The following is a 485251-nucleotide window of genomic DNA, read 5'->3' as shown; positions in this document are numbered from 1 at the left end:
TGGACGTGTCTAGTCAGGTGATACTTGTACCCCCATAGTCCTTCCCTCCTAGTTGGTTAGTCCTCATCCAATCAGGTTGCTGCTCTCCCACCTTGTTTACAATTGAATTCCATTTCTTACTTGGAGCGAGACCTTCGTCTTTGTTAAATGACTGGATGAGGACTAAGCAACCTAGAGGGACGGACTACAGGGGGTATAAATACCACTGGACTAGACATGCTCAGGCGTCATCCCTGAGGAAGATGGCGGAGTTTGTCATTGTTAACGTCAGTTATAATCGATACCTGTACCTGGCTGGAAGCCCAAGAAGAGATTATTCCCTCCAAAGATAATTGGCAGGGCAGCTTTTTTTTTGAACTACACTCCTAAACTGTTGAATTCAATACCTGAAACTATAAGGGATATGAATTGACATTTTAAAATGCCAGGAGAAAATCTATTTATTTAACTTTGCTTTTAACTAACATCTTTTAATCTTTTATATTCATGTTTGTACTTTATCCCATTGTAAAGCTCTTTGAACCACATCATCTGTATGAAAAGTGCTCTTTTGATAAGTTTTTATTATTAAGAGGACCTTTGCTGGAACTGAGACCTGTGCTCTGGTGGGGTGGGTTCTGTAGCAAGAAACAACTTTAGCATTGAGTTTAAAAGGAACTGCATCTTTAAGTTAGCCAAACATTTTCACTTCCTTTCGAGCTATTACAAAGCCAGGAAAGGCAGCGTAGCGTCCAGGACATTTCTGTGGCAAAAGCCGGTAAATGAAGTTATAGATACAGCATTAGTTACTTTGAGCAAGGTCCTAGAATACAGTGGGCAGCTCTGGCATTTTATCTGAGCAGCTTTTTTGGGTAGGTGATGTAGGCCACAGCTGACAAGAGTAAAAGGCTGTGTGCTGTGCGGTGTGAAGTTTTAGTGTCCCCTGGGTTACATTGGAGAGCACTTTCTGCTGACTCTGTAAGTAATGGACTTTTTCCTGCTGCCAAATGTGTGATTTGAATTGGTGAAGAGCCTAGGGCAAGCCAGTCAGCTTACTCGTAGGGTATTTCATTTCAACCCTGCAACAAAAAGTTACGTTTAATGCAGTTATTGAAAGCCAATCACTATTTTCCCCCCAACCCTTAAAAAGTTCAATTTGCTGGCTTACTAACAATGATTGTGTATTTTCACTTTGATTTGCATTGGATTTTGAAATGGATCAGTCTTTCTAGTCCACCCTCCCCCCATCTCTCTATCAGCTCAGTTACTGCACTGTAAACACTGTAAACCACCTTTTATAAAGCTGTTTACATTGTAAATAGATGCTTGTGTTCATGCATCTTGCACTTTTATTCCACATCTGTGCTTCTAAATTTAGTTTTATACAATGCTTTATTCTTTATAATTGTTGAGTGTTTGCATGTATGTCAACACACCACCGCATATCCCTAAATAGAAACATAGAAAATAGGTGCAGGAGTAGGCCATTCAGCCCTTCGAGCCTGCACCACCATTCAGTATGATCATGGCTGATCATCCAACTCAGAACCCTATACCTGCTTTCTCTCCATACCCCCTGATCCCTTTAGCCACAAGGGCCATATCTAACTTAATAACACAGCACAGTGAATCCCTAAATACATGTAAGTGTACATGGTGAACAGTGTTGATCCTTAATCATATTTCTGGGTGGTATAAGATTTGCAGGACTTCTTAATGAATACACAGAGTCTAAACTTACAAGCTGGTAATTTGAGAAGGTGTGCTTCAATGCCGTGCAAGTGACGACATACCCTGTTTTAGTCACAAACCCACAAGGCCTTGTGGTTTCTTAGTAACTGGGGAAAGAAGGATCAGAAAGTAACTTAGGGAGAGGGGGGCAGATTACACTGACTCTGAAAAAACATACCAGGGACACGACATGTTTGTCTGCTCTACATAATGATAGGAAGTGGGTGGTGGTCGACGGGGAAGAGATCTAAATGTACACTCAGTGGCCACTTTATGTACCTCCTATACCAAATAAAGTGGCCACTGAGTGTATGGTCGTGGTCTTCTGCAGCTGTAACACATCCACTTGAAGTTTTGGCATGTTGTGTGCTCAGAGACAACCTGTGGTTATTTGAGTTACTGGCGTCTTCCTATCAGCTTGAACCAGTCTGACAATTCACCTCTGATCTCTGCTGCTCTCTGGATGTTTTTTTGTTTTTCATATCATTCTCTGTAAACCCTAGAGGCTGTTAGAACATAGAACAATACAGCGCAGTACAGGCCCTTTAGCCCACAATGCTGTGCTGACCCATATAACCCTGCACCTTAAATTCCTCCATATACCTGTCTAGTAGTCTCCCAAATTTCACTAGTGTATCTGCCTCCACCACTGACTCAGCCAGTGCATTCCATGCACCAATTGTTGTGCGTGAAAATCCCAGGAGATCAGCAGTTTCTGAGATACTCAAACCACCCCGTCTGGCACCAACAATCATTCCCCGGTCAAAGTCACCTGGATCACATTTCTTCCCCATTCTGATGTTTGGTCTGAACAACAACTGAACCTCTTGACCGTGTCTGCATGCTTTAGTGCATTGAGTTGCTGCCAGATGATTGTCTGATATTTGCATTAATGAACAAGTGAACAGGTGTACTTAATAAAGTGACCGGGTATAGATTGAAAATAAAGTTCAAAGAACCATTTATTATCATATTTATGTATGTCACCACATATAGCCCCGAGCTTCTTTTTCTGTGGAATTACTCAGCAAATCTACAGAGTAGGAACTGTAAAGTGTAAATATCAGAAACTGTTAACTGTAAGCTAACTGTGCAAGTGCAGATATAATTAAATAGCAATAAGTAATAGCATGGAATAACAATATAATAGAATCCTTAAATGAGTGCAGCTATCCCCTTTTGCTCAAGAGCCTGATGGTTGAGGGGTAGTAACTGTTCTTGAACTTGGTGGAGAGAGTCCTGAGGCACCTGTACCTTCTACCTGATGGCAGCAGCGAGAAAAGAGCACGGCTTGTGTGGTGACGATCTTTGATGATGGATGCTGCGTTCCTACAGCAACGTTTCAAGTAAGTGTGCTCAATGGTTGGGGGGTTTCACCCATGATGTACTAGGCCGAATCCACTATCTTTTATAGGATTTTCTGCTCAAAGGCATTGCTGTTCCCATACCAGGCTGTAATGCAGCCGGTCAGCACACTTTCCACCACAGATCTATAGAAGTTTGCCAAGGTTTTTGATGAATGCCGAACATCTGCAGACTCCTGAGGAAGTCGAAATGCTGTCGTGCTTTCTTCACAATAATATTTATATGTTGGGTCCCAGGCAGGTCCTCTGAGATAGTGAATTTAAAGTTACTGAATTTTATTTTGACCTGAAGAACTTTTTTGTGTATAGAACGCAGCACCAGTTATAATAGTGTGTGTAAAGCTTGGAATTATTTACTGACTGAACTTTGGAAACGTATTGTGTGTCCAGTGAGGAGCAGGTTATCATTTGTAAGTTTTTTTCTTTTCCCTGATGGTCAAAGAAAGTGAGGTTTATCATCTTCCTTGGCTGTGTCTGTGCTGTGCCGGATTAATGGTGTACACTCTACAAACATGTTTACTCCCTGTTACCATGAAGCATGGAAGACAACATTAACAGCACATGACTTTGACCCTGGACTCTGCAAAATGGATCAGAGACTGGAGACAGTTTGGTAGATGGAATATAATGCAGGAGATTGTCCTAAACGTTCTGCAGATGCTGGAAATCCAGAGCAATACACCCCACACAATGCTGCTGGAACGTGGGGGTGGGGGTGGGGGGTTCACGGTAAGGTAGCGGTTATTGCCACGCTATTACATCCTGGAGTTGGAGTTTGGAGTTCAATTCTGGCGCTGTCTGAAAGTCCTCCCTGTGAACATGTTAGCGCTCCGGTTACCTCCCACATTGCCAAGGTGTACCGTTAGAAGGTTAAATTGTCCTGTGATTAGGCTAGGGTTAAATACATGGATGGGTTTTTGGGTGGTGTGGCTTACTGGGCTGTAAGGCCTTTTCTGTGCTGGGACAAATGGAAAGATAGACAAATAAACTCAGCTGGACAGGCAGCATCTATGGAGAAGGCTAAACACTGACACCCTTCACCCGAAACGTTGGCTGTTCATTATTTCGCCATTTTATGACGTACATCTGATTGAATACTGAGGCTGCAGATGCCAACCGGTGCGTGCACACCTGATATCATAGTCCCCACACTATGAACGGGCTTCAGGTAGACACATCTGAAAGACTCCAGCTTTGAAAAATCAATTTGCTACTGGGAGAGAACAGCAGTCCTGATTTACAGGTAGCCTGCTGTCCAATTGCTACTGCAATCATGATCTGTCTATGCTCAGAGATGGGGTAGGTGGAAGTCCAGAAAAAAAAAGTTTCCGGATTAACTTAGGCAGCCAAAGTTCTGAGATCATGGCACCGCTACATAGACAGGAAAAGGAAGTTTCTGCATGTTATATTGTCTCCAAGCTAGGTCAAAGCTGTATTGTTGCTACAATGGTTCAATGGTTCAATTTATTATCAGAGAATGTATACAGTATGCAACCTGAAATTCGTACTCTTCACAGACCTCCGCAAAACAGAAGAAAACCCCAATGAATGAATGACAGAAACATCAGAACCCCAAAGCCACCTCTCCACTCTCACACAGAAGCACCATCAAAAGCATCAACTTCACCCCCCCCACTGCATCAGAAAGGCACCGACCACCCCCCCCCCACTCCACCACCATGTAAGCAATAGAAAAGCCCACTTTGGTATCTCAGGCAGGCTCTCCCTCTCAGTAACGAGGGAGAGAGAGATCAGTCCTGCAACAACACGAGCGGGTGATCAGGCAACTTGCTGTTTCGATGTTACAACCTTTCTCATCGCTCCTCTGAGACCCCTGGCTCGAGCATTGACAGGGAGGGGGAGGGGGAGAGGGAGAGGGAGGGGCAGAGTGAGAAGGAGAGAGGGAGTTAGGGAGGGAGGAGGAGAGAGAAATGGAGAGAGGGAGGGAGAGAGTGGGGGGAGGGGGAGGGGGAGTGATACACTTCCCTTCCATTACCTTCAAATTATCCCCCCCCCCCCACTTCGTATTAACCACTTCCACCCTGGGAAAAAAATCTCTAGCTATCCTCCCTGTCTACGCTCTTATCAGCCTGCCCACTCTATCAACTCACTTTACACTCTCCTTTGCTTGCTCAACCTATCCTTATGAAACACACTCACTATTCCAAACAGCATCCTGGTAAATCTCCTCCGTCCCCTCTCAAAGCTTCCACATCCTGAACTGAACAGAGCTGAAGACAATTTTCCAATTGTGTTCTAACCATGGTTTGGCAGGGCTGCAACTTACCTCACGGTTCTTGAACTCAATCCTCCTTCCCCCCCCCCCCCCAAACTAATGAAGGCCAGCACACCATACGCCTCCTCATCAAACACTTATATCGCATCTTTAATGCTTTCTATTTCAGTTGCCCCTTGGAGTCAGTGACGCCTACGTGCTCTCATATTGTCTCTGTCTGATTTATTTCAAAATAATGTCATAAATATCCTGGGTAACTTTACAAGAAGAACTGATATCAAGTCACAAGATCTAGCTATCATCTTGGTAGTGATGTATTTTCCACCTCAGGCCCATGACAAACAGGCTCTTGAGGAAATGAGCGACATAATCAACTCGCAAGAAACAGCACACCCTGCTGCCTTCACCGTTGCTTTGTGAGACTCTAACCAGGCCAGCTTGAGAAAAAAATCGCCAAATAATTATCACTTGTGAAACCAGAGGAGCCAACACACTGAATTACCGCTACACCACCATGTAGAGCATGCTATCCCACACGTCCTCATAGTTTGGAAAGTTTGATCACTTCCCTGTACTTACACTCCCTGAGAATAGGAAGAGACTGAAGACTGTAGCAGCAGTAGCGAGGACCAAGAAGGTTTGGACAAGGGAGGCACTGGAGCGCCTACAGGACTGCTTTGAGTCAGTGTCTTGGACCGTATTCAAGGATTCATTTTAGAATGAATACACCACAGTTGTCACTGACGTTATTAAAACCTGTGCGGATGAGTGTGTGCCTATGAAAACATACTGTACATACCAACAGCATGGATGAACCAGGAGGTTCCTGGTCTTCTGAGGGCCAGATCTGTGGTAATCAAGTTTGGTGATGCAGGACTATACAAGAAGGCCAGGTACAGCTTACTGAGGGCTATCTCAAGAGCTAAAGAACAATCCGATTGTGGTTAGAGGCAGAGTCAGATGGACATCATTTCGGGCAGGGTTTGCAGTCCATCTTTTCCTACGAAGCAAAACCTAACATCATGAATGGCAGTGATGCTTCACTCCCAGATGAGCTAAATGCCTTTTCTGCTCGCTTTGAAAGAGAGAATAAAACTTACAGCTATGAGGATCCCTTCAGCATCTAGTGACCCGTGATATCAGTCAGAACATTTTCCGAGAGGGTGGACGCTCACAAGGGCAACAGGCCCCAGTGGTGTGCTCTGAAAACCTGAGCCTACTAACTAGGTGTGTTCAAAGACATTTTCAATCTCTTACTGCTACAGTCAGAAGTTCCCACCTGCTTCAAAAGAGCTGCCATTGTACCAGAGACCAAGAAGAGCAGGATGATCTGCCTTAATGACTAACGTCCAGTAGCACCCACATCTATGGTGATTAAGGGCTTTGAGAAGTTGGTCATGTCTAGAATCAACTCCAGCCTAAGCAAAGACCTGGACCCACTGCAATCTGACTATCGCCACAATATGTCTACAGCAGATGTGATCTCATGAGCTCTTCACACGGCCTTGGATCACCTGAACGATAGTAATACTTATGTATATTGACTGTAGCTCAGCACTTAATGCAAATATTCCTACAATTCTGATCAAAAAGCTCCAGGACTCAGAACTCTGCACCTCCCTCTATAACTGGATCCTTGACTTCCCAACTGGAAGACCAGAGTCTGTGCGGATCAGAAATAACATCTCCACCTCGCTGACGATCAACACCAGTGCACTTCAGGAATGTGAGCTCAGCTCACTGCTCTAGGTCTACACCCATGACTGTGTGGCTTGGCACAGCTCAAATAACATCTATAAATTTGCCAACAACACAGCTATTGTTGGCAGAATTTCAAATGGTGACAAGGTGTCTTGCAGGAGTGAGATAGATCAGCTGGTTGGGTGGTGTCACAGCAACTACCTTGCACTCAACATCAGTAAGACCAAGGAACTGATTGTGGACTTCAGGAACAGTAACATAGAAACATAGAAAACCCACAGCACAATACAGGCCCTTTGGCCCACAAAGTTGTGCCGAACACGTCCCTACCTTAGAAATTACTAGGCTTACTTATAGCCCTCTATTTTACTAAGCTCCATGTACCTATCTAAAAGCCTCTTTAAAAACCCTATCGTATCCGCCTCCACCACCATTGCCGGCAGCCCATTCCACGCACTCACCACTCTCCGAGTAAAAACTTACCTCTGACATCTCCTCCGTACCTACTCCCCAGCACCTTAAACCTGTGTCCTCTTGTGGCAACCATTTCAGCCCCCAAACAAGGGCACACACACCAGACCTCATCGCAGAATCAGAAGTGGAAAGGGTGAGTAATTTCAACTCCCTGAGTGTCACCATCTCTGAGAATCTATCTTGGGCCCAACATCTCGATGCAGTTATAAAAGAGGCATGATTCAAGATTCAAGATGCAAAAACTTTATTGCCATTCTAACCGTACATCAGCTCTGCAGGGCAGAATGAGACAGCATTTCCCAGGAGCAGTGCAATCATAACATAACAAACACAACACTAAATAATAAACATAACAATAAATAGTAAAACACAACAGCCACACGTCAGTTAAAAACAAGTTATAAGTGTCCAGTGCAAGTTAAAAGTGTCCAAAGCAGAGTCAGGTAGAGCGCAGCTATTTAGTAGTCTGACTGCCTGTGGGAGGAAGCTGTTTAGTAGCCTTGTGGCAGCTCTACCTCATTAGGAGTTTGAAAAGATTTGGTGTGTTACCAAAGAAGCTTGCAAATCTCTACAGATGTACCATGGAGAGCATTCTAACTGGCTGCATCACTGTCTGGAATTGGCGGGGGGGGGGGGGGGTGCGCAGAATACCACTGCACAGCATTGAAATAGGTTACAGAATCTTCTGAACTCAATAGCCCCCCCCTCCCCCCCCCAGCAGGTCCATAATTCATTGACTGCGGTGGCACAGTTCGATAGGGTCATAAAGAGAGCTTTTGGCACATTGGCCAAAAATCAAAGTATTGTATTGAGAAGCTGATGTGTTATGTTGAAGTTGTATAAGACATTGGTGAGGCTTAATTTGGAGTATTGTGTGCAGTTTTGGTCACCTACCTACAGGAAAGATGTAGATAAGACTGAAAGAGTACAGAGAGAATTTAAAAGAATTTTGCCAGGACTGGAGGACCTGAGTTATAAGGAAAGACTGAATAAGTTAGTGCTTTATTCCTTGGAATGTAGAAGACCAGGGGGAGATTGGATAGAGGTATACAAAATTATGAGGGATATAGATAGGGTAAATGCTAGTAGGCATTTCCCACTGAGTTGGGTGGGACTACAACCAGAGATCATGGGTTAAGGGAACATGGGAGGGTACTTCTTAGCTCAAAGCGTTGATAATTTATTCTTCTCCAATGATGCAGCCTGACCTGCTGAGTTCCTCCAACATTTTGTGTGTGTTGTTCTGGATTTCTGGCATCCGCAGAATCTCTTGTGGTCGTGAGAATTTTAAGTCAAGAGAAACTTTGATGATAAGGAATATGGTTCCATTGACTTCGCAAAAGGCAGACATTTTAAATATCCACACAGAAAGCATTTTGAACATCATGTTTCACGAATGAGGAAAGAGCAAGCTGGCTTCAGGAGAAACAGCGGCTGTGTCGACCAGATCTTCATGCTATGTAACATCATTAAACAATGCACAGTGTGGCAGAGACAACTGTATGTGAATTTTGTGAGCTTTGAAAAGATTCCCAACAGCACCCACAGGAAGAATATCTGGTGAATTCTCGGATCGTACGGGATCCCTTCCAAAACTGTCCAGCTTATCCAGAGTTTCCACGCTAATTTCAACTGCACAGTTGGGAACTGGAATTTGAGCTTTGAAGTCAGGACAGGAGTCAGGCAAGGCTGTGTGGTGTTGGTGATATTATTTAACCTGGTGATTGATAATGAGGTAAACAACAAAAGATAAACAGAGAGGCATTAGGTGGACTCTATTCTCTGCTTCAGAAGACCTTGATTTTGTGGATGACCTTGCATTACACACCAACACATGCAAGGGAAATTTCAGCGCCCGTGTATCTTTGCTGGACAGGTTGGATTTAGAGTCGACCAGAGAAAGACTGAGACCGTGACCCTCAATGTAGAGTCTTCTCCTCCCATCAAGGCATATGGCATCAACTTACCCAGCACCGGCAGATTCACCCACCTGGGCAGCATCTTTCAGCAGGGTGGTGGGAGCAAGGATGACGTCCAGTGCAGACTCATCACAGCTAGAAATGTCTTCAGATCAATGAGCAACAAATGGGGATCAAACAAGTACAGCGTCCACACCATGATGAAGCTGTGTTCTGTCCACACCCTTGTACGGGTCAGAACACTGGCTCATGACAGAGAACGATCTTGCCAAGTTGTCATCATTCCACACCATGAGCCTCAGGAAGATCCTCTGTATTTTCTGGCCAAGGAAGATCTCCAAGCACATCCTACTCCTTCAGTGTCACCAAGAGGACAAGGCCACAATCATCATGAGGAAACGCTGGAGATAGATTGGGCACGTGGTGAGAAGAGAGGCCAACATCATCAGACAGCACTTCACTGGACCCCTGAGGGCGGAGGAAATGCGGGAGACCAAAGACAACTTGACACCATACTGCAGAGGCAGAAATGAGGACCCTGAACCACTCCTGGGACATAATGGAGAAGATGACCAAGGACAGACAGAGATGGAGGACCTACTTGCTTCTGTAACTTCGGCGTAATAGGCAGTAACTAACTAACCAACTACATGAATGATGGTTCAAATGTCTCTTCTGGGAAAACAGGTGTTTCAAGACTGAACAGGTTAGACCATAAGACATAGGAGCAGAATTAGGCCATTCAGCTCATCCATTCCATCAAGGCTGATCCTGGGTCCCACTCAACCCCATACACCTGCCTTCTCATCACATCCTTTGATGCCCTGACCGATCAGGAAACTATCAACATACACTTTAAATATACCCATGTTCTTGGCCTCCACAGCTGTCTGTGGCAGAGCATTCCACAGATTCACTACTCTCTGGCTAAAACAATCCCCCCTTACTTCTGTTCTAAAAGGTTTCCCCTCAGTTTTGAGGCTGTGCCCTCTAGTTCTGGATACACCCACTACAGGAAACATCCTCAGCACATCCACCTTATGTAGTCCTTTCAACATTCGGTAGGTTTCAATGAGATCCTTGTGCATTTTTCTAAATTCCAGAGAGTATAGGAACAAAGCTGCCAAATGTTCTTCATATGTTAACCCCTTCATTCCCCAAATCATCCTTGTAAACCTCCTCTGGACTCTCTCCAATGACAACACACCCTTTCTAAAGTATGGGGGTCCAAAACTGTTGTCAATACTCCATGCAGCCTGACTAGTGTCTTATAAAGCCTCCACATTACCTCTTTGCTTTTATATTCTATTCCCTTTGAAATAAATGCCAACATTGCATTTGCCTTCTTTACCACAGACTCAGTCTGTACATTAACCTTCTGGGAGTCTTGCATGAGGGCTCCTAAGTCACCTTCTGCCTCTACTGTCTGAACATTTAGATAACTGTCTGCACTATTGTTCCTTTTACCAAAATGCATTATCATGTATTTCCCAACACTGTATTCCATCTGCCACATTTTTGCCCATTCTTTCAATTTCTCTAAGTTCTGCTACAAACGTATTGTTTCCTCAGCACTACCTACCCCTCCACCTATCTTCATATCATCCACAAACTTTGCCACAAAGCCATCAATTCCATTACCTAAATCATTGACAAACAATATGAAAAGTAATAGGTCCCAATACTGACCCCCAAGGAGCAACTCTAGTCACCGGCAGCCAACCAGAAAAGGCTCCTTATAGTCCCACTTGCTGCCTCCTGCCTGTCAGCCATTCTGCTATCCATGTCAGTATCTTTCTTGTAATCCCATTGGATTTTGTCTTGTTAAGCAGCCTCATGTGTGGCAGTTTATCAAACGCCTTCTGAAAATGCAAGTAAGTGACATCTACTGCCTCTCCTTTGTCCATCCTGCTCGCTACTTCCTCAAAGAACTCTTAACAGATCTGTCAGGTGAAATTTCCCTTTATAGAAACCATGCTGACTTACTTTATTATTAGTCTCCAAGTACCTCAAAAGCTCATTCTTAATAATAGACTCCAACACCTTTCCAACCACTGTGGTTAGGCTCACTGGCTTATAATTTCTTTTCTTTTGGCTTCCTCCCTTTTTACAAGTGGAGTGACATTTGCAATCTTCCAGTCTTTTGGGACCATGGCAGAATCAAGTGATTCTTGAAAGATCATGACCAATGCATCTGTTATCTCTTCAGCAACCTCTTTCAGAACTCTGGGATGTAGTCCAGCTAGTCCAAGTGACTTATCCACCTTAAGACCTTTCAATTTGCTTAGCACTTTTTATTTTGTAATAGCAATGGTGCTCACTCCTGCTCCCTGACACTCACGGACCTCTGGCACACTGCTAATGTCTTCCGCAGTGAAGACTGATGCAAACTATCCATTAAGTTCATCTGCCATTTCTTTGTCCCCCCATTACTACCTCACCAGCACCATTTTCCAGTGGTCTAATATCAAATCCTACCTACCTTTTACTCTTTATATAACTGAAAAAACTTTTAGTATCCTGCTTTATATTATTGGCTAGTTTGCCCTTACATTTCTTTCCCATTCTTATAGCTTTTTAGTTGCCTTTTGTTTGATTTTAAAAGCTCCATAGTCATCCAACTTCCCACTCACTTTTGCTGCCTTATTTGCCCTTCCCTTGATTTTTATGCAGTCCTGAACTTCCTTTGTCAGCCATGGTTGCACACTCCAGCTACTTGGGAACAACTTCTTCTGTGGGACATTTCTATCCTGCACCTTGTGAACTATTCCCAGAAACTTTGGTCACCTCTGCTCAGCCATCATCCTCACCAGTATCCTCCGCCAATCCACCTGGACAAGCTCCTCTCTCATGCCTCTGTAATTCCCTTTATTCCATCGTGATACTGATACATGTGACTTACGCTTCTCCCTCTCAATTTGCAGTATGAATTCAATCATATTATGATCTCTGCTTCCTATGGGTTCCTTTACATTAACCTCCCTAATAAGATCTGGGTTATCACACAACACCCAATCTAAGATGGCCTTTCCCCTAGTAGGCTCAAGCACAATATGCTGTAAAAAGCCATCTCATAGGCATTCAAAAAGTTCCCTCTCTTACGATCCGACACCAACCTGATTTACCCAATCTGCTTGCATATTGATGTCCCTCATTACAATTGTGATATTACTCTTGTACATGTCTTTTCCAGCTCCCTTTGCAATCTCAACTCCACATCTTGGCTACTATTTGGAGGCCTAGATATGATTCCCATTATGATTTTTTTCACCCTTGCAATCTCTTAACTCCACCCACAAAGATTCAACATTGTCTGATCCTATGTCACTTCTTTCTAAACATGTTATTCGATCTCTTACCAGCAGAGTCCCACCATAGCCTATGCCTTCAGGCCTATTCTTTCAATACAAAGTATATTTGATGTTAAGCTCCCAACAATGACCTTCTTTCAGCCACGACTCAGTGATGCCCACAACGTCATACCGACTAATCTCTACCTGTGCCACCTTATTCCAAATGCTATGCACATTTTATTACAGCAACCTCAGTCCTGCATTCTTTGCCCTTTTGAATTTTGCCTCTGTGGTACAATTTAACTCTTTGCTATGTCTACGTTTGTACCCAGTCAGTGGCTTGTCCTTCCTTATATTCATGTTACACTCATCATCTACTTTTAAACCTGCTGGCTCGTCCTCAGTTCTATCATACTCTTTCCCATCCCCCTGCCACATTTGTTTAAACCACTCCCAACAGTTCTAGTAAACCTGCCCACAAGAATATTGGTCCCTCTCGGATTCAAGTGTAATCCATCCCTTTTGTACAGGTCCCACCAGCCCCTGAAGAGGTCCCAATTATCCAGAATCCCTGCCTCCTGCTTCAATTCTACAGCCACACATTTATCTGCCACCTCATTCTATTCACTGTCACATGGCACAGGCAGCAATCCTGAGATTACTACTCTGCTGCTCAACTTCCTTCCTAATGCCCTGTATTCTGCTTTCAGGACCTCCTCCCTTTTTCTGCCCATGTTGTTGGTACCAATATGTACCACGACTTTTCAGGATACCGTGGAACTGTTCAGAAACATCGCGGACCCTGGCACCTGGGAGGCAAACTACCATCCCTGTTTCTTTTTCCTGTCCACAGAATCACCTGCCTGTCCCCCTGTAGAGTCCCCTATTTCTGTTGCCATCCCCTTCAGTTCCCTACCCTTCTGAGACACAAGGTCAGACTTGGTGCCAGAGGCACGGCCGCTGTTGCTTCCCCCAGGTAGATTGCCCCCCCCCCCCCAATAGTACTCAACAGAGAGCTCTTATTGTTGAGGGGGATGGCCACAGGGCTACTCTCCACTATCTGACATTTTCCCTTCCCCCTCCTGATAATCACCTGTTCATCTGTCTCCTGTAGCCTTGGAGTGACTACCTGTGGTAACTCCGGTCTAATACCTTTGGTATAACAACGTTCAGTATGAAGGTGTAAAATATAATTATGCATTGTTCCGGTAAAAACTGATCTCCTACTTAGCATAAACAATGCACCTGAGGCAAAGTCGAAGTAAATTTATTATCAAAGTACAAATACGTAACCATGTACTGTCTTGAGATTTATTTTCTTGCAGACATTTACAAGAAACATATTAGAATTTATGAAAAACTATATATAACAAGCAACCACTGTGCAAAAGAAGTCAAAATGGGTAAATAAAAAAATACGGAGAACATGGTTTGTAAAAATTGCTTGGAAGTCAGTAAGTTGTTGGAGAAGTTTGGAATTGAGATGAATGAAGTTATTCATGCTGGTTCAGTGGCCTGATGGTTAAAAGGCAATAACTCTACCTGAACCTAGTGGTGTGGGATCACCACAACTCTGAACTGATTCCACCTGAAGCCTCACTTTCAAGGACTCTATAACTTATGTACTTTGTACTATTAACTTTGTAATTTTTTATTTGCACAGCTTGTCTTTGTATATTAGTCTTTTGATAGTCTTGATATGTAGTTTTTCATATGTAGCCAGTGTACGTGTGGATTTCCTCCGGGTGCTCCAGTTTCCTCCCACAGTCCAAGGACATACTGGTTACTAGGTTAATTGGTCATTGTAAATTGTCTCGTGATTGGGCTAGGGTTAAATTGGGGGCAGTGGGTTTGAAGGGCCAGAGTGGGTTTACTGGGCAGTGCGGTTTGAAGGGCCAGAGAGGCATATCCAGCACTGTATCTCCAGATTATGACACTGATGCGCTGCCTACTGCGCTAACGAGGCCTTGTACCGGCACTGTATCTCAATAAATAAATAAATGAATACAATCTAGTAAGTTTGAGGCACAGGATTTTCTACAGCTGCTGAAAATCTTGAGCAACACACATGCAAAATGTTGGACTCAGCAGGACAGGCAACATCTACAGAGGGAAATGAACAGTTAATATTTTGAGACAAGACCCTTCACCTGGAAGCAAAACATTGATTGTTCATTCCCCTCTATGAGTGCTTTTGACCTGCCGAGTTCATCCAGCACTTTGGTTGTAAAACCAGTAACTTTACAGTGTTGTTGAATCATAGATAATCATAGGGTTATACATCACAATCATAGGGCTATACATCACAGAAACAGCCTTCGGCCTACCTCGTCCATGCTGACTATGAAGCCTATCAACACCTCATTTGCTGACGTTATGTACGTATCCCTCCACTCCTTTCCTAACCAAGTACTTGTTTGAAAACCTTTTAAATGTTGTAATTATTCCAATTCTAGCAGTTCATTCCATATTAACACCATCCTCTGTATAAAAAATTTGCACCTCATCTTCTCTGATCACAAACCTGTGCCTTCAAGCTTCAGTCTCCCCAAACCACCCTAGGGATAAAAAAATCTGACCATCTCCTCTGACAATGTCTCTGATAATTTTACAAATCTTTATAACATAACAAGTTCTGCATCCTTAACATCACTGCTTGGCCTCCTGGTGTTCTGGAGGTTGTTCTGAGCCGGTTCACTTTGGAAGTAGTTGATTGGAAAACCACGCAGTTTTCAATGATTTAAAAAATAATATCCAAAAATGAAAATAAATCACTTTCCAAGCAGTTTAAATATGAACTACAGGCTGTCCCTGGGTAACGAACGAGTTTCATTTTTACAGGTGTACTTATATTGATTCTGTCCATAATAAGTCAGATAATATACAAAAATACACAGTAACCATACCTCCATGGTATTGTAATGAATGGTATAAAAAGCATTTGAAAGAATAATTACTAAAAGTGGAAACTAGTTCTGCCGTTTACTGGAATGAAGTTATCTATATACAGAATGTCAGAATTTTGAACTTAAATGGGGGCTTGCTCATTTGTCGGGAGACCGTCATTAGGGTTCAGCCTGTAGAAATAAGAACAGGTCATGTGACCCATCATGCACTGCTCCGTCATCCTGCCAGATAATGGCCGAACCTGTAACTCAGTTCTTCTTTCTTTGCAAACATAGATTCACCCAGTATCCCAAAATCTACTTCGGCTTAAAATAATCACAAAGAATCAGCATGCATAACCATCACTGGCAAATCCACCCCCCCTCCAATACTGAGCACAAGAAAGCATCATCAAGGATGCCCACCATCCAGGCCATGCTCTCTTCTCACTGCTGTCATTGGGATGGAGGTACAGGAGGTTTTGGTCCCACATCATCAGGTTCAGGAACAGTTAGAACCCTTCAACATCAGGCTCCTGAACCAGTGTGGATAACTTCACTCACCACAACTCTGAACTGATTCCACAACCTGAAGCCTCACTTTCAAGGACTCTATAACTTATGTACTTTGTACTATTAACTTTGTAATTTTTTATTTCCACAGCTTGTCTTTGCATATTAGTCTTTTGATAGTCTTGACATGTAGTTTTTCATTTGGTTCTATTGTACTTGTTCGATCTACTGTGAATGCCTGCAGGTAAGGGAATCTCAGGATATTATATGGTGATAATAAATTTATTTTGAACTTTGAGGTACATAGTTCCAAAGATGGGAAGGAAGGTGGAGAGGATGCTTCCAACAGAGGGAGAGTCTAGGACCAGAGAGGACTCCAAGAAAATAGCACTGTCCCTTTTGACAGAGATGAGGAATTTCTTTAGCAAGGAGTGGTGAATCTGTGGAATTTGTAGCCACTGGCAACTGTGTCAATCAAATCATCGTGTATACTGTACTTAAAGTGGATAGATTCTTACTTAGTAGGGGCGTCAATGGTTACAGGGAGAAGGTAGGAGGATGGGATTGAGAGGGAAAATAAATCAACCATGATCAAATGACAATGTAGACTCAATGGGTTGAATGACTTAATTTTACTCCTATGACTTATGATCTTATTCACAACCACTCACAGAATGAAATTTCTCCTCTCCTGCCCAGATGTCCAAGACTTTACCCAAAGACTATCCCTGGGTTCATAGGTTCATGGAGTCATACAGCCCTTCAGCCTATCTTGTTCATGGCAACCAAGATGCCTTTGACTGTACTTGGCCCATAATCTTCTAAACCGTTCTTGTCCAAGTACATGTCTGAATCTCTTATCCAAAGTTATAATTCTTTTCACTTCAGCCACCTAATTTTGTCATATGTTCCATGTCCCCATTACCCTCACTTACTGCCTGTTACACCGCTGGCATTTGGGGCAGCATTGAACATCCTCCATCTCTGTCTGTATAGGAGGGTTCTTCATTGCTGATTCCATAAAAATTGTTTTTTGACCAGTCAGGGATGCTAGCCCTGAGCTGAACTCCTGAACCTGGAGGACTGGTGGACCACTCTTAGTCTGGCCTCTACCCTTTGACCTGTTTGGCATGGGTGACCCAACAAAGAGCCAAAGCATAAAGCCCTGGCTCCAGCCAACACAGCTCTCTGGGTCATTGAGGCACGCCAGCCTCCAAACCTGGCCAGAGTTGTGGTCCTCTTGGAGGACCACCACCCACAGGTACTCTTTAAATCTTTTCCCTCTCACCTTAAACCTATATCCTGTAGTTTTAAACTTCCCTAACCTGGGAAAAAGACAGTCTCCGTCCACCTTAACTATTCCCCACTTAATTTTATAAACGTTTTGCTCCAGGGAAAACAGTCTTTTCCTATCTGATCTCTCCCTGCCCACTCAACTCTCCAGTCTTGGGTGGCATTCCTGTGAGTGTTTTCTACACCTTCTCCAGCTTGATAATTTCTGTAGGAATCCTGATCTGTCTCAGTCCCTCCATTTCTCAGTGGAGGTCACCCCTCACTCTTCTAAACCCCGGTGAGTTTAAAGCTAGTTTCTCCTCACCGAGCAACCTGTTGTCCCTTGACTCATAGTTTACAATACAAGGATGCCACTCAGTCCATTCAGTACGTTCTGTCCCATCAAGTGCATTCTGTACCCGCTGGAATTCAGAAGAATGAGAGGAGATCTCATAGAAAATATAAAATTATGAAAAGGATAGATAAGATAGAGGCAGGAAAGATGTTCACATGGTTTCTACTAGTGGATATAGCCTCAAGATTTGAGGGAGTAGGTTTAGGATGGAGATGAGGAGGAACTGCTTTTCCCAGGGGGTGGAGAATCTGTGGAATTCTCTGCCCAATGAAGCAGTGGAGGCTAGCTCAGTGAATATATTTAAGAAGAGGTTGGATAGATTTTTGCATTGTAGGGGAATTAAGGGTTATGGGGGAAAGGCAGAAAGTTGGAGATGAGTCCGTGGTCAAATCAGCCATGATCTTACTGAATGTCAGAGCAGGCTCGATGGGCCAGATGGCCGACTCCTGCTCCTGTTTCTTATGTTCTTATGAGGTCCTAACTAATCCAAACCATGTTGTTGAGTAGAGAGGTGAAGTTACCACCTTTGGTTCTTTGTTTTCCAACAGGGCTTCTTCAGCTTTGTAGATTACTATCCATGTCCTTTCCATGGTGGTAAAGATGAGATTGCAAGCCTTCATTGCTCATTCAGGTAATTATTTCCAAACATCACCATACTCAAGGGGAAGAAGAAACCCCCCCCCCCCCCACCGTCATTTCACTATGGCCTTCTACCCTCACTGTGGTCTTTTTACCCTCACTGTGGTCTTCTACCCTCACTGTGGTCTTTCTACCCTCACTGTGGTCTTTCTACCCTCTACTAGAGGATGCAGATTTGAAGGGAGAGAAGAAAGATTTAAAGGGAACATTTGGGGAAACTTCTATATGCAGAGGGTGGAGTCCATATGGTATAACCTATAGAGCAACTATAATACTTAAAAGATATTTGCATAAAGGCTGAATGTGGTGAAATAGTATTAGCTTAGTTTGACACTTTGTTTGGAAATGAGAAGTTAAGCTGAAGGACTTAATTCTGCAGTATATTTCTATGTTGAATGGCAGAGTGGAGATAAGTCTCTACCAAAGGAGGTGTAGAGTACTCCTTCCCTTCGCTAGCCTCCAGGTCACCCTTGGGCGAAGTGTAGCAGCTGCTTAGCCCCTGGTCCGGGTCATGTAATTCATTCTTCAGTCAATCCCCGAACAAAGATGCACACATCAGGATGCTCCTGGTTTGACTACAGCTCAGCACTCAACACCATCGTCCCCTCAAAACTAATCAATAAGCTCCAAGATGTTGGCCTCCATACCCCCTTGTGCAAATGGAGGCTCAATTGCCTCACATGCAGATCCCAGTCAGTTGGATTGGCAGCGACATTTCCTCCACGATCTGATCTCAACCTGCACAGGTGCACCACGGGACTGCGCGCTTATCCCCCTGCTCTACTCGCTTTACACCGTGAGGCTAAGTGCAGCTCCAGTCCCAGATTCGAGTTTGCTGACGAGACCTCTGTCAAAACGCTGAACCAAAGGTGGTGATGGATCAGCATATAGGATGGAGACTGAAAATCTGGACGAGTGGTGCCACAACAACAACCTCTCACTCAACGTCAGAATGACCAAGGAGCTGATCAGTGATCTCAGGAGGAGGTTGGGGAACCAGTCCTCACTGGAGGATCAGAGGTGGAGAGGTCAGCAATTTTAAATTCCTTGCTGCTATCGTTTCAGAGGAGTTAGCCCAGACCCAGCACGCAAAACAAAACACACACGGTAGTACCTCTACTTCCTTACAAGTTTGTGAAGATTTGGCATGACTTTGACTAACTTCTATAGATGTGTAGTAGAGTATATTGACTGACTTCACCACAGTCTGGTATGGAAGCACCAATGTCCTTGAATGGAAAATCCTACAAAAAGTAATGGATACAGCCCAGTCCGTCACGGTAAAACCCTCCCCTCCATTGATCACAAAATGCTGTTGCAGGAAAGTAGCATCCATCATCAAGTCAAGTCAAGTCACTTTTATTGTCATTTTGACCATAACTGCTGGTACAGTGCATAGTAAAAATGAGGCAATGTTTTTCAGGACCATGGTGTTACATGACACAATACAAAAACTAGACTGAACTACGTAAAAAAAACAACAACACAGAGAAAAAAAACACACACACACACACACACAACTACACTGGATTACAGACCTAACCAGGACTGCTTAAAGTGCACAAAACAGTACAGGCATTACAATAAATAATAAACAGGACAATAGGGCAGTAAGGTGTCAGTCCAGGCGCTGGGTATTGAGGAGTCTGATAGCTTGGGGGAAGAAACTGTTACATAGTCTGGTCGCGAGAGCCCGAATGCTTCGGTGCCTTTTCCCAGACGGCAGGAGGGAGAAGAGATTGTATGAGGGGTGCATGGGGTCCTTCATAATGCTGTTTCCTTTGCGGATGCAGCGTGTAGTGTAAATGTCCGTGATGGCGGGAAGAGATGAGATGATCTTCTCAGCTGACCTCACTATCCGTTGCAGGGTCTTGCGATCCGAGATGGTGCAATTTCCGAACCAGGCAGTGATGCAGCTGCTCAGGATGCTCTCGATACAACCCTTTAGAATGTAATGAGGATGGGGAGTGGGAGATGTGACCAGGGACCCCACTGCCCAGGACATATTCTCTTCTTGCTGCTGCCTTCAGGAAGAAGGTACGGGACCCTCAGACCTCACACCAGCAGATTCAGGAAGAGTTATTACCCCTCAATCATCAGGCTCCTGAACCAGAGGGGAGAACTCACTCAACTTCTCTTGCCCCATCATTGAAATGTTCCCACAATCTAAGAACTCTTCATCTCATGTTTTTGATATTTATTATTATTGTCTTTATTTTTGTATTTGCATAGTTTATGTCTTTTGCCCTCTGGTCTTTCATTGATTCTGTTATAGCTATCATTCTATAGATTTGTTGAGTATGCAGACAAGAAAATGAATTTCAGGGCAGTATATGGTGACGTATATGTACTTTGATAATAAATTTACTTTGAACTTTCAACAGTTTCTTCCTATCTACCACCAGTTTTCCGTATGGCCCATGAACCCTGGAACACTACCTTGTTATTCCCCTTTTTTGCACTAATTATTGATTTTGTAATTTATATTTTGTTATGTTTTTATGCTGCAAAACAACAAATTTCGCGCCATCAAGACAGTGATAATAAACCTGATTCTGATTCCTTGGTTTGCCACGGCCCAGATTTAACCTTCTTATCTTCCTGTTTCCAATTGCTCCCTGGCCTCGCTCTTCCTTACCCCCTGCCCTATAACCTTCTCTGCCTCTTCATTCTCTTCCACTGCAGACTGCACCGGTAGCGGCCCAAGTCCACCTCCCACCCTCATTAAAAACCTCTTCTACCCCCTTGCGATGTTTTGGTATTAATTTATTGTTGCATCTGGGGACATTTTAGCGGTACGCTCTCAAAGGATGTTGTTCACAAGGAAACGCACAAAGGTTGATCCTCAACAGACTCCTGCCACAATGTTGATAAGGCATTGGCTTTAAACTGTCGCGCCTCAACGTTAATTCGCCGAACGAGCGAGGCTGGGGATTTACTGAACGAGTGGGTGTCCTCACGTTTCCTCTGACTCGAAATGGGTTGGGTTTAGTTTGGAGTTAATAGTCAAGAGGCGTCGCTTAACAACGAGGCAAAGAAAGTTTCTCTCTCTGCCATCATAATCGCGTTTTTATTTCTCTTGAAAGCCGCTGACAACTCGTTGGATTTAAAATGAGGAAGTTTGTGCCATTTTCGAAGTTTTGGTTAATGTTTGCGTGTTTACTTACTCTCCTTGTGATCTACATGCAGATGGATTTTACACCTGTGTACAGGTACCCTTGTGTTTGTCTTCCCGGTCGTTTACAAAGCAATTCGATTTTTTAAACTTAAAACGTGCTCCCACAAATTTAGTGAATTGTATCTGGTCTCCCTTTACAAGAACCTTCCTCTCCCTTTCTCTTCCCTAATTGTTCCAGGAAACTAGCAGATAAATTTCCGGCCTGTTATTTACGATTCTGTTGTAATTTGACGTACGATAACGTCTATATACTCCTTTAAAACAACCTCGCGTTTCTCCGCTTCGCGGCGTCTTAAGTTGAACTAGAGTTAGTTTAGTAGTTTAGTAAATTTTAGAGGCCGATGTTTTTTCTCTCTCTCTTAAAAGGGCACAGGGATTGTCTCTTTTTATTTGGCTAAAACACTGAGTGCTTGATAAGTTAGCGGCAGCTTTAAAAAGGGTGCAGTTACCGTTAGTAATAATTCGGCCTCCCGTCAGCCGAGAGCGAGGGCGTGTAAACCCGGGTTGCAGTTAAAACAACTGTAAATTTACCTAAAAGTAAAATTAACTGTAAATTCACCTAACCCTGCGAGTAACTACGCCAGCACGGGGGTGGTGGTGGGAGGTTGACCTTTACAACTGCTCTTTATGCACCAAGAAAACGTTTTCATATAAAACACTTTCAAGGAAACCTAGTTTCTTTCAACCGCTAATCCGCCATGGACCGAAGATATTTTGAAAACAGTTTTAAAGATGAGGGCGACTCGGCTTTCGAGGTCGCAGGGCAGAAAAATACCCCCTAACAGCCCGAATGAGTCTTGAGTGTCCTGATGATTAGAGTCGAGGCACAATTCCCGATACACAGACTCTAGGGCCAAGTGCGCCAGTTGTGAACTCGCTGTTACGACTCTCTCAAACATCGCCTTTTTTTTAAAAAAAAATCATGTTTTAACTTTATTTCCATCTTTTTAATGGCTCGCAGTAATCCTGACCGCTTTGTTTTAGAAGGGTGAAAACAATTCCTTGTTCTCTCCTGGCTCTCCACAGTCCATCCGGAAAGTGTTTTGCCAGCGTTGTTTTATTTCCTACAAGATAGTTTAGACTAAGTCATAGGGTCATACAGCAAGGAAGCGGGCTATTCGGCCAACTAGTCTATTCAAGATGGTTTAATGTCGTTTCCTGCACGAAAGAACGAAATAATTGTTACTCTGGGCCCGACGCAGCACAAAAAGACTGCTGTGTTTGCCGACCGAAATTCCCATCTAAATTAATCCCATTCGCCCGTGTTTGGCCCATTTTGAATACCGTGTTCAGTTTTGGTCACTCTACTGAAGGAGAGATGGCGCTGGGCGAGAGAGAGATTTACAAGGATGTTACGAGGACTTGAGGGATTGATTTATCGAGAGAGGCCGAGCATACCGGGACTTTATCAATTTGCATATAGGAGAATGAGGGGTGACCCTTTAGAGCTGTCTTAAACAAATAATTCTATTAAAGGTTAGCTTTATTTGGCACATGTGGATTGAAGCGATGAACCATTCGGTGAAATGTGGCATTTGTGTCAATGGCCAGCACTGTCCGAGGATGTGCTGGGGCAGCCCGCAGATGTTGCTATGTTTTCGGTGCACACCCACAGTTTACTAATCCTAATGGAGTGTGTGTGTGTGTGTGTGGGGGGGGGGGGGGGGAGAGACTGGAGCACGCGGTAGAACCCATGTAATCATGGGGAGAACAAATTCCTTACAGACAGTGGCAGGAACTGAACCTTGATCGCTGGCCCTGGAAAGCATGCAGTAAGTGCTACACTACTGTGCCACCCGATCCTAAACCATTGCTATCGGAGCGCCTTTTAAATGTTGTTAACGTACTTGCTTCACCACTTCCTCTGCAGCTCATTCCATATCCAGGTAAAAATGTTGCCCCTCTGATTCCTATTACGGTGGAGCACCTCTTATCCGAAATGCTCAGGGCCGGAAGTGTTTTGGATTTTGGAAAATTTGATTCTATATACTAAGGTTCTTGGGGATAGGACCCAAGTCTAAATACAAAAGTCCATTTATATTACGCATACAGCTTATGCATATACTCTGGAGATAGGTTTATATAATATTGTTAATAATTTTGTGCATGAAACAATAATGTGCGCATTGAACCATCGGAAAGATAGGCTATCACTACCTCAGCTGCCTACGTGGACAGTCAGTGGCTGCTTGGCATCGCTGTTGTTCCTGGCTCTGAATTTATGTGCTGGCAGTAAGCACTTGTTCATCACGTGTGTACTGCTTGGTGTTAGACTTTCATCAGCGATGATCTTGGCAGACTCATCAATGAAATTCTCTGCTGCTTCATGACCAACAGATCCCTTATCATTGCAAATCTTAAAAAATAAATTAATGTTGTGCCTTTCACACTTACCTTCAACTTTCAGTTGATCGTGATCAGCAAACCGCTAAGTGACGTACATTCACTCCACTGTCGAATCCACTCTTTCAATACATATTCGAGATCTTCATTTTATGCAGTGTTTTTCTATTTTTCATTAACTTCTCTTCATTATGTATGTGAGCTCACTTCTCAGAACTGCCTGTGCTGTGCAGAGAGCTGTGCATCACCTGGGAACCTTGTGAAATTTCCCATTTGTGATGATATGCCTATGGTCAAAAGCATTTTGGAGTTTTGGATAAGGGGTGCCAAACCTGTACTTGTTGTTAAAGCTGTCATTGATCTGGGAATGGAGTACACCACAGAATCATTTTCGTTTTGTAATCCTGCTCGAGCTCTCAGGTCTTCTTTTGCTGGTCACTTAAATTTCAGCAATTCCTCCCTTGAAAGACAATTATCAGATCAGCTTTTTTGAACTGCGCTTCTGAACTGTGGAACTGAATACCTAAAGCTATAAGGGGTAATAGCTTCTTCCTTCAGGCTGAGAGACTTGGGCCAGTGTTCAGCTCACAGCTTGGCGAGGTTTACTCGTCTTGGCGCTGAACTAAGGCTGTGGCCTGTGAATAATGGGCTCCTGGACCAGCTGTGTCTGGCTCCGTGGCTGTAGATTCATTTTAGTGAACTCCAATTCTGAATATTACTTTTGGTTACTTTTATTGTTTGCATGATTTGTTTTTCTTTCTGAACATTGGGTGTTTGACAGTCCACTTTTTAAAAAAAAAAGTGGGTTCTATTGGGTTTCTTTATTTTGTGGCTGCCTGTAAATCTCTGCTTTGGATTTTCAGCATCTGCAGATTTTGAAAATGCAAGCACGAGGAAATCTGCGGATGCTGGAAATTAAAGCAACACACACAAAAATGCTGGTGGAACACAGCAGGCCAGGCAGCATCTCTGGGAGGAAGTACCTTCGATGTTTCGGGCCGAGACCCTTCGTTAGTCCTGACGAAGGGTCTTGGCCCGAAACGTCACCTGTACTTCTTCCTATCGATGCTGCCTGGCCTGCTGCGTTCCACCAGCATCTGCAGATTTTCTTGTATTTGAGGTCAGAGGATTCAAGGTCAGAGGCAGATGGATTCAAGCTGACAGCAACTCAAATAACCAGACTCTACAACAGTGGTGTGCAGAAGATAGTCTCTGACCACACAACACGTCGAACTCTGAAGTGGACGGGCTATAGCAGCAGAAGACCACGAACATACACTCAGTGGCCACTTTACCAGGTACAAGTGGTACCCAATAAAGTGGCTACTGATTGCATTTTGCACAGAGTTTCTGTTTGGTATCTGTGGACAGTTATCCATGTACTTCAATGGTATTTCAAAGTTCAAAGTAAATTTATTGTCAAAGTACATGTATTGAGTTGACTGTTACTCACATCCTTCATATACATGAGGAGTAAAAATCATTGTTACCTTTCCGTCTATGTTATGTTACAACCTTGAGATTCATTTTTTGCGGGCATTCCCAGTAAATACAAAAAACACAATAGAATCAATGAAAGACTGCGCTCAACGCGACGGACGGCAACTAATTTGTAAAAGACAACAAGCTATTCAAATGCTAAGAGAAAGTTAATAAACAGTGCATATTGAGAACATGACTCAAAGCAGTTCTTCGGTCTTGATGGCATTTGGCGGCGTGAGTGGAGCTGTGCTGTGATATCACTTGCGTGCTGAAGGATATGGGTGGGCTTGGCTTACTCTGGCAGCTCCGCCCTCACCACCGTGTGAGACCAGTCCTGCACAGGAGAGTGTATTTGTTCCCTTGTCCCCCCACTGCCATGCTGACCTACATGGCGGTCTACAACCTCCTCTTCTGCTGCACTGAGGCTGCTCTTAAGGTGGAGGAGCGATATCTCATATTCCATCGAGGAAGCCTCCAACCTGATGGCATAAGCATTGCTTTCTTTAATTTCCAGTAGTTTCTCCTCCCCCTCCCGTTCCCTTTTTAATTCCCCACTCTTGCCTCTCAACTCCCTCTGGTGCCCCTCCTCCTTCTCCTTCTCCCATGGTCCACTCTGCTCTCCTATCAGATCCCTTCTTCACCAGCCCTTTACCTTCTCTGCCTGTCACCTCCCTGCCTCTTACTTCGTCCCTCTCACCTGCCCACCCGACTTCATCTATCACCTCCCAGTTTATACACCTCCCCCCGCCCACCTTATTCTGGCTTCTTCTCCCTTCCTTTCCAGTCCTAATAAATGGCCTCAGCCCAAAATGTTGACTGTGTATTCATTTCCTGAGTGCTGACCTACTGAGTTCCTCCAGCATTTTATATGTTTTGTTTTGGATTTCTAACTCCTAATCTTTTGTTTTTGTACTTCCTATGTCCTTGATACCCTATCATAAATATGGGTGAGTTGCCTGAATGAGTCAATGGGAATACAGTGTAAAGCCATAATTATGTCAGAGTGAAATGAGTGATTGTCTTACAGATGTAAAATGCCCTAGGCCTTAAAATAGATGTACTGTACTTTGAAATTGGTAAAGCAATTGTCACTTAGTGTGTGTGTTTTGCATGCTTGTATTACTGCAGTAGGGGTAATGTGTTTTGCAAAGGGAAGCTATTGCTCTTCAAAGGCCTTCCTGGCCTGGGCTGTCTGCAGTCTTTCCTTGCCTGTACATTATGTTATAACCATATAACCGTATAACAATTACAGCATGGAAACAGGCCATCTCGGCCCTTCTAGTCTGTGCCGAATGCTTACTCTCACATAGTCCCACCGACCCACACTCAGCCCATAACCCTCCATTCCTTTCCTGTCCATATACCTATCCAGTTTTACTTTAAATGACAATATCGAACCTGCCTCTGCCACTTCTACTGGAAGCTCGTTCCACACAGCTACCACTCTCTGAGTAAAGAAGTTCACCCTTGTGTTACCCCTAAACCTTTGCCCCCTAACTCTCAACTCATGTCTTCTTGTTTGAATCACCCCTACTCTCAATGGAAAAAGCCTATCCACGTCAACTCTATCTATCCCCCTCATAATTTTAAATACCTCTATCAAGTCCCCACTCAACCTTCTACGCTCCAAAGAATAAAGACCTAACTTGTTCAACCTTTCCCTGTAACTTGGGTACTGAAACCCAGGTAACATTCTAATAAATCTTCTCTGTTCTGTACTCAATTTTGTTGATATCTTTCCTATAATTCGGTGACCAGAACTGTACACAATACTCCAAATTCGGCCTCACCAATGCCTTGTACAATTTTAACATTACACCCCAACTCCTATACTCAATGCTCTGATTTATAAAGACCAGCATACAAAAAGCTTTCTTCACCACCCTATCCACATGCGATTCCACCTTCAGGGAACTATGCATTATTATTCCTAGATCACTCTGTTCTACTGCATTCCTCAATGCCCTACCATTTACCATGTATGTCCTATTTGGATTATTCCTACCAAAATGTAGCACCTCACACTTATCAGCATGAAACTCCATCTGCCATCTTTCAGCCCACTCTTCTAACTGGCCTAAATTTCTCTGCAAGCTTTGAAAACCTACTTCATTATCCACATCGCCACCTACCTTAGTATCATCTGCATACTTGCTAATCCAATTTACCACCCCATCATCCAGATCATTAATGTATATGACAAACAACTTTGGAACCAGGACAGATCCCTGAGGCACACCACCAGTCACTGGCCTCCAACCTGACAAACAGTTATCCACCACTACTCTCTGGCATCTCCCATCCAGGCACTGTTGAATCCATTTTACTACTTCAGTATTAATACCTAAAGATTGAACCTTCCGTGTGGAACCTTGTCAAAGGCCTTACTGAAGTCCATATAGACAACATCCACTGCTTTACCCTTGTCAACTTTCCTAGTAACCTCTTCAAAAAATTCAATAAGATTTGTCAAACATGACTTTCCACGCAAAATCCATGTCGACTGTTCCTAATCAGACCCTGTCTATCCAGATAATTATATATACCATCTCTAAGAACACTTTCCATTAATTTACCCACCACTGACGTCAAACTTACAGGCCTATAATTGCTAGGTTTACTCTTAGAATCCTTTTTAAACAATGGAACAACATGAGCAATATGACAATCCTCCAGCACCATCCCCGTTTCTAATGACATTTGAAATATTTCTGTCAGAGCCCCTGCCATTTCTACACTAACTTCCCTCAAGGTCCAAGGGAATATCCGGAGATTTATTCACTTTTATATTCCTTAAAAGCGCCAGTACTTCCTCCTCTTTAATCATCATAGTTTCCATAACTTCCCTACTTGTTTCCCTTACCTTACACAATTAAATATCCTTCTCCTTAGAGAAGGATATTCTCTAATAGAAAAGAAATTGTTCAAAATCTCCCCCATCTTTTTTGGCTCCACACATAGCTGTCCACTCTGATTCTCTAAGGGACCAATTTTATTCCTCACTATCCTTTTGCTATTAATGTAACTGTAGAAACCCTTCGGATTTATTTTCACCTTACTTGCCAAAGCAACCTCGTATCTTTTAGCTTTTCTAATTTCTTTCTTAAGATCCTTTTTACATTCTTTATATTCCTCAAGCACCTCATTTACACCATGTTGCCTATATTTATTGTAAATCTCTCTCTTTTTCTGAACCAAGTTTCCAATATCCCTTGAAAACCATGGCTCTCTCAAACTTTTAACCTTTCCTTTCAACCTAACAGGAACATAAAGATTCTGTACCCTCAAAATTTCACCTTTAAATGACCTCCATTTCTCTATTACATCCTTCCCATAAGACAAATTGTCCCAATCCACTCCTTTTAAATCCTTTCGCATCTCCTCAAAGTTAGCCTTTCTCCAATCAAAAATCTCAACCCTGGGTCCAGTCCTATCCTTCTCCATAATTATATTGAAACTAATGGCATTGTAATCACTGGACCCGAAGTGCTCCCCAACACATACCTCTGTCACCTGACCTATCTCACTCCCTAACAGGAGATCCAACACTGCCCCTTCTCTAGTTGGTACCTCTATGTATTGCTGCAAAAAAACTATCCTGCACACATTTTACAAACTCCAAACCATCCAGCCCTTTTACAGTATGGGCTTTCCAGTCTATGTGTGGAAAATTAAAATCTCCTGCAATTACAACCCTGTGCTTACTACAAATATCTGCTATCTCCTTACAAATTTGCTCCTCCAATTCTTGCTCCTCATTAGGTGGTCTATAATACACCCCTATAAGTGTTACTACACCTTTCCCATTCCTCAATTCCACCCAAATAGCCCCCTTAGACGAGCCCTCTAATCTATCCTGCCAGAGCACCGCTGTAATATTTTCTCTGACAAGCAATGCAACACCTCCCCCCTCTTGTCCCTCTGATTCTATACAACATCATATTTCCAGGTATCAATCCCTGCTCTAAGCTCATCCACCTTTCTTACAATGCTCCTAGCATTAAAATAAATGCATTTAAGAAATTCTCCACCTCTTCCTCTCTGTTTATCTCTAACGGTGCAAACAACTTTACTATCTTCTTTTAACCTTTTCTTTTAAACTATCTGTTAATCTGTCAAGCAGAGTCCACTGCCAAGAAGTCCCACCAGTGCCTTTATTTCCTGAGAAAGCTGAAGAAGTTTGGCCTGTCCCCCAAAACCCTCACTAATTTTTATAGATGCACTGTAGAAAGCATTCTTCCAGGGTGCATCACAACCTGGTATGGAAGTTGTCCTGTCCAAGACCAGAAGAAGCTGCAGAAGATCGTGAACATAGCCCAGCATATCAAACAAACCAATCTTCCATCCTTGGACTCACTTTACACCGCACGCTGTCGGATCAGTGCTGCCAGGATAATCAAGGACACGACCCACCCAGCCAACACACTTTTTGTCCCTCTTCCCTCCGGGAGAAGGTTCAGGAGCTTGAAGATTCGTACGGCCAGATTTGGGAACAGCTTCTTTCCAACTGTGATAAGACTGCTGAACAGATCCTGACCCGGATCTGGGCCGTACCTTCCAAATATCCGGACCTGACTTGCACTATCTTACTTACCCTTTTCTATTTTCTAATTATGCTTTATAATATAAATTTTTATTATATTTACTTCGATTTGTACTTAAGGGAGCGCGAAGCACAGAATCAAGTATCGCTGTGATGATTGTACACTCTAGTATCAATTGTTTGGTGACAATAAAGTAAAGTAAACCTTGTGTGTGTTGTTTAAAGTTAATCTTGCCCTGTATGAAAAGTACTGTGCGAAAGTCTTAAATAAATAGTAATGACAAGGGTAGAGCACAGTGGGAGGAGTGTGGGACAGGTGGCAAAGGAGGAGTACCACGGGTGCAGACACACCCAGCCCTGAGTTACCACGCAAGGGCATTTGTTTCCAAACTATTGTTTTATTGATCATTGCAGAATCTCTCTCTGGTGCTTTCTGCTCCCTCCCATCTCCCTGCCCTCTTCCCAACCATGATTCCCCACTCCCTGCCCTCTTCCCACACTCAGTCCACGATAGAGATCCATATCAGAATCAGGTTTATCATCACTCACACTTAATGAAATTTGTTTATGGTTTGTGGCAGCTGTACCGTGCAACACATCAAAGTACTACAGTACTGGCAAAATTCTTTGACACCCTAGCTATATACATCTATATGTGCCTAAGACTTTTTCACAGTACTGTAGGTGATTATATAAAATTATAAGTAAGCATATGATTGTAAGCTGGCACAGCCCTCTGAATCCTTCCCACAGAGTCTTTCGTGCAAGGGCTTTGTCAAATGTTTCATTTGGGCAACTTGCCCATACGGTGGTTGGCCCTCTGGTAGTCCCCTCGGAAAAAAACCATTGCTCAGCCGGCAAAACAACTCCCAAATTGGCCTTCTCTGGGAGTTCCACAGTGTGGCTTTGTCAAATGCTTCCTGTTCAGCAGCGCAATGAAATTGACAGGAAGGTGATGTTTCCTGCTCGGTGTTGCTGCCTGCCGTACATTTGACCCTTAGGGTCAGCCGCAGGGTCAGCCGCAGGGTCATCAGCCCGGACCACTGCTTGTTGATGTTTCGCGCTCTTAGTCCTGGTGTGTATCCTGGTGGCAGAGCAGTGCCAGGAACGTCTCGCTGCCAACCCCTGCAGCTTTCAGTGGGGTAAGTCAGCCCCCCAACTTCCTTCCTCAGCCACAGCCAAAAGCTGCCCTTTTCTGCCTCTTCAGCCAACACTCTGGAGGCCCTTTCTGCCACTGCCATATCCTAGTCTCGATGCACCGATGAAACCTGGCACCCTGTCCCCACATGGTAGATGATTGTACTCCTGTCAGCTTCCTCTTCAGCTCAGGGGCAACTTCCACTCCCTCCTCCCATGGGATGATTAGCTCAGTAGGGAGGGCTGTCTTGGTGGCAGTGCACCGCAGTACTGTGTCTGGGCAAAGGGATGTGGTGGTGATTTCCATGGGGAAATAATGTAGCTGTCTCCTGAGATCTGCCCTCCTGTTCCACTCCTTGCCTGTGGAGAGGAGTCCTGAAGGAAATCTTTAGTTAAACTGCAAGAGAAATAACAATTCTGCACTCTAATCTAACAGTCTACGGTGAAGGGAAATGAGAGGAAGTTATTGTGATAAATGAGTTACTACTCTTTGTGTGCCATTAACTTTTAACTGTCCCTCCCTTCCCCACAGTAAAGTGAGAGAGCTGATTTCACTCAGTGCTGACGACAAGAAAATGAATGTTTCTGAGAAGGTCGACAAACCCAGTGATGAAGTGACCTTTTGGAAAATCCATGAAAGCAAAGGAAAGGAGAATTTGTGGAAATGGGCGGGCAAAGGCCCTGCTGTGCCAACTGTCAATACCAGAACAGTAACTAAGGCAGTGAAACACACCACCACACCGTCGTACTTTGGAGACTGGTACCCCACGGACCATACCTACCTTCAATCAGTAAGTCTCAGTTTTATTGCTAATCATCGTACATGTTTGTTAACAGTATTGGCCCAGTCAGTGTTGTGGTTTTTCGTGCTTTACAAATGACCAAGAGACGCAGAAGATTCTTCAAGAAGGGTTAAACTTTAATTTGCAAATCAAAGCTGAGACAGTCATTGAGCTAGTCGCTGATTGTCTCCCGATCCTCGGATATAGCAGCTTTTAAAACAATCTCCTGGTTTAGTTGTATTAACATATCCAAGCGGTCTATAGGTGCATATCACAAGTACATCCGCCACTATTGTTTCTACCTATTGACTTATTCATGTTCTAGTCTACATCTCTTAGCTACCTCTTATTAACACACCATTGTCTCCTACATTCTTAAGATTTCAAATAGCAAGTTCAAACTACATAATCTACATCAAGGCTGACTACATAGCTTTGGTTACACAGCAAACAAGTTCAAAGCAAAAACATCTCTTAGCTACCTCTCATTACCACACCATTGTCGTCTACATTCAATTGGATACATGCAGAGCACATAGCAAACTTCAAAGCTGACTACCTCTCTTAGCTACCTCTTGTTAACACATATTAACACACCATTGTCTTCTACATTCCTAGCATTTCACATAGTTTTGGTTACACAGCAAATAATACAAGTTTTATACTCCATAATATTTTATACTCCAATATCAGTCGGCAGAATTGAACACAAATGGGTGAAGATGGTGTCCTATCAGAGTGCAACTCCTCACATTTGTCTGTATTAGATTCCATCTGCTATTTTTCGGCCTATTTTTCCAGCTGGTTCAGATCCAGTTAGAAGTTTTGAAAATGTCCCTCGCTGCCTGTACTGCTCCCAATCACCTTTTAGCAGGGTACTCAAAATTTAACACAACACAGTGGATTCCTGTTAATTGGGGCATATCACGACCAGTATGTTTTGGCTCAATATGTGAATTCTGAACTGAGTTGACTTCATTTCTTACGTCCTTCACATACACGAGGAGTAAAAATCTTTACATTACATCTCCGTCTAAATATGCAAATTATAGTAATTTATAATAAATAGATTCAGTCAATTTAACATAGAAATACACTCAAATCAGCAGGAGTTAATCATCTGCTGGCCTGGTGGAAGAAGCTGTCCCCGGAGACTGTTGGTCCTGGATTTTATGCTGCGGTACTGTTTCCCGGATGGTGGCAGTTGGAATAGATTGTGGTTGGGGTTTTTTACACACCTGTCTTTGTAAATGTCCTGAATCATGGGAAGTTCACAACTACAGATGCGCTGGGCTGTCTGCACCACTCTATGCAATCCTTTTGCTTTTAACGTATCTGTAGAATTCCTGAGGATTCTCCATCTTGTCTGCTAGGGCAACCTCGTTCCTCCTACACATACAAGCTTTGAACTCAAAACTTCACTTTTGAAGTCCTCCCACTTACCACATACACCTTTGCCAGTAAACAGCCCGTCCCAATCCACATTTTCCGGATCCTTTCTGGCCTTTCTGCAAACAGCGGACTAGACCTATCCATTTCCATATTTACTTTGAAACAAATAGCATTGTTATCACTCGATGCAAAGTGTTCCCCTTGGTGCACCGTCAATAACTCTCCGAGACGTGAGGCGAGATATCGGCTTTTATTGGCTGGAAGAAAGAACAAACGGCAATTGACCACCATACTACATCCTGGAGACTGAGGGCAGGGCTCAGGCCCCAATCGCCTTTATACCGGGGTCTGTGGGAGGAGCCACAGGAGCAGTCAGCGGGGGGGTGTGTCCAGACAGGTATATGTAGTTCACCACATTCACCCCCCCTTTGTTTTAAAAGAGAGTCCCCATGGGACGAAGTTTCTTACAAGTATTATTTACAGGTTAAGTCTATCAGGTGGTCGAATCTGTCGCTGCGATCTATGTAGCACCGGCTGTGATTGCACAGGTGCCGGTGGTGATTGCACCGGAGACGGTGGTTGTGCTGGTTCCGGCCTAACTGGAGGTGTCAGCCCACTAGGCGTCAGTGATCCCTCATGCGTGTGCGAGACGCCCGGTATAGGAGTGTCGTGAGGAGTCTGTGTAGGGCTTGGTGTGCGTGGTGTCACCTCGGGTACAGGGTTCATAGTTACCGTGGAGTGTTCGGGGTAGTGGTCTGCTGCTCCTGCGGGCGCCAGATCGCGGACGGAGACCGTGTCCTCCCGCCCATCAGGTAAGACCACGTAGGCATACTGGGGGTTCGCATGTAGAAGGTGAACCCTCTCGACCAGCGGGGAGTATTTATTGCTCCTCACATGTTTCCGGAGCAGCACTGGCCCTGGGGATGTCAGCCAAGCTGGTAGGGTGGTCCCAGTGGCAGACTTCCTGGGAAAAGAGAATAGGCGCTCGTGAGGGGTGGCATTGGTGGACGTACATAACAGGGAGCGGATAGAGTGGAGTGCCTCAGGGAGGACCTCCTGCCATCGAGAGACCGGCAACCCTTTTGACATGGGCTAAAAGTGTGGCCTTCCACACTGTGGCATTCTCCCTCTCCACTTGTCCATTTCCCCGGGGATTATAGCTCATGGTCCTACTAGTAGCAATGCCCCTAGCCAGCAGGTACTGGTGCAGCTCGTCACTCATAAAGGAGGACCCTCTATCACTGTGGATATAGCAGGGATATCCGAACAGAGTGAAGAGCTGGCGCAGGGCTTTTATGACGGACGTGGCAGTGGTGTCGGGGCAGGGGATGGAAAAGGGGAACTGCAAATACTCGTCGATAATGTTGAGAAAGTAGACATTGCGGTCGGTGGAGGGAAGGGGGCCCTTAAAGTCAACACTCAGTCGCTCAAAGGGGCGGGTGGCCTTGATAAGTTGCGCCTTTTCAGGATGGTAGAAGTGCGGTTTGCACTCAGCGCAGACTTGGCAGTCCCTGGTCATCGTCCTGATGTCCTCAAGGGAGTACGGCAGGTTCCGGGCTTTCATGAAATGGTAAAATCGGGTGACCGCTGGGTGGCATGGAGGGCGTATAGCTGGTCGAGCTGTGCACTGGCACACGCTCCCCGGGATAGGGTATCAGGGGGCTCATTGAGCCTTCCAGGCTGGTACAGGATATCATAGTTGTAGGTGGAGAGTTCTATTCTCCACTGCAAAATTTTATCATTTTTGATTTTGCCCCGCGGTTGGTTGCTGAACATGAACGCAACTGAGCGCTGGTCAGTCAGCAAGGTGAACCTTTTGCCAGCGAGATAGTGCCTCCAGTGCCTAATAGCTTCCACTATGGCCTGGGCTTCTTTCTCCACCGTGGAGTGCCGAATTTCAGGGCCTTGAAGGGTACGAGAGAAGAATGCTACTGGCCTGCCTGCCTGATTGAGGGTAGCAGCCAGTGCGAAATCGGAGGCGTTACTCTCTACTTGGAAGGGAATGGTCTCGTCCACCGCATGCATTGTTGCTTTGGTAGTGTCCCCTTTAATGCGGCTGAAGGCCGCGCGGGCCTCGGCAGAGAGGGGAAATGTGGTAGACTTGACCAGGGGGCGGGCCTTGTCTGCGTAATGGGGGACCCATTGGGCGTAATAGGAAAAGAAGCCCAGGCACTGTCTGAAGGCTCTGAGGGTGGTGGGAAGAGGGAGTTCTAACAGGGGGTGCATACGATCGGGATCAGGGCCAATGACCCCGTTCTCCACGACATACCCAAGGATAGCGAGTCGGGTGGTTCCGAACACACACTCGTCCCTGTTATAAGTAAGGTTCAGGGCTTTGGCCACTTGGAAAAATCATTGGAGGTTGGCGTTGTGATCCGACCAGTCGTGACCACAGATGGTGATGTTATCCAGATAGGGAAATGTGGCCTTCAGTTGGCACTGGTCCACCATCTGGTCCATTTCCCTCTGGAAGACAGAGACACCATTCGTGACACCGAAGGGGACACGCAGGAAGTGATAGAGCCTGCCGCCCACCTCGAAGGCGGTGTAGGGGCAGTCCTCTGGGCGGATGGGGAGCTGGTCATAAGCGGATTTCAGATCTATTGTCGAGTACACCTTGTACTGAGCTATCTGGTTGACCATATCCGCGATGCGGGGTAGGGGGTACGCGTCAAGCTGCGTGAACCTATTGATGGTCTGGCTATAGTCCACAACCATCCTATTTTTCTGCCCGGTCCAAACAACAACCACCTGGGCCCTCCAAGGGCTTGTGCTTGGCTCAATGATCCCCTCCCTGAGCAGCTGCTGCACCCCCGACTGAATGAAGGCCCTGTCCCCCGCGCTGTACCTCTTGCTTTTAGTTGCCACCAGTTTACAGTCGGGGGTCAGGTTGGCGAACAGCGATGGGGGAGGGATCTTGAGGGTGGAGAGGCTGCAAGTGGTGTCGGTAGCGCAGCTGTCGGCATGGTGCTGGGTGGGATGTGTGGGTCGGTGTGTGTGGTCAGTAGCGGGGTATATGGCGAAGTCCCACCAAACTGAGGATTCCTGACAGTGAGTGATGGGAGGGGCCCGTCATATGCCATAGTCACACTTTCGAGGTGGCTCTGGAAGTCCAGCCCCAATAGCACAGGTGCGCACAGTTGAGGCATGACCAGTAGCGCAAAGACCCAATATTCTGTGCCCTGCACCACCAATGTCGCTACACAACCCACCCGGATGTCTGTGGAATGCGACCCAGAAGCCATGGTGACCCTCTGGCTTACCGGCCGTGTCACGAGTCCGCAGCGTTGCACCGTGTCCGGGTCAATAAAACTCTCAGTGCTGCCCGTGTCAAACAGGCAGCTAGTCCTGTGCCCCTCCACCAGGATGACCATCATTGACCTTGCAAGCTGGTGTGGGGCACTTTGGTCGAGGGTTACGGAGGCCAGAGTTGAACTGCCGTCTTGGTGCCCGGTAAGCACTGGTGGGTCGGGGGTGGGGCGAGGTGGCACCGACAAAGATGGCTGCCCCCATCCGGGCAGGCAAGATGGCGGCCCCCATGCCTCACACGCAGCGCTGCCCGACCCCGCTCGTGGTTCAGACTTACAGACCTTGGCGAAATGGCCCTTCTTCCCGCAGCTGGAGCAGGTCGCTTCTCGGGCCGGGCAGCGTTTTCGGGGGTGCTTTTCGAGTCCGCAGAAGTAACACTGCGTGGACTGGCGACTGGTATTGGAGTATAAAAGTTGCATTGTTTGCTGTGTAACCAAAACTATGTAGTCAGCTTTGAACTTACTATTTGCTATGCATGAATCCAATTTAGTAGGAGAATGAAATCTTAAGAATGTAGAAGACAATGGTGTGTTAATGAGAGGTAGCTAAGAGATGTAGATTAGAACAGGATTAAGTCAATGGGTAGAAACAATAGTGGCGGATGTACTATGTAACTAAACCAGGAGATTGCTATAAAAAATGCTATGTACAAGGATCGGTGGGCAATCAGCGACTAGCTCAATGACTGTCTCAGCTTTGATTTGCAAATTAAAGTTTAATACTTCTTGAATAATCTTATGTGTCTCCTGGTCGTTTGTGGGGCACGAGAAACCACGACAAAATTGGCGACCGCGGCAGGACCGGAAAGAGACCCGCGGAAAGGAAACAGCAGATTGGGGACGCTTCCCAGTCCTCTAGGGACCCCCACAAGGCTAACAGAATTAAGGGTGCACCCAAACAAAAAGTAAGAGCTTTTTACGACAATTTGGACTAAGAATTCTGTTGGTTTTGGGGAGGTCTTGGAGTCTCAGAAGTGTGGAACCACTGCCAAAGGGTCTCTCCGGTCCAAAGAATCTGGCAGAATTGGGGGTTAACAGGAGGCTCAGAGGATTGATCAAGAACACTGCAGTGAGGGTAAGTACAAATAAGTTGATAAGAAGTTAAATTAAGAAAAATTCCACGTGGTGTTGGTAAGTTCCTGTGGATACCGCTTCGTATAAAACGAAGGTCTGAACGACAGGGAAAGGGAAAATAGAGAAAATCCTCGTGGATACCGCCTTAAGAGATAAGGGTCTGAATAGACGAGGTGCAAAGAGAAAGTTCTGTGGATACCGCTCTGAATAGAGGTCTGTACAGGCAGAACAGAATAGGAAACAAGGACAGTCCAATATATAGTTTAAAGCGCTGGTAGACAGACGATAGACTAGGCATAGAATTAGAGTAAATAACATTATCCAGTAAACGAACTGTGAATCTCTGAAATACCTTAAAAAGAGAGAACAACATGACAGGTAAAGGAACGGCAGTAGAGATTATGAGCAAAAAATTCCCGGTAAATAAATATGAGATTGTAGCGGTGTGCTACACGCAGCGCTAAAATAATGACACGGAGTCGGTAAACTGCAATTAAAGAAGATTTTATTCGAACTTCACAGCCTTGCTTTAAAGCCTCCCTCATCCCGCCCTCCCCGGGCGCGGATGCTGTAAGGGGCACGTACTCACAAACCCCCGCAGGCTTTTCCCTTTGTTGGTGAAGCAGACCTGGCCTTTGTGCCGGCGCGCTGGCTATTTGTGAGCCGGTTCGAGTGCGCTAGGAAGTGGGTTGCCACAAGATCACAAAAACTTCAGAAAAATGGGAAAAGAGAACCAAAAACCTGGTCACAAAATGGCCAAGAGAAGGAACGTTTGATGTAAGCTTGTGCGAAGAAATGGAGGCACTAATTAAAAATTACAAACCAAAAGATAAATCTAAGAAGAGGGCAAAAAAGAGAATGAGAAATGGAAGTGCTAAAACTCTTCAGAACGGAGGGAGAAAGGCTGAGGAGGACAGGTAGAATATTGATTACAAGCGAGGAAGACACTAAGGTGCTGGAGAAACAGCCTGTTAGAGAGAGAGGAAGGTACAGTGAGAAGCTGGCTTCAGCTCCGTACCCGGATGCGAAAGAAACAGAAAAGCCCCCTCCCTATAATGAGGAAGGAACCCCTAAGCAGTGCCCCTTGCTGACGGGAATAGTAAGCATGCAGGGAGAAGTCCAAGTTTGGGATAATGAGGAGGAAAAAAGACAATACGAGAAGGAAAAAGCGGCAATAGGATAAAGGTGAAAGGATAGCAGAAAGGATAAAGGTGGAACAGGCAAAGAAAGAAATGAAAGAAGAGATTGAACGGATGAAATACTTGAGAGAGGAAAAGGAGTATGAGGAGTAACGGTTATACCATAGAAATAAACAGACTAGAAAAGAAAGTGGCTCATCAGGGCAGGAAGAGATGAGGCATTCAAGAGGAAGTGGAAAAAAGATAGGAGATGAGAGTCTTGGAGAAACACAAGAGAGAAGGGAAGCAAGCACGAGTAAGGATCATGAGGAGTCCCTGCCACAGGTGTACAGACACGGACAGGAAGAAAGAGAAGGTGACTCATTGGAGGGGCAAGAGCTAAGTGGAGAGAGAGGGGATGCGAGAATTTGTCTGGAAGAGGTAGGAGGCAGAAGCTTAGAAGAGCAGAAGGAGGCGGTCGGGGAGCGACTTGCCGAAGTAGAGAGAGAGCTAGATAAGTTACTGAGAGGGGATTGCCAGAGGAGATGCGAAAAATACTCCAGGGGCCAACCAAGTATTGAATCAAGACAGAAAGGAAGGACTCCACAGGGAGACCGAGGGAAGAAGAGGACCCCGGAGAAATTTGTGTGGGAGGCAGTTAAAGACATACCCTGAGACAGATGGGGAGTCAGGCGAGGAGGAGAGCCAGGGCAGGTGGGAAGAAGGAGGAAGAATGATGCCGTTGTTAGTTAAAGGATCAGGACAAGTGCAGTACATCCCTTGGGGATCCCAGGACCTAGAAGGGCTGAAAAACACTCTGCCCAATCTACATGAAGGAGCAGGGAAATGGATTAGAGCCTTTGGACGATTATTGGCTATGGGAGATTTGAAGGCACTATTGATAAGGTTGATGGGAACCTCCAAATTTAACAAACTAATGGAAATGGCTGGCATAGTAAACTCGAACGACCCGAGAACTGATGGAGACGGGTTTGACAGAGTGAGGCAGAGGGTATGGCAGGCCCTCAGGAAGCTTTATCCACCCAAAGTAGACCCCAAAGCCTTAAAGGGGGATCCACTGGGAGACACTGAAAACCCAGCAGCCTACGTAGAAAACCAGTTGAAAAGGTGGAGACTGGAGACTGAGCAAGAGGTGGAAAATAGCTTATTTATCACCACACTGTTCCGACATAGCATTTTGGATGCAATGCCTCTGGAAGTAAAATCCAAACTGGAGGAAGTGGTTGGGCTGATGTCAATGACCCCACAAGAATTTAGAGACCACGTAGTCCATGTGGTTGAGAAATACCGGAAAGACAAACGAAGGTTGGCTGAGCAGCAGGAAGAGGTGCAAAGAAAGTTAATACAAATGCAGCTCGAAGAACTCAAAAAGAAGGAAAAAGAGAAAAGCAAAAAGATGCTGCCAGCAACCACCGGTCCGAGTACAGCCATCGAACTGGATGAAGCACTGCTATATGGAGGAACTGATCATACTGTAAGACAAGGGCCGGAAAACCCCATGCCAATAATCAATGTCTTTGGAGGAGCATTCCCACAAATGCCCCATCAGGAACAGACTAAATTCAAACAGCCCAGACAGGACTGGAAGTCCCAAGGAGGGGGACAGAGGAGCTATGGGCAGAGGGGACCAGTGAGGAAACAGGGGGCAAGAGAGGTAGAGAGACTGTGCTGGGGATGTAATCAGCCAGGTCACATGAGAGGAGATTGTCCGTTTACACCATGGCCTGTCACACACCAGCAGGAACCGATAAGAAGGGAACTAAAGTTTAGCCAAGGACCAGCCCCCACAGGCCCAAGCGGACCTGTGAACCCCTATGCGAGGTATTAGGGGTGCCCCAACAACTCGAGTGGGAAGGGGCATTACCCAATGATAACAAGGGAGGCAGACGAGGAACCCATTGTTCAGGTTATGTTAGAAGGGCAACTGACACCAATGATGATAGATACTGGAGCCACGTACACTTGTGTACAGCCACAGTATGCCCCTCACCTTCCCATGTCAGGAAAGTTTATTAAGACGGTAGGGTTCTCGGGGAAAACACAGTTGACACAGTGCACGGCTCCAGTGCAGTTGAGAATGGGAAATAAAGGAATTGTTTTGCTGGTGCTAGTATTTAAAGGAACTCTGATTAATTTGTTAGGCAGAGATGCCTTATTGAAACTGGAATTAAAATTAGAATGCACCAGAAATGGGCTGAGTGTGGAAAGAGCAGGGGCTCAATTGATAGTGCAAGAAGACAAGAAGGCTAATGTCTTTTGGATAGGAGACATCGCAGAGCAGATTCAGGAAACCTGGGAAAAATGGAAAAAGGGCGTGCAGGCTATATTACCCAGGGCTGTAATGCCCAAATCTGAGCTACATTGTACAGTGATTTTTGACGAGACTCAGAACAGGGAGTTTAGAGGAGAGATGGCACCTGGAGGCATGTACCCAACAGCACCTGGAAGGGGAGGCTGTGATAATTGGAAAGCAAGGGGCAGCTTTACAAGTTAAGTGGAACACCTTTTTAGAAAAATGGTACAGGATACCGGAGGCTGCGCCCCACGTAACGTTGTTGGTAAACAAGGGATATCAGTCTAAAGACTTAGGACCCTTAGTTAAGAGTGCTGAAACCGTAACAGTGTGGAGGAAAATCATGCCAGAGGTGTGGATATCAGAAGACAACAATTACATTAAAATAATGGTAAGTGTAGATATGGTAGGGACAGTGAGAGAGGTCGAAATAACTCCCCAACCACACATGCCATTGCTGGGAAAGGAAAGAGGCCAGCAGAAAGATAGAAGGTTAGATGAGTTGCCATCTATTCTGTGGTCACAGTATGACACGGACGTAGGGAAAATAAAAACAGCTAGTCTGGTGGAAATAAGGCTGAAAAAAGGAGCAATTCCACCCAGGAGACCACAATACCCTCTTAAGACCAGAAGCAGAAGAGGGAATAGCATCGACAGTGCAGGGGTTGCTTGAAATAGGAGTGCTTAAAAGAACAAACAGTCCATGCAATACCCCGTTGCTGCCGGTCTTAAAAGCAGATAAATCTAAGTGGAGATTGGTGCATGATTTGCGAGCGGTAAATGATGTGGTAGAGGACTAGCCAGCGGTAGTCCCCAACCCACACACACTTTTGACTAATGTTCCACCAGAAGCAATTTACTTTTCAGCGATTGATTTGTGTTCAGCTTTCTTCAGCATTCCTCTGGCTGACTGGTGCCAGTATCTGTTTGCATTTACTTACAGAGGTGCTCAGTATACCTATACCAGAATGCCGCAAGGGTTTAAACATTCACCACGTGTTTTTATTCAGGTGTTGAAGGCAGACCTAGAGGGCATACCATTGGAAAGTACATTGTTACAGTATGTGGATGACCTGTTGATTTGCTCCCACAGTAAGGAACAGTGTGAGCAGAACACTATAACTCTGTTAGAGAAGCTGGCGCATGGAGGACATAAAGTATCCAAAAAGAAATTGCAATTTTGCACACAGCAAGTGGAATACTTAGGCAGGGTAATATCCAAGGGAGTGAAGGTGATAGCACCAGATCAGATTGAGGCAATAACTAAGGCCCCAAAACCCCAGACTGTAGGGCAGATGATGACGTTTTTGGGAATGGTAGGGTATAGCTCAGATTGGATAGGAGAATATGCTGAAATTGTGGCACCTTTGAGAAAGATAATGAAAGAAGCAGGACATACAAATTTGAAGAACGGCTTACAGTGGAATGGAGAGGCGGAGATAGCTTTCAATACTATTAAGCAGGAATTGCAGTCAGCTAATGCTTTGCCTGACTATGAGAATGTTTTTCATTTGTATGTATCCAACCAACAGGAGGGTTATGTCACAGCGGTTCTAACACAAGAGACAAGCACAGGAAAAGCAAAGCAGCCGATAGCATACTACAGTACAAGACTAGATGAGGTGGCTCAGGGGTATCCACCCTGTTATCAGGGATTGGCGGCGCTGTACTATGCATATGAAAAGGCATCATCTGTAACCCTGGGCTATCCTGTGACTCTGTACACACACCACAAAGTAGCAGAATTGCTGGAAAGAGGGAAATTTGTGCTGACGCCAGCCAGGATAGCAGTGTATCAGATGCTAGTGACATTTCCTGACATAACTATACAGAGATGCACTACCAGTAGTATAGCCGATTTTGTCCCTTTGGGCTATGAAGGAGAACCCCATGATTGTGTAGGGAAGACGATGACATTTGCCAAATTGAGAGCAGATTTACGGTCGGAACCACTAGAGGATGCAGATAAAAAGGTTCTGTTCGTAGATGGCTCTTGTTATAGGGATTATGATGGAAATCATGCAGGGTTCTCAGTAGTGCAGCAGGATCAGTCGAGCTATAAGATTATTAGGATGGAGTCCTGTCTCCAACCGTGTTCCGCCCAACAAGCGGAAATCAAAGCCCTGACAGCTGCGTGTGAAATGATGGAAGGTGAGAAAGTAGACATCTATACTGATTTGGCATATGCTCGTGGAGTATGCCATTTGTTAGGGGCAGTGTGGAAACAGAGAGGTTTTTAAAAAAGTAGTGGAGATCCCATACAACATTGTCAGCGAATTCTAGACTTAATAAAAGCCATGATGAAACCTAAAGCATTGGCTATAGTAAAATGCCAGGCACATAAAAAGGGAAATGATGTAATAACAAAGGGAAATCAAGCTGCGGACGAGGCAGCTAGAAAAGCGTCTGGATGTACACCAGCTGTCATTGCCCCCCAGGTAAGCCTAGCTCCAGAACCTGTGGTAGAGGACCTAATTGAAATACAAGGTAAGGCAACTTTGGCAGAACAGACAATGTGGAGAAAAAGGGGGGCCAAGCAGAACCCGGAAGGCTTGTGGAGCATGGAAGACGGTTTGTTGGTAGCGCCCACCCCTCTACTGACGATTCTGATTTCAGAAGCGCATGGGATGGACCATTGTGCAAGGGGGGAAGTGATAAAGAAAATAAAGAAGGATGGTTTTTGGTCACCTTATTTACAGGCTTCAGTGGACTTTGTCTTGTCACAGTGCGAGGTATGCGCACAGAATGCAGGGTTCGGACATCAGTTATTTGACTGGTTAGAAAGTAGACTCGGAGGATGGGGAGCATGGCTGACTAAAATGGCAATAACTGTCAGTATTGTATTGTTGAGCTGTGTGCTTGTGCTGTGCTGTGTCCTTGTCTCAAGTCTCTTGTAGTGCGTGCTGCAACCAAACAATTTCCGATGCTCGTGGCAATTACTGAAGCAAGTTTAGTGGAGAAAGAAACACCGAAAATGTATCGTTATGTATGTACAAATGTATGTACAGCTGGCGCATGTACATTGACCTGATCCCCGTAATGAAGGCGTCTCGTACTAGCAGCTCCGCATGTTGTTCCACCCTCAGACCTTTGCAGTTGCAAGTTCGCACGAGTGTCTGTAGGGCTCGGAGAAACACGGCGCTTGACTCATCGGGTCGCTGTCGCCGCGTTGCTAAGCGATGTCTTGCGTAGACGGTGTTCACCAGCCGCAGGTACTGTCTTTTGAGGGCGTCCAGTGCCTCTTGGTAGATCGGCAGGTCCCTGATAAGTGAGTAAACTTTTGGGGTGACCCTCGAGAGGAGAATTCTGTGCATAACAGCGGGCTCAGTTGCATGAACCTCCTCCAAGTATGATTGGAAGCATGCAAGCCAGAGTTCAAAGGCAAGAGCTGCTTCTGAGTTTTGAGGGTCCAAGTCTAATTTTTCCGGACGTAAAATACTTCCCATGTTTTAAAACTTCCAGTCAATAAAATTGATGCACCATCAATAACTCTCTGAGACGTGAGGCGAGATATCGGCTTTTATTGACTGGAAGAAAGAACAAGCAGCAATTGAACACCATACTACATCCTGGAGACTGAGGGCAGGGCTCAGGCCCCAATCGCCTTTATACCGGGGTATGTGGGAGGAGCCACAGGAGCAGTCAGCAGAGGGGGCATGTCCGGACAGGTATATGTGGTTCACCACACCCCTACACAAACTTCTGTCACCTGCCCTGTCCGATTCCCTAATTACAGATTAAGTATCGCACACTGCCTCGTTGGGACTTTTATGTACTGATTAAGGAAACTTTCCTGAACGCTTTTGCCAAAATTGATCTCATTCAGTCCTTTAACACATGGGAGCCCCACAGAATGAGAAATACCGTAGATTCCGGACTACAGAGCGCACCTGATTAAAAGCCGCTGGCTCTAATTTTAGAAATAAAATCAATTTTTTAATTGTATAGGCCGCACCGGATTTTCGGCCGCAGGTGTCCCATGTTGTAATATGAGATATTTACACAGAAAGATATTACACGTGAGGATTTTTAAACTTTTAATTAAATCCATATGGTAACAAAAACAAATACATATTGCAAATGCTTTTTTTCGAACCGTGCCCGTAACGCGGCTACTTTTAAATATACGTTGCGTATACTTCTGTACTGAACAACATTCTAATATCTCCTAACGACTGGTAAAAAATATATATACTGCAGCCTACCAGGAAAAGTTATTGATCGCCTTTAACTTAAAAGCAGCGTTCGCTCAGATCCAAAGCCGCTCGCATAATGCGCTCCCCCCTCCTTTCCGTTTATCGCAAACTGGCATTTTTCCCACAAGACACCGCGAAACCGGGTGTGACGTCATAGCATCCTGCGATGTAGTACAGAAAACAAATATAGTTAAAACTCTTCTAACTTTAACTAGAAAATGAATTACTAAGCGAAAATATTATAAACTAAATAACTGCCATAAGGCAGCACAATGCTTCGAGTGGTTTCCATGTTGATGAGGGTGAGTACAAATGACTGATTTACAATAATTTAATTGTGAAAGTGCGCTTGATTTATCGTACAATTTCATTGGACCTCTGTGAACTACTCATCAATTTTATTGGTCTACTGTTATGAGGCAAAATGTTTACGAGGCGGCATGAAAAAAATCATGTATTAGCCGCTCCGGATTAAAGGCCGCAAAGTTCAAAGCTGTTCAAAATGTGGGAAAAAAGTAGCGGCTTAAAATCCGGAATCTACGGTAGTTAAAAAGCTATAAAAATGTCAAACTACCTTTTAGTTGAGTAACCAATTATAAATTTAAATAAAATACAGAACAAATCAGAACACCATCAATACTACTACAGTACTATAAAACTGTGTATTAGTTTGTAACAGTTATCAATGGAGGAATTCATACAATGTATGCCGCTGTGTTCTTTTGATTGACTGTAAAGGAACAAAATTAGCACAGACACCTAGTGCAGATAATGGACTCCCTTCATACAATGTTTTTGCCGATTGCATCTTCCAAATCTTCATTTTCGTTGTAACATTCAAGGTGATTGTTGATGCCTTCAACTTCGTTGTAGTTCCTAATTTGTTGAAGTGGTGAAATCATTTTATTTTTACTCCCGGCCTTTTTGGGTATCTCCAAGCCTGAATGCTTGAAACCGCAGAGAGCAAAACAGTTCTGAATTGACTTGCTGCTTATTTCTCATCAACTATCAGTGACAAAAATCACTGCCTTTTGAACATAAGCACACACAACTGACACTATTTAAAGATTGCTCCAATGAAGGGTCTCGGCCCAGAATATCGACTGTTTACTCTTTTCTGTAGATGCTGCTTGGCCAGCTGAGTTCCTTCAGCATTTTGTGTGTGTTGCTATTTAAAAACTGTCCATTCTAAGCACGGTGTAGTGTCTCATGGCCACACAAGAGCACATGTCTGATGCTAGTTTAAAACTGTCTCCTGCCCCAAATAAACGCATGGTGTTCCAAATGAACATTGCCAATCCTGGCTATCTCCTTGATGAGTTTTTGTTCTTTAAGAGCCTTTTGCAATTAAGCAGTTGCCCCAATTAACGGAATCCACTGTATTCTGAATGTGGCTTCAGCAACATCTTGTACAACTATGTGATAATGAATTGAAGGAGACTTGAAGGTTACATGAGAGAAGGGGGTGATGGCACTGGTGTGATTGTTCTGCTGAAAGCTGTCGTGGACCCAGTGAGCTAAATGACTTCCCTCTGTTCCTTCTCGGTCAGTTGAAAGATGAGGTGAGGAAACACCAGCTAGAAGGTGATGGGTGAAACCAGTTGGTGGGGGAAGGGTGATGAAGTAAGAAGCTGGGAGGTGATAGGTGGAAAGTTAAAGAGCTGTAGAAGGAGGAAACTGATAGGAGGGGAGACTGGCTCATGGGAGAAGGGGAAGGAGGAGACAAACAAGAGGGAGATGATAGGCAGGTGAGGGGAAGAGGTAAGAAGCTAGAGAGGGGAATTGGGAAGGAGGAGTAGGGTGGAAAATTACTGGATGTTGGAGAAATCGATGTTCATGCCATCATGTTGGAAGCTACCCAGACGGAATATGAAGCCTTGCTCCTCTTGCCCCAAGGGTCAATTCCCACCACTGCCTGTAAGGAGTTTGTACATTCTCCCTGTGAACACTTGGGGTTTCCTCCGGGTGCTCTGGTTACCTCCCATAGTCCAAAGGCATATTGGTCGGTAGGTTAATTGGTCACGTAAATTGCCCTGTGATTAGGCTCGGATTAAATCGGTGGATTGCTGTGTGGTGTGTCTCGAATGGCCGGAAGGACCTTTGCCACGTAGTATATCAATAATAAAAAAAATAAAATTAACCATCTGCTTGATGGAGACTTAGTTAGTACTGCGGAAGCCATGCAATCTTTTAAAGCCAGAGAAACTAAAAATCGCCTCGAGCTGTTTTTATAGCACCAGTCATAACCATCTGTTATTTGACCACACCTGTGTTCAGTTCTGTTTGGCTCATTATAAGAAGGATGTGGAAGCTTTAGAAGGATTCAGAGGAGATTTACCAGGAATGCTGACAGGGTTAGACAGCAGGAGAGGCTGAGTGAGCTAGGGCTTCTCTCTTAGGAGTGAAAGAAGATGTAAGATGACTTGATAAAGCTGTGCAAGATAGGTCGATCAATGACATGGGTCACTTGTAAATATGCTTGGAGCGTTCATCTTACGAGTACACTAATTCTCGAGCCATTCCAGAGATCAGTGTTTAATTCTGACAGAACTAGAGAGATTCAGGACGGGTAAAACTTGAAAAAATAAGTGTCTCAGGTATTCAAAAGTTCATAAAATGGTAAGGAAAGTCTTCAGGGGAGCAAGTAGGAAAATAGATGGTGGTGGGACACTATGAAGGCATATTGGGCTTCATAATCAAATATTGCTTACAGGAAGCAGGGTGTTATATTGAATTTGTATAAGGCATTGGTGAGGTCTAATTTGGAACATTGTATGTGGTTCTGGTCACCAACCTACAGAAAATGCATCAATAAGATTGAAAGAGCACAGAGAAAATTTACAAGGATATGGTGGAGTCTTGAGGACCTGAGATAAAGGGAAAGGTTGAACGGTTTAGGACTTTACTTGCTGGGGTGTAGGAGAATGAGGAGAGATTTGACAGAGGGTGTAGGCGCAAGCAGGCTTTTTTGACTACGGTTGGGTGAGACTAGAACTGGAGGTCATAGGTTAAAGGTAAAAGGTGAAATGTTTAAGAGGAACATGGGGGGGGATCTTCTTCGCTCAGATGGTGGTGGGAGGAGTGCAAGGAGCTGCTGGTGGAAATGGTGGATGCAGGTTTGATTCAACATTTAAGAGAAATTGGAAAGGTACATGGATGGGAGGAGTATGGAGGACTATCGTCCAGGTGCAGGTCGATGGGGTAATAGTTCGACATGGCCAAGATAGGCCAAAGTGCCTGCTCCTTCTATGCTGTAGTGTTCTATGACTCTATGGAGAGGGGCAAACTTTCTTTTACCTTCCTCTTAAATAGGGGAAGTTGCCGGCAGTGTTCAGAGTGGCCAATGGCATCTCTCTCACCTTATTAAAATTGTTATGCCTGAAAATAGGCAGCATCCAACATTAGGACCCCCTCCCCCCCCCCCCCAACCACCCAGGCCATGCCCTCTTCCCATTGCTACCATCAGGAAAGAGGTACAGGAGCCTGAAGACACACACTCAACATTTCAGGAACCGCTCCTTCCCCTCCACCATTTCTGAATGGCCCATGAATCCTCAAGCACCGCCTCACTATTTTGCTCTTTCTGCACCAGTTATTTATTTATGTACATTTTGTTTTGTAACTTATGGTGATTTTTTTTTTGTGTGTTGCAATGCAGCAGCTGTAGAAGACGTTGGTGAGGCCTAATTTAGAGTACTGTGTGTGGCTTTGGCCACCCCCGACAGCAAAGATGTAAATAAGGTTGAAAGAGTACAGAGAAAATTTACAAGGATGTTGCCGGGTCTGGAGGACCCGAGTGAGTTGTATGGAAAGATTGAATAGGTTCAGACTTTATTCCTTGGAATGTAGAAGATTGAGAGGTATACAGAATTATTGGGGGGGGGGTATAGATAGGGTAAATGCAAGCAGACTTTTTCCTCTGAGGTTGGGTGGGACTACAACCAGAGGTCGTGAGTTAAGGGTAAGAGGTGAAAAGTTTACGGGGAACGTGAGGAGAAATTTCTTCGCTCAGGGAATTGTGAGAGTGTGGAATGAGCTGGCAGCGCAAGTGGTGTATCCAAGCTTGGTTTTGACGTTTAAGAGAAGTTTGGATAGGTACATGGATGGTAGAGGCATGGAGGGCTATGGTCCCGGTGTAGGCAGTTTAAACGGTTTTGTCACAAACTGGATGGGCAGAAGGGCCAGATTCTATGCTATACTTCTCTGGCTCACTCCCTGTCTCTGGCTCTGTGTCTCGGTGTACAGTGATCAGGGCAAAATACTAAAAAAAACAATGAGCGGCCAGCAATGGGGAAGTTGCTGCTGTTACCATCAGGGCTTTAAGCTGTTTTGGCTGTAGACAATCTGAATTGCCTGCAGGGGTGTGAAGGGGATGCAAAATAATACCAGTGGGACACAATCTCAGGTAAAGACGATCAGGGTTGTCTACCTGAGTACGTGTAGCACAAAGAGCAAGATTAACAATGCCAGTTGAGGTATCAATTTAAGTTTGGAAAGTGAAAGAACGTTTACTGTTAACTTATATGTGCTATTTGAACCTTGTGCTGTGCGTGACTGTTGGTATTGTATTTGGCAGTTTATTAGCCCCACAGTAACACTATATCATTTGGCTGCAATCTATGGTTGAATGACAATTAAATTGAAATTTGAACTTCAAGACTGCAGGGTCTTTGATCCAGTGAGTGTTTAAGTATGTGTGTTGTTCCTGCAATCCTTTATTCTACAGATTTTAAAGTTGAAAAATCTCTTTAAAGAAACCCATCTGTTTGGTACTTCAGAGCAGGTCCTACTTTAATTTTTGAGCTAATTTGAAGTATGTCAATACTGAAGTTTGACAGTGTTGTTTAGCAACTTTGGAGTTGCAATGTATGAATCAGGACACGCTGCCAAGTGATTTTTGAAATTCAAATTAACAATCAGAAGAAAACGTAAACTGAAGTGCTGTGGTGGACTTAAGGCCAGAATCTTGTTAAACAATGTTTCTCCCACAAGGTAAATTTCTCAAAATAACGATGGTGCTTCCCCACACTCCTGCATTTGCTCTTATGTTTCGTTCTCAAGGGAAGTGGAAGTATTTTTCTAACTTGCTTCAGCTGGGTATTAGGAGAGAAGTGGTATCTTCACACCCGTGGGTAACACAGTGCAAGATCTAATTGCACTGGAAAGGAGAACCATGAAGACTGTACATGTATTCAGCGGTAGAATCAGGTTTATTATCATTGACAAGCAGTACGTCCTGAAGTTTGTTGATGTGCGGCAACAGTGCAGTGTAACAGATGAAATATCCTATAAATTACAATAAGTATATTAAAAAAAAATTAAGTAGTGCAAAAAGGGAACCAAAGTGCTGAGTCAGTGTTCATGGGTTCGTTGTCCATTCAGAAATCTGATGGTGGAGGGGAAGAAGCTGTTCCTAAAATGTTAAGTGCATGTCTCCAGGCTCCTGTACTTCCTCCTTGGTGATTATAATAAGAGGACATGTTCTGGTTGGCAAGGGACTTTAATGATAGGAGCAGAATTAGGCCATTTGGCCTGTCGAGTCTGCACCACCTTTTGATCATGGCTAGTCCTTTTCTGGGCCCCACTCCTCGGCCTTCTTCCCATAACCTTTGATGCCATGTCCAGTCAAGCACCAATCAAGCTCTGCCTTATATACACCCAATGACCTGGCCACCACAGATGCCTGTGGTAATATATTCCACCAATTCACCACCCTCTGGCTAAAGAAATTTCTCCACATCTCTGCATTAAATAGACTATCCTGAGGCTGTGCCCTCTTGTCCTAGACTCCCCCCATCTTGGGAAACATCTTTTCCACATCTACTCTGTCTAGGCCTTTCAACATTCAAAAGGTTTCAATGAGATCCCCCCTCATCCTTCTAACACTGCATTTGCCTTCCTCAACACCATCTCTGCCTGCAGGTTAGCCTTGAGGCTGTTTTGCACAAGGACTCCGAAGTCCCTTTGCATCTCAGATGTTTGGATTTTTTTCCCTGTTAATAAAAATAATCTGCACATTTATTTCTACTACCAAAGTGCATGACCATGCATTTTCCAAGTTTGTATTTAATTTGCCACACTCTTGCCCATTTTCCTCATCAGTCTCAATCCTTCTGCAGCCTATGTTTCCTCAGCACTACCTGCCCCTCTACCAATCTTTTTTTTAAAACTTTTTTTTATTGTGTTTTCAAATAGTTACAGAATAAAAGTGTGTGAAAAAGAAAATATATGTTACCCATCCCCCCTCCCCTTAACCCCTCCCCCCTAACATCCCTATTGAAAGAAAAAAAAAGGAATGCCTGGATATTAGAAGATCCCCACATGCTCCACGGAGTTCGTAATAACTTTAGTATATATATTTATTTCTTTCCCCAAGTAACCAATTATTTCATCTTTAGAGCGCCTATATATTTAATCCTGTCTTTTGTAAATAAGGGCGCCAAATTTTCAAAAATGTTTCATATTTATCTCTTAAATTATAAGTAATTTTTTCAAGTGGAATACAGCCATAAATTTCTTTCTTCCAACAATCTATACTTAAATATGAATCCGATTTCCAAGTACCGTAGATTCCGGACTACAGAGCGCACCTGATTAAAAGCCGCTGGCTCTAATTTTAGAAATAAAATCAATTTTTTAATTGTAAAGGCCGCACCGGATTTTAGGCCGCACCGGATTTTCGGCCGCAGGTGTCCCACGTTGTAATATGAGATATTTACACAGAAAGATATTACACGTGAGGATTTTTTAACTTTTAATTAAATCCATATGGTAACAAAAACAAATACATATTGCAAATGCTTTTTTTCGAACCGTGCCCGTAACGCGGCTACTTTTAAATATACGTTGCGTATACTTCTTTACTGAACAACATTCCAATATCTCCTAACGACTGGTAAAAAATATATATACTGCAGCCTACCAGGAAAAGTTATTGATCACCTTTAACTTAAAAGCAGCGTTCGCTCAGATCCAAAGCCGCTCGCGTAATGCGCTCCCTCCTTCCGTCCCGTTTCATCGCAAACCGGCATTTTCCCACAAGACACCGCGAAACCGGGTGTGACGTCATAGCATCCCGCGATGTAGTACAGAAAACAAATATAGTTAAAACTCTTCTAACTTTAACTAGAAAATGAATTACTAAGCGAAAATATTATAAACTAAGTAACTGCCATAAGGCAGCACAATGCTTCGAGTGTTTTCCATGTTGATGAGGGTGAGTACAAATGACTGATTTACAATAATTTAATTGTGAAAGTGCGCTTGATTTATCGTACAATTTCATTGGACCTCTGTGAACTACTCATCAATTTTATTGGTCTACTGTTATGAGGCAAAATGTTTACGAGGCGGCATGAAAAAAATCATGTATTAGCCGCTCCGGATTAAAGGCCGCAAAGTTCAAAGCTGTTCAAAATGTGGGAAAAAAGTAGCGGCTTAAAATCCGGAATCTACGGTAACTGCAATAGCTTTTTTGGCTACTGCCAATGCAATTTTTATAAATTCTTTCTGATATTTATTCAATTTGGATATCGGTTTTATCCCTTCAATATCACCTAGTAAAAGTAATATTGGGTTGTGTGGAAGTTGTATTCCAATAATTTGTTCCAGTAAAACTCTTAAATTTGTCCAAAAAGGTTGAATTTTAGAACAAGACCAAGTAGAATGTAAAAAAGTACCAATTTCTTGGTTACATCGGAAACACTGATCAGATAAATTTGGGTTTAATTTATTTATTTTTTGTGGTGTAATATATAGTTGATGTAAAAAATTGTATTGCACTAATCTTAATCGAACTTTTATTGTATTTGTCATACTCTCAAGACATAGTCTTGACCAGTTTTTTTCTTCAATTTTGATATTCAAATCACTTTCCCATTTTTGTCTTGACTTATGGACTCCTTGTTTAATTGCCTGTTTTTGAATCAAATTATACATATAAGAGGTAAATTTTTAAATCTTTCCTTTTTGAATTAAAGTTTCTATTTCATTGGGTTTCGGTAATAACATTGTTTGACCTAACTTTTCTCTTAAATAAGCCCTTAGTTGAAAGTAACAAAAAAGAGTGTTGTTTGATACTTTATATTTATTCTTTAATTGATCGAATGACATTAATATACCTCCTTCAAAACAATCTCCTATATATCTAATCCCTTTTTGAAACCAATTATATAAAAGTTGATTATCCATTGTAAAAGGAATAAGTCTATTTTGAATTAAAGATCTCTTTGCTAATAAGGATTTCTTTGTCTCATCGTCAACATTTATCTTATTCCATAAATCAATCAAATGTTTTAATATAGGAGATTCTTTCTTTTCCCGTATCCATTTAGATTCCCATTTATATATAAAGTCTATTGGTATGTTTTCTCCTATTTTATCTAGTTCTATTCTGATCCATGCCGGTTTATCTTTCTCAAAAAAAGATGCAATAAATCTAAGTTGATTTGCTTTATAGTAATTCTTAAAATTTGGAAGTTGTAACCCTCCTAGCTCAAATTTCCATGTCAATTTTTCCAACGATATTCTTGACATCTTACCTTTCCAAAGAAACTTCCTCACATATTTATTCAGCTCTTGAAAAAACTACCAATTGTATTGGTAGTGATTGAAATAAGTATTGTAATCTAGGGAATATATTCATTTTTATGGTATTTACTCTACCTACTAATGTTATTGGTAATACCATCCATTTATCAAGATCTTCTTGAATTTTTTTCAATAGTGGTAAATAATTTAATTTGTATAAGTTCTTTATGTCATTATCAACTCTTATACCTAAATATTTTATACCATTTGCCAGCCATCTAAATTGGGTTATTAATCGACATTGATTATAGTCTCCTTTAGTAAGAGGTAAAATTTCACTTTTATCCCAATTTATTTTATAACCTGATATTTTCCCATATTCTTCTAATCTATAGGATAATTTACGCAACGAGTGCAATGGGTTTGTTAGATAAAGCAGAACATCATCAGCAAATAAGTTAATCTTGTATTCTTCCTGATTAACTCTGAAACCCTTAATATCTGGGTCCATTCTAATCAATTCAGCTAATGGCTCTATCGCCAACACAAATAAAGCAGGTGATAATGGACAACCTTGCCTAGTTGACCTTGTTAACTGAAATGGTGTTGAAATTTGACCATTTGTCACTACTTTAGCTTTGGGATTAGTATTTAAGGTTTTAATCCATTTTATAAAAGATACTCCCCTCTACCAATCTTCATAGCATTTGCAAACTTGCTTTCCCTCCCTCTCCAAAATGTTGTGGATGCAATCAGCGATGTCCCTGACCCTGGCACTTGGGAGGCAACATACCATCCAGGTATCCTGTTCTCGTCCACAGAATCTTCTTTCTGTTCCCCTGACTATTGAGTACAGTAAGAGAGAGGGGAAAAAGGAATCATAACAGAATACTCAGAGCCAACGCCTGTTTTGAGCCAAAGCTTCCTCTGAGTGAAAGTCTGACCTTGTCTCACCACTGGCCTACTCCCAGCAATGGCCGTCCTGCTTGTCCCTTCTGTACTTTTAAACAAGAGCCACCGATCTGCAAGAAACTTCATTGCTGTGGCTTGTGTCTGCCACTGATTGGGCTGTTGGAATGAGCCTGAACACTCGCAAAGTTCTCCTTTTTAAACAAGCATCGCCAACTTGTGAGAAACCTCGTCGCTGTGGCCTGCTCCTGCTGTTGATTGAGACGTTGGATGCTGCCTCTTGAGGTATTACCATGTGAAGGTGCCATTGGTGATGGACAGGGTTGTGTCCGTCATGGAAGTGGCTTCCTCTTTCAGTCCTCCTGTTGGATGCATGTTGGATCTGCATTGCCAAGTTCCTGCTAATCTTCCATGCATTTCTCATCTTCCCCCTCTTTATTGTACATTATTTTGCTTTATTATATCCTCATCCCAAAATAATTGCTCCGTGGAACAAAGGAGGCTGAGGGGATGATTTAAAGAGGTTTCAAAGTTCAAAGTACATTTATTGTCAAAGAATATACTGTACTGTGCAAAAGGCTTAAGCATGTATGTATAGCGAGGGTGCCTCAGACTTTTGCACAGTACGGTATTTGTCAACGTGGAGCAGAGCGAGAGAGGTTGTAAATCTGGCAGGAACAAGAGATGTTGGGAATGTTGAGGGTGAAGCACCAAGGGAGAGCTGTGGGACAGGTGATGGAGGAGAAATGATGGGGGGGTTGGGTGCAGGTGCAGACACACCAGCCCCAGGACACCAGGCAAGGTAATTTAATTTCAAAAAATTGGTTTATTGATAATTACAGAATCTCTCTCTGGTGCTTCCCACTCCCTCCCCTCTCCCTGCCCCCTTCCCACTCACAGTCCACAAAAGAGACCCATATCAGAACCAGGTTTATCATCACCCACATACGTCATGAAATTTGTTTTAATTTTGCGGCAGTAGTACAGTGCAATATGTAAAATTACTACAGTACTGTGCAAAAGTCTTAGGCACCCTAATTATATATATGTGCCTAAGACTTTTGCACAGGATTGTATTTTTTTTTAAAAGCTAGTCTCTTAAAAATAAGTTCTTAATTATCTGCCCTACCTCTTAAATTTGCAGTGTTACATCCTGTTAGCATTCAGTTTGGCTTTTGCACCTTGGTCTCATGAAGAGCCAGTTTCTCAGTCAAGTCAATGCTGCCCAGCTATATACTTGCAAAATGTTTTGTTTGTACTTCCAACCAATGTCATTTACTTTGTGGCTGTTGAATATGTCCATGATACCCTTGAATTAACGTTCAGAAATCTAATGTTCAAAAATATTGTTTGCCTGTTTATGGCAGGTTAGCATTTTTTTAAAGGAAGGAAAAACTTGATCTGATACACTAAATGCTGCCGCTGCCCCAATGCTACTGCCAGCTCTCCTCTGTGATGTTAGTAGGGAGTCATCTTTGCTACATTGATGAATTTGTGCTCTTGCCACGGAGCAGGGCAGTAGTAGTTTCCTCTCACTTTGGGTCTTTGAAGTCAAGTCGGAGGATATTACTTTCTATTCAGTGAATAAGCCATTTGAGGTATATGAAATAGTTTCAACTAGAAGATGGAGAATTTTTTGGAGGGTGTTAAGGGTGCAACTACGGTGTATAATCAAATCAGTAATTGATATTTTGGATATTAAGAAAATGGGATATGGAACCATTTTAGGAAATTGGGCTGAAGTCAAATTCCAATCATGATCCTTTTTATATTGAATCATTTATTTTGAATACAGCACAGTAAAAGCCCACACCACCCATTACACCCATGTTGGCCTGTCTTTGGAAAGTAGGTGGAAACCTGAGCATACGGAGGAAATCTATGCTGCTTTGGGGAGAACGGGCAAAGCTCTTGCAGACAGCAGTGGGAAATGAACCAAGGTCACTGGCGCGGAAAAGCGTTATGCTAACTGCTACGCTCTCACACACCCACCCTTCACCCACACAGACAGGCTTCCAACCCCAGCTCAGGCTGCCTTCGGGCTTTCAAACCTTAGCCCCGGTCTCTCGGACATGGGGGAACATTAGAACAGTACTTAAAGGGTTAACAGTGGACGAAGAGTAGCCAACAGTTAACAAGCTCAAGGAGAGATTATAGTAGGTATTCGTTCATGTCCAGCACAAAATGTCTCTTAGAACCTAGAAATCTACAGCGCATTACAGGCCCTTCAGCCCACAATGTTGTGCCGACCGTGTAACCTACTGTAGAAACTGCCTAGAATTTCCCTAGCACATATCCCTCTATTTTTCTAAGCTCCATGTGCCTATCTAAGAGTCTCTTAAAGACCCTATTGTATCCACCTCTACTACCTTCAGTGGGCACTCTCTGTGTGGAAAAACTTACCTCTGACATTCCCCTTCTATCTACTTCCAAGCACCTTAAAACTATGCCCCCTTGTGTAGCCGATTCAGCCCTGGGGAAAAAGCCACTGGCTATTAATGCGATCACTCTTCACTGACTTCAGAAGCTGGGTATTCTAGGTATTTGGTCCACATGTTTTGATGTACGTGTGATAAATAAATCTGTGTCTGCAATCTATTGGAGCCCACTTGCGCCTCATACTTTCACGGTTTTCCCTTATTTAGCTTCCTCAAGATACTAAACAAAAATACTACCATAAACCTCTTTTGATCTTCCTGTTGTTTGTTATCTGCCTCTGTAGCAGAAACCTAGTTTTTATTCTCAGCTGTTGCTTAATCTATTTTGTTTCTTTTTCTCTCTCCATGTGCTGTCTGACTTGCTATTTCTAACACTTGCTTCAAATTTCCAGCATCTGCAGTATTTTGCTTATGAATGATATGCTTCACATTTGTGTGTATTTGTTTCAGGCAACAGACCAGCAAAGCAAATATGGAGCTGTTGACATTTGGTATTAATGGTTCGGCAATCTATGTTTGCTGAAGTGCAATTTCTGGTCTAAACTTCCTCCTCAAGCCCTGCACCCAAGTATTTCAGTGAAATGCCGCCCTCATTCTTCTTGAGTTCAGGCTTGGGGCCATCAAATGCTCCTCAGACATTAACCTTTTAATTCCGGGGATAATTTCTCCAGGCCAGCACATCTGTGGACTTGTTTGTTGGGGGAACTTTGAGGTTCATAGTGCCTGCATTTCTGGATCCTGGTTTATTTGCTATTTTTGATTGGGGTGATCAACACAGACTGGGGCACCTCAGCGAAGAGCGGCTCTGCGCGCAGCCTGCGGTGGCTAGTGGCGGAGCGCCGTGCTGAACTGATCTAACGTGAACACAAACATGAGAAAATCTGCAGTTGCTTCCAATCCAAGCACCTCACACAAGATGCTGGAGGAACTCAGCAGGCCAGGCAGCATTTATGGAAAAAGAGTAAAACGGAATACTACTCGACTCCTGGTTTGAGGTGTCATATTCTATGTGTTGTTCACTCGCCTTTTGCTGTTTGTGCAACTTGTTCCTTTATCACGCATTTGTTTGATGTTTTCTTGAACGGGTTTCACAGTGTTTCTTTGTTTCGTGGCTGCCTGTGGGAGGACGAATCTCAGAGTTGTATTCGGTATGCATACTTCAATAACAAATGTACATCAATTCCTTTGACTCCTTCTTTAGATATGGGGCTCAAAGGTGCACACGATGCTCTTAGAGGTCATGGGCAAAACGCAGATAATGAGACTAACTCAGGAAGACATCCAGGTTGGAGAGATCCGCTTCTGAGCAGTGTGACACAAGGAAGGAAAATGTTGGACCTGCTCGGTAGCATCTGCGGTGAGAGAAATGGTCAACGTTTTGGGACAAGGACCCTTCATCAGAACTGGAGGGAAGGGAGGAAGGGTGGAGAGAGTGGGCAGGCTAAAGATCTACGTTATCAACGTAACAGTTACTCTAAAGCATGGCAGTTGGAAATGGAAAAGAAATGGACATTGAAACTGTGGGGAGCTAAATTTGTTTCACCAAACTAAGTTCAATGTGAAGTGAGGTTGCATCACAGTGTATGGAAACACTAATGCTCATGAATGAAAAAGCCTATAAAAGGTGGTGGACACAGCCCGGTCCATCACAAGCAAAGCTCTCCCCACCATTGAGCACACCTACAAGGACGCTGCCACAAGAAAGCAGCATTCATCATCAAGGACCCCCACCTTCCCAGGCTCTCTGCCTTTGGGAAGGAGGTACAGGAGCTTCAGCTCCCACCCCAACAGGTTCAGGAAGAGCTATTACTTTTCACCATCAGGCTCTTGAACCATTGAACAAGAGGGGGCTATCTTCACTCACCTCAGCTGTGCACCGATTCCACAGCCTCCCTCTCAAGGTCTCTACAGTTCGTGTTCTCAGTATTATTTATTAACACTGCATTCACATAGTTTGTCTGCTTTTGCACATTGGTTGTATTTTTCTGTTCTAATGTAAATGCTTGCAAGAAAATGACTCTCAGAGTAGTATATGGTGACATGTCCTGCGTACTTTGATAATACATTTACTTTGAACTTTGAGGTCCCGGGGTTGGAACTTGTTCCCTCAGAGGAGCTGTTCATTAGACTTCGTGAGATCACGTGTAGAATGCTCCGACTAACCCTAACCTAATCAGAGGACAACTTACAATGACCAACTTACTACCCCTATGTCTTTGGACTGTCGGAGGAAAGCAGATCACCCGGGGAAAACCCACGTGTTTCATGGGGAGGACGTACAAACTCCTCACAGAATGGCGCTGGAATTGAACACCCAACCCCAGGACATCGTGAGCTGTGTAATATCATAATGCAGCCATGGCGCTCAGTGGGACTGGGACAGAGAACATTTATCAATCCTGACCTTTGAAAATTTTCCAATGATATCCCAGACCTTTTGGCAGAAGCCCATTTGCCACCATTCCATAACTTTCTAAACTAGGGGTTCTTAACCTTTATAATGCTGTGGAGCTGAGGACATGACTTGCAGAGTCTGGAGGTTGTGGAATCAGTTCAGAGTTGAGATGAGTGGAGTTATCTCGGTACAAATCAACTTCCCCACTGCCTTCAGGTCTTGAAGATACCAGATAAAGCATAATTGTATTTTGGACTCTTCTCAAGCTCCACCAGTGTGATTTATGTTTTAATGGTTTGTTTTAGTCATGCAAAACATCTCTAATTTGATGTATTTGTCATGTTTTTAATACTCTGTGCTGCTGTTTCCCAAACTAAATTTTTGAGGCATTCATGCCTCAGGTGTGCATGCCAGTGACAATATGCTTGAACTTGGAAAACGCTCATCCTTCTACCCCGCAAAAAAGAACAGTGTCAGCAGCATCAGACCCAACTCCTCCCTCAGGCTGAAGCCAATAACGTCGCCCACCTGGAACCCCAACCTGCTGGTTAGCGACAGACAGCTAAACTACAGTCCAATGATCACATAAGTCTCAGAACTTTGAAAACATTCTTCCGCCAGAACTGAGGAGAGTGGCTGCTTGAGCGCAGTTCTTCCGTAAAGAGCGACCGCCGTGCCGCCGTCCTGCGGCCTTTCGAATGCCGCCAACCCTGTGGCCTCAGTGGAGAGCGACCGCTGGCATACCCCGTATTTGCCTCAGAACAGTTACTTACCCCAAGAACAAGGCTGAGCAACAGCTCCACCCACTAGTCCACCCCCCAACACCCTCCACCGGCACCACTACTTTATCATTTTCTGTCAGTCTCCTTATCTACCAACACCCCTGTGCCTAGCCTCATTTTATGAACATTTAATCTATGTATACAAGCTCTCTTATATGTTTATATTTACCGTGTAGAAGTAGAATTTTTGATCCCCGATTCGATTTTGAGAGAAGATGGGTCTCTTTTGCCAAATATTATCATTTAATTTGAATTATTTTCTATGGTTTCCTTCCAATCTTATTCTATATAAATATGAATTGGTGGATTGGTGGTTGATGGTTCTTTTTTTTATATATATGATGTGTGTGTAAATATATAGAGATAGATAGATAGATATGTAAGACGTATTGCTCCGGGGATTGATTACTAATGGTTTTTTTTTCCTTCTTTTCCTTACATATAAAATGTTTTTTCCTCATTTTTATATATTACAATCAGTTTTTATTTTCTTCAACTTTATTAATTGTATATATATTAATTTGTTGAGTTTTGGATAATTTTATAGCTGTAGAAGATTACGTACCAATAAAATGATTCTAAAAATGAAAAAATGTTTTTTTTCTATTATTGCATTCTTTTATCTTTTCTGGGTTTTTTTTTGCTCTGCATTGGATCTGGAGTAACAATTATTTCATTCTCCTTTACACTTGTGTACTGGAAATTATGTCAAGCAATCTCGAAAATTGAATATTGTATATTTTGCCTTTCGGCCTCTAGTTGTAGTCTCGCCAATCCTGGGGGGTGGGGTGGGGGAAGCCTGCAGGTAGGCCAGATTACTGCAATGAAAATATTGTCGGGATCCGTCACTGAGGAACTTAAATGGAATTGAAGTCCATAAGGTGATTTCCCTGATCGGAATGCCCAGAACAGATAGAACTGCTGTGTCTCAGAGGCATTTAGACAGACACATTAATAGACAAGGCTTTGAAGATTATGGCCCTAAAGGGGACAAATGGAGTTAGAGTACCGTAGATTCCGGATTTTAAGCCGCTACTTTTTTCCCACATTTTGAACAGCTTTGAACTCTGCGGCCTTTAATACAGAGCGGCTAATACATGGTTTTTTTTCATGCCGCCTCGTAAACATTTTGCCTCGTAACAGTAGACCAATAAAATTGATGAGTAGTTCACAGAGGTCCAATGAAATTGTACGATAAATCAAGCGCACTTTCACAATTAAATTATTGTAAATCAGTCATTTGTACTCACCCTCATCAACATGGAAAACACTCGAAGAAAAGCATTGTGCTGCCTTTATGGCAGTTATTTAGTTTATAATATTTTCGCTTAGTAATTCATTTTCTAGTTAAAGTTAGAAGAGTTTTAACTATATTTGTTTTCTGTACTACATCGCGGGATGCTATGACGTCACACCCGGTTTCGCCGCGTCTTGTGGGAAAAATGCCGTTTGCGATAAACGGGAAGGAGGGGGTCGAGCGGCGGAGCGAAAACGCTGCTTTTAAGTTAAAGGTGATCAATAACTTTTCCTGGTAGGCTGCAGTATATATATTTTTACCAGTCGTTAGGAGATATTGGAATGTTGTTCAGTAAAGAAGTATACGCAACGTATATTTAAAAGTAGCCGCGTTACGGGCACGGTTCGAAAAAAAGCATTTGCAATATGTATTTGTTTTTGTTACCATATGGATTTAATTAAAAGTTAAAAAATCCTCACATGTAAAATCTTTCTGTGTAAATATCTCATATTACAACGTGGGACACCTGCGGCCGAAAATCCGGTGCGGCCTAAAATCCGGTGCGGCCTTTACAAGTAAAAAATTGATTTTATTTCTAAAATTAGAGCCAGCGGCTTTTAATCAGGTGCGCTCTGTAGTCCGGAATCTACGGTAGTTGCCTTTGTGCATTAAATCAGGTGAAGAAATTAATTTATTTTGTGTACTTAGAGTTCAGCATGGTAACAGGTCCTTCAGTTACACCCATGTGACCAATGACCTGTGCATCTAACCCTTACTAACCTGTACATCTTTGGGATGGGGGAGGAAACCCACTTGGTCATGGGGAGAGTGTGCAAACTCATGACACACAGTGGCAGGAATTCAGCCTGGGTCACTGGCTCTGTAATAGTGTAACGCAACTCGCTCCTCTATTCCGTTGCCCCCAAATGCAAAAATGTGCAGTTTGCAAGACTTCCTTCTTTTCACTAACCATCTGCTTAGTTTAAAGATAAGTCTCCTTGATCGTAACACAGAGTTTTTTTTTGTTGTTCATCAGAAATGTCCTGTGACTGCAAGAGGTCGACTGGCAAATACATCAGAGTTCAAGGACATTTTCTTGGGAACGGTACCTATCCTTCAATGGAGTAAACACGTGACGGAGCAGGCGTATCATAGGCTGAAGCGGTACAATGGGGCTCATGGATGGAGTGTGATAAGTTACGAAGGTAAATATTCTCTTTGGTGTCATTTTAGATACTCTGCATGGTATTACATCATACTGATGACCATTATCACTGATCTCAAGGTGATAATTGCTGCCAAAAGTGTATCTACTAAATACTGACTTGAAGGGGGTGATTACTTATGTAATCAATTATTTTGTGTTTTATATTTGTCATTAATTTAGATCACTTACTAGAGATCTGTTTTCTCTCTGACACTAAAGAATCTTTTTTCTGTTGATCAGTGTCAAAACAAGTCAAGTTAAATCCACTGTGTTTCAATGTCATAAAACAATAAAACATGAAAACTACCGGGGGGGGGGGGGGGGAGTGAATACTTTTTATAGGCACTGTAAGTACTACACTCACTATATAGGCTTCCGTTAGTCTCGTGAGACCATGGATTTGTGGTTTCCAGGACGCAGGCCTGGGCAGGGTTGTATGGGAGACTGGCAGTTGCCCATGCTGCAAATCTCCCCTCTCCACGCCACCGATGTTGTCCAAGGGAAGGGCACTAGGACCCATGCAGCTTGGCACCGGTGATGTTGCAGAGCAATGTGTTGTTAAGTGCCTTGCTCAAGGTCACAACACGCTGCCTCAGCTGAGGCTCGAACCAGTGACCTTCACACACTTACTGGGCCACGTGCCAACACACACTTACTATAAGCAAAGCAGAAAATTTCACATCATACAGTACTGAGCAAAAGTCTTGCGCACACGTATACAGCTAAGGTGTCTAAGACTTTTGCACAGTATTGTAGTAGTTTTGTGTATTGCACTGTACTTCTGCTGCAAGAGAAAAAACACATTTCATGACATCTATGAGTGATGATAAACCTGATTCTGAGATGGGTCTCTATTGTGGACTGAGAGTGGGAAGGGGGCAGGGAGAGGGGAATCATGGTTGAGGAAAAGGGAAGGGAGAGGAGAAGGAGTGGGAAGCACCAGAGAGACATTTTGTAATGACCTATAAACCAATTGCTTGGAATCCAATAGCCTTGCCTGGTGTTTCAGGGCAGGGTGTGTTAAGTAATGTTAGCACAAGCGGCACGCCTGAAGATGACGTGTTGGATATTATTCTGGAGCTGCGTTTCTGCAAGAACAGGCACGCAAGCACTTTCACTCATGCTGGATTCAGCCTCAGGCGGAGGCAGGCCCGCTCATTTCTCAGGCAAATCAAGTAAATGCTGACGGACCAGCTGCCAACCCAACACACAGATTCTCATTCGCGCTCTCTGTGAAGCACCAGCGGCGATTCACATTGCCCTTGTAACTTACTGAGCCGCCCGTGGTTTGTGTAACGAGCACGCAGAGGATCATAGCAGCATGATGGTATCACATAGCTCGGGACAGTGAAACTCTGAGCTTAATTCTGGCACCAACTTTGAGAAGTCTTGTACATCCTCCCTGTGGGCAGTTTTGCCTCAGAATCCTACTAGTTATTAGGTTAATAAATTGCCCTGTGATTAGGCTAGGGTTAAATAGGTGGGCTGTGAGACTCATTGGGCCAGGAGGGTTTGTTCTGCACTCTCTCTGTAAGCAATAAAAAGTATGTATTTCTCTGGGCTGTGAAATGGCGTCTGTGCCACTGCTGGCTGTATTTTGCTTCATCTTGTGACGGTGGGTAAGCGTTCGTCTCGTTGTTACAGATCTGAAGGATACTCTGAGCTACCTCAACACCTCTGCCAATGCCGTCCTCTTTGATGACTGGGAGAAAAAGCTGAACAAGAAGTTGGACTGTATCCGCTGCGCGGTGATCGGAAACGGGGGAATTCTGAACGGCTCTCGAAAGGGCAAGGAAATCGACCAGCATGACTATGTATTCAGGTGAACTTTTCTCTCAATGGCGAGGGAATTCCGGGTGGAGGAGATGGTTTTGGCCTGCTTCACACACTCTCAGTCCATTCATTTGGAAAATCCAGTCCTTGTTTTGTCCCATCCAAGCTCAATTTATTAACTGGTTTTACAGAGGTGTATAAAATAACGAGGGGAATGCACCTAGTCTTTCTTGCAGGGTTGCACCTTCAAGATCTAGAAAGCATAGGTTTAAGTTGAGAGGGGAGAGATTCAATAGGAGCTTGTGAGGTGGGTGGGGGGAGGGGAACCAACTTCTTTTTACACAAAAGTTGACCACTTTATTAGGTACACTTGGACCCCTGCTCATTAATGCAAATATCGCATCAGCCAATCATGTGGCAGCAACTCAATGCATAAAAGCATGCAGACATGGTCAAGAGGTTCAGTTGTTGTTCAGACAAAACATCAGAATGGGGAGGAGGTTTGATCTAAGTGACTTTGACTATGGAATGTTTGTTGATCCCAGGCGGGATGGTTTAAATGATCTCAGAAACTGCTGATGTTCGGGAATTTTCATGCACAACAGTCTCTAGAGTTTACAGAGAATGGTGTGAAAAACAAAACAACATTCAGTGAGTGGCAGTTGTGAGGGTGAAAATGCCTTGTTAATGAGAAGGGTCAGAGGAGAATGGCCAGACTGGTTCAAGCCGTCACGAAGGTGACAGTGTCTCAAATAACCACACGTTACCACAGCGGTCTGCAGAAGAGCATCTCTGAACACACATGTTGAACCTTGGGCAGATGGGCTACAGCAACAGAAGACCACGAAGATACACTCAGTAACCACTCTATTCAGGATTGCTACCCGTGCCAAGTGCTAGTGAGGCAAGAGCTGGGAAGATTATACAGTTTAATATGTGGCTAAGGAGTTGGCGTAGGAGGGAGGGCATAAGATCTTTGGATCATTGCGCTCTCTTCCAGGGAAGGTGGGACCTGTACAGAAGGTACAGTTTGTACCTGAACTGGAGAGGGACTAATATCTTAGCTGGAAGGTGTTTCAGTGCTGTTCGGTGGAGTTTAAACTAGAGTTGCAAGGGGATGGGAACCAGAGTGCTAGAACAGTTAGTGAAGAGGTTATGGAGGTAGGTGTTGGTAAGACCTCAAAGTCAGGAACCAAAAGGTTGAGCATGGTGTGACGAGTGCCCTGAGCTGCCTGTGCTTCGATGCAAGAAATATCATAGGAAAGGCAGATAATAGTGCTGAAGATGGCAATGGGTAGTGAGGAGAGGCTGTGGATGGGGCAAAATTGCAGTCAACAGGATGAGTTGCAACGTAAAAGATGGACAAAATTGAGAAGGGTGAATACAGGACTAAAGGTGTTATATTTGCACGCAGTATATGGAATAAGGTCGATGAACTTGCAGCACTGTTGCAGATTGGCAGGTATGATGTTGTAGGCATCACTGAATCATGGCTGAAAGTTTATAGCTGGGAGCTTAATGTCCTAAGAAAGGCAGAGGGGGTGGCATTGACTGCTGATTTAAAAAAAAAATGAAATCAAATGATTAGAAAGAGGTGACATGGGGTTGGAAGGTGTTGAATCATTGTGGATAGAGCTAAAGAACTGCAAGGGTAAAAAAGACCCCAATAGGAGTTGTATATGGACCCCCATACAGTGGTAATGATGTGGCCTTAGAAAATGTATGCTAAAATGGCAATGTTACAATAGTCATGGGGGACTTCAATATGAAAGCAGATTTGGAAAATCAGATTGGTGCTGGATTCCAGAAGGTGGAATTTCTGGAGTACCTATGAGATGGCAGTTTTTAGAGGTTCTCTTGGTTGAGCCCGCTGGGAGTCAGCTATTCGGGATTGGGTGTTGTGCAATGAGCCAGAATTGATTAGAGAGCTTAAGGTAAAAGAACCCTTGGGGGTAAATGATTATGATATGATCAAATTCAGCATGAAATTTGAGAATGATAAGCTACAGCCAGATGTTTCAGTATTACAGCAGAGTAATGGCATGAGAGAGGTGCTGGCCAGAATCGATTGGAAAAGAACACTGGCAGGGATGACAGCAGAGCAGCAATGGCTGGAATTTCTGGAGCCACTTCAGAAGTCAAAGGATATATACATCCCTAAGAGGAAGAAGTATTCTAAAGAAAAGATGACATAACCATGACTAACAAGGGAAGTCAAAGCCAAAGAGAGAGCACAGCATTGGGAAGCTTTTAAAAACCAACAGAAGGCAACTAAAAAGTCATTAAGAAGGTAAAAATAGAATACGAAAGTTAGCAAGCCAATAATATTAAAGAGGATACCAGAATTTTCTTCAGATACCGAAAGTGTAAAAGAAAGGCGAGAGTGGATATCAGACCAGTGGAAAATGATGTTGCAGAGATAGTGATGGGGAACAAAGAAATGGCGGATGAACTGAATAAGTATTTTGAATCAGTCTTCACTGTGGAAGACACTAGCCATATGGTGGAAGTTCCGAGTGTCAGGGGTCACGAAGTATTTGAAATTACCATTACTAGAGAGAAGGTCTTGTGAAACTGAAAGGTCTGATGGTAGATAAGTCACCTGGACCAGATGGTGCACACCCCAGAGTTCTGAAAGAGGTGGTTGAAGAGATTGTGGCAGCATTAGTAATGATATTTCAAGGATCGCTAGCTTCTGGAATGGTTCTGGAAGACTGGAAAATTGCAAGTTGAAAATTGGAGTCACTCCACTCATCAAGAAGGGAGATATGCAGATAAAAGGAAACTATAGGCCAGTTAGTCTGACCTCAGTGTTGGAATTGATTACGAGGGGTGATTGATAAGTTCATGGCCTAAGGTAGAAGGAGATGAGTTATACAGCTCTCGTTACATGCACATGCAGTTCAACTCTTTGATTATGCAGAAAGTTTAAAGTTAATAACTCATCAGTTACAAGAGGCTCCCACCCTCTCTCAGTGAAGCAAATTTCTGTGTTCTGTTAAAGAAAGATAAAGACGAAATGGACCCTGGAAGCTACAGGCCCATTGCACTACTAAATTATGATCTGAAAATAATTACAAAGTGTTAGCGAATCGGCCTGGTAAGCATATAGCAAATATCATTCACCCGGACCAAAGGGGATTTATCCCGGGCAGGTACTCCTTTTGTAATGTCTGCAAAATTCACAATATTTTGTGTGCCGATTTTGGGAAAGATGATAGAGCTGCTATACTGTCTCTAGATGCCCACAAGGCATTCAATATGATAGAGGGGCCCTATCTGACTGCAACACTCAAGAAGTTTGGATTCGGCGACACTTTTATAGAATGGGTTAAAATATTATATACTAATCCAAAATCCTCCATTTTCACAAATGGGGATAAATCCAATCTGTTCTCTCTGCAATGTGGTGTTCGCCAAGGGGACCCATTGTCCCCCCTGCTGTTTAACATAGCGCTGGAGCCCCTGGCAATTGGCATTAGGGCCCACCCATACGTTAAAGGTATTAAGTTGGGCAATATTGAGACCCGTGTGACCCTGTATGTGGACGACATCCTTGTTTGTCTAGCCGACCCAGCGGTCTCTATTCCCATCCTACTAGAATATATAAATTCCTTCAGGAGTATTTCTGGTTATACCATAAATTGGGGAAAGAGTGAATTCATGCCCTTAGTGGATCAATTTACTGAAGACTTCCTGAAAAAGTTGCCTTTTAGAGTAGAGAAGGACTGTTTCACCTATTTGGGGATTAAACTGACTAAGAACCCAAAGCACCTTTTCAAATTTAACTTTACAGAATCCTTAGAAAAACTCAGAACAAATATCGAGTCCTGGAGGATGCCGCCCGTATCCATGATTGGACGGGTAAATGCGATCAAAATGGTGACCTTACCCGGTTTCTATACCTTTTTCAAAACCTGCCTATATACTTAAATGCATCCTTTTTTAAGAAACTTGACTCTATCGTATTGCCCTTTGTGCGGGGCTATAAATCACACAGGATATCTAAGGCTCACCTACACAAACCTCTCAAGAAGGGCAGTGTTGGTCTGCCAATTTTCAAACGTTACTATTGGGCAGCTAACTCCAGGGCTCTTACACACTGGAAATGTGGAGGTGCTGAGACCGAAGAAAAACCTTCATGGCTACAGCTGGAAGCCTCTGTTGTTAAATATTCTTCACTTCCTGCTCTTCTGCTTTCCACTTATGCCTCAACAGACAAGCCAATCCAACAAAACTTTACCTTAAAGAATTCTTTACGAATGTTAAAACAGATAAAAGTGGCTCACCAAATTCCCAGAGTTTCCATACACGCTCCCATTTGTCAAAGTCACTCATTTAAGCCTGGCCAATTAGATGGGGTGTTTGCAGTCTGGAGAGAGAGGGGTATCAAAACTTTCTTAGATCTGTACATCGATGGCCAATTTGCATCATTCACACAATTAAGCACTACGTTTAACCTTCCAAATTCACATTTTTTTTCGCTACCTCCAAGTTAGACATTACGTTAAGGAAAAGTGCCCGCACTTCGAGCCTATTTCCACCACCCATCCCTTTCTTGAAAACCTCTTGCTGCCTCCAGACTCCAAACAGTTAATATCAAAATTTGTGAATTGCTTTACTCCTTTGGTTTCTACAGATTTTATTAGGGAAGCCTGGGCTAGGGACTTGAACTCAGAGATATCAGTGGAACTTTGGGAGGAGGTAATGTCCCGGATTCACTGTTGTTCTGTTAATTCACGCTGCAGGTTAATCCAGTACAAGGTGATGCATAGATTGCATTATTCAAAAACAAAACTGGATCGCGTCTTCCCATCTGTGTCTCCTGATTGCGACAGGTGTCGCTCTGCTGAGGGCGCACTAGCGCATCCTTTCTGGTTTTGCCCTACATTATACAACTTTTGGACTGCAATTTCTGAGTGGCTCTCAAAAGCCTATTCTAGAGACATTCAGCCCAATCACAACCTCGCCATCTAAGAAACTTGTTCTTCTGACCTGGAAGTCTACTACTCCACCTACCTTTGCACACTGGCTCAAGGAGATGTTGTCTATTATACAAATGGAAAGACTGCGTCTGCACAAAACCAATACACAGAATATATTTGAGAGAATATGGGGACCTTTCTTGGCTCAGTGTCATATTACCTCGCATACATAGTGATCTTGATCTGTCTAGTCTCATGAGTGAGTGTGGTGCCTAACCGGATTCCTTCACTCATTTTACATTGCTTCCGTGATACCACTATTGTGTCAACTTTTTTTTGAAAGTCTATTTATGTAATCTTGTAAATTGTAAGACAGTTCAACTCTTTGAGTGGTTATGCAGAAAGTTTGAAGTTAATAACTCATCAGGGGTGATTGATAAGTTCGTGGCCTGGGGTAGAAGGAGATGAGTTATTAACTTCAAACTTTTTGCATAATCATTCAAAGAGTTGAACTGCATGTGCATTTAACGAGAGCTGTATAACTCATTTCCTTCTACCTTAGACCATGAACTCATCAATCACCCATGCTGTGGACACTTTCTGGAGGTCCAAGATCCGTATGCTCCACAACCGCTGGACTAAGTGTGTACATGTAGGAGGGGACTATGTTGAAAGATAAATGTGCTAGGTTTTCTAAAATTGACTCCTTCTACCTTAGGCCACAAACTTATCAATCATCCCTCGTATTAAGGATGAGGTCTCAGGGTACTTGGAGGCACATGATAAAATAGGCCGTGGTCAGCATAGTTTCCTCAAGGGAAAAATCTTTGCTGACAAATCTGTTGGAATTCTTTGAAGAAATAACAAACAGGCTAGACAAAGGAAAATTGGTTGATGTGGTGTACTTGAATTTTTAAAAGATCTGTGACAAGGTGCCACACATGAGGCTGCTTAACAAACTATGAGCCCATGGTATTACAGGAAAGATTCTAGCATGGATAAAGTAGTGGCTAATTGGCAGGAGGGAAAGAGTGGGAATAAAGGGAGCCTTTTCTGATTGGTTGCCGGTGACTAGTGGTTTTCCACAGGAGTCTGTGTTGGGACAGATTCTTTTTATGTTATATGTCAATGATTTGGATGATGGAATTGATGGCTTTATTGCAAAGTTTGCAGACGATATGAAGATAGGTGGAGGGGCAGGTAGTTTTGTGGAAGTGGAGACGATACAAAAGGACTTAACCTTTACATACTGTTCAGGTCAAATTTGACCTGTTTTGACATTTGACAACAGTAAAAACACCCTAAATGCCATTTTTTTTAGCCAAAATTTGATGACTTTTCCTAAAGTGACCCAAAATGAGCAAAAATGAAAATATTTAAAAATTTTATACTTTCGTACAGGTGCTACAAATTTTTGTACATTGAGGCTGTTCCGGATCAAATTTGACCCATATCAATTGAAATGGATTTTAGATCTCTGAAACATTAATTAAGAATTAATCACCCATTTAATAATGTCAGATAAGCCATTTATACATTATAAATAGATCTGTGGTTCAAAATTTGGTATAGACACTTGTTATGAGGGGATTCTTGGGCCGGGTCAAAATTGAAGGTATAGGTATTGAAGGTATATACTGTGAAGGTATAGAATATGAACAGTATGTAGGGGTTAAACAGGTTTGGAGAATGGGCAAAGACATGGCAGATGGAATACCGTGTCAGGAAGTGTATGGTCATGCACCTTAGTAAAAGAAATAAAAGGGTTGACTGCTTTATAAGTGGAGAGAAAATACAAGGCACAAAGGGACTCGGGAGCTTAAAGTTTAATTTGCCGGTTGAGTCTGGAGTGAAGAGGACAAATGTAATGTTAGCATTTTTTCAAGAGGGCTAGAATATAGAAGAAAGCCCTTAACTCCAAGTGGAGTCATCAGGACGCCACCATGACGGCGTTTTTTTAAGCAGGCTTTCTTGTTTTTACGAGGTTGAGTTGCTAGCTCGACACTCAACCCAGCACGGATGGAAAGCGTGCAAGGGAGCCAGCTGGATTCGAACTCAGGAGCCTTCGCTCCAAAGTCCGGTGCTGATGCCACTATGCCACCGGCCTGCTAGAATATAGAAGCAAGGATGTGATGTTGAGACTATAAAGCACTGGTGAGGCCTCGTTCGGAGTATTGTGAGCAGTTTAGGGCCCCTTATATTAGAAATGATGTACTATTGAAATGATGAACTAGAGAGAGTTCAAGGGAGGTTCATGAAAATCTCCCTCCCTCACACAAAAGAACTAACAAAAACAAATGCAACAAGATCATCAGCCCCCAAACCCCCTTCTTGATTTGTCAGGGCATGAAAGGTTGCAGGGAGTAGGCAGGAGAGCAAGGTTGACAAGGAAATAGGTCAGCCATAATGAAATGGCGGAGAACATTCAATGGGCCAAGTCGCCCAATTCTGCTCCTATGTCTCGTGCTCTTATGTTCTTGAAGAAATCGGAGAAAGGAAAGAGAGTTGGCGGGAAAACATCGTGAGTTAAAATTCTATTGCTTTGACTGATTTTGTTTATTCTGTAATGCACAGGGTGAACGGTGCCATTATTAAAGGATTTGAAGAAGATGTGGGAACTAGGACCTCCTTTTATACATTTTCCACAAATACAATGAAGAATTCTTTATATGCATATCACCGTATAGGATACACTAGTCTGCCAGTTACTGAGGTAAAATCTCCCAAATTTTGTTCTCCAAATTCTCTAAAACGTGCTTCTGTGTTTTTTTGTTACTTTTTGGAAATATCAAAATGGTGTGTTATCTTCCTCATCGTGAACGTAGCAAAAGTAGGCCTTCTCAGTAAGTCTGAAGAGAAAGGGTCCAAGCTCTTCCATAACTTCTATGGGCAGCACAGTACTGCAACGGTTAGCTGTTACAACCCGCAATCCGGGTTCAAATCCCACCACTGTCTGTGAGAAGTTTGCACATTCTTCCCTTGACCAGCTGGGTTTCCTCCAGGTGCTCCAGTTTCTTTGCACCTTCCAAAGTTGTACCGGTTAGTAGGATAATTGGACATGTGGGTGTAATTGGGTGGCACAGGCTTACTGAACCAGAAGGGCCTGCTACCGTGTAGTATCTCTAAATAAAATAAATACGGCGTCTGGGAGGTCTCCCAGGTGTGGGCCTCCCTCAGCTGGAGAGAGAAGGTGAGTTGAGGTGAAGCTAATAAATCTGTGGCTTTGCAGCTCCACAGTCCCAAGCTCAGTCCCAGTCTCTGATGCTGTCCGTAACCGAGGCTTTCTCTGGGGGGCTCTAGTTTCCTCTCACAGACCAGGTCTTCGCAGGAGCCGGGTTAATGGGCCACTGTGACTTGTCCCTAATTTGTAGAATCACGCACAAAATGCCGGAGGAGCTCAGTAGGTCAGGCAGCCGGATTGATCCCGTAGCCCGTGGTGCTCCCCAGCCATTCCGTGGAGTGAATCCAGTTGGCTGAAAGCTGGCTTCTGTGGCAGTGGGAGTTCTTCCAGCATTTTGTGTGTGTCTGTGTCTCAGGATATGCAGCATCTGTTGAACCTCTTGTGTCCCTAATCTGCAGAATCTGAGAGGCAGTTGAGTGGAATTTGGGGAGAAGGAAACACGAAGAGTGTAAATGGATGCCTGATGGTTGACGTGGACTCAACAGGCCCAACTGCTCTTTGAGTTTATGACTAATACCCTGTTGGATTGGGCAATGGAATTGTTATTTCTCTTGTTGTTTAGATTTTTAACGCTTTCTGGTTTTATATATAATAACCGCCTATTCAGAATCAGGTCTATTATCACTGGCATGCGACGTGAGATTTGTTAACTTAGCAGCAGCAGTTCAGTGAAATGCATAATATAGAAGGAAAAAATGTAAATAAAATTAAAAAAAATAATAATAAATAAATCAATAAATTACAATATACGTATATTAAATAGATTTTTATTAAAGTGCAAAAAAACAGAAATACTGTATTTTAAATAAAAATAGTGAGGTACTGTTCAAGGGTTGAATGTCCATTTAGGAATTGGATGGCAGAGGGGAAGAAGCTGTTCCTGAATCGCTGAGTGTGTGCATTCAGGCTTCTGTACCTCCTACCTGATGGCAACAGTGAGAAAAGGGCATGCCCTGGTTGCTGGAGGTTCTTAATAATGGACGCTGCCTTTGTGAGTCACCGCTCCCTGAAGATGTCCTGGATACTTTGTAGGCTAGTGCCCAAGATGGAGCTGACTGGATTTACAACCCTCTGCAACTTCTTTCGGTCCTTTGCAGTAGCCCCTCCATACCAGACAGTGATGCAGCCTGTCAGAATGCTCTCTGTAGCACACCTATAGAAGTTTTTGAGTGTATATGTTGACATGCTGGAGGGTGGGGTGGAGGGTGGTCAAAGGAAGCTGCAGAGAGTTGTGAACTTGGTCAGCTCCATCATGGGCACTGGCCTCCACGGTACCCAGGACATCTTCAAGGAGCGATTCCTTAAAAATGCGGCGTCTATCATTAAGGACCCCTATTACCCAGGTCATGCCTTGTTCTCATTGCTACCATCAAGAAGGAGGTATAAGAACCTGAAGGCGCACACTCAACAATTCAGGTCCAGCTTCTTTTCCTCTGCCTTCTGATTTCTGAATGGATGTTGAACCTATGAACACTATCTCACTACCTTTTTATTTCTATTTTTGCACTTCTTATTTAATCTAACTATTTAATATAGATATATACTACCTGTGATTCACAGTTTTTTAAAATGCGTTCTGGTGATAGTAACTCTGATTCTGAGAGAGCAAAAATGTAGTGGGGTAGTGTCCATGTGTTCTTTGTCCATTCAGAGATCTGATGGCGGAGGAGAAGAAGCTCTTCCTAAAATGCTGAGTGTGTGTCCTCAGGCTCCTGTACCACCTCCCTGATGGTAGCAAGGAGAAGAGGGCATGTCCTGGGTGATGGGTGTCCTGGATGATGTATGCCACATTTTTGATGCATCGCCTTTTGAAGATGTCCTCAATGCTGAGGGGATGGGGACGAGCGCCTATGAAGTTGCTGGCTGAGTTTACAACTTTGTGCAGCTTTTTCTGATGTTGTGCAGTGGCCCATCCATACCAGATGGCGATGCAACCAGTTAGAATGCTCTCCACGGTACATCTGTAGATATTTGCTAGATGCTTGGGTGACAGACCGAGTCTCCTCACCAAAGACTTAATGAACAAGTGATTTACCTCATTCTTGACTTCCGAAGAAACTTTGGATCCAGCAATGCTTATTGTAGTCATTGAGATCTGGCAGCCCTTTTTGTTTCTGATACATCTCTAATCATTTCTGGGGGACTTTCTTCAAGGGTGAATACAATATCAAGGCCAATAACTTGTATGAAGAATGTTCAGTATATCCAGATATAGGGCAACTAATTAAATGTCTCCGTAGAACATTGATTCGATGAAAATGGCGCCACAGTTGGGTTGTAAAGAAAACTTCTGGCACATTGGCCTTCATAAATTAAAGAGTTGTGTACAGGAGATGGGATGTTAGGTTGAAGTTGTATAAGATGACGGTGAGGCCTAATTTGGAGTGCAGCTTTGGTCACCTGCCTATTGGAAAGATGTAACTTAAGGTTGAAAGAGTACAGAGGAAATTTACAAGGATGTTGCTGGGTTTGTAGGACCTGAGTTATAAGGAAAGATAAAAAGGTTAGGACCTTATTCCTTCGAATGTAGAAGACTGAGAGGTGATTTGATAGAGGTATTGAAGATTATGAGGGGTAGAGATAGGGTGAATGCAAGCAGGCTTTTTTCACTTAGATGGGTGGGACGACAACTAAGGGCAGGGTTGAAGGATGAAAGGTGAAAAGTTTAAGGAGAACATGAGGAGAAATTTCTTCACTCAGAGAGCCGTGAGAGTGTGGAATCAGCCGCCAGCACAAGTGGTGCATGCAAGCTTGACTTCAACATTTGAGATAAGCTTGGGTAGGTATGAGGATGGTTGGGGTATGGAGGGATATGGTCCTGGAGCAGGTCAATAGGAATAGGCAGTTTAAAAGGTTTTAGCATGGAATAGATGGGCCGAAGAGACTTTTTTTTGCTGTTCTTTTTTATGACTCTTTGATTCGGGCAGTTCCCAAGATAAACCACACCAAGGCAGCTATGCCTTGTGCCTACTTGACATCCAAGATTATTTTATATTTAACCAACAATTAACCAGTTATACTGTACAATCTGCAAATTAATTACCTCTTGTAATTCTTTTCTTAAAGGAGACAAGATACATTTTTCTCCCAGATCATGATCGAGACTATTATCTGGCCAAAGCTGCGATTACAAACACATCCATATTAAAGGGAAAAGACAAATCTAAAAGGTAAACTCCTTTGTGCTTCCTCATTCCTTTCCAGAAATCTGATAACTGTGTTGGTGATAAGAGAAAGAGCAGTTCGAACAAATACCTGAAGAGGCTGATTGATTATTGTACACTGCACTGGTCTGGAAAGTGATTTATTTACACTTAAAAATATAAATAAAAACTGGCCTGAAGTGCCAAACAAGTGATCTCATAGTTCAAGGTACATTTATTATCAAAGTACATGTATATCACCATATACAACCCTGCAGGCATACTCAGCAAACCTATAGAATAGTAACTATAACAGGATCAATGAAAGATCAACCAGAGTGCAGAAGACAACAATCTATACAGTGCAACTATAAATAGGTAGCAATAAATAACGAGAACATGAGATGTATGAAGATTCATTTATTATCAAAGTATACAACTGCTGAAATTCTTCTTCTCCAGAGAACCACAAAACCAAGAGAGAGAACAGCAGCATGATCATCAACCCCTGAATCCCTCCTCCTTGATTAAAGATAAAGACTCCTTAAAGTGAGATAATTGGTTGTGGGAAAATCTCAATGATGGAGCAAGGGAGTGTAGTTACCCCCTTTTATTCAAGAGTCTGATGGTTGAGGGGTAGTAACTGTTCATGACAGCTCTTGTACCTTCGAGCTGATGGCAGCTGTGAGAAGCGAGCATGGCCTGGGTGGTGGGGATCTCTGGTGATGGACGCTGCTTTCCTACACCAGCGTTTCATGAAGATGTGCCCAATGGCTGGGAGGGCTTTAACCATGATGTACTGGGCCAAATCCACTACCTTAAGAAAAAGGATCAGATGCCTGCCATCTGGCCTGTCAAGCCTGCTCCACCATTCAATAAGATCGTGGCTGATCCGAGCGTGGACTCAAGCCTACTTTCCCCATAACCTGTAATTCCCGTGCTTTGCAAAAAACGTATTTATTTATTTATTGAGATGCAGAGTGGAATGATCCCTCCTGGCCCTTTGAGCCACACCTATCAGCAATCCCCTGATCTAATACTATTAGATCAGCAATACCTGGATTTAACACGAGCCTAATCACAGGATAATTTACAATGACCAATTAACCTGCCAACTGGTACTTCTTTAGTCTGTGGGTGGAAACCAGAGCACCCAGAGGAAACCCGTGTGGTCATGGGGCAAACTTTCAGGCAGTGGAGGGAATTGAACCCTGGTTGCTTGTACTGTAAAGCATTGTGCTAACCACTACGCTGCTCAACTAACTGTGTCTTCAATGTATTTAATGAGGTTGCCTGTACTGCTCTAAGGAAAGGTTGGACAACTTTGGATCTTAAAAGGAACTTGTTAAGATCTTGTACTACAAGGATAAACTCCCCATGTTTCTGAAACACTGGGTTTCTGTCGGCCGCGTAAGTCCAGGGAAGCCGGTCTCTAGCCCCGCCAAACGTGTGAGATTGAGGTGTAAGCTCACCCGAAACCCTCTGTTTGTGTGGATGCTGCGTGATCTGTTACCCTGTTACAAATCAGTATCATGAAATAACATTTATACTTTCTACAATTAAGTGATTTAGCTTTATAATTCTTAATTTGACTAAAGGGTTAGTAAAGAAAAAGCAAAAAAAGAAAAGGGCCTATTTTAATGAAGCAGTCTAACGTGCACTGGTTGGAGCTCATGGTTTTCCTCTTCGCCGATCCTCCATCGATCACCCTGGCCTTCGTTGGATCATGGCCCCACTCTGGGTCGTGTACTACGATCTTTCCACTCCAGCATCTTCCCCCCCTCCATCTCCTGCTGAACAAAGAGACCCAGATTACCCTAGTGTCAGGCTCACGGCACGAAACACACTCCAGTGGATGTCTCCCGTTCCAAGGTACCGTAACCCAAACACTGCTTCTACAGGAAGACCCTTACATTAGCAGTGAAACCTTTCCCAGGGTGTCACATTTCTTTTTAATTTCCCCCCTGCAGTGATAGTATTTTGTTGTCATTCTCAATGGCTGCATCTAAATACTAGCCTTTGGCTAGTAAAACACGAGGACCACCAGAAGCAGCACAGTCAATTACCTCTCCAGGTCAGTGAGGCATGCAGGCCTCCAAACCATGACAAGGTTGTGGTCCTCTTGGAGTTGTTTTGTGTTCAAAGTAAATTAATTATAAAAGTACAAGAGTTGCCATATACAGGATGACGACTGATTTCCTGGAGAGTGATGGTTCAGCGCCTCTTTTAATTGGGATGAAATTATGAGGCTCACTTTTCATGAAACGTCTGTGGGATGAGGTGAATTCTGGCAATTCTGTGCAGACATTTATTAAAGAATTTAATGTGAAGGACATTTTTTGGTTCATTGCTTGAGGGTGGGAGAAGGTAGAAGCGTCAGCACTAAAGAATGGCTAGCATAAGTTGTGGCCTGCCTTGATGTTTGGTAACGCGCCTGAAGAAAAACTTGACGATGATTTTACAGGATTTTGTGTACCAAAGGAGAAAGTAGTTGTTCCTGATTTGCATACAATAAGCATTACAGGACCTGCTTTCAAAGATATAACAAGTTGTCTTAATGAAGAAAATCTCTACGAGTGGATGATTGTCAATGATGAAACAGCTGTCGTGCATCACCTTACGGACTCGGGATAGTGTTCTGAATGCTGATTAAAAACACGGCAAGTGATGAAGCTGGCAGCAATGATGATGAAACTGAAAGATTTACTATTGACAAGTTAATTGAGTTGGGTGATTTAATCAAAGGGTTAGAGAAACGTACCTTTGTGACAGAGCAAGAGCTAATGAATTTGTGTTTGATGCAAAGAAAAGTTACACAGGGAGAGATCAAAACACATGAAACAACTTTGCCTAGATGAAATTTTTAAAATGTTAACTCAGAAGCAACATTCTTTGTAAGTACAGTAATTAATAAATTTACATTTCATTTTTGTGTAATTAATAATCCTTAAGCTTCTACAGTCCATTTTTGCCATTATTATTGCGTGATTTCTTGTAATCCAGCAAAAACATTCATCTGGCAGATCTGAGAGAAAGAGAACAGAAATTGCCTTTCAACTCATGAGGGAGCATAGGCCATCAACTTTTTTGCTGTTGATGTTTCTGTAGCAGGCAATTTCTTTTTTATGAGGTCGAGTTGCTAGCTCAACACTCAACCCAGCACCGATGGAAAGCGTGCACGGGAGCTGGCTGGGTTTGAACTCAGGACCTTCTGCCCCAAAGTCCAGCACTGATGCCACTACACCACCAGCTGGCAGCTCAGGATCCGAGGGGGCCAGAAAACAGGTGGCCAACCTGTACCACCTTGAGATTCATTTTCTTTCATGAATTTACAGGAGAAGCAAAAGAAATGCAGAAAATTTTTTATGAAGTATACATAGTGCAGATCAAAGGGACCAATAGATCGACCTGTTTCAGTGGTGTAAATCTCAATGACTATATATACAGATAAAATCTGACAAATTACCAATGTGCAAAAGGAAACAAACTGTGCAAACAAAATAATACTGAGAACGTGAGCTGTAAAAGAGTCCTTGAAAGTGAGTGTGTTGTGGTAGAATTAGTTCAGAGTTGAGGTGAATTATGTTATCCACACTGTTTCAGGAGTGGAGCAGCTTTGTGGGACCGCCACCACCCATAAGTTACAGGAGCAGTTATTACCCCTCAACTATCGGGCTCTTGAGCCAAAGTAGATAACTTTACTCATCCCATCACTGAAATGTTCCCACAATCTATGGACACACCTCCAAGGACTCTTGATCTCATGTTCTTAATATTTATTGCCTATTTGTTTATTATTTCTTTCTGTATCTGCATAGTTTGTTATTTTTTTGCATACTGGTGCAGCCTTTCTTTGATCCTATTGTGATTATTATTCTATTAGATAGATAGTTAGATAGATAGATAGATACTTTATTCATCCCCATGGGGAAATTCAACTTTTTTTCCAATGTCCCATACACTTGTTGTAGCAAAACTAATAACATACAATACTTAACTCAGTAAAAAAATATGATATGCATCTAAATCACTATCTCAAAAAGCATTAATAATAGCTTTTAAAAAGTTCTTAAGTCCTGGCGGTTGAATTGTAAAGCCTAATGGCATTGGGGAGTATTGACCTCTTCATCCTGTCTGAGGAGCATTGCATCGATAGTAACCTGTCGCTGAAACTGCTTCTCTGTCTCTGGATGGTGCTATGTAGAGGATGTTCAGAGTTTTCCATAATTGACCGTAGCCTACTCAGCGCCCTTCGCTCAGCTACTGATGTTAAACTCTCCAGTACTTTGCCCACTTTATTTTTGAGTATTCCAGGAAGAAAATTAATCTCAGAGGTGTGTATGTTGACATGCATATACTTGGATAATAAATTTACTTGGAACTTTGAGGTTTGTTTGGATGTGTGCCCATGGAAATAAGTCTCCAGCAGGGAAAGACATTTGACGTGGAGAAGATGTTTCCTATGGTGGGAGAGTCTAAGACCAGAAGACATAACCTCAGAGAGGCGTCCTTTTAGATTCAGATTCAGTTTATTGTCATTTAGAAACCACAAGTGCAATGCAGTTAAACAATGAGACAACATTCCTCCAGAATGATATCACAAAAGCTGAAGATAAAACAAAAGATATCCACATAACGTTTGGCAATCCCCAATCCAGAGTCCGGAGAGGCTGCTGCGTATTAATATCGTGCTACCATCTTAGCGTGTTCCCCGGAAGGAGCTCCAATCCAACCAGATAAAACAAGACCAAAAACTAAAGCTACAAGACCTGCACAAAACCACATAGTCACACCAGTGCAAACAATAGCATAATTGATAAAAAACAGACCATGGGCACAGTAAAAATAGTCCAAAGATGTTAAAAGACTATAAGTTCAAAAGAAGCCACCACACAGTTTCCACAAGTCCCCGGGGTCCTGACAGACTCGCCATCCCACGCAGGTGGCAGAAGGGAATACCCTTGCTATGGACTTCCACGGCGCTGCCCGACTCAGCCTCGCAGACGCAGCACACAATGAAAGCTCTGTCGAACCCAGCCTCGCAGACACAGCACACAATGAAAGCGACCTGACCGCAGCGGACTCCGAGTCCGTCGAACCACCGAGCCTCCGACCATCCCCTCCGGCACAGCTTCTCTGAGCACCATCCTCTGCCGAGCGTATTAAAACGCCCCCGCCAACGGCCATCGGCAACGCGACCCCAAGGACTGGGGGCCTGTTCTTCCCAGCAGAGACCTCGACCTCACAGCAGCAGCAGCGACGAAGAAGGTCTTCCTGGAGATTTCTAGATGTTCCTCCGTGCTCCCACGTCCGCTTTTCATCCAATTATGATTGCGCATGGCACCCTGCTTCACAAATAACAGATAATCAGCTCCGGAGTGGCCGCTGCAAGCTGCGTTGTGCCACCACCACCATTTTGGACTTTGTTTTAGAACGGAGATGTGGAATTTCGTTAGCTAGAGAGCGATGAATCTATGGAATTTGTTGCCAAAGGTAGCTGTGGAGGCCATCTATGTATATTTAAAGCAGAGGTTGATAGGTTCTTTGTTGGTCAGGGATGAAAGGGATACAAGAGAAGGCAGGAGAAAGGGGCTGAGAGGAAGATTGGATCAGCCATGATGAAATGGTGGAGCAGACTTGATGGGCCAAATGGCCTAGTTCTGCTCCTATATCTTATGGTCTTATTCAGGCAGCTCAAAGCTACCAGACAGCTCTAGTCTGAAGGAATTTGGGTAATCCATGCCCACTGCATGCCCTTGGAGACTGGTTCACTTAGAAGAAGAACCACTAACGACCTTAATACTTACAAGAGAAAATCTGCAGATGCTGGAAATCCAAGGAACACAGACAAATTGCTGGAGGAACTCAGCAGGCCAGGCAGCATCTATGGGGAAAAAAGCACAGTTGACGTCTCAGGCTGAGATCGAAAGGTCTGACTGTACTTTTTTCCATAAATGCTGCCTGGCCTGCTGAGTCCCTTCAACATTTTGTGTGTGATTCTTAACACATTTTTTTTAAGCTATTTGATTATAATCCTGATCTTAGCTAAAGTAGTCCCTTTTTTTAAAAAAAATCATACAACCTGCAGCCAAATCTGAAATTCCATCTGTGGGAGTGAAATGCATGTTTGAACCTGTAACAGAAGAATACCTGTCTGGTCATGGTCTGACTGCAATGTCTCAGCACTGCAGCAACCAGCTCCATGTCACCTGAATTGCCATCTGTGGGACGGCTTTCTTTGCGGGATTTTCAGAAAGTTTTAAGTGGAGCAAAACTCGCAGCTGCTCACTATGCAAGATATAAAAAATGCTGAAAACACTCAAAAGGTCTGCACGAACATTGTGGGCCTGTAAAGATGTACAGTGGTGCTGGAAAGTTTGTGAACCCTGTAGAATTTTCTCTATTTCTGCATAAATATGACCTAAAATGTGATCAGATCTTTACACAAGTCCTAAAACTAGATGAAGAGCACCCAATTAAATAAATACAGTAACACAAAAACACTACACTTGTTCATTTATATATTGAGAAAAATGATCCAATATTACATGTATTTGTTGGAAAAAGTATGTGAACCTCTGGGGTAATACCTGCTATAAAAGCTATTTGGGTCAGATGTTCCAATCAATGAGGTGAGATTGGAGGTGTGTGTTGTAGAGGTGCCCTACCCTATAAAAAAGACACACAAAGTCAGGTTACTGACAGAGCTTGCTCTTCTCAAGAAAGATCTGTTTATATGCACCATGTCTTGATCAAAACAACTTTCAGAGAACATTATATGAAGAATCGTAGAGATGTAAGAAGCTGTAAAGGTGACAAAAAGCATTTCTAAAGACCTGAGTGTTCATCAGTCCACAGTAAGAGAAATTGTCTACAAATGGAGGAAACTCAGTACTGTTGCTACTCTCTGTAGGAGTGAGCGTCCTGCAAAGATCACACCAAGAGCACAATGTGCAATGCTGAAGGGGGTGAAAAAGAGCCCAAGGGTAACAGCAAAAGACCTGCAGAAATCAAGAAAACCACTGAACAAGAATGGTGTTCATGGAAGGACACCACAGAGGAAACCATTCCTCTCCAAAAAAAAACATTGCTACCCATCTCAAGTTTGCAAAAGAGATCACCTAGATATTCTACAATGCTTCTGGGACAATGTTCTGTGGACAGATGAGATAAAAGGTGAACTTTTTGGCAGAAATACACATTGCTACGTTTGGAGGAAAAAAGGGCACTGCACGCCAACACCAAAACCTCATCTCAACTGTGAAGCATGGTGGAACGAGCATCGTGGTTTGGGGCTGCTCTGCTGCCTCAGCATCTGGACAGCTTGCAATCGTTGAGGAAACAATCAATTCAGAATTGTATCAAGACATTTTACTGGAGAATATCAGGGTAGCAGACCATCATAACAGTCCAACATAAGTTTAATAGAGGTTGGATAATGCAACAAGACAGTGATCCAAACGACAAGAGTAAATCAACAACAGAATGGTTTAAAAAGAAGGAAGTTTGTGCTTTGGAATGGTCGAATCAAAGTCTTGAACTTAATCCTATGGAAATTTTGTGGAAGGACCTGAAGCAAGCAGTTGATGCAAGGAAGCCCACCAACATCCCAGAGTTGAAGCAGTTTCGTAAGCAGGAATGGTCTCAAGTTCTTCCAAGCCGATGTGCAGGACTGATAAACAGTTACCAGAAATGTTTGGTTGAAGTTATTGCTGTACAAGGGGATCACACCAGTTCCTGAAAGCAAAGTTTCACATACTTTTTCCAACAGATACATGTACAATTGGATCATTTTTCTCAATAAATAAATGAACAAGTATAATTTTTTGTGTGCAAACACGAGGAAATCTGCAGATGCTGGAAATTCAAACAACAACACACACAAAATGCTGGTGGAACACAGCAGGCCAGGCAGCATCTATAAGGAGAAGCATTCCTTATAGATGCTGCCTGGCCTGCTGTGTTCCACCAGCATTTTGTGTGTGTAATTTTTGTGTGTTATTTATTTAATTGGGTTCTCTTTATCTAGTTTTCGGATGCATGAAGATCTGATCACATTTTGGGTCACATTTTTGCAGAAATAGAGAAAATTCTACCGGGTTCATAAACTTCATAGCCCCACTGTAGCAGTAGGCCCTCTATAGATTGGGGACCATGGATGTTGCTTCCTAGCTGTCTACCCAAGTATGATATGGAGAACAAGCTGTTGCCCCTACAGCAGGTTTCCCCTCTCTTCGCAGCTGAGGAATCCATAGGAGTGGCAGATACAGTGTGGCACTAGTAGTGTGACGGGAGTGGCCAGTCAGTATTGAACTCAACGCAGACTGCATTATCTATTCACCAGAGCACGCTTTAAGCTCTGTTTACCTCATCCTGCTATCACGGACACCCTATGCAAGACCATCGTCACTTCTTATCTGGACGGTGTGCATGTGCACCCATAACTGTATAATATTATGGTAATTCTTTCACTGCCGTCTTATCAGTATGAACTTGAAAGGCCTTATTTCCAACAATGATGAGACAGCCTACACAGGAGAAGTCAAAGCCCTGACACAGTGGTGCCAAGAAAACAACCTCTCCCTTAAAGTCGAAAAAACAAAGGAGATGATCGTGGATTCCAGGAGTAACAGACGGGCTAGCCCCTATTGACGTCAATGGGACTGCGGTTGAAAGAGTGAGTAGTTTCAAGTTCCTCGGCATGCACGTCATCAAAGATCTCACCTGGACTGTACGTACCAGCTGTGTAGTCACCTCAAATGGCTGAAAAAGTTTGGCATGAGTCCCCAGATCCTCAGGGCTTTCTACAGGGACACTATCGAGAGCATCCTGACTGGCTGTGTCACCGCCTGGTATGGGAACTGGACTCGTTTCAATCGCAGGGCACGGCAGAGAGTGGTGCGGACGGCCTAGCAAATCTGTGGATGTGAACTTTCCTCTATTCAGGACATTTATAGCAGCAGGTGCATTTTAAAAAAGTGCCCAGAGGATCATCGGGGACTCCAGCCACCCCAACCACAAACTGTTTCAGCTGCTACCGCCTGGCAAACAGTACCACAGCATTAAGACCAGGACCAACAGGCTCCAGAACAGCTTCTTCCACCAGGCCATCAGATTTATCAATACGCATTGAACTGATTGCACATCTGATGTACATTGTATCTGTAGGTACATGTATGCAAACAATTATGTACACAATCTTAGCATTTGGGCAATACCCTCCCACATTTCCCCTCTTTACGCAACATCAAGATTTTCACTCCCTTGGATGTAAAAAAAATACAAATACTTGTAAATCTTGTAATCTTTGACTGCTTAATCTTGTACATCTTATTTTTAAGGTAACCTTTTTAATTCTTCTAATATTTGTATATCTGTGCATTTGTAATGCAACTGTGACGCTATAATATCCTTTGGAGTCAATAAAGTATCTATCTATCTTTTAGGGACTCCAGCTCCAGGTTGTTCGTTAGGGTTTACAATGGAAGCCTTTCTATTGAGTGGGTATAACTGCAAGATCAGAGTTTTCCTTCTCCGAGATGAGCTGCCAGCCATGGCTGACGAGCTCCATCTTCCCAATGTGACTGGTTTTAAGCCGTCTGTAACTCCCCCTTCTCCATTCAGTAGAAACAGTTCTGCTGGGCTTAGCTACTAAGCTACGCGTGAAGGCAGGAGATGGACTTGGATGTCAGAGGTTATTTGAGACGCACGCCATTGGAGCATTTAATAAGTAGCAGGAGCTTATCCCCACTACCCTCCCACCCCCCCCACCCACAACTTGGCTATGACAACATTAAAGAGCCAGTGAAGAGATAAGTTTTTCGTTATATCACAGAACATATACGGTAGAGTTACGTAGCTTTTAGTGTTATGCTGTTAGAGCTCAGTGTGTCCGGAGTTCAGTTCCGGTGCCATACTGTAAGGAGTCTCTGTACGTCCTCCCTGTGGAATGTGTGGGTTTTCCCTGTGTGCTCCGGTTTCCTCAGGTAGGGTAGGTTAATTCATCATTGTAAGTTGTCCCGTGATTAGGTTAGGGTTAATTGGAATTCTGGGGTTGCTGGGGTAGCATGGCTCGAAGGGCCAGAAGGGCTTACTCCTCATTTTATCGCTAAATTAAAAATAAATAAAGAAACGTAGAACATAGATCTGTACAGGCCCTTCAGCCCATGATGTTGTGCTGACTTTTTAACCTACTTCAGGATCATTCTAACTCTTTCCTCCATTTTTCTGTCATCCATGTACCTATCTAAGACTCTCTTAAATGTCTCTAATGTTTGTGCCTCTACCACCACCCTGGCATTGCGTTCCACATCCCCACATACCCACTGCTCTGTAACATCTATCTCTGACATCCCTCCTGTACTTTCATCCAATCGCCTTAATCAAAGTTCAAGGTAAATTTATTATCAAAGTACATATATGTCACATACCGTATACTGAGATTCATTTTCTTGTGGGCATTCTCGATAAATACAAAGCAACACAACAGAATCAATGAAAAACCTCGCACAATAAGACAAACAACCAAAGTGCAAAAGAAGACAAACAAATATAATAAATGAGTAAGCAATAGGTACAAAGAGCATGAGATGCAGAGTAATGTTATGCTTTCTTGTATTAGCCATTTCCACCTTGAGCAAAAGTCTCTGGCTTTCCACTGTATCTGTGCCTCTGTCTATATTGTACACCATCATCAATTCACCACCCTTTGCTGTAAAGAGAAAATCCCTAGCTCGCTCAAGCTAAACTCATAAGACCTGCTCTCCAATCCTGGTAAATCTCCCCTGCACGCTCTCTGAGGCTTCCTCTTCCTTCCTGTACTGAGCCGAGCAGATCTGCAACAAGTGTGGTCGAACCAGGGTGGACAACTGTATTGCAAGAGTTTTATGGAGCTGCAACGTTACTCCTGAACTCCAGCCCCTGACCAGTGAAGGCCAATACGCCATGCGCTGTCTCAACATGTGTGGCTTCTCTTTTTATGTCAGTAGTTTGAATGGTATTGCAGAGGCTCTGAGGGTCATTAGTGTGAGAATATACAAGTTGGTACCGAGATGAAGACTATAATAACTAGGTTTGCATTTCCAAAATGGGAAGGTGAATGCTGCTGTCCAAAATTGTGCATGAAAGTTGGCAGGGTAAACACCTGGGGCTCACCTCCTATCCGTATGCTTGTGGTGTAGATATCTGTTTGTCCCTCAACTTGTCCCATTCCTTGAAATTGGTCATTAGGTGTAGAATGGCCGCTGTGTGAAGTACTGGAGTCGCGTTGGTTCTTGTGGTTCGGTTCAGTTCCGTCAGAAGTTTGAGGAGGTGTGAGCGACAGGTGATGGAGGAGTGATGTGTATTGAGATTGTAAGATGGTGGTGATGTGGCCAACAGAAACCAGTATCATTCATAATATTGGCTAAAGGGTTGAAGAATATTGTTGCAAAATTTCTAATTTCACATTTTTTGTTTCAGTCCACCTACTTATTTTGGCAAAAATGGGAAGGCGGAAAAATTCAAGATGTATCATCCAGACTTCATCCGATACATCCGAAACAGGTAAAACAGACCTTTAATTCCAGCAACACACACACAAAATGCTGGAGGAACTCGGCAGGTCAGGCAGCTTCTATGGAGGGAAATAAATTGTCAACGTTTTGGGCCGAGACCCTTCATCAGGACTGAAAAGGAAGGGGACAGAAGCCAGGGTAAGGAGGAAGAGGAAGGAGAACAAGCTGGCAGGTGGTAGGTGAGACCAGGTGAGGCGGAGGGTTGGTGAGTGAAAGAGGGGGATAGAGCGAGATGCTGGGAAGTGGAAGAGATTAAAGGGTTCAAAAAGAAGGAATCTGATGGGAGAGAACAGTGGGCCATAGAGCAAAGGGAAGGAGGAGGGGGTTTGCCACTGAAGATGAATATGTGACAGTTGAATGGTCTGAGTCTTGTTATTTTCATCTTCCAGCTACTATTGTTGTGGATCTCCAAACGCAAAATGTACCAATCTGTTGGAACAATGACATAGCTGATAGAACTGCTGCCTCACAGAGAATATATTATGTACAGAGTCATAGAGTACTGAATGCAAACAGGCCCTTCAGTCCATCTAATCCATGACAAGCAATTATTCCACCTAGTCCATATATGTCAAACTCAAGGCCCGCGGGCCAAAACCGGCCCGCGGTGGAATTATCTTTGGCCCGCGAGATAATATCTAATTACTATTAAAGCTGGCCCCAGTAATCGAAGCGCCTATGGCGTATGATATGGCTAATGCTGAGTTTATTCAGGTACCAGGTTTTCAGGGTTTTTAGTGTTTATTCGGCAGTCTTGCTCGGCAGTCTTCTTCATAAGAAACGGAATTTGTAAAGTGAAACACTTTGTAGTTATAGCAGAGACTGAGACACATGAGAGCAGGCTGAAAAAACGGAGGCAACGAAAGCTGCGTTCGCACGCGTCCGACTGATCCGGCCCACATGAAGCTGCATTTTGCTCAATCCGGCCCGTGACCTAAAATGAGTTTGACACCCCTGACCTAGTCGCATTGACCTGTACCTGCACCCTCCATACCCATCTCATCCATGTACCTGTCCAAATTTCTCTTGTAGATGTAGAAGATTATAGCTGGTTTAGTTGGGGTAAATAGATGGATACTTTCCTCATTAGTCAATTACTCTGAGAAATGGTTTATTATGGTCTTGGGTACCAAAACACGATGGGGATATCCTTACTTTGTATGGTGTCCATACAGATTATTACAGGGATTTATAATTGCACATTGATAAATCAATGTTTAACTCCTGGAGTTGAGATGTTACGTTGAAGTTGTGCAAGATTTTGGAGAGGCCTAATCTGAAGCATCGTGTGCAGTTCTGGTCACCCAACTACAAGAAAGATGTCAACAAGATTGGAAGAGTGAAGAGAAAATTTACAAGAATGTTGCCAGGTCTTGAGGACCTGGGTTCTAGGGAAAGGTTGCATGGATTAGGACTTTATTCCCTGGAGCGTAGGAGAATGAGTGGAGATTGATAGAGGTATACAAAATTATGAGGGGTATAGATGGGGTAAATCCAAGCAGGCTTTTTCCTCTGAGGGTGGGTGAGACCAGAACTAGAAGTCATGGGTTAGGTTTGAAAAGTGAAATGTTTAAGGGGAACTTGAGGGGAGATTTCCTCACTCAGAGGGTGGTGAGAGTGTGGAATGAGCTGCCAGTGGAAGTGGTGGTGCAGGTTTGATTTCAACATTTAAGAGAAATTTGGATTGGAACATGGATGAGATGGGTATGGAGGGTGCAGGTGCAGGTCAATGTGACTAGGTGGAATAATTGCTTGTCATGGACTAGATGGTCTTAAAAGTTGAGTCCATCATGATGGTACAAGGAGAAGGCAGTCTTGTGTTACAGAGCAAGTACGATGCAGGCAGATGTAAGAGACATGGTGAGGTTGGTAGTTTAGGATGAGAATTCATCTTTATCATACAGGAGATCCATTCAATAGTCTTATAACAGGAGGTAGAAGCTGCCCTTGAGCTTCAAGGTGCCTGTTTTCAAGCCCTTGCGTCTCCTGCTGGATGGAAGGGGGAGGGGAGAAAATGCTGATGTTGGGCAAGGCCCTTCATGAGGGTAAATCGCAAACACAAGTAAGTCTGCAGGTCAGGGAACATCTGTGGAAGAGAGCAAACGACCGATGTTTTGGGCCAAGGACCTTCTTTGGGACTAAGAGGGAAGTGGGGGGGGGGGGGGGAGATGTATGAATTGGTAGGTGGGGAGGGGAAGGAGGCTAGCTGGAAGGTGTTGGGGAAGACCAAGGTCTGGAGAAGGAAGAATCTGCCAGGAGAGAAGAGTGGACAATAGGAGAAAGGGGAGGAGGAGGGTACCCAGGGGGAAGTAATAGGCCATTGAGAAAACTTGGTCTGTTCCCCATGTCCTTGCATAAGAGGAACAGAGAGATTCTAACTATCTCACTCCAGTATAAATTGTGTTAGTTTAGTACTTGAAGTACCCCAGGACCAATTGTAACGCGTGCATTATTTCTACAGGTTTTTAAGGGCAAACATTTTGAAATCACGACACCGAAACGTCTATCGCCCAACCACAGGAGCAACGATGCTGATGGCTGCCATCCATTCATGTGACGAGGTAGGATGGAGTGTGGTTTTAATTCTCCAGCAGTGCCTCTGGTTTCCAGAGCTGTTGCATCTCCCAGGCGTGTCCTCGAGTGAGACTCTGTGGTAGGACGCCAGCAACCTTTCTGATCAACCTCCGCAGATTTAGAGCAGCACAGTGGTGTGGTGTTTAGCATAGCGCCATTACAGTGCTGGCGCCCCGGGTTCAATTCCCGCTGCCGACTGTAAGGAGTTTCTACATTCTCCCTGTGTCACGAAGGTTTCCGCTGGGTGCTCCAGCCTCCTCCCATCTTTCAAAGACGGATGGGTTAGTAGGTTAGTTGGTCACATGGGTGTAATTTGGCCAGAGGGGCTATGACTACACTGTACCTCTAATATTTAAAAAATGATCGTGCTTGACCTATTAATGTTCCTCCAGCTTTTCACATGTGACTTCAGATTCCAGCATCTGCAGTGTCTTGTGTCTCAACTTTTCTGATAACCTGGCCTACTGACATTCCTTGATTGGAAGTTTTGAGGAGATGACCAAGGTAACCCATGAGGTTAGGGCAGTAGATGTCCACATGGACTTTATTAAGGCAGTTGGCATGGTTCTTCTGGAAGATTAAGATGCATGGGTCCATAGTGATCTGATAATTAAATTTAAGTCTTATGACTGTACATATTTACAACCAAATGAAACGACATTCCTCCAGACCACAGTCCACCCACAAAACATAAGTCACACATAGTGCATAAAACCAAAAAAAAAATTACCACAAATAAGTTAATAAAATATAATTCAAAGTGCACAATAAGGCACAGCACAGGTAAGCAGTGAACAGGAAACTGTTCGCTGTCCTAGCGACGAGACCTCGGTGGTGGCAGGGTATTCATTAGTCTCACAGCCTGGGTGAAGAAGCTGTTACCCAGTCTGGCAGTCCTAGTCCTAATGTTCCCGTACCTCCTTCCTGAAGTAGTGGGTCAAAGAGATCATGGTATGAGTGGCAGGGATCCTCAACAATGCTTTGGGCCCTTCGTATACAGTACAGGTGACCCGGGTTCAATTCCTGTCACTGCCTGTAAGGAATTTGTACTTTCTCTCCGTGACCACGTGGGTTTCCTCCAGGTGCTCTGGTTTCCTCCCACAGTCCAAAGACGTACTGGTTGTTGGGTTAATTGGTTATTGTAAATTGTCCCGTGATTAGGCTAGGATTAAATCGGGCAGTGGGGCTCGAAGAGCCATTAGGGACTATTCTGTGATGTATTCTCAGAAATTAAAAAAATAGTAATTCTGTTATTTCTTTATTTCCCTGTAAATGCCTGCAAGAAAATGAATCTCCAAGTGGTGTATGGTGACAGATACATACTTAGATAAATTTACATTGTCGACAAAACGTTGGATAGGCCGCACTTGGAGTATTGCGTGCAGTTCCTGTCTCCCCACTACTTGAAGGATGTGAAGTCTCTGGAGAGGTTCAGTATGGATTACCAGCATTAGAGTGCATTGTGGGTGGCAGGGTGGAGATGCGTGTCTACAAAAGGAGGTGTAAAGTGTTCATTCCCTCCGCCAAGCCTGCAGGTCACCCTTGGGCGAGGTGCAGCATTTGCTTAGCCCCCACAATCAGGGTCACGTGAAGCCATGGGGGCAGGTGGCGGATGGTCATAGGGGCAGCTGGTTCTGGTTATGTGACCACTGATGTCAGGCAGACAGTCTCTGAAGAGTATTGATAATAGCTGGGGGGTCACCCGTCTTGTAAAGACACTGCCCAGAAGAAAGCAATGGCAAACCCTTCTGTAGATTTTCCAAGAACATTCATGGTCAGGAGGCCATATCACCCGCATTGTATGACATGACACATAATGATGGTGTCATATGACATGGCACATAATGATGATGTCATATGACATGGCACATAATGATGATGTTGAGAGTGTATTAGCTATAGGGAGAGGTTGAACAAAGTTGGTTTGTTTTCCTGTGGTGTCAGAGGCTGAGTGGAGATCTAATAGAAGTTTATAAAATTCTGAGAGGCAGCCTGAATCTTTGCCCCCCCCCAGAGTACTAAAGTGCATAGCTACGAGGGAAAGTTTAAAAGGGATGCACAGGGCACTTTTCTTTATGCAGAGAGTGTGGTAGTTGTCTAGAATGTTCTACCAGGGTGACAGCGAAAGCAGGCTTGATGGTAATATCCAAGAGGCTGGTGGGTGGAGGAATACAGATCATGTGCAGGCAGAAAGGATTGGCTTCAGCACAGACATGGTGGGTTGAGGGGCCTATTCCTGTGCTTCCTCTGCCTTGCTCTGAGTGTTCTGCTGACTGTTTGATTCCTCCCCTGCCTTGGCATCCCGTTCTCAGTTGGCATGACTCTCGACTGTCTTGTCATTCAGCCAGCCTGTCTACTTAATATTGTTTTCAATATTTATTTCTTGAAAATTTTGAAGTTACAGAAGGACAGACTTGATATACTGTGGTGTTCTCATTACTACAGAGGCATTTTTCAAAGACGTTTACAACCCGGTACTCAGGAATACACAACAGATTTATAATCCCTGCCCATATTTTCCTTGCAGAACAAATTAACTGCCATGTAGAATTGCAGATTTATGGTGGAAGTTCATGACTTGAGTAAAACAGGGCACAAAAATAGTTGTTTCTAGTCTGGGATTTGAAGTTAATTTGTACTTGTGCTGAACTAGTAATCCAGGGAATTGCATTGTCCCTTCTGAACAAGATTCCCAAAACTCAAGATTGAGACTTAAAAAAAAGATTAGCACGTAGTTTGGGTAGATAATGGGAATTCTTGTTAGATTTAGAGATACAACACTGTAATAAGCCCTTTTGATTCATCGAGCCCCGTTGCAGCCGTGTGACCAATTAACCTACTAATGCATACATCTTTGGAATGCGTGAGGAAACTAGAGTCTTTGGAGGCCAAACTTCATACAGACGGTGGCAGGATTTGAATCTGGGTTGCAGACACTGTAAATCAATATACTAACTGCTATGCCACCATGCTGCTCATCGATCCTCCAGACCCATTGTTAATTCCTTGATGTTTGGAGCCATTAAAGAAACTCATAGTCAAAAGTTTTAAGTAAATTCTCCTCCATACAAGTCTCTACCACACAGGCACAAAGAACACTTTATCAGCTTAACTTCCTACAATCGACCAACAGAAATCAAGATTGATTCTAAACCTTTATCCCAGGTAAATGTATTTTTAGAACCCTTGACAATTTTTAAAAAACTGGCATTTAATAACTTTCAGGACCTTCTGAAATATTTTATCACCACCAGAATAGTTTTGAACTGTGGTTAATTTTTCTCTAATGGTAGAGAGGTGGAGGCTGGCTGTGTACATTTTGTTAATATCCATGTGACTTTGGTAATGTTGAAACCGACACTGGGGTGAACTCCCTTGTCCTACCAGAGAACACAAGGGGGTCTGTTTAATGACTGTGTACCATTCCCTGTACCACACAGCTCCCGCCCACACTACAAAGAAAATTTATTATCAAAGTACATACGTTTCTCCATGTACTTGAGATTCATTTTCTTGCAGGCATTACGAGGAAAATGAAGAAATACAACAGAATTTATGAAAAAACTATAAGTAACAAAGACTGACAAACAGCCAGTGTGCAGAAGAAAACAGATCTGGCAAATAATGAAAATCAAGAACTTAGTTTACATAACTGTACTGCTTGGTAGTTAATTGGCTGCTGTAAATTGTCCTGTGATTGGGCTCGGGTTAAATTGGCGGTTGCTGGCTGGAGCAGCTCAAAGGGCCGGAAGGGCCCCTGCCCCACACTGTGTAAATAAATAAATTATATTGCATTTCTTTATTTTCCAGTGCCTGCAAGAAAATGAATATCAGGGTCGCCCATGGTGACATATACATAGTTTGATAATCGGTTTTTCTCAGACTGACTTTGATTTTGATGGATTTCCACTTTTTTAACAGATTTCTCTGCTTCATGTTTGTCCTTCACCCTCAGGTCTCTGCCTACGGCTTTATGACGGAAGATTACGCAAACTATTCGGATCATTACTTTGACCGGACCTACCACAGGGTGGTATTCTATTCAAACCATGATATGAGACTGGAAATGCGATTGTGGAAGAAGCTGAATGAACTGGGAGTAATTAAACTTTACACCAAAGACAACAGTGAGAACAAGACAAGGAGATAATACCACCTGAAATAGGGTTGTACTGAAGAATATAATTCACTCTGGGACTTCCATTTGGAAGAATATCATTAACTTCTGTGGTCCTTTCAACATTGAGAAACTGAAACTGATTTGATATTGATGATGCAAATCTGTTTATTGATCAAGTTTTTCCTCTGACGTATGATTATGGTGATTCTTATTCTAAATACTTTTCATTGCTGCTGTAAGAAAGGGGAAAACTGATGGGATGAGGGACTGTGCACTGCTGAAGGTTACTAAATCCAGGGAATTGATCTTTTACTGTGGAGTACATACTGTGTAAATGGAACTGAAAGAATTATGTTTACATTGTCCCATTTATGTTTGTTTAGCTGTTTGATTTTATTTTTTTTCAAAGGTTTGACTTTGTCACTCTTACTACTTTCAAATAATTTTCTAAACTGAGCAATCAGTCACCGTATGCGTTGGGTGGTTTACCCAAGTTAGCATCCAATCTCTCGTTGTATGGGCATGGAAATTCAGGCGCAATTGCTAAGTCTGAGTTGCCCATATCCTTGTTTGTAGCCGTCCTCTACAAGAGAGGCTGGTCCACTGATTGACAGTTGCATGTCTGGGGAAAGTAGTAATTCTGGTTTAAGGCACAATACTATCGGCTGGAGGTGTGATGTTGACTCAAAGTCTTCCTGTAGAAACCAAAGAATAAAACTTTAAAGTTCAAAGTTCAATATGTATTTTTTTTGTCAATGTTTGTATGTCACCATATACTCCCCTGAGATTCATTTTTTCTTGCAGGTGTAATCAAATGGGGAGAGAGTGTAACGGGGTTTTTTCTTTTTCTTTGTTACTGTGTATGTAATCAAAATGGCGTCTTTGTTTTGTTACAAGTAGGAATGCTGGCGCCTGTATTAATAGTAGGAATGCTAGGTTCTTTGTTATGATAAGTGCTGGAAGCTTGTTTGGGACTGTAAACTGATTGTTGGCGGGGCTTTTGGGGAGTCGGCGCGATGGAGTGAGAGAGATTAAATGATGGAGCGATTAAATGAGTACAATTTATAAAGATTACTATAACTAAGCGATTACTAACGATACAGTATATATGAATAAGAGAAAAAAAAGAAAAGGCGCCAAACTTATCAAAGTCCAAACCACTTCGTGCACAACCGTTGGAGCTCAATTACTGAAGTCTTCTGGTATTCGATCCCATCCGAATTTCTCGACCCGCCTCCTGGGACCCCCACGGTGGTCGACCAGTCGCTCCACACTCCTCTGTCTCCGTCTCCTCTCATCACCGAAAACCTTGGGCTGGGGACCCCCGCTCGGGGTCCGTACCGTCGCCCAGCTTCCAGCCCCCCGTCCTCTCTCTCTCACTCCATCGCGCCGACTCCCCAAAAGCCCCGCCAACAATCAGTTTACAGTCCCAAACAAGCTTCCAGCACTTATCATAACAAAGAACCTAGCATTCCTACTATTAATACAGGCGCCAGCATTCCTACTTGTAACAAAACAAAGACGCCATTTTGATTACATACACAGTAACAAAGAAAAAGAAAAAACCCCGTTACACTGGCATTCACAATAGAACAAAGAAATACAATAGAATCAATGAAAGACCACACACAAAGTCTGACAACCGATGTGCAAAAGAAGATAATCTGTGCAAATGTATAAAAAAATTAAATAAATAATACTGAGAACTTAAGTTGTAAAGCCAATGAAGGTGAGTCCATAGATTATGTTCAGTGATCAGTTCAGTGCTGAGGTGAATGAAGTTATCCACACTGGTTCAGAAATTTGATGGTTATAGGGTAAGAATTGTTCCTAAACCTGGTGGTGTGGTACCTAAGGATCCTGTACCTACTTCCCAATGGTAGCAACGAGAAAGGAGCATGACCTGGATTGTGGGTGTCCTTATGATGTGCTGTTCTCAAAGGAAGAATGCTTGGTTCTGTCTTTAGCTTGTGTCTAAGCTTTGGCTGCTGACAGCCAGGATGTACACTAAATTAAGGAATTTCTTTGATAGTGTAATAAAAGAATTTATACAGGCAGCTCTTCAACTCGTCATCTTCCATTCTAGGGACAGTGCTGGCTTTGAGCAGAATGCTGGCCCAATGTTGCTCATGGGAGACTTGTAGTAACTGTGAAGTGCTCCCTCTGCCTTTAGAGTGGCACACCACAATATTGGACAGGTTAAGATTCGAACAGTGAATGGTGAAAGGCAGGACGTCCTGTGATTTGTCTTTTAAGGTTGCGGAGATGGGATAAATTCTTGTGCAATTGGTGCAAGTTGCAGTGTAATGGTACGTACAGGTACATAAAATTGTAAGAAGCCTAGGTAGGGTTGATAATCAGAATATTGGATCCCATGTTCTGGATCAGAATACCACATTGTCAAATATCTTCCTGAAGTCCATCACCAATGCAGATGACTGGGTATCATCATCAGCATTACCCCACACTACTTCACTACTTTTTAAACCTCTGTTTCTGCTCTAATTGAGTTTATTATTTAAATATTTATAAATATTAAATAGTTAAATTAAATGAGTTAATTTAACTGTGAATTACAGTAAAAATAAATATACTTTATTTCAGTTATTTTCTATATTATCATGTATTGCATTGTACTGCTGCTATAAAGTCAACAAGTTCCATGATATATGACAGTGATTGTAAAACCTGGTTCTGATCACTATGTGTCACGTTGTATTACGTAGGCAATCATGGTCCCATCAACATGAATGTTCTTGGCAAATTTTTCTACAGAAGTGGTTTGCCATTGCCACCTTCTGGGCAGTGTCCTTACAAGATGGGTGACCCCGGCCATTATCAATACTCTTCAGAGATTGTCAGTCTGGCGTCAGTGGTTGCATAACCAGGACTTGTGATATGCACCAGCTGCTCATACGACCTTCAACTACTGTCTCCCATGGGTTCGCATGATCGTGATCAGGGTGGAGTTGCTAAGCAGGTTCTACACCTTGCCCAAGGGTGACCTGCAGGCTAGCGGAAGGAAGAAGTGCCTCTGATAGAAATGTATCTCCACCCCACCACCCACGCTGGAGACTCTGAATTAAAGACGGAAATACTTAGCAGGCAAGTCAAAGTAGAGTTTGTCATCTGCACAAGTACAGTGCATGTGGACACAGATCCAATGAGAAATTTCCTTGCGGCAGTAGAGCATGATATAACTGGCATTCATAAAAGAATATAAAATGGAGATCAATCATACGCTATTTTTACAAGAAACCACAAGTAGAACAAAATAAGTCCACGTTATGTGTAAAGTGGTCATAGTGTTGTGAAAAAGGTTTCGCCTGTTGGCTCAGGAACTGAATAGCCGAAGGAAAGTGGCTGTTCCTTAACCTGGTTTTGTGGAGCTTCGTGCTTATGTGGAGGAGATGGGAGGGCCGGTGTGGTGGGGATTTTTGAAGTTAGATGTTGCCGCCTTGACGATACTACCTGTGGTGGGGAGGGAGATGCCTGCGGTGTACTGGGCTGAGGCGACTACTCTCTGAGATCTACACTCCTGCGCCTTTGAATTGCCGCACCAGACCATAATTCAGTTGTGGTGCAGTCAGAAACCTTTCAATGATACATCTGTAGAGGTTTGATAGGAGTGTTTGGTGGCACGTCAAAGTTCTTTAACCTCCAAAGATGCCACCCTTGGGAAGATTAACAAATTTATCGATTTGGGTTACAGTACTCTGTTTCCAGTATTTTGACAGACAGAAAGACAGACAGACATACTTTATTAATCTTGAGGGAAATTGGGTTTCATTACAGTTGCACCAACCAAGAACAGAGTAGAAATATAGCAAAATAAAACCACAAATAATTAAATAATAATGTAAATTATGCCAAGTGGAAATAAGTCCAGGACCAGCCTATTGGTTCAGGGTGTCTGACACTCTGAGGGAGGAGTTGTAAAGTTTGATGGCCACAGGCAGGAATGACTTCCTATGACGCTCAGTGTTGCATCTCGGTGGAATGAGTCTCTGGCCGAACGTACTCCTGTGCCTAACCAGTACATTATAGAGTGGATGGGAGACATTGTCCAAGATGGCATGCAACTTGGACAGCATCCTCTTTTCAGACACCACCGTCTGAGAGCTTTTCTGCTTTTATTTCACTTTCTTAGCATTTGCAGTTATTTTGACACCAAATATATTGCTCCTGCTGTAGTGTTAGAACACTATAACAAGCAAACAAGCTCCTTGGCCCATCTAGTCCATGCCAAAATAATATTCTGCCCAGTCCCATTGACCTGCGTTTGAGCCACAGCCCTCCAGGCCCCTCCCTGCCTCGTACTTATCCAAATTTCTCTTAAGTGCCGAAGTTGAACGTGCATCCATGTTCTATGCAGGTAACTCATTCCACACTTTTGCTGCCCTCTGAATAAAGTAGGTCCTGTGACCTGGAGGTATGCTTCAAGGCTTTGCAGAGTCAGGCGAGAAATGTTGTCCTCATTCGGGAGGCAGAGGCAGTAATAGATCGGAGTTTCAGGGAGACAGTCACCCCTAAAAGTCAGGAGACAGGTAGCTGGGTGACTGTCAGGAGAGGGAAGGGGAATAGACAGAAAGAGCACAACACTCCTGTGGCTGTTCCCATCAACAATAAGTATACTGTTTTGGATACTGTCGGTGGGGACAACCTACCAGGGACAAGTTGTTGTGGTCATGTCTCTGGCACCGAGACTGGACCCTCAGCTCAGAAGGGAAGGAGGGAAAAGAGGTAAGTAGTAATGATAGGAGATTCGATAGGGGGACAGATAAGAGGTTCTGTGAGAGAGATCGAGAATCCTGGATGGTCTGTTGCCTCCCTGGTGCCAGGGTCTGTGATAACTCGGATCGAGTTCTTGGTATTCTCAGGAGAGAGGGTGAGAGGCCAGGTGTCGTGGTCCACATGGGGACCAATGACATAGATATGAGAAGGGATGAGGCCCTGAAGAAGGAATATAGGGAGTTAGAAAAGAAGTTAGAAAAGCAGGACCTCAAGGGTGGTAATCTTGGGTTTGTTGCCTGTGCCACGAGACAGAGGGTAGGAACAGGAAGTTATGGCAGATGAATGCGTGGCTGAAGAGTTGGTGCAGGGGGCAGGGGTTCAGATTTCTGGATCATTGGGATCTCTTCTGGGGAAGGTCTGACCTGTACAAAAAGGACGGGCTGCACCTGAACTGGAAAGGGACCATTTGAACTAGTTTGGCAGAGGGATGGGAATCAGAATGTGAGTGCAGAGATTAGGGTAGAAGGACAAGGGCATGATGCTATGTGTTCTGAGTTGGTGAGGAAGGACAGGCAGGGGACAAAACATAGATGTAGCCAGGTAGAGGGGTTGAAATGTGTCTATTTCAACGCTAGGAGTATTAGGAATAAAGGGGATGAACTTAGAGCATGGATCAGTACGTGGAACTACGATGTTGTGGCCATTACTGAAACTTGTCTGGAGGAAGGGCAGGATTGGCTGATGCAGGTACCGGGGTTTAGGTGTTTTAAAAGGAATAGGATGAGAGGTAGAAAGGGGGGGAGTAGCATTACTGGTCAGGGATAGTATCACGGCTATAGAAAGGGAGGACGCTGCAGAAGGAGTGTCCACTGAGTCGGTGTGGGTGGAAGTCAGAAATAGGAAGGGATCAATCACTGTGCTGGGAGTAGTCTATAGGCCCCCAAATAGCCTTCAGGACACTGAGGAGTAGATAAGCAGGCAGATTTTAAAATGGTGCAGGAAACACAGGGTTATATTTATGGGTGATTTCAACTTCTCTCATATTGACTGGCATCTCCTGTCTGCAAGGGGGATAGATGGGGCTGAATTTGTCAGGTGTGTTCAAAAAGAGTTCCTGACACAGTATGTGGACTGGCGGACAAGAGGAGAGGCCATACTGGATCTAGTTCTGGGTAATGAAACTGGTCAGGTGGCAGACCTCTTGGTGGGGGAACATTTTGGTGAGAGTGACCACAACTCCCTTAGCATCAGCATAGCTATGGAAAAGGATAAAAACAGACAAAATGGGAAAGTGCTTAACTGGAGAAGGGCTAACTATGAAGGGGTGATGCAGGAACTAGCGAGAGTAAATTGGAAACAGATGTTCAAAGGTGAAAGCACAGAAGTAATGTGGAGGAAATTTAGGGACCACTTATGCTGGGTTCAGGATAGGTTTGTCCCACTGAGACAAGGAAAAAATGGTAGGAAAAGGGAACCGTGGCTGATGAAACACGTGAGGCAACTCGTCAAGAGGAAGAAGGAAGCATATGTTAGATATAAGAAGCAGGAGGGGCTCATGAGAAATATAGCGTAGCCAGGAAGGAATTTAAGAAAGGACTTAGGAGAGCTCGAAGGGGGCATGAGAAGGCTTTGGCATGTAGGATTAAGGAGAACCCCAAGGCATTCTATGCATGTGTGAAAAACAGAAGGATGACAAGTGTGGTGAACTACATTATACCTGTGACACGCCCCCCCCCCCTGCTGACTGCTCCTGTGGCTCCTCCCACAGACCCCTGCTGACTGCTCCTGTGGCTCCTCCCACAGACCCCCTGCTGACTGCTCCTGTGGCTCCTCCCACAGACCCCTGCTGACTGCTCCTGTGGCTCCTCCCACAGACCCCTGCTGACTGCTCCTGTGGCTCCTCCCACAGACCCCCTGCTGACAGCTCCTGTGGCTCCTCCCACAGACCCCCTGCTGACTGCTCCTGTGGCTCCTCCCACAGACCCCCCACTGACAGCTCCTGTGGCCCCTCCCACAGACCCCCTGCTGACTGCTCCTGTGGCTCCTCCCACAGACCCCCTGCTGACAGCTCCTGTGGCTCCTCCCACAGACCCCCTGCTGACAGCTCCTGTGGCTCCTCCCACTGACCCCCTGCTGACTGCTCCTGTGGCTCCTCCCACAGACCCCCCCCCCCCGCTGACTGCTCCTGTGGCTCCTCCCACTGACCCCCTGCTGACTGCTCCTGTGGCTCCTCCCACAGACCCCCTGCTGACAGCTCCTGTGGCTCCTCCCACTGACCCCCTGCTGACAGCTCCTGTGGCTCCTCCCACAGACCCCCTGCTGACTGCTCCTGTGGCTCCTCCCACTGACCCCCTGCTGACTGCTCCTGTGGCTCCTCCCACAGACCCCCCCCCCCCCGCTGACTGCTCCTGTGGCTCCTCCCACAGACCCTGCTGACAGCTCCTGTGGCTCCTCCCACAGACCCCCTGCTGACTGCTCCTGTGGCTCCTCCCACAGACCCCCTGCTGACTGCTCCTGTGGCTCCTCCCACAGACCCCTGCTGACTGCTCCTATGGCTCCTCCCACAGACCCACTGCTGACAGCTCCTGTGGCTCCTCCCACAGACCCCCTGCTGACTGCTCCTGTGGCTCCTCCCACAGACCCTGCTGACTGCTCCTGTGGCTCCTCCCACAGACCCCCTGCTGACTGCTCCTGTGGCTCCTCCCACAGACCCCCTGCTGACTGCTCCTGTGGCTCCTCCCACAGACCCCCTGCTGACTGCTCCTGTGGCTCCTCCCACAGACCCCCTGCTGACTGCTCCTGTGGCTCCTCCCACAGACCCCCTGCTGACAGCTCCTGTGGCTCCTCCCACAGACCCTGCTGACTGCTCCTGTGGCTCCTCCCACAGACCCCCTGCTGACAGCTCCTGTGACTCCTCCCACAGACCCCTGCTGACTGCTCCTGTGGCTCCTCCCACAGACCCCCTGCTGACAGCTCCTGTGGCTCCTCCCACAGACCCCTGCTGACTGCTCCTGTGGCTCCTCCCACTGACCCCTGCTGACTGCTCCTGTGGCTCCTCCCACTGACCCCTGCTGACTGCTCCTGTGGCCCCTCCCACAGACCCCCCGCTGACTGCTCCTGTGGCTCCTCCCACTGACCCCTGCTGACTGCTCCTGTGGCTCCTCCCACAGACCCCCTGCTGACAGCTCCTGTGGCTCCTCCCACAGACCCCCTGCTGACAGCTCCTGTGGCTCCTCCCACAGACCCCCTGCTGACTGCTCCTGTGGCTCCTCCCACAGACCCTGCTGACTGCTTCTGTGGCTCCTCCCACAGACCCTGCTGACTGCTTCTGTGGCTCCTCCCACAGACCCTGCTGACTGCTTCTGTGGCTCCTCCCACAGACCCCTGCTGACTGCTCCTGTGGCTCCTCCCACAGACCCCCTGCTGACTGCTCCTGTGGCTCCTCCCACAGACCCCCTGCTGACTGCTCCTGTGGCTCCTCCCACAGACCCCCTGCTGACTGCTCCTGTGGCTCCTCCCACAGACCCCCTGCTGACTGCTCCTGTGGCTCCTCCCACAGACCCCTGTATAAAGGCGATTGGAGGCACTGCTCCTCCCTCAGTCTCCAGGATGTTGTGTGGTGGTCTCTTGCTGCTAATCGTGGTCTCTTGCAGCTAATTAAAGCCTATCGTTCGCCTCCCGTCTCCGAGAGTTATTGATGGTGCATCAACAAGAATGAAGGTGGGGCCGCTGAAGGATAAAGAAGGCAACATGTGCCTGGAAGCAGAGGAGGCTGGGCTGGTCCTAAATGAATACTTTGCTTCAGTATTCACAAGTGAAAAGGACCTTGATCAGGGTGAGGTTGAAATTGAACAGGCCTGTGTGCTGGACAATGTGGAGATTAAGGAAGAAGTGTTGGATCTTCTTAAAAACATCAAGATTGATAAGTCCCCAGGGCTGGACATGATATACCTTAGGTTACTGTAGGAAGTGAGAGAAGAGATCGCTGGAGCAGGAGCTATGATCTTTGAATCCTCTTTGGCTGCAGGGGAGGTGCTGGAGGACTGGAGAATGGCAAATGTAGTTCCCTTGTTTAAAAAAGGTAATAGCAAGAATCCTGGGAACTATAGACCAGTGAGTCTTATGTCAGTGGTCTGCAAACTATTGGAAAGGATTCTTAAGGATAGGATCTACAAGCATTTGGAGAAGTACAGTCTACTCAAGGATAGTCAACATGGCTTTGTGAAGGGAAGGACGTGCCTCTTGAGCCTAATTGAGATTTTTGAAGAGGTAACAAAAGAAATTGATGAGGGTAGGTCGGTAGATGTGGTCTATATGGATTTTAGCAAGGCATTTGACAAGGTCCCCTACAGGAGACTCATCCAGAGGGTCATGAGGCATGGGATCAGTGGAACCTTGGCTGTTTGGATAAAAAGTTGGCTTACAGGAAGAAAGCAGAGGGTAGTAGTGGAAGGAAAGTATTCTGCCTGGAGGTCGGTGATTAGTGGAGTGCCGCAAGGATCTGTCCTGGGTCATTTATAAAAATTTGTGATTTTTATAAATGACCTAGATGAAGAGGCGGAAGGATGGGTGAGTAAGTTTGCGGATGACACGAAGATTGGAGGAGTTGTGGATGGAGCTGTAGGTTGTCGAAGGTTACAAGAGGATATAGACAGGCTGCAGAGTTGGGCAGAAAAATTGCAGATGGAGTTCAATCTGGATAAGTGTGAGGTGATGCATTTTGGAAGGACAAACCAGAAGGCTGAGTACAGGGTTAATGGTCAGTTACTTAAGAGTGTGGATGAACAAAGGGACCTTGGGGTTCAAATCATACATCTCTCAAGGTTGCTGCACAGGTTGATAGGATAGTTAAGAAGGCCTATGGGATGCCTTCATTAACGGGGGATTGAGTTCAAGAGTAGAGAGGTCATGTTGCAACTCTACAAATCTCTGGTGAGACCACACTTAGAGTATTGTGTTCAATTCTGGTCACCTCATTATAGGAAGGATGTGGAAGCTATGGAGAGGGTGCGGAGGAGATTTACCAGGATGTTGCCTGGATTGGAAAAAAAGTCTTATGAGGCAAGGTTAGCAGAGTGGGACTTTTCTCTGTGGAGCATAGAAGGATAAGAGGGGACTTCATAGAGGTTTACAAAATTATGAGAGGCATAGATAGGGTGGATAGTCAGTACATGCTTCCCAGGGCATGAATAGCAAACACCAGAGGGCATATGTACAAAGTTAAGGGAGGGAAGTTTAGGGGAAACATCAGGGGTAAGTTTTTTACACAGAGGGTTATGGGTGCCTGGAATAACTTGCCAGGGATGATGGTGGAGGCTAAAACATTAGGGGCATTTAAGAGCCTCTTGGACAGGCACATGGATGAAAGAAAAATAGAGGGTTATGGGGTAATGTGGGCTCAGTACTTTTTTTAAGGAATATATGGGTCGGCACAACATTGAGGGCTGAAGGGCCTGTACTGTGCTGTAGTGTTCTAGTGTTTACCAAATTGTACAAACTGGTAGGAAAGCCTACCTGAGCCAACAGACCATATATTCAGAATATCTTAGAGGGTTATTTCATTAATTTGTGCCAGGTGTTGATTATTAAGTTCTCACAAGGTGAAGCTGCTCAAAGTCTTTGCATTTAATTTTGCCTTGGTCTGAATGGTTGTGGGATGTCCTCTATTCCTGGAGACTGATCTCTCCCTAGATTAATCTTCCAGGAAAAGAAAATTTCCTGCTTCAAATAATTTTCATGTGGCTGCTCTAGAGGAAAAGGGAACCATAGAAACCAGCAGGAAATTGATCTCTAGGCATTGGACCTTTTATTTATTTAGACATACCTCATGGAACAGGCCCTTCTGGCCAAAGGATTTACACCACTCGTCAACCCACCTACTTCATCCTAGCCTAATCACAGAACCAATTGTTCTGCTAACTGGTACGTCCTTGGAATGGAGGAGGAAACCCACACATTCATGGGAAAGATGTACCAAAATTCTTACACAGGGCACTGGAATTGAGCTCTGAATTCTGCCCAAAGCTGTAAAAGCATTCCATTAACCACTGCACTACCATGGCAGTACAACCAATGGCCTACTCCATACTTTCTCTAAGACTATGCTGAAGCAAATGGAGGCTGATAATGTCAATTGTCCTCAAAGTAAAGTTAGAACTGGCAGCACGGTAGTATGATGGTTAGAATCTAATTCTTAACTGTAATGCTTTATAGCGTCACTGTAAGGAGTTTGTACATTCTCCCCATGACCTTGTGGGTTTCCTCCCACATTCCAACGATGAATGGGTTGGGGTAAATAAACTGTGAGTAAGCTGTGTTGCCATCAGAAGCCTGAAGTTACTTGCGGGCCGTTCGCGGCACGTCCTCAGACTGTGTTGGTCGTTGACGCAAACAATATATTTCAAAGCTAATCTTATCTTTAAGTAAGCAGAAGTTGCGTTATCTATAGTTCCTGAGCAAAAAAAAACAAACTACTGAGAGCTCAGCAGGTTTAGCCTCCGCAAATGCTGTTTAATGATGTTGATTTTGTTTGAGTCAGGACAGAAGTGAAGGGAGATTAAAATGGGGGGGGGGGGGGGTGTATTAGATGAAGGCGGCAGCTGATGGGCAGAACCAGATGATGGAGCGACGATCGGCAGATTCAACCAGGTGAGGGGAGAAATAGGAAGGGTGATCCGAGGAAGAAGAAATCCCTGTGGGCGATGGGCAGGTTGGGTGTACCTGGTCTTGGGAAAGGGTGGAAGGGATGGAGAAGGTGAGGAAAGGGATAGAGAGCCTAGGTTTCGGAAAGAAACAGTGAGGAGTGGGATCCACTGACTGCACCTCTGAGGGCAAGGTGGAGGTGCATCTCTACCAAAGGAGGTGTAGGGCATTCCTTCCCTCTGCTAGTTTGCAGGTCACCCTTGGGCAAAGTGTGACACCTACTTAGACCTCCCCCCCCCCCCCCACCCTGTATCAGGGTCACGTGAAGCCATGGGAGCAGGAGGTGGACGGTCGTACGAGCAGCCGGTGCATCTCACAAGTCCTGGTTATACAACCACTGACGCCAAGCAGACGATCTCTGTAGGGTATTGATGGTGGCTGGAGTCACCCATCTCATAAAGACACGCCCCAAACAAAAAAAGGCGATGGCAAACCACTTCCGGAGAAACATTTGCCAAAATCAATCATGGTCAAAGAGCATGATCACCCTTGTCATATGACATGGTTCGTGACGATGATGATGCCACTGGGCTGGAGATTATCCAGGTGGGAATACAAGATGGCGTTCCTCTAGTTTGGATTCGGCCTCACCCTGGCAGTAGAGAAGGCTGAGGAGATTATTGAAGGAGTGGGCGGGGAAATTGAAATAATACGCAGCAAGATGCTGAAGATAGCTGTACCTGAGAGGCCACAGGTGCTCTGGAAAGTAGTTGCCTCATCTAGGAGAAGGAGTGGCTGGGCTGATGCCAAGAATATGTGGCAACACCTGTTCTGATTACTGGGTGTGAATGGGTAAGTACTGCAAAACAGCTTATAGCAGCTATAGGTAGTCTGGCATGCCAACAAGTACATCCAGTTAAAGGATTGTACTTCTTTGGTTAGACACCCCGAAGGTCTTTTAGCTATGACCTATGTTTATATATGGCAGATGGGTGTTAAGGAGTTGAAAGTTTGTTGGAAAATTCCCCTAAGTCATTTCCTGCAAGGCAGCTGTTAACACAAACTTCAGCTCCACTTGAATTTGCCAATAAGCAAGGATCCTTGGTAGAAAATATGCAATTGAAATTTTTAATGTATTATAAGAAGGAACAGGCCCTTCTGGCTCACCGAGCCGCACTGCCCAGCAACCCACCGATTTACCCCCAGCCTAATCAGAGGACAACTTACAACGACCAATTAACCTACTAACCCCTACGCCTTTGGACTGTGGGACGAGGTCCATGCACCTATGGGGAGAACGTACAGAGGATGTCGGAATTGAACTCTGATAGTCTGAGATGTAATGGCGTCACGCTGACTGCTGCTGAAGGGTTTCGGCCCGAAATGTCGACTGTACTCTTTTCCATAGATGTTGCCTGGCCTGCTGAGTTCCTCCAGCATTTTGATACTATTGTACCTGCCTCTTACACTTCCCCTGGCAGTTCATTCTGTATACACATCACCCTCTGGGTCTGCGTGGAAAAAGTTGCCCCTCAGGTCACTTGTAATCCTTCCCCCTTTCAGTTCAATGAGTCGCTGTGTTACATTTTGTTTTCATTTCCTCTCCATGCCTCGTTGGGCACATTGGGCGGCAACCTTGCCACTTCCTGAACATTTTTTTTTACGAGGCCGAGTTGATAGCTCGACGTTCAACCCAGCACGGATAGAAAGCGTGCAGGGAGCCTGCTAGATTCAAACCCATGACCACTTGCCCCAAAGTCTGGGGCGTTAGCCTCTACACCAGCAGCTGGCTTGTGTCATGGTCGCTGGGTGTAATTGGACAGTGGAAGGGAATGCAGAAGTATAGACAACCCTTCCTCTTTCTAAATTCTTTGCCTTGCCTCTGTGTGTCTCTCTGCTCTCGCACTCGTAGCTGTTTGCTATGTTATGTTGTGCCACAGGAGCTATTTTGGATTTTAATTGGGCACCAAAACCCCAGACTTGGCGTGAGTTAAAATGTCAGACTAGGGTTGGTCCCCGGCTCAGAGAGAGTATCAGTGAATAAAGGTCACATATTTCCATTGCCTCGTAATGGTTTCAGATAATGAAAACACCCACAGCCACAATATCTGGACAACATCCAGGCTTGGATTTAATGTGTAACAAGTAACATTGGTAGGCATTTGTGTGGCCTGTGTGCCTACCCTCAGCGAACTGGAACCTAATAATTTTGTCAAGCATCCAACAGCAACCTGTCATCGACATATTGACCTCCTACATCTCTAGCCCCCCTTTAACCATTTACTGGAACTTTAGCTGCATCAGGCTGTTGCAAGTCAAACGAAAGTAAATCTATTATCAACTGTTCTCGCCTCTGTCGTGAATTGAAGCCTAGAGGGAGCTGGCACATCGAAGACTACATGGGCGGCTGTCGGACGGCTCTGAGCTCGGTGATCGATTACTCTCGAAGGTGAGGGAAAGTTTGCTGCCAATGCTCGAGTTGGGAACTCGAAATACAAAACAGCGCTTCAGACTGACTGTAACATCGAAATAGCGACTTGTTGTCTCTCCTCTCACTGGGGAAGGGGCGACATCTGTCTCCCCCTTGTTAGTGAGAGAGGGAGAGCCTGTGGGATGTCGATATGTTGGCGTGAACAGTTGGTTTTTGATGGAGTGTGGACCATCGTCTCTCTGTGGGTGATTTGCTGTTGCTTGTAAGGAGGGTGGTGGGAATGTTGATGCTTCCTGCCAGAATAAGGGGAGGGTTTGTGCTACTTGTGTGTGGGAGGGGCAGGGGGCTTTGGGGGTCTTATGTTTTTTCTATCATTTGTCTTTTGGAATTTTTGTTCTGCTTTGTGAATGACTGTGGAGAGTTACAGTTTTAGGTTGTATATTGTATACCTTCTATGATATTAAATGGAATTATTCAACCATTGAAACCTTTTAACCTACTCTAAGATCGATCTAATCTTTCCCTCCTACATAGCCCTCCATTTCTCTATCATCCACAAGTCTATCTAAGAGTTTCGTAAATGCCCTACGTTATCAATGTATGCATTCCATACGCTAGCTTGAGATTCATTTCCTTGCAGCCGTTCACAGGAAGAAAAAGGAATGCAATGAAAGTTTTGAAAAACTACGGATAAGCAAAGACGGACAAACATCCAATGTGCAGAAGATGACAAGCCGTACAAATAAAAAAAACCAAAATGGAGAGCATGAGTTGTAGAGTGCTTGAAAATGAGTCTGCGGGTTGTGGAATCATAGCCATAGAGTACCTCAGCACAGGAACCCCTCTCATCCATGTACCTAACCAAATCAAACCACCATCCACCACTTGCGTGGCAGTTCGTTCCACACCCTCACCACCCTCCTACTGAAGAGTTGCCCCTCATGTTCCCCTTAAATATTTCACCTTTCACCCTTAACCCATGACCTTTTAGTTCTAGTCTCACCTACCCTCAATGGAAAAAAGCAGTCGAGGAGGGGCAGAGTGGTGGGAAGGAGAAGGTAACTCTTTGGGACATAGGGTAAATGTGAGCAAGTAATTGAGTGAGCCTATCTATACCTCTTGCAATTTTGTATACCTCTATCAAATCTCCCCTCATCCTCCTACACTCCAGGGAATGAAGTCCTAACCTATTCAACCTTTCCCTGTAACTCAGTTCCTCAAGACCTGGCAACATCCTCGAAGATTTTCCCTTCACTCTTATAGATATGCTACCTTCAGCTAGGTGACCAGAATAGCACACACCACTCCCTTGAGGCCTCATCTACATCTTGTACTACTTCAACATAACATCCCAGCTCCAGTACTGATGTGCCAAAAGCTCTCTTTATGATTTGGCTGGTTTGGCACAATGTTGAGGGCGAAAGGCCTGTTCCAGCACAGTACTGTTTTATGTTCACTATACCCCCCCGATCCCTTGGCTCAGAAAAAGCTCACTGAGGGAGCCTTTACACATACTGTCACCAATAAGTGAACTTAAAGAGTTGACTGGAGTACCTCCTCCTTCCCCCACACTCTGCCCCCCTCTACTGCCCACACACCTCCAAGCCAATGCCTACGCTTAATGCCCACCCCACAGTCTGCTACCCATAAACAGTCATCTGAGAGGTGGCCCCACGAAATTAAGGAGCCCCTTTGTGTGATCTTCCAGCAGGGGTTTGACAAGTGCTAGCACCTTCTTTCACTGCCCATCATGAACATGAAAAGACAAAAAGATGTTAGTTAAAAACAAGGTTAAATAAATATGTTTTGAGTTGGCGTTTAGAAATGTCAACTGCATCTTATAGTTCTGGTATTGAGTTCCACAGTTTAGGAGCGTTGTTCAGAAAAGCTGACCTGCCTTTTGGGGGAGATTGCTTAAATTTACGAGACCAGTGGTACAAACCCAAGCTACATTCAGGTTGGAGGAAGAACACTTCCATTTTCTGTCGTGGCTACCTCCAACCTGATGGAGCGATTTCTGTAACTTCTCTTAATTCCTCCCCCTCCCCTTTTCCATAAACAGTTTGTACGTTCTCCCCATGACCACGTGGGTTTCCTCCAGGTGCTCCGGTTTCCTCCCACATTCCAAAGATGTACGGGTTAGGGTTAGTGAGTTGTGGGCATGGCTACGTTGGCGTTGGAAGCATGGCGATACTTGCGGGCTGCCTCCAGCACATATTTGGACTGTGTTGGTTGTTGACACGAATGGCACATTTCACTGTGTGTTTCAATGTGCGTGTGACCACCATTGCCAAAAGGGCTACATACTTCAGGAAGGTAGATCAGCACCACCAGCTCGAGCAACTAGTGACGGGCGTCCGACACCAGCCTCGCCAGCGATGAAAATGATGATTGGAACAATAAGTAAAGTGGCGGAGGATTGAGAGGACAAGTGGGATCTGAATAGCCGACATTAATTAACAGTTCTTGGAAGGCGTCCCTTCAGTAAAAGAAAACAGTAACTCCACAGTTGTGAATACATTACATATAACACGATTTCCTTGGGGTCCTAAATTGTTTTATAACTACAGGTGGCTGCATTCCTAAAAAATCTCATGTTGTAGAAAGTCATGTTATATCAGAACAGGCTGTTAATGTTTTAAACAGTGGTCATCTACGGTATTCAGTGCTCCCGGTGCAGCCTCCTCTGGGTAGGTGGCCACCCTTTTCAATTCGGCTACCCATTCGGTCCAGGTCGCAATGAGGCCACTCTCAGGCTGGAGGAACAAAACTTCATCTCCTTCAATCTGACAGCAAGAACAGTGATTTTGCTAACTTCTGGCAAATTCTCCCCCTCCCCATTCCATTTTTTACATTCCCCATTTTGGCTCCCCTCTTACCTCATCTCCCCTCCTCCCTCTGGTGCCCCTCTTCCTTCCGTTTCTCCCACGGTCCACTCTCCTTTCCTATCAGATTCCTTCTTCTTCAGCCCTTTACCACTTACAGCTATCACCTTCAGGCTTCTCTTCTCATCCCCCCCCCCCCACCGCTGCTCACCCATCTTCCCCCTCACCAGGTCTCACCTGTTACCTGCCAGCCTCCCTTCCCCGCCTTCTTACTCTAGCTTCTTTCTCCCTTCCTTTCATGTCCCGATGAAACGTCTTGGCCAGAAACATTGACTGTTTATTACTGTTAAGTGCTGCCTGACCTGCTGAGTTCCTCCTGCATCTCTGATCTGTTACTCTGGATTTCCAGCATCTGCAGAATCTCTTCAATTTAGACAGGTTTCCTGACCGTGACTGTGTGGCGCGTGGCCAAGTGGTTAAGGCGTTGGACTAGTGATCTGAAGGTTGTGAGTTCGAGCCCCAGCCAAGGCAACGCGTTGCACTTAACCACACATTGCTCCAGTCCACCCAGCTGAAAATGGGTACCAGCAAAATGCTGGGGGTTAACCTCGCGATAGACTGGCGTCCTATCCGGGGGGAGTCTCGTACTCTCAGTCGCTTCACGCCATGGAAACCGGCATAAGCCTGATGAGCCTTGGGACAGACTTTAACTTTAACTGATCATGACTGCACTCTAACCAATATAGCCAGTAGAATGCAGTGACCCCAATCCATTAATTATATTATAATCCATCTGTGCTATTAAATAAAGACGTTGCCAGTTATTATTGAGGACCTGAGCAGCTTCTTCTAGTTCATCCATGAAAGTTTAATTTCTTCTTTTCTCATGTCTCTGTAATGCCCTGAGCATTACATCTTTTTTTTTCCCTTTTCAAGGCTGGGGTCCTGTCGGAATCCATGATCTACAGCTGCACTCAAACTATTGTTCTTCATGGACGGTGTGTTCTTACGCTCAGAACTCTCTGATCGGCCAGACGCTTTGATATCTCCAGGAGCAGCCTGGACGACGAGCCTCTTCGGGGTGTGGCCCCGAGGACAACCCGATTCCTCGCTGAAGCCTTGCGGGGAGATTGAAACCTCCAGACAGCAGGCAGTGTGCCCGGCTGCCGGAAGGCCCCTGCGCTCGAGCCCTCTCTCTCTCTCTCGATGGTGAGTGAGTGTCTGCTAGTCCTCGAGTCAGAGGAACTCGAATAAGCGACACTGCAGGTTGTAACAACGGAACAGCGAGCTGTTGGTCTCCCTCTCGTCTGTTGCAGGAGTGGTATGCCTCTCTCCCTCACTAGTGAGGCAGAGAGAGCTTATTTGCGATGTCGAGGTGTTGGGATGAACATCTAGAGTTTTTGATGGACTCTAGATTATGGTCTCTGGGGGGCTGCTTACTTGGTGGGTGGTGGGGGTTGATGCTTTTGCTGGAGCAAGTGGGGGGAAGGGGAAGAGGGGGCTGATGCTTTTGTTGCTGTTTGTGCATGGGAGGGGGAGGGGGGCTTTGGGGTTTTAATGTTTTCTACCATTTATTCTTTGGGTGTTTCTTCTGTTTCGTGAAAGTCTGTGAAGTCAGATTGTATACTGATATTAAGTTGAACCATTGCTACAGAGACGTGCTACAGCTAAGGTGCTTCTAGGTCAGGAGTTCCCAACCTCTTTTATGCCATGGACCCCTACCATTAACCGAGATCAGGCCGGGAAGCCCTGCTCCAAGTGTTTACGTCTCTCTCACCAAGACTTCACTTGACCCCTGTACCAAACAACACTGCTTTATTCAATCACAAAATAGTCTTCTAAAGTTGTTGCCACAAGTTGTAGACGCAAGAACTTGATGCACGATGGGCTCTTTCAAAGGTGGCAGGGCTGCTGGGGGTTGTATTGAGGAGGTTGTCCTCCTCCTTCCTGGAACACACAAGCCCACCGGTGTATCTTGGAGGAGACAGCAGAGCAGAAAACTAGTGGTAGCGCAGTACTATGGTCTATGAATTCCAGCGGCTGCATTGCCACTCAATCATATTCCAACTGCCTGCTTTGCCGTACAGTTTTAAACCCCCAGTTAACCAACTTTTGAATGAATAATCATTTCCCTGGGCATTCCAACTTAAAGATTAACTGCAGACCACGGTATAGAGTCGCTGTGTTGATGAGGTTGACACCAGCGGACCCAAATGTCACCTTTGTCCTCTTTCAAACTGTGGAAGTTGTAGTTACTTATTTATCAAAGCCAATGCAGTTCGAACTCCACCATGGACGGTCCCAATCCCTGTGGCGAAAGGAGGAGGGTTGGCCCTGGGGCTAACAACCCCATCCCGTAAAAATCCAGAGCTACAGAAATGCCAACAGAAGCTCCAAAGTCCTCATTCCTGGGAGAGGAAGGGTCTTCGCCTAGAAAACGTTTGAAGTTGTGTAGTGAGAGTGGAAGTCACAGGGTCAATCAACCTGTGGCCCAGGACAGAGGACTCCAGCAGGCTGCTGTCAGTGGCCTATGGCCCGGTAGAGGTGACAGGCGTAAGAAGCAGAATGCAGTTTGTGATCATCTTTGGCTATTTCCAGGGTCAAAGGGATTGGGAATAGAATGCAGAAGCCCCTGGATTTGCAGCTTGGTTCAGCTTCACACGATCCTTGTGGGAATTTTGACTGCCTCGAGTCTTACTTTTTCCTTTGCATCTTTTCTTCTTTAATCATAGCTTGAAACTCTGCAAGGGATAAAAAGAGCAGAAATCTTTCCTTGTTCGGAGAGTTCTTTGGCATTCAATTACAGCTGATGGCACTTAATAAGCTAACTAACTAAAAATTGAAATACGATGGGGTGGTTGATAAGTTCGTGGCCTAAGGTAGAAGGAGATGAGTTATTAACTTCAAACTTTCTGCATAATCACTCAAAGAGTTGACCTGCACGTACATGTAACGAGAGCTGTATAACTCATCTCCTTCTACCTTAGGCCACAAACTTATCAATCACCCATCTGTGGACACTTTCTGGAGGTCCAAGATCCGTATGCTCCACGACCGCTGGACTAAGTGTGTAGATGCAGGAGGGGACTATGTTGAAAAATGTATGTGCTAGGTTTTCTAAAATTGACTCCATCTACCTTAGGCCACAAACTTATCAATCACCCCTCGTAGAGGTGGTAACCAATGGCCTCAGTTTCAAGGACTCTACAATTCTTGTTCTCAATATTATTTATTAATTATCTACCAGGTTCTTGAACCAACGGGGATAACCTCACTCAACTTTACTCGTCCCATCACTCAAATGTTCCCACAACTATTGGACTCACTTTCAAAGACTCTTCATCTCATGTTCTCAATATTTATTGCCTATTTATTTATTATTATTATTTTTCTTTCTGTATTTGCACAGTTTGTTGTCTTCTGCGAGTTGATGTGGTCTTTCATTGATTCTGTTATGGTTATTATTCTATAGATTTATTGAGTATGCCTGCAAGAAAATAAATCTCAGGGTTGTAAATGGTGACATTTATGTATTTGGGATAATAAATTTACTTTGAACTTTGTACTTACTGTTATTTTGTTTTTATTTTTGTATTGGCACAACTTGTCTTTTGCATGCTGGTTGTTTGTTCATCTTTGTTGTGTGGAGTTTTTCATTGATTCTATTGTATTTATTGCAAACAAATGCCCACAAGGAAATGAATCTCAGGGTTGTATATGGTGACTTTGATAAAGTAAATTTAGTTGGAACTTTGAACAAGTGTGGTGTGTGGGTGGCCAAGTGGTTAAGACTAGCAAGCTGAAGGTTGTGAGTTCGAGCCCCAGCTGAGGCAGCTCAAGTGCCTTGAGTAAGGTATTTAACCACTCTTTGCTACAGTCCACCCAGCTGAAAATGGGTACCGGCAAAATACTGGGGGTGGTGGGCGGGTGGAGTCTCGTACTCTCAGTTGCTTCATGCCATGGAAACCACAGGACAGACTTTAACTTTTAACTTTAACTTTGAACAAACAATGCCGGAAATGCTCAGCATCACCTGTGAAGAATGGAACAGAGTTAATGTTTTGTGTTGATAATTGAAAATGAGAAATGAAGCAGATTTTAATTTGCAGGGAAGGAGAGAATAAAGGGGATGTTTATGATAGGCTGAGGAGAGAATCTGAATGACATTAACAATGCTGGCACTGGCTGAGGGGAGGTGAATGCTTCTCGATCACAACTGAGCAGTCTGAAGCCCGTAGTTTGTAGGTGAGGGGTCAAACCTGAGGGAAGTTAATGAGGAGAATTAGATACAAGAAGTACCTGGAGAAATGGAATTGCTCTGTGATCCATCACAAAGCGAAAGTGGCTTCCTTCTGTAAGGGTTTCTGTGCATTTCTTTGGATTCGCCTGTCATGATGTGTGCTGGCAACGTCAAAACTCAAGTGCGGAGCAAAGACAGACTCCAATGTAGAGACAGCAATCAGAATTTATTCACTAGAATCCCCACAGAGCATCGGTGGCTCAGCTGAGCAACGCCGTGAGATGTAATATTCTCAAAATTAGGACCCCGTGATTAGCGCTAATCGGGCATCTGCTTAAGTAATACAAGGAACAGAGTAACTCTGTGAGCCTATCAAAATAAACTTAACAAGTTTAAGCAGAAAGCACCAGAAGACTGCATTATAAAGAGCAAGTCGCTGGAGAAAAAGACAGGGAACTCTAAATGATTATCGACTCTCGTTAATCAGCAGCTAACCAGTTCAGGTGCTGTAAAAACCTTGGCACCCATTGCTCTCCAGCTCCCCTCACAGGCCCAAAGAGCTCATTACATCATCTTTGGACATGACGAGAGATATTCCAAGATCTCCATAAACTCTGCTAAGACCTATACGCCGAAGAAACACCTCACTTCCTGCACTTCTCCAAAGATCTCCACCCAAGCCAGTTCCCATTGTAGGTGCAGCACGTGTAAGCTATAAGGCCTACCTTTGAAGTCAATTCTTCCATCTCCATCCACGTCTGCTGCCTGGAGCATAGCATCTGCCTCCTCGTCGGACAGAGGGACAACGGGAACATTGGAGGGAGTGATGGAGAGGATGTGCCTGCAGAACAAGGTAGAGTGAACTGTGACCCTCACCATTCCTCACAACTGGGAGACAAGAGGCAGCTGTTGATGCAAGCGCTCTTTTGACAAGAGTATACTTGATGGGCCAAATAGCCTATGTCTTTTGCTCACATATCATTTACAACTCTCAAATTCATGCAAATCAAAATTAGATTTATATTTCTATTATTTTCCAGCACTAACATCTTATTATTTGTCATTTCCAATGTATAATTTTAAATAATTGACTTTGTTTTAGTCTAATTATCAGTAAGAAACTAAAGAAATGGAAGTCTTGCTTTGATATGGAGACAGCACTATCTCAAGACATATCAAACTCCTTTTCAGCCAATGAACACAGAAATATTAATGTGACTTTTTCCTGCAGCTAAGGTGTAAAATACCACTTATGTTGTAATGAATGAAATACACAAACAGATTAATGGAAAATAACTTGCAATTAATCAGGGCTGGTCACAAAGTACTTTGTGATCTAAGGAGACCTTTGTTATTCGGTGTTGTTGGAGGAAAAGATATTATCTTGGAGACACCTGATTTGCACATTTTGGCTTATATTTCTGTTATAGCTAGGAGGGCATTGTTGTTTAGGTGGAAGGGTGTTGCTCTGCCTACTCACGCTCAATGACTGAGCGATGTTATGTCATGCTTAAATTTAGAGAAGATTCGTTGTTCAATTTCTGAATCAAGACAAGACTTTCTAACATTGTGGGGACCTCTTCTGAATTATTTTCAAAATCTTTGATTTGTTGTCAAGTACAGATGTTGGCTAAAATATGTTTTACTATATGATAAGGATTTTTTTCCTTTTGTCTTTCTTTACCAAACAGCTTTTCTTGGTAATAGGTTTAGATTATTAGTAAAATTATTACTTTTCAATATTACAATTCAATTTAATTTACATGAATATGGGGCAATGAGACTGTAAGTGTGATTCAACTATATTGTAATTGATATATGATACACATCCTCCTGTACTTTGTATTCTTTTTTGTAAGAAGTCAATACAAATACTGAAAAAGAAAAAGGGACATTTGGAATTCACAAACAACATATTTCACTATAGGTGCCAGGGCTGACCTGATATTCCTCAAGTCCACTTTCCTGCCCTTTCGCACAATCTTTGATGGTCTCACTAATCAGAAACCTGTCTCAGTCATGAATATACCTATGGCCTCCATGACAATAGTTCCACAGACTTAGAACCTCCCAGAGAGAAGAAATACTTGCTCTTCTCAGTTTTAAATGAGTTTTCCTTTATTCTGACGGCATGATCTTTGGTCTGGACCCTCCTGTAAGGATAAACATCCTCTCACCACTTAGCTTGTCTAATCCCAGAAGAATCTTATTTATTTCAGTAGGATCACTTCTTCTTCTAAACTCCAACTCACCCGTTTACCCTTTCCTCATAGAGCAACCTCTTCATATTTGGGATCATCCTAGTGAACCTTCTCTGAAATGCCTTTACTAAAATAATATCATCCCTAAGACTTTTTTTCTGAAAATATAACCGTCATACACCCGCCATTTCCTCAAGATGACACTTTGATCTGTCCGCTACAACAGGCAGGATCTCTCGGTGGCCAACTGTTTTAATTCCACTTCCCATTCCTGTCCACAGCCTTCTCCGCTGCCTACTTGAGGCTAGGCAGAGATTAAAGAAACAGCAACTCATATTCCACCTTGGTAATCTCCATCCTGATGGAATGAACATCGATTTCTCTAACTTCTGGTGGCCACTCCCCTTCTGTATTTTCCCCTTATCCCACCAGTTCCCAAAAGCCATCTCATTCTTCTCCCCTGCCCTGACCTACCCTCTCAATCTGCCCATTGTCCACACATTCCTCCCTCTGGTTCCCCTCTTCACCTCCTTCCTTTTTATTCCATGGTCCACCATCCTCTCCTATCAGATTCCTTCTTCTTCAGCTTTTGTCACTTCCACTTATCATTTCCCAGCTTTTTACATCACTTTCACTCTCCTCCCACCTGAATCCACCTATAACCTTTCACCTCTTGCTCCACCCCTTCCCTCTCACCTTCTTAGGCCAGCTATCTCCCTTGTATCTTTCCGGCCCTGCTGAAGGGTCTTGATTCCCTCCATAGATGCTGCCTGACCCACTAAGTATCCTGTACTTGGCTGCAGCTTTCCAGTGCCTCCATTGTGTCTCCATTTTGAGTTGGTGAGCTTGTTTCTGTCTCTCTCCACAGATGCTGCCCTACCTGCTGAGTATTTGCACCATAGATAGTGTCACGGTTAGCGTGACACTATTACAGTCTGGAGCATCGGAGTTCAGAGTTCAATTCCAGCATCATCAGCAAGGGGTCTGTACGTCCTCCCCATTGTACGTGTGGGTCTTACCTGGGTCCTCACAGGATGCAAAGATGTACCAGTTAGTAGGTTAATTGGTCATTGAAATTGTCCCGTGGTTAGGTTAGGGTTAAATTTGGGTTGTTGTGTGGATGCTGGGGCAGTGAGTCACGAAGGGCTGGAATGGGCTTTTCCATGCTGTATCACCATAAAAAGTAAATAAAATTTATTTTTATTATTGCTTACAACATCTACAATATTTTCCGTTTGGGTTCTGCTCTGCAGGTTTGAAGTTTTGTAGCATTAGGAAAAAAAATTGCAAAGATCTTACTTTATTTCATTCCACTCAATGTAACCACTCTTATCCCTGTCCAGCAGTTCAAATGCTTTCCGGATTATTTCCTCCTGTTGCTCAGATTTCTTGAATGTTGCCATATACTCAAAGAATTTGTGGTAATTAAATGGACCTGGTGGAATAAAGAAGGTTGTGAATTGAAGAACCAAACGATCTGTGGTCAGAAACCTGGGGGCAGCATGGTAGTGTAATGTTAATTAGCGCCAGGTGCCCGGATCCAATTCCTGCCACTGTCTTAAAGAGTTTGTATGTTCCCCCCCATAACCACCTGGGTTTCCTCCCATGTTCCAAAAAGACTTAGATTCAAAGATTCCAAAGTACACTTATTGTCAAAGTATTTATGCACCATACAACCCTGAGATTTGTCCTCCCACAGTCACAAAACGAAGAAAACCATGGAATCTGTTCAAAGAAAATATCAAACACCCAACACACACACACACACACACACACACACACACACACACACACACACACACACACACACACACACACACACACACACACACACACACACACACACAGAACAAATCATGCAAATGGCAAAAAGAACGAGCGAAAAATCACACACAATATAAAACATGAAACCACAGAATCCTTGAAACAGTCTAGGAGTGTTCAGTTCAGTTCAGTTCAGTTCAGCGTTGTGTTGTTTGTTGTCTGCAGGCGCTGACAGTTAGGGTTAGTAAGTTGTAGGCATTCTATGTTGGCTCCAGAAGCATGTCGACACTTGCAGCTGCCCAGTACAATCCTCGCTTTGATTTGACGCAAACGATGCATTTCACTGTACGTTTTGGTCTACCTGTGACAAATAAAGCTAATCTTTCTTTTCTTTCTGTGAGGAACGTTAGAACAGGAACAGACTTGGGAGTAGGTCATTTAATCCCACAGGCCAGATCCGACATTCTCTAAAACTGTGGGCGATCTTTTACCTCAACACCACATCAACCCAGTTCCTTCAATGTCTTAGAAACCTAGCACTTGTCATGAATATACCCAGTGTCAGAGCTTCCACAGACCAAAGATTCACCGCCGTCTAGGTGAACACGTTTCTCTCAACCCCGACTTGATTACTGCCTGCTTATTTTGAGATGATGACCCATCATCCTAAAAGCTCAAACCTCATCCCTCCATTTTCAAATAGATCATTACTAATTTTGTGTATGTTTATGTGTGTGTGTGAGAGAGAGTGAGTGTGTGTATGTGCTTGTGTTGTGTGTGTGTGTGTGTGTGTGTGTGTGTGTGTGTGTGTGTGTGTGTGTGTGTGTGTGTGTGTGTGTGTGTGTGTGTGTGTGTGTGCGCCCACACATGTGGTTATACTTGTATATGTGTGTATGTACCTTGACAGAGCTTGTGAGATCCCAATATTTCTTTCCAATCTCTCTCCCCAGGCGGACAGAACTCCAGCTGTTTTTATGCCAGATTTTCTAACTATGGCTCAGGCAGGACTTTCTCCCCCACCTCCAACATCCTCCGCCTCCTTCCTGTTCCCCCTGGCAACCAGCTCTTCCTGATACCACTTACTTCTCTTATCAGGACTTGTGTGTTTCCTCTAGTAAATCTGGAAGCTGCTTCCCCGCTCCTCTGCTGCCTCTCTCTACACAGTGTGTGTTAGGTGCTTGGGTTGGCCTTGAGATGGAGGAGGCACAGCTGCAGAAGACCATGAACATAGACTCAATGGCAACTTTATAAGGTGCAGGAGCCACCTAATGAAGTGCCACAGGGTGCACAGTATGTATTTTGATAACAAATTTACTTTGATTTTGAACCAGTTCTTATGAATTTAGTTCCAAATTTGAGTAGGGCTTGGTTAACTGCCAGAACTAAACTCATAATGCATTGAGGATGGGTAAAATCCAACGTCTTGGCGCATGACTGATGTTATGACAGTGATCTACTCTGAATATGTTTGATTTTATTTCAACGGCTTGGACTAATTACACAGGACAACAAAGATTTTTGCTTCCTGAATACCTTTGAGTGTATCATATGTATTTTAGGCTGCTGATCATGAAAATCACCATGAAATTTCCCTGCCATGCATCATTTTGTAAAAATCACCTAGATTTGTAATTTCAATTCATAATTCAAGTCAATTAAAACGTTGCCCAAAACGTGAGCTGAAACCATGAAGTGAAACATGTCATTTTCTGCATTCCCATTGTCTAGGCAGAGAGGCTCAGTCACTTTAAATTCCTTAGCGTTACGATAACAGAGGATCGTTCTTGGGACAAGAACTATCGCAAAGAAGGCGCAACATTGCCTCAACTTTGTTAGAAGTTCGTGCAGATTCAGCATGCCATCTAAAACTTTGACAAACTCTATAGATGCACCATATCCCGACTGGTTGCATCACGGCCTGGTGCGGAGACCAGGATACCAAATACCAAAAAACCAAGGAGCCTGCAGAAAGTGGTGCACACAGCCCGCTCCATCACAGGCAAACCACTGAGCACATCTACAAGAAGAGCTGCCACAGGAAAGCAGCATCCATCGTCAAGGACCCCCACCATCCAGGCCATGCTCTCTTCTCGATGCTGCCATTGGGAGGAAGGTACAGGAGCTTAAGGTCCAACACCACCAGATTCAGGAATGGTTATTACCCCTCAGCATCAGGCTCCTGAACTGGCATGGATAGCTTCATTATCCTCAATTCTGGTCTGATTTCACAATCTGCAGACTCACTTTCAAGGACTCTACAACTCATAAGACCTTAAGATGCAGGTGCAGGATTAGGCAATTTGGTCCATTGATGGTGCTCCACCATTTCATCATTTTCCCTCTCAGCCCCAATCTCCTGTCTTCTCCCGTATCCCTTCACGTCCTGACCAATCAAGAATCTAGTGCCTTAGATATACATAAAGACTTGGTCTCCACATTTGCCTATGGGAATGAATTCCACAGATTTACCACTCTCTGGCTAAAGAAATTCCTCCTCATCTCTGTTTTACAATGAGGCCCTTCTATTCTGAGACCATGTCCTCTGGTCTCAGACATGGCCACCATAGGAAACATCCTAACAATCCTCTCCACATTCACTCTTTCACCATTCAATAGGTTTCAATGAAGGTTACCCCCCATTCTTCTGAATTCCAGTAAATACAGGCCTAGAGCCATCAAACACTCTTCACATGCCAAGCCATTCAATCCTGGAATAATTTGTGTACACCTCCTTAGACCTCTGTCCAGTTTCAGTTCATCCTTTCTAAGGGGCCCAAAACTGCTCACAATACTCCAAGAGAGGCCTCACCAGTGCTTTATAAAGTCTTAACATTACATCCTTGCTTTTATATTCTAGTCCTCTTGAAATGAATACTAACATCGCATTTGCCTTCCTCACCACAGACTCAACCAGCAGATGAACCTTCAGGGAATCCTGCACAAGGTCTCCCAAGTCCCTTTGTGCCTCAGTTTTTTGTATTTTCTCTCCATTTAGAAAAGAGTCAACCCTTTCATTTCTTCTATCAAAGTGCATGACCATACACACCCCAACACTGTATTCCAGCCGCCATTTCTTTACCCATTCTCCTAATCTGTCCAAGTCCTTCTGTAGCCCCTCTACTTCCTCAAAACTACCTGCCACTCCACCTATCTTCGCATTGTGTTCTCAGTATTCTTTTTGTTTGTCAGCCTTTGTGTATTAATTTAGTTTTTCATAAATCCCATTGCATTTCTTTATGTTGCTGTAAATGCCTGCAAGAAAACAAATCTCAGGGTGGTATATGTACTTTGATAATAAGTTTACTTTGACTTTGATGAACTTATAATGTAAAATTCCAGATCTATACTCAGTGGCCACTTTATGTTACACCTGTCCATCTGCTCATTAACGCAAATATCTAATCAGCCAATCATGTGGCAGCAACTCAACGCATAAAAGCACGCAGACATGGTCAAGAGGTTCAGTTGTTGTTCAGATTAAATGTGATCTAAGTGACTTTGACCGTGGAATGATTGTTGGTACCAGACGGGTGGTTAGAGTACTTCAGAAACGGATTGATCTCCTGGGATTTTCACGCACAGCAGTCCTTAGAGTTTACAGAGAACGGTGTGTAAAACAAAAGTTTGTGGGTGAAAGTGCCTTGTAAGTGAGAGAATTCAGAGGAGAATGACCAGCTGGGTCAAGGTGACAGGAAAGTGATAAATAACCAGGTGTTGCAACAGTGGTGTGTAGAAGAGCTTCTCTGAACGCACAACATGTTGAACCTGGTTGTGGGTGGAGCTGGTTGTGGGCCACAGGAGGAATGGAGACGGGCTAACCCCTATTGACATCAATGGATCTGGGATTGAGAGGGTGAACAGCTTCAAGTTCCTCGGCATCCACATCACCGAGGACCTCACGTGGTCTGTACACACCAGCTGTGTGGTGAAAAAGGCACAACAGCGCCTCTTTCACCTCAGATGGTTGTAAGAAGTTTGGTGTGGTCCCCCAAATCCTTTCTATAGGGGCACAATTGAGAGCATCCTGACTGGCTGCATCACTGCCTGGTATGGGAACTGTACTTCCCTCCGTCGCAGGACTCTGCAGAGAGTGGTGCGGGCAGCCCAGCGCATCTGTAGATGTGAACTTTCCACTATTCAGGACAGTTACAAAGACAGGTGTGTAAAAAGGGCCCAAATGGTCATTGGGGACCCGAGTCACCCCAACCACAAACTGTTCCAGCTGCTACCGTCTGGGAAACGGTACCGCAACATAAAAGCCAGGACCAACAGGCTCCAGGACAGCTTCTTCCACCAGGCCATCAGACTGATTAATTCATGCTGACACAACTGTATTTCTAAGCTATGTTGACTGTCCTGCCGTACATACGATTTATTATAAATTACTATAAATTGCACATTGCACATTTAGACGGAGACATAATGTAAAGATTTTTACTCTTCATCTATATGAAGGATGTAAGTAAAAAAGTCAGTTCAATTCAAAGCTTGAAGTGGATGGTCTGCAGCAGCAGAAGACCACGTTTACTCGTTGGCCACTTTATTAAGTACAGTATGATATTTGAATTTCATCATTCCAGGTGATAAGAGGGATGGTAGCCTTTCATTTCCAACTATCAGCCGTTTACATATATTGCAAAGACTGTGGTTGTCAGTCCTACCTCTGAGTCTCAGTTCGCTCGGCATGTGAGCAATGTCACGGTCTGTCAAACTCGAGCCCATGGCCTGGGCAACTTGCTTCATCTGGGCACTGAACGCTGTGGGATCCATCTGTTCTGATTTCACCTGTTGGAGGGAAAATGAGAGACAACAGTTCACACAAAATGCTGGAGGGACTCAACAGATGAGTCAGCACCCATGGAGGGTGTTCATTACCATTGGGACTGTTACCGTGCTGTTTCTAAAATCTCTAAATAAAATACAAATTCGGAATCAGGATGACACGTAACTCCAAGAGGAACCTGCGGGTGGCGCTGTCCCCATATTATTGCTGCCCTTTTGTCCTAGTCTGAAGAGGTCAGAGATTTGGGCGCTGCAGTCAAGCTAGCCCCAAGGAGTGGTCCAGTAGATGGTACAATGTGTGCCAGTGGTGGAGGGAATAGGGCAGGGGGTGGAGCAGGGGAGTCTGGGAGGTCAATCCAAATGGATAGGAGGCTTCATAAGGCATTGGTCATACTATACGTGGAATATTGTGAGCAGTTTTGGACCACTTACCTAAGAAAGAATGGACTGGCTTTGGAAAGGGTCTGGAGAAGGTTAATGAAAACGATCCTGGGAATGAAAGGGTTAACATACGAGGAGTGTCAAAGGTAGGGTCTGTACTGTACTTGCTGAAGTTCAGAAGATTGGAGGGTGGTGGGTGTGATCTCATTGAAATCTATCAAATATTGAAAGGCCTAGATAGAGTGGATGCTAGAAGGATGTTTTCTATGGAGGCGGAGTCTAGAACCAGATGGCACAGCCTCAGAATAGAAGGATATCCTGCTAGAACACAGATGAAGATGGAGTTCTTTCACCAGCAGGTGGTGCATCTGTGGAATTTGTTGCAACAGACTGCTGTGGAAGACAAGTCATTGGGTATATTTGAAGCGGAGGTTGATAGGTTCTTGATTGGTAAGGGTGTCAAGGTTATAGGGAGAAGGCAGGAGAATGGGGTTGAGAGGGATAATAAATCAGCCATGATGGAATAGCAGAACAGACTCAATGGGCCAAATGGCCTAATTCTGCTTCTACACCTTATGGTCAATCAAGTGGGCTGCTTGGCGCTGAGCTTTGTGAGACTTGTTAGCTCTGCGGTCATTTGGAGCTGGAATTGCTTTTTAATCAGAATTTCGTAAAGGCTCATATGATCCCATTTGGACTATCAGAATCCTGATGGAACTGTCTTTGAGACAGATTCCCTCCCTAAAAGTGGTCACAGGTCTCATTACTTCAGTTTTACAGAAGAAATCTTCCTTGCCTTTTTTAAATTTAGTTTTACTCCACTGCAATCACCATTCCTCGAAAACAGGAGTTCCCGACAATTTTTATGCCATGGAATAAGACCATTACGTGACCCCAGGCTGGGAACCCTTGCTCGAAATGCTCTCCTGTTTGCTCCAAGCTTTGAGCAACCTCTCCTGTACATACAATCCATCTCCTGTATAATGATTTGACCACACTGTGATGTGCCTTTCTAACTGAGAAAATCAGAGCTGGGCACTCTATCCTGTTCAATCCAAAGCTTGGTGCATCTTTATTGGTGGACCTTTTCCCCTTGGAGCAGAGAGGACATTGGATTGACTTGTACAAAGTGATGAAGGGTTTAGATGGAAGGAAAAGTCTACAGAAAGTGGTGGATACAGTCCAGTCCATCACAGGCAAATCCCTCCCTACCACAGAGCACATCTACCAGGAGTACTGCCACAAAGCAGCATCCATCAAGGACCCCCACCATTGAGGCCATGCTCTCTTCTGGCTACTACCATTGGACAGGATGTACAGGAACCTTCGTTCCCACACCACCAGGATCAGGTGCAGTTATTACCCTTCAACCATCAGGCCCCTGAACCTGTCACGGTCCCGCCGGGCAATTCCCCATTACCTCTTTAATCTAGCCTTAAATCCCATTGCCTGATTTCCAATCATTCCTAATTCAGCAAATTACACATACCTGCTTCCCATCAGTAACTGCAAGATAAAAACCCTGGAATCACAACAAGGAACTGCCAGCTCGTTGGCCAACTCTTGTATGAGTAACCTCGTCTCATGGTTATTTAGGACTGTCAGTTCTAAGTTCTGCATCGTCTCCTGGATTCTCCACGTGAACCTTGTCTCTGTATAAAGACTCTCTGAGATGCTGGTTCTCCATTCGCAGTGGTGCTAACACCTAACGACTCAGCCTCAGCGCCTGTGTCCTGCACCTGGGTTTGTCCCCAGCCACATCCTTGTGACAGAACCGGCGTTAATATGTAAACTCACCTCAAGATTTTTTAATTTAATTTCCAGTACACAAGTGTAAAGGAGAATGAAAAATTGTTACTCCAGATCTGATGCAGCATGAAAACCAGTAAGATAAAGAAAACAATAAGTATAAATATATATATAGTTTATATACATTGATTGTATCTTCATAAAGTGACGCTAGGCACAGGAGTGTCTGTAAATAAAGAGACCCTGACAAGAAATGATGAGGTAGTGGTTGTGGGAGTGTTGACCAGCCTTACTGCTTGGGGAAAGTAACTATTTTTGAGTCTGGTGGTCCAGGCCTTAATAGTACAAAGCCTCCTCCCTGTGGTACCTGAAATTTGAACTGATTCCATATAGCCTATAGTCTCACTTTGAAATTCATGTTCTCAGCTTTAATTATTTGTTCGTTTATTTCATTAATTAATTTTATTTATTTGCATAACTTGTCTTCTTTTATATGCTGTTTTTATTAGATTATGTTTAGCTTTTCATAAACTCTATTTCTCTATTTCCAGATGAGTGTCCACAAGAAAATGAATCTCGGAGTTGTACATGGTGAAATGTACGTACTTTAATAAGAAATTCACTTTGACTTTGAAGCCATTCTTATTAGTGGGTCTGGGGTTTGTATGTGAGGATAGATATTCTTGGTGGGCTCAGGGTTCGTATGTGAGAAAAGATATTCTTGGTGGGCTCAGGGTTCGTATGTGAGAAAAGATATTCTTGGTGGGCTCAGGGTTCGTATGTGAGAAAAGATATTTTTATGTGGTCATTTATTATTAAGAAATCATACCTATGAAGGAGGTGTAAAAATAATCGAACGTGTAGTTTTTAAAGAGAATTTGAAAAGTAGTTATTTGCAGGGAATGTTGGGAGTGTAGAAAGACACTCATAGGACTACTCCATAATGATCAAACATAGCCCCTACGGTAAACATAAAGCATTCTGCAGATGCTGGAAACCCACAGCAGCACACACAAAATGCTGGAGGAATTCAGGAGGGGTCAGGCAGCATCCACAGAGAGGAATAAACAGTTGATGTTTCAGGCCGAGACCTTACAACAGGACTGGAAAGGAAGGGGGAAGAAGCCAGAAAGCAAGGTGGGAAGACAGGAAGGAGTACAAGCTGGAATGTGATAGATGAAGGCATGTGAAGGGGAAGGTAGGTCAGTGGGGAGAGGGGAATGAGGTGCGAAGCTGGGAGGTGATAGGTGGAAAAGGTAAAAGGCTAAAGAAGATGGAATCTGATAGGAGGGGAGAGTGGACCTTGGGAGAAAGGGCAGGAGGAGAGGAACCAGAGAGAGGTGATAGGCAGGTGAAGAGAAGAGGTAAGGGGGGGGGGGGGGGGAAGCCAGAGAGGTTAATGGAAGAAGAGGGAATGGGAAGGGGGCAAATATATAGAAATATTTTTCATGGGCTGAATGAATACAAGACTGTGATACAGCAATTTCTTTTCACCTTGCACTGCGGGACACGGGACGTGAACCTCTCGGTCAGAAGAAAGGCAAGGAACAAAGCTGGAATGCATGCCAGTGTCTTTGGTACAGTCCAGAATACCGTGACAGTGGAGCAGAACACCGAGGGTCCAGACTCAACAAAAGAAACAAGCGAAAGGAACAGGATTCCTGCAAATACGGACAAGTTGAGGGTTACCAGTGACACCAGGGACTGGAAGCCTGGATCCGAGGGGACCCATAACAAAGTACCAAACAGCTGCAGTAACAAAAACCGGTACTTGTGTAGCGCCTCTAACATAGTAACCTGTCCCGAAGTGCTTCACAACTGTGCTAACAAACAGAATGTGCGTAAACGGGGTGAGCGTAGATAAATACAAAGCTCGTCTTGGACGCGGTATATCGTTGAAGCTGTCCTGACTGGTTGTATCATGGTCTGGTGCGGCAGCTGAAGTGCACAGAAACATAAGAAACTGCAGAGAGCAGCTGGACTCTGCCCAACGCATCGGTAGTATCTACAGGAGGCAATATCTGTATCAAAGATCCCCACCCTCCCGGGCGTGTCAGCTTACTGCTGCTACCGTCAGGCAGGAGCCACAGAAGCCTGAGGTCCCACACCAGCAGGTTCGAGAACAGCTGCTTCACTTCATCCATTTGGTTTTTGAACCAACGGCAAAACACCAATCACTATAGTTTAGCAATATTATGACCACTTTGAACTTAAACAGATGCTTATTCGCTTCTAATTGTGTACTTTCCAATAAAAATCGTCTGTCATTTATATTTTATTCTTGTTTTTTTTCCTGCGAATGCTGCTTACCTTGTGCCTGTGATGCTTTTGCAAGTAAGTTTTTCATTGCACCTGTGCAAACATGGACTTGCACAGATGACAATAAACTTGTCTTGCTGTAGACCTTTATAGCTCCATCTAAAGTTTGACATGAAGTTCATAAGGCAATGTAAGAATCACAAAGTTGAAGTTCAAGTTTATTGTCATCTGACTATGCATATATACAACCAAATAAAACAAAGTTTCTCCAGACAACAGTGCACCCACAATACATATATCACCCACAGCACATAAAAGAAAATACTACCATAAATAAGTTAATAAAATGCAGCACAGGCAAACTGAAATGGCTCACTGTTCTAGGGACGAGACCGCGGTGATGGCAGGGTATTCATCAGTCTCACAGCCCGAGGGAAGAAGCTGTTACTCAGTCTGGAAGTCCCAGTCCTGGTGCTCCCGTACCTCCTTCCTGATGGTAATGAGTCAAAGATATGGTGGGATGGGTGGCAGGGATCGTCAACTATGCTTCAGGCCCTTTGCCTGCAATGCTTCCGGTAAATGCACAAATAGTGGGGAGGGAGATCCTACTGATCCTCTTGGTAGGGGAAAGGATCAGCACTGGGGAGTAGGAGAATAGGGGCAAGCTTATAGTCCAAAACTAGGACACGTAGGTTTAGGGGAAAGATTCAAAAGGGACCAAAGGGGAAACTTTTATACCCAGATGAATGAGGTGCCAGACAATGTGATCGAGGCCGGTAAATGTGTGTATGACGGGTCCGACAAGTGTACTCTGTGTGTACGCCGACAAGGGTTGATACCCAGATTCTTCTGCAGTGGGCAGTCACTGTTCTGTGGCAACTGAACATAATGCAGTTGAGTGGTGGTCACATTGTCTACTCAGGGATTTTGCTGTTGTGCTCATCACCGTGGTCTACATCCCCACCCCAACCCCTCCGAGCACAAACCCTACAGATGCACTGGGAGGGCTTTTCATCAGCTCTCTACGAAACGATCATCTGGACGCTCTCTTCGTAATTGCTGGAAACTTCAATCATGTTATTTATTGTGTTGTTGCTTTTGAGGCTTCGGAGATGGAGTAACAGTCACTTTCTTCTCCTTTACACTCGTGTACTGAAGAATAAACAATCCCGAATCTTGAAGTGGTATCACTTAAGAGGCACTTGGGTAGGTACGTGGAAGGGTGAGGCTTGGAGGGATTGAGGGTTAATGCAGGATTCCTGGACTGGCTGGGTCAGCAGGGACTGGTTGGGCCGAAGGGCCTGCAGCTGTGCTGTATTGCTCTACCACTCTACGATCTGTGCCTTGCACTAAAACCCAGGCCAAGAATAAAAATGTTGATATCATATTTATGTCAGCACTGCCCCTTGTAACCAGTGTGGAGCTGATTGGGTAGTTCCTCTGTCAATCAAAGTGGTGTGCTCCTCCCAACAATCATGAAACTCTGGTCAGAAAGTTGGCTGAACTCTGAACTAAAGCCAGAGAGGGTGAATTATAGGTAGCCCGATTGGGTAATCTGTACTGTTGTGATGATTTTGGTCTGTACATCTGTAAGCTGAGCTATTGACAAAGTGACTGTTTAGTTAATAACGTATTAGATTTCTATTGAGCTGAAGGGAGTATTACTGTTCACTGTACAGTGGCTCATTCTTGGCTTATTATATAAAAATCATTAATCCACGGCTTCGTTCAAATTGCTTTGTCAGCCAGGAGCCAGTTAATCACTTGGGAGTACTCAGTATTAAAGATATACTCTTTTGTTAAAAAGATGTATGCTGGGGTTAGGTGAAACACCGGGAATAAATGGAAAGAAACAGTAAGCTGTTGCCCAAAACAGGCCTTACCCATAGGAGCAGCATGGTAGCATAGCGGTTAGCATAATGCTTTACCGCGTCAACAACCGGAAGATCGGGGTTCGATTCCCACCGCTGTCTGTAAGGTGGTTGTACATTCCCTGCGTGACTGCGTGGGTTTCCTTTGAGTGTTATGGTTTCCTCCCACGTTCCAAAGGTACACCGGTTAGGTTTAGTAAGTTGTGCGCATGCTATTTGATACCCACCGTACATCCTCGATGTGTTGTCATGTTTCGCTGTGTGTTTCGACGTTCATGACAAATAGAGCTAATCTGTATCTTTAAGCGTCTGTCCTGGGTCAGTTTGTGCTGGACCCAGAACACTTACTGGGCCCACACCCTGGGGTGCCCACTGGCACTACCCTTCTCCAGAAATGGAGGGACAAATGATGTGAAGGTCCACACCTACAGGGGATCTGGTGAGGTTAGGCAGGCAACCAGGAGAGGATGAGCTCTCAGGCAGAGTATGGTGTAGGTTTAGCCCAGATTTCCCTCATGGCTAAAGTTTTCAAATTGATTGAGATATTCACAAACTATGGAATTGATTGAAGTACACTTTTTGAAAATTAAAATTGTGAATAAAATGTTCATGAACTCAAAATAATTGAATGCAATTACTTGTTAATGCCAATAAATAAATAAAAACATTAAAATTAAGAAGTTTGAATTAAACTTTTACCTGCAATTATATAAACCACAAGGCTAGCTATGCTTTCAAATGAATAACGATCATTGTGAATTGAGGGGCCAGATGTGAAGTGCATCCGGAACCTCTCCACAGTGCAAGCTCAGTGGTGAGTCAAGCGGTGGAGTGGGAAGTTAAGCGTGTCAGCCACCTGACATCATGTGGTGTCAGATGGATGTTCATCAAACTGATTTGACCCAGTATTTTCTTTGGGTCTTGCCCAACAGTTTACTGTTTGGTTCAACTCTAAAACAAAGATTCCAAACATTGGACACTCTAAAAATGAGAAAAAAAAACAAGCACAAGACTTTCTTCAGATGCACAGTCGAGACCTTCTCCGTGTGGTAAGGAAGCTGCAGAGCGGCGAGAGTTGAACCACGGCCGTCGGTGCTGTAAAGTGTTACGCTGACCCCTACCTCACCGTTCCATGCTCATTTAAAACTGAAGTATGCAGAAGTTCCTTCTTGCAGAGGGTGACACATCTCTGGAATTCTCTGCCCCAGACAGTCGGGAAACACTAAATCATTAGATATATTTAGAGTGGAGATAAATACAACCTTGAATGATTGACAGCTCTGGAGACCTGGCACAGAGAAGGCCTGGAGACCTGGGGTAGATCCAGGAGCCTTTTAAGTATCGGAGCAAGAACGAGGGTCCATGTGGTTCCATTGCTGATTCTTGTGACAACCCCGTCACTCAGGTACAATGCTGGTTATACTGAAACCAGTTAATTTTATCTTCTGAATTGGAGTCAACAAAAAAACAGTATCACTGGGCTTCTTACCCACCTCCCCCTCGAAGGTAGGGTAAGAAGTCTCTTGCCCCTTCCTGCAGTCCAGAGGAGAAATATGAATACAGTTGTAAGAAATGTGAGAGCTCTAGAACATAATATTGCTGCTAGTGTAGTGCTATTAATTAATTATTATTATTATTTGGCTGGCCAGTGCTGTAGTGGCTTCCTCACCAGACTTCAAGGCAAGTGTGCTGGGTTCAAATCCGGCTGGTTCCTTGCACGCTTTCTATCTGTACTGGGTTGGGCGTCGAGCAGCAACTCAGTCTCATAAAAAAACAGACAAATGCTAAAGGCAAGACCAGGTTGCTGCCCGAAGCACAATGAGGTGTGGAAAGGAGCAACAACAACAATTATTACTGCTTGCTTCTTTGTGTACTTGCACGTGTCACCTAAAACGTTGACAAGCTTCCATAGGTGCACATCATGACCAGATATGGGAAAACTAACGCCCAGGGACGGAAAAGCCCTCTCCATTGTTGAGCACATCGAAAAGGAGCACTGCCAGAAGAAAGCAGGATCCATCATCATGGACCCTCAGCAACTAGTCCATGCTCTCTTCTCACTGCAGCCATTGGGAAGAAGGTACAGGAGCCTTACGTCCCACGCAACCAGGTTCAGGAACAGTTATTACCCTTCAACCATCAAGGTCCTGAACCAGCGTGGATAGCTTCACTCACCTCAACTCTAAACTGATTCCACAACCTATGGACTCACTTTCAAGGACTTTTGATAGCCCACTTTCTCAATATTATTTATTTATATTCGCACAGCTTGTCTTCTTTTGCAGATTGGTTGTTTGTCCGTCTTTGTGTGTAGTTTTTCATTGATTCCATTGTATGTCTTTGGTCTACTGTGAATGCCCACAAGGAAATGAATCTTAGGATTGTATATGGTGACATACATGTACTTTGGTAATAAATTTACTTTGAACTTTGAATTTAGAGTTGTGCTTGCAAAGTAAATGCAATGCTGTGCAAGTTCCAGTTGATCTTGTAATATTATCTGCATCTGGTTCACCTATTTTAGGACCAATTTGCCTTAATCCTGGATGCTCTAAAGTGCAGCTGCCTGTGTTTCCCAACATTGCACTCCTGGGAGAGTTCGGTTTACCAAGGTCCACTCTGCTGATTCAGAATACATGACAGAGAGCCAAGCCAAAAAAAACTTAAATGTTCCCAATAGAATAAGTACTTAAACATAACGAACGAAGCTAACAGCCACGTTTGTTTATGAGCAGGTCATTCACTCTGGATTCAGTTTATGGTATTTTAAAATCAGAAAAGGAGTTTAATTGCCTTTGTAAATGTAAGCAAAAAGGAGTATTTAGTTCCTCAGTCATTTCTAAGTACCTTCCTTTCATCAACAGTATTCTGCTTTGTGACTCTATAGAACCCATAAGGTATCAGAGCAGAATCAGGCCATTCAGCCCATTGAGTCTGCTCTACCATTCCAACATGGCTGATTATTATCCCTCTCAACCCCATTCTCCTGCCTTCTCCCCGTGATCTTTGATCTTACTAATTAAGAACCTTCAGTTCAGCTTTGAATATACCCAATGATCTAGCTTCCGCAGCTGTCTGTGGCAATACAGACACCAAACTGTGGCTGAAGAAATTCCTCCTCATCTCCATTTTAAAAGGAAGCATTTCTATTCTGGGGCTGTGCCCTCTGTTCTAGATACCGCCCCCCCCCCCACCATTGCCTACTATTGGGAACATACTCTTCGCATCTCCATCCTTCTATTCCAGGGTTTCCTAACCTTTTTTATACCTTGGACCAATACCATTTAGCAAGGACCTCAGGTTGGGAGGCAGTGCCCTCGAATCCTAGTTTCCTTAATACGGAGACATCCTCTCCACCTCCACCCCACCTAGGCCTTTCAGTATTTGATATGTTTCAATGAAATCGCTCTTCATTCTTCTGAACACCAGCGAGTACATGGCAGGGGCCTTCAAATGCTCCTCATGCATTAACCCTTTCATTTCCGGTATCATTCTTGTGAACCCTCTCCAAAGTGCAGCCCATTTTTTCTAAGACAAGGGGCCCAAAACTGCTCTCAATACTCTGAGTGTGGTCTGACCAATGCTTTATAAATGGTCAGGATTACATCTTTCCCTTTATATTCAGTTGCTATTGTTATTATAACAACTTTTGTTATTATTAATATAAATGCATAATTAGAAATGTACTGAATTCCACAAACATTAAATAGAATAAAACTAAGTTAATGAATACCAAAGCAAATTATTGTTAGCACAGTGGCAAATATTTCTTTGCCTTACTTTAATATAGTTGTGAGCTATTTAATAATCCTGGTTTATGACGGGATCAAATAATGCAAATAGAAATGAGTAGAAATACCTAAATGGTACACTAAAACAAAATTAAACTTAGAAGCCAATTATAACTGTGGATGTTTCAGAATATTTAAATCCTTATATTTAACACATGACTTTGTATTTAATTCAATATCTGAAGCTTTGCCATTAAAATTGATCAATTACAAATCTTAAGAGAGAACTCACCAGAAGCAAAGGTTCCTAAACCCTTGTAGCCAGACTATCTAATGGTCTGTCCCTGTGTTTGTTGTTCTTTGGGTTTATATATCATTTTCACAGGCTATTTAAAACAAACTATATGTCAGTCACAGAATTACTTTATTCTTCTGAGATTTGCCATGTGCGGCTAACTTACCTCGTCCCCACACTGAACGCAACTACCTTCTGGTTAACTGACACTTTTATTTCCAGCTGTCTGCGTGCCAGAATTTGAGAGAGGAACCAGTCTTAGAAGTCCAGCTGTATGCGCTGACGGGAAGGATTAAGGAAAGCAAGTATTTGTCAGAGCTTGCTCTGCATCCCTTCATCTCCAAGGATATCTGCTGGTTGTGATGTGTGGCTAGCAATAACTTTCTATTTACCTTATGTACACAGCATGGAGTAGACCCTCCTGGCCCTTCGAAGCACGCTGCCACCAACCCACATATTGAACACTAGCCTAATCACAGGACAATTTACGATGACTAATTAGCCTAACTAAGCGGTACGTCTTTAGATTGTGGGAGGAAACCCACACCTTCCGCACAGAAGATGTACAAACCTCTTACAGAGGATGCCGGAACTGAACTCTGAACTCCGACACCCCGAGCTGTAACATAGCTAACCGCTGCACTACTGTCGCACCCAACTTGATTAACAAAGCACACTCTGCCTGCCTCCGGGCGCAGAGGAGCGAGTCTGTCCCACTGTTACCACAATGATCAAACTGGACCAGCCTCCGTGGAGGTAGCCTTAAACACAAGAGATTCTGCTGGAGAAGTGCACACAAAATGCAGGAGAAACGGGGTCAGGTCAGGTAGCATCTACGGAGAGGCACAAAAAGACAACACATCAGATCCAGATCATCAGGACCAAAGAAGGTTACGGTAGCTTCCTTCGTGTGAGACAGCGGTCTTTAAGCTCAATTGCCTCTCTTGGGATGTATGTAATAGATCTTCTAGTGCTAATATAAATAAAATCAGGGAGTTCTCTCCAATGTCCTAGTTAATATTTACCCTTAATCAGCATGACTGTAATGCAATCCCTGAAAAGCATGCCATGTATAAATTGGTGTCGCATTTCCTTCATTGCAAATGTGAGTCTTCATAGTATAAAGTAAACTTACAGAATGTTCTGCTTTAAGTGGTGAATGGGTCAGGAAGGCACATTATTGTCAAGAATGCTGATTAAACTGCCAGATCCTTATGCCAGTTTATCCACTAAAGAAAATCAAATCAGATTGATTTCTATGTGACTTGCTATTGAAATACTTCACATACACAGTGCCTATAAAAAGTACTCATCCCCTCTCCCCCAGAAGTTTTCACGTTTTATTGTTTTACAACGTTGAATCACAGTGGATTTAATTTGGCTTTTTTGATACTGATCAACAGAAAAGGCTCTTTCATGTCAAAGTGAAAGCAAATTTCTACAAAATGATCTAAATTTATTGCAATTATTAAACACAAAATAATTGATTGCACAAGTATTCACCCTCTTCATGTCAGTATTTAGTAGATGCACCTTTTGCAGCAATTACAGCCTTGAGTCTGTGTGGATTGGTCTCTATAATCTGGACACTGCAATTTTCCCCCATTCTTCTTTACAAAACTGCTCAAGCTCTGTCAGATTGCATGGGGATCGTGAGTGAACAGCCCTTTTCAAGTCCAACCACAAACTCTCAATTGGATTGAAGTCTGGACTCTGAACTTGGCCACTTCAGGACATTGACTTCGTTGTTTTTAAGCCATTCCTGTGTAGCTTTGGTTATGCTTGGGGTCATTATCTTGTTGGAAAACAAGTCTTCCTCAGAGGTGCAGTTCTCTTGCAGACTGCATTAGGTTTTCCTCCAGGATTTCCCTGTATTTTGCTGATTCATTTTACCCTGTACCTTCACAATCCTTCTAGGACCTGCTGCAGTGAAGCATCCCCACAGCGTGATGCAGCCACCACCATGCTTCACAGTAGGGAGGGTGAGTTTTTTTGGTGATGTGCAGCATTTGGCTTACACCAGACATAACATAAAAGCTCAATTTTGGTTTCATCAGACCGTAGAACCTTCTTCCAGCTGACTTCAGAGGCTTCAACATGCCTTCCGGCAAACTCTAGCTGAGATTTCCTGTGAGATTTTTCCAACAGTGGCTTTCTCTTTGCCACTCTCCCATAAAGTTGTGACTGGTGAAGCACCCGGGCAACAGTTGTTGTATGCACAGTCTCTCCCATCTCAGCCACTGAGTCTGAAGTTCATTAGTGTATCCCCGTGTTTACAAACTTCTCCCTTCTTAAGATGAGAACATGGGGGGTGGGGGAAAGAGCCCAGACATATAATGCAGGCCAATAGAAAACCTCAAAATCGAATGCCCCAAACCTACAATAATTGTTCACTTCTGGACTTGAAGAAAGCTCTCCACAAAGATTTAGCAATCTCTTTAGTGAAAGGTCTCCCTGATGCAAGCTGCTAGTTCCCTGGATCTCTGACACCCGGCAGCTGTGACTCTGGGTGGACTGCCAAGTACATGAAAGTATTCCCTGAGACAGCGATGCTGGAAGCAAAAGGCACCCTGTTTAATTAATATATTAAATATCACACAAGACTCTAGATAAAAATTGGAATGTGCATATATGATTAAAGCAGATATATTAGAAATTATTAGTTAAGAAATGAAAATGTCATTTTGAAACGCTTTTACGAATAATTTGTAGAATCATTGAGCAGAAACAAATCCATCTGACCCATGCCAAACTGTTATTTTGCCTAGTCCCGTTGAAACGCATCTTTAAAGTGAATATAAATAAAACCAGTTCTTTAAGGACAGGATAGCTGGTTAAATAAAACTTAGAAGCACATTTAGGATTCATATTGCTAAGGTACAATTTTCAGATATACACAAAGTGGCCACTTTATTAGGTACACCTGTACACTTGCTCGTTAATGCAACTGTCTAAACTGCCCATCACGTGGCAGCAGGTCAAAAGCATGTAGACACGGTCAAGAGGTTCAGTTGTTGTTCAGACCAATAGGGAAGAAATATGATCTAAGTGACTTTGACCGGGGAATGATAGTTGGTGCCAGACGGGGTGGTTTGAGTATTTCAGAAACTGCTGATCTCCTGGGATTTTCACACTCAACAGTCTCTAGAGTTTACAGAGAATGGTGTGGGAAAACAAAAAAACATCGAGTGAGCAGAGGTTTTGTGGGTGAAAATGCCTTGTTAATGAGAGAGGGCAGAGGAGAATGGCCGGACCGGTTCAAGCTGACAGGAAGCCGATCGCTAACTCAAATAACCGCACGTTACAACACCGGTGTGCAGAAGAGCATCTCTGAACACGTAACATGTCGAACTTTGGAGTGGATGGGCTACAGAAGCAGGAGACCACACCGAGTTCCACTCCTGTAGCTAATAAAGTCATCACAGAGTGGATTTCAGTGACGTGATTGTAAAAGTAACTGTAATTCATGTCAAATCCATTGATTTCATCTGTACATCCCATGAAGGAATGCTGAATTAATGTACTTGCAGCAACTTCAATATTTCTGCAATGATTTACATACTTGCAACATCCTAAGGTTGCTTCCAGTTTCGCAGACCTATCAAAGCCGGAAGGATTTCACCGAGACTGGGTCGTTATCTTCTGCCTAACATTCAGCATCCCAGGCAGCAGAGGGAGTCTGGTGCCAGGTTTGTAAGCTCATTCTTGAAGCAGCACTGCATTCAAGATAAAAGATTAGCTTTGTCTGTTACCCGCACGTCGAAGCACACAGCAGAATGCGCGGTTTGCATCAACGTGTGACTCGGCCCGAGGACGTGCTGGTGGCAGCCTGCAAGTGTCGCCGTGTTTCCGGCGCCAACGTAGCATGCCCGCAATTTACTAACCCTACCCCGTACGGATGTGGGATGTGGGAGGCAGCCGGAAGAAACCCTCACTGCATGGGGAGAATATGTAAACTCCAGACAGACGGTGGCGGGGAAGGAACCCAGATCGCTGATTGCTGGTGCTGTAAAGCGTTACGTTAACCGTTATACTACTGTCCCCCCCCTCGCTTTGGGCTCCAGACTCAGTGCACTTCACTCAGGCAGCCGTCTCCCTGGATACTGCATGAAAGGTGATGATTATTTCACCTCAATGGAAAGAGTGGGGTAGCAGGAAATATCAATGTCACAGCCATTACCTGGGGTTTCAGGAGCCAGCAGGTCTAAATTTGTAAACACAGAGGCTTCTGCAGTTGCTGGAAATCCAGTGCAACACACACAAAATGCCGGAGGAGCTCAGCAGGTCAGGCAGTGAATATGGAAAAGAATAAAGAGCTGACATTTTGGCTCGAGATCCTTCCTCAGTACTGAAAAAGAAGGAGGAAGAAGCCAGAGTAAGATGAAGTACAAGCTGGCAGGTGAAAGGTGAATCCAGGTGGGGGGGAAGGTGGGTGGGTGGGGGAGGAGGGATGAAATGAGAGACTGGCAGGTGATAGGAGAATCCAGGTGGGGGGAGGGAGAGATGAATAAGAGACTGGCAGGTGATAGGTGAATCCAGGTGGGGGGAAGGAGAGATGAATGAGAGACTGGCAGGTGATAGGAGAATCCAGGTGGGGGGGAGGAGAGATGAATGAGAGACTGGCAGGTGATAGGTGAATCCAGGTGGGGGGGAGGAGAGATGAATGAGAGACTGGCAGGTGATAGGAGAATCCAGGTGGGGGGAGGAGGGATGAAATGAGAAACTGGCAGGTGATAGGTGAATCCAGGTGGGGGGAGGAGAGATGAATGAGAGACTGGCAGGTGATAGGTGAATCCAGGTGGGGGGGAGGAGAGATGAATGAGAGACTGGCAGGTGATAGGAGAATCCAGGTGGGGGGGAGGAGAGATGAAATGAGAAACTGGCAGGTGATAGGTGAATCCAGGTGGGGGGAGGAGAGATGAATGAGAGACTGGCAGGTGATAGGAGAATCCAGGTGGGGGGAGGAGGGATGAAATGAGAAACTGGCAGGTGATAGGTGAATCCAGGTGGGGGGGAAGGTGGGGGAGAAGGGATGGAACTGGCAGGTGATAGGTGGAAAAGGTAAAGGGCCAAAGAGGAAGGAATGCACTGCGAACTGTACCAGTGACGCCTCCCTCCCTGACACTCCAAGCAATTTTTTATGCACGCACCGGCCACGATAGCTACCCCTCTCCCAGGTGGACAGCCTCTGTAACAGCAGCAAATGTGAGGGGGACTCTGCAGAAAGTTAACCCCTGTAAGCCAGGGGTTGTAGTGACTTTTTAACCTACTCCAAGATCAATCAAGCTCTTCCCTCCATCATAGCTCTCTAGTTTTCTATCATCCATGTGCCTTTCTAAGTGTATTGTAAATATCTCGAATGAATCTGTCTTTTTCACCATGCCGACAGTATGCACTCCCCACTCTCCGTGTAAAAAATACGTTCCTCTAACACTCCGTCCATACTTCCCTCTGATGACTTTAAAATTATTCCCTTTCAGTTTAGTAATTTCCACCCTGGGGAAAAGGCACTGGCTGTCCACTCAGTCTGTGCCTCTTATCATCTTATACACCTCTATCAAGTCATCTCTCATTCTCCTTTGCTCCAAAGAGAAAACCTTCAGCTCGCTCAACCTGCCCTCTTAAGGTATGTTCCCTAAACGAGGTAAATCTCCTCTGCACCCTCTCTAAATCTGCCACACCCCTCCTACAATGAGGCAACCAGAACTGAACAGAAAACTCCTAATGTGGTCTAACCAGAATACTCTAAAACTGTATAGTACCTCACAGCTCTTGAACTCAATCCTCCACTAATGAAGGGCCACTCACCATATGCATTCTTAACCACCCTATCAACTTGTGTGGAAACTTTGAGGGATCTATATACGTGAACCCCAAGATCCCTCTGTTCCTCCACATTGTTAAGAATCCTGCTGTTAACCCTGTATTCAGTGTAACCGAGTGACCATCGAATGCTATTCATTATTGTTAAAAAGTGTACTCAGGCATCCATCTGAGTAATGCTAGAATAGTTGTCTGTGCCTTTAAGTGGAGATGGTGATGTCATTACGCACGCGTGGGCTAGTGGGGAGACCATTTTGTTTTCTGCTGCAGGAGCTGGTGGGAATCGAGTTCCTCTCAGAGATGCTAGGCATGGTGAGGAAAGGTGAGCATTAATTGATTATATCCATGTGAATTTGTTTATGCTTGTTGGCGAATCGAGAATATCGGTAATTTGACATGTTTACATGCAAATGCTTTAGATTTTCACGAGTAAAGAACTCGATGCTGGATAGCGTGGCTTGCAAAGTTCCTCACCGGCCAAGTAGGTCAGCCTTCCTGTAATTTAACTACCAGGCAATCTCTTGTAAAAGTTGTGTCGAAGTGTACCTTTTGTCTAACTTTATTGTATCATGACTGATTGTGCACGTAACCGCGTAACGTGAATGTTTAGTCTCCGTTCGGGGGTTCAGCACGTGTGTACTAAAGAGTGGTAGACGTCTTAGGTGAGATGTATTTGCTTACATTTTTCGCTGCGATGTATAAGATCCAGGGGCGTGAGGATTCTAACATTGTTTGTATTGTGTTCCTTCAGAATTGCCCACTACCATATTAGTACTGTATTGGTTTTGTGCAGTTTTCTTTATGTATTTTTATACTGCATACGCAATTGGTCGAGACACAAGTGTGTGGATCGAAGGTTGAATGGAGATTGTAATGGCAGGAACTGATTGTAAAGTCGTTCGTTTTGTTTTAAGACCCTCTTCTGGCACTTAAACATCTAAAACCGATAAAGGAATTAAAAGTATTTGTTGTCCTGAGTGGGTACTTTTCCCCAGGTCACAACACCAGCCTTCAAGTTCAACCCCTAAAGTGAATCACTTCGCACTTCTCTGGATTGAACTCTATCTGCCCAGCTCTCCATCCTATCGGTGTTCCGATATAAATCATAACAACGTTGTACGTTATCCACAATACATCCAGCTTTCATGTCACCTGCCAGCACTTTCAACCTTCTGAGCACTTTCAATCCTGAATACTAAATTGCATTTAATATTCTTATGGGAAGCACTAATCAAATAAAAGTTAAATAGTTTATATTTTCATAATGATGTGCTCTTGTGCTTTATTGCCATATTAAATGATCATCCAACATCGGAACTAACAGAACACTGGTGAGTGAAACCAGACCCACTGTCAACTGAGTGAAATTCACTCTTAAAAGGTTATGTCAGCCATCAGGAAAATCCAGGCACTAACTCGCAATTTGCAGCATGAATTAATAATATGTTGGAAGTTTGCCACAATTAAGGCATTCTACATTTCCGCATAAACAGAAGAATTTTACCATGACCTGGTGTTGTGAAATATGCACAGACTTTTGACATTTCTCTATAAAATACAGTGAAATACTGTACACTCACTGGCCAATTTATTACTTGATTACCATACCTGATAAAGTGGCCACTGAGTGTATATTCATGATCTTCTGCTGCTGTAGCCCATCCAGTTCAAAGTTAGATGTGTTGTGCATTCAGAGATGATCTTCTGGACCTGGAGCGGAGGTGGGTGAAGACGTAGAAGGTCTGTCGGCAAGAAGGGCAAGCACAGCCCGGTGACTGCAGTCATTAAGAAGCGATGTTGGTGTCCCATCATCAATCGGTGTAATGCTTGGTTATTTGAATTCCTGTCAGCTTGAACCAGTCTGGCCATTCTCCTCTGACCTCTCTCATTAACAAGGTGTTTTCACCAACAGAGCTATCGCTTACTCAATCTTTCTTTGTTTTTTTTTTGCTCCATTCTCTGTAAACTCTAGAGACTGTTGTGCATGAAAATCCCAGGAGACGAAGCAGTTTCTGAAATACTCAAACCATCCCATCTGGCACCAACAATCATTCCTCAGTCAAAGTCATTTAGATCACATTTCCTTCTCTATTTGATTGGTCTGAACGACAACCGAACCTCTTGATCATGTCTACATGCGTTTATGCATTTAGTTGCTGCCACATGATTGGCTGTTTAGATAGTACATTAACGATCAGGTGTACAGGTGTAACTAATAAAGTGGACACTGAGAATAAGTCCTTCAGTCAATTCTTATTAAATCCTTTATGTTCCTGCCAGATTTCTTTACATCTGTGAATTAACAATCCTTATAGTGTTACAGTACATTAATTATGGTGCGCAATTCTGAAAATTTACATATGCTATAAAATGAATCAGCAGTTGGAGTTGTAAAGTGCATCAACACATCAAAAGAATGCTGGACTAGATGGCTCTCTTTCAACATAAGCTTGGTTGTTTATTTCAATTTTATACTTCATTTTTATCTTCCAGATGTCTCAGTGGTTGAGTTACAATCAATACATGTGGTAAAGTATTTGAAAGATAGTTCATTAGATCTAAAACGTGATTGAGTGAACTGAGCTGATTTGGTTTAGTCCTGTAATGCCAGTAGACCAGATGTCAGGCGTAGTAATTGCTCTTCACCAAGTGAAATACTGTAGATAATGAATGGAAACTGTATTTAAGTGGTTTGAGATTTGTGACTTTTTAGGATGATGATTTTCATTGCATGGTGTAATCAGTTACAACAGTAAGCGTTGCCACTCTCCTTACTCATTCTAACCTCAGAAGAGGAATTTCTCCAGCCAGAGAATGATGAATCTGTGGAATTCATTGCCCTAAAGAAACGTAAAGGCTAAGACAATGGGTATATTTAAAGCAGAGGTTCTTGATTAGTAAGGGCGTCAAAGGTTATGGGGTGAAGGCATTAAGACCATAAGATATAAGAGTAGAATTAGGCCATTTGGCCCACCAAGTCAGCTCCATCATTTCCTCTCAGCCCTCATCTCCTGCCTTCTCCCCGTATCCCTTCATGCTCTGGCTAATCAAGAATATATCAACCCCTGCCTTAAATATACCCAATGACTTGGCTTCTACAGCTGCCTGTGGCAATGAATTCCATAGATTCACCACTCCTATGCTAAAGAAATTCCTCCTCGTTTCCATTCTAAATGGGCATCCCTCTATTCTGAGGCTGTGTCTTCTGGAGGGAGAATGGGGTTGAAAGGGACAATAAATCAGCCCTGATCAAATGGTGGAGCAGACTCAATGGGATGAATGGCCTAATTCTGCTCCTGTGTCTTATGGTCTTTCTCCGACCCTTTGAACCAGCACTCCACCAAGCCCATAAACAAGGGTAATGTAGGTGTGCTTTGGGACGTTGACCCTTACTTTGGAGAGGATGAACATCAACTCAGAATTCCTTTGCAAGCTGGAGGAACCTTACCATTGGGTTTGGTCTTCATGGTCAATTTGCTTTGTACAATTACCCAGAGGCATAAAGAACATGGAACACAACACCACACTACAGGCCCTTTTGGCTACAATGTTGTACCAACTTTTTAGCCTACTCTAAGATCAAGCTAACCCTTCCCTCCTACATAAGCCTGCATTTAAAGTAGATGATCCAAGAGGACCACAACCTTGTCATTGGGTTTGGAGGCTTGCAGGTCTCAAAGACCTGGAGAGCTATGCTGACTGGAATCAGGGCTTTATGCTTTGGCTTTTGATAGGATCACCCATGCCAAACAGGTCAAAGGGTAGAGGCTAGACTAAGTGTGACTCACTGGTCCTCCAGGTTTGGGGTTTCAGCTCTGGCTGGATAAACAAAATTGTTACGGAAACAGCAATGAAGAATCCTTCTACATCTGAGAGCAATGGTATTCCTGAGTCTCTATCTGGGACTTGCGTGACTGACAGTAGTGAAAACCAAGAGGAAGCTACTGACATGACAAAGGAAGCTGTGAATACTGCTAGAGATGGAGGATCTTCATTACTGCCCTATATGACAGTGGGGTAATGGGCAATTAAAGAAAAAGTAGATGATAAAAAGAAGAGAGATGTGCTTACGTCATGGACCGTGACAACACCACTAATTGATCATCAGGGCATTCATTCCAAAATAGTCACTAATCTAACTCCCTTGGGAGATCTTCCCTCCACTGTTTCCAATTGCCTTCCCAGCCTGCTCTAACCTCCTCCCCAAAGAACACAGGATTGTCCCTGTTGTCCCATTGTTTCAGCGCCAAAGCTTTTTCCACACAGAAATTACTTCTTCTGACCTTGACTCGGTTCTTCCTCCCCCATCCACTCCTTGCCATCTTGTACCCACCACTCCTCTGATACTCGCCACCTTTTTCATTTTCACCTCTGCCCCGCATTGCAAGGAAGTTCTCAACTTCTTCCTTGTACTGAGACTTCACCAGCCCCACCCACTGCTGTTCTTATTCCTGATGAAGGGCTTTGGCCCGAAACATCAGCTATTTATTCCTCTCCCTAGATGCTGCCTGACCTGCCGAGTTCCTCCAGCATTTTGTGTGTGTTCCTCTGGATTCCCAGCAGCTGCAGAATCTCTTGCATTCCATGAGGGAATCTGCAGATGCTGGAAATTCAAGCACCACACACAAAATGTTGGTGGAATGTCGACAGTGCTTCTTCCTATAAATGCTGCCTGGCCTGCGGCGTTCCACCAGCATTTTGTGTGTGTTGCTTGAATCTCTTGCGTTTACTACTTTAACCATATAACAATTACAGCACAGAAACAGGCCATCTTGGCCCTTTTAGTCCGTACCGAAAGCTTACTCTCACCTAGTCCCACCGACCTGCACTCAGCCCATAACCCTCCATTCCTGTCCTGTCCATATACCTATCCAATTTTTTTTTAAATGACAAAATCGAACCTGCCTCTACCACTTCTACTAGAAGCTCATTCCACACAACTACCACTCTCTGAGTAAAGAAGTTCCCCCTTGTGTTACCTCTAAACTTCTGCCCCTTAACTCTCAACTCATGTCTTCTTGTTTGAATCTCCCCTACTCTCAATGGAAAAACCCTATCCACGTCAACTCGATCTATCCCCCTCATGATTTTAAATTTCATTCCCTTTGCTGGACTTGTTAAACTGATTGTTGTCTCCTTTTACTTCAGTCCCTTCGTTCATATCAAAGGATTAACCGTCTATAATTCTCAATGTCTCAATAAAACAGCCACTATAATCAAAAGTATCACCCCAGACATTCTCATTTCACCCCTTTCCATTGGGCATAAGACACAAAGCCTGAAAGCACGTATCACAAGGAAAGCTTCTATCCTACTGTTATCAAACTCTTGAACAGACCTCCTGTATGGTAAGATGGATTCTTATCCTCACAGTCTACCTTGTTATGATCTTGCACTTTATTGTTCACTGGCACTGCACTCTCTCTGTAGCTATTACACTTTATTCTGCGTTGTTATTGTTTTACCTTGTTCTAGCTCTGATGTGGTAAATATGGGCTCACTCTTAAGTTTTAAGAATAAATTGGAATGGAGAGGTCTGGAGGGTTATGGACTGGGTGCAAGTCAATGGGACTAGTGGAATAAAGTTTCAGCACAGGCCAGAAGGGCAGAATGGCCTGTTTTCTGTGCTGTAGTGTTCTAAGGTCCTATGGTTCTAGCTCAATGTACTGGATAAAGTTGTGTATGAACAGGATGTATGACAAGCTTTATGCACTGTATCTTGGTACATGTGATACCAATCATCACCATTATCATTACATGCCATGTTGTATGACATAGGAGATCATGGTCTCATGACCATGATTACTCCTGGCAAATTTTTCTACAGAAGTGCTTTTCCATTGCCTTCTTCTGGGCAGTGTCTTTACAAGACGGGTGACCCCCAGCCACCATCAGTACTATTAAGAGACTGTGTGCCTGGCGTCAGTGGTTACATGTCCAGGACTTGTGATATTCACCAGCTGCTCATATGACCATCCATGACCAGCTCCCATGGCTTCACATGACCCTGATCGAGGAGCTAAGCAAGGGCTAGCGGAGAGAAGCAGCACCTTACACTTCCTTTGGTAGAGACATAGCTCCATCCTGCCACCCAAGTGATACCAATATTGGTATCAATATGGGAATCTGCACTAGCATAAGTTCTCACTTCTCACTTTCTCTGAGGTCAACATGGACCAATCCTTTCTTCAGTCCTACTCGTGATCCCTCCACCACCCCGACTCTTTCTCCAGTACATTGACATCAGTCCTCGTGCTGCTTTGAGAGTGTAAGCATATTTTCTACCAATTTCCATCTTGTTCTCACTTCCACTGGTTCATCACTGACTCTTCTCGATCCCTCTATCTTCATTTCAGGTGTTAGGTGACTGTTATCTATTACAAGCCCACAGAATCCCACAGCTATATTGAACATGCCTCCACCTACTGAAAGTTCAAGGATCAAAGTACATATATGTCACCATACACAACCCCGAGGCTCATTTTCTTGCAGGCATACTCAATAAATCCAATGACCATAATAGAATCCATAAAGACCGCACCCAACAGGACAAACAAAAGCAAGTTGCAAAAGACAACAAACTATGCAAATACAAAAAGAAATAGACATTAGATATCGATAACACGAAATGAACAGTGTTGAAAATGAATCCCTAGGCTGTGAGAATGTTTCAATGATGGGGCAAGTGAAGTTGAGTGAAGTTATCCTCACTGGCTCAAGAGTCTGATGGCTGAGGAGTAATAACTGTTCCTGAAATTGTTAATGAGTCCTGAGGTTCCTGTACCATCTTCTAGATATGGTTAATGGTGAAGAGGGCTTTAAATGTGATGCGTCCTTTAAGAACTTCATTTCCCAGTTTCTCTACCTCCATCATATCTGTTCTCTGCATATTTATGGGCCTATCTAAGAGCTTCTGAAACATTTCTGTTATATTTGCCTCCACCACCATCTGACAGTGGATTCCAGGCACCTACCACTCTCTACGTAAAAAAACTTGCCTCACACATCTCCTTTGAACTTACCCCATCTCACTTAACTAAATCCTGTCTAGTGTTAGACATTTAGACGTGGGAAAATATACAAGCTGCAGATTCTATCTATGCCTCTCATAATCTTGTAAACCTCTAATAGATCTCCAGAGAAAACATCCCAAGTTTGTCCTTAAAGCACACAAACTCTAATCCAGGCAGCATCCTATTAAATCTCTTCTGTGTCCTCTCCAAAACCTCCAAGTCCTTCCTAAACAGGGGTGGCCATTATAGGAACAATGGTGTAACCAAACATGAAATGGGTGATTGGTTTGTGGACTCCTCCACAGAGTTTGCAGGGCTGAGCAGTCAATCGCCTGACACTTTAATTCTTCATCATACTCCCATTCTGACCTCTCTGCCTTTGGTCTTCTTGGTTGCTCCAGTGATGCACAATCCAAAATCAAGGACCAGCACCTCAAATTCCTTCTCAGCACATTGTTCCTCTTGAGACTTTGATCTTGAATCCTTTTCTGAAAGCTTTTCCTACGTGGGTCAAGACTGGCCAGTTCTGATGTAAGGTCATCCACCTGTACTCAGTTTTTTCTCTCTCTCTTACTGTTTATATCCTTTTATCTCAGATTTCCAGTAACCACCGTGTCTGCATCGCTCATTTCTAGCATATTTGTCTCTTGTGCTCTCAGTTGCCTTCAATCACCACTTACAATTCTCTTAAAAAAAGGAGGTTGATATGTTCTGGATTAGTGAGGGTGTTAAAAGTTAAAAGGAGAAGGCAGGAAGGTAGGGTTGAGAGGGATAAAGAATCAGCGATGATAAAATGGAGCAGACCCAATGGGCCAAATGTCTTATGGTCTTCTGTTCAAAAGTACTTTACAGCTAGCAGAGCAGTCTGACTAATTGATAGCAACCGTATCATGGAAAAATAAGCTGGACAATTTTGTGTACAGATCGGTCTCACGAACAGCAATGAGATATTCACCAGATAATCTGTTTTAGTGATTAATGTTGCCAGAACGACTCAACAAATATTACCTCCATCCCCATGCAGAGAGCAAATAATATTTTATTGTAGCATATTTTGTCAGTATATTCCATTGTGCAGGACCCATCCAGACTGCTGTGGACTGTTAGACTAGATTATCTCCTTAGTCTCTGAAGTGGGGCTTGAACCAACAACCTTTTGATTTAGAGGCAAGAGTTCTACACAGAGCAAAACTAATGCCATTAATTTCCTAAAATTGAGAAAGCAAATGACTCGGGCTGCAAATAAATTATGTTTACCATGCTGTACCACTTAAAGTACAATGATCTGTTTGACCAAGGATCAGAGACTAGAGCTTAAATTCCATCTGCCTAATACATTGATGCATAGTAAAGTAACCATGAGGACAAAACATATCTTTAACTCAATAGCAAATGAAAGTTGTTGGACATCCAAATTCATTGTGAACACCCATCTCGTCCAGGGACACTCTCAGGGAGAAAGGAGTATGAAGTACTTCCTTCACATAACATGTTCACGCTACGAATTGATTAAGTTTCACTAGGAAATTGCTGAAAGGAAAACCATACATTCTGTATGCTAAAAGACCAGTTTAAGTTATTGTAGCTAATCATCCCATAACTGCTTGAAGTTATATTTTTCCAAAATATTTGTTTTTGATTCCACAAAAATAGACATTCTTTTCAGAGATGTGCTAGCAAACAGCTCTGCTCTAAGCCCTGGGAGATATGGTTTCTTCCAATGTGGAAGTATTGCTTTGGAACAATTTAAAAGCATATACTGCTGCTTCCTTACCCAATGGTAGGATGAATTTAATACCCCCACTGATGGGTTCCCGAACTATAAAAACAATGTTTGGATAAAAGTGATGATGTTTATTATCAGTCCAATTCTGTGAAACCAACTACTTATTGAACTCTGCTGTGGATGGTCCCAAGGGGGTTGCAAAATGAGGAGGGGGGGGGGAAATAGGGCTAGCAACCCCATCCTGTAAAAACCCAGAGCTACTGAAACACCAACCGAAGCTCCAAAGACCTCAACCCCAGAAGAGGGATGATCTTTGTGTAGATGGACAACTTGAACGGCGAAAAGACTGGCCCCAGGACAGAGGACCCTGGCAAGCTGCTGTCACTGGCTTGTGCCTCAGAAAGGCTGATGAGTTTAAGTAAGTAACTCCTTATTGCTTTGGTGAGGAGCAGCAATGGAAATTTATTCTTATTGAATGCAAGGAATGTAGATGGCCGCCGACCAAATCTGTGTGGCTTGACGCAGGTTACAACAAATTTTAGTTATACGTTGGCAATGAAACTAAGAAATAATTCAAAGGTTCATCTAATGTCAGATAAATGTATACAATATACACCATGAAATTCTTCTTTTTAATTGGATTCTTTTGAGTTTCTTGCTTTGTGGCTACCTGTGAGCAAGCAACTCTCAAAGTCATATAATTTATACATTCTTTGATAACAGGTGCTCCTTGAATGGTGCTGCATATACAATTGTTCACTTGCTTGGGTTTTTGCAACAGGAGATACCAGGAAGTTGACGGAACACACGCCAGTCATCACTGAGGGATTAGCAGTTGAAAGGTTGAGCAGTTTCAACTTCCTGGGTGTCAACATCCCTGAAAGTCTGCCCTGGTCCCAACATATCGAAGCAATTACTTAGGAGGCACGTCAGCAGTTATATTTCATTAGGAGCTTGAGAAAGATTTGATATGTCACCAAAGACTAGCACACTTCTACAGATGTACCATTCTGACTGGTCGCATCACCATTACATGGAGGGGCTGCTGCACAGGATTAGAAAAAGCTGCGGAGTGGTGCAGTCACCCAGCTCCATCGTGGGCCCTAGCCTCCATCTTCAAAGGGTGATGTCTCAAAAAGGTGGCGTCCATCATTAAGACCCCCCATTACCCAGGACCTGGCTGTCTTGTTATTACTACCATCAAAGAGGAGGTGCAGGAGTCTGGAGACACAGACACTCACTGTTTTAGGAATAGCTTCTTCCCTTCTACCATCAGATTTCTGAACGGACAGTGAACCCATGAACTCTACCTCACTGTTTCCCCTCTCTTTTTGCATTACTTATTTAACCTGTGTTGGTGCATGGCCAAGTGGTTAAGGCATTGGTCTGGTGATCTGAAGGTTGCTAGTTTGAGCCTCAGCTAAGGCAATGTGTTGTGTCCTTGAGCAAGGCACTTAACCACGCATTGCTCTGTGACAACACCGGTGCCAAGCTATATCAGCCCTTGCCCTTCCATTGGACAACATCAGTGGTGTGGAGAGGAGAGATTTGCTGGTCTCCCATACAACCCTGCCCAGGCCTGCGCCCTGGAAACTTTCCAAATTGCCTATATATGTAACCTAATTTTTAAAATGTGTACAGTATTTCTTACTGTAATTTGTAGTATCTTTGCAATGTACTGCTGCCACAAAGCAACAAATTTCACGACATATGTAATTTCTCTAATATTAAACCTCATTCTCATTCAGATTTGGAGGCACATGATATTTGAGTGAATAATCTAGTTCAGTCATTCTGTATTTATGTGGCTCTTCCTTTTTGCTGAATATTTACCACACTTTTGCTTTTATTCTATTTACTATTTATGATTTTGTTTTTACAGTTGTTTACAGGATCTCTGAAGTTCCGGTACATATTGCCCAACCTTAACTGTCTTTCAGAAGTTGGTGGTGAGCAACAGGCTGGGAGCACTGCAGTCCTTCCGGTGAACGTACTCCCACAGCACTTGAGTAGGAAGTTTCAATACCAGTGAAAGTTTTACTGGAACAAATTATTGGAACACAACTTCCACATAACCCAATATTATTTTTATTAGGTGATATTGAAGGGATAAAACCAAAACCCAAATTGAATAAGTATCAGAAAGAATTCATAAAAATTGCATTGGCAGTAGCCAAAAAGGCTATTGCAGTTACTTGGAAATCGGATTCATACTTAAGTATAGATCGTTGGAAGAACGAAATTTTCAGCTGTATTCCACTTGAAAAAATTACTTATAATTTAAGAGATAAATATGAAACATTTCTGAAAATTTGGCACCCTTATTTACAAAAGACAGGATTAAATATATAGGTGCTCCGAAGATAAAATTATTGGTTATTTGGGGAAATAAATAAATATATATACTAAAGCTATTATGAACTCCGTGGAGCATGTGGGGATCTTCTGATATCCAGGCATTCTTTCTTTCTTCTTCTCTTTCTTTTTCTTTCTTTCTATAGGGATATGTTAGGGGGAGGGGTTGAGGGGAGGGGGGAAGGGTTAATAATTTTTTTTCTTTCTTTCTGTAATAATTTGAAAACTCAATAAAAAATTAAAAAAAAAAATACCAGTGAAAGGAAGGTGATTGCTTTTCAAGTCAGGATGGTGTGTCACTTGGAGCTTTGCCACTTACATCTGCATTTTATCAGCTGATATATAAGTAATTGTCTTCTGTGACTTGGCTTTTGCAGGAGAAGCCAGAGAGAGGTAGTAGATGGTTGCCTCCCTGAGGGGGAGCTTCCTTGCTCAGAGTGTGGAACGCAGGGGTGGTGGATGTGGGTTCAATCGCAACGTTTAGGAGAGGTTTGGATAAGTACATGGATATGACGCAGGTGTGGGCCAATGGGATTAGGCAGAATAATATTTCAGTGTGGACTGGATAGACTGAAGGGCTTGTTTCTGTGCCGTGGTACTCTGTGACACTAAGATTCTATGACTCTGCAGTAAGGATCCTCTGAACTTGTGAAACATTATAAGATCTGTTGTAAAATCTATCTACAATTTATAACAATTTTATCTCTTCGCACTCTACTGCTGCCACAAACCAACAAATTTCATGTCATTTATGTCAGTGATAATAAATTTGATTCTGATCCTGAAGACCTTTCCCACAGAATAATTAGAGTCATGTATTTTTGATAGGCATAACAATCCAGAATTAAACATTAGTTCAGCCAATGCGTTTAGTGCAAAACAAGAATTTCAGGCTTTGATTTTGTATTGTATGAAGAGTCTGCAGGTTTGCTGGTTACTGAAGGTAATAATAGGGGTGGAGCTACCATGAACACCTCTTATACTGAAGACAATCAACTCTCAATTATTGGCAACTATTGGTATTAATGTTCATCCCACATGGCACACACTGTCCTTAAAGGTGGACCAGAAGATCCACCTTCTTGAAGATCAGCCAGAAGATATAGGAGCTGAATTAGGACCTTCAGCCTATTGAGTCAGCTGCATCATTCAATCATGGCTGATTTTTGTTTTAACCCCTTTTTCTTGTGTCCTCCCTGTAACCCTTAATCCCTTAACCCATCAACCTCCATTTTAAATACACCCAATGACATGGTCTCCCCAGCTCTCCGTGGCAATGACTTCTACAGATTCACCACCCTTTGGCTGATGAATTTTCTCCCCATCTCTGTTCTAAAGAGATATCCTTCTATTCCAAGGCTGTGTCCTCTGGTCACAGACTCTCTGACTATTCTCTCCATATCTACTTTACCAAGGCCTTTCAATATTTGATGGATTTCAATAAGATTCCCACTCATTCTTCTAAACTCCAGTGAGTACAGACCAGAGCCATCAAACGCTCCCCATACATTAACCCTTTCATTCCCAGGATAATCTTCATGGACCTCCTCAGGACCCTCTCGTAATGCCAACACATAGTGAAACATCCTAAAGAAATTCCTCCTCATTTCTATTCTAAAGAGATCTCCCTTTATTCTGAGGCTGTGCCCACAGACTCAAAACTCTCCTACAAATGGAAACATCCTCTCCACATTCTCTCTATCCAGGCCATTCAGTATGTGGTAGGTTTCAATGAGATCCCCACCCCATTCTTCTGAACACCACAGCTTCCCTTTTTACACTCGTAGAAACGATAAACTATGTATAACATACTGTCAGTTAACTATTATGTATACAAGTTATACTATTTATGTATTTTACAGTTATACAATATATGTAACTAAACATAAAATCACACAATCTGTTCCACTTCACAATAAGCTCATTGCAACATCTGTGGTATCCATCCAGGCACGAGTAATTTCACTGGATCAATTCTTCAAATAGACTTCATGCACATTTGTTCTCAACTCCTGTTCGGCAATTATCACCTCAACAGGATAGTCTTCAAAACTATGCATCACCCTGAGAACTTTTTGTTTCATGTTCTAAACACCAACCATTAACATAAAACTGAACAGAGACTAATAATTCTTTACAACTGTAACAGGTTATGTCTGGTAGATTATTTGGATGCTATTACAGCTACAGAAAATATATCAAACACTCAGTGGGACTAGAATACAAAAGCAAGGATGTGATGTTGAGGCTTTATACGGCATTGATCAATCAGCATCTGGAGTACTCTGAGCGGTTTTGCGCCACTTATCTAAAGTAGGATCTGCTGGCATTGGAGAGAGAGGTTCACAAGAATGATCCCAGGAATGAAAGGGTTAGATATGGGGAGTGTTTGATGACTCTGGGCCTATACTTGCTGGTGTTTAGAAGAATAGGGTGAGGGTGGTTTTCATTGAAACCTATCGATTATTGAAAGGCCTAGATAGAGTGGATGTGGAGAGGATGTTTCCTATAGTGGGGAAGTCTAGGACCAGGGGGCCCAGCCTCAGAATAGAGCAGCATCCATTTGGAACAGAGATGAGGAGGAATTTCTTTAGCCAGAGGGTAATGAGTTTGTGGAATTCATTGCCGCAGACAGCTGTGGAAGCCAAGTTATCGGGTATATTGAAAGTGGAGGTTAATAGGCTCTGGATTAATCAGGGTGTCAAAGGTTGCAGGGAGAAGGCAGGAGAATGGATTTGAGAGGGATAATAAATCAGCCATGATGGAATGACAGAGCAGTCTTGATGAGCCAGAAGCATAATTCTGCACCTAGGTCTTATGGTCTTTATTAATTACACCTGTTCACCTGCTCTTTAATGCAAATATCTGATCAGCCAATCGTGTGACAGCAACTCAATGCATAAAAGCATGCAGACATCATCAAGAGGTTCAGTTGTTGTTCAGACCAAACATCAGAATGGGGAAGAAATGTGATCTAAATGGCTTTGATCATGGAATGATTGTTGGTGTCACACAGGGTGGGGAGAGTAGCTCAGAAGCTATTGATCTGGGATTTTAATGCACAACAGTCTCTAGAGTTTATAGAGAATTATGCAAAAAAAAATCTACTGAGTGGCACTCCTGTGGGTGAAAATGCCTTGTTAATGAGAGCGGTCAGAGGAGAATGGCCAGACTGGTTCAAGCTGACAGGAAGGTGACAGTAACTCAAGTAACTATATGTTACATTATATCAGTGGTGTGCAGAAGAGCATCTCTGAACATACAATAAGTCAAACCTTGAAATGGATGAACTACAGCAGCAGAGTGCAAAGAGAGCATTAACTGAATGTTGAGGTTCCTGATGTTGGGTGCTGTTTTCCTGCAACAACACTCCATGTAGATGTGCTCATTGTGGGGAGAGCTTTCCCCATGATGGACTGGGCTGTATCCACTACTTTTTGTAGAATGTTCCATTCAAGGGCATAGGTGTTTCCATACACGATGCACCCAATTAATGTACTCTCTACTACACATTCATAGAGGTTTGTTAAAGTTTACAAAGTTGAAAGTTCAAAGAAAATTTATTATTAAAATACATTTATGTTACCATATACTACATTGATATTCATTTTCTTGTAGGCATTCACAATAACTACAAAGCAATGACAGCATTCAACATTGATTACCAATGTCATGCCAAATCTTTGCAAACTAGAGACTAGGAAATAGAGATGCTGCCATGTTTTCTTTGTAGTTACACTCACGAGTGCTACTCAGACAGGACAGGTCCTATGAAATGATAACACCAAAGAATTTAAAGTTGCTGACCTTCTCCACCTCTGATACTCTGATGAAGATTGGCTTATAGATCTCCAGTTTCCTCTTCCCAAAGACAATAATCAGCTCCTCGGCCTTGCTGTCATTGGGAAAGAGGTTGTTATTGTGGCACCACTCTGCCAGATTTTCAATTTCTCTTGGATCGAAAGACCCTGCAGCGGATAGTGAGGTCAGCTGAGAAGATCATCGGGGTCTCTCTTCCCGCCGTTACAGACATTTACACCACACGCTGCACCTGTAAAGCAAACAGCATTGTGAAGGACCCCACACACCCCTCATACAAACTCTTCTCCCTCCTACCATCTGCTAAAAGGTACCGAAGGATTTGGGCTCTCACGACCAGACTATGCAACAGTTTCTTCCCCCCCCCCCCCCAAGCCATCAGACTCCTCAATACCCAGAGTCTAGACTGACATCTATATCATTTATTATTATATTGTAATTTGTCCTCTACTGTGCCTATTGTCTTGTTTATTAATTATTGTACTGCCCTGCACTGTTTTGTGCACTTTAGGTAATCCTGTGCAGGTCTGTAGTCTAGTGCAGTTTTTATGTTGTTTTACATAGTCTAGTGTAGCCTTGCGCTGTCTCACATAGTCTAGTGTAGTTTGGTGTTGTTTCATGTAGCACCAGGGTCCTGGAGGAACATTGTTTCATTTTTACTGTGTACTGTACCAGCAGTTTATGGTCGAAATGACAATAAAAAGTGACTTGACTTGATATGCTGATTCATCACCACCTTTGACTCTGCCAGTGACAGTGGTGTCGTCAGCAATCAGGCTCTTGAACTGAAAGGGATCACGCCACTCATGCCAAAACTGAACTGATTCCACAACACATAGACTCTACAACTTGTGTTCTCAATATTTATTACTTTTTTATTGATTATTATTATTATTTTCCTTTTTTTGTATTTGCAGCTTGCTGCTCTTTTGCACATTGGTTGTCCATCTGTCACGTGCAGTTTTTCATTGACTCTATTGTGCTTCTATATAGTTACTGTAAATGCCTGCAAATAATGGATCTCAAGGTTGTAGATGGTGACATATTATGTACCGGTACTTTGATAATAAATTTACTTTGAACTTTCAACTTGAACTTTAAACATTGAACTTTCAAAGAGAGCTTTTGGCACGTTGTCCTCCATAAATCAAACAATTGAGTTCAGGAGTTGGATGTTATGTTGAAATTGTATAAGATGATGGTGAGTTCAAATTTGGGTATTGTGTGCAGTCCTGGTCACCGACCTACTGGGAAGATTTGAAAGAATGCAGTGAAAATTTCCAAGGATGTTGCTGGGGCTTGAGGACCTGAGTTATAGGGAAAGGTTGAATAGGTTACCTGGAGTGAAGGAGAATGAGAGGAGATTTGACAGAGGTATAGAAAATTATGAGCTGATAGAGTGAATGTGTGCGGAATTTTTTGGTGAGACTAGAACTAGAGGTTATAGGTTAAGTGTGAAGGATGAAATGTTTAAGGAGAGCCTGAGAGGAGGGCAGTGAGTGTGGAGTGAGCTGACAGCGGAAGTGGTGGATGCAGGTTGATAGCATCATTTAAGAGAAGTTTGAATAAGTGCATGGTTGGGAGGGATATGAAGGGTTCTGGTTCAGGTGTGGATTGTTGTTGCTAGGCGGAATAAGTTTAGCATGGTCTAGATGGGCTGAAGAGACTATTTCTGTGCTGTGGTACTCTATGCATTGCTGGCTAATTAAAGCAAATGACAGAGTTGATGCTGTCAACTCCACATCCCTAATTAAAGGTACTCAACTCTCAGCTATTGGCAAAGTGTGCTGACACGATCTAAAAAAAGTCATACCACATTACACTCTGTTCTTAAGGGTACACCAACATCTCCATGCAGCACGTATTTCTAATCTTCTCAAAAGCAGTGCATCTAGTCTTACACGTTGAGGCAATGGTGGAAAACACGTGCTGAACAAGTGCAGCAATTGGAGATGTAACCATGCTGATGCAGTGTTAGACTCGCATCCCACCCACCCATGTTTCAGACAAGTCTTACAAATTCCATGCCCATACAGGAAGACTTCCCAGTGACATTGCCATTGATTTTGAGGCCCGAGGGTCAAATTGTAAGTCAGGAAGTCAAACCCCTGGGCTGGAGCTCGAGTCTGTGAATCTCTGAGTCCATTGTGAAGTCAAAGGCCCAATGTCTGCGAGCCCATGTCCAAGTCCACTGAAGACAGCCTGTCCTGGAGCAGCGAGACCGTATGTGCATGGATACGTGGGAGGGAGGAACAGGGCTTGTTTTGCTGTTGTTTTGTTGCTTGTGTTCTGTGTTGTTCTGCTAAACTTTGTGGGCATGCTAGGTTAGCACCGGAATGTGTCAACATTTGCAGGCTGCCCTCAGCACACCCCCAAGTGTGTTGATTACTAACGCAAATGATGTGTTCCACTGTATGTTTCGATGCACACGTGATAAATGAACTTGGATTCACTGAAATTAATTTAAACTTTGAAATTTAACTTATCAAGGTAGGTCTATATCCCCATATACAACCCTAAGATTCATTTTCGTGCAGACATTCACAATAGGACAAAGAAATATAATAGAATAAATGAAAAGCACACAAAAATTGACAAGCAGCCAATGTGCAAAAGAAGACACTGTGCAAAATAGAAAGTAATAATAAATCAATAAGCAAACAAATAGATAAATATATAAATAAATAAATATCTGGATGAAGGAATGAATAAATAAATAGACAAATAAATCAATAAATATATTCAGTATATATTTGAGTTCCTCCTAGTGTGGAACAATAATGTAGAGAAAGAGGCAATCTCAAGTTGACAGTTGCATGCCAGACACCTGTATTCCAGAAATCCAATTCTAAGTGCTTTTGTTTTTTATATATTTTAATTATAAGATGTGATCTCCACTTCTTTACAATGTTGTTCTTCAGATCAAAATCAAAGTAAAATTTATTATTAAAGTCTAACATGTCACCATGTATAATCCTGGGATTAATTTTCTTGCAGGCATTCACAGTAGAACAAAGAGACACAACGCAGACAATGAAAACCTACACACAAAGACTGATAAGCAACCAATATGCAAATACAGGAAAAGTAAAGAATAAATAACTAAACAAACAAACACATTACACTGAGAAAATAAGTTCTAGATCCTTGAAGGTGAATCTGTAGACTGTGTTCAGCAGGTTGAGGTGAGTGAAGTTATCCACTCTGGTTCAGGAGCCTGAGGGTAGAACTAACTCTTCCTGAACCTGGTGTGTGGGACCAAAGGCTCCTGTACCTCCTGCCTGATGGCAGCAGCAGAACACCAGCAAAAACAGATTACCTGCTTGTTGGATCATGATGAGTGCAAGCTGCATTTATCTTGCTAATAATAGACTTTGCATTCCAGGACAGATGACACTTTGCAAAAATGCAAGATTTGGCTCCTTTTGAGACAGTTATTATGTTTCATTTCCTTTTCCTGAATTATCTAGACTCTGTCAGCTGGAAGGGTTTGGAGATAATCTTCAAAGTGAAGTAACATTTGGTTTTATTAGTGCTCTTTTCAAATATGGCGTTGGAAGTGATCTGTGTCATTAATAGACAAGGATTAGCTAAATCTTGCTAAATACTCTCTGTCATCATAAGTTCAAGCACCACTCGCTAACACCACCAGGTTCAGGAACAGTTATCACCCTAACAACCATCCTGAACCAACGTGGGTAATTTCAATCACCACTACTCAGAACTGATTCTCTGACCTACAGCCTCACATTTAATGACACTTTACAATTCATATTCTCAGTATTGTTTTTTATTATTCACACAGTTTGCCTTATTTTGCCCATTGGTTGCTTACCGATCTTTTTCTGTTTATGTGTGTATTTTTGTTAATTAGAACATTGAATAGTTCAGCATAGTACAGGCCCTTCGATCAACAATGCCGTGCAAACCTTTAGCCTGTTTTAAAATCTAACACTTTCCTGCCCCATGTTCCTCCATTTTTCTTTCATCCATGTACCTATCCAACAGTCTCTTAAAAATCCTTAATGCATTTGCCTCTACCACCACTGCCGGCAGTACTTCCACACACCTACCACTCTGTGTAAAAGACATATCTCTTGTATTCTATTGTATTTCATTTTTCTCTATAAATTCTTGTATGAAAATGAATCCAAAGGTAGCATATGGTAACAGATATATATGTACTTTGCTAATAAATTTACTTTGAATTCTTAAGTATCATGCTGAAACTCTACAATCTGACTGTCACCAGTACATTTGCAAAGGAAGGCAAAATGATTTTCATATATGATTGATAGAATCATATTGGATTGGTTTAATGCACATTTTAAACAGCATTCAGACACTGCTAACCTAATGTGTAGAACAGTTGGCTGGTGTAGTGCTATCCGCACCAGACTTTGAGGTGAGAGGTCCTGGGTTCAAATCCAGCCAGCTCCTCGCATGCTTTCCATCCATGTGGGGTTGAGCGTCAAGCTAGCAACTTAAAAAAAGCAGACAAGAAATGCTAAAGAATGGCATGGTTGCCACTCGGTGCCACAAGGTGTGGAAAGGAACAACAAGAAGTATGTGTAGGTCTCTTCCATCACTCAAAAGTACAGATTTGAGTAAAATTAATTTAGTTTAGTTCTACAAAGGCCAGGAGGGTTACAATTGACTGCACACCAATTTCAGTTGAATAGAATGGAGATTAACTGTTCACTTAACTCTACAATTTTACGATACTTGCTCAGTTTGAATTTTAGTTGCTCCACCTCTGTGGAATGTATAGTGCCCAAGTGCCTGAATCCCCTCTCTGCACCTTCCCACCTGTCTTTCTCTTCTAAACTACCCTTTATACTTATATTGGCACACAGTCTGAGACTTAGATTTTAAAATTCTCATCCTTGCATTTAAAACTCATCATGACCTTGCTGTCACGGTCAGCTTGGTATGGCAACTGCTTTGCAGGTGACCACAGGAAACTATAGAAGGTGGTGGACACGGCCCAACATGACACGGAAACCAAAGTCCCCTCTATGGACTCTGTCTATACACCTCACTGCCTCAGTAAAGCAGCCAACATAATGGAAGACCCCACCCACCCTGGACACTCTCTGTTCTCCCCTCACCCATTGAACAGAAGACACAAACACCTAAACCTGTGCCACCAGTCTCAAGGAAAGCTTCTATCACACTCTTAAATGGAGCTTTTATATAGTAAGTTGGACTTCTGAGCTTACAATCTCCTTTGTTACGATCTTTCACTTATTGTTTACCTGCACTGCACTTTCTCAGTAACTGTTACACTTTATTCTTCATGTTTATTGCTTACCTCGGGTAATTATTACCCTGTGTAGTAACTTGATCTGTACAAACAGTATACAAGGCACGATTCTACACCTGGTGAGTTATCTGCCCCATCAGTCAATCAGTGAAACACAAATTGGTAAATTGGCTAATTATTGTCTCATGTACCGTGATACAGAGTCAGAATCCGGTTTATTATTACCGACATATGTCACGAAATTTGTTGTTTTGCATCAGCAGTAAAGTTCTGAATGCTGTTTGCTTGCTGTTCCTGTTTGAACAAGTTTTGTTGTCTCTCTGGGCATACGGTGTTTGATGGTCTTCTTTCGTTTTAATGGGTTCTATAGAGTCTCTTTGCTTTGCAGCTGCCTGTAAGGAGATGAATCTCAAGGTTGTATAAAGTACACACACTTGAATAATAAATATACTTTGAAGTACTTGTCTTGCACAGCATTCATACTGATAAATTCATTACAACAGTGTGAGGTACTGCACTTGAGGCCAAATCAGGGCAAGATTTACACAGTGAATGGTAGGGCTCCGAGGTGTGCTGTAGAACAAAGGGATCTGCGAATACATAATCCATTATTCCTTGAAAATGGCAGCACAGATGGAAAAGGTCATAAACTGAGTTTTTAGCACATTGGCCTTGAGTACGTGCATTATGTACAAGATGCCGTTGAAGCCACGTTTAAAGTATTGTGTGCAGATCTTGTCATCTACCTACAGGAAAAATATCAATTAGTTTAAAATGGTGAAGAGAATGTTTACAAGGATGTTCCTGGAACTTGAGGATCTGAGTTATAGGGAAGGGTTTAAGAGGTTGGGACCTTATGCCCAAGAGCACAGGGGAGATGTTATAGAGGTATTCAAAATTATGAAGGGTATACATAGGATGAAGAGCTTGGGGGATAGACAGGGTCAGTGTCGCGAGGTGAGTGTTGGCATTGAAGGAGTGGGGGCTGAGGAAGAGGCGGTTTTGGTGTTGAGAGGGGAGGGGTGGTTTTGGTGTTGAGGGAGGGGCCCAATGAACAGCAACTCTCTCCCCTTCCCCTACGCCTCTCCCCTTGCCCTCATCCTCCTTCTCTCCTCCACCTTCAACCCTCCCTCCACTTTCCCCTCCTCCCTTCCCATCTCTTCCCCCTCTTCTTCTGCCTCTGTCCCCCCTTTCCCTCACACCCTCCTTTCTCCCCTCCCCTTCCCCTACTTTCACCTTGCACCCTCCCCCTTACGCTCTCCCCTTCTCCCCCATCCTGCTCCCCAACTGGCCTCTCCCCCCTCTCATTTCCACCGCTCCCCTTTTCCCTTCACTCTCCCCATACCTCTCCCCCTCCCCTACTCCCACTTCCCCTCCCTCCCCACCTCCCCACTCCCACTTTCATTTCCACGGCTCCCCTTTTCCCTTCACTCTCCCCATACCTCTCCCCCTCCCCCACTCCCACTTCCCCTCTCATTTCCACCGCTCCCCTTTCCCCTGCACTCTCCCCATACCCCTCCCCTCCCCTACTCCCACCTTCACCCCTCTACCCCTTCCCATCTTCCCCCTCCCTCTCCCATCTCCCCCTCCCTCACCCCTTCACTCTCCCCATACCCCTCTCCCCTACTCCCACCTTCACCCCCTCTACCCATATCGCCTCCTCCTTCCCTCCTCTCCTACTCTCTCCATATCCCCCTTCCCCTCCTCCCTCTCTCCCCCTCAGAGGTTTCTGCCTGCCTGGCGCAGGTGCACGGACAGCGCGCGCACTCGCGCGGGGCCGGGAGCGGCGTTGTTATTTGTCGGGTCGGTGGGGGGTGTGTGTGTGTGTGTGTGTGGGGGGGGGGGGGGTTGTTGTGCGGGTGAGCTTGGCGCCGGTAGCGCGCTGCGCTCTCTCGCGTAGTCAGTCAGGCAGGCAGGCGGGCGGGCGGGCGAGCGCGCGCCCGGGCGAAGATGGCGCTCTGTGCCCGCGGGCTCAGCCACTCGCAGCCCGAGCGCCCGCGCACAGTGCGCGCCGCAGCCCCGCCAGCGGCCCGGCCGCCCCCGACTCTGCACCGGGACCCTGCGACGGAGACAGCAGCATGGAGCCGGCCGGCCGGCCGCCGCACCGCAGCCTCGCAGAGCGGGGATCGTTCCACCGACACCGGGCTGCTGCACGGGCTTTATCCTGACTGATTTCAAACAGTCATCACTGCTGACAGGCTCTCCCTGGCATTATTTTGTTATTTCTGTCGTGGAGGCTTCTCTCCCCTTTTTTTTATATTTGATTGCAAAATTTATAGCAGCGATGTGGTCGTGTGCGCATCTTCGCCTGATGCTGATTTCGGGACTGTGCCATTCCTGCCTTGCCTTTAGCTCCCACTTCGACCCGGGTGAGTAAAGGATGCAAAAAAAAGAATCCGTTCTACCCTAGCCCCCTGTTCCCTATTTACTCATTCGATTTCCATTTGCTGGGTATGCTCGGTGTCTTTTGTACTTGCAAAGCAATGGCTATCTCTCTATTGAAAATTAAATCGGCGCTGTCGTGAATCCGCTCGCTCTCCCTGTGCCGGGGAAGCTGAGCAGGGTACCTGTCACAGCCCGCAGCAGCTTAACCCTGTCGCGCGCCGCTTCTCTCCTCTTCCACCCCCTCGCCTGTCCACTGCCCACCTCCCCGGAGAATCTGTCCCGCCCGAGCTCTTCCTCGCCACCCACCCCCGACCCTCCGCCATCTCCCCCCCCATCTCTTCCCTCCGCCATCTCCCCCCCTCCACCATCTCTTCCCTCCGCCATCTCCCCCCCTCCACCATCTCTTCCCTCCGCCATCTACCCCTCCACCATCTCTTCCCTCCGCCATCTCCCCCCTCCACCATCTCTTCCCTCCGCCATCTCCCCCCTCCACCATCTCTTCCCTCCGCCATCTCCCCCCTCCACCATCTCTTCCCTCCGCCATCTCCCCTCTCCACCATCTCTTCCCTCCGACTCTAATTCCCCGCCACGCAATCTGCCCGATGGCCACCTCTATTTCCCTCACCCGCACACACCCTCCGATTCTTTAACTCAGTCCCCTGCCTTTTTCCCATCCCTATCTTTTCCCCATCTCTGCCTCTTTGCAATAATTCCCTTTTCCCGCTGCACGTCTTGTCATTCCTTGACTAATCCCCCATCTAGTGTTTACCAGTCTCTTCCAACATTCGTCACTTCCCTTATTTACCTCCCATTCTCTCCAACTCTCTCATCCCCGTTTCCCCATCCCTCGTCTCCACCCTCCATTTTTCCACACCCTCCTATCTTTCCCACATCCACCCCATCTTCCCATCCCTCACCTGCCCCGCCTCAGACCTCCCAGCCCCTCCTCCATACCCAATCCCTCCATCCCGCCACCTCACAGTTGCTCCCCACCTTGCTTTCTGCTAGCTGCTCACCCCACTTTCTTCCCATTTCCCTTCTCCATCCCCCCTCCCCCATTATCTCCTGTCAGACCCCCAGTCTCCCCACCCTTCACGGGATTTGGAATTCCAAAGATTCACCGTCCTCTGGGTGAGAACATTTCTTCATCTCCATCCTGAGTGACTGAACTTTTATTTTGACCTACACCCCCTCACTCCCCAGCCTCCTCCACCTCCAATCCCCTTACCTACATAACCCTGTATCCACCTCCTCACCAACCATCATCCAGATTATTTGATCTCTCCTCATACAGCAAATCCACCTTTCTATGTCTCAATGTTGAATCTTGTTTGCACTCCTTTCCTACTGAGACCAGAGCTGTGCACGGTTCTCCATGTGCAGTGTCACCAGGGCACTGTATCATTGACTATGGCTATCTTACCTCTTAAACTCTCCTTGCAAAATAAGCCTACCTTCCTAACTTCTTCCTGTATCTGCTTCTTAGCTTTTCCTAATGAGTAAAGCACAGCTCACTAGGTCCTCCTGAACAATAGTTTTTTTACTGTTTAAGAATTATCTCACTTTCTAGGTTTTTCTATCAAGGTCTCACATTTTTCTACCTTATACAGAACTGTGCAAAAGTCTTGGGTATAAGTATATATAAAACTAGGGTGCCTAAGACTTTTGCACGGTACTGTAGTAATTCTATGTATTGCACAGTATTGCTTCCACCAAAAAAAAAAACAAATTTCATGACATCTATGAATGATGATAAACCTGATTCTGATATGGGCCTCTATTGTGGACTGAGAGCTGGAAGAGGGCAGGGAGAGGGGAATCACGGTGGGAGGAGAGGGGAGGGAGTGGGAAGCACCACAGAGATATTCTGTAATGACCTATAAACCAATTGTTTGGGATCAAATGACCTTGCCTGGTGCCTGAGGGCTGGGTGTGTCTGCACCCACACCAAACCATGCCAACAGTACTGTGCACCCTGGTTTTATATATATCACCTTAGCTATATGTATCACCCAGCTTTGTACCATAAGCAAAGTTGAATATAGTGAATGCAATTAAATACAAGATATTCTCCACATGGAGTATTATATACAGCTCTGGTCCCAGTAATACACACCAAATACTGGAGGAACTCTGTGGTGAGGAATAAACAGTTGATGCTTTGGGCTGAGACTCTTCAGGACTGGAAAGGAAGGGGGAATAAACCAGAATAAGAAGGTGGGGGGGGGGGAGAAAAAGGAGAACAAGCTGGAAGGTGATGGGTGAAGCCGGTTGAGGGGGAAGGCGGTTGGGTGGGGGAGCGGGGATGACGTGTGAAGTTGGGAGGTGATAGGTCGAAAAGGCTGAAGGATAAATCTGACGGGAGGAGAGTGGACCATGAGAGAAAGGGAAGGAGGAGGGGCACGAGAGGGAGGTGATGGGCAGGTGAGGAGAAGAGAAGAGTGGGGGGGGGGGGAACGAGAGCGGGGAATGGAAAAAGAGAGATTGGGGAGAGCATAGAAGTTATTGGAAGTTAGATAAATCAATGTTCAGCTACTGAACTTGATCCTCTCATTTGAATTACTGATAAAGATTGTAAACGGGAGAATCTCGACACCTTTCACCAATGGAAAGCAGCCTGAGTAATCAAAGACCCCACTCCTCCTCTTCCCCACCCCCCCCAGCGGCAGAAGATACAAAAGCCTGAAATCAGGTACCACGACTCTCAAGAACAGCTTCTACCTCCCCGTTATAAGACTCTTAAATGTTTCCTGAATATGATAAGGTGGAATCTTGACCCTAGAATCTACCTCGTTATGACCTCGTACTTTATTGTCTGGCTGCCCTGGGCTCTCTCTGGAACTGTAACACTTGATTCTGCATTCTGTTGTTATTTTACCTTCTGATACCTCAATGCACTTTGTGTGTGAGCATTATGCATCTCGTGTTTTACACTGTACATCAGTACATATGACAATAATAAGCCATTTTGCCAATTTACATCGTTCCCCACATTAATCATAGCCTCTCATCCAGGAAATCACACTTGTATTTTCCACTCTCCCCTTTTCTGCCTATTCTTGGTTCCCCGCAGTACATTTCCCCGATACCACGTGCTCTGATGCCGTGGAATAATCTCGGAAAGAACACCTGGACAAAGCACCTTCTGGAACCTCCAACTGGTCTGCCTTTTTTTTCGTGTTTTGTCACCTCCAAACTTGAATAATTCCGGCCGATTCGTCAACCTCGTTACGTATTGGCTTTGCCAAACCCTATTATTAATTTAAGAGTAACGCACACAATATGCTGGAGGAACTGAGCAGGTCAGGCGGCACCTATGGAAAGGTATAAAGGAGCTGAGACCCTTCAACAGAACCTGATGAGTTGACTCGTTACTCTTTTCCATGGATGCTACCTGACTTGCTGAGTTCCTCCAGCATTTTGTGTCTGTTACCCTGAATTCGCCGCATCTGCAGAATCTCTTGTGGTTATTAATTTTAAGGATCCCGCTACCATTCTCTCAATAATAAATTCCAGCATTTCTCCTACCGGGGAGAATGGGCTAATTGGTCCGTGGGTCTCTCTCCCTCCTTTCTTAAAGAGTATGTGCTGTTTTCCGGTCTGTGGAAAATGTTCTGGATGAAACCAGGGCATCACCTGGTTCTTTAAAGCCACCCCCTTCGTACCTCTAGACTGCAGGCCGTCGGGTACTAGGGATTTACTGCCTCTCTGCCCCATTAATCTCTATGCTGCTCATTTCTTTAAGCTCCGTGTTCATTCTAGATCTCCACTATTTCCAGGAGGGATTCTCTGTTTAACCTCTGTGCCTTTTCCTTAAACTCCAATATATTTGAACCTGCTCTTCCCTCCCCATCACTCCCCCCATTATTCTCCCCTCTTCGCCGTTCCCCCTATTCTCCTCTCCCTCCCCGCCACTCCTCTCTCTATTCTCTCCTCCCCATCACTCCCCTTCCCCTTCCTCCATCCCCCCTCCATCCCCGTCATTCCTCTCCCTATTCTCCCCTCACCACTGCCCTCTCGTAACGCCCCTTCCACTCTCTCGTTTGACTCCCCCTTGGCTTTCTCACTCTAAACGCCCCCCCCCACACTGTGCCTTCCCCTCCTGTATTTACCCCCACCCCCCACTCAGTCTTCTCTGTAATGGTGGTGGTCGGCCGTGAAATATTGCTGCGTTGCAGATCTAAACCTCTGCTTTAATTTCTTTCTCTCCCCCCCCCCCCCGATCAAAATTGAATTGACGAGGAAATAGAGGGTGAAGCTAAATGCACCGTGAGGTTTGGGGTGAGAAGGTGCCGGCCAACTCGCTGCTGGTTGTAACTGTACGGGCTTGTCAACCGCAGGATGAGAGCCTCCGCTTGCCACCCCCCCAAAACAGGCACAATTAGACACCCCTTTGCGGTGAACTTATTGCCGTTCACGGCGAGAGCCTTTGATCGTTTCACTCGGAATGCAGGTGGGAAGTGTTATGCAGTACACTCCTGCAGTGGTACAGTTACCACAGCTGGGGGCTGAGGGGTGGCTTGGCGAGCGAGCGACCCAGAAACAGTGGGACCCGAGCGCCGGCTGGCAGCAGAATGAAAATGCCAGTAACAGCGGTGACATCATTCTCCGAATTGATGTGTTTCTCTGTAATTTGTGTGGTGCCATATGACAATTGCATGTGTGAGAGAGATTTTAATTGCCGACAAATACTAACAGACGTCTAAATTAGTTTGCGGTTTTATTTCGTGTGTTAAATATCAGCGATATTAACGCCTCCCTTAATAAAACCCATTGCGGCAGCACCGTCCTGCCTGCAGGTTCAAGGAGAAATTTGCACTGTTCAGGTAGCTCAGACACAATCAGGGCTTATTACATGCAAGACTTAAGACATGAATAAACGTGTGACCCTTTAGTGCCCTAGTTGCAATTTCAATTGCCTAACCCAGACAGGAAAGGCTGAAAATGTTCAGCAGGTCAGGCAGCATCTGAGAGAGACACAAACGATTTGTACCTTTTGCTCTGGTTATAAATGTGCTCGACCTGGGTGGGCTGGCTCAACTCACCCATCCCGAACTCATCATCATCATTATGTGCCGTGTCATGTGACCTGGGCGATCGTGGTCTATCCATGACCATGATTGTTCTTGGCAAATTTTCCTACAGAAGTGGTTTGCCTTTGCCTTCTGGGCAATGTCTTTACAAGACGGGCGATCCATAGCCATTATCAGTACTCTCCGGAGATTGTCTGCCTGGTGTCAGTGGTCGCGTAACCGGGGCTTGTGATATGCACCCACACGACCACCCACCACCTGCTCTCGTGGCTTCACGTGACCCTGATTGGGGGTGGTGGTGGGGGGGGGGGGGGAGCAGGTGCTGCGCCTTGCTCAAACGTGACCTGCAGGGCTAGCGGAGGGAAAGGAGGGCCTTACAAACGTGAGAAAATCTGCTGATGCTGGAAGTCCAAAGCAACACACAAAGTACTGGAGGAACTCAGTAGACCAGGCAGCAACTTTGGAAAAGAGCAAACAGTTGATGTTTCGGGCTGATGCCTTTCATTGGGACCGGAACGGAAGGGGAGAAGTCAGAATGGGAGGGTGGGGGAAGGGGAGGAAGAAGTACAAGGTGGCAGGTGAAAGGTGAAACCGGGAGCGGGGGGAGAGGCTGAAATGAAGAGCTGGGAAGTTGATTGGTGAAAGGGCTGGAGAAGGGGGCATCTGATAGGAGAGGACAGCAGACAGTGGAAGAAAGGGAAGGGAAGAGTATCAGAGGGTTGTGATGGGCAGGTAAGGTGTGAGTGGGAAACAAGAATGGGGAATAGTGAAGGAGAGAAAACAAGGATGAGGAATGACAAAGTGCCTTATGCCTTATTTGGTAGGGACTTGGGTTACGTAATTGAGCTAGTCCTACATGCTGGTGTTGGGTCCACATCTCTCTGAACCTTCCCTGTCCATGTGTACTCAGTAGCTACTTTATTAGGTACACCTGCTCATTGATGCAAATATCTAATCAGCTAATCATGTGGCAGCATCTCAATGCACGAAAGCATGCAGACACGGTCAAGAAGTTCAGTTGTTGTTCAGGCCAAACATCAAAATGGGGGTGGGAGGGGGGAAATGTGATCTAAGGAGGGCCACGGAAGTGTTACATTCAGTATGACGCTATTACAGCTCGGGGTGTTGGAGACTGGAGTTCAATTTTGGCACTCTCTGTAAGCAAATTTGTACGTTCTTTCCCGTGAGTGCGTGGGTTTCCTCCCCGTGCTCTGGTTTTCTCCCACAGTCCAAAGATCTACCAGTTAGTAGGTAAATTGGTCATTGTAAATGGTCCCATTACAGGTTAAATAAGTGGGTTCCTGAGTAGTGCGGCTTGAAGGACTGGGAGGGTGTTTCTGAATAAAATAAAATAGACTTGTAGAGAAGTACGGCACAGAAACAGGCCCTTCGGTCCATCTAGTCCATGCCAAAACCATTTAAACTGCCTATTCCCATCGACCTGCACTGCGACCATGGCCCTCCATACCCCTACCATCTATCCAAACTTCCCTTAAACATTGAAGTCGAGCTTGCATGCACAACTTATTCTCTCAGATTATTTCACACTCTCGTGACCCTCTGTGAAGAAGTTTCCCCTCATGTTCCCCTTAAACTTCTCACCTTCCACCCTTAACCCATGACCTCTAGTTGTAGTCCCACCCAACTTCAGTGGAAAAAGCCTGCTTGTATTTCCCCTATCTATACCCCTCATAATTTTGTATACCTTTATCAAGTCTCCTCTCAATCTTCTATGTTCTAAAGAATACAGTCCGAACCTATTCAATCTTTCGTTATAACTCATGCTTTGCAGACCAGGCAACATCCTTGTAAACTTTCTCTGCACCCTTTCAACCTTGTTTACATCTTTCCTGTAGGTAGGTGACCAAACTGCTCACAATGCTCCAAATTAGGCCTCACCAACATCTTATACAACTTCAACATAACATCCCATCTTCTGTACTCAATACATTGGTATGTTTAAGGCCAAAGTGCCAAAAGCTTTCTTTACAACTCTTTCGATCTGTGACGCCACTTTCAATGAATTATGTACCTGTATTCTCAGATCCCTTTGTTCTACCGCACTCCTCCGTGCCCAAACGTCCACTGTGTAAGATCTACCTTGGTTAGTCCTACCAAAGTGCAAAACTTGAATTTGTCTGCATTAACTTCCGCTTGCCATTTTTCAGCCCATTTTTCCAGCTGGTCCAGATCCCTCTGCAAGCTATAACAGCCTTCCTCACTGACCATTACACCCCCAATCTTAGTACCATCTGCAAACTTGATGATCCAGTTAACCACATTGTCATCCAGATCATTGATACAGATGACAAATCTGTAGTGTGAAAGTCTAGTGAAGTGACTTTGACCGGGGAATGATTGTTGGTGCCAGATGGAATGGTTTGAGTATCTCAGAAACTGCTAATCTGGGATCTTCATGCACAGCAGTGTCTGGAGTTTGCAGAGAAAGTGCAAAAAAACAAAAAAAAAATCCAGAGAGTGCCAGTTCTGTGAACAAAAATGATATATTAATGAGAGAGGTCAGAGGAGTTTGGCCAGGATGGTTCAAGCTGACAGGAGGGTGACAGTCACTCAAATAACCACGTGTTACAACACTGCTGTGCAGAAAAGCATCTCTGAATGCACAACATGTCGAACGTTGAAGTGGTTGGGCTACAGAAGCAGAAGATCACAAATGTGCACTCAGTGGTCACTTTATTAGGAACAGGAGGTTTACTGAGTGTATACTGCTTGGGTACCACAGATGCATACACAATCAGGGCTTATTACATGCAAGATTTAGGCATGAATAAACGTGTGAGTCCTAGTTACAATTTCAGTTGCCTAACCCAGACAGGAAACACTGAAAATGTTCAGCAGTTCGGGCAGCATCTGGGCAGAGAAAAACAGGGATTTCCCTTTTGCTTCCTTCATAAATGTGCCTGATCTGTGTTGGTCCAACTTACCCACACCAAATAAATTGACAAAGTGAGCTAATATCATTTGCTGGTGTTTAGGTCCATATCTCTCTGAAGCTTTCCTCTCCATGTTCAGTATGTCCTGCGTTTTCTGTTTATTGATTGAGATACAGTGCAGCATGGGCCCTTCAAGCCGTGCTGTCCAGCAATCCCCCAGTTTCACCCTAGCCTAATCACAGGGCAATTTACAATGACCAATTAGCCTGTCAAGCAGTATGGCTTTGAACCATGGGAGGAAACCAACGCAGTCACAGGGAGAACACACAAACTTCTTACAGGCAGTGGCAGGAATTGAACCCGGGTCGCTGGGACTGTTAACCACTACATTATTGTGTCGTTTCCTTACACATTTCCCTATTTTGTATTCAGGTTTTAGACTACTTTGTTCCCTCACCAAATGTGGCAGTTTTGGACTTCTAATTTCTTTTTCCTGTGCTAGTTCTAAGATATTTCACAGACCGATGGTTTCACCACCCCCAGATCCTTATCAGGTACTGAGTGTAATTTTAGTAGAAATGACGGCCAGCATTGAGCTTGAACTTAGAGTCATGGAGCACTATAGGACAGAAACAGGCTCTTTGGCCCATCTAGTCCATGTTGAACCATTTTTTTACCTAGTCCTCTTGACCTGCATGTGGACCATAGCACTCCATACCCCTCTCATGCACATACCTATCCAAATTTCTCTTAAATGTTGAAATTGAACCCGCATCCACCACTTCTGCTGGAAGCATTATCATCCAGATCATTGATATAGATGACAAGTCTATAATGTCAAAGTCATGGAATGACACTCTCATCACCCTCTGAATGAAGAGGTTACCCCTCATGCTCCCTCTAAATATTTCATCTTTCACCCATAACCTATGACCTCTAGTTCTACTCTCACCCAACCTCAATGGAAAAGTATGCTTGCATTTACCATCTATGTCCTTCATATAGACAGGATAGGATTTGATAGAATAGATTGGGTAGGCTTCTGAAAGCTCCACTGCCCATTTTATTTAATCAGCCAGAGAGCCATAGAGCTATACAACATGGAAACAGGCCCTTTGGCCCAAATCACCCGTGCTAACCAAGTTGTCTAACTGAGCTTGTCCCACTTTATTTTCCCTGACTTTGGAATGAGCTCCAGATATATGACCCTCTGGATCATGGTGTAGCCACAATACACATATCACACACAGCACATAAAACAAAATATTACCACAAATAAGTTAAGGAAATATAATTCAAAATGCAAGTGAATCGCGCAGGACAGGTGAACAGGAAACAGCTCACTGTCCTAGTGAGGAGACCTCGGCGATGGCAGGGTATTCATTAGTCTCACAGCCCGAGGGAAGAAACTGTTACTCAGCCTGGCAGTCCTAGTCTTGATGCTCCCGTACCTCCTTCCTGATGATAGTGGGTCAGGAGATTGCGGGATGGGTGGTAGGGATTGTCAACTATGCTTCAGGCCCTTTGCCTGCAACAAATAGTGGGGAGGGAGATCCTGATGATCCTCTTGGTAGGGGAAAGGATCAGCACTGGGGTGTAGGAGAATAGAGGCAAGCTTATAGTCCAAAACTAGGATATGTAGATTTAGGGGAAAGATTCAAAAGGGACCAAAGGGGAAACTTTTATACCCAGATGAATGCGGTGCCAGGCAAAGTGATTGAGGCCGGTAAATATGTATACAACAAGTGTACTCTGTGTGAATGTTGACAAGGGTCCTTGGTGTACAACAGTCCTAGTAAATGTCACTAATTGTGGGTGGAGGAGGAGACCCTGGCAATCTTCTCGGTGTTTTTTATTATCTTCTGTCTGATGCCTTGCAACTTGCGTACCACACAATTATGCAGCCAGACAGGACATTCTCGATGGTGCTCCTATCGAAAGACCACACCCTCTACCCCCATCTCCCCATCCCTCCACCTTTTCCTTGTCTGGAAGTTAGAAAGTGGTATCTGTAAGAATGGAGTGAGGCTAGAAGCAGGGAGATGGAAAGAGCAGTGGGGTGGAGAGAGAAGCTTTGGAGGTTGGGTTGAGAATATTTGTAGCAGTTACTAAAGGAAAATTGTACACCATTTATAGTATTAAAATGTGTTTAAAATATATCTTATAGGTACTTTGGGGTTTTGGTTCTGAAGTGGAGAGTCTGTCCATTGATGAAGAGAGCCATTATTGTTATACTATTTTGCTTAACACTGTCAAGAAATATTTAGGAACTTCAGAGCAGAAGTTTCTTAATTTGGAAACTAATTTCTCAACGAAGGTTGGATTAGAAATGATCTCACCAGAAAGGCTCATGTGATAATCATCAGTCTTGTGTTTAATTGGTAGTGTTAATCCGCTTATAATTTGGAATATCTCATCTTTGAAAGAGTTTTGACTACTGGTGTGGTTAAATTGACTTGTAATGTTGAATTGTGAGAGGAAAATGGTAATGTTTGAAAGCCCTGAGTGACAAATCTTCTCAGCATTCCTGTAGCCTTGGATCAGCTCCAGGAGGATGCAGTCAGAATGCATGTCCAATTACCAAGTTTAAGTTCAAGCTTATTGTCATTCAGCTGTACATATGTACACAACTCAATGAAACATCATTCTTTTGGGGCCAAGGTACAAAACACAGTACATATAGTCACACACAACACAAATAGTTATGATCCAGCACATACAGTCACAAAGAAAAAATTAACACAAATCCCTGAGTGGCCTGGCCTGAGGATTGACAAGTTGACATAAAGTGAGAAGTGCGTGTTCATGGAGGACGGTATAATGTTACTGTCACTACGATATTAAAACAAGCAATTGCATAAATATGTGAAACAGCAGCAATAAAAGGTGAAAAGTGACCTCTGCAGGATGAGAATATGTCTGTGAGTTGGGGAGTGTTGGGGGGGGGGGGGGGGCGGGTGATCAGACAAAGTGTATATGTGTGCTGGTTGGCAGCGGGGTGTTAAGTAGATCCTGGGGGAAGATCTTACCCAGCCTGACAGTTCTGGTTCTTATGGTTCAGTACCTTCTGCCTGATGGCAGGAGGTCAGAGAGATTATGGAAAGGATTGAAGGCACTTCTGATATATGTCCTGAATGGGAGGGTGGAGAGACACCCCGTTATACTTTAATACTGCCAGTTTGTCATTGAAATTCTGAGATATAGTGTATTGAGGCTGGTGGAGATCTTATAGAAACATATAAAATTATGAAAGGGATAGATAAGATAGAGGCAGGAAAGTTGTTTGCACTGGTAGGTGAGACTAGAACTAGGGGACAAAGCCTCAAGGTTCAGGGGAGTAGATTTAGGACAGAGATGAGGAGGAACTGCTTTTCCCAGAGAGTGGTGAATGTGTGGAATTCTCTGCCCAATGAAGCAGTGGAGGCTACCACAGTAAATATATTTAAGACAGGGTTGGATAGATCTTTGCATTGTAGGGGAATTAAGGGTTATGGGGAAAAGGCAGGTAGGTGGAGATGAGTTCATGGCCAGGTCGGCCATGATCTTATTGAATGGCAGAGCAGGCTCGACGGGCCAGATGGCCGACTCCTGCTCCTATTTCTTATATTCTTTTGTGCAATCTGTGTTTATTTAAAGCCACAACACATTTGAAGTGTCTCAGAGCTATTGCTGGCTTTTATATAGAAACTTTTTGCAGGTTAAAAATTGTCTCACAGAAGCGTGACCAGTCAACATCACGCCACATAAGGCTGAAGAGGTGAATTTTAAGGAACGTCTTTAAAAGAGGAGGGGGTGGGTAGAGAAAATTGGGAACCTGGTGAAGTCAGTTTATGAAAGCAACTCAATACCGGCAAGGGCAATAAATGCTGTCCTCTAACATGGTACAAATGAATAATAAAGTTCAAAATAAGTTAAGTATCTAAATGTATCCATACACAATGCTGGAAGAACTCAGCAGGTCAGGCAGCATCCGTGAGAAAAGAGTAGCCAACGTTTCGGGCCGAGACCTTTCATCAGGAATAGGGGGGGAAGAGAGGGCCGAAGCCCAGTAATAGAGATAGGGGAGGGTGTAGCATCTGCAGTTGTATTTTTGTATCTAAATGTATCGTCCTTTCTGGGTCCTCCAGTGTGAACACAGCACGGTTTCTCTTGTTCTTCTCCTTTATGTTTGGGCCACTTTTCCTTTCAAGTGGCCATCTGGATCTGGTCTATAACTAGCCAAGTTGCTGGGAGGAGAGGAAGGTATATTGATTTGATGTTGTATGCATGTTCTGGACTTGTTCCACAAGACCCTGTACTCTGTTCCTGCCTGGCTTCAGGACCTGTCTACTCTCACTATCAGAGAGGAAGTGAGCGAACATGCTTTAGGCCGCTGGGCGCTATGTAACATTTCATGGTCAGGATCCAGGAAGAAGAGACAAAGGGCAGACCCCCCGAAGTATCCTTCTATTAGTATCAAATTAGGGAAGGAACTTGACGGCTGTTGCTCACCTCCAAGGTAGAAGACTTTGGGTTCAGGCCCCTCAGAGGAATGTGCACCCTGATGGGTGTGCTGCCCTGTTGCACGGAGCCACTCATACTCCACAGTGAACAGTGTGAGGCAAAGCAATGAAATTCTGTAAGAGCGCTGAAGAACAGTTTTTAATACACAGAGTTCCTGCTGTCTCTTTCTGCAAGAAATCCAATAACTTAGCATGGAATAGATGGGACAAAAGGCCTCATTCCCTTTACTCCACCTAAACCTGTTTCAATTTTAACCACCTCCATCAAATCTCCATCATCTCTGCTCCAAGGAGAATAAAGTCAGCTTCTCCAATTTATCCATGTATCTTCTGAAACCACACATGATCTAGTTTCAAACACAACAGGCCTTTCGGCCCAGAATATTGTGCTAACTGTTTAACCAACTCTGAGATCAATCTAACTCTTCCCTCCTACATAGCTCTCCATTTGTCTATCATCCCATGTACCTATCTAAGAGTTTCTTAAATTCACCTAATATATCTGCCTCTACCCGCACCCCCAAAAGCACATTCCACACGTTTACCCTCTGTGTAAAAGCACTACCTTTGACATCACCCCTATACTAATGTATCTGCCTCTGCCATCACTTTTTCTGCACCTTTATTAGAAGCTTTCCTAAAGTGCAGATATGAGAATTAGACACATTTATCCACTTGGGCCTGAACCAAAAGTTTCAAAATGGTTTAGTGTATTTTCTGCCTCTCCTGGGGTTCCTTGTTTGTCATCCTCTCCACTTACATTCTTTGTTTTGCTTCATGTGCTCTACAGATTTCTTTGTTCACATTCCCTTCAAAGTTGCACCGTTCAGCTTGTACTGTCCTGACACTCTTTATACAAAGAAAATGTATCTGTTAGTTCAGGTGGACCGTGAAATCCCTGTGGCTCTGTTCGAAGAATAGGAGGTTCTCTCTGCATTTGTTCTCTGCGGCTAGCTCAGTCGTTCATTTTGTCTGTGCTACGCGGAGACCGTCTGCTGTAATCAACCCAGCAACAGGGCAGCTGTACTTAAAAATAAATTTGTTCTATGTCAGGTACCTTCACCACTTCTTTGAGTTGTTACCAGTCTTTACTACCGTATGACACATTTTCTTTCAAAAGGCTGAGACTACGCCTAAAGAACTACTTGAGTGACCATACATTGTTCAGGTTGTGAAGTCATAGATGATTCTCTACAAATATAAAGAATGGCTTCATTTGTCACATGTACATCGAAACATACAGTGACGTGTGCCATTTGTGCCAATGACCAACACATTCAGAGTATTGTGCTGGGGGCAGCCCCACAAGTATCGCCACGCTTCTGGTGCCAACGTAACACACCACAACTTACTAACCCTAACTCTGACTTGTACGTCTTTTTGGACTGTGGGAGGAAACTGGAGAACCCGAAGGAAACCCACATGGTCATGGGGGAAATGTACAAACTCTTCCCAGACAGCGGTGGGAATTGAACCCTAATCCCTGGTGCTGTAACGCTTTGTGCTAACTGCTATGCTATCGTACTGATTTAAGTGAAAATCTTTATTTAGAGTCACTCAGTAATACAGCACAGAAACAGACTCTTCGAATCAAATCCATCAGGACCAAGATACCTATTTAACTTTTCTCATTTGCTGTGTTTGACCCATATCCCTCCAAACTGGGGTTCACGGACCCCTTGCTTAATGGTATTGGTCCATAGCATAAAAAAGGTTGGGAACCCCTGCTCTAAACATTTCCTATCCATACAGAGACATGGAGTACTACTTTCGTCCTAGTCTTGCTTGAAAAGCAGTTTGCAAAATGTATCTTTTTTTTTGCATGTAAAATATTCCTTTTTGAAGGATGCAGTTGATTGCAAAGTGATCTCAGGAGTCGTGCCCCATATTATCCTTCATATGGATAAAAGGTGCTTTTGGTGATTAGTGCTGTTTTTCCCGATAATTATAGGTTCAGTGCTGAAGAGGTCCTTCTGGCCCTACGAGCCGCAGGAACAAGCATGCCCTGATTTAACCCTAGCCTAATCATGGGACGATTTACAGTGGGCAATTAACATACTAACCACTAGGTCTTTGTTCTGTGGGGGGGGGGGGAAGCCCTAGACATTCCATGGGGAGGGCGTACAGTCTCCTTATAGATGATGTTGGAATTGGACTCCGAACTCTGATAGCTGTGATAGTGTCACACTCACTACCGTGATGCCCTAACACGAAGGTGTGTGCAGCAAGCATGCGATTGGTTTATTGGCCTTGATTGCAAAGGAGTTAGAACTTAGAAGTAGGGAATTATTGTCACAGTTGTAAAGGATTTTGGTGCGACCAAACCTGGAGCATCGGGCAGTTTTGGTCCCCTTGTTTAAGAAGGGATGTAGAGGCATTGGAGGCAGACCAAAAGAGATTCGTTAGGCCTATTCCTGGAATAAGAGGGTCGTCCCATCAAGAGAGGCTAAATAAGTTAGGTCTGCATCCATTGGAATTTAGAGGAATGAGGAATAGTCTTATTGAAACATGTAAGGTTTTAAGGCTGCATGACAGGGTAGATGTTTCTACCAGCACTAGGGTCTCAATGATGGGACATAGTTGCAAGCCAAAGGAGGGGTGATTGTTGTTTAGAGCTGAGGTGCATAGGAATTCCTTTATTGGGTAATGGTGATCTGCTGCCATTCTCTTCCCCGATGCGTTGAGCTTTGATCACTGGAAGGGTTCAAAGGGGAGACAGATATATTTTTGAACAAGACCCCAAGCTAAAGCTTCATTTTGCTCTGTCAGGCAAATGGGGGAAGAAAAATACCCTGGCCCTACTTTTAGAGAATTGAGAGTTTTGAGCAATTGGCACAGGCAAGGAGGGAGACCCGGGGAGAATCAGTCATGGTTATATTTAATGATGGGGCAGATTCAGGAGGCCAGGTGGCTTCCTGGTAAAATAGGATGGGAAAGGGGAGCAATAGGGCTGCCAGGATGGGAATTATAGAAGGAACTTGGAATTGGGGAAATTATTGGCAAAACATCTGGTGATCAGGATGAGTTGTGTTTATAATTCTGTAGCACTTTTCACAACCTGGATGTGCTATAGTGCTTTTCAAAGATTTTGTAGTTTTGTCACTGATCTAATGTTGTAGATAATTTGTGTTAAGTGAGATCGTGCAGACGGCAGAATGATAATGGAGACACAGACACTGCAGGTGCTGGAATCTGGAGCAACACACAAAACACTGGAGGAATTCAGCAGGTCTGATAGCATCTGTGGGGAAAAATGGACAGTCAACATTTTGACTGGTAAATGTTTTCTTTATAAAGTGGATGACTATACTATTAGGTATGCTTTGTTCTGCATATGTTGTCAAACATGGATCTTGGCTGCTTTCCCAGGTTGGTGTAGGAGATCCCATGGCACATTGTCAAGGAAGAGTTGGGTTGTGAGGACCCCCACCATCCAGGCCATGCTCTCTTCTCACTGCTACCATCGGGGTGGAAGTACAGGAACCTTAGGTCCCTTACCACCAAATTCAGGAACAGTTATTACCATCATGCGCCTGAACCAGTGTGGAGAACTTCACTCACCTCAACTCTGAACTCTGAACTGAATGCACAACTGATAAATTCACTTTCAAGGACTCTACAACTCATGTTCTCAGTACTATTATTTTAATTATTTATTGTTTTTTGGTTGTTTTTTTAATTATACAGTTTGTCTTCTTTTGCATATTGGCTTTTTTTCAGTCTTTCATTGTAGCTTTTCATTGATTGTATTTCTTTGTTCTACTGTCAATGCCTGCAAGAAAATGAATCTCAGGGTTGTAGATGGTGACATATATGTACTTTGATAATACATTCATGTGAACTTTGAAGCAGGTGATCTGGTTATTTATTTCATTGCCAATGTGTAAAATTTTGCTTCAGCTGCCCCATTTCCCACCAAGCTACACAAACACGTCACTGGCCATTCTCAAAGCTGCTGCGGAAACCCTTTTGCCTTCTTGCTGTTTTTGTTATGGAACCAGATGACAGACAAACTGAAGCTGTCTACCAAGGAAGACTCTGTGCCAACCGGGTCAATAGCTGGCCAGTGTTGACTCTTGTTGGGGCTTCCATGGGCTGATTGAGAACTGTAGGTTGACAACCTGACTGCTCACTTCCAGCAGCTTCTAAGCTCATCATCCAAGAAATGACCAATGGTTTTCAATATTTGTGTGGTAAATACTGTACTGATGTAAATAGTCAGTTAGGACCTCACACACATCCTCAGTTGCCAAGCACACGCTCCTACCATTGTACTTGATGTTGTCCCACCCACTCCCTAGTTACCATGCTGCTCTTGGTGTATGTATCAAATGCTTGGGATTCTCTTTAATCTGACTTTACAAATTTTTTTTATGTATTTCCAAGCTTTCCTCATTCTCTAGAAGATGGGTCATCTTCTGTCTTTTATCTTCGATCATCTTCTGGTCTTTGTCACCTCCCAGCTTTTATCGGTATTTCCGCTTTCCCCTTCTCCATCTTCCTACCATCTCTCCTCACTTGAATATTAGTCCAGGAGAAGGGTCTCAATCCAAAAGGTCGACTGTCCCAATTTCCCTCCATATATGCTGCCTAACCCATTGAGTTCTTCCAGCATCTTATGTTTGATCTAGCATTCATTTTGGGCTGTCCTTTGTGCAGGACAGAAAAAAACTGGGGCTTGAGATTGACTCTCTTGGTAGCATATGGTGACATATTCTGTACGTACTTTGATAATACATTTTCTTTGAACTTTGGCTGAGAAAATGCAGGAAGAAAGCAGCATCTATTATTAAAGGTCTTCACCATCTGGGATATGCCCTCTTAATGTTACTACCATCAGGGAGGAGGTACATATGGGAGTTTCAGGAGATGTGGTATGTCACCAGAAGCACTTGCAAATTTCTACTGATGTACGGTGGAGAGAATTGTAACTGACTGCATCACCATCTGGTATAGGGGTGGGGGCTACTGCACAGGATCAAAGTAAGCTGCAGAGTTGTAAAATTAGTCAGCTCCATCATGGGCACTAGCCTCTGAGTATTCAGGACATCTTCAAGAAGCAATGCCTCAAAGAGGTGGTGCCCAACATTAAGGACCCTTAACCCCCTGGACATGCCCTCTTCTCATTGCTACGATCAGGAAAGTGGTATGGAAGCTTAAAGGCACACACTCAGTGATTCAGGAACAGCTTCTTCCCCTCTGCCATCTGATTTCTGAATGGTCATTGAACCCAAGAACACTACCTCACGACTTTTTATTTTGCACAAATTAGTTAACTATTTAAAATATATATTCATACTGTAATACATATATTCACAGTTTTTTTCCCTTGACTATCGTGTATTGAGTTGTACTGCTGCTGCAAAGTTAACAAATTTCACCACACTTGCAGGTGATATTAAAACTGATTCTGAAGACCCAGGTTCAATGTTTTAGGTACAGCTTTTTATTCTCTGAATAGTCTGTGAACTACCGTTTACACAGATGAAAGAAAAATAGAGGGCTATGTGGGAAGAAATGGTTAGATTGATCTTGGGGTAGCTTAAAAGAGCAGTACAACATTGTAGGCCAAAAGGCCTGAAGTGTGCTCTTCTATGTTCGAAAATGGTGGGTGAGCAATAAGTTAATCGGTCCCATGTTCGGAGATGCCAAGGGTCAGGGCTCCTTTGCATTGCATTTCTCACCCCTCCTCCAGTATTTCTTAACCCTGCTGGACATAAGCACAGCTTGCCATCGACAACAGTGCAGGATTGACAAGTGTGCTGGAGCGTGTTCAGGTCAAGGGGTCAGATCAACTGGTTATTCATAAGAGCCATGTGCTCTAGGACACGTGTTCCCAGCTGTAAGAACGCTGGAGGGTGTACTCAATGTACAGAACCTCAACTTGTTTTTCAGATTATGTCTGCTACGTTTTCAAATCCTGCATATTGAATCTCCGAGCCAGAAAAAAAATGTAAAGCTGACAAGGCAGTCACTTGGTGCCAAGTCTAAAGGGAGTAGTAGATTTTAGATCTACAATCATGGAATTATATAGACACAATTATCACTTTTGCTGATATGAGTGACAAAATAGATCAAGTTAAAAACACAAGAGATTCTTCAGATGCTGGAGATCTTGAGCAGCCCACAGCAAATAGTGAAGGAACTCAACAAGTCAGGTAGAATCAATGGAGGGGAGTAAACAGTTGATGTTTTGGGCTGAGACCCTTCATCGGGACTGGAAAGGAAGGAGGGGAGCAGAAGCCAGAGTAAAAGTGGAGCGAGGGGGAGGAGTAGAATCTGACAGGTGATGGATTAAACCAGATGAGGGGGAGGTGGGGGGACAAAGTAAGAAACTGGGAGGTAATAGGTGGAAGAGGTTAAAGGCTGAAGAAGGAAGAATCTGATAGGAGAAGAAAGTGGACCACAGGAGAAAGGGAAGGGCTCCAGGAGGAGGTGATGGGCAGGCGAGGAGAAGAGATGGGAAGGGAAGCAGAATGGGGAATGGGAAAAGAAGGGGCAGGGGGAAATTACTGGAAGTTAGAGAAATCGATGTTCATACCACCAGGTTAGAGGTTACCCAGATGGAATGTGAGGTGGTGCTCCTGCAGTTGTGGCAGTAGAGCTGGCCATAGACCAAAATATTGGAATGGGAATGGGAAGTTGAATTGAAATTGTGGCCCCTGGGAAATCCCACCTTTTGTGGCAGATGAAGTGGAGGTGCTCACAAAGTGGTCTCTCTGATGTAGGGGAGGCAGCACCAGATGACCACAACAGACCCACAGGTTTCAGACTCAAGTCAAGTCAAGTTTATTGTTGTATCCGCAAGTGGAGTGAGGTACCAGTTCAATGAAAACTTGCTTGCAGCAGCATCACAGGCACATGGATTCAGACAACACACAATTCATAAATGACAGTATGTAAGACCATGAAGGAAAAGAACATGCAAAACAAGACTTTAGAACAAAGACAATCAAAAACAAACCCACAATAGTGTACGAGCTGATCCATGGTGTTGCGTTGCTGAACTCAGTGGATTAAGTAGCATCAGTGGAGGCAAAGGGATGGGTTGATGTTTAAAATTGAGACTGGAAATTTCATCCACTGCTTTGTCCCCAACTCAGCTTGACCCACTGAGTTATTTTTTTTAAAAAAAAGTTATTTCTATGCTCCACGTTCCTGGGTATTGATGCAGCCACAGAGCATAGTAAATATTTAAAGTCAGGTTTATTATATCTGACATATGTCATGAAATTTGTTTTTTTTTGCGTGGCAGCAATACAAGACGTAACATATTTCTATATTATTATAAATAGATAGATGAGTATGCTTATGGATCATTCAGAAATCTGATGGCAGAGGGGAAGAAACTGTTCCTAAAAATGTTGAGTATGGGTCTGCAGGCCCCTGTACATCCTCCCTGATGGTAGTACAGCACCAAAAAAAAAATTCATTCCCCCCCTTGGAAGTTTTCATATTTTATTTTTTTACAACATTGAATCACAGTGGATTTAATTTGGCTTTTTTGACACTGATCAACAGAAAAAGATTCTTTCAGGTCAAAGTGAAAACAGATCTCTACAAAGTGATCTAAATTAATTACAAATATGAAACACAAAATAATTGATGGCTTAAATATTCATCCCCTTTAATATGACACACCAGATCATCACTGGTGCAACCAATTGGTTTTAGAAGTCACATAATTAGTTAAATAGAGATCACCTGTTGCAGTCAAGCATGGTGGTGGCTGCATCGTGCTGTGGGGATACTCCAATGCAGCAGGCCCTGGAAGGATTGTGAAAGTAGAGGGTAAAACGATTGCAGCAAAATACAGGGAAATCCTGGAGGAAAACCTGATGCAGTCTGCAAGAGAACTGTGACTTGGGAGATTTGTTTTCCGGCAAGACAATGACCCCAGGCATAAAGCCAAAACTACACAGGAATGGCTTAAAAACAACAAAGTTTATGTCCTGGAGTGGTCAAGTCAGAGTCCAGACCTCAATCCAATTGAGAATTTGTGGCTGGACTTGATAAGGGCTGTTCACTCACAATCCCCTTGCAATCTGAGAGAGCTTGAACAGTTTTGTAAAGAAGATTGCAGAAAAATTGCAATGTCCAGATGTACAAAGCTGATGGAGACCTACCCATACAGACTCAAGGCTGTAATTGCTACTAATTCATCTACTAAATACTGACTTGAAGGGGGTGAGTAATTATGTAATCAATTATTTTGCGTTTAATAATTGTAATAAATTTACAGCAATTTGCAGAAAATTGTTTTCACTTTGACAAGAAAGAGTCTATCCTGTTGATCTGTGTGAAAAAAACCAAATTAAATCCACTGTGATTCCATGTTGTAAAACAATAAAACATGAAAACTTCCAAAGGGGCTGGGGGGGTGGGGGGCTGAATACCTTTTATAGGCACTGCAACACGAAGAGGATATATTCCAGATGGTGAGCCATCTTCATGACTACACCAGTATGTTGAGCCTAGGAAAGATCTTCTTTCGTTGACACCCAGGAATTTGAAGCTGCTCACCCTTTCTACAGCAGACCCTTCAATGAGGACTGGTGTGCGTTCTCTCGACTTCCCCTTCCTGAAGCCCATGATCAATTCTCTGACATTGAGAGAAAGATTGTTGAGGCACCGCTCAACCAGCCCCTGGATGCCTCCTCGTCGTTATCTGAGATCTTGTCAACAACAGTGTAACATCGGTAAATTTATCGATGGTGTTTGAGCTGTGCATAGCCACACAGTCATGAGCGTAGAGAGAGTGGGCTCCAAGTGCCATGCGTCATTTTATTTTCTCTTTCAACGTTTGCATAAAAGACGTTGAGATCACCGGTGAGTAACAGCATCACAGATATTGATGAGGTTCGGTTTCGCCTTTATAGGAAGTAATGGCATGCAAACCCAGACATAACTATTGTGCATCCAATTATTTCACTAACTTCACAAGGAATCCATATATTTATTAATCTGTAATTGCTTTGGAGTTTAATTGGAAAGAAAGTGAAGTTTCAGACCAACAATGTCAAGAGAGATCTTTTGCTCTGTTATCCAAAACAAAGCCAATGAACCTGGCTCAAAGTGACTGGCAAAAATTCTCCCATCAACCCCCACCTCCCCGGCCAGTGATCAATTGGTTGCATCGCTGTCTAGAATGGAGGCGCCACTGCGCAGGGTCGGAAAAAGTTGCAGAGTATTGTAAACTCGGCCAGCTCCATCATGTGCACTTGCCTCCCCAGCATCAAGGACATCTTCAAAGGGCAATGCCTCAATGAGGCAGCATCCATCATTAAGGACCTCCTACTCCCTGGAAATGGCCCCTTCTCAATACCACCATCAGGAAGGAGGTACAGGAGCCTAAAGACACTGTCTCAACATTTCAGGAACCGCTTATTCCCCTCTGCCATCAGATTCCCGAACAGGCCATGAACCCACGAACACTGCCTCATTGTTTTTGCTCTCTGTTTGCACTACTTATTTCTGACTGTAATTTATAGTGTACTTTGTGTACTGCTGGCACAAAACAACAACTTTCATTTCACACGTCAGTGATAATCAACCTGACTCTGACCTGGTGTCACTGCAGAAGGTTACAAGGTCTCTCTACATTTAGGTTCGGTTTTAAGGCAAAAATGTGAATGCATTGTCTGATTATTCAAGAACTGTACTGGATTGCTCATGGGCAGCACATAAGCAATATGATAGGCTACAATAACATTGTAAAGGCACCTCTCTGATTAAGATAAATGACGTTAGCTGGGAATGTTAAAAATCTATGGACTGTTCCCAATTTGTAGCACAGTAGCTTTTAGAGTATTAATCACCTCATCAGTCATTTATCTTGTATTTGAGTTGAAGGATATGGTCACTGTCTGCTCAGCTTTCAATAGAAGTCAATCAGATATAGTCTCTAGAGATGGGAAGTCAGGTACTGTGTGTGTTGTCACTAAGGCCAGACAATTCTGCACCTCAGCCCTGCCAAAGTGGTTCCTATTTCAAACCTGAATTATACATCTTTTGCAGCTTTTTGCTATTTTTTTATCCTCGGGCAGCAACCTTGCCATTTCTTTAGCGTTTGTCTGTTTTACGAGGTCGAGTTGCTAGCTCAACATTCAACCCAGCACGAATGGAAAGCGTGCAGGGAGCTGGCTGGATCGAATCCGGGACTACTCACCTCGAATTCCGGCGAGGATGCCACCACACTCACTGGCCGGCTAACTTTTGCTTACCTGCAGGTGCTGATTTATTTTCAGTTTAGTTAGGTTGGCACGGTAGCAAAGTAGTTAGCATAACACTATTACAACACCAGTGATCCTAGTTCAATTTCTGCTGCTGTCTGTAAGGAGTTTGTACATTCTGCCCGTGACCGTGTGGGTCTCTGCACAACCATCAGGCTCTTGGAACAAAAGGGGTTAACTACACTCACTTGCCCATCCATTGAGATGTTCACATAACGAATGATCTCATTTTAAGTACACTTTATTCTCATTATCTCATGTTCTCATTATTTATTGCTATTTATTTAAATTTTGATTTGCACAGTTTGTTGCCCTCTGCACTCTGGTTGATCTTTCATTGATCCTGTTATAGTAACTATTCTATAGACTTGCTAAGTATGCCTGCAGGAAAATGAATCTCAGGGTTGTATGTGGTGACTTATATGTACTTTGATGAAAATTTACTTTGAACTTTTTCTCTGGGTGCACTGATTTCCTCCCACAGTCCAAAGACGTATGGGTTAGTAGGTTAATTGGTGACATGATGTATTTGTTGGGCCAGAAGGGCTTGTTACTGTGCTGTATCTCTAAATAAAATAAAAGGAACTGTGATTACTGGTACAACTGAAATGTTAGTATTGTTCATCTTCTTCATATCTGTCTTCAGTACAGTGATCTATAGTGCATTCAACACAAACTCTCAATCACTGTTGAGTTGTTCAGTCTCATGCAACTATAATGAAATGGGATGTTTCTCTCTGTCGGTCAGTGGCTTTTAAACCCATTGAGGTTTGTACACTCCTCTGTCGAATTATTGTCCTACTTAAAGGCTTCAAACCTCCAAGAGGATTACAACCTTGTTGTGGTTTGGAGGCTTGCGTGCCTCAGTGATCAGAGAGCTGTGTTGGCTGGAGTCAGGGCTTTATGCTTTGGCTCTTGATAGGGTTACCCATGCCATACAGGTCAAAGGGCAGAGGACAGACTAAGAGTGGTCCACCGGTCCTCCAGGTTTGGGGGTTCAGCTCAGGGCTAACAACCTTGACTGGTAAAACAAAATTGTTATGGAAACAACAATGAAGGATCCTTCTACATCTGAGTGTGATGGTATTCCTGAGTCTCTACCCAGGACTTGAATGACTGACAGTAGTGAAAACCGAGAGGAGACTACTGACATGATGAAGGAAGCTCTGAACACTGGCAGAGATGGTGGACCTTCATTGCTGCCCTAAACACCAGCGGTGTAGCTGGCAGTAGGTAACTAAGTTAAAGGCATCAGAGATACAACATTCAGATATCATGGAGAAACATTTTTGCATAAACGTTCCAGCTGAGAAAGAAAGGATGAGAATTTAGATGAACACATGAAATGGTATGTGGTGAAGCAAGCGAGTGGGTGGTGGCCCAGTAGGTAGAGCTGCTGTCCTACACCTCCAGGTACCTGAGTTCAATACCAACCTCTGTGCAGAGTTTGCATGTTGTGACCGTGTGCATTTCCGCTGAGTACTCCAACTTCTTCCCTCATTCCAAAGGTTAATTGGTAATTGGATTTGAAATTGGTTTATTATTGTCGCTTTATTAAGATCCGGTGAAAAGCTTGTCTTGCGTACTGTTCAAACAGCAAATCTTTGCACAGTGCACTGAGCTGGAGCAATAACAAGGCAGAATAAAGTGTAACAGCTACAGGGAAAGTGCAGGTAAACAAAAAAAGTACAAAATGACAATGAAGTAGATTTTGACGTCAGGAGACCACTCTATTATACCAAGGAACCATTTAATAACCATAAGACCATAAGATATAGGAGCAGAAGTAGGCCATTCAGCCCATTGAGTCTGCTCTGCCATTCAATCAGGGGCTGATCCAATTCTTCTAGTCATTCCCACTCCCCTGCTTTCACCCCATACCCCTTGATGCCCTGGTTAATCAAGAACCTATCTATCTCTGCCTTAAATACACCCAGTGACTTGGCCTCCACAGCCGCTCGTGGCAACAAATTCCACAGATTTACCACCCTCTGACTAAAGTAATGTCTCCGTATCTCAGTTCTGAAAGGGTTGTAGAGCCCTACAGAATAGAAACAGGTTCTTCAACCCAGCTAGTCTGTACCAGTCTGGTCTTCTGCCCAGTTCCATCTACTTGGACCTAGACCACAGTCTTCCGTACCCCTCATCTCCATGTACCTATCCAACCTTCTCTTAAATCAGGGGTTCACAACCTGAGGTCCATGGACCCCTTGGTTAATGTTAGGGGTCCATGGCATAAAAAAAGGTTGGGATCCCCTTAAATAGCACAAAGACCACAACCATGCACCTTATCTATGCCCGTGACAATTTTTAACAAAATTTAAACAACATGAGGTTTGCAACAGTGGTAGAAAAATCATTGGAGAAATGTCTAAAGGAGAGAGTGGATGTATGTTACAAAAGGTAGAGGCAGATCACAGATAGTTGGCATGACTTTGTGTGGGTGCGATCCTGTATCATTAGTTTGATCTTGTATCTTTGAGTTGAATGTGTTTTTTGAGAAGCTAACAAGGACTGGTGAAGGCAGGGACTTTTGTACGTAGAAACTATAAGCTCTCAGTTATCTCTACCTTAGCACCAATGATGCATACATATCATGCATGTCAGACTCTGCCAACATTTATTTGTTTGGTAAGTTAATTGAACAATAATGCGTAAATAAGACCATAGAGGAGCAAAATTAGGCTATTTGGTCCATCGAGTCTCCTCTGCCATTTTCTTCTCTCAGCCCCGATCTCCTGCCTTCTCCCCATATCCCTTCCTTCCCTGACCAATCAAGAATTCATCAACCTCTGCCTTAAATATACATAAAGACTTGGCCTCCATAGCTGCCTGTGGCAATGATTTCCATAGATTCACCACTCTCTGGCTAAAGAAATTCCTCCTCATCTCCATTCTAAAAGGATGTACCTCTATTCTGAGGCTGTGCCCTCTGGTCTTAGACTCTCCCACCATAGGAAACATCCACACTTTTCACCATTCAATAGGTTTCAATGAGGTCATTCCTCATTCTTGGGAATTCCAGTGAATCCAGGCTCAGAGCCATCAAACACTCTTCATATGACAAGCTGTTCAATCCCGGAATCATTTTCAAAACCTCCTTTGAACCCTCTCCAGTTTCAGCACATCCTCTCTTAGATAAGGTGCCTAGAGCTGCTCAAGTGAGGCGGCGCCAGTCCTTTATAAGTCTCAATATTGCATCCTTGCTTTTATTCTAGTCCTCTTATGATGGCTACCAACTGCTTGAGTTTTGAGGGACGTATTTCTGTGAGTGGTTGGGACTGAATTGTTCCAGGAACATTGAGGGGTGGAAGATGAAGGGTGAGCTGTGGTTGAACTTCAAAACTTTTTGTTCCCCATGGTGTTGCTACACAGCAGTGAAATGCCCATAGTGAGAATAATATCCAGTCCAAATCAACAATCCAGCTTGTAATCTGACTCGATCTCTTATTACCTTCCTTTCAGTGACTTCTCACAATGTGAAGGTAGTGAGGACTATTGGTGAAAGTGTCATTTTTGTTTGGATTCACAAGTTGGCGCTTTTTTCTATGAAGAAAACCATTAGAGTATGCAATTGGATCATGCTAAGTTGTTGCTGTGAAGTGGAAACACGTGCCAGTATTTTGCCCACAAACTGCTTGGGTATGAGCTCACTAACAGCATTACCAAGGGAGTGCTTCACACGTACAATAAACTCTCCTGAGAGGTTCTAGTCCATTGCAAACAAAACATACAATATTGCGCAAAAGTCTTGGCTGTTTATATATAGCTATATATGGGGAGGGAGCAGGAAGCACCAAAGAGATGTTCTGTAATGACCAATATTCCAATTGTTTGGAATCAAATGACCTTGCCTGGTGTCTCAGGGTGGAGGGTGGCGCAGTTGCCAAATGGGTTAAATGGCCACCCCCATGTGCCACCCCCCCACCCCTGGCACCCTGGTACTCCTCCTCTGCCATCTTTCCCACACCTCCGCCCTCACCATTCCCAACATCCTTTGCTCCTGCCAGATATATGTATATTTAGAAATAATTCCGAGAATGTGTAGCTTGGGAGATTGGTGGTTGGGTTGAGTTGTTCTCTGATCTTGGCAATCCATTTGCAAATGTTTCGTCACCATACGAGGAGACATAATAATTGCACTCTGACAGTCTCCTCTACAGTGTATATTATAGTTCGACCTGAAGAATAAGTTTTGCTTTGAGGTCATGACATGAGTTCATTTGGAAGCTTGAGGGGGTCATTCTATGTATCAATTTTTCTGCCAACTTAATCCCTCCTGGTCTTAGTATTGGAGGGCAGCTGTTTTCAGGATTGATTTCAAAATCACTGCATGCTTATGTTCACATCATTGGACATACATCTTCTGAAGACTAAATTGCCTATTTCACAGTCAGTAGCTAGAGTTGTAATTAACAAAACTGGAACACATTGAGTAAGAAATGGCCACTTGGCTGATGAGGTCTGTCTTTTGCATATACCATGCTCAGTCTTTGTGATTGTGGGATTAAATTTAACTGTGTTACTTCTCATAGAAAGCTTACTCCTTGCTGTTTTACAAAAAAAAAACATAATTCCTAGGGACTTTCTAGCTCTTGAAAGTCACATTATAAATTACGGTGTGTGGTTTTGGTCACCTACCTACGGGAAAGAAATCAATAAGATTGAAAGAGCAGAGAGAAAATCTTCAAGGATGTTGCTGGGACTTGAGGAACTGAGACATAGGGAAAGGTTGAATAGGTTAGGACTTTATTCCCTGGAGCGTAGGAGAATGAGAAGAGATTTGATCAAGGTATGCAAAATTATGAGAGGAATAGATAGGGTAAATGCAAGGTTGGGTGAGACTACAGCTAGAGGTCATAGTTTAAGGGTGAAAGGTGAAATGTTTGAGGGGAACATGGCGGCAAATTCTTCACTCAGAAGGTGCTGAGACTGTGCAAAGAGCTGCCAGTGGAAGTGGTGATTGTGGGTTCAACATTTAAGAGAAGTTTATAGATGGGTGCATGGATGACAGGGGTATGAAGGGCCATGATCAGGGTGCAGCACAATATTTTGGCACAGACTAGATGGGAAGAAGGGCCTATTTCTGTGTTGTGGTACTCTGTGACTCAATAAATGTCCACCTTTCCTTTTCTCTTGCACATAGCAGTGTAGGTGTTATGTATAGGGGTGTCCACCACTGCTTGAATTTTCTCCACGCACTTTTGTAATGTTTGTGCATCAATCATGTGACCACGGTAAGTGATGCTTGGTCAAAAGAATTCACACTTGTCACATTGTGCTCTGAGCCCATAACTTTCTAATCTTTTTAACACTGTTTTGAGGTTTTGGAGATGTTCCTTTTTGGTCATCTTTACCGGTAGCAATAATTTCATCCAGGTAACATTGAGCTCCTGAACAACCATTCAGCATATGGTCCGTAGCTTTCTGTCAGAGTGTAGGTGCAGATGCTACTCCAAAGCTAAGCCTAATATAGCACTACTGGTCTTTGTGAATGTTCATGGTGAGAAGCACTTTGGATTCTTCTTCCATCTCCATCTATAGGTAGGCCTCTGCTAAGTCTACTTTACCGAAGCATTTTACTCCAGAAAAGTTTGCAAAGAGATCCTCTATCCTGGGCAGAGGGTATTGATCTACTTTCAATACTGGGTTGATGGTAACCTTTAAGTCACCGCTGATCCTGACATACCCATTCTTCTTGGCCTCTGGGACCACTAGTGTTGCCCATGGGCTCCACTCAACCTTGGAAAGAAGTCCTTCAGCCCCCATGCGATCTTGCTCACTTGGCTACTTTATCACGGATGGTAGAAGGAATCTGATGGGCTTTGCAAAACTTGGGTGCGGTGTTTTCATTTAACACCATTTTACCCTTGATATGTTTGAGTTTCCCAATGTCATCCTTGAAAACTGTTGTTGCATCATCCAGTATCTTTCTTGATTTGTTTTCATATGGCTTCATTGCAGGGATGTGGTATGCAAATGGCAGATGAATCTCCAAGCAAGTTGTAGTTGTCCCAGCCTGTTATGCCCCCACAATGCTGGTCCTTCTGTCCTTACCACATACAAACTCAATGTGGTTTGTTGATTGTTGCACTTCACTGTCACGAGCATCATTCCCACAGGAGTTATCTTTTCTCCAGTATTCTTAGTTGGATATCTGCAGGCTTCAGTTTAGTATCTTTGAAATGATGTTCAAACTCATTTTGTGGAATGCCTGAAGCTGCTGAACCAGTGTCCAATTCCATTTTAATTTTCCGTGCACTGCTGAGGTAAGCCATATTGCTTGACTGTTGTTAATTTTCACACTGTAAATCTCAAGGCTGCACAATTCTGTGTCACCTTCATCATTTAGGATGTGCAGATTAGCACTCTTCTTGAAACTGCAACTTGATTTTTTAGTGTTTCCTCTTCCCTGTGCAGACCATTTCTTTTTGTCTGCCCGACATGCTCTCTATGTATCCTACTTGGTTGCATTTTCTGCAAGTTTTGCCTTTAAATCTACATTTGTTTGGTGTCTGTGAGCCCCTGCCACAATGGTAACAGAATTTGCTTGGCCAGGCTGCTTTCTGCTTAGACACTGTAATTTTGTTCAAGCTCATTTTGATTCCTGATTGCAACTTGATTGTCTCTGCGGTTTCCATTGAAATAATGATTCCCTCTGCTCATTGGAATGTAAGCTGTGCTACACTTGGGAGCTATTTTTGAATGTTTTCCTGTAAGGTTCCACAAACTAAACAATCTCTCAATGCATCAATAAGACCATTACTGAACTGACAATGCTCAGACAACCTCTTCAATTCAGCTGTATATGCAGAAGTGGACTCTCCTTCCTTTTGATTCCATTTATGAAACCCAAAGCACTCTGAAATCAACAATGGCTTCGGTTCTAAGTATTCCTCCATTACGTTGACAATATCACCAAAGCTCATTTCTGCAGGTTTGGTTGGAGCAGTCAAACTTCGAAGCAAACTATATGCCTTTAAACCCAATGAACTCAGCAAAATTGGCACCGGCTTCTCATTGTCTATTTCATTTGCTTCAAAATACTGTTCCAATCGTTGAGCCAACTACCTACTGTGTAATCAACCTCGTCAATCTTTCCGATGTAGCCAGCCATTTCAGACACAAGAGGTACTGCAGATGCAGGAACTCGAGAGCAATACACATAATGTGCTGGAGGAGCTCAGCAGGTCAGGCAGCATCAATGGAGGGGAGTAAACAGTTGACGTTTTGGGCTGAGACCAGTCCTGATGAAGAGTCTCACCCTAAAATGTCGACTCTTTATCCACTCCATAGCTGACCTGCTGAGCTCCTCCAGCCACTTCTGATGTTTAGTAATATTATTATCACGTGAAACTCACTCTGTATGAACCCATGAACTCTTCTGCTTTTGGACTTTCATTTTAAACTCGATTGTGACTTCCCTTCCAAAAAATATGTGATGCGCTGCCTTTTGCTTAAAACTCGACCGCCTCCACGTGCCGGACTAAGTATTTTACTCGACATTCCTCTGCGTTTTATTCTGGATGTCTCGCTCCGCATTAACAGATCGGTAGCTGTGTCGGGTTCGTTTTTAAGATACCTTGCCACCAATGTCATATATTGTACATGAACTAATTCAAAGAAACTCGGGGGAGTGTGAAAATACAGGTGCGTGCCTTGCTTAACATAAAAGACAAAGCTACACTGTAATCTTGGACTCTCATGAGTTTCTTTGAAATAGTTTAATGCTTTGAAGTTACAGAAAAAGCATAACAATATGTTTCAATGTACATGTGATAAATAAACGAGAATCTGAAGTGAATGCGTTTGGACGGGATTAACAGATTTTGCGCCAGTTGTTGCCAGCTGATCCCAGTGCGGGGCTCTTCAGTGTAAATGCCAGTTTCTGAAGCCCTGTGGCTTGCTCCTCACACTGACATATGGATAGGACTTTATTTCCCTGGAGTGCAGAAGAATGAGGGGAGACGTCATAGAGGTATATAAAATTATGACGGGTATAGATGGACGCAAACAGGTTTTTTCCACTGAGGCTAGGGGAGAAAAAACCAGAGGACATGGGTGAAGGGGGAAAAGTTTAAAGGGAACATTAGAGGGGGGCTTCTTCACACAGAGAGTGGTGGGAGTGTGGAATGAGCTGCCAGATGAAGTGGTAAATGCGGGCTCACTTTTAACATTTAAGAAAAACTTGGACAGGTACATAGATGAGAGGTGTATGGAGGGATATGGGCCAGGTGCAGGTCAGTGGGACTAGGCAGAAAAATTGTTCGGCACAGCCAAGAAGGGCCTGTTTCTGTGCTGTAATGTTCTATGGGCCAAGAGTAGTGTCTCGGGGAGGGTCTTCAGGACTTCTGTTACCTCAAGGTTGCTTGTTCAGGCTGCTTGTCAGGACCAGGTTGATTATCGCTGGCTTGTACGATATGAAGTTTGCTGCTTAGTGGCAGCAACACGGTGCAGAAACAAGCACACCACAGTCAACTGGGTGGCACCGCGCACAGCAAATAGACCCGCTGCCTGCCAGCTCCAGCAGCCCGAGTTCAGTGCTGTCTGTGTGGAGTTTGCACGTTCACACTGTGACCACATGGGTTTCCTCTTGATCCCCCCCCCCCCAAACATCCCAGAGCTGTGAAAGTTGGTAAGTTAACTGATCTCAGTGTGTAGGTGTGTGGTGGAATCTTGGGAGGAGGATTGGGGTAAAGCAGGGAGAATAAAATTGCAATTAATAGTTAATGATTGGTATGGATTTGATGGGCCAAAGGGTCTGTGGTCCAGTGTTATCTCTGTTGTCCATTCAGAATCGAAGTTGAATAGGCCTTAATGCACTGGGGGCTTAGATAAATGACTGACTTCTTCAAAATTCAAAGTACATTTATTACTAAAGCGCGTATAAATTACACAACCTTGAGATTTGTCTCCTTACAAGCAGCCACTAAACAAGAAACCCAAATGAGCCCTTTTTTTAAAAAAAAGGCCAAAGCGTAGCGAGAGAGGGGAAAAAAAACACAAATTGTGCAAACAATAAAAGCAGGCAACAGCACTCAGAACTAAAGTGAGTCCATAGATACGAAACCCGGAGCATGCCCACAGCCTCGGCCTCAGTTCATCACACAGCGGGGCAAATCGTCACAGAGCTCGCAGACACACGTGCCCACAGCCCCCGCCTCAGTTCATCACACAGCGGGGCACATCCTCACAGAGCTTGTAGACATGAAGCCCGGAGCAGGCCACAGCCTCCGCCTCAGTGCCACAGAGAGCTGAGGAAACATCATGAAGCAGTGCGCAGAACAGGCCCAACCCTCGCCTTTGGACCCGACACCCTGCCTTTTCAACCTATCCAGCCCAGCGTTTCAATTGTCCAAACATCAGTTCGCTCCTTGCACTAAGACCCAAATCTCCAAGAAAAATAAAACCGTTATCTCTCATTCTGTTTTTTTTTGTTGGAATTGACTAAATGCTGACAAGCTTATAGGAAACTGACAGAAGGTACTTCTCCATGAAACAGTCTTTTGAAGTCAATCCTGCTTAAAAGCTGAAAGCGCTTAAAACACTTCCCATCTGCAGTAGCATCCTCAACCTATAAGCTATCATCTTGTGGTATTTTCTTTGTGTATACTGTCTACAGTATTAAATGCTCAGTAAAGCCTTTCAGTTTAGCCTCCCTAACTGAGTTAAAATATAATGCAAATCTGAGGCTGCTTAGTACTGACACGGTTGGCATATGTTCTGATTCAGTGAGTTCTGTGATGCTTTCCTGCAGTCTTTGTAACTTATCTAGCTTAGGGGGAAGGTGAGAAGGCTGATCCCTATTTTCAGTCAGCGAAAAAGGAGATCAGGATATAAAAGCAAGGATGTAATGCTGAGGCCTTACAAGGCCCTGGTCAGGTTGCACTTGGAGCATTGTGAGCAGTTGTGGACCCCTGATCTGACAAATGATGTATACTGTCCTCAGAGAGGGTTCTGAGGAGGTGCACGAGAATGAGCTCAGAAGTGAAAGGGCTCGTGTACGGGGAGTGCTTGATGGCTCTGGAACTGTACTCACTGGCGTTTAGAAGAATGGGGGGGAGGGCGAGATCTCATTGAAACCTATTGAATATTGAGAGGCCTAGATAGAGTGGACGTGGAGATGTTTCCAATAGTGGGTGAGTCTAGGGCCAGCGGGCACTGCCTCATAATATAAGAATGTTCCTTTTAGAACAGAGGTGAGGAGGAATTTCTTTAGCCGGAGGGTGGTGAATCTGTGGAATTCATTGCCAGAGGCAGCTGTGGAGGCCAACCCATTGGGTATATTTAAAATGGAGGTTGATAGGTTCTTGATTAGTAAGGGCATCAAAGGTTATAGGTGAAGGCAGAAGAATGTTGAGAGGGATAATTAGCCGCATTAGAGCCTGCTGCTTCTAATTGGACCATAAAATATAGGAGCAGAATTAGGATATTCAGACCATAAAATCTGTTCTGCCATTCAATCATGGTGGATTTTTCTAAGCCTATTTGCCTGCCTTCTCCATGTAACCTTTAGCAATTAAGAACCAATCAGTTTCTACCTTAATACACCCAGTGATTTGCCTTTCACGGCCCTCTCTGGCAATGAATTCCACAGATTCACCTACTCTGGCAGAAGAAATTCCTCCTCTAATGAGAGCTAAAGAGATGTCCCTTTATTCTGTGGCTGTGCCCCGAGAGCCCAGGCTCTCCTATTGAAGGAAATAACCTTTCTGCACAACGCTTTCCAGCTGCTGCCTGTAAGGAGTTTGTACATTCTCCCTGGGACTGCGTGGGTTTCCTCCGGGTGCTCTGGATTCCTCCCACAGTCCAAAGATGTACTGGTTGACAGGTTAATTGGTCATTGTAAATTGTCCAGTGTTTAGGCTAGAATTAAATCGGGAGACTGGTGGTAGTATGGCTGGAAAGGCCTATTCTTCGCTGAATCCCAATATATAAATAAGTAGAATGGGATAAAAATCTATCTAAGCTTTTGGTATCCATTAGGTTTAAATAAGAACCATTTTCCCCCCACCCCCGCCACCATCCTTCCAAACTTCATTGAGTGCAGGCCCAAAAACCCAAAGCACTCCTTCTCTCTGAAGTCTTTCATTCCCTGGATCATTCCTGTGAACAACCCGCTGGGTGACCTTGATATTGGTGATGCCTCTCGGAATTGTTGCCATTATGTCTTTTAATAATGGTCTGATGCATGTTGGGCTATCACACTGGAGAGTTGGACCCTGATGCTTTTGCGATCCAAAGGTTATTTGGACGTCAAGAATGAGGCATGTTAACTGGTTGCCCACAATTGTTTTATTGGGTGTTACGAGAATAGAAAGCAAACAAGAAAGAGGAGCTAAGAAAATAATGAAAAGGTGAAGGGGAAAGGAGTTGTGGTCATCTCATTCTCAGAATTGAGATAACAAAAATTCCACCGATAACAGTAGAACTATAAAATCCCCGTGACACTGCCTACTCAAAACTTAGAAGCTTCTGGAAAAATACACAAGCACCTGTGCCATAATTGCTGGAAAGCTCACTGAGCGTGCATGTACAGTAGATGATTACGTAAAAATACAAGCAAGCATAGGAAAGTTAAACTCTAAGAAATATAACATGAATTCCCAATCCAACAGTGGTTTGCCAAATACTGCAACAAACTCACTGATTTATGGAGGAATTAAGGATTAATGCCAAACAGCGAGTAGTTTCACATTGGGGGAAAAAAAAAGTTTATAAAGCTTACTTTCTTTTTGTGAGCTCTACAGTTGTAAAGGACATACTTATCATCCGGTCAGTGAAGGTTGTCAAGCTAGGGGTGGTAGTGGGGACAAACTCTCACTACCTATTAAATGCTCCCAATGGCATGGGTCTCAACTTGCCTCTGACAACCAAGTCCAGCTCCTGGCCTTCACGTGTGGCTTAGCTATTAAGCCTGGCGGAACTGATTTTACTGGCTGGAGAAGGGGCAAACATGGGTTACTAGTGCCTTAAAACCAGTCGCCTTGGGCAGGTGGGCCTGATCAGCCATGGCTGGCAGTTCATTAGGAAGAGGAACGCTCTGAACTCAAGCCTCCACTGCTTTGCAGCTATACCCACTCATGGGAGGACTTCAGGAGTAAACCCCCAGGAAAAGTCCAGAGCTGGAGTCCCTAAGGCAGTCCTACGTTGAGCTTAACGCTGACTGGCAACTCCTCTGGCGCTGCTGGTGCCAAACTGTGCCAGTCTTTGCAGTTCCTTTGGAATTAATAGCTGCGTAGAGAGGGGGATGGCTTGCTCTCCATATTGTACTTCCCTGGCTTACATGTCATGTAGGTAGTTCAGACGCAATATCCTTGGTCGACCCCGACTAGCAGAAGACCTCTGAGGTCTCTTCTGTGATGTGACCTGCTCCGCAGGTTTGTAGCAGCTACTTAACACTGTGAAGGGGAGATCGCACATTCAAGTTAATCAGCCTGTCCAGTTATTGTTCTTAAGGAGAGAATAAGCAATATTGTGTGTTAGGGAGCCATATTTATTAAGAATATAGGACCAAAATCAGTCTTGTAATCTTCAGTCCTGATAAAGCATCTCAGCCTGAGATGTTGACTATTTATTCCCCCTCCATAGATGCTGCCTGATCTGCTGAGCTCCTCCAGCATTTTGTGTGTATTACACTTGATTTCTTTTGTTTCTAAGTCTCCAAGTTTAATTTTCCTGCTCTAAAACCATGCTTCAGAGATTATAGATGCCTGGAACGCACTGCCAGGGGAGATGCAAGCAAATTCAATGGCATTGCTTAAGAGGCGTTTAGACAGGGAGTTGTTGGAGGGAATGGAACCATGTGCAGACAGGTGGGATTAGTTTGGATTGGCATCATGTTTAGTACAGACTTTGTGGGCCGAAGGGTCTGTTATTCTGTATGTTCTAACTATTCGGTTTAAGCGGAAACCCAAGATTTTTACAACCGCAGCCCTATGTAAAGTAAACATAGAAACATAGAAAACCTACAGCACAATACAGGCCCTTCAGCCCACAAAGTTGTGCTGAACATGTCCCTACCTTAGAAATTAAGAGGCTTACCTATAGCCCTCTATTTTACTAAGCTCCATGTACCTATCTGAAAGCCTCTTAAAAGACCCTATCGTTTCCGCCTCCACCTCCATTGCCGGCAGCCCATTCCACGCACTCACCACTCTCTGAGTAAAAAAAAACTTACCCCTGACAACTCCTGGCGGAGATGCCAGGGATTGAACCTGGGGCCTCATACCAAGAAGTCCAAGGTGACTGGCTGTTTTGAAATATTATTAGTATTTATATAATGTTATAGTATTTAATATCACTGGCATACATCGTGAAATATGTTGTTTGTGGAAGCAGTACACTGAAATACATAAACACGAACTGTAAATTACTGTAAGAAGCGTAGCTTAGTGGTTAGCAAACACCATTGCAGCTCAGGGCATTTCAGGGTTTAATTCTGGTGCTGTTCTGTAAGGAGCCTCTGTACGTCCTTCCCATGGAATCTGTGGCTTTTCCTGGGGTGCTCCCGTTCCCTCCCACAGTCCAAGCACATGTACTGGGTAGGTTGCTTGGTCATTGTAAATTGTCCTGTGACTAGATTACAGTTGATTGGGGTTGCGGGGTTGCTGGGGCTGGAAGGGCCTGTTGTATTGCTAAATAAAGTAAATTTTATTTAACTTAAGTAGTGCAAATAGAGGGCAAAAATAGTGGGGCAGTCTTCATTATTTTTACTCTATTTGCACAACTTATTCAATTAATTAAGCACAGTTTGAATGTGTTCTTACGTCAAGCTGTTTAGTGGGGGCAGTTCCTGTGGCAAGAGAGCTTTGATTGGCCTTTCCTCTTGGTACTGGGGGAAGCTTTGATTTTTATTACCAGCCTGTGTAACTGGCAGCGCTCCAAAGATTCCTGACAATGGAGAGGACTGCAACCAGCCGTCGTAGCTTGACGCTGCTGCAGAGAGAATCACACAGGAATTACCTATCTGTGTGCACGGCTCTTGTCAAACCGCTTCAAAGACAGGCTGAGAAGGGATAAGGGTATTGAAGGTTGAAGATGTTTTTTTTCTGTCATTCTTCAGTACAGGACTACAAAGGAGAGTGAAATGATTGTTGCTCTGGATCTGATGCAGCACAAAAAAAAAACACAAGTTAAAATATAAATAGATAAGATCAGCTTATATATGTAGACTGAGCAAAGCAGGGGTTCCTAAACTTTTTATGCCACAGACCCCAGGGTGGGAACCCCCGAATTAGAGTGATAATGAAATACAGGAGTATCTGTACATAAGGTGACTCTGACAGGAGATCATAAAGTGACTTGGCAAGAGGAACCCAGCTAAGTAACAGCAGGGCATATGGGGCAACGGCTGTGTCAGTGTAGGAATGCTACATAAGGGGAAGGTGAGGGCGTAGGGGGGTGAAGGGTGTTGAGGGGTTCGGGGGAGGAGTGGCTGATGTGTATGCAGTGGTGTTGGCCTCTTTCTGGCACATTTCTCACACTCACAGTTGAGGCTGGCAAGCACCCTTTGAGAAACTTTACCTGTTTTATAGCTGCAGATACTGTTTTTTTAATCTTCCTTTGGACAGCTCAGTTCAAGTACTTCTTCAGAAGATGTATTTAATTGTGTAGACTGACAGCGTAGAAGTGGGCCTTCTGGCTCACCTGGTGCCTGAAGATTAGCAAGCACCTCTTCCTTCAATCCCATTTCATTCTGCCCACATTGCAGGCAGCTGTCACTGTGCCAGCAACCTGCGTTCACTGCCGCTTCTGTCTGTAAGGAGCCTGATTGTACACTTTTCCTGTAATCCCTGTGGGTTTCTTCCAGGTTCTCCACTTCCCTCCCATGTTCCAAAGATGTACAGGTTAGTAGGTAACTTAGTCACATGGGTGTGGGCTTATTGGGTCAGAAGAGCCCATAACTGGGCTGGATCTTTAAAATATTTGGAGCCTGTGCTTCTCACCCTACGTACCATGATTATTAGAATTACAATCAGTGGTCATTTTATTAAATACACCTGCTTGTTAATGCAAATATTTAATCAGCCAATCATGTGGCACCAACTCAATTCATAAAAGCTCGCAGTCATGATCAAGAGGTTCAGTTATTGTTACAAATTCGAGATTATGTTAGGAAATATATACCTAACTTTGAGGTTTTAGACGAACATGAGTCCCTGGAGGCAATAAATAAATTTGATCCTGTTACTCATAGTGCAGTATCCTATTTTTATCAGATTCCACATAACTGAGCTTGGGTGAATACTGCAGGTCTTAAAAAAGCATGGGTGGATGAATTGGGTATAGAACTGACAGAGGAGGTCTGGGATGAGTGTTTAAGGAGCATACATGATTGTTCGGTCAACATCAGACACAGACTCATACAGTGTCTCCATTATTCTAAAGAAAAGTTGGATAGCTTCTACCCAAATGTTTCACCAGTCTGTAGTAGATGTAAATCTGTGAACAGTAACTTGTCACATTCATTCTGGTCATGTTGTAATCTTTATGCATACTGGAAAAGTATTTTTCACTGTTTCTCTGAGGCTTTTGGGAAGCAGTGGGAACCGGACCCGCTCATAGCCATCCTTGGAGCAACAAGCTCTCTATCTTCAGCCAATATGTATGAAAAAGTAGCAGTATTTGGAATGGTGATTGCTAAGAAGTTAATCCTGCAAAGGTGGAAAATGGACTCAGTGCCTATGTACAATCTGTGGCTGAGAGAATTGGCAAACACTTTACATTTGGAGAGACCGAGACTATGTAATGAGGACAGAGGGGACATCTTTGAAAGGATATGGGGCCCTGTATTGGACTTCCTTACAGGGTAAGGACTGAGGTTTTTTTGGTGCGGTGCACCTCTGCTGTGTATGTTTACTTTTTGCCTTTATATATTTCTTCTCTTTTGTTGTTCAATATTTAATTTGATTTTGCTATGGTTGTGGTTTTTATGGTTGTGCTGTATATTTTTCCGTTAGTTTTTTTGTTAGATTTTTCCAAGTCTGTTCACATAAAACAGTAAAATATATTTTTTTAAAAAGAGGTTCAGTTGTTGTTCAGACCAAGCATCAGAATGGTGAAGATACATGATCTGTGACTTTGACCGTGGAATGATTGGTGCCAGATGGGGAGGTTTGAGTATCTCAGAAACTACTGATCCCTTGGGGTTTTCAGGCACAGCAATCTCTCGGGTTTACAGAGAATGGTTTGAAAAAAAAAAAACTCCAGAAAGTGTCAATTTTGTGGGTAAATACACCCTATTAATGAGAGAGGTCAGAGGAGAATGGCCAGACTGGTTCAAAATAATAGGAAGGCAACTGTAACTCAAATAACCATGCATTACAACAGTGGCGTGCAGAAGAGCATCTATGAATGCACAATACATCCAGCCTCGAAGTGGATGGGCTATAGGAGCGCAAGACCACGAACATGGTGCAGGAGGCCACTGAGGGTATGTGATTTTGTTTAAAAAGAGCCCATCCATTGCAAATTATGACAAGAAGCTACGTAATAAAAGACCATTAGTTCAAAGGGCTAAGTACTAACTGTGCTTCTGTGAAATGGGAGAGTTTGTTATGAATATTTCCACCAGTTTTTACATTTAATAAAAGAACACACCAGCTTCACATTGGCAGCTGATAAAAGCATGCATTAGAATGTGAACAACTCCTTAATGTGATATTTGATACCTGGCCTGCCAGGAGAACTGGAATAAGCCACTGTTGAAGCATGCGCCTCATCCAATTTACTTGTATCCAGTTGAACTGTGCCGAGGCTTGTTGTCACTATGTGGAGATTGTAATGACTGGCTACAGGAATAAGGTTAACTGTTGAAAGTGAAAGGATTTAATTAAATGCACTGTGATGCCAAAAATAACACTGGGCTTGGGGCACAGAAGAAACATATTGTGCATCACGTGGAATTCAACCCAAGTTGCTGTCATTCTAATTTATTTTTATCTTCCTGGTTGAAGTTAGCAAACCTTAATCAAGTTCAAGTTTGTCATCTGACTGTACAACCAAGGAAACAATGTTCTTCCGGACCACAATCCCCCCACAATACAAATATCACCCACAAAATAAACAATATATTTATTTATTGAGATACACACAGAACAACCCTTCCAGCCCTTCGATCTGCATTGCCCAGCAATTCCCCAATTTAATAGCATAATCAGCATAATCACAGGACAATTTACAATGACCAATTAACCTACCAACAGTATGTCTTTTAGACTATGAGACGAAACCCAGGAGCTCATGGGGAGAATGTATAATTCCCTTACAGGCCAATTACAATGACCAATTAACCTACCAATCAGTATGTCTTTGGACTGCGGGGGAAGCTGGAATACTTGGGGGAAATCCATGCGGTCACGGGGGAGATTGTATAAACTCCTTACAGGCAGTGGCGGGAATTGAACCCGGGTCGCCTGTACTGTAAAGCGTTGTGCTAACCACTACGCCACAGTGCTGCGCATTACCACATATAAGTCGATAAAGTATTCAAAATGCATGTGAATTACACAGCACAGGTAAACAGTGATGTGACTCACTTTGTGAGCCTCAAATGAGATTGCCTCTGTTCATTTCAACAGATTTATTTGGAGTTAGTTCATCATCGGATTCTATTCATAGAATAAATATCAGATGTGTAGACTGTTTCCAACCCCGAATAAGTTAATGGCATTAACAGCCTGCATTCTAGTAGCAACCCTTAATGTTATGCAATGTCCCAGGACAAATCTTGACTCCAAGTCACTTAATGACTTGACCGGCAAATTTCCATTCCTCTCTCTGTTTTGACTTCTGTACACCAGGGAGACTCTCTCCTCCCCTCCAGAGTTCTTGGCAGCTCAGTAATTGTGCAATGGAAACTCAGTAAGATTGCAAATGGTTGCTAATCTAACCATCACTTTCAAGTTAAGCTATCTCGTGTTGGCATCCAGAGCATTATTACAAAAAAAAAAGTCTATGGTACATGCAGGATCAGATGTTCAGAAGCAATATAGCACTTGAAGACTTGATTCATGTGGGATAGTTTTGGCAAGATACCTGTCTATGAGACCATTAGACATCGGAGCAAAATTAGGCTATTCAGCCCATCAAGTTTGCTCTGCCATTCCATCAAGGCCTTCTCCCCATAACTTCTCCCCCTTACTAATCAAGAACCTATCAACCTCCACTTTAAATATGTCTAATGACTTGGCCTCCACAGCTGTCCATGGCAATAAATTCCACAGATTCACCACCCTCTAGCTAAAGAAATTCCTCCTCAATTCTGTTCTAAATGGATGCCTCTCTATTCTGAGGCTGTGCCCTCTGGTCCTAGACTCTCCCACCATTGGAAACGTCCTCTCCATATCTATTTTATTTGGGATTTTCAATATTCGATAGGTTTCAATGAGATTCCCCTCATTCTTCTGAACTACAGTGAGTAGGGGCCCAGAGCCATCAAATACTCCTCATATATTAACCCTTTTATTCCCGGGATCATTCTCATTAACCTCCTCTGGACCACCTCCAATGCCAGTACATCCTTTCTTAGAGAAAGAACCCAAAGCTACTTGCAAAACGCCAAGTTTGGTGTGACCAATGCCTAATAACTCCTTAGGAGGAGATAGGTACGGGTCAGTTCCTATGAAAGGATGTACTTGGATGAACATTCCTGATAAAGTTTCACGACCCAAGATGTTGACTGTTCATTTCCCTCCATAAATGCTGCCTGACTTGCTGAGTTCTGCCAGCGTTCTAAGTGTGTTGCTCAAGAATTTTCAGCATTTGCAGAATATCTTGTTTTTATGTGTGAATTAGAATAGCTTTCCTCTTCTGCTACAGCCCTTTGTGTTTTATATCAGTTATTACATTGGCTTGGGACAGAGTCACGTTTCTCATCCAAGACCCAGGTAAAAAGGTGGACTTTGGAGAAATGTGACTCACCTCTTGAGTTTATCTTTCCATGGTTTGTCACCTGATCTGAATTCCCTGATTAGATTGCTGCTTTGGACTCTCTCCCAAGGATCCATTATTCCATTTTTGATGTATCAATTCTTTGCTTGTGTATAAAGCTTTGATGATGCCACCCGCAGGGTGGAGGAGCAACACTCTATATATTCCATCTGGGTAGCCTCCAACCTGATGGCATGTATATCCATTTCTCCTTCCAGTAATAATTTTTCCCCCCCTCTTCTGTTCCCCACTCTGTCCTCTAACATCTTCTCACCTGACTATTATCTTCCCTGGGTCATCTCCTTCTTCCCACTCTCCTCTCCTATCAGATTCCTTCTTCTCCAGCCCTTTATCTTTCCCACCTATCATCTCCTTGGTATCCTCCAACCCCTCCTCTCACCTTTTTATTCTGGCATCTTCGCCCTTACTTTCCAGTCCTAACGAAGGGCCTCAGGCCAGAACATCGATTCTATTCATTTCCATAGATGCTGCCTGACCTGTTGAGTTGCTCCAGCATTTTGTGTGTGTTGCTTTGTATAAGGCATCATTTAACTTGTTCATTTAATATTTAAAGCTTACTTGATGTTTTGTGAATTGTTTATGTGGTTAATGAATATTAATGGTGTATTTCACTAGTCTGTCCAAGTTCCAATATTTTTGTTTAGTGAGGCATTACAGTTTTAGTCTTGTATTAGTTCTCCTGGTGTGAAAATTGCAAAGCAATTTTGCTTCCATTCGATAAACTTTCCCGAGCTCTCTTTTAGTAATTGGTTGTTGAACTTTTAGACAAACTCTGTAACTCCAGTTGTCCTAATCAGTCTACTATTTACATTCATCTTCTGATCCAGGCACCTTTTTGTGTGTTTCAAATTGGTGAAAGTAGACTCCATTCAAAGTAAGCTCCCTGAAATGCACGTTAACCCAATGGTTTCACTGGCTGCTGCCAGCTGCCAACTGTTTCCCAAAGAAGTGCTGAATGTGGTGCCCTTTGCCCAGACAATGGCGAATCTTTGGAGATTTCTATCGGAGAGGGTTCTCAAGAATATTTAAGGAGGAGATCAATGGACTTTAGGTTTTGAGGGAATCTAGAGATAGTACAAGAAGTGGTGCAGAGGATGGTGGTCAGGAATGATGGGCTGAATGGTCTACTGCTGTACTTTTTATGTTTAATGTTAATGCATCCATTTGGGGATGTGGATAAGTGCAAAAGAGTTATCGCGTTATGTGGCATAGCATTAGGCCATTCAGCCCATCACATTAATCCCATCTTCCAGGACCTGGAAGTGTTCTTGTGAGTGACAGAGGGATAGAAGCTGTCCTCAAGCCCGGTGTATGTGCTTTCAGGCTTTTGTATCTTTTGCCTGATGGGAGAGGTGAAAAGAAAGAATGTGTGGAGTGAGTGAGGTTTTTGATTAATAAGTTTGTGGACATGGGGATGAGTTGCTATAACCTATTAGATATGCTTAAAGAGCTGTGGGATAGGAACTGTCTAGATTAGCATGAAAGGCTTCCTATGTTCCCACATTCCAAAGATGTATGGTTGGTAGGTTAATTGATCACATGGGTAGAATTTGGTGGCAGGGGCTTGTTGACTGGATGGGCCTGTTACTGTACTGTATCCCAAAATAAAACACATCTCTTGCTTTCTTCCTTTAGATGGGAAAGTTATAATTTTCTCTGTCTCCTTCTCTCAATGAGAAGATGTAAACAATCTTCTTCCACCATTTTTTCTCTCTGTCAGTCGGTCAGTCTTTTTTCCTTCTCTCTGTTAGTCTCTGTCTCATCTCTCTATCTCCTTTCTTCTCTTTCACTGTCTCTTTTTCCTCTGTCTGCCCCCTCACTTTCATTGTCTTACTCCCTCCCTTTCTCCTCTCTGTCTGCCCCTCCCCCTCACTTTCCCTGTCTTGTTCTCTCTGTCTCTTTCTCCCCTCTCTGTCACTCTTTCTCCCGTCTCTCTCACTCACTCTTTCATGCTTTCCACTAAATGTTCTCCCTTCCCACTCAGGCTCCCCTTTCTATCTCAATCAGTCATCTTGAAATCGTTGCTTGATATACTGTAACCTCTTACCATTTCACATATTATTGAAATGACATTTCTTTATCTCTGGAAAATCATCCTTGATTTGCAGGGATGAATTTCTATTAAGCAGGTTGCACAACCCATTAAATTCCACTGCACGCATTAGCCACTCAACTAAGAATCTCATCTATCTTTCACCTCCAACTTCGGGCTCCAAATAGCCAGAGCCTCTGTTTAGCTTTTTACTGATTTTTGTGTGCTTGTTGGGTTAAGTTTTCAGCTGTCATTTTGTTTTTAAAGTGTTATAAGTGGGATTTCTGTTCTGAAATAAGAATAAAGCTTACACTGCAGTGGTTGTGATCGTGAGGAAAGCAGTGTATCCGGATTTTAATTCTGTCACTGATGGTAACGTTGGGGTTTGTGTGAACTGCAGCATTATTTTTTTTCTGGAATACATTCAATGAATTGAGGAGTTAATTAACACGGATCTGGCAGGGCAGAGTTTATTTGCTGTGCCTACAGAGGTTTGGTTTATTCGTTTACAAGGTTTTTAATTTTATTGAGATGCAGCGGGGAATAGGCCCTTATGGCCCTTTGAGTCCCGTTGCCCAGCAATCCCCTGATTTAACCCTAGCCTAATCACAGAGCAATTTGCAATGACCGTGTACCCTGCCAACTGGTATGTCTTCGGACTGTGGGAGGAAACCGGAGCAGCCAGAGGAAACACACGTGTTCACAGGGGCGAACGTACAAACTCCTCACAGACAACGGCAGGAATTGAACCCGGGTCGCTGGTACAGTCAAGCACCGTGCCAACCACTATGCTTACAGACAATGGCGGGAATTGAACCTGGGTCCGCTGGTATTGTAAAGGGCGGTGCACATTCCAGAGGGTGAGTAGGTTAATTGTTTCAAGGTCACATGGGTGTAATTGGACAACACGGTATCATTGGGCCCAGAGGACCTGCTGCCATGCTGAATTTCTAAATGCTGGAAATCTGAAATAAAAACAGGAAATGCTGGAGACACCATGCTGCAGTTTTACAAAACTTGGTTAGAGTGCACTTAGAAAGGGCTCATTTCTGCATTGAGGGCTTATATAATTCTATTACTACTCAGTGAGTCAGGTGGCATCTATGGAGAGCAGCAGTAGTAGCACGATCACTCGGGTCAAGTACGATGTTCTCCTGAGGGGCTGTCTATTGGTGGGTCCTCAGGGCTGTAGAGGCTGATCTAGGATCCACATATTCTGGTGCCGTGTGGGCAAGAGTAAGTGGTGGCCGTGGCTAGTGGTCGTGTCTCTTGGTTTTTCAGTCTCTCCTTTCACAGCTGCCACTTGTACTGTTTGGCATAGCTTCCTCTTGAACAAAATTCCTCCAGGTGTATCTATTAGCGTGGCGGGGTGGAGATGCATCTCTAGCACAGGAGGTGCAAGGCGCCCCTTCCCTCTGCTAGCCTGCAGGTCACCCTTGGGCAAGTTGCAGCTACTGAGACCACCCCGATCAGGATCACGTGAAGCCACAGGAGCAGGTGTGGGTGGTCGTATGAGTAGCTGGTGCGTATCACAAGTCCTGGTTATGTGACCACTGATGCCAGGCAGACAATCTCTGAAGAGTATTGATAATGGCTGGGGGTCACCTGTCTTGTAAAGACACTGCCCGGAAGAAGGCGATGGCAAACCACTTCTGCAGAAGAATTTGCCAAGAACAATCATGGTCAAAGACCGTGATCACCCACATCATATGACATGGCACATCATGATGATGTAACTATTGAATGCAGTGTCCTCCTGGTTTTTAACCGTAATGTTGAGTAGACAAACAGACAATGTTTCAGATTGAAGAAACATCATCAGAATGGAGAAAGAGAGAAAGCAACACAATCTAGATCATAGACGGGTGTGGGTGTGGTGAGTAATTGTGCCACAAAGGGGTGACATAATGTTGTAATAAAGGATAACTTTATTTGATATCCTTGCTATGTGTAATATGTTGCTAATGTTATATAGTTTGGTCAATGGGACTTACCTAGCAGGACAGCATTATTTGGAGTGGCAGAGTAACATAGTGGTTTGCACAATGCTTTACAGTCAACCCTAGTTCCGTTTCAAAGGTGCTTGTACGTTCTCCAGTGACCGCGTGGGTTTCCTCTAGGGGTCCCGCTTTCCTCCCACGGTCCGAGGACATACAGGTTGCTAAGTTAATTGGTCATTGTAAGTTGTCCCACGATTAGCCTGGGATTAAATCAGGGGATTGCTGGGCAGCATGGCTCGAAGGCCTGGAAGGGCTTATTCCTCTCTGTATCTCAATAGCAAATAAAATTACATTAGTGGTGGAAGCAGAAAGGCCCGAATGGTGAAAGTGGACAGTCCTGATTCAGACAGAGAGAAGGACTGAATTATCTAAAGTCAGAGAATTCATTGTGGAGTCCTCCTGACCTCCCAGCTATGCCTGAATCAGACACTGCTCTCAGTCCTTCTGTTCGATGGAATGCTGGTCCATGAACAAGCATGGACTAGATGGGCCAAAGGGCCCATTGTGCTCTGTGATACTATTTCCCTCCCCCTTTTCTTTGCAATTTATAGTAATTTTGTCTTTGTTTTGTGGCTGGAAAAACAACAAATTTCATGTCACAACAGTATGGCAGCGTAGTGGTTAGCGTAACACTATTACAGCGCCAGCGAACCACGTTCAGTTCCACCACCGTCTGTAAAGAGTTTGTCCGTCCTCCCCAGGACTGCATGGATTTCCTCTGGGTGCTCTGGTTTCCTCCCACATTCCAAAGACATATGGGGTTTGTGAGTTAATTGACCACCTGTGTCGTGACGCACACTCGCAGGACGGGGCCCAAGTGAGGAAGAACTGCAGGCTCTCTCTGTCGCAGCCGTTGCTGGCACCGACTCAACCCGAGCGTGGCAGAAGGTGACCTCAGACACGGGAATCGCCGACGACGACTCGGCCCCAGGAGCAGAGGGCGGCAGATTCCCCATGAAACAAGAACACTAACAGAGCCTCAGAGGAATGACTGAGTGGCACCACAAGAACAAACTCTCTCCAACACAATGACTCTGCTAAGGCACTAAATGAGAGTCCTCTTTGAATAATCGTAGAATGCGGGAAAAGCCGTGCCAATCACAATTAACTCGGAAAGGTTAAACCGAAACCACAAGGGCTTAACGACTCTAGTTAAAATAACGATTAGCGAACACTGGCTCAAGAACTCCAGAAGCTCAACGCTCTACGGCAATCCGCAGAGATCCACAGGGCTCATAATAACATGGGTGTAATTCGGTGGGTGTGAGCTCAATGGGCTGGAAGGACTTGTAAAACAATGATAACAAACCTGATTCCAATGAGCTTGAAATATCCATTCAGGAGGCAAGAAAAGCTAATGGCCCTCTTAATCATAGAACAGATCACCTCCAGCAGTTTTGGCTCTAAATTAATTTTATCATGGGCTTGTACGTGGAATATGCGGGCATTGTGCCATGGTGTGATCTTTCATCTTTGACAAATATGAATGGGTTATTGAGGGTAATGCAGTAATTCTCTTTCATGCAGTTTTCAACAACAGTGGTTTCCAGGAATTCATATTAAGCGAGGACCGGTCACCATTCACTAAAGGAATGATTAACAACGTTCAAATAATGAGATTATTTTCAGAGCTGGCAGAAATAACCAGTTGTGATTAGTGTTTAAACTTCCTAGTTTTTGTAGGTTTGGACCCCTCAGTAACGTAATGGTTAGCTCGACGCTATTACAGTTTGGTGCATTCTGGAGTTCGGAGATTAATTCCTCTGCCGTCTGTAAGGAGTTTGTATGTTCTCCCCGTGACTGGGTTTCCTCTGAGTGCTCCGGTTTCCTCCCACATTCCAAAGATGTACCATTTAGTAGGGTAACACATGTAAGACACTGGAGGACCTCAGCAGCATCTGTGGAAAAGAGTAAACAGTGGACGCTTCTTGCTGAGACCCTTTATCGGGATGGGAAAGGAAGGGGAGAAGTCAGGGTCTTGGCCCAAAATTCTGACTCTTTACTCTTTTCCATAGGTACTGCCTGGCCTGCTGAGTTCCTCCCATGTTCTGTGTGTGTGTTGCTTTGGATTCCCAGCATCTGCAGATTTTCTCCAGTTAGTAGGGTAATTGGTCTTTGTAAATTTTCCTGTGGTTAGGCTGATGTTATATAGGTGGTTGTTGGGTGGTGTGGCTCGTTGGGCCAGAAGGGTATGTTCCACATCGTATCTTTAAATAAAATAAAATAAAGTTCAGGATTTTTAAAGTAGCATTCAACAAAAGTGGGTATTTTTAGTTTTAAGGCAAACTCTTGACAGGCATCAACTCTGCAAAGCACTACTGAATCAAAACTGGGAATAATCACATCGTTCAACAAACACAAAATGCTGGAAGCAGGTCAGGCAGCGTCTCTGGAGGGATCTAAACAGTTGACGTTTCTTAGGCAATCACCCTATCTATACCTAGGCACATGCTTTGTAAAGGAATTGTCTTGAAGTTCTGCAGAGAGTTTCTGATGATAATTATTTACCTCAATCTGCAGCTCCAAGACCACCCTTGTTCAGAGCTACATTTTAAAATTCAATCTGCAATCTACGTTCAGATCTGAAGACTGGTTGCTGTTGAAATTAGTATTTGCTATATATCATAACTCCAGAGTATGTCCTAACAATCCATTCTCACACTAGGAGTCAAGAGACTTTGTAAATAGATTTTATAGCACTGTGTAAAATAATGAGGGATGCACTGCAAACAATTATGAGTGGTCGCATCTGGAACTGGGAATATGGTTGAGATTGAGGTCACCAACTATTTTTATATATTGTACATTTCCTATTGTAATTGATGTTTTTATATATTGCACTGTACTGCTGCCACAAAACAACAACTTTCATGATATATATCAGTGATACTAAATCTGGTTTTGATTTTGAGCACAAGAGAATCAGATATAGGAAAAGTTTCAGTCCATTTAGCCTGCCAGGTCTACGTAGCCATTCAAATACAGCCAAGTGCAAGGTGTTGCAGTTTGGGAGGACCAACCAGGTCTTACACAGTGAGCAGTAGGGCACTGAGGAGTGTGGTAGAACAAAGGGATCTGGCAATACAGGTCCATAATTCCTTGGAAGTGACATCACAGGTAGATAGGGTCGTAAAGAAAGCATTTGGCACATTGGCTTCATAAACCAATGTATTGAGCACAGGAGTTGCAATGTTATGTTTAAGTTGTATAAGATGTTGGTGAGGCCTAGTTTGAAGTATTGCGTGCATTTGTGGTCACCTACCAATAGGAAAGGTGGAAATAAGATTGAAAGAGTGCAGAGAAAATTTTACAAGGATGTTGCTGGGACTTGAGGACCTGAGTTATAGGGAGAGATTGAATTACTTTATTCCCACAGTCTTCTACGCTCTAGGGGAGGTTTGATAGAGGTGTACAAAATTATGAGGGGTATGGATAGGCAGGCTCTTTCACTGAGATTGGGTGAGACTAGAACTAGAGGTCATAGGTTAAGGGTGAAAGGTGAAATGTTTAAGTGGGCATGAGGAGGAACTTCCTTCAGAGCGTGGTGAGCACGTGGAATGAGCTGCTGGCACAAGTGGTGGATATGGGGTCAATTTCAACAGTTAAGAGAAATTTGAATAGGTACATAGATGAGTGAGGAATGGAGGACTATAGTCATCCAAAGGGTCAGTGTGGATATGGTGAAGGATTACAAATATCTGGGGATACGAATTGACAATAAACTGGACTGGTCAAAGAACACTGAGGCTGTCTACAAGAAGGGTCAGAGCTGTCTCTATTTCCTGAGGAGACTGAGGTCCTTTAACATCTGCTGGAAGATGCTGAGGATGTTCTACGAGGCTGTGGTGGCCAGTGCTATCATGTTTGCTGTTGTGTGCTGGGGCAGCAGGCTGAGGGTAGCAGACACCAACAGAATCAATAAACTCATTCGTAAGGCCAGTGATGTTGTGGGGGTGGAATTGGACTCTCTGATGGTGGTGTCTGAAAAGAGGATGCTGTCCAAGTTGCATGCCATCTTGGACAATGACTCCCATCCACTCCATAATGTACTGGTTAGGCACAGGAGTACATTCAGCTAGAGACTCATTCCACCGAGATGTAACACTGAGCGTCATAGGAAGTCATTCCTACCTGTGGCCATCAAACTTTACAACTCCTCTCTCGGAGTGTCAGACACCCTGAGCCAATAGGCTGGTCCTGGACTTATTTCCACTTGGCATGATTAACTTATTATTATTTAATTATTTATGGTTTTATATTGCTATACTTCTTCACTACTCTTGGTTGGTGCGGCTGTAACGAAACCCAATTTCCCCTCGGGATCAATAGAGTATGTCTGTCTGTCTGGTGGTGTGGGAAATAATGCTTCTGTAGCTCCTGTGGCTCTGAGAAGATGATATGTCTTGGGTGGCGGGGATCTAAGATAATAGATGTTGCCTTTTTGAGGCAACAATTGGGTAAAAAAAAAGAAAATCTGTTGTAATCGGGAGTTTCCAACCTGGGGTCCACAGCACCCTCGATTAATGGTAGGGGTCCGGAATAAAAGTAAGCTGGTAATTGTAGTGGTCTAAGTGGTTATCGTAATGCTATGCTGAGATGTGCAGGTTGGTTTAAGAACTTAAATGATTGCTGGGAAGGGAAGTGTGCTTAATTTCAATAGCAAACAACAACAGCAGCCTAGCTACACTGCTCCCATTACTAATGTATAATTCACCAATTCAGTAACACCCGCTGTAGATGTTCCAATCCTATAGCATCCTTGCTACAGTGTGGTGACCAGAGCTTTGGACTAAACAGTCTTTGACACACCTCTCTGATAACCTTTCTGTATTCAGTGCTCTGGTCAACAAAGGCAAGAATCTTGTCTGTTTCCCTAACCATCTCATCTTTGTCTTGATACTTTCAGGGATTTATGAATATGTAAATTATATGAATAATAATGCAAATCCCCACACTAATTAACTTATTTCTTCTGTTCCCTTTGCATTCATTACCGGAGCAGGTCACTGGACGTCGGGCCAGCGAGGCGGTGAGTACACTATGATTTTCTCACTAAAGCAAGATTTGCCTGAACAGCGTTAGAAATGGCAGCACTTTATTTTGTGTGATGGTGAAAATCTTTATCTTTTATGCACACAAAACGTTTGGAATCTGTTGTTAAGTTGAACACCAGAAATTTAATAAGGACCTTGCCATATCTTTATTTGCCTGCCCCTAGTTCCAGAGTAGTTGGTGAAATGATACCTGAACCCATCAGATGTCTTCCTGCTGAGTGTTGGATTCTGATGCTTTTGTGATCCCAAGACTCCTTGGAAGTCAAGAATGAGGCATAAATCTTGTTGCTTACGATTGTTTTATTCAGTGTTACAAGAGCCAAGGAGAGGAAGAACCGCGGTGAGAGGCAAAGAAATGAGAGGGACTAGAACGTAGTAGAGCCTCCTCATGTCAGACTAGAGGTAACAGAAATTCCATTGATAACGGTTAACCAATAAGATAGCCAGATTCAAGTAATATGACAACCTCACTGAAAGCAAGAAGTTTCCACAGAAGTACAGAGGTAACTATAACCACTGGGAGGCTCGCTGCATGTCGGTGATTATATACAAATACAAACAAATGAAACCAAGAAAAATACAATTCTACCACTCAGTCTAGCACTGGGTCCCAGGAAGTTTGCCTGGTTGTTTGGCATGAGTTTGCAGAGTGTGTCCAGTGTGGGACAGATCATGATCCCAATGCCTGGTTGAAAGTAGCGCTCACATAGAAGGAATGCCATTGAGTTTTGTCTGGCATGCAACCAGTGGTGAGGAATGGTGGCTCTGTCACTACAGTGGAACTACTAATTTTACAACTTTCTGTAGCTTCTTTCAGTCCTGTACAGTGCCCCCCCCCCCACATACCAGACAGTGATACATCCTGTCAAAATGCTCTCTGTGGTACATCTATAAAAGTTTTTGAGTGTTTTAGGTGACAAACCAAATCTCTTTAAACTCCTAATGAAATATAGCCGCTGTCTTGCCTTCTTTATAGCTTCATTGATATGTTGGGACCAGGTTTGATTTTCAGAGATCTTGACACCCAGGAACTTGAAACTGCTCACTCTTTCCACTTCTGATCCCTCTATGAGAATTGGTTCGTATTCCCTTGTCTAACACTTTGCAAAGTCTACAATCAGCTCTTAAATGTGGCAATCAGAGCTAGTAAAGTTAATCTATATTTCATGGACTCAGAATAATTTCAGGATGGGAGAGACACTGGCAGATGGAGAGAATGATTTGTTTAGGTAGTCCCTCTAATTGTACTTTCCTTCAAATTTAGAGATTCTTCACGTTATCCCCAAGTAATCACTGTGCTGATTTTTAACTGGGTAAAACATTTATTGAATAGTATTCATCTAAACATCAAACCACAGGTTAATTGCAGATAATCGCCAGTTGAATTCTCAGTCCCTCAAATCCCAGTCAGGTTTGTGTAATGAGCTTGGAGTAAATTTAAGATTGACTGGCCTGCTTTGTCTGTGGTCTAACTGGCATTGGTCGTGTGGGGATCACCACAAGGACAATCCGTGTTGCAAATGGGAGTGCTTGAGCAGATGAGAAGCTTTAGATTTTATGCATTTAAAAGCACAGAGTGATTCATTTTGTTTTCCATGACCTTGAGGGCAAGTGAAGAGGAATAAATCTTTGAATTTTATGATCTTTATTCTACAATGGGCTGTGCAGCCTGTTGTGGTACAGTGGACTGATGGAACCCGTTCTGTTGTCATAGAGATAACTGGCATGGAAATAAGCCCTTTAGCCCACTAAGTCTCTGCTAACCACTGAGCATACATTTACCAGCATTTCCTCTAATTTTTCACAGCTGCACAGATCAATCACTGCTCTGAGCAGGAAATTTTTACACAGGCTGAAAACTGTGTGGCACTTTAAATGCTTCTTTCATAATATGCATATTCTGAATAGTTAGAATGAAAATTGGAAAATCACATACTTTTGACGATTGATTGAAGGGTAAAACGAAATACAGTACAACAAACAAATTATTTCACGTTTCAAAAACTTTTACTCGTCTGTCTTTATTCCACCTGCGCTGCAACAAAGGCTATGTGCGTGGGGGCATTTCAGTTATAGTGCGGCCGTGCAGCTTAGAGGGAACTGTGATTTATACCAACCTTGCACTAATCTCTGGAACATGAAACAATATGACCTGGCAAAGGGCAGGCCATTGGGCCCACAATATTGTGCTGAACTAGTTAAGCTAGAAATTAAAACTAGCTCTGCACATCTTCTTTGAACTTACCCTTCTCTTCTCTCCTCTCCCACTGGGGGCAAAAGATACAAAAGCCTGAAAGCGCGTACCAGCAGGCTCGAGGACAGCGTCTGTCCCACTGTTGTCAGCCGATGAATGGTGCGCTTGTACATCAAGATAGACTCCTGGCTGCACTATCTACCTTGTTATGATCTTGTACTTTATTGTCTGGCTGTACTGCACTTTTTTGGTAACTTTTACACTCTACTCTGCGTTGTCACTTCTATCAGATTTGCTCCTTTACCTCTTCAACCCATCACCTCCCAGCTTCTCACTTCATCCCCTTTTCTCCACCCACCTGGTTTCACCTATTACCTGCCAGCTGGTACTCCTTCCCCTACCCCCACCACCTTATTCTGGCTTCTTTCCCCTTCCTTTTCAGTCCTGATGAAGGGTTTTGGCCTGAAACGGTTAATTCCTTTCTACAGATGCTGCCTAACCTGCGGAATTCCTCGAGCATTTTGTGTGAGCTATTCCGGATCGTTATTGTTTTACCTTGTTCTACCTCAAAGCACTGTGTAATGATCTGATCTTTTTAGGTAGTACGCAAGACAAGCTTTTCATTGTTTTTCGATACATGAGATAATAATAAACCAATACAGGTTGAGTTCCCCTTATCCAAAATGCTTGGGGCCACAAGGGTTTTGGATTTTGGAATATATATAAGAGTTTGGAATTGCCATAATTTCTGACTCTGAATTTATGTGCTACTGGTAAGCAGTCTGTGTCTTCCACTTGTTCATCACACACATGTACAGTACTTAACATTAAAAATTATTACATACCGTTAGTAAAATAAAGATATAACATGTGCAGGGTAACAAAAACAACACAGCTGCATCGGGTGAATACCTGAATCAGCTGTAGAACAACAACGAACAATGCCAGGCTTTCAGTCTCCACCTACGATGCTGTGCTTTGATTAAAAGGTTACAGTGCACCATATTTGTATTCACTACTCTCTGGGTTTTATGTAAGCTGTAAAAACAATCAGCATTGTAAACTTGTTCTGGTGTTAGATTTTCATCAGCGATGATCTTCATAAACTCATGCTGCTTTGTGATCAGTAGACGCTTTATCTTTAAAACATTTTAAGTCTTTAAAAATGTAATGCCGCACCTTTTCTTAAATTCCTGCAACCTGAAATATTAATAATTTTGTAATATTCACAATTACCGTCAATTTTCAGTTTGTTGGATCAAGGTCAAGTCCAACATCAATTTACCCAATGGGAGCTGTCCGCATTTCATTTGCTCCTCCGCAACAGAGGGAAACTGCGGTACAGAAGGCAGAGCTGCTGTCTCACTCTCTAGCAACCTGGGTTCAATCCCCATGCCAGGCATTGTTTGCGTGGGGCTTGTATTCTCCCCCCTGTGACCACATGGGTTTCCTCCCACAACTTGAAATCTTATGTGGGTTGCTAGATTCATCAGTCATCGTAAATTGTCCATCGTGTATAGGTGAGTGGTAGAACCTGGGTGAGATAACAGGGGATGTGGGGAGAACAGCCGGCATCTTTTCCCCAGGGAGAAAATGTTACTAATACTAGAGGGTGTACATTGAAGATGAGATGGGATTGATATCGGTTAGGCATCCCTTATTTGAAATTCCAAAATCCAGAAACCTCTAACATCCAAAATATTTTTGAGCCCTGACATGATATCACACGTGGAAAATCCCACAGTTTACTGAGAAGGTTCCCAGGCAATGCACAGGACTCTGCACACCACCAACAGTTCTGAGAAGTGACCTCATACTTGTAATGAACAGAAGTTAGTGAAAATAGAAAAACACTGCAGGAAGTGAAGAATGAAATTCTTGATCATGTATTGAAAGGATACATACATCAGCGTCAGAGCAAAAATATGCCTCTTAATAATTTTGTCAGTCGATGCTGATCATAAAACAAGCAAAGATCTATCACAATGAGCTAAAAATTGATGGTAATTGTGAATATTACAGAAATGTGAATATTAGAGGTTGTATAAATTTAAGAAAAGACACGTCATTAAATTTTAAAAGATTTTAATATGTTTTAAATATAAAGCGTCTATCAATCATGAAGCAGCAGAGAAATTCATTGATGGATTTGCAAAGATCACCTCTGATGAAAATCTAACACTGGAACAAGTCTATAATGCTGATTTTTCAAAGTGTAAAGTAAATTTATAATGAAAGTACATATATGGTGCCATACACTATCCTGAAATTAATTTCTTGTAGGTATTCACAGATGCAAAGAAATACAATAGAATCAATGAAAAATAACACACAAAAACTGACAAGCAACCAATGTTCAAAAAGATAAACTGTGCAAATACAAAATAGATCAAATAAATAAATAACACTGAGAACATGATTTGTAGAGTCCTTGAAAGTGAGTCAATAGATTGTGGAAACATTTCAGTGTTGAGGTAAGTGAAGTTATCCTCTCTGGTTCAGGAGCCTGAGGGTAGAAGGGTAGTAACAGTTCCTGAACCTGGTGGTGTGGGACCAAACGCTCCTGTACCTCCTTCCCAATGGCAGCAGCAAGAAAGGAGCATGACCTGTTTGGTAGGGTCCTTGATGGATGAAGGGAAGAGGTAAATAGAACTGTCAATCCTTGCTTAATGTTGCATTTAGAATCATCATTTATATTATAAGTTCTATATGAATTTTGTGTCAGTCGATGCTGGCATTTCAGTTTGAAAATTTTTGGTTACGTTGATTTGCTTGTCCTGATGAAAGATTTTGGCTTAAAGCATTGTCTACTTATTCCCCTCCAGAGATTCTGCCTGGCTTGTTGAGTTCCTCCAGCAATTTTGTGTGTGTTACTTTGGATTTCCAGCATCTTCAGAATCTCCTCTGTGTTTGATTGCGTTGGTAGAGCTTGTTGAGTTGAAATAGGAGGACGTTATGTTGAAGTTATATAAGACTTTGTTAAGACCTCATTTGGAGTATAGTATGCATTTTTGGTCACCCACCTACAGGAAAGTTATCAATAAGATTGTAGAGAAAATTTACAAGGATGTAGCTGGATTCTGAGGACCTGAATTATAGGGAAATGTTGAATAGACTAGGACTTCCCCATAGAAGAGTGAGCATAGGGGAGAATTGATAGGTATCCAAATTTTGAGGGTCTAAATAGGGTAAATGTAAGCATGCTTTTTCTACTGAGGTTGGGTGGAACTAGAACTAGAAGTCATGGATTAATGGTGAAAGGGGAACTTCTTCACAGAGGGTGGTAAGAGTGTGGAATGAACTACTAGCTGAACTGGTGGATCTGGGTTCTATGACTAAAAGGTGGTTAGATACTGGGTGGGGATGGGGGTTTATAGTGTTGAGGGACCGAGCAAGAGATGGTGGAGGACTCGATGATGGGGCCCAAAGACTGTTTGGGAAGAATGGTGGCCAGAAACACAGTAGAAGAAGAGTTGGTGGTCAAGTGCTGGAATATGAGAGACTGATTTAAGGTGCAGAAGTTCCACGACAAAGGACAAGGAGACAAAATTCACATAAGAGAAAGGTGAGATATAGGATAGACAGAGAGATTCAGTTGATCTGGACAACAGACAGGAAATGGACGTCAGGATCAAAACCCAGATGGTGTTTAAACCTCAGTGGACCCATGTGTTTTAGAGTGAACAATATTTCCCTTGTCTGATTTGAACTGGAAGAAGTTTTTGCTGTTCTTGTTGGATGTTGTACAGATAGAATTGGGAATGAGGAAATAGTAAACTGGTTAACATTAACATGCATATGAAACTTCCCTATGGATCAGCTCATCCCAGATCTACCAGGGAAATTGGAGCTAGGTGTACACCCAGATACCTGTGCCTTACACTCACCTGCTGTAGTGAATCCACGAGCCAAGGCGAAGACCAGCTGGCCCACTCCAGTGAACCCAACACTCATCCTCTGGAACCTCCTCAAGAGTGCAGAGGCAATTTACAAGGATGCTGCCAGAACTTGAGGACCTGAGTCATAGGGAAAGGTTGGGACTTTATTCCCTAGAGCATGGAAGATTGAGGGGAGATTTGATAGAGGTATACAAAATTATGATGAGTATAGATTGGGTAAATGCAAGCAGGATTTTTCCACTGAGGTTGGGTGAGACTAGAACTAGAAGTTGTGGGTTAAGGGTGAAGTGCTTAAGAAGAATGTAAGGGGGAATGTGTTCATGCATGGTCCTAGTTTAATCTCTTCACTTGATGGTTCTTTTGATAAAGAGGCAGAAATTTGAGATTCTCAGATTTGAATATTTTTGCCCCACAGCTCCTTGTCTTTACAATACTTGACATAATTGTATAATTTAAGGAAATGGTGAATTTTTCTTCTGTTAATTGTGCAGAAGGAACCTCCTTTTGACCACTGGGGCTCCACCTGTACTCTCTTCAGACAGGTGAGGTGTGTCTTTTGGGAAAGCCCTGCCGCACAGTTTGACAATTAATCTGGCATCTTTGAACGGGTGAATGAAATGCAACCTTGAATGTCACCGTCAACTGCGACTGCAACATTTTCCTTCAGATATTTTACTTCCAAGGTGGGAGTTATCTTCAAAAGGTGATGCAACAACTGTTAAGGACCGTCTCCACCCAGGACATGCCCTCTTCTCATTGCTACCATCAGGAAGGAGGTGCATGGACCTTAAGAAACACACTCAACATTTAGAAACACCTTCCTCCCCTCTGCCTTCAGATTTCTGAATGGACAAAGAACCCATGTACGCTACCCCACTACTTTTTGGCTCTCTTTTACATATATGTAAAAGATATATAGCTTTAACTTATAGTGTTTTTATATGTTGCATTGAACTGCTGCTGCAAACCGACACGTTTCACAACATATGCCAGTGATATTTAATCTGATAGTGATTGTAATGTGATTTTAATTCATTACATTGTGTGCGTAGTCAAGAATGGCACATTCTGGTTTATAATAGTACAGTGGCATAACAGTCAGTGCTGAATCTTATAGCTCCAAATACATTGGTTTGGTGAACTTGATTCACCAGATACATTCACAGTATTAGGAATTTGCTGTGGTGTGTTGGTTAGTGTGTGACATGCAACAAAAAAAAAACAACATTCAACAACTATAAAAATAGAAAAAGTATAGTAATTAAAGTTAGAGGTTAAAGTACAGATACAGAATAAAATGTGCATAAATACATAAGTACCAGCATGTATTTACAATGTAACACAAAATGCTGGAGGAATTCAGTAGGTCAGCTATATCAAGGAGATGTTCCACCACTCATCCAAGAGGCTTATTCAGTTCTGATCCATGGTGGGTAGTTTTCTGGCTTATAAACTCTGAGTTGTTTAAAGGTATATGAGGGTCATTAAGAGTCTTAGAGGTAATGAGAGGGTCATTAGTCTTATCTTTGCATGAATGAAGGTGTGAACTGTTGTGGAGACGCCGGGGTAAAGATGTTAGGACAGCATTGTGAGTAGCTGATAGGGGGTGTCGTACCCCACTCCCTCTGTTTTCCAGTTTGACAAAAAATGGCTTCTTTAATCCCTCTTTCAGACCGCCTGTCCTCCCGGTCCAAAGTGTGCACATTGTTATCATCAAAGGAGCCAGTTGCCTTGATTTACACTGCTTGAGACTATGACCTGGATGACTGAGAACCTTCATAGACAGTAGGTCAGGTAGCATCTATGGAAAGGAATAAAGAGTTAATGTTTTCAGCTGAGACCCTTCATCAGGATTGATCATCAGGATCTCAGCCCAAAATACTGACTCTTTATTTCTCCCCATAGATGCTGCCTGACTTGCTGAGTCCCTCTAGCATTTTGTATCTGTTACTCTGGATTTCCAACATCTGCAGAATCTCTTGTGTTTATGTGTTTACAGACTGTCTAAATGGAGTTTGCACCTTCTCCCAATGACCTTGTGGGTTCCTCCCAGCTGCTCTGCTGTTAGGTTGAATAGCTGTTGTCAGTTGTTCCAATAGATCTGTGGCCAAAAGTTGTCAACAGGGAGTTGATTCATGTGGGTAAGTTGTAGGGCTGTGGAGAAGCAAGGGGGCAAGGGATTGGTGGGATTACTCTGCTGGGAACCGGAACAGAGTCAATAGACCAATGATTGTCATGAACCCTTCAGACCATTCTCATTCTTAAGTGACTAGTTTTTGATTTCAACCCATGTTTGGGTTTCCTGTGTTTTATATTCTATTTAAGGTTATTCTGGACCAGCGCTCACCGCTGAGTCCTGGATTCGAGTTTTGTGCGCACTAGTCCCGAATAAGTGAGCTCTTAGTTTATTCCTTGAATTGTTCTCCAAATGAATCTTCATCATTAATATCTACTATGGAGCCCTGTGTTTACCCTGCACCTGGGTCTACTCATCTGAAGATCGCTACAACGATCTCTTCCTAAGTAAGGTCAGACCAGAGAGCATTGGAATCATGTGGGTGAAGGAACACAATGGTGTGCGGAGGTGAGCAAATTCTGCAGTAAGGCAGGAGTGAATACACCATAGGAAACCTCAGTGCTACTGTGGCATCTGTGATGGTTTATCCCATCTGCTGTTTGGGACTTAAAGCACTTAAGAAAACAATATTTCATATTGGATGGCAATGGAAGATTTTATTTGGAATACCACAGATTGGTGTCATACATAATGCAAGTATTTCCACTGACGACGATGAATTGTATGTTAAAAATTAATTCCCATCTGGTTATTAGACCATCAATGAAAGTGATGTGGGATTGTCATAAATTCTAAATGTGCACAAAATGGACATGTGTCTTTATACAAATTGTAGACTCCTTTGTTGCAAAGTTTCTCTGTGGAAGGCAATTCATTCCAGCACTCACATTTAAGATGAAAACCTGATTTGGGTTATGGACCATGCACTTTTTTTCAGTCTTTTATGTTCAGTGTTTTCACTGTTCTCTCTTGGGTTTTTTTTGTGTGGGGGTGGGGGTTTGAGGGTTGATGTTCTTTGGGTTTTTTGTGAAGGGGAGGAGATGAGGGGCTGATGTGTTTTTTGTGGGGGGAGGAGGGGTTTGGGGGTTGAGGATCGAGTTGCCATTCTTTTTATTGGGGGCATGGGTTTGCTGTTTCCCTTTGAACGGACTTCCATGAATTTTCTTTGTTTCATGCCTACTTACCCAGCTGGTGGTGTAGTGACATCAGCGTCGGACTTCGGGACGAATCCAGCCATCTCCCCTGCATGCTTTCCATCCGTGCTGGGTTACGAGCTGGAACTTTGGAAAACTCACCCGGCAGAAGGCAATGGCAAACCACTGCTGTAACTTGCCTCATACACGGTTCCCCATTACGTCAGAGAGGCATGGAGGGAAATCGTCCGCTAATCGGAGAAACTCCGGGTGCGACATTCCTTTCCTTTCATGGCTATTTGGAGAAGACACATCTCAGAGTTGTTTACTGCCAACGTACTTTGAAATAAATGAACCTTTTGAACCTTCTGCTATTCCTTGCACCTCTTACAGCCTTGGTTGTTGAAGATCATTCCTACAGCGCTTTCTTGAAACAGCAGTTTAGATAAAGAGAGTGTTGAGCTGATGGGGATCTGCTGGGGCCTTTTTGGGCATCTTCTCTGCTGAGCTTAGCTGAGGCGGCGATTCTGGGACTGAATAAGTATCACCTGTGCTCCTATGTCAACAACCAACGTAGTCCGAGGATGTACAGTGTCGCCATGCTTCCAGCCAAGAGTGGGTGGTGCCTGGACAACAGCATGGCCAAGGCTCCCCAATCTCTTCCCATCCCGTTCTTCCTAGTGTATATACCAACTTGGCATTTGACATTGGCGATGTATTATTGGAATGAAACCTGCATATTCCTGACTACCTCATGATGGGAAGGAAGTGGAAGCTTGGGGATGGTGCAGAAGATGGTTAACAGGATGCTGCCTGGATTAGAGGGTGTGTACTATAAGATGTTAGACAAACGTGGGTTGTGCTACGTTAGACAAGTTTGGGATTTTTTCCCTCTGGAGCGGCAGAGGCGAAGGTATGGCATGATCAGATGCTAAAATTGTTGACTTGATTTCCCAATGTCCAGTTTACTTGTTCTTGAAAAGTTTATTCTCTTCTGAAATGTACTAATTTTCGAAAGTAGCTGAAGTACTTTGGAAGAATGAGCATCAGTTTCTGGCTAAATAAAATAGCAAAAAGAAATGGGAAACCAGTAAAGTGCCAGAAAATGGTGAGCCGAAAAGCAGTACAAATTTCATGACGTAGGTGAGTGATGGTAAACCTTATTCTGATACGGGTCTCTATTGTGGACTGAGAGTTGGGAAGGGGACAGGGAGAGGGGAATCGTGGTTGGGAAAAGGAGAGGGGCGGGAGCGGGCATCACCAGAGAGACTCTCTGTAATGATCAATAAACCAATTGTTTGGAATCAAGTGGCCTTGCCTGGTGACTCAGAACTGAGTGTATCTGCACCTGTGCCATTTCCTTCCCCCTCCCCCCACAGCTCCTGCAAACTCCTTCTCTTCCAACCTGTCCCACACCCCTCCCGCAGTGCTCCACCCTCACCATTCCCAACATCCTTTTCTCCCGCCAGATCTGCAAACGTGTGCTCCGCTCCACATTGAAAAATGCAGCACTGTACAAAAGTCTTATGCACCCTGGCTATATACAGGTGTATATGTGCCTAAGATTTTTGCACAGCACTGTAGAGAGGATGTTTACAGTAGTGGAGTACAGCCTCAGAGTACAGAGATGAGGAGAAATTTCTTTAGCCAGAGGGTGGTGAGTCGATGGAATTTATTGACACAGGTGGCTGTGGAGGCCAAGTCACTGAGTATACTTAAAATGGAAGCTGAAGTGCTCTTGATTAGTAAGGGGGGAAGACAGGAGAATGGGGTTGACAAAGAGGAGAAAATCAGCCATGATGGAATAGCAGAGCTGACTCGATGGGCCGAATAGCTTATGGTTTTACAGTCTTATCTCATGGGCTGTTAGGAATAGAAAATTATTTATTGTAGTTGGTTTACCATTGTCACGATTACTGAGATATACTCGAAAACTTAATTTTGTTTGCCAGACATGCTCCTCATCTCAAAACATAAGTACATTGGCTGGTACAAGGGAAAAGCAATTACAGAATGCAGAATTTAGTTCTGTAGTTGAACAGCTGCAGAGAGATTTCGGTGCAGGTCAGCAATAAGGTGCAAGGCCATGCAAGGGAGATCATGAGGTCAAGATTTCAAGGTTGTTTAATGTCATTTCCTCTACGCAAGTGTAAAGGAGAATGAAATAATTATTACTGCAGATCCGATGTAGCACAAAAAAACCACAATAAGATATAGAACGCAATAATAATAAAATCACAATAACTTTCAATGCTTAACAACACAGACAAAATGCTTGAGGAACTCAACAGGCCTCAGCATCTATGGAAATGAATAGATGGTCAATGTTTTAGGCTGAGACCCTTCTTCAGAACTGGAGAAGGGTCTCGGCCTGAAACATCAAATGTTTATTCATTTCCATAGATGATCTGCTGAGTTCCTCCAGCATTTTGTGTGTGTTCCTTTGGATTGCCAGCATTTGCAGACTTCCTTGTGTTTATTAATACATAAGATTGTTTATGTCCATTGATTGTAGTCCGTAAAGTGATGAAAGGCAGAGGAGCGTCTGTGTACCAAGTGATCGATGTGTTATCGTTGATGTACAAGAGGTCTTGTAACAGCAAGATAGAAGCTGTCCTTGTGCCTGGCAGTCTGTGTTTAGAACTTTTGTAGGGTCTGCCCGATGGGAGAGGTTGAACAGAGTGGGTCGAGTCTTTGATTATGTTGTCTGCCTTTCTGAGTCAGTGAGAAGTGAAAACAGAGACCATGCCTGGGAGGCTAATATTCATGTTGGATTGAGCATGATGGACAAGTATACTTGTTCTGGACAGTACAGTTGTCTGTTTGTAATGGTGTTGACTAAACTGAGGTAGTGCCAGTTCCAGAGCTATGAGAGGACAACATTGTCTACCTTGGTCTCTGAAGAATGAACTAATAGGTTTAAAGTGTAAAAAAATGTGAGAGATCAAAGACTAGCTTAAAGCCTTCTCCTCATGGAATATTGGCTTTTATAACTAATTAGCACAGAAACAAATTGATTTGCAAACAGAATTTTAAAAAAAATCCTTGTTAAAGATTGAGGTGTCAAGAACATCTAAAAACAATGTTTCCTACTGAAATACCCATGGCTGTGACTGTATATTTTAGCTGTAGTATCTCTAAACGGGAATATTTGATGATTCCCTTCAGAGCTGCATGCAAAGACACGCAACTTTCCACACCATCTTGGGGGGGAAAAGCCATCCAGGACAAGCCCTCTTCTCATTACTACCACCAGAGAGAGGTACAGGAGCCCCGAAGACACACTCAATGTCTTAGGAACAGCTTCTTCCCCTTTACCATCATGTTTATGAATGGACAATGAACCTGAAAATATAGACTATAGATTTCTTACTGTAATTTATATTTTATGTATTTCACTGTACTGCTACCACAAAACTACAAATTTCATGAAATATGTCAGTGATAATAAATGATTTGGGTGTGAAGAGATGGAATTTCCTTTGCGAATGGTTGTTATCATACTTCTGCAGTTGGAGCAGTTCTCTATTAAAAATGTGAGGGGATTAGAATTTTGGAGTTTTAATGCAATTATTCTTCGGAGTTATGGAAAAGGGTTGTCCAGGAATTTGCAGTGTACCTAATCATTTGAGCTTTTTGATGACTTACAGACATTCCTCCAACTTCTGGCTCCCAGACATTTTTACATTTAATCTCTTCACAATTTGCAACTGTCCCTTCAGCTTCCACGGCCTCAACATTCCTCTGTAAGCCTCTTGACATCTCTTAGTGCTTTTACAGTACGTCATTAAAATCAGTGGCAAAGTCCTGCTGCATCACAGAATGGTACTTTCTGTCTGACAAATTATGTGTCAGTTAAGGTGCTTTCTAAGTGCAAGTAGTAACATTTTCTCAGAGAGAACAAATTTTTAAGTTCTTGCTGTGAAAGACACTCCCATTTGTTTAAATTATTTGCTGCCCATGTTGCATTGAAAGGATAATCTATAAGGACATTCTATCCATTTCGCTCCAAAAGATTGATGGTTTGCCTTTGAACTGTTCACAAATAACTCTGTCATCAAAGCCATCAATTCAAGTTTAAGTTTATTCTTATCTGACTGTACACATATACAACCAAATGATGCTGCCTGGTTAACACGGCACTTACTATCATGGGGGGGCGGAGGGCAGGATAAACTTGGGTTCCTAAATCTGATTCCTAAGTGGACATTGAACCCATGAATAAAAACACAAAATGCTGGCAGAACTCAGCAGGCCAGACAGCATCTATGGGAGGAGGTAGTGACGTTTCGGGCCGAAACCTTTCATCAGGAGTGAAGTAACATGGGATGGTTGAGGGGGGATAAGAAGTGGGGGGAGGGATAAAGTAGAGAGCTAGGAAGTGATAGGCTGGAGGGAAATGGGCTAGGGGGAAGGTGGAGAATTATGGGAAATAAAAGAGAAAGAAAGGTAGGGCTGGGGGGAGATTATAGTGGGGGGGGGGAAAAAAGAGAGAAAGAGAACCAGACTAAAATAATAGGGATGGGGGTAAGGGGGGGGGCAGGGGTATCAACGGAGGTCTGTGAGTTGGATGTTCATGCCGGCAGGTAGGAGGCTACCTAGGTGGGAGATAAGGTATTGAACCCATGAACATTACCTCATTTTTTATGTTTTTATATGATTTGTTTTTGCGCTATTTAATATGCTTATGCTTACTGTAATTGATTATCTTATTTTTTTCTCTCTATTTTATCAAGTATTGCATTGTACTGCTGCTGCTAAGTTAACAAATTTCACACCAGTGAAATTAAACCTGATTCTTGATTCTGTTTTCTCCAGAGGCTGAGGGGCGATCTGATTGAGGTTTACAAGGTTATGTAGAGTAGAAAGGGAGTATCCTTTTCCCAGGGTTGAAATGTCTAATACCAGAGAGCATGCATTGAAGGTGAAAGGGGGTAGGTTCAGGGAAGATGTGAGGGGTAAATTTTTTATCCAGAGAGTCGTGGGTGCCTGGAATGCACTGCCTGGTATGGTGGCAGAGGCAAATATATTTGAGGCTTTTAAGAGATGTTTGGATAGGCACATGGATGGAAGGAAGATGGAGGGATAGGGACATTGTGTAGGTAGGAGGGATTAGAGTTTGGGTGGTTTTGATTTGACTTTTAGATGGTTTGGCACAACATTGTGGGCCGAATGGCCATGCTGTACTGTTGTCATGTTTTGTGTTCTAATGTTCCTCTGGACCACAGAGTAAGCACAATACATACATCTCACACACACAGCACATGAAACAAAATATTACCACAAATAAGTTTAATAAAATATAATTCAAAGTGCACGTGAAGTGTGCAGCACAGGTAAACAGCTCACTATCCGAGTGATGAGACCTCGGTGTGGTGGCATGGTATTCATTGGCCTCAGAGCCTGGGGAAAGAAGCTATTACCCAGTCTGGCAGTCCTAGTCCAGCCCTACAGATGCTTTTGTACCTCCTTCCTGACGTTAGTGGGTCAAAAAGATCCAAAGGTCATTAGTTCACTGTTTCAGTGGTTTATGGCTAAATAACGTGTAGAGTTATTAATCTCTTTCGGGACAGTGCAGAACAAGCCTTTCTGGCCCAATGAACTGCACCCCCAGCAACCCACCTATTTAATACTAACCTCAGCACAGGACAATTTACAATGAACAATTAACCTACTAACTGGTATGTCTTTGGACTGTGGGAGGAAACCCATTCACTCATGGGGAGAACATACAAATTCCTTAAAGATGGTGCTGGAATTGAACTCTGAATTCTGGAGCGCCCGAGCAGTAATAGTGTCGTGCTAACATAGAACAGTACAGCACAGTACAGGCCCTTTGGCCCCCAATGCTGTGCTGACCCTTTAACCTACTCCAAAATCAATCTAAACCTTCCCTCTCACATCTTTCTAGCATGGATAGAAGTTAGAGCAGCATGCAATCTTTCACACATCTTCACACTAAGGACACTGTCATGGTTCTACAACAAAACCCAGGGAACAAGGAGCACAAGTATGTGATTCCCTGAAGGTGGTGTTACAGGAGGGCAGGGTGGTGAAGGCACACTGGCCTTCGTCAGTCAGGACATTGAGTTTCGAACTTGGGGTGTTATGTTGCAGTTGTGTGTGATGTTGGTGAGGCAACATTTGTACTATTGTGCAAACACGAGGAAATCTGCAGACGCTGGGAATTCAAACAACAACACACACAAAATGCTGGTCGAACGCAGCAGGCCAGGCAGCATCTATAGGGAGAAGCGCTGTCAACGTTTCGGGCCGAGACCCTTCGTCAGGACTATTGTGTTTGTACTATTGTGTTCAGTTTTGGTCACCCTGCTATAGGAAAGATGCCATTAAGCTGTGGAAAGAGTGCAGAGGAGACCTACAAAGATATCGCCAGGACTTGATGGACTGAGTAATGGAGAGAAGTTGGAACTTTATTTATTAGAGTGTAGGAGGGTAAGGGGTGATTTTTATAGAGGTGTTTATAAATCACAAGGGGCATAACACTCTGTCTCCTTCTCAGTGCTGGGGAATCGGACAATTAGAGGGCATGGGTCTATAGTTAGAGAAGAGAGATTTATTAGGAACTTTTTCCACTAAGAGGGTGGTCAGAATATGGATTGGGCTGTTAGAGGAAGTACATTAACAACATTTAAAAGGCACTTGGATAGGTAAGGCATAGAGTAAGGGCTCCCAGCCTTTTTTGTGCCATGGGCCATTAAGCTGACCTCAGGTTGGGAGCCACTGGTTAGAGGGATAGGGGCCAAATGGGATATCTAAGATGGGAATCTTGGCTGGTATGGAACGGTTGGGCTGAATGGCCTGTTTCCATGTTGAATGACTCTAAAACAATACAAGTTTAAAAGGGGCAGACTCAGATCAAATCTGGCAGGTCACAGCCAAACGTTGATGAGGTGCTGTGGGCCACCATGCTCTGTAACCGCATGGCCTCTCCCTCCCATTGCGCTCAAAGCAGGGGGTCCCCCAGTCAATGGAAGAGTAGAGGACGTGGCTGGAGAAAACTTCCACTCCTATTAGTGAGACGTCAACCTGGCAGAGATGAAACGTGAATGCCAGTCAGGAAAACCAGGGTAGCCTCCAACCTGATGGCATGAACATCGATTTCTCAAACTTTCAGTCATCGCTTCTCCCTCTCTTCTGCTTCACCATCCCCCATTCCTGTTTCCCACTCACCTTTTCTCCCTACCTGCCCATCACCTCCCTCTGGTGCTCCTCCCTTTTCCCTTTCTTCTGTGGCCTTCTGTCCTCTCCTGTCAGATTCCCCCTTCTCCAGCCCTGTATCGCTTTCACCAGTCAGCTTCCCAGCTCCTCACTTCACCCCCTCCCCCTTTCCCCTTTTTCACCTATCACTTACCACTTTGTATTTCTTCCTCCCCTCCACCCACCACCTTACTCCGACTTCTCCCCTTTCTTTCCAGTCCTGATGAAGGAGTTCAGACGGAAACATTGACTGTTTACCCTTTCTGCCTGGCCTGCTGAGTTCCACCAGCATTTTGTGTGTGTAGCTCAGGATAACCAGTGTAGTATAGACAGGGTAAAATGATTTCACACCCAACAGTTCAGTTCAAAGCTCCATAGTCCTGCATAATCCTCCACTATCTTCTAGTGATAAATGCTAGTGAATAATCAGGTAAGTCATGAAATTTGTTGTTTCGTGGCAGCAGTACAATGCAGGCACAACAAATTGCTCTAAGATGCAATTTAAAATAATTAAACATTGTGTTCCATTCTGGTCCCTTCGTTATAGGATGGATGTGAAAGCTGTAGAGAGGGGGTGCAAACCTTTACCAGGATGTTGCCTGGATCAGAGAGCACGTCTTACGAGGATAGGTTGTGTGAGCTATGGATTTTCTCATTGGAGTGAAGGGAGATGAGAGGTGATTTTATAGAGGTGTACAAGTTATGGGTGGCAGGGTGCAGTATGTCTCTACCAAAGGACACAAGGCGCCCCTTCCCTCCGCTAGCCTGCAGGTCACCCTCAGGCAAGGTGCAGCACCTCTTATCCCCCCGATCAGGGTCAAGTGAAGCCATAGGGAGCAGGTGGTGGATGGTCGTACGAGCAGCTGGTGCAGATCACAAGTCCTGGTTATGCGACCACTGACGCCAGGCAGACAATCTTTGAAGAGCATTGATAATGGCTGGGGGTCACCCGTCTTGTAAAGACACTGCTCAGAAGAAGGCAATGGCAAACCACTTCTGTAGAAAAAATTACCCAAGAATAATCATGGTCATGATCATCTATGTCATACGACATAGCACATTATAATGGTGATGACAGGATGATAAGATGCATTGAAAGAGTGGATAGCCAACTCTTTTTCTCCAGAGTGGAATGGCTAATGCCAGGAGGCATAATTTTGAAATGATGGGAGGAATATATATAATATCTTGCTATATGTATTTACTGAGACATATTTATGGGAATTATATATTTACAAGTAGTACAAAAAAGAGTAAAACACTGAGGTAGTTCATTGGCTCATTGTCCATTCAGAAATCTGATGGCAGAGGGGAAGTACCTGTTCTTAAAACATTGAGCTTGAGGACGTATACGTCCTTCTTGATGGCAACACTGTTCCTCGTGGTACCTTTTATCTTCCTCTGTAAGTGGCTTGGCAATTGGAGGTAGGAGAGGGTATTGCGTATGCATCAAACCCCAGGCTGCGTTTGACCTCAATTTGCGACCGGCTTGGTGCCTCGCGCATGCGGCGTGCATTTTAACAGCTTGCCTCCGATTTGCCGTTATCAACGGTCATTCTTGGCAGGTCCAAGGCCAGAGTCTGCACCAGCACATCTCAGGTCGAACAGAGCTGCGATTTTTGTTTAGAGAAAGGCTTCTGTTTGGGCGATTGGCAACATCTGGAGGGAATGAGCTCAGCGGAGCCGCAGCAGTGTTACACTGCGGACACTGCAGCTGATCTTCGTTAGCAGCGGGTCATTTGCATTTTCGGGGCGTGTGGACAAGTCATCCCTCAGTTCGCACTGTCTTGCCAACTGAATGTTTCCTCTTTCATCGCGCTGGCGATGTGATCGCGCATCTCTGAGTCAGATGTTAGGCTGTGTGTCGCTGTGCCCTATTGTGCTCTCGGCACATGGGACCCTTCCATCAACCTCCAAAGCTCCTTGCTCCGTGGGAGCTTGATTACAACATCATCCCAACATCGTTCCTGGGCAGGCTGACATTGTGGACGTTAACCCCTTCGGCGCCGCGTTGCTGTCACTGGCCAAGAGAGTCGTGTAACTGTCCGTGAAACTGGGGTCTTAATAATTCACCAAGGAGTTGTTCCGGATTTAGCATTGCCAGCAGAGCATACGAGCTGGGATCCAGGCTTCCACACCCTTCACGCTTACACCCTGCTGCCCCCAGCCCTTGCTGAGTTTGGAAACTTGGGTACGGGAGGGTCTGGGCAGGTATAAACCGAGGCCACCTTGTTCTATGATTAATGAATGTAGCCACCATAACTGACCTATACTGACGTGATGCCACATTTAGCAGGGAGCCTTTATCAAGGTTAGATTGTCCCAACTATCCTAATAATGCTTGGCTGCCGACTGTCCCAGACTCTCCTGTGATTGACAGGCATATAAAATAAGCCGCCCAGTCACCAGCATTAATTTCTGAAGCAGATTTACTTATAAAAATGTTTAAAGTAACAGACACAAAATGCTGGAGGAACTCAGCAGGTCAGGCAGTATCTATGGAAAAGAATAAACAGTCGATGTTTCAAGCCTGATGAATGGTCTTGGCCCAGAACATCATCTGCTTATTCCTTCCTATAGATACTGTCTGACCTGCTGAGTCCCTCCAGCATTTTGCATGTGTTAATCTGGATTTCCGGCATCTGCAGAATCTCTTGTGTTTATAAAATGTTAGCGTCCTTTAATTATAGAAAATTGCTGTTGGTAGCCAGAACTGAAAAATGAAACACTGCAAAATCGAATGATTCCAGCAAAATCCTGTCAGGTTCCAGGGCCATTGGCTGCACTTACTTACTGTCTGTTATGCCACTGAAGTTGAGGGCAGCAATGAAGCTCCCCCGTCTCTGGCAGTGTTCAGGGCTTCCTTTGTCATGTTTTGGTTTTCACGATGGTCAGTCAGGCAAGTCCCAGTGGGAGACTCGGGAAAACCATCACACTCAGATGTAGGAGTCTCCATTGCTGTTTAGACCATAGGCCCATAAGACACAGGAGCAGAATTAGACCATCTGGCCCATCGAGTCTGCTCCGCTGTTCAATCATGGCTGATCCTTTTTAATTTTGAATCTCCTCCTCAACCCCAGTTCCCAGCCTTCTCCCCGTAACCTTCGATACCATGTCCAATCAAGAACCTATCAATCTCTGCCTTAAATACGCCCAATGACCTGACCTCCACAGCTGCATGCAGCAACCCATTCCACAAATTCACCACCCTCTGGCTAAAGAAATTTCTCTGCATCTCTGTTTTGAAAGAGTGCCCCTCTATCCTGAGGCAGTGCCCTCTTGTCCTAGACTCTCACACCATGGGAAACATCCTTTCCACATCTACTCTGTCTAGGCCTTTCAACATTCAAAAGGTTTCAATGAGACCCCTCCCAATCTTTCTGAATTCCAGTGAGTACAGACCCAGAGCCATTAAACATTCCTCATATAATAACCCTTTCATTCTTGGAATCATCCTTGTGAACCCTCTGGACCCTCTCCAATGCCAGCATGTCTTTTCTAAGATGAGAGGCCCAAAACTGTTCACAATACTCAAGGTGAGGCCTCACCAGTCCCTTAAGGCCTCAGCATCACATCCTTGATCTTGTATTCTAGACCTCTTGAAATGAATGCTAACATGGTATTTGCCTCTCTCACCACCGACTCAACCGGCAAGTTAACCTTCAGGGTGTCCTGCACAAGGACTCCCAAGTCCCACTGCATCTCAGATTCCTGGATTTTCTCCCTATTTAGAAAATAGTCCACACAGTTATTTCTACTACCAAAGTGCATGACCATGCATTTTCCAACATTGTATTTCATTTACCACTTTTTGCTCATTCTCCTAATCTGTCTGATTCCTTCTGCATCCTACCAGTTTCCTCAACACTACCTGCCCCTCCACCAATCTTCGTATAATCTGCAAAGTAATTATAATAAATAGTATTTACAACCGGACAGCCAGTATAACATAGAAATATGGTTGTGTCAGCATGAATCAATCAGTCTGATGGCCTGGTGGAAGAAGCTGTCTTGGAGCCTGTTGGTCCTGGCTTTTATGCTGAGGTACTGTTTCCTGGATGGTAGCAGCTGGAACAATAGACAGTAGGTGCAGGAGTAGGCCATTTGGCCCTTCTAGCCAGCACCGCCATTCACTGTGATCATGGCTGATCATACACAATCAGTACCCCGTTCTTGCCCTCTCCCCATATCCCTTGACCCCGCTATCTATAAGAGCTCTATGTAACTCTCTCTTGAATGCATCCAGAGACTTGGCCTCCACTGCCTTCTGAGGCAGAGCATTCCATATATCCACCACTCTCTGGGTGAAAAAGTTTTTCCGCATCTCTGTTCTAAATGGCCTACCCCTTATTTTTAAACTGTGGCCTCTAGTTCTGGACTCACCCATCAGCGGGAACATGCTTCCTGCCTCCAGCGTGTCCAATCCCTTAATAATCTTATATGTTTCAATCAGATCCCCTCTCATCCTTCTAAATTCCAGTGTATACAAGCCCAGTCGCTCCAATCTTTCAACATATGACAGTCCCGCCATTCCGGGAATTAACCTTGTGAACCTACGCTACACTCCCTCAATAGCAAGAATGTCCTTCCTCAAATTTGGAGACCAAAACTGCACACAATACTCCAGGTGGGGTCTCACCAGGGCCCTGTACAGCTGCAGAAGGACCTCTTTACTCCTATACTCAATTCCTTTTGTTATAAAGGCCAGCATGCCATTAGCTTTCTTCACTGCCTGCTGTACCTGCATGCTTGCTTTCATTGACTGATGTACAAGAACACCTAGATCTCATTGTACTTCCCCTTTTCCTCACTTGACTCCATTTAGATAGTAATCTGCCTTCCTGTTCTTGCCACCAAAGTGGATAACCTCACATTTATCGACATTAAACTGCATCTGCCATACATTTGCCCACTCACCCAACCTGTCCAAGTCACCCTGCATTCTCATAACATCCTCCTGACATTTCACACTGCCACCCAGCTTTGTGTCATCAGCAAATTTGCTAATGTTACTTTTAATCCCTTCATCTAAATCATTAATGTATATTGTAAACAGCTGCGGTCCCAGCACCGAACCTTGTGGTACCCCACTGGTCACAGCCTGCCATTCCGAAAGGGACCCGTTAATTGGTACTCTTTGTTTACTGTCAGCCAGCCAATTTTTAATCCATGTCAGTACTCTGCCCCCAATACCATGTGCCCTAATTTTGCCCACTAATCTCCTATGTGGGACTTTATCAAAAGCTTTCTGGAAGTCCAGGTACACTACATCCACTGGCTCTCCCTTGTCCATTTTCATAGTTACATCCTCAAAAAAACTCCAGAAGATTAGTCAAGCATGATTTTCCCTTCATAAATCCATGCTGACTCGGACTGATCCTTCTACTGCTATCCAAATGTGTTGTAATTTCCTCTTTTATAATTGACTCCAACATCCTTCCCACCACTGATGTCAGGCTAACCGGTCTATAATTCCCTGTTTTCTCTCTCCCTCCTTTCTTGAAAAGTGGGACAAAATAAGCCACCCTCCAATCAGCAGGAACTGTTCCTGAATCTGTAGAACATTGGAAAATGATTACCGATGCGTCCACGATTTCTAGAGCCACCTCTTTAAGTACCCTGGGATGCAGACCATCAGGTCCCGGGGACTTATCAGCCTTCAGACTCAACAGTCTATCCAACACCGTTTCTTGCCTAATATAAATTTCCTTCAGTTCATCCTTTACCCAGTTCCTTTGGCCACTATTACATCTGGGAGATTGTTTGTGTCTTCCCTAGTGAAGACAGATCCAAAGTACCTGTTCAACTCGTCTGCCATTTCCTTGTTCCCCATAATAAATTCACCCGTTTCTGTCTTCAGTGGCCCAATTTTGGTCTTAACTATTTTTTTGCTATTCACATACCTAAAGAAGCTTTTACTATCCTCCTTTATCTTCTTGGCTAGTTTACCTTTGTACCTCATTTTTTCTTGGCGTATTGCCTTTTTTGTTATCTTCTGTTGCTCTTTAAAAGCTTCCCAGTCCTCTGGTTTCCCGCTCATCTTTGCTATGTTATACTTCTTCTCTTTTACTTTTATACTGCCCTTTACTTCCCTCGTCAGCCACGGCCGCCCCTTACTCCCCTTAGGATCTTTCTTCCTCTTTGGAATGAACCGATCCTGCACCTTCTGCATTATTCCCAGAAATACTTGCCATTGTTGTTCCACTGTCTTCCCTGCTAGGGTATTGTTCCATTGAACTTTGGCCAGTTCCTCCCTCATAGCTCCATAGTTCCCTTTGTTCAACTGTAATACTGACACATCCGATTTTCCCTTCTCCTTCTCAAGTTGTAGGTTAAAACATATTATATTATGGTCACTACCTCCTAATGGTTCCTTTACCTCCGGGTCCCTGATCAAATCCGGTTCATTGCACAACACTAAATCTAGAATTGCCTTCTCCCTGGTAGGCTCCAGTACAAGCTGTTCTAAGAATCCATCTCGGAGGCACTCCACAAACTCCCGTTCTTGGGGTCCAGTACCATTCTGATTCTCCCAGTCTAGCTGCATGTTGAAATCCCCCATGACAACTGTATCATTACCTTTGCAACATGCCAATTTTAACTCTTCATTCAACTTACACCCTACATCCAGACTGCTGTTTGAGGGCCTGTAGATAACTCCCATTAGGGTCTTTCTACCCTTAGAATTTCTCAGTTCTATCCATACTGACTCTACATCCCCTGATTCTATGTTCTCTCTCGCAAGGGACTGAATATCATTCCTCACCAACAGAGCCACCCCACCCCCTCTGCCAGTCAGTCTGTCCTTTCGATAAGATGTATATCCTTGAATAATCATTTCCCAGGCCCTGTCTGCTTGAAGCCATGTCTCTGTTATTCCTACAACGTCGTACTTGCCAATTTCCAACTGAGCCTCAAGCTCATCTACTTTATTCCTTATACTTTGTGCATTCATATATAATACTTTTAATTCGTTACTCCCCTCTCCTTTCATATCAATTCCTATTTCACTTGGCCATACTGTATGATCTCTTCTTGAGCTTTCTACTCCATTGATTCTGTTGTCCTTTTTAACTTTTCTTATTTTCACTTTCCCTTTAACTCCATCCTTATATTTCCAGTTCATCCCGTCCCCCCCACTACTTAGTTTAAACACATCCGTGTTGCAGTGGCAAAGCTGTCTGCCAGAATGCTGGTCCCCTGCCTATTAAGGTGCAACCCGTCCCTTTTGTAAAATTCATCCCTATCCCAAAACAGATCCCAGTGGTCCAAGAATGTAAATCCTTGCTTCCTGCACCAGTTCCTCAGCCACACATTCTGATCCATTATCTCCCTGTTCCTGCCCTCTCCAGCACGAGGAACTGGAAGCAAACCAGAGATAACCACTCTGGAAGTACTGCTTTTCAGCCTTCTTCTGAGTTCTCTGAAGTCCCGCTGCAGAATGTCCTTCCCGATGTCATTTGTGCCGACATGCACTACCACTTCCGGCTGTTCACCTTCACCCTTGAGGATTCCCTGAAATCGGTCTGTGATGTCCTGGATCCTAGCACCAGGGAGGCAACACACCATCCTTAAATCTCGCCTGTTGCCGCAGAAACCCCTTTCCGTACCTCTTACTATGGAGTCCCCTACTACCACGGCTCTTCCTGATGTCTGACTCCTCGGCTCTGCTTCTGCACCAATTTTCAGCTCGCAGACCTGTCCGCCTCTTTTGGACAGGTTGTGGTTTGTGGTTGGGGTGACTTGTGAGCCCTTTTCTCACACCTGTCTTTGTAAATGGTGGGAAGTTCACATCTACAGATGCACTTGGCTGTCTGCACCACTCTGCAGAGTCCTGCGATTAAGGGAGGTACAGTTCCCATACCAGGCAGTGATTCAGACAGTCAGGATGCTCTCAATTGTGCCCCTGTAGAAAGTTCTTAGGATTTGGGGCCCATACCAAACTTCCTCAACTGTCTGAGGTGAAAGAGGTGCTGTTGTGCTTTTTTCACCACACAGCTGGTGTGTACAGACCACGTGAGATCTTCGGTGATGCGTATGTCGAGGAACTTAAACCGGTTTACCCTCTCAACCCCAGGTCCATTGATGTCAAATGGGGTGAGCCTGTCTCCATTCCTCCTGTAGTCCACAACCAGCTCCTTTGTTTTTGCACCAGCCAGCATAGCTCTCGGGTGATTGAGGCATGCAAGTCTCATAGATAGATTGGAGAATCAGATACTTCTTCCCAGCAAGGAAAGAGCTAATATAACAGGGCATAACTTTAAAGTCTTTGGAGCAAATTATAGGGGAAGAGGGGTATCAGAGGTGTTTTTTTTTAAACAGAGTGTTGGGTGCATGGATCACACTGCCAGGGATGGTGGTAGAGGCAGGTACATCAGGGACATTTAAAAGTCTCTTTTAGATAGGCACATGAATGAAAGAAAAGTGGAGGGCTGTGTGGAAGGGAAGGGTTAGATTGATCTTGGAGTAGGTTAAAGGGTTGGCATAACACTGTGGGCTGAAGGGCCGGTGCTGTGCTCTACTGTTCTATGTTTTTTTTAATGTATGACTTGGAGGGGAGCTTACAGATGATGGTGTTCCCTCCAGTTGGCAGAAGTCATGGATGAGGGTAAATCACAGTGTATTTATGTCTGCCCTGCCTTATGCATTTAACTCTTTTTTTTAAAAAAAAAGAAGCACGTTCTAAAACTGAGATGTGATCCATTTCAGAAATAGTCCCAGTGATTCTTCTCGCGTGCAACCAGCGCTCCTCCCCAATTCTCTTCCCCACCCCCACTGGGCTATCAAATTGGATACACAATTGGCTTGACGATGGGATGCAGAGGGTGATGTTTCTCAGCCTGGAGGCCCGTGACCGGTGGCGTACCCCAGGGGTTGGTGCTGGGCTCATTGTTATTTGACATCTGAAGCGACAATTTGAATGAGAATGTACATTGCACAGCTAATGCGTTTGCTGTTGATACTAAAACAACATGGCATCATAGGCAGTGAAGATGGTTATCGGGAATTACAGCGGGATCCTGATCGTCTGGGAACTTGGTCTGAGGAATGGTAGATGGAGTTCAGTTCTGATGTGTGCGAGGCATTGCACTTTGGGGAGACAAGTCAGGGTGGGACTTTCACAGTGAATGGAAGGACGCTGGGGAGAGTTGGTTCTACAGAGCAAAAAAAACACTGACACCATACTCTCACAGGCAGTCTTTTACCAAACTTTGTGGCCAAGTTTGTGGATGATAGGTGGAGAGGATACAGTGTTGAGAAAATGTGAGGCCTGCAGGACTTGGACAGATAGAAACATAGAAAACCTACAGCACAATACAGGCCCTTCGGCCCACAAAGTTGTGCCGAACATGTCCCTACCTCAGAAATTACTAGGCTTACCTATAGCCCTCTATTTTTCTAAGCTCCATGTACCTATCCAAAAGTCTCTTAAAAGACCCTATCGTATCTACCTCCACCACAGTTGCCGGCAGCCCATTCCACGCACTCACCACTCTCTAAAAAACCAACCCCTGACATCTCCTCTGTACTTACTCCCCAACACCTTAAACCTGTGTCCTCTTTTGGCAACCATTTCAGTGCTGGGAAAAAGCCTCTGACAATCCACACGGTCAATGTCTCTCATCATCTTGTACACCTCTCATCCTCCTTCACTCCAAGGAGAAAAAGCCGAGTTCACTCAACCTATTCTCATAAGGCATGCTCCCCAATCCAGGCAACATCCTTGTAAATCTCCTCTGCACCCTTTCTATGGCTTCCACATCCTTCCTGTAGTTAGACAACCAGAACTGAGCACAATACTCCAAGTGGGTCTGACCAGGATCCTATGTAGCTGCAATATTACCTCTTGGTTCCTAAATTCATTTCCACGATTGATGAAGGCCAATACACCATATGTCTTCTTAACCACAGATTCAAACTGTGCAGCTGCTTTGAGCGTCCTATGGACTCGGACCCCAAGATCCTTCTGATCCTCCACACTGTCAAGAGTCTTTACCATTATTACTATATTCTGCCATCATATTTGACCTACCAAAGTGAACCACTTCCCACTTATCTGGGTTGAACTCCATCTGCCACTTCTCAGCCCAGTTTTGCATCCTATCAATGTCCCGCTGTAATCTCTGACAGCCCTCCACACTATCCACAACACCTCCAACCTTTGTGTCATCAGCAAACTTACTAACCCATCCCTCCACTTCCTCATCCAGGTCATTTATAAAAATCAAGAAGAGTAAGGGTCCCAGAACAGATCCCTGAGGCACACCACTGGTGACCAACCTCCATGCAGAATATGACCCGTCTACAACCAATCAGAAGAATGTGTAATGAAGTGGAAAATCAGATTTAGATTTATTTATCACATGTACAATGAAAAACACTGTGAAATGCGTTGTTTGCATTAACAACCAACGCAACCTATGGATATGCTGGGGGCAGCCCACAGGTGTCGCCACATATTCGGACCTCAATGGAATACATTCAGTAGAAGAAACGAAACAAAAACAGCAAAACAAGACACTTTCCTTAGATGAAGTCTTCGTGCAGGATTGACCTGCAGGTTAAGTTGATGGTGAGGAAGTCAAATACAATCTTAGCATTCATTTCAAGAGGACTAGAATATAAGAACAAGGATGTGATGCTGAGGTTTTATAAGGAATTGGTCAGACAACATTTGGAGTATTGTGAACAGTTTTGGGCCCCTCATCTAAGAAAGGATGTGCTGGAATTGGAGAGAGTCCAGAAGATGTTCATGAGAATGATTCCAGGAATGAAGGAGTTAATGTATGAGGAGCATTTGATGACTCGGAGCCTACCTTCACTGGGGTTTAGAAGAATGAGGGGGGGAAATCCCATTGAAACCTGTTGAATATTGAAAGGCCTAGATAGAACGGAGGTGGAGAGGAAGTTTCCTATACTGGTGGAGTCTAGGACCAGAGGGCGTAGCCTAACAATCAAAGATGTCCCTTTAGAACAAATATAAGGAGGAATTTCTTTAGTCAGAAGGTGGTGAATCTGTGGAATTCGTTGCCACAGACAGCTTTGGAGGCCAAGTCATTGGGTATGTTTTAAGCAGAGGTTGATATGTTTTTGATTAGAAAGGTTGTTACAGGGAGAAGGTAGGAGATAGGTATCGAGAATGAAACTAAACCATCTATGATGGAATGGCAGAGCAGACTCAGTGGGCTGAATGGCTTTACTCTGCTCCTATGTGTCATGGGTTAATACATACTGCACATGGACCCAGGGACAATCTGCCAATAGGATTGCTTCCTCACCTTATAGCTATCCTCCTTCACCACCCCCCCCCCAATCTTTTTATTCTGGCACCTTCCCCCTTCCTTTCCAGTTCTGAAGAAGGGTCTCAGTCTGAAACGTTGACACTCTATTCACTTCCGTAGATGCTGCCTGGCCTGCTGGGTTCCTCCAGTGTTGTGTGTGTGTTGCTTTGCAAGTGGAATTGTTATTGACAAAATGGTTCCTTCTGGCACCATTTCTACAAACAGTCTACAGGGATTAAATATCAACAAGCCTGAGGCGTGTGTAGCACAAACTGCGAGTTTTAGTTTACAAGGTAAACAGTGTTGGTATCTCTGGCCATCTCCAGCAGTGTATCATTCCTCCAATAAACCTTTAGTTCCCTTTCCTAGAACTTATTCCCTTTCCTATTTCTTTTTTGCTTGTAATCATGTCATAGCTGTTGACAGCTTACTGCATGCTTCCCACTGCAGTGTATCTTTTCTGTCAGCTTGCCTAAAGTGCCTTCAGAATATTTTCCTTTTGATAACTCCATTTCAGTGATTGGGTGGCATGGTAGCGTAGTGGTTAGCACAACGCTTTACGGTACAGGTGGACCCAGGTTTATATGTTTTCCCCATGTAGGTTTCCTCCACACACTCCAGTTTCCTCCCACAATCCAAAGATGTACCAGTTGGTAGATTAATTGGTCATTGTAGATTGTCCCATGATTACCCTAGGACTGAGTCAGGGTAAGCTAGCTAGTGTGGCTTGATGGGCCTAGAGTCATAGAAAAGTACAGCATTGAAACAGGCCTTTTGGCCCATCTAGTCCATGCTGAAATCATTTAAACTACCTACTCCCATTGACCTGCACCGGGACCGTAGCCCTCCATACCACCGCTCTCCAAACTTCACTTAAACGTTGAAATCGAGGTCGCATGTACCACTTTTGCTGGCAGCTCATTCTGCGCTCTCATGAATAAGTTTCCCCTCATGTTTCCCTTAAACTTTTCACCGTGACCCCTGGTTGTAGTCCCACCCAACCTCAGTGGAAAATGCTTACTTTACCCTACCTATACCCCTCATAATTTCATAAACCTCCATCAAATCTCTCAATCTTCCATGTTCTAAGGAATCCACACTATCTCAATAAATTTTTGTATGCATGTCATAAATATTGTGATTTATAGTATGTCTCAGTAACAATACAATAGTTCCAGGTATCTGCATGCTGTTGTTATTATATCAATTATTTGGGCTCCTGATATAGTAGCCTGTACTAATACACACTGCAACACACTTCAAAATCTTTTCAAAATTCCCAAACACAGCTCTGTGTACTGTAGGATCAGGTAACATATTTAACCACTCAGTAACAGTACCCAAGATACTGAATGAACTCAGCAGGTCAGGGAATTGTGGAGGGAAATGGACGGTCTACTTTTCAATAGGTTTCAATAGGTACATTTAATGTCAGAGAAATGTATACAATATACATCCTGAAATTCTTTTTCTTTGCAAACATCCATGAAAACAGAGGAGTGCCCAAAGAATGAATGAGAGTTAAATGAGAGTTAGAAACCCTAAAGTCTCCCCAGCTCCCCCTTCCCACGTGTGAGCAGCAGCAAAGCAATGACCCCCCCCTTTTCCCACCAGCAAAAAAGCATTGGAACCCCCCCCCACCAAGCTCTCAAGCATACAGCAAAGCATCAAAAAAGACACAGACTTGCAGTACCCCAAAGACTACTTGTTCACCCAATAATTTGACGTACCACAGTCTCTCTCTCTCCCTCTCTCCATCTCTCCCTCCCTAATAAAAGAAAAACAGGTGTCCCCATTTCAGGTCAAGACCCTTCATTTGCATTGAAAGATAGAGGAGAGAGATCCGGTATAAAGATTGAAGAGGAGGGGTGGAGTGAGAGCTGACAAGTGATATGTGGACCTACTCTTCTCACACCCCTCATTTGATTCTTGGTTCTCACTTGGTTCGACTTCCTCACTGGAAGACCACAATCTGTGCGGATTGGTGATAATCAATGCTGACAACCATGGTGATAACCATGCTGACAATCAACACTGGTGCACCTCAGGGGTGTGTGCTTAGCCCACTGTTCTACTCTCTCTCTATATACTCATGACTGTGGCTAGGCATAGCTCAAATACCACCTATAAATTTGCTGACGACTCAACCATTGCTGGCAGAATCTCAGGTGGCGTCAAGAGGGCGTACAGGAGTGAGATATGCCAGCTAGTGGATTGTTATCACAGCAACAACCTTGCATTCAACATCAGTAAGAAGGAAGAGCTGATTGTGGACTTCAGGAAGGGTAAGACGAAGGAATACATACCAATCCTCATAGAGGAATCAGAAGTGGGAAGAACGAGCAGTTTCAAGTTCCTGGGTGTCAAGATCTCTTGAGTATCTAACCTGGTCCCAACATATCGATACAGCTACAAAGAAGACAAGACAGCGGCTGTACTTCATTAGGAGTTTGAAGAGATTTGTTATGCAAACAAAAACACTCAAAAACTTCTATAGATGTACTGTGGAGAGCATTCTGACAGACTGCATCGCTGTCTGGTATGGGGTGGAGGGGAGTACTGCACAGGATTGGAAGAAGCTGCAGAGAGTTGTAAATTCAGTCAGCTCCATCTTGGGTACGAGCCTACAAAGTACCCAGGACATCTTCAAGAAGCGGTGTCTCAGAAAGGCAGCATCCATTATTAAGGACCCCCAGCACCCAGGGCATGCCTTTTTCTCACTGTTACCATCAGGTAGGAGGTACAGAAGCCTGAAGGCACACACACAGTGATTCAGGAACAACTTCTTCCCCTCTGCCATCAAATTCCTAAATGGACATTGATCCTGTAAACACTAACTCACTTTTTAAATATATATTATTTTTGCATGATTTTTAATTTATTCATTATACATACACTGTAATTTATTTTTTTGTTGTTTTTTCTTCTATATTATGTATTGCATTGAACTGCTGCTGCTAGGTTCACAAATTTCACGACACATGCCGGTGATAATAAACCTGATTCTGATTCAGATTCCATTCTCCACTTTACTCTCCTATTCAATTCCATCATCTTCAGCCTACCATCACCTCCCTACTTCTTTCAGTCTTTCCACGCTTCCCTTGTCTATTTGACTGATAGCCCTCCTCACATGGATCCACCTATCACCTGTGAGCTCTTCCTTACCTTCTTACACACATACTGGCCACTTCATTATGTAATGGAGATACCTATTAAAAGTGGACACTGAGAGCATTTCTGTATGTTCGTGATCTTCTGCTGCTGTAGGCCATCTACTTCAAGGTTCACACGTCGTGCGTTCAGAGATGTTCTTCTGCGCACTCACCGGTTGTTTTGTTTTTCACACCATTCTCTGTAAACTCTAGAGACTGTGTATGAAAATCCCAGGGGAATCAGCAGTTTCTGAGATGCTGTCTGGCACCAACACTTCCTCATTCTGATGTTTGGTCGGAACAACATCTGAACCTCTTGACCATGTCTGCATGCTTTTATGCATTGAGTTGCTGCCACATGATTGGCTGATTGGATATTTGCATTAACAAGCAGGTTTGCAGATGTACCTAATAAAGTGGCTGATGAGTGTGTGCTTGAACAAGGTCACCCCTCCATTCTTCTCAATTCCAAGGAATGCAGACCCAACCTGTCTACTGTCTCTTGACAACAGCTCTCTTCTCCCGGGAATGAAGCTGGTGAACTGTTGCTGCTATTTTTTAAGTTAGGGGACCAAAATTCTACACACTAGTTCAGGTGTAGCCTCACCAAGATCTTTTTCAACTGTAACAAGACCTCCCAAACCTTAAACTCCAAATTCTTAGCCTCGAAGGCCATTTGCCTCCTTAACCATTTGTGCTTAATGCACTCGAACACATAGTCCCATTGAACTTCAGTGACTTGCAGACTCTCTCCATTTAGTCAACAATCTGATCCTTGAACCCTTTTACTTAAGAGGGTTCAAATTTAACTTACTGAGTACAACAGGAGTGTTAAAGAAAGGGGCGGAAAGATACAACAAGGAGTTAAAGAAAGAGGCACAACTGTGAATGCAGAGGGAGCTGAGGGAAGAGAGGTTTGCAAAGCATCCTGCTGATTCAGAGTATCTGTGATCAGCTCAGTGAGAGAGCTTGGTGGTCCTCAGGGAGTGCAGGCCAGTAGCTGCGTGGGAAAGCAATATTAAAGAATTTGCAGAGATTAGGATCAATAAAAGACGATGAATTGGAACAATAAGATGGCAGAAATGCTGATGCAACAAACGTGAAGGGAAACATTCCCCATCGTATACATGAAGAAATGTTATCGTCAGGGAAGGAGGTACAGGAGCCTGAAGAGAGAGACTCAAGTGTTTTAGGAACATTGTTCTCCCCTCACTATCAGGTTTCTGAACAATCAGTGAACCAACCCGTGAACAATATTGCATGATTTTTCCTCTCTTTATGCACAATTTATTTAATTTTTTGTATGTATATTTCTTATTGTAAATTATAGTGTATTTTATCTATTGCACTGTACTGCTGCCGCAACACAATTTTTAATGACATACTGTATGTCAGTGACAATTAACCTGATTGGGAAATGTTGCCTCACCAAGTTTGTTGAGTTGTCCAGCGCAGAAACAGGCCCTTCAGCCCATTGCATCCATACCAGCCAACAGGCTGGCACCCATTTACACTAAAGCTATTTTATTCTCCCCATCTTCTCATCAGCTTTCCCCCGGATTCTACCACTCAGCTCCAGCAGCTGCCTGTCGTCACAGCATTTAGTGCTCCTATCTCATACTCCAGGAATCTAAGTTCAGATCTGACCTGCAGTGCTTGCTGACTGTGTGGAGTTCGCACGTTCTCCCTGTAATCTTGCGGGTTCCTCCAAATGCTCTGGTTCCCTCCCACTGCCAGTGGGTTAATTAGCCTCAGTAACTCCCCCTAGTGTAGACAAGGGGCAAAGAGAGTTAGAGAGAGATTGGTGGGTAGATGTGAGTGGACATGCCGCAGTGCTATAGGGAAGAAGAAGGGGAAGGGTCTGTAGGGATTATTATGCTGGGAGCCAGTTTGGATCCTCTGTGAGTATGTCCGTCACATAGTGAAAACCAGAGCACACAAAGGAAACCCCCCCCCCCCATCATGGGGAAAATGTATAAACGCCTCACATACAGCAGCAATAGGAATTGAAACCCATTTGGTGATTGATGGCATTGTAAAGCAATTGCACTAACCACACAACACCGTGCTGCATCAGGAAGGCCAGATTCCTTCACTAATATGTAAAGGAGATTTTCTTTTTAATTTCAGCCTTCTCCCCGGGGCTCCCTCCACCAATGCTCTCATCCCATCCAAGTACCACTTCCTCGCACCTGACCCCCTCCCTCTCATCTCACGCCCACTGATGAAATTTTCCATCCTCTTCAGTCCGTCCCCAAGATGACTAACTCACCACCCCCTCTTTGGCCCCAATGCTGGTGAACTTACCCCCATTCCAATCCCCTTTTCCCCATCCTGAGTGTTCAGAGTCACAGTGAGATATGCAATGGCCAATTAACCTGCTGACCTTTGGAAACCAGAGCACCTGGAGTGTGTGTATATAGTTTGATTAAGCATTATGGGTTATATGTAAAAGTATGCAAATGGCATATGTTATCACGCTCCTAAGTGATACATAAGTGTGCGCCTTGCTAAAAGTAAAAGATGAAGTTACATCCGCATTCCGGACTCCACATTTTCCTTTGAATTAATTTAGTGTTCTGAAGTTACAAAAATTAACACCTCCCACCCTTGCCCCATCCCAAAATCCCTTATTCACTTCCTCTGTGATCTCTTACTGTCTGGAGGTTGGACCTTCTTATTAAACTTTGGGTCAAGTGTATGTAGAAAATTGGTAACCAGAGCAACCCTCCACCATAGTCAAACTCATCTAAAGTTCTATTTTTACACACTACAATTTCTTGGCTCTCAGAGGGAAGTTTGAGACCAGCTCTTTGAAGTCGGCATGGAAAGATAGGAAATGGGTTAGGACAGGATTAGTTAAACTTGGTAGTTGGTAGTAGAATTGGTGACTCCAAGGGTCTGTCTCTGTGACTTGACAAAAATCAACCTTCATAAATGTAAGCATCCATCCCCAGATATTTTGGGTGGGGGAGAGGGGGTGGAAGCAGTGTGGGTGGGGGAAGTGAAGCGAAGAGATAAATGGAGCTCTTTTTTAGTGTAGTTTATCTTGGTGGCATCTTTCAATGAGCTAAGGCTTGATAAGGCATTGGTCAAACTGCACAGAGTATTAGGAGTAGTTTTGGGTCCCTTATCAATGTGCTGGCATTGGAGAGGGTCCAGAGGAGGTTCATGAGAATGATCGGAGGAATGAAATGTTTAATGTCTGAGAAGTATTGGATTGCTCTGGACCTGTGCTCACTGGAGTTGAGAAGAATGAGAGGAGATCTCATTGAAGTCTATTGAAAGGCCTACAGAGATAGAGGGGAGGTGGAGAGGATGTTTCCTATAGTGGGGGAATCTAGGACCGGAGGGCATAGCCTCAGAATATAGGGACATCCCTTTAGAATGGAGATGAGGAGGAGTTTCTTTAGCTAGAGGTAGGTGAATCTGTGGAATTCACTGCCACAGACAGCTGTGGAGGCCAAGCCAAAGGTGGAGGTTGATAAGTTCTTGATTAGTGAAGGTATCAAAAGTTCTAGGGAGAAGGCAGGAGAATGAAGTTGAGAGGGATAACAAATCAGTCACGATGGAAGGGCGGAGCAGACTCAATGGGCTGAATTTCATGATTCTGCTCCTGTCGGGTCTAATCTCCTTAAATATTGAATTCCGTTCCTCATCAAGTTCAAAGCCATTCTTGATCATTTGTGAAGCTGTAAAAACTCACAAATATTTTCATAGTTGACTGGGCATGGTGAGGGATTCCTCATGCGTGAAGTTGGATGGAAAACGATAACAAATTGCAATTAATTTTTGTGCTTGTGCAAAATGTGCCTACTAGCTTAATGGATTGTCCAAGTATTAAGACTGCATTTTCCTGTAAATTAAGTTCACAAAGCTTCTTTTTCTGCTGTTGATAAGAGCTGAATTAATGTGCTTTTCTGCTTTGAGCAAAGAGGCAGCCACCTTTTGACGTTCTATTCATACCATAGCTTGGGTCTGATGTTAAGAGGAAGAGATTGTGCACATCTTGCTCTAGTTTATGTCTCTCTTTTGTTTTGATATGTTTAGTTTGCCAAGTTGCTTCATTGCCAGTCCAGAGTTTTCATTCTTAACCTAAAGTGTTTTTTTCTGTATTCAAAAATTCAAAGTAAATTGATTACCAAAGTACATATTTATCACCCTGAGAGTCATTTTCTTGCAGTCATTTACAAAAAGTACAAAGAAATGCAATGGAAACAATGAATAACCACACACAAGACGGACAATCAACCAGTGTGCAAAAGACAACAAACTGTACAAATACAAAAAGAAATAAAACAATGGATAAGTAATAGATACTGAGACCATGGGATGAAGAGTCCTTGAAAATGAGTCCATAGGATGTGGGAACGGTTCAGTATTGGGGTGAGTTAAGTTGAGCGAAGTTATTCCCTCTGGTTGACAGTTTGATGGTTGAGGGGTAGTAATTATTTCTGAACCTGGCAGTGTGGGACCTGAGGCTCCTGTACTTCTAGGCTGATGGCAGTAGCAAGAAGAGAGCGTGGCCTAGTTGGTGGAGATTCCTGCTGATGGATGCTGCTTTCCTGCAACAGCACTCCTGTGTACAGTTTGTCCTTTGCACGTAGGCTGTTTTGTCTGTCTTTGTATGTGTGCAGTTTTCCATTGATTCTATTGTGTTTCTTTGTTCTACTGTTAATGCCAAGAAAGTGAATCTCAGGGTTGTATATGGTGACATATACGGTATGTACTTTGATCTTTGATTAAACCATGCAATTAGAGAACAATGCAAGGTCAAGTTTATGGATGTAAACTTGCTAAGTTTCCTTGTGTTGCTGAAAAAGTTGGATTATCTTTAATTTGCACCTGTCAGCATTTTTGTTTTAAAAGGTATGTCAGTTCTAATTCTTTGTAGAACTTGTGTTCTTTGGTGTTAATTTTCCTGATCATGGAAGTTTCCACACGACTGGCTGAACTCAAGATGAAATGATTGGTGAACTTGAAAGCTTGGCTGAGCTTCATTAGCAAGGTGGCTCGGAGGGAGTGAGAGCAGTAAGTGGTGGTTTAGGTATTTGGCCTGTTGCCTGAGGCATGGTCCACTCATGTAGAGAACTGAGTTCAAATACCATCATAGCAGCTGGGGAATTAAAATATCAGTAAATAAAATCCATACTGAAAATCTTGTAGCAACAAGCAAGATGCTGGAAGAACTCAGCGGCTTAGACATTTTGGGCCTTTTGTCTGTTTTCCATCCACAGATGCTGCCTGACCAACTGTGTTCTTCCAGCATCTTGCTTGTTGCTGCAGGTTTCCAGCAATTGCCGACCCTTGAGTCTCTATAAAAATCTTGCAGTTTCATCAGTATTCCTACTATTGTGTTTCAAGGAAACTGATCTACCACCTTTACCTAGTGCTGTGTATGTGTGGGCTCCATACCCATGACAACCTGTTGTTAATATCATTTATGGCCATTGAGAGGGTATTAACTGCAACGGCATTCTGTGAACTGGGAATAAAGTAACAGATTTCTCTTATATTTACCTGATGAAAAGGTGAGTATACTAACAACCCATTTTCCTGTTTCTCTTCTCCCACTAACACCCCCCTCTTTCACTCTCTCTGACTCTCACCCTCTGTCTGTCTGTTTCTCTGTCTGTCTCTCTCCCCTCCCTCTCTGTTTGCCTCTCTCTGTGACTCACTCCCTCTTTGTCTGTCTCTCTGATCCCCCTCCCTCTCTCTGTCTCTGTCACACTTTCTTTCTCTCTTTGCTCACTCTGACTCTCCCTCTCTCTCGCTCTCTGACTCTCTCCCTCTCTGTTTCTCTCTCTGTCTCTGTCACTCTTTCTCTCTCTCTGCTCCGCCTCCCTCTCCCTCCAAGTAGTTTTGACTCCTTTGCTTCATTTGCACCGATCCCTGTAGTGTTGATAATATAAGACAGTGACTTAAAATGTAGGGCATTTATTTCAGCACCATAACGGCATTTTGCGATTAACTGAGGCTTTTGGGTGACATCATATGGAGGCTTTTCCATTTCTAAATATTTTTCTATTTTTAAGTTGTCCTGCATTAAAAAATCTGCAGCAGAAGCTTAATTTTTCAAACATTTTCTCTTAAAATCATTTAGAATTATTCTAGTGCTTGGATCTGTTTGTTCACCACAAATAGATTGACACTTTTGGAATCAATTTTGTACCAACGAGGGAATTTTTTCCCCTTTACAGTCTAGTCCTGTCCTGTATGTTTGTTTATTTGTCAATTTTACAATTTCACTAAAAATAGCAGCAGTGACACACTGTAGAATGTTGAATTATTTTTAAAGGTTAAAAACAAACCATGCGTCTGTAAGAGCCAATTGCACAAGAATTGCGTTGTACTAAGCATCCTTTGAGGTCAATGTTGTAGCTTCCTTTGTTCTGTATTTTGTTTATCTTGTTTTTTCCCCAGCAGAGACAAAGGAAATATTTCCCAACTGGTGTGTAATCAACGAGCTGTTATAGAGAAACAGGGACTCTTGGGATCTTTCCCACTTCCATTCAGAAGCGGTGCGGTCAAGCCACAATTTCCTTGTGAAGCAATCCTTCATGTTAATTTCACATTACAGTGGGCACCAGCAGTTTAGCGTGACACTGTTACAGCTCAGGGCGTTGGAGTTTGGTTTTCCATCCCGACCTCCTTGGTAAGGAGTTTGTAAATCATACCCATGGAATTTGTGGGTTTTTCCAAGGTGCTCTAAAGACCGTGTACCGGGTTGGTTAATCGGTCATTGTAAATTGTCCCATGATTAGGTGAGGGTTAAATTGGGGTCGTCAGGGGTTGGCTCAAAGGGACAACTCCACATCCTCTCCCTAAATAAATAAAAACATCAGAATAAAAAACCTCATTCCGCTTTTCCCCTTGTAATTGCACACCCAGCTCTCAGAAATACTTCTGAAATCTGTTGATAATATTAGAAATAGAAGGAGAAGGCCGTTCGGCCCTTCATTGTCTGCTCACCCATTCAGTATGACCATTGATCATCTTTACACTTAAAATCTAAAAACCTGTCTTAAGATTTTCTTTTACCGGTTACTAGCAGCTATCTGGGGAGGTGCAATGGTCAGACTCCAGCAAGCTGGGATCAGTGCTGATCGCCAGTGCTGTCTGTGTGGAGTTTGCACGCTCCCCCTGTGCTCAAACTGGAGTCCCCAAAGGAAATCGGCATGTCAGATGCGTGCACTTGTGGATTAATTGAACACTTTATGTTGCCTCTAATTTGTACAATGCAGACTTGGCGGGGGGGGTGCAAATGAAATCAAGGAGTAAGAGACACAAGAGATTCTGCAGATGCTGGAAATCATGAGCAGCATACACAAAGTGCTGGAGGAAGTCAGCGGGTCAGGCAGCATAGGAAGGGGAATGAACAATTGACATTTCAGATCGACACCCTTCATCAGCACTGGAAAGGAAGTGGGCAGAAGCAGGAGTAAGAAGGTGAGAGGAGGGGAAGGAATACAAGCTGGCAGGTGATAGGTGAGACCAGGTGAGAGGGAAGGTGGGAGGATGAAGTGAGAAGCTGGGAGGTGACAGGTAGAAGAGGTGAAGGGCTGAAGAAGGAATCTGAGAGGAATGGACTGAAGGGAAGGAGGAGGGAGGTGCTGGGCAGGTTGTGCAGGCAGGGCAAGAGGAGAAAAGTGGGGAGAGGGCCACCAGAATGGAGGAAACCAGAAGAAAGGGGAGGGGGAGACTAGGGTTGTGGGATTAGTGTGAGTACATCCTTCAGGATTGATGTGGTTCTGGTGGCCTGAAAGGTTTGTTTCCTTGCTGATTCCAAAAACAAACAATTGCCTGAAGCACCGAGACATTTAAAATGAGCTCCAGCATTTTCTGTGTATGCACAGCTCTGATTTAAAATTGTGAATTGTCTCCATAGATATTGAAGGCTGATTTTAACTCTTCTCTGAAGTTGGTAATGTGCCCAATTTAGACCCAGCCTCAACAGTTTGAGATGATCTTTGACTTGGGGCACGGTTTTGAATTTAACAGGAGGAGTGTGGGACTTGGAGGGGAACCGTGAATGGGACAAAGGGACTACACTATTTTTACGCATGATTGTCCTACAGTGGACGGTGACCTGATAGAGGTATACAAGATCAGGAGAGACATAGACAGAGTGAAAGTAAACTGGTGTTTAGGATGGTGATGAATATTGTTAGCTTGGGTTGAGGCATTTGATGCTGTGGTGCTCGCTGAGCTTGGCAATTAGCGAGTATTTCCAGAGAGAAACCCCAACAACTGAACACTGAGGAGGTCACCGTGACTGGTGATGAAATGTCTGCAAGCTAATTGCCAAGCTTGGTGAACACCACAACATCAAAGTAAATTTGTGTCTCTAAACTCATCAGTTGCCAAGGCAGGGAAGTTACAGAACAAATGTGGGCAAATGGGGCTAGAATAATGATTGGTATGGACAAGATGGGCCAAAGGGACTGTGTCTGTGCTATACAACTCTAAACGGCAATGAACTTATCAAAGCCAGTTTAGATTTTTAGAGGTACAGAGAATTAAGGGTTGGTTATGCAAAACAGACAGGACAAAAGGAACGGAGGCCAAGTTCAGTTCACCATCGTCATTATGTGCCATGTTGTCTGACATGACCGTGATTGATCTTGGCAAATTTTTCTGCGAAAGTGGTTTGCCATTGCCTTTACAAGACGGGTGATCCTAGCCATTATCAATACTCTTCAGAGATTGTCTGCCTGGCATCAGAGGTCGCATAACCAGGACTTGTGATATGCACCGGCTGCTCATACGATCATCCACCACCTGCCCCCATGGCTTCATGTCACCCTGATCAGGGGGGGCCAAGCAGGTGCTACACCTTGCCCAAGGGTGACCTGCAGGCTAGTGGAGGGAAGGAGTGCCTTACACCTCCTTTGGGAGAGACGTATTTCCACCCCACCATGCAAAGAGCAGATCGTGTAGAGTGTATAGAATGGTGGAACATGGTCTCCTTTCTGCTTCTATTCCATATGCTCTTGCAAGGCTGTATTCCTCAGGGTGATGTGCATTTGGGGAGGGGTAATTGCAGGAAAAAACACACAGTCCAATTCTATGTCCCTGTTGTGATAGGTGGAAATTGGTAAGGCTGACCAACAGGGCTCTGGTCAAGCAGAACAGGACAATCCCCTGTACAGTGGATACAATGGATTACAGAAACATTGATGAACTCCAAACAGCCCATCGACTTTGGACAATGGAGATGGGAGGTCATCAATGGCCACTGCTCCACTGGCAGCTAAGGGCCCAAGAAGAAGAGGGAGACACAACAAAGGAGTGATTCATAGAACAGTTGTATGAGGGCTTCTGGTTGTTTGTTGCTCTGTAGAGGATAACACTGAGCTATCCAGAGTTACTGCGTATTGAGACAGCACAGGGTTCAGGGTCAGTATGAATTTAACACACAAAGAATGCCAAAGAACTCTGCAGGTCAGGCAGCACCTATGGCTGATGAAGGGTCTCTGCCTGAAATGTCAACTATTTATTCCCCTCCATAGATACTGCCTGGCTAGCTGTGTTCCTCCAGCGTTTGCAGAATTTCTTGTGGTTAGAATGATTGCAGTCTGTTACCAGGGTCTTTGAGAAACGGGTAGTTAAATGGTTAATTTTCAAAACTTGCATGGTCACAGGGTTAGTATGTGCACACCTGAGATCGAGAGGGCAAGATCAAACCTAGATTACGGGAACACTGAATTAGCAGCACTAACTGCTGCACTCCTGCCTACCACCCCACAAATGATCACTGTCAATGCGCAATCCATTTCCTAGACTGGTGTGTGTTAGCAGAGTTTAATAAAGTCATTCTACTTAACCACACATAACACTCTATCTCAGAGCTATTGATTAAGAATCTGTTAAATTAATTGTATCCCATATTGCAATGATTTCCTTCAAAATGTTTTCATATATTATTCAATGAATAGGGGTTCTTAAAGCTATTTGAAATCAATTGTTTGCTGAAATGTGCCATGTATTAAAGAGATTTTCCTTGCCTCAGCAATTCAAAGCTTCAGTACTCAATTAATTATTTCAAGCCGGCATCACCAATCAGATAGAGCAAGAGAGATTGATCATACTGAGATGTTGGTTCCAGGGCTGAGGGGATGGGGCAGTACCATGAATTTTCCAGCAAAATGGTAACAGCATTAAGACAATAGATAAGGAAATCACTTTCTGCATTCCTTAGCTAATCTGGAATTCTTTTCACCCAACGAATTCCTCTTCTACCCCATGGGGTAGGCTGTGTATCCAGTGAGGTCCTCTTTTCTTTTTTTCAGCCAGTGGGATACTCTGTCCATCCAGGGAGGTCCTCTATTTTTTTTCCCAACCTGTGGGATACTCGGTGCATCCAGTGAGGGTCCTCTCTTTTCCAGCCAGTGGGATACGGTGCATCTAGTGAGGTCCTTTTTTTCAGCCAGTGGGATACTCTTTATTCAGTGAGGTTCTTTACGAGCTGATGTAATCTAGCCTTTGTGGTAACATTGTTTAGTATTGCTGTGATACATCTGTCTAGATCTTTAAGCATAACTCTCTGCAGTGGGACTTGAGACCATGGCCTTCTGATTCCGTGTTAACTAGCTTTGGCCACCACTTTAGCATGGTACTGTGAACGGTAAATGATGAAGGAACCAGGCAAAAGGGGGAAAAGAGATCTCGTGTCTTAAGGCCACTTTGGATTTACTTTGAGTGGAATAGAGTTAAATATGGAATGATTCCTTCCCTCTCCCATCTCCAACTCCCACTCCTCCCCCCACCCACCCTTGTTGACATGTGTGGACCATCCAATCCATGGACTCGGTGGGCAAGATGGCTTCATCTACCTGCCACCAATTTCCTATTTATGGAACAGAAAGGAAAATGAATGGAAACTGGAATGTGGTTTGTTAGTTGTGTTGATTCGTCCCTTTACTTATACAGGGAGAGAGTATCCTTTTTGTGGTCAGTAGGTTTCATGGCAAGTCAGATTCTCCAAGGTCCCTCTTCCAGGCCAGCACTTTACAGAGGCAGCTGGTGATCACGCTGGCTGATGTACTAGAAGATCACCAGGACCTTCCAAACCCTCGACAAGGGAAGCAAAAGCGTGGGAATACCACCAACTAGAAGTTGTTGTCCAAGCCGCACACCGTATGGACTTGGAAATATGTTGCCGTTCCTTCTCCATTGTTGGGTTAAAATCCTAGAACTCATAACTTATTGACTGCAGCCATTCAAGAAGGCAGCTCACCACCTTCTGAACAGGTGGACAATTAAATGCTGCCTCCACCTGTGATGTCCACACCCCTTGAATGAATGTGGAAAAAAAGGGAATTTGTGTTGGGTGTTCAACTCTGGCCAATATGTTGGCCTGTATCATTGTGACTATTGGATTCACAGTGGGGTACTTCGGCCTGTACTGTGACTGTGCAGGAGATGAAATGAGCATTGAGGGAACACCTCAGCCATAGCAGTAGTGGCATTTATTTACACTGGTTTTATAGAACAATCCAGGAGTAATTCCAAATCCTTTTTTTCCCCCACTTCAAACTCCATTTTCACTGCAATCTGCTTGATGTTGTGATGATAAAACGCATTGTCCTTCAAACCCTGGACGCAGAGCTGGTATAATCTGTGCAGTCAGTGGTTGGTGGGAGTTGGATGAGACAGGGGAGTGTTATTAAATTAGGTTTGTTTCATACAAAATAGAACAGCACAGTACAGGCCCTTTGGCCCGCAATGTTGTGCTGACCTTTTAAACTACTCCAGGATCAATCTAACCCTTCCACATTTCTTCATTTCTCCATTACCCATCTAAGAGTGTCTTAAGTGTCCCTAATGTACCTGCCCTGACCACCACCCCTGGCAGTGCGTTCCACACACTCACCACTCTGTGCTTATTAAAAAAAAACTTACCTCTGACAGCCCGAGTTCAGGTTCGAGTTCAAGTTTGTCATCTGACTGTACACATATACAACCAAAGGAAACATTATTCCTCCAGATCATGGTGCACCCACACAACATGTGTCACACACTGCACATTAAACAAAGTACAGGTATTATACTATAAATAAGTTAATAAAGTATAATTAAAAATTCATGTAGGAATGCACAGCATAAATAAACAGCTCACTGTCCTAGTGATGAGTCCTTGGTGGTGGCAGGGTATTAGCCTCTCAGCCTGAGGGAAGAAACTGTTACCCAGTCTGGCAGCCCTCGTCCTGATGCTCCTGTACCTCCTTCCTGATGGCAGTGAGTCAAAGAGATGGTGGGATGGGTGGTAGGGATCCTTAACAATGCTTCGGGCCCTTTTTGTCTGCAGCGCTTCTGGTAAATGTCACTAATGGGGGAAAGGGAGGCCCCGATGATCCTACATACTGTCCTCCAATCATCTTAAAATCATGCCAAACGCAAGAAAATCTGCAGATGCTGGAAATCCAAAGCAACACATGTCAGACGCTGGAGGAACTCAGCAAGCCAGGCAGTGTCTATGGAAAAGCTGCTGCCTGGCCTGCTGAGTTCCTCCAACATTTGGTGTGTATTGCTTAAAATTATGCCCCCTGGTATTAGCCATTTCCACCCTTGGAAAAAGTCTCGGGCTGTCCACATCGTCTGCAGTATGCATCTTGTACACCTCTATCAAGATATCTCTCATCCTCCTTCGCTCCAAAGAGAGAAGCCCTAGCTTCCTCAACATTTCCTCATTTCAGAGGATCTCTGTAAAGAAAGAGAGACTTGTTTGCATTTTGAAGTACCTTTCAGTACCTTGGAGTGTTCATTTTATAATTGATGAAGTGTAGACACAGTTGTAATGTGAAGAGAGCATCCGTACTGGGAATAAAATTCCCGGTAAAAATACCTTGCCAAACAGCATGTCATTAGACAAAATGGCAGGTGAAACGAAGGGACTCCAGTTCAGAGCTGCTGCCTTTGTAGCTATACCCCGCCTTCTGGTTTGTTGGAAGTGCTAAATTCATTTTGCAGGGGTCTCAACCCGAAACATTGACCTTCTCTCTGCCTCCACAGATTCTGGTTGACTCCCTGAGCTCCAGCATCTGCCATCTCTTGTGTCTTCAAGGTAGAGCAACTACAGACTAAATGTGAGCCAGTGGAGCTGGTATAACGACAAGGTGGGCCAAAGGGACTGTTTCTGTGCTGCACAGTTCTATAAGTCTATGAACTTATTCAAAGCTGGTGTTGAATTTTAGACTAACAGAGTTGAGGGTGAACAAACCAGGACAATAGGAATTTATTTGTTTATTGAGATACAATGCAGAATAGGCCCTGCCAGCTCTTTGAGTCATGCCACTGAGCAACCCCCTAGACTAATTATGGGACAATTTACAATGATCAACTAATCTAACAACCTGTACGTCTTTGGACTGTGAGAAGAAAACAGAGCAGCCGGAAGAAAGTCGCACAGTCATCAGGAGAATGTAAAACTCCTTACAGGCAGTGGTGGGAATTGAGAGCACGCGAAAATCTGCAGATGCTGGAAATCCAAAGCAGCATGCGCAAGTTGCTGGGGAAACTCAGCAGGTCAGGCAACGTCTATGGAAATGAATCACCAGTTGACGCTTTGGGCCTAGTCCCTTCTTCAGGACTGAAAAGGAAAGAAGGATTCAGAATTTAAAAAGTGGGGGGGGAGGGGAAGGAAGATAGCTGGAAGGTGATCGGTGAAGCCATGTATGTGGGGAAAGTTAAAGGGCTGGAGAAGAAGGAATCTGATGGGAGAGGAGAATGAATCATAGGAGGAAGGGACCTAGGAGGAGGTGATAGGCAGGTGAGAAGAGGTAAGAGGACAGTGAAGAATAGAAGAGAGGAGGAGGAGGGAATTTCTTTTTACCAGAAGGAGAAATTGATATTTATGCCATCAGGTTGGAAGATACCCAGATTTAATAAAAGGTGGCTTCATGGACTGACATGTCGGAATGGGAATGACAATCAGAATTAAAATGTTTGGCTACCAGGAAGCTCTGCTTTTGGCAGATAGAGAAGAGGTTTTTGATGAAGCGGTTCCCCAATTTGCGACAGGTCTCGCCAATGTAGAGGAAGCAGCTTTGCAGGAAGTAGATTTGCAGCTTGCCTCACCTGGAAGGACTGTTTGGGGCCCTGAATGGGGCTAAGGGAGGAGGTGACAGGCAGGTGTAGCAATTAGGCCACTTGCAGGGATAAGTGTCGGGAGGGAGATTTGTGTGAGGAGTATGAATGGACAAGGGATTCACAGAGGGAGTGATCCCTATGGAAAGTGGGGGAAGGGGCGTGGTAAAGATAAGTTTAGTGAAGAATCTGTTTGGAAATGGCAGAAGTTGCAGAGGATGATGTGTTGAAATTGAGGACAAGATCAGATCAGGTAGAGGATATAGAATGATGAAACAGGCCAAATGATCTATGCCTGCTTCTATTTCATAAGCTCTTGCAAGACTGTGTACCTCAGGGTAATGCCTATCAGGGGAGGGGACATTACAATAAAACACACAGTGGGGGAGTAGCTCATTGAATGAGGGCTTCTGGTTTTTTGTTGTTCTGTAGAGGACAACACCGAGCTACTAACAATTACTACACACTGGTTCAGACTTGGAATGAATCTAACACGCACAAGTGCTGGAGGATCTCAGCAGGTTAGACGGCATCAATGGAGAGGAAGAAACACTTGACATTCCAGCTTAATGTGTTCTTTTTTTTCAGGGGATCATATGCTTCCCACCCCTAATTGCCCTTGCAAAATTGGTGGTGAGCTGTCTTTGAACTATTGTATCCTGTTGGGTGATGGTGATCCCACAGTGCATTCAGGGAGGCAGTACAGTTGATTCTGGTTAATTGGGCCACATCAGGACCAGTACGTTTTGGCCCAATTAAGCAGCTGCCCAATTAGCCGAAGTTTCATGGAAATAGTTACAAAGGAATAAAAAAAGACAATCTACTGTTTAACTGAGTAACAAGTTCTGTATTTAAATGAAATACAGAACAAATTAGAACACTACCAATACTGCTACAGTACTATAAAACTGTGGATTAGTTCCTAATTGTTATCGATGGAGGATTTCATCTAGTGTTCCTTTGACTGACTGTAAATGAACAAAATCGGTGCAGACACCTAGCGCAAATAACGGATTACCTTCATACAATGTTTTTGACGATTGCATCCTCCAAATCTTCATTTTCATTGGCACATTCAAGATGATTGTTGATACCTTCAAATTCTTTGTGGTTCCTTACTTGTTGAAATAGTGAAATCATTTCATTTTCACTTCTGGCTGCTTCTGGCATCTTGAAGCCTGAATGCTTGAAACCACAGTGAGCAAAGCATTCCTGAATCGTCTAAATATTAGAAGTGAAGTAAGAAAGAATAAGAAAAATAAGTTGCCTCAAATAGTCTAACAGTAGTCAACACTTCCCCAGCTATAGATTGACTGATCTATAGAGCCTGATGGTTGAGGGTAAGAATAACCTCACATAGTGCTCTTTGGAGCAGCGCAGTTGTTTCAATAAACTGAGAGGAAAGGCTGCCTCTGTTATAGAAGTCAAACTGGACATACTGAAGACTGTGGTGGAGTAAAGGGCCCTACGGAAAATGCTGACAGTTCTGGACAATGTTTCTCAGCCTTTGCATGCCACCTTGGCTGAACAGAGGAGCACTTTTAGTAATAGACTAATACAACTTCACCCCAACTGTCAGTTACAAAAATCACGCTTTTTGAACATAAGCAACTGACGCTATTTTAAAAAAACTGTCCATTGCAGGCATGATGTAGTGTCTAACGGCCACACAAGTGCATGCGACTGATGCTAGTTTGAAACTGTTCGACAATAGTCTCTTGTCCAATTAAGCGACATAGTGTCCCAAATAGATGAAGGGAATCCTGGCTATTTTTCTCGATTAGTTTCTGTTCCTTAAGAATTCCATCAGCCTCCTGACTTGTGCCATGGAGACACTAGACAAGCCCTGGGGAGACGAGAGGCGAGTGACTCACACAGGATTCTGAGTCTCTGATCTATTCTTGAGCCACATTGTGTATGTTGTTACTGCAGTTCAGTGGTGACTTGAAGAATGTTAATAGAGGGGACTCGATGATAGAAATAACATTAAATGTCAGGGAATGATGGATGGACTTTCTATTGTTGGTTGCTATCATTGCCTGGCTCTTGTGTGCGGCAGATGTTATATCAGCCCAGGCCTGGATGTTGTCCAGGTTTTACTGTGCTTGGATTTGGACTGCTTCATTATCTGAAGAGTCATGAATGGCATTGATGTTCATCATCAATGAATATCTCTTTGATGATTGGGCTTGGGTCATTTCCCAGAGGTATCTTTTAATTGAGATGATTGACCTCCAACAAGAGCAACAATCTTCCTTTCTGATTCCGATCAGCCTTGTGGGACAGGTTTAAGGGGCCGAGTGGCTTACTCCTGTTTGCTCATGTCCTTGCATTGAACAATGGGTTCTGAACCTGAAATTCCTTCCTCTGTATACTGAAGGGTGAAATTGGTGGATCTTTGTATCCTGAGGTGGGAGGGGGTAGGGATAGATGTCGTGCAGGAAGTGAACAAGCCAATGGGGCAGACGCGAACCTGGCACAGGTCCGTGGCTGGCACAGCAATTCTGAAAGAGTGTTTGGCCAGCTCTTTCCCTATTTAATGTTCTGGAAAAAGCAGTTCAGATGTTGCACTTCATTGGCTGTTGTGCCATCCAGTCATGTCCTTCCTATGACGTGGGACCAGAACTGCAAAAAAAAACTCCAGCTGTGGCCTAACCAAGGTCTTGTTCAGCAGCCCATCACCTCACTCTGGTGCCCCTCCCCTTTCCCTTTCTCCCATGGACCATTGTCCTGTCCTGTCAGATTCCTTTTTCTTCAGCCCTTTACTTCTTCCACCTATCACCTCCCAGCTTCTTCCTTCATCTACCCCCTCCCACTGACCACCTTCCCGCTCACCTGTTACCTACCAGCTTATATTCCCTCCCCCCCACCTTCTTATTCTAGCCTCTGACCCTTTCCTGATGAAGGGTCTTGGCCTGAAAAGTTGACTGTTTATTCCTCTCCATAAATGCTACCTGACCTGCTGAGTTCCTCCAGCACTTTAGATGGATAGATAGATAGATACTTTATTCATCCCCATGGGGAAATTCAACATTTTTTCCAATGTCCCATACACTTATTATAGCAAAACTAATTACATACAATACTTAACTCAGTATAAATATGATATGCATCTAAAATCACCCTCTCAAAAAGCATTAATAAATAGCTTTTAAGAAGTTCTTAAATAGTTAACTAAAATACATGTGAGTTAACTAAAATTATGTGAGTTCCTGAAGATTTCCAGCATCTGCAGAATTACTTGTGTCTTATAAAGAACCATGATTTCCACGCTCTTGACTTGTATGCCCTAGCTAATGAAAGCAAGCATCACAATGTCATCTTACCCATCTTATCAACATTTGATGCTTCCTTTAGAGACTTACAGACTTTCCACCAAGGTTCATTTGTTCCTCAATACTCCCATCTATTGTGCATATCCTACCCTTATTAAACCTCACAAAATGCATCACCTTTTCTTATCAGGATTAAATTCCGCCTGCTGTTGCTCTGCCCAGTGCCAATTCCTCAGTACCTGTTAACAATTCCTGTGGTCTAAGACTCTTGAATGGATCTTTGGATAAAATGTCGATACATTAATCTAGGATACACATTGGTGATGTAGTGCATATGAAAGCTTGGGGCGCAGGGTAGCGTAATGGCTAGCACAATGCTTTACAGCACGTGTGGACCTGGGTTCATCTCCTGCTGCTGCCTGTAAGGAGTTTGTATGATCTCCCTGTAATCACGTGGGTTTCCTCCAGGTGTTCCAGTTTATGTATCTGTTGGTAGGTAAATTGTCCCATGTCGAAGGGCCTACTCTCACTGTATCCCCATAAATAAATAAAATCTAGCCTTCCCCCCTCCATCATCAAAGGCAACAATTTGCAAGTAGTGAACCCATGCTCGCATGTCTCCCCTTGACACACTGGTGAGGGAATGTGCAGGACCCAGTACAAATACTGTGTTCATCCCTGTATTCTCTGTCAGGCTTGACGTGCTAATTCTCTCGACCGTGGCCCTCATTATATACAAATGTAGAATTACATCAGTACACTGAACATTTGATGGCGTTGTTCACACCCATTAACTGTTGCCAGGCAAAATTAAAAGAGGATCGGAATGCTGGAGGCTGAGCCATCTTAGCAGCCTTTATGTTTTTAGATGTTAAGTTTCTACAATCAAACACAACAAAATCTGCAAGTGCTGGAAATCCAAAGCAACACACACAAAATGCTGGGGGAGCTCAGCAGATCAGGCAGCATCTGTGGAAATGAATAAACAGTCGACATTTCGGGCCGGGATCCTTCACCAGGACTGGAAAGGAAGAGGAGAGAAGTCAGAGCAAGAAGGTGGGGGGAAGGGAAGGAGGAAGAAGTACAAGGGGGTGGGTGGAAAGTGAAACTGGGAGGGAGGGGGCAGGGGGTGAAGCAAAGAGCTGTGAATTTGATTGGTGAAAGAGATAAGGTAATGGAGAAGAGGGAGTCTGATAGAGGACAGAAGACCACGGAAGAAAGGAAAGGGGGGAGGAGCACCAGAAGGAGGTGATGGGCAGGTAAGAGAGGGAAACAGGAATGGGGAATGGTAAAGGGGGTGGGCAATTACCAGAAGTTAGAGAAATCGATGTTCATGCCATCAGGTCAGAGGCTACCCAGACGGAATATAAGGAATGTGTTGCTCCTCCAACCTGAATGTGGCCTCGTCACGGCAGTAGAGGAGGCCGATAAAATAGCTTATATCCTGACGAAGGGTCTCGGCCTGAAACGTCGACAGTGCTTCTCCTTATAGATGCTGCCTGGCCTGCTGTGTTCCACCAGCATTTTGTGTGTGTTGTTATATTTTATTCCATTGGCATTTCTTGAGATTTATGATTTATATTGAACTGTGGAGATGCGTTTCATTCAGAATTATGTCATTGGCAAGGATTATTTTTCCATTATTGTATGATTTGGTATTTATTTTCTTCATAACAGAAATTCTCCTCTAATTTCACAGTGTGGGAGTGCTTAGGATTCCACAGAACCCCGTGATAGTGATCAGCCTCACAGACAAATTGAGGAAGAGCCCTATTATGCTCCATTTAATTTTCCTAACCCTTGGTTACTGATTCTGAGATGATGGACTGCCTGTTAGCTGCATTATTGAGCCTCCCACCTGCTGATATTCAGCTATGGCTGGCTCTTGTCACTTCATGAATAGAGTTGCTGTTCTCATAATTTAATACCGTAAGATCTAGGAGCAGAGCTAGGCCATTCTGCCCATAGCGTCTGCTCCACCATTCTATCCTGGTTGATTTTATTATCCCTCTCCACCCTCTTCTCTTCCCTGTGACCTTTGATTCCTTTACTGATCAAGTACCTGGTTTCACAATCAACCATTCAGATAAACTTTGTAACCGGTAAATAATGTTCATATCTTTACCAACTCCTTGACTTCCTTTAATCCCTCCAAGAAATAAGAGCAGGAGTAGGCCATTTGGTCCCTCAAGCTTGCATCACCATTTAATATGATCATGGCTGATCTGTCCCTGATCTCAACTCCTCAGTACCAGTTTCTCACCCTCAATTTCAGTCTTTCAATAATATGTGCACTTAATGATCTAGCCTGCATAACCTTCTGGGGTAGAGAAGTCCAGAGGTTCATCGCCATTTCTTACCTATGACTACTCTCTTAAATCTTGTCATAATGCTTCCACCCATCAAGTGAAAACATTCTAAACGTCAACGCTTTTGAAATCTTACATGTTGCAGTAAAATCGCCCCTCATTCTCCTCAAGGGGGTCATGCTCTTTGGCTGTTCATGATGGGGACAACCTTCTCATCCCAGGAAGGAGCCGAGTGAAACTCACCTGGTCTGTCTCCAGAGCTAGCATGTTTTTCCTTAAATAGAAGAGCCAGGTCTGTGCACAGTACTCACCCAGTGTTTCAATTCAAACAACTATTCAGGAACCAGACAGGAAAGGATTAGGGCGATACAGCCTAATGCAAGAAACCAGAAATAGAATGGTTTGTGTTGTGGTTGGCATGGGTGAGGTGGGTTGTTAATAGCACCTTTCCATGCTCTGTGTTTCTATATTTCTGAATCCCTAGCCAATCTGAATTCAGGAAAATATTGCCACCAAAAATTCTATTTGTTATAGAAATTCAAGACAGAAACTGAGGCCATTTGGCCTTTTGGGCTCAGTCCCATCTGTGGGGCCGTAGCTTATCTGCTTGTGGGCAGTCACTTCCATCGTGATTGGTTAGTTCAAAAACTGCAGCTGCTCTTCCCATTGGTTGGCTACCTAGAGCCGAGTTTCAAATACCCTGGGTGTAAAGGTTAGCGTGTAGGAGCTTCTTTCTCCCTTCCTTTGTTCAAGGCAAGCTGTGCAGAACCCTTGGAGGTGTGCGTCACATGCACTTTTAACTAAGTACCTGTTTGTTGAATACTCAGCTTTGTGGTTTGTGTAACTTGGGGAACATGAATGTTTGATTCAATTTTTACTGTTTGTAAATAAATGCTTATTCGCAGTCAGTGTTTTCTCTCACTCACCAAACCCGTGAACCTGCTTCAATGTTCCACCTTCCTAAATAAGAGCATTCCAGCCTAATCACCTTCTCTCCAGTTTTCTTTTATATAGCTGCGTGGACCAGCCATTGTTCTTAGCAGAAAATACTTACAAGGCCTTAAAACTGCACGGCACTTTTAAATGTGTTCTTTTTTGTAATATGCATACTATAAATATTGAAACATCACATACTTTTGATTTTATTTATTAATTGAAAGGTATGATGAAATAAGGTACATCGGAGAAAATCTTCCATGTTTCATAAACTTTATCTAACTGCACCTAATTCCAGCTACAAGGCAACAAGGGCTATGTGTGCATGGGAGCATTTCAGTTACCGTGCGGCTGTGCCCCCGTGAAGCTTGAGGGATCAGTGCTAATCACACCTCCAGCTCTCAGTCTGTGCATCGGGTAGGTTAAACGGTTCCAGGTACTCAATCAGTGACCTTCAGATATGTGTTTGTTGCCTCCACCACCTTTTCAGGCTGAGACCCTTTGGACCTTCGTCATCTACTGGGTGAAAGCATCTATTGACTCCCTCTGATTTATTCCTCAGTTACCTTAACTTCCAGACGCTCTTGTAACTGATTCCTGAGAGAAACTGAGAACTTTAAACATTTTCTCATGAATAACATTTTGGGAACATTTTGAGATCTTGTACAAATATCCCTTGATCACTCAGCAGTAATAATTATAAGTCAATAATTTAAAAATCAAAGAGAATAAATTCTCTGTCCAAATATTTTCTTAATCTTATCTGCTCCTTGTTTAATTAATAATTGCTAAATGTCTACTGTGTCTCAACAAATTTTAGAAATATTTTTCCTCATTTGTGCTCATGTTTATGTTTGAGCATAAAGCTCTTTTTGACCAATCGTGTTTTCAGCTTGTTTTTAATAGACTTGTTAATGTAATCAATTAGCACTCAAACTGGCTCACCGTCTAGTATGGAGGAGCCACCGCACAAGATCAGAAAAGGCTGCAGAGAGTTGCAAACACAGCCGGCTCCATCGTGGGCACTAGTCTTCCCCAGCATTGAGGACATCTTATAAAGGTGCTGCCTGAAACAGGTGACATCCATCATTAAGGAACCCCCCCCCCCCACCTCTTCTTATTGCTACTATCAAGGAAGAGGTCCAGGAGCCTGAAGACCCACTCTCAACATTTTAGGAACATCTTCCCCTCTGCCATCAGATTCCTGAACAGACAATGAACCAACCCATGAACACTAACTCATTATTTTTACAGCACTTCTTTAATTTAACATTTGTTATATATATTTCTTATTCTAATTCATAGCTTTCTATGTAATGCGCTTTACTGATATCTCAAAACAACAAATTTGATGTCACTGATATTAAACCTGATTCTGATTATTTGCCCAGGAAGAAGGTCAGATTGGATCGGTGTTACTAAATTCGTTCTGTCACCTCGGGTATGAGGTCAATTTATTAATCTGTGTTGAAAGTTTCAGTCCAGGTGTGAAAATGCTTCATCAGGTGATACTGCTCAAGTTTCCCAATAGCACAAAAATCTGGCAGAAGTAGAGAAAGTACTTGCAAGGCTAAAAAAAGAGCTAAAGTGAAATTACCGAAATATTTCACAAATGCACCACTATTTCAAACAAAGGTCAGCATACGGTGACAGGGTTAAAGTTAACTAGATCAGGTAACTGGAGAGACAAGTGAATGCAGATGCAGGATGCTGGACTCTGGAACTACCAGATTCAGAATCGGATTTAATATCATTGACATATGTCATGAAATTTGTTGTTTTGCAACAGCAGTTCAGTGCTATATATAATAAAAATAATAAATCATAATAATAAGTACACACACACCTTAATGCTGGGGAGGCAGGTGCCCATGATGGAATTGGTGAGTTTGCAGTTGAGTTTGCTCTGCAGTTTTTTCCGATCCTCTGCAGTGGTTCCTCCATGCCAGACGGTGATGCAACCAGTCAGAATGTTCTCCATGGTGCATCTCCAGAAATTAGCTGGAGTCCTTGGTGAGACACCAAATCTCTTCCAACTCCAAATGAAATATAGCCACAGTCCTGCCTTCTTTGTAAATGCAACAATATCTTGGACCCAGGATAGACGTTCAGTGAGGTTGACACCCGGGAATTTGAAATTGCTCACCCTTTCCACTGCTGATTCCTCGATGAGGATTGGTGTGTGTTTCCAGGACTTCCCCTTCCTGCAGTCCACAATCAGTTCCTTGGTCTTACTGATGTTGAGTGGAAGGTTGTTTTTGCAAAGCTACTCAACCAGCAATTCAATCTCACTCCTGCATGCTTCCTCATAACCATCTGAGATTCTACAAACACACAAAGTGCTGGAAGAACTTAGTGGGTCAAGCAGCATCTGTGGAGGGAAATGGACTGTCAATGTTTTGAGTCGAGAGTTTGGATAATTCCACTGTTATTCAAGCAGAGTGCTGTAGGTGACTCCACTCACTTCATTGGCGAGACCCAACATAAACTGGGGGGCCGCTTTGTCGAGCACCTCTGCTCCATCATCCAAAAGTGGAATTTCCTGGTGGCCAAATGTTTTAATTCCTATCCCCATTCCTGTTATAACATGTCAGTCCAAAGCCTCCCTGTTCTGACACAATGAGGTCACTCTCATGGTGGAGGAACAACAGCTCAGGTTCTGTCAAGGTAGCCTCCAACTTGATGGCATGAGCATCGATTTTTTTTTCCTCCTAGTAATCTTTCTTTTATTTCTTTCCTCTTCCCTTTCCCTTTTCTATTCCCCACCTTTTCTCCTCACCTGCCTATCACCTCCTCCTGGTGCCTCTCCACTTTCTCTTTCTTCCATTGTCCCCTCTCCTATCAGATTCCTCCTTCTCCAGCCCTTTACCTTTCCTACCCACCTACGTTTACCTATCATCTTCTAGTTACTGCTCCATCCCTTCCCCCTCCTTTTTATTCTTCAGTATCCCCCCTCCCCTTACAGTCCTGATGAAGGTTCTCAGACCAAAACACCAACTGATTATTCATTTCCACAGAGGCTGCATGTGTTGCTTCAGTTCCAGAAGTCAGCCAGATATGTAGAAGAATGCGAAGAAGTTTCAGTTCCTTCAGTGTAAAAAAAAAAGTGTTTTCTCAGCAAATTAACTGAGTGAAATTTCAAATGAGGTAGGCTAAGGGTTTTTCAGGTTGGTTCAAGAACCTGATAGCAGTGGGGAAGAAGCTTGAACCTTGAAGTGTGGGTCTTTAGGCTCCTTAAAGCAGCAAAGAGAAGAGGGCATGGTCCAGATGGTGGGGACCCCTGATGATGGATGTCATCAGATCAGAAGGTGGCTGTTGAAGGAGAACAAGGAACTAAGAGATGGATAGCCATGCATCAGAGGAAAGTATCTGCTATTAGAAAGCATCCAGGAAGAAATGGGGCTTCACAGCTTTTATAGACATAATGTGAGGGTTTTCAAACAGTTTATTTTTACCCAATAGCTCAGCAACTCACTAAAGCTTGTAGTTTATATTCATTTGTTGTGTGCCGTGTGGTATGACGTGGACAATCATGGTCTTTCCATGACCGTAATTGTTCTTGGCAATTAGTAGTTTGCCATTGTCTTCTTCTGGGCAGTGTCTTTACAAGATGGGTGACCCCCAGCTGTTATCAAAACTCTTCAGAGATTGCCTGTCTTGTTTTAGTGGGTGCATGAACAGGACTCGTGATGGGCACCAGCTGCTCCTACAACCATTCACCACCTGCGTCCAAGGCTTCATGTGACCCTGATCGGGGGCTACACCTCGCCCAAGAGTGACCTGCAGGCTAGCGGAGGGAAGGAGCACCTCACACCTCCTTTTGGTAGAGATGTATCTCCACCCTGCCCACCTACAGTTAATATGCACCACTATAATTCTCAAAGTTAAACCTTGGATGACTAGCAATACTACCTCACTGCTTCCCAGAAGTTGTTGCATATTAAAACTTGTGATTCTACCTGTGACACCTCTGCAAAAGACCTACATATCCTCCTGTACCAATTCACGAAACTGGGGTAAAATTAAATGAATGGATTACTGTCACCTGGGAAAGATCTGAGCTCAGAGATTCCCTCCAGAAACCTTGCCCCCCCATTACTTTAACTATGCCCCCTAATACCTACCCTTTGATCAATTGTATGCCACTTTTCAAGGATGCTCTCTACAACCTAAACCTTTGCCCAATTGTGCAACACCTTTCCCTACCACTTCCCTCCAAGGTGGGACGCCCATTTCTCTTTGTTACAGCTGCCGTGATTTCCAGCATTAAAGGCTGCTGAACAATCAGAATCAGATTTATTGTCAGCCTCCCCCGTTACTTCTTTAACTATGCCCCCTAATACCTACCCCTTTGACCAATTGTTTTGTGGCAACTTGCAAGACATAAAACATAATTTACAATAAAAATGGAAAATAAATTAATAAATAGTGCAAAAGAGGAGTATTGAGGTAGTGTTGATGGACCGCTTAGAAATCTGGTGTCAAAGGGGAAGAAATTGTTCCTAAAATGTTCAGTGTGGGTCTTCAGACTCCTGTATCTCCTCCACTGTGTATCTAAAGATGAAGATTTGCTTTATTTAAACATTTTAAATAGCAGGAGGAACAGCAATTTTGTTTCAAAATATGGCCAATAATCTTTTGCATATTATTTCTGAAAATGTAGGATTAAGGGAAAGGAATGTTATTAATCCAGATCACCTTGGAATGTGTCAAGCGGCTGATATTAATGTTCATTACATTTTCACGTCCCGCCTGAGCTGAATATGAAGAGAGTTTCATAAGTTGTGAGTCCTGTCACACAGAGCTTCCCAAGCAGCAGTAGCTGCACTCTGGAGTTAATGAGTTTATTAATGTGCAGAGTAACAGCTGGCCATCTGATGATCGGAACTGTAGGCAGTTGTAAATGTAGCTTCCGCCTGTCAAAAGCCTTTGAACGATCTCAAAGAGTTGTGAAGTGCAATGGAAAAATGGAAGGCTATGTTGGTGGGAAGCATTAGTTGGATCTTGGAGTAGGTTAAGAGGTTGGTACAACATTCTAGGTTGAAGAGCTTGCATGGAGCCCTATGTTCTATCTGAATGTTTACCTCAATGCCAACTTCCCCCAACCCTCAATTCCCCCAACACCAAAAGAAATCTTGGTTTCTATCCTGAATAAACTGAGTCCTCTTGGGCCTCTTGGCTAGCAGTCACTTTATTTAAGATTCAATGTACACTTTTTATCAAAGTCTATAAGCAGTATACAACCCTGAGATTAGTCATCCCACAGACAGCCACTAGAGACTTCTAATAAGGTTTTACATCCAGGTCAGGGAACTTCTACCCATTTGAGATGGGAATGGCTAAAGTCGATGGGCTGAAGGGCCTTTTTTGTGCTGTAGTGCTCTTTGAATCTTGGGCTGATCCATTATTTTTAGACCGTGATTCTGCTTTTAGACATTTCGTCTACCCTGTCAGACTCCAGTGGAATTTTGTATGTTTCAATTAGACCACCTCTAACTGAAGCATATAGCCAGTCCCCTGAGAGTATAGTCAGTCTGCCAACCTGCCCTCTGCAACAAACCCACCAATCTGTCAATCAGTATGGTAAACCTCTGCTGCAACATATCCCTCATAAGTAGATTGACCAAAAGTATACGCATTATTTCAAAAACTGTCTTGCCAGGGCCCTGTATCATTGGAGTCAGATGTCTCTGGTATTCAAATGCTCTGGCGATAATGACCAGCGTACCTTATTGCTTTTTATATCTGCATGGGTTCTTTCATTCATTGTACACAATGGTATTCAGCTCCCTTTCAGTCTATCATTAAAAATATACTGCTTTTCTTTATTTTGATTGAAGAATGAGAATCAGGTTTGTGATACACACGAAAAAGTCTGCAGGTGCTAGAACTGCAAAGTAACACACGCAAAATGCTGGAGGAACTGAGCAGGTCAGGCAGCGCTGACGTACAGTACAGTGCAAAAGTTTCAGGCACATGTATACGTCTAGGTACTTTTGCACAGTACTGGACATTTATATAAACACTACCGCAGAATGCTTCCTCTCTTTTTGCACCAATTATTTAATTTTCTTTTTTATATCATTGTAATTAATAATTTTTATTATGTATGCAAAAAAGGAAATTTCACAACATACAGTACTGTGCAAGAGTTTCAGGCATCCTCTTTATATATGTGCCTAAGACCTTTGTGCAGTTCTGTATGTTGTGAAATTTGATGCCCTGTGGCTGCCGTTCACTACAATCCATTAAAACAATTACTGTTACAACAAGTAGAAAATAATAAAAGAATACTGCAAACAGTGAGGTAGTGTTCATGGGCCATTCAGAAATCTGATGGCGGAGGGGAAGAAATTGTTCCTGAAGCGTTCGGTGTGTGGCTTCAGGCTCCAGTACCTGGACAACCTCACGCTTTTTGCTCTTTGACTAAACCTGTCCGTATCCCCCTGAAGTTGCTTGGCATCCTCCTCACATCCCAAACTTCAGCGGCCTAAATCTGCTCCTATGTCTTGTGGTCTTATTAATAACTTCTAATTTGTCACATTATTGCACACTTATTTAAAATCAAAACAATTTATCTACTGTGTTTCCTTTTTAATAGAATCTACTTCTCAAGTACAATGTGTTTCTGTAAAAACGTAATCTGTCTGCAACTTTGTAGGGAGTATTATGTCTAGAGGTCTATCATGAAAAAAGGCAGGTTGTGGAACTCGTGCAGATGGATGGATTTTAAAACGCAGATAGAATAGGCCTGAGGACCCAAATGGCTTCCTGACCTCACAATTAGTCCCTTTCACCCTCCTGAACATTATCAGAGCCATCGGGATTAGTTCCTTATCCAGTAAGGTTTTGACAGTGTCAAAACTCCCTTTCAGTTCTTGTCCTGAACTGGTAGTGCGATCACTCGAATCGAACATGGTGTCCCAAGAGGCTGTCCACCGGTGGGTCGTCAGGTGCCTGTGGACGCCTGTCCCCGGGGTCCACGTGTTTAGGGTGGAATCCTTCACTGGAGAATGTCTGTGTGTAACACGGGGAGGCTGTCCAGACAGTCCTTGACAGATCAAGGTCATGCTTTTGACGACTAGGGACCTTCACTGCAGCCTTCCTCTTCCTTCACTGCCGCTGTGATGTGTCATGATCTTCCATCAGCTCAACTGGGTGAAGTCTTGCTTGGATCACTGTTTGTCTGGAACCTCTCCCTGGATCACGCCTGACCCTACCAGGAGCTACAAACACAAGAAAATCTGCTGATGCTTTAAATCCAAGGCGAAGCACACAAATGCTGGAGGAACTCAGCAGGCCAGGCAGCATCTATGGAAAAGAGTACAGTCGATGTTTCGGGCTGAAACCCTTCAGCAGGACTGGAGTAAAGACGCTGAGGAGTAGGTTTAAAAGATGAGGGAAGGAAGAGAGGACCATCAGGTTAAACCTGGAGAGGAGGGATGAAGTAAAGAGCTGGGAAGTAGATTGCAGAAAGAGACCGAAGGACATGGAAGAAAGAAAAAGGGGGGAGGAACACCAGAGGGAGGCGATGGGTGGGCAAGGAGATGAGGTGAGAGAGGGAAAAGGGGATGGGAAATGGTGAAGGAGAGGGAGTGGGGGAACTATGCTGTAGGAACTCAGCAGGCCAGGCCGCATCTACAGAAAAAAATAAACAGTCAACATTTATCATCAGGACTTCTCATCTTTTTTTCCAGTCCTGATGAAGGGTCTTGACCCAAAACGTCAACTGTACTCTTTTCCATAGATTCTGCCTGGCCTGCTGAGTTCATTCATTCCCAGAGATGCTGCCTGACCTGTTAAATCCCTACAGCATTTTTTGTGTTCTACCAGGAGCTAAACTCCATATAGCATCACTATCAGGATCTCAGGAGCTCTCAAGCCCCTCCACCATGACAAGTGGTGATCTTTGGAGAAGGATTTGAATTAATGGCAAGCTGAAGAGCAGCATCTCCTTAATGATGAAACAGCCTGTTTGCCAGATCCACAGCAAGATCAATAAGTTCTCACAGAACACTTTACAATGTTATCAAACACCTTATTGAAAATCTATTGCAGTGACTAAACTGATCTAAAAATATACACCATCTGGAATAGCAAAAATACAGACCTTGTATGAATCATAATTCAGATATGTGAACGCAGGATAGGGGTGTGATTGCTGTCAAGGTCAAAGTTGAGTTTATTGCCACATGCACTGGTGTGATGAAAAACTTACTTGCAGCAGCATCAGATACACAGCCCTCACTAGACAATTAACCATAGATTACACAAAATTCTACAAGGATGAACACAATTGGAATGGAAAGATCCATTATCGTGATCATAAGCTGGCGTGGTGGTGTAGCCGTTAATGTAATGCTTCACAGTGCCAGCAATCTGGGTTCAATTTCCGCTGCTGTCTGTGAGGTGTTTCTACATTCTCTCCGTGTTCGTGCGAGTTACCTCCGTGCGCTTCACTTTCCAAATTCCAAAGCTATAAGGGTTTGTAAGTTATTGGGATGTCATGTCGGTGCCGGAAGCATAGTGACACTTGTGCTCAATGTTTCCTCCAATTTGTAATGACCAGTGTGCGCAAAAATCTTGGGCTATGTAGAAAGACATTCATTTTAACAGCTAGCAAAACACTGTCAGCAAAAACTTTGATCTCCTCTGGGTTTGATCATTTTCGCTCTCGTTTATCTGCACTCTCACAAAACGTAGGTAGCGGGCCTGTAGCAGGTAATGCAGGATTTTCTTGCTTATGCACACCATCCATATGTGATTTCCTTGCTAAAAGTCGCTTTAAAAATTCAAGTTTCCAAATATCACTCCACTTCTTCCCACTTGCAAATTCTCCAGCAACTTTTGCATCGCAACAATACACGCAGGTAACACCAGTTTCTGTATTGTACATAAATATTTCTCGTAGCTGCATGTTCCTGACCTCATGAGCTTTCGGTGTAGCAGCTTCTATTGTTTCACTAAGTCATTCCACTTTAATGAACAAAGGGCACTTCATGCCCTTTGCCTCTTTGGAATTCGAAATAGTGAATCAATAATTTCTTCAATAAAAACAGTATAAATAGGTCAGTTCTAAAATCTGCAGACAAATCATTGCAAACTCCAAGTTGTCAACACCACTTGCACCAGAAACTGGAAAAGGAAGTGTGATTGTGTATAATCATGAAATATACTTAACATGTCCATGAGGTAGAGGATGATAACGTTTTGTGTGCAGTTTAAATTCCTTTGTGCGCTGGTATCAAAAGATGTGTGTGCACACACACCCTCGAGGGAACATCGCTTGCGTTCTGCTCAGTGCACATCCTCGGACAGTGATAATCTTACCATTACTGCCTGAAGCCTTCTAAAAATCATTCTTGGGTATCTTCAATACAGAAGTAAGCCCTGGCAAGTTAAATCTTTCCTAATAACGACTCAGTGTGGGTTGCTGCAGTGCAGTTACTGACTATAACTGCCAGAGTTCTGGATCATTAATCCAGATATGTGTGTTCAAATCCCACCACATCAGCCAGGAAACTTAAATACAAGTCATTAAATTCACTCAATGGCCGCTTTATTAGGTACAGGAGATACCACTGAGTGTACTTCTGTAAGTTTGTGATTTTCTGTTGCTGTAGCCCATCCACTTCAAGGTTCGATGTGTTGTGTGTTCAGAGATGTTCTTCTACACACCACTGTTGTAACGTGTGGTTACTCGAGTTACTGTCACCTTCCTGTCAGCTTGAACCAGTCTGGCCATTCTCCTCTGACCTCTGTCATTAACGAGGCACTTCCGCCCACAGAACTGCCGCTCACTGAATGCAGAAGGAATGTAATCTATGGACTGACTATGGAATGATTGTTGGTGCCAGACAGGGTGGTTCGAGTATCTCAGAAACTGCTGATCTCCTGGGATTTTCATATATAGCAGTCTCTAGAGTTTATAGAGAATGGCGTGAAAAACAAAAAAAAAATCCAGTGATCGGCACTTCTGTGGGCAAAAGCACTTTGTTAATGAGTGAGGTCAGAGGAAAATGACAAGACCGGTTCAAGCTAACGGGAAATTGACAAGTAACTCAAATAACTAGGTGTTACAACAGTGGTGTGCAGAAGAGCATCTCTGAATGCACAACATGTTGAACCTTGAAGTAGAAGGGCTACAGCAGCAGGAGATGATGAACATACACTCAGCGGCCACTTTATTAGGTGCAGGAGTGTTCACCGAGTGTATTTTTAGTTTAAATTCAATTTACAAGTGCTCCTTTAATTAGTCTCTGGTTGCTAGGGATTGATCTGTCTTCAAAATTCTCAGTGACTACTCTGTTAACGCACAGCTTTTCATTGTTTAAGTTACTGCTTTATTTTGCCTTTCTATTAGCGCACTCCCCCTATTCCATGGGAGGTGAGTGCCAGTGTGACAGCTGGTTTCCGATCTAGTGCCGCTGCCAGTACCCCGTGAAACAGAAGGGAACCCCCTTCTCCCCACTCCTCTCCAAAGTTTTGTGTTCACTCTCCCGATCGCCTGTGTTTTTGGGTCTGAATCTCGAGCCTCCCAACCGTAAGGCCTTTCAACACTCATACCCCCCCACAATTAACTTGGCTTGGTGGCCAATGTTTATGCCTTGCAAAGTTTTAAACACTGGACAAGAACTTTAAAAAGGTGTCAAGTAAATACTTTTGTATGCATGAATATTTAGATATTCTGAAATACACAGATAAATACAGAAGCAGATTCTGAGAAGGTTTTGCATAATATGTTAATTACATTAGCACAAATTGAGAAGTTTGGACTTGTGTGGGAGAGGTCCGGAACAAGAGCAGTAAGTCAGCATGTAAACTGAGAAGAAGGCGGAGGCAGAGCAAATGTAATAACAGAAAAAGGGACAACAGGTGAACATGGTGAAACAAATAGTCAGATATAGTCCTGAGCAAAAGTCTAAACATATATATAGATAGAGCTAGGGTGTCTAAGAGGTTTGCACAGTACTGAGGTAATTTTATGTCTTGCACTGTACTGTAGCCACCATGAAAAACAAATTTCATGGCGTCTGTGGGTAATGATAAACCTAATTCTGATATGGGTCTCTATTGTGGACTGAAAGTGGGAAGGGGGCAGGGAGAGGGGAATCATGGTTGGGAAAAAGGGAAGGGAGAGGGGAGGGAGCAGGAAGCACCAGAGAGAAATTCTGTAATGATCAATAAACCAATTGATTAGAACCAAATGACCTTGTCTGGTGTCTCAGGGCTGGGTGTGTCAGAACTTGTGCCACACCCCACCCTGCCCATGGCACTCCTCTCCACCTGTCCCACCCTCCTCCAGCAGCACTCTACCCTCGTCAATCCTAACATCCTTTGCTCCCGCCAGATTTACAAATTCGCTCTCCTCTCCATGTTGGCAAATACAGTGCTGTGCAAAAATCACAGGCACCCTAGCTACATAAATGTGCCTAAGACACTTGCACAGTACTGTGTATATTTATTGCATTGCAAGGTGTATAACACACAAGGAAGATGAGCTTAGTGTCTAGAATTACAGAAACTTAATTAAGAGAAAGGCAAAGTTCATAAGTTCAAAGTTAACATATTATTGAAGCATATATATATATATACCATATACTATCCTGAGATTCAAGTTCAAGTTTATTGTCATTCAACATGTTTTCAACTAAACAAAACAACTTTCCTCTGGGACCAAGGTTCAAATCAAAGTCCACTTGCAGCACACAATGCCTTGCAAGCATGTACAGGGAAAAAAAGAAATACAGTAGAATTTACAGAAACCTATATATAAACACGGCTGATAACCTATGTGCAAAAGAAGAACAATAATACTGAGAAAATAATAATAATAATAAACTGTGAGTAAAAATAATCATACTGAGAACAGGAGTTGTAAAGAGTCCTTGAAAAGTGGGTCTGTTGATTGTAGAATCAGCTCAGAGTAGTATTGAATGAAGTTGTCCACACTGGTTCAGGAGCCTGTTGGTTGAAGGGCAATAACTGTTCCAAAATGTGGCGGTGTGGGACCTGAGGCTCCTGTATCTCCTTCCTAATGGTAGTACTGTAGTGAGAAGGGGGCATGTCTGGATGGTGGGGGTCTTTGATGATGGATGCTGCTTTCTCGTGGCAGGGCTTTGTGTAAATGCACTCAGTGGTGCTACACCAGTTGCAGAACCCACCAAGTATGGGACAAGTATTTCATTTAATCACTGAGTTTGTGTTGGAGGTGACACTGGCTGAATTTTCTCCCTGTGTTAACAATAATAAACTAATCCCTGCAAGTGGCACAAGTGCTACACCTGTCCATTCACCTCCCTTCGGGGTCCCAAACAGTCCTTCCAGGTGAGGCAATGCTTCACCTGCTGGGGTCACCCATTGTGTCCGGTGCTCACAATGTGGCCTCCTCTACACTGGTGAGGCCCATTGTAAGCTGGGGGACCACTCCATCGAGCACCTCCACACTGTCTGCCAAAAAACAGAACATCCTGGTGGCCAAACATTTTAATTTGGATACACATCCCTGTTCTCATATGCCAGGCCATGGCCTCCCCTTACACCATATATGTCAAACTCAAGGCCCGCGGGCCAAATCTGGCCCGCGGTGGAATTATCTTTGGCCCGCGAGATAATATCTAATTACTATTAAAGCTGGCCCCAGTAATCGAAGCGCCTATGGCGTATGATATGGCTAATGCTGAGTTTATTCAGGTACCAGGTTTAAAGGGTTTTTAGTGTTTATTCCGCAGTCTTGCTCGGCAGTCTTCTTCATAAGAAACGGAATTTGTGAAGTGAAACACTTTGTAGTTATAGCAGAGACTGAGACACATGAGAGCAGGCTGAAAAAATGGAGGCAACGAAAGCTGCGTTCGCACGCGTCCGACTGATCCAGCCCGCATGAAGCTGCATTTTGCTCAATCCGGCCCGTGACCTAAAATGAGTTTGATACCCCTGCCTTACACCACAAAGAGGCCACCATTAGGGTGGAGGAGCAACACCTTATATTCCATCCAGGCAGCCTTCAACCTAATGGCATGACTATCGATTTCTCCTCCCGGTAAATAAAAATTCCTTCCCCCACTCCAGCTTCCTACCTCTTCTCACCTGCCTATTGCCTCCCTCGAGTCCCCTCCTCCTTCCCTTTCTCCTATGGTCCAATCTCCTCTCTTATCAGATTCCTTCCCTTTACCTTTCCTACCCACCTGGCCTCACCTGTCATCTTCTAGCTGTCCTCCTTCCCCTCCCTCCACCTTTTTATTCAGGTATCTTCCCCCTTCCTTTCCAGTCCTGAAAAAGGGTCTCAGCCCAAAACATTGACTGTTTATTCATTTCCATAAATGCTGCCTGACCTGCTGAGTTCCTCCAGTATTTTGTGTGTGTTGCCCTGGATTTCCAGCATCTTCAGAGTCTCTTGTGTGGATAATAAACTAATTCCAATTCCATTTCTCCCAATAACACCTTTCAGTCTCTATCTTGTTGCAATCTTTCTTTCCCCTTCATACAGGGTACTTAATACATCTCCTCATACAGACTCAAATATTCACCGATTCCAGTACCTCACATTTATGTGGCCTTCTATGTCATCTGAGGGGGTAAATTAAGTTTGGGAGAGAGCAAGAGACCAGAATTGAGGGAGTGCTGATTGTTTGAGGTTTTCAAAACGGAAGAGACTGAAGTAACAGTGAAGGGAGAGAAGAAGGTCGAGCTACAGACAATCTGCTGGAAGATCTCGGCTTGTTGGGCCGCATCTGTAGGACAAAAGGACTACATCATGTCTACACCACACACACACACACACACACCCCCCCCCCCCCCCCCCCCACCCCGGAGCTGCTCCAGCAGATTGTTTGCTGCTCTGGATTCCAGCATCTACTGTGAGAACAATCTATTAGGATCTCCATGAGAACAAGGTGGGTCTCGAACCATGACCTAAGGGTATTGCGGCCTTCAACAAGTGCAAGGTTAATGAGTAAAGAGAACTCAGCGTAAAGCAGGACACACTGCACAGAATGTTCTTTGAATGCATATTGACTGAAAGGGCAAATCAAAAGGGACGTTTTGAACAGCTCCCAAATGTGCTTCAAGTCTTCCATTTAATCACCCAGTGCTTTGACAGGGATCCTTTTAATTCTGTTTGAATGATCATGCTTTGAGGCAGCTCAAGTCTGTTTCCAATTCGATGCTCTCCCGTGTTAAATGACGAGCTGTCACTCTGTGGGCTGAAGGCCTGCTGTCTAGCTGGGCACTTTGGGCACATTTGTCAGATTATTGCCCACTTGCAGCCCAGTGTGGTGGAGGCTGTCTCTCTCCCTCTCTGTGCTGCGACTCTGTCTGAGACAGTGTACCTCTTGGTGAATGGATGCAGGCTTTTTCCTCCTCTGCTTGGCTGGGTGAGACTGGAAGAAGAGGTTATAGGGTCACTGTAAAAGGAGAAATATCTTAAGGGGAATATGAGGGGTAACTTTTTCACTCTGAGGATGGTGCTTGTGTGCAACAAGGTGCCAGGAGAAGTGGAAGATGTGGATTCAGTTGTAACATTTGAGAGAAGTTTGGATGGGTAGGTGGGTGAGGAGGGTTTGGAGAGTTATAGTCCGGGCGCTGGTAGATGGGACTAGGTGAAAGAATGGGTCAGTATAGATTAGATGGGCAAAAGGGCCTGATTCTGTGCTGTGGTGCTCAAAGACTCTATCTAGCAATTACAAAGAGAGTGACCCTTGATACAAAGTCCTGAGTGTTGTCTATTTAATAATTCAGTAATATTTTTAAATATAATACAAGCATGATAAAATCTGCCGACGCTGGAAATCCAAAGCAACACACACAAAGTGCTGGATGAGCTCAGCAGGTCAGGTAGCATCTATCCAAAAGAGCAAACAGTCGATGTTTCGGGCCAAGGCCCTTCATCGACACCTGATGAAAGGCCTTGGCCCAAAATATCAACTGTTTACTCCTCTCCATAGATGCTGCCTGACCTGCTGAGTTCCTCCAGCATTTTGTGTGTTGCTTTGTAAATATATTGTTTGATTAAGCATTCTTTGTTCAGTGAAATAATTCTTCATGAATTATATGTACAAATACATGAGTGGCACACCTCTTTATGCCACCACATCACAAAGTGCACGGCTCATTGAAGTAAAATCGAAGCAAAGACAGGCATTTCTGACTGTTTTTCTTTCAATTGTTCTCTTTTGTTTTGGAGTTACACAATATAACACTGAGTTTGAAATGTTGACTGTTTATTCCTGCCTGGCCTGCTGAGTTCTTCTAGCACTTTGTATGTGTGCTCCAGACTTCCAGCATCTGCAAAATCTCTTGTGTCCTTCATACCACTGATGGAGGTTAACTTTAAATCTGCAAAATGCAGTTCTCTCTACAATTCATTAATGCTCTTTACAATGCCTATAAAAAGGTATTCATTCCCCCTTGAAAGTTTTCATGCTTTATCATTTTACAACATTGAATCACAATGGATTTAATTTGGCTGTTTTGACACTGGTCAACAGAAAAGACTATTTCATGTCAAAGTGTAAACACATTTCTACAAATTGGTCTCAATTTATTACAATTATTAAACACAAAATAATTGATTGCAAAATTACTCACTGCCTTCAAGTCAGTATTTAGCAGGTGCACCTTTGGCAGCAATTACAGCCTTGAATCTGTATGGATAGCTCTCTATCAGCTTTGCACATCTGGACATTGCAAGCTTTACCTATTCTTCTTTACAAAACTGCTCAAGCTCAGTCAGATTGCATGGGGATCATGAGTGAACAGCCCTTTTCAAATCCAGATACAGATTTTCAATTGGACTGAGGTCTGGACTCTCACTTGGCCACTCCAGGACATTAACTTTGTTGTTTTAAGCCATTCCTGTGTAGCTTTGGCTTTATGCTTGGGGTCATTGTCTTGCTGGAAAATAAATCTTCTCCCAAGTCGCAGTTTTCTTGCAGACTGGATCAGGTTTTCCACCAGGATTTGCCTATATTTTGCTGCCTTCATTTTACCCTCTACTTTCACAATCCCTCCGGCCTGCTCCAGTGTAGCACCCCCACAACACGATGCATCCACCACCATGTTTTACAGTAGGGATGGTGTGTTTTTGATGATGTGCAGTGTTTGGCTTAAGCCAAACATAGAATTTAGTCTGATGGCCAAAAACCTCAATTTTGGTTTCATCAAACCATAGAACCTTCTCCCACATGCCTTCTGGCAAATCTAGCTGAGATTTCATGTGAATTTTTTTTCCAGCATTGGCTTTCTCTTTGCCACTCTCCCATAAAGCTGCGACTGGTGAAGCACCCAGGCAATAGTTGTTGTACGCACAATCTCTCCAATCTCAGCCACTGAAGCTTATAACTCCTCCAGAGCTGTCAAAGGACTCTTGGTGGCCTCCCTCACTAATTCCCCTTCTTGCATGGTCACTCAGTTTCTGAGGACAGCTTGCTCTAGGCAGATTTACAACTATACCATATGCTTTTCATTTGTGAGTGAATTAACTGAAGGGATATTCAGTGACTTGGAGATGTTCTTGTATCCATCTCCTGACTTTTGCTTTTCAATAACCTTTTTGCGGAGTTGCTTGGAGTGTTTTTTTGTCTTCATGGTGTAGCTTTTGTCAAGATACTGACTCATCAGCAGTTGGATCTTCCAGATAGAGGTGTATTTTTACTACAATCACTTCAAACACCTCGACTACAACAGGTGATCTCCATATAACTAATTAAATGACTTCAAAAACCAATTGGCTGCACCAGTGATGATTTAATTTGTTATATTATAGGGGATGTTTCATATTTGCAATTAATTGGGATCACTTTGTAGAGATTTGTTTTCACTTTGACACGAAAGAGTCTATTTCTGTTGATCAGTGTCAAAAAAGCTAAATTAAGTCCATTGTGATTCAATGTTGTAAAACAACAAAAAGCATGAAAATTTCCAAGGGAGAGGGGCTGAATATTTTTATAGCCACTGTATATTGTATGATCTATATGGACAACTTTTAAAAGGAGAGAAACTGCTTATATGTGAGGGAACATTTTAACCTTTGAAAGTTATAACTGAGCAAACATGGTAACAGCCATGACCAGCCTATTGATTATAAAGAACGTAATGGATTGATTTGATTACTGCCTCGATGGATATGACTTTCTCTTCCTGCAGTGGGCTCTATTTGTTCCCACTCTCCAGTCAAGTTCAAGTTTATTGTCATTTCAATTGTACACATTTATACTGCCAATGAAATAATGTTCCCCCAGACCATGGTACACAACACACTACGTATAACTCACATATATAAAGTAATATTACCAAAAATAAATGAACAGATAATAAGGTGTGTTTACAACACAAGTTAAAAAGTAAACATTATTATGCTACTGGCGCTTCATACATGGTGAGACCTGCGTAGAGGCACGGCCTGTGGGGAAGAAGTTGTTTGCTAATCTACCAGTCTTTGCCTTAATGCTACGGTACCTCCTGTACCTCGCCAAACAGTTGCAGCAGTGGGTACTATCTACAAGATGCACTGCAACAACACACCAAAGTCCCTAAGGCAGCACCTTCCAGGCCTACCACCACTCCCATCTAGAAGGACGAGAACAGCAGATAGCTGGGAACACCACCACGTGGAATTCCCCCTCCAAGCCACTCACTTGGAAACATATCGCTGTTGCTTCATTGTCGCTGGGTCAAAATCATGGAATCCCCTCCCTAACAGCACTCTGGGTGTATCTACACCTCAGGGACTGCAGCGGTTCATGAAGGCAGCTCATCATCACCTTCACAAGGTCAGCTAGGGATGGGCAATAAATGCTGGCTTAGCTGGCAACACCCACATCCCGTAAATGAATAAATAAACAAAACCTCCTGCCTGATGGTGGAGATCAAAGAGATTGTTGGATGGATACCGTACCAGGGATCATTGACGATGCTTAGGGCCCTGCGTACACAGCACTCCTGGTAAGTATCTTGGATGAGAGACCCCGAAGACCCTCTCAGCAGTCCTCACAATCCATTGTGGTCAGGTATCTTGCAATTCCCGTACCAGATGGAGATGCAGCTGGTCAGGACACTCTCAATAGTACTCCTGTAAAAATTGGTTAAAATGGGGGAGGGAGTGCAAAACAAGTCCCAATCCCTCTGCTGTTCTTGTGTCTTTTCTGTCCACTAAGTAATATTGTTAGTGCCTTCGTAATCCCAGAGCACACAATTAGAAAGCGGGCTTCATTTCGGAGTTACTGCTGCCATAAATTTTGCTGCTGTGCTGTTGAGGTCAATGGAACTGATTTTCAGACTCTGAATACAATTCACATGTAGCACATACAACCTGGTGTGAGCTTCTGCCTGTGAGCCATCTATTCAGTGGGTGAGCCTGATTGCAGAAGCAACCAGGAAGCTTATCTTTAAAAATAAATACACCCTGTGGAGTTCTGAGTCAGTCTTAATGTTTAAATAATTGTGTGTATGATTGGTGCTGATGACATCATGGTGTTGCACACTTCCCTCTTGAGTCATTTGGGAACTTTGCCTTGGCATTTACAAAGGTGACATTATCTCTTTAACAAATTATGTACTTCACTTCCCACGTGGCTGTGCCGTTAATAAAGTGAATGTTTTAAATTTGCCTTAGTGTCAGTCAAAATATCTTATGGTCTATAATATCTTTTACAGCTTATTTTAATATGATTTAAAATATTATCAATTAATGACAGGCTTTTTTTCAGCTGATGTAGTTGTGTCTTAATTTTATTCCTATGTTTTAATTGTACAATGACAAATGCATATTATGGGATAGGCAGCCTGACCTGCTGGGTTTTTCCAGTATTTCTTTGTTTCTATTGTAGACTTTCAGCTCTATATTTTCATGGTTCCCATTTTCAAGCTGGCCCCAAGTTAGCACAAACTGTGGAATTTGCAGCGAGCAAAATCTGTTGTCCAGCAGCTAATTAATATCAGGGAGGATTTTTGTGTTACCGTCATTGGTCTCAATAAAATCAATCCACCAAGACCTAGAGATCTCATTGGTGTGGACAACAGGACCATGTAACCTGCTTTGGACTTTGGTTCAAGGATGTGGATTGGGTCAAAATGTATGGTTCCTGACATTCAGTCAGAGTAATATCATCGGGTGGTTTGGACAGACAGTCAGAATGATGAACTCTCCCAGACCTGAAAGAAAGCGCCATTATATCCAAAGTTTATAGAGCACAAAATAACAATTCGAATGTAAGTATGTACGGTTCTGTGCAAAAGTTTTGTACTGGTATGTATAGCTAGAGTACCTAGGACTTTTGCACAGCACTGTAGTCATTTTATGAACTGCTTTATTGCTGCTGCAAAGCAAAAACAAATTTCATAATTAATGACCCTGATATGTGTCTGTTGTGGCTTAAGAGTTGAAGGGGGCAGGAAGAAGGGAATTATGGCTAGGAACAATGTCCCCTCTAAGGTGTGAACATGTGCGTGCGCACACATCTTTTGCTACTAGCGCACAAAGGAATTTAAACTGCGCACAAAGGATCATCACCCTCTACCTCGATGGAATGTTAAGTGTATTTCACGATCACACACAACCGCATTTCCTTTTCCGGTTTCCGATGTGGACAGTGTTGATAACGTGGAGTTTGTGATGATTTGTCTGCAGGTTTTAGAACTGGCTTATTTATACTGCTTTTATTGAAGAAATTATTCAGTGTGCACATGTCATTATCGCTGGGCAAAAAAATTGCACAGCACAAGATTTTTGTACACTGGTCATTACAAATTAGAGGGAACATCGTTTGGGAAAAGGGGAAGGGAGACGGGAGAGAGCAGGAAGCACCAGAGAGACCATCTGTAATGATTGGTGATAAGAAGGTTGATGTAGGTGCATTGCCGGGTGAATAAACCAATTATTTGGAATCAAATGACCTAGCCTAGTGTCTCAGGGCTGGGTGTGTCTGAACCCATGCTGCCCCCCACTATCCCAGCATTCCTTCTCTGCCACCTGTCCCACAACCATCCCCTGGCGCTCCACCCTCGCCAGTCCCAACATTCTTTGCTCCCACTAAATTTACAAACTCACTCTCTGCTTCATGTTGATTGTTCTGGGCTCCCTGCAAATGTCGCCATGCTTCCAGCGCTAAAATAGCATGCCCACGACTCACTAACCCTAGCCATACACCTTTTCTTGGAACGTGGGAGGAAACTGGAGCGCCCGGAGGAAACCCATGCAGTTACAGGGAGAATGCACAAACTCCTTCAAGGGAGTTGAACCCCAATCACCAGCGCTGTAAAGCGATGCGCTAACCACTACACTACTGTCCTGTCCCCATTATGCAGCAACGTTCAAATCGAGCTTTTCACCGTATCTCGGTACGTGTTACTATTCTGATCGTACTGGAGAAGTTCCCCATAGTGGGTGAGTCTAGACCAGAGGGCACAGCCTCAGAATACAAGGGCGTCCACTTAGCACAGAGATGAGGAGGAATTTCTTCAGCCAGATGCTGGTGAATTTGAGGAATTCGTTGCCGCAAATGGGTGTAGAAGCCGAGTCATTGCGTCTATTTAAAGCAGAGGTTGATAGGTTCTTGATTAGTAAGGGCATCAAAGATTCTGGGGAGAATGCAAGAGAATGGAATTTGGTTGGATAATAAATCAGCCGTGATGGGATATCAGAGTAGGCTTGATGGGCTGAATGGCTTAATTCTGCTCCTATGTTTTATGGTCTAAGTTGCTGAACTTGTAGGAGCAGGGAACTAACAAAACTTGTTAAGCTTCCTTCGTTTTCCCCAGAAGCCGCTGATCGGTTTCATGTGCAAGAGTGGCGATTGCTACCACTTCCATTCTCTGCAAAGCCTGACTCTTCCTGGATGGATATTCAGTGGGCTGGAGGATGACTGACGATAGTTCCTCTCCATGGAATCTGTACAACTCAGTTTCTTTTCCATGAGTCACTTCCTGCTTGTGATGGATGGTAAACACAGGCTGAGATGTGCAGGCTGCTGTTCCGTTGCAAAGCTTAGCATCTTCCCGGAGGGAGGGGCACCGAGCCTGGGAGCACTGGTGAAGCGTGGGCTGACACAGGGGAACAGACCCAGCTTCTGACTGGGGCAGAAGATAAGTGACCTGTGATCAATGTGATCACTTGACCCCAGTTCTGATTGATGTGGGGTGGGGGCTGCACGGTAGAATAGTGGCTAACGTAACGCTTTACAGCACCAGCAATCGGGGTTCAATTCCCGCTACTGTCTGCAAGGAGTTTCCTTTGGATGCCTCAGGTTCCTCCTTCATTCCATAAAACCATCAGATATAGGAGCAGAATTAGGCCATTGGCCCATCTAGTTTCATCATGGCTAATTTATTTCCCTCTCTGTCCTAATTCCAAGGACATGCAGGTGAGGGTTAATAAGTCGTAGGCATGCTACGTTGGTGCTGGAACCATAGCGACAATCGCGGGCTGCCCCCAGTACATCCTTGGACTGTGTTAGTCACTGACGCAAACAACGCCTTTCACTGTAAGGTTCGATGTGCCTGTGACAAATAAAGCTAATCTTTATCAGAGTCAGGTTTATTATCACTGGCACGTGTCGTGAAATTTGTTAAACTTAGCAGCAGCAGTTCAATGCAATACATGATAATATAGAAAGGAAATAAATAAGTGAATCAATTGCAGTAGGTATTTAGATGTCTATTAAATAGTTAAGTAAAAATAGTGCAAAAAAAAAAATATATATATATATAAAAAAGTGAGGTAGTGTTCATGAGTTCCATGTCCATTCAGAAATCAGATGGCAGAGGGGAAGAAGCTGTTCCTAAATCACTGAGTGTGTGTCTTCAGGCTTCTGTACCTCCTTCCTGACGGTAACAATGAGAAGAGGGCATGTCCTGGGTGGTTGGGGTCCTTAATAATGGATGCCTCCTTTCTGAGGAGGGTGGAGGGAGAGAGGGAAATAAACGGAGATGGATAAGGGGCTAATGGAGGGAAGCAGAAAGGAATGAAGGAAGAAGAGACTGGACACAGTGCTCAGGAGCCCAATCTGTTACTTTTTCCAGGCGGTAGATCTTCGCGCCATGTGAATGCTGGTCCCATTCTGAGTTGGTACCATGTTCTAAACTGCTACACCAGCATCTGCCATGTCACTTTCTATTTTAGACGTGCATAATGCACAAGCCGAGTCTCCAGGGAGCAGGCTCGTTTGTGTGATGTTTTACTGATTTACCATCTGTGACAGTGTCTATTCCTGTCGTTAGTAAAGCTTTACAAAGTGTACCGCTGTAGGATGCTGCAATTCCCTGCACAACAATGTCTCTACCTTTTTTAAAAAAAAATCAACATTCGTGCCATCAGATGGATTATGAGGTGTTGCTCCACCAACCTGAGTGTGGCCTCATGGTACAGCTGGAAGACTGACGTGTCGGAATGGGGATGGGAAGTGGAATTGAAATGGGTGGCCAGCGGGAAATCCCGCTTTTTGTGGCAGACGGAGCGAAGGTGCTTGACGAAGCGGTCTCCCAATCTACGTCAGGTCTCGCCGATATACAGGAGGCCACACCAGGAGCACCGGATACAGTAGATGACTCCTCTCCTTTGTTCTATGACCTTGTATCCTCTCCTATCAGCTTCCTCCTTCTCCATCCCTCTATCTCTTCCACCTATCAACTTCCCAGCTCTTTACTTCAAGCCCCCCTCCTCTCCCAGTTTCACCTATCACCTACCACCTTGTACTTCCTCCTCCTCTCCCCCACCTTCTTACTCTGACTCCTTCTCACTTCCTTTCCAGTCCTGATGAAGAATCTCATCCCAGAACATCGACTGTTTATTCCCATCCATAGATGCTGCCTGACATGCTGATCTCCTCCAGCACATTGTGTGTATTGCTCTAGATTTCCAGCATCTGCAGTACCTATTTTTCTTTTAAGTATTAGGGCATAGGTCTACCTGCATTGAAAGAACTCACCTAGGTTATAAGTGTTGTGAGTCTGTGAGTGCACTGGAGGCCTGAAGGCAACTTGGCCTGAGGTTGGAGGCCTCACTCCGGGTACGAGTGGGTGGGAGGGAATGAGGAAAGGAGTTTGCTTTGCTCTTTCGAATCTCTTACTATCTCTTCTTTCAGTTAGTCCTGACGAAGGGTCTCGGCCCGAAACGTCGACTGTACTTCTCCCTATAGATGCTGCCTGGCCTGCTGCGTTCCACCAGCATTTTGTGTGTGTTGCTTGGATTTCCAGCATCTGCAGATTCCCTCGTGTTGGAGTTGTTTTGCTCTTGTTTTGTTGATCTGTTTCTGTTGCTTGTGTTGTTCTGCTGAAGGTGGGGGGGTCATGTCACGTTGGCACTGGAATGTGTGGCGCCACTTTGGGTTATGCTGCCGTTTGCGCAAACGATGCATTTCGCTGTCGGCTTCAGTGAGAATCAAAGGAACCTGAATCCGAATGTGTTTTGACAGCCGTGCCTTGTTGAGCACTGTTCCCAAACTGGGTAACTCACGTGGGCCCGCTGATGCCAGCCCTCAGTCGCCAAAGACTTAATTAAATTCACTTGCACAGCAAGTCCAGATCAGCTCCTACTATCTGGACTTACTAAGTGCCCAGGCTTGAGGCCACTGGAAGCTAAATTGCATTGATATAGTGCCTTTTACAACTCCGTTAGGATGGCCCAGAGCACTTTGAGGTGAACGGAGTATATTTGGCGCGTAATCACTGCTGTGATTTAAGAAATGAGGTGCATGGTTGTATCCCGCACCCACTCCAGAATAACCAGCACGTTTCCCACGGCAGCAGTGGCCAATACCAGAGGCCGAATGTTTAAGGTGAGGGGAGGACAATTTAGGGAAGATTTTTGTATATATAATATTTTCAGTAATATTTGAGTGCTGTGCTTTACCAGCTACTGTGACACCCCAAATTTTTTTAAACAGGGAAATCAAGTGTATGTTTAGCTGATTTAAGGTTGAAAGTGAGCAGAGTAAGGACAGCCATAAATTAAGTCGTTCCTGGACAGGGAGAGGTTGTAGGGGTGTTGAATGAGTCATCTGTCAGGGTTAATATTGTGGAGTTGCACAGGATTGATGTTAAAGGTCGGGGAGGTGCTGTAGTTGTCTGGCGTACTGACCACTATCTTGCTGAGGCCCGGCGCCAACTCAGACACCTCCTCTTACTTACCCCTCAAACAGGATCCCAATAAGGAACACCACGCCATTGTCTCCCACACCATCGCCAACCTTATTGACTCTGGGAATCTCCTATCCATGGCCACTAACCTGATAGTTCCCGCACCTTGCCTCCCACCCAAGATCCACAAACCTGCTTGTCCAGGGAGACCCATTGTTTCAGCTTGTTCCTGCCCCACTGAACTCACATCTGCATACCTTGACTCTGTTTTATCTCCCCTAGTTCAGTCCCTTCCCACCTACATCCATGATCCCTCACACGCTCTTGATCTTTTCAAGGATTTCAAGTTCCCAGGCCCCCATCATCTTATTTTTACTATGGATGTTGGGACCCTGTACACCCCCATCCCCCACCCAGGAGGCCTCAAAGCTCTCCATTTTTTTTTCTGGACGCCAAACCCAACCAGTTCTCCTCTACCACCACTCTCCTCTGCCTAGCGGAACTTATCCTCACTCTAAATAATTTCTCCTTTGGCTTCTCCCACTTCCTTCAAACAAAAGATGCAGCCACGGGCACTCACACGGGTCCCAGCTATGCCTGCCTGTTTGTCGGCTACGTGGAACAGTCCATGTTCCAAGTCTACACTGGTGACTGTCCCACACTTTTCCTAACTATATCGACGACTGCATTGGTGTTGCTTCCTGCGCCCGTGCTGAATTCGTCAACTTCATCCACTTTGCCTCCAACTTCCACCCTGCCCTCAAATTCCCCTGGTCCATTTCCAACACCTCCCTTCCCTTTCTCAATTTACGCTGTCTCTATCTCTGGAGACAGCTTATCCACCGATGTCTGTTACAAACCCACAGACTCTCACAGCTACCTGGACTACACCTTGTCTCATCCAGTTACTTGTAAAAACACCATCCCCTTCTCTCAATTCTTCTGTCTCCGCCACATCTGCTCTCAGGATGAGGCTTTTCATTTCAGAACGAAGGAGATGTCCTCCTTTTTCAAAGAAAGGGACTTTCCTAGAATTTTATTATTATAAATCCCAGACTCACTGTGAGTGAACTAATCTGCTGGGTCTTGCTGAAGTACTTAGGCAATGGTGCTGAACAATCCGTTCAAACCCACAGATATTTGTATAAAGGAAGCACTAACTCACAGTGCATGGATCGTGTGTAACATAGGTAACCTCTGTGGCACAAGTATGCCTTCACTCACAGGTGTTGTTCAGTCGACAACTACGCCTTTGTCCTTTGTCAATGAAGTGGATCTGTTCATTAGCCGCAAGCACTTTGGAAATAAAGCAGGGTTTGAACCAGTGGTTTTTCATTCAATGTATAGAAGTGCACCCGGCTTTGTATTCAGAGGCACACCACTGGAATGGGAGGTTTGAGTCTTTATTGGGAGTGCAACTAACAGCCGCTTTCCTTGTGATTTCCAAATGGGAATTCTTTCACCAAGTGGGAGCAGCAATCGGAGAACCATGGGCAACAGTGGCTAAGATATCTTTTGATTTTAGTTAGTTGAGAACCCTGTGCTGTTCCCCCTGTAGTGCGATCACGGGGGGTCGAGTATGATCCTCAAGTAGCTGCAGAGGCCGATCCAGCTACATATATTCTGGTACGGTGTGGACAAGAGCAAGTAGTGGTTGTGGTTAGTGGTTGGGTCTTTTTGGCGGTTCGTCTCCCTGTGGACTGAGTGCTGGAAAATCAGACTGGTATAAACAGGTACTTGATGGCTGGCATGCGCATAGTGGTGCCTCTTTCCCGACTGTATGATCTGATATTCTTGATGAGAATGTAAAACAGACTCTTTGCTGTCTGAGCCCCTCTTAACAAACAAATACAATTATCTACAGACAAGGAATCCAACTGAGTACTGTGACAGAGGAGTTGTCCACTTGACTCATCCACTCAGTGCCAGCAGTTAAGCTGCACTCAAGCCTCCTCCCTTCCTTCCTCATCTAACTCTATCAGAATATAGTCCCCATAAAAAGTATATACCCCCCACCCGGAAGTTTGCATGTTCTATTGTTTAAATCCACTGTCATTCAATATTTTGACACTGATCAACGGGAAAAGACTCTTCTGTGTCGAAGTGAAAACAGATCTCTACAAAGTGATCTAAATTAATTACAAATATAAAACACAAAATAATTGATTACATTAGTATTCAGCCCCTTCAAGTCAGTATTTAGTAGATGCACCTTTGGCAGCAATTACAGCCTTGAGTCCGTGTGGATTGGTCTCTATCATCTGGACACTGCAATTTTCCCCATTCTCCTTTACAAAACTGCTCAAGCTCTGTCAGATTGCATGGGGATTGTGAGTGAACAGCCCTTTTCAAGTCCAACCACAAATTCCCAGTTGGATTGCGGTCTGGACTCTGACTTGGCCACTCCAGGACATTAACTTTGTTGTTTTTAAGCTATTCTTGTGTAGCTTTGGCTTTATGCTTGGGGTCACTGTCTTGCTGGAAAACAAATTTTCTCGAAGTCGCAGTTCTCTTTCAGACTGCATCAAGTTTTCCTCTGGGATTTCCCTGTATTTTGCTGCATTCATTTTACCCTGCACCTTTAGAAGCCTTCCAGGGCCTGCTGCAGTGAAGCATCCCCACAGCGTGATGCAGCCACCACCGTGCTTCATGATAGAGATGGTGTGTTTTTGATCATGTGTGGTGTTTGGCTTACACCAAACATGGTGTTCAGTCTGATAGCCAAAAAGCTCAATTTTAGTTTCATCAGACCATAGAACATTCTTCCAGCTGACTTCAGAGTCTCCCACATGCCTTCCGGCAAACTCTAGCTGAGATTTCCTGTGAGATTTTTTCAACAGTGGCTTTCTCTTTGCCACTCTCCCATAAAGTTGTGACTGGTGAAGCACCCGGGCAACAGTTGTTTTAGGCACAGTCTCTCCTATCTCGGCCACTGAAGGTTGTAACTCCTCCAGAATTGTTATAGGTCTCTTGGTGACCTCCCTCATTATTCACTTCCTTGCACAGTCACTCAGTTTTTGATGATGGTTGACTCTAGGCAGATTTACAGCTCTGCCATATTCTTTCTATTCTTGGATGATTGACTGTACTCCAAGGGATAGTCAGTGACTTGGAAATTTTCTTGTATCCATCTCCTGACTTGTCCTTTTCAATAACCTTTTTGCAAAGTTGCTTGGAGAGTTCTTTCATCTTCATGGTGTAGCTTTTGTCAGGATACTGACTGACCAGCAGTTGGACCTTCCAGATACAGGTGTATTTTTACTACAATCAATTGAAACACCTTGACTGCACACAGGTCTCCAAAAACAGATCTCCATTTAATTAATTATGTGACTTCTAAAACCAGTTGGCTGCACCAGTGATGATTTGGTGGGTCATATTAAAGGGGCTGAATACATATGCAATCAATTATTTTGTATTTTATATTTGTAATTAATTTAGATTGATTTGCAGAAATCTGTTTTCACTTTGACACAAAAAAGTCTTTTTCTGTTCATCAGTGCCAAAACAAGCCATATTAAATCCACTGTGATTCAGTGTTGTAAAACAATAAAACGTGAAAACTTCCAAGGGTTTGAATATTTTTTATAGGCACTGTAAACCAAGAGATGCTAGAGGAACTCAGCAGATCAGGCAGCATCTATAGAGGGAAATTGACAGTCAACATTTCAAGTCAAAGGGACATGATTATAAAGCACTGCACCAATCATTATGCTACCCCCAAGACCCTTCACTTGGACTGAAAGGCTGAGGGGAGATAGTGAGGTAGACACAACACTGTAGGCCATAGGAACAGAATTAGGCCATTTGGCCCATCAAGTCTGCTCCATCATTCTGTCATGGTGATTTATTGTCCTCCTCCACCCCATTCTCCTGCCTTCTCCCTGTAAGTTTTAACTCCTTTACTAATCAAGGGTTTATGAACCTTTGCTTTAAATATACCCAATGACTTGACCTCCATGGCCTTCTGTGACAATGAATTCCACAGATTCACCATCCTCTAGCTAAAGAAATTCCTACTCATCTCTGTTCTCAAGGAACATCCTTCTATTTTGAGGCTGTGCCCTCTGGTCCTAGACCCTCCCACTATTGGAAACGTCCTCTCTATATACACATTTCAATATTCAGTAGGAGATTCTCCTTCATTCTTCTAAACTTTAGCGATTATAGTCCGGAATCTGGAGCATGAAGGAGGCCATTCAATCCATCAACTTCATGCTGGTTCCAAGCAACGCAATCCCATCAGTTTCATTCAGAAGAACATAATAAAGTAGCCATTGAGTGTATGTCCATGGAAGTATAGTAGCTTACTGGAAATACACTTGGTGCTTATTTCATTAGCTACCTCCTGTACCTAATAAAGTTGCCACTGAGAATAGGTTCCTGGTCTTCTGCTGCTGTAGCCCATCCACTTCAAGGTTTGACATATTGTGTATTTAGAGATGCTCTTCTGCACATCATCTCTTGTAGCACGTGGCTATTTGAGTTACTGTCACTTTCCTGTCAGTTGAACCAGTCTGGCCATTCTCCTCTGACCTCTCTCGTTAACAAGGCATTTTCACCCACAGAATTGCCGCTCACTGTTTTTTGCACCATCCTCTATAAACTCTAGAGACTGTTGTATGTGAAAATCCCAGGAGATCAGCAGTTTCTGAGATACTCAAACCACCCCACCTGGCACCAACAATCATTCCACGGTCAAAGATCACATCTCTTCCCCATTCTAATGTTTGGTCTGAACAACAACTGAACCTCTTGACCATGTCTGCATGCTTTTATGCATTGAGTTGCTGCCACACAACTGGCTGATTAGATATTGACATTAACTAGTAAGTGTATCTAATGAAGTGGCCATTCACTCCTCTCTGGAGGTTTGCTGTCATTCCCAAAGTTACCCAGTAATGAGTTGCCTTTGGAAATTACAGATATAGAGGTGTGAACATTTACACCAAAATCTCTTTTTGCCCCAACAGTTTAGTCCTTATTAGAACGTGTACCTTCTGTACATCAAAAGAGGTCATACCTTGCCTAAATACGGCACAAAATGGATAAACTTGCCAACTTATGCTCATAAAAATCTGTTTCTTGATCTGCAAAGTACTTTTCTCAAGTAAGCCATAGTCTCACTGTAGTCTGTCTCTTATTCTAAATAGGTGGCATCCATTATTAAAGACCACCCTGCGCTCTGGGCATCATTACTACCAGCAGGGAGCAGGTGCAGGAGCCTGAAGACACGTACTCAATTTCTTAGGAACAACTTCTTCCCTTCTGCCATTAGATTTTTGAATAGACAACAAACCCATGAACATTACCTCACTATTTTTGCTCTTTTTTCATTACTTAAGTATCTTTATATATATTCCTATTCTAATTTGATGTACTACACTGTACTGCCGTCACAACACATGTCAGTGATAATCAGCCTGATTCTGTGATGTCATGTTGATAACTGGGGAGATCAGGTAAGATTTTAGTGTGTTATCCCATGGACGTGATAGCAATTAACTCTGAGATTCCTAGCTGGAGTTGCTGGCAATCTAAATTGGCATCATCCCACTCTAACATCTGTTGTCAGCTTAATTGGCAGGGGCTGCCAGTACCAATGGCATTCTCTTGTGCCATCTGAAATTAGGTCTGCCTAAATCCGCTTACTCTGTCCATTTGTCAGGTCTAGGTCCAGCGAATGTTGTAACTTGTAAACCAATTAGAAACATTAATGGAGTAATGAGGCAAGTGTTAAGTCTATTGATGTCCAAGAAGCCTTGTTCAATTCTAACTTGGTCTTCCGGTGTGCTGCTGGTTATTCCCTGGGAGGGAGAATAGGTGACAGGATAATCTCTTTTGCTTTTGGAGAAATAAAACCTTGTTGTTTGCAAAGCCATCACCTCCCATTCCGTTCCTTAGCAACAGACTGTTCATCGCCCTGCCAACCACCCAAACCTGAGGAGACCAAATTGAACAAAATTTGCGCCAGAAACCACATTCTGCTGATGTCTTTTTGACCACTTTTCCCCGCCGGACCCTTCTCTTCTCACTACTACTATCGGGCGGGAGCTACAGGTTCAGTTAGGGAGCAGTGGTTGCCCTGCAGACATCAGGTCCCTGGGCCGGCTTCACCCACCACAGGCCTGAACTGACTTGACGACCTGTGAATTCACTGTTGAGGGCTCTGCAGCTCATGTTCTGTGAAATATTTATTTACTTTTTAAATTATTTGCACGATTTGTCCTCTTTTATGCATTGGATGCTCGTTGGTCTTTGTTGGGTATGGATTTTCATGATTCTATTTTATTTCTTTGTGGGTACCTACAAGGAAAATGAATCTCAGGTTGTAAATGGTACATAGTACCTACATGGAAAATAAATTTACATTGAACTTTGAACTTTGAACTGATATCTTCTGACCACGTTTCTCTGATATTTCTTATCTAAGTATCCCTCATGTCCTCAAGATTTCTTTCCTCTCTAATCTTAGAGTAAGAGTTCTGTGAGATACAGTTTCAGAACAGGCACTCTGGCCCACCAAATCCATGTTGACCATTTACACTAACTCTACATTAATCCCTTTGTTCTTCACATGATCTCATCAACACTCCCAGATTCTACCACTCACCTACACACTAAGGACAATTGACAGCATCCAGTTAAACTAGCAACCTGCAAATAGAGTCATAGAACACTACAGCACAGAAACAGGCCCTTTGGCCCATCTAGTGCCTGCTGAACTATTTACCTACCTAGTCCTCCATACTCCTCCCATCCATGTTTCCAAATTTCTCTTCAATGTTGAAATCAGACCTGCATCCACCATTTCTGCTTCCACACTTTCTTCACACTCTGAGCGAAGAAGTTCCCCCTCAGGTTCCCTTTCACACTTAACCCATGACGTCCAGTTCTAGTCTCACCCAGCCTCAGTGGTTTACCCTTTCTATACCACTCATTCTTCTATGCTCTAGGGAATAAAGTCATAACCTATTCAATCTTTCCCTATAACACATCCTTAGGGTGTGGGAGGCAACCAGAGATCCTGGAGGTAACCCATGAAGATTGATGGTCTTTTGGATAGCGTAGAAGACTGGACTTTGCTGGGCTGAGAAGTGGAGATGAAGTTCAATATAGGAAAGTATGAAATGATAATCAACTTGAAGGCACAGTGCAAGGTTAATGGCAAGATTCTTAGCCGCATAGAGAAGTAGAGAGATCTTGGGGTCCACATTTTTAGATCCACAAAATTGATTTGCAAGTTGATAGGATGATTAAGAAGGCATATGGTGTGTTGGCCTCATTAGTCAGGGGATTGAGTTCAAGAGCCGTGATTTAATCTTGCAGTTCTATAACGGTCTGGTTAGACCACATTGGGACTATTGTGTTCAGTTTTGATCACCTCATTTTAGGAAGGATGTAGAAGCTTTAGAGAGGGTGCAGAGAAGATTTACCAGGATGCTGCCTGGATTAGAGAGCATGTCTAATGAGGACATGCTCTGCAAGCTCTTTGGAGCCAATGAGGATGAGAGGCAACTTGATAGAGGTGTATAAGTTGATAAGAGGCGTAGATCAAATGGACAGTCAGCACCTTCTTCCCAGGGCAGCAATTAAGGTGACTGAAGAAAAGTGTAGGGGAATTTTTGAGGTAGTTTTTTTTTAACTGCTGGGGAGTGGTAGAGGCAGATACAGTAGGCCATAGATAGATACCTGGATAAAAGAAAAATAATGAGTTAGACTGATCTTGGAGTAGATTAAAAGGTTGGTTCAACATTGTGGGCCAAAGGGCCAAGGGCCACAATTGTTCTGTACTGTTCTGTGATCTATGTTATAGTCCAAGTGAGAACATGCAAACTCCACATAGACAGCATATGACGACAGGATTGAATCTGGGTCTCTAGCACTGTAAGCAGTGACTCCACTAGCTCAGGTACTGTGCCACACCAGCTGCAGTGAATGCTGCTCTGATCCCCAGTATCCTCTGTGTTATGTTTAGTAAATTCAGAAATTAATGAAAAGAAAAACATGGGAGCCCTGGAGAACACGGACGCTTCATTTTTACTTTAGTGAGGCGCACACTTATGACGTGGTGCCAAAATTGTGTACACCGTTCATATAAACATGTAAACTAATGAATTATGTAAACAAACAAAGAAGGCTTAATTAAACAATATAATTACAATATCACTCAAATATTGCTGAAGTATTAAATACACAATCTCTGGACCTTTTCTAGTTTTCTCCTGACCATACAATCAGTGGCCGCTTTATTACAAATATAAAATCAGCCAATCATGTGGCAGCAACTCAATGCATAAAAGCATGCAGACATGGTCAAGAGATTCAGTCGTTGTTCAGACCAAACATCAGAATGGGGAAGAAATGTGATCCAAGTGACTTTGACCGTGGAATGATTGTTGGTGCCAGACTAGGTGGTTTGAGTATCTCAGAAACTGCTGATCTCCTAGGATTTTCATGCACTAACAGTCTCTAGAATTTACAGAGAATGGTGTGAAATACAAAAAAAGCATCCAATGAATGGCAAAAGCACCTTGTTAATGAGAGAGGTCAGCGGAGAATGGCCAGACTGGTTCAGGCTAACAGGAAAGCAACAGTAACTCAAATAACCATGTGTTACAACAGTGGAGTACAGAAAAGCATCTCTAAAGGCACAAAGTGTTGAATTTTGAAATAGACTACAGCAGCAGGATGATTCTGAGAATGAAGGGGTTAACATCTGAGGAACGTTTGGCAGCTTTGGGCCTGTTCTCTCTGGAATTTAAGCAAGGGGGATCTCATTGAAACATACGGAATGTTGAAAGGACTAGATAGGGTGGATGTGGAGAGGATGTTTCCTATGGTGGGGGTATCCAGAATTAGAGGGCATAGCCTTAAAATTGAGGGACGACCCTTTAGTACAGAGGTAAGGAGGAATTTTTTAGCCAGAGAGTAGTAAATCTGTGGATGCTCTGCCTCAGGCTGCAGTGGAGGCCAAGTTGGTGTGTATGCTTAAGGCGGAAGTTGATTGTTTCCCCATTGATCAGGGTATCAAGGGATATGGTGAGAAGGTGGGTGTGTGGGGTTGAGTGGGATCCGGGATCAGCCATGATAGAATGGCGAAGCAGACTTGATGGACTGAATGGCCTAATTCTGCTCCTATGTCTTATGGGCTTAAAACTAGGAACATACACACACAGTGTCCACTGTATTAGGTATTTCCCGTACCTAATAAAGTGGCCAGGCCTCATATCCCACCGGTATTCTCTGGTCCAGGTATTCCTGATCTCTCAGTGCCAAGGTTTCCATGGTGAACCCAGAGACGATGAAAGCCCCTGCTGCTCTGCGGCCACATTCAGAGACAAAGGCTCGAAGCAAGTTCAGCCAGCATTCCTGCTGCTTCTGGGATTGGGATGTTCCTAGACTACCAGAGCATTTTGATAAATTAACACATTCCTTTAAACAGCAAAGTGCTGATCAAAGCACGAAGCAGATGAACGGCCAAGTGACTGTGTCAGGGCACATACGCTCTGTTGAGTAATTAGGCTGGCATTTTCCAGTTGTATTTTAATGTTGGCAGGTAGAGATTGTGGTTGCAGTTTGACGGTTCCCTGCTGCACTGGAAGCTGGCCCTGCATCACAGGCACTGAACCTGGAGCTCCGAGCAAAATGTAATCCCTTCTTTGAAGTCTTTGCTTTAGCGCACACACCAATTTAGTGTACAAGTCCTTTCATTTTGCTTTAATCACGGAGCTGTTCTTCTGTGAAATTTGTGGTGAATGTCTCTGTCCAAAAGGAAAGGATACGTGAGTGTGTGTGCGTGTCTCCGTCTGTGCACGTGTGTGTGTGGTGCCCTTTGTACGTACTCGTTCTCTCCACAAAGCACTCTCAGCAGTTTTTGAGCCGGCAGCCATTTTATTCACAGACAAAGAACAAGGGTGATGGGATGGGGAATTAAAGGGAAGCCGGCGTTTAAAGGAGCAGAGGGGGTCTCAAACAAGACACACATTTCTGTGGACAACAGCACACACAAAATGCTGATGGAACACAGCAGGCCAGGCAGCATCTATAGGTAGAAGCGCTGTTGATGTTTCGGGCCGAGACCCTTCGTCAAGACTAACCAAAAGGAAAGATAGTAAGAGATTTGAAAGTAGTGGGGGGAGGGGGAAATGCAAAATGATAGGAGAAGACCGGAGGGGGTGGGATGAAGCTAAGAGCTGGAAAGGTGATTGGCGAAAGTGATACAGAGCTGGAGAAGGGAAAGGATCATGGGACGGGAGGCCTCAGGAGAAAGAAAGGGGGGGGGGAGCACCAGAGGGAGATGGAGAACAGGCAAACAACTAAATATGTCAGGGATGGGGTAAGAAGGGGAGGAGGGGCATTAACGGAAGTTAGAGAAGTCAATGTTCATGCCATCAGGTTGGAGGCTACCCAGCTGGTATATAAGGTGTTGTTCCTCCAACCTGAGTTTGGATTCATTTTGACAATAGAGGAGGCCATGGATAGACATATCAGAATGGGAATGGGACGTGGAATTAAAATGTGTGGCCACTGGGAGATCCTGCTTTTTCTGGCGGACCGAGCGTAGGTGTTCAGCGAAACGGTCTCCCAGTCTGCGTCGGGTCTCACCATTATATAAAAGGCCACACCGAGAGCACATTTCTGTGGGTTGGCAAGGCTGGAAGGGCTGCAGGTGGCAGCTTTCTCAACCACCCACCATGCAAGCCCCCAGGGGCCATGAGCTAGAGTCCATCAAAAACAATTGTCCTTCCCAACATTTCGACATCTCAAACAGGCCCTCTGTCTCACCAGCGAGAGAGAGAGATATCACTCCTGCAAGATGGGAGGCCAACAGATGGGGTGTTACAGTCTGCAATGTTGCTTATTTGAGTTCCCCTGACTCACCCAACAGACTGTCACCCACTATGGAAAGAGAGAGAGAGAGAGAGATCGCTGGTGCAGAGGCCTCTGGCAGTTGTATCTGCTGTCTCGATGTTTTGATCTCCCGCGACGTTTCACTCAATGACATCAGCGAGGAGTAGGGTCGTCCACAGGGTAGCACCTGGAAGGCGCATGTCTTCCAAGCCACTCATGGAGATACCGAAGTGTAGTTCCGAAGAGTGAGAACCTGCCGCCCGTGAAGAATCTAGTTTGAGCACAGCTGTAGATCCTGGACTCCAACAGGACACCAGCCACCTCAAAAAAGGAAAAATAGGGTCAGAATGATTTTGGATCAGGTTATAAGGTTGGCACAACTTTGTGGACCAAAGGGCCTACACTGTGCTGTAATGACCTGTGCCCTCTGTCCAATGCAGGCTTAGCTGGGATTCTGAAGAGATGTCTGAGAAAAACAAAACCTGCCTGACCCCAGAGTTTGCAAAGGTAGCAGACACCAGTCAAGATCATCACTGCTTTGATGCCTCTGTTTAATAATTCATGGTTTTGCACATTTTCTATCAGGGAACCATGACAGAAATCGTCCTTGGGTTGAGGGATTGCCGACAATGAATAAAGTCCAGATAAGAATGCTGTTGATATAGGAAAAGGCAGAGTGAATATTTCTTACAAAAAAAACAAATCAAGAAGGCCTCGTTAAAATGCTTTATTAAAATAATTTACAGCTTATAAATGAGTTTCTCCTTTCAGCCATTCTCCATAGCAACGGATATTTTCTGCTATACATGAATATAATTATGACCTGCTAGTTGTACCTTGTCACGGCTTTAAGTAAAGATTTGGATTTTGTTATTTCACTTGTTAGAAGATTATCGCAGAAATTACACCCGCCCCCCCCCCCCCCAATTGCTGGGTGGCTGTTAGCTTTAAGGGAACATTTTAAATTCACTTTAAAACTGTTGCAGTTTTAACATATAATATAGACCAAGATGTATGCACCCTAAATTAATTAATCCATGTCCCATCTTGATTAAAGCAAATATAAGTGACTCACTCAGTATTTATTTGTTATGGAATAATTTAATAAGTGATGGATATGATGTAAATATCACCAATGAAAACACTTCCTATTTGATTACTCTTCAATTCAGTTCGAATCAATCCCCATTGACTGACTTCCCGTCCCAGCTCCCAGTGTGACTGCAGAGCATATTAGCTGTAAAATACACTGTGGTTGCTTGTGCAGTTGGCACAGATTTGGCACATCATCTAAAACTTTGACAAGCTTCTGTAGATGCACAGTGGAGAGTAACCTGACTGGTTGCACCACAGCCTGGTTTGGAAACACTGATGCCCAGGAATGGAAAAGCTTACTAAAAAGTATCACAGGAAAAGTCCTCCCTCCATTGAACACATCTACAAGTAGTGCTGCCACAAGAAGTGGCATTCATTATCAATGACCCCCACCATCCAGGCCATGCTCTCTTCTCACTACTGCCATTAACTAGGAGGTACAAGAGCCTTAGTTCCCACACCACCACCACATTGAAGGGAACAATTATTACCCTTCCACCATCAGGCTTCTGTACCAGTGTAGAAAACTTCACTCACCTCAACTCTGAACAGATTCCATAACCCATGGACTCACTTTCAAGGACTCTACAACTCACGTTCTCAGTTTTATCTACCTATTTATTTATGCGCAATCTGTCTTCGTTTATATGTTGGTTGTTTCTCAGTCTTTATAGTTCTTCATCCATTCTGTTATATTTCTTTGTTCTTTCGCAAATGCCTGCAAGAAAATGAATCTCAGGGTAGTATACAGTGACATCGACGTATTTGATAATAAAGTCACTTTGAGGTTTGAATTTTGTCAAGGTCACTCCTGTAGCACTTCCCAAACACAGTGACCTCAACCATATGAAAGTTTAGGGGCAGTACATACCCTGAGTGTGTCACCCTCTTCAGCTGCCTCCCCAAGTCCCTCATCCCGCTCCGAAATGCCCCTCATGGCTACAGTGGCAAAGTGATGAACTACTCAGACGCCTGGATCTTTGATCCATGAACGCAAGTTTAAAACCCACTGTGGAGACTGGGAAATTTTAATTCAGTTCATTGAATGGTAGTACATCAAGATAGACTCATAGAGCACTACGGCAAAGAAACAGGCCCTTTAAAACATCTAGTCTATTACTCTGCCTAGTCTCCATACCCCTCCCATCCATGTACCTATCCAAATTTGAGAGGCATGCTCAATTTTTTTTGATTTTGTGCTTGTTGCTGTGGGTTTTGAGCCGAATCTCTAGAGTTTACTCATTTTTTAATGAATTCACACTTTTGTACCATGGCATTTTGTAGTCTCATACCAGTTAAGTAACTTGCTTTTCATTCCTTCAAATGGGAATGACCTCACATTTTCTGACATTATCCTTCACTATCCTCCGTCTGCCATCTTCTTGCCCACTCACTTGACTTACTGGTACCCTGTTAGGGGCTCGTTGTTCCTCTTTGCCAAGAAATACACCTTTGTATCATCAGCAGATTTGTGTGGGAGATGAGTGAATCCTTGCAGGATGCCTGGCTCCTGACCTGCTCCTCCCTCTGCATTATTTATGTGACCAGTCAAGTTGAAATTCTGGTTGACGGAGAAATATTGATGGTGGGGGCATGTGGTGAAGGTTCAGTGATGTATTCTGTAGGAAATGCTGAAGTAACGAGCACCGTCCGGAACTACATGTGTACAGTATCTGAGGACGTTACGTATAAAGTCAAAACACCCAACTTGAGTTTATTATCGCACCCACAAGTTACTTGGAGCAGCATCTCAGATACATAGCATCAGATAAGCAACATTTAGAATCAGAATCAGGTTTATTAGCACCGACATACATCAAGAAATTTATTGTTCTGTGGCAGCAGTACAGGACAATACATAAAAATTATGTTACAAAAAGAAATTGTAAATAAATAAATAATGCAAAAAGGGAGTTAAATAGTGAGTAGTGTTCATGGACCTTTCAGGAATCTGGTTGCAGAGGGGAAGAGGCTGTTTCCAAAACATTGCGTTGTGGGTCTTCAGCTCCTGGACCTTTCCTCCGATGTTAGTAGTGAGACAGACATTCCACCCTGCAAAAACTCATTTCAGGGAGGTCTCAACCGGAAGTCTCAACCTCATAGCAGTCTGTGTCAATGAATTTGTTAATTCTGCAAGACATCAGATTCACAAATGAGACAGCTGACTTCTGAATTCTGTCTTAGTGTGACGCGCCATGCTGAATGCCCTTTCTACCTCCCAATTAGAATTTGGCAGCACCAAAAGCAGCTTCATCAACTGGCAGAGCTCTTTGAATCTCAACTGCCCTGTGCTCACAGATTTTCCTTTGAACAGCTTCCCCCAGAACTCATCAACTGGCAAACTTTTGTACTTTGGCACCAGTCCTTCAAGGTTAGTTGAGACATAATCCAGGACTCACCTCAACATGTCTTTTACAGTCATTTAACCCACCGTGGGCAATAGAAAAGTCACTGTTGCAAACAGTGCAGCGAGCAACACTGTCATTATTTTTGACCCCTATTAGTGTAGTCTGGGGTGAAGTACGTTTTGTATTTTTTTTGGAACTCACTGCCGTGGTGCTGCAGGACATTAAACTGAACTGATGGACAATGAAAGAGAGAGAGAGGTCGACTGTAAAGCCCGCCCACAGAGAAAACTACTTAGCACAAAGAGAGACTAATCAGGATGCTGTCTCTGTTACTCTCTTGCTACATATCTCTCTCTCTCCCCTCTCTATCTCTCTATTTCTGGGATATTGTATATAATTTGCGGGCGTCAGGGAGCTGCTATCAATATGCGGGAGACTTCCGGGCGAGGTGGGCTGTCTGAATAAGATAAAGGCATGTCTTGAATAGTGAGGGTCCTTCGTGAAGCAATGCCTGTTGAAGATGTCCTCGATGGTGGGGGAGGCTTGTGCCAGTGATGGAGCTGACTGAGTTTGCAACCCTCAGTGCTTTCTTTGCAAGAAAAATATAAATTAAGTATAAATGATACACAATTTTGACAAGAAACGACACAATTAGAATAGAAAAAAATGTGTGGTCGCAGTGCAAACTAATCAAAGTTGTCGTAGTGTTGTTATATTGATCAGGGTCACATCTGGTTCATGAACCAAATGGTTTAAGGGATGTAGCTGTTCTTCAGCCTAATGGTGTGGGACTTCTGTCTTTGATGTTTCCTGATGATAGCTGCAAGAAGGTAGTGTGGACCAGATGCTGGAGATCTTTGATGATGGATATTGCCTTCTTGGGGAAGTACCTCGTGTAGATACTAATAACGGTGGGAATGAATGTGCCTGTCATGTACTGGGCCGAGTGAGCTACTTTCTACAGTTTCTTACATTCTAATACCTTTGAATTGGCATTCCAAACCATGATGCAACCAGTTACGATGAATAACACCAGGTTCATGTGTGTCTGACCAATTGCCTTTCATTCTAAAGGGCAATTCTTTGCAAACAGGTTGAAGAAGTATGTTCTTCATGGATTTTCTCCGGATGGTCAGGCTTTTGGTTTGAGAAGCTATTTCTGCTGAGCTGAAGGTTAGAAGTAAGGCAATTCCCTGATATGAGATAACTTTGATAGTTACTTTCAAAATGACGGCTCATAATTGTACAGTTCTCAAAGAGCCAATGCACATTTGGACAAACAAATGAAAATCTGCAGATGCTGGAAATCTGAGCAACACACACAAAATGCTGGAGGAGCTCAGCAGGCCAGGCAGCATCGATGGGAAAAAGTACAGTTGACATTTCAGGCTGAAACCCTTCAGAGGAGTCCTGCCGAAGGGTTTCGGCCCAAAACATCGACTGTACTTTTTTCCGTAGATGCTGCCTGGCCTGCTGCGTTCTTCCAGCATTTTGTGTGTGTTGCTCGTTTCCATAGGCAGCACATGGTCTCCATCTCTGTCCGGTGACCATGCAATCCCCAAATCCTTGACCACCAAAAAGGACAAAGGCAGCAGGCACTTACAGGGATGTTGCTGGGACCTGAGGACCTGAGTTATATGGAAAGGTTGAATATATCACGACTTTATTGCCTGGAGTGCAGGAGAATGAAGAGAAATCTGATAGGGGTATTCAAGATCATGAGGGGTGAAGGTAGGTTAAATACATGCAGGCCTATTGCCCTCAGATCGGATGAGACGACTGAGAGGACGTGGGGCTAGGGTGAAAGGTGAACTATCTAGGAGGACACTTCTTCAGTCAGAGGATGGTGCGAGTGTGGTATGAACTGCCAGTGGAAATTGGTGGATGCAGGTTCAGATGAGAGAGTTTGGAAAGGTAGATGGACGGGAGTGGGATAGAGGGCTGTGGCCTCAGTGAGGGTAGATGGAACTAGGCAGAAGACTTGGTTGGCATGGACTGGATGGGCTGAAAGGCTTCTTTCTGGGCTGCAGTGCTGTATAAAATCTCTACCGGCAGGTTCACCACTTTGTCACACACCGCCCACACATGGAAATGCCAGGCCTCCATCATGACCAAGTCGAAATCCTGGAACCTCTGTTCAATGGCGCCCCTAACAAATGTACTGCTGTCATTCATGAAGGCAGCTCACTACAGCTGCCTCAATTTGGGATAAGCAATAATTGCTGACATGGATACTGGATCACTAATACGAATTTAAACACTATCAGTTTTGGTGTCATTTGGAACCGATAGCATGGGTTCCATGTTCCCATCCATTGGGTTAATCAGTCCTCCCTCTACAGACGCTGCTTGACCCACTGAACATTTCCAGCATATTTTGTTGTTAGTTCAGGAAATCCTTGCAGGTGTTGGGCAAGAACATAAAGTGTGGGGAGGGGGAGCTGGTGGGTGGCACAAGGACCCAGGTTTAACAAAGAGCACGGTGAAACAAGGCACTCTGCAACAGACAGATGCAACTGAAGTATTGAGATCACATTGGAGAGGAGGAGGCTTTAATAAGAGGGAATACAGTAACTTGGATAATTAATTGGGAGCATTATGTACTGAAAAATATGGATGTGTTTTTCATCTATTTGTACATAAATCATATTTAATGCTTGGTTCAAGAATAATTTCAACAGCATCATTTAATCTTTGTGGATGGAAGGATAATCTCTTATAAAATCTAATTAATATTGCTTTGTGCATCATGTGTGTAATGTCTTCTGGATGCATTGGGACGCTGCATAAATACTCCATGTAGAGACGGATTTCTGTAGAAGACAGCGCACTAACTGTTGCCATGTTGAGACTTTAAGACTGGCTGCACACCCAAATGTTCCAAATTGTCTCGGTTTGAGGAGCAGATACGCCATGTGATTCCGTTCTCTGATAAAATTGCCATTTAAATGCAGAGAAAACAGCATGGTCGATGCTTAAGAAATCGATCGCGGAACACTGGACGGTGAATTTTTTCAAAAGTGTTGCTTCCTCAGAAGTTTTTTAGTTTATGATATACCACATGAGGCTGAACACAAAAATAATTTCAGTCTACTTGTATCACGTAGGAATTTGGAGAAACAACAAATAAACTTACATTGAACATAATGCATTTAATTACATAATGGTGCTGACGCTTTGCAATGGTTCAGCTAAGCTAAAAATGTTTTGTTGATGAATTTTGTATGCACTCAGTGTCTGAGGCTCCTCGCTTAAGTGTGTAACAATAATCAGTCAGACTGGTGGATTCCAGTTGCCCTGATACCATTTCTCCATGACCCCATTGTCCTGGTGAAACCTTTCACCACGCTTGTCACCGACAGTGCCAAGATTTTCAGAGAAGAAGACTAAAAGGGAATGCAGAAAATGAACCTTTAGTGACATGTTGCACCTCATGGTTTTGTCTGCTTCAAGCATGTTGTCAACCAGCTGCACATAGCTTGGTAGTTGCCAAGAAAATTTTCAGCAATATACTTGTATCCTAACGTGATTTTTTCTCCAGTCCCACTAGAAGTTCTTCGAATTGCGGGTCATTGATGACCTGTTTGACTTACGGGCCAAAAAAATACACGTTCCTTAATCTTGCCATCAGTTATTATGACTTGAATTTAAATAACAAATATAGGCTATTTCAAATAAAAGGGTGCGTGATAAGGACATTTCGTTGTGATTTTCATGATCAGCAGCCCAAAATTCAGTTTGACTCCAAATTGAGTCCTTAGATCCAGATCCCTGGAGCAGCTCAGAGTAGGCCCAAAGCCTTGGTATTCAGTTCATTGTATTAGTGGGGCAAGTCACCACACAAAGCACAGCAGCCAGGGGCAGTCTCACAGGCTTAGGATTGCAGAGAGAGGAGCCCCCACATTATCTGGGCTGGCATTTACAGACATCCCACCCTGCAAAAACCCATTTCAGGGAGGCAGCACCATCAACTTGTGGGTGATTTCTGTAACTTCCGGGAGAGGTAGAGTGTCTGCATTTAAATTCTCGGAACCTCACACTGGGAACCACGCCCCACTGCTGCGAATCGCTCTAAGCCTAGATTTCGCTACTGGCGAAGCCATTCTCAACCTCTCCAATCAGCTCAGCACTTAGAGTGATCCAACCTCACCCAGCTCGTGACACCCTGCCTTTCCAGTCTATCTGGGCCAGTGTTTAGATTATCCAAACTGTGTATTGTACCCCGCATTAGGACCCGTCAGCCATGGTTGGCAGCTCATCTAGGAGAAGGAAAACTCTGACCACAAACCTCTGCTGCCTTGTGGCTGTACCCACTCATGGGGAAGGCTTCAGGAGTAAACCCCGAGGGAAAATTCAGAGCTGGAGTCCCCAAGGCAGTCCTATGTTGAGTTCAACATTGATTGGCAACTCCTGCGACACTGCTGGTGCCAAACCCTGTCAGTCTCTGCTGTTCGTTTGGATTTTCAGCTGCATGGAGAGGAGTCTGCTACATGAGTAGTAGGTTACTCTCCATATCGTACTGCCCTTGCGCATCACACCAACAGCTTGGATGCAACATGCGGATATGATAGGGTCTTTTAAGAGACCCCTGGCTAGGTACATGGAGCTTAGAAAAGTCGAGGGCTATGGGTAACCCTAGGTAATTTCTAAAGTAAGTGCATGATCGGCACAGCGTTATGGGCCGAAAGGCCTACATTTTGCTGTAGGTTTTCTATGTTTCAATGCGACCAATGGATGGCTGAAAAGGAAAGGAAGATCCCTGGAATTTTAACCAAGCCACATAAAGGGAGACCAGGGCCAATGGCAAGAATACAAGGTCAGAAATGGAGCTTTCGTTGGTTTATTCATTTAAAGCAGTCACTGGATTTAAAACGTGTAATCTCTGGCTTGTGACTGGGATTTCAACTCAGGTCAAGAGCATGGGAATCAGGTCATCTGCCTCAGCTCGGGTGCGGAAACGTCACAAAACTTCACTGTAAAGCCCTTGCGGCAGGGAGTCAGGAATTCCTCTTTCAGTTACTAAATGACCTATTACACTCATTGCAAAGATTAGTGCTCAGCAATTTTTACACAAATTGCAGAATTCTCTGCCTTTGTGCCTGACAGAAGTAGAGTGGTCAAGATCAAGATCAAGGTTTAGTTATTTACTATTTATTTAGAGTTACAGTGTGAAACATGCCCTTCTGGCCCAACGAGCTGTGATGCCCAGCAACCCACCAATTTCATCCTAGTCTAATCCCTGGACAATATACACTGACTAACTAACCTACTAACTGGTACGTCTTTGGACTGTGGGAGAAAACCGGAGCACACGGAGGAAACCCTCGCAGTCATGGGGAGAACGTACTTATGAACAGCAGCAGAATTGAACTCCGAACTCCTGTGATGTAATAGCGTCACACTAACCGTTATGTTACCACGGTGCCCTAGAGTCAAGTTTATTTGTCATGTGTACATCAAACATACAGTGAAGTGCATCATTTGCACAAACAAGCAACACAGTGCAAGGTTACGCTACTGTTGCCACACAATCTGGCACCAACATAACAAACAGAACGCTCAGCAAACCAACACAGAACACAACCAACAACAGTAAAACAAACGCCATTTCTCCCTCTCACCCACGCAGATGCACAGTCCTCTAACCCCACGACAGCACTTACTCTTTGGCCTCCTGCTTCCAGCAGGCTCGGATGTGGACGCAGACTTGCAGACATTGAGCCTTCATCTACCCCAGTAGGCACATAGAGATTTGAAGTCTTGGGGCTTCGACCAATGGGCCTCAGCTTCCAGACTCCCGATTTGACCCTCAGACCTCAATGTTTGGCATCGACCACAAAACTCGCCAATCACTGAACACTAGGCAAACTCTGGACTCGCTGATGATAGGACCTTGAACTCTGGTCTCATTGAATTTCGAACCCTGCTGATCATCAGATTTCGTTCCTCCTGCCCACATGAAACTTTGACTTCAGAACCTGCTAACAACATGCTGTTCCTGGCTTTTGTCCATGGTGGTCTGTTAGTCTGACATCTGACCAGACATCCAGGCCCAATTTGTGAATCTCCCACATCCGTAGAGCAGAGACTTAAGATGTAAGGTTCTGGCCTGGCCTCAGCAAGGACTTGGACCCATTGCTATTTGCCTATTGCCACAATATGCCAACAGAAGATACAATCTCAATGGCTGTTCATACGGCTTTAGACCACCTGGACAACACAAACACCTACATCAGGATGCTGTTCATCGACTATAGCTCAGCATTTAATACCATCATTTCCATGATCCTGATTGAGAGGTTTCAGAACCTGGGCCTCTGTACCTCCCCCTACATTTGGATCCTCAACTTCCTAATCAGAAGACCACAGTCTGTGCGTTTTGTAATAACATATCCTCCTTGCTGATGATCAACTCTGGCACACCTCAGAAGTATGTGCTTAGCCCACTGCTCTACTCTCTATATACACATGACTGTGTGGCTAGGCATAGCTCAAATGCCATCTATAAATTTGCTGGATGATAGAGTTGTTGGTAGAATCTCAGGTGATGATGAGAGGGCATACAGGAGTGAGATATGCCAGCTAGTGGAGTGGTGTCATAGCAACAACCTGGCACTCAACGTCAGTAAGATGAAAGAGCTGATTGTTGACTTCAGGAAGGGTAAGATGAAGGAACACATACCAATCCTCACAGAGGGATCAGAAGTGGAGAGGGTGAGCAGCTTCAAGTTCCTGGGTGTCAAGATCTCTGAGGATCTAACCTGGTCCCAACATATCGATGTAGTTATAAAGAAGGCAAGACTGTGGCTATACTTTATTAGGAGTTTGAAGAGATTTGGCATGTCAACAAATACACTCAAAAACTTATTTAGTTGCACCGTGGAGAGCGTTCTGACAGGCTGCATCACTGTCTGGTTTGGAGGGGCTATTGCACAGGACCAAAAGAAGCTGCAGAAGGTTGTAAATCTAGTCAGCTCCATCTTGGGCACTAGCCTACAAAGTACCCAGGACTTCTTTAGGGAGCGGTGTCTCAGAAAGGCAGCGTCTATTATTAAGAACCTCCATCACCCAGGGCATGCCCTTTTCTTACTGTTACCACCAGCTAGGAGATACAGAAGCCTGAAGGCACACACTCAACGATTCAAGAACAGTTTCTCCCCCTCTGCCATCCAATTCCTAAATGGACATTGAACCCTTGGACACTACCTCACTTTTTTTAATATACAGAATTTAATCTATTCAATATATATAATTGATTTGCTTGTTTATGTATTATTATGTTTTATTTTATTTATCATTATTATTATTTCTTTTTCTCTCTCTGCTAGATTATGTACTGCATTGAACTGCTGCTGTTAACAAATTTCATGACACATGCCGGTGATAATAAACCTGATTCTGATCCTAATTCCTCTAATTCCCCCATATTCCTGTTCCTAAAACCCTAACCTGATCCCTAACTTCCCATTCTGTGCCCAAAACCATCCCCACAGATCCCAAAAAAACCATTAAGACCAAAGAAAACTGAGCCATGACTTCAACAGAGGTGGCAGCTCAGTGGCATCTTGAATTCTTTTTATGTTGAGTGGTTCAAGCATTTCAACTGGAAATTCAGAAGGCACTTGAAGGAATAAGTATGCAGGTCTTGCAGGCTTAGAGTGGGGGAATTTCTCTTACTGGATTGCTCTGAAGAGGGCTGTCAAGGACTAGAAGGGCCAATGGCCTGCTTGCATTGAGCAATGATTCCATTATATATGATGCTGCTTTCTTCGAACTATTCACTTATACTCCTCGGTCTCTCTGTTACAGTACAGTCCCTGCTGCCCTACCATTCACAGGATAAGTCTGATATTGGTTAGAGTTTGCAAAACGCATCACCTCGTAGCCATCGGTATTGAAATGGGTGGCACTTCAGCGTAACACTTTCCAGCTGTAAGAGGAGGATTCAATCCCCACCACTCTCCCTGTGACCGTGTGGCTTCCTTTGGGGTTTCCGGTTTCCTCCCACAGTCCTAAGATGTACGGGTTAGGGTTAGTAAGTTGTGGGCATGCAACATTGGCGTCAGAAGTGAGGCGACTCCTGCGGACTGCCGCCGACACATCTAGGACTGTGTCGGATGTTGATGCAAACAACACATTTCACTGTATGCTTCAATGTACCTGTGACGAGTAAAGCTGATCTTTAAACCCATTTGTCACGCCTCAGCCCACTTCCCTAAATGATCAAGATCCCCCCCCTGTGATCTATAATAACCTTCTTCGCTATCAACAACATCCCTTAATTTAGTGTCATCCGCAAGAGGGCCTGACTTTTCAACATAGGCTGAATCGATGAGTCATTTCCCTGATGTAGTGAGGTTCTGTTCCCAGCCCTTCTACATAGAACATAGAATAGTACATCACAGTACAGGCCCTTCAGCCCACAATGTTGTGCCAGCTCTTAAACCCTACCTCCCACATAACCCCCCCCCCACCTTAAATTCCTCCATATACCTGTCCAGTAGTCTCTTAAATTTCACTAGTGCATCTGCCTCCACCACTGACTCAGGCAGTGCATTCCACGCACCAACCACTCTCTGAGTAAAAAACCTTCCTCTAATATCCCCCTTGAACTTCCCTCCTCTTACCTTAAAGTCATGTCCTCATGTATTGAGCAGTGGTGCCCTGGGGAAGAGGAGCTGGCTGTCCACGCTATCTATTCCTCTTAATATCTTGTATACCTCTATCATGTCTCCTCTCATCCTCCTTCTCTCCAAAGAGAAAAGCCCTAGCTCCCTTAATCTCTGATGTCTGACTCGGGTTCAGAGTTATGTTCTTAATGAAGTTAAAACACTTCCTTTGGTCCTGTCCTTGGTGTGATTTGAACTTGTGTTGCTGAGTCAGTGGCTTTCATCTCCGAATTACCAGTCCAGTTGCGGAACTATGAATACACTCATAAAACATACAATGTAAAATAGTACAGCACAGGAGCACAGACATTTTTGCATATTGAGGTACAGTGCAGAATAGGCCCTTTGAGCCGTGCTGCCCAGAAATCCCCCGATTTAATCGCAGCCTAATCGTGGGACCAATTAACCTACCAACCGGTATGGCTTTGGACTGTGGGAGGAAACCAGAGCACCTGGAGGAAATCCACGCAGTCACAGAGAATTGAACCCTGGTCACTAGTACTGTAAAGCGTTGTGCTAACCTCTCCACTACCATGCTGCTCCGCTGGAGGAACTCAGCAGGTCAAACTGCACCTATAGAGAGGACTAAATAGTCAACATTTTGTGCTGAGGCCCTTCAACAGGACTGGGGGTGGGGAGGGCAGGGAAAACCAGAATAAGAAGGAGGTGGGATGAGGGGAAGGAGTACAAGCTGGCAGGTGATAGGTGAAGCTAGGTGACGGGGAGAAGGGAGGGTGATTTGAGAAGCTGGGAGGTGACAGGTGGAAGAGGGAAAAGGCTGAAGAAGAAGGAATCTGATAGGAGAGGAGAGTGGAGTAAAGGGAAGGAGGTGGAGAAGCGGAGGAGGGGGTGATGGGAAGGTAATGAGGGCAGGAGGGTAGAAGGGAAGAGGTGAGAAGTCCATCAGAATGGGGAAAGGAAAAGAAGGTGGGGGGGGGGAAGGGGAGAGGTTATCAGAAATTGATGTTCTTACCATCAGGTCAGAAACTACCCAGACAAGAATGCAACATCCATGCCAATTATGATGTCAGATTCAACCAAATCACCTCTGCCTGTATACAATCTGTATCCCTCCATTTTCCGCAGATTCACACGTCTGTCTAACAGCCCCTTAATCGCCACAATCGTATCTGCTTCCAGCGCTACCCTGGCCACCCATTCCAGTCACTTCCACTTTTTGTATTAAAAAATATCCCCCCCCATATGTCTTTAAACCTTCTCATTCCCATCTCAAACACATCTCCTCTGGTTTTAAAAAACTCCACCCTGGGAAAAGAGTCTGCCTTCTCTACCCTATCTATGCATGTCATCACTTTTATAAGTTATCGAGGTGCCGATCCCCACAACCTCAGAGTTTCAGAGAAAGTTTGTCCAACGTCCCTTTATAGCTCCTTATTTCTAATGGAGACAGCATCCTGGTCAATAGCTTCTCTACGTTCTTCAAATCCTCCACATCCTTCTTGTAATGGGGTGACCAGGACTGCCCAGCATTCTGGTCAGCCAGTACCCAACTCTAACCCCTGATGCACCACCCCCCACTGTCTCTCATACCACTAGATTTAGACTGAGAGATACAGCACTGTAACTGGGCCTTCTGGCCAGATGAACCCATTATACCCATGTGACCAAGTAGCCTAGTAACCAGTTTGTCTTTGGACTGTGGGAGGAAACCAGAGCACTGAGAGGAAACCCACATACTCAGGGAGAGAGCGTACAAACTCCTTACAGACAGCGGCAGAATTGATCTCAGTTTGCCAGCTCCGTAAAGGCATGGTGCCATCTGTTACACCACCATTGCCACACCCTAAGTTCAAGCCTTTTGTGACTTGGGACCCTCCAGGAAATGCTACAACAGGCTACAAACGTAATTAGCAAGAGGAGTCCATTTCCAATAGACGGTTGCAACCACACAGGCTGGTTCTCCAAGATTAAAAGGCAGAAAAGGACGTGGATGGGAAGACTGGACTGGAAAATTGAGACACTAATGCGAGAAGGCAGATTATTGCCTCAGTCGCTAACTCTGTCCTGTCAGTGAAGTATAAGCACACTGCCAAGGGTTGACAGTAACAAAGACTGAAGGGCCAATATAGAAAGTGTCGACTTGGCTCAGTGCATCAACCTCTGTGTCAGCAGGTCATAGGTTCAGACAATAAAACAGAATATGAGCCCGTAATCTGGGCAAAGGGAGTACTGTGCTGTCAGATATGCTCTCTTTTAATGAGATTTGGATATAATAAATTGTGTTGATCCACCCAAGACAGTGTGGGCAGTTGTTAACCTGCCTAGGGAAACAGCTCTTACATGGATCAGTGCAGAAAGATAGCCTGAGGTGCATCATCAAACAAGCATGGGGTCAAAAAAAAACCCCTTTCACCAACCAAGTCCACCTCAGCAGGCAGAATCAGGTTTAATATCGTCGGCTTTGTCATGAAATGTGTTGTTTTGAAGCAGCAGTACATTGCAATACATGATAATAGAGAGAAAAAGAAAACTGAATTACAATAAATATATATATATATCCTGCAGCTTATTTTGATCCTGTATAGTGGCTCCCCCTTCCATACCAAACGGTGATGCAGCCATTTAGAATCCATCTGTATTCTGCAGAAATTTGTGAGAGTCTTTTGTGACATACCAAATCTCCTCAAACTCCTAATAAGATGAAGCCACAGTTGTGCCGCCTTTGTAATTGCATCGATATGTTGAGCCCAGGATAGATCCTCAGAGATGTTGACACCCAGGAACTTGAGATTGCGGCAGCATTCAACTGGCTGATCCATCTCACTCCCGTACGTCTTCTCGTCACCATCTGGAATGCTGCCAGCAAGTAGAAGTGGTGTGGTCAGCAGGTTTATAGATGCCGTCTGAGCTGTGCCTCGCCACACAGTCGTGGGGGTAGAGAGGGTGGGGCCGTGGGCTGAGCACACATCCTTGAGGTGCTCCGTTCGCAGGTCTGCCTCAGCTTCTAAACACCCAACATATGTCGTCAGAGACCCTTCCCATCGTTCCCCCAATCCCTCTGGCCCTGTGTCATCAGGCAGAAGGTACTGCAGCAATAAAACCAGACTGTGTGACTGGGCAAAAGCTTCTTACATGGGGTGGGGGGGGGGTGGTTAGACATCATTCTGCCATCGAGCACATATATACACCCTGTCTGAATGCCCCCACCCCCTTGTCCACCAGTCCCGAACTCACAGACACACTCTCATCCTGTACTGGACACTTTTCATCTTTTATTGCTGCTGTTTCACATATTTATACGACTGCTTGTTTTGTTATAGTAGTGACGGTAACATTATACTGACTTACATACATATGCACCTCACACTTTATATCAATCGGTCAATCTTCAGGCCAGGTCACTCAGGGACTTGTCTTAATATTATTTTGAGACTGTATGTGCTGGATCGTAACTATGTGTGCTGTGTGTGACTATGAGTATTATGTTTTGTATCTTGGTCCCAGACGAACGACGTTTTGTTTAGCTGTATACACGCATTTGGTCGAATGACAATAAACTGGAACTTGGACTTGTGAATGGGCTGTACATATGAATTAACATGTGGGAGAACGGTGGGATGGATATGCCAGTAGCTATGGGGCTGCAAGCATATTTTGCCTTGTGCAGACTCAATTTGTGGCTTCATTTAAAGATAGATTTTCAAACGATTAGCTTTATTTGTCATATGTACATCAAAACATGCAGTAAAATGCTTTGGCAACACACAAAAAATGCTGGTGGAATGCAGCAGGCCAGGCAGCATCTATAGGGAGAAGTACTGTCAACGTTTCGGGCCGAGACCCTTCTTCAGGACTAAATGAAAGGAAAGATAGTAAGAGATTTGAAAGTAGGAGGGGGACGGGGAAATGCGAAATGATAGAAGAAGACCGGAGGGGGTGGGTGAAGCTAAGAGCTGGAAAGGTGATTGGCAAAAGGAATACAGGGCTGGAGAAGGGAAAGGATCATAGGACGGGAGGCCTAGGGAGAAAGAAAGGAGGAGAGGAGCACCAGAGGGAGATGGATAACAGGCAAAGTGATGGGCAGAGAGAGAGAGAAAAAAAAGGGGGGAAACTAAATATAACAGGGATGGGGTAAGAAGGGGAGGGGGGGCATTAACAGAAGTTAGAGAAGTCAATGTTCATGCCATCAGGTTGGAGGCTACCCAAACGGTATATAAGGTGTTGTTCCTCCAACCTGTGTGTGGCTTCATCTTGACAGTAGGAGGCCATGGATAGACATATCAGAATGGGATGTGGAATTAAAATGTGTGGCCACTGGGAGATCCTGCTTTCTCAGGCGGACAGAGCGTAGGTGTTCAAACGCTTTGTAGTGTAATGTAGTGTAACTTTGTAGTAAAATGCTTTGCTTGTGTCAAATCAAATCAGCGAGGATTGTGTCGGGGGCTCTGTAAGGGTCACCATGCTCCTGGCACCAACAGAGCATGCCCACAACTCACTGACCCTAACTGGATGTGGGGCAGCATAGTAACGTAGCAGTAGTTTCAGCCAGGGGTACAGGATCAGGGTTCAATTCCCACCACTGCCTGTAAGAAGTTTGTAAGGCTCCCTGTGACAGCGTGGATTTCCTCTGGATGTTCCAGTTTCCACCCTCGTTCCAAAGACGTGGAGGTTCCAGTTAATGAGTTATATTTGTGCCATGTTAGCACTGGAAGTGTGGCGACACTTGGAGGCTGCCCAGCACAATCCTTGTGGACTTGAATTGACGGAAACATTTCACTGTATGTTTTGATGTGCGTGTGGCAAATAAAGCTGATCTTTTAAAAATATTTATCTTTATTTTTGGAATGTGCGAGGAAACCGGAGAACCCAGAGGAAAAAAAACTTGCAAGCCAGTGCAGAGTACCCCCCTGGTCGTTCCCCTCAATATACCACTTTGGATATTGTTTGTGGGGAGAAGAAGCAAGCTGTAGTGATGGGTGGATTTGTTGGTTAGGGGAATAGTAAGGAGGTTCTGTGGACAAGAACGAGATTTCTGGATGGGTCCCAAGGTAAGGGACATCTCAGATTGAGTCCACAGCTTTTTTAAATGGGTGGCTGAACAGCTAGAGGTCATGGTCCACATTGGTACCAATGACATGGGTAGGAGGGGTGAGGAGCTCAGGGAGTTAGGTGCTAAGTTAAAGGACAGGACTACAGGGTCGTGATCACAGGATTGCTACCTGTGCCATTTGCTAGTGAAACCAGAAGGAGGAAGATCATGAAGTTTAAAACATGTCTAAGGAGTTGGTGCAAGAGGGAGGAGTTCAGATTTTTGGATGATTCTCTCCCGGGGAAGGTGAGACCTGTACAGAAGGGATGGTTTGCACCTGAACTGGAGGGGAACTAATATCCTAGTGGGAAGGTTTGCTAATAAGCAGTTTCAGCGACAGGTTACTATCGATGCAGTGCTCCTCAGACAGGATGAAGAGGTCAATACTCCCCAATGCCATTAGGCTTTACAATTCAACCGCCAGGACTTAAGAACTTTTTAAAAGCTATTATTAATGCTTTTTGAGATAGTGATTTAGATGCATATCATATTTTTTACTGAGTTAAGTATTGTATGTAATTAGTTTTGCTACAACAAGTGTATGGGACATTGGAAAAAAAAGTTGAATTTCCCCATGGGGATGAATAAAGTATCTATCTATCTATCTATCTATCTACTGCGCAGGGGATTGGAAGGGGTGTGGGGGTGGTTTAAACTGAAAGAATCTTCAGGTACTCTGGATTCCTGTACTTTCAAAACTGTTAGCATTCTCTTTAAATGATCTCACATCTAACAAATTAATGTTATCCAGCAGCACTTTTGTTGCAAAGCTGCACTTCATCGAGATTTCAATATCCATGCCACTTCCTCTAGGTTTATCACAACTGAGAATTCAGTGGCTAAGTTGTGCCACGTTAGTGTGACACTGTTACAGCTCAGGGCGTTCCGGAGTTTGGAGTTCAATTGTTCAGTTCCGGCGTTGTCGGTAAGGAATTTGTATGTCCTTCCTGTGACTGTGTGGGTTTCCTCTGGGTGCTCCAGTTTCCTTCCACAGTCCAAAGGTTAGTAGGTTAATTGGTCATTGTAAATTGTCATGTGATTAGGCTCGTGTTAAAAATAGTTGGTTGGTTGGCTGGGCGTTGTGGTTCATTGGGGTGGAAGGGCATATTCCGCGCTGTACCTCTCTAAAAAATTTAAATAGAAGTTCACAGTATTTTAGTAAGTAATGTCAAGTATCTGTTGATGACAGATGCGACATTGAGTAACATACCTGGAAGATCAAATTATACATGTGCACTGTGCAAGGATTGGAATATGAATCCATGAACTATTTTGCTCTTTTTTTGCTCTGCTTATTTAATTTTTATATTTATCATTGTAACTTTAATTTTTTATTATTATGTAGTGCACTGTATTGCTGCCACAGAACAACAAATTTACTGAATATATGGGATAACAAACCTGATTCTGATTCTGGAAGGTAAATCACTGTCCTATGATCAATTGTGGAAGTTTTATTTGAAGAATTCATGTCTCTCAGTCATTATCCAGTAAGATCACTAAATGTCCAGAGCTGTACTCATTGCTCATTCCTTTCACTAAAAGCAAAGATGTAGTTTACCATCTGTAAAATGCACATGCTTGTCTATGGTACTCCCAGACTAATGACCTGTCCCACAAGAGGTACTGGCGGGCATCACTCGAGCATGTTCTGGATAGCTGTGACTATGTGATAATTTGAAACTGTTAACACTGTGTATTGGGGAAGTACTGTACAATTGTAATAACGTGATTCCTGTAATCACCAAATAAAACTCCTCTGGAAAAGGAGGGGGAGAAAAGGACAAGGGTCCTACAGGTTGGTGAAGATCACCATCGAACCTGAACGCAGAATACAGGGCTTAATGGCAGGATTCTTAATAGTGTCGAGGAATGGAGGATCTTGGAGTTGGATCCCAAAATGCTGGAGGAACTCAGCAAATCAGGCAGCATATAGGGAGGGGAATAAACAGTCAACATTTTAGGCCGACCCTTCATCAGGACTGGAAAGGAAGGGGGAAGAAAGCCAGAATAAAAAGGTGGAGGGGAAGGAGTAATAGCTGGTGATAAGTGAGACCAGGTGGGTGGGTGGGGAAGGGGAGGATGAAGTGAGAAGCTGGAAGGTGATAGGCAGAAGAGGTAAATGGCTGCAGAAGAAGGAATCTAATAGGAGAGGAGAGCAGACCTTGAGAAGGAGGAGGGACATCAGAGGGAGGTGATAGACAGGTGAAGAGAGGAGAATGGGCAAGAGGGGAGCCAGGAGGGGGAATTGAAAAAGAGAGAAGGGGAGGGTAAGGATTACTGGAAGTTAGAGAAATCAGGTTAGAGGCTATTCAGTCAGAACATGAGGTTTTGCCCCTCCAACCTGAGGCCACGGTGCTTGGACCTTTAAGAGAGAATGAGGCAGCTGGCCTTTGTGAGATCACCTTGAGACTGCAGTGCAGTTGCTGCAGATATTTCCGAGATTTGTGCAGTGGAGCTGCATATAACAGGCATCCCAGGGAGACGCAGACTGTTTCTAAGATCTACTAATCTAGTATGTTTCAGGTGATTTAGCAGTAATGTGTTCTGAATAAGGAAAACAAACATCCCCAAAATTAAATCAGAAAATGCAGGGAATTCTCAGAGAGGAAAGGAATCTATGCTTCACATCAATAACCTTTGCACTCTTTCCAGTTCAGTGATGTCTCCTCATTAAAGAACAGCTAAAACTGTACACAATATCGCAATGTTAACATCTTGTACAACTGTCAAAGTAAAATTTATTATCAATGTATGTATGTTCCTGTATACTACCTTGAGATTGATTTCCTTGCAGACATTTATAGGAAAATAAAAAAATACTATAGAAATTTTGGGGAAAAAAACAGACATAAACAAAGACTGATGAACAATGTAGCAGAGGAGACAAATTATGCAAAGAAATGTTGAAAACATGAATTGTAAAGAGTCCTTGAAAGGAGTCTGTGTGGTGTAGAATCACATTAGAGTTGTGCTGAGTGAAGCCATCCACACTGGTTCAGGAGCCTCACACACAAAATGCTGGTGGAACGCAGCAGGCCAGGCAGCATCTATAGGAAGAAGAACAGTCGACTTTTCGGGCCGAGACCCTTCGTCAGGAACTAACTGAGAGAAAAGATGGTAAGAGATTTGAAAGGGGGAGGGGGAAATCCGAAATGATAGCAAAGACGGGAGGGGGAGGGATGAAGCTAAGAGCTGGAAAGGTGATTGGCAAAAGGGATACACAGCTGGAGGAGGGAAAGGATCATGGGACAGGAGGCCTAGGGAGAAATAAAGGGGGAGGGGAGCACCAGAGGGAGATGGAGAGCCCCTCCTGTCTTCAACCCTCCTCCTCTTCAAGGACACCCCACTCTGGTCTTCTGCATGCTCTGGATCTCTTTAACTCTCCATCTCCCTCTGGTGCTCCCCTCCCCCTTTATTTCTCCCTAGGCCTCCCGTCCCATGATCCTTTCCCTCCTCCGGCTCTGTATCCCTTTTGCCAATCACCTTTCCAGCTCTTAGCTTCACCCCATCCCCTCCTGTCTTCTATCATTTTGGATTTCCCCCTCCCCCTCCCACTTTCAAATCTCTTACTATCTTTTCTTTCAGTTCATCCTGACGAAGGGTCTCGGCCCGAAACGTTGACAGTACTTCTCCCTATAGATGCTGCCTGGCCTGCTCTGTTCCAGCAGCATTTTGTGTGTGTTGCTTGAATTTCCAGCATCTGCAGATTTCCTCGTGTTTGGTTCAGGAGCCTGATGGTTGCGGGTAATAATTGTTCCTGAACCCGGTGGAGTGTGCTTTGTTATGGTGGGCATGGTCTATTGGCGGCAGAATGTGTGGCAGCACTTGTGGGCTGCCCCCAGCACATCCTTGGTTGTTAACACAAATGACGCATTTCAGTGTAGGAGTCGATGTTTGCGTGTCAAATAAATCGTAATCTGAATTTAGATTTGAATTCAGAAAAAGCCCGAGAATTTTCCCAGGGTGGGAATAGCTAATATGGGGGGGGGGGGGCATAATTTTTTGGTGATTAGAGGAAAGCATAGAGGAGATGTCAGAGGTAATTTTCTTACACACTGAGTGTGGGTGCAGCGAATGCCCTGCCAGAGGAGGTGGTACAGACAGGTATATTAACGGCATTTTAAAAACTCTTAGACACATAGATGGTAGAAAAATGGAGGGTGACATAGCAGGGAAGGGGTAGATTACTCTTAGAGTCGGTTAACAAGTCAGCACAACATTATGGGCCGAAGAGCCTGTACTATGCTGTAATGTAATATGAATCTGAATCTGAAATGACTCTCCCTCTCCCCTTCAGATAATGCTATGAAATCCTTTACCTTAAAAAGACCATGATACATAGGAGCAGAATTAGGCCATTTGGCCCATCGAGTATGCTTCACAGTAAGGGTAGGGTCATCCCTTGTTTGAAGTCTCATCGATAGACGTCCTCTCCAACAGTGAAGCACTCCCTCAGTACCTCAGCAATCCCTCAGTTCCCGGCCCTCCCTCCATCCCTCAGCACTCCCTCAGAAATCCCTCAGTCTCTCAAAACTCCATCAGTCCCTCAGTAAGTGTTTGCCTTGTTTCTGGACTGTGTGAGACCTGAACCTCCCAACTCTAAAGTATGAAAGTTTCCTCCTGAGACACAGCCAATATCAACACTGGCTGTGGACCAACAGAAACCATGTACAAGGTCGAAAGGAGTGCCAAAGCCTAGAGTAATAGCGTAGCTCAGCAATCTTTGTAACTGTGGATATTGACTAAACAACATGTAACTTGGAAATTTAGAGTGATTGGACCACATCTGTCCAAATTGTAGGTTATTAAATCTTCTTATTGGTATTTGATAAGACAAATATTAAAATAAAAGCCTCCTTTCTCTGCCAAAGTAACACTTATCCATGGGTCAGTGTTGCAAAGGGGCACACTGTAATTTTCAACGGATCTCAGAAGTATTTAGTGCGCAATTTGATTCATTCGTGTTGTGTCTGATGTAGTTTCTCCTGATGTAAATCCCCTTATCGAGAAACGCACGTGGCCGTGAATTGAAAAGCGGTGCTAATATTGTCCTTTTCAGATGCTGTTTCTCATTATAAGTGTGTAATTCCGTTTAAGAAGGTAAGCTGCCTTTACACATTATGTAGACCAGCAGTTCAGTACAAAATGTGAGTGGCTAGTTATCCAACTGTGGTGCCAGTCAGGAACACATTCACCAATCACTTGCCAGCTTATACTGGTCCCCCTCTCCTTGCCCCCAGCTTCTTATTCCGGCTTCTCCCTCCTTCCATTCCAGCCCTGATGAACGATATCGACCAGATTTGTCAGCTGTTCATTCCCCTCCACAGATGCTGCCTGACTTGCTGAGTTCCACCAGCACTTTGTGTGTGTTGCTGAAGATTTTCAGCATCTGCAGAATCTCTTGTGTTTATTACCATCTACCCATAAAATCATACAGCACTATAGCACAGAAACTGGCCATTCAGCCCATCTAGTCCACGCCGTAATATTATTCTACCTATTCCCGTCAACATGCACCTGGACCATATTCCTCCAACGCGTCCCAGACGTTATCCAAACTTCTCATAAGTACTGATATTGAACCTGCTTCCACTATTGGCAGCTCATTCCACACTCTCACCACCCTCTGAGTGAAGATGTTCCCCCTCATGATCCCCCTAAATTTTTCACCTTCAATCCTTAACCTATGACCTCTAGTTCTGGTCTCACTGAACCTCAGTGGAAAAACCTGCTTGTATTTTACACTGTCTATGCCCCTCATAATTTTGATTTCTTCTGTCAAATCTCCTCTCATTCTCCTACTCCCCATGGAATAAAGTCAATAGACAATAAACAATAGGTGCAGAAGTAGACCATTCGGCCCCTTGAGCCTGCACCGCCATTCTGAGATCATGGCTGATCATCTACTATCAATACCTAGTTCCTGCCTTGTCCCCATATCCCTTGATTCCCCTATCCATAAGATACCTATCTAGCTCCTTCTTGAAAGCATCCAGAGAATTGGCCTCCACTGCCTTCTGAGGAAGTGCATTCCACACCCCCACAACTCTCTGGGAGTTGTGTCCGAACCTGCTCAACTTTTGTCTGTGATATTCACACCTGGAATTCGGAATGAGAGGTCCCGAGTTCAAATACACCTTGCATGCCTTCCAGCTGGGTTGAGCGTCGAGCTAGCAATTGGGCTTCGCAAAGTGGCAAATGCTAAAGAAACGGCAAGTTTGCTGCCTGATGCGCCAGACAAGGCGCAAGAAGGAACGACTCAACTTTCCGCTATAACTCAGCTACTCTGGTCTTGGCTAATCCTTCTAACTTTTCTTTGCACTCTTTCAATCTTAGTGGTATCTTTCCTGCAGGTAGACAACCACAACCACTTGCTATTCTGCAAATCAGAAAAGAATCGCAGATGCTGGAAACCTGAAACAAAAGCAGAGATTGCGGAGAACTCCCAGCAAGTCAGGCAGCATCTGTGGAAGGGAGGGGGAGCTTTCATTTCCGAAGAAGAATATTTGATCTGAAAAATTACCTCTGTTTCTCTTCCCACTGTTTGCCTTGTTGAGCATTTTCTGTTTCTACACCAAACCTGCTATTGTGAAAACTCTAATTTGATTAAGGTGAAATTGCTGAGCTCTCGTGTGAATTAAGTAACTGGGCTAATTTGCAGAGTGATTTGCTAATTGAACACAGTATTAAGAATCACCTCGTCAACATGATAATTGAATGGCCGGTCTCCTTTGGGTTTTTCTTCTCAGGAGCTTTCCCTTCCCCATTTATCTCAGCCCCCCATGGAATATGAGTGTCAAACCTTCTGATGAAATGATCTGCAGGGAAAAATCCTGATGCCAGTATGACGGGATTCTCCAGAAATCCAAGGGCTTTGTTTCAGGCTCTTCTTCGAATCTGTGGGCAGGCTGCCCTGGCTGGATCTTTTGGTTCATTGCCAACTCTCAGTGACTGAAATCCAGCTCGGGCCGGGCCATGGCTGAGACCACAGACACTAATCTCACATGTCGTGCCTGCTGGTAGTCTCAGAGCAAGTAGCCTGGCGATAGTGTCCCCTGTGTACATGTTCAGCAGGTGATGGGGGTACAAGTGCATGATCCCTTTTTCAGGACCTCCAGAAGCCCCGGGGTCCTTTACTTGATTTTGGAATTGGAATTGGTTTATTATTGTCACACATATGGAAATGCAGTGACAAACTTGAGTGAATACTGTTCCGACAGATCGGAATATTACACGGCGCATTGTGGTAGAACAAGGTTAAACAATAACAGAATGCAGAATAAAGTGTAACAGCGACAGAGAAAGTGCAGCGCAGATAAACCATAAGGTGCAAGATACAGTCATAGAGCACCACAGCACAGAACCTGGCCCTTCAGCCCAACCAGTCCATGCCGACCTGATAATATAGATTTATTTAATTATTTATTGGGATACAGCGCAGAGTAAGACCTTCCATCCCTTTGAGCCACACCACTCAGCAATCCCCAATTTAATCCTAGCATAATCATGGAGAAATTTACAATGATACGTCTTTGGACTGTGGGAGGAAACCGGATCACCCGGAGGAATCTCACGCGGTCACGGGGAGAACGTACAAACTCCTTACAGGCAGTGGCGGGAACTCCTTTCCCAGATGGCAGGAGGGAGAAGACTTTGTATGAGGGGTGGAGGGGGCCTTCATAATGCTGTTTGCTTTGCGGATGCAGCGTGTAGTGTAAATGTCCGTAATGGCGGCAAGAGAGACCCCGATGATCTTCTCAGCTGTCCTCACTATCCGCTGCAAGGTCTTGCAGTAAGGCTGATCAACACCTCCACTTTTCATCTCCACCACTACTTTATTATTTCCTGTCAGTCATCTTATCTACAGCCTAGTGTCACTTTGTGGACATACAGTCAATATATATAAGCTATCTTATGTATTTATATTATTTATGCTTTTTAAAATTATTACTATTGTGTTCTTTATCTTTTGTATTTTTCTCATGCTGCATCGGATCCGGAGTAACAATTATTTCATTCTCTTTGCACTTGTGTAAGGGAAATAACATCAAACAACCTTTAATCTTGAATGACTGTTTTAAATGAACAGTGTCAGTAACCAACCAAATCAATAGAGCTGCGTCTGCAGGTTCTCCTGGTTATCCTCCTAGTCGTTACCTCAGTCTCAAACTACTAGTTCAATCAAAACTGATTGCGTTTGGTTTCAAAGCAATGTTAATGTTTGGCACAGTTCTAAACATAGGAGCTCAAGAATGGAAGAGCAGCATTTTGTACAATTCCAGCAATCCCTCTCTTTTCTCTGATGGGTAAAGAGTCTGCTTGGTGTCAGTTTGTCATCCTGATGGCGTCCGAGCTGGGAGATTAAAAATGAGCTTTATTTATCATACAGTGAAATGTGTCCTTTGCATCAGCAACAAACACAGTCCGAGGATGTGCTGGGGGCAGCCCGCAAGTGTCACCACGCTTACAACACCAACAGAGCACACCCAAACTAACCCTAACCCATATGTCTTTGGACTGTGGGAGGAAACCAGAGCACCCGAAGGAGACCCACACGGTCACAGGGAGAGTGTACGAACTCCTTACAGACAGTGGCGGGAATCGAACCTTGATCGCTGGTGTTGTAAAGTGAAGTTACGCTGCCGTGCCTCTCTTTTAGGGGTTCAAGCTGCACTCCATCCCTTACCCTTCTCCCTCAGCTGACACTTGGGTGCAGGGCTGAGGGAGACCTGCAGTACTATCCTCCAGGTGAGATAGCAGACTGAACTGGCCCTCCCTTCAGGGGCTGACTGTAAATTATCCTGTTACTCCATTATAGAGAAGAACAATAGAGACCTCCCTTTGCCCAGGGAGAGTCCATCCTCCAGTAAAGATACAGATTCAGATTTATTTGCAACTTGTACATTGCAACGTACAGTGAAATGCGCCAGTCACGCGTGCTGGGGGCACCCGCAAGTGTCATTACACATCCCAATGCCAAGGGAGCATTCCCATCATGCCCAGCAGAGCAACGCAGAACACGACAACAAAACAGAATATAACAAGCAACGAAATGTAAACATGAGAGTCTGCAGAAGCTGGACGTCCAGAGTAACACATACCAAATGCTGGAGGAACTCAGCAGGTCAGGAAGCCCCTATGGCAATAAGTAAACAGTCAACGTTTCGGGCCGAGACTCTCCTTCAGGACTGGAGAGGAAGGGAGAAGATGCCAGCGTGAAAAGGTTGTGGGGGGGGGGGGGGCGGTGAAGGAGGGAAGCTAGAAGGTGATAGGTGAAACCAAGTGGTAAAGGGCTGGAGATGAGGGAATCTGATAGGAGAGGAGATTGGACCGTAGGGGAAAGGTAAAACTTTTTCACCCGGAGAGTTGTGGATCTATGGAATGCTCTGCCTCAGAAGGCAGTGGAGGCCAATTCTCTGGATGCTTTCAAGATGGAGTTAGATAGAGCTCTTAAAGATAGCGGAGTCACGGGATATGGGGAGAAGGCAGGAACGGGGTACTGATTGTGGATGATCGGCCATGATCATATTGAATGGTGGTGCTGGTTCAAAGGGCCAAATGGCCTACTCCTGCTCCTATTGTCTATTGAAAGGAGGAGGGGCGTCAGAGGGAGGTGATAGGCAGGTGAGCAGAAGAGGTGACAGGTCCGAGGGGGGAACATAGAAGAAGAGGGAAAGTGGAGGGGAAAACAAAATACTGGAAGGATAAATCAATATACATGCCATCAGGTTGGAAGCTACCTAGGTGGAATATGAGGAGTTGCTCCTCCACCCTAAGAATGGCCTCATCCCCTCAGAAGAGGAGGCTGTGGACTGACGTGTCAGAACAAGGATGGGATAGCAATTAAATTGACTAGCCACCGGGCAATTCTGCTTTTTGTGAACGGAGCGGAAGTGTTTGACAAAACAGTCCCCCAAAACAACAAGAAAAGAAGCTCTTTTTCCCTTCCCGTCCACCCACGTGGACAGACAGTCCTCCAGGACAGACCAAACACACCAAGGCAGCATAATTGGCTGCTAACCCCGTGGATGTTTGTGGGGAGATTGTTGACGTATGTAGATTGGCGCTGTTTCTCCATGCCATAACACTTACCATTTAAGTCGCTTCCTGGCTCTAAGTTTGCAACTTTGCGCTTGCAAATATTTTTTTCCTATTAAGGGAGAAACATTGCAAGGGAAAGAAGTGGCAGCTTTGTTTAGATGCTCAGTCATGATGTGAAGAGGAGCAATATCCTCATAAGAAAGTGCTGCTAAAATCAGAGCAGCAGTGGCTTCCCTTCTGCGTCATCTGTTTTGACAGCATGCACCCACCGTATTTCCTTTCACTCCATTCAGTGGCTCATTCAGAAGTATTAGCATCTCAGTTCCTCCAGCATTCTGTGGTCCAGCATCTGCATTTGTGTTTACATCTGTGAATGCAGCCAACGTGGATTTACCAGGTGAGATTGGCAAAGAATTGGCCAAGAGAGAACTGCCCAATTGGCAGGAGGGTGCCAGGGATTTAGATTAGATTACTGTATACGGGATTAGCTTATTTGCATGTAGTTGCATATATTTGCATATATCCATTGGGCTGGAAGGTCCTCTTACTGTGCTGTGCCTCCAAATAAATAAGTAGATAGATTGATGGTTGTGTTGAGTTGTTCTCTGATCTCGGCAATGTACTTGCAAACATTTCGTCACCAAACGAGACATCATCAGTGCGCTGCCGATTGTGGTGTGTCCTCTGAATGTTTGGCCTTTATATACCTATCAATCAGCTGATTGGTTGCCATTTCGGAAGCTCATTTCTGATGTGGGGAGTTAATCTCGCCACTGATTGGTTGTGTGGCAAATTTTGAGCGTTGTGGTCTGGAATTTTGCCTGCACTGGGTCATAAATAGGATCGAGGTCTACACATTCGTTTACAGAATTGTTTGCGGAAAACCATGCTTCTAGGAATTCTCTTGTTTGATTGCACCTTGACTCTTATGGATGCCTGGTTGAATTTGTGCCCCCTCCTTGATCTTCATGGGTAAGAGAAGATCGAGAGGACACAAATTTGACTGAGCCCTACTGTTCTATGGCCTATTTCTATCAGGCTGGGGTGGGGAATCCATTATCCATGCCCTAGTCAAGAATATCAGGAATATCTCCTCTCATCCTCCCCACATTTGCTTCCTCAGCCCCCACTCGCTGCCACATCTGAGCAGAGGAGAGGTGGGGAGGGGGAGGTTGACCAGCTTGTCAGGGGAGCCAAAGAGCTGAAATGTTGTGGGACCAAGTTACAACGTTTCATTGCCTCTTTCAAAGAGGTGAGTCACCTCAACAGCAGGTTCATACCCCACAAGCCAGGCCTCTCTTCAGCGCTTGTTCCTCACATTATCGACGGTGTGATTCTGTGCAGCTTTTAAGGGCCTTCCTGCGAGCTAGTGCTCTCATTATTTCCATCTGGCAGGCAGATTATTTATTGATTTTCCACGTTGGCAGTAATCAGTTCATTGATCCCACTCACATTGAACCTGCTTATTGCACATGGTGAAGAAGCTATCGATAGATCCTCAATTCTTAATGGACTTCCTGGCAGGGGTCTGGAATTATTGTCCACCTCAATCATTTTGGCATTGCCTTTTGTCAAGAGTTCGACAGAAGTCTTAAATGCTCTATCGGGTTTCCAGCAGTCTAAACAATCATTAAGCCCAGAAAGATCCATGCCTGTTTTACTATTTACGCCAGTCCCTACTCTGACTGTGCAAACCCTCGCTCCATAGCTTAGCTAGATACTCTCATTCTCATATTCAGATTTATTTATCACGTGTACTTTGAAGCGTGCACTGAAATGTGGCAATTGTGTTAACATCCAGGTGGGAGGGGGTTGGCGGCAGCCCACAAGCATTGCCACACATTCTGGGGTCAACGTGCCATGCCCACTGTGCTCGGCAGGACAACACGACACAAAACCTTACAGACGCAAAACAAGCCCCTTTCCTTTCCTCCCTCCTAATGCACAGGCACAGTCCTCTAACCCCAGAGCAGACTGCCTTTGGCCTCCAGCCTCCAGTGGACTCACAGAGATTCACACACTCAAAATCAGAAACAGATTTAACATGACGAGGTCATCCTCCGGGTGAAGGAGCAACACCATATATTCTGTCTGGGTACCCTCCAACCTGATGGTATGAATAGTGATTTATCTTTCTGGTGAACAAATTCACTCCCCCCTCCCTCCCTCCCTTCTCTATTCTCCACTCTGACCTTTTACTTTTTCTCACCTGCCTATTACTTAGCCCTGAGTCCCCTCCTCCTTCCCTTTCTCCTGTCGTCCACTCTCCTCTCCTATCAGATTTGTTCTTCTCCAGACCTTGCCTTTTCACACCCACATGGCTTCACCCATCCCTCCCCCCACCTTTCATTCTGGCATCTTCCCCCTTCCTTCTCAGTCCTGATGAAGGGTCTTGGCCCAAAAAGTCGACTGTTTATTCTTTTCCATAGATGCTGCCTGACCTGCTGAGTTTCTCCAGCATTTTGTGTGTGTACTAACTTCAGGTTTAACATCACTCACATATGTCATGAAATTTGCAGTTCTGTGACAGCAGTGCAGTGCAATACGTAAAAATACTATAAATTACAATAAGAAATATACAGTATACCATATTAAAGAATTAGATTAAATAAGTAGTGCAAAAGGGAAAATAAGAAAGTAGTGTTCATGAACAAGAGAAAATCTGCAGATGCTGGAAATCCAGAGCAGTACACTCAAAATGTTGGAGGAATTCAGCAGGCCAGGCAGCATCGATGGAAAAATGTACAGTCGACGTTTTGGGCCTAAGCCTTTCACCAGGACTGGCAAAAAAAAAGGATAAGGAGTACTAATCCTCATCTTTTTTTCTCGAGTCCTGCTGAAGGGTCTCAGCCCGAAATGTCGACTCCAGCGCTTTGTGTGTGTTGCTAAGTAGTGTTCATGAGTTGGTTCATTGTTCATTCAGAAATCTGATGGTGAAGAAAAAGAAGCTGTTCCTAAAATGGTGAAACGATGACTTGGGGCTCCTTTCCCTGTTTAAAGTAATTCTGTACATTCAGACAGCGTCAGGATAATAAACAACTGGATCTGTTTGATATGTTCAGTAACTTCAAACATTGAACTAATTGGAAGAAAAACAAGAGAGGTGAATCTAACTTCATCTTTTACTTTAAGCAAGGTGTACTTGTACGTGGTAACGTGATTACGTTAATAATAAGCGAAGCTGTAACATTGAAACAGCGAGCTGTTGGTCTCCCTTTCGCTGTGGTAAGAGCGCTACCCCTCTCTCCCACATTAGTGAGAGAGCTCTCTGAGAAGTCAAAGTGTTGAGGTGGACAGCAGTCTCCTGATGGACTCTAGACCGTGGTCTCAGGGGGGCTTTGTTACTGCCTGCATGATGGGTGGTGGGGGTTGATCCTTTGCCTGGAGCAAGTGGGGGGAGGGTTGATGCTTTGCTGGTACTTGTGCATGAATGGGGAAGGGGAGCTTTGGGGTTCTAATTTTCCTATCATTCATTCGTTGGGGTTTTCTTCTGTTTTGCGGAGGTCTGTGAAGAGTAAGAATTTCAGGTTGCACTCTGTATACAGTCTCTGATATTAAATTGAACTGTGTGGTGGTTTCTTTCGAACTTACAGTCTTTTAACATCTTTGGACTATTTTTACTGTGCCCATGGTCTGTCTTTTAGCAATTATGCTATTGTTTACACTGTTGTAACTGTATGTTGTAACTATGTGGTTCTGTGCAGGTCTTGTAGCTTTAGTTTTTGGTCTTGTTTCGTCTGGTGGATTTGGAGCTCCTTTCCGGGGAACGCGCTAAAATGGTAGCGCGATATTAATACGCAGCAGCCTCTCCGGACTCTGGATTGGGGATTGCCAAACGTGATGTGGATTTTCTGGTGTAGTCTGTTTTGTCGTATGCTTTTGTGATATCATTCTGGAGGAATGTTGTTTCATTTTTTAACTGCATTGCATTTGTGGTTTCTAAATGACAGTAAACTGCATCTGATCTGATCTGATCTGACATGTAACCATAATGAATCATATAAATGACAAAGAATGCTTAATTAATATATTTACAAGATTACTCAAATATTACTGAAATATTAAATACACAGCTCCATTATGGCATTATCAGTGTTGAGTCTACACACAAGTAGAGGCAGAAATGCTTTTGATGCACAAGATGCCTTTAAGTTATGTCCAGACTTTCCTGAGGAGGTCAAAATCATGATGCTGCCTCTCTTTTATTCTTCTCCCAAAGGCTACACACTGAATGGTAATAGTACTCCTTTGTGTGAGCTCTTCAAGTGGTTTAGATTCATGAGTCAAACTTCACTGGAGAGCACAGTTGTGACTGGAGTGAGGGGGCACGGTGCCAGTCTTGCTGCGGAGGTGCCATTTTGGAGCTGACCTCACTCAGTGTGTGGGAGGGCATGCTGACCTCAGGGTAGTCCCTGCTTTGAGGGGCAGAGCCCAGATCCTAGGATTGACGTCAAAGGAGGCAGCAGAGTTCAAAGGTTGTGTTAAACCTGTGCCAGAAGTCACTGAGAGATAAACGGAATAAATTGTAGATTATACACTTCTAGGCCAGCTTGTTTCTGAAGTTGCTGAAAACTTTCAGCTGGAGTCGGAACTGGTTGCAGACTTGGGCAGGAGAGAAAATTGGTTATGGAGAGTAACTCAAAACCATCTTTGAAATATTCCGGCAACACTCCCCAGTGATACACACAAAACACTGGAGGAATCCAGCAGGTCAGGCAGCATCTATGGAAAGGAATAAAGAGCTGATGTTTTGGGCAGAGACCCTTCATCAGGTGATGTTTGGAAGAGTAGTTTTTTCATGTTTAGTTAATTCAATCACAGTGGTGCAGTCAGAATCAGAATCAGGTTTAATATCACTGGCATATGTAGTGAAGTTTGTTGCTTTGTGGCAGCAGTACATTGCAATACATAGTAATAAAAACTATAAATTACAGTAAGAAATGTATATAAAAGAATAAATTAAATAAGTAGTGCAGAAAGAGAGGGGAAAAATACTGAGGAAGTGTTTGTAGTTCATTGTCCATTCAGAAATCTGATGGCGGAGGGGAAGAAGCTGTTCCTGAGACATTGAATGTGTGTCTTTAGGCTCCTGTATCTCCAGCTGGATGGTAGCAATGAGAAGAGGGAATGACCTGGGCGATGGGGGCCCGTAATGATGGAGACTGCCTTTATGAGGTGTCGACTTTTGAAGGTGTTCTGGGTTTTGGAGAGGTTATTGCCCGTGATGGAGCTGACGGAGATAACAACTTTCTGCAGTTTTCAGCTTCACAGCACTAGGGTCCTAGGTTGAGGGCAGAACGGTAGTGAAATGCCAATACAATGCTCGTGACACTGGTTCAATTCCTGCTGCTGCCAGTAATGAGTTAGTATGTTTTCCCCATGATGCGTGTGTTTCCTCTGGGTGCTCCAGTTTCCTCCCAGATCCCAAAAACATACAGGCTAGTGGATTAATTGGACGTCTGGGTGTAATTGGGCTGTGAAGGTTCGTTGGGCCGGAAGGGCCTGTTACTGTATCTGTAAATAAATGAAAAACTTGGAAAGGCTGTAAAATGCTGACTGAAATCAACATGATACACCACTTGTTCACAAAGCGCACTGGGATTTGCACTGTCGGAAGGTGCACCGATTGGACGGACAAAATAATACAGAAAATGTAATACAGATAAAATCGAGCCATAGATCACTACAGCACAGAAACCTCGTCTGTGCCAAACTATTAATCTGCCTAGTCCCATTGACCTGCATCCAGACCATTGCCCTCCATACCCTTCCCATTCATAAATCCAGCCAAATTTCTCTTAAAGGTTGAAATCGTATCCACACACTACTTTCACTCGTTTCACACTCTCACCTCCCTCTGAGTGAAGAAGTTTTCCCTCATGCTCTCCTTAAACATTTCTCCTTTCACACATGACCCATGACCTCTAGTTCTAGTCTGACCCGAGCTCAGTGGCAGCAGCCTACTTCCATTTACCCTTTCTGTACGCCTCGAAATTTTGCATACTTCTGTCAAGTCTCCCTTCATTCTCCTACACTCCAGGGAATGAAGTCCTAACCTAGTCAATCTTTCCCTATAATTCATGTCCTCGAATCCCGGCCACACCCTTGTAGATTTTTTCTGCACTCTTTCAATCTTATTGAAATCTTCCCTGTAGGTAGGTGACCAGACCTGCACACAGTACTCCTAACTAGGCCTCGCCAAGGTCTGATATGGCTTCAACATAACATCCCAACACCTGTACTCAGAACTTTGATTTATGAAGGCCAACGTGCCAAATGCTATCTTTACAGCCCCGTCTTTCTGAGACACTGTCAAGGAATTAAGGATCAACATTCCCAGATCCCTATGTTTTTCTCTACCACTTTCCTCACTGCACGCGGACCATAACCCTCCATTTCCCTCCCATCCATTCACTGTGTAAGTCCAACCCTGGTTTGTCCTTCCAAAGTGCAGCACCTCACACTTGTCTGCATTAAATTCCATCTGCTGGATGAAAAGAGATTGAATATTGTCCCCATCTGTGGGAATTATTGCCAAAGTTCAGCAATCTAATGTTGGGGATTGAGGAAAGGGGTTGGAATCATAGAGATTTACAGTATAAAAGGCCAATCAGCCCATCAAAAGCATACTTCCATGGTCCTGAAGGGACAGCTTAATTGTGAAAATTTAACCAGGTACTCTTATAAGGGAATTTGTATCTCAATGGTGGAGAATATATTCGTTAGCCTCACCATTCATGAAACAACTTCTTCTCAGCCATCAAGCTGGGACGATGCAGCAACAAAGATGTTACTGGGACAGACGGGCTTGAATTATAACTAGATAGGCCAGAGTTCAAGGGTGACCTTATGGAGGCATATAAGATCATGAGGGCATAGATCAGGTGGATAGTTATAGCCTCTTTCCCAGGTCTAAAACAAGAGGCTGTTGATGTGAGGTGAGAGGGGACCTGAGGGCAATTTCTTCACACAACAGATGGTGGGTATGCCAGGGGTAAGAGGCAGGTATGGTTACAACATCTAATAGGTAGTTGGATGGGTACATGGACTGAGAGCAGGGTTCCCAACCTGGGGTCCATAGATCCCTTGCTTAATGGTATTGGTCCATGGCATAAAGAAAGGTTGGGAAGCCCTGGTTTAGAGGGTTATGGTCGAAATACGGGCGAATGGGACAAACTCTGGGTAGCAACATGGTTGGCATGAATGCGTTGGTCCGAAGGGCTTGTTTCTGTGCTGTATTGCTCTATGACTCCCTGACTTCATGACTCCTCCATAAGCTTCCAAGCAACTTACTTAAATACTGGGGAAAGCAGAGAGCTGGTAATCCTTGTTTGCCAGAGGACAGCTTTCAACCGGAATATTTTGTTTATTTTAGGTAAACTTCCTATTTCCACGCACATACAGTAACAGCCACCGATAAACACTTGGGTACAATCAAGGACCACAATCCTTGAGATGTTGGTTTGAATCTCAGAACGCTAGTCATGAGCATCCAAATTTCATGTAAACTGTGGTTCTGAGAACTCCCTTGTGAAAATATTCTGGTTGTTCTGTAATAAAAAATTTAGCACGCAATTCCAAGTTGTAACACACACTTTTCATACTGGAAGTGCTGTAATCAAATCCTATAAGCAATCCCACTCATTCCACTGTTGTCTTCATCCAAACTACTTGGTATTTTTTACCTGATCATCACGTGGCCTCTGATGGTGACTACTTTAGGCTTTGTAACCTTGATGAAATGCACACGTGTACAATCAGAGAGCACATCATTGGGTACCTGCTGTACTTAATAAAGTGGCCACTGAATGTATGTTCCTGGCCTTCTGCTGCTGTAGCCCATCCACTTCAAGTTTCAACGTGTTGTGCATTCAGAGATGCTCTTCTGCACACCACTGTTGTAACGCATGGTTATCTGAGTTACTGTCACCTTCCTGTCAGCTTGAACCGGTCTGACCATTCTCCTCTGACCTCTCTCATTAACGGGGCATTTTCACCCACAGAACTGCCACTCACTGGACGTTTTTTGTTTCCCGCGCCATTCTCTGTAAACTTTAGAGACTGTTGTCTGTGAAAATCCCAGGAGATAAGCTGTTTCTGCCATACTTAAACCACCCTGTCTGGCACCAACAATCATTCCACGGTCAAAGTCACATAGATCACATTTCTTCCTCATTCTGATGTTTGGTCTGAACAACAACTGAACTAATTGACCATGAGTTGCTGCCACATGATTGACTGATTCGATATTTGCATTAATGAGCAGGTGTACAGGTGTACCTAATAAAGTGACCACCCAGCATATTTCACCTGAAGGTACAGCAAGCTGGAAGTTAACTTGCTTGCTATTACCTATCATGTTGCTATACCTACAGAAGATTTTAACCAAGGGGTGTAACTGTACTCCCTTGAGTTTGTTGTTCTCTGTTGGTGCCGGATTATGCAATGTCCCCATTCTATGAGCAATGCCCTTGTTTTCAAAATTTCCTTGGACTTATTCCCTCTAATCCCTATGATCTCATTCAACAATCAAACTGCAATTGATGGGTGAGTGAGAGACAATAAGAAGAAGAATGGGGTTGAACCAGCATGGATTCAATAGGCTGAATGGCCTCTTGCTTTGTAATGAGCAGGTAGCCCTAATAACTTCAGATATCTGAACGATTTGATAGTATACAAAGTTACGAGGCATTACCGATGCAGCAGGCTTTTTCTCTGAGGCGAGTGAAATTAGAACTAGAGGTCACAGGTTGAGGGTGAAAGGTGAAATATTCAAGGAGAACCCAAGGGGGAGCTTTTTCACTTAGAGGGTGATGCAAGTGTGGAACGAGCTGCTAGAAGAAGTAGTAGATGCAAGTTCAATTGAAACATTTAAGAGAAGTTTGGATAAGAAGATCGATGGAAGGGATATGATTCAGGTGTGGTTCGGTGGGACTTGGCAGAATAACAGTACAGCATGGACTGGATGGGCCAAAGGGCTTGTTTCTGTGCCGTTGTGCTCTATGACTTATATCTGTGGTCCTTTAATTCTGGTTTCCTGTGTGAGCTGGGATCAGAAATTTAGGCAAAGCAATCATTGTGCAAAATCGCCAAAAGAGTTCACCGTTTCAAACAAGATTAGATATCTGTTGTGCGTGTAATCATTTCCCCACCCACTGACACACACACCCCCCCCCACCCAGATCTGGCACAAGCTTTTCCCTCTTGCAATCCAGTTCTTTTTTCAGTTTGTCACAAATGCTAAGCATGCACATTAACTGCTGCATTGTGACATTGTGCATTGGTGGAGAACACACGTGACAGAGCTGGACAGGTTCCTCGCTGCATTGTCCGGCTCCGTGCCTTGAAACTGCTGGGGTGTGTCTACCTGAAAAGGCCCTGCGGCAGTCGGACTCAAACAGGAGACAGAGCTCTCACTGCCAGCAGGTGTACGAATGTGCCTAGATTTCTGATCCTGGCTCAGATACACACACATACACAAGCACCACACAATCACAATCAAACAAGTAAAATTAAAAATCATGCATATAAGCTAATCCTACATATATATGGCCACACTTAATTACTTGTACATTTTATTTTATAGGATTGTTTTTAACATTTACATTTATTGTGTTTTAGAAATTTTTATTCCGTTTTTTATGCTTATTTTTCCTATGCTGCGTCAGATCTGGAGTGACAATCATTTCATTGCTCTTTACACTTGGTGTACTGAAGAATGACAATAAACAATCTTGAATAATGCAAAGACTGGAAATCCAACATAAAAATAGATAAAGCTAGAAATATCACAAGGTGCAAGCAGAGTTTATGTTTCAGGCAGAGCACTTTTGCCTCTGATACATAATTATTTTTCTTAAGGGTGCCAAACCTCTCACCAAGATTACTCAGTTAAATCTCCTATTCAGGTTCAGGAGAACAGGGCTTTGCACTGATGGTAATGCATTCATCGGGTTGTGGCCCCTCACCTATCATCTACCCCTCCAACCTCATCTGAAATGTGTCGCATCCCTTCAAGGTATCACCCTTCCTCTCCAGATATGGTCCTTCATCCTCCTGTTGTTCTCCCATCCCCTGGTCTCCATTCCATCCAATGTTCCAAGCTCCTCCCTTTGAAGGCTCCTGCTTCTCTTTATTATTGTCACATGTACAGGCAAAAGCTTTGTTCAGATTCAGATTGGTCACATGTACATTGACACATACAGTGAAGTGCATCATTTGAGTTAACAACCAGCACGCCTAGGGAGGTACTGGGGGGCGGCATGCAGGTGTTGCCGCACATTCTGGCATCAGCAGAGCGTACCCACAAAGCTCGGTGGAGCAGCACAGAACACAACAAGCAACAAGCCAACAACAGCAAGATTGGCCCCTTTCCTCCCTCACCCTCCTCTCAACACATGGACAGTCCTCCAGCTTCAGGACGGGTGTCCACTCTTCGGTCTCCAGGTTTCAGCTCTTGGGCTTAGACTTGTTTCTATACCTTACAGTCGGATCATTCCAAAGGTAAGTTCATTGGGGCAGTACAGAAGGAAACCAACAGCAGAAAACAGAAGTGTTACAGTGCAATCAGAAAGACAAACAAGGAGCAAAGACGACGAAGAGTTAGATCAAGCGATGAAGAGTTCATATTTATCACATAAATGGTTTGTTTAAGAGTCTCACAACAGCAGGATTGGAGCTGTCTTTGAGCCTTGGTGCATGTTCTCAAGTTTTTGCATCTTCTGCCCAGTGGAGGTGGGGAGGTGAGGGAATGACCAAGGCAGAGGGGCCTTTGATTATGTTGGTAGCTTTCACAAGTGCAGATTGAACCAATAGGCAGGAGGCCTGTTTTCCTGACAGACTGGGCTGTGTCCACGACTCTCTGCAATGTCTTGAGGTTTTGAGCAGAGCGGTGGCCATACCAAGCTGTGCAGCCCAGGCTTTGACCAGCTTTTGGTCCGCATTTCTCCATCAGCAGTGTGTCCTCAACGTTATCTATATTCTAGAAGAACTATTTATTATTTTAAGACTTGAGCGATGATCCACTTGTGCCATCATCATTAAGCATAATGTGGATGTACCCGAGAGCTGTGTTGCCAACAAGAATAGGTCACCCTCTAAATCAGACTTCAAATTTGCAAAATCAATCTCTGCTTCATAATCTTGATGGAATGGGATCCTCATGAAATCAATCACAGGCATGTGGATTGTAATGGCGCCTGACAACAATTGATCCTCTAGTGTTGTACAATGTAAACAATAATAACAACGGACAGTTAATGATAGCAGATCAGTCCTGTCCTTGCATTATTCATGAGCCTATTTCTGAAGGTTACTACTTGACTGAGATTTTTGTACCTTTTGGACTTGTCCAAATGAGACAATAAGTTGGATTCTTTGGCCAAGGCTGATGGGCTAGAAAGTATGGTGGAATTTCAGAGAGTTGCCATGGGAGCCTATCTGCTCATCATATCTTTGCTGAATTCTAGTAGAATAACCCCATCAGTCCCACTTTCCTGCCCTGTCTCTAAATTTTTCCTCCAGGTATCCATCAATTCCCTTCTGTAAACCCTGATTAACATTCCCCGAGCAGCCAATATCAGATTATCATTACTGCATAAGTAAAAAAAAGTTCTATATCACATATCCTTGAATTTTTATCTGTAATTCCCCCTGCTCTTTTTATCATCAGCCAATATGAACTCCTTTCTTCTGCTAACCTTTTGCCAAGCATCTTTACATCCCAAGGATAACATCTCCAGCAACTTTGCAGCTGAATTCTCTCATCCATATCCGTAAATCATTTTGCTTTTTCCTCCTTGTATTATTCCTTCTGAAATGCACAGTGTTGGGAGGGTTGGCACGTATGATATCCGATCAATGTCATATACACCAGGGTGCAATGAAATTCCTTGTTCACACGAAGCTCACAGAGTCAGCAGCATTCATTTGTTGTGTGGTGGGGTGGAGATATGTTTCTACCGAAGGATGTGCAAGGCACTCCTTCCCTTCGCTAGCCCGCAGGTCACCTTTGGGCAAGGTGTAGCACCTGCTTATCCCCCCGATAAGGGTCACATGAAGCCATTGGAGCCAGTGGTGGATGGTCATATGAGAAGCTGGTCCTGGTTATGCGATCACTGACGCCAGGCAGACAATCTCTGAAGGGTATTGATAATGGCTGGGGTCACCCATCTTGTAAAGACACCACCCAGAAGAAGACAATTCTGTAGGAAAAAATGCCAAGAATAATCATGGACGTGGAAAGACCATGATCACCCTTATCATACGGCACAGCACATAACACAGGAACCTCATAGAGTAAACAGCGTACATGGCAATAATGAATATAATATTATAACAACGAGCAGAAAACTGCAAAAAGAATACTAAAGAGATAATAATGGAATAACCCTGAGAGAGGCAGAGTTAAGAGTCCAAGTCCATAGAAGCACTGGAAAGAGAATGTGAAGCTGGTGATTGGTTCAGGAGTATGATAGCAGTGCAGAAGAAGGTGTTTTGTTCTTAAGTCTGGATGACCAGACTTTCAAGTTCCTGTATTTTCTCCCAGAAGGTAGAAGAGAGAAAAGGGAAGGGCCTCATCTTAGTCTTCCCGAAGCAAAGCACCATAAGGCTGTGGACTAGATGGAAGGAAGTGACGAGTCTGTGATGGACTGGACTCGTGTCTACCACTCCCTGCTGGTTCTGACGATCGAGAGCAGAGCAGATACCATTGCTAGGTTCAGATGCAACCCATCATACATAGGTCTGTGGAACTCTAGTGGGAGCACCACTGTTGCCGTGAGAAGTCCAAGGAGCAGCAGGCCACGCAAGCTCTTGAGCCTGTTCTGTGGTTCAGTCAGGTCATGGGTAGTCTTCCAGCTCGAGTCCACTTTCTTGTCCCTTCATCATATCCTGCTCAGTGTCCAAGATATCATTGATTTCAGAGTCACGTGTATTCAGTGGCAAAGACTCCAGACCATATCTGTGGTACTGCAATTTATCAAGGCTAGCAAGACTTTTGATAGTGGACTACCCTCTCCCCTTAGAACTAAATGGATAACTTCTGAATTCTGGTCCTTTATCCTGGACTCTCATCTGAGAAAAAACAGCCTCTCTCCATGTTGTAATTGAACAGCAGATCACTTTTACTGAGGTGTGAGCACCCTCCATCTCCTGTTTATTGTGCAAAGCATCAGTTGGTGTAGGATGGAGGCGTTCCAGGAATTGGCATAGTTAATAGGAAGGTGTTTGCAAACCTAGAGTTGTGTTTGTGGCCAGAACACGTCAAGTGTGAGGGTGGAGAAAGATGGCTAAAGTCTACTTTACCATCTCTGAGAAGCGCTGACTGTTGTAGTCTGTGTCTGAGATGGACAGGGCCAGCAAGACTGAAGGTGCAAAGGTCAGCCATCAGGAGGACGTCAACCCCCAACCTTAAGTCAAGGGTTCTTACGGGTTAAGCCACTTCATGAGCGCCCACATGAAGACAGCTCAGTAAAAGATGTAGCTGTTAAATTTCATGCATTGACAGTGTAAAACGAACGAGGTAGATGCACTGATCCCGCACGCTGGCAGTTTGCCTTGTGACAGTTGTTCTGTCTGACGGGCGGGGTTGTTTACTGATGAATACACACACACACACACACACACACTCACACACTCACACACACACACACACACACACACACACACACACACACACACACACACACACACACACACACACACACACACACACACACACACACACACACACACACACACACACACACACACACACACACACTTGCAGCTGTTGTGCTCGTCTCTCTGTGCCAGTATCTACATAGAACTGCCAGCGTAGCAGCACAGAGAACACTGTGCCCTCAGTGTGGAACCTTCAACAGAATGGTTTAGTTTGCTTTGACCGATAATCTGAATGTCTCCGCCAAAGCACAGACTCTCCCACCCTCTGCCGCTCCCCATCTTAGTTCACTGTATTCTTTCTTAGGGGCAGACGTTTCCTCAGGATAAGGAGGTGGTGGATTCAGGTCCCTTTCTGGGCTGCTGTGCTGGAAGAGCATGAGGTGCAGTCTTTTGGAAAATATGTTAATTCCATTTGCCCTCTGAGTTGGATCCCAAGACATTGGAAGATATGGGTGTCCAAGGCTAATGTGTACCTTTGGCACTGTGACCAATTGAGCCACAGGCTCAGACAACGCATAAACAGGCCCTTCTGCCCAATTGGCCTATGCTGGCAAAGATCCCAGTACAAGCTAGTCCTGTTTGCATCCATTTGCCTTAAATCCTCCTTAACTTTTCCTATCCATATACTTCTTCAACTGCCTTTACAAGTTGTTAATGTACCCATGCCAGCCACTTCCCCAGGCAGCTCATTCCATACACTGACCACCCTCTGGGTGAAAATGTTGCCCTGCAAGTTCTCCTCTCCATCTCATGGACAATCAACCCAGGTGCACTTCAGGGATGTGTGCTTAGCCCACTGCACTACTTTCTCTACACTCAGGACTGTGTAGCTAGGCACAGCTCAAAAGAACACCACCTATAAATTCGCAAACGACACCACTGTTGGTAGAATCTCAGATGGTGATGAGGAGGCATATTGGAGTGAGATAGATTGGCTGGTTGAATAGTTTCACAATACTAACCTCACACTCAACATCAGCAAAACCAAGGAACTGACTGTGGACTTCAGGAAGGGGAAATCAGGAGTCCTCATTGAGGGATCAGTGGTGGAAAGAGTGAGCAGTTCCAAGTTCCTGGTTATTAAACATCTCAGAGATCTACCTCAACACGTTAATGTAATGAAGGTAGCAATGTGTCGGATCACAACAACTGGCAGAGGGTTGTGGACTTAGCCTCCTCCACCATGGGCACAACCCTCCCCACCATCGAGAACATCTTCAAGAGTTGGTGTCTCAGGAAGGTGGCATTCGTCATGAAGGACCCTCACAATCCAGGACATGCCCTCTTCTCATTTCTAGTATCAAGGGGGGAGGTACAGGACTCTGAAGATCCAGACTCAACATTTTACGAACAGCTTCTTCCCCTCCATCACCAGATCTTTGAGTCGTCCATAAACCCATGAGAACTACCTCCTCCAAAGCACTATCTATTCATTTTGTAATTAATGGTAATGGAGGGGCCACTGCACAGGATCGGAAAAAGCTGCAGGAAGCTGTAAACTCAGCCAGCTTCATCATGGGCACAAGCCTCCCCAGTATCCAGGACATCTTCAAAAGGCAATGCCTCAAGAAGGTGGCATGTATTATTAAGGACCCCCACCACCCAGGACATGCCCTCGTCTCATTGCTACCATCAGGGAGGAGGTACAGGAGCCTGAAGACACACACTTACATTTTAGGAACAGCTTCTTCCCCTTTGCCATCAGACTTGTGAATGGACACTACCTCACTATTTTTTGCTCTCTCTTTGCATTAAATTTTCATTTAATTTTTAATATATATTTCTTCTTATAATTTATAATTTTTATTATATATGTAGACACATTGTACTGCTGCTGCTAAACAACATATGTCAGTGATATTAAACCTGATTCTGTAATGTTATGTCTTTGCTCTGTATTGCTGTTGCAAGACAAGAAATTTCACCTCATATAAAACACTGCTAATAGACCTGATTCTGATTCTAAATCATTCCCCTCTAACTCTAAACCTGTACCCTCTATTCCTTGCTTAGCAAACCCTACAAAGAAGACTGAGTACCTTCCCCTGTCTATGTCCCTCATGATCTTCTACACCTCTGAAAGAACACCACTTAGTCTCCTATACTCCAAGGGAAGTCCTAGTATGTCCAACCTTTCCAAAAGAGCTCCATCCTTTTCCCAGGATCAGGGAATCAAGAACAAGAAGGCATAGGTTTAAGATGAGAGAGGAAAATTTTAATAAGAACTTGAGGGGCAATTTCTTTACATAGACTTACTTAAATCCATCACCCTTACTGGAGCATGGGCCCCCAAAGGCATCTTGCCAGAGTCCTCTGTCCTGGACCAGTCTTTCATCCTTCCTCTCCCAGGGATGAGGTCTTTAGAGCTTCTGCTGACATTTCTGTAGATCTGGGTGTTTACGGGATGGGGTTGCTAGCCCCATTGCTCAACCGTCCTCCTTTTTACCGACAGGCTTGGGACCATCCGTGGTGGAGTTTCTTTACACAGAGGGTGGTTTGAGCTGCTAGAAGAAGTGGTTGAGGCAAGCAAAATGCAACTTTTAAAAGACTATTGGATAGTTACATCTAAAGAAAAGGCTTGGAAGGTTAAGGGCCAAACGTAGGCATCTTGGTCAGCATGGACCAGTTGGGCCAAATGGCCTGCGTCTGTGCTGTATATCTCTACCTTCTTCCTCTTAAACCCATCACCCCTACTGGGCATAGGCTACCGATACTAGCTGGCCAGAGTCCTCATTCCTGGGCCAGTCTTTGGCGTTGTTTCTAGATGTAGCCCATCTTCTTGGTGTATCCTTCCTCTCCCAGAGATGAGGACTTGGTGGATCTTCTGTTGGTGTTTCTGTACCTCTGGTGTTTACGTGAAAGGGTTGCTAAGCCCCAGGCCAAACCCTCCTCCTTTCGCAGCCGGGCTTGGGACCGTCCATGGCAGAGATGTATATCCCTCTGACTCTATGAAAAAGAAAAATCTGGCTCACTTTAAGAACTTGGTCAGCCTGGTGAAGCTGGATGGAATGTGCCGTTTCCTTGCTGCACTCCTCTGAGCCACCAACCACTACTGAATGCAGAGCCTACTTCAGAGAAACATATTTCTTGCAGTCTGCAAGCACCAAAAGAAAGGAAGCTCCTTCTCTCAATTTATTTCCCAAGTTTTCACCATCTCAAGAAGCTTCAGTGTGAAGTTGGTCGCCAGGTACTTATGACTCAGAGTGATGTAACACAAACAGGCTCTGTGGCCCAATCCATCTATCCTGACCAAGTTGCCTACTCACGCTAGTCCCAATTGCCTGCATTTGACCCACCTCTCCAGAAACCTTTCCTGTCCGTATACCTCAATGTCTTTCAAATGCTGTAATCGCACGTACATCTACAACCTCCTCTGGCAGCTTGTTCCATATGCCTGCTATCCTCAATGTGAAAAAGTTGCCTCTTATGATCTAATCTAGAATATTTTTAGCCAATGATATTTAAAGAGGTGAAGTTAATTAAAATTTTACATTTATGTAGCACCCAATCACAGCACACCAAAAGGTCTCAAGCTCTTTGTATATAATTAACTCTCTTTAAAAAAACATTAACTGTTGTTATATAGACAAGTTCCCCCTTCATTACTATAATTATCAGTTCAGCTGTTTCATACCCACTGTAATGTTCACAGGAAGAAGACCACTCTAATTGTATGGTAGGAAAGGACATTTTCCTCCCTTTAGTTTACACTTGACCCCATCTTTGCAAACTATTTCTAAATTCCTTGGGTAGCCTCCAACCTGATGGCACAAACATTGATTTGTCTAACTTCCAGTAATTTCTCCCACACACACCCCCTCTCTTTCTCCATTGCCCATTCTCATTACCCTTTTACCCTTTTCTTCTCACATGCCCATCCCTCTATTGCCCCTTCTTCCCTTTATCCCACAGTCCACTCTCCTCTCCTATCAGATTGCTTCTTCTTCTTCAGCCATTTACCTCTTCGGCCTATCATCTTCCAGCTTCTTATTTCATGCCCCTTCCCCACCCTCCTCACCTGGTCACACCTATCACCTGCTAGCTTGTCCTCCCCCCACCTTCTTATTCTGGCCTCTATCCCCTTCCTCCCGATGAAGGGTCTCAGCCAGAGATGTCGACTGTTTCTTCCTCTCCATAGATGCTGCCTGACCTGCTGAGTTCCTCCAGAATTTTGTGTGTGTTGCTCCAAATTCATTTTGCCTCTTGTCTTGGAATTTGATGCCATTTATGGAGATTACTGCCCTGTCTGACACATCCTCCTCCTCCGGTGTCTCTCACTCAGTCCATTAGGATCGTAGAGCCTAGACTCCAATCACATGTGTCCATTCAAATTCAGGGATTTGTTGCAGCAATCACCATCTGCTCCTGCGCCATTCCCTCCAGTGTCATCTGCAGATCAGTCCACTGTCCTTCTCACCCATCAATCACGTGCTGTTTCTGTCACTGGAGAACAGTGCTTGTTTGCACAAATGAGCTGACTTTACCTCACAGCTCTATCCCCTTCTGGCTTCAATGCATACACAAAATGCTGGAGGAACTCAGAAAGTCAGACAGCATCTGTGGAGTAGACAGTCAACATCTCAGGCTGAGACCCTTTAGGAGTCCTGATAAAAGGTCGCCGCCCAAAACGCCAGGCATTTATTCCCAACGTTAGATGCTGCCTGACATGCTGAGTTCCTCCAGCATTTTCTGTTTGTGTTGCTCAAGATCTCCAGCAACTGCAGAAACTTGTGTGTCTATGATTTACTGATTTGCTGTCACAAATTGCTGATTGCTTGCTTGGCACCAGAATCAGAATCAGGTTTATAACACTAGCCTATCTTGCAAAGCATGTTGTTCTGCGGCAGCAGTAATTTGCAGTACATAATTTTTTTTTAAAACTATAAATTGCAATAAGAAAAAAGACATATAATTTAAAATTAACTAAATAGTACAAAAAGTGAACAAAAAAAAATTGAGGTAGTGTACATGGGTTCATTGTCAATTCATAAACCTGATGGTGGTGGGAAGAAGCAGTTCCTAAAAAGTAAAATGTGTGTCTTTAGGTTCCTGTACCCTCTCCTTGAAGAAGAGGAATGAGAAGAGGGCATGACCTGGATGATGGGCGTCCTTAATGATGGATGCTGCCTTTTTGAGGCATTGCCTTTTGAAAATGTCCTGGATGCTGGGGAGGCAGGTGCCTATGATGGACCTGGCTGAGTTTACAACTTCCTGCAGCTTTGTCGGATCCATACCAGACAGTGATGCAACCAGTTAGAATGGTTGCATGGTACCTCCAGAAATTGGTGAAGGTCTTTGGTGACATACCAAGTCTCCTCAGACCCCTAATGAAATATAGCCACTGCTGTTCCTTCCTTGTAATTACTTCAATATGTTGGACCCAGGAACTTAAAGCTGCTCACCTTTTCCACTGCTGATCTCTCAGTGAGGGCTATCTAACTACAATCTCAAGTCTGCATTCCTGGAATTGCTAGTCAGCTTTCACTCCCTTGCTTACTCTTTCGGTTTCTGCCATACAAATATTCAGATTTTGTTTTCTTTGCCCTCTGCAAAAGAAATTTCTGAAGACTCATGATTCTCAGTGAGAAGAATATGTTAAAGAGGTGACCTCTTTTTTTTAAGTCGCTCATAGTGCCTGAACACCCAAAAAGAGAAGCCTCCTTTCCACACTCACCTGATCAAAACCTTTAAGGATCTTATATGGTTCAATCAAGTCACCTTTCACTCTTCTGAACATAAAATGCAAGCCTAGACTCTTCAACATTTCCTCTTAAGTCAATCCACCCGTTCTAGAAGATACAAAGCCAAGAAGATACAAAATCTTGAGAACATGTACCATTGGTTCAAGGACGAATTCTATCCTGCTGTTATAAGTCTCTTGAGTTGACCTCTTATACATTAATGATAAACTTTCAATTTCTCAGTCAACCTCACCATGTCAGTCTGCATTGTTTTTTCACTGTAACACTCTTTTCTGCATTCTGACTTGTTTACCTTGCCTCATTTAAGATGTTCCCATTGGAAACAACTGCTTTTCAAATAATAATTTTTATAAGATTTGTACTTTTTAACAAACTCATGTATTTTTCACAGTATGTGGTGGTTCATCCCCACTCACTGGCAGAAAGCAGTATAGCAGCTAAACTAATGATCTATCACCTCTCTCCTTTTGGATTGGCTAAGAATTAGCGCATTACGTGCATGATGTAACAACCACGAGAAAATCTGTAGATGCTGGAAATACAAAGCAACACACACAAGATGCTGGAGGAACTCAACAGGTCAGGGAGCATCTACGGAGACGAGTGAATAGTCAAGTTCGGCCTAAGACCCTTCTCCTGGAGAAGGATCTGAGCCCAAAACTTCGACTGTTTAGTCTTTTCCACAGGTGCTGCATGGCCTGCTGAGTTCTTCCAGCATTTGTATGCATTACCCATGAGATGTAATTGTTTTAATTATGTACCTATTAACTAGTTTATTTCTATCTAAGGAATTTCTTATCTTATCTATAAAAGTGATGGATTTTTCAGAGGTGCCACCCTTTATTTTTTATTCCCTTTGTCTTCACATTAATTTACCTCTTAGCATCCCTTCTCAGTTCTTTATTCAGTTTGCTAAGTATTTGTACATATGTTTGTACTCTAAAATAAACGACCACTAGCATTAAGACTGCTTGTCATTCTTGACTTCGGGAAGAACCATAAGGATCAGAAAGTAAACTGAGATCCAGCGTTCCTTAAAACCCATGTGTCTGACCAAGAGATCTCTCTCCTTTTCCCTCTCTGTTTCCTCTTCGAACAAACTTCCTTGTATCTACCTGATGCAGCCTGTAGCCATCTGATCTAAAGTCTTCTTATGCACTTCAGTGACAAATGTAGTTTAATTAAGCTTCTGCGTGGTGTTTTGGGATCCTAATATTATCAATTATGCTTCATCCAATGATTTTTCATTTTAACTCTTCCTTCCCTGATCCTCACTCACTTTGAAGGTGATAGGAAGAGGCTACTCTTGAAGTATTCAAGTTTAAACCTGGGAAAGGACATACCCCACAGGATTTTGGTTTTGTATAAGTGTCAAGTTCAAATTCAAGTTTAATTGTCATTCAGCCATACATGAATAACCATGAACACAGCCAAACAAAACAGCGTTCCTGCAGGGCCACTGTGCAAAACACAGTATCAACAGTCATACACAGCACAAGCAATGTTCCCTCTAACATGTGCACATGCACACATCTTGTTTTTACTAGTTCACAAAGGAATTTGAGCTTAGGGTATGAATCAGCATGTGGAATTATGACATTGTAGATGTTAGTGAGACTTGGTTGCAGGAGGGGCAGGACTGGCAGCTCAGTGTTCCAGGGTTCCATTGTTCTAGACGTGATTGAGTAAAAGGGATTAAAGGGGGAAGGGTGGCATTAGTAGTCATGGAAAATATCACAGCAGGGCTCAGTCAGGACCGAGTGGAGGCTTTATGGGTAGAACTCAGGAATAAGAAAGGTATGACTACATTAATGGGATTATATTATGGACCACCTAGCAGTCTGCAAGATTTAGAGGAACAAATTTACACAGAGATTACAGACTGTTGCAGGAAACATGGTGTTGTCATGGTAGGTGATTTTAACTTTCAACTTATGACTGGGAGTCCCATACTATAAAAGGACTGGATGGGAAAGAGTTGGTCAAATGTATTCAGGAAAATTTCCCTAATCAGTATGCAGAAGTCCCAACTAGAGAGAGTGTGATACCGGATCTCCTATTAGGAAATGAGACAGAGCGGCTGACTGAAGTTTGTGCAGGGGAACACTTTGCACCTAGTGATCATAATGCCATTAGTTTCGAGGTAAATATGGAAAGAGATTGGTCTGATCTGCAGGTTGAGATTCTAAATTGGAGAAAGGCCAATTTTGATGGTATCAAAAAGGATCTGGCAAGTACAGATTGGGATAGTTTGTTTTCTGGCAGAAGTGTTCTTGCTAAATATGAAGTATTCAAAAGTGAAATTTTGAGAGTACAAAGCTTGTCAGAGTAAAAGGTAAGGATAACAGGTTTATGACCCTTGGTTTTCGAGAGATATTGAGGCCCTGGTTAAGAATAAGGAGGTGCATAACAGGTAGGCAGGCAGGAACAAATAAGGGACTTGAGAAGTATAAGAAATGCAAGAGAACACTTAAGAAGGAAATGAGGAGGGCTAAAAGAAGATATGAGGTTGCTCCAGCAGTCAAGGTGAAGGGGCATCCTAAGGGCTTCTACAGCTATATACGAGCAAAAGGATTGCTTGGGACAAAAGTGGTCCTCTGGAAGATATAGTGCTAATCTCTGCATGGAACCAAAAGAGATGGGGGAGATCTTAAATGGAGTGTTTGTAATTGTATTAACTCAGGAGATGACGCAGAGTCTATAGATGAGAGGCACAGCAGAGAGGTCATGGTCCCTACACAAATTACAGAGGAGGACGTGTTTGTTGTCTTGGGGCAAATTAGGTTGGGGAAATGCCCAGGGCCTAACAAAGTGTTCTCTTGAATCCTGTGAGAAACAATGTCAGAAAATGTAGCGGCCCTAGCAGAGATATTTAAAATATCCTTAGCCACGGGTGAAGTGCCAGAGGATTGGAAGATAAGGGGATATCTAATGTTGATCTGTTGTTTAAGGAAGGCTCTAAGAATAAGACATCAGTAGTGGGAAAGTTATTAGAAGGTATTCTAAATGGCTGGATAGACAGTGTCTTATTAGGGATAGTCAACATAGCTTTGTGCATGGTAAGTCATGTCTAACCAATCTTAAAGAGTTTTCCAAGGAAGTTACCAAGAAAGCTGATGAAGGTAAGGCAGTGGATGTTGTCTACATGGACTTTAGCAAGGCCTTTGACAGTGCCCCACATGGGAAGTTGGTCAAGAAGGCTCAGTCACTTAACAGTCAAGATCAGGTAGCAAACTGGATTAGACATTGGCTTTGTGGGAGAATTGTTGCCTCTCTGACTAGAGGCCTGTGACTAGTAGAGTGCCTCAGGGATCAGTGCTGGGTCTGCTGTTATTTGTCATCTATATCAATGATCTGGATGATAATGTGGTTAACTGGACCAGCAAATTTGTAGACGACACCAAAATTGGGGGTGTAGTGGACAATGAGGAAGCCTATCAAAACTTACAGCGGGATCTGGACCAGCTGGAAAACTGGGCTGAAAAATTGCAGATGGAATTTAATGCAGACAAGAGTGTAGTGTTGTACTTTGGATGGGACCAGTTAGGGTAGGTCTTACATGTGAGGGGTAGGGCAGTGAGGAGTGCGGTAGAACAAAGAGATCTGGGAATACAGATCCATAATTCCTTGAAAGCAGTGTCACAGGTAGATTAGGTCATAAAGAGTGATTTTGCTACATTGGCTGTCATAAATCAATTTATTGAATACAAGACTTGGGATATTATGTTGAAACTGTATAAGACGTTGGTGAGGCCTAGTTTGTAGTGCCTACAGGAATGATGTAAATATGATTCAAAGAGTGCAGAGAAAATTTACAAGGATGCTGCCAGAACTGGAGGACTTGCGTTATAGGGGAAGGTTGAATAGATTAGGACATTATTCTCTAGAATGTAGAAGTTTGAGGGGAGAGTTGACAGAGGTATAATTATGAGGGGTATAGATAGGATTAATGTAAGCAAGCTTTTTCCACTGCGGTTGGGTGGGACTATAACTAAAGGTCATGGGCTAAGGGTGAAAGGTGAAACCTTTAATGGGAACACGAGGGGGAACTTTTTCACTCAGAGGGTGCGAGCGTGTGAAACGAGCTGCCAGCACAAGCGGTGCATGCAGGGTTGATTTTAACATTTAAGAGAAATTTGGATAGGTACATGGATGACAGGGGTGTTGAGGCCTAAATTCTGTGTGCGGGTAGATGAGAGTAGGCTATTTAAATGGTTTTGGCACAAAATAGATGGGCCAAAGGGCCTGCTTCTGTGCTGTAGTGTACTGTGATGGCAATGCATATTTAAATGTGTGTGTGTGTGTGTGTGTGGTTATTTATTGTTAATATCCTACATTGCATATAAATGTATGTGAGTTAATATATTTTATACTATATTATCTGTCTGTGCTGAATTAGGGTGTGTGTATGTATATTTATATGTTGGGATTTTCATGTACAGGTGTGTTTGTTTATTTTCTATAGCATTTAAAATAAGAGTATGCTTGTCAGTGTTTGTTACACTGTGCCTGTAAAAAAATATCTGGGTCATCCTTCAGCTACAGTAGTTTGCCAGTTTTCGGTGGTTCAATGTCAGTGTTATCTAACGCTCCAGAGATTCAGCTTTCAGTGTGTAGGGAAACCCTGCTGATGAATTGCATGCTCTTGCTGAAGATCTGCTCAGTATGTCCCACGTTAAGTTGCAGTACTAAGCTCTATTTGCCGTGCATTTTCAAACACGCCTGCTGTCCGTTCTCGGCAATCGTTGCTTCAAACTTCATGTCGTTCTATTTGGTTGGTGGTGGTCAGTTCTGAATCAGAATCAGATTTATCATCAGTGATAAATGGCATGAAGTTTGTTGTTTTGTGACATCAGGACAGTGCAAAGGCGTAAAAAATCTATAAATTACAAAAAAAAATGGAACAATGAAGTACAGTAGTGTTCCTGGGTTGATAGTGGAGGGGAAGGAGCTGTTTTTAAATTGCTGAGTGTGTGTCTTGTAAAGTGCCGAGGAAGATTGATATCATCGAGGTGAGTGCGGAACGCAGGCAGGTGTTCAATGCCGCCTCTCACTCGCTGCCGCCAGAGAAGGTCTCTGTGTGTGACGGTCTCTTTCTCCCTTGATGCCGTTGGAGGATGGTGCCAGATTTCTGGGTCTTGGACGAGGTTTAATCATTGCAGTTTGTGGACTGGACTCCATGGCTCAAGTCTTTCTGGTTTCTGGTCGTTCCTTTTTTGTTGCTGTTTTAGGTGATTTTGGTCAGGGTGACCTGCAGATAATGAACTGAGCTGAACTGAATATGCCTGGACTCCTTCAAGTTTGTGTTTTTTTTTTAAATGTTCTGTGTTTTTTGCTTGTTTCTTTCTTGTCATTTGCGCAATTTGTTTTTTTTTTGCACATGGAGGAGCTTGATATTTTTCTTTGAACGGGGTTCCATGGTTTTCTTTGTTTCATGGCAGTGGAGAAGATGAATCCCAAGGTTATATATAGTAGACATACTTTGATAATAAATATACTTTGATCTGTGAATCCTGTACCTCTTCACTGACACCGCTAATAAGAAAAGGGCATATCTAAGATAATGAGGGTCCTTAATGATGGATGCCGACTTCTTGAGAAACTGCCACTTGAAGAGGTCCTCACTGGTGTAGAGGGTTGTGCCTTCTGTAGTGTAGCGTAGGCCTCCGTTAGTCTCGATAGACCATAGACTTGCGACCTGGAAAGTTTCCAGGGTGCAAGCCTGGGCAAGGATTTTTTTTATTGAAGACCGGCAGTTGCCCAAGCTGCAAGTCTCCCCTCTCCACGCCACCAATGTTGTCCAAGGGAAGGGCATTAGGACCCATACAGCTTGGCATCGGTGTCGTCGCAGAGCAATGTGCGGTTAAGTGCCTTGCTCAAGGTTAGACAAGCAGCCTCAGCCAAGGCTCAAACTAGCGACCTTCAGATCACTAGACGAACGCCTTAACCACTTGGCCACATGCCAACACTGTGCCTTCTACAGCCTCTTGTAATCCTGTATATAGGAGTCTCAATACCAGGCTGTGCAACCAATCAGACAGTTCTCCGCTTGTACATTTGTAGAAATTTGTAAGAGTCTTTAATGACATAACAAAGCTCCTCAAACTCCTAATGAAGAGGAGCCCCTGGCATATCTTCTTTGTGATGGCATCAATGTGCTTGTTCCGGGGTAGACCCTCAGAGATGTTGGCAACCAGGTACTCGAAGCTGCTCAGCCTTTCCACTGCTGACCGCTCAATGAGGCTTGGTATGTGTTTTCCCAACTGCCCCTTCTGGAGGACCACAATCAGTTCCTTGGTCTTGCTGATGTTGAATGCAATGCCAATCAAGTAACTAATCTCACTTCAGTGCGCCTCTTCATCACCATCTGAGATTCTACCAACAACAGTGGTATCAGCTTCGAATTTGTAGATGTTGTTTGAGCTGTGCTTAGCCAGCCAGGAGTGTAGAGAGAATAGAGCACTGGGCTAAGCACCTTGAGGTGCACCTGTGTTTATAGTCAGTGAGGAGGAGACATTATTACTGATTCACACTGACCGTGGTCTCCCAATCAGGAAGTTGGGGATCCAGCTGCAGGGAGATGTATTGAAGCCCAGGCTTTGAAGCTTGGTTATTAGTACTGAAGGAATTCTGAGCTGTAATCGATGAATGTGATTGTAGTTGTCTTTATGTGCTACAAAGCAGAGACAGAGATTGCACACGCTATAAACTTGTTGTGGTGGTAGGCAAGTTTGAGGTTTTCTGCAGTTTCATGTCCCTTTAGAACAAAAATGAGGAGGAATTTCTTTAGCCAGAGGGTGGTGAATTTGTGGAATTCATTTCCACTGACGGCTGTGGAGGCCAGGTCACTGGGTATGTTTAAAACTGAGGTTGATAAAATCTTAATTTGTAAGGACGTCGAAGGTTACAGGGAGAAGGCAGAGGAATGGGGTTGAGAGGAATAATAAATCAGCCATGCTGAATTGGCAGGGAGATTTTGATGGGCTGAATGGTGTCTTATGGTGTTATAGTCTTAATATAATGATGCATTCCATGGGGTTTTGCACTTGAGCAAAATCGAATATTGAACACCAAGCAATTAATAATTTCTAGGAAGGCTTCAGAGTAAATTTAATGTAACACACTTAGCATTTCTATTTATTGACTGCTTTCTTATTACGAAGCCTGTTTAAGAAACATGCTTGAGTTAATAGCAAAATTGACACTGGGATTAACTGAGGACATGAGCAAATCTAGCAAGTATTTGCTTTGTGAATTTTCAACCTAGAAACAAGTTTCATGCAACTTGATCAGAATGGATATTGAATTCTATTGCTCATTATAGATCTCGAAAACAAGAAATGCAGAGCAGAAGCGAATGGCTTTCCATGGTAGTATGGCCTAGTGGGCTTCAGGGCAGGGCGAGAGATGATCTCGGTGGGCTGGAAGGTCTGGACTATATGCGTGCATTTTTTGTGTCATTGTGTTTATACTAATATTCTGTATATGCTTGTATATGCTAGGACTGAGCCTCAAAGCCTAGCTGATGTTGGGGTGGGTCAACAGATGATATCAGTGGGCTGGGGGAAGTTCTGGATTATATAATGCATTTTCTGCGCTGTTGTGGTTTACTGATATCCTATATAGTCTTGCATGTGTGAGGAATGGATATCAAGATTGCAGTGTCGTTGGGGGGGGAGAGTGTATAGGGACTGTTTAATCCCCTGAATGTGTTCCTGTATGACCGTTTCCAATGTGCTTTAGCACCTTGACCCCATAGTAACGCTGTCTCATTTGACTGTGTTCATGAGTATTCATGTATGGTTTAATGACTATTAAGTTGAATTGAATTGACTGACTGAGGGACAGTTCTGCAGGAACACAACGGGTCAGGCAGCATCCATGGAGGAAAGTAATACGGTCGCCGTTTCAGGTCGAGATCCTTCATCAGGACAGCTCCTCTTCCCCTCCCCTCTCTGCTTTCCCGTCTGTGACTCGCCTTCCCCACCGCTCTCACCATCTCGGCCCTTATCCCTGCAACCATGAGTCACCAAAGAATATTGATTGGCGTTGTGATTGTCCTCAGCACCTCAAACAATTCTAAAGGCTCACTCGGCCCTACGTCAAGGTCTTCCAACCTTTTTATGCCATGGACCCCTACCATTAGCCGAGGGATCTGTGGACCCCAGGTTGGGAACCCCAGCTCGAGGTGAAGTCATTCCTTCTTCCCAATTCAGTTTGCCTATTCCTATCTCTCATTTGATGTACGACTCTATTTATGACCCTATGATTGCAACCAATATTCATCTTCATTTGGCCGACTATAATTTGAAATATCACTGAGTATCATCATTATTTTGGCTGAATTTTCAGTGTGACATTCAATTAGCTGAGTCAAGCTGGTTCAGTTGTCAATGATGAGTCATGAAGCTGGCATCTGGGCAAAATGAAAAGATAGCATTAATACTGATAGGAAATAACTGTGTAACATGTCACATTGAAAGTACAAGAAAGGGAAAGGGATCCCATTTACAATAGGATATTGATGCAAGTAAAATATAAGACCAGCATCAGCCACTCAGACCTTCTAGCTTTTTCTAGCTTTTGATAAGTCATTGCTGGGCTAATCTTCACCTCAATTCCAATTTCCTTCTTGTTTCTCAGAACACGTGACTCCTCCTTGGGCCGAGGATCTACTGATAAGAATTTATAAGATTAAGAGAGACGCAGGTTTTGTGGGCCGAAGGGCCAGATCTTTCATCTCTTGAAGTATGATCCAATAAGTTAGAGGCCTCCGATGCCCGGGGTTAACCATGGATGCTGCTTCCTAGCTGGCTAGGTATGCAAGCCTGAGCAGTACGATACGGAGAGCAAGCTGTTGCCTGTGTAGCAAGCTCCCCCTCTCCATGCATCTGATGAGCCCAAAGGAAGGGAAGAGACCGATAAAGTTTGCCACCAGCAGTGCTCCAGGAGTTGCCAGTCAGCATTAAACTCAGTGTAGGACCGCCTCAGGGACTCCAGCTCCAGACTTTTCCCTCAGGGTTTCCTCCTGAAGCCTTCCCCACGAGTGGGTACAGTCGCAAGGCCGCGGTCATTTGAGATCAGTTTTCCTTCTCCTAGATGAGCTACCATCTGCCTGAGGGAACTGGTTTCAAGGGCCTTTTCCCCTTCTCCTATCAGTAAAAACAGTTCTGCCAGGTTCAGTAGCCTAGCCCCACATGAAAGCCAAGAGCTGGACTTGGTTGTCAGAGGCTATTTGAGGTGCACGCCATTGGGAGCATTTGATAGGCAGTGGGAGCTTGTCCCCATTACCACCCCCTGTTATAACAACCTTAAGGAACTCCATTAAGTTAATTCATGTGAATCTGGAGCTCGTACACTGCAGACAAGGATGGGAAATTTCCTTTGAACTGCTTGACACAGGAACCTTTCCACCTTAAATCTCTCCCCCTGCCCCCAACTCCTCAAAAACCACCTTCTAGGTCGTGTAACTCTCGCTTCGGCTAGTGGCTTAATATAGGGGGGTGACAGTACCCAGCCCAGCCAAACTTAAGAAATCTCGTTTGGGTGGATGCTGTGTGATGTGTCCCTGTCACAAATCAGTACCCCGAAATAACAAACAGTACACAATATGCGATTAAACGATTGAGATTTATAAGTTGACTATATGGTTAGTAAAGAAACAAAGAAAAGGGCCCATTCTCATGAAGCAGTCTAATGCGCACCGTTGGAGCTCACTGATAAGGCCGTTCTTCCATCATCAACCTCCTCCGATCGTTGCTGACCTTTGGACCCTCACTCCAAGTCCGGCGGTCTGGCGGTCTACCAACACTCTCCATTCGCGCCTTTTCTCTTCATCTCTCCTTGGCAAAAGACCGTGAATTCCCAGCTCCCAGACACACAAGAAAGAACAGCATCCCGCTCATTGACTAACATGCCCCGTTATCTCTAGTCGTAACCCAAACATCGCTGCTACAGAGAAACCATTACCTCAGCAGTGGAACATTACAGCGAAGCCATTACGTTAGCAGTGAAACCTTACAGCGTGTTGCAGTCAGAAGGCCTTCTAGATGGTTTTCTTTTTCCGTAACTCCCTTTTTGATGGCGGTGGTGTAACAGAAGGTCATCCAGGCTGTCGGATTGTGTTCCTTGAGGGTTTGCCAAGCTTGGACAGCTGCAGCAGGTAGTGCAGCCTTGGGCAAGGGGAAACCTCAGCAGAAATCACAGGAGGCAAGCTTAGTTCAGGACAGCCCAACCCACTACTAGATGCAAGTTAGCTTAAAAGATTCAGTCGGAGGAAGGAAGGCTGTTACAGTTTAAAATACCTACTTCCATTTGGCTTAAAAACAAATGCAAAAGATTTGACAATATATTTGTTAAATTGCTGGCCGCCAACTCGAGGACTAGTGGGGTGGCACAGTAGCATAGAGATTACAGCAATCGCTTCACCCCACCAGTGATCAGCGGGTTTGATTCTCCCCACTGTCTGTAAGGAGTTTGTACGTTCTCCCCGTGTCCGCGCGTGTTCCCTCCGAGGCTCTGTTTTCCTCCCACATTTCTAAGGCGTATGGGTTAGGGCTAGTAAGCTGTGTTGTCGCAGGAAGCCTGCCAACACCTGTGGGCTGCCCCCAGCGCATCCTCAGACTGCGTTGGTCGTTGATGCAAAGTGGTGCCTTTCACTGTGTGTTTCGAAGTCCTTATGACAGATATATAGTTAATCTCTCAATGAGCTCATGATGTGAGTTTGAATCCCACCTTAGTACCTGAAAATTTTAACTCAATTTATTAAATAAATTTGAAAATCAAGAAGCACATAGCAATAATGGTGACAATAAGGCTACCAGATCATTGTGAGGCTCACTGCTGTGTTTATCTGCCAGTGACTCCAGATGTGTAAAACAGCTGACTCAGTTCAAGAGAGTGTGAGATGGCCTGACCGTGCCAGTGCTGCCCCCATGTCATGAAAGGAATGATGGAAAGTTGAATACCCAGCATTAGCATTAATGACCAACACAACTTAAGGAGGTGCTGGGGGCAGCCCGTAAGTGTCACCACACATCGTGGCATATAGAAGCACACAACGTGCAGCAGCAATTACAGCAACAAAACAAAACAACAGCAAAACGAGCCCCTTTCCTCCCTAGTGATAAAAACAGACAGGTTTCCATTCTCAGGATAGGCTACCTCCAGGCCTCCAACTACAGGACAGACCACCTCTGGGCCTCCAACCCCAGGCCACCTCCAGGCCTCCAACCCCAGGACAGGCCACCTCCAGGCCTCCAACCACAGGGCAGGCCACCTCCAGGCCTCCAACCACAGGGCAGGCCACCTCTAGTGCTTCAATTCCAGCACAGGCCACCTCCAGGCTTCCAACCCCAGGATAGGCCACCAATCACAGGACAGGCCACCTCTAGGGCTTCAATTCCAGGAGCAGCCACCTCTGGGCCTCCAACCTCCAAACTGTGGTCCAGACTCGCAGACTTTCAGACATTTGCCTCCCGACTTGTATATATCAGGCCTCTGTCTTCTGGACAAGCCATTGGGCCTCTGACTCATAGACACTGGGCCTTGACTTCCAACCCTTGTGCTTCTTGCCCACACAGATGTTGGGACTCGCTAACTTGGGATTCACCAGCCATTAGCCACAGGGCCTGGCATCTGTCCTTGGGGATCGCTGGCCTTCTACCGTGGAGCACTCCAACTTGGACTCCAGACTCTTCATTTACCACCCCTGACCTCTAAAGCCCTTCATCTCTGTCTCTAAACTCCTAACTCCCTGTGCAATCCCGCAAACCACCCCTATGTGCCTCAATAAAATGAAGTCTGAGCCACAACCACAACCTGGTAGCTCAGCGCCATCTTTGACAATATCTCGGGCTGAAGTGAACAGACCCAAATCAAATCCAAGATTCGCCCAAGTTCTTCCAAAGATCCCAGCCAGCTGCATACAATTAGAACCAAATCCCGGGAATCCCAGGAGCAATCCTTGAGCTGTTGAAGCCCCTCAGTCCGGACTGAAGTCCAATAGGTTCAGTAGGTGCATTTAATGTCAGGGAAATGTATACAATATGCATCCTGAAATTCTTTTTCTTCGCAACCATCCACAAAAACAGAGAAGTGCCCAAAGAATGAATGACAGTTAAAACGTTAGAACCCCAAGGCCCCCCCAGCACCCCCATCCCACGCACAAGCAGCAGTAGAACAATAACAACCCCCCCCCACCTTTGAAGTTGCACAAGTCCTGGCTTCTGCAGGGGGTGAAATCAAGTTCGATACCCTTTTATACTCTGCGCAACCTCAGAGCATCAAATACCAGTTTAGGGCTGAAGAAACATTTTAAAAAACCTTGGATATCATTTTGTTTCTTTATATTTGGCCATCTGCCACTTTGTGGGTGGAAAGCACAAAGTACACGGATTCCTCCAGCCAGGGAAACCTTTCACCAGCCCCAAAAGACCAAACTCGGGAATATGTATGCCATTCCTGGTATTGGTCGCAAACCCAGGGGTTGGAGTGATATTAGATACAATGATTAATGAGTCCCGAACAGTAATGTGACTCTCACATCGACAATTGAATTCTGTGCATCACCTTCATACCCTGAGTGTTTGAGATTGTCTCTCAAGTACAATTTACATCATCAATCTCCATCATATCTCCATTCAAAAGCTGCAGGGATCTGCGTAGTGACAAATACCGCTTCATCAGGTCCTGCTGAGGCATGGCCTGATTGTCCTGCTACGCGTGTGTGTGTGTTGAATTGACTTTATTTTTTACATCTTCACATAGATGAGTGAAAATCTTTACATTACGTCTCCATCTAAATGTGCAATGTGCAATCATAGTAATTTATAATCATTTATAATAAATGTAATACAAAAATACACTCAAATCAGTGTGAGTTAGTTAGTCTGATGGCCCGGTGGAAGAAGCCGTCCCAGAGCCTGTTGGTCCTGGCTTTTATGCTGCAGTACCGTTTCCTGGATGGTAGCGGTTGGAATAGATTGTGGTTGGGGTGACTCAGGTCCCCAATGATTCTTTGGGCCCTTTTTTTCACACCTGTTTTTATAAATGTCCTGAATCATGGGAAGTTCACAACTACAGATGTGCTGGGCTGTCTGCACCACTCTCTGCAGAGTCCTGTGATTAAAGGAGGGACAACTCCCATATGAGGCAGTGATGCAGCCAGTCAGGATGCTCTCAATTGTGCCCCAGTAGGAAGTTCTTAGGATTTGGATTTGTGTGTGTGTGTGTGTGTGAGGGAGAGAGGGAGAGATCAGGATCTGCAGGCTCAAACCTGTTTTCCTGTGTGCCCTCACTCACTTGCCCTCTTGTTCACCCACGCTCATACCATCACTCCCACACACATTCTTGCACACTATCTCACACACACTTTCTCTACGTTCTCCTGAAAACATTCATGCAGTCTCACAGCCTGTTGCCCTGTGATGGAATTTCTAACACTGATGCATTCTTGAACTCCTATCGCACACTCTCTATCACACTTTTGCTCCCACACTGTCCTGCACACTATTGCTCACACTCCACCATACTATCGCTTACACGCTTGCTTACACACTATCACTCCCACACCCTCTACCACTCGATTTATGCCTCTTATCATTTAATACACCTCTGTCAAGTCACCTCTCAAACTTCTTCATTCCAAAGAGAAAAGACCCAGTTCACACAGTCTATCCTCATAAGATACAATAATAGGACACAGTCTCGAGTTACAGAGCAAGAGATTTCCCATGAGGAGAAAATTTCTTCATTCAGAGGTGATAAACTGAAGAATTCTCTCCCACAGATGGCTGTAGAGGCTATGGAATATTTGCAAGAAAGAGTCTAATGAATATCCGGTCAGAAAAGATGTCAAGTATTGAAGAAGAACAGGAATATGGCATTGAGATTGGTGATCGTATTAAATAGTGGAACAGACTAGAGGGGCTGAATGGCCTTGCCCATCTCTTATTCCTGTAGTATGCTTCATAATTTGTAGCATGTTGTTATATTTAAAGCTGGACTTATCTGAGTTATTGACTTAAAATTCTCATCAGTCCTGCTTCAGTGATTTACCTTGAGTGTGTATGCTAATCTCCTTATGCCTCGAGTAAAGCCTTTTGAACTCTGCTCCTCAGGCAGTGAGATTCGTTTGGAAAGAGTGAACTGGGAAGCTGGCGGAACAAGCTGAGAATATAGTGGGAGCGCAGGAGGGGCGGCAAATCAAACCGACGTTTTATCTCACACCCCTTTGATGTTTTGCATCAAACCATCTCGAACAAACGCATCCATTCCAGCATACTGGTTCAATTTGCAACGCATCATGAGCCTACTTTGGAGCTGAGCCCAGTTTACATTTAAAAAAAATCATGTTAAAATATTTTGATTTGTAAAGAACAAATTACATGAGTGGAAATGAACTCCACTTGACGTGATTCTAGTGACATACTGGAATGGGCTGGAACTGTCTCAGACAGACCTGCCAGCAATTTTTGGCTTATTTGTAACTGGAGTTATGTGGTACTTCTGTTCATAGAATTCATGCCTGTGTCTGCATTGATTGGCTTAAACCCATTTATAATGGCACATCTCTCGATTAATACCCTACCCTATGAAGTAAATTACAGGACACAGATCAACACACACAAAATGCTGGAGGAACTCAGCAGGTCAGGCAGCGTCCAGGGGAATGAATACAGTTGATGTTTCGGTACACTACAGAAATACAGCCAGCACAGTAGTGTGGCGGTTAGCATAACATTATTACAATGCCAGAAAACCAGGTTCAGTTCCCACCACTGTCTATAAGGAGTTTGTACATTCTCGCCTTGACTGCAAGGATTTCCTCCGGGTGCTCTGGTTTCCTCCCACAGCCCAAAGGCATACATATTAGTAGGTCTAATTGGTCACGTGGTAGGGTTTGTGGCTCATATGAGTGTAATTGAGCAATGTGGTCTCGTTGGACCAGGCGGGCCTGTTACTGTGTTGTCATCATCATCGTGATGTGGGTGAAGATGGTCTTTCTGTGACCATGATAGTTTTTTACAAGTTTTTCCACAGAAGTCTTCTTCTGGGCAGTGTCTTTACTAGATGGGTGACCCCAGCCATTATCAATACTCTCCAGAGATTGCCTGTCTGGCGTCAACGGTCGCATAACCAGGACTTGTGATAAGTACCAGCTGCTCATACGACCATCCACCAACTGCTCCCATGGCTTCACGTCACCCTGATCAGGAGTGGTGGGCCGGTGTGCTAAGCAGGTGCTACAACTTGCCCAAGGGTGACCTGTGGGCCAGTGAAGGGAAGGAGCACCTCTGGTGGAGGCGTATCTCCACCCCACTACCCTACCATGCTGTATCACTCAATAAAATAAATAAATTGAGGGGCTTTGTCACCAACCCGGCCTCTCTTTGTGCAGTACTGGAAGAATCCCATACCGTGGTCCTCCCCCCACCAATACTGCAGTCCTCCCTCCCTCTACTAAACTGTGGCTCCCCCCCCCCATAGTGTGGTCCTCCCTCCTTCCCCCAAATTGTGGGTACTCCCCCACTCAAACTGAGGTCCTCCCCCCATACTGTGGTCCTCCCTCCTTCCTCCAAACTGTTGTCCTCCCTCCTTCCCCATACTGTGGCCCTTCCACCCCCATACTGTGGTCCCCTCCATTCTGTGGTCCTCCCCCCACCCCCCATACAGTGTTCCTCACCCACCACCCCCCATACTGTGGTGCTTACCCCTTCCCATACTATGGACCTCAAAATCCATCATGTACACTCTGTGGATTTACTGGTGAGGAACAGGTCACTCTGAATCTGTTATCACCGATGCACTTTATACAAAGTGACTCTGGATAGTGTTGAGGAGCTGGAACCACAACCTGAGACAGCAGCCTTAAAATCTTTATTGGAGATGTTTGCCAGTCTTTGTTTTCTCTTTCTTGGCACCGTGAACTAATGGCTCATATTCTTTCATTTCTCTGAACCGATTAGAAGTTTGCTTTTCAAAAATTAAATCTAAATTGAAAAGTTGCCGACTGGAATGACTCCTGTTCTGTGGCTTGGCCCGTGCTCAACCCACTGAACAGCATCAGCCTGATCTATTAGAGATAAAACCGAAACTGTGATCGGCTGCAAGGTTTTGCTGCGTGATAGAACGCGGCATTGTTTGAAGGTTCAATGAAACGTGCTTGAAAATGGGTGTAAGCTGTGTGTCACAGCGGGCTCGTTGATCTAGAATTAAATCAGTGCTAGATGCCAGAACTCAAAGAAGTTTACATTATCTAATGACAATAATCAAACAATCAATATGACGTGAACCCTCTTAAGCTGAACTCCTACTGACAGAATATCTAAGAAGATATTTATTCCATCTGCCTCTTTTTTTTGGACAAAGAAGAGGCAGATAGAATGCTGGATCAGGAAGTGTGTGGTCATGCACTTTGGTAGAAGAAATAAAAGTGTAGACTATTTTCTAAACAGGGAGAAAATTCAGAAATCTGAGATGCAAAGTGACTTGGGAGTCCTTGTGCAAGATCCCCAAAAGGTTCATTCGCAGGTTGAGGAAGGCTAATGGGACGTAGGCATTTATTTCAAGAGGACTAGAATATAAAGGCAACGGTGCAATGTTGAGGCTTTATAAGGCACTGGTGAGGACTCACTTGGAGGGTTGTGAGCAGTTTTGGGCTCCTTATCTAAGAAAGGATGTGCAGACTTTGGAGCGGGTTCAGAGGAAGTTCACAGATTCCAGAAATGAAAGGGTTACCATATGAGAACCGATTGATGGCTCTGGGCCTGTACTCTCTGGAATTCGGAAGAATGAGGGGAGATCTCATTGAAACCTATCGAATGTGTAAAATGTTCTGCTATTTCCTTAGACATTTAGGCAGGTCCATAGGTAGGAAGCCATTCTAACAAACTCCAAAGAGTATGGGTCCAACCTTAAGACCTGTTTCTATCTGACAGCTCCTGTGACCCATTCTCCACAACAGAGAGAGCACAAGCTGAAGGGGAAAGAGTAGAACAACACAGAAGCAACCCAACTTGTCCATGCTGACCAAGTTGCTAGTCCCATTTGCCCATATTTGGCCTATATCCCTCTAAGCCTGGGGTCCACAGACCCCTTGGTTAATGGTAGGGGCCCATGGCATAAAAAGTAGAGAACCCCTGCTCTAAGCTTTCCTACCTATGGACCTGCCTAAATGTCTAAAGAAATAGCCGAACTTTTCACACATTCCTGGGATTGTCTCAAAGAGTGTTACCCCTTCATAAAAGATCAAAAACCTTGTTCCCATTGTCAAGTGCTGGACTGGAATTTGCACTTGTAATAATGTTGAAGCTGCCGTGGTATGTCGTGGGCGATCATGGCCTCCCTAACCACAATGGTCCTTGGCGAATTTTTCTGCAGAAGTGGTTTGCCAGCGCTTTCTTTTGAGCACTGTCTGTACAAGACGGGTGACCCAGCCATTATCAATATCCTTTAGAGACTGTCCACCTGGCATTAGTGGTCACATTACCAGGACCCGCTGCTCCGCCACCTGGTCCCATGGCTTCATGTGACCCTAACTGAGGGGGCTAAGCAGGTGCGACACCTTGCTCAAGGGCGACCTGGCAGGCTAGCGGAGGGAAGAAGCGCCTTCCCCTCCTTTGGTAGAGGCAGATGTCCAGCTTGTCACCATATTATATATATATTTTACTGTAATTTAAGTTGTTTTATGTATTGCACAGAACTGCTGCCACAAAGACAACAAATTTCATGACCTTTGCCAGTGAAATTAAATCAGATTCAGATTCTGTATTTTAACACCTGTATGAAATCCTTTTGGTGATTCAGTGCTGTCTTGCAATCTGTTCTGCTCTGCAGCTTTCTTCACTGGAACCAAAGAACATCTGTTTAATTGGTGAGAGGTTGAGTTATTTATGAACTAATATTGCTCCAAAATACCCTGAGAATTTGGTAGCACAAAAGCGAGGAAATCTGCAGCTGCTGGAAATCCAAGCAACCCACACAAAATGCCGGAGGAACTCAGCAGGTCAGGCAACATCTGTGGAAAAGAATAAACAGTTGATGTGTCAGGCCAAGACCCTTCTTCAGGACTGGAAAAATAGATGAGAAGGGAGAGCAAGAAGGTGGGGAGAAGGAAGGAAGTGGTAGATGATAGGTGAAACCAGGTGAGGAGGAGGGATGAAGTAAAGAGCTAGGAAGCTGATTGGTGAAAGAGGTAAAGGGCTGAAGAAGGGGGAATCTGATAGGAGAGGATAGAAAATCATAGAAAACAGGGAAGGGGGAGAAGCACCAGAGGTAGGTGATGGGCAGGTAAGAAGGGAAGGTGAGAGTGGGAAATAGGAATGGTGAAGGTGGGAGGAGGGGCAATTATTGGAAGTTCAAGAAATTGAAGTTCATACCATCAGGTTGGAGGCTGCCTTCTTGCTCTAACTTCTCATCTGTTTTCCCAGTCTTGCTGAAGGGTCTCAGTCCAAAATGTTGACGGTTTACTCTTTTCCATAGATTCTGCCCGGCCTGCTGAGTTCCTCCACCATTTTGTGTGTGTTGCTCAGAATTTGGTGCTTTGTTCCATGGAGTCCAAGTTTACAATAACATACTAAGCCTTAACTGCTTTTCAGCCCGTACTCCTGTCATAAACCGTGGGTGGTACAGTAGCGTAGTGGTTAGCACAATGCTTTATAGTGCAGGAGACCTGGGTTCAATTCCCATCACTGCCTGTAAGGAGTTTGTACGTTCTCCCCGTGACCATGTGGGTTTCCTCGGGGTGCTCTGGTTTCCTCCCACAGTCCAAAGATGGACTGGTTGGTAGTTTAATTGATCATTGTAAATTGTCCTGTCAACGGGCTAGGATTAATTTGGGGGAATTGCTGGGCAATGCGGTTCAAAGGTTTGTGGCAAACGGCTGTTCCGTGCCGTGTTTCAATAAATAAAGTAAGAAATAACCAAATTACATTTGAATAATTACTTATTTTGAAAAATATTTCAGCACATGATGGATTTTAGCAAATTTATGTTTGATTCTAAAATATCATAAAACCTCCCTTACTCCACGATACCGTGCTCAGCCTTCCTCTCCTTTCAGATTCCAACAAGCTACTCAGCCCTTTCATAAACAGAAATGGTTCTGCAGTGGCCACTTTATTAGGTACCCCCGCTTGTTAATGCAAATATCTAATCAGCCAATCACGTGGCAGCAAATCAATGCATACGGGCATGCAGACATGGTCAAGAGGTTCAATTGTTGTTCAGGCCGAACATCAGGATGTGATTTCATGAACATAAGTGGTTCTGCAGATGCTGAAAATCTGGAGCAACACACACACAAAGTGCCGGAGGAACTCAGCAGACCAGGCAGCGTCTATGGAGTGGCATCTCCTGGATCCACATATTGGGTGCCAGCTCTTGCTCCACCCTGTGGAGGTCAAGTGCTGACCTGAAAGGCCAAACGTCCATTTTCTCCCATAAATGTCGCCTGACCCCACCAATTTCCATCAGCTTTTTGTTGGTTGCTCTACCTCAGCAGTCTACGGTCCAATCTGAAAGTCTCACTCTGCATAATAGCTAGAAGTCTGAACTAGCAACCTTTCTTTTCCAGTTGTGGTTTTGGTGAAAGGCAATTAACCTGAACGTTAATGCTGTTTTTCTCTCCACAGATGCTGCCAGATCTGATGATCATCTTTAATATTTTCCATCTTTATTTCAGATTTCCATGTAACTATTTTCCCCTCGTGGTTTCCCTTTGCAATTTATTGGCCGTGGGAAGTTTTTAATGTGATTGGCCACTTAGCCAGGTTGATGATGTCACTGTTGCTGGATGCACGGATTCCTAATGCAACCTAATTTTCATTCCACAGCATGGACGACTTTAAAGTCCCTTTCCTGCCTCTTTTCTACTGCTGCATCTGTCTTTTACATCCCCTTCCTGTTTGTCAGCCCTTGGCACGCAGCTGCCGCCACACCATTTTGTGCGCAGTGTCTGTCTAAATTGTCTCCTGTGCCTCTCTTTTGGATCAGAGAGGGCTTGTAAATAACTGCGCACAGAAGTCTTGGGAACGAAGATGTCACATGACTCAGCGTGAGCTCGTTGCCCATAGCAACAGTGTCGCAGTTTGGGAAAAAAGAAGCATTGGATAATAACACAGTCAGAAATTTATAGACTGCGTAAAGAATTTACAGGGGACCAAATCTGACAATTTAATCATAGGATTCATGTACTTTTCTTCAAATACAGTTAGCTCGGTTCTTAATAAGACCCAGGAGAGACTTACAAATTCACGAAGGGCATGGATAAGGTGGATGGTCACTGTCTTCTCCCCAGGGTAGGGGGATCGAAAACCAGAAGGCATAGCTTTAAGGTGAGAGTGTAATGATTTAAAGGGCCATGTTTTGCACACAGAGGGTAGTGGGTATGTGGAACGAGCTGCCAGCGGAGGTGGTAGACTCAGTGTTTGAATTGCAGTTGGACAGGGGTGAACGGACAGAAGAGGTTTCTATTTATATGGCCAGAAGCAGGCAATTAGGAGCAATTCAGGTTGGTGGTGGATCATAGTGTACATTGGCAGCTGGACCTCACCTCCGACACTGGATGGGGAAGTAAGATAGTTCTTGAAGAGTAGGTTTATACAGTTCAGACTCTTCGTTGGTTGTGGTCGACCATGGGGGTTGTGTCCTAACTCTCTACGTGATCCACAAGCCAGGGCAGTACGATATGGAGAGCGAGCTGTTGCCCATGCAGCAAGCTCCCCTCTCCACGCAGCTGATGAATCCAAAGGGTACGGCAGAGACTGATACAGTTTGTCGCCACGAGTTGCCAGTCAGCATTGAACTCAGTGTAGGACGGCCTCAGGGACTCCAGCTCTGGACTTTCCCCTCAGGGTTTGCTCCCGAAGCCTTCCCCATGAGTGGGTATAGCCACAAGGTAGGAGAGGTTTGAGATCAGAGTTTTCCTTCTCCTAGAAGAGCTGCCAACCACAGCTGACGAGCCCAATCTGCCTGAAGCGACTGGTTTTAAGGCCTTTGCCCCTTCTCCTGTCGGTGGCAAAGGTTCTGCCGGGCTTACTAGCTAAGCCACATGGGAAGGCAGGAGCTGGAATTGGTTGTCAAGGCTATTTGAGTCACACACTACTGGGAGCATTTTTTTAGATTATTTGGAGCTTATCCCCACTACCACCCCCCCTGCCTATAACAATATTAGAGTTATAAGTTATATGTTAGAGTATTACCTCCGTTTCGTGAGGGTACTCACAGATACCAGATGGGGCTTAAAACTCCTTTTGAGTTTGGGGCTTCGTGGGCAGTGAACCAGATATTATCACAAGGGTGCTGCTTTGGGTGGGATGGACCTGTTTCGACACTGTGTGACTCTGAACTCATTTCCATAACAAATACTGGAAACTCTCAGCAGGTCAGGCAGCATCTGTGGAAAAGTAGTCACTAGTATTCTCACTCTGGGACTTCAGCACCTCTTTCCGTCTCCTCAGTCGCCGCTGAGTTTTTCAAACAAGTACTGTTTTTCACCTCAGCTCTCAACTTAGCCGTGGAACGCTAACGACTTGTGGTGAGTGTGGATCAGAGTGCGCTGACGCATTACATGCAGTTCAGTTTATTCGTAACTCTGTTTTTTAGAAGCTGGTCAGATGAACTCCTAAATTCATTGCCCTGTGAGTTTTTATTCATCTCCCTCTTTCCTTGCTGAAGGGGGTGGTACGGTAGTGTAGTGGTTAGTGTAACACTATTATAGAGCCAGTGAGTGACTCAGGTTCCGTTCTCGCCGCTGCCTGCAAGGACATAGAACATAGAAATCTGTAGCACATCACAGGCCCTTCGGCCCGCAATGTTGTGCCGACCATGTAACCTACTCTAGAAACTGCCTAGAATTTCCCTAGTGCATAGCCCTCTATTTTTCTAAGCTCCGTGTACCTATCTAAGAGTCTCTTGAAAGATCCTGTTGTGCCAACATCCACCACCGTTGCTGGCAGTGCTTTCCACGCACCCACTGCTTGGTACATTCTCCCTGTGACCGTGTTGATTTCCTCCGGGTGCTCCAGTTACCTCCCACATTCCAAAGATGTGCAGGTTAGTTGGTTAATTGGTCACAGGTGTGTAATTGGGCTGTGTAGTCTCATTGGGCTGGAAGGACCTGTGAAGGTGTTCCACGGATCATCACCCTGTTGTGGTGGAGAGGCTTGAGAGTTCCTGAGATTCTGAGAGTGACGCCGCCTAGAGTTTGGCCGTCTGGCACTTAGCTCCTGGTAGGGTCACCCGTGGTGGTGAGGTCAAGAGCTCACTGGTGGAGCCGGCAGAAGATGATGACACAGAAGCTGCAGCTCCAGTCATCTTGCATTCCATGCCACTGGACCCTGATCCCGATCTGGCAAGGACTGTCTGCCGGCTGCCCGGGCACCAGCCTCTCTAGGTTAAACACAAAGTCACACAGAGATGTTCTCCATTACAGGAATCCGCCCTAACATATCCTGGAGTGAGTCCCGTGGCAATCAGCGAGTGGTGAAGGCAGAAAGATTGTGAGGTCTTGAAGCCCCCCAGTCACAAGGTGGTGGGTATCTGATTCAGTCATTGGACTCTTGGTTGGTGTGGGCCTCTACAGCAACCCAAGGACCCATCAACAGACAACCCCTTAGAACGTCATAGTCAACTCAAGTGGGTGCACTTCTGTCTCTAAATAAATGAATAAAAGTGATAGATATAAAGATCGTTATCGCCAGTGTGACTTTCCTCTGAACAGCTCAACAAGCCACTGATCCAGTTGCTTTGGAAAATATGGAAAAATAGAGGCCATTCTTTTCTCCAGTGGGAGTTAGACACACAGTCAGTGGCCACTTTATTAGGTACAAGAGGAAACCTAATCATGTGGCCTCTGTGTGTATTTCTGTACGTTCATGGTCTTCTGCTGTTGTAGCCTACCCACTTCAAGGTTCGTCATGTTGTATGTTCAGAGAAGCTCTTCTGCACACCACTGTTGTAATGCGTGGTTATTTGAGTTACTGTCACCTTCCTGTCAACTTGAACCAGTCTGGCTTTTCTCCTCTGACCTCTCTCATTAAAAGGACATTTTCATCAGCAGAACTGGACGTTTTTTGTTTTGTGCACCATTCTCTGTAAACTCTGTAGACTGTGGTGTGTGAAAAAATCCCAGGACCTCAGCAGTTTCTGAGATACTCAAACCACCCTGTCTGGCACCAACGATCATTCCATGGTCAAAGTCACTAAAATCACATTCTAATGTCTGGCCTGAACAACAATTGCACCTCTTGACCATGTCTGCCTGCCTTTATGCATTGATTTGCATCCACATGATTGGCTGATTAGATAGTTGCATTTAACACGCAGGTGTACCTAATAAGGTGGCCACTTAGTGTAAGGGAGCAGGTGAAATTCGGGGCTTTCTGCAGCTACAAAAGACAGATTGAGATGGGTGTAACCGTGTTCGAGTGGGAGGAGATATTGAGTGACCCAAGAGATTTATCACTGAATGTTTCCCAGGAATGATGACGTTCTTCCTGTCAAGTTCCTGAGAGAGATCACAGCATTCTGTTGTACACCTTGTCAAATCCTTCACTGCTACCGATCAAAGCTCTGATGGTGCATTCTTAAAGCTTCATATTTTATCCAGAAAAAGACACATCAGTTATTAAGGCATCAGAAATCCTACATAGCAACTGGATTTCTGGAGTCCTGACTGTAGGAGCTATGAAATTATCATCTTAAAGTAAAAATTCTTCCGAATCTTAAGTTCCGCCAACATGGAACAATGCAAAAATTACTTATAACACGTTTTCTGGTTCCGACGAGGAGTAGATGCTATTTCCTTCTTTCTGTTCCAAGAGCAGACACTTAACTTTATCATCGTTCACGAGACATGGAGATCAGATTCAGGGGTGGTGCTATTTGTTGAAAGATGGTGGTGAAACATAGTGAATAACAAAGATTAAAGGTTTAAAATTAGCTTTATTTGTCACTTGTGTTAATGGCAAACACTGTCTGAGGATGTTTCCGGGTAGCCCACAAGAGTCGCCATGTCACTGGCGTTTAGGGCAGCAATGAACATCTCTGGCGGTGTTCTGGGCTTCCTTCATCGAGCCAGTGGCTCGGTTTTCACTACATTCAGTTGTGCAAGTTGTAGAAGGATTCTCCATCACTGCCTCCATCACAGTTTTGTTTTACCAGTCTGGCTCGTTAACTTCGAGCTGAAGCCCCCAAATCTGCACCACTCTTAGTCTGGCCTCTACCCTTTGATCTCTTTGGCATGGGTGAGCCTACCAACAACCAAAACATAAAGCCCTGATTCCAGCCAGAATAGCTCTCTAGGTCACTGAGGCACGCCAGCCTCCAAACCCAGTGACAAGGTTGTAGTCCTCCTGGAGGACCACACACGCACATAACACACAAACCCTAATCATTTAGAATGTGGGAGGGAACAGGAGCACCCGGAGGAAACACACATGCTCATGAGGAGAATGTACAAACTCTTTACAGACAGCAGTGGAAATGAACCCAGGTCGCTGCTGCTGCCATAGTGTTACGCTAACCACTACACCGCCATGAAGCACAAAGAAGGTGTGTCTGGGTGACACACAAGCAAAGAGAGGCAAGTAAATCCCAAACCATGCAAACCATGACTCGGTGTCACCTAGTCTCTACCTTATCACAGACTTCACCTTTTGTTTCCCCTTGGTCTGCGGTTTTAAACTTATTTTATTCCAGTTTGGTTGAAAGTTTATCTGTCTGTCTCTCTCCACAGTTGCTGCCTGCATGCTGAACATTCCTTGTCTTCCTTCCCCCAATTTCTAGTACCTGTGGTATTTCTGTGTACTACATGGTGTGGACATCAGCTGCAGATTTATATTTCACATCAGCAAGATCTGTGGCGCGTGGCCAAGTGGTTAAGGCGTCGGACTAGCGATCTGAAGGTCGTGAGTTCGAGCCCCAGCTGAGGCAACGTGTTGTGTCCTTGAGCAAGGCACGTAACCACACATTGCTCCAGTCCACCCAGCTGAAAATGGGTACCAGCAAAATGCCGGGGGTTAACCTCGTGATAGACTGGCGTCCTATCCGGGGGGAGTCTCGTACTCTCAGTCGCTTCACGCCACGGAAACTGGCATAAGCACCAGCCTGATGAGCCTATAAGGTCTGGCACAGACTCTAACTTAACTTTAACCCCACCCCAGGTCCTAACCCCCTCCAAGTCGGTGGGTTCCTGGGATCGTAGGCCTCAGTTGGCCCCCTAGATCAGCAAGTCTGGAGCTCAAGGATCCATCATCAGCAGGTTCAGGGGTCAGTAATGACAGTCGAAGCCCAAAGTCGGCGAGAGCAGATTTTGAGCTCCGGCTCCTGTTGCTCAATCCTAACCTGACCCCTAACCATCGCCGCAAACCTGAGCCATGACGTCGATGGACATCGCAGGTCGGTGCCATCTCGGCCAGACTGACTGCACTGTCCTGTTGGCAATCGGAGCAGACTCTCAGCCCCAGATCAAACAATGGACGGCCACAATGAAAACCGGCATCCTCTCCAGAGATGGGAAGCTATCATCATTCTGTGCAGTATTCATTTATATAGATATATAAATATCCACAATTCAGACTCCTGAAGAGTCTGAACATGTCAGTCCCATGTAACAGGCAGCTGCCTTTGTTTGTATGGGGCAGCAACACACCACACTTTACACCACCAGCTGAAAGATCAGGGTTTAATCCCCGCCGCTGTTTGTATATTCTCCTGTGACCGCATGGACCTCCTCCTGATGCTCCAGGTTCATCCCACGTTCTAAACGTGCCTAGGACCAGAGGGCACAGCCTCGGAATGGAAGGATGCTCCTCTTAAACAGAGATGAGGAGGAATTTCCTTACCAGAGGGTGGTGAATCTGTGGGAATTCATTGCCACAGACAGCTGTGGAGTCCAAGTCATTGGATATAATTAAAGCAGAGATTGATAAATTCTTCATTGGTGAGGGCATCAAAGATTACGGGGAGAAAGCAGGAGAATGGCAGCATTTATTTATTTATGTATTTATTTGTATTTATACAGCTTGTCATCTTTTTGCACACTGATTGTCAGTCTTTGCAGTTTCACATTGATTCTATTGTGTTTCCTTGAAACGGGGTTACGAGGGAAAATAAATCAGCCATGATCGAATGACAGAACAGACTTGATAGGCCGAATGGCCTAATTCTGCTTCTGGGTCTATGTCTTATAGTATGCCACTGTCTTGTCATGATAAACAGTGTATTATTAAAGCAAACGTACTGAACGGCAGACTCTCCTTCCCTAACAGCCCTACTGAAAAGCAATATATAAGCTTGGTTAAACATTCGACTGGGGACAAATAATCCGAATACTTTTAAGAGGCACAACCTTAACTGGCCGCTGTCGAGATGGGTTTTGTTTGTGTGGCCCCTGGATGTGTGGAATTACCACGAATGACAGTCATTACTGGGGATCTGAGAGCAATGGCTCAGAATCCACTTCTTCCCAGCCAGCTGCAAGTGTTACAGTGTTGACAGAATCTCAAATGCGCTATAACGTACGATGTCAAAAGATAACTCATCTTGAGAACAAGAAGGTTTGATGTGTCTCCTGTTTGCTGTATATTGTCATATTTCACTGTCGGAGCAATTGATTTTTTTTTTCTGGCGTGGCTGTTGCATTGATTACTGTAGCAGTTATAACTCAGTGCCTCTGGGAGACGGCACCAACACGCCAGGCAGCAGGGTTGCTCGCACGTCAGTCGGCAGTGTTATTTTAATACTCAGAAATCACCAGTGCGTTCTATGTCGAGGGCAGGGTTTATTTCACTTATTGACTCATTTAGAGATACAGCCTGGAGCATGTCCAACGAGCTGCACCCCACCCACCCCCAGCAACCCAGCCACCTCACCTTAGCCCAGCCGCAGGACAACGTTCAATCGATATGTCTTTGAAATGAGGAAGGGAACCGGGGCACCCTCACGCTCACGGGAAGGTAGGCACGAACCTTTTATGGGCGGCACCGGGATTGAACTCTGAACTCCGACCCTCCTCCAAGCTGTAATAGCGTCGCTAGGCTACCTTGGCGCCCCCTCACTGGGGTGTCTTCCGGTTTCGTAACGCCTTGAGTCACGATAATGGGGTTGGAAATGGAGATGTGTAAGGGAGCAGGGTGCTCCTGTCACTACATCAGTAACCCAGAGGCTTGCTCTGCTAACGGCTAGATAGTTCCCTGAAGGTGGAGTCTCATGTAGATAGGGTGGTGAAGAAGGCTTTTGGAACGCTGGCCTTTATAAATCAGAGCATTGAGTACAGAAGTTGGGATGTAATGTTAAAATTGTACAAGGCATTGGTAAGGCCAAATTTGGAATATTGTGTACAGTTCTGGTCACCGAATTATAGGAAAGATATCAATAAATTAGAGAGAGTGCAGAGACGATTTACTAGGATGTTACCTGGGTTTCAGCACTTAAGTTACAGAGAAAGGTTGAACAAGTTAGGTCTCTATTCATTGGAGCGTAGAAGGTTGAGGGGGGATTTGATCGAGGTATTTAAAATGTTGAGAGGGATAGATAGAGTTGACGTGAATAGGCTGTTTCCATTGAGAGTAGGGGAGATTCAAACGAGAGGACATGATTTGAGAGTTAGGGGGCAAAAGTTTAAGGGAAACACGAGGGGGTATTTCTTTACTCAGAGAGTGATAGCTGTGTGGAATGAGCTTCCTGTAGAAGTAGTAGAGGCCAGTTCAGTTGTGTCATTTAAGGTAAAATTGGATAGGTATATGGATAGGAAAGGAGTGGAGGGTTATGGGCTGAGTGCGGGTAGGTGGGACTAGGTGAGATTAAGAGTTCGGCACGGACTAGGAGGGCCGGAATGGCCTGTTTCCGTGCTGTGATTGTTATATGGTTATATGGTTAGATGTGAGTTCAAGTATCATCACGACAGCTGTATGGCTGGAATAACTTATTCATAAGGTCACCTATAAACCATAATACCACAAGACATACTATAGCACAGGATTTCCTACTCTGGGGCCCACGGACCCCTTGCTTAATGGTATTGGTCCATGGCATAAGAAAAAAGATTGGAAGCCCCTGCTGTAGGAGTAGAATTAGGCCATTTTTTCATTGAATCTGCTCCTCTGTTCAATCATGGCAAAATTATTGTCCCGCTCAACCCCATTTCTCCCTGTTACCTTTGTCATCCTTACTAATCAAGAACCGATCAACCTCCACTTTAAATATGCCCGATAACTTGACCTCCAAGGCCGTCCATGGCAAAGAATTCCACCGATTCACCACCCTCTCGCAAAAGAAATCTGTAGAAGTACGTCCAAAACCTTATAGACGCCTTTGTATATAAATGAAGTATATATTGATTCTGGGGTGAAGGCACATTAGCCTTTTTCCCAAAGAGAGGGTACAAAAACAAGAGGGCGTGGGTTTAAGATCAACGTCGAGAGATTTAAAAGGGATACCGCGAGCAGCTGCCTTGCACAAAGGGTGGTGCATATTTAGAATGAGATGCCTGAAACAGTGAGTGAGGCAGACATATTAGCAACATTTTGATAAGTACATGGATAGGAGAGGTTTAGGGGACTCGGGCAAATGCAGGTAGATGGGACAAACTTGCTAGAAAAAGCAGTCAGCATGGCTGAGATGGAGCAGGAGGGCCCGTTTCCATGCTATAAGAATTGGGAAAATTGTATTTTTATAAATCTAAAGTAATTGTATTTTTAGCAATATGGGGAATCTCAATTATTAGCGGGTAACCCGTACAGAAGCCTGGACATAAGTCTGTGTCCTCTCCGGGTGGCTTGGTATAGTGGTTAGCATAATGGCTTACAGAGCCAGCAGTCAGCGACCTGGGTTCAATTCCCACCACTGTCTGTTCTTCCGGTGACTGTGTGGGTTTCCTCCCGCAGTCCAGAGATGTATAGGCTAGGGTTAGTGAGTTCTAGACTTGCTATGTTGGCACCAGAAGTGTGGCAACACTTGACGGGCTTCCTCCCCCACACAGTGTTGGTCATTGACACAAAACGATGCATTTCACTGTGTGCTTTTATCTATATGTGATGAATAAAGCTAATCTTTATCATAGTTTAAAATCCCAAATTTATCTGGAAGGTGAAATTAGTTGTGCCCGCAAAACGACCGGATTCCCATCTCAGGAAGGGAATCTGCTGACCTGACCTGGTCTGGTCTCTATGTCAGCCCAGGCCAACGGCAAGGCTTCTCACTTAGTTCAAGGGCAATTAGTGATGGGCAAACAAATGCTGGTCTTGTCAGTGAAACTTTCACTTCATCCACCCCTTCCCCACCCATCTACCTTCCCCCTCACCTACCCACCTACCTTCCCGCTCACCCACTTTCCCCACCCACCTTCCCCCTCATCCACCTTGCCCCTCACCCACCTTCCCCCTCACCCACCTTCTCCCTCACCCACCTTCTCCCTCACCCACCTTCTCCCTCACCCACCTACCTTCCCCCTCACCCACCTACCTTCCCCCTCACCTACCTTCCCCTTCACCTACCTTCTCCCTCACCCACCTACCCCCTCACCTACCCACCTTCCCCACCCACCTACCTTCCCTCTCACCCACTTTCCCCACCCACCTACCTTCCCCCTCACCTACCCACCTACCTTCCCACTCACCCACTTTCCCCACCCACCCACCTTCTCCCTCACCCACCTTCCCCCTCATCCACCTTCCCCCTCATCCACCTTGCCCCTCACCCACCTTCCCCCTCACCCACCTTCCCCCTCACCCACCTTCCCCCTCACCCACCTTCCCCCTCACCCACCTTCTCCCTCACCCACCTACCCCCTCACCCACCTACCTTCCCCCTCACCCACCTTCCCCTTCACCTACCTTCTCCCTCACCCACCTACCCCCTCACCTACCCAACTTCCCCACCCACCTACCTTCCCTCTCACCCACTTACCCCACCCACCTACCTTCCCCCTCACCTACCCACCTACCTTCCCACTCACCCACTTTCCCCACCCACCCACCTTCTCCCTCACCCACCTTCCCCCTCATCCACCTTGCCCCTCACCCACCTTCCCCCTCACCTACCTTCTCCCTCACCCACCTACCCCCTCACCCACCTACCTTCCCCCTCACCTACCTTCCCCTTCACCTGGTCTCACCTATCACTTTCCAGCTTGTACTCCTTCCCCCCTCCCCCACCTTCCTATTCTGCCTTCTTCCCCCTTTCGCTCCAGACTCGATGGAGGATCTCAGTCCAAAACATCGCCTCTTCATTCCCCTCCATAGGTGCTGCCTGACCTGCCGAGTGTATATTGCTTTGGATTTCCAGCTCCTGCAGAATCTCTTGTGTTTGTGAGGGTGAATATGAGGAACCCTTGAAAGTACTTAGGAAATCTAAATCAGGTTATTGTCAATTTATGGATATGGCGCCATACACTACCTTGGGATTCATTTTCTTGCAGGCATTTATAGGAAAATAAAGAAATACAATAGAATGTATGAAAAATTACAAAAATAAATATTGACAATTAACCGATGTGCAAAAGAACGTAATTGTTGCAATATAAAATAAATAATACTGAGAACATGTGCTGTAGAGTCCTTGAAAGTGAGTCCATAGTTTGTGGAATCAGTTCAGGGTTGAGGTGAGTGAAGTTAAGCACACCGGTTCGGGAGCCTGATGGTTGACGGGTAATAACTGTTCCTGAACCTGGTGGTGTGGGACCTGAGGCCCCTGTATTTCCTGCCGAGTATACAGAAGCCACAGGTCCCTCATCCAAGGTACACCAAGGATCACTGTTGACCTTATCGAGAGGTAGAGGGAAAGGAAAAACAAGTGAGTGTGCTCATAGCAGGTCAAACCCGGTTCCTGCCTCTCCTGTTTAACCTCTGAGTGAATTGACACTACAACAGCTTCAGGGATCCTTAATCCCACTTCAAGGGGCAGAGAGAAATCCCAAATACTCTTTTGCAGGAAAGCTCCCTTATGGCACCAGTAAGTAGGTCACAAAAATTAAATCCGTGAACCGATGGAACAATCTGATAGTTCTTTCTCCATCTTCGGACGGGCTTGATTATTTTACAGGCGCTATTAAATCTGAACAAGCCGTGCAATAATATCAGCAAAATGAAATCTGTGAGGCAGCAGAGATATCAGCTCCCGGTAATTTGTTCTATGAATAGCATAATTTTCTTATTTCATGGGGTTTTCACAATGGGTAAATTCAGTTGTGATAGCAACCAGGAGAAGCTTGGAAGCCGATGACAATTAATTTGCAGGTTTTCAGTTGGAAAGTAATAAGATTGCATTGCATCTGGTTTCCCTTTGTTGTAAGGACAAATGTGGTAATAATCTACACTCAGTGGCCACTTTATTAGGTACACTTGTAAACCTGCACACTAATGACCAGCAAGCCACTGCAAGACAAAGTAAACACTTCAAAGATAACTGGAATGTTGGCCTTCATTGCTAGAGAGATTGAACTTAAGAGCAGGGAGGTTATTTTGCAACTGTGTAGGATACTGGTGAGGCCGCATCTGGAGTACTGTGTGCAGTTCTGGTCTCCTTACTTGAGGAAGGATTACTGGTGTTGGAGGTGGTGCAGAGGAGGTTCACCAAGTTGATTCCATGGATGAGGAGGTTAGACTATGAGGAGAGACTGAATCATCTGGGACTGTACTCACTAGAATTCAGAACAATGAAAGGAGATCTTATAGAAACATATAAAATTATGAAAGGGATAGATAAAATAGAGGCAGGAAAGTTGTTTCCACTGGTAGGGGAGACTAGAACTCGGGGACATAGCCTCAAGATTCGGGGGAGTAGATTTAGGATGGAGATGAGGAGGAACTGTTTTTCCCAGAGGGTGGTGAATCTGTGGAACTCTCTGCCCAGTGGAGCAGTGGAAGCTACCATAGTAAATATATTTAAGACCAGGTTGGACAGATATTTGCATAGTAGGAGAATTAAAGGTTACAGGGAAAAAGAAGGAAGGAGAGATGAGTCCTTGGCCAGATCAGCCTTGATCTTATTGAATGGCGGAGCGGGTTCAATGAGACATATGGCCTACTCTTGCTCCTATTTCCTATGTTTGTACTGCAATGCTACATACAGTACAGTGCAGAACGTAAGTGTACAATTTTGCCAGCGTTGATAAGACTTTAATAGTATCAATCCCTTGCGGAGCGGTATTCAAGCAAAATATTGACTAGACTCACTAAGACAGATTTTCTTTCCTGAAGGACATCAGTCAGCCAGCTGGGATTTTACAATTATTTGGTAGTTTCATGGTCAGACAAGCTCTTTAATTAAATTTATATTCCCCAGATACCGTGGCAGGACTCGAACTCATGATCCTGGATACCAGTCCAGTAGCTTAACCACTTTGCTACTGCGCTACTCAAGTCGGTTGTAAAGCAGATTTGCACCCCCACGGTATTTTTGTTTGATGTGAACGACGATGCCTATTTGTCATGCTGCTGTAGTGTTGCCCTCCTACCCTTTGGTGGCACTGCAGGTCTTCCACTGAGGGCATCTACATCAACAGTGGATCAAACATCTGTTGGCACTGCCATTATAAGTATGGAAGTATGCATTTATAACGAAAAAGTTTGTCAGGAAGGACACACACGTGTAGCATCTTTAATTTATTTCCAGTCTGTGATGGCTCCTCTTCAAGGGCATTCAAGAACAGTTAGCAGACTGTGAGGATAATTAGACTGAATACAGGCAGATTTGGCATCATCTTAAAGTCAATAGAATCAATTCTTGCTTTTAGAGCTTGAGAAATAAAAGAGGAAAATCAGGATAATTTTCTGAATACATAATTCCATTAAAAGTAAAGCTGGATTTAAATAGTGTCCAGACTCCTTGTGCTCCTGAAGCGTATTCTGAGGTTCAAAGTCTCAAAGTAAATTTATTACAGTACATATATACTACCTTGAAATTAATTTTCTTGTAGGCATTCACTGTAGACAGAGAGATACAATAGAATCAGTGAAAAACTACGCACAAAGACTGATAAACAACCAGTGTACAAAAGCAGACAAACTGTGTAAATAAACAAGTAAATACACGATTTGTAGTGCCCTTGAAATTCAGTCTGTAGGTTGTGGAATCTGTTCAGAGTTGTGGTTAGTGACGTTATCCACGATGGTTCAGGAGCCTGGTGGTTGAAGGGTAATAACTGTTCCTGAACTTGATGGTGTGGGACCTAAGCCTCAAATATTCCAAATGATCCAATTTAATATCAGAGAAGGTATAAAGTATGCAACCTGAAATTTTTATTCTTCACAGACATCCATGAAACAAGAAACCCCATAGAATGAAACATAGAGACGTCAGAACCCCGAAGTTCTCCTCCCCCCCCATCACACAAGCAGCAGCACTGCTGTACCCCCCCCCCCGTAAGACAATAAGACATAGGAGCAGAATTAGGCCAATTGGCCCATCGAGTCTGCTCCAGTAGTTCATCACGGCTGATCCATTTTTCCTCTCAGCCCCAATCTCCTGCCTTCTCCCCATATCCCTTCATGCCCTGATCAATCAAGAATCTATCAACCTCTCCATTAGATATACATAAAGACTTGGCCTCCACAGCTGCCTGTGGCAATGAATTCCACAGATTCTCTGCTCTCTAGGTAAAGAAATTCCTGCTCACCTCTGTTCTAAAATGCCGGCTGGTGGCGTAGTGGCATCAGCGCCGGACTTTGGAGTGAAGGCTCCTGAGTTCGAATCCAGCCAGCTCCCTTGCACGCTTTCCATCCGTGCTGGGTTGAGTGTTGAGCTAGCAACTTGGCCTTGTAAAAAGTCCCAATGACTCCACTCAGAGTTAAGGGCTTTCTTCTTCTTCTGTTCTAAAAGGCTGTGTTGTTTGGTCTTAGAGGAGATTGTATCATCTCCCCATGACTGTTCTGGTTTCCCCCGGGTGCTCCATGTAATTGGATGGGCAGAATGGCCTGTTACCATGGTGTATCTCTAAGTGAATGGGCGATTAAATTTTAGCTCAGCCTGCAAAGCCTACATTCCTTGAAAGAATAATAAAAAGGATGTAAAGCGTTCTAAGGCTACCACATTCTTGTTTCAGTCCCCAAACTAATCCCACAGTCTCGTGTCAGTCCCCCAACTAATCCCACTGCAATCTGCCTATCGCCATAATAGCAGTATGGCAGATATAATCTCAATGGCTCCTTCACACAACCTTGGATCACGTGGACAATACAAATACCTATGTCAGGATGCTGTTCGTTGACAATTGCTCAGTGTTTAACACCATCTTTCCTACATTCCTGATCGAAAAGCTATAGAACCTGGGCTTCTGTACCTTTCTCTGCAATTGGATCCTCGACTTCCCAACTGGAAGGCCACTATTTGTGTAGATTGGTAATGAGAGCTCCTCCTCGCTGACGATCAACACTGGTGCACCTCAGGAATGTGTGCTCAGCCCACTGCTCTACTCTATATATACCCATGACTGTGTGGCTAGGTATAGCTCAAATGCCACCTATAAATTTGCTGATGATACAGCCATGCACTCAACGTCAGTAAGACCAAAACGCTGATAGTGGACCAGAAGGGTAAGATGAGGGAACACAAACTAATCCTCAGAGAGAGATCAGAAGTGGAAGAGTTGCAAATTACAAGTTCCTGAATATCAAGATCTCTGAGGATCTAACCTGGTCCCAACACATCGATACAGCTAAAAGAAGGCAATATATCGATACATATCGATACATATCGATACAGCAGCTATATTTCATTGGGAGTTTGAGGAGATTTCACCCAACACACTCAAAAATATCTACAGATGTACTGTAGAGAGAATTCTGACAGGCTGCATCACTGTCTGGTATTGGGGTGGGTGGGGGAGCTACTGCAAAGGATTGTAGGAAGCTACAGAAAGTTGTAAAATTAGTCATCTCCATTATGAGTACTTGCTTTCGTAGTATCCAAGACATCTTCAAAGAGCGGTGTCTCAGAAAGGCAGCATCCATCATTAAGGACCTCCACCACCCAGGACATGCCCTCTTTTCATTGTTACCACCAGGAAGAAGGTACAGAAGCTTGAAGGCACACACACAGTTATTCAGGGACAGCTTCTTCCCCTCTGCTATCCGATTCCAAATGGACATTAAAGCCATGAACACTAACTCACTATTTTTTTAGTTATTTCTGTTTTTGTTTTTAATTTAACTATTTAATAACGCATAAATACTTACTGTAGCTGATTGATCTATTTTTCTCTCTATTATCATGTATTGCATTGTACTGCTGCCGCAAAGTTAAAAAAAATTCACAACATATGCCAATGGTATTAAATCTGATTCCGATTCTGAAAAAAGACAACAGCAAAACAAGCTCTTTTCCCATCGCAGCTCGGCACCATTTTGACTCCCGCCCCTGTCTTTTTATTTTCTTTCCCTCATCCCTGTCGCTAAACCCTAATCTCTCCTCAGACTCCCTGCACTGTCCTCAAAGCCATCCCTACAAACCAAACAAAAACAACTAACTTTGAGCTATGACATTGATGGACATCGCAGCTCACAGCCATCTTGGCCGTAAGACTTAACCACTCTACCGGCCTCTTCTACTGTCGTGATGAGGCTACACTCAGCTTGGAGGAGCGCAACACCTTTTAATCCCTCTGGGTTGCCTCCAACCTGATGACATGAACATCAATTTCTCAAACTTCCAGTAGTTGTTCCTCCTTCACTTTTCATCATGCTTGTTTCCCTCTCTCACCTTCTCTTCTTACCTGCCCATCACCTCCGTGCATAAAAGCATGCAGACACGGTCAAGAGATTTGGTTGATGTTCAGGCCAAATATCAGAATGGGGAAGGAATGTGATCTAAGTGACTTTGACTGGGGAATGATTGTTGGTGCCAGACAGGGTGGTTTGAGTATCTCAGAAACTGCTCATCTCCTGGGATTTTCATGTACAACTGACTCTAAAGTTAAGAGAAAGTGATGCAAAAAAACAAAAAAATATATAGTGAGCAGCAGCTTTGTGCATGAGAGGGGTTATAGGAGAAATGGCCAGATTATTTCAGGTGGACTGGAAAGGGATAGTGACTCAAATAACCACATGTTACAACAGAGATCTGCTGAAGAGCATCTCTGAATGCACAGCACATTGAACCATGATGTGGACCATGATGCAGAAGCAGTAGACTATGAACATCCATTCCATGCCCACTTTATCAGGTACAGGACATTTCTAATAAGGTGGCCGCTGAATGTGTTCAAGGGTGAGATCCTGCTTGTGAACTGAGGATCTGAGATGGCACTGACTTGCTCAAGATCTGGAAGCATTTTGTGAGACTATAGCGGTCATTTTTACATTTGAGAAGGTCACTGAAGACAGTTTTCTCTGTGTTTCCAGACGGGACCCCCATCAGTGAACTCACATGGTCCTCTTCACTGGCCGTGGTAGCAGTCTCCTTTTCCGGGCTCTTCACCTTCATCTTCCTCATGCTTGCCTGCCTCTGCTGTAAGAAAGGAGACATCGGGTTTAAGGTAAGAGGAACACGTTCCTTGTTTTGCCTCCTCTGTATTTCTGGACAGAGGTAATAAAGATTGGAACACCAGATACTGGCGAGAATGTGTCTTCTTCAGGCTGAGGAAGAATTGGATATGGAGATAATTTCAGCTTCCATAATTGTGAATCTGTATGCCACAGGAGACTAGACAGGGAGTTCAGATATACCCAGCAGGGATGGAGGTATAGAGGAGTGTGAGTGGGGCGGGAGATATACAGGAGTGTGTGTGGAGGAGGAGATATGGAACAATATGGTGTAGGGGGGAGGATGGGTATATGGAGAAGAGCTTGGGGATGGATATGTGGGGGAGAATGTAGGAGTGAGTACATGGGGGGAGAGTGGGGGCAGATATATGGGGTTGAGTGTGGGGGGAAGAGTGTGTGGGGAGAAAGAGTGTGTGGGGGAGAGTGTGTGTGGGGGTAAGTGTGTGGGGGAGAGTGTAGGAATGTGTTTCCCTTTTACAGATTGTTATTAGATTATGACAAAGTACGAATTGGATCACTCGGGGTTAACCCACTCTGCGCGCTACCCTGTGGTGATGTCAGAGTCACAGGAACCTTTGTAAAGGAGAAATGGTTTATCTGGAATGTTTACTGTCAGACATGATGGCAGCCAGAGAGTTTGCTGGAAACTGCCTTGTCACAACGTCGCCCTGCCTTAGCTCTGTTGCATTAGTTTGGATACCTGTACGTATTGTGGAGGCAGAAGTGAAGTGGGTGACAAAAAGGAGTAGAGAAAGGTTTGACTATTTCCTCGTCCTGATAAAAGGCCATCAGTTTGAAACGTTAACTTTGTTTCCCTCTGCCTGACCTGCTGAGTGTTTCCAGCGTGTTAAGTTTTTATTTCAGATTTTCCAGCATCTGCGGTATTTTTGTTTATCCAATTCCCCTGAAACTGCTTCTGTGTGCCAACAAGGACCTGCTTCAGACGATGAAATTTTCCAAGCCTGCCTAAACTCTGCGCTCGAGGGAGCATTATATTACATTTTCATGTGACCCACCTCTTCTGGGAGATAAATCTCTCATGTGAATTTGATGGTAGCAGCTAAAAATCACCATTGTAATCATGTCTGGAACTCACTGTCAACCTACCAAGCCACAAGCTCCAGACCATGGTATAGGTTCAATTCTGTAACAGAGCGTTAATCTAGCTGTGAGTGGTGTCTTCCATCTGTGCCTCAACACTGTCATCGGATACAGTGTCAGCCTGAGCCAGTGGACCAGTGGAACACTGGCTCATTTTTACTCATCAGCTTGTTATCAACCTGAGCCAGTGGACCAGCGGAACACCGGCTCATTACTAAGTTCTGCTTCCACTGATCTCAATGCAGAGTTAATCCAGCACCAAACCTGTCAGGGGGAAATTTACGATAAACCCCCCTCCATCCCACATTAGCATCAGAAAATTAGTAGACACGTTATTTGTTGGATTTTGCAGGTACTGGAATTCTGGAGTTTTCAAGAAAAGATAAGAGGAGGAAATGGCTACTCAACCTCTTGAGGCAATTCTGTGGTTCAGTGACGTCCTGGATGACTTGACGTTTGATTTCAGGTGCACCTTCCTGCCTGACTCCCATGAACCTGAGATTTCTCAATAGATCAAGCATCAGCCTCACCCTCAGTTACGCTCAATGTCTGAGCATTGACAACTCCATCTGCAAAGGCGCATGGCCTGCAGGGAGAAGAATTTCCTCTCTACCTACATTTAATAGGTGACCCTTTATCCCATGACAATGTTCCTCCCGCAAGTGAAAGCATCCTCCTCTGTACCCACATATCCAGCCCCTCTAGGAAACTTAGACAGTATGTTCCAATAAAATCATCTCCTGCTTCTCTGAGTCCCACTGAGTATCGGCCCAACCTGTTCAACCTTTCTGGAGCAGACAAGCTCTTAGGAATCAACCCAGTAAGAGTGCAGAAGGCAGCCCAGAGGATTTAAAACATTTCTATTCATGAGTAAGGAGCTGAATTAGTTGTTTATGTAGAGAGATCAGCAAGGCTTCCTTTCTAGATAAAGGGTCTTGACCTGAAAATTAGACTGCCCATTTCCCTCCACAAACCTGGCAGCTTGTACTCCTCCCTCACCCCGAACCCCACCCCCTTCTCATTCTGGCTTCTTCCCCCTTCCTTTCCAGTTCTGATGAAGGGTCTTAGCCCAAACAATCGACCATTTATTCCTCTCCATAGATGCCGCCTGCCCTGCTGAGTTCCGTCAGCACCTTGTTTCTGTGGCTTCTCTGCTTTGCGACAAAGCTGATACCAGGGGGTTGATAACTGGAAAAGGGGTACCAATGGGATCCACTGTCCCTTTGCTCCTGAGCACCACTCATTTGCAAACTTTGGTTATTTACAACCCTTCTCATTTGCCTCCCCACCTTAAAAAAGAGAGAAAGACCCTTGTACAGCCTCGTGAAGCACCTACCCATCACCCTGCAGTCATAATACTCCCAGTACTTTTGGACAGCAAATTCTCATCGGCAGTAGTAGTAGGCAGCCGTCGATCCCAGGGGATCATGGGTTTGTGCCTCTGGTGGACTGTATCTTCTCCAGGGTGCAAGCCTGGGTGGGAAGATTTGAAGAACCGGCTGTTGCCCATGCAGTGGTTTTCCCCTCTCCACGTCACTGATGTAGTCCAGGGGAAGGGCAAGCGCCGATACAGCTTGGCACCAGTGTCATCGCAGAGGTTGCCAGAGTGAAGTTGTAAACATCAAACTGCCTTAGGGACCCCAGCTCCGGATTTCTTCCTCGGGGTTTACTCCCCGAAGCCTTTCCCATGGGTGGGTGTGGCCGCAAGGCAGCGGAAGGTTAAAATCAGAGATTTCCTTCTCCTAGGTGGGCTGACAAGCCCCACCTTCCCAAAACAACTGGTTTTGAGGCACCAGTGGTCCAACTTTGTCCCTTCTCTTGTCAGTAGAAACAGTTCCGCTGGGCCTAGTACCTAAGCCACACATGAAGGCCAAGAGTTGGACTTGGTTGTCAGAGGCAGTTAGAGTCGCGTGCCATTTGTAGCACTTTATAGGTAGTGGGAGCTTGTCCCCACTACCACCCTCAGATAGGACAACCTTCGGAATCTCCCCATCAGTAACAATGGTTAAAAGACCAAGTCACTGCTTTATTTTCAGTAATATTGGTTGTGGGATAAATCCTTTCCTTGCTGCAGTCTTTACTGAGAAACTACAACCCTGAAGAAAGCCCCTTGAAACCATTTTAAGCTGTGTCTCGTCATATTGGCAGAGAGGACGTGAGCCATTGAATCTGTGCAGAATGTGCAGACTTCCTGCACACCAGATGTTTTTTTATGAAACCACTGTCCCACAATGTACATGGATCACCTCGAAAGTTTCAAAGTACGAAGTGTGTGTACAGTATACAACCCAGGCAGCCATGAAACAAGGACACACTGTGGAAGCCATTTTTAAAAAAACATCAAATGCTCAATGTGCAAATAGCAAAAGAGCGAGCAAGTGCCACACAATATTAGACGTCAAACCGCAGAGTCCCCGAAATGGTCCAGGAGTGACAGCCACCAAGTCAGTTCAGTCTAGTGCTGTCGATGACTGCAGGCCTCAGCCGCAGAGCCAGTTCCGCGCCGAAGCGCCTCGATCAGGTCAGGCAATAAACATTAAAGAAAAACCAGAAACACGTGGAACGTGAACCGCAGAGTCCTCCAAAAACAAATCCACAACCGCGGAGCGAGTTCAGCACTGAGGATGTTAAATATGAAACCAGAGAGTCCCACGGCCACAAGCCACACCTTCCTCCGACATCAGCGCAAGGGAGATTGTTCAAACACAGCGGACGGTGTGAGCACGCGCTCGTCTTCCACTTCCGTCTCCATTGATTTCAATCTTTCTTGACACTTCAGTCTTTAGTTCAATTGTGTGACTTGTGCCAAATGTTCAGAAAACAGGAAAAGTATCTGATGCGATTTAATATATTCACTGAACCGCAAATATAGAGAACGGTCTGGTGTTTTCTGATGACAGATGGAGGGCATGTTGGAAAAAACATAAATTACCACAGAGGAACTGTTTGATTTGCAGGACTGGAAAGCTTCTATTTTGGCTGCTCTTGTTCCCCTTTTGTTTCTTCCTTCAATGGACTGATTTATTGACAATCGATCGATTGATGCTGCTGCTTTAGTTTTGGCGTTTTCGTCAAAGACGTGGTCAGTTGATGAGATGTTCCCTCAGTCAGCCTGTTAACCTCCACCGAGGGAAGTGCCCCAGTACCTTGAGGGTTAAATGTTCAGCTCCCCTGAGGAGAGTAGTAATTAAGTTTCTCCTTGGAAGCCTAGGAGTAGGTTAGAGTGCAGTTACGTTAGAGGTACCATAGTGCATTGAGGTGGGAGAAGTATTAAAAAAAAGCTGAGACTAGGATGACACCAATCTGATGTTTGCAAAGTGCACTGAGCTGACGTTGGAGGCCGTGTTGTGTGAGTGCCACAAAGGTGTTGCCAGGAGTTGAGCAGAGCACACAGCTATTATCAGCCAGACAACTGAAAGGAATGAAAGCTTGCAGCTCACGCCACAGGGCAGCCCCAGGCTTGCTCCAGCCAGCGACAGACCTATGAAATGCCCTCCCCGTGGACGTGTGGGAACTGCGCACGTCAAGGTCCCACACAAGCAGCAATGTGATAATAAGCAGATCACTTTTAGTGAAGATGAGGAATTAATACTGTCTGGGGCACCAGAGAAAATTCCACTGCTCTTCAGTATGGTCTCAAAGGATGTCTGATATTGACCTGAGAGAACAGATGGCATCATAGTGTAACGGTTAATCCAACAACCATCTCTGCTATGGTGCTGTCTGCTCTGCTGATTTCTCTGTCCAGGGAAGCAGTGGAGGCTACCACATTGAATACGTTTAAAACACAGTTAGATTGCACACTCACTGAAGGCTGAAAGCCTGGAGGCAGTCTGTCCTAGGGCTAGAGGACTGTCTGTTTGCACCCGTGGGTGGGTGGGAGCGAAGAACAGAGCTTGTTTTGTCGTAGCTGCTGTTGTTGCCGGAATGTGTGGTGACACTTGTGGGCTGTCCCCTCCCCCCCAGCACATCCTTAGGCTGTGTTGGTTGTTAATGTAAATGACGCGTTTCACTGTATTTTTCAATGTACACATGATAAATAAATGGGTCTGGTCCCATCTGAGATCAGCCATGATCTCCCTGAACGATGGAGCAGGCTCGATGGGCCAAATGGCCGACTCCTGCTCATATTTCTAATGTTCTAATGTAATAAGTAAACTTTCGGCAAGTTGAAAGCATTCTCTGCTAAACACTGGTGGTTGGCCAGTGCCAGGGCCCGTACTATTCTACCCACTATGCAAGGTTGCCTACACAGAATGGTCAGAATTCAGTACGTGTCCACCTGTTCACAGTGACCGAGACCAGTGGGGCTCAGGGCGGGGCAGGGGTTCTCTCCCACCTCTGAGACAAACTTGCGAGAGGCAGAAAAACATGCAAAAACAAATTGAGTTCATGATTTTAAGTAAAATCGAATGGTCAGCTGGAGACTTTTCCCCAGGATGGAAATGGGGAATACAGGGGGGACATGTTAAATGTTAGGAGGAAAGCACAAGAGGGATGTCAGAGATAGTGTTCTTTTAGACAGAGAGTGGTAGGTGCATGGAACACACTGCCGGGGTGGTGATGGAGACAGATATATTAGAGACATTCAAGATACTCTTAGATAGGCACATAGATGACAGAAGAATGGGGGGGGGGCTACGTGGAAGGGAAAGGTTAGGTTGATCTTGGAGTAGGTCAGCACAACATGGTGGGCTAAAGGGCCTGTACTGTGCTGTTCTACGTTCTATATGTTCGACGTTGGTTTACACAATTTCAGATAACCTGCCTTTCCTGTTCGTGACCAGTTCTGATGAAAAATTTGCAATGACCTCCGTTTCTCTCTCCCCGGATACCTGACCTATTGTATACCTCCACTATCTTCTTGTTGCTCTGTGCCACTGAATGAGATCTGATTGACATTCCCGCCCTCTCAATAGACTACATTCAAGACCAAGGATCTCTCTGACTCAGATGTTGATTAGGCTTGGTCCCTGAGCATCTACTGCTCACTGGGGTGGAGTGAGGGAGCCTCTTGATGTAAAGAGATGGGAATATATTCTGGAATACCGGCCCATCTGGTCACTTTCCCTACAGGAGGCATATCTTCTCCAAATTTCCTCTCCCGTCTCATCAAGGTCCAAACCCAAAACAAATACAGTTTGTTGGGTGCACTGTTGGGCACAGCTTCGCCACAGGAGCCTGTAGGATTTAGGAGAGTCAGCACACCCTTGTATTTGTGAAGGCAACACCCATAGTGGTGCAACCCCAGACAATGCTCAGAGCCTTCAGCACACGTTCTACAGTGTAGTGGAAGCATCTGTCTCGTGTGTGGCCTGCATAATTGGATGTTTTTGCTGCATAACATCATAAATCTCTCCCCAGTAATCATTAGCTTGCATCTGAGCCACAGGCTTTCAGCTTTTAAAAATGAGACCAGCTTCTGAGTTTGTGCACTGTCGTTAACCCTCAAGATCTGACAACGTATCTGTCAGAATGATTGTCTGCGTCGTGCATCTAAATTTGGTGCAGGATTTTGGGAAATACCGCCATTTCGCACGGTTAAAGTGGAGAGTGAAGCTTAGGAAGCTGAAGGGCAGTTTGTATCTGTGGTGAATTCTCTGTTAATAAGAAACCTGTAGACCTCCTCCTGAATCCCTCGTATAGGGATGGTGCCTGTCTGTAAATGGTCAATCAGGAGATTGTATCACCACTGACTCCTCTGCCAATGCAGCAGGGTATCACAGACAACTTTTGTACATATGGATTGAACAAGCCCACAAACACATGAAACTAGCTCAGAACTAATTGTAAAGCTCTTCCTGCTTTCTGGTTTACACCTGCACCATGCTGAGATGATTTCAAAATTTTGCTGTTGTCTTAAAGCTCCTAAATTGGTGACACAGTGGTTATGTGAGCAGTTTGGGGCCTTGTATCTTAGAAAGAATGAGCTGGCATTAGAGGGGGTCCAGAGGAGGTTCATAAGAATGATCCCAGGAGTGAAACAGTTAACATATGAAAAGTGTTTGTTGTTCTCTGGGCCTGTACTCACTGGAGTTTAGAAGAATGGAGGGGGGGAATCTCATTGAAGCCTGTCAAGTATTGAAAGGCCCAGACAGAGTGGATGTGGAGAGCATGCAGATCTTAGATGAGAGGGCACAGCTTAGAGTACAAGGACGTCCCCTTAGAACAGAGATGAGGAGGAATTTCTTTATGTCAGAGGGTGGTGAATCTGTGGAATTCATTGCCACAGATGGCTGTGGGGGCCAAGTTATTGGGTATATTTAAAATGGAGGTTGCTAGGTTCTTGAGTAGTAAGGGTGTCGAAGGTTACTGGTTGAAGGCAGGAGAGTGGGGTTGAGAGGATAATGAATCAAACATGATGGAATGTCAAGACTCCATGGGCCGAATGGCCTGAATGCTCTCTTACATTTGTCTAATGGTCTTATGGTAGGTGTTAGCATAACATTATTCAATTCCTGCCACCATCTGTAAGAAGTATTGTACGTTCTCCCCGTGACCACGTGGGTTTCCTCAGGGAACTCTTGCTCCCTCCCACATTCTAGAGACATATCTGTTATCAGGTTAAGTGGTCACATGGATAGATATATTGGTACGTGGCCTAGTGGATAAGGCATCGGTCTAGTGATCTGAAGGTCACTGGTTCGAGCCTCAGCTAAGGCAGAGCGTTGTGTCCTTGAGCAAGGCACTTAACAACACATTGCTGTGTGATGACACCAGTGCCAAACTGCTTGTGCCCTTCCCTTGGACAACATCAGTGGTGTGGAGAGGGGGAGGCTTGCAGCTTGGGCAACTGCCAGTCTTCCGTACAACCCTGCCCAGGCTGGCGCTCTGGAAACCTTCCAAGGTGCAAATCCATGGTCTCACGAGACTAACGAATGCCTAAAAAGGTCACATGGATATAATTGGACAGTGTGGGTATATTGGGCCAGAATTGCCTGTTACCGTGCCCTACCTCTGAATAAAAATAAAAACAATAATCATTTTTCAGAAAAAAAGACAAAAGGATGAATCACATTTCTTTTTCAAGAAAGCAAGATCTGCTTTTCCTTCATGACCTTAGCATCCGTAAGGTGCTCCACAGCCCACTCAGTATTCTGAAAGGGTGACGCATTCAGAATGTAGGAAATGCCAAAGGCTGCAAGTGCACAGAAAGCTCCCAGAGACATCCTTTCCCATAATGATGTGATCAGTAGAGGGATAGGCATCGCACTAGGAGCCAGAAAGAACTCTGCTTTTCAAAAACCTAGTCTGAGAGAACAGGCAGAGGTTTAGTTTATCAATCCTTTTTTACACACACGCACACGCACACACACAATTCCAGTTAACTGGGACACACTGGGACCAGTACATTTTGTCCCAATTAAGTGGCTGCACCAATTAGCCAAAATTTTATGGAAATAGTTTAAAAGGTATAAAAAAAAGGCAAAGTACCTTTTAACTGAGAGGATAATAAATCAAACATAATAGAATGTGAAAGACTCCATGGGCCAAATGGCCTGATTGTATTATGCATTAAAATAAAATAGAGGATAAATATCAAAATTGTTATAGTAATATAAAGTTGTGTATTAGTTCCAAATCTTCATTTTAGTTGTAATATTCAAGACGAGTGCTGATACCTTCAAAATCTTTGTAGTGCCTGACTTGTTCATTTTCACTCTCAGCCATTTCTGCTATCTCCAAGCCTGAATGCTTGAAACTGCAGTGAGTGGAAATTACTTGCAAGCACTGCTTTTTGAACACAATAATGCAAGTGACGTTATTTAAAAACTGTTCGCTGTAAGCACAGTGTAGTGTTTAACAGCCACACGGTGTGCACGTGGCTGACGCTAGTTAGAAAATGTTCGGCAACAGTCTGCTGTCCCAATTAAGCAGAATACATACCCAAATATACAGTGGATTCTGCTTAATTGGCCATTGGTTAATCGGTGCAGCCGCTTATTTGGGACTACTCTTAAAGAACAAAACCAAGTTGAGAAAATAGCTGGGATTCTCTTCATTTATTTGGGGCACCACGCTGCTTTTTTGGGGCAGGAGACGATCAGTCACATGCACTTATATGGCTGTTAGAGACTACACCATGAACAGTTGCATCAATTGCGTGTGCTTGTGTTATGTATTCATTTGGGTCGTTGGGCATGACTCAAAAAGCAATGATTTTAGGTCATTTGTTTATTGGCTTTTCAAAAAATTTTGAGATTCTTGCCACAAAAAGACTTGACACTAGCCAAACATATCCTACTGAACCAAATTAAAAGTCATTGCCTAACACCCCTCATCGTCAGCTGGCAGAGATAACTGGAGTGCCAAAATCCACAATTGAACACTTGATACATCAGCAAAACCAACTATGTGAAGAATGAACATTATGCGAGGGACAATGGGGAACATCTCGAAAATGAAAGTGTGAAGGTAGGGACGCAGATGTTGAAGAGGCCCTCAGTCAGTGGTTTTCCATTGTACCTGGACGGGGGTGGGGGTGTGTGTGTGTGTGTGTGCGTGTGCGTGCGCGTGTGTGTGTGTGTGTGTGTGTACACCAATCAAGTCACAGGAGCTAGCTAAGAAGCTGTGTCATGAAAATCTTAAAGCAAAAGATGGTTGGTTGTCTCGACGGAAATGTAGGCACCACATTAAGTTCGAGAAAGCACATGCAAGAAAGATAGTTCCAATCCTGGAAGTTCGGAAACGTAGAAATCTACAAAACTCCCCAACTTGCTTCAAAAATTTTCAGATTCAGAATTTGCAGATGATTTCTACAAGGCCTTTTTTAATTGTGCCATGCTGGACGATTCCCTGGCTGTAAACCGGTTCAAAGAAAGCAATGCATCGCAGAACTGTGTTTTGTTGTTCAAATATATCAGGGAGTGATCAAAAGAAATCGTTGGTAATTGGGAAAAGCGTTAAACCTCAATGCTTTAAGGGGCTAAGGGTGGACCAATTGAGTACTATGCCAGCATATGCTCAATGATTTCCTCCATTACGAACTAATACACAGTTTTATAGTACTGTAGTAATATGTGTAGTGTTCTGATGTTGGTAGAACTTCATTTAAATAATACATAATTTGTTGCTTAGTTAAATCATAATTTGTATTTTTTATACCTTTTTAACTATTTACATGAAACTTTCAATAATTAGGGCTGCTGCTTAATTGGGCCAAAACATACAGGTCTTGATGTGTCCCAGTCAACTGGAATCCATCGTGTACATAGCTTTATCTGTCACATGTACATACAGTGAAATGCGTTGTTTGTATCAAGTCAAAGCAGCAAGGATTGTGCACGCCCACAACTCACTAACCCTAACCATACGCCTTTGGAACATGGGAGGCAACCGCAGCGCCCAGAGGAAGCAGACAGTAGCGGCCATCAATCCTGACCGTACACCTGGCTCTGTGAAGCCGTGCACTAGCTGCCTCAGACAGTGCAGCAGTCCCTAATAATTTTAGTGCTGGTGCGGGCCCATAATCCCAGAGGAAGAGCTCTACCTTCCAAAGCATTGAGTCAGTAGTATGTCATAGGTTGCAGCTGCTACGAGCCAGCATGATAATATTGGCTGCCTGCACTCCATTCCATTGACCTGAATAAAGCTGGGTGGATAGCACAATGCACGCTGATGTTATAGTACTAGAGGCCTTCAAGTTCAAGTTGAAGTTTAATTGTTATTCAGCCATATATGAATACAGCCAAATTATTCCAGGGCCAAGGTGCAAAACACAGTACCAACAATCATTCACAGCACAAGGCACGTATAAGTTATCAGTAAAATACAGTCACCACACTCAAAAAAAAAATGTAGTCCAACTCCCTGAGTCCATGAACGTCGTAGCAGTCTACAGTCGAACACAATACGGCTTGTCTTTTGCCAAGCCAACACCAGGGGGCAGCACCCACTCCAGCTTGGACACTGCACCACACTGTCCCCAACATTCCAGTGGAGTGCACTGACTCCGACACCTCTCTCCCAGGTGGCTGTAAACTAGCAACACCACGGATTGAGGCCCAGTTCTCATCAATAAATAGTAGGGGATTATCCCATTGTTTAAATAGCACTTTGTACCCGGGTCAGTGGCATTATAATGCCACCATGTGTCAGTCTTTCATTTATAATTTCTTTCTCTGTCAATATCTGCTTTTTTTAAATTATTCTTTTCACTGCCCAGAACCTCACACACCTCATCAAATGGTCTGCAAAGGAGAAAAAATGTCCAACTCTTCATCAAACGTCCATCGAAGCCTCCTCACCTCTCAGGATCAACCCAGGGAGTTGCTGCTCGAGACCATAAAGACCACAAGACACAAGAGCAGAATTAGGCCATTCGGCCCGCACCGAACGACTGCACAGGGATTCTCAGTCCCTGCTTTGTCCCCTGCAGACCCCCCAGTCCTCTCCTGTTGCAGTGGTGTCTTATTCCCTCTTGACTGGCAATATTGAATGTTCTTATACATGACGCTGGCGATAGAGAGAATCAAAGCACTGGTGTGGGGGCAAGAACCAGGTGAGGGGAAACTTAGAAAGTTAAAGGGCTGGTAACGGTACAGTTTCCTGGTTAGCAAAATGGATAATAAAGTACAAATTTCGCCAGTTGGGCAGGATACGTAAACAAACGAGGAACACCCAGTGGGGTAGAGTCAGTGACCCGGGTTCAACCCCGCCGCTGGCTGTAAGGAGTCTCTACATTCTCCTCATGATCGTGTGGGTTTCCTCCTGTGGATTTTCTTCCACAGAGGCTGCCTGGCTCATTGTGTTCCTCCAGCATTGTGAGTGTGCACGTGTGCGTTGCTCAGTTCTGAGCCATATTGCTATTATAGCTGTTAGTCACCATCGCTCTTTTCAGAAATGCTGAACCCTTTCGACACTCTGAGCACTGGATCCCCACAAGGCTGTGTGCTTAGCCCACTGCTGTTTACACTGCTAACACATGACTGTGCAGCCAGATTCAAGGAGAACCTGATCATTAAATTTGCTGATGATACCACAGTGGTGGGGCTCATCAGCAAAAATGATGAAACAATGTACAGGGAGGAGGTCAAACACCTAGAGAGCTGGTGCAGTGACAACAACTTGATGCTTAATGTCACCAAAACCAAGGAGATGATCGTCGATTTCAGATGGTCTCAGCCTGAGCACACACCCCTCAGCATCAGCGGCTCCACAGTGGAGAGAGTGGAAAACATCAAGTTCCTTGAGGTGCAGATCTCGGACAATCTCACCTGGTCCAGGAACACCACTGGGATTGTGAAACGAGCCCAGCAGAGATTGCACTTTTTGAGGAAGGTTAAACAAGCATCACTCCCCACTAACATCTTAACTACATTCTACAGAGGAGTGGTTGAGAGTGTGCTGACCTTTTGCATCACAACCTGGTACTCCAGCTGCAGTGCTGCCGACAAAAAAGCCTTGCAGAGGGTGGTTAGGGGAGCAGAGAAGATTATTGGGGTCTCCTTACCTTCTGTCCAAGACCTCTTTCAGAGTCTATGCCTCCAGAAGACATGGTACATCATTAAAGACCCCTCACACCCTCTCCATGAACTGTGTATTCTTCTGCCATCAGGTAAACGTTACAGGAGCATCAAAACTAAAACCACAAGGCTACTAAACAGCTTCCTCCCACAGGCAGTCAGACTGCTAAATAGCTGCTCTACCTGACTCTGCTTTGGAGACTTTTAACTTGCACTGGACCCTTATAACTTGTTTTTAACTGACATGTGGCTGTTGTGTTTTACTATTTATTGTTAAGTTTATTATTTAGTGTTGCGTTTGTTATGTTATGATTGCACTGCTCCTGGGAAACGCTGTCTCATTCTGCCCTGCAGAGCTGATGTACGATTAGAATGACAATAAAGTTTTTGAATCTTGAATCTTAATAGAATCACAAACTTATCAAAGCTCACTCTTCATGCCAGTTACTTATGTTCCTGCCCTGGCCGAGAGACAAGGAGCCTGTTCTTTAGTGGGAGGAACGGCAGAGATGTTGCTGAGGCTTGAAACTTCCTACACTGATGAGCTCGCCTTGTTTAAAGTAATTTCCAGTTCACAAGTGTAAAGGAGATTGTCACTCTGGATCCAATGCAGCATAAAAAAAACACAGTAAGATAAAGAACACAATAATAAACACAGTAAATATAAATACATAAGATAGTTTATATGCATAGATTGATTATATGTACACAGAGTGATGCTAGGTACAGAAGTGTCTGTACATAAGGTGCCTCTGACAGGAAATGATAAGGTAGTGGTGGTGGGGGGTGTGGAGGGATGGGTCAGTGCGTGGAGATGTTGATCAACCTCACTGCTTGGGGAAAGTCATTGTTTTTTGAGTCTGTTGGTGGTCCTGGTGTGGATGCCGCATAGCCTCCTCCCTGATATCTGCAGTAGGTTAACTGGAGCCCAAAGTCTTGCCAGAGTGTTCATGAATAATTTGGCAAAGATACGCAGCAAAGCGCCGACTCTGTCCCAGTGCCAGATTCTGTGAAATGAGTAGCAATTTAGACAGTAGATACTGAAAGTAAAAATAAACATGATTCCCATTTAGTTGCACACAAAGGAATAGACAGTCATTAAGAAAGAGATCGTTATATGTTGTATCTCGTTCTGCAGACCACAGTGTAATCACTGTCTCATTCACTGTAAGCACAGCTGGAAGATGTATATGGAACAATGTTCTTCATCTAAAGCTTTTTAACTTATGACGGGGGAGTTTGACTGTGCAATTACAGAGAAGATGAACATTACTCACTTTCAGATCTTAGTTGGGTTGTGGTATCTCTTATTTTTTCTCATATTCTTGTCACAATCTGAGAGGAAGGAACTGAAAGATCCCCCCTTGTTACCAAGGCACAATTTTAAAATAACTTCTTTGTTCGGCAGCCAATGCAGATTATTTAATTACAACAGCGCATTGAGGCAGCACAGGAGAAAATGAAACACAACAGAGTGCAGAATAAGATGCTAGAGTCTCAGAGAAAGGGCATTGCAGGTAAACTATAAGGTGCCTGGTCATAGCAAAGTAGATTGTGAGGTCAAGTCCATATGCTCAAGGGTGGTGAATCAGTGAAATTCATTGTCACAGATGACCGTGAAGACCAAATCATTGGGTATATTTAAAGCTGAAGTTGATAGGTTCTTCCTTTTTTAAGAATGTCAAAGTTTACAGGAAGAAGGCAAGAGGGTGGGGTTGAAGGGAATAATAAATCAGCCATGATGGAAGGAGAAGCAGACTCAATGGGTGAATGGCCTAATTCTGTTCCAGTGTCTTATTATCTCATCATCAATAATCGTACAACAGTGGGACAGAAGCGGTCCTTGAGCCTGGTGGTACATGCTTTCAGGCTTTAGTATCTACTGCCCAGTAGGAGAGGGGAGAAGAGAGAATGTCCAGGGTGGGTGGGTAGTTGACCGAGACGGTGAGAAGTGTACACCGAGGACATGGAGTCGAGGCTGGCTTCCATGACATGCTGAGCTTGATAACTCTCTGCGGTCGTGGGCGGAGAAGCTGCCATACCAGGACCAGTTTGAACAGAAATAACGAAGGATAGCATTCCTCTGCCCAGTCTCCCACTTGCATTTTGTGCTTAACCCATTTGCAACCATTTCCTGTAAACTGCTGCATGCTTCAGGAGAAGCAGCCGGGATGGACAGTGCTGGTGGTGCCAGGTCAAAGATCATGGCAAAAAAGGCAGGATGAAAGGAGCAGGACTATGATGAGATAAGAGAAACAACATCATTTCTTTAATCTATTCATATTCAGGATCTTGGCATCACTGTTAAGGCTGGCGTTTATCACCAATCCCGGATTGTCGTTGGAAAGTTGGTCCCTTCTTGACCCTGCTGATGTAATGAGGCAATTTGTGTACAATTTAGGGATATGCTGGAGAAGTTCAGAGAAGAGTTAAGAGTCAATCACATTGTTCTGGTTTGTACCTGAATGGGATTGATGGAAATTCTCAGATAGCCAGTATACATTCGATGGGCTGAATGTCCTCCTCCTGTGTCAAAAAATATTGGCCTGACAAAGGATGAAAGATCTTTTCCTATGATGGATGTTAGTAAACCATGTTTATTTAAACAAAGAAACAAATTCACTGACAGTCCGTGACCTCCTCTACTGCCACGACAAGGCCACACTCTGGCTGGAGCAACAGCACCTTATATTTCATTTGAATATCCTCCAATCTGATGGCATGAACATTGATTTCTCGAACTTCAGGTAATTTCTCCTTGCCCTCCCTTCACTTTTTTTCATTTCCCCATTTTATCTCCCCTCTTACCCCTTCTCTTCTCACCTGCCGAACACCTCCCTCTGGTGCCCCTCCTCCTTCCCTTTCCTCCCGTGGTCCACTCTCCTAACTTATCAGTTTCCTTCCTCTTCATTCCTTTACCTTTATCATCTCTAATCTCTCACCTCCTCACTTCGTCCTCCCTCCCCGGCCCACCTGCCTTCCCCCTTGCCTGGTGTCACTTACCACCGGCCACCTTGTACTCCTTCCTCCTCCCCCTCCCCAAATTCTTGTTCTGGCTTCTTCCCCCTTCCTTTCCAGTCCTGATGAAGGGTCTCAGCCCAAAACGTTGACTTCACACCTCCCCACAGATGCTGCCGGATCTGCTGAATTCCTCCAGCATTTTGTGTATGTTATTTTAACAATTCAGTTGTTTTTACTGCAATTACTAAGACTAGATATGTTTATCTTCCAGATTATCTTTTTTTTAACAATTGCAATCCTTCAGCTGCCATGGCAGGATTTGAACTCACATCTCTGGTTTGTTAGTCGCAGTTTCTGGGTTACTAATCTGGTAATATGGTTTAGCGGAGCATTGCAGCGTGTTACCTTGTTTGATTTGATGATATTGGAAGAGATAACGGGTCATAGTGGAAAAAGTCTGGCAGAACTCAGGGTCCAAGGCAAGTGAGGGGCCTCATTTGGAGCGATCAATGTCAGGGTAAGTCAGGAAGAAAACACAGAAGAGGGCAGAGACTCAGGGAGCTGGTTTAGATCATGGGACTGAAGATGTTAGGCACAAAAGAGAGAACGGTAAGGAGAGAGACTGGGAGATATATATGACTTGTAGAGTGTTTTGTGGCTGACCATTGTCGCTCCAACCTTTCCTTTGCCATCCTTCACTCTCACTTTACGTTGCTCCTTTCATCTGCAGTCTTGCATTTTCATAACCGTTCAGCATGGGCCTTGTCCTTTGCAACGCAGGAAGTGTCTGCAGTCTCCTGGTGTTTGGATTCTGTTTGCCATTGCAAGGCACCCTCCTGAAGATCAGCTTTACCCTCTTCTTCCCCACCACCCCACCCCGCCACTCTCCACCCCTCTACTGCTGTCTGCTTTTAGGAGTGAAACGAGCTGCCCCCTCCCCCTTTCAGCTCTGCTGACACACTTGGGTGGTTAATGATCTTGGGGGGAGTCCCTGATGTTTCTTACTCTGAGGGCAGCACCTTGTCTGGACCCCTTTACAAATAAAGAAGGGACCCAGATTGTGGGTGGGTAGAGGTTAAGAGAACAAGGGTACGGGCTTGTCAGCTCAGTGCTGAGGTTTCTCTCTTACAGCTTCTTGCTCCTTGTTACCAGAGCTCATTCCTTGCCTGTGCAGACCGCATCTGCTTTATTGAAACCAAGCCTTGTACTGAGGCAGAACTGAAGGTCAATTATGCCACAGTGGCCTGTTTGTATTGAGGAAGATATTTCCCAATTCTTTGACACGGTAAAATTAGAATTAGCAACCAGATTTAGAAACCCTTCCCCCATTAAAACACCCAACTTTTTCCCCACCTGTCGAGGTCCTTCCTTCATCTGTGCTCTTTGTCTTTATCAATTAAGGCATGGTGACCCAGCTTCAGCAAGGAATGGGGCCGCAGTCCAGAAAATTGAAATCTTGGAAACTTTGCACCAAAAGTCTCAAATTTTAAACACAATCAAGTTTTGCTCCATGGCTGTGCATTTGTTGCAACTGGGCAAACCTGTACCACGCCCACAGATATCCTCTCCACCCCCCCCCCCCCCCACACACACACAACTAGGTTTTTAGTTGCCATAAGAAGAAATTGAATCATGAATTATCCACGTTGCCTCTGTAACCTGCTCCACCATCCCAGAATGTGATGGTTGCACTGATCTTGGCCACATTCCTACTTCCCCACTTATTTCCTTTAATATCTGACACCCATCGAGTCCAAGTACCCATCAATCTTTGCTCCGATTATATTAAATGACTCTACCTCTCCAGCTAGAGTGGACACTTCCCAGAGAGTTTCACCATCTCTGTGGAAGGCACCACCTTCCACAGCAACAAAGGAGATCTGGCAATTCAGCATCAATAACTTAAATCTGCGTCCTTGGATCCTGGAACTTTTCCCAGTGGGAAAAAAATCCTTCCTCTCCCCCCCACCCACCCCCACCACAAGTTCATGGTTCGAAAGATCTGTATTATTTCCTCCCGTTATCTCCTTTACTCCCAGGAGAACAGCATCAGCTCCAGGTAACTGAGGTCCCTCATCTCTGTTACCTTTCCGAATAACCTCTGCCCCCAAAATCACCTCCTTCCTGTAGCCCTGCACCCAGACCTGGTTCGCCATGTTTCAGCTGAGGTCCCGCCTTTGAGAAAACAGCTGGGGAATAGGGGATTTCCCAGAACTGGTTTTTTCCCTCGTGAAAAATTATGTCAAAATCCAAAAACAAACGCTCCACATCTTGATCTGACTGCGGGCCCAAACGTTTAAAAGTAACTCGTCCTAATTGGACAGGGCATTACTGCCGTTCTCTTTTTTGCGATGTGGATGTTGCTGATGACCGCAGATTTTATTGCTCTTGGGGAACCGCCTTCTCGAACCGCTGCATTCTTGGTGAAGGTATTGTCGAGGAGAGGCGTTCCAGGACTCCTCGCCCCCTAACAATAATCTCAAATCGGGATGAGGTGTGATTCAGAGGGGAAGCTGCAGGGGGCAGTGTTCCCATAATCCGCTGCCCTCGGAGCTCTTGGAAGTAGAGGTTATGGGTTTGGGAGACGCTGTCAGAATCTGACTGAGACTAAACCGCACCCTGCAAAATCGGTGACCACGGTGCCTTCACAAGTAACCTCCTGCCTCTCCTTCTGATTTCCACTCGCGTATGACTGCCTCTCCCCTGCTTCAAGCTGCACACCTGCGTCAACTTGCTTCGCCTACATCCCCTGCCTCATTTACAGTTACGACTCGCACTATCTTCAAAGCCAATGCATTGTTTGTCTCGGAAATTTCATCTCTTCATCTTCATTCCCACAGGAGCCGACCTCTGCAGTCAAAAATTACAGCCAAAAGGTAGGAAAGCTCAAAGTACGTATCATAGCAATGATTAGAACACTGGCTTTGGAGGGATGGAGGGTTGCGGTCAGAGAGCTGGCAACTGTTTGCTTGTGTAATGCAGGTATTGAAATGATTGTTACATCTTCTGTTGCGAGACAGAGATCATGGGTTAGTTTACTCATCAAGAAAATCTGAGAGTTATTTCAATATTCAGCAAACTAAATCAATGCTTTATCTTTACTATTTACAAAAATGCTAAGGATTTTGTAACTTACAAACATCTTGGTAACGGCCTTCACAAATCATTTCTCTGTGGGAGTCGAATCACTGCAGTAGTATGGGACGTACTTTACCCAGAATTCAGAGGAGCAGAGGGCTTGCTCAATAACCAAGACTGATGGCCTGAGGTAGGGCGGCTTCTCCGCCCCTGAGAATGCTGGGTAAAGTAGCCTCCATTTCGTTAAAACTGGTTCTTTCTCAAAGCCCACTGCTGCCATAAATTGAACTGTTTGCCCTGTATCATTTGCTGTAAGTTGGTTCAGTTCATAGTTCGTAACTTAGAACTGTCTATATTTTTTGTGTACCCTGTCTGTGGCTTATATTGTAGATTAATTGATTCTCACAATAAAGTTCCTTATTTTATCGGCGGCCAGTACTTTAGGATAGATATTTAACACAGGATTAATTGTGTGTCCTTTATCTCCTGTATAAGTGTCTTTTCATATGCAGGGAAAGGACATACAGACTCTCTATTGCATGCATGTGCATATTTCAGTATTGGAATACTACTCAATAATTCCCGAGTCCTGCGGATATTGATTCCACGCTCCGGCCGCCAAGCTTTCCATTCATCGCATTAATTAACTGTAGAAAGCTTGCACCCATGAGAAAGACAAGACAGTGAGAATTTTTGATGACGGGACTGCACACAGTCCAACTGCAGGTGCGATAAGACAACCACCCCAAGTTCTTTCAAGAGGAAACAGCTTTGCTTTGGAAATTTATTGGACATTTGAAAAGAGACATCAACTTCGGACAAGCAAGCACTTGCCACTCAATCTGCTGGTTCTAGTTTAAGGAGTTTAAGAATCTAAGGATTTGAGGACAATGTACAAACTGAATTAGTTTGGGTAAATGACTCAGAACGTTAATGCAAAATATTACTGATGAGGTGTGGGTGCCATATCAAATTATTTTGAGTATTTTCCAGCTTAAATCAATTTATGAACATCTGTAATTCAGACCCTGTTTATTAGGTATGGATGGCCCATGTTTGGAGATGTGAAAATGTGCTCAGTGGCGATGCAGGAATGGAAGCCGGTGTGATCTTCTGCTGCTGTAGCCTTCAAGGTTCAGTGTATTGTGTATTCAGAGATGCTCTTCTACACACCACTGTTGTAACATTCAGTTATTTGAGTTACTGCCACCTTCCTGTCCTTTTGAACTACTCTGGCCATTTTCCTCTAATCTTTCTCATTAACACAGCTTCTTCATCCACAGAACTGGATTTTTTTCCACACATTTTCTGTAAGCTTGAAAGACTGTTGTGCATGAAAATCCCTGGAGATCAGCAGTTACTGAAATACTCAAACCACCCCATCTGGCACCAACAATCATTCCACGGTCAAAGTCACTTAGATCAAATTTCTTCCCCATTTAATGTTTGGTCTGAACAACAACTGAATCTCTTGACCATGTCTGCATGCTTTAGTGCATTGAGTTACTGCCACGTGATTGGCTCATTAGATACTTGCTTTAATGAGCAGGTACTATTTACAGATGTACCTAATAAAGTGGCTATTGAGTGTAGAATGCATGATAGATTACTAGACAACAGATCCACTTCACTTTTCAAAAAATACTTAAGAACTAAACACAGTTCTTATTTCTTCTCGAGTCACAAATCCCATTTCATCACCAATAGTTTGTGCCCTATTCTTGCTGAACAAGTAATATCCCAAATTTATGCATGATTCGGAAAGCCCTGAATAATAACATCGAGTAAATAACACCCTATCTCACCGTGGCAAACCAATGTTTAAATACACATTGCCTGATTAGCATAGCAATGAATGGAAAAAACCAAGGTCCCTATGTGTCAGACGCCAAACTCCTCTCTCGCGTACATCACGTACACACAATGGTCACTTTATTAGGTATATTTTTGTATGCTCATGGTCTTCTGCTGCTGTGGGCCATTCACTTCAAGGTTCAACATGTTGTGCATTCAGAGATGCCCTTCTGCACACCCACTGTTGTAATGTCCTTTGAGTTACTGTCGCCTTCCTGTCAGCCTGAACCAGTCTGACCATTCTCCTCTGGCCTCTCATTAACAAGGCACTTTTGCCCTCAGAATTGCCACTTTTTGTTTTTTTTGCCCCATTCTCTGTAAGCATTAGAGATCATTGTGCATGAAAGTCCCAGGGGATCAACAGTTTCTGAGATACTCAAACCACCCCGTCTGGCACCAACAATCATTCCACGGTCAAAGTCACTTAGATCACATTTCTTCCCCATTCTGATGTTTGGTCTGAACAACAACTGAACCTCTTGACCATGTCTACATGCTTTAATGCATTGAGTTGCTGCCACATGATTGGATGATTAGATATCTGCATTAACGAGCAGGTGTACTTAATACAGTACCCACTGAGTGTGGATTCTTGATGTGGATCTCTGATTATCGTTGGACACAGCTCATATATTGGCAACACACACAAAATGCTGGTGAAACACAGCCGGCCAGGCAGCATCTACGGAAAAGAGTAAATAGTTGACCTTTTGGGCTGAGACCCTTCATCTGGACTAATGAAGGGTCTCAGCCCAAAACATTGATTGTTTACTCTTTTCCATGGATGCTGCCTGGCCTGCTGAGTTTTTTTTGTGTGTTTCTTTGGATTTCTAGCATCTGGCAGGCTTTCTCGTGTTTGTGTTCCACAGCTCCTATATTCACTGGTATCACAAGGCAAAGAGCACGCAATTGTGAAGGTGGGGTCCACCAGGGTCAGGATACAGGGTGCCATGGAGATCTCTGAGTCACCATCACTCTAAGGACATGAGAATGTGCTGTTGGTTTAATTTATCACAACCTGGAATTGGTGACATTCTGTAATAGTTATCAGAGAACATTGCTGATATAATTGAACTTGTCCCTAAATTTAAATTTCCCTGGCTCTGGGTGGTCCTGCTACCATCAACACTACTCATAAACAAATATTGTCAACTCGTAGATCAGTGTGGATCCGCTGCGATAGTAGATAGACAGTCGACTTGTACATCAGTGCGGGTTCACTGTCACAGTAGGTAGATTATTGACTTACTAATCATAGTGTTGGGATGAACTGTGAGTAAGTATGAACTGCCCCTTTCCCTATCCACCACACCACCACGCACGCACACACGCACATGCATGTCCATATGTGCACACACATACAAACGCACATAAACACACACCACACACACGCGTGTGCACACACATACAGAGCTCAGGCACACACACACGTTCACACAGACACAAACACACACACACACACACACACCACACGTCCACACACACACACACACACCACACACACACACACACACACCACACCCACACACACACACACACACACACACACACACACACACACAGAAACACACACACACACAACATACACATATCCACACAGACGCACCTCCCTCTCCCTCTCTCTCACTACAAGGCAATTTTAAATTCAGTTCATTAACTCAGTCTAGAGTTAAAGGTAATGCAAATGTAAAAATATTGATTGGTGTCAGATTTGCATCGAAGCATACAGTGAAAGGTGTCGTTTGTGTTAACGACCACAACACCCAATGATGTGCTGGGGGCAGCCAGCACACGTCGCCACACGTTCCAGCACCGGCATAGCATGCCCACCACGATGTTCATAGAAACATAGAAAATAGGTGCAGGAGTAGGCCATTCGGCCCTTCGAGCCTGCACCGCCATTCACTATGATCATGGCTGATCATCCAACTCAGAACCCTGTACCTGCTTTCTCTCCATACCCCCTGATCCCTTTAGCCACAAGGGCCATATCTAACTTCCTCTTAAATATAGCCAATGAACCGGCCTCAACTGTTTCCTGTGGCAGAGAATTCCACAGATTCACCACTCTCTGTGTGAGGAAGTTTTTCCTCATCTCGGTCCTAAAAGGCTTCCCCTTTATCCTTAAACTGTGACTCCTCGTTCTGGACTTCCCCAACATCGGAAACAATCTTCCTGCAGCAGGAAGATTCAACAGAACAACGATAAAATCCAGCACACAACACAGAACAACACAAGCAACTACGACCACAGAATCAAACAAGACAAAAGCAGCTAAACAAGGTCCCATCCCCACCCTCCTACCCCCTCACACACAGACGGACCCCCAACGCTAGGACTGGACCCTCTGGGCCTCCAGTGCTTGGCCTGGGTTCACTAATGCCTTTTTGGGAAGGAATTCAGTCCCATTACACTGATAATTAACGTTTCCGTTGAAAAGTGTAGGATGTTTAACTGCGTTGGTCCAAAGATGATGAAAAGTTGCCCAAATTTGAGTGTAATGTTTCCATTAGTTAGTAAGGTCCCTTTGCTGTGGACGGAATGGTCTTCCTCACACTGAGATACATCCCTTTTGGAGAACCTACTGTGGAAATTAAAGTTAATGATACTGACTGTCAGAGCTCCCCACAGGGCACCACAGTAATGTAACTGGGGTTCGATTCCCACTGCTGTCTGTCAGAAGTGTGTACATTCTCCCCATAACCATGTGGGTTTCCTCTAGGTGCGTTCGGTTTCCTCCCACAGCCCAATGATATATAAACTGGGGTCAGTATGCTGTTGATGTGCTGTGTTGGCACCAGATGCTTGGCAACACTTGCGGGCTACCCCCAGCGCATCCTCATGTTGGTCATTGACGCAAATGATGCATTTTACTGTGGGGATCCATGTACGTGTGACAACTAAAAGTTAGTTTTTAGCCTTAGAGTTTGAGTATTATGTGCTATGTTGTCTAGCTGTGTATTGCCACTTTAAACAACATCACAGACTCTGCTTACCAATGGCTTTGTTTCACAGAACTTTTGGCATTAAGACATGGACCATTAACAAAACTGACTTCACTCTCCTTACCCTCCTTACGTGCAGTCAAAAAACTGCGGTGAGCGACCTTACACTCTCCCTTGCATTACAAATATTGCTCTCCATGCACAGTCCAGATAAAGGAAAATAATCTTCAAAAGACACCCTACTTCTACAAGTTTCCAGGGAGATTTACTTCGCAGCAGATGGCCACAGCAGGAATCTGAACAGCGAGCAATTCCAAAATGGTTCTTTAGTTGCATTTTATCAGCACAATAATTCTTCAGCAGCGGAATGCAGGAGGTTAAGGCAGATTGCAAAGAGTTGACATCATTGGAGTCAGATTGTGAACTTGCTTCAGCAGCCCTTGATTCTGAATAACCCCACGTTTATTCTTTAAAGCACAATAGCATCCAGTGTTGTGTGTAGGAGGTCCACCCACAAAGGGAGCCGTAGGTCAGGTCTGCTGCACCATCATTTGTGGATTAGCACAAGTATCAGGACTGCAATCAGTGGAATTTTCTTTAGTAGGATGTCAAAGGGTGTAGAGAAGAAGTATGGGTGACTCCGTGCAGATCGGTGTAATAGCAGAACAGATTTGAGAGTAGAATATTCTCCTTCTGAACCTGCAATCCTAAATTGAAGGGCTTTTTTTGCCAAGAACCAGACTGGGTGTATCCTTGAGTTACCACAGTCTATCTTTGCTAGAACCTTCAAGAGGTTTGTCGCAGGTTTTGGAGGCGCATGTGCCTCAGTGTCCTGCAGAGCTATGTCAAATGGAGTCAGGGTCACCCATGCCAAACAGGTCAAAGGATAAAGGACAGACCAAGAGTGGTCCACCAGTCCTCCAGGTTCGGGGGTTCAGCTCGGGAACAACAACCCTGACCTTTCAAAAAGAAATTGTTAGAGGAACAGTGATGAAGAATCCTTCTAAATCTGTGTGTGACAATACAGAGATGAAGGACCTTCATGCCAGCACATAACAGGCAGTAAGGATCTTTCCTAGAGATATTTCATGGAAGAACTGCTCATGGTTTACATCACAAAGTCTTCACTGTTGAGAATTGAGACAACAAATCTCTAAAAAATGTTCAAATCTAATCAGTAATGGTTTTATTCTTGTCACACGTACTGAAGTACAGGAAATAACTTTGTTTTGTATGTCATCCAGACAGATCAATCCCCACATAGACACACTGGAGACTGTGAATGCTGGAAATCTGGATCAATGCACACACAGTGCCAGCGGAACAGGCAGCGACTATGGAGGAAAATGGACAGTTGACGTTTTGGGCTGAGACTCTTCATTAGGACACATCATTCAAACAATTTCCCTCCACCATCCTGCATTCTTTCCTTTTGTTCTACTTCAATGTATTTATCTTTGGAAGAAGGGACTCAGGCCAAAACATTGACTGTTTGTTCATTTCCATAGATGTTGCCTGGCCTGCTGAGTTCCCCCAGCACTGTGTGTGTTTGCGTGTGTGCGCGTGCGTGTGCTGCCTTGGATATCAGGCATCCCAGAATTTCTCCTGTTTACGTTTGGAATGTGTGTTTATTGCATACATAAATACCTGTATGTCAGAGTGGTCCAGGATGAAGGATGTAGTATTACACTTACAGAGAAAAGTGCAGTACAGACAGACAATAAGCTGCAAGGGCCATGATGAGGTAGACTGTGAGATCATCAGTTAATCCAGATCACATAACAGCAGGTTAGAAGCTGCCCTTGACCCCAGTTCAAACGTCAAAGAAAATTTATTATCAGAGTACCTGTGTCACCCTGTTCTACCCTGAGATTCATTTTCCTGAGGACGTTCCCTGCAGAACAAAGAAGTACAATAGAATCAGTGAAAAACTACACATACAAACAGCCAAGGTGCAAAAGAAAACAACTTCCGTAAATACAAGAAAAACAAATAATAAATAAATAAATAAATACAACTGATAACATGAGATGAGTTTTCAAGCTTTTGTGTCTTCTGCCTGACGGAAGGGGGAAGACCATAGATTGCCCACTACGAAGAGCAGTTGTTCACTGGGCACCACATGCTAATCTCTGCAACCTCATTCCTGCGCTGTCCCAGTATTCAGGCTAAACAAACTTGTAGGTTAGGTGGGGTACAGGCACTGAAACTGACAGAACCCAAATTATTCCCATGTCCTACCTGTTAACTTTCCCTGACTTACCCTCCTGAGGGTAATGTTCAAATCACACACCCTGACTTACCCTCCTGAGGGTAATGGTTCAATCACACTCTCTGACTTAACCTCCTGAGGGTAATATTCAAATCACACACCCTGACTTACCCTCCTGAGGGTAATGGTTCATTCACACTCTCTGACACCCTCCTGAGGGTAATAGTCAAATCACACACCCTGATTTACCCTCCTGAGGGTAATATTCAAATCACACACCCTGACTTACCCTCCTGAGGGTAATGTTCAAATCACACACTTTATCTTACCCTCCTGAGGGTAATGGTTCAGTCACACACCCTGACTTACCCTCCTGAGGGTAATGGTCAAATCGGTTCAGTCACACTCTCTGACTTACCCTCCCACCATTAAACCCTTCACACTTTAGACATTGAACTAGCAGGAGGTCCATGATCACAAAAGGGTTACTTATTTGACCTCATCATTAACGGACTCTCTAGCCTCTAATCTGATGGCTGCTTCTGCTGAACCCAGCCTGTGTCATCTTCATCCAGCAGAACTATCAGTTCATCCAGTCCCCTTCGCTCGGGGCTAAGTCTTATTATGTTTACCCTTTTCCTTATCTTACATAGTAACAGTCTAGGCAGTCCAGAGGAGATTCCTCAGGCCAGTTCCTAAAGTGAGAGGGTTGTCCTAGCAAGGGAGACTGGGTGACTGACATAGAACAGTATAGCATATTACAGGTCCTTCTGCCCTCAATGTTGAGCCAAACTTTTAACCTACTCTAAGGTAGGTAGGTTCCCTTAGGTACACTGTCGTGCAATTTTGAAAGAAAATTGGTTGGTAGGTTGCTTCAAACATCTTAGAGAACTTACCACAGTTCTTCTGCAGACTTTGATTGTCTCTCTTCCTCCTGTCTCACCAGATAATCCCAGGTAGCCTCGATGATGTTGAGATCAGGGTTCCAGGGTGACTAAGACTTTTGCACAGTACTGTATAAACATTATCAATGATTTGACTGTGTAATCAAGTCATTACACATGACTGTGTAATGGTTTGATCTATGTGACCAATAGGCAAGACAAATTTTTCCCTTTATCTCAGTACCACACAGTCCCTTCCAGCCCAGAAATGTGACAATAATAAGCCAATTCTAAATTCCAAATAATGTGTAGCATGATCTCTCAAGTTGGGTATGATGTTCACCTATAGTGGTGAAGGGTCCCCAGTCGCCACTGGACCCTGACCCCGATCTGTCAAGGACCATGTGTTGGCTGACCATGCATCAGCCTCCCCACACTAAACAAACTCACACACGGGCATTCTCCATTAAGGGAATAATCCCCTAAGTCAGGGCTTCCCAATCTTTTTCTTGCCATGGACCAATACCATTAAGCAAGGGATCCATGGACCCCAGGCATTAGGGATTATTGTCTTACTGGAGAATGCCTGTGCGTGACTTTGTTTAACGACGGGAGGCTGAAACATGGACTGCTCCCTCACAGTCATTGACAGATTGGGTTCAGAGTGCCAGACGACTGGGGACCCTTCGCTGCTGCAGTCTTCCTCCACTTTCACTGCTGTTGTGATGTGTCACCATCTTCCACCAGCTCCACCACTGAGGAACTGGTTGGATCGCTCTTTGTCTGGAACCTCCCCCTTGACCTTACCACCATGGGTGACCCTACCGAGAGCTAATCTCCAGACACCATTGCTCTCTGGATCTCCGAAACTCACAAACCTCCCTGCCATAACAAGGTGACAACCCTCAGAGCTGCGGTGTATGAAATGTTTTACGCAATCCCTAGTTCCCACACAAGCAAAAGCAATCGTCTGTCTGGACTACTCTGAATTGCAACCACTGGTCCTCTGATAATATTGTACAGGTATAAAAAAGGTTCCTCTGTGTTGGACCCTTTAAAATTATATTTAGTGTAAAGATCCCACTCAGAGATTAATTCCATCTTAGGCTGAACTGTTTAAGGACTAAGCCTTTGAATTAAGTTTGGAATTTAGTGATTAGAATGTCAGAGGAAAGCTTGATGATATTCAGATAACCAAAGCAGAATAAAGTTTGCAGCCAAATTATAAAGACCTCTCTGTCACCATTATTTAGATTAGCCAGAGGTCACCTCGCAGGCCAGACTAATGCCAAGAAATACTTTCCATTGTTGGGATTTTTGTGGGGGCTTTTGGCATTTTAAATGAAACAATAAGTGAGCTTGCGGGCGTTCGCTGCAGCCTGTGGTGTGCACTTTGCTAACACTTTGCTCGCTGGTCTGCAAAAGGAGATAAATTCTCCAAGCTCTTCTTCATGAGAGCATTGGCCAAAGAAAATGCTGGGCAGACTATCCATTTCATCATGCAGCGGTACTTTGCTGGCAGTTGAGCGTAATTATAGTTTTGGAGTGGAGAGAGGAGAGGGGTGATATTCGTGTAATAGAGTCCAGGAGCTTTATTTGTTCTCCGTGTAGGACGAGGAGGCTAGGAAGCAGCAGGACCCAAGACAACACAGGATTCCATGCACGAGTGAAGCTGAAGACTGAAATAGCTTAAAGATTCATCCCATGGTTAACCAGCGATTATGTAAGAGGATCTTTCCAGTAGCTGGTATTTAGCAAAAGCTGTGGTGTTGCTGCTGAAAACAGAACTAGTAAACAGTAAGGAAATAATATTTACTTTGCCACCTTCTCGGCTGTCCAGCAAAGAGCGATTCGCTGTCTTGAAACCTCCTAGATGGCCGTTACTCCAGAAGAGTTACATTTGACTAAAGGTAAGATGATCTACAGAGCTCTTGGATACCAAGAGGGAGGGTTATGGTCTGGTTGCCTGTCGATGGAACTAGGCAGAGTAGTAGTTTGGCATGGACTAGATGGGCCGATAGTTATTGTGCTATCGCATCATGTAGTTTTTAATAACACTATGACTCTATCTTAAAATAGATCTTAGGAAAGGCACGGGGAAGATCAGGAGAAATAGAACCAAAAGTTTTTACCTTGTTACATCACTTGTGGCTCTGGACAGAGAGAATGAAAATCATCAAAGATCGATCTAATCCCATGAAATTACATTCAAATCTCACACATAAAAATCTTCAAAGTATCGTCAGAACTCCCTGAAACTTTAACGAAAAGCAGTGGCCAGCTGTTTTCATTAGGTTTTAGGTCTGTGGGCTCGGGTGAAATTAGATGCTTTCCCCACTGTAGTGATGTTAGATAATGGCACCAGAAGGTTAAGATCCAATGTTTCAGCTCTGCTGCTGTCATTCACTTTTTTGGCCCGATGATTTCATGAGACCAAGACTAGTCTACCTCAACGCTGTTGTTACCACAGTTTACTTTGTCCATTCTTCTATATGTGGCATTCAAATGTCTTCCTGGAGCCAAATTTCTCCTCCGTTGCCTCGGTGACTGTTTCTTACAGCATTTGTGTCTAAAAGTGCACCAATCAGTCTTAGCTGCAATGCTGTGCTCCACAGAGGTCGGAGAGAATGGGTCAGAGGTGAGTTGAAACTTCACTTTGGACAAGGGGTGGAGAAAACCAACAGGGGCAAAGAGAGAACGTGGGGATGTAAAGTTGATCCTGTGAAAAATATTGGCACCTTGTGTCTAATGGTGGTCATAAAACACAAGAGATTTGGCAGATGCTGGAAATCTAGAGTAACACTTACAAAATGCTGGAGGAACTCAGCAGGTCGGGCAGCGTCTATGGAAAGGAATAAATTGTCAACGTTTCGGGCCGAGCCCCTTCATCAGGACTGTCCTAACTTGCTGTTTAAACAAGTCAGACGAATGGAATCTTGGCTTTTGTTGAAGAGACTGTGGTGCACTAAAAGAAGGGAAGTTTTGTTAAAACTTTACAGAGTAGTGAGATGGTGTCTGAAACACTATTATATTTAAGGAAGGATATTGTGCAGTATAAAAGAATATTTTAAAAAAGGATATTATGGGATGGCTACCAAACGTCTCTACCAAAGGAGTTGTAAGGTGCTCCTTCTCTCCACTAGCTTGCGAGTCATCCTTGTGCATGGTGTAGCACCTACTTAGCCACTCCCCACCCCGATCAGGGTCAAGTGAAGCCATGGGGAGCAGGTGGTGGATGGTCATACGAGCAGCCAGTGCAGATCACAAGTCCTGGTTATGTGACCACTGACGCCAGACAATCTCTGAAGAGTATTGATAATGGCTGGGATCATCCGTCTTGTAAAGATGCTGGCTGGAAGAAGCCAATAGCAGACAACCTCTGTAGAAAAATTGCCAAGAACAATCGTGGTCATGGAGAGAGAAAAGAGTCTGAGAAGCTTCAGACCGAAGACAAATGGAAGACCATGACCTCCCACATCATACAACATGGCACATTATGATGATGCTGATTGTTGTGCAGAGAAGCTTCCCCCTGGGATGTAGGGAAGGTTGAGCAGGTTGGAGCAATACTCACTGGTATCTGGAAGAATGAGAGGTGACTTTAATAAAATACAAAAGCTTCGGAGGGGGTTTGAAAGGGTGGATAGTGAAAGAATGTTCCCTGTGGTGGAAAGTGGGGATGTCTTTTTGGAATCAAGGGGTTGCCCATTTCATTTGGAGATGATGAAGTACCACATGTGATGAGGTACTGCTATGTATATGTTCCTGCAGAAACGTGGCTCCAGGATAACAGCCCATGCACCATCAATCTTCAGACCATGCCACTCAGGGTATGTAGTGTGTTCTGCACCTTCGCACCAGGGGGACAGTGTTTCATCCAGCAGTATACTGTGTATGACTGAATGACAATTGAACTTGAACTTAAACTTGACTCAGAAAGTCATGGATCTTTGGAATTCTCAATCCAGAGTGCGAGAAGACAGTCATTGAGTGTATTGAGGAAGAGACTTGGCAGAAATTTGAAGTGTTAGAGGTTGACAGAATATTAGGAAAGCTAGGGAAAAATGTTGATTGATTAGTCCTGATATTACTGAATGACACAGTGTGGTCAAGGAGCTAATTAACTTATTCCTTTTTCTTACATACAGTGGCCACTTTAATAGGTACACCTGTACACCTACTTGTTTTTGCAGATATCTAATCAGCTAATCGTGTGGCAGGCAGCAACTCAGTGCATAAAAGCATGCAGACATGGTCAAGAGGTTTAGTTGTTGTTCAGACCAGACATCAGGATGGGGAGGAAATGTGATCTAAGTGACTTTGACTGTGGAATGATTGTTGGTGCCAGATGGGGTGATTTGAGTATCTCGGAAACTGCTGATCTCCTGGGATTTTACAGAGAATGGTGGGAAAAGCAAAAAACATCCAATGAGCAGGAATTCTGTGAGTAAAAATGCCTTGTTAATGACAGAGGTCAGAGGAGAATGGCCAGACTGGTTCAAGCTGACAGGAAGGCCACTGTAACTCAAATAACCACACATTACAACAGCGGTGTGGAGAAGAGCATCTCTAAATGCAAAACACAGCGAACCTTGAGGTGGATGGGCTACAGAAGCAGAAGACTGTGAAAATATGCTCAGTGACCACATTATTAGTTACAGGAGGTACCCAATAAAATGGCCACTGAGTGTATATTCGTAAATGAAACTGATGGGATAGCATTGCTTGGAGCCAGCATAGAGTTGGTGTATTGAATGGCCTTCATTCCACATAGATTCTGTATATGCAGCTTTACTGTGAGTTACCACAATGGATTTGGGGTTTAAGGCAGAGGACTGACCTGGAGTCTAGCCCCCGTGATCAGCAGACCCCAGGATGAATTTTAACCCCGTAACATATCCCAATGGCCATTCTTGTTGCTTGCACCTTGACAGTGAGTCTTGGGCTAACTGACCATGGCATGTTGCGCTGAGCTGAGGGTGGTCACCGATTTCACCGTAAATCCCCAGACCCTTTTCGGCAGGGTAGCTGCTCACACCATCGCAGGAGCTTGCTTCTGTGCTGGACCCGATAAACCCCTCAGACGTTGTAGCATCGGGCTCAGAGCTGACTTTCGAGCCTGCATCTCTGAGCGACCCATCTGTCCGTGAGTTCTCGGTGCCCCAACCAAGAGCTACAACTCCTCCAGCTGAGTGAAAATATGAACAAGTATTGATGTGGGGAAATGCAGGAAACTTAACCATCTCATTAGGTAATATCTGATGAAGGGTAGATTTATTATCCAGCCTTGTACCCTCTTCCCTTTTATCGATACCTTAAACCCCTAAACGTCATAGAGAGTCTTAACTTATAGAGAGATACAGCATAGAAATGGGCCCTTCGGCCAATTGAATTCAAACTGGCCAACTGATATTGGTTGGCGCAGCATTGTGCTCTATGGTTCTATATTCTGCATTCATCCCACATTAATGCCATTACTTATTCTCCCTGCATTCCCCTGAATGTGCCCAAAGTCCATAATAGCGGTTAGCGCAATGCTCTATGGTACAGGCGACCCAGGTTCAATTCCCGTCACTGCCTGTAAGGAGTTTGTACCGTGTGAGTTTCCTCCACGGTTTCCTCCCACAGTCCAAAGACACACTGGTTAGTAGGCTAGTTGGTCATTGAAAATTGTCCCGTGATTAGACTAGGATTAAATCAGAGGTTGCTGGGCAGCACAGCTCGAAGGGCCAGAAGGGCCTATTCCACACTGGATCTCAATAAATAAATACTATCGCTGTTTCTAGGCACATATGAGCTTTCACTGAACTGGACCTAAAGTCAAAATCAAAGTAAAGTTTATTACTGAAGTTTGTTATGTCACCATATACCACCTCAAATTTCATTTTCTTGCAGGCATTCACAGGAAAATAAAGAGATACAATAGAATTGACCAAATTCCTGATACTTGTAAATGTATCTGGTGAATAAAGTTCATCTTTGATCCTTTGTCAATGATCTCTGGACTGCCTTTTCCAGATTTTATGCAGGTAAATGTAAGCTTCAGGACAAAAGGTTTTGGAACTGGAGGCCGTAGGGAAACGAGGTCTGTTGTCTCTGTGATCCCTGCAGTGGTAGCAGGAGCTTGTCAGGCCCCGTGGAGGCTCACAAAGCTGAAAGGCAGGAGGAGTTGCAGAGTCCCTGAGAGGTGAACGATAAAATGAATTGCCTGGCTCACTGTGAACAACAAGGCCGCACAGTTTGCTCAGTGGAGTGTAATCAGCAAGTGTAGATGTGACATTACATCGCCTAATCAAGATGGGGAATAACACTAGTCATTAACAGCATAACTACCGGCTTGTCAGATCAGGCAGTGGCTGATGCAAAGCTTAAGTACTGTCTGACCGTGAACTACTACATATGTACCACGAGGGTGACATTTATTTTGCGTGCACTGGTCCGGGAAGAATGTATGCGATGGTGTAACTTGCATCAACAAGTTGTTTCAGCCAAAGGAAATCTCTGTCCCTCTCCCCTTCGGAGACACTAAGTTCTGTGACAACACTGGGGCTGTGAGAACTCAATAAGTTCTTCGTCTTGACAAGTAATGTTAGATCTTTATCAGTCCGGAAGCAATACACATTGCCGCACATTTTCTCTGTGATTAAAGATCACTAATCATAGGGCACCCCATTTTTTGGATCTTGTCAACCTGTACTCAGTTATTTCCCCTCTCAACCCCATTGTCTTCCCGCCTCCCCGTAACCTTTGACACCCTCCCTCATTTGTAATTACTAATTTGCAGCCAAGTCTGAGACTGTTGTCACTGTAGGTTTTATGGTGGTGTGGGAAATTGGGCCGAGGGGTGAGCCTTCAAAGCAGTGGACACCCATTTAGTTTATTTATTGAGATACAGCGCAGAATAGACCCGTCTGACCCTTTGAGCCATGCCGCCCAGCAGTCCCCTGATTTAACCCTGGACTAGTCACAGAACAATTTACCAAATAACCTACCAACCAGTACATCTTTGGACTGTAGAAGGAAACCCACGTGGTCACAGGGAGAACACACTGTGGTGGGAATTGAACCCGGATCGCTGGTACAGTAAAGCATTGTGCTAACCACTACACCGCCGTGCCGCCCCCATTACAGCTGGAATCCACTGAAAGTAATCGGCTAAGCAGGTTGATTGTCCAGTTGGAATTCATATCTGGGAAGATGATCCCAACGTGTCCAAAGTTTTATCCCACAAAGGCTTCTCCACCTTCCTGTTAGTACTCTGGTCTCTTCTCACTTTGATTCCCATTGATCCCAATGTCCTTTATTCATTCTTGACACACTAGCATTGCTGAATGTATTGTCTGTCCTTAAGAATCAACCGCATTGGTGTATCTGACATAAACAGATCAGCCTGGGGTTTGCACAGATGTATATTGCTAAGGTTTGCATTGCTGAGGAAGGACTTTCATTTTAAATTCCAGGTTTATTTAACTACCCGTATTTAAATTGCTGCTGCCGAGGCGGGATTTGAACTTGTGTCTCTGATCCAGTGATGCAGGACTCTGGTTGCTAGTCCGGTAACTTAACTGCAGTGCTACCATGTTCCCAAGGAGGAGCAGTTGACGAAGGCAGCAGTGGAGTTGACGTGCACTGAAAATGGTCTAGGAGGGTGGGAGGGTGGAATGGGGCTCGTTATGCTGGTGTTGTTCTGTTGTTTAGGGGCAGGATGTGCTGGTGCCAGAATGTGTGGTAACCCCAGCGCATCCTTAAGCGTGTTGGTTTTCAACCCAAATGACGAATTTTGCTGCATGTTTCAATGGACAAGTGATAAGTAAATCTGAATCTAAATCTGAATTTATCTCTCTATTTGAAGAAGTAGCTTTGGCTGTCAACCCCACTTCTATTCCTTGTCACACTGGTGCACTAAAAGCAACAGTTTAGGTCCCATTTGCCTTTAAAATGAGAGAAAGTCAACATGATTTGAGGGTAACATGTATACTTCAAAAACAAAGGATAAGAACAAATGTAAAAAAAATCATTGTATTTCAGTCAGAGGGATGAATCTATGGAACAGTTGTAAAAATTTAAAAACATGCACTACACTTAACAAGTTTAAAATTTTTTTTTAAATTATTTAATGAACAAATATAAAATACATGATTTAAAATGAATGGGAGTAACGTAAGTAAATGATATTTGGAATTGGATTTTGTGTTAAAAGATTATGAAATTCTTTTGTTTTTGATGTGATGACTGATGCCAAATATGCTGTTGTACAGTATAAGTGAGAGGGGTAGGCGTAATAAGCTGTAGCTACAGCCTACACCCTTTCAGTCTGTTTTAAAGTGTATCTATGTGATTTTGTTGTAATTTTGTCCTATGAAATCATCATTATGAAATCATTGTTGTAAATGATGCTTTTTTTTAATGTTTGTGCTGACCGAAATGAATTAATTTCATTCATTCATTCATTCACCATTCGATACAGGAGCAGAATTAGGCCGTGCAGCCTTTTGAGTGGATAGCTTATATTTGTTACCTGAAGAGTCTGATTGAGCTGTTCCTTCTTAAACGGTGTGGCCTGTAGCCTCGGAAGAATCATTTCTACCACTTCTGTTGCCTCACTGATGGGTTAAAAACTCAATGCAAAGCACCAATATCTTTTAGTATCAATAATTTGAATGCATGCAAATTAGGAGATTTTGATTCAAGATTGTTTAATGTCATTTTCAATACGCAAGTGTAAAGGTGGACAAAATAATTATTACTCTGGATCTGATGCAGCACAAAAAAAAACAATAATAAAAACACACAATAAATGTAAATATTTAAGATGGTTTAGATACATGGATTAATGTTAAGCCCATAAATTGGTGCTAGGCACAGGAGTGTCTGTATATAAGGTGACTCTGACAGGAAATGATAAAGTAGTGGTGTTGGGGGTGGGTTAGTGAGTGGAGGTGTTGTTCAGCCTTACTGCTTGGGGAAGGTAACGGATACATTGGCCAGTTTTGTTGACCCATTATTTGATTCCTAGTTATCAAAAACTGCTTGAATACCTTCAGCTTAAGTTACACACATCTGATATTGTGTTTCTTACACTATTATACAAAGGATGTGTTCCATTTTCTTTTGTGAAGTCAAATTGTTTGAATGCTTTTGAAAGCTCCCTTTGAATGGATTTCTTCTCTGTTTCATCTCCTCTAGTTCCAGAAAATCATGGGATACCCAGATCCATCTGCCGCAAGCAAAGTCTAATGTGGCTCTGTTTCTGCCTGCAGGAGTTTGAAAATAACGAGGGCGAGGACTACACAGGAGAAATCTCACCCCACACCACCTCCTCCTCGCAGAATGGGCCTGAGGTGTACATTCTGCCCCTCACGGAGGTGTCGCTGCCTTTGTCAAGCCAGCCGTCCACAAGATCAGGTAAGCGGGCCCATAGCAGGACTCCCTTTGGGTTTGTGCGCGTGGTAGTATGAACTTTAACTGTTGAACGGGGAGATGCTTTAAACTGCTGCAGATTCTTCCCCCAGGCAGTTAATCTGATCAACCATTCTCATTAGCCCCCCTCCCACCCACCTCTATTACCTCAGCCACTGCACTACAAACACTTTAAACCACTTTTTATAATGCTGTTTTACATTGTAAATGCATGCTGGTATTTATGTATTTACGCACATTTTATTCCATACCCGTACTTTAATTTTTAACTTTATTTTTATATAGTTCTTCACTCTTTACAATTGTTGAATGTTGTTGATTTTGGTTGTATGACCAACACGCCACAGCAAATTCCTAACACGTGCCAATGTATATGGTGAGTAAATCTGATTCTTGGTTGACTGGCTGTAAGTGACCTGTTCCTAGAAGCTGAACAAACAAGCAACTTGTATCCGAACTTTGGAATCATAGACTCACTAAAAAGTACAGCACAGAAACAGGCCCTTCAGCCCATCTAGTCCATGGCAAGCCATTTAGACTGCCTTCTCCCGTCAACTTGCACCGGGACCATAGCCCTCCATACCCCTTCCCTCCGTGTAACCTGTCCAAACGTTGAAACCGAGCTCTCATGTAGCACTTGCACTGGCAGCTCATTCCACACTCTCACGACCCTCTGAGTGAAGAAGTTTCCCCTCATGTCTCCCTTAAACTTCTCACCTTTCACCCTTAACCCATGACATCTGCTTGTGGTCCCACCCGACCTCAGTTGAAAAAGCCTGCTTTCATTTGCCCTACCTATTCCCCTCATAATTTTAAATACAAAGTGCACTGCAGATGCTGTGGTCAAATCAAGATGTACAAAAAAGCTGGATGAACTCAGCAGGTCGAGCAGCATCCGTTGAAAGAAGCAGTCAATATTTCAGGTCGAAACCCCTCATAATTTTGTATGCCTGTATCAAATCTCCCCTCATTCTCCTACGCTCCAATCAGTAAAGTCCTAACATAGTCAATCTTTCCTTATGACTCAGGTCCTCCAGTCCCAGCAACATCCTTGTAAATGTTCCCTGTAAATTTTACTGTCTGTGCTGGGGCTAAAAATCTTAGATAACGTTGGTGGCCTTGAGTTTGTTGGAGGAATTTGGTGGTATACTCAGAAATGTAAGATGCATAGAGTGATATAGCAGTGGAATAGGCTCTTCAGCCTATTAACTCCACCCCTGACCATTAATCACTTATCAAATTGATGCTATATTACTCCTATATTTTGTTTGACCCACAATCTCCTGATCTTATCACCTAAAACCACACCCACAAGGGGCAGTTTTCAGCAGTCAATTGACCTACCAACCCATTCATTGGTGGCAAACTGGAGCACATGGAGGAGACCCATTCATTCGAAAGGTTCAAAAGTTCATTCATTATCAAAGTATGTCTGCAGTATACAACTCTGAGAATCTTCTTCTCCAGATAGCCACGAAACAGAGAAAAACCATGGAAGTCATTCAAGGAAAAACATCAAATCCCACCCCCTCCCGCACAAAAAAAAGAATGTCAGCATGATCATCAACCCCACAAACCTTCCTGCCCCGCACAAAATAAACTAACAAACTGCACTGCATGGCAACCCCCAAGCCCCCTCCCCTCGCACAAAAACTAACAACACGGCACCAAGGAAGGAGGAGTGAAAGCACAGAATTTAGAATGCACAGAGTACGGTTTGTAGGGAGAACATGCGAACTCCACCCAAACTACACCCGAGATCGGGATTGAACCTGGATCTCTGACACTGTCGGGCAGTGGCTGTGCCTCTGTGCCAGTTACTGCTTCACTTCAGTCCAGACCTTTCACTGTCATTGATAGCCAGCCATGTTTAAAGATTACCTTTATCTTTGAAGGTAAAAATAATCTTCTGAAGAATAGTTTTATTTGTTACACATACATCAAAGCATACAGTGAAAGGCATAATTTTGTGTCAAATCAATCAGTGAGGATTTTATGGGCTTTCAGTGCCAACGTAGGAAGTCGAACCTTGCATCTTTGGAATGTGGGGGGGACTGGAGCGCCCGGAGGAAACCCACACGGTCATGGGGAGAACGTACAAATGTACAGCTAACGATGGGAATCAAACTCCAATCTTACAGCTGGCTGCTATAGAGGGTTGCACTACCCGCTACAGCTTCCGAGTCCTGCCTCTGCTGAAGGCTGCATCTATGACTCCTACCCGATTCTTTGACTAGTGATCCAACAGAAGCTGCCTGTACACCCTGAGCACGTTATCGTACAAATGCCTGGTGTTCCTGGGCGGTTTCCGACTTGGCAGAGTACCGGGACAGCTCCTCACCGATGGAGGCCCAGCTTGTTTCTGGTTCCCAGTGCACATCGAGATGATGTTCCCCCAATTTATAATGACCAGTGTGTGCAAAACTCTTGTGCTGTGCAATCTTTTGTCCAGCAACAACAACATGTGCGTGCTGAATAATTTCTTCAATAAAAACAGTATAACTAAGCCAGTTCTAAAATCTGTCGACAAATCATCATAAACTCCACGATGTCGACATTGCCCACATCAGAAACCAAAAAAGGAAATGCGATTGTGTATGATCATGAAATATACTTAACATTCCGTCGAGGTAGAGGGTGACAACCTTTTGTGTGTGCAGTTTAAATTCCTTTGTGCGCTAGTAGCGAAAGATGTGTGCACACGCATACGTTCACACCTTAGAGGGAACATTGGAGTGAAAGAACTAACCTGGCAACACGGACACGCGTGTCAATATGCACATTTGTGGGTGAACTGTGCATTCACTGGCTGTTACGCACAGAGATTTGTGTGTTGTACACGTGCGCACCCGCGCGCACACATACACACCTTCCCACATATACCCTATGCTCTCTCTCTCTCTCTCTCTCTCTCGCTCTCTCTCTCTCGCTCGCTCTCTCGCTCTCTCGCTCTCTCTCTCTCTCTCTCTCATTGCTCTGAGAGCCGACACAATGAGCTGGGGAGATCGGTCTCCTCACAAGGTGCAGATGGGACTGGCCAGATTGTCATGATGCAGCCCTGCTCCTTTCACCATGGGTCTTCACCACTCCACCTCGCTCTAGTAGCATGCTGACAACCACTGCTTGCAGATTCTGAGCCCACTTCCCAAGACAGAATCTGAACTTGCTGCTAATTAACAAATAAGGGAACTAAAGTGCACAGACAGTGTAGGAATTTGGAGCAAAGAGGGTTATCGTTGTCCTTCAACCCGTGACTCAGAGGCTGACCAGTGTTTGAAGGGAATGGTGTCAGTACTAATCAACACAGGACACTCTTTATCCCAATTTGAACATATTAAAGTAATATCATTCTACAAGGCCAGTCCAGTTCATCTCTTCCCTACTTTAAAATGATAATGTTTTTAAAATCAAGAAACATAATAAGCCAGAACGTGACCCAGAATTTGCCAAACCAGTGGAACTGTGTCATTAGCAGCTAACGTGTCCCAGAGAGCTTTTCCACATTGACGGGAAGTTAGTGGGTTCAGATGGCGCGAGTTCCTAGTCCCGCACGTTGAAAGCCAGAGATCAGAGATTAGCTGATAACAGCACATCCTACGTGCTTTACCCTGAATCCCGTCACTGTGACTCACAACCAGGATTATCAGCACTTGCACTGAGGGGCCACAAGATCGCCACAGACAACACCCGAGTTCAGGATTGAACCTGGATCTCTAGTGCTGTGAGGCAGTGGTTGTACTAACTCTACCACAATGCTGTCCCTGTTTTTTTTACAGGGGTGGGGAGGGTGTAGCTGGGAGCTTTGGACAGGTAGATCAGCAACATTGTCCTTGGAAGGACAATCAATGTGGAACTCGGGGAGCAGGCACAGAGACCCTACGGCTTTAGCTAAGAGTTAGGAACATCACTCCACAAGTGTACACTCTCCTGGGCTTCCACATGTGTACAAGGTTATCAGCAACCTCTGGAAGGCCTACATGGACAGGCCGAAGCCTACCACAAGGCCTTTCGTGAAGCACACTTGCATTTCATGGAAAGGGAGTCTCTCGGCATGGTCACTTGCCAAGACAAAGTGGCTACCTTGCTCTCTGCGGTCATTGGCTTTGGATCTTTTGCTGTTAATGCTCTGGCGATGAAAAGAAAATAGAATCTTGAGCAAGCTTTGAAGTAACTGCTTGCTTAATCAACCTTAGCCACTACATTTAGCAAGAAATTAATTGTGAGGTCTCGTCTGAAATGTGCTGTGGGGATAATCACTACAGAATGTAAACTTACACTGGCTGGCTAAAATGTTATCTGGAACATTTGTTCTAATTCCTCCTTCGGTAGCTGTCTTCCTGTGGTTCCTTACACAGCATTGAAAGTAGCTGCATGAAACAGAGGCTAGAACAGGGCAGCTGACATTTTTGTCATAATCAACCTTCTGCCTCTTGACATACCATCACCATGTCTGGGTTAGCCAATTTAAGAAGTTAAAGCTTCCTGCTTAAGGCCATAGAGTTATACTGCACAGAAACTGGTTCTTCCACCCAACTTGTCCAGACCGACTAAAGTGCTCACCTGAACAAGTCCCATTGCCTGCATTTGGCCCATATCCTTCTAAACATTTCCTGCCCAAATACCTTTGAAATGTTGAAATTGTACCCACTTCTCTCTCTGACAGCTCGTTCCATATACCCATCACCCTCTGTACAAAGTTCAAAGGAAATTTGTAGCAAAGTACGTATCAAAGTCACCATATACAACCCTGAGGTTCAATTTCTTGCAGGCATTCACAGTAGAACAAAGAAATACAATAGAAGCAATGAAGAAACTGTGTCAGTGCCAAAATACTGGCCCCTTGGGCCCTCTTGTTGTCCTATTTTACATTAAATCTATGTTCTCTAGTTTGAGAGTTTCCCACCGTTACCATCTATCTTATCTACAACCATCATGATTTTATGAGCCTCTGTAAGATCACCACTCACAGCTTCCTTCACTCCAGGAAAAAGAGTCCAGAAGACTGTAAGATACTGGAGTAGAATTAGGCCATTTTGGCCCATTGTCTCTGCTCCGCCATTTGATCATAGCTGATCCTTCTCCCTCTCAACCCCAATGTCCTGCCTTCTCCCCATAACCTTTTACACTCTGACTTATCAACCTCAATGACCTGGCTTCCACAGCTGCCTGTGGCAACATATTCCACAGATTCACCACTCTCTTGCTAAAGAAATTCCTTCTCATCTCCATTCTAAATGGACTTCCCTCTATTCTGAGGTTGTGCTCTCTGGTCCTAGACTTCTCCACTATAGGAAACATCCTTCCCTCATCCACTCTATCTAGGCCTTTCAACATTCGATAGGTTTCAATGAGATCCCGCCCCCCTCAATCTTCTAAATTCCAGTGAGGACAGGTCCTGGGCCATCAAACGCGCCTCATATAATAAGCCTTTCAATCCCTCTAACCCAGGCAGCTTCCTGGTAAATTTCTTCTGCACCCTCTCCAAAGCCTCAGTATCCTTCCTATAATGGGGCAATCGTTATTGCCTCTCATCTTCACTGCTGTAACAATAAGTCCCAACTCCTGTACTCAATGGTTGATTGAAAGGATAATTGACATTTCCAAACCTATGAGCCACTAGCTAATCTAATCTTTTTAGTGAATGCACGCCATCATAGTTTTATGTTAATATGTTGCAAGAATGTACAGGCATTATAAACTTCTGCATATGGCTTTGCATGATACAGAAAGTGTGTTTTGGGGGACAGGAGGGCTCTACAACGGGTAGTTAATACTGCTCAACGCATCACCGGCACCAGCCTACCCACCGTCAGGGACGTATACACATAAGGGTGCTGGCAAGGGGCCAGTAACTTCATGAACTACCCAACCTACCCTCCTCATGGACTGTTTGTCCCACTCCCCTTGTACACAGCACCCACAGCTGAACGGCTAGGCTCAAAAGCAGCTGCTTTCCCCAAGCCTTCAGCCTGATCAACACCTTCCACCCACTAACCCCCACCCCACCCCGTCACCTTGTGTCACTTCATGTACATACAATCAAGCCTATGTATGTCAGTGTGTTTTATAGCATTGCTTTTACACACCCAGTGGCCACTTCATGAGCTACCTCCTGTACCTAATAACGTGGCCACTGAGTCGATGTTTGTGGTCTTCTGCTGTCGTGGCTCGTCCACTTCGAGGTTCGATGTGCTGTGTGCATAACGCTGTATCTGATCCAGAGTAACAATCATTTCCTTCTCCTTTACACGTGCACGCTGAAGAACGACCATAAATGATCTTGAATCCCTGAACTGTTTTTTAATGTATGTGCTGTGTGTGCTCTGAAATGCATAAAATACTGAATATTTATCATCTGGGTACGGCTGGGAACTGCAGCTTGACCATTCTGAGGAGAGCCTTCCTCTGAGCTTGGTGATTTGTCTTCTGCTTGCTCTTCGCAGTGGAAGCCTTGGGCAGTAGCAGGGCAGCGATCAGTGTGTTCTGATGCTTTATTCACTCAGAGGTGTCTCATGTCAGTGGAATGCTGGAGCTGTGCTGCGTTCTGCAGCAACCAGCTGACCACGCTTGCGCAAGTCAGTCACAAAGAATATATTGCTGTCAGTGCGTGCACTCAGAAACAGGGGTGGAGAGTGCCAGGAGGAGGGATAAATGCCCCCTCTCCCTGGAGAACGACTGGTTCACTCTGGCTCCGACGGCAGCAGACTGCCGGGGGTCTCTGCTTTGGTGTCCACACCGTCCCCAAAAAAAAAATTGTTCTCCCACTCACCTGCCGGGTGAGATGGCAGTGACCTCCAAGGTGCCCCTCTTCTCTCTGTGTACGTCGTGGGCTGCCGAGTCAGGGGTGGTGGGGGAAGGATCGCCAGTGGAAAGGAGCAGAAGCAGAAGGCGGTGATAACCTTCCTGCGTCTATTTACAGGGCAGTTCCTTCACCAGACGGACCTAGGCCGTCAGAGTCTCCTATACCTGAAGGAAGCGGGTGTCGGCTGGTTTGGAAAGGTCAGTGGGATGTTGCTTTTAAACCTGCTACTGTTTAACCTCCTTCCCCTTACACTTAATGCAGAACCTGAAAACGTCAGAGTCAAATTGGTACATTTGTTATCAAAGTATTTTTATGTCTCCATGGGACTCAGTTTCTTGTAGATATTTGCAGGAAAATAAAGAAATTCAATAGAATTTATGAAAAACAATACGTGTACATTTGTCTAGAAAGTGCAGCAAAAGACAGTAAGCATGTGTTAGTCGGTGTAGAGGGCATTTCTCATTGATTTCATTCTAAGTCTAAATCTCTAATGGGAGGTTGGTCTTTAGACTTCACGGAAGGCATCAGAAGCCAGCCAAGTCCTGCCAGCTTGTCAATATGGTAAGTATAACATTTAACTGTGGTGCTGAACATCTGCTCCCGTGGCTTATACCTTATGGCAGAATTTACCTTTCACGTTTGCAAGGGCTGCTGACAACTTACCCGAGGGCAGAAAGCAATCGCGCGTCAACTCTCCTTCCGTCAGTGGACTTCTTGGCAGTGAAAACTGAAATGCCTCAGATGCTGGAAGTCTGAAATAAAACGCAGCGGATGTTGGGAACACTCGACAGGGCAGGCAGCATCTCCAGGGAGAGAGAGGGGCAGAGTCGATGAACCTCGGTCTGGGTCATGAGCTGTTTTTGTGTCCGCAGATGTGGTCTGACCCACTGAGTGGGTTTCTGGTGTCATCTGCCTTCATTCCCTGATGATGTACTTCCCACGACAGGGAAGACATACAGACTTCAGCTTTGCAGCTGAGTAAGACCAGGAGAGTTTGTTAGCAGAATTATTCCTTTGTTTTGACCAGGAATTCTTGTCTGCTTCCCACTCAGACTGCACATCCTATCCCAAGTCAGAATAGTCAAAGTCAAAGTAAATTTATTATCAAAGTGCGTATCTGTCACCATATACTACCCTGAGACTCGTTTTCTTGCAGGCATTTACAGGAAAGTAAAAGAAATACATTGGAATTTATTAAAACCAATACATAAAGATTGACAAACAACCAATGTGCAAATATTAAATAGACATAGATAATGCTAAGTGGCAAGGTTGTTCAATCAGTTCAGAGTTGTGGTGAGTGAAGTTATCCACGCTAGTTCAGGAGCCTGATGGTTGAAGGGTAATAACTGTTCCTGAACCTGATGGTGTGGGACCTAAGGCTCCTGTATCTCCTGTCCGATGGTAGTAGTGAGAAGCGAGCATTGGCCTGGATGGTGGGGGTCCTTGATGATGGATGCTGCGGTGGGGAGTGCTTTCCCTCTAATGGATTGGGCTGTGTCCACCACATTCTGTAGACTTCATCATTCTTGGGCATTGGTATTGAGGGGCAATGATAGGACTAGTCATCCCCAGCAGGGTCTTCCTTGTTTGTAGTGAATACTACTGTAGATACAGGGTAGATCAATATAACGGTTCATAGACACCCTACAGCTGATATTGTGGATGGACTGCTTCTGTTTGTAATTTAAAGGCACTGCCTCACCTATACCAAAATGATAAAAATCTATTTGGGATATTAAAAATAAATCTGGCCCAATCAAAATGATCTGACCTTTGTCATCTGCGCCTTAAATGCAAGGGATTCTGTAGATGCTGGAAATCCAGAGCAACACACACAAAATGTTAGAGGAACTCAGCCGGTCAGGCAGCATCCACAGAGAGGAATAAACAGTCAATGTTTTGGGCTGAGACCCTTCATCAGGACCTGATCAAAGTCCTGAGGCCCAAACCATCGACTCTTTATTCATCTCCATTGATGCTGCCCGATCTGCCGAGTTCCTCCAGCATTTTGTGCATTGCCTCCTGCACTTGTGGACCTTCCTGTTGGAAACAAGTCATTCGCAATCCCACGGGACTACCTGAGATGAAGAATTGTATAACAATAACAATGGTTTGAGAAGCTGGGAGATCAGTAACACAATATTTTATACCCGATAACAAGCTCGCATTGTTTATAAAGCTCCAACTCACAGACAGGTTTCTAAAGACACTTTTTAAGAACCTGAAGCCTTTACCCTCTCCTAGAGGTGAAAACACACTAGAACAGCTAAATCGCAAACAGCAGAAAATCTGCAAATGCTGGACGTACTAAGCAACACACACAAAATGCTGGAGGAACTCAGCAGCATCTATAGAAAAGAGCAGTCGACATTTTGGGCTGAGGTTTTTCCTCTAGAGCAGCTGATAAGGTTGTGCTTTGAAAAAGAAAATCTGCGTTTAACCAGGGTGTCTACTCATCTCTCTGTTTCCCGGTTGTCCGAGGGTGCATTGCCTTCGCTGATCCACCTTGGCGGGAGCTTGCTGTGCTGAGATAAAGATCAGCTTTATTTGACACGTGCATTTAAACAGACACTGAAATGCATCATTTGCGTCAACTCAAGTCAGCGAGGGATGTGCTTCTGGTGCCAGTATAGCATGCCCACAACGCACTAACCCTAACCTGCCTTTGTGGGAGGATACCCAGGAGCACCCAGAGGAAACCCACGCGGTCACGGAGAGAAAGTGCAAACTCCTTACAGCTGCAGAGGGCGTCGAACCGTGATCCTGCAGCTGGCACTGTGAAACAATGTGCCAACCACTTCGTTACTGTGCTGCCCTGTGTTGGCAGGTTAGTACCGCCTGCCTCCCCTGCAGAGCTTGCACCGACGCAGTCAAGTGCGGGAAATCCAGACTATAATACTGACTGACTACTGTACTGGCTGGTTGCATCACTGCCTGATATGGAAACACCCATGCCCTTGAAAAAAGTAATGGATATAGCCCAGTTCTTCACAGATAAAGCCATGCCCATCAATTACCACATTTACATCAAGGACCCCCACGCTCTTCTCACTGCTGCCACCAGGAAGAAGGTACAGGAGCCTTCACACCACACCACCAGGTTCCGGAACAGTTATCAGAGGGGATAACTTTACTCGCCCCCAACGCTAAACTGATCCCACAACCTATGGACTCACTTTTGAGGGTGGCGTTCTCAATATTTGTGTTGGCGCGTGGCCTACTGGATAAGGCATCGGTCTAGTGATCTGAAGGTCACTGGTTCGAGCCTCAGCTGAGGCAGCGTGTTGTGTCCTTGAGCAAGGCACTTAACAACACATTGCTCTGTGACCACACTGGTGCCAAGCTGCATGGGTCCTAGTGCCCTTCCCTTGGACAACATCGGTGGTGTGGAGAGGGGAAGGCCTGCAGCTTGGGCAACTGCCGGTCTCCCATACAACCCTGCCCAGCAAATCCATGGTCTCACGAGACTAATGGTCTCAATATTTATTGCTCATTTATTTTTATTTTGCATTTGCACAGTTGGCGTCTTTTGCAGCTTGGGTGCTAGTGCAGTTTTTCATTGATTCTGTTGTGTTTCTTTATATCTGCCGCGAATGCCCACAAGAAAATGGATCCCAGGGTTGACTATGGTGACGTAGAGTATATGTAATTTGACAATAAATTTACATTGAACTTTGAATGTCTGCAGTGACTCCCTGCCCCTGCAGTTACACTAGTGACACAATCTTGTTGTCTTTAACTACCTGATCACACAAAAGAATAAGGCTGTTGCAGGTAAGAATAAGAGTATAACAGATCAGCCAGGGAGGGTGGGAGGCTGGTTGGTCAGGAGGTGGGTGGGCTTTGGGCGGTTTGTATAAGTTCAGGTCTGACGGGCCTGGTGTATTGTTTTAACATTTTTTGAAAATAGTCAACGTTTTAGACTGATCCCTGATAATTGACAGTGTTTTGCCCTTTTGTAGTTCTTGTTTCTCGGTTTTGAACTCTGAAGGATGAAACTGTGGCAATGAAGTGGCCTCTGGTGAATTCAATCTGCTTGTAATGTTGCAGCTCTACAAAACCCTGGTTAGCCCGCACCTGGAGTATTGTGTTCAGTCCTGCTCACCTCATAGGAAGGATGTGGAATCTTTACAGAGGGTGCAGAGGTGATTTACCAGGATGCTGCCTGGACTAGAGAGCATGTTTTATGAGGATAGTTTGATCAAGGTTTCTCATTGGAATGCAGGAGGATGAGAGGTGACTTGATAGAGGTGTACAAGACAAAAAGAGGCAGCAATAGAGTGGATAGCCAGAGACTTTTTCCCAGGGAGGAAAGTGCCAAATCAAGGGGATATAAATTTAAGGCAATTGGAGGAAATTAGAGGGGGGATGTCAGAAGTAAGTTTCTTTTTACACAGAGTGGAGGGTGCATGGGACACCAGGGGTGGTAATAGAGGCAGATACATTAGAGGCATTTAAGAAATTCTTAGATAGGCACATGGATGATAGAAAAATGGAGGGCTATGTGAGAGGGAAGGGTCAGTTTGATCTTAGAGTAGGTTAAAATGTCGGCACAGCATTGTGGGTTGAAGGGCTTGAACTGTGCTCTGATGTTTTACTGTATGCTCAGTGGCCACTTTATTAGGTGCACCTGCTCATTAATGCAAATATCGAATCGACCAATCATGTGGCAGCGACTCAATGCATAAAAGCATGCAGACATGGTCAAGAGGTTCAGTTGTTGTTCAGACCAAACATCAGAATGGGGAAGAAATGTGATCTAAGTGTCTTTGACTGTGGAATGATTGTCGATGCCAGATGGGGTGGTTTGTGGATCCCAGAAACTGCAGGTCTCCAGGGATTTTCATACACAACAGACTTGAGAGTTAACAGAGAGTGGTGCAAAAAAAATACGATCAGCAGCAGTTCTGTGGGTAAAAACGTCTTGTAAATGAGAGAAGTCAGGGGAGAATAGCCAGTCTGTTTGAAACTGACAGGATGGCGACAGTAACTCAAATTACCACACATTACATCAGTGTGTGTAGAAGAGCATCTCGAAATGCACAACACATCAAACATTGAAGTGAACGGGCTCCAGCAGCAGAAGACCATGAACATACTCTCAGTGTCAGGTTTATTAGGTACAGGAGATATCTAATTTATTACCTCCTATACCCAATAAAGCGGTCGCTGGGTGTATGTTCTGTCATAATCAGGTTTATTAACACTAACATATATCATGAAATTATTTGCAATAATAAATATAGTGTTAAAAGAGAGCAAACTAGTTAGGTAGTGAAGAAGGACCTAGTGCTTTCCCAGCATGTATGATGAATAAACTCTTCTCAGGCTTCCAGCCGGATACAGGTATTGATTATAACTGAATTTTTTCTTCTTCAGGGATGATGCCTGGGCATGTCTAGTCCAGTGGTATTTATACCCCCGCAATCCGTCTCTCCTGATTGGTTAGTCCTCATCCAATGAAGTTTCTAATCTCCCACCTTGTTCACAATCGATTCAGTTCTTACTCGGAGCGAGATCTTCATCTTTGTTAAAATTCTTTTCCTCCAGTTTTATTTCAATGGCTTCCTTTACCAGGCGGTCCCAAAAGCTACTGGCGTGACACAGTAGTTTTGTGCCGTCAAAGTCAATCCTGTGGCCATTGCGGATGCAGTGTTCTGCTGCTGCCGATTTCTCCAGGTAACCCAAACGGATACGTTTCCACCGTGTATCCCGTCAACCAGGTGGCAGGAACGGAAACCTGATAGGATGAGGACTAACCAATCAGGAGGGATGGACTACAGGGGTATAAATACCAGTGGACCAGTAGATGTGCCCAGGTATCATCCCTGAAGAAGATGGCAGTGTTTGTCATCTAAATGTTGGTTATAACCGCTACTTGTACCCGGCTGGAAGCCCGAGAAGAGTTTATTGGTTTAGTTTGGTAGTGTTCATAAGTTCATGGTCTATTCAGAAATCTGATAGCAGAAGCTGATACCAAAATGATGGTATCCATCATTGAGGACCCCCATCACCCAAGACGTCCTTTTCTCATTGCTACCATCAAGGAGGTGGTATAGGAGCCTGAAGACACACATCCAATGTTTCAGGAACAGCTTCTTCCGCTCTGCCATCAGATTTCTGAATGGACAATGAATCCATGGACACTTCCTCAGTATTTTCCTTCTATTTGCATGACATTTTAATTTAGTTATCTTTTCATATATGCTTACTGTAATTTATAGTGTTTTTATAATTATATATCGCAACGTACTGCTGCTGCAAAACAATAATTTTCACGAAATATCCAGTGATATTAAACATGATTTAGATTCTGAGTGTGGGTCTTCTGGCTCCTGTACCACCTCCATGATGGCCCCAAGGTGTGTCTATTACAGGAAAATGACCAGAACCTCTGCTTCGTATCCTTTAAAGGGGACCTTCACTTGCACTGCCAGAAGCAAGGGACTATTTGTCAGGGTGCAGCTTTCATTCCAAAGGTTTCTGGCTGAAGTCGTCCTCCTTTGGATTGGGTTCATTCAGGGATGTCACTCTACAGACAGGGTGTAATGTTACAAGGACTTACCACAAACTTCTTGTTCCAATGTCTTTCAGGTGTTTCTTGGTGAGGTGAACATCAGCCTGAATTCCTGCCACGTGGTGGTGAAGGAGTTAAAAATCGGGGCCAGCATTCAGGATCAGATGCGGTTCCTGGAGGAAGCCCAGCCCTACAGGTGTGCTGCCACACTTACTCCACCTGTCCTGCCCTCTCCAACCGGCCATTCATGCACTAGCTGGAAGTCTTAGCTGGCTGTTTGGCTGTAGCGTGCATCACATCCTAACCAATCCACTCTCAAATGTGACTTCAGCCAAAAGGCACCCAATTTCTACTTTAAGCCGAGTTACTGCTCGGTGGTGAGGTGAAGGGCAGTCTTCGTCCCTCGCTCATTTGGGATGGTTCATAAGATCAGAACACATACAGTAAGAACAGAATTAGGCCATTCAGCCCATCAGTTCTGTTCTGCCGTTCAATGATAGCTGGTTTATTTCCTTTCTCAACCACGTTCTCCTCAGTCAGATCACACACTGAGATCCTGGGGTCCTGTCATCCTCATTGCAGATTCAGCAAGTTTCCACAACCATCAGGGTGGAATTAGTATTGGCTTTCGTTTATTATTGTCACGTGCACTGAGATACAGTGAAAAACCTGGTCTAGTGAAGGGTTCTCAACCTGGGGTCCTCAGACCCCTTGCTTAATGGTATTGGTCCATGGCATAAAAAGCATGGACCCTGGTCTAAAAGGTCGGGGACCCCTGGTCTAAAAGGTCAGGACCCCTGGTCTAAAATGTCGGGGACCCCTGGTCTAAAATGTCAGGAATCCCTGGTCTAAAATGTCAGGGACCCCGGTCTAAAATGTCAGGAATCCCTGGTCTAAAAGGTTGGGAACCCCTGGTCAAGTGCTTCCACTGTTTTCAGTCTCATTGGGAAGAGCTTACGGGCCTTGCTCGAAGGCTCAGACAGACTGACGGTGGAATGGGAACTCCAGCACCACCGAGGCTACTCAGAATATCCCAGGACCTCCCAGGCATGGTGAGGAGGAAGGGCTGGAACTGGGAGAAAGGATGGAGGAGCACTGGGAGGTTTGGGGAAGGTGACTGAGTGGGGTGTTGGATTCCAGACGTCCTCCAGCCTTCTGTGTGTGTTGCTCAGGATTTCCGGCTTCTGCAGCATCTCTTGTACCTATCCAGAGGGAGTGCGGTAGCTGGAAATGCATTCAGGACTTTAAATGGTAAGTAGTTTTACACCTTAGCACCTTAAATACTGTACTTTTCTCACAGGAGCCTGCAGCATCCCAATCTGCTCCAGTGCCTGGCTCAGTTCACGGAGGTGACGCCGTACTTGCTGGTCATGGAGTTCTGTCAGCTGGTGAGATGTGGGTCTGTTATCCACGGGGATACATCATTCCATGGGATCTTGTAACTTGAGAACCTGTGAGCTGGTAATGGTCCCTCCCTTTGTGCCAATGACAGACGCTGATAGTAATCTCTCTGTCTTTACATCTAGAGTGCACCAGCTCACCCTTGGCATTGCTCAAGGGAGTCAAAATCCTGCTTTTAAAGTCATAGAGTTACACAGAATGGAACTAAACCCTCTGGTCCAACTCATCAATGCCGACCAGCATGCCTACCTGAGCTGGAGCCATTTGCCTGAGTTTCCCCACATCCCTCTGAATTCCTCCAAATGGTTCAAATGGCTCCGTTTGTTGTCGGAGAGTGTATACAGTATACAACCTGAAATCCATGAGAAACAGAACCCCAAAAGAATGAACGATTGAACCCCAAAGACCCCCCTCCCCCACACAAGCAGCAGCAATCATTAACGCCTCAACCTCTTCCCCCCATTCATTTCAGCAAAAAGCGTCAGCACCCCACACCCACCAAGCAACAGCAAAGCACCAGAGACCAAGATCTGCAGTCAGTAAAACGATTGCTTACCCGACCGTTCGACATGCCACAGCTCTTGCTCTCTCTCGCTAACAAGGCACAGAGAGATATCGCCCATTTTCACTGCAAAGGGGGAGACTGACAGTCACTGTCAGGATATTACCCTCTGCCACTTCGCTTTTTATTGCGAGATTCTCCGTCTCAAGAATCGGCAGCAAACTCTCCCCACTATCGAGAGAAGGAGAGAGAGAGTGCGGCTGTTCGACTACAGAGATCTCCGTCCACACGTCCACCAATGCACACATCTGCCAAATGCCTTTTAAGCTTTGTATTTGTAGCCACTTCCACAGGCAGCTCGTTCCATATACCCACCAACCGTTGTGTGAAAAACCTGCACCGTCCTCCCTCCCACTTTAGACCTGCACACTTTAGTTTTAGACTTCCCCACCCTATCCACAGCACCTATGTCCCTCGTGATTTCGTATACTCCTCAACCTCCTACGAAAACAAACCCAGCTTATCTAGTCTCCCTTTATAACAGTCCTGGCAACACACTTTTCAATCATCCCTGCCAGCAGGAAGATTACAGCTGAGCTTTACTCGTCAAGTGCAGATGAAAATGTACAGTGTAATGTATCGTGTGTGTCCGTGACCAACACAGTCTGAGGATGTGCCGGCGGCAGCTTGTAAGTGTCACCACACTTCCGGCACGCCCACAACTCACTAAGCCCAACCTGTTACATCTTTTTGGACTGTGGGAGGAAACCAGGGCACCCAGAGGAAAGCTTTGCCGTCACGGGGTGAACGTACCAGCTCCTTACAGAGAGCAGCAGGAACTAAACCCTGATCACCGGGGCAGTAAACTGATCCTGCTGTGCCACTCTTCCTTTCAATAGCTAGGCCACCAGACCTGAACGTGATCTCACCAACATCTCGCACACGACGTCCCAACTCCACCTCCTGCACTCTGTGAAGGCAAGCGTGCAATGCTTGTTCTTCCTCGACTTGTCTCCCTGTGCCACCACTTTGAGGAACAAAGTACCTATCCCTCAAGGTCCCTCTGTCTCACCTCTACAGCCAGACAGAAAAGGGACAAGGAATGAGGGAGATATGCAAGGACAGGTGAGGGCAGTGGTGAGAACAGTCACCGCTGTTATGATCTTAGAAGGATCATCGAATGTGGGTTGAACTGAAGCATGGAGTATATTGTAGACCTCAAAGAAGGTAGACAAGCAAACCATTGAAAGCGGTCTTAATTTTTTTTTGCTTTGGGAGTACTACATGCTGCCTAGTGAGGTGGTGGAAGCAGATATGGCAACACAATGGTTAAGAGGCACAGTAACAGACTAGGAATGGAGCAATATAGACCATATGCATGGGGATGTGCCTTTTAAAGGGAAGCTTATGAGAGGCCAAGAACATCATTCAGTACTGTGGGAGATCCAAGCAAATATAGAAACCACAGGGGTGAAACTTTGAGAGAAAGCGTAAGACCATATGACAAAGGAGCAGAATTAGGCCATTTGGCCTATCAAGCCTGCTCTGCCATTTGATCGTTGCTGATTTATTTTCCCTTTCAACCTAATTCTCCTGCCTTCTCCCATAATCTTTGATGCCCTTATTAAATAAGAACCTATCAGGTCTCTTCTTTAAATACACCCAATGATTTGGCCTCCACTGTCGTCTGTGGCTATGAAGTCACCTCCCTCTGGCTAAAGAAGTTCCTCCTCACCTCTGTTCTAAAGGGACGTCTGTGTATTCTGAGGCTGTGCCCTCCAGTCCTGGACTTGTCCACTACTGCAAACATCCTCCCCTCATCCACTCTATCTCGGCCTTTCAATATTCGGTCGATTTCTAAGAAACTCCCCTTCATCCTTCTAAACTACAGCGTACAGGCCCCGAGCCATCAAATGTTCCTTGTACATTAACCCTTTCATTCCTGAGAGCATTCTTGTGAGCCTCCTCTGGACCCTCTCCAATGTTAGCACATCCTTTCTTAGATAAGGGGCCAAAGCTGCTCATGATACTCCAAATGTGACCTGACCAATGTCTTATAAAGCCTCAGCATTACATCCTTGCTTTTCTATTCTATTCCTCTCAAAATGAATGTTAACTTTGCATTTGCCTTCCTCACTACTGACTCAACCTGCAAGTTAATCTTTTGGGAATGGCAAAGATTCACTAAACCTTACAGAAAGATTTCCAGAATCTGCAGCTTTTGTTGTTTGGCCTCTTGCTGCAATTGGATATGCTCCGCCTCCTGGTGGTTGTGACCTAGCATTACAGCCCCTGACATCTGATCAGAAATATTTCCCTTTGAATGGAGCCTTCAGGCTGTCAGTAAATACCTGAAAATTCCAAACGCTCTAACAAGACACTCAGCAAACTCTAATTGATGTCAGTGAGAGTTTTTATCATAGCATATAATCATTGAATTTCATTGAATTTAACTGTTAATTATATTGGACGTAAAGATTTACTGAAATCTCTATTGCTGCTGCTCTTGTGTCAGGAATCCCGCTTTCCCTCACTACAGCTCTGTTAATCTATCTGAGCAGGTTCATTTTGGTTGGTGTGTGTGTATGTGTGTGTCTATGTGCACATGAGAGACACTATTGTGTATGGAGTGTTGAGTGTATCTGCAGAGTGAAAAATTCTGATTCAATTCTTTGTTTTTTTTTGTTGCATTCTTTATATTTTTGTGCTTACCTATGCTGCATCAGATGCAGAGTAACAATCTTTGCAATCTCCTGTACGCTCGTATACTGAGGACTGACAATAAACTGTAGGGTAATGCAATGTTTGACAGGTGACATAAATTGTTCATTATAGAAACTGTTCTACATAATTTACAAACACCATCATTAAGTTGTTCTCTTCACTTTAAAAGACAGCGGCTGACGTCATTGAAAGGCGACTGCTTTTGTTTTGCTCAGAATGGAAGCAAAGGGCTGTGGCATTTTTTAAGCACATAAAACAACTCTCGCAGGTTTTATTCACAAGATCCTATATTGGTGACCCTGATGATTCGAGAGTTACTCAATGGCACGCCGTTTTGAAGCTGCTGGAGTCTAGGGAACAGCATGCCACCCCGCGGTTTGTGCAGGCAGAAGTCCAGTTCACGCTGCGAGAAATCGCCACGGACAATGCCAAATTGGTGAGCCAAAGTGGTGAGTCTGCTAGAAGAACCCCCCCCCCCCCCCCCCGCACTTGATAAATATGTCATTCTGAAAACTCATCTATTACAGACTTTTGGATTTTGGATTATCAGACACCGAGCGTGCCAAACAGTTGCTCTCCTTGCCCGGCGTGGGTGACTCTAGGCCTTCGGAACTAATGGACCATGTGCTAGTTCTCCTGGGCAATCGCCATGCTTGTTTTATTTTTAAAGAATTCTTTACACAACAAATGCCAGATCAAGTTTGCATAGCCCTCACGAATACATCCATGAAGGACTATAGGGAGCTTGTTAAAAGTGCCGATAGTCTACACTCATCCAGGCAGGGGTGCTTCGTTCCTCCTCCTTTCCCTGTCGGCAGACTCCTGCTCTCAGCTCCGAACCAGACACCACCAGGAGTATGTTTCTTCCACGCAAGCTTTGGCATGAACCTCAGAAAGTGTGATAGTGACCACGCATTGGGGCATCAGAACTCTGTGAACCCTGTGGGCAATGCTTCCTGTGTGACACGGATGTTGCCAGCATCGACCGTAAGGCAGAGAGCGATGGACCCTCGCTGGAGGCTGCTGACAGTGCCAGGATCCAGACTCATGGGACACAACGCATGATGCTCTGCTTCAGTGGACAATGCTATACACGGGATCTTGTTTTGGCTAAAGTTGCTAGACCTCTGCCCGGCACAGATTTCCTGTGCGTCAAAGGACTGTTGGTGGATCTTGAGAAGTGCCGGCTTGTGGATGCAAAGGACTTTGGTTATCACCCTGTCCCCCCAGTAAGTTCCCCATGATGTCTTGTCCAGCGCATGCTGGGCGAATTCCCAAACCTCTCCAAGCCCACACTTTCCACGACAGTCACAAAGCGTGGGGTCGAGCATCATGTTTCCACAACAGGCCAGCTGGTCTATGCCCGTGTGCGTAAACTGGCTGGCCAGCGCAAAAGCTGAGTTTGCTAAGATGGAAGTACTTGTCATTGTATGCAGGTCGAGTCACCTCTTCAGCCAGCAACTCCGACCCCCCTCTTCCCCCCTCCCCCAATGAGAGGAAGTACAGCACATTTGACCAAGAGCTTCTTGATCTCCACATCCGGCTGTCCACCATTTTTGTTTTCTACTGGAGGGTCAGCATTTCACAGCGGTCATTGGACAGAAAACCGCTTGTGCGCGCAATGACCAAAGCATCAAATCCTTGATCGGCTCAGCAGCAATGAGACCTGGCCTACATTTTAGAATTCATGACTGACGTACAGCACATCGAAGGGGAAACCAATGCTGTGCCCCTCACGGCCCGCCATTGATGCCATTCACATCTGGGTTGACTATGGTGACACGGCAGCCAACCAAGCTACCAACCCAGAGCTCCAGGCTTGCAGGACACCAGTCACAAGCCTTCAGTTGACTGACAATAAGTTCAGGGTCACAGGGGTACCGTTCCAGTGCGATGTCTCAACCAGTCCCCCTCACCCCGCAAACTGTTTTTCACTCCATTCACAGTCTCTCGCACCCAGGCCAGAAGGCTTCACAGAAACTGGTTGCTTTAAAGTTTGTGTGGCACGGCCTTGGGAAGGACCATTTGAGACTGGTGTGTGTCAGCGGGTGAAAATTCACCGTCAGGTTCAGGCACCACCATGCACCTTTAGAGATCCCTGAGCCGTGGTTTGACCAAGCCAATGTGAACCTAGTTGGTCTTCTGCCCCCCTTCATGCATCTCTGTATCATGGTGAACCGTTCCACCAGGTGGCCAGAAGTTGTCCCTCTAATGTTGACGATGGCAGATATCACGACTTGGTCATTCCTCAACACCTGGGTGATTCACCTGATACTTCTTCCAACCGCAGACCCCAATTCAGATCAGACTTCTGGGCAGCAATGGCCCAGAAACTTGGCGTTAGATTGCACCGCACCACGGCGTATCGCCCGTAATCCAACAGCCTGTGTGAGCGGTTTCACCATTCCTTAATGGCTGCCCTGAGGGCCTTCATGACGGACGAATGATTATTTCCCGTGACTCCTGCTGGGGCTCAGAACGATCCGAAAGAGGACAGGCAGTCACCTGAGATTGAGTTGGTGTACTGGCAGCCATTACGGGTGCTGGGTGATTTTATTCCTGACGCTACAAACACCTGGTCAGTATCACAGCAGCATTCTGCCCTCCTCAGTAAAATCAATTCTTTTACACCTATTCCTACCTCCCATCTTGGGTTCCAGTTGACCTACGTTCTATCTCGTTTATTTTTGCCCACCCCCACCCCCATGATGCACTTCAACACCCACTTAAGCCCCTCAGGATAGCTCGTTCAACATTTTGGAATGGGGCAGAAGGACTTTTATTGTAAGCTAGGAAGGGTAAACCTGAATGTATTTGTGTAGATCACCTTAAACTGGCCATTCAGGACCTGAAAGGTTCCACTAACATAATCCCAGCGTCACGATATGAGCATGGGCATGTCAGCACACCCCTGGAAGAGCCAGAGGCTGTTATTCCAACCAAGAGGGCCCCAGCTGGGTAGTTCATACAAGCTCCAGACAGACTCACAAATCCAGTTCTGGTGAACTCTGGGGTGGGGAGGGACTGTGCAGGGTAGTGTAAAGGGTGACAGATGACACATATTGTTCATAACTGAAACTGTTCTACACAATTCACAAACACTGTTATTGAGTTGTGGTGTTCACTTTAAGATATGGTGTCTGACGTAATTATGTCAGCGTAGGGTGGTTGCTTTTGGATTGTTCGTGATGGAGGTGCTGCAGCTTTTCTTAAGCAGATAAAACAACTCTGGCAACAAATCCTTCAAGCAATCTTGAATCATGATTCTGAGCTGAGAGTGGGGCTGGGTGGGTGGAAGTGGAGGGAGTCGGAGTGGGGTTGGGTGGGTGAAAAGTGGAGGGAGTCGGAGTGGGGTAGGGTGGGTGAAAGTGGAGGGAGTCGGAGTGGGGTTGGGTGGGTGAAAAGTGGAGGGAGTCGGAGTGGGGTAGGGTGGGTGAAAGTGGTGGGAGTCGGAGTGGGGTTGGGTGGGCGAAAGTGGAGGGAGTCGGAGTGGGGTAGGGTGGGCGAAAGTGGAGGGAGTCGGAGTGGGGTAGGGTGGGCGAAAGTGGTGGGAGTCGGAGTGGAGTTGGGTGGGCGAAAGTGGAGGGAGTCGGAGTGGGGTTGGGTGGGCGAAAGTGGAGGGAGTCGGAGTGGGGTAGGGTGGGCGAAAGTGGAGGGAGTCGGAGTGGGGTAGGGTGGGTAAAAGTGGAGGGAGTCAGAGTGGGGTTGGTTGGGTGAAAGTGGAGGGAGATGCCCATTGAGGGAAGTCCCCAGTTCCAGAACGTTCGCAGTCTTGCCCCTTCCCAGGGAGATGGGTGTTCTCAGTCCCCTCCTTTACCTCCCCATGAGGGCTCCTCTTTAATCTGCTCCTCGGACCAGCACGCGCAGGAGCAATCAAACTAAAGAGAGCCCTGCGGAGAATCCCAAGACAACTGTCCCCATGCCCCCATTCCCGGACCATTGCTCGTAGAATTGTCAGCTGCACACTGTGAATAGTTGAAACCCGGGTTGGGTGTGGCGGAGCTGATTGAAAAATAAAATAGATCAGTACAATTGAGTGTTTGAGTGATTGTGTTTAGCAGTCCTGTTTCCATCCTGTAGAACTCTATGACTGCTGATGGTGCTGACTGTTCCCTCTAAGCTGCACTGCCACACAGTAACCGAAGTGCCCCCGCGCACATAGCCTTCATTGCCGCGCAACTGAAATAAAGACAGATGGGAAGAAATTTATGAAGTGTGAAGGGTTTTCTTTGTTTTACTTTATTTCATTATAGCCCTCAATTACTGAATAAGATCAAAAGATTTTTCAGTTTTCATTCTAAGTATTCATAGTATGCATATTACAAAAAAAAATTTCTAATTGCGTGCAGTTCTCGGGCCGCGTAAAAATTGCCTGCTCAGTTGGTTGGCGCAGCTGTAAAAAATGTTAGTGGAAACATTGATGTTATTAATCGTGAAGATCTGTGCTGGCCCGAGGTATTTCTGGCTTCTAAGGGGTTAGTAGGATGCCTAAATCTGTACCTTTCATTGTTAACCCTTGTCTACACTGTGTTAAAGGGTGACTTGAAGGGTTACCTGCGAACCCACAACACTGCGGATGAATTGGCCCCCGACCCCTCGACCCTGCAGAGAATGGCGTGCGAGCTTACTTCAGGACTCCAGCACCTACACAAGCACAACTATATCCACAGGTAGGGAGAGGACTGCCCTCCATAACTGTAAACACAGGTAGGGAGAGGACTGTCCTCCATAATTATATCCACAGGTAGGGAGAGGACTGCCCTCCATAATTATATCCACAGGTAGGGAGAGGACTGCCCTCCATAATTATATCCACAGGTAGGGAGAGGACTGTCCTCCATAATTATATCCACAGGTAGGGAGAGGACTGTGCTCCATAACTGTAAACACATGGAGGGAGAGGACTGCCCTCCATAGACTCTCAGTAACACAATTAAATGTTCAATTTTTAAGGCAGGTCAGGTTTTTGACTCTCGTAGTGCTTACATTCTGATCCATGCCCTATATGCCACTTACTCAGCTTTTTCAGGGGAATTGTACAGAAGCCAGTGTGGCCTTGTTTGTATTTTATCTTGAATACTAAAGGGAATGAATCTGCTATTTATCACAGTTTGTATCAAAGCTGCGTCAACAGAGTGTTGTCCTGGGGCAGGGAGCCAGGATATTGATCATCAGCATCCGTGGAGAGAAATGATGAGTCCGCATTTTAGATCAAGTACCTTCAACTGGACAGATAGAAGATCTCAACCCAAAATGCCAACTGCCCATTACTCTCCACAGATGCTACCCGGCCGCTAAGTTTCTCCAATGCTTGGTGTGAATCAGAAACAAAATCAGATGTCATGTAATTTTTTTGTTTGAGGAAATAACATGCAGGATAGACAAAGGAGAGTCAGTGGATATTGTTTACTTGGATTTTCAGAAGGCCTTTGACAAGGTGCTGCACATGAGGCTGCTTTACAAGACAAGCATTCATGGTATTACAGGGAACTGTCTATCATGAATATGATAGAAGATTGACTGACAAGAGGCAAAGAGTGGGAATAAAGGGGGCTGTTTTGGTTGGCTGCCACCGACTAGTGGTGTTAAACAGGGTTTGTTTTTGGGACCACTTCCTTTCGTATGATATGTCAATGATTTCAGTAACAGAATTGATGGCTTTGTAGCCAAGTTTACAGATGGTACGAAAATAGGTGGAGGGGCAGATCGTGTTGAGAGTAGAGCAAATTCCATTTAGAACAGAGATGAGGAGGAATTTCTTTAGCCGGGGGCGGTGAATCTGTGAATTCATTGCTACAGATGGCTGTGGAGGCGAAGTCATTGGGTTTATTTAAAGCAGAGGTTAATTGGTTCTTGATTAGTCAGGGCATCAAAGAAAGCAGGAGAATGGATTTGAAAGGGATAATAAATCAGCCATGATGGAACTGGGGAGTAGACTTGATGGGCCAAATAGCCCAATTCTGCGCCTAGGTCTTATGGTCTAAGTTTGTTATGTGGCAGCAGAGCAAAGCAAACCATTAAAAAGACTAAGTTACAATAAAAAATACAATTAATAAATAGTCCGAGAGAAATAATGAGGTAGAGTTCATGGGTTCATGGACCGTTCAGAAAGTTGATGGTGGAGGGGAAGAAGCTGTTCCTGAAACATTGAGTGTGGGCTTACAGGCTCCTGTACCTCCTTCCTGGTGGTAGCAATGAGAAGAGGGCATTTTATGGACAGTGGGGGTCCTTGATGATGATTGTCGCTTTCTTGGGCACCACCTTCTGAAGATGTCCTTGGTGGTAGAGAGGGTTGTGTCTATGATGAAGCTCACTGAGTTATAACCCTCTGTAGCCTCTTTCAATCCTGTGCATGGGAGGTGATACAACCCCAAGGCTGTCCACCGTACATCTGTAGAAATTTGGTGAGATCTCGAATCTCCTTAGACTCAGCAACAGTCATGCCCCAGGCTCCAGCAATGGCACCTGCAGTCCTCGGTGCCTCGGAGACGTAGGTGATGACTGCAGGAAAGTACCTCATGGTGCCCTAGGTTCTCAGTGAAGAACCTTCGCCCACGGATCACTACCCACCCCATTCTCACAGCAACCAGCCCCAGGAAGAACTCACCCCTACCTCTACAGGTGCTTCTCACAACCCAAGAGGCAACAAACTCCTGCTGACAAGTAACCTGGTTAGCTTGGCCTCGTTGCGAATATCAACACGATGAAGCTCTTATCCTTACAGAGGGAGAGGACTTTAGACCTTTGGACATTAAGACATAGGAGCAGCGACTTAAATCAGCTTAAAATGCATCTTGAAACATTAGAGGGTATGTTGGGTGCAATAATGACCCTGGGCAGCAACTGGTACACCAACTTTACCGTTGAGTTTCTTGATTAGGTCAGGAGAAATGACCATTTACTGGGTTCTGCTGCGTGAGTTATTTAAAGTTTGACAAACGGTTTATTTTCCTGCTTCATCTTGGAAATAATTGCTCTTGTTTCCCATGACATGGTTATTTGGATTTATTTTTCTGGCAGCAGAATAACAGGACGAGATAACTGCTCACCTCGGAAGCCATTATCTTCTTGAGAACATTCCTTTGACTTCTCCCTCCCTCTCCCTCCAACCCCATTCTCCCCACCTCCCAAACCACCCCAATTCGTTGCTCCCCACATGATCTTCCCTGCCTCTCCTGCCCCCAACTCACTGTACCCGCCCCTCCTCCTATCCTACATTCTTCCACTGACCCTCTCTGTCCTTTCCAACTTAACCCCTTCCTTTGCTCCAATATCCCCACCACACCTCGTCTGCCTTCCCTACATTGCCATTCTCCAGTTTGCACCACACCTCATCTCAGATCAGTGCTTATTTAGAGCTAGAGTATGATAGCAGGCTGAACAAGCCCATGCTGCCAGGCAATTACTTCCATGTGACAATTAACCTACCAGCTGGTGCATCTTTGGACAGTGGGAGGAAACTGGAACACCCGGAGGAAACTCAGGTAGTCACGAGGAGAACATGCAAACTCCTTCTAGACAGCGATGGGAATTGAATCTGGGTTGCTGGTGCTTCCCTCCCCTGTCCACCTCCAAACGGTCTCTCACACCCTGTCCTCCCTCTTCTCCGACTCACACCCCATCCCTCCTTCCCTCCCCTCTCCAACACTCTAAACTCCCACACCCCACCCATACCCCCCCCCCACCTTCTGCACCTCCCCCTATCGCCTGATCCTCGCTAGTTCCCTTCCCATCCCCCGCTCCACATCGCTCTCCCCAGTCCTTGCCGATGACGAAGCCTCTGCTGACATCCTGGTCGCTCCCTGCAACAATATCCTGATGCTGACGGAGTGAAGCTAACAGCTCCAGCATCAGTGATTTTGTTGTAGTGGCTGACCACTCGCCTCTCCCACCAGACAGCGAGATGCCGGGCATTCTCTCTCTCCCCCCCTCCCCTTTCCCTCTCTCCCTCCCCCTCTCTCCCTCTCCCTCATTTCATTTTTCCTAATGGGGTGTATGTCATGAAATGTGTTGCTTTGCAGCACTACACTGCCGTACATAAAATATACTATATATCATAAGAAAGTCATACAAAGAAAATTAATTAAGTAGTGCCAATAGGGAACAAGAGCTAGTGTACATGGATTTATTGTCCATTCAAAAATTGGATGGCAGGGAAGAAGCTGTACCTGAAACATTGAGTGTGTGACTACAGGCCCCTGTAGCTCCTCCTCGATGGTAGTAATGAGAAGAGGGCATGTCCTGGATGGTGGTGGGTTCCTTAATGATGGCTTTTGGAGGCATCGCCTTGTGAAGATGCCTTTGATGGTGCCTGTGATTGAACTGGCGCAGTTGACAACCCTCTGCAGCTTTTTTTGACCCTGTGCTTTGGCCCCTCCGTGTCAGACAGTGATGCAAGTAGTTAGAAGGATCTCCATGGTACATCCATTAACGCTTGCTGGGGTCTTCAGTGACATCCTCAGACTCTAATGAAATATGGCCACTGAAATATATGTATTGGAATGTGCAGACCATGGGAGAGGTGAATGGGGTCAGAGAGAGTGCTGTTGAAGCAGGAGAGCGTAGACCGTGAGTCAGGGTTAGCCAACGGGATCACGTGGGCACCTTTGGGCCCCCTATCTAGGAAAGGCCCTGCTGGCACTGGAGAGTCCGGACGAGATTCACGGGAGGTTGACAGAAGATTTGACAGAGCTGGGTTAGGTCTTGACAGGCTAAGTTGAGAGATGCTGTCCCATCAGCTGATGGATCAAAGACCAGAGAAGGCAGAGGCTGAAAACGCTGGGCAAAAGGGAGACGTTGAGGGAGCTTTTCACACACAGGGAGTGGTGATACTCTGGTGCTCCCTACCTGTCAGGGACAGTGGAAACAGGGGGGTTTCCAGAGAAATTAGATAGGACCAAGGAAAATAATTTATAAGGCTACAGATGAAGGGCAGCTCTACAGCGATCCAGCAGAGTGTGATGGGCTAAATGGCCTCCTTCACTGTCACAAATCTGCAGCTCTATTCAACTGGACACTTGAGGCACTCGATCAGCTTTGGGCTGTGCTGAAAAGGTTATGAAAGATATACAGATATACATGGCTTTCTCTCCTGCTTGTCTGTTTCGTATTGCTTGTTTGCTTGATGACTACTTAGGTGAAGGCACGGCAAGACAACTACGCTCAAGCCAATGGAAGTCGTTTCCAAATGCAGTCCAGTAATACCTGTGCCTCTCCTCCCTACAGTGACCTGGCGCTGCGTAACTGCTTGCTGTCGACGGACCTGACCGTGAAAATCGGAGACTATGGCCTGTCTCACAACAAGTACAAGGTAAATAGACGAGAAGTAGTAGTGAAGAGGGACCAAGTTGGACCTGTGAGATCAAAGTGGAGGTAAAGTCAACATGCCCTTTACTCACTGCTGCCATCAGGTAGAAGGTACATGAGCCTCAGGACTCTCACCACCAGGTTCAAGAGCAGTTACTACACCTCAACCATCAGGCTGTTGAACCAGTGGGGGTATCTACACTCACTTGCCCCATCATTGAGATGTTCCCACAACCAATGATCTCACATTAAGGACTCTTTATCTCATGTTCACATTATTTATTGCTATTTATTTATATTTACATTTGCACAGTTTGTTGCCTTCTGCACTCTGATCTTTTACTGATCCTGCTATAGTCACTATTCTACAAGCTTGCCGACTATTCCTGCTGGAAAATGAATCTCAGGGTTGTATACATTTGCTTCGATAATAAAATTTACTTATTTTTACTTAGTCTTTGGTAAACGTTACGCCCACCCACTCCTCGAGTAACTGGCGCTCACGGACACACAGAGAGATCCCGTTACATTTTGTTGCTCCGAAACATAAAAACTAATTAAAAATAATACAAGGGAGCCAGGAATGTGAGTCTGACTTTGTTTTTACTTTAAGCACATATCGTGGGGTAGCATCGTGACATATACAATTCATGTATTTTTACGTCTAACCCGTCATAAATTATTTAAACAAATAAAGAATCCTTACTCAAACATTGTATTTACAGTATTACTCAAATATTACTGAAGTATCAAATACACAACAGTCTCAAAGTTATAGAGTCAAGAGAACACTGCAGCCCAGAAACTGGCCCTTCAGCCCATCTAATCTGTGCAAAACTATTAATCTGCCTGGTCCCATCAACCTAAATCTGAACCACAGCCCTCCACAAACCCCCCAACCACCAGCACCATCCAAGTATTTATCCAAATTCCTCTTAAATGTTGAAATCGAGCCACATTCCACCACTTTTGCTGGCAGCTGGTTCTACACTCTCACTGCCCTCTGAGTGAAGAAGTTTCCCCTCAGGTACTCCTTAGACACTTCACCTGTCATCCTTAACCCATGACCTCGAGTTCTAGTCTCACTCACTCTCAGTGAAAAAAAGCCTGCTTGGATTTACCCCAATAATTTGTATACAGTACACTCTATTGAATTCTCCGTCATTTTCCTGCACTCCAGGAAATAAAGTCCTAACCTACTCAGCCTTTCCCTATAACTCAGGTCCAGGCAACATCCTTGTAAATTTACTCTGTGCTCTTACAATCTGATTGGTTCGCCTGCCTTTCTCTTTACCATCTCTTCCTCCATTTCTTCATTCCAGAGCTTTCTCTGGATTGGATCCGACAATTTTTGTCGCTGAACATCAACTTTCCCGTGTTCAGCTGAACCCTTGATCTTGCCTCCTCAGCATCAGTCGTACGTACTTCCTTCAACTAGCGATCAGTGTTTGCAGAGTCCAGTTCATCACAGGGAAAGCCCTCCCCCACCATTGAGCACAACTGCAAGGAACACTGCAGCATCTAAGATGAAGGACCCCCATCATCCAGGCCACGCTCTTCTTCATGCTGCTGCCATTGGGAAGAAGGTACAGGAGCCTTAGGTCCCACAGCACCAGGCTCAAGAACAATTATTACCCTTCAACCATCAGGCTCCTGAACCGCCACTCAGCACAGCTCTGAACTGATTCCCTAACCTACAGACTAACTAACTCCACAACTCATGTTCTCAGTATTATTTATTAACTTTTTTTAGTCTGCAGAGTTTGTCTTCTTTTGTACATTGGTCGTTTGTCAGTCTTTGTATGTTTTTTTTATTAGTTCTATCGTACTTAATTCTACTGTGAATTTCTACAAGAAACGAATCTCAGTGTGAGATATACGTAGTTCAATAATAAATTCACTTGAAACTTTTTGAACTTTGAACATTCAATTTCCCACATTGTTGTACGTTGAAGACTTGTGATGCTGTGGTGGGGCCAGAACTTGGAACGACTGTTAAAGATTCCATGGTTGGAATCAGTTTTCTGTGGATGTAATCACGCTTTGTGATGCCAGACGGTTCTTTTTTTCTCTGCTGTTGTCGGTGGGTCACTGAAAGACCAGTTCTGGGTATCCTTATAGAGGACGCAAGAGCACATGAGAAAGTCGTTCATTGTCCAAGGTGAATGCAGTTCAAGTCTTGCAGGTTAGTATCTGCCTCAAGGCAGGCGGACATCTTGTGGACACTTTAGTAACATTTGGCAGCGCGGCCACATAGCGGTTTGCACACCTCTTCGCAGTGCCTGTGAACTCTGATTGCGGTTCGGTTTGTGCCATTGACCGTAAGGAGTTTGTTCATTCTCCCCGTGACTGTGTAGATTTCCTCCAGGTGCCCCAGTTCCCTCCCACAGTCCTAAGATGTACAGGTTAGTGAACACTGTGTCGGAAATATGGAAGCATGACGACACTTCCCAGCCCAGTCCTTACTGATCTGACTCAAAATGATACATTTCATTGTATGTTTCAATGTACATGTAACAAGTAAAGCTAATCTTTCCTTCTTTGGGATAGCGTGGTAACGTAGTGGTTAGCACAACGTTTTACAGTACCAGTGACCCGGGCTCAATTCCCACCATGGCCCATAAGCAGTTTCTCCAAATGCGATGTTACCTTTTATTTCAAGAGGACTAGAATATAAAAGCAAGGACATAACACTGAGACTTTATAAGGCATTGGTTAGACCACACTTGGAGTATTGTGAGCAGTTTTAAGCCCTGTATCTAAGAAAAAATATGTTGGCATTGGAGAGGATCCAGAGGATGTTTACGACAATGATCCTGGGAATGAAAAGTTTAAGGGTATGAGGAGTGTTTGCTGGCTCTGGACCTGTACTTGCTGGAATTCAGATGAATGTGGAGAGGATGTTTCCATTAGTTGGAGAGTCTAGAACCCAAAGGCATAGTCTCAGAATAGAAGAACACCCCTTTAGAGTTGAGATGAAGAGGGATTCTTTATGCCAGAGGGAGGTAATTCTATGAAATTCATTGCCACAGACGGCTGTGCAGGCCAAGACATTGGATATATTTAAAATGGAGGTTGATAGGTTCGTCATTGATGGGTATCTTGATCCAGAAAGGAAGGCTGGAGATTTTGTTGGTAAGGAACATGAACAGTTACAGGGAGAGAGCAGGAGAATGGGTTTGAGAAGGAAAATAAGTCAGCCATGACTGAATGGCGGAACAGACTCAATGGACCAAATGGCCTAATTCTGCTCCTATGTCTTATATCATCATACATCTTGAGTGTGTTAGTAGATTAGACTGGTGGTGTCCGTCCCAGAAAGCTAACAGCCTGCACCAGGGGAAATCGAATCCTGGGAAGTTCTATCAAAAAGTCAGAGAGAAACAGTCCCCTTGGCCCAACCCATCAATGCCAACCAAGATGTCCACCTGAGCTCATTGTTTTTATCTACATTTTGCCCATTTCTCTATAGGCATTTGTTTATCCATGTCTTTTACACAAGTATCTGCATCTGTAGCTTCCATACACCCACCCGCACCTGTGAAAAAATGTTGCTCTCAGAGCCCTTTAAAATTTTTCTCCTGTCATCTTAAATGCCTTCTAATTTTAGACTGCTCAATCCTAGGATAGAGTTTATAGATTAAAGATTAGCTTTATTTGTCTGATGTACATCGAAACATAGAGTGAAATGTGCCATTTGAGTCGAGGGCACGCTGCGGGCAGCCCACAAGTGTCACCATGCCTCCAGCACAAACAATGCCAGCACACGACATACTAAGCCTAACCCATACATCTTTGGAATGTGTGAGGAAACTGGAGCACCCAGAGGAAAACCATGTGGCCACGGGAGAACATACATGTTCTTTACAGGAAGCCGCTACACTACCGTTGCCATTTACGTTATCTATGCCCCTTGCGACCCCAGCAACCGCCAGGCAGCCCCCCGCCAACAAAATCTCCAGCCTTCCTGTCTGTGGAAAGACGGCCAGCGTCGAGGTAGATGTCACAGGGCTGTTGTCGCACTTTTATTCAGGTGAATGGAAAGGATGATCAGAAAGTTGAAAGAGAGGAAGAAGCAAACTGAGACAAAATCTGTGCAAAAATCTAAAGCAGGATTTAATACATGGAACGGAAGCGAGAATGGTTCAGTCAGGCCTTTACATCTACGCCAACATCTAGTAGGATCAACCTTTAACCTCACCTTCATTCTCCTGACCTCCCAAAATCCCTCAGTTCCTTGAGCTGGATTTAGACACTGACAAAGAAAACTCAAGACAGCAGTTATTCCTGGTGTGATTCTGTGGCCACATCTCAAAACATGGAACAGTATATCACTGTATACGCCCTTAAGCCCAGGATGTTGCGGTAACCCTTTAACCCACTGCGAGATCAATCTATCCCTTCTCTCCCCCATAGCCCTCCATGTACCTGTCTAAGAGACTCCTAAACTTCCCTAATGTATCAGCCTCTATCAGCACCACCAGCACCATGCTCCACACACCCACTACTCTGTGTTATTGAGATCTGTAATAAACAATTAGCAAATCCCCAGTCTCTGAATTACCAAGTGGAGTGTAAAAACTCCAAAGGAAGTAAGTTTAGTGACTAATGTTTAATTGAAAGCTGCTGTTGTTCCAAATGAATGTCTCTGTGGTGATTTTTGATTCTTGGAGCTGAATGGTGAGACTGTTGTATTTCTGCTGTTTTCTTTCGGCAGAAAGATTACTTGGTAACCCCTGACCAGCACTGGATTCCACTGCGCTGGATTGCACCCGAGCTCATCGACGAAGTTCATGGCAACCTGCTGGTGGTGCATCAAACCAAGATTAGTAATATCTGGTGAGCAAGCGGTGAGAATTGCACTGTCCTGCGTACTGACTGCAGACAGATATCGGAAAACTGTGCATGGATGTATTTCTGAAAAACTCCATTCTTCTCCCAGGTGGAGGAGGTGCCAGTGCCTTATTCCCAAATCTGAGCGAAGCTGAGCAGATGTGATGAAGGTGTCGATCTATTTGAATTCAATGGGATATCAATGTTTAGGCTATGAGGGGTATTGAGAGGGCAAGTGGAAACAGGCTCTTTTCACCGAAGTTGGGTGAGACTAGAACAAGAGGCCATGGTGAAAAGTGAAATATTTAAAGGGAACCTGAGTGGGAACTTCTTCACTCAGAGGGAGGTGCAAGTGTGGAATGAGTTGCCAGTGGAAACAGTAGATGCAGGTTCGATTGCAACATCTGGGAGGTGTGTGGAGGGCTATGGTCCAGGAGTAGGTCAATGGGACTAGGCAGAGTAACAGTTTGGTACAGACTAGATGGGCTGAAGTTCCTGTTTCTGTGCTGTGGCGCTCTATGACTCTTATGCTTCAGAGGCTGAACAAAGAACTCCCCACTGTGGTCAAGACAGCCAGTTACGCAACACAAGATATTCAAAGTAGCAAAGTGGCAGATGATCCAATAAACGGTTTTCGACATTGCTTGTCAATGAGTGTTTATTAGTCATGGAATTTTCACTGGTTGTCATCACAAAAATCGACATGTTAATTTTCTTACATCTTGACTCCAGCCCATAACACGCAAAGTGGTTAGGCCGAGTATAATGTTAAGGGAATTTACACCAACTGCCAAAATTCAGAAAGTTCAAAGTGCCTCTAAATGAAGTCCTGCATTTCTATAGCGCCTTCCATGTCCCCTCCAGGGTTAGTCCAGTAAACACTGGAAATACTCCTCAGAGCAGACAGCGGTTAGCAGTTAATGCTTTCCACAAAGAGCAATGTATTAATGGCTAGGTAATCTGAGTTGGGATGTGTCAAGTGAGGGGTAAAGGCTTTGATAAGGCCCTTGCTATTCCTCAAGATGTCACGAGCCCTGTGGCTTGCAATAGAGCATTGAGCTTCTCGGGTTCTCATCAATATCTTAACTAGATAGCTAAGCCCTTGTGTTGTTGTTAGGTTAATTGAGGCTGGCACGTGTTTCCGGCATTCTCTGATCATTTGAAGACGACTCTCATTCAAAGCCTGAGTGGGGTCATTGTGTTGGAGAGGATGAATTCTCACGGTGATCCTCAGTCACTCCTTCGAGGCTCTGGTTGCAATGTTTCTCCTCGTTTCCATCTTTTCCTGGTGATCTTGCCATTCTTCTGCAGCTGGGTCCGGTCCTTTGTGAGCGCGCCATGATACAAGCTATACCCATAGGCTCTTTTGCACCGTGGTAAGGCAGCCTGGTCCTTGGTTAATGTCTTTTCCAAAAGACGGCAGCTCTGGCACGGTAGGACTCCCTCCACGAGCCAGTGGCCTCAGTCATGTGGGATGCGGAAGTTTTACAGAGGGTGCAGAGGAGATTGACCAGGATGCTAACTGGATTAGAGAGCATGTCTTATGAGAAAACGAGCTAGGGCTATTCTCTTTGGAGTGAAGGTGGTGATTTGATAGAGGTGCAAAGATGATGAAAAGAAATATAGAGTGGACAGCCAGGGACTTTTCCCCAGGGCAGAAATGGCTAATATGAGGGGGCATAAATTTAAGGTAGTTGAAGGAAGGTATAGGTGGTATATCAGAGGTAGTTTTTTTTTTGCACAGAGAGTGGTGAGTGGGTGGAACGTGCTACTAGAGGTGGTTGTAGGAGCAGATCATTAGGGATATTGAAGAGACTCTTAGGCACATAAATGAAAGAAAAAGGGAGGGGGCAATGTAGGAGGGAAGGGTTAGATTAATCTTGGAGTAGGTTAAAAGGTTGGCACAACATTGTGAGCCAAAGAATCTGTACTATGATGCACTATTCTTAAACCTTAAAGAAAATTAGCTTTATTTGTCACATGTACATGGAAACATACAGTTAAATGTGTCTTTTGCATCAGAACAAAGCAGAGAGGATTGTGCAGGGCAGCGTGCAAGGGTCGTCATGCTCCTGGTGCTGACATAGCATGCCCACAACTCACTGACCCTAACCTGTATGTGTTTGGACTGTGGGAGGAAACCGGAGCACCCGGAGGAAACCCACACGGTCACGGAGAGAACGTACAAACATGCAAAAGTTTATTCAAACACAAAATGCGTTCAGTGAGCAGTGGGTTACAATACTGCAAACAATTTCAAATTAAAATATGGCTACTCTAGTCTACAAAACACTCAGTTTCCTGAGGGGGGGGGGGGTGGCCACTGTCATCAGAAGTCACCCACTATACCCATTCAGATAGCATGCTCTAAGGACACCCAGACAGAAGCATAATCCCAGAAGAGGGGTAGGCAGTCGGCTCGGAGAGAGCCCTCGACTCCATGCTGCCTGCACCCATGGATGGCTATCTCGGCCAGGCCCTGGAGCAGCCCACCAGTAGATCCCCCGAGCCACCTGCACCCGTACTAGGTAACCGTAGACCAGGAGTGTGGGTCTGAAGTGCAGCTAGAATTTGAGGAGCAGCTCCTTCAGGTATTCTAACAGGAATTGCAACTGCTCACACTCTGTATGTACTCTGTGGTCTGTGTTCTCTGTGCTGTAGTCTTCGAAGTGGGATTTGACCCCACAACCTTCAGACTCAGCGAGGGGAGGGCTCTCTGTTGAGTCTGTAGGAGCTAACTTCAGGAATAATGCTGTGGATGGGATAATCTTCACATTCTCTCGAGTCTCAAAGCAATTTCTTTAAACTATGATTGGCATTTCCAAATGCACAAGCTGAATTCTGCACAAATTATCCGCTGTGATAAATGCTAGTCATCTTGTAGTCTGATTTGTACGTCCACCACTTGGCCATTTGCCATGATTGCAGCAAATGTCTAGTGTAATTTAATTGCTTCGCTTTAATTCTGAAACCTAAATTGCAGAGCGCAGTTAGTCATTACTGACTAACTCCATTTGTCAACCTCCACAATCAATGATTCAGTCTTTCAGTCTGCATTATTTTCGCCAGTCAAACAACCCTTACTGAATAAGGCACGTAAAGGAGAAGCAACACACACAAAATGCTGGAGGAACTCAGCAGGCCAGGCAGCATCTATGGAAAAGAATAAACAGTCAGTGTTTCGGGCCGAGACACTAATGGAGGTTCTCCAGTATTTTGTGTGTGTTGCTTTGGATTTCCAGCATTTGCAGATTTTCTTGGGTTTGTGATACACAAAGGAGAAACTCCTTCCAGTAAAATTATTTCTTCCTCCCCTTCCCTCTTCTTCTATTCCCCACTCTGGCCTCTTTGCTCTTCTTCTCACCTGCCTATCGCCTCTCCCTGGTGGCCCTCATTCTTCCCTTTCTTCCATGGTCCACTCTCCTATCAGATTCCTTCCTCGCCACCCCTTTACCTTTCCCACCGATTGGCCTCACCTATCACCTTCTAGCTACCCTCAATCCCTCCCCCCCTCCACCTTTTTAGTCTGATGCCTTCTCCCTTCCTTTCCAGTCCCAATGAAGGGTCTTCACCTGAAACATTGACTGTTATTCATCTCCATAGATGCTGCCTGACCTGCAGAGTTCCTCCAGCATCTTGTGTGTGTTGCTCTGGATTTCCAGCATCAGCAGAGTCTCCACACAGCTTATGGTGACCTGACACCAGATGATTGCGATTTGTTAACAAACTCTCAAAAGGATGACACGTTTAATAAGGAGGTCGTAAAATACCTGCCCAGCCTCTGGTAGATTTTCCAACAAATTTGTCAATGGCTTGTAGTCATAACAGCACACTTCCAGCCCAGCAAAACTATGTCACTGCACTAACATCCATTTATACTAATTTTACATGTATCCTAGTTCATTCTCCCTGTGAGGTCCTCCACTGGTCTGGGTTGATTGTGAATGCTACTGTCCACGTAATATACAAGCCAGGGCAGTACGATTTGGAGAGCAAGCAGGATCCCCCTCTCCACGAAGCTGATGAATCCAAAAGAGCAGCGGAGGCCGACTCCGTTTGGCACCAGCGGCATCACAGGAGTTGCCAGTCAGCGTTGAACTCAACGTAGGACTGCCCTGGGGACTCCAGCTCCCGATTTTTCCCCTCGGGGTTTCTCCTGAAGCCTTCCCCATGAGTGGGTATAGCCAAAAGGCAGGAGAGGTTTGAGATCGGAGTGTTCCTTCTCCTAGATAAGCTTTAGGAACCATTCTCCTATTAGGGTCAATTATCTATCGCATGTACTTTGAAACATACAGTGAAATGCATAATTTGCGTTAACAACCTGTGGATGCGCTGGGGGCAGCCGGCAAATGTCGCCACACATTCCAGCGCCAACGTAACGTGAGCACCCTGTTCAGCCGAACAGCACAAGCAGCAGCAACAACAGAACAGATGAAGACCCCTTTTCCACCCACTCACACGGATGGTGGTTGCGGATGAAGTCAAGGTGCCCTACAAAGCCGCCCCCCCCCCCCCCCCCCAATCTACATCGAGTCTCACTAAGGTAGAGGAGGCCGCACTGGAAGCACCGGATACAGTAGATGACCCCGGTAGGCTTGCAGGTGAGGTGTTGCCTCACCTGGAAGGACTGTTTGGGGCCTTGTTAGAGGTGAGGGAGGAGGTGTAGCGCTTGTCACGCTGGCAGGGATAAGTTTCAGGAGGGAGATCAGTGAAGAGGGGCGTGTGTACAAGGGAGTCACACAGAGAGTGATCCCTGTGGAGAGTGGTGGGGGGGTGAAGGGGGAGTACGGTGTGTTAACGTTGGCTAGCAAAAAAAAGGAAAACTGCTTAAACAAAGCCCACTTCACGTCTAATACTCCGATACATCAGAAGCTCTTCCAGATAATATTTAAAAGCAGTGAGGGCTTCTGCGTCTTCTAGCCTTTCTCTGCTGGGGAGAAGATCCTGTCTGGTTCTTTGACCAGTGAGCTCTAATCTCCGCACCTTTCAGCCATCTGTGTCTTTGTACCCTTTAGAGCACTTACCCAGTAAAGCTGAGGCTTTATAAGACATGGGTCAGACCACACTTGGAGGTCTAAGAAAGGATGTGCTGCTGTCGGAGGAGGTTCACGAGAATGGAGGAATTCATTCACCAGGAATGAAAGGACTTATGAGGAACGTTTGATGGCTCTGGGTCTGTACTCGCTGGAGTTTAGTAGAGCGAGGGGTATCTCACTGAAACCTATCAAATATCGAAAGGCCGAGATAGTGTGGATGTGGAGAGAGTGCTTGCTATAGCGGGTGATTTTAGGACCAAGAGTAGAGGGAGGTCCCTTTAGATGGGATACGAGGAAGGATTTCTTTAGCCGGAGGGTGGTGAATCTGTTGAATTCTTTGCCACAGGTGGCTGTGGAGGCCAGTTCTTTTGGTATATTTAAAGTGGAGGTTGATAGGTACTTGATTAGTAAGGGCGTCAACAGTTATGGGGGGGAAAGTAGGAGAATGGAGTTGAGAGGGATAACAAATCATCCCTGATGGCATGGTGGAACAGACTCAATGAGCCAAATGGTTTAATTCTGGTCCTACGTCTTACGGTCTAACTTTATATACATTAATTATTTCTTCTATAATTCTTCTAGGGTATTAACAATCCTCAAATTTCCTCAAACAGAAATTGTTGCTGTCAACATCCAGGCTGGTTGGCCTGCTGAGTTTATCCAGCACTTTAGTGTGTTTTCCATGTTTCCCGAATCTCTGGTGACCACGTTTTTAAGGATTTGTTAAGACTAAAGGTTTGTAATGGCAATCTGCCTTTGACTTGCTCCCACTGACCGATGTTCTTTCTGACAGGTCCCTGGGCGTGACATTATGGGAGCTGTTCGAGTTCGGAAAGCAGCCCTACCACCAGTGTTCGGATAAAGAGGTGCTCACCTATGCCATCAAAGAGCAGCAGCTGAAACTACCGAAGCCACTGCTGAACCTGCCACTGGTTGACCGATGGTATGTCTCTCTTCAGAGTTATGGGGTGGGGGGGAGGGGGTCAGTCATTTAACATAGAATTGCTTTTTGTGGAGGGTGGAATCACTGAAATCATCTCCCCCAGAGAAACTAAGACATATCAGAGGGGAAGGCAAGGTGAGCATAACGCTTTACAGCACCAGCAACCTGGGTTCAATTCCCTCTGCTGTCTGCAAGGAGATTGTACGTTCTCCCCGTGACCATGTGAGATTTAGGTGCTCCAGTTTCCTCCCACGTTCCAAAGACGTGCGGGTGGGTGGGTTAAATTGTCACGTGGGTGTAATCGGACGTGTGAGTTCATTGGGCTGGAAGGGTCTGTTACTGTGCTGTTTCTCTACACAGCAGGAGAAGTATTGGATTGAGAGTTATGGCGAAGTGGCAGTGTTCGTAAGGAATTGTGGGGCAGGTTTGATGGGCCGTCAGTATCATGTGTATTATGCTGTAACAAAAATGTATTTTGTTAAGTCAAAAGGGGGGGATCCTCATTGAATCTACGGGTGTTGTAAGGCCTGGATAGAGAGGACGTGGAGAGGAGGTTTCCAAGAGACCATGAAACATGGGAGCAGAATTAGGCCATTCTGCCCTTCGAGTTTGCTCTGCCATTCTATCATGGCTGATTTATTTACCCATTCTCCTGCCTTCTCCCTGTAACGTTTGACATCCTTACTAATCAAGAACCTGTCAGCCTCCGCTTTAAATATACTCAATGACTAGGCCTCCACAGCAATCTGTGGCAATCAGTTCCACAGATTAATCGTGGGAGAGTCTAGGATCCAAGGTCACAGACTCAGGATAAAGGGACGTCCCTTTAGAACTGAGAAGGGAAGGAATTTCTTTAGCCAAATGGTGGTGAATCTGTGGAATTCTTCAGCACAGGAAGCTGTGGAGGCCAAGTCACTGGGTGTATTTTAGTCAGAGATTGATAGCTTCTTGATGGGTAAAGGGGTTAAGGGTTACGAGGAGATTAGGGTTGACGACCAAAATAATCGGCCATGACTGAATGGCCCAGCAAACTCAATGGCCCTATTCTGCTCCTATATCTTTTTGTCTGCCTAGACTGTGAATGAAGCGAAGAAAACTAGAATGTGTTCCAATCAATAATTTGGACAACTCTGTCATTTCCAAGTGATGTTTCCATGGGAACCGCACTCTGCCGAGTTTGCCGAGCTCTTCGCTCCTCTCCCTGTCACAGTACCATGACGTCATCTTTTTATCTGGTTGCAGGTACGAGGTGATGCAGTTTTGTTGGCTACAGCCAGAGCAGAGACCCACGGCAGACGAGGTCCACCTACTCCTCAGTTACCTCTGCGCCAAGGCATCCAGTGACGCGGAAGAGGAGTTTGAGAAGCGCTGGAACGCCATGAAGCCCAGCGGTTCCAGCTCCACTCACAAGGCCGAAGTCTCCTCCTTCCCCCTCCTGGAGCAGTTTGGGACGGACAGCTTCCACACTGAGGTGGACGATGTGCTGACCGTAACCGAGACCAGCCAGGGCCTGAACTTCGAGTACAAGTGGGACCACAAGCAGATGGACAATTTCCAGCCCTCTCCTGTGGGCCTGGCCCACAGCAGCAGCTCCCAGTATCAGGAGATCTACTTCCCCAGCAGCACCTCGGGGCGCCTCAGCCTCAGCGTGTCCCCCGTCTCCTCCAACTCCTTCTACGAGTCCAAGCAGCAGTGTAGCCTGCCGCAGAGCCTCCAACCTCCGGGTGTGGTCCCAGTTATCAGCGCGCACAGCCCATCCGTGGCCGGGGAGTATTACATCCGGATCGAGGAGCCCAGCGAGTGTAACATGGACCTGGACTACACCATGTGCAGCTACAGCCCCGAGTATGAACCGAGCCCGCAGGTGGAGTCGCCACCTTGGCAAGGCTCACGCAGCGGGGAGACCACGGACAACAGCCCCACCATATCCTTGACCATGGAGCCCCTTCTGGGTCAGGGACCTCCGGCCACCCAGGACTCCTGGGGCAGCGAGCAATATTACAGCAGGAGTAAGAGCGAGGGATACTATGAGCACTTTGCAGCCGATGGCGCCAACCAGTACTTGCTGGCAGACTGCCCTGAAAGTGAGGACAACTGGAAAGCAGAAAATTCGGGAGTGAGCGACGGCATGGATCCTCTGGGAATGTCCCCGTTAGTGACCTCTTCCTTCGGGGAATCCAGGCCTCTGCTCGCCCTTCCCTGCGACGAGATGGATGAAACAGCCGGGGTGGAAGGCGGGATGTACCCGGAGAGCACAAGCTCACACTTGGAGGCTGGGCTGGACGGTGCTAGGACCCTTGCAATGTCCGACCCCTGGCAAACAGACTTACCGCCATTCAGAACGGTCAGTACGTCGGTGGCAGAAGGAGAAATCCACCTGGCCTCTGACAGAACCACAGAGGAATTTTGCAGTGGACTTGGAGTGGATTTAGTGGAACAACCGTTGGAACAGGAGAGCAAAGTTTCCGGTTTATTTGGTGGAAAGGTCCAAGCGGGGTTTTCAGAAATCGATCTGCCAAGACTGGGAACTATGCCCCCTCTCTCGTTCTCTCACCCGTCCAAACCACTGACGGAGAATGGGGAGTCCAACTTGAAGTCAGTGCACAGAGAGGAGGTAGCAGGCATGAGACACTCCCTCTCGGAGTCTGAGCTGCAGAAAAGTGGGACCCTTTGCCCTGACAGAGTGCACATTTCAGGGAGTGAGGAGTTCGTGGACCCTTTGCTGGGGGTGATAGTGAAGAACTGCGGCGGTAGCCGGGAGCAGAGCGACCCGGGTGGGGCCCAGCCACCCACGCGGCACGTGGATATCGGGGTCTCCACCCATCAGCGAGAAGAGAAGAGTCACAGTCCAGACCAGCTAGAGGTTGAACTAGGGCACGATCGTTTGGAAGTGCCAGTCCCTAATGACGTCCACCAGGTGGAAATTGCAGTAACGGACCTCAGCTCCAGTACCCTGTCCGAAACATCTGACAGAAGTGACCAGCTCCTTCCCAGAGATCCCGACAGCTCCCCCATGAAGACCACCTCCAGCATGAGCTGCGCCGAAACGGACGCGTGCAGTGACGACGATGACGAGGAGACGGACGTTACGTCGGGAATATTTACGGACTTGGCCCAGGACAGTGAAAACAATGACCTGGTGGTGACCCACAAGCCTCTCCAGAAGCTGGTGGGGACGCCCGACTCACTGGAGTCGCTCGACATCCCGTCCACGACCAGCTCCTGTGACATGTCCAGTCCCACCTCGCACTATGCCTCACTGCAGCCCAAGGCTGCCGACAGCGGTTACGACACTGAGAACTTCGAGTCTCCGGAATTCGTTCTGAAGGAGCCCGTTGAGCAGAAGGAGCCCGAGGTCTTCAGTAAAGTAACCAAGTCCAACGGCGTTGCTGAGGTGAAGGGGGGCAGTGAGATTGCGGAGGAGTTCGAAGTGCCGTCCCTTGAGGAGAAGAACTCCTACAGGGATTCTGCCTATTTCTCAGATTATGACACCGAGTCGGAAAAATATCAGACACTGGATTTGGAGAAGGATGGGATTGACCTCATTGGACTAAATGGGGAGCATCCAGCAAGCATTTCTGTTCCACAGACACACCAGATACCTTTGAGCTCCTCACAGCACAGTTATGCTGTCCTCGAGCCAGGGGAGGGTCAGCGAGACACTGCTGGGCTGGTGGACAAATGCAGTTTGATTCAGAGTTTTCAGGACAGCCTTTCAGTAGAACCCACAGACCCCGAGGAGGCCTCTGTTCTAGCTGAGAAGTCCACAGGCCCTATAATCAATGAGCTGAACTGTTGCACAAGTACAGACCCAAATGGGCAAGTGTTATGCTTATCTGTCCCAGAAATAAACAAGGGGTTTCACCATCAGGGCTCAGAAATTGGGAATGACACAGAGACAGTTAAGGCAGACTATTTGGTTTGTAGGCAGATGTTTGAAGAGGGAGCATGCTTCAGTTCAGAGAGCAAAGATGGGTTACTACAAACTAGCTGTAGTTTGGAAAGTCTGGGCTTAAACAAGCAGGTGTCTTTACCCAAGAAGCAATGCCTTCACAAACCTTCTGGCTGTATCTTTGATGGCACAGAATTAATACTGGAAGAACAGATCTCTGAGCAAGGCAGTGAGACGGTTGGGCTTCATTGCACAGACATTGGGATAAGGAAGTTCCAGCCCTATTCCTTGAATGTGGAAGAGAAGCTGGAGAGTTGCATTGTCCCCAAGATCCAGTCGGTACAGCTGTCGTTGGAGCTGCCCTCCCTCACCCTCAACAAGGACCCTCGGCCGGCCTTCATCGGCGAGGAAGGGGATGAGGAAGATGAAGACGAGGACGAGAGCGATGACTCGGACGAGGAACTCGGCATCTACAACATTCAGGAGCACAGTGAAGAGAGTGAGGAAGACACGCCCACCGTTCCCATCGTCGTCACAGAGAAGGACGATGGCAAGAACCTACGCAGCCTGTTGAAGTTACCTAACCTGATGTGTGAGAGCTTCTGCGAGGACCTGGAGAGGAAGAAAAAGGCCGTCTCGTTCTATGATGATGTCACGGTCTATCTTTTTGATCAGGTAAGACAGGTCATAACCATATTTGTTTTTACTCGATTAGCTGAATCACCAGCTCAGATCATAGGTTAGACTATGTGCTAGGCTCTGAGAATCCTTGTGTATATTATACATATGCTGAGGAAGGGATTAGAAGCATATTAAGTCTAATTGTCATTCAATCATCCATGAATACAGCCAAACGACACCTCGTTCCTCCAGGGCCAAAGTGCAAAACACAGTACCAACAATCATACACAGCACAAGACACATATAGCACATATAAGATAGCATAGAATATAGTCACACAAAAAAGTCCCTGAATCCATAAACATTACAGCAGTCTGCTATCAAACACAATACATCTAGTCTTCTGCTGAGTGAACACTAGAGGGCAGCACTAACTCTGGCAAGGACACCACATCGCACTCCCTCTGGCACACCAGGGGAGTGCCCGACTCCCACACCCACTGTTCAGCTACAAACAGGCAACACCACAGCTTGAGGTCCAGTCCCACTACAACCAAGGCCACATGGCTCCCTGCCGTTCACAAATAAACCAATGAATTGGACTTACAGCGTTCCACACCACCAATGTCCAACAGAGTCTTGTGATCACAAGAGACTGATGATTACTTGCTGTTAGACTGTACCCACTTTGACATGTCGCCAACCCAGGCAGCATCACGGTCCACAGCAAGTCCAGCTCCTTCAGTTTCTCCACCAACGAGCGACTCGCTGCTGGGGCGGACCTGCAGTTCTTTAAGTCCTTAATGTCCAGCAGGGTCTCGCAATCATGAGAAGTGTGTTTAAAAAAAGACCTTTGGTTGACCCTGTAGAAGCTGTTGCGTCCGACTACCATTTCACCATGACTTCACGTGTAACCAGGGACAAACTTGGAAAAGAAGGTAAGCAGCTGTCAGGAAGTTCTCCAGCTGGGATCATAGAGTCACAATTCACTACAGAACAAAAACAGGCCCTTTGGCCCATCTAGTACATGGCAGTCTCGTCTTCCTAGTCCCATCTATCTGCACTCACACCACAGCCCTTCATACTTCTCTCAACTAAGTACCTATTCAAACTTCTCTTAACTGTTCCAACTAAACCCACATCCACCACTTCTGCTGGCAGCACGTTCAACACTTGCACCTCAAGTCAAGTCATTTCTATTGTCATTTCGACCTTAACTGCTGGTACAGTACATGGTAAAACTGAGACATTTTTTCAGGACCATGGTGTTACATGACACAGTACAAAAACTAGACTGAGCTACGCAAAAAAACAACACAGAAAAACTACACTAGACTGCAGACCTACCCAGAACTGCATGAAGTGCACAAAACAGTGCAGGCATTAAAATAAATAATAAACAGAACAATAGGGCAGTAAGGTGTTGTTACTGCTTGTGTTGTTCTGCCTAGCGCTCTGGGCGTGATATATTGGCACCGGAATGTGTGGCGACACTTGTGGGCTGCCCCCAGCACAGCGTTAGGTGCGATACATTTCACTGTGTGTTTCAATGTACATAGGGCGAAAAAGAAAAGACATTGGCTTTCATTAAGTCAAAGTGTTGAGTATAGGAGATGGGATGTAATGTTGAAGTTGTACAAGACGTTATTGAGACCTAACAGAGTATTGTGGGCAGTTTTGGTCACCTATAAACAGGAAAGATGTAAACAAGTTTGAAAGAGTACGGAGAAAATTTACAAGGATGTTGCCAGGACTGGAGGACCTGAGTTATAAGGAAAGATTGACTAGGTTGGGATTTTATTCCTTGGAATGTAGAAGATTGAGGGGAGATTTGATAGAAGTATACAAAATTATGAGAGGTATAGATAGAGTTAATACATGCAGGCTTTTTCTACAACTGGAGTTCATGGGTGAAGGGTGAAAGGTGAAAACTTTAAGGGGAATGTGAGGGGAAACTCCTTCACTCAGAGGGTCATGAGAGAGTGGAATGAGCTGCCAGTCCGAGTGGTGCATGCGAGCTCAATTTCAATATGCAAGAGAAGTTTGGACAGGTACATAGATGGTAGGGGTATGGAGAGCCATGGTCCAGGTGTAGATTGATGGGAGTAAGCAGTTTAAATGATCTGGTACAGATTAACTGGATCTAAGGGCGTGTTTCTATGCTGTACCTTTCTACGACTCTATGTGATTAATATATCCGAATCTGAAATAGTGTAGAGGTTTTCCCTCATTCCCCTTAAACATTTCAACTTTCACACTAAACCTCCGGTCTCACCCAACCCGAGGGAGAAAAGACTGCATATGTTCACCCATCTAAATCCCTCATAATTTTGTACACCTATATCAAATCTCTTCTCATTCTCCTGCAGTCTGGAGGACCAGTACAATCCTAGAAGCAAAATCTTTCAAGTTATTTAGTATGCATTTCAGGAAGGTTGAGATGTCTGGGCCCAAAGGACCTTGCTGCTGTTTAGAATCATTACCTCCCACCTTGCCCATGTCAAACTCCATTGGCTGCTTCCATGTCCATCTACCCTTTGGAGCCTCCATTGGAGGAACGAAATACACTCAGTAGCAATTTTATTGGGTACCTCCTGTACCTAAATAAAGCGGCCACTGAATGTATGTTCGTGGTCTTCTGCGGCTGTAGCCCATCCACGTTAAGGTTCGGTGGTGTTCTTCTGCACACCACTGTTGTAACGTCTGGATATCTGAGTTACTGTCGCCTTGCTGTCGACTTAAACCAGTCTGGCCATTCTCCTCTGACCTCTCTCATTAACAAGGCTTATTCATCCACAGAACTGCTGCTCACCGGATGTCTTTTTTTTCTGTTTTATTTTTGCACCATTCTCCGTAAACACTAGGGAATGTTGTGCGTGAAAATCCCAGGAGATCAGCAGTTTCTGAGATACTCAAACCACCCCATCTGGCACCAACAATCGTTCCACAGTCAGAGTCACCTAGGTCACATTTCTCCCCATTTCTGATGTTTTGTCTGAACAACAACTGAACCTCTTGATCATAACTACATTCCTTTGTGCATTGAGTTACTGCTGCCACGTGATTGGCGGATTAGATATTTGCATTAATGAGCAGGTGCACAGTGTACCTGATAAAGTGGCCGCTGAGGCTATGGCACCATCTCCACTATTATTGGTTAATCTGGCAAAATGGCGCATCAGAGGGTCAAAGGTAAAGATGAGTTTATTGTGATCTGCACAAGTACGTGTGTGTACAGGTACAATGAACAACATCACAGGCAGACAGCATCAGATAAGCAGCATTCACAAAAAAAATTAAACACACAATTCTTATGAGCACAATTAGAACAAAAATAAAAGTCTATCTTGGTGCGAAGTGTTCATAGATTTGCTCAACTCTGGTTTTGCTGTGAAAACGTCTTATGGTTCACACGTGCAGAAACTATCTTGGAGAGGAATTTTTGAATGCCTGACAAATTCACTCTCTAAATCTATGCAAACATAAACCGAACCATCTTATGAATTGTGTCCTCAGACTGATGCCCACATCCAGTTTAACGTTTTGAGTGACTCTCTCCGTGTTTCAGCAAGTACACAAAACCTTGGTGTCTTCTCATTTGAATCCCGAGTTGGCAGAGTAGCATTAAATAATCGGTACAATTGTTAACGAGCATTAATAAATTATTGTTGTCTATTTGTAACATCTACAAATGTGCTGCCATCATATTCCATTTCATGATTTAATTGACGAAAGGATTCAGTACATGACTTGAGCTAACACTTTCAGTGTGGTCTAAATTGATTGCAGTATTTATTGCCTACACATACCGCTAATGGCAAGGTTAAAGTGATGGCTACTGAATATCTAATGCAGTATGTTGTAAGTATGCACCATTGGCTCCAAATGTTCATATTTGTAAATTGGACTTAGTAAGGCAACAAACAAAAAGTGCAGATATAGAGCCCTTTAGCCCTGCTCATCGGTGTTATCATTAACCCTTTGCACAATTAAATAAGACCAAGACTAGGAGCAGAATTTGGCCATTCAACCCATCGAGTCTGCTCCACCATTCCATCACAGCTATTTTGTTTTGCCTCGCAACCTCATTCTCCTGCCTTCTCCCCATAATCCTTGACACCCTTGCTAATCAGGAACTACTCTGTCTCCACTTTAAATATACCCAATGGCTTGGCCTCCACAATCATCTGTGGCAATGAATTCCATAATTCACTACCTTCCAGCCAAAGAAATTTCTCCTCATCTCTGTTCCAAAGAACTAAAAAAAACAAATCCTTCAATTCTGAGGGTCTGCCCTCTGTTCTTAGACTCCCCTACTATAGGAAGCATCCTCTCCACGTCCACACTGTCTAGGCATTTCAATATGTTCCAATGAGATCCCCCCCCCCCCACAATTCTTCTAAACTCTAGCAATTACAGGCCAGAAGCCAACAAACTCTCATCAGACATGAAACCTTTCATTCCCGAAATCATTTTTGTAAACCTCCTCTGGACCCTCTCTAATGCTAGCACGTCCATTCTTAGATATGGAGCCAAAAACCGTGAAATAGCTCGACTTGCTTCAACCACTAATCCAACCTACTCAGCAATTCAGGCAATGTCTGTGGAGGTGAATGAACAGTTGAAAGGACCCTCAGACGTTGTTAGAAGGGATACAATTGGTACCACAACAATAGTGAGCATTTTGCAAATCATATACACAAGAGATTGTGCAGATGCTGGAAATCCAGAATAGCACACTAGTCCTGATGACAGATCTCAACCCAAAACTTTGACCATTTCCTTCTCTCCATAGAGTTTGCCTGACCTGCTGAGTTCCTCCAGCATTTTGTTTGTGTTTCAATATATTTTGCACACTAGTTGTCTTTTGGACGTTGGTTGTTTTTCAGTACTTGTTTATGTATAGATTTTCATAAATTCTATTGTATTTCTTTATTTTTCTATGAACGCCTGCAGGAAAATGAATCTGATGTACAGTCAGTGGCCACTTTATTAGGGACATCTATACACCTGGTTGTTAACGAAAATATCTAATCAACCTATCACGCGGCAGCAACTCAATGCATAAAAGCATGCAGACATGGTCAAGAGGTTCAGTTGTTGTTCAGACCAAATGTCAGAATGGGGAAGAAAAGTGATTTTAACTGTGGAATGAGTGTTGGTGCCAGAGAGAGTGGTTTGGTTATCTCAGAAACCGCTGATCTCCTGGGATTTTCACACACAATGGTATCTAGAGCTTACAGAAAATGGTGTGAAAAACAAAAAATCAGAGTGAGCAGCAGTTCTGTGGGTGAAAACACCTCGATAATGAGAACAATGGCCAGACTGACAGGAAGCCGACAGTAACTCAAATGACCACGCGTTACAACAGCAAAGAATCTCTGAACGCACAACACGTTGAATCTTGAAGTGGACGGGCCACAGCAGCAGGAGACCACTCCTGCACCTGATGAAGTGGACACACTTCGATAATACGTTGACTTGGACAGACGCATTTAAACGCCTGTACGTTTCATTTCCAGGAGAGCCCAACAGGTGAACTAAGTGAGCAGAATATTCCGGATGTTGACCCAACTCATCAGCACCCGCCTCACCACTCACAAGAGAAGAGCTGCTGTGTTTCCGTGGGAACAGAGAGACAGAACCGATCCAGTGATTCTTCACACAGAGGCTTCGCTGAAGAAAGTAATGTACCTCGTCTGTGTGTGTCATTGCAAGGTCACTGAAGTGTTTTTTAAATTTAGAGAAACAGCTCGTTAACAGGCCCTTCCAGCCCAGTGAGCCCTCTCTGCCCAATTACTAATTAACCCGTACGTCTTTGGGAAAGCGGAGCACCCGGGGGAAACACACATGGCCACGGGGAGAATATAAAAACCCCTGACAGACAGCAGCAGGAATTGAACCCAGATCGCCGGTGCTGTAATAATCTTGCGCTAGCAGGCCGCCTCGTAAACCACACAGTTGGGGACACATCGCAGGGGTCAGTGCGTCCAGATTACAATGAACCTCAGCCCTCATTCCCGAACCTCGGCCCTCTCCATCACCGACCATCCTCTGCCAGCTAAGTGCTGGCAGTCTGATACAGTGTTTAATTTGGGGATTTCGACTAAAATGGTCATCTACACCATACAGGGTTCAATACCCAACTAAACCGTGGACACCTTTGAATGTCTGCTCCGCAGGCATATATTCTGCAGATGCTGGAAATTTTGAGCAATATACACAAAATGCTGGAGGAACTCACCCAGCAGGTCAGGCAGCATCTATGGAGGAGAATAAGCACCCAGAGTTTTGGGCCGAGACGCTGCTTTGTCCTGATGAACAGTCTCGGCCCAAAAGACTGACTGTTTACTCCCCTGGCCTGCTGAGTTCCTCTGGCATTTTGTGTGTGTTGCAGCACAGAAAGAGATAATGTTTTATATATTATATGGTTTCTCACATCTCTGTTTACAGTTGTATTATCCAACTCCCCTGCACAAAAGTATCGTTTGACTGAAAATCTGAACCTGTCTTCTTGTTCCACCCACTTACAATAATATGCTTTTTACAGCAAGTTATTCAAAGTACCTGTGGGCACCCCCTCAACAACAAGTGACAGTGGGGAATTTTACATTCCAACTTAGATTCCAAGTCATGTTTTCTCAAAATTCCCCTCTTTTGACATCAGAAAAGCACTTCATTATTCCTTTAACTAAGAGATCTGTACTGCTAATCTGGGCTGTAAGGGAACCCTCAGGCACCATGGCATTTATTAATTTTTTTGTATTTGCACGATTTCTGCCCCATCTGCAGGCTGCCCTCTCTTAGGAGACAATGTTTCCTCTTGAAAATGGTCTTTGTCTCTGCCTTTCTTACAGGCAGTGACTTCCACAGACATGCAGCACAGAAACAGGCCCTTCAGCCCATCGAGTCTGCTCTGACCACCAAGCACCCATCTACTCTAATCCTACGAGGACTGCTCTTTAACCTCCCACCATCCTGATCAACTCCCCCCCCCCCCCCCCGATTCTACCAGTCACCCACACACCGGGGACAATTTACACTTCCCAATTAACCTGTGTGTCTTTTGGGACGTGGCAGGAAACTGGAGCATCCGAAGGGAATCAAAGAAAAATTAAACACTTGAGTCATTAAAAAGTTCTGACATCCTTTCCCCTGTCTCCCACTCCCTTCATCTCTAAACATCCAGGTTCAACCCCAGAGAGGTTAGCTTTGGACCCAAGGTCTCCGGTACTCTAAGGAGGCAACTTTACCAGCGGCAGCACTGCCTGGATTTCTGCCCCCTGCCCATGGCAGTGGGACCATAATACTGTTCATTACCTCTCAACCACTAAAAGGCCAGTCCCATCATGAAGGATCCCACCCACCCACCATCGGTCCCACTCCAGTAGCATCCACACCAGGACCACCAGACTCAAAAACAGTGACTTCCCCAAGCAATGAGGCTGATCAACACCTCCACCTACTAACCCACCCCTCCACACCCTCCACCACCACTACCTTATCATTTCCTGTCAGAGGCACCTTGTGTACAGACACTCCTGTTCCTAGTGTCTCTTTATGGATTATACAATGTGTATAAGCTATCTTATGTATTTATGTTTATTGTGTTTTTATCATTGTGTTCTTATTGTGGTTTTGTTGTTTTGTATCAGATCCAGAGTAACAATTATTTCATTCTCCTCTACACTTGTAGAGGAAATGACATTAAACAATCTCAAACTTTAACTTCTTTATGTTACGTTACAGCTTTATAAAAGTCTGGTTAGGCCACATCTAAGAGTATTGTGTTCAATTCTAGTCACCTCATTATAGGAAGGATGTGAAGGCATTGGAGGCTTACTAGGATGCTGCCTGGTTTGGAGGGCGTGTGCTATAACAGGGTTTTTAAACCCTTTTTAATAGCCAGCTGGTGGTGTAGTGGCATCAGCACTGGACTTTGAGGCCAATGGTCCTGAGTTCGAATCCAGCCAGCTCCTTGCATGTTTTCCATATACTGTATACTGAAGAGTGTGTTTAATAGCAACCGGGCCTCAAAAAATGCTATGGAAATCCACGAGAAGCAGCAACAGCCTGCTTTTTAATCCCTTGCTGTGAAGCGTTGTAACGACTGTAATGTGATATGAAAATACCTGTGATTTCTACAGGTGACAAAGTCACAGGTTCGGCTAACACTGTTGTGGTTTGCTGCCTGCGTTCATAACTGGAGGAAATGCTAAATGTCATGTAGAGCTAGTGAAAATAAAAATGTAATTTTTTTCCCCGTCCAAGTTCATGGACCCCTGTGCTATAAAGAGAGGTTAGATAAGATGGGACTGCTTTCTCTCGAGGCGAAGAAGCTGAGGGGAGATTTGGTAGAAGTTTATATATCTACATGAGGCTCAGACAGCCCAGGATCCCAGGATTGAAATGCCTAGTAAAAGATGACATGGGGGCAGGTGGGGGGGTGGGGCAAGATATATTTTTTTTCCCACAGAGAACTGTGTGACAGTGCACTGTCAGAGGAGATAGAAAGTGCAGAGAAGCAAGGGATTTGTTCAAAGTGTGGGGAAGAGAAATTCAATGAGTTAGAAGTCACTGGTTAAGTACAACGTTATGTCCTTGCTGTACTGTTCTACGTTCTGTCTGTGTTTCAGAACAACTGTAGCTTCTCCAGAATTGCATTACAGTGAAAATCCACGCATCTTCAGACACACTGAATACTTTGTAAATTCAAATTAATTTGTACCCACATTTGCACCAGCAAAGCGATGCATTCTCTCACCCGCCTTTCCACTGACATTCCAGACCTTATTCTGCTCATTAACACAAGGAACTCTGCAGCCGATGGAAATCCGAGCCACACACACAAAATGCTGGAGGAACTCAGCAGGTCAGGCAGCATCTGTGAAAAAGAGCGACTTCTTCAGGGTCTCAGCCAGCAAGTTCAACTGTGTACTCTTTTCCATAAATGCTGCTGAGTTCCTCCAGCATTTTGTGTAAGTTAAGCAGTATTTATGGAGAAGAAGAAAGAGTCAACATTTCAAGCTGAGAACACGTTTCAGGCCGAGATCCTTCACCAGGACTGGAGAGGAAGGGGGCAGAAGGCAGAATATGAAGTTTATTGTCATCTGCACAGGTACCTGTACCCACAGATGCAATGATAAACTCACTCGCAGAGGCAAATACTCAACATTCGCAAGAAAAAACACATAAATTATATGTACAAATTTTACCAAAAAAAAACATAATTAGAACACGAGAAAGGTCCATTGTAGTAGTGCAAAGTGTTCATCGTGTTGGTGTACTGAGGCGGTGACTGGGGCTGTGCTAGATGGTTCAAGAAGCAGCTGTTGAAGGGAAGCAGCTGTTCTTGAACCCACTTTAGGTTTCTGCACTTCCTGCCCAGGAGAAGATGGCATGGCCCTGGGTGATGGGGATCTATGGATGTTGCCTTCTTTATGTAGGTACTACCAATGATGTTGGTGCGTGGCCAAGTGGTTAAGGCATTTGTCCAGTGACCTGAAGGTTGCTAGTTCAAGCCTTGGCTGAGGATTGCATGTGTGACCTTGAGCAAGGCACTTAACCACACATTGCTCTGCGACAACACTGGTGCCAAGCTGCATGGGTTCTAATCCACAACATTGGTGGCTTGGAGAGGGGAGACTTGCAGCTTGGGCAACTGCTGGTCTTCCATTAAAAAAAACCTTGCCCAGGCTTACACCCTGGATTTCCAAGGTGCAAATCCATGGTCTATCGAGATTAACAGAGGCCTACCTACCTATCAACGATGGCGCCTGTCCTCCTGTGAATCCAGGGACCCTCACCACTGCTTTTCTTCAGGTGACACATAGGCACACTTTCCCATGTTTGCCCGCTCTCCTCGACCCCTCATCAGGAAATCATGTAATACTGCACTACTGGATACTGAAAGGCCTGGGTAGAGTGAGCGTAAAGAGGGTGTCTCCTGTAGCAGTCTGGGACCTGAGGGCACAGCATCAGGATAAAGGGATGTCCCTTTAGAACTGAGATGAGGAGGAATTTCTTCAGTTCATTGGCACATTGGGCTGTGGAGACATATGATGCTGCCTGACCTGCAGAGTTCCTCCAGCAGTTTGTGTGTGTTGCTCAAGATTTCCAGTCTCTGCAGAATCTCCTGTGTTTATTGATAGGTTCTTGATTAGTAAGGGAATTGAGGATTACAGGGAGAAGGTGGGAGACTGGGGCTAAGAAATGAAAAGAAAATGAACCATGGGTTGGTAGACTCAATGGACTGAATGGCCTAATTTTACTCCTCTATCTTATGGTCTTAAGCAGGTGGCATTTTTCTGTTGAGACAAAGAAAGCAAAATCACAGAGTATGATTATTTCCCAGAAGGCACGAGCTGAAAACCTTTCAAAGTCTTGCGTGTCACATGCACATCGAAATATCAAAACATGTGGAGAAATGCGTCATTTGCAGCACCAACCAACACAGTCCGGGGTCGTACTGGGGGCAGCCCACAAGTGTCACCACACTGAGCGTCGCCATTGCACCCCCACCACTTCCTAATCCTAACTCGTACGTATGTCATCAGATTTCTGTATGAACAATGAAGCCATCAACACTTCCTCAGTATCTTTTTCCCTCTCTTTTTGCACTACTTATTTAATTTATTTTTATATATACTAGGCATGCTGAGTGTGCAGCACTGGATCTGCTATTAGGGAATGAGACAGGGTAGGTGACATCCACAGTGCCGTTAGTTTCAAGTAAATATCCGAAGAAATAGGTCCAGACTGTGGCTTGAGATTCTAAATTGGAGGAAGGCCAGTTTTGATGGTATCAGAAATGATCTGGCAAGTGTGGATTGGGACAGGCTGTTTTCTGGCAAAGGTGTACTTGGTAAGTGGGAAGCCTTCAAAAAATAAAATTTTGAGAGCACAAAGCTTGTGTGTTCCTGTCAGAATAACAGGTAAAGATAACAAGAGCGTGGAACTTTGGCTTTCAAGAGATATTGAGGCCCTGGATAAGAGAAAAAAGGAGGTGCATAGCAGGTATAGGAAAGTAGGAACAAATGAGGTGTTTATGGAGTACAAGAAATGCAAGTGAACACTGAAGAAAGACATCAGGAGGGCTAAAAGAAGTTGTTCTAGCAGACAAGGTGAACGAGGATCCTCAGGGATTTTACAGATATGTTAAGAGTAAGGAACAAAACTGGTCCTCTGGAAGATCAGAATGGTAATCCATGTGCGGAGACCAAACACATGGGGGAAATTTTAACTGCATTCTTTGCATCTGTGTTTATTTGGGAGACGGATAGAATCTATAGAAGTGAGACAAAACTGCATCATCTTCATGGACTCTGTACAGATTGTAGAGGAGGTGGTGTTTGCTACCCTGAGGCAAATCAGGGTGGATAAATTCCCAGGGCCTGACAAGGTTTTCCCTCGGATCCTACAGGAGGCAAGTACAAAAATTGCTGGAGCCCCAGCAGAGATATTTAAACGTCCTTAGTGACAGATGCGGTACCAGAGGATTGGGGGATAGCCAATGTTGTTCCGCTGTTTGAAAAATGCTCTAAACATAAGCCAGGAAATTATGGGCCAGTGAGTCTGACATCAGTTGTGGGAAAGTTAGAAGGTATTCTTATGAACTGGATATAAGTACTTGGATAGACATGAACTGATTAAGGATAGTCAGCATGGTTTTGTGCATGGTAGATCATGTCAAATCAATCATACAGATTTTTCAAAAGTTAACAAGACAGTGGTTGAAGGTAAGGCAGTGGGTATTGCCTACGTGGACTTTAGTAAGGCATTTGACAAGGCCTTACATGGGAGGCTGGTCAAGAAGGTTCAGTCGCTCGGCATTCAGGATGAGGTAGTAAATTGGATTAGACATTGGCTTTGTGGAGAAGCCAGAGAGTGGTAGTAGAGGGTTGCCTCTGACTGGAGGCCTGTGAATAGTGGTGTGCCGCAGGGATCAGCGTTGGGTCCTTTGTTGTTTGTCATCTAATTCACTGATCTGGATAATAATATGGTTAACTGGATCAGCAAATTTGAAGATGAGACTACGACTGGGGTTGTAGCGGAAAGTGATAAGGCTATCATGGCTTGCAGAGGGATCTGCATCAGCTGGAAAAAATGGGCTGAAAAATGGCAGATGGAATTTAATGCAGACAAGTGCGAGGTTTTGCACTTTGGCAGGACCAGCCAGGGTAGATCTTACACAGTGAACGGTAGGGAACTGAGGGGTGTGGTAGATCAAAGGGATCTGGGAATACAGGTACATAATTTGTTGAAAGTGATGTCACTGGTAGATAGGGTCGTAAAGAAAGCTTTTGGCACATTGGCCTTCATAGATCTATGTATTGAGTACTGAAGATGGGATGTTATGTTGAAGTTGTTTAAGACATTGGTGAGACCTAACGGAGTATTGTGGGCAGTTTTGGTCACCTACATACAGGAAAGATGTAAACAAGTTTGAAAGAGTGCAGAGAAAATTTACAATGACTTTGCTGGGTCTGGAGTACTTCAGTTATCAGGAAAGATAGGTTAGGTGTCTTTAGAATATTGAGTGGAGATTAGATAGAGGTATATAAAATTATGAGGGGTGTAGATAGGGTAAATGCAAGCAGGCTTTTTCCACTGTGGTTGGGTGGAATTACAACCAGAAGCCATGAGTTAAGGGTGAAAGTTGAGAAGTTTAAGGGGAACATGAGGGGGATCTTCTTCACTCAGAGGTTCCTGAGAGGGTGGAATGAGCTGCCAGCTCAAATGGTCCATGCAAGCTCGATTTCAACATTTAGTGGAAGCTCGAACAGGTATATGGATAGTAGGGATATGGTCTTGGTATAGTCTTGGTACAGGTCAATGAGAGTAGGCAGTTTAAATGGTTTTGGCATAGACTAGATGGGCCAAAGGGCCTGTTTCTGTGCTGTAACCCTCTATGACTATGATATAACTGTAATTTATAGATTTTATTACCATGTATTGCAATGTGATGATAGTGACTGGTTCTTTGCTTGCGAAGATCAGGAGGGAATATCTCCATTGATGTAGGACTTGCCTTCCCACTTGTGCTGTGTAGGTTTATAGTGAGGATCAGTGCGTGCAGACCGATTCCACTCTTTAGACCGGGGAACATTGCTCAATGGCACAGTGAGCTGCAACACCTGCGGTGGCCGTAGGTAGAGTATCAGAGTTCTCCTTCTCCGAGGCTATCGAGTCTCATCTACCCGGATTTGGAATCGGAGTTGTCCTTCTCCTAAGCTGCCAGCAAGCCCAGCCTGCCCGCCCAGTTATACTGCTGGACACTCGGTCGTGCCATGACATTGTAAATTCAGTAAGAACAGGGGTGCCACCTGAAGGCATTGCTATGGGCGCAGTAGTGTAGGAGAGTTCGTATGCGAGTGACCTCCTGCATGGCAAGTCAAACAGCGATCACTACACCTGGAAAGGAGGCTGCAGGAGACGCTTCACCTTCCTTAAGTGAGCAGGACGTCCAGCCCAGGACTCGCCCATCCCCAAAGCAACAAATTTCACCACATATGTCGATGATATTAAATCGGATTCTGGTTTGGAATGTGGGAGGGAACCAGAACAGCCCGAGGAAACTCAGGCAGTCAAAGTGAAAATGTACAAATTCATTTACACTGACCAATTAACCTTCCAACCAGTTTGGACTGTGGGAGGAAACTATAGTACTGGGAGGAAACCCACACCATCATGGGGGAACACGTACAAACTCCTTACAGACAGTGGCGGAAATCTTAGCTGTTAGCCGGTTGTACGTGTTGGACGGTCAGGGCTACTATACGGTGGGTAAAACCTTTGAAGACAGTTAACTGATTCACCCATCCTCTTTGCCTTTCATTTTGCGGCAGGTGGAGGCTTTGAGTGGGATGATGACTTTCCGCTGGTGTCAGTGAAGTCGTCCCTGGCGGCTGAAGAAACGTTGTCACCCTCCGCCGCTGCCTGCAGCCCTGTTCCCATGGGGCCTGAGCAAGCCCAGGTGCAGCAGACACGCTTCTCGCGTTTCACCGTCTCTCCTGCCACCCTCTCAAGGTTCTCAATTACACAAGTATCGGATTCAGACATCGGATCAGCTGGAGGTGAGGAGGGAACCCCTTTCTATCCACTTTGAGCCTCAGTGGGAGATTCTCAGGATAATTGAAATTCCTTCCGAATCAAAACAACGGGTGAATGTGTGCATTACAATGACTTGGCGACAGTAATCTCATTCCAGTAAGTAATTTAGTCACTGTGAAGTGCTTCCAGATGCCTTCATGATACAAATGGCCCAAAATAAATGCGTGCTCCATATTTTTGCCCAGTAAAACTCTTACCAAGACGAGTGGTTTCTCACCAGCTTCCTCTCCCTCTGCAGATGCTGGAAATCCAGAGAACACACACAAAACGCTGGAGGAACTCAGCAGGTCAGGCAGCATCTATGGAGAGCAATAATGAGGCAATGTTTCGGGCCTAGACCCTTATCAGCATGGATGAGAAATCTCGGCCTGAGATGTTGGTTTATAATTCCTCTGTATAGATGCTGACTGACCTCTCTGAGTAGCTGTTTAAAATGACTAGCCAGGCATCATTCTACGACCAGCCAGGGTGGGGGTGGTATGTGTGTGTGCGCGCGCAGGCACTTTCAATCGATTATTGAAAGGCCTAGACTGGATGTGGTGAGAATGTTTCCTATAGTGGGGGAGTCTAGCTCCAGAGGACACAGCCTCAGAATAGAGGAATGATCATTTAGAACAGAGATGAGGAAGAATTTCTTTAGCCAGAGAAGTCATTGCCATGAACAGCTGTGAAGGCCAAGTCACTGGGTATATTTAAAGCGGAATTTGATATGTTCTTAACGTACTAAGGGTTACGTGGAAAAGGTAAGAGAGTGGAGTTGAGGGATAATGAATCAGCCCTGGAACAGACTCGATGGGCTGAATGATCTCCATCTGCTCGATATTTTCTGATCTTATGGTATTCCAGTCATGTGGGTAAGTTAACCAACTGCCAGCCTCCCCTCACTCTAAAACATCATTGCCTTGGAATGACTATGTAGTTGCTGCAAAGAAGTGTAACTTCTGTTCACTCAAACCCTATCCCTTGGAGTATTACTGAAATTTTGTGAATCATTTTTGTTTTAAAAATTTACCACAAGTACATTTCTTTTAACTGGATTTGATCTTGGCATTTTACACAAACACATTCTTCACCGCTGACCTGTCTTCAACTCCCTAGGTTTTCAAATCTGTAAACTCTTTCTTTAAACCTCTCCGTCTTTAAAACTATCCTTAATATGGCTCCAGCCCAATTTGATTTTATCAGTGTTAATTCTTCACCTGATAACGCTCCATGGAAGGCCTCTGGGGCTTCTGACAACCTTGAGGTTGCTTTGTAAGTACAAAGTTCTATTATTTAAGTTAATCGCAGAGCCTCCCCTGAGATCTTGAAAGGTGAACACCCCTCCCCCACATATGCACACCTCATGTTATTTGAGTAATTTTTCTAATAGTGCATTTCTGCACAACGTGCTCCAGATTTCCAAGCTCATGAGCAGAGCCAATAAAAGCAGGCGGGAACCATTTGGCCCATTGGGGCAACCAATAAAATTATGGTTGACCTTACACAAGAAGTGGGAGCAGGAGTAGGCCATTCAATAAGATCATGGCTGATCTGGCCATGGACTCATCTTCACCTGCCTGACTTTTCCCCACAACGCTTCGTTCCCCTTAACCTGGACAATGTTTTTCTGAATTACTCAACATGGTTTGATTCCCTTAATACTGAGAATTATTCAATGCTCTATTAGGTTTTGTTGTTTTTTTGGCCTGTAAAGAGATGAATCTCAAGGTTGTATATAGTACATGTACTTTGATAATAAATATACTATGAGCTTTGAAATGTAAAAACCTAGCCGTAATATCAATTACCACAGATCCATAGAGTAATATAGTGCAGAATAGCACTCCCCCCATCAATCCTCCCTGCTAGTCCCATCCAGCTACCTATTCTGTTGAAGTTCCAGGAAGATGGCGGTGCGGTCGGGTGCTGTGGCTTCTGCAGGGCCAACCAGAGATGTTACTGTCTTTTATGAACGTGTTTTTTTTAAAACACAAGACCTTGCTGGACATTGCGTGCTGGAGGTGGGTCCCATCAGTGGGTTGCTCACTGGCGGAGGAGCTGGGCTCAGTGCGGACTGTGCTGCTGCCTGCGGCAGAGGAGTTGGTGTGTGAAAGCGGTTCGCAATCTAACAGCGAGTGATCACCTTAGTCACTTCTCTTATGATCGCAAGACCCTGCTGGACACCGTTAATGTGGAATGCTGCAAGTCCGATTCACTGATTGACTGGCAGATAGTGGGGGAGCTGTGTGGTCTCAGTCATGGTGAGAATTGGGCCTTAAGCCGTGGTCTCGCCTATTTACAGTTGCCCAGGAGAGAGGCGTTGGAGTCGGTGTGCTCCACCTGAGTTGCCGGAGGTGGTGTGCATGGCGTCCAAGCTGGAGTTGGTGCTGCCCCCTAGTGTTTGCTTGGCAGAAGACAAACCATATTGTTTTTGACTGCATTGTTCAAGGAACAGTATCTCCTGTACCTAATAAAGTGGCCGCTGTGTGTGTGCTCATGATCTTCTGCTGCTGTAGCCAATCCACTTCAATGTTTTGTACATTCAGTGATGCTCTACTACATAGCACTGTTGTAACGCGTGGTTATTTGAGTTTCTGTCACCTTCCTGGCGGCTTGAACTAGTGTGGCCATTCTCTTCTGACCTTTTTGTTTCTTGCACATTTTTCTGTAAACTCTAAAGACTGTTGTGCCTGAAAATTCCCAGGAAGTCAGTAGTTTGAGATACTCAAACCACCCCGACTGGGATCAACAATCAATCCACGGTTAAAATCACTTGGAGTATTAGAGAGAATTGGAGCACAGCAAATTACGAGAGCATTGGGCAGGAACTAAGGAGAGTTTATTGGAAACAACTGTTCTTAGGTAAGTCTACATCTGACATGTGCAGGGTGCTTAAAGACCATCTGCACAGGAGTGTTCCAGTAGGAAGGAAGGACAGCAATGACAAAGTAAGACAGCCTTAGATGTCGAGAGAGGTGATGAATTTGGTCAAGAACAAGAAGGAAAAGTATTTAAAGCTTAGGAAGCTAGAATCAAACAGAGCCCTTGAGGGGAGGGTAAAGCAGCCAGAAAAGAACTCAAGAAGGGAATTAGGAAAGCCGGGGGGGGGGGGGGGGGGGGGAAGAAGCATGACAAGTCCTTGGCAAGTAGAATTAAAGAGTCCCCTGGCATTCTACACATCATGAGCAAGAGTAAGAGCAATAGATAACTAAGGATTGTTTATTCATTTTATTTGCTGTTTTATAGCATTGAGTACAAGAGTTGTAAACTCATTTTCGCTGAATTGGTGTATGACAAATTGTACTATGCAATGACAATAAAGATATTTAAATTTCAACTAGGAAGTGGGCAGGATCACTCAAGGGTAAAGGAGGGAGTATTTGCTTGGATGTGCAGGATATAGGTGAGGTCCTCAATGAGTACATTACATCAGTATTTACCAAAGAGAAGGAAGTGCTGAGTGGATTAATGTGCAAGGGCATTTCAAGGCAGAGGAGAAGGTAGTGTTGGTCTCTTAGTGGGTTAAGGTAGATGTCCACCAGGCCTGATGGGATATACCCCAGGATTTTGAGAGGGGCAAATGAAGAGATTGCTGGGGCCTTGACCACCATCTTCATGTCCTCCCTAGCCACAGGCGAGGTCTTGGAGGTCTGGTGAGTAGCTATTGTTGTTCCATTGTTCAAGAAAGGGACAAGGGATAATCCTGGAATTTATAAACTGTTAAGTCTCATGTTAGTGTTAGTGAAGTTATTGGAAAGAATTCTTGGGGATTGGGTTTATGAGCATTTGGAAAACCGTGGCCCAATTAGGGAGAGGCAGCATGGCTTTGTGCCGGGAATTTGTGTCTTAGCACCTCATCAAAATTTCAATCAAGTTAATAAGAGTGATTGATGAAGGTAGAGCTGTGGATGACATCTATAGTACATGGACTTTAGTAAGGCATTTGACAAGGTCCCTCGTGGGCGGCTCACCCAGAAGATTAAGATGCATGGGATCAATGGTGAATTGCCCACTTGGATTCAGAACTGGCTTGCCCATAGAAGACAGGGGCTAGTTGGAGGTCTGTGATTTATGGTGTTCCACAGGGATCTGTGCTGGGATCTCTGCAGTTTGTGATGTATATCAATGACCTGAATGAAAATGTAGATGGGTGGGTTAGTAAGTTTGCAGATGATATGAAGATGGCTGGTGTTGTGGATAGCACAGAGGACTGGTGAAGAATACCAGTTTTTTTTTTTAAGTGTTGGGCATCTGGAAACCATTTCCAGGGGCAGATGCTTTAGAGACTTTTAGGAGACATTTAGATAGGCACGTGAACGTGAGGAAAATGGAAACATATCGACATTGCATAGATAATAGTTTCGCTAGCCATTTGATTACCTAGTTAATTGGTTCAGCACAATGTTGTGGGCTGAATGGCCTGTTCCTGTGCTGTACTCTTCTACGTTCTATCACATTGCTTCCCCATTCAGTGTTTGGTTTGAACAACTAATGTCTCGACTGTGTCTGCATGCTTTTATGCACGATGTTGCTGGCACATGATTGGCTCATTAGATTTTGCATGATTAGGTAGTTGCATTAATGAGCAGGTGTACCTAATAAAGTGGCGACTGAGCGTGCTTTCTGTGTGTGGTCACTGAAATGTGAAACCCTCTGTGCCAGTGCAGGGAGCTAAAGGCAACCCAGCTCAATCGATCTTCGTCAGTGGCTTCCTTTTGGTCTTCACACAGCCCTAATGTGCTCAACCTCTCTCCAGAACTTAGTCCATCAAGTCTAGACAACATTCTTGTAAGTCGCATCTGGCTGGCATCATGGCCTGGTATGGAAACACCAATGCTGAGGATTGGAAGAGTGTACACAAAGTGGTGGATACAACCCAGTCCATCGTAGTCAAAGCCCTCCCCACTCGTGAGTACATTTGCATACAGCACTGCCACAATAGATCCCCCCTCTATCCAGGTCATGCCCTCTTCTTGCTACTACCATCAGGCAGGAGGTACAAGAGTGCAAGGTCCTACACTAACAGGTTCAAGAACAGTTATTACTCCTCAACTATCAGGCTCCTGAATCAGTGTGCATAATTTCACTCACCAGACCTCTCAGCTGATTCCACAACCTGCAGACTCACTTTCAAGGACTCTGCAACTCAAATCCCCACTCATGTTCCTAGTATTTCCATTTTATTTACACAGTCTTCTTTTGCACTCTTGTTGTTTGGCAGTCTTCATTTATGCATTATTTTTCAAAAAAAGTATTGCATTTCTTTATTTTCCTGCAAATGACATGTTCTCTTCTCACTACTGCCATCAGGAAGAAAGAACAGGAGCCTCAGGATTCACACCACCAGGTTCAAGAATAGTTATTACCTCTCAGCCATCAGGCTCCTGAACCAGAGGGGATAACTCACTCAAATTCATTTGCCCCATCATTGAAATGTTCCCACAACCTGTGGACTCACTTTCAATGTTTCTTTATCTCATGTTCTTGATATTTATTGCTTATTTATTAATTAATACTATTATTTCTTTCTTTTTGTATTTGCCCAGCTTGTGTCTTTTGCACACTGGTGGAACACCCAAGTTGGTGCTGTCTTTCATTGATTCTATTATGGTTATTATTCTGTTATGAATTTATTGTGTATGCCCACAAGAAAATGAATCTCAGGGTAGTATATGGTGACATACATGTACTTTAATAATAAATTTACTTTGAACTTTGAAATGCCTGCAAAAAAAGTTTTCTCAAGGACCTATATGGTAATATGCCTACTTTGACAATAAATTTACTTTGACATTGCACTCTCAGGCTTAATGGTATCTTTGTTTGGAGCTTGCGATGTGTAAGTTGGCCTCTATATTTCTCACACTTAGAAAGTATTGGTATTGGTTTAGGTCCTGAAGAAGGGTCTCAGCCTGAAACATTGACAGTTTACTTTTTTCCATAGATGCTGACTGGCCTGCTGAATTCCTCCAGCATTCTGTGTGTATTACTTTGATTTCCAGCATCTGCAGATTTTCTGTGATCCGATCATTACACAGAGCATTGAGCTAGAACAAGGGTAAACAATGACAGAGTGCCAAATGAGGTGTAACAGTTCCCAGAAGAGTGCAGCGCAGATAAACAATAAAATGCAAGATCGCATTGTGAGGTCAAGAATCAATCTTATCATACAAGTCCATCTGTCTATCTGAACTTAACTGGGTGACGGGTGGAGATACGTCTCCACCAAAGGTGGAAGGTGTTCCCTCCTTCCACTGGCCTGCAGATCACCCTTGGGCAAGGTGTAGCACCTGCTTAGCCCCCACCCCCCTGATCAGGGTCACGCGAAGCCATGGGGGCAGGTGGTGGATGGTCGTATGAGCAACCGGTGCACATCACAAGTTCTGGTTATGCGACAAAACCACTGTTGCCAGGCAGACAGTCTCTGAAGAGTATTGATAACGGCTGGGGTCACCTGTCTTGTAAAGACACTGCCCAGAAGGCGGCAATGGCAAACAAATTTGCCAAGGACAACCATGGTCATGGAAAGAGGGGAAGACCACGATCACCTCCGTCATAGGACATGGCACATAATGACGATGATGATAAAGTAGTCAAGTACTTGTCCAAAACGTTGAGCTTTAAGAACCTGGTATTGGTTTATTACCACCACGATACAGTGAAAAGCTTGACTTGTGTAGTTTATATAGATCAAATAATTTCAAAGAGCATTGAGGTAGAACGAGGTAAAATAATGACAATTCAGAGTAAAGTGTAACAGCTACAGAGAGCATGCAGGTAAACAAAGTATTTCATTAGCTATAAAGCGCTGTGGACAATAGCAGGTTTGCACAAATACACGTCGTTATTTTAGTGATACTGTGGAAAGTTGCAACGCTAATTATTAATTAATTAATTAATCCAAAAAAGCTATTATTAATGCTTTTTGAGATAGTGATTTAGATGCATATCATATTTTGTACTGAGTTAAGTATTGTATGTTATTAGTTTTGCTACAACAAGTGTATGGGACATTGGAAAAAAAGTTGAATTTCCCCATGGGGATGAATAAAGTATCTATCTATCTATCTATCTAATCCTCCCTCTCTCCGATTCCTTCCAGGCAGCGGTGAACGGAGTGAAAGGGAATGACTTGCAGGATCAGACAGAAGTTTGTTTTACTGATTGAAATGGACAAGATCTGACAGAAATGGACCCGCACATGAATGTCTTGTTCGGTGACTTCTCTTATTTGGATTTGATGGACAACTGGGCCACCATTTTCGGCCGCCAGCGCGCACGGACGCACCGTTTCCACACTTGGTGGTGACCCAAGCTGCCCCTTGGCCCACCGCTCTCCTCCTTGTAGTTCGGATCCCCCCTTCCCGTTAGGCCGGATGTCCTCAATCCCAATGCCGTCGCTGCAGGTAAACCTGACTCCCCTGTCCTGAAGCAAATGGGTCGGATCACATCGGAGAGGGGGAGGCATCTCTGATCTGGAGGATCCCGTACAGGTCACCAGCACCCTGGTGTATAAAGTGCAGAGCAACTGTGAAGGTTTCCAGAGTAAATGAACTGTAGACAGTTTGGCCTCCGTTTATATTGAACCACATTTTGCAAATAACACCATCTGCTTCTCCTCGTCAAATGCTCAGAATCCTGCAGGATGTGCTTGGGTGATTCGTATTTATTAACCCCTTTCTGCTCACATCTCACATCAACCATGCTCAGAGTATTCAGTCCACAGTATTTAGTGTTCCGCCTCTTTGCGTTTGATATTGAATAGTGTAGAGAGCCAGTTAAACTGCAGCCTCTATGCTATTTTTTGTAAAACCAGTCAGACTACTGATGAATATATTGTAAATGTTGCCAAAGAGATGTAAAAATTGTGCAGCTCCGAGCGATGTTAGTTGCTATCTGTATGGCTTTAAGCTATTGTGTCACACTATAAATTTTTAGAAAGATGCAAGCGAGCACTTTCTGCCCTCATTACTCAACAGATGCAACATCTATTCTATAAAAGCGATTAACTAGTTGCATGACGTCAGTAAGCGGGGGTAACTTTTTAAGTGTTCCAGCTGTTAGTATTCTGTTAACTGATCAATACGGGTCATTACTGCGATTCAATGTTTTATTTCCATCTAGCTACCAGCATGTGGCTTAAATCACCAGACTAATAAACTTTTTACGATATCTTATATTTGCTTTGCATTACCTCCTGATGGCCCCGTACTCTCAGTCACTTCCTTCTCCATTCCACTACGTAGAGGATTGAGGGGAGATTTGATAAAGGTACACAAAATTATGAGGAGTATGGAATCAGAATGTTTAATAGCAATGGTATATTTCATGATATTTTTTAACTTTGTGGCAGCAGTACAATGCAATACATGATAAATACAGAGAAAAATGCCCCTCCTCCCCTTCTTACCCTATCCCTAATTTTTAATTTTCGATTTTTTTTCCTCTTTCCCTCTCACAATCACTCCTTGCCTGTTCTCCATCTTCCTCTGGTGCTCCCCTCCCCCTTTCTTTCTTCTGAGGCCTCTCGTCCTATGATACTCCACCTTCTCCAGCCTCGTTTCCCTTTTGCCAATCAACTTTTCAGCTCTTAGCTTTATCCCTCCCCCTCCTGTCTTCTCCTATCATTTCAGGTCTCCCCCTACCCTACTCAAATCTCTTACTATCTCTTCTTTCCATTAGTCCTGTCGAAGGGTCTCGGCCCGAAACATCGACTGTACTTCTTCCTACAGATGCTGCCTGGCCTGCTGCGTTCCACCAGCATTGTGTGTGTGTTGTTTGGATTTCAGTGAGTTCAATATGTATATTTAGTATACATATTATTTAATATGTATATTAAATAGTTAAACTGAGATAAGAAGTGCTAAAACAGAAATTTAAAAATTAGTAGTGAGGTAGTGATCATGGATTAAATGTCCATTTAGAAATTGGCCGGCGGATGGGATAAACCTGTTCCTGAATCGCCAGCAGAGTTTTTCCCACTGAGGTTGGGTGGAACTTAACATGAGGGGAACTTCTTCACTCAGAGGGTGGTGAGAGTGTGGAACGAGCTGCCAGTACAAGTGGTGCATGCAAGCTTGAATGTTTAAGCGAAGTTTGGATCGGTTCATGGATGGGAGGGGAATGGAGAGCTGTGGTCCCAGTGCAGGTCGATGGGAGTAGGCAGTTTAAATGTGGACGAGATGGACCTGTTTCTGAGCTGTACTTTTCTATGACTCGATGGCTCCCTCTCCCTCCTCCAGGCGTGGGTATCCCTGCTACTGGGGCCTGAGATTGGGATCCAGCTGAATCTTTCAGAAAAACGCCACGTCGGCTGGAGTCGTCCACATCTGTCAGGGCAGCTGCACATCTGTCGGAGTTACTCCACACCTGTCAGAGTCGCTACATGTCTGTCAGAGTAACCCAACATCTGTCAGGCACTTCACATCTGACAGAGTAAACCAGGCTCTGTCAGAGCCACTCTACGTCTGTAAAAATCACTCTGCATCTGTTGGAGTCTCTCCACATCAGTCTGAGTAACTCTATATCTATCGGAGTCACTGCACATGTGTCTGAGTTGCTTCACATCTGTTCAAGTTGCCCCAAGTCTATAGGAGTCAGTCCTCATCTGTTAGTTGCTCCACATCTGTCAGTTGCAATGGGTGAGCTTAGTACAGCATATAAATCTGCTGACCGTCCAGTGTCGGGGGATGTTACTACCCTTCCCTGGCCCAGCCAGCTGTGGTTCAGTGGATGGCACTTTGGCCCCCGACTTACAATGGGTCAAGGTTTGCCTGGGCTGCAATGAAAGCTTACTAAACCTGGCTTTTCCCCTTTTCCTGGGAAAAGAGAGCACAAGATATACCATTACAAGGATGTAAGAATGGATTTGGAATGGACAGGAACTGGCACAGACTTACTGGACTGAATGTTTCCCTTTCTGTGTTGTTATCAGTAAGTATTGAGAGCATTTCGCACCCCTTCTCTACAAAAGAATCTCCTCTAAGAAAGGAGAAGGTCCAGAGGAGGTTCATGGGAATGATTCCAGAAATGAAAAGGTTAATGTAAGAGGAGCATTTGATGACTCTGAGCCTGCACTTGCCGGAAGAAATCTATTGAATGTTGAAACCTATCGAATATTGAAA

At 44.4% G+C, this 485251-nt stretch overlaps 3 protein-coding genes across 10 annotated transcripts; 2 read left to right on the top strand and 1 right to left on the bottom strand.

The window, feature by feature from the left end:
- Positions 1-21211: 21211 nt before the first annotated feature.
- On the top strand, positions 21212-94733 carry st6galnac (ST6 (alpha-N-acetyl-neuraminyl-2,3-beta-galactosyl-1,3)-N-acetylgalactosaminide alpha-2,6-sialyltransferase). The gene is made up of 9 exons (XM_073026300.1): positions 21212-21573; positions 31577-31835; positions 62555-62723; positions 64370-64547; positions 71998-72136; positions 75671-75774; positions 87208-87291; positions 89764-89863; positions 93832-94733. The coding sequence occupies exons 1-9, from the start codon at positions 21473-21475 to the stop codon at positions 94024-94026; spliced, it is 1329 nt and encodes a 442-aa protein (XP_072882401.1). The 5' UTR covers positions 21212-21472; the 3' UTR covers positions 94027-94733.
- Positions 94734-112265: 17532 nt separating this feature from the next.
- Positions 112266-134094, bottom strand: LOC140714895 (parvalbumin-like EF-hand-containing protein). 2 transcript variants are annotated; one of them, XM_073026564.1, is made up of 5 exons: positions 134068-134094; positions 123495-123618; positions 118369-118504; positions 115594-115709; positions 112266-113369 (listed from the first exon to the last, which is right to left on the bottom strand). In XM_073026564.1, the coding sequence occupies exons 2-5, from the start codon at positions 123601-123603 to the stop codon at positions 113323-113325; spliced, it is 408 nt and encodes a 135-aa protein (XP_072882665.1). In that variant the 5' UTR covers positions 123604-123618; positions 134068-134094; the 3' UTR covers positions 112266-113322. The 2 variants fall into 2 exon arrangements, with proteins under 2 accessions (XP_072882665.1, XP_072882664.1); XM_073026563.1 differs by lacking the exon at positions 134068-134094 and adding an exon at positions 133899-133959.
- A 27717-nt stretch (positions 134095-161811) lies between these two features.
- aatkb (apoptosis-associated tyrosine kinase b) lies at positions 161812-483304 on the top strand. Of its 7 annotated transcripts, none has more exons than XM_073026292.1 (16): positions 161812-162272; positions 212938-212964; positions 382393-382526; positions 400901-400951; positions 418294-418438; positions 425373-425452; positions 431853-431971; positions 433076-433163; positions 440939-441072; positions 445628-445712; positions 450426-450547; positions 456371-456520; positions 457763-461087; positions 466556-466718; positions 474881-475108; positions 482230-483304. In XM_073026292.1, exons 1-16 carry the CDS (start codon positions 162188-162190, stop codon positions 482256-482258), a joined length of 4965 nt encoding a protein of 1654 aa, XP_072882393.1. In that variant the 5' UTR covers positions 161812-162187; the 3' UTR covers positions 482259-483304. The 7 variants fall into 7 exon arrangements, with proteins under 7 accessions (XP_072882393.1, XP_072882396.1, XP_072882399.1 ...); XM_073026294.1 differs by having other exon boundaries at positions 161834-162272; positions 400901-400936; XM_073026295.1 differs by lacking the exon at positions 400901-400951.
- Positions 483305-485251: the final 1947 nt, after the last annotated feature.

Source organism: Hemitrygon akajei, chromosome 22 (assembly GCF_048418815.1).
Source record: "Hemitrygon akajei chromosome 22, sHemAka1.3, whole genome shotgun sequence".
NCBI classification, from domain to species: domain Eukaryota; kingdom Metazoa; phylum Chordata; class Chondrichthyes; order Myliobatiformes; family Dasyatidae; genus Hemitrygon; species Hemitrygon akajei.
The sequence above is the reverse complement of the archived record's forward strand: the minus strand, read 5'-3'. Positions and strand labels throughout refer to the sequence as shown.

Coding starts and splice junctions, on each gene's coding strand:
- LOC140714895 (XM_073026564.1), bottom strand. CDS start 123,603: ATGGATCCCACAGCGTTCAGTGCCCAGATGAAGCAAGTTGCCCAGGCC. Junction 118,505..123,494: donor GAGCGAACTGAGACTCAGAG/GTAGGACTGACA, acceptor TTATTCCACCAG/GTCCATTTAATTACCACAAA. Junction 113,370..115,593: donor TGGAAGAATTGACTTCAAAG/GTAGGCCTTATA, acceptor TATCCCTTGCAG/AGTTTCAAGCTATGATTAAA.
- aatkb (XM_073026292.1), top strand. CDS start 162,188: ATGTGGTCGTGTGCGCATCTTCGCCTGATGCTGATTTCGGGACTGTGC. Junction 425,453..431,852: donor GTGTCGGCTGGTTTGGAAAG/GTCAGTGGGATG, acceptor AATGTCTTTCAG/GTGTTTCTTGGTGAGGTGAA. Junction 456,521..457,762: donor CTGCCACTGGTTGACCGATG/GTATGTCTCTCT, acceptor ATCTGGTTGCAG/GTACGAGGTGATGCAGTTTT.
- st6galnac (XM_073026300.1), top strand. CDS start 21,473: ATGAGGAAGTTTGTGCCATTTTCGAAGTTTTGGTTAATGTTTGCGTGT. Junction 72,137..75,670: donor CTAGTCTGCCAGTTACTGAG/GTAAAATCTCCC, acceptor CTTTTCTTAAAG/GAGACAAGATACATTTTTCT. Junction 89,864..93,831: donor CCATCCATTCATGTGACGAG/GTAGGATGGAGT, acceptor CTTCACCCTCAG/GTCTCTGCCTACGGCTTTAT.